The 460,246-nt window shown below is 42.2% G+C and overlaps 4 protein-coding genes across 10 annotated transcripts; 3 read left to right on the plus strand and 1 right to left on the minus strand.

The window, feature by feature from the left end:
* Positions 1–34,111: 34,111 nt before the first annotated feature.
* Positions 34,112–102,482, plus strand: creb3l2 (cAMP responsive element binding protein 3-like 2). The gene is made up of 12 exons (XM_055650361.1): positions 34,112–34,292; positions 68,992–69,199; positions 72,124–72,335; positions 73,975–74,062; positions 78,114–78,289; positions 78,766–78,915; positions 79,656–79,714; positions 80,069–80,137; positions 82,807–82,906; positions 89,268–89,394; positions 96,366–96,633; positions 97,335–102,482. Exons 1-12 carry the CDS (start codon positions 34,191–34,193, stop codon positions 97,402–97,404), a joined length of 1,629 nt encoding a protein of 542 aa, XP_055506336.1. The 5' UTR covers positions 34,112–34,190; the 3' UTR covers positions 97,405–102,482.
* A 13,708-nt stretch (positions 102,483–116,190) lies between these two features.
* Positions 116,191–235,513, plus strand: dgki (diacylglycerol kinase, iota). The gene is made up of 34 exons (XM_055650362.1): positions 116,191–116,627; positions 157,808–157,916; positions 160,924–161,019; positions 163,370–163,444; positions 167,813–167,869; positions 169,655–169,723; positions 170,610–170,681; positions 171,263–171,379; positions 181,418–181,492; positions 183,038–183,133; positions 184,112–184,194; positions 187,598–187,658; positions 190,053–190,166; positions 194,280–194,414; positions 195,272–195,350; positions 195,769–195,824; positions 196,926–196,988; positions 198,092–198,165; positions 198,982–199,093; positions 200,566–200,765; positions 203,845–203,907; positions 206,866–206,966; positions 209,881–209,960; positions 210,430–210,474; positions 211,932–212,001; positions 216,185–216,225; positions 218,680–218,807; positions 220,954–221,079; positions 222,242–222,267; positions 222,922–222,959; positions 223,556–223,676; positions 225,368–225,404; positions 226,981–227,080; positions 228,175–235,513. Exons 1-34 carry the CDS (start codon positions 116,254–116,256, stop codon positions 228,289–228,291), a joined length of 3,210 nt encoding a protein of 1,069 aa, XP_055506337.1. The 5' UTR covers positions 116,191–116,253; the 3' UTR covers positions 228,292–235,513.
* A 3,341-nt stretch (positions 235,514–238,854) lies between these two features.
* Positions 238,855–315,332, minus strand: nup205 (nucleoporin 205). Its single transcript, XM_055650363.1, has 43 exons — positions 314,681–315,332; positions 309,448–309,590; positions 306,950–307,121; positions 304,160–304,304; positions 302,067–302,226; positions 299,651–299,879; positions 298,645–298,809; positions 296,566–296,741; positions 293,901–294,017; positions 292,275–292,412; positions 291,670–291,820; positions 290,497–290,702; positions 288,019–288,201; positions 287,530–287,580; positions 284,325–284,534; positions 283,894–283,993; positions 281,118–281,255; positions 280,167–280,356; positions 276,717–276,837; positions 275,958–276,039; positions 274,505–274,669; positions 273,650–273,774; positions 271,795–271,909; positions 271,393–271,542; positions 270,260–270,334; positions 268,847–269,004; positions 267,220–267,300; positions 265,981–266,172; positions 264,063–264,303; positions 263,636–263,734; positions 261,933–262,081; positions 261,007–261,198; positions 257,653–257,774; positions 256,822–256,960; positions 253,936–254,062; positions 253,207–253,283; positions 245,839–245,967; positions 245,327–245,453; positions 243,069–243,235; positions 242,315–242,438; positions 241,789–241,917; positions 239,740–239,816; positions 238,855–239,167 (listed from the first exon to the last, which is right to left on the minus strand). The coding sequence occupies exons 1-43, from the start codon at positions 314,709–314,711 to the stop codon at positions 239,015–239,017; spliced, it is 6,021 nt and encodes a 2,006-aa protein (XP_055506338.1). The 5' UTR covers positions 314,712–315,332; the 3' UTR covers positions 238,855–239,014.
* Positions 315,333–317,872: 2,540 nt separating this feature from the next.
* Positions 317,873–438,736, plus strand: cnot4b (CCR4-NOT transcription complex, subunit 4b). Of its 7 annotated transcripts, none has more exons than XM_055650365.1 (13): positions 317,873–318,078; positions 365,619–365,840; positions 366,497–366,694; positions 367,530–367,616; positions 369,446–369,547; positions 370,983–371,108; positions 375,189–375,313; positions 383,817–383,874; positions 385,325–385,577; positions 385,950–386,003; positions 400,061–400,558; positions 424,679–424,885; positions 437,579–438,736. In XM_055650365.1, exons 2-13 carry the CDS (start codon positions 365,667–365,669, stop codon positions 437,872–437,874), a joined length of 2,178 nt encoding a protein of 725 aa, XP_055506340.1. In that variant the 5' UTR covers positions 317,873–318,078; positions 365,619–365,666; the 3' UTR covers positions 437,875–438,736. The 7 variants fall into 7 exon arrangements, with proteins under 7 accessions (XP_055506340.1, XP_055506339.1, XP_055506344.1 ...); XM_055650364.1 differs by having other exon boundaries at positions 317,874–318,078; positions 375,189–375,322; XM_055650369.1 differs by lacking the exon at positions 424,679–424,885 and having other exon boundaries at positions 317,874–318,078; positions 375,189–375,322.
* The last annotated feature ends 21,510 nt before the right edge of the window (positions 438,737–460,246 follow it).

Genomic DNA, 460,246 nt, shown 5'->3' on the forward strand with positions numbered 1-460,246 from the left:
CACCACATTCTCCATGGATGCTGCCTGACCCGCTGAGCTACTCGGGCATTTTGTGTCTTTCCTTGGTAAATTAGCACCTGCAGCTCCTTATTTTTTACAAAACTACATGGTGAGAAGTTTAGGGGGGCAGTTGATTAAAATTAAGGTGCCTAGGGACTTCTTGTAGAAGGTGGTGAACCTCTAATTCTCAATCCTGGAGGAGCTGGATCAATGGAGTTATTAATTTTTTGAAAGATCAGGGCATTGAGGACAATGATGAACTGGCACAGAAAAAGAGATGGGACCTGGGGAAGATCAGCCATGATAGACCTGAGGGGCTGATTAGTTCATTCCTGCTCCTATGTTCTTATTTTAGCCCAATTGGCTCTCAGAGAATCCCATCTCCCCCCCACTCATTTTCCCTTTGACCCACATTCCCTTTAACTCTACCTCAGATTCCATACTCACGAACACACTCGAGGCAATTTACAATTTAACTGATTTAATCTACCAAACCACACGTCTTTGGGACATGGAAGAAAACCGGAGCACCATCAGGTCAGAAGAAACACATGGAGGCTGTGGCAAGTGATAGAGCAATAACCTCTGCTGGGAAACAAGCTCCAAACTTCAGAATAAAATGCTGGGTTTGGAAGCAGGAGGAGCCAGAGTCCTCTCGAGACAACCAGGTGCTATTTCTGTAAATGTAAATGCCATTTCTGTAAATGCCACTACTCCTCCAGAGATTATGTAATTATCCTGAATGAGGCCTAACTATTAAACACAAGTTCAGGAGCAATGCAAGCCAGTGGCAAGGGAGACAAAGGCAGACGCTGACAAAAAGACTGATGAATACCAATTTACTCTCATCCTTCGTAAAATAATGTGGTTTTAGCAGCCAAGAATTGCGGAGTTATGTATTTTATTTTCATCTTTTCCAGTATGCAACAGCCATTCAATGACGGGTCCAATTTGTAATTTTCAGTGAAATCTTTGGGATCAGGTTGGCTTACTGTGCAAAGAATGTTTTAACCAACTCCCTGGCACACACTGTACCATTCTTTGAAATGTGCCAGACAGCTCGTTAAAACCTTCTTTTTTCCATGTACTATTCCTGCTCCTGATCATTCCTCTACCAATGCACATCATAAGGTTAAGGTCATAAGTGTTAGCAGCAGAATTAGGCCATTCAGCCCATCAAGTCTACTCCGACTTTCAATCCTAGCTGATCTATCTCTCCCTCTTGTTTCACCTCATTCAACCCCATTCTCTTGCCTTCTCCCCAAAACCCCTGTATTCATGCTTTGGTGACTATAAATTTTCTATATGAATTTGATTAATTTCAGGGTATGCAATGGCAGTTGTGGAAACTGGTTTAGTTTAGTGATGCAGCGCAGAAACAGGCCCACAGAGTCCACACCGACCAACAATCCCCACACACTAACACTATCCTACACACACACTGGGGACAATTTACAATTTAACCTACAAACTTATACGCCTTTGGAATGTGGGAGGAAACCGAAGCACCTGGTGAAAACCCACATAGGTCACGGGGAGAATGTACAAACTCCATACAGCCACCACCATTGTGAGTGCAACTGGAAAACTAAGTCTTGAATAGAGCCTTGCAGGAATAATATATATGGATGAGGTTTACAAATTTAACCTTGTCATATCCAATGCACCAAATTGGACATATAAGCACCACAAAATGTTGACATTATACTGAGATAATTTGCTTTATTGGGAGCACCATAGAATATAGGAGTAGTGAAAACATGCCCGAACTGTTTAAAAGCCATGATAGGCTATAGATGGAGCATTGTGCATGCTAGTATAGGGAGATGCAGCATGGAAACAGGCCCTTCAGCTCACTCTGACTCCGGAGAATACCAGGCCCATGACTGCTGAGGGTGGAGAAGGATCATTCAGGATGGCATAACGAACCTAGAGGCCAAGCTTCAGGAGCACATAGAAGCTCTGTGTAAGCATTGGAAGGTGTTCACAAAACCACTCACCAGCCACCTGCTGCCCCATCTGTGGAAGTCTGTGAATCCCACATTGGCTCCAGTCTTGATCACAACTGGGTCACCTTCGATCAAAGATGAGGTGAAACAAATGGAAACAGTCTCACCTTTCAAAAGTAGAGAGGGGGACACAGTAGCGTAGCGGTAGAGACCCCCGGTTCAATCCTGATTACAGGTTCTTGTCCTTACAGAGTTTGTAAGTTGACCTGCGTGGGTTAGCTCCGAGATCTTCAGTTTCCTCCCATACTCCAAGGACGTGCAGGTTTGCAGGTTAATTGGCCTGGTGTAAATGTAAAATTATCCCTCGCGTGTGTGGGGTAGTGTTAATGTGCGGGAATCGTTGGTCGATGCGGATTCAGTGGAACGAAGGGCCTCTTTATCTCTAATAAAACAAAATCTCATGTCTGTTGATTTGAGCATTCAATGGTGGCTCGAGACTGACAAAGAATGTGAACAAATGTGGACAGTGAACAAATGACCACATTATTGGAGAGGTCAATGGATTGGCAGCTAAATGTGAGGATATGAGAAAAACAGATGTCCTACAAATAGGAACTTTGGCAAATCAGGAGTAGTATTATTGTTCACTAAATTAGTTGCTTGGCTGACATACAACAACACTATGTTCTGCTGAGTTTTTGACAGAACACTAGAAAGTACGCGGCAAGCAATATAAAACTACAAAGGCATTTCAAACCCGTACGTGAGCTAGGAGTCCAATTCTGATTTCATTGCCTGTTTAAATATTCCAATCTCTACATTATGTAAATAAACCATTAGCCAAGTTCTTCTCGGGTGAATGGGTGAAAATATTCAAGTGTCAATCTTAATTACTGTCTTGCTATATTCCTCAATAACTCCTCATCAAGAGTTTGTCCAAATGTCTTCTGGATCTCTTCAGGGACTTCCTTTCATTGTATATTCAGTAGATTTCACAATCTTGGGGTGAAAAGATACCCCCTGCATCCCTTCCTCCTTCAACAGACTTCCCCATATAGGTGAATGTTTTATGGTCATGAATCATAGAACACAAGAACTCAAGATGACTCACCTTGTGCTTGAATGCAGCAATCCAAAACTAATACCACTACCAACTTCTTCCAAATAGCATCGCAGTTACCTCGGAAAGGCTGATGGCTCCTTTCATATTTCATGCAACATTTAACCTGTGCCAGCTCACAAAGCAATCTCACTCAATCACTACTTTCCCCAGTAGTCTATTGTCTCTGCATTCCCATCCACCCATATGAAAGGCAATTTACAGCGGCCAATTTACCCTCCAGCCCGCGTGTATTTGGGACATGGGAGAAATCTGGAGTGATGTCTGTGAATAGATAACATAAGAAATTAATAGATAAAATGTTCGATTAGAAGCACAGGTGAATGATTTTAAAGCATGGAAGTACATTATGATGAGATAACAACTCATAACCTATCTCTGAGATTTAGTGGTATCAGTTGTTTCATCTCTGAGTGGTTGATGTAAGTTATAGAGTCGCACAGCATGGAAACAGGCCCTTCGGCACAACTTGCCCATGCCGACCAAAATGCCCCTTCTACATTAATCCTACCTGCACGCGTTTGGCCAATCCCTATAATACGAAAACTCTTCCTATTGTTTGTGTTTGTGCTGACGATGTGTCAATCGGATATTTTCCTATCTTCTTCCAAACGCTAGGCCATGGCATTCCCAGTTTAACACATCCTGGGTCCAGGGTCAGGGACCAGCCCAGAGATGAGGTCGGGGCTTGCATTGGAGCCCAGGCGGTGACTGAGCTGACGGCAGTAGTCTACAGCCAGGGCCGGGCTGAGTACGACAACCAGGCCGAGTTCCAAGCCCTGGCGCTGCTCTACCACCTGGGTAGGTCCTGGTTCAGGGAATGGGAGGAAATTGAGGGAAATGAGGAGGAAGATGGGGTGGGGAGTGGGGTGGTAGAGGGGGATGGGGGGGGGGGAGGGGTTTGAAGGAGGGAGATGGGGAGGGGTGGTGGAAGGAGATGCGCCCTCCCAAACTACCCTCACTCCCATCTTCTCTACCCCCCCTCCATCTCCCTCGCCCTCTCCCTCTCTACCCTCCCACCCCCACTCTACCCCCTCCCTCTCCCTCTACCCCCTCCCTCTCTCACTCTAACCCCCTCCCTATCTGCCCCTTCCCCCCTTCCCCCTCCCTCTACCCTCCCTCTCTACTTCCCTCCCTTACCTGTCCCTCTCTACCCCTCCCTCTCCCTCTCTACCTCCCTCCCCCTCCTACCTCCCTCTCTATCACCCCTCCCTCTATCACCCCTCCCTCTCAAGGGATTGAAGAGGGGTGAAGAGGAGGAGGAGGGAGTGCTGGGGGATGAGGAGAAATGAGCTGCGCCTGCGCAGTTGGGGGCTATGCGTGAGTGGTGCAATATTACGTTGGGGGAACGGCTTGCGCTGGGGGAACGGGTGAGTGGTGGAATCTTCTGTTGGGGGAGCAGACCCAACGGGTCTGCACTTGGTCCAGTATCCCTCTAAACCTGTCCTATCCATGTAGCTGTCCAAATGCCTTTTAAATGTTGTATCTGTATAGTATCTGCTGTAACTATGTCCTCTAACAGCTCATTCCTTATACCCGCCACCCTCTGAGTGGAAAATTGTCCCTTAGGTTCCTATTATCTTTTGCCTTTTAATATTAAACCTACAGTATGTCCTCTGGTTCCTGATTCCCCTACTCTGGGTAAAAGACTCTACCCTATCTTATACACCTGTAAAATATCTCTCCTCATTCTTCTGCATGCCAAGGAATAAAGTCCTAGCCTGCCCAACCTCTCCCTATAACTAACATACTCGAATCCTCGCAACATCCTTCTTAATCTTCTCTGCGTTCTTTCCAGCTTAACAGCATATTTTCTATAGCAGTGACAACTGAACACAATACTCCAAATATGGCCTCATCAACGTCTTGAACAACTGCGAATTGACATCTATACTCAATATCCTAACTGATGAAGGCCATTGTGTCAAAAGCCCTCGTGACCACCCTATCAACCTGTGACAAAGGAACAATGTACTTGCAGTCCTAGGTCCCTCCTGATCTAGAGCACGCGCCAGAGCTCTGCCATTCATTGTGAAGATCCTGCCCTCATTGCCCTTAGTGCAGATTTCATTGGGATACGGACATGGGGCGGTGAAGCTCACCCTCTACAGGTGTCAGAGGTTATGGGGAGAAGGCAGGAGAATGGGGTTAGGAGAAACAGATCAGCCATGATTGAATGGTGGAGTAGACTTGATGGGCCGAATGGCCTAATGCTACTCTTATTCCTTATGACCTTATGATCTTATTACTGAGGATGGATCACTTGGGATTGGAGAAAGGAAGAGCAGAACAGATTGCAGGCAGCAAAGGTGGAAGGCAAGAGTAGTGAAGGAAGTGTAAGATCTGGTAGAATATTAGCATTCAAGTGATGTTGAAGTTTGTGATCTTTGACACCTGAAAGGAAGGAAAACAGTTTAGTCAGGCTTGCTACTTTCCCTTGCATTCCCCAGGCTTTTGCTTTTGTGATTAATCTGCCATCCGAGACCTTGTCAAAAGCAGTGTTAGAATCCATGTAGGCTATATCAACATCCTGCCCTCATTGACCTTCCTTGTTACCTCACTCAGTTCTGACTCTCCCTTAACGCATCCAAGCTGCCTGGCCTTGATTAACCCATCTCTCTCCAAATATAGTATAATTATACTGTCCCTCAAACTTTTTCCTGTGCAAGTTTCCCACCATAAATGTCTGGCCTCGTTTTTCTTAGTCTATCACTATCTTCCTCTCCGAAGTCAAATAAGCCACACAAGCAATCTCCCAGCATTCCTGCAACAGTGTTCAGTTGATCTGTGACCAAACTGGATTGAAAAATGATCGTCTAAGCCTCTGCCATTTTCTACCTTTCTCTCCAAGATAAATCTTATCCTGGCCTCATAATCCATCCACTTTTGAAAATGCTAGACCACTTAATAGGTCCGGTCATTGATAATTTCCAGTGCTATGTAGAAGTACTCAGCAGATTCTGACTTTGAACAAAGTCCAGGTCAGAGGGTACAGACGAATACACCTGCCGCAGGAGGAGCTCAAAAACTGGATGTATTTCTTCACAAATTGCCTCTCAGGAACCTTCAACTGGAGAGCAAGCAGTCAGTGGCAGAACACAAAGGGTTCCCAGTCTTATCATTTGAACCATTAACTTTGTTTCTCTTTCTGAGTATTTGCTGAGTATTTCCGGCATTCTCTACTTTGAATAAAGTCACAAGCATTGTATAGAACTTGTCGAAAAAATAACTCTCATTCTGATACATTCGTGCTCATATCTACTTTATCCTGATTTATAAGGACAATTTATTTAGAACTGTACTGATGACTCACCTACAGTTTTGTTGACTGATTATTATAATTTCATCCCTTCACATAATCATGGAATATCCTCTGGTTATCTTGTTTTATGGTGGCAAGGGAAGGGAAGCCTGGAGGATAGGCCTGCGATTACTGCGCCTCCTCACGTTTGCACTGGGGAAGAGCAACGGTGCCCTCACGCCAACCTAAACCTTTTAAACAATACAAATAAATAATTTCATGTGAGTTCACCCTACTGTGAATGCCGATGTAGTCATTGTCAACCTGGCATCATCCCCAACACCACAATGGGTTCAAGAGCATCTGAGGAAAGGATTTTACAACCAGAGGGTGGTTAGAATCTGCAATTCACTGCCTGACAGAGTCTCTCACAACATTTGGAAAGTATCTGGACAAAAGTTTGAATCTGCAAGTCACAGATAGCTCCAGGTCAAGAAGGGCATTTGACAGTTGACCTAGACATTGTGGGGTGAAGAGCCAGTTTTTATACCGTGTGACTATGTATGGCCCCATAAAATGACTTTCAATGGATGTGCTTGTGTTTTAAGTGTAAGTAACTGCATAGAGCAGCTGCGTGTTGTAAACAAAGAGCTGATGAGAAACAGTCTGCGGTTGTAGATGGGCGAGAACAAGCTTCCAAGTCTTCCCAAGTGGTTGCAAACTAAATAAAAGGCTGATAACTGCAAACGAGGGGCAGAACATGGGGAGTGGGTGTTGGAGAGGTTGTAACTTAACAAATCTGCATCGAAAACAAGTGCCAAATTTAACAAGGATGGAACATTTACAAAAACTGATAAAGGACACATGAAGCAAGAAAGCATGAAGTTCACGTTTTTTAGTGCAGCAGTGCCACCCAGTGTTCAGGAACAGGAAAGAATGTGTGATTGCCCCAGTCATGTGTACTATTGACTCTGAACTATTAGTGCGTATCTGTCTTCACAACTGTGCAAACATCAACAGCAGCACCCAAAATTCCACACATGCATGTCTAACTGCAGGAATCGGGATGTTGAGGTCGCACTTTTGATGCAATCCCTGCAAGTCTGCATTTAGACTGTGAATTCAGTGCAGAGTTCAAAAAGCAAACAAGAACTTGGACTAATTAAAGCAGAATTTGTGAAAACACCAAGCAGGTTAGATAGCATCCGTGGAAGGAGAAAGACTTAAAATTTCAGATCCAGGACCCTTCCTCGTTTCCACAGATGGTGATTGACCTGCTGAGTACTTTTTTCAGTATTTTCAATTTTTATATTAGATTTAAAAATCACAAGTCTAAAGATCTGTCCGGTTTCATAAAGGTGAACAATCAGAAGCATTTGCACCAAGCCTGAAGCTATGCAAGCCATTGTTTTGAATGGTTGATAGATAGATACAGCTAATAGTCTGTAAATCTTACAATCATTTTGGTTTACTTTTTTCAACAAGACATCTGAAAACTTTCTCAAGCTTTTCTTCCTGGAATCCAATAGTTATAGCTGCCAACCAAAATCCTGTCCCACCAACCTTTGTCACCCCTTGCTCTAAGAATTGCTGGTCTCTTTAACAACCACTGATGGCACACTGGTGCAATAGTAGAGAAACCTGGGTTCAATCCTGACCTTCGGTCCTGTCTGTATGGAGTGTTTGTTCTCTCTGTGACCATATGGGTTTCTTCTGGGTGTTCCGGTTTCCTCTAATGTCCCAAAGACATGTAAATTGGTAGGTTAATTAGCCATCATAAATTGCCACTAGTGTGTACTTGAGTGGCAGAATCTGGCAGGGATGGGTGGGCAGAATTGATGGATAGGATAGGAGAGGATTTGTGTAAAAATCTGCACTTGGTGGTCAGTGTGAACTTGGCCGGTTAAAGTTGACTCACTGCTTCTGACTCCATGACTAACGGGTTCTGACTATGATCTCATTTACTCTGGAGCTCTTCCATCTGCGGCTTCCTGTCTCAGTTTCCCACAAACTGGACTGGTCTGGTACACCCTTTGCTTCAGCCAGATCTCCACCAGTGGACACTTTTATTTTACTTTACCTGACTCTATTCTTTCTCCATTTATTCAGTCTCTTCCCACTTCCATAAATACTTTTAATCCTCCACAATTTAACTGTGTCAATTTTCCTGCTTCTTCTAATTACACCATCGATGTTCAGTCCTGCTACAGCTCCATCCCGCAATGGGGTGGTCTGAAGGTGGTTTCCTTCCTCCTTGGATAGAATCCCAGCCAGTCCCTTTATATTGTACCCTCTTTCACCAGGTTCAACTCATTCCAACTTCACTCACATCTTCAAGATGTGGCGTGGCGCCATGGTGCAGTTGGTAGAGCTGCTGCCTCACAACCCCAGAGACCCAGGTTCAATCCTGACCTTGGGTGCTGCATGTGTGGCGTTTACTCAATCTCCCACGTGATTTATTCCAGGTTCTCTTATTTCCTCCCACATCCCAAAGGAATGTAGGTTAGTAGATGAATTGAATACTCGCGTGTACGAGAGAGGTAGAATCTGAGAATAGTTTATGGGAATCGGCTGAGAATAAAATGGAATTGTTGGAGTGCTTGGTGCTCAGCATGGATTGGATGCATTGAAAGGCCTGTGACTTTGTATATCAAAAATGTAACTATCGGAACCCACATGGATCCAACCTTTACGTGATCTTGTGGAATGTGTGTAGTAGTAGTATTATTTCTGTCCTCATGCTCAGTGGATACACCTGTCCTCATCCACCAAGTCAAACAGCGGTCAAAACACTTTATTGCTTCTGGATTGGCCACTAGATCAATTAGCTGAGACACGAGGAGCTGCAGATGCTGGGATCTTGAGCAAAGCATAAGTGCTGGAGGCAGGCAGCATCTGTGGAGGGAATGGATAGGCAATGTTTTAGTTCGATACCCTTCTTCACAATCCCGACCCAAAATATTGCCTGCCCATTCCCTCCACAGATGCTGCCTGGCCTGCTGAGTTTCTCCAGCACTTTGTGTTTTGCACAATAGTCCATATGCATCCATTCCCTGCATATCCATGTGCCTATTTGGAAACTTCCTAACCAACCCATCCACATTTACATCCAATATACACATATAATACACATATATATATACGTATACATATATACATTCCTTCTCTCCAGAAATGCTGCCTGGCCCGCTGAGTTACTCCAGCATTTTGTGTCTACATATATGTACATATATACATACATATATGTACACAAATATATATGTAAATATATATATTTATATGTACATTAGAATCCTTTCAGTCAGATTAACACCCTCCACCATCTTCTATGGATAATCCAGTTCTGAAGTGACCAAGTCAATATGGATTCCATGCACCTTAATCTTCTGAATCAGCCTACATGAGGGACTTTATCAAATGTCTTACTAAAATCCATGTGGACAACATCCACTGCCCTGCCCTCACCAATCACCTTCATCACCCCCTCAAAACACTCAATCAAATCTGCAAACATGGCCTGCTGTGGACAAAGCTATACAGACTGTCCCAAATTACCCATTCTCTTCCAAATGTGAGTAAATCCTATCCAAAATAATCCTCTCTCATAGCTTCTCTACAATTTATGTGAGATTTAGTGGCCCAGATTTTCCTGGATTACTACTTCCCTTCTTAAGCAAAAGAACAACACTGCCTACTCTCCAATCCTCCAGAAACTCACCTATGGTTAGAAAGAACACAAGATCTTTATCAAGACCCCTGCAATCTCCACCCTTGCCTCTATCAATAGTCTGGGATAGATCCTGTCAAGGCCTGGGTATTTACCCAGCTTATTGCTTTTCAAGAGTCTCAACACCACATCCTCCTTGATTTCAAACTACCATAGCATTTTAATATACCCCACACTGATCTCACTATCCCCCATGTCATTGTCCTTGGTGAATACAGATGCAAATTACTTGTTTAGTGCATTGCCTACATCCTCCGACTCCAAGCATAAATTCCTTCCTTTATCCTTGAATGGTTCAACCAACTCCCTAGTTATCCTTTCGTTTTTAATTTATGTATAAAAAGACTTCAGATTTTTTTAAATCTGACTTCCAATTAAATTTCATGGTCTCTCTTTACCCTTCACATTGTGCTCCTTCTTGAATTCTTTCCTGTTTGCTTTATATTCTTTAAACCCCTAGTCTGATTTCATCATCCTAAACAACATATTGATCCTTTTCCATTTTGACCATATCTAAAACCTCCCTGTAGTAATGTTACAAAATGTTGAGATTTAAAAAATCAAGTGCAATTTATCCCATTAGATAAAGCACAAAAAATAAGTTTAATTTGACACCTAATTCACTTTCATATCTTCAGTATTAAAAACGTTATGGCCATTTTCATACTCGGAAATTTGCATCTTGTTCCCTATTAATTTTCCATTGACTTAACACAAAAGCTGTGATCGAGGACAGTGAAATGGCCATAACTTTCTTAAAAATTAAGAGAACCAAAAGAAATGTTCAGTTATTATGGATTGAAGCATTCTGAAACAAATATGAAACAATGTTACTTGGATGACCTGAAATTAAAGCATATAATTAGTTAGTTACCCAATTGTAGCAATTAGTTAGCCAATTGTAGCTAACATTTTTAAATAGCCTAAGTGTCCAAATAACATTCACAAAGAATTCACAATAAAACAAGATATTTAAATCTCATTTACATTAATTTATAGGCCAAATGGAAGGAATTTAGTCTTCAATTGCTGTAAATTAATGGCCATTTAAATCAGCTTTTGAGTCGGATCCTTTGGAACTCTGTGGAACGCGCTGGTTTAAAACGTTCCCATTGCGGTAGATTTGTACCCCATATGCCCAGAAAAATACTGCAGGATTTAATGGGGCCCCAAATTAGCTACTCGCAACATTAAACTTTGTATAAAGGGATCTTAAGAAGCCCTTTTTAATGTAAAAATAAACAACCTAACTTCCGTTGTCCGCTGTATGAGATCCGTCCCATTGTCGGCGATCGCGGGTTTAGAGGATAATTTTTAACTTACTATAACAACTAAATTAACCAATATAGTTTAAAAATAGCTCCAGCGAACCAACGTCCCAGCGATTTTTCATCAGCAACTAAGTAGGCTGAACAACCTCGATTTGAATAGTCTAGGGAAAATCGCGTTTTAAACCCGCCCACCTCTCAACGGCGCCAAAATAACGCACACAGGCTGGGACAGATCTGCAGCCCCACTGAAGGTAGGTTTTGCAACATACCTACTCCCTGGTCACCCAAAGTCCCCCAATACTTGCCATCCTTATCCCTCCTCATTATAGAAACATGCCGGTCCTGAACTCTGATCAGCTGGTCTTTAAATGACTCCCACATGTCTGATGTGGAACTTCCCAATAACAGCTACTCCCAATTTACTCTCCGGAGCTACTGCATAACAATGTTGTAATATGCCTTAGCCCAATTTAATACCTTCCCCCAAAGTCCAGACATATCCTTATTCATAACTAATAGTGATGTGAAATTCATAAATTATGTAAAATTCAGCAGATGTCAACATCAGATCACATATGCAAAAAAAGCTTGCTCATTTAAAACCCACAGTACAAAACAGGTTTAGCTTTGTGAGTTTTACAGTTTACATATGATTATTGCCTTATGAACCCCTATGGAGAACCCTTTCCTTTTAAGTGTGAAAATCATTTCTACAGGCCTCAGTTATCAATCTATCTATCCCTCTGTCTGTCTGTCTCTCTGTCTGTGTGTCTATCTATCTATCTATCTATCTATCTATCTATCTATCTATCTATCTATCTATCTATCTATCTATACATAACTAAAACTCTAATCTTGTGCTCTTCCGGTTTGCAGGGTTTTATTATTTGTGCAAAAATGGTACGCGATAGTGCTACGATTTTTCGCCAGGTTACTCACCGTTCTGCTGTGCTGTGAGTGCAACAAGTTTTGTTCCAATGGGTGGCATATTGTAAAAGTCATTGAGGTTTAAAAATCTTAAAAAAATGGGCGTGTGCAGATTCCTTCAGTCAGCGCCAGGCAGATTGGTCTCTTCTCCTGTCAGTCAATGCCATGGCTGGGATGGTGACGCCCATTCCTGCCCCACTGGCGGTGGCCTGTCCTGCCTCACTCACAAACTCCTCTTTCCCCTCCTCAAAGTAACTTGTTTGTCGTCTCCCCCACCACTGGCGACGGACGCGGGAGGGTCCAATGGAGGCCCAGTGGAGGCCCTGTGGAGGCACTGGTCCCATCTCTCTCTCTCCCTCATCACTCATCCCTCTCCCCCGCCCGCCCTCTGCGGCAATGGCGTTCCCGTCTACAAGTCCCTCTAGTTCAGTCTCCTCCGCCATCGCCGTTGCGGTAACTCATCCTCACGGCCATCTCGGAGATCTTCTCCACCAGCTCATCGAGCGGCAGCAGCAGGCGGGTGGGCAGGGCAGGGACGGGCCCAATAGCAGCAGCGGGCGGTCAGACATGACAGGGACGGGCCAAGGGGAGGCTGAGTGGACAGAGGGAGGGAGAGTCAGGTTGCAGGAGTTCGAACGGAGTTTGAGTAACTCACACACACGATGCAAACTGGTCCAATCGTCAAGTCAAACCACTGCTAACAATGAATGACCTGTGGAGGAAGGAACTGCAGATGCTGCTTTTATGGATGGAGGGAGGGAGGGAGGGAGAGAGAGAGGGAGTTTCTGAGAGTAGGGGAAAAGAGAGGGAGAGGTGAGGGAGGGATTGGGGGAGGGGAGGAGGAGAGTGGAAAGAAGCGGGAGGGTGAGGAAGAGGGGGGGAGGTAGTGCTGGGGGATGAGGAAAAATGAGCCGTGCCTGCGCAGTTGGGGGCTATGTGGGAGCGGTGCAATATTGCGTTGGGGGGACGGGTTGTGTTGGGGGACCAGGCCTCCCATGTGACACTTAGTCTAGTGTTATATAGAGTCATAGAGTGATACAGTGTTGAAACAGGCCCTTCAGCCCAACTTACCCAGCTACACTAGTCCTACCTGCCTGCGTTTGGTCTATATCCCTCCAAACTTGTCCAATCCATGTACCTGCCACCTGTTTATTAAAAGTTGGAATAGTCGCAGCCTTAACTACCTACTCTGGCAGCTTGTTCCATACACCCACCACCTTTTGTGTGAAAAAGTTACTCCTCAGATTCCTATTAAATCTTTTCCCCTTCACTTTGAACCTATATCCTCTGGTCCTCGATACCCCTACTCTGGGGAGATTCTGTGCATCAAGAGATTCTGTGCATTACCAGATTTATTCCTCTCATGATTTTATACACCTCTATAAAATCACTCCTCATCCTCCTGTGCTCCAAGGAATAGAGACCCAGCCTACTCAACCTCTCCTTAAAGCTCACACCCACTAGTCCTGGAAACATCCCCGTAAATCTTATCTGAACCCTTTCAAGCTTAACAATATCTTTCCTATAATATGGTGCCCACAACTGAACACAATACTCTAAATGCAGTCTCACCAACATTTTATACAACTGCAACATGACCTCCCAACTTCTATACTCAATACTCTGATTGATGAAGGCCAATGTGCCAAAAGCCTTCGCAGTTAGATATAGCACCTTATCTACCTGCGACTCAACCTTCAAGGAACCATGCACCTGCACACTGCAGATCCCTCTGCTCTACTACACTCGCCAGAGGCCTACCATCCACTGTGTAGGTCCTGCCCTGGTTAGATCTCCCAAATGCAACACCTCACATTTCTCTGTATTAAATTCCATCAACCATTCCTCAGCCCACCTGGCCAATCGGTCAAGAACCTACTAAAATATTGCACAACCATCTTCACTATCTGCAAAACCATCCTCTTTTGTATCATCAGCAAACTTGCTAATCTTGCCCTGCATGTTCTCATCCAAATCATTGATGTCGATGACAAACAGTAACGGGCCCAGTACTGAACCCTGAGGCACACCACTAGTCACAGGTCTCCAGTACGAGAAGCAACCTTCCACCATCACCCTCAGCTTCCTTCCATGAAGCCAATTTATTATCCATTCAGCTATCTCTTCTTGGATCCCATGCGATCTAATCTTCCAGAGCAGCCTACCTTGTTGACTGCCTTACTGAAATCCATGTATACAACATCTACAGCTCTGCGCTCATTGACCTTTTTGGTCATGTCTTAAAAAATCTCTATCAGATTTGTGAGACATGACCTCCCACATACAAAACTATGCTGATTATCTCTGCAATCTCCCACCCCATTTTTCAGGTAGGCCAGCACGTCTTTCAAGGGTCTTCCCACTTGGCTGATATTCCTTTCCCCTCAAATAACCTGCTCCAGTCAACTTGAGCAAGACCTTCTCTCATACCTTCAAAGTTGGCCTTACTCCAGTTGAGCATTTTAACACATGGGTTCTCTCTGTCCCTATCCATAAATATCTTAAACCTAATCGAATTGTGGTCACTGTCCCAAAAGGCTCCTCCAAAAACACTTCAATAACTTGCCCTTCCCAATTTCCCAATATTGGATCCAGTGATGCCCTCTCACATGCGGGGGCCTCTAAATACTGCTTGAGAAAACTATCCTGAACACTTTTGAAGAATTACATCCCATTTAAACCCTTCACACTATGATTTTCCAGTCAATATTGGGAAAGTTAAAATCCCCTACTACAACAACTTTATTTGATCTCAAGGGTAACAGATTACTCTCAAGGCACTTCCATTGATTGACATCCATAGGGTCATCGAGTGATACAGTGAGGAAATTCGCCCAACAATGTCCCATCTTGACACCCAGCTAAATTTGAAGTAATCCTTTCAAATTCTTCCATGGTTCCATTAGTACAATGGTCTAAGGGCAGATTTGGGATGCCCTGGTTTGGAAATATTGTTCAAGAAAGAAGAAAAGAGTATAAAGGCTGTTCTGGTGCCAGAGATGGGTTTAAACTGTTCTGATCTACAATGCAACACGTAATTTCATTAACTGGAATGGCAATCAGCCAAAGTGCAAAGATGTGACATTGTTGTGGCAATCTTGTTTTGCTCAGCTGTAGATTATAGCGTGTGTAGAGTAGCAGAGTCCTGGTAATGACAGCATGAACTTTGCAGTTATATCTGTTATCAACTTTATAAAGATTGGGTGGGGTAAATAATGCATACCAGAACTGAAACATAATTGTATCTTGGTGTTATCCAGTGACAGATTTACCACTTCGATTGAAGTGTGAACAGACAACCAACATCTATTTTGATGCTCCTGCCTATAGCTCAGTCAGTAGATTTGTTATTTTCTTTCTGGAGTAGGGTTTTCAAATGTGAAAAAGCTCGTGTTTGATCTCTTCTCCATGCTGTCAACTCCTTTTTGCAGGGTTGGTGAATGAGGAATTCCATAATGGATCCAAGTGTTTCTGGGCTGGGTCATGGCAATAGTAAAGGCCCGATCTCTGCTTGCTTTAAAGTCCATTGTCCACTGGCCTACAATGACTTCTGAACCCCAGGTCCTTATATTTGTTAGAATAAGTTATCTGATTGAAGTGTTTAAAAGGAATTGGTAGAATATAAGGACACAAGAAGTAGGATTAGGAATAAGCCATGTGGACCTTGAACCTTTTGTGCGATTCAGCAAGGATTAAGCTAACCATCAACATCACATTCCTTCCCTTAGCCAGTATACCCTGGTACCTATTATCTGTGTTTAGGGCTGAAACCATCTAAATAAGTAAAACTAGACAAATCTCATGGCACAGCACAACTCAGCAAACTTAAAAGCTTAAAATGAAACTAAGTAACCCACCTGCTAATGTAATGTAAAATAATACGAATAATATCAAGACTATATAAAAACAATTGATAAGAAATGTTACAAACTACAGTGTATAATAAAGTGCAAGCACTACTGCAGAATTGTACACCAACCATCGTACAGAGTTTTTGCCTTTTTAACTTAATGTAGCTTCAGCTCCCAAGAAATTAGTTTTAGCTCCTTCAGAATATGTCACCTGTTGTTGGCCCCCATCTGTACAGCTAAATTGACTGTCTGTGGTTTCTCTTCAAAGTACCATAGTTGGCCCTAAACTCCTGGTTTATAGTACCTGTACTATAGAATCATACCCATAATTTTGAAATTGACCTTTCTGTCTCCAGTTTATTCCTTATCAATCCATGCTCATTTAGGCCAGCCATTCTGTGTTGTTAATTTTCACTGAAGAGTTGTGATGGACAAAAGCTGTCACCCAATTGTCAGCTGGAGAAGTTCCTAATCTATGACATTCTGGGCTGCACCAGATTTTTAGTAGTTCGATCAAAATCTCACAGAGACCATACATACACAGACCATAGACATAATAGAACATAAAGTTCTAGAGTAACTCAATGGGTCAGACAGCATCTCGGGTGAACATGGATAGGTGATGTTTCGGGTTGGGGACTCTTCATCAGACTGATTGCAAGAGGTGGGGGTTGGGGGGGATGCAACTCTGTCACCTGGATAAAACCATATGATTTCTCTCCAACACAGTGGTCCACAATAGGAGAGGCTAATTGTGCAAGGTTCTCCATCTCAGTAAATAACCTCGAGCTTTTATGAGAATCCAAGCCTCAGAAGTGGTTGTGATACCAGAGTGAGGATAGGCACAAATGGATAAAACACCAGAAAGTTCAAAATAACTTGACCACAGTGTTCAGATGCAATCACTGGTAAATCAGCATGTTTCCAATGGCAAAGTACACACTTTAATAATGAAGGGGGCAGTTGCTATTTAACTATCAGCCTCGGTCATTTGGATGAGAGTACCGTGGCGTACAAATGGCATGACACAAATTCCAGAGTGCCCACGCAACTATGACAGCAGATTCAAGTGGGTTACTGCCAGCCAGTCTGGGGGCATTTACAAAACAATAGCTTGGCGCTTTTCATATACAGTTGTTTTTTAACAAATGTATGATAAAACAGAAAAATAAATAAAACATCTATTTCATAATACTATCAAGCTGGTCACTGCTTTAATGCTTGGGTTTCCAGTACCTTTTATAATGTCACAGCATTCCTGTGTTAAGGCTGTTCCTTATCAGTTAGTGTGCGAGCAGATGGTTTTGAAGGGATGCCGGAAACTCTTGTCCTTCAGACTGTTGCCCATTGCCAACCGAGGGAACAGACTGAGATGACTTGCTGTTATGCATGTCTCTGTGTGAATGCACTTGTCGCTGTGTATCTGTGTCTGAAACTGATTCAGACCTGTTGTCTGAAAAATCACTCTACGGGTAAATTTGAGTCCAGCTGAGGGAGAGCATCAATGTCCTGAACCAGCACACAAGATCATGTCTCATGGGGTTTAAGTTAACAGTGCAAACTTGGTCCCCCATACTTGGCTGGGGAACTTAAATTGTATAATAAATTAAAGTGAATTCAAGTGAGTCTCAATAATAGCAGCCAAATAAACCCAACATTAAATCTATTTGACTCATTGCGGAGGTGTTGGGCGACGAGATCGCCAAGTCTGCGCTTGGAACCTCTGCCTCACCTGGAAAGTGCTTGGGTGGAGTCGAGGGGGGAGGTAAAGCAACAAGTGTAGCATTTTCTGCGGTTGCAAGAGGATATTTGGCACACTGAGTCCATGATGGGTTCCAGCAGTAATTCTGTCGGTCCCATTTCAAGTATATTATTTACTTATAACTATACAATTTATTCTTTCACATTCTCTTTAAATCTTTGCTTCCTTTGACACCTACCGACACTAAAGACCAGTTTATAGTCATCAATAAATCTACCAGGATGTATGTTCAAAATGTAGCACCCAGCGAAAAACTAGGTAGCAATAGAAAGAATGTGCAAGCTCCACATAGACATTATCTTAGATCAGAATCAAACCTGTGTCACTGCATTGACGAGGTAACGACAGTGCTGTGCCATCATGTTACTCCATCTAGAACAATTAATCGAGGATGGACCCCAGAAAAGGCACTTCTATTTTTTTTTAAAAGCTCAGCAATGGCCAGTGGCTCTTGTCAGTTTTGCAATGCTGAGCTAAACGATAACATGAACATCAAAGTGTAATGAGAAAGTTGAAGGGAAAGTGAGAGGATTTCAGGACTTCAGCCTCGGCAGGAATTTGTTCAGAGTATTAATCTTCACTACAGAAATCCAAGCGTCCGCAGTTATGGCTGCAAGTGCTAACCTAGAAGAACCACCTTCTTGAGACCATCCATTTAAGTTTTTCTCCAGGACTGTGCCACCAGTTCAAGCCAACAAACACTTCCTTATTCTGTCTTATTCTTCGGCCATCTTGATCTTCATAACCAATTTTCTTGGTCCTTTAATGATAACATGTTTTTACACAACACATAGCTCTCTGAACACTTCTGGAATCTTTTGTTTACTGATCATAACAGCAGGGGTTGATACAACAATATACCAACAAATTATATCATATAGTTTACTAAGTCTTGGTACTTTATTGTCACATGTAACTAGGTGCAGCAAAATTCATTTTTTACATACAGTTCAGTAAAAATCTTACTCGCCTCTGGAGAGAAGGAATGGGTGACATTTCGGGTCGAGACCCTTCTTCTAAGTCATGAGTTCCACATATTAACTACCCTCTGACTAATGAAGTACCTTCTCACCTCCTTTCTAAAAGAGCGCCCTTTAATTCTGAGGCCATGACCTCTGGTCCTAGACTCTCCCTCCTTTCCACTTCCACTCTATCTATGCCTTTCATTATTCTGTAAGCTTCAATGAGGTTCCCCGTCAACCTCAACTCCAGCGAGTAGAGGCCCAGTGCTGTCAAACGTTCATCATATGCTAACCCACGCATTCCTGGAATCATTCTTGTAAACTTCCTCTGGACCCTCTTCAGAGCCAGCACATCCTTCCTCAGATATGGGGCCCAAATTTGCTCACAGTACTCCAAATGCGACCTGAACAGCGTCTTATATAGCCTCAGCATTACATCTCTGGTTTTTGTATTCCAGTCCTCTTCATATAAATTACTTTCTTAGTACCAATTCGACTTGCAAATTAACTTTTTGGGACTCCTGCACCAGCACTCCCAAGTCCCTTTGAACCTCCGATTTCTTGATTCTCTCTCCATTTCGAAAATAATTTAAGCCTTTATTTTTATTACCAAAATGCGTGACTTCGCACTTTGCTATACTGAATTTCACCTGCCACTTCTCTGCCCACTCTCCTAACCTGTCCAAGTCCTTCTGCAGAGTCCTTGCTTCCTCTACACTGCCTGCCCCTCCACCTATCTTAGCATCAACTGCAAACTTGGCCACAAAGCCTTCAATCCCCTTATCCAAATCATTAATATACAAAGTCAAAAGAAGTGGCTCCAGCACTGACCTGGCAGCCAACATGAAAAAGCGTCTTTTATTGCAACTCTTTGCCTTTTGCCTTCCTTGGTCGACCAGCAACCGACGTCTTCCCCTCGTCCGTCCACCTTTGTTCCCAGGGTTGCCCCCTACAGCCGACCTCCAGGATGAGATTGGTGGGCTCCCTCTTTCACGCCGCTGCCGGCCTGGTCCTCCAAGCATGGGCGGGCTTGACAGGCTGCAGTCTGCCTGGCTATTAGTTGGCCACAGTCTGCCGGTTCTTGTTGTCCACCGGGTCTTCCAGTTGGCTGCCGTCCACTTGGTCTTGTGGTTGGCCAGGTCTTGCAGTTAGCCATGGTTCGCCGGCTTGGCGGCTTCCCCAATAGGCCGCGGCATTCTCTAGGAGCCTTAAGCCTAATATAGTCCATTAATCTTTCAATGTGAAGATATTTATCAAGATCATGATTAAAAAAATATATATAGATATTTTATCAAACATCTAAACATTAATAAAAAATAAATGAGAAAATGTTATTTTCCCCTTTGCTATATATCTGCAGCATTTCATTGAATGTAGTGAGATCACGCAGCGGGTGCAGGTTGAAAAAAATAATTAGACAATGGAATTGTTGGAGAATCCTGATAATATGGAGCACTGCAATTCCACAGTAGACCTGCTCCACGTGTTCTGAATCCGCTTCCATTTAAATGGGTAGACATCAGCTGATCCATTCAGAAGTGTCAGCATTTTCTAACAAGATCTTGGCTTTGGTATAGAGGGATTACAACATTACACAAACATAAATTAAGTTGTCGAAGGATGTTGACAAGGAATTTCAATACACCTTGGTATATATATATATGACAATAAAATGATTTGATCTGAGGAATGGATGGATGTCAATGTAACAAGGAGCAGAAAACCAGCAAGTCCCAAGAGGATACAGTAGTTTTATTTATTGACTAAAGGTTTATTTAATTAGTTCACAATCACTCTTCCAAAGTCTGATTTCCATTTGCTTAGACCCAGTTATTCACCTCATTAATTAATTTTCTCCAGAAGCCAGATTTGAATTACTCAATGCTACTCATTTAATTAATCAGTTCATAACTCCTATTTAGATTTAATTTAATTTAATTCATTTATTTGCTTATCAGCCTATTGAAGACATTAATTGACTGAATCACAAGAGATGAATCCAGTCATATTTTTAAACGATTGAAACAATAGTAAATACAGTATACAGAAAACGCAGAAGACAAGCTGGGATTTAGAACTTGCATCATTAAGATGATAAATAATACAATGGTAAATAATAATACCTCCTCCCTTGACTCCATTCAAGGACCCAAGCAGTCTTTCCAGGTGCGGCAGAGATTCATCTGCACCTCCTCCAACCTCATCTATTGCATCCGTTGCTCTAGATGTCAGCTGCTCTACATCGGTGAGACCAAGCGTAGGCTTGGCGATCGCTTCGCCTAACACCTCCGCTCGGTTTGCAATAACCAACCTGATCTCCCGGTGGCTCAGCACTTCAACTTGGGCAGTTTACACCCCAGCAGTAAGAACATTGACTTCTCCAATTTCAGTTAGTCCTTGCTTTCTCTCTCCTTCCCCTCACCTTCCCAGCTCTCCCACCGCCTACCGTCTCCGCCTCTTCCTTCTGAAGAAGGGTCTCGACCCGAAACGTCAGGTAGTCCCTACTTTCTCCTCCCCTTCTCAGCTCTCCCACAGCCCACTGGATCCATCTCTTCCTTTCTTGGAACTTTATTGCCTTCCATCACAGTGAGGAATGTGTGGAATCCACTGTGGTGGATGTTTATGTTAACTTTGATGTAGTTGTTTGGCTTGTTGTTTTTTATTTAGTTTGGCTGTATGGTAATTCGAATTTCACTGTACCTTAATTGGTACATGTGACAATAAACTGACGAAACCAGTGCACTCTTATCTTCCATTAGTAAATTTATTTTGCAGTCTTTCATATCAAACAAATCTAACCCCATTCTGCTACTTTGCATTCATCATTGTATTTATCATTACTAAATGTATACTATTAACTGTGAGCTTTATGTGAATAAGGAATTTCATTGCACCGGGTGTATATGACCCTAAAATATTAAGTCTAAATTAGCGTCACCTGTGAATTTAACCTAATGACTGCCAAACTCACTCAGAGGAGCCTTTTATCATCCTAATGGCATCACTATCTATAAATGCAATAACTTCTTGACAATTCCTTACCATTTAATCTGTAGCTGAACCAATCAAAGTCAGTGAATAAAAAAAGGAATCACCATGAGATGAAAAATAGACTATTTCTGATGCGTCAAATCAATAAATTTAAAAATGACTATTAACTTGAGTTAACTTTCAATTTGTTTGAACTCCTGAACACAAATGAGGGAGCACAAAGTGAGATGGTATTTAAGAATCAGACAACTGCAATACCCTCAGGTGAACAATAATAAGAATTGCTACTAGCATCGTAAAATGATATACTGCTCAGTGTAATTAGTAAGAATCTTATTAATAGGCCAACAAACTATAAGTCAATATCAAATTGACATAACAGAGATTTTTTCGGCGACTGCCATAGTTGTAGCAGGTCGCCGAAAAATACCCCGCAGGCATCATCCCGGCGGCAGCCTAGTCGCCTGAAAAAATCAACTAAGTGGGATCATACAATTTCTATTCAGAATCTAATGGCATCTTACCAGCATTGTAGGGTGAATAAAGGTTTGCTTTGCTCTATTAACTTCAGATGTTCCTTTAAAATACTTCCCCTGTGAAGTAACTATCAGTTGAATGACATGGACATTCTGGGGGAAAAAAGCCGAAACAAGCTAGTGGGATAGAAGATTAAAACATGGGGGTATTCTGCCACACAGAAAATAAAACCATCAAGTGTAAGAAATGTATTAAAAAAAGAGGAGAGTCGGAGGGTGGATGACTAAAATTGATAAAAGGTTGAAAATTAGAATAATTAAAAGTGGGCAACAAGCAAAGAAAAGAAGCAGGAAGTAGGTATGTTGTTATCAGATTAACGTACAGAAACTTAGAGAGGTGTTCTTATGAATGTCGTGTTCGACATATACAACAACAAAAAAGCCACAGTGGGTGAGACCAAGGCAATATTATTTCAATCTGGATGAATTGAATGATAATAAAACATTGCTATTCACAGGGAGCACAAACTCTAGCAGTGACGCTGAAGTTGAGGAGCGTGTTAAATACTAATGCTTTGATTATACACAGTGAAATATGTCTCTAAAAGGCTGCCTCAAAAAGGCTGCCAGCATCATCAAGGACCCACTCCATCCTAGCCACACACTCATCTCTCCACTGCCATCAGGTAGAAGGTACAGGAGCCTGAAATCTGCAACATCCAGGTTCAGGAACAGCTTCTTCCCCACAGCCATCACACTATTAAACACAACTTCAAACAAACTATGAACTATAACAGCCTATTGCACCTTATCTGTTTATAATGTGTGTATAGATATATATATATTCTATGGTATATGATCACACTGATCTGATCTGTATTTATGCCTAAAATATTCTGTCATGCTGCAGCAAGCAAGAATTTCATTGTCCTATCTGGGACACATGACAATAAACTCTCTTGTCTTGATATGATGGTAACGGGCCAACTAAAGATATAAAAAAATGATCCAGTATATAACTGCAAATGGGGAAAAAAATCATTTTCTGAAAATAGTGGGTGCAGGGAATTTGAAATAAAACAAAACTTTGTACAGACTCATCTCAACTTGGACACAATGTTGAGGCAGGAAACCAATAATAGTCAGAAGTGAAATGTTATTGCTCAAACTCAAGTTGAGCTTCACTGGAATGAACAAAAAGACTTGGTGGGATGTAGAATTACAGCATCAAACAACCCAAAGGTCAGCGTCACCTTTGCACAATGTGTCCCACCCGTGGTTGCCCAATCTGCACTTGGTCTCCACAGGGCATCAGGAATAGTGAATGTATTAAAGTTAGATTGGTCATCCCCAGGTTTCGACAGGGTTCCGCTCCTGTGAAGTTGCTTTCATTATTCCATACATCTGCATGCAGTCGGCAGTACAAAGATGGGCCAGTGCCTCTACTCAATCAGAGGCCATTCATACACATGTTGTTTGTACGTTGTCGTCCCTTATCTGATATTTCAATCATTGAGATGTGAGGACTGATTCTCTTTCGTTCTGCTTTCTGCAACCTCCTGCAAAAAACTACACTGCAGCAAGTGAATGCTTGTGCTCAATTCTTGTTTAATTTCTGAACAGGCTATACACAAACTGCTGCAGATTTCCTGATGTTAATACTGATGGTGTGCATCTGCCTCAGGAAACGTACTTGCAGAGTCAAGGAAGATATTTGTTTTGTTTTTTGCATTAAGGAAATAGGTTTCCTGCTTCTGTTCTGTGAATGTTTTAAGAAATTATTTTTAATGCTGTCAGGTTCTGGTGCTTTCAAGGAAAATGGAAACAACCGTGAACTCCCTTCACTGTAACCAGTTATTTGCCCAGTCACATCCTGAGGCACAAATCCTATCCCTTAATGAAGATTAATAACCACATCTCTGTCCAATGACATAATCTGGAACTAGGAGAAACTCAATTCTATCCAGCACTCTTCTTTTCTTGCAACATCATTCTTAAAATGCACATGTAACGTCCTTAGTTTTTAGCACAATACTGCCACCAACTGAACAACTTTCTCTAAAACAGACTAAAGATTTCAATTGCTGCTACAGGTTGAACAGCGTTTCCGGCACCCTCGGTACCAGAGCCTTTCTGGATTATCTGGTTCCTGGACCAAGAGGTCACATGATAATAAATCGACAATTCACCACTGGCCTGTGAACGACATCCCTCCCGTGTCTCTAAAGCACCATGATGTGCCTGAAACTCAAATAAAACAAATATAAAATGTAAACTGAATGTGAATGGAACGACCCCACCATCTCCCCGGCTTTTGACCCCACTCCCGACTCGTAAAGTGCACTGGTGAACCCATCTTCAGCCACAGCACATTCTGGTGACACAACTGTTGTTTGGCTCACATGTTCTGTCCTCCAACACCGACCCCTCCTTCCTCTCACCCGACTCCTCCCCCCTCCACCGCTTCCTCCTTCGCTCCCGTTGGCAGCGGCCTGAAGAAAGCGGTCCCCAGGGGCGACAATGTGAGCCGCAACAACAGCCGTGTGAAGGTTATCTGGTGCAGACCAGTGGCACTGGCGCTTAGTTTTAAAATGAAATTACTACATCATAGTCTACATCATAGTCGAAGGGAAGTCGAAGGCGGTCGTCTTCACTCTCCAATATTCGGTGTCTAACTTTCCTGAAGTTAGCCGTAGCTAGTCGAAGGAGGTCTTCTACATAGTCGAAGGAGGTCTTCAACATGTCATTTTTTAAAACTCTCCTAAACTCTCCAATTGGATCATCCAAAAGTGACAGCCCCTTAAGTGCTTGAGCAACTCTGCCTGAGGAAGGGTCCCGATGTCACAAATCAGTGTTCTCCAGAGAACACTGGGAATGGAAGGCCTGGGCTATAAAGAGAGGCTTGAAAGGGTGGGGTGTTTTTCCCTGGAGTACACGTGGATGGGAGCTGGTCATGTACCTGATGGAGGTACATGATCATAAAGGCATAGATGAGGTGAATGATCACAGGCTTTTTTTCCCGGATAGGGGAGTCTATAATTGGAGGGATAGGTTTAAGATCAGAGGGAAAAGATTTAAAAGGGGACTCGAGGAGCAACTTGTTTCACAGAGGTTGATGGGTATATAAAACAAGCTCTCAGAAGAAACCAAAGATTGTAGAGGAGCAAGATAGACCACTCCTCGAAAAACGCGTAGTATGACATGTGTGATCGTCGACGCCAATTTTCGAGGCATTTATTGGGCTTCCCCCACACTGTCATGACGTCCTTATCTAAATTTCATCTCACTGCTCTGCTATCAAGTATTCTAATCGTAAATCTAAACGATCCGACCTGTCATTGGTTCCCCAATAACAAAGAAAGGTGAGAAAATATTTTTATTATTTTCAGTCGATATTCTGTCGTGAAAATGTTATTTTCTGTTCTCCCATCAACGGCCATTGGGAAACTGGGTTTCTGGGAAATTGTCGGTACATTAGAAAGTTATTAGACTTATTTTTAATAGTTCTTTACTTACCATAATAATAAAGACAATTTTAACACTTCTGTACGTTTTTGGTTTTGTTCTTGTAAGGGATTGGTCTCCACAATATGGCCCGCGGACACATCAGGTCCAGTGACCAGGAGATTTTTCGAGCTCAGATTCAAGTCCGAGAATGGCGGCTGTTACCCATTATATTCCTCGAATTGTCAAGACATCATAAGCAAAGATCACAAGCCCGCCGTGAAGAAGGGTGCAATCAAATATTATATAACTCTGCTCTATCATCTTTGGGTGCAATGGTGGCCGGGGGGTTCGGTGGCGGCGGCCGCAATCAAAGATACTAGTGGAGCTCTGCTCTATAATCTTTGGTCGGAATGGGAAACTGCGCGTTATAATGTCTATCATTCCACTCTCCCTCTCCCCTTCCCCCTCCTTCTCCCTCTCCACCTTCTCCCTCTCCCCTTCTCCCTCCTTCCCCCTCTCCCCCTTCTCCCTCTCCCCCCTTCTCCCCCTCCTCTCTCGATCTCTCTCTCCCCTCCTCTCGATCTCTCGCTCCCCTCTCTTCTCTCGATCTCTCTCTCTCTCTCTCTCTCCCCCTTCTCTTCGCGATCTCCCTCCCTTCCCTCTCTCCCTCCCTTCCATCTCTCCCTCCCTTACCTCTTCGTGAGAGTTGGCAGCTCTGCTATGCCTTGGGTCCAAAAGAGGATAGAAAGAAAATACTTAATGGTCTTTGTAAGAAGATTTTAATAAGCTCTTCTACATTTAAGGTAAATTGACATATTAGAGGCAAAACGCATTTTCAATATACAGGTCTCTCCACACAACTGAAAACAATTGCATTTAAGTGATATATATCCATTGTTCAGGCAAGTAGCACTAGGTTACAATAAACTTCCTACATATTCCAGGAATGCATCTCATAAAAATGGGAGAGGCTTAAATGCATTGTAAAATCATAAATCCATGTTGACTTGGACTAATCCTTTTACTGCTATCCAAATGCCACATTATTACATCTTTAATAATTGACTCCAGCATCTTTCACACCACCAAAGTCAGGCTAACTGGTCTGTAATTCCCCGTTTTCTCTCTCGCTCCTTTCTTGAAAAGTGGGATAGCATTAGCTATCCTCCAATCCACAGGAACTGATCGTAAATCTATTGATCGTTGGAAAATAATAGAAACATAGAAATTAGGTGCAGGAGTAGGCCATTCGGCCCTTCGAGCCTGCACCGCCATTCAATATGATCATGGCTGATCATCCAACTCAGTATCCCCTACCTGCCTTCTCTCCATACCCTCTGATCCCCTTAGCCACAAGGGCCACATCTAACTCCCTCTTAAATATAGCCAATGAACTGGCCTCGACTACCCTCTGTGGCAGAGAGTTCCAGAGATTCACCACTCTCTGTGTGAAAAAGGTTCTTCTCATCTCGGTTTTAAAGGATTTCCCCCTTATCCTTAAGCTGTGACCCCTTGTCCTGGACTTCCCCAACATCGGGAGCAATCTTCCTGCATCTATCCTGTCCAACCCCTTAAGAATTTTGTAAGTTTCTATAAGATCCCCCCTCAATCTTCTAAATTCTAGAGAGTATAAACCAAGTCTATCCAGTCTTTCTTCATAAGACAGTCCTGACATCCCAGGAATCAGTCTGGTGCACCTTCTCTGCACTCCCTCTATGTCAATAATGTCATTCCTCAGATTTGGCGACCAAAAACTGTACGCAATACTCCAGGTATGGTCTCACCAAGACACTGTACAACTGCAGTAGAACCTCCCTGCTCCTATACTCAAATCCTTTCGCTATGGAAGCTAACATACCGTTCGCTTTCTTCACTGCCTGCTGCACCTGCATGCCTACTTTCAATGACTGGTGTACCATGACACCCAGGTCTCGCTGCATCTCCCCTTTTCCTAGTCGGCCGCCATTTAGATAATAGTCTGCTTTCCTGTTTTTGCCACCAAAATGGATAACCTCACATTTATCCACATTATACTGCATCTGCCAAACATTTGCCCACTCACCCAGCCTATCCAAGTCACCTTGCAGTCTCCTAGCATCCTCCTCACAGCTAACACTGCCCCCCAGCTTAGTGTCATCCGCAAACCTGGAGATATTCTCTTCAATTCCCTCATCCAGATCATTAATATATATTGTAAATAGCTGGGGTCCCAGCACTGAGCCTTGCGGTACCCCACGAGTCACTGCCTACCTAATGAAGAACTCAACCATATTATGGTCACTCTTGCCCAAGGGGGCACGTACAACAAGATTGCTAACTAACCCTTCCTCATTACTCAATACCCAGTCTAAAATAGCCTGCTCTCTCGTTGGTTCCTCTACATGTTAATCATATGTATAAATATATATGTATGTGTATATATGCATGTATGTGTATATATGCATGTATATGTATATGTGTGTATATATATGTATGTATATATATGTTTATATGTGTGTATGTATGCATATAAATGTATCCATATGTATGTGTGTATTTGTATGTGTGCATATGTATGTGTATACGTATGTATGTATGTGTATATATGTATGTGTATATATATATGTGTGTATAAATATATATATATATGTGTATATATATGCATATATATATATATACTATATATAATATATATATAATTGCCTTTATGGTTTATGTATATCATCTTACAAGACAAATAAATTAATAGTGATTATTTAAATCAAAGTTGCTTCTGATCCATGAGAATAAACTTAATTATCTCTAACTTGCCTCTCACACACAGACACGCATTCATATAAATATATAAAATATGTATACGTTAAATTTAATTTTGTGCAGTGTGTGTTAAAGCAATACAATGCAAGGGAAACTACGCAAAGGAGGGGGCTGTTCCCGCTACAAGATACTCGAGGATCTTTGCTTTGGATCAAAGATTATAGCGGAGCTCTATAATCTTTGCTTTGGATCACAGTGGGCGGCATACCGGAAGTCGCGTGTCGCATTAAAAAATGGCGGCCGTGACGTTCCGTCACGTACTACACGCCAGTCCATTGGATTTCGAAGGAGTGGTCTATCTTGCTCCTCTAGGATCTTTGGAAGAAACTGTAGAGGGTGTTACAATCTCTTTATTTATTTATTTATTTATTTTATTAGAAGCAATTGTACAAGAATAAAGCAATCGACATGGCAGTTATACAATTTTCGTACAGCTTCATTTTTAACATTAATACAGGAATCAAAACCTCTTACCTAAGAGAGAAAAGGAAAGAAAAAATGAAGATAAAGAAGAAAAATTAAAAAAAGAAAAAAGACCCCTAAGCCACCAAAGAAGTGCGAGAGGAAAGAAGAGAATTAAGAAAAAAAGATGGAGATATACCCAACTATTCTTCCCCCCCTCGCTCACCCATCCCTAGCATCGGTTTTAAGGCTGTTACAATTTCAATGCTTAAAAAATATTTGGACATGTACATGGACAAAAATTAGCGGGATAAGGGCCAAATAGGGGCTTATGGAATTAGCTCAGTAGATATCTTGGCCTGCACGGATGTTTCCATGCTTCAGCTGTCATGTGGGTTGTTGGTAAAGGAAAAAAATGACAAGAAAAGCTTTTGGTTAAAGAATGAGTGTTAGAATCTAAAACATTCTGTGGTGTAGTAGGGACAGATTCAGTCACGGTGTTGAAAAGAGAACATAGAAACAGTGTTGAAAAGAGAACATAGAAACATAGAAAATAGGTGCAGGAGTAGGCAATTTGGCCCTTCGAGCCTGCACCGCCATTCAATATGATCATGGCTGATCATCCAACTCAGTATCCTGTACCTGCCTTCTCTCCATACCCCCTGATACCTTTAGCCACAAGGGCCACATCTAACTCCCTCTAAATATAGCCAATTAACTGGCCTCAACTACCTTCTGTGGCAGAGAATTCCAGAGATTCACCATTCTCTGGTGAACAAGTAGCAGAGTGATGGGAGAGGCACGGCATTACATTGGAAACACCAAAATTGAACCAACTAGATTACTCCTCCATAGAACTGGCACTGACTAGAGGGTGAATTAGATTCCTTCAATGATGTAGCCCAGGGGTCGGCAACCTAGGGCCCCCGGGCCGAATCCGGCCCGTAACTCGAAATCATCCGGCCCGCAGACTTCAGTCATCTCCGGTACCTGGAATGTTTAAGAAAGAACTGCAGATGCTGGAAAAATCGATGGTAGAAAAAAAATGCTGGAGTGAGTTTCTCCAGCATTTTTTTCTACCTCCAGTACCTGGAAGGTGATTTGACTGTACCGCATCCTGCGCAAAGCCGCGGCACGGCCGCGTACCTTCTGTGTCTGGGCTTCACTGTCGGGATTGGGGTTGTCAGTAGGCCGGGGACGAGTGAGTATGATATTTGAGCTCAGTGCTGTAGGTGGCGTCCTCGAAGGGGGCGGGATCTATGTGAACATATGATTTGATGCCTGCCATCCGGGGTGGGATGGGGGCGGGATCCATGTGTACATGTGATAGATGTGGCCCGCCATCCGCTCACAGACATATATCCTGGCCCCTTGGCAGAAAAGGTTGCCAAACCCTGATTTGGTGCCTGTGAAATTCAAACTATGCCAATATTTCCACGTGTTATGCATAGGAATGGGCAGCTAGAAATCTATCAATTCCCACTTAAATATTTTTAACTCTTTACTATACTTCTCTCCTTCAGTAGATGATACCTGTCCTGCTTAGTTCCTCCAGCAGTTTGCCTTACAGTCCAGCTCATCTACCCAACTTGCTGATATTTTCTATTTTATGTTAAATTTATGAGTCGGAGCATCCAACCATTTAATTTGTTAGCTATTAGTTTACTGCACACTTGAAGGCATTTAGTTTTCACCGGAGTTATCCAAATCCACCTACTGTCCCCAGGAAGCTTATACCAACTTCTCACTTTCACCTTCCCCTGATCTCCAACCCTCTTGTTCTTGGTCCACTCCAGTTCTGCCTTTCCTCATCTCTCCAGCTCAAGAGTCAAGAGTGTTGAACTGCTGTACGCACCAGGACCAGACAATGAAATTCTTAAACAAAACGACACAAAGTGCTGAAGTAACTCAGCGGGTCAGGCAGCATCTCTGGAGGGAATACATCGAAGTCCCTCACCCTGAGCACAGTATCGCCCCAGGGTTGTATCCTCAGCCCCCTATTGTACTCCCTGTACACACATGACTGTGTGGCTAGGTTCAGCTCCAACTCAATAATTAAGTTTGCTGATGACACTGTGGTGGTGGGCCTCATCTCAGACAACGACGAGAAGGCCTACCGGGAGGAGGTGGCTGATCTAGCACTCTGGTGCCTGGATAACAGCCTCCACTTGAACATCAAAAAAACGAAGGAGCTGATCATGGACTTTAGGAGGGCACATCATCCGAGGACGTACACTCCATTGAGGATAAATGGGGATCCTGTGGATAGGGTGAACTGTTTTAAATATCTGGGAGTCCACATCTCCGAGGATATGACATGGGCATCACACGCCTCAGCACTCGTAAGTAAGGCAAGGCAGCGCCTTTACCACCTCAGGCAATTAAGGAAATTCAGAGTGTCTCCGAGGATCCTCCAGTGCTTCTACGCAGCGGCGGTGGAAAGCATCTTGTCCAGGAACATTACCATCTGGTTTGGGAATTGCTCTGCCAAGGACAAGAAGGCTCTGCAGAGAGTAGTGCGTTCGGCCGAACGCACTATGGGAACTTCACTCGCCCCCCTGCAGGAACTATACAACAGGAGGTGCAACTCCAGAGCAAATAAAATCATGGGAGACCCCTTCCACCCCGGCAATGGACTGTTCCAGCTGCTACTGTCAGGCAAACGCCTCCGTTGCCATCCGGTGAGAACGGAGAGGTTGAGAAGGAGTTTCTTCCCAGAGGCAATTCGGACTGTAAACGCCTATCTCACCAGGGACTAACTCTACTGAACGTATTTCCTTCCATTATTTATTATGTAAAAGAATATGTGTGTTATGATTGTGCTTATAATTTGTTTGGTTGTTTTGTTGTTTGCCTTTTGCACAAAAGTCCCCGAGCATTGCCACTTTCATTTCACTGCACATCTCGTATGTGTATGTGACAAATAAACTTGACTTGACTTGACTTGAGAACATGGATGGGTGACGTGTCAGATCGAGACTCTTCTTCAGACTAAATTATTTGTTGTTTTAGTACTACAGCGACACTAACAAAACAAAACACCAAATAAATAAATAGATAAATAAAATAAATAGGTAGGTAAATTATTGTCAATAATAAAATAAATTATTAGTAACAGAAAAAATAGGTGCAGGAGTAGGCCATCGGTTCTTCGAGCCAGCACCGCCATTAAATATGATCATGGCTGATCATCTAAAATCAGTACCCCGTTCCTGCTTTTTTCCCCCATACCCCTTGATTCCTTTAGCCCTAATAGCCAAATCTAACTCTCTCTTGAAAACAGTAGGTAAATAGTCCATAATGGTGCCATCTGAAATACATAATGCAACGATACAATGTCCATTGTAGTTGGGTGTTGAAGGAGGATTGTGCAGGATGGTTTAAGACCCTCCCACCCCCAATTTTCCTCTTCAAATTCTTGTCTCTCCATCTTCAAGCTCATTTCCACCATAGCTTACTTCCAGAGGAGTCATTGTCCATGGCGTCCACCTAACCTGCGAATTTAGTCGGTGCTAAGCATTTTTGTGTAGGAAGGAACCGAAAATAGCTGACACAAAGCTGGGTGCAGCGTGAACTGTGAAGAGGATGCTATGAAGATGCAGGGTGATTTGGACAGGTTGGGTGAGTGGGCAGATGCAGTATAATGTGGATATATGTGAGGTTATCCACTTTGGTGACAAGAATGGGAAGGCAGATTATTATCTGAATGAAGAGTGGCTCCGAGTTACGCCAGCATTTTGTGTCTATCTTCCATGTCAGGTTAGGAAAAGGGGAAGGACAATGAGACCTGGGTGTCCTTGTACATCAGTCACTGGCAGTAAGCTTGCAGGTACAGCAGGCAGTGAGGAATGTTAATGCTGGCCTTCATAACAAGAGGAGTTGAGTATAGGAGGGGGTGGGAGATTGCAACCTTCACATGGTCCACCCTGTTTCAACGAATGAAATCAACCTGGCGTGCACAATCAAATAAGATCAAATAGAACAAGTTGTTCTACAACTTTAGGCTGTGCACGCCATATGCAAGAAAAAGAGTATAGGAGCAAAGAGGTCCTTCTGCAGTTGCACAGGGCCCTGGTGAGACCACACCTGGAGTATTGTGCGCAGTTTTTGTCTTCTAATTTGAAGAAGGACATTCTTGCTATTGAGGAAGTGCAGCGTAGGTTCACGAGGTTCATTCCTGGGATGGTGTATGATGAAAGAATGGAGAGACTAAGCTTGTATTCACTGGAAATTAGAAAGATCTTATAGAAACATATAAAATTATTAAGGGATTGGACACGCTGGATGCAGGAAACATGTTCCCGATGTTGGGGAAGTGCAGAACCAGGGGTCACAGTTTAAGAATAAGGGGCAGGCCATTTAGAACTGAGATGAGGAAAAACTTTTTCACACAGAGGATCGTGAATTTGTGGAATTCTCTGCCTCAGAAGGCAGTGGAGGCCGATTCACCGGATGTATTCAAAAGAGAGTTAGATAGAGCTCTTAAGGAGAGCGGAATCAAGGGATATGGGGAGAAGGCAGAAACGGGGTACTGATTGTGGATGATCAGCCATGAATGATCACATGATTGAATGGCTGTGCTGGCTCGAAGAGCCGAATAGCCTACTCCTGCACCTATTGCCTATGTATTTAAAGCTATGTATCTATGTATCTAAAATGATTCATTGTTGGCTGAGGGGAAGCTGACAACGAGGTATACAATCAGTAGAATTTATCAGGATGACAGTGAAGCCAATCAGAGAACTAGGGTGGGGGAGGGACACAGAGAGAGAAAGTGAGAGAAAAAGAGGCAAAACTAGGGTTTTCTTGAAGTTAGGTAAGTCAATATTCATACCGAAGATAGATACAAAATGCTAGATTAACTCAGCGGGTCTGGAGAAAAGGAAAAAGTGACGTTTCGAGTCGAGACATACCGCTAGGTTGTAAGCTGGCCAAACGAAATAAGAGGAGCTGTTCCTCCAGTCAATGCGCGGGGTCGCGCGTCATTGGAATGACAATGCGCGTTCTCGCCCGTCCAACTGCTCGTGCTCGCCGCCCGCGCGCGGCATCGCTTGAAAGGGGGCGGGGCCTGGGGGCGAGCAACCGTTAGGAGGCGGGACTTCACCGCAAGGCGAAGTGTCTCAACGTGATTGGCCCATGGCAAGCGAGGGGGTTCAAGCCTCGCCGGCGTCCGATTGGCCGGGGCGTCTGCCCGTCAGGTCTGGCGACGCGCTTCCGGCCGCTGCGGGCAAAACACGGAGTGAAGAAAGTGAGTGAGGGACGGCGGCGATGGAGGCGATGGACAGCGAGAACATGGACCCCCTTCAGTGGGACACCAAGCTCAGTGAGCTGAATCTATCAGCTGGAAACTGCGAGGTTTTTTATGCGACGGTAGGATCCGAGTAGGGCCCGGGTTAAACCTTTGTTAAGCCAAGTTAAGTCAAGACTGCGGCTTGGCTCAGCTTGGAGAGCGGCTCCGAGTTACGCCAGCATTTTGTGTCTATCTTCAGTGTGAGCCAGCATCTGCGGTTTCTTCCGACACACGACGGTCTTGAAGCGTTTTATTTAAAACAAATCGATCAATCAGATCCGAAGTTTGTTTCTCCGCCCCTTCCTGGTGCTTGTGTTAAGGAATAGTTCTACATGCACCATCTGTGAAGGAGGATGTTGACTTGCCTCTTGGTATGGATTTGCTGTGGAGTCCTTGGAACCAGAGGTTGCTGTCTGAGCTTCTGCTCAGAATCCAGACCGATGTCTGGCCGGGTGACTTGAAGTTACGGAAGACATGTACACTCGAGTGCTTCAGCCCCAAGTTTTACAAACAAGTTTTCCTGTGTTAACAAAATCCTACACAATGTCAGCAAGGGATTCTTATTTCTGTATCCCAGTCACTTTGCCATCATGCCATTTACGTTCTTAGTTGCCTTCTATGCATAAACGACGATGTTATTTTGTTTGTCGTGCTGAAAATTATTGCGTGGTATTTTTCATTATATTTGCGTAATGAAAGAAGATGTAGCTGGCAAAAGACACAATGTTTTGGAGTAACAGCGGCTCGGGTAACATCTGTGGAGTATGTTGGTTGGTAATATTTCGGGTCGGGACTTTACATGGATGAGAAAGGTCCCGACCCGAAACGTCGCCTATCCATGTTCCACAGAGGTGCTGTCTTCCTCTGAAGTTGCTCCAGCACTTCTTTGTAATCCAGCATCAGCAGTTTCTAAAACTTAGCTGGGATATGTCTATCATCTGGATTGTTTAAAATCCTCTTAGCAAATTAGTCATTATTTGTTCATCATATGTATTAGAGGGCAATACCGTAGATAGATTTTAAAGAAATTTGAATGGAAGAATAAGAGAAGTAATCCGTTCTTGAGCAGTGAATGTGCTTTCCAGTATCACTTGGGAGTCGTGAGCACAAAATCCAGACTGACATTAAAGTCTTGAAACATAGACCATTCTTACTCAATTACCCATCACAGGACAATCCCTTTCATCCCAGGATTCAATAGAATAAATCTTAAGCTATACTTGCCCAAAGGCATAAACATTTAGGAGCGAGTGTAGACCATTAGATGCCCAATCCGTAATCCTGCTTGGTCATTTGGTAAGATCGTGGATGATCATCATACTGTTACGTCAACTGTGCATGTTCACCCATGTCAGTCAGCAGTCCTCCCCATGCATATGAAGAAACATTATCTCTGCCTTATTATAACGGTCCAAAGCCCTCTTCCCCAAAGGGAGATAGAATCAGAGTTACAAAGATTCATGACTGCTTGAGAGAAAAAGCTTTGCCTCATCTTTGTTTGAAATGGGTGACAACCTTTTTAAACAGTGGCTCTTGATTTTCCCACAAGAGGAAAAGTCCCCATAGAGGCACACAGCATGAAAACGGGGCCTTCAGCCCAACTCGTCCATGCTGACCAAGATGCCCCCTCTAAGCTAGTTCAATTTGCCTAGTGTTTGGCCCATATCCCTCTAAACCTTTCCTTTCCAGGTACCTGTGCAAATGCCTTTTAAATAATGGGAATGTTCTGTGGGTAGCTGGCATGGACCTGATGTGATCTATCTTTGTTAATTAATTGAAACTTCTTGGACTCTGGTCAGAGTGCAGAACAATATGTAGTGGCATATCAATGGCCTTCACTATAAGATTTCATCTGATGACTGTGAATGCTAGTAATCTCCACATCCATCTCCTCAAGACTCATTGGGGTCTTGCATGTTTCCATCAAATCCTCTCTCACTCTTCTGAAATCCAGTGGATATAAACTTAGTCTGTCAAACTATTCCTCATTGGACAGCCCTCCCAATCCTTGAGTAAGGAGATTACAAAATTACTCCAGATGTAATCTTGAAATGCTGTGCTAACTAACACACAACCTTACTACTTGTGTGTAGGGAAGAACTGCAGACGCTGGTTTAAATCGAAGATAGACACAAAATGCTGAAGTAACTCAAGGGGACAGGCAGCATGTCTGGACAGACGATATGGGTGACGACCCGAAACGTCACCCATTCCTCTCCAGACATGCTCTCCAGCGTTATGTGTCTACCTTACTACTTGTGTACTCTATAACAATTGAGGACATTTTAATTCCAATACACTACAATGTATACATTGTACAAAAATATCCATCTTCTATTTTATCCAATATTTTGAATATACAAAATATTGCTGAGCAAATTACTTTCCAGGTATGCATTTTTATATAATTTAAACCATGATTGTTCAGAGCATCTATAGCATGTTATTACATTCCTCTGAGAAAACAGGAAGACAGATTATTATCTGAATGGTGTCAAGTTGGGAAAAGGGGAAGTACAACGAGATCTGGGGGTCCTTGTACATCAGTCACTGAAAGTAAGCATGCAGGCACAGCAGGCAGTGAAGAAAGCTAATAGCATGTTGGCCTTCATAACAAGGGGAGTTGAGTATAGGACCAAAGAGGTCCTTCTGCAGTTGTACAGGACCCTAGTGAGACCACACCTAGAGTATTGTGTGCAGTTTTGGTCTCCAGATTTGAGGAAGGACATTCTTGCTATTGAGGGAGTGTAGCGTAGGTTCAAAAGGTTAATTCCCGGGATGGTGGGACTGTCATATGTTGGCAGAATGGAACAGTTGGGTTTAATTACTCTGGAATTTAGAAGGATGAGAGGGTATCTTATTGAAACATGTAAAATTATTAAGGGATTGAGGCACTAGAGGCAGGAAACATGTTCCCGATGTTGGGGGAGTCCAGAACCAGGGGCCACAGTTTAAGAATAAGTGGTAGGCCATTTAGAATGGAGATGAGGATAAACATTTTCACCCAGAGAGTTGTGAATCTGGAATTCTCAGCCTCAGAAGGCAGTGGAGGCCAATTCTCTGGATGCTTTCAAGAGAGAGTTAGATAGAGCACTTAAGGAAAATGGAGTCGGGGGGGATATGGCGAGAAGGCAGGAAAGGGGTACTGATTGTGGATGATCAGCCATGATCAAAATGAATGGTGGTGCTGGCTCGAAGGGCTGAATGACCTACTCCTGCACCTATTGCCTATTGTGTATAACTCTCTATAGCCGTATCTGATATTTTTTTCTTACTCTATAATACCTATCCATTCCTGTCACATTAATACATTCAGCTTTGTCTCCAGTTTAAGTTTTTTTTTATCTTCCAAGATTTGCTCACTTGCTCATACTATTTAGTTTTAACTAGTCCTGCAGTTATGCAGCTCTTTAAAATATGAGATCATGAGAGCTCGTATCCCCTTGCCCTAATTCTGGTGCCAATGCATTGGAACTCGCTTTACCACACCAGACTGAGCCATGTATTAATTTCTCTAAACTTATTTGCACTTTGGCTCATAACCCATTTTCGCACATGGCTCGGGTAACAATTCAAAATCGCACACTCTTGTCTAACCCATAATCTTCTGCTGATGAAATGCCGGACTTTTAACGATACTGAATTTTTGGGTGAGATTTTAAAGTGAGGCTTATCTGTTTTCTCAGTGGAAGTCGAGGATTCCAAGGTACTTTTTTTGTTAAGAGCGGGGAGTTTTCTGTGGATCCCTGGGAAATAATTATCACAGCTGTCTTCATGATTATCTCATCTCATTGCCATGTCAGACTTAGTTGCCAGATTTCCTCCACTATAGCAACACCAATGTTTATAGTGTACTTTTGATTATATATTACTTTGGAACCATTATAACCACTGCCTAAGGTGGGAGTCAATGTGAAGTGTATACAAGAATGCTCACTTCCATGTTGTGAATCCAATTTTAGGTCAATTTTGAAGCTGTTGAAATGCTTTTGAATTCAATATAATGTTACCTTATAACAAATGGGAACAATTTAATATGTGGTTCTTTTCTTGATGTAGTTTTACATCTTCCCTTTCTTTACAAAATAGGTTAATAAATATGCGTGTAGAGCAAAATAACTATTCTTGTTGACATATGACTGAGAAACTGTATATGTTGGTATTAGAAACATAGAAACATAGAAATTAGGTGCAGGAGTAGGCCATTCGGCCCTTCAAGCCTGCACCGCCATTCAATATGATCATGGCTGATCATCCAACTCAGTATCCTGTACCTGCCTTCTCTCCATACCCTCTGATCTCTGACCAGCAGGTCGAGGAACAGCTTCTTTCCGGCGGCTCCATACTAACAACGTACCTCTCTGCCATCACCCCCCCCCCCGGACACTTACTTTTTTTTTTTTTTTTAATTCCGTTTTGCTATGTCGCCTTCAAGGGAGATGCTAAATGCATTTCTGTCTCTGTACCCTCAATGACAATTAAAATTGAATCTGAATCTGATCCCCTTAGCCACAAGGGCCACATCTAACTCCCTCTTAAATATAGCCAATCAACTGACCTCAACTACCCTCTGTGGCAGAGAGTTTCAGAGATTCACCACTCTCTGTGTGAAAAAAGTTCTTCTCATCTCAGTTTTAAAGGATTTCCCCCTTATCCTTAAGCTGTGACCCCTTGTCCTGGACTTCCCCAACATAGGGAACAATCTTCCTGCATCTAGCCTGTCCAACCCCCTAAGAATTTTGTAAGTTTCTATAAGATCCCCTCTCAATCTCCTAAATTCTAGCGAGTATAAACCAAGTCTATCCAGTTTTTCTTCATAAGACAGTATTGCTTTTATGTATCTTTATTCACTAAGAACCAATGTCAAGTTTCAAGATGTTGTGATGTGAAGCCACGTAATTTGTGGTGAAAAAATTGATCGTGCTCTTTGCTATAATGGAGGACTCTGCCAAACATGTACATGCACAATAGTCCAGAAGTACAGCTGCTGTTATCAAGCATTCTCTGTTCCTTCACACAGTGCTGATTTTTTGGTTTTCTCTATTGGAATCAGCAGTAATCGGTGAACTAAGAAGAACATGTGTTAACAAATGGATGTCCCTGTAAAGAAAAATATGGAGCACTAGCGAGGACCAGTTGATCAGTACTCCATTCTGAAATTAGTGTATTTGGTGTGGGAACCTTGAAGCTGGGACTTTCTGCCAAATTTACTTCTCCATTCGTTCATTGTTGAAGAGAACTATATTTAAAATAGAGGAATGGGCCATGGCAGTATGCCCTTTGGTGAGTTAGATTATAATTGCATAACAGCTGTCTGTTTGGTGTTCTTAAACTTTAACTTTATTAGTCGAATGAATTGGAATTTGGATTTGTTGTTGGAATTTTTATTTGATGACTAATTGTTGCGCCATTTTAAAAAAGCTTTTTAACCACCAATCATAAATCAGAACACATGCTTGTATGTGCACATATACAATTTAACGAGATATTTAGGTCTACAGGGCAGAAGTCAAAGTATTACTGATAATCAGGACTGCGGCAAAATAATAAGCATGTTGGTTGCGCATCGGTTATTGTTAAAACCCGATAAAAGGTGATTTCTTATGTGAAGTCATCCACATCAAATGCCAACTGTTTCTCTCTGTCCCGTAACATTTTTGGTTATTTGCTGAATTTTGGCAATCATCTAATGTTCATCTAATTTCGAGCATATGCACTATTATGCATTTGTTTAATTTTATTGAGTACAATTCAGGCTTCACGGATATTTTATACAGCAAATTCGCAGATTGCATCTCGTTCAATGATAGCCATAAATAATGAAGCAATGTGAAAAAATACATTTGTATTGGCTTGATTAAAACAGATGCCACATTACTTTATTTGTGCCTGTCTCCATTGTAGTGAGGTGGTCTTCTGTACTCGAGTGAACGGGTGTTCTATTCTTGTGTCATAACGTGGCACAGGCGAAGCAAGCCTACCAATCTCCCTGCTCTCTGGCATTGTGCTCAGGCATTGTGAAAATCCACACTCTGCTGCCAGACGATTTGAAGAGTTAGTGTACTATTGAGGAATTGGCAGTGCTCAGCTGCGTGGAAGTTTGGTATTTCAATTCTTGTCTGGCAGCCACCTGCCTCATTACGGAGCTAAATGTACAGAACTGCTGGCTTTTTTGCAGAAAGTTCTAGAAAAGTAGTTGGAACAACGAAATAAGCTTGGATAATTTTTCCACATAATATTGCCTATGAATTTATTTCAAGAAACTTGACTCCTTCGTGTTTATTAAGTGAAATAATTGTCAAATTCCTCGTGCTTTGGTTTGTCTTTTAAGATGACTAACAACACAAGTAAATCACTGATCCAATAATGGCTAACTGCTATAACGGAGTAACATTTTGTTCGTTCTCAACCTCCAATGGTGGTACATAACTTTTTACGTTTGTGATCTCCATGATAACTACCTGCGGGGTGGCATTGTGCCAATTTCTTTCGTCTGGTTCAGTGTTATTTGTCATTTGGGTTTTCAGACTTTTCCTCCCCCAGTTCCCCAACCTGTCCTCTTAAATTGATTTTATCAGTACAGGAACCTCTGTATTCTCTTCGCTTTTTATGTCACATATTTCACATTCTAGCCAGACAGCATCTGTGAAGGAAAATGGACAGTTGACATTTTGGGTCGAGATACTTCACCTGCACCAGTCCAGATAAAGAGTTTAGATCAAAAATGTCGAATATCTATTTGTCTCCACAGATGCTGCGTGGTTGCAGTTTGCTTTTGGTGCTCACATATATTAGCGGTAACTAAATTACCCAGCCAATTTTCAATCTAACAAGATATTGCCTTTTCATGTAATTAACAGCAAATCAGCATTAGTTTTCCGCAGTTGCTGCAGTGGTAAGATTTTGTGTGGTTGCCATGGTCAAATGGGTACTGAGTTTCCAGTCACTAACAAATTTCAAATTAGAAGCATTCATAGGTTCAAAAGGAAATAGCATATATGAATAACGATAGAGAAGCCAAATAGAGGCACTCCCCGACATGTAGAATGCAACTTGGGCAAAATCGCACTTGCATAAGCAATTCTCTAAACCCACTGACACCCACGTTGTCTCTGCCTCTGAGCTCCCCCAGGGCCTCCGTATCGAATAGTAAATTTACGTGCGCACAGTAGCAGTTCCATTTCTGACTCGCGTAATATCCGACTTATGCAAGGGTCTGCGAGATGTAGCCCTGACATAAGTCAGGAGCGTTTGTAGTTGGTTAGTAGTATTGAATGTTTCTTTATTATGGACCTGTCAAGTCATATGCACGAGTATGGTGCAGGTGCATGAAAAATCCTGCTTGCAGCAGCATCACCTGTCAAGATGTTTGATGCTATGATGCATCAAACATCTTTGAATTGTGTCTTTGAATTGTGTATTGTTGATGTCTTTACTATTTTTTATTTTTTGTCGTTATTTTTTGTTTTGTTTCATTCCGCTTACATGTTTTGTATTCTGTTTACTAAATTTTGTAAGGTGTCCTTGAGAGTCTTGAAAGGCGCCCATAAATAAAATTTATTATTATTATCATAGTCAATGATTATTTAAGCTCCCCATCCTTTAGGTTTTTCCATTATTTAGTGAAGTGCCTGTAGCTTTAAAACATGTTATTCTAACACAAGTATTTTAGGTGGTGCACAGGAAGCATTCATCACCATGGCATAGAAGGCTTCAGATTGTACACAGACTCTCTTTTGTTAATAATGTTACAAGTTACAATGATCCTGATTGTTCCACTCTTCAGCCGGTGATACTGTGGAGTGAGAGCGACAGATCGTAACAAGCACGATCTAGTCCAATAACCAGCTTATTATGTGTTTTAGGTGTGAAATTGTTGTATTTAGATGATAAAATATTATGGATGGACAATCGTATCATGTTGGACTGTAAGAGCATCCCAGAAATAGTTAAAAATCTCTAAAAGGAAGAGAAAATAAGTCATGATTACTATCAGAGAAGAAAGTCAAGGTCAACTATTTTGTATCCTTTTATTTAAGACGAAAATAGCTGCTGGGCTTGGTTGTGAAAACAGGGCTTGAAATTAACGGTTGCCTGGGTGCCAATGGCAGTGGGCAAATGCATGGCAGATGCAGTATAATGTGGATAAATGAGGGGTTATCCACTTTGGTGGCAAAAACAGGAAAGCAGACAATTATCTAAATGGTGACCGATTAGGAGATGCAACGAGACCTGGGTGTCATGGTATACCAGTCATTTAAAGTAGGCATGAGGTGCAACAGGCAGTGAAGAAATCGAATGGTATGTTAGCATTCATAGCAAAAGGATTTGAGTATAGGAGCAGGGAGGTTCTACTGCAGTTGTACAGGGTCTTGGTGAGACCACACCTGGAGTATTGCGTACAGTTTTGGTCTCCAAATCTGAGGAAGGACATTATTGCCATAGAGGGAGTGCAGCGAAGGTTCACCAGACTGATTCTTGGGATGTCAGGACTTTCATATGAAAGTCTCGCGCGCGCTCTCGCTCTCTGCCCTCCGCCCGGTCCTCATCCGCCGGCCAGCGCACTGTCATGGCCTGCACATCCACCCACTTCACATGCGCACCACCACGCCCAGCACATCATTGGCCGTGGTTGTGCGTATCTGCCGCCCTGTACACGCGCACTGCCATGGCAACTGGTGGGCGTCGGGCACTTTCTCTCTCTCCCTTTGCATTGTGGGAGGTCTAGTCGCCGCCTCGCCGTGACCGCTGAAAACCAACGCAGAATCACTCCTCGGAGCTGGAGTAACTTTCTGGAGTAACTCTTGCTTCTTGATTTGCTGGTCTTCCAAAAATATCCCACATGGAATTTAAACTGTAATGGACCCACTGCCACCAAACTCTGAAAAATAACAGCCTATTGCACTTTATCTGTTTATTTATTGTGTGTATATATGCTCTATGGTGTATAGACACACTGAACTTTTATCTACTGTTCTGTATTATGTTTACATATTCTGTTGTGCTGCAGCAAGCAAGAATTTCATTGCCCTATCTGGGACACTTGACAATAAAACTCTCTTGACTCTTGACTTGGACAAGCAAAAAAGGGTTCTTGGGGGGGGGGGGGGAAAGAGCTACCTTAAATTTAGTTGCGTCTGGTTGGGTAACTATGGTAGGGTGAAGACTATTCCATGCTTTAATTGTGCGGGGTAACTCCATGGAGCATCCAGCAACTCTGGATAGAAGAAATTGGGTGACATTTTGGGTAGAGACCCTTCTTTAGGCTCCCTCTGGTTGTAATGTTTTGAGTTTAATTTAAAGATACAGTGTGGAAACAGGCCCTTCGGCCCACCAAGCCCACGCCGACCACATATCACCCGTACACTACTTCTATCCCACACATTAGCGATACGAGTCGACAGTGTTTTATTCTCTCACGTCCCTGTTAGAACAATGAAATCCTTATTTGCAGCAGCACAACAAAATATGTAAACATAGTGCTCTGTAAACAATGTTATAAACGAGAAAACAAAACAGTGTATATTTATATATGAATATGTAACTATAAATATGTGTGTGTGTGTATAATATATATACACACACACACAGACACACACACACACACACACACACACACACACACACACATACATCTTATAGTATTGTGTGTGTAGGAAGGAACTGCAGATGCTGGTTTAAACTGAAGATAGACACAAAAGTTGGAGTAACTCAACAGGTCAGACAGAATCTCTGGACAAAGGGAAAATATTATGTTTTGGGTTGGGTCTGAAAAAGGTTCCTGCACACCTTTGGAATGTGGAAGGAAACAAGAGCACCCTGAGAAAACCCATGCGATCAAAGGAAAAAGGAGCAAACTCCATACAGACAGCACCCATATTCAGGATTAATTCCTGATCTCTGGCACTTTTAGGCAGCAACTTTATGGCCAATGTACTGCTCCATAGTCTTGAACGTAATTGAAGCATGCAGTAGCTGTAAAGGGGGACATAGCGTCACTTAGATTTAAAACTGAAAATGGATTGTTTCTTTTTTTTAGTAACCAAAGTTATCAACGTATAATTTTTTTTGTGTGTGTTGGAAAATAAAATACAGTGGCCACTGGTGGACTTGCTGCCTCACACGCCAGAGATCTGTGTTCGATCCTATCCTCTGGCACTATCTGTGTTGAATGTACACATTCTCCCTGCAAGCGTGTGGGTTTCCTCCCACATCCAAAAGACACATTGGCTTTGGAGGTTAACTTGTCTCTAAAATTGCTGCAAATGTGTAGGGAGTGGGTGAGGAAAGTGGGATAACAGAACTTGTGTGGACAAAAATGCTGGAGAAACTCAGCGGATGAGGCAGCATCTATGGAGCGAAGGAAATGGGTGACGTTTCGGGTCGAGATCCTTCTTCAGTCTGATATCGGGGGGGGGTGGGGGGGTGGGGGGGAGGAAAGAAGAAAGGAAGAGGCAGAGACAGTGGGCTGTGGGACATCTGGGATGGGGAGGGAAAGGAGGGAAAAAGCAAGGACTACCTGAAATTGGAGAAGCCAATGTTCATACCGCTGGGGTGTAAACTATCCAAGCGAAATATGAGGTGCTGTTCCTCCAATTTGTGGTGGGCCTCACTCTGGCCATGGAGGAGGCCCAGGACAGAAAGGTCAGATTCGGAATGGGAGGGGGGGGTTGAAGTGCAGAGCCACCGGGAGATCAGGTTGGTTATTGCGAACTGAGTGTAGGTGTTGTGCGAAACAATCACCAAGCCTACGCTTGGTCTCACCGAGGCTGATCATACGCTGAATAAACCAACTACATTTTTGTTTGGAAGTAGAAATAAATAATAGAAATTCCATTCATTGCAACGTGTAAAAAGAGATGAGATGCTGTATTGTAATTTTGCTGCATGTCATTATGGTATATATCATGTCTTGATTGGTGAATATGTTTAGTTTGTGACTTTATTTGAAGCAGAAATAATATGTGAATGCTTCATTGACCATAATTCCGACTGGTAACTACGCACTTCGTCCGAGCACATTATCGCAAGCTGTCTTAAATGACCACCTAAAAGCTGCCGAGGTTGCCCGGCTAGCAACAGGGAAAAATGTTAAGTGAGAGCCCTAGAAAACCACAAATTTCTTCTCTATAGTCGGGAGAGGAAGGAACAGCAAAGAGCAGCAGAAATGCAAAATAACAATATTTTGAGGGAAATGATAGGTTCTATTATTAAGGAAATAGTAGCAGGATATTTAGAAACATAAAACAATTTATCAGAATCTCCATGTTTTATGAGAGGGAAATCATCTTTACCATGTATAATTGGAGTTCTTGAATAATGTGCCAATTACATGAATAATGTAATTTTCACTTTGAGCTGTAAGAAATTGGGTGTCACAGGGATCAGTGCTGGGGCCTCCCTATTAACAATTTATATTAATGACTTGGATGATGAACTAACTATCCAAATTAGCCAACAATACAAAGTTAGGAATGAGGAGGTTACATAATTTGCAAATTTTCAGTTTACAGACGATTTGTGTGGTTGGATTTGAGATTGGTGATGAAAAGTTGTCCATTGAAAAACAACTGAGCTTGTGGAAGTTCAGAGGAATCAGCGAATATTTCCATTTGTGGATAAATCTAGACTTTGGGCAAGTTTTCAGCATATGGAACTGCCGCTTTAAACTGCAATGAAGGTTTTTTTTTCCTCTGGTGTTTTAATCTTTGCATCTCCTAGAAATCTGGTGGCTAAAATGTTAAGTTCAGCACTGTCAAACAACCACCCAACACTGCCCCCTTTCAACAGTCATACATACACATATTTTAGTACCATATTATTTAAAACATTCTTCTGATAACAGTAACAATATATTTTTATTCCAACACTTCTAAAAATAATATCACGTATTTAAAACTAATTGCCACCACACCAGTTTACATATTATGATATATGACCAAAAGATTATGTCAAAAAGAGGTTTTAAGTTGCATCGTGAAAGAGAAGAAATGGAAGTGAGATTGGAATGGAAATTCCGAAGCATTAAGCCAAGAAAGTTACCGTAAGTCCAAAAATGTTGGAGCAGAGGTGAGACTTGAGGAGATTACAGTTGGAGGGTATTGCCATGAAGGGAATTGTAAACAAGAATAATTGTTTAGTCAGTAGGCAATATTATTCAGTACGTGGTTAGCAAATGATAAGTGTTTGACAGCATTGGGTCTCTACTCACTGGAGTTGAGGTTGAGAGGGGATCTAATTGAAACTTACAGAATGATGAAAGGCAAGAGAGTGGATGTGGAAAGGATGTTTCCACTAGCCTCAGAATTAAAAGGCGCTCTTTTAGAAAGGAGGTGAGGAGGAACTTCTTTAGTCAGAGGGTAGTTAATCCGTGGAACTCATTGCCACAGTGGGATATGGAGGCTAAGTCAGTGGATATTTTTAAGGTAGAGATAGACAAATTCTTGATTAAAATGGGTGACGAGGGATATGATGATAAAGCAGGAAAATGGGGTTAAGAGGCGGTGATCCGCCATGATTAAATGGCGTTGTAGACTCGATTGGCTGAATGGCCTAATTCTACTCCTATAACTTGTGAAATAACTAGGTTCTGGCTCAGTTTTAAACTATTTCCTGTGAGAAGACTGGATGCTTTGTGGTTTTTTTTTTGCCATCAACTGAACCCAAGTGACCTGCCTATCATTTATGTCGAATGTTGGCCAGTCAATCTTCCCTAACCCTAATTCCTAACAAAACAATACAAATACCTTTTCAAATCACAATTTCTTGCAAAGACAAAGCACTGTTAATTAAAACTTTGTTAGTTAACTGCCAATAAATTGGACTTGACCTTTATTCAGTGCCACAAATGTGCTACATGTTTTTTTTGGTTTTTAATTTTTTTAATTTATTAGAAGCAGTTTTTAAAATTTTTAGCTACAGTTAAGCAAAAAGAAGATAGAAAAAACAAGAGAGAAAAAGTGGATGTGCAAGGATAGAACTCCTAGACTACCAAATTGGTGTAGCCAAAGAGTGAGTTAAAGAAATAAGAAAGACTTGGAGAAATAAAAAGACAAAAACAGAAAGAAAAACAAAAGGTGATGATATACCTGCCTCGCATCCCTCCCCACCCATCACCCAACCCGTAATTAGATTTAACTCCCAAATTGTGTTACACCATACTATCCTTGTAATAAATCAATGAATGGTGTCCATGTCTTCGAAAAATGCTCTGATTTTTCTGTTAAGACGAGCTAATATTTTCAAGATGTAGCGTCTCAGACATGTTTGTAATCCACATTTTAAGAGTAGGGGCAGATGTATGTTTCCAAAATTTGAGTATTCGTTTTTTCGCCGTTATCGGACTATGCGTCTTTGAAATCTTGATAGCTCAGAGCAGGCTTCTGACGTTCCTAGAATAATCAGTTCTGTGTCGGGATCCAATTTTGTTTTTAATGTTTTTGAGAGAATTTCAATAATTTTATGCAAGAGGCGAAGGAATGTGTTATAGTTGCTTCTTGAAGGAGACATTTGTCACAAATAGGAGATATATTTGGAAAGATCTTATTCAGTTTAGACTTTGAATAGTAGAGTCTACATATGGGTTTTAATGCCCATAAATATTACCCTAAAAAATGTATGATCTTGGGCTAAAAAAATAATAAGGATCACTTGTGTCTCTTTGCCAACTTACTGTGTGACTTTGCCCATTGATTTCTGTTAAAACTGGAATTGTGTGGTTTCCATTGGAAGCCTTATGAGGTGCTTACAATTGCAATGCCTTTTCCTTCTCTTTGCTCGACAAAAGCTACAAAGCAATTGCAGGGTAAAATTCTTGCTCCCACATCCAATACTACAAGTTATCCCATGCATGAATTGATCTGATCTGCCCGGTGGGTATTGCAATATCTTTCATGGGATGCATAATTCTGTTATCATCGAAGGAACCCAGTAATGCCTCTGCACATATCCTGAACACCGGACAATGAGTTGGGCAAATCTTGTGATTTTGACATTAATTTCACAAGGGCCATTTAATTTGTGGTCTTTTGCTAATTCACAAAGGATTTGTCTTTTGTTTTTTGTCGCATAAATTATGGCATTGGGTTGCATCATAATGTGCCAAATTATTTTGGTAGTCATGGAAACAGTGGCTGCAAATTATGCCATTGATGTACAATTTATAAATTTAATTTGCACTGAGATTAATGTGTGTGGAAGTGCCTAGGTCAGATTTCCAATAGATTCTAACCCAGGAAAATTGTTCATGCTTGAATTTCAAGTTAAATGTCTAATTTCTAGACTCATTGATGGAGCATCTCCAAATATTTGAGCATTCCTATTTCTCATAGCTAACTGAGGGTAAAGACATGTTTGGGATTAGCTTTCTTACCAACATATTTGGTTTACTACAGCCTCAACATATCTACAGCCATCACGCTATTAAACACGACAACAAATAAGCTCTGAACTGCAACAGACTATCATTATTATTGCACTATATTTGTTATTTATTGAGATTGAGTATGTGTGCATGTGTTTACACACACTGAACTTTTTTTCTTTCTCCCGTTATGTACTATTTGCATATTCTGTTGTGCTGCAGCAAGCAAGAATTTAATTGTCCTATCTGGGACATATGACAATAAAACACTCTTGACTCTTGCCCAGCTCACACTCTGTCTGGCAAACTGATTTAAAAGTAAATAATTTGCTCTGTAAATATTTTGTATACCATTCTTTCTTCTTAAAATGCGGATGTTCCAGATCATCCTGTGATGTGTAATCTTAGTTTGGCTGATCCCAAATGTTCTTGTCTAGTTTGGATGAGCTTATCCGAGTTGGGTCCGTGATAGTGGAAGTGTCACTTGCCTGTTAATAGAGAAAAGCTACTGGTTCTATAATGAAAGTTTTTTTTTTTTTTTCAGTGTCCCTTTTAAAGTGCTTTTTTATAGATATTCCGTATATGGGGTTGGCATAGCTGTGATGCATCGGTTGGATTGAAACTGCTTTGAGATGCCTAGATCACTTAAAGAAATCTGTTTGACTGCTGTAAATAGAGGGACCTTCCTGCTGCCTGTCATACAGCAGGTTATCACAAGGGTCATGAGTGTTTAATTCATATATACTGAAAATAACAATTAAGTTGCAGCACACAACGGGTTTGTAAGCACGGTAATGAATAGATGCTGTGCAGCTCTTGTGCAAAAGGAACATCTGTCTGTGGTGGGATTTAGACCCTAGTCATGATGATGGAGGTGAATTCCCTTGGGAGGTCCCTTAAAACTGCTCTTTCTGGATGCACTAAAAGCGGATTTTCCGTATTTTGTACAGTAATACGATTAGAATACGGATGTACGGTTTTGTGGTGTTAAATACGGATTTTAAATACGGAGTTCAGTTCAGTCTGAAGAAGGGTCTTGACCAGAAACGTCACCAACTCCTCTCCAGAGCCACTGCCTGTCCCGCTCCAGGTTTAAACAGAGCGCTGTCAGTTTAACGTGTGGGAATTTAAACGAAGAGCTGTCGGCTACAACGCTATAGGTTCTAAAAATAGCGCTACCAGCTGGAGCTCTATGGGCTTTAAACATAGCGCTATGGGCTTTACACATAGTGCTATGGCCACAGGAAAATTCTCATATAACAATGAGTCTTTGGAATTCTCTTTCTCAGTGGTAGTTGAGCCTTTGATTATTTTTCAGGCAGTGGTAGAATTCTGGATAAGCCTAGTGGTGAAAGGTTACCAATGGAATTGCAGTTACATTGGGATTGGCCCTGATTTTACAAAACGGTGGGTGGGCTCAAGGGGGAGAGGGAGAGGATGGAGAGTGGGAGAGGATGGAGAGTGGGAGAGGATGGAGAGTGGAGGGAGAAAGGGAATGGGAGGGAGGAAAAAAGAGGGAGGGTAGGCGGGAGAGAAAGGAAGAGGGAGGGAGAGAGAGGGAGGAAGAGGGAGGCTTCCAAAATGGCATTGGCATCATCATCATCATCATCTGGTGCTAAAAGTAGGAAGCAGCCGTTCAAACAGCAGTATACAAAGAGATGGCAATTAATGCACTGTCAAGTAAGGTGCGTGGAAGACATGTCAATTGGTAGCAAAGTTATGCATTCTTGTACTCTTGCATGGGTATGACTGCACATAAAAATTTAAAGAAATTCAGCAAAATGGCACCGCATAAAAATACTGATCTCCTCAGCAAAATGCTGATTTTCAAGTACTAGAAAACTGAAATGCTCTGACAAAACTTGGCAGCTCTGTAAAAGGCAGAGGACCAGCAGGAAACATGGGTCTTCCAGAACATATGGTGGATAGAAAGAGTGCAGGCATGTCATTGACATGTTGACAGCCAGGACATGTCTATAAAAGCCATCTATGGGCCAACTATGGCTATAAAAGCCATCTATGGACTACATCAGGCTCCAACTGACTAAAACACAAAGACAGGGATGACGTGACACCTTTTGCCCAATATATAGCAGAATCTATAGATCTTACAATGACCATTCATCCATCTAACATGAATAGAAGTCAGTTGTCCGCAATTCTGAGGAACTACCGAAGACTGCAACTACTGAATTTGTGGGTATTAGACGAGGAACATCTTTGGTAGATGTAATTCCACAATGAAGAAGGGTCTCAACCCAAAACGTCACCCATTCCTTCTCGCCAAGGATGCTGCCGGCCCTGCTGAGTTACTCCAGCATTTTGTGTCGAGCTTCAATTTAAATCAGCATCTGCAGTTCCTTCCTACACATTTCACCATGAATCGAAGATAGACACAAAAAGCTGGAGTAACTCAGTGGGACAGACAGTATTTTTGGGAAGAAGGAATGGGTGACGTTTTGCATCGCGACCCTTTGTTTTCAAAGAAGGGTACCAATCTGCTCACCCTGAGTGAGTAGAAAGAACCATATAAGAACTGATTGCGTTGAATTTCTGTCTTTGGGCTTTATTTTGAATTGTAGTTCGATTTTATTCTAAAATAAAACCACAAAATGTGAGCTTTGTTTGGTTTCCAACTTCTTCCACCAGCTGTACGTGAATTCTGATGCAACTGTTGACTACATTCAAAGCTGCCTGATTGCAATTCCTGCTGTACTACAAGTCTGCAGCTTCAATCGATGTGCATGCAATCTCCTTTATTAAATTGCTTTGAGGAAAACATTGCACATTTGATGATCAGACAATCTTTCTGCTTCGGGTTACACCAGAATACATTTAATTTCTTCTGAGAGCTAGATCATAGTTGTTTTGTTCTGATATTTATATTATACCAACAGTGCTGGCTGCTGAAGAGCTTGGTTCATGCAGTCACCATAGAGTAAACATGTCAGATTTGTTAAAGCTGGATTGATTTTATTTTGAAAGTGAATTTATTGGCTATTGGCCTAGATATATCTGACATGCTTACTTTGAAGCTGATGCAGTGTTTGGAGAAGTGTGTAGGAACCGGTGCCTTTAGCATTTATGAGTGATAATTCTTTGCATCTGGAACTTGCATTATTGGAACTTGTTGATTGCAGTACCAGATTCAATTTGAAGAAAGGAATTTGTTCATTGTAATGATATTCAGAAATCTATAAATTACAGAACTTTACATTTGAATGAAGAAAAATGCACAGAAAATAACCCTTGAGCTTTTGGTGGATAGTTGTCCCAAGGAAATTCCTGATTCATTTTCATTCTGTATTTCTAGTTAACTACCCTTCTGAATCATTACCCGTTGCCATATCACAATCAACATGATATAAAATAGCAGTATCCAATATGAGTTTATACAATACTGATCTTTAGGACAGTCATCACATGGTTTATTTTAGAATACGTATATTTTAGTAGGTCTTGCAGGAGCAGGAACTAGTGTGCACTGATGGACTTTCTATCTGAGATGAACCAGAAAATGCTGGGGATATTTGACAGTTGAGGCATTACCTGTGGAGAATGAAACCTTGTTTGATTTCACAAATTGAAAAGGTGAGAATCAACAGCAAATTTTACATTGCAGAAAGCAAGAGAGATGAATGGAACAAAGGAAATATATGGCATGGGGTGAAAACCAAGATTTACAATTAGCATATGCTGTTGAAGCCACCTAAAGGAGGTTGATGACTGCTTGTGATTACAGCTTGTGTAGGAACGAACTGAAGATGCTGGTTCAAATCTAAGGTAGACACAAAATGCTGGAGTAACTCGGTGGGACAGGCGGCATCTCTGGAGAGAAGGAATGGGCGACGTTTCGGGTCGAGACCTTTCAGACTGATGTCGGGGGAGTGGGCGGGACAAACATAGAATGTAGTCGGAGACAGCAAGACTGGTGGGAGAACTGGGAAGAGGATGGAGAGAGGGAAAGCAAGTACTATTTGAAGTTAGAGAAGTCAATGTTCATACCTCTGGATGTAAGCTACCCAAGCGATATAGGTGCTGTTCCTCCAAGGTCAGATTGGGAATGGGAGGGGGCGTTGAAGTGCTGAGCAACTAGAAAATCAGATGGGTTAAGGAGGACTGAATAAAAGTGTGCAGCGAAACGATCGCTGAGCCTGCGCTTGTTCTCGCTGATGTACAGAAGTTGACACCCGGACCAGCGGATACAATAGATGAGGTTGGAGGAGGTGCGTGAACCTCTGCCTTGCCTGGAAAGACTGTTGGGGTCCGTGGATGGAGTCAAGGGGGGAGGTTAAAGGGACAGATGTTGTATCTCCTGCTGTGGCAGGGGAAAGTACCTGGGGAGGGAGTGGTTTGGGTGGGAAGGGACGAGTTGACCAGAGGATTGCTGAGGGAACGGTCTCTGCAGAAAACAGAAAGGGGTGGAGATCAGAAGATGTAGCCAGTAGTGGGATCCTGTTGGAGGTGACAAACTTGTTCAAGTCCAAGAGGCAGGGATCTGGTGGAGAAGGGGTGATCACTGGGGGGTGAAGACTCCTTCCCATAGAAAAAGGCATGGAGGCGGAGGCGATGGAAGAAGAGCTCTACATCGTAGTGGACCTGGAACTCATTGAGGTGGGGGCAGAGGGGAACAAAGGTGTGGCCTCTGCTGAGGACAGACCGTTCCGTATCGGGAAGGGAGAGGTCAGGGGGGATGGTGAACACACGGCAAGGCTAATCACAGCTGATTGATATGGAGGAGCACAAATAGAAGGCATTTGAGGGAAGTAGTAGGGTGAGAGGGATGAAAATGCTGACAATGAGATGCAGAACATAATACTTGCTGGATATTGAAATAAAAGGCAAAGCTGGAATATAGAGCACCCTGCGTAAGAGGGAAACAAATATTACAAGTAAATACATTTCTGTCCAAATTGCAGTGGATTTATTTGCTTTTCAAATAAAGAGATTCTGCTTGTGTGATGTAAACATTGGGGTGAAGTAAATAAAGTAGCTACATCTAATGATTTGTGATAATCGTGGTTATTAGCAAGTTCTCACCCAGTGCCATACTGCAGATGTGAAACCCAACATCTGCCATTTGTTATACTTGCCACTTCGTGTTCAGGTTTTTAAACTTTTGTTTTGTTGGCAAGTTGCTGAATATCTAAGCTAATACTGTTGCCTCAAGCAAACCTATGCAACTGGGATTTGAATCATTGGCAATGAGATGAATCCCTGCAATGGTCTAATTGCAGGACTGAAATTAACCGTGCAAAGGCGTAGGAGAAAGTGTAAATTTGTACAGATATATTTAATACAAATCAGGTGTGGGGAAAGAAGAAAAAATGTGTATTAAGAGAAGATCTACATGTATAAAAAATGAAGAAATGGCTTCACATATCGTGATTTCAATACCTGAGATGCTCCTGAATAATAGTTACTCATCACATAATTTAAAGGATAGAACAGAAAATGGACTAACTCTATGGTGAGTTTGTTCAGTATCTACAGTGCATATTAGAAACTCTCTCTTTAGTGGCCTGGCAGACAGGAAGGTGCCTTTTTTACAAAGCTGTGACATACCCCAGGCATCAACTTTATAGTTTTCTCATATAGCTAACCACGTTTCCTTGCCTGAACTTCCTGTAGCACAAATAACAAGAATGCCATTAGCCTTGTAGTTATTTGGTAGATAACCAATGGATGTGTTTCCTGTTCCCTTATAATCCCCATCTGTCATTGTTGGCTGCCAGATGACAGATTTGCCTACATCTTTTCATCATATTACTCTTCTCCCTGCATTCTGGAATGTATACCCAAATCCCATTTTCTTTCTCGGTATTCAGCTTTCAAAGAATTTCTCTTTAAATTCAGCCAAGTTATTTTTCCTTGCCTCTTGCTCCATCCATTTCTTTGACATTGTCTAGAGCATTTGAGTACGTAAGGGATTCAACCCATTTTTGCTGGAACTCCTGTGCTGAAGTATAGTTTTAATGCAGAGTTCTTGAAGTAAACCTCTTCTTCTCAGAAACAAGTTAGATCTCTTGTACTTAATTTTATATACAATGCAAATGTAGGACTAATTAATGAGGTGGTGTTTATTTTCCAGACAGACAACAAATCTCGGGGACAAATGCAAATTGGAAAAATAGATTGTCAGCACTATTTTGTTGCAGGGAATGTTATGCCGAGAAAGTCTTGGTGTAATAATTGACAAATGGCATTAAAATAGAAAACATTGTTCAAATAAAAAAATTCTCATTTAAAAAAAAAAAAGTAACTAAAACAACAGTTGGTGGCAAAGCCGTAGACTTTGTCTATGTGGACTTCAAGTATTTGACAATGATTCCACCTGATAGGCTGGAAGGTTAGATCGCATGCAATCCAGGAAGAGCTTGCCGACTGGATAGAGAATTGACCATGGAAGGAAGCAGAAGGTGACGGTGCAAGGTTGTTTTTTTTGGACTGAAGGCCTGTGATGAATGGTGTGCCTCGGGGATCGGTGCTAGGTTCATTGTTTGTGGTTTATACAACAATTTGAATGAATGGAGAAGGCATGATTAGTAAGTTTGCAGATGACACTAAAGTGGGTGGTATCGTAGATAGTGAAGATGGTTTGCAAAAATTACAGCACGGTCTTGATCATTTGGGTAAGTGAACGGAGGAATGGTTAATGGAGTTTAATGCAGGTAAGTGCAAGGTGTTGCACTTTGGGAAGTTAAACCCGGGCAGGACCTTCACGGTGAAAGGCAGGGCCCTGGGAATTGGTGTGGAGCAGAGGGATCTAGAAGTGCAGGTACATAGATCCTTGAAAGTGGTGTCACAGATAGATAGGGTTGTCATAAAAGCTTTCGGTACATTGCCGTTTATCAGTCTGTTGTGTTTCAGTTGTACAAGATGCTGAGGCTCCAACTGGAGTATTATGTTCAGTTTTGGTCACCCTGCTATAGGAAGGATGTTGTTAAGCTAGAAATGGTACAGAGCAGATTTACACGGATTGTACCAGGACTTGAGCATCTGAGCTACAGGGAAAGGTTGGGCAGGAGTGCAGGAGGATAAACGGGTGATGTTATAGTAGTGTATAAAATCAGAAGGGGAATAGATAGGGTGAACACACGGGGTCTTTTACCCAGATTAAGGCAATCAAGAACCATAGGTTTAGGTGAGAGGGGAAAGATTTAATAGGCAAGGCAACTTTTTCACAGAGGGTGATGGGTATATGGAACAGAGGTAGTTTTGAGGCAGGCGCTATAACAACATTTGAACAGGTACTTGGATAGAACATGTTTAGAGGAAATAGGCCATACAGAGGAAGGTGGAATTAGTGTTGTTGAAGCACCGTGGTTGGCATAGGCAAGTTGGCCGAAGGGCCTGTTTCCATGCTGTATCACTTGTGTCACCCATAACTTTATGACTTTGTTTGGTAGACTTGATTAAAGGGAGAATGTCAACCACGGTTTTGGTGAAAAAATCCCAGCTTTTTGACTAGTCGAGTTGATCTTTGGAGTTTACCTGAATGCTGAATAAAAAATCCTTTACCCACATCTCTAATGCAACAGCTCTCTCCGAAGTGAATTTACTGAGAATCTTTTGTGCTTTAATTTTGTTCCAGAGCAGGTGAATAAACCTGTTACACAGATTGCTTTTTGAGATCTACTGTGCAATATTTCTTTTCTCTTCGCTTCACTGCATCTTTTGCTACTTTTGTACAAAATGTCAAAACTAAATTGCTTTTGTAATGACTTTTTAATACCGCGTATCATTACTGAGAAGGTTTTCCAAAAATTTAAAAAATGGAATACAAGTTCTTCGTGCTACAGATTTCATTTAGAATTTGGACACCATGTGGTTGCAAGAAAGGGTGGAATTTCTGTGCATGGTTGTTTGCAAAGGTTGATAAGTAAATGGAAGCCTTGTGTGTGCACAGGAGTGTGGCAAGCTAAGGATTTTGTTAATAAAGGTTCTTTTGTGAGAAGAAACTTTATTCACAGATGGTATCCAGATGTGTGACTATCCTTTTTTTTTAATGCAAGCACATACCCAGGAGATATTTAGGCAGACTGACGTCTCGAGTGAATGAATAAGTAGTAGTTAGTTTTAAGACTGCTTGACTGTGTATCATGATTGGTTTGTAACTCTGTCATCCAGGGTGAGTCATTCTACTGGATTATGTGCAAAATTGACTTGCCAGCAGCAATGCAGCATTTTCTTTGGATAGGAAAGGTTTAGAGGAAATAGGCCATGCAGGGGAATCCTAAACTGAGGTTTCCAATCATTCACATCGTTATTTTAGAGGTGATATTTGAATGCAGGCTCTCAAGAACAAACTTATGGGGTAGATTGTACAAATTGTGTCAGAACTGCCAATGTTTAAACACTGTGTTGATCTATCTCAGAGCTGTGCAGAACTTCTGGCCTGGGATGAGCCTGAGTACTAGGTTCCAGCATATCCATTGATCTGAAGAGCCTCAACCTGAAACGTCACCCATTCCTTCTCTCCAGAGATGCTGCCTGTCCCGCCGAGATGCTCCAGCTTTTTGTATCTATCTTCGGTTTAAACCAGCATCTGAACAGTTCCTTCTTGCACATATCCATTGATCTGCTCTGGTGGAGTCCACATGGAGTTCAGTGGTAGAACTTAAAGTGCTGGGATTACCAACACTTTTCTGGAGAATTCATCTTGCAATCGTAGGCTTGCCAAGCTAAGTTATTGGATCATAAACACCTTTTAAATAACCTTTTAAGTTTATTGTTTCTCTTGTCTTAATGTTTTTAATTAATTTAACTATTTTGAGAAATAATGTTTTACCTTAAAATTATACATGGATATTTTGGGGGTCGGGTCATTCTGGGTGCAGAACCTCAAACAGTTCTTTGGTTAAGGCCTAGTAACTGCCGGGCCGTCAATAACCACACTGCAGTAGAGAGCTACTGTTCCCGAGACCTGGAATACCTACTGCTTAAATGTAGGTCGTTTTACCTGCCTCGGGAGTTTACTGTGGTTATCATCATGGCCATATACATCCCACCACAGGCTAATGCTAACCTAGCACTAGCACAGCTGCACTCGGCCATCAGTAAGCAGCAGGGTGCTCACCCCGACGGTGCCTTAATTGTTGCAGGGGACTTTAACCAGGTCGACCTATGAGCCACACTCCGCAAATTCCACCAGCATGTGCATTGCCCTACCAGGGGCTCAAATACGCTGGATAAAGTGTACACCAACATCAAGGACGCTTACAGAGCTCTCCCCTGCCCATCCCTGGGGCAATCCGATCACCTCTCACTGTTTCTACTGCCTGCATACAAACCCCTCATCCGCAAGACCAAACCTGCAATAAGGACGGTCAAAATATGGCCCGAGGACGCCACTCTACAACTCCAGGACTGCTTTGATCGCACCGACTGGGACCTGTTTGAACAACAGGCTACCAGTGGTACAGAGGTAGACTTGGAGGAGTACACATCCACTGTGCTCTCCTACATCAACTGCTGTGTGGAGACTGTCACAGTGGACAAGCAAATAAAGATGTTCCCAAACCGGAAACCCTGGATGAACAAGGAGGTTCAGGATCTGCTAAGGGCACGCAACAATGCCTTTAAATCCAGGGACACTTCTGCCTACAGTGCGGCCAGGTCGAACCTGAACAAAGGCATAAAAAAGGCAAAAGACATCCACAGGCAAAGGGTAGAAGAACACTTCAATGACGTGGACATCAGAAGCATGTGGCAGGGTGTCGGGGACATCACTGACTACAAGAGCAGCCCCGCCTGCCCCACGGTGATATCACACTGGCCAACGAACTGAACACCTTCTTTGCCCGGTTTGAAACTGGCAACACCACCAGGAGTGGAATAACCCCGGCCATGGCGGAGGGACAGGCCTTGACACCGAGCACTCAGGAGGTACAGTGCGCTCTGCATAGGATCAATCCACGCAAGGCTGCAGGCCCGGATGGAGTACAGGGAAGGGTACTAAAGGACTGTGCTGTACAGCTGGCGGAGGTATTCACGAGAATCTTCAATCTATCTCTGGCAACGGTCCCCAAGTGCCTGAAAACAGCCCCATGATCAGCCCCATGCTCTACTCCCTCTTCACTCACGACTGTTCCTGCATTGAACACCAAGACCATCGTGAAGTTTGCAGTCGACACAACAGTGAATGGGCTGATCACCAACGGTGATGAAACAAAATACAGGGCGGAGGTGCAGAACCTGGCGGACTGGTGCACACGTAATAACTTGTCACTAAACACCCCCAAGACCAAGGAGCTGATTATTGACTTCAGGAGGTCCCATAATGGAGAATATGCCCCAATCTCCATTTACGGGGAAAGTGTGGAGAGAGTGTACAGCTTTAAGTTTCTGGGCACTCACATTTCAGAGGACCTCACACCGCTGCGCTGGTCAAGAAGGCACAGCAACGACTGGTCTTCCTGAGGACATTAAAAAAGACTGGTCTGCCCCAACAGCTGCTGACAACATTCTACCGCTGCACCACAGAGAGCATATTAATGTATGGCATCTGTGTGGTATCTCAGCTGCACGGAGGCGGAGAGGAGAGCTCTTCAGCGCGTCGTCCACAGAGCGCAGAGGATCATTGGGACACAGCTACCAGCCTTGGAGGGCATCTACCACACGGTGCCTCAGGAAGGCCGTCAGCATCCATAAAGACTCATCACACCCCTGTAACGGACTGTTTGAACTACTTCCCTCCGGCAGACGTTACAAGGCCTTCTACGCCTGAACCTCCAGACTCAGAAACAGCTTTATTCCAATATTATTATTATTAAATGTTGCTGCCTGACACCAAGGCTAAAGAATCTACTATCTTATCCTCATCATGCATGGCTAATGGATACAATCGTCCAATTGGCTGGCCAATGCAGCTCTAATTTGTTCTTGTACAGGGATGAGTATGCAATTGTTTCTCAGCATTGGTAATCTATCACAAATGAAAATAAGATCTGTGTTCTGAGAAGTTCATATTTGCCTCCATACTGGTTCCAAAGGCTGCTCAAGTTGAGTCTTTGAATATGGTTCAATGGTTCTTTATTGTCACGTATGCACAGCACAGAGGAAATTTGCCATATTTTGTCACCAAAGAGAGTGTTGCCCAATGTGGGGTTCAAACCCATGACCCTGAGATTAAGAGTCCCCTGCTGTACTGACTGAGCTAGCTGGGCTATGTCATAAGTAGATGGATACATTAGGGCTAAGGAGGTGAATGGTTAATGGGGATATATGGGAATGTGGAGATGAGGTTACAATCAGAACAGCCATGATCGTATAGCAGAGCAGACTTGAGGGGCCATTTTGGTCTGCTCATCCCAATTGCTATGTTCCTAAATGGTTCCAATATGCAGACCCCTCGTCTCTTCAGACTGAGGTTATTATATCACAGTAATTGTATACAATATTTAATGTACAGACATTGTCACAAAACTATGTTGCTTGGGAATGTTTTTTAGCAAATGTGTTGATTGGATGTTGAACAGCCTTAATATTACTTCCTGCTGGAAGTTACAGTGCTAAAAGCATCTTTCTTTTCTCTTCACTTTTGCCTTTTTGCTCCCTGTCAACGGTAACCACTAATTGCATTTCTGCAGCATTGATCCATGGCAGGAAAAAAATGTCAGAGTTCAAATTCCTAATCGATACAACTCAATACCTTAAAGTCTTTCCTTGCGTCTCCCCTGAGCCTTTGGTTAAAACAAAAGTTTAAATCTGTGTTCCAGGTGTTTGATCTATAAGGAGCAATATTCCTTTAATTTCTCTATCAAATCCTGTTATAACCTTGTACATCTCTTATCAACTCTCCCTTTTGTTCCAAGCTCCTCTGGTCTAATCTTGCAGCTGATATCCCACAACCCTGAAACGATTCTAATAAATCTTCTCTAAGACCTTCAAATACTTCCTAAAATGAAGTGATCAGAATTGGATGCAATATCGCAGCTGCAGCCTAAAGTGTTTTGCACAGATTCAACATAACTTCCCAGCTAATGTATTCCATGGCTGTTAGTTATATGCCCTACAATTTTTAGAGTTATGTGCACACACGCCTTGATATCTTTATCCCCATACATTCCTTAAACAATGATTTTTATTCCGATGTGTCACTTCACGTTTCTTTACATTAAATTCCATCTGCTGCATACTCTTCTTTCTGCCAAGTATCCATAATCAATGGGTGTTAGTCATACTAATGACCTTTTGTGCCTTCACTCTGCACACAAATATCCGTCATTAATATATATCAGAAGCATAAGGGCTCAAAGAAATTTGTCTCAAAGGCGGCAGAGCTGTTTACCCATGGCCCCAGCTTCAACCCTGATCTCCAATCCTGACAGTGAGGTTAACATGGTCTTCCGCATGTGTTTCTTTGCTGTTCTGGTGTCCCTCGCATACCAGAGTGTGAGTTGGTAAGTTAATTCACCATTCTGCTGGTAACCTTGATTTTCCATCCAGCCACAAACATTGAAAATGAGAATCTGCCTATAAATCTAAAATTTAAAAAAAAAAAAAAACATTTTTGAAACCTTCAGCAAATCAGGCAGCATCTATGGAAAGTGAAAGAAATGCTTCAGGTTGAAGACATTTGATCAGCAGTGGGAAAGTGAGAAACTAAGTTAGTTTTGGGATCCATACCTGAGAGGATCCAGAGGTGGTTTACAAGAATGATCCCAGGAATTAGTAGGTTAATCTATGATGAGCGTTTGTCGGCACTGGGCCTGTACTCGCTGGAGTTTAGAAGAATGAGGAGGAACCTCATTGAAACATACAGAATAGTGAAAGGCTTGGATAGAGTGGATGTGGAGATGATGTTTGCACTAGTGGGAGAGTCTAGGACAGGAGGTCATAGCCTCAGAATTAAAGAATGTTCTTTTAGGAAGGAGATGAGGAGTTGTTTATTTAGTCAGGACGGTGAATCTGTGGAATTCTGCCACAGAAGGCTGTGGAGGCCAAGTCAGTGGATATTTTAAGGCAGAGATAGACTCTTGATTAGTACAGGTGTCAGAGATTATGGGGAGAAGACAGGAGAATGGGGTTAGGATGGAGAGATGAATCAGTCATGATTGAATGTCAGATGGACCGAATGGCCTAATTCTACTTGAATTCCTTACGACCTTAAGATATAAAATTAAGGTGGGATGATGGGATAGGCCAAAAGGATGTGTGGATCCTGTGTGGATGAGACCAGACTTGTCCAGATGATTCTAATGTTTTCCAATGCTGTCTGGTTAATAATGACTGCATCAATGAAAGCATTTGGAAGACAGTAATCTGTTAAATAGCCAGTACATTGAGATTCTGCGTGAGCTGCTGAGTATTTCCAGGATGATTAACTATTGTTCAATCATTTCTGTCCATCTCTTGGGTCAAGGATGACTTGTTTCTTTTCTGAGATAGCTGCAGACCACTTTGTAGGATCTGGAGATTCTGTCTCGTTTGGGACAGAAAGTGAAGTGTTTGCTTTTCTATTTTACCTGGGTTTCTCTCTGCTCCGAAAGGACAAACTCTAGGTTCTCAATGCATTTCTGATCGATGCTTCTCCAGATCATCAGTCGTGAGCTGGAGGTTCCCAAGCTTCGGTCAAAATGTTGTTTGAAAAAGTTTTTTTGAACCTCCTGACTTTTCTTTGTACCTTTCTGATCATAATCTGTCAGAACACAGTTCAGAGTTTGGTGCATAGAGTCAGGTATGTAAACAATGTGGCCCACCCATTGAAGCTGGCAGGAGTGTAATTGCAATCCTGCTGCTGGAGATTTTTAGCTTGGGAGAGAATGTTGGTCGGTGAATTCGGAGCAGAAAATAAAATGCTGGAGGAACCCTGGGTCAGACGGCATCAGTGGAGGGACGTTCACAGGCAACATTTTGGGTTGAGATCTTTCCTTTTTTTGATGGAGAAGGGAGAAATCTGGTCAAGAAATGTGGGGGGGGGGGGGTTCAAAGCCTAACGTGATCAATGGATGCAGGGGGAGGGAGAGTGATTAGCAGATGGGTGGAGATAGTGAAAAAAAGTTAGAGGTAAAATGGAGACGGAAGGGTGACAGATAAGGAAAAAAGATGACGAGTGAAATGTGAAGCTGGGGAGGGGGATAAGGATGGACGGGGCCAAGGAGGAGGGAGAGAGACAAAAGGGAAATGGGAGACTCGGTATGGAGTGGTGGGGGAATGAATGAAAGCAGGAGATTAAAGGGTTAGGGGTTGAGGAAGAAATGTGTATGTATTGGGGGAGGGGTGATGATGGGGTGGGCGAGGGGGGGGGGAAGTAGCAGTGGGGATTTGTGGTTTTACTTGAAATTGGAAAATTCAGCGTTCATTCGCTTTGTTGTAAGCCTTCCAAGCTGAATATGAGGTGCTGTAGTTCTAATTTATGTGTGGCTTCGCTCTGACAGTGGAGGAGGCCAAGGACGGAGAGGTTGGTGAGGGAATGGGAAGGAGAGTTCAAATGGCTAGCAACTGAGCTACAGCAGGCCTTGGCAGACAGAGCACCAGTGTTCAGTGAAACGATCGTCTAGTCTTTGTTTGGTCTCGCTGAGGTAGTTGTGTTGCAAATAGCATAGCAATTGGTCCAACTAGGCCCCATTTGACTGCCTTTTCTTCAACTTTTCTGAGGCCAAAACATAGTGGTTGGAAACTGATCTAACAAAACTCCACTTATTGTGGACAATTTTGCTGTGTATAACTGAGATAATAGCAAAGCTTTAGATTTGTCATTGACTGGGTGTGGATGAAAATCTATAATTTGCTGTATTGACCTGGCTGCTTTTGGTACTGAATTATTATCTGGATGCACTGCATTCTTAAGTTTGAATTCACTTTGCCACCTCTGGCAAGTAACGCCACATTAACACGAAACCCTTGATTAAGGGAGTTCCCTTGATGCTAAATGCAAGAAATATTTTGGATAAAGCTCAAGCATAGCAGACATTATGTATTCTGAACAGGTTCCAAATTTCTTTAACCTGTTTCAGCAAGGAGGTTTGCAGTTTTATTAACTTGCCTCCAATAGACATTTCTAATTTTATTTAGCCAAGACTCAAACTGACTGTTATTTGCAGTCTATAATACTGCACGTCTGAATTAGTTTTGTTTTTCTTACTTGTTTTATTATAGCCCTATTTTAGCTTGCCTTCTAATATAGCTGAATAGCAACTATACAGTTAGAACAATTAGCATGTAACACAAATTAAAAATACAACTTTCTACAGCATTTAAGCATAAATAATAACCCTGTTTCCACTTAAATATGACACGTGCCATCTATACTTTTGGATATTAATTGCCATTGCAAGTTGTCACCTATGATATATCCAATACAAAACTCCTCCTCAAGCTACTGATTTTAAAACATTTCATTTTTATTAAAATGCAAATAGATTGTTTATGTAAAAGTGCAATTTGGTTGCCACCGCTAATGGAAGAATTCATTTTGGATGGATGTTCATTTAAACTGAACAGCAGCCATATTACACTTTTTTCTTCCCTTTGCTACATGGATTTCTATTGTGTTTTGGAGATTGTTTTAGAATGGGAAATATACTTATTCATTCCTTTTCACAAAATAGAGCCACAAAATTGCAAAGATCCACAGGTCAGAAACTAGTCCTTTGGTTCATTGAGTACCAAAACCAGCTATCAAGCATCCTTTATACTTATCCTACCCCACCCTTGAAGAATCCAAACAAACCAAGTATCTTGGCATCAAATTGCAGAATGATCTGTGTTGGAATGGTCAGACTCATCATGCAATGGTGAAAGCAACAGATGTCCTAAACTTTCTGAGGCGCAACTTTCATCATTGTTCAATTTCTGTCAAGGAGAAACTATACTTCACCCTCGTTAGACCTAATTTGGACTACGCAGTTGCAGCATGGGACCCATACACAAATAAAAACATTTCTTCCATCGAACGTGTCCAAAGACAGGCCGCTCGATTTGTTACTAACACCTATGTGTGAGAGAGAGAGAGAGAGAAGCGAGTGTCACCAAACTTCTGAATTCTCTGGGGTGGAACCCTCTCCAAGACAGACGTGAAGCTCACCGTTTGACCTGTTTTTACAAAATGTTAAATGGTCAGCTCGACATAAACTACAAGACCTACACCAAACCCAAACCAATTAGGAGCAGACGAGGGCATTCGATCCAATTTGTGATCCCAGCTACAAAGACAGATGTATACAGCAATTTGTTCTTTCCCCGCACATTTAAAGCATGGAACAATCTCCACCCAACTATAGTTACCCAACCAGATGCAACTAAATTTAAAGTAGCTCTTTCTTCCCAATAACCCTTTCTGGCTTAAGCCCTCCCTTCACCACCTCCAGTTTAAATTCCATTTGGAATATTTTGGAGGACCAAGAACCAAGAAACGGTTTTAGTCTTTGGATGTTTTAATTAAAGTCTATCCCCAGATTCTACTGATCATGCATGGACCAGGGACAATTTGCAGTGGCTAATTAAGCTACTGACCACCACGCTCTGGGTTGTGAGAGGAAACTGGAGAATCTGGAGTGCATGCTGAGCCATAGAGCCAGCTTCTCTGTTTTTGACTATGAAACTCACACAGCCACATGAAGAACATGCAAACTCCGCACAGCAGCATCAGAGGTCAGGATTGAATCTGGATTGCTGGAGCTGTGAAGCAGCAGCTCTATCTATGCTACTGTGCTGCCATGTTGCATGCTAAACCTGTAGTTTAAAGTAAGATGCCATTTTGAAATTAAGATGATTTAAAATCTAGACTCCAAAACTACTTTTTAAAGCTGCACCCTCGAGCAAGACTCTCTTCATATCTCAATAGTTATTTATTACCAGCTTTAACCCATTCATAAATGTTATGGCAAATCTACAAACAATCTATACAAGGCATTGGTCCCAAAATAATCTGTCCATTAGATTCTGTACATGCCAAATGTATTAGAAACCATATGAAATGTTCAAAAGGTGGTTTCATGCTCACATGTAATTTGTGTAACGTAGACCCTCCAGTGCACAATAGCCTCTGCTTTATTCTTTGTCAATGGGTTAGTTTCACTGTCTCCATTATAAGAAGGGAATAGTTGACGTCTTGACAAATGGTCCTCTGTTTTCAGTGTATTATTTACAACAAGAGAATTATGAGATTACTGTGTTAGTGTATGAAAGTGGTGCTGAGTTACAAGAGCAACTATGATCTTATAGAAACATAGAAATTAGGTGCAGGAGTAGGCCATTCGGCCCTTCGAGCCTGCACCGCCATTCAATATGATCATGGCTGATCATCCAACTCAGTATCCCGTACCTGCCTTCTCTCCATACCCCCTGATCCCCTTAGCCACAAGGGCCACATCTAACTCCCTCTTAAATATAGCCAATGAACTGGCCTCAACTACCCTCTGTGGCAGAGAGTTCCAGAGATTCACCACTCTCTGTGTGAAAAAAGTATTGAGGGTGTTGGGGCCACTACTGTACTCCAATTTTTAATTCTGTTCAATTAGGCAGCAATTATGTCATATTGCCTTGCAATATCAGCAAGACAGATCTTGTTGATGGTTTCAAAGATGCTCTGTTGATAAAATATCTTTTTGATGTTCATTTGGTTGTGAATTTCCACGTAATGGGGTGGATTGCAAGTGTCAGTTTCAGGGCGGAGATCTTTTGGACGTATAGCCCTATTTGGTGTTATGGAAAAATATTCTGGTGACAGATGGTGCCTATTGCCAGCCCAAACTGGGGAAACCCTTTGCTGACTAATATCTTGAGGATGATTTTAAGAGACATTTGTTGTGATTGCAATTGCTAACTCTCTCTAGTGGTTGCTAACAACCAAAATAAAAATGTTTTTCAATAAAATACATCTTAACACTTGATCTATTGCCAATACTTCTCTGACCAATGAGAGGATGCACATTTGGGCCCAGTAAATCTGCAAAAGCGAAGTTTGTGTTGCATGAATGAATGTTGATATGAAATTTCTCAAGATGGATCATGTTTATCCTGTGATCAGTCGGTTTTATGGTCTGGAAGCTCTCCTGTGCGCAAACTCCCATGTGAAGTTGCTCTGCGATTAGGCTGTTCATCTAGCAAAATTTCCAAAACATTTTTTGCCTGGTTCTGAATATGTTTCCTTTTAGGTTTTTTAAATTCTTGCAAGAGTAGCCAATAGTTGCCATTGATAATGTTGGATGATGATGTTGTAGTCCTGCTGACAAGGGTCGACCATCTTTTCGGAATGGATTTCTAAAAGTTATATATTGCCCAAGTCGGGATGCTATGAGAATTGGAGGGGAGCTTGCAGATGGAGGTGTTTCTATAGATTCCTTGTCCTTGTCTTCGTAGTTGGTAGAAGTTGCAAATTTGAGAAGTGTCACTGGGGTATTGGCAATGTACTGTAGTGCATCTTATAACACTACTGCAATATTGTGGCAGTAATGAGACTAGTAATTATCTTAGCTGGATATTGGGTGTGATCAATGAACCTGCTCTGTCCTAGATGGTGTTAAATCTTAACTGTTATTCGAGCAGCATCCAGCCTAATAATGAGGGTTTCTATGCGTTCCTAACCTGTGGGAGATGGAACGGCTCTGGAGATTCTGATCACCATTCACTTGCCACAGAATGCCAAGCTTCTAATTAGTCCCAGCAGCCATATTATTTACATGGATAAGCTTCTGGTCAGTGGTGAGCTAGCTCACTCCACCCTTGCCTGGTGTTGGTGATCAAAAAGGTGTTAAGACTCTTGCTTGAGGAAATTAGTACCTGATGTGTTACCTTGTCAGATTTGATTATTCAGATTGGATGAAGTATTAACACTACTTTAGGATGGGGAGAACCGTCCCTGATTTGCATATGCATTCCCAACTCTAATGGTATTTTCATCTTTAGCTCTCTGGATGAAATTTCTTCATGTTGAATATTTCAAGCAACTTGGCATATTTTAATTTTGGTTGATACATATATTCTGTGTCATTTAATTAATACCCCATTGCAGACATTGCACTTTGTCTATGGAACTGGTGCGCTACAATGCTGAGAACTATATTCTGCATTCTGTATCTTCCCCTTTGCTCTACCTATTGTATTGTGTCTGCCTTTATGATATTGATGTACTGTATTATCTGATTGGATAGCAGGCAAAACAAAGTTTTTCACTACGTCGGTACATGTGATAATAATAAATCTATTTCCAAACCAAAGGGAGACTACTTTTCATCACATGGTTATGGATCGGACATTTTGTAAATTTAGTCATAGTCGCAGGGCCCACCTAATCCACTCTGTCCATCAAGCATCCATTATGCTAATCACTACTATTCTGTCCCCATTCCCATTTTCTCCTTCAAATTCTGTCACCCATGTAGCCAATGGGAGCAAATTACAATTTAATTAACCTACCAACCTGCTAATAGCTGCAACATTTAAAATGAAAAAATAATTCCCGTGTGCATTTTTCTTGAAATTATTGGCCACAGGGGTAAAAGAGAGTGCTTCTCATGCTAGATCAATATCTACATTATGTGCTGTTGTGCTCATTGTCATTCTTGAATAGTGTCAGAATACTATTATTGAGGCTATATTTAGCCAAAGTTGAGTTCCATGATATTTATAATTATCTAGTGCAATCAGTCGTTCCTTGCTTGAGCAGAAGATGTATGACGTACTATAGCGTCACCGGGCTACAATGAATTGTCTCGGGTCATTCTTTGGTGGCATTAAGAATTTTAAGTTTAATCTCTTCACATTGGAGCGGCACAGTGGCGTAGCGGTAGAGTTGCAGCCTTACATCGCTTAGTTCACTTAAAGTCTTACTGACGGGTTGTGTGCATGCTTTTAGTTCTGGGTTCTGCTTTTAGAATGCACAAGCAAGTATGCAATACCTGGGCGGGTGGTCAATTCTTTCTTATGCAACCAGGAACCACATAAACATTGATTAAATTAACTGAAACTTTTTATTGGTGAATATTTTCTTGCATAGCCATTCTAAACCAATGGTATATTACATTGCACAGGAAAGCTGCAACAATAACTTGTGCACCCTGCAATCAAAAGCGCTCAGCAGGCCAGGCAGCATCTGTAACAGTAGAAAAAGGTAACTTTTCAGGTGGATTCCCTTTCATCAGAACTGGGAATGATTGAACACATGTTAGTTTTAAATTAAAGAGAGAATAAAGGAGGAAAGTACAAGGAAGTATCACAAGGATAAGGCCAAGGTTGCCATGGTGTTAAACTGTTGATAAACAGGGACGATAGAGACAAAACAATTGAAATGTAGGTTAGGTCTAAGAAATGCCAAATAGATTCGTCATTGTCAGAGGAGAGGGAAAAACCAACCTAACAGGCTTTGTGTGTGTGTGTGTGTTGCTGGTAATATCACTCTGGCAAAATTTAACTGCTTCATTATCATGAATAATCAAAGGATTTAGAGATTTTCCTTCTGTGTTTTTCCTCAGCACTTCACGGAGATGTTGGATGAGTATTCCAAGGATATGCTGGGCCATCTTTTCAACGATCCTTTCCTCTCTGATAAAAATGAGCTGATGGATGCAGAGCTCTCACCTGCTCCACATATTCAGGCTGAACACAGCTACTCCTTGGCGGGTGACTCCCGACCGCAGTCTCCACTCACACAGCTCTCAACTGAAGATGACTTCAGTGAAGGTATTTATATCTAAAGTTGAATTAAAATGATTTAGAATATTTAAAAAGAAAAACAATGCACTTTTATTTGAAACTTATTTGCTTCAAAAATAATTTTGGAGATATTAATGTTTGCATGTACAGATAAATTAATCCATTTCAGAGGCGACCTTGTAATTCCTCGCTTTGGTATTAGCAATAGATAATACAAAACTTTGAGTGTAATGACGCTTAATAGGAATATAGATAAGCTAGGTGAATAAGCAAGAAAATGGCAAATGGAACATTAATGTGGATTTGAGATCCTCTTTGGTGCACGAGACAACAGCAGAGTTTTTTCAAATTCTGATTGATTTGCGAAGTGTTGACATTGAAAGGGATCCAGGCATCCTTCTACACAAGACCGTTTTAACTGACGGCGAATGTGCAGTTGCAGCAAAGCAGTTATAATGGCAAATGATATGTTGGCCTGTTCAAGAAAATTTGAGTGTGTGATATCTTGCAGTGGGTGTGTATATATAGTCATGATGGGACTATGGGAGCGTGGGCTATTGTGCGCAGTTTTGGTCCCCTTTATCTAAAAGAGGATATACCTGCTCTAGAGTAAGCACAGGAAAGGTTTAGCAGATTGGTGTTTAGGATGGCAGGATTGACGTCGAGGAGAAATTGAGTAGACTAGGCCTGTATTCTAGGTGGTTTGGAAGGATGAGAGATGATGTCATTGAAACTTACAAAATTCCTGTGGAATTTGACAGTTTGGATAAAGGGAAGATAAAGTCTGAGAAGTCTAAAACGGTGTTGTCTCAATAAGGGTTAGGCCAGAATGCAGATACATTTCTTCACTTGGGATAGTGAGTCTTTTGGAATTCTTTGCCCCAGATGGAGCAGTTATTGAATTAATTCAAATGAGTCTAATATTTTTAATATTAAGGGAATCCAGGGATGGGGTAGGAAAACCAAGCAGGAATATGTCGGCTATGATCTTGAAAAATGGCAAAGCATACTTTGAAGGCCTAAAGGGCCTGTCCCACTAACGCGACTTTTCAGCGACTGTCTTCGACCTTCAAGCTCGAGAGCATTCGCCTGAAAAACCTCAAAAATGGGGGTGCGTCTTCATCACCGGGAAATACGGTAACTACATTACAGAATAACAAACAGACTGGAAATTAAATCTCTACTATTTAGCTGGGATCCTGTTAAGTCATTTTGGAATTGACCTTGGGGCTCCCGTTTTGAGGATAAGAACAGCAATTCTGAAATTTGTGGTACTTTTGCTTTGGCTATGTCTTACTCGTGTGAAGACGAGATTGGACTAAATTATCATTGACCACATTGTGAATAGAGTTGGCATTTGACTGAAATTAAGCAGGATTGATTTTTTTTTCCAAGGATCTGAAGCTTTTATTTTGCAGTAATAGATCCCCTTCAGTCTGCAAAAGTGAAATCAGCAAAGATTTGATCTTATTTTACAGTATCTGCTCATAATTAGACAAAATAGACAAACCAATTTTGTTCATTTTCGATCCTCATAACGGGTGAAGAACAGTACACCTATGAACTTTGAGGCCAATGTAATATTTATCTTTATAGTTATTGAGCGATTATAATGGAGCAGCATACATTACTAGCCAAGGCTATTTCATTATTCCCCAATGTAACATTCATCGACAAATATTTTTCCACTGTGTTGTCAGAAGGCTGCAGGAGATCCCATTGACATTTAGTGCACACAAATCCAAATAGAATTTATAAATTTTTAACCCAAGTACTTATTTGTAGCAAGCTCCCAATTAGACAGAAGGCCTTTGGGAGATTTTGAATCAAGAAATATTGAATTGGAAACATTTGGCATTGAGACCAATAATTGAATGCTAACATGATAGATCTCTGCATATTTACAGGGCCAATGTCATTTTGGAGGCTCTTTTGTTTTAATTAATTGGAACTCCAGTTACTTGATGTGCTTTTGGGTGGAAGGATTCTTGTACTTGCTCTTGCCCTAATCATAAGCAACCTTCTATATTTCCCATATTTCTTTTCAACTCTTAATAGTCACAATTCCTTTTATAGCCGTTGTGAAGTGATCAAGCATTGCAGCAATGCTTTGAGATATCTGTTTTGAAGATTGCTGTACAGGGTATTTGAAAAGCACATGTAGCCTACCAAACAATTATATTTTACGATTTTTTTTTTATGATTTATGTGCATTGATTTTTTTCCCCTTGGTGTTTAGTTTCCAAAGAATACGTGATTCTCTTCAAAATTACCTGACTTGCACATCTGTGGGTACATGATCTCCACAACTTTGGGATGTTCTCAGTTTGCAATGCAAACTATTATGTAATAAATGACAAACAAAATCGGACCATTGAACATTCTCGCCACTTTTGACGAAGCCGCGCAGATTTGTTGATGAGATGTCAGAGGAAGGAGGAAAGTTACTCTTGAGGATTTCTCCATATGTTGAATTTGTGCCAATAATTTTCACTCTGGCCCAAAGGCGCATATTGCGCCAATAAAAAAACATTGCAAGACATTATCTGAAGAAAGGTCTCGACCCAAAACTTCACCTATTCCTTTTCTTCTGATATGCTGCCTGACCCGCTGAGTTACTCCAGCATTATCACCGGTTTGACTTTATTTTAAGTGCTGGTATTTGTACCTTGACTCTGATTTTACGTTTGGACGTTTGCATATACCAATGGAGCTAAACACATGTAATGTGCAAATAGTAAACTTGTGAGAATGCAGCAGTGAACCTGTGGACAAATGGAAGCATCAATGGTACTAACAGAAAAGAAATACCTGTTGCATGAATGATCACATTAATAGTAATTGATTCCACAATTATGCCTACTTTAGGAAATCCATGCAAGGGGTAAATTTGATAATAATCAAATGTAAAATATTTAATAAATATAAATACTCTAAATTCTTTCCTGCAGATATGGAGTGTGAATCCTGGTCAGTGAGATCTGATCTAAAGCCAATCACACTGAAGCACGAAGCTCTCCTCTGTGATAATAATTGTCTTGCACCTTCTGTTACCTTAACAACTGCAGCAATCTCCACAGTCATGGACATTGCACTTGACACATACAAGGTGGAGGTAACCTCTGTGAATGAATCTGACCTTGATGCAGTTTCCAATGTACAGGTGAGGTTTGCCTCTTGTATCTCTATTAGCTTTTCTGGGCCATCCCAGGGTTTCAAAAATATGACACTATTTCAGTTAAGGTTAATAAAGTTAAAATATCAGATTTCTAACCCTATTGCAATGACATGATCCCTGCTGAAAAATGCATGTCACATTGAAAAATTTAGCTGTACATTTTGTTCTCGCATTGATCAAATTTTCCTTCTCCAAGTCAAATAAGGGAACTCGCATGGACCCAAGCCAGGCCTGATTTTAATATTTTGGTTGAGTGCATGAACATCTTTATTTCAGGCCTTCAACTCTTTTTCATCACATTTTTTGCCAACTGGCTTTGTACTGATACCTGCACTTGTACTGCAATTTCATTACTTTTGCTACTAATTTTCATATGGTTTCATCTTCATGTGATCCATTTTTGAATCTTCCCTTTCTGAATTTCTCTGTCTGCATCTCGGGGAATAACGTGGTGATTAGCATCCATTATGGGAAAAGATTGAACTTTCCTTTTCGCCTTCCATCACAGTGAGGAATGTGGAGGAGTCACTGTGGTGGATGTTTATGTTAAAATGTATTTGTGTGTCTTGTTGCTTCTTGTATGTTTTGTATGGCAAAACAAATTCCTCGTATGTTGCAAAACATACTTGGCTAATAAAGTATGATTATGATGATTTATGTGTTACCAGTTTATACTGCCATCCTTCCATGCTACCTTGAAACTGAAAATTAACATATTGTTTCCCAGAACTGATAAAATATTTTTGACCTGATATATTAATTCTGTTTCTCTTTCATCACCTGTTGTCGGAGCTCTTGAGTATTTGTAGTACTTTCCATTTTAATTTTGGATATTTAAAGCATCTACAATTTCTTGATTTTCATCAGCTAAATGCTGAATATCTTTTGCAATCGCTCATGCTTGCCAATCTTTAACCTTGAGAAAGGTCTGTAATGCTTGGCCAATTGTCTGACAATTGAGCAACTTCATGTTAACTTTAATTTTGCATGTGAATCATAGTTCTGAAAAAAAATCACAAAGTTAGCCAAATTGTATTATATAAATATAAATAAAACAAAGTAATCTCAGTAAATATGAATATTTTAATGCAGATTCTCACAATAACTGTATTGTATTCATCTTTTATTTTTAATTCAATTTATATTTGTATTTCTAAATTTATGAATGAATTGACACTGCTATGTCCTGGTCTAGGAGATTAATGGTCCAGGAGGTGGGAACCAAAAGGATGTAGAATTGTGCTTGGTACCAAGAGCCTGCTCAGTCACATCACACTTCTGATATTGGGTTCTAGTGTTTTCAATTGAATTAAATTTTCGCTGCAAGTTGTAACTACAAATTAAATTCTTAACTTGTCCTTTGCTGGATAGAAAGATTCTATTAAGTCAATATGACCCCATCCTTTTCTTCAAAATTAAATGTCTAAACATTTTCCTATCTCTGCCTCAAAAGCTTTCCTCTGATTAAATTAAAGTCAAAGAACATTTACACGCAGAAGGAAGCCATATGTCTTGAGTCTATGCTGGTTAAAAAAGAGCTCTACAGCCTAATCCCTGCAGATGGAATCTTCTCTTGACCCCTGCTTTGATCAGTGTTTCATGCTTCCATGTTGTATTATTTCAGACTACCAGCGGTGCACAGAAGGTTCTTCCAAAGATTAAGTTGGAACCGCATGAGGTGGATCAGTTCCTCAATTTGTCTCCAAAGGAAGGTGAGGTGGATAGTTCTTCTTGTGTATGGCGTACACAGCCTAAAGTTGTAGGGCAACTTGTTCTATTTGATTGTGCTCGCCAGGTTGATTGCATTCATTGAAATAGGGCGGACCACGTGAAGGTTGCAATCTCTCACCCCAGTTGGATAGTTGATACACCACGAGATATTAATCCAAATGTTGGAACCAATGTTGCTATTGTGCTAAATGCCCGCTTGGCTAATGTTTTTAATTAGCTTTTGTTCGTTTTGAAGGTAGCATTTCAAAATGAAATGAGGAGAAATTGATACAATGGAACTAAATTATTACACATTAGAAATGAGTAGTAACTATTCTGTGAAAATATAACCTGGGATGTTTGAAAGAAATGTGGACAGATTCCACATTGTAATTCTGTTTGATGGAGCATGGAACAAAAGCACCATTGCTCTGTATGGGTGGGACAAAGTATGAGTATATTTCTAAATAATCAATTGAGTCTGTTCCCTTCACAAAAATTGTACAATTTTCTCAGTTTCATTGCAACTCGCTTATTTTCCCCTGAGGAAAGAACTACAACAATCAACAGTAGTAAGATGAATAAAATCTGTAAATCTATTCTATGGCCACTAACGTGAATTGACTTGAACTTTTAGAATTGGACTAATATTGTAATATTTGGATGGGCCCTCTTGAATCTTGTGATGTATTCATTCAGAATTATCCATCCTTAATGCTTTTAGCTGTCAGTCATCTCCAGGATAGCAATTGATCTTTCAAACTATTGCATTGAAAATTAAACATGGGGTTTAAATACATTTTGCACCCAGTTAGGATTTGTAAAAGATTTAATGTATTATCTTGCATGTTTCAACCATATTCTTGTACTATATTAACTCTGCATCAGTTTTTGCATTGAATATTCTTGATGGGTAAATGGTGAACACAAATGTTTTCCAACTTTTGCCAGAGAGACCTCTCATGGTCTTCTCTACTTTCATGTTGACCCTTGTTTTCTTTCATTATCTTTGTTTATTATCTGTCTGGCATTTGATTTGTGTAATTAATTTATTTAGAATATGTGCTTTAGCAAATTACTTGACCACATGGATGGTGTCAGAAGCAGGTTTGTATTATCAGAAGTGCATCTACAATATATTTTGATTTTTTAACAAACCCCAACAAAAAGCTTGTCTGTTGTTTTTTTTTTTTAAAGTGAAAAATGTTAACATTTAGCAGTTATGGAGGAAGTTTATACTACAGGTTGTCATCTGAGTTATTACTTAGTGGCATTAAGTATATAGGTTCTGGACCCCCTCCACTGTCCAACGCAAATTGGAGGAAGAGCACCTCTTAATTCGTTTGGGCAGCTTACAATCGAGCAGTATGAATATTGATTTCTCTAACTTCAAGTAACTCTTGCTTTCCCTCTCTCTCCTCCCCTCCCCATCCTAGTTCTCTGACTAGTTTTGCTGTCCTCCTGATTAAATTTTACGATTGTATGCCTCGTTGTTAACTTCCCCATAGCTAACAATGAACCATTCTACATTTTCCTTGATCATCATTCCCTTTGAACTGTGTTTTCTCCCTGACACTCAGTCTGAAGAAGGGTCTTGACCCAAAACGTCACCCATTCCCTCTCTCCAGAGATGCTGCTTATCCTGCTGAGTATATCCAGCATTTTTATGTCTATCTTGGGTATTAAATTTCATTTTTTCTTTGGGAATAGACAAAGATAAGTCGGAAGCAAATAACAAACTGCTGGAGAAACTTGTGACTTCATGCGAACAATAAATTCCTTTGCATCCTGGTGTATATAACAATCTAATCAGAATCTGGTAAATTGCACAATTATGGTCCATATGTCTACAATAACCAACGGTTCACGGTGTAGAGCTTACACGTGCCCAGTGAAATAGAGTAGGAGCTGAAACTTTTGAAAAAGGAGAGTGTTTGAGTTGCTAAGAAGATCACCAGACAAATACTATTCCTAAACGAGGGTGGCACAGTGCCTTGGCAGTAGAGTTTCTGCCTTAAGCGTCAGAGACCAAGGTTCGATCCTGACCATGGGTGCTATATGTGCTGAGTTTGTACATTCTCAAACTCGGCCTACTTCTCTTTGGTCTCCTGTGGTGCAGTTTTACCTGCCAATCTTTAGTTCCACTTCACCACATCTCCTCGTTATCCTACTATATTTAGCCCTCTTTCAAATAAGTAGTTCTATAGAATGGTCCATGTTCTTCTATACCAAACTAAACCTCATGATAAGATCATTGCTGTTATCCACTTGTTGTTGCAGTGACACCTGCCTACTCAACCAAATCGAGCAATGTTTCCCTTCTGGTCGGTCAAAAATACACTGACTGAATATTCTCCTGAACACATTACAGATACACCGATTACATCTTTGTTCTTTTCTCTAATATCAATGGGGACATCAATATCAAGGACTTAATGTTTCCTGATTTCACTCTAATTTTTGTATTTTTCTGTGTATTTCTGATAATTCTTTCTTTGCTTTGTGCAAATATTTGAACTATCACCTCTACATGGTACTCATTTTCTAAGTTTGTACATACACTCTCAAAATCTGTCTTTGACTTCCTCCTAGATCTTTAGTCTGCTTCAGTTTAAAATTTCCAACTCCAGTGCCGTCTGCCAATGTACACCGACTTTTCTATTGCTAAATGCTGGAGCCTACTTTAAGCACTCCTCTCCATCTTCCTGTGAATCCCGCTTTAAAATTTAGACTCTTCACACAATCTTTTACTCGGTCATGGTGGCGCAGCGGTAGTTGCTGCCTCACAGCGAATGCAGCACCGGAGACCCGGGTTCAATCCCGACTACGGGTGCTGTCATTACGGAGTTTATACGTTCTTCCTGTGACCCTCGTGGGTTTTCTCCGAGATCTTTGGTTTCCTCCAACACTCAAGTCAATAGACAATAGGTGCAGGAGTAGGACATTCGGCCCCTCGAACCAGCACTGCCATTCAATGTGATTATGGCTGATCATCCAAAATCAGTACCCCGTTCCTGACTTCTCCCCATATCCCCTGACTCTACTATCTTTAAGAGCCCTATCTAGCTCTCTCTTGAAAGTATCCAGAGAACCGGCCTCCACCGCCCTCTGAGACAGAGAATTCCATAGACTCACAACTCTGTGTAAAAAAGTGTTTCATCATCTCCGTTCTAAATGGCTTACCCCTTATTCTTAAACTGTGGCCCCTGGTTCTGGACTCCCCCAACATCGGGAACATGTTTCCTGCCTCTAGTGTGGCCAAACCCCAATAATCTTATATGTTTCATTAAGATACCCTCATCCTTCTAAATTTCAGTATACAAGCCCAGCCGCTCCATTCTCTCAGCATATGACAGTACAGGTTTGTACGTTAATTGGCTTGGTAAATGTAAAAATTGGCCCTAGTGTGTGTAGGATAGTGTTAATGTGCGGGGATCGTTGGTCGGCGCGGACCCAGTGGACCGAAGGGCCTGTGTTTCCGCGCTGTATCTCTAAACTAAACTTTTTCCCAAAGCCAAAAAAAGAACTCTTTATCCTCTTCAGGTTTCCCTTTACTTGCAGTGTATCGGTTTTTATTTTTGCAACAATGATTGTGGTCTTTTCTTCAGCTACCTCTTGCAATAAGTAACTTAGCATTTTATTGATTTCTCGATAAACTTAAGAAGTCCCACTCTCGTTTATTTACAGTTCCTAATGGCTTGTTAAATCTTTAGAGTTAGATTTGTATTTCTTCTCTTGAGAGAGTCCATAAATGGTGATCAATTTGTTATAAACAGTCATTAAAGGTCTACGTAAATGTAAGTAGCCAATGTGAAGTGCAAAGAACATAAATATGAGAAATCATAAAATGTTGGTTCACACTTATTTTCATAAAGAATTAAGAGTTATGATCATTTGTGCTTGGATAACATTGCTGGGAAAATGCACGTTTTTAAAAATCTCTCACAAATTTGTACAATTGGTTCATTCTGTGCTAAAGACATTTTACCTAAATATAGAGTGAACATGTGGTTACATGACTTTCTATTTTGTCTTTCTATCCATTGGGAGCAGATATAGTGCAACTGCCACCAACCCCACCAAGCAGCCATGGCAGTGACTGTGAGGGTGGACAAAGCCCAATACGTTCTGTTCAGTCACCAGACCCTGTCGAGCCACAGCCCACTGGAAAAATCATAACACGTGCACCATCTGCTTTGTCCAGCTCCCCTCTTCTCACTGCACCACATGTAAGTAACATATTTATTAATTATGTGTATCTGTGTCCTTATTCTTTACAAATCTTCGCGGAGGTATAAACTGTTATTGACGACCTGACGTTAGTAAATTTGAACTTCAGGCCACTACCTGCTCATGTTGTTGAAAACTGAAATTTCAATAATATTAATTAACTTGGCTGAATTTTGGTCCAATTGCACTTTCACTGAAGTCAAAAAAGAAAACTTAAAATGAGCTGAATCACATAGTGTTCTGATAACATTGAAACCATTTTTTTTCTTCAAAGAGCTTGTCCCTGCCTCGTCAAAAAGTCCCCAGAAATGAAGGGTTGGTCTCTGAAGATTATTCACACAAGATCCGAATGATTCTGAATTAGATTAAAAATAATAAAGCAAACCACACCCATAATTGGCAATTGTTAACATTACAGAAAAAGTTGAACAAAATTATTTTAAAATAAATCTAATTGAATTATTCTTCACCCCAGAAACTGCAAGGATCATCAGGACCTTTGCTTCTGACGGAAGAAGAAAAACGTACACTGATTGCTGAAGGATACCCAGTTCCTGTCAAGCTACCACTCACAAAGGCAGAAGAGAAAGCACTCAAGAAAATACGGAGAAAAATTAAGAACAAGGTAATGAAATGCTACTTTGTTAAGCAAACTATACAAAGATTAAAAATTCTCAGACAGCTCTGTTCTATAAATTATTAAACATTGCATATAATACACTGAATTTGCAGAAGCACTTGAGTTGTATTGAATCAAATGATCATAGAAATCTCCATACTATCTCATCTTGCTCACCTCTTGCTCCCTCAATGCATTTCCAGAGAATCATTGGTGATCTAACTTCCTTTCTTTGGCTCCTAAATTCTACTGTCAACAGATATTAAAAATCCTTTTTCCCCTCATCTTTTTCACCTTGCCTCCAACAATAAATGTCACGTGAGTTAAGACCAGCTTTTGTGTGGTCCTGATGACATCCAAGGTCAGCGTAGGTTATCAGATTATTGGTAAATGTCACTTGATAGTGCTGTCATATGTAAATTAATTCTCAATAAGAAAAAATGTAAATTCAAGATAATGATTATAATTCATGGTCTATCATCCATTCAGAATATTAGGTGGAGAGGAATAAGATTACCTCAGTTAGGCAACTTGGTCGGCATGGATGAGTCAGCCAAAGGATAGACGGATAGACAAAAAGCCGGAGGAACTCTGTGGGGCAGGCAGCACTCTCTGGAAAGAAGGAATGGGCGATGTTTAGGGTTGAGACCCTTCTTCAGTTCAGCCAAAGGGCCTGTTTCTGTGCTGTATGACTGTTAAGTGGTCCAAGATAGCAAACAATTCACGATAATATTTGTTTTTGGCAGATCTCCGCTCAAGAGAGCAGAAGGAAGAAGAAAGAATACATGGATACGCTGGAGAAAAAGTAGGTCTACAATTTAAGCTGTGTGGCTCCTCTTCCCCCTTTTGTGTTAGATTTGCGTGCATGATAGTCGTGTCACTGTTTGTGTGAAAGTTTTCAGAGATGCTGTTTGTGGACAGTTACCTTCAAATTCAATGTCCATACCATTAGATTGTAAGCTACCCAGGCGGAATGAGCTATTGTTCCTCTAGTTTGCATGAGGTCTCACTGAAGCCCAGGACAGAAAGTTCAGAATGGCACTGGGATTTAAAATGGTTAGCAATTTAGGGATCCAGCATTCCTTGGTGGACCTAGCGCTGTTTATTTCTTCTCAGAATCACAAGATTGATAAAACAATTTTTCATTATGTCCAACCAGGGTAGAATCCTGTTCAAATGAAAACAGTAAACTCCGTAAAAAGGTGGAAAATCTAGAAAAGGCAAACAGGTAAATATGTGGCATGTTTTTTGTGTATTAATTTATACTAAGTTTCTCCCCTTTAATGAATAATTCATCTAGAACATTTATTCTTTAAAATGGAACCAGCAAGCAGTTTTTAATAAAAGAATAATTGAAATTAACCATATGAATTTTTTTTTCCAAATAATGAATCCTAAATTAATTTGGATAAACTGCTCAGGGAGAAGAACAAAGAGATATGACTAGTCCAGTCTAGGTTTCTATGTGCTGAATGTTTGAGATGGAGCCAAATGGACTGGAATTGAATTCAGTGTCTGGCTGATGCAACCAATGAGTCCAGGTCATATTTGATTTGATCCTGCAAGATGCCTCAATCTTCGTGCTGTTCCAAAGCAGCAAGAAAAATCTAACCAAAGCTAACTTTCGACCAGAGAAATCAGACCAGGACATCTGATTCCAATTTTTGATGCCCTTCCTCTAATTGTCCTCTCTTCCACCTCTCCAACCCCCTCAGTGCTTGTGCTCTCTCACTTTCGTAGGATCTCCTTTCTTTCTTTCTTTCTTTCTTTCTTTCTTTCTTTTAAAATCTTTTCATTGTTTTTTTCCCCCCAAAAAAAAGATAAAAAACGGAGCAAAAAGAATAATGATAAACATAACAATGACATTGATACATAGGGATCAGGATTACATTAATAACAGGTATAACCTAATATGAGACCAGTGTCAAAATACACATTGAATATAGACCTCCCCGGTCTCTATGTAAATATAGTTAAATCTGTAAAAGAAACCCACAAAGATAAAAAGACAAAAAGAAGAGGGGAAAAGGAAGAAACAAAACCCCGCCCTAAACTAAAGAAAAGAAGAAAGGAGAAAAAAAATAAAAATAAAAATAAAATAAATATAAACAAAGCAAAGCAAAACTGAATCTGCTGAGAATTTCAACAATTTAAGTCTGTTTGTCGTCAAGTCCGTTCCACCATATAGAGGTAAAATGGTTTTTATAACTGTTAGAGAGGGAGCAATTTATGTTGTATGAAAATATTGAATACATTTTCCCCAAGTATTATCAAATTTAACCAAGGGTTCAACAATGTCACTCCTGATTTTTTTTTTAAATTTAAGCATGATATCGTTTCAGAGTACCACTGGAGTGTGGTCGGACGGTTGGAGTCTTTCCATTTAAATAAAATAGATCTTCTGGCGATTAATGTGGTAAAAGCAATCAACCAATGGGCGGAGCGGGACAAATGAATAAAATCTAACATTGGTAGCCCAAAAATTGCAGTAATAGGATGGGGTTGTAAATCAATACCTAAGACTACAGAAATAGTATCAAAAATGTATTTCCAACATTTCTCCTGTTGCCCCATAGAGTCCATGACAGCAGAACTGAGACTATTATCCACTAGAAAATGAAACTCATTGTAGCATTAACTCTCACATCTTGTGACGAACACAAGATGTTTGATGACAGCCGCTTGTAGGGTTTCTAGCTTTGGAAATTATTAGCATCACTTTGGGCTTTGAATATGTTTTATTGAGCTAGATGTCGTGTTCTGCTGAATTCACTGGCTACTTGCCCCGAGTCATGATATTTGTTCCAGCATAGTCCCAAACTCTGCCTTCAACAGAAACCCTTCTAACCACAACCGATGCACCATAAGGGCAGAAAGCCTGCTGTGCTGACAGAATGACAGTTTTTAATGCTAAATCAGCAGCTTTGCCATCGTTATTGATACCAGGTTTTCATTCCACATGTATTTAATTAGGTGGATATAAATTAGTCCGCTAAGATAGTATTCAAGTGCCACCACATGAATAGTGCAGCTATTTGGATACTAATCAAGTAATTTAATCACAATGCAAATAGTTCCATTAAAATTGGAACAGTACTGTGTTGGTGCTCTATTTTAACAGTTAATACAAATTAAATATTTAATGTTTTCTTTCACAAGACCATTTCTTTCACAAGACCATTTAAGTTTTGAATATTCCACAAGGTATGTTGTCAATGTTCAGGTAGCATCTCCCTACAATTAATATTAATGTTTAGAAAGTCAACTTCTGCTGCTTTGACTATTTAAGCCATAAACAACCTCAGGTTTTTAACATGTGGAGCAGTGTGCGTGGAATTGCTTTTTCACATAAAGTAGATCTGTTATACTATAATTATTATTATATATAAACTAGGCAATATAAGGCAAGATATTGGAAATCTAAAATGGATTTTTTTTAAAAGAAGAAATGTTGGGAAAGTATCCACTTCATAGAGTGACCACTCCTGGCCAAAGAAATGGGTACAGAACTCACTAGTGACTATGTCAAAGGTTTTAAATTTAAACAACACTTACATTTAAGTGTAGTTCATACACTCGGTCTGAATGGCAAAATGTCACTTTCTATATTTTTCATTTTAGATTAATGTTTGAATTTTCACGTACTTTCTTTTGCATAGGTTTCATCTTCCAGAACTGACATTTGTCACATTATTAATGCAGTGTATCTGTCAGTAAACTAATAATGATTACCACCATCCAGAAATAAGCCACCAGTCGCCATGCATTGTTACATATGCATGTCCAAATTTTGGTTCTCCTGTATTCCACTTTGAAGTAAAAAATAAGTGTTCTATAGTTATAGCATATAAGTCTTCACTGATATTATCTGATAATGATAAATATTTTATTTCTTAGGTCCTTGCTCCAGCAGCTGCAAGGTCTCCAGGTTCTGGTAGCGGGGAAGGTGCCCAGATCCTGCAAGATGGCCAGTACACAAACCAGCACATGTCTGATGGTAAAGTCCAAGACTGTTTTGTTGAAACTTCTCCTTTGTTCTTATACCAAATTATAGGCAGAATTGTGGCAGGGATGCACTTCATGATATTTACTCCATTATAATGGATGACATGATGGCGCAGTGGTAGAGTTGAGCCTCATAGCACCAGAGACCCGGGTTTGATCCTGACTACGGGTGCTGTCTGTACGAGGTCCATATGTTCATTTCATGACCCTGTAGTTTTTCCCGGGGGCTCTGGTTTCCTCCCACACTCCAAAGACACACAAGTTTTTATTTAATTGGCTTTGGTGAAGATTGTAAAGTGTACCTGGTGTGTAGTATAGTGTCAGTGTTCAGGGATCATTGATCAGCATGGACGAAGAGCCTGTTTCTGCCCTGTATCTCTAAACTAATCTAAATAATGCTGTCCTATTTGTTTACTGTGTAGAGTGGATGTGAGCTATTATTTCGCTTCCATAGCCATTTTGACTAGTGTTAACGTCCTAGTTCAGCAAATAGTCATTTACTGCACTGTATGAGAAAATATATTAGGTTTATTTTTGCGGGGCAGGTTCGGGCCAGGTGGGGCTGTGGTGTTCGGTGTGACAGTGAATTGCAGAGGTTGTGAAGTCTGTTCCCAGCTGGTTCTCCATGCTCTGTTTTGAAACCGGAGCCACAGATGGTCGCTGCGTGACGAGGGAAGGGACGACGTGATGACAGGCGTTGAGGTCCCAGTTGCTGTGAGTACTGGGCGAGGTGGTGCAAAGGATGTTTGGCGTCCGATAGGGCCTTGCACACCAGCCTGTGGGTGAAGTACTCTCTGCGAAGCTTGGCGGGTGCGATACCTTCCAGCACCGCCAGAAGATCCGTCGGAGTTGGACGTAGGCAGCTGGTGATGATCCGCATGGTGTCGTTGAGGATGGCATCTAGCTTGCTAGTATGAGCGCTGCGGCACCATGCTGAGGCGGCGTACTCAGCGGCGCTGTACACGAGTGCAAGAGCACTGGTTCGGAGAGTAGATGTCCTGGTGCCCCATGACGATCCAGCCAAGCAATGCAGGAGGTTGTTCCACGCCGAGACTTTAGCACAGGAGAGCTTCAAGGTGTTGCTTGTAGGTCAACTGCTGCTCTAATTTCACCCCGAGGCATGTAGTAAATGGGTTATAGGGTAGGGGTGACCCATTGAGGGTGACGGTTAGCTGGCGTTGAGCTTCCTTGTTGTTCATGTGAAAGGCCGTTGTGGTGGTTTTTGCCACACTCAGTTTTAGCCTCCAGCCCGCGACAAGTTCCATATCCACCAAGAGCACATCCTCCACGTTTGACCAACTCCTGTCCAAATGCATTAGGGCCAGGTCATCTGCGTATCCATACTGGCGCGAGGTCGTGCGTGGCAGATCGCTGATATAGAGATTGAAGAGCATGGGGGCCAGTACTGAGCCTTGGGGACTCCGTTTAGTCGGCTAGAATGTCCGTCGCTGGCCTTAAGTACAAAACTGCAGTTGGTAAGGAACCGCACTAAATGGCGGTCAGGAATGGTGCGGAGGAGCTTCAAGATCAGGCCCTGGAACATAACCTCTGCTGCCTCAAACACAAGAAGAAGGAGGTTTGTTATTCCTGGCAACCTCTAAAAGTAATTCACTGCTACATCTGCTCTGCTTTGTCCAAAATCATGCAACATCTCCCATTATTCTTAATGTAAGGATACATGTTAAAGCAATGGATTGAAAAGCAAATCTCCTTTTCCACTTATCTTCATGCTTGATTACTATCTTCATCCATCTCTCCCCCACGTGATTCATCTGCCAATCAATCCTTCCTCACCATCTCTCCCCATCTGATTCACCCACCAATCAGCCACTCCTCGCATGAATCCGCCTATCACTTGACCATATACCACTGGGCATAACTTTAAGGTGAGAGGTGGAAAGTTGAAAGGAGATGTGTGGGGCAACTATTTTGCACAGAGGATAGTGAGTGCCTGGAAAATGTTGCTGGTTGAGGCAGATATGATAGTGGCATTTAGAGTATTTTGGAAAGGCATATGGATATGCAGGGGATGGAAGGATAAGGATTGTGTGCAGGTAAATAATCTATTCTCGGCAACATGGTTGGCACATGCATTGTGGGCCGAAAGGCCTGTTCCTACGCTGTTCTATGTTCTACATGCTGCCTGACTTACTGACTTCCTCCAGCAGTTTGAATTTTGCACAAATAAATCTCTCTGTGTTCGCAATAAGAAACAATAATAGTAAATACTGGAAGTACTCAGCAGTGAAGGAGTGATCTGTGGAAAACAAAACCAAATCAATATCTTGGGTCAGTTATTCATCCATAATAGCGGTGGCACAGTTAACTGAGACTTTGCCTCACAGCCCCAGTGCCCCATGGTTCAATCCTGACCTCTAGTGCTGTCTGTATGGACTCCACACATGCTCCCTGTTCCAGTTTCCTCTTGCATACCAAAAATGTGCATGTTGTTGGGTTAATTGACCCTCTAAATTGCTTCTGGTGTGTGGGCGAGTTGATGGAACTCTGGAAGAATAAAATGGGTTTAATATAAAATTTGTGTCATAATGGGGCTGGATGGATGGTTGATGCTAACCTGGTGGGCCAAAGGCCCGTTTCTCTGACTTTACGATATTACGTAGGAGGCTCCTATAGATTTAAGAGGATTCAGTTTATTTTCACAACCCAAATTATTTATATGCCATTTGAGCAATGCATGAAATCTAGTTGTTGCAGTCCTTTCGATGGACAAACCGTTCCACAATGGCATACTATGAACTATGTTTTAACTATGATTTGTATATACTGCCAGTGTAATTTTAATAAATTTCACTATGAAGGAGCATTACCAAGCACAATTTCTGTTCAATGTTATTGATTTATGTATTGTAACTCTAAATCTCTCAGCTGATGAGAATGGTGATTCACTGTTTTATTAACATCTTTTTATTTTTTGGCTCTTGCACCTATAAACACTTCATGCTCAACTGTAATGTGTTTCTCCATTATCTAGAACTAATATTTTTCTGAAATGTTTGGTATGTTTCTCAATCTATGTATCTCCCATTCAATGGCATCTGCAATATCTGCAGATTGTGGTCTAGAATGATTGTTACTCTATGATGGGAAGACAAATTAACATTGGCAGTCTGGTTAGTTGGTTGTTATCCAGACTCTCCACCATTTTGCTTTCCCACCAAATATTTACATATAAAGTATTTTTATCTGTTCAGATGCCCAGCATCCATTCCATTCTCCTCCTCCTATCTCAGACCTGTTTCATAATCTTGTGAATGGGTAGCCTCAACCATAATTAAATAACAGTGTTACAGCTTTCTCAATATTATTTCCATAAAAAGATGTATCAAATAACTTAGTTTTGTAATATTAATTACAGTGGGAATCTAATCTGCAACATTGACAAATTATTAATTTGGGTGTCTGAATTAATATTAAGGACTTGACTACCATATCAACCAGCACTAGATAAAATGTGCTCTGTTCATTCCAAAGAAGAAGAAAGATTCTAAAGGGAGTAAGAGGTGACTATGGCTGACAAGGGAAGTCAAGAACAGTTTAAAAATAAGAGAAGTGTAACATAGCAAAGATGAGCGGGAAGCCAGAGGATTAGGGAACTTTTAAAGAGCAACAGAAGATAACTAAAAAGGCAATACGGGGAGAAAAGATGTGGTACGAAGGTAAGCTAGCCAAGAATATAAAGGAGGATAGTAAAAGATTCTTCAGGTATGTGAAGAGAAAATTAGTTAAGACAAATGTCAGTCCCTTGAAGACGGAAACAGGTGAATTTATTATGTGGAACAAGGAAATGGTAGACGAGTTGAACAGGTACTTTGTGTCTTCATTAGTGAAAACGGATCCAATCACCCAGATGTACTCGTGGCCAGAGGACCTAGGGTGACAGAGAAACTGAAATAAATTCACATTAGGCAGAAGATGGTGTTGGGTAGACTAATGGGACCGAAGGCTGATAAAAGATTAAGAAAAGGGGAGATGCAAAAAGACCTGGGTGTCATGGTACACCAGTCATTGAAAGTAGGCATGCAGGAGCAGCAGGCAGTGAAGAAAGCGAATGGTATGTTAGCATTCATAGCAAAGGATTTGAGTATAGGAGCAGGGAGGTTCTACTGCAGTTGTACAGGGTCTTGGTGAGACCACACTTGGTGTATTGCGTACAGTTTTGGTCTCCTAATCTGAGAAAAGACATTCTTGCCATAGAGGGAGTACAGAGAAGGTTCACCAGACTGATTCCTGTGATGTCAGGACTTTCATATGAAGAAAGACTGGATAGACTCGGCTTGTACTCGCTAGAATTTAGAAGATTGAGGGGGGATCTTATAGAAACTTGCAAAATTCGTAAGGGGTTGGACAGGCTAGATGCAGGAAGATTGTTCCTGATGTTGGGGAAGTCCAGAACAAGGGGTCACAGTTTAAGGATAAGGGGGAAATCTTTTGGGACCGAGATGAGAAAATCTTTTTTCACACAGAGTGGTGAATCTCTGGAATTCTCTGCCACAGAAGGTAGTTGAGGCCAGTTCATTGGCTATATTTAAGATAGAGTTAGATGTGGCCCTTGTGGCTAAAGGGATCAGGGGGTATGGAGAGAAGGCAGGTACAGGATACTGAGTTGGATGATCAGCCATGATCATATTGAATGGCTGTGCAGGCTCGAAGGGCCGAATGGCCTACTCTTGCACCTATTTTCTATGTTTTCTAAATCCCCAGGGCCTGATGGTCTGCATCCCAGGGTAGTTAAGGTGGTGGCTCTAGAAATTGTGGACGCATTGGTGATCATTTTCCAAAGTTCTATAGATTCAGGATCAGTTCCTGTTGATTGGAGGGTTGCTAATGTTATCTCACTTTTTAAGAAAGGCAGGAGAGAGAAAACATCCCTCAATAGACCTGTTAGCCTGACATCGGTGGTGGGAAAGATGCTGGAGCCATTATAAAAGATGAAATAGCGGCACATTTGGATAGCAGTAACAGGAAGGAAAAATCATGCTTGACTAATCTTCTGGAATTTTTTGTGGATGTAACTAGGGAAATGGACAAGGGGGAGCCAGTGCATGTAGTGTACTTGGACTTTCAGAAACCATTTGATAAGGTCCCACATAGGAGATTAGAGGGCTAAATTAGAGCACATGGTATTGGGGGTAAGGTACTGACACAGATAGAAAATTGGTGGGCAGACAGGAAACAAAGTGTGGGATTAATGGGTCCCTTTCAGAATGGCAGGCAATGACTAGTGGGGTACCACAAGGCTTGGTGCTGGGACTGCAGTTGTTTACAATATACATTAATGATTTAGATGAAGGGATTAAAAGTAACATTAGCAAATTTGCAGATGACACAAAGCTGGGTGGCAGTGTAAACTGAGGAGGGTGCTGTAAGGATGCAGGGTGACTTGGACAGGTTGGGGGAGTGGGAAGATGCATGGCAGATGCAGTTTAATGTGATAAATGTGAGGTTATCCACTTTGGTGGCAAGGACAGCAAGGCAGATTACTATCTGAATGGTGTCAAGTAAGGAAAACAGGAAGTCCTTGTACACCAGTCACTGAAAGTAAGCATTCAGGTACAGCAGGCAGTGAAGAAAGCCAATAATAAAGGCCTTCATAACAAGAGGAGTTGAGTATAGGAGCAATGAGGTCCTTCTGCAGTTGTACTGGTGAGTATAGGAGCAATGAGGTCCTTCTGCTGGTGAGACCACACCTGGAGTATTGTGTGCAGTTTTGGTCTCTTAATTTGAGGAAGGACAATCTTGCTATTGAGGGAGTGCAGTGTAGGATCATGAGGTTAATTCCCGGGATGGCTGGACTGTCATATGTTCAAAGAATGGAGCGACCGGGTTTGTATACACTGGCATTTAGAAGGATGAGAGGAGATCTTATTGAAACGCAAGATCATTAAGGGATTAGACATGCTAGAGGCAGGAAACATGTTCCCGATATTGGGGGAGTGCAGAACCAGGGGCTACAGTTGAAGAATAAGGGGTAGGCCATTTAGATCAGAGATGAGGAAAATAATTTTCACCAAGAGTTGTGAGTCTGTCGCATTCTCTGCCTCAGAAGGCAATGGAGGCTGATTCTCTGAATGCTTTCAAGAGAGTTAAATAGAGCTCTTAAAGATAGCGGAGTCAAGGGATATGGGCAGAAGGCAGGAACGGGGTACTGATTGTGGATGATCAGCCATGATCACAGTGAATGGCGGTGCTGACTCGAAGTACAGAATGGCCTACTACTGCACATATTGTCATTGTCTATTGTCTATTGCTTTCACTTGTCCTTTAATAAAATATGTGTTCTTTATAGTCACTGCGAGATTACTAAAAAAATTCTGAAACTCTGTTTGTTCCAGATTGTGGTGCTGTGTTTTGCCATCGCATTGGGAGGTATGAGTAACAAATTCGACCCATTCTCATCTTCTGTGACAAAATCAGTTGTGCCCATTCAAGATTCCACACAAGAATCTTATGCAGCCACTGGTAAGTAAGTGAAAGACGATCTATCGAAAAATAGTTAGGACCCTGGAATGCACTGACATCTTCTGTTTGATTTGTGATGCAGATTAATTATTCAAAATCCGAAATAGACATTGATGGCAGCATTAGTACCAGTTCACAGAAAGGACATCGCAGAAAAGACAGTCATTCAGCTTCTCAAATCCATACCAGTTGTATTGTGGTTCTGTTAAAAAGACCTTCTCCGCTCAGTTTATTTTCACCAATCGCCTTCATTTTATGCCCTCAAGTTTATCTTCCCTCTGGAAGTGTGAACAGTTTCTCTCTATCTGCTCAGTGTATCCCCTTCATGACTTTACAAAAACTATCGACTTGGCTTGTATTTTCTGGAATTTAGAAGGATGAGAGAGGATCTTATAGAAACATATAACAATCTTAAAGGATTGGACAGGCTAGATGCAGCGTGTGAAAAATGTTCCACATGTTGGGGGAGACCAAAACCAGGAGTCACAGTTTAAGAATAAGGGGTAGGCCATTAACTCGAATGGGCCTGTCCCACTTCGGCGACATTCACTTGGTCTCCACAAGGTTGCAGGTGGTTGCGGGGAGTCGCCTTTATGGTCGTGAGGAATTCCCGCATTCTGGGAACTAGTCGTGGCCTCAGCGTTGTCGTGATCTCTGAACTCCTCCACATATCCTGTGATATCCATTTTTAAACCGCCTGTCCTAATACATCCCATTGTCAGAACTGCTTGTCTCGTAATTCATCGGCCCCTAGCATCTTGTGAACTTCCATTCATATTGAGTTTCCTCTCCTTTTTTTCCAACTGCTAAATGAATCTATTCCCTCATTATTCCAACCTTCCTCTCCCAGCTTTCGACCTGACATCCATGGCCACAATAAAGGTTTATTTAGGTCTATGGTCTTTGCCATCACTCTGTACCCAACATGCCACCCCTATTCCCAGTATTGAGGTTAGCTGAAAACCATTGACCAGAAGTATGCTACCTACAATGCGTGCGTGTTTGTGTGTGTGTGTGTTCTTCTGAGGCATAATATTATATTTGTTGATGTAGATGACTGAAATAGAATTTGTAGTATCAAGCAGGTTGATTTTGAGTTGAGAGGTTTTTTTTCATAAGGTAAATGATGCACCATTATAACAAGACGGCACCAAATGATGGACTATCAGCAGAGATGGGAAAGGGACTGTCCAATACCTTGCATTAAGTTACCTCCTTTGACTCTACTCACTTCCTCCATGTAGAGGAAGCTAATATGGGTCCAAGCTATAGGTGGCAAATGTGAGGCATTCTGTTTAATTCTTATTTTTTTTTTTTTTTACATGTACATTTTTGCCTGTATCAGAACTATTTCCTGCTCTCGCCCTGAACTAGAATATTTGGCAACCTAGCTGCCAGCTTCCTATCTGTTATCACCTTGATGTGGTCAATCGCCAGCTCTTCTGCTTCTGTCTTTGACTTTTTAAATTTCCAATTCAAGGGTTAAGTTCATAAGTTCACAATTCCACAGATTCTCAATAACTATCAGGGCAACAGTTTTTCCCAGATGTTCTCCTATAATGGTTCAGTTCTCTTGGAACCTCTGCTATTTAACTATAATATCTTCCATGTTAATGCTTTCAATCCAAAATCCCCAACCATGTCTATGGGGTCTAAACATGGACCCCTGGCCATGAGTATTCCATTTCCCATTCCGTGCTACTCTTCCCACATCTGATCCCTTTTGTCACCTTAATACATATTTTGTGCTTTATTCTGACCGCCTTGTAAGCTTGAGAAATAGTACTTCATTTCCATTACGCCCATTATAAATTCAGCAGATAAGTTCAACTCGGATAATCAACACTTCAGATTTCCAGTATTCATTCCATCACTTGTGATATTTCTCTTCAATTATCCACTTGCATTTTATTTGCCTACATGGAATACACATGACTTGGTCGTTTGGATCTGGAATTGCCTTACTCATGGAAATTAAAGTGTTGTGGTGGAAGGGTGTTATTCTGGGAGTCCCTGACCAGTGGAGTCCTGCAGGGATCTGTACTGGGACCTTTGTTGTTTGTGATGTACAGATATATGTTCCGTTAACCTTTAGACCAGTCAGATTTTGTGCGAGTCGGAATTGTCATAAAACTAGGTAGAAACAAATAACTTCAGATATTGGTCAATCGACAAATCGTCACAAAGTAAATCGTCACTGGAGTAACATGGATTGTGACGTTTTTGGTCAGGACCCTTCTTTAGACTGATTCGATCCACTGAGTTACTCCAGCACTTTGGTTTCACCTTAAAACTAAGTACCGATGCCGCTGGTCTGCACAAGCGAGCCCTTCTTCACTAGCTGTCCCATTGACATGACTGTTGTAGCCAGGTTCCCCCTGGCCAACAGTGCTTTCTTCAGACGGCGGCCACCGACAAGACATGGCCGGTCATGGTGAAGCTCTGTCACCTCTCTTCACCTGCCGCTGTTAAATACATACTTTAATTGACTGATGAACAAGGACTCCCAGATCCCGTTGTACTTCCCTTTTTCCCAATTTGCCACCATTTAGATAATCTGCCTTCCTATTTTTGCTACCAAAGTGGATAACCTCACATTTATCCACATTAAACTGCATCTGCCCACTCGCCCAACATGTCTTGAAATGCCTTCTAATCTGCTAAATGTTTCCAGAATCTGTAGTGTTTATGTTCAGGAGAGGATTGTGCATAACTCTAATATTTTTCAGAAAGTTTATCCCATTGTGAAACTCTGCTTCTTCTGGTTTGCCCCAAAGACATTTGACCATAAGTTGTTGCCAGCTAGGATTTAATTATGGTGATTTGAGGCAGTTAAAGGTTCTGCACTGTCTTTTGAATCAATGACCTTTGGAGAACAGACAGCGCTCAGTTCTTGCAAATTATCTCGGGAATTTAGTGCGGTATAACCTGACGACACTTGTAATGATCCACAGACTGGATTTAAATCATGTCTTTCCACTCATTGTAACATATGGATAACTGGAAAATATGTGATGGGGATAAGTAAACCTAATTCAATTACTTCCAATCAGGAACATATTCACTTGCAACAGTTGTGCAGAATTCACAAATTGATTTGTCCATTGAGGTTGTTAATGGAACAAATCAGCCATGTGTACTATTAATATCTCAATCAATATTATTTACCAAGAAATTGTGGTCCTGTCTTTTTAATGAAAATGAAGTTGTATTCTCAGTTCCATTTACATATTATTGGTCACAATGGCCATTTTACATATTATGGACACGAGATGGCTATGGATATCAACAATGACTGGGTTAGAATGTGCCATGTGGGAATTTAGACAATTATTTCAGTGAACTAACTGCGGCTCTGTCTGACATGGGATGAATTCTCCAACTTGAGTCATTAGGATGCAGTACTTTCCGTTCCAGTGCATTGTGATTATAAGGTTTGATCATGACAGCTGAAAATAGGCAGTGATTATCCAATGAAAATGATCTGTTTTCAACCTGTCCAAATTGGATCTGCAATTTCCTCTTTGACTATATACATCATTTTGATAACTTTTCTCCACAAAGAGATGCATTTTCAGGGTACAGATTATCTTAAGTATTAGGCATTTGACCTGAAAAGTTTGTCCTTTAAGTGGAAATAAACGTGACTTTAAGGTGACAAATATTCTCCCAGGCAGCCTCTTGCCCTACAGGTGCAGCTCATCAAATCTGATTGGTATAGGCGCACTATAGACTATACATATGTCAACGAGTTGTGTATTCGTGAGCCTGATTTGGGCCCTAGTCCCTCAATCGCTTACATTTTAATGGTACATATTCCTGTCTTGCAACCCTCAGGACACTTTTTCTCTGCATCACTGCACTTTGCCCAGTGATACGTGCATTCTGCCATTCTTCTCTCCCTAAACTATCCCACATTTTACTTGCCTTTCTTCCCAATTCAACCTAAAATCCATATTTATTATCGACTGGTTCTCCCAGCATGTTCTTTTATGTCTATTTTTCTCTATTGTTATCTCCTTGTCTTTTTTTGAGACGGCATTCTGCTAATGATTTAATTCGTGGTTTACAATGTTATTGACCCACATTGAAATTTTGAGGATTATGAAGGGAGTTAACGACCTTTAGTCCAGCCAATTGTTCATTATCGTAAATGGCTCAAATATCAAGGACACCAGGTCATAATTAGGAATCAAGAATTACGTGAATTGTGGAATTAGTTACATAAGCAGCAATGAAATAAAGTACCAAAGGGCTGGAGAGACAATTATCTGGAAATTAGAATACGTGATGCCAAGGTTATCTGGAAATAGGAATGAGTGTTGCCAACCTTTTGTGTATCACACAATCCAATTGTACATGATCAAAATTTGGAGACTTTCCAACCATTGCATGAAGCCAATGAATATAGGTTCCAGGCCCTCCCTGGTTCTACTATATTAATGTATGGAGTATCCTAGATGTATACAGTGGTCTCTAGTGGCATGTAAGTCTGCCTAATACAACTTCTGTGATATTATTTGCTCTTGCAGGCCATTCCACTTCCATACCGCCTCTGCAGAGGCAGGCTTTTACGTGCCTAGTGGGGATCAGTACTGGGATCCCAACCAGATTAGGTTCCTTCCGAGGTGTGCACCCAATCTGTTTCAGCCTTCCCAAGCTGGACCAACCCATCCCTGCAGCAGATCTGTCTGCCGAGCTGCCATTTCATTCTTCCACCCATCATTGCCTCCAAGCGGACAGCCATTTGCCAAACTCCAGTCGTCCAATCTCAACGTTAACTACCCTTTCTAAAATGCCTCAATCAATGTTGATGCTAATGCCCCTCAATCGCTGATACTCTGCCCTTATCCCTCGATTGATTGATTGAACCCAACTTTGCTCCTCCCTCTTCAAATCCCTTGGTCTCTCTCTCCCACAACAACACAGACCACACCTGATCTTGTGAACTGTAGATTGCAGAGGTCTTGAATGCACAGTAACACACAGATCTATGGGCCTTGGGTACTATGGAATCCCAGAGGTAATCCCACAGATTGAATGTATATTGGCCCACTGTTTATCAGCTATTCAATACAATAAGTGCAAACCAATTTCTAAGTAGATATGTTTCTGGAGCGAAAAGTTTGAATGGAGTGGTTGTGATTTTTATTCGGGTGGACCTGGGTTCAATACCACTTTGGATGCTGTCTTTTTTAATTTTAGACATACTTCCTCTAACCATGTGAGTTCCCTTTGGGTACACCAGTTTTCTCCCACATCCAACATGTGTCGACTAGAATCTGGAGGTAACGGGGTGGGGGGGGAGGATGCGTGGGGGAGTGGAGAGTCGGTTAGAATACGAGGAGAATAAAAAGACAATTTAAACGTAGAAATACTGTAAATGGAGTGGACGATGAGTCAAAGGGCTGGTTTTCATGCTCACTCAGTAGCTTTGTGTCTTTACCAATCCAGATTAACAGCAAAAAATGGTTCATGATCTGAAAGCAATTTTTATTTGCCCACATGCATGAGGGTTTTTTTTACATATAAACTCAATAATTAACAGAAAATAAATTTCCTCCATTATAAGTATCCTATTTCTACCTTATCCATTGGAAATCTTCCATAGGCCACTTGTCTAAGAAGAAGATGAATGCATCCTATACTGCTGAAGCTTCTATGGATCACTTGGTATAAGATGGGGGAGGTGAAGAGGACGGGGCACAAACAAAACAAATTGATAAGCAGATAACCCATGCTCTTTGGCATAGGTAACGAATGCTATTTAGATTTTTAACATTCATAACAGAAATTATTATATTTTCAAACTAAAAAATGATTCTAATATAATTAAATACGCTACAAACTAATTTTAAACATCCAAATAAATTGAACTAATTCAAAAGAATTTAAAATTGTAAAATTTAATTGTAACTTAACTAAAGCCATTCCTTTCCATAATGAGTTAATTACTGGAGAGCTCTGGAGGTTCCCCGTCAGCTGACAGGTTTGGCACTTCCATGTTTGCTCACAGACACTGGATGGTCCGTGTTACACTACCTGATAATTCCAGTAGTAATGGGGTCCCACTAATCTGCATTACCAAGATCCTGGGGAACAACTCAGATGCTCAGCAAGCATATGGTTGTCTGTGGATCCAACACATTGAAGTCAATTGCCCAGTTCCCATTATCCTCTCCATCTTTCCATATCACAAGAGGCTAAACTGTTTGGGTTTGTATTCTTTAGAGTTTAGAAGAACTAGAGGTCATTTTATTGAAATGTATAAGATCGCAAGAGTGCATAGAATCGATGCTGAGAAAGTTTGTGGGAAAGATCAAACAAGTGGCATGGTTACAAGATAAAGTGTTAGTTGAAATGGGGTGTGTACAAATTTGCTTTCGTAGTGGGATATTCTCTTCCCCAGGGAGCTGTGGAAGATAGATTAGAAGTATTTAAGATGGAAGTAGAGACATTTTTCAAAGTTTGGAGGGGATCTTTGGTTATGCGAATGACAAAGAAGTGTTAAGCAAGCATAGATCAGCCATGATCATATTGACTGATGAGGCAGACTTGGGCCTAGTGGCCTACTCATGCTTCCATTTCCATGTGTTCCTTTGCTGAAGCACTAGCCTTGTATCAATTATTTTTAAAAGGTGTCGTGCAAGAAATATTTTTATGATTTAAAAAATCCAAATGCATAAGTTTAATTGCCACTTGGTATGCTTGGACCCTCATAGACAGAAATCTAAGTAGGTACTTGGTCTGTTGGGACCCTCAAATGGCAGAGACCTTTGTATTATCAAACAAAATCTGCTGCAGTAATATTCTATAGTCAGTATTTGATATTTTGCCAATGTAATAAATGAAATAAGTTATCTAGTGAGACTGATTACTAATTTAGCAAGACTACCGTTTACAAATCAATACGGTTTTGTGATTCAATGCAAAAACGTAGCCTTAAATTCTGTTAACTTTATTTCCCACAGTTCGCTCAAGACATTTATTATTTTATGAGGAGCGCCCTGGCTTTGAAGACGAGATCAGTTCTGTGATGTCGACAGATGCCTGGGAGAAATTAGCTGAATCTGTTCGAGAAAGAACGCGACTGGCACAGTTCCTCACAGTCAGAGGCTCAGCACAGAAGCAGCAGGCACAGGAAGCAGTTGCACACACAGTGCAGCCAGCAGAAGAATATATAATAGCAAATGAAACAAGAACTGAAAATTCAGTCCTGATAGAGCTCCAATCACAACGGTATGGCTCATAATTCTGACAATATTAAAAATCACCTTGTTTGTTTGAACATGGTAGATGTTAGGGGAACGGGAAATCAACAAGGTATCTTAGTTGGCATGGACTGCTTAAGAAAAAACTAAATCTAACTGTAACACCAATGAAACATTAAGCACTGATAAATAAACCTGATGGCTCCAGGAATAGCACATCCACTTAATCAAATTATTTTTAACATTTGTGTCATTCTGGATCACATTCTTCGTTTCACTTAGTCTGTCAACATTTAAACTGCTTCTCATTTCATGAGATGTTCATGCACACAATGATTTCCTTTAAATTGGACTGCTGTCAGCCAGCACAATTCGGTACAGTGTGTTTTGTGCTATTTCTGGATCTATTGTGTTCAGAATTTGTATCCTCATCAGTTCCCTGACAAACAGTAGAATTTATGCACAGTCAGCTTCAGTTATAGACATAAATGATGAGAAAACGAACACCTCTTGCTAACAGTGTGATTATAGGGTAGGGCCATGGATGATTCTTCAGAGTTGTGATTGCAAAATAAATATTAAATCTTTTCTGCCATGCATCTCGTTCAAAAACATTATTGTTTTCTCTACTAATTTATTTTCTGAATGGTAACTTTTTTTAATCTGATTTTTGTTAATTCCTTTAACATATCTGTGTTACTTTATTGTTTATGTCTTGTTTCGATTTAGGGGCCTTCCCAGTCTAGGGATTAATGGAACTGCTGTGGAAATTGACAGAAGAGTCAACACAACCTCATAAAAACTATAAGGTGGTTTTAATCCTGATGTACAACGAAAGCAGTCCCTTTTTTATAAAACCCAACTCAGACTGCCAGTCAAACCTCCAGGAGAAGATCAGATACATACTGCATTATTTCCTGTAAATCAATGTAAGCTTGTTTATTAATTTATATAAATTAATATCTATACGTATTGGAAATTTGAGTCATAAAATATAGCTTTTCTGCATTGGAAAATCTTTATCGCGCAGTGGGTGCAACAAGCTATTTACTTAAGCATACAAAGGTATGGATCCCACTCTTGCTTAAGATTTCAGCGTTCAGAACCAGCAGAAGAGATTAGTTTGAGTTTCAGTGAATTGATAGAAATGCACTGTCCCCTTTTGTTCTCCTTGAAGAGAGGGAGAGCTAAGAATTTCAGTGAGCTCTTAAAGGGACTGAAAAATCCAATAAGCAAGTCGTATTTCTTGAAACTTGCTTTATCTCAACTTTTTCTAGTCCTGCTGTATGATCATTGGCCTAAAGATTTCCCTCTCTACTGCTGCTGCTGGCTGGCCTGCTGTCTTTTGGGCTTTTATTCTTACAGATCACTACCATCCACACTAGTTTGATTTTTATCTAATTTGCTCTATATTTATTCTTTTGTGTAAATTAAAATGTCTATCATTCCATAAAAGTAGAATTGTTTGGGATATTAGCCTTTCAACTGAAGGCTCTTGCTTGTCCTGACAGAGGACTTGTCAGGCATCACCTCCTTTCTCTACTTATTATGTCACTTCACAGAGGCCAATGATCTTATCCATCAAGTTACCAGGTTTACTCTTACTATTTGGATCCTATCTCTCACATAAAACGTAGGCCTCAATTAGCAACTGGGAGAAATATTATCCCTACTAATTATGTCCCTGTCCATAACTATTAATGTTTTTGTCTAAATTAATTCACTCATCAGGAGCAACATTATTGATAACATTAGCTGTTATATTCTCCATATTTGGAGAAGGGCTAATGAACCCATTAGAGGTTGCCTCAACTTCACCTTTTTATAAAATTGATTCTACATTGCCTTGCTGTAATGTTGAGCGCCCATTGTCTTTCACGGGTGGCAATGTTTTAAGTGACCTGTATTAGTTTTGTTGCTATGTAGCTTTAGCTTCCTTTTGGATTTTAGCAATTTTTTTTTTTTTGTTTAACCAAGTTTTGCATTTTGTATTTTTTTTAGTAAAGACCTGAAAACAAGTCTGCATGTTTTTAATTTAGATCAAGCCTTCACTGAAAGAAATAGCATTGTTTTATTGTCCAGACTTCCTGGTGTTTTGATATTGTGGGCCTCGCTGTTCCTGTTAAAGGAACAGGAAATCTGTCAGGCAGACTTGAGCTGTAATCCAACAGAGCAGTGGAACGTCTCCGACTCTCTCGTTGACTTTTACTGAAGGAACAGTATTCATTCCTATGGGTTGAGCACAGTGTCAATGTTGTGTATTCTCTCATTGACCAAAGAACGCATATTGCGCACACACACAATGGGCCAAATGCCTTCTATTCTGTACAGTTCTACAAATCATTCCTGCCATTAAAAGGTACTAGAGATATAGCACACTTTTCAAGTAACATCAGTGAACATTTTTTCCTCGTGTTTTTCATACTACGGACTTGTGCTAACCATCACCCATTCAAAATTGTTGAATCCAAGTTGGAAATAATTATATCTATTTTATTTTTCAAGTTCTACTAGGTTGTAAACAGTCATTTATTTTGTCAAACATCAGTCCTTTTATTTATAAAATTCAAGTCGTCACTTTTATTTCTATAGCAAATTTTTATTTCTATTAAAAAACATACTCTCGTTGACCAAAGCTTTACATTGGTGGAGGTACTAATGTTATACAACAGTGGTTCATAGATTAAGTACATACATATAGCCCTCCCTCAGAGGACGTCAAGAAAGGCTTGAGAGTAAAGATGAGTTTTAAGTCTCGACTTAAGAGTCGATGGAGGGGGCAGTTCTGATGGGAAGAAGGATGCTGTTCCACAATTTAGGAGCTGCAGCCGCAAAGGTGCGGTCGCCCCTGAGCTTATGCCTAGACCAAGGGATGTTCAGTAACCCCAAGTCCGCCGATCTGAGGGACCTGGAGGTGGTGTGGTGGGTAAGCAGACTTTTGATGTAGGTGGGGGCAAGCCCGTTAAGGGCTTTGTAAACATAAAGAAATCTCTTGAAATTTATTCGGAACTGCACAGGGAGCCAGTGGAGAGAGAAATAAGATCTCAGAATGCAGAATTTGATGGTGGTCCAAGCCTTCCATCTTAAATTTTGCCTGTAAACGTGGCCAACATCTATACTTATGAAATGAAGATTTTCAGTTTTATCAATTCATTATTTTTGGTAGTTGATGTATATTAGGCAGTAAAAGTCTCCAAAGACCTAATTTTTGTTCTCTTCCAAACTTAGTATGGCCAATCTATTCCACCATCCCCATAGAGGAATAACCATAGTACAAATGCAGAAAAGCATTATAACTGGTTTAACCAACTCAATGATTTTGTCACCACAATCTTTGGTGATCAATCATCACCATAACATGAAATGTTAAGAAAACCACAGTTAGAATTACAGTTTGTCGGATATGGTGCACTGCAACCTACCAAACCTGTTGGTGGTTTGGCTAGAATCAAGGTTCAGGAATCACCAGGTAGACAGAAAATGCTGGAGTAACTCAGCGGGACAGGCAGCATCTCTGGAGAGAAGGACCCATTCCTTCTCTCCAGAGATGCTGCCTGTCCCGCTGAGTTACTGCAGCATTTTGTGTCTACCTTCGATTTAAACCAGCATCTGCAGTTGTTTCTTACACATTCAGGAATCACCATATGTGTGTTGGAAAACTGTTGAAGTCGAATCAGCGAAAGCCTTGTAATTTGCCAACATAGAAAATTGCTAAACTTCCCACAGTGTGCCTGTCGGTGACTTACCGGTAGTTATTGGGTTGCCAACGCTGTTGTTGATGGTTGACTTCCTTTCACTCTTTCAATAGCATTTGCATTCTGCATGAATATCATTGTAGAATATCATTGAGAGATTTTAAAAATGTTTTAATAATTATACATCAGTAGTATTAGATGAATACTTCAATGTGTAATTCCCATATTTTTAAACTCTTTGTATGGTCAAAGAGATTTTATTTTATTATGACTGTATCTTTGTAATCAATGCCTGTATGTCAAATATTGGAGAAATCCACTCCAGGTTTTACAGCTCGTTTTAGGATACTTGCTCTTTTGCACATATTTTCCTGGACCATTTTCTGTTTATGATTGATACTTTCCATGTTTAAAAATCCGGAATTGATAAAGCTGGTTATTCACCAGCTCAACTTCATTCATTACGACTTCAGGACCTTGCATTAGCCCCTTCTTTTGACTTTTTTTTATTTTGCCCATAACAGAGTTGAGGTAACACAAAATGAATCATATTTTTCCCTCATTGGCATTCTTAAGTCTATTATACCAAAAAAAATATGAATGTAAACTTTTTGTTTGTTTCTACTGGAGAATTGACCCAACTCTGAGAATGAATGCGAGAGCTGGGAATAATGACCAGTAAACTCTTAATTAGAGCAGAGTAAAACTCCATTAATCCAGCACCCTCGGAACTTCGGTGCCAGACTATATTGGATGATTATTTCTAATCATACCCCAACATGCCTTTATTTTGCTGTTTTACATTTTAAACAGTAGAATGATAAATTTCCCAACCTGATGAGTCTGAAGGGAATTGGAAATATACATGTACGCTGGACCCCTGCTCCATCCTCAAACCTACCCACGTTCTGGATCCTGATTCTGGTCCCATTTGCACACCCGACACCAAGTCCAGACCCCCCCCCCCCCGCCCTGCCATGCAGCCTCTTGCACTCCAAACTAACAAGTGAGCCAGATACTGAATTCTCAGAATTTCCAAGATGTTGAAGTCAGAGTTTTACTGTCATTGCTTTCGAAATATTTTTAATCCAGGTTGAGTATGTACAGTGAAATTACAAATTTAATTTTCTTTACAAATTATGATAGGGTGACATATTTTTGATAATTTTTCCTTCTATTGATTGACATTTTGTACTTGCTTTCCTCTCTGAGCTTCATTGAAGCTCTCCCAGACAGTTTGTTTTTGGGGGAAAAAGTGAAATGTAATCACTGTTTCTATTTCTGAGATGACTCTAAGCACCTCTCTTGTACTTCTTGACAACTTCCAAGAGAAAAAAAGATAATTTCACTCCACTACAAGATTGCTAATTTTTTAACTATATTGCTGCGGTCCTTGCTACTCTTAATTTATCTCTTTTTCCTGAAGGTATTGAGATATGTCACCTACAAAATGTCTCCCTTGCCTCTCTGCCACTTCCCCCACACCATGACTTTACCATGTTGATCCCTCTGAGGGTCTAAAATCTGTAACTACTGACCTCATCCACTACCCATAACCTGGGAGGTTTGAAAGCACCTAAACGTAACTTGAAGATAGACACAAAATGTTGGAGTAACTCAGCAGGACAGACAGCATCTTTAGAGAGAAGAAATGGATGATGTTTCGTGAAAGATACGCAAAAAAAGTAACAATGATAAAGGAAACTGGTCGTTGTTAGCCAGGTGAGAATGAAAAGCTGGTGTGACTTGAGTGGGGGAGGGATGGAGAGAGCGAATGCAGGGTTTAGAGAAATCAATATTCATACATCAAGGGTTGTAAGCTGCCCTAGTGAAGTATGAGATGGTGTTCCTCCTATTTGTGTTTAGCCCCACTCTGACCTTTCTTTCCAAGGCCTCCATCGTCAGTATGGGAAATGGAAGGGGAATTAAAGGGTTTAGCAACTGGGAGATCAGTTTAGCAACCTTAACCTGATGTTTTTTTTAACTATCCTATTCATTCTGACTTTAATGTCCTGTGCAATATGTCAAATAGAATTTTAAAAATCAGCACCTATGGGATAACAAGGTTTTTGAATCTGACCTTGATTTAATTGATAAGATCCCATTGCACTCGAGATATCCTGATAAGTTACCAAAAAAAAAAGAAAATCAGAAAAGCTCATCTTCTAAAACTGCTTGGGCTGATGGTGCAGATTTTAAAAAGAATGTTTTGAAGTACTAGTTTTGATCATATTGGCAAATGTCGGAATTGCTCATTGAGTTGCTTTTTCAAAACTGCTAATGGCTGAAGTCACAGGCTATTTCTATTTTTCTTGGCGGTTTTTAGGGCAAAAAGATGTAATTCATACTGTAAACACCTGGTAGAAAAATATTTTTAGTACTTCTCTACAAAGTGGATTTAAAGAGACCAAATCCCAAATTAATTGATGGATTGTGTAGTTCTTTGGAAGATAATGGAGCTTTCATTGAGAGATCATTGCAAGTTATGCCTTAAAAGAAATGTCTTCGATTGTTTACTGAAATAGTGCTATACTTTAACTAGATCCTCTTGTGAATGAATTGGAAAAAAGAGACACAAAGAACTGCAGTTGTTTAAGAAGGAACTGCAGATGCTGGAAAATCGAAGTAGACAAAAATGCTGGAGAAACTCAGCGGGTGAGGCAGCATCTATGGAGCGAAGGAAATAGGCAACGTTTTGGGTCGAAACCCTTCAGTTTCGACCCGAAATGTTGCCTATTTCCTTCGCTCCAAAGATGCTGCCTCACCCGCTGAGTTTCTCCAGCATTTTTGTCTACCTACAAAGAACTGCAGTTACTGGTTTAAAAACAAAAGTGCTGGAATAACTCGGCAACTTGGGCAGCATCTCTGGAGGAGGTGAAGAAGGGTCAGATTGAAGAAGGGTCTAGACCCGAAACGTCTCCTATCCATGTCCTCCAGTGATACTGCCTGATCCACTGAGTTTCCCCAGTACTTTGTGAATTAGAAATAAGGTTCTTCATTCCTTTTCTTTATTTTTCTACCAGCCAATGCATAAAACCCCTGAAATTACTGTGCTAAACTCATCTAAGATACATTTGTGTAAATCTTCATCTGGATTTCTAGATCGTTTTAGATTAGTCCTAGAAATCTTTACAACTCACTTCAATGCTCCAAGCCACCAAACCAATCTTGCCCCCAAATGCATTAATCAGAAAATGAGTAATCAATCAGTTTTTTTGAGTCGGCAAATGCATAAAGCAAGAGTGTAACGTGCATTATAGATCATCAGCAAATAAACATAATTATCCTGCCATATTTCTAATATTTTCTTTATTTACTTTTTCCTTGCATTTATTCTTTAGTCAATGAATAATTACATGCAGCAAACTACTGCCATTGATTATACACTACACTCTTCCCGCAGTGCCATTTTTAACATGTTTAAAAAAGCACAAGTTTTCAGCAACTGTTTTTCAGAAGGAGAATGTTCTGAGCATACATTGAGTTATTAGGCTCAGGAGGTACACTACAGTATAACCAAAGTACTCAATATTGAGGGAATTAAGTGATTGATTTGTCTGATTAAGGCAATGCACTATTCTCTTTATAGACTGCTGGCTCAGTGCTGGCAAGTTCGACAAAGCCTGAACTCCTTCACATTTATTCATACTTTCCAGATGTCCCTGTAGAAGTATTTCTTTGATTATTAATATTCAGTGTTCATCCATAGAATTCATGGAGTGCGATGTGTTCACAAATGGTGATCTACGCATATTGAAGTTGGTTATGTGCAGCAACGTTGAACAAACTCAATGCAGAGATCTGTCTGAATCTAATCCTACAGTTTAACTTCGGTTATATGTAAAGATGTTATCAACTATGATCCTTATCCAACGTCAACTAATTATATTTAACAGTAATGCCTCCGTTTTTTTTTTTTTTTTTAAATGAACCTTGGCAACAGAGTTCAAATATACCAAGGAACAGCAGTGTAAATGTATTGGGTCTAACATTTGAAAGTTATTGGAATGGGATTTTCCAGTCTGTGATGGTTTAAAATTTCAGAGGAAAAGTGAACCAGTATTGAACTCCACCACATTGCCTGACTGGCGGAACACTATAATTTTAATATTTTTTATATGTCTCTTGATATAATGTATGTGAAGTGCTTATCAGAATGCAACAAGCATTATTCCTGCCTTTCTGGAGTAGAAAAGTATATATTTTATTCTATACAGAAACATTTTGTTCATTAATAATGACTGTCTTTATACATATAAATTGTATGTTATGCTTCTTTCCATTGCAAATGAATATTTTCCGTAGTAAAATAAACTTTATAAGTCCATCTCTTACCTTGATTTTTTTTTTTAATTCAGTTTCCACAATTGTTATTGCAGACATGCAGTGCAGAAACAGGCACGTCAGCCAAACATCGATGCTGTCCTTTGTACCCACTTAATGATCCTATTTATTCATGTTGGGTCTGTAGCCTTCCATGCCTTGGTGATTCAAGTACTTGCCTAGATGGTCCTTAAATGTGGGAATCTTTGTCTCCACCACCTTTCCAGACTCGTGTCGCCTTGTGTGGTAGGAATAAAATTCCCCTTAAACCCCACTAAACCTCTTGCCTTTTCTTCAAACCTATCTTGTCATTCAAGAACCCACCATCTATCCTATTTATCCCCCTTTTATTTTATACTAGACCAAGTGCAGACCCGTTCGGTCTGTTCCCCCAATGTGCGGTTGTGGGGGGGGGAGGCGGCATGCAGCGTCACACACACTAACTCTTCCCCACCCCCCCGCACTCACGCTAATTACCCCCCTTGATATTATATTAATATTATTAATTTGCTCCTTTTACCCCATAACCACCCTATCTACTGACACATAGTCCCCAACTTGCAGACTCATCGAGAGAGGGGGGCGGGGGGGGGTGCGGGGCAGAGAGAGAAGGGGCAGAGACAGACAGGGACACAGGGGGGGGGGCAAGAGGGAGAGGGGGGTGGAGAGGAGGATAAGAGATAAGAGGGAGGGTGGGTGAGGGGGGAAAGGTGGGGTAGGACGGGAGGAGAGAGGGGTTAGAGAGGGGGGGAGAGAGGGGGGTGGGAGGGGGAGGGTGGAGGTGAGGGTAGGGGTGTGGAGGGGAGGGGGTTTAAAAGGAGGGTGGGGGAGGAGGAGAGGGGAGGGGAGAGGTGGGGAGCAGGGAGGGAGGGGGGGGAGGGAAGGGGTTAGGGGTGTGTGGAGGGGAGGGGGTTTAGGGGAGGAATTGGGATGGGGGAGAGAGGGGAGGAGAGGAGAGGGGAGGAGAGGGGGGGGGAGAGGTTGAGGAGGGGGGAGAGGGGAGGAGGGGGGGGGAGTGGGGGGGGGGGAGGGGGGGGGAGGGGGGGGAGGGGGGGGGGGGGGGGGAGAGCCTAAAAAAAACATTTTAGAAACCAAAAAAAAGACACACCTGCAAGCATTGTAGAACCAAAAGAGACACTTTTTGCAAACATTTTAGAACCAATAAACACTTTTTGCAAACATTTTAGAACCAATAGGCACATTCTGGAAGCGTTTTAGAACCACTAAGGACACTTACATTTGAGTAGACATGTGTTCAGTGTTATTCACAGCTCAGAGAAATGTGACCCTTTGCCTTCCTCCAGCTTGCAGACACTGATTGAGGCACACCACTTCCTGGTTTTATAGTCCCTCCCCCCTGCCGCCAGCAGGGGCAGCAGAGAGAATGGGGAATTTTGTAAAATCATTAATATCTCTGTCATTTTTCATCGACGGGAAAAATCCTCAGCACACATACGGCGGAGGGGAGCTCTGAGCAAGGTGGCCAAAAATGACGGCCGTAGGTGGCGGCGTTCTCTCGGAAATCACAGCACAGATGGCCAAAACCGGTCAAGAACAGACTTTTAGTAATATAGATAGATATCTCTGATTAGGTCACCCCCTCAGTCCCCTCCACTCTAGGGGAAAATAAACCTAGTCTGCCCAGTCTCTCCTTTATAAAGATAATAGCAAATCATGGTTAATCTTCTCTGCATCCCCTCTGGTGTAACTACATCCTTCTCACGGTGAAGCGAACAGAACTGCACACAATACTCCAGGTTTGGCCTCGCCAATGTTTTGTAAAGCCAAAAGATGGCGTTCCAGCTCTTGTATTCTGTGCCAAGCTGATGAAGGCAAACACCCAGTATGAGTTCTTCACTGCCTTATCCACCTGTGCTGCCATTTTTGGTAATGTATGTATTTTAACCAAGTCTCACTTTCCAGCAAAGGGAGGAGGGAGCATAACATACACAGCGTTGTAACGGCACAAATAAAGGAAAAACAACAAGCAAAATTGATAAAGAAATTGATGGTGGGGGACATAAAAGGGAGAAGTAAAGGCGGGATATGAGAATAATAATTGAGTAGAGCAGTTGGATATACAGTGGCTTGCAAAGGTTTTCATACCCCTTGAACTTTTCCACATTTTGTCACGTTACAACCACAAACGTAAATGTATTTTATTGGGATTTTATGTGATAGACCAACACAAAGTGGTGCATAATTGTGAAGTGGAAGGAAAATGATACATGGTTTTCAAATTTTTTTTTTTACAAATAAAAAACTGAAAAGTGTGGCATGCAAAAGTATTTAGCCCCCCTGAGTCAATACTTTGTAGAACCACGTTTCGCTGCAATTACAGCTGCAAGTCTTTTGGGGTATGTCTCTACCAGCTTTGCACATCTAGAGACTGAAATGTTTGCCCATTATTCTTTGCAAAATAGCTCGAGCTCAGTCGGATTGGATGGAGAGCGTCTGTGAACAGCAATTTTCAAGTCTTGCCAGAGATTCTCAATTGGATTTAGGTCTGGACTTTGACTGGGCCATTCTAACACATGAATATGCTTTGATCTAAACCATTCCATTGTAGCTCTGGCAGTATGTTTAGGGTCGTTGTCCTGCTGGAAGGTGAACCTCCGCCCCAGTCTCAAATCTTTTGCAGACTCTAACAGGTTTTCTTCCAAGATTGCCATGTATTTGGCTCCATCCATCTTCCCATCAACTCTGACCAGCTTCCCTGTCCCTGCTGAAGAAAAGCATCCCCACAGCATGATGCTGCCACCACCATGTTTCACAGTGGGGATGGTGTGTTCAGGGTGATGTGCAGTGTTAGTTTTCCACCACACATAGTGTCTTGCATTTAGGCCAAAAACTTCAATTTTGGTCTCATCTGACCAGAGCACCTTCCTCCACATGTTTGCTGTGTCCCCCACATGGCTTGTGGCAAACTGCAAACGGGACTTCTTATGGCTTTTTTTCAACAATGGCTTTCTTCTTGCCACTCTTCCATAAAGGCCCGATTTGTGGAGTGCACGACAAATAGTTGTCCTGTGAACAGATTCTCCCACCTGAGCTGTGGATCTCTGCAGCTCCTCCAGAGTTACCATGGGCCTCTTGGCTGCTTCTCTGATCAATGCTCTCCTTGCCCGGCCTGTCAGTTTAGGTGGACGGCCATGTCTTGGTAGGTTTGCAGTTGTGCCATACTAGTTCCATTTTCGGATGATGGATTGAACAGTGTTCCGTGAGATGTTCAAAGCTTGGGATTTTTTTTATAACCTAACCCTGCTTTAAACTTCTCCACAACTTTATCCCTGACCTGTCTGGTGTGTTCCTTGGGCTTCATGATGCTGTTTGTTCACTAATGTTCTCTAACAAACCTCTGAGGCCTTCACAGAACAGCTGTATTTATACTGAGATTAGATTACACACAAGTGGACTCTATTTACTAATTAGGTGACTTCTGAAGGCAATAAGTTGCATTGGTTTTTATTTAGGGGTATCAGAGTAAAGGGGGCTGAATACTTTTGCACGCCACACTTTTCAGTTTTTTATTTGTAAAAAAATTTGAAAACCATGTATCATTTTCCTTCCATTTCACAATTATGCGCCACTTTGTGTTGGTCTATCACATAAAATCCCAATAAAATACATTTACATTTGTGGTTGTAACGTGAGAAAATGTGGAAAAGTTCAAGGGGTATGAATACTTTTGCAAGCCACTGTAGGTTCAGAGGAGAATAGCAGCCACAAAGTAGCAAATAAAGAATTAATAAATGGATGATAGATCAATAGTGAATTGGAAACCCAAATAGCATTATAGAATCATAGAATTGAATTGTTTGACTCAGAAGGAAACCAGTTGGCCCACTGAGTACCCAGAAGAATGCTCCCATGTTTTCTTTTGCCATCTTCACCACCCCCAACCACCCATCGTACTCTACAAACTCCAGCCAATTACCTTACTTTAATCCAATCCAATTCCTTTCTGATGGCTGCTAACTAGTTACCTTAGCATTAGTTAGTCGCCGACTAAACATTTTACAATAATCGTGAGAGATACAATGGTTTTAATACTACCAGAATTATGAGTTGATATAGAACAGTCAGCATGGAATCGATAGATTAGTCAATTTCAATCAACTTTCGGGAGGACATTTTGTATATTAAATACTTGAATTTTGAAAAATATTTAACATTTCAGACAGTTAATGAATTCAATTAATGCCAGTTCAATTAATAAATGCTATAGAATTATGGAAGTGTTAAGGATAGTTTAGTTTAGAGATATGGTGCTGAAAGAGGCTCTTTGACCCACAGAGTCCGCACCAATGTCAATGCCAGTACACTAGGACTATCCTACACAATTTACAATGTTACCGAAGCCAACTAACCTACAAACCTTTAAGTCTTTGGAATGTGGAAGGAAACCAGAGCAAATCTACGAGGTCACTGGGATAACATACAAGCTCCATACAGACAACACCCGTAATCGGGAATGAATCCGGGTGTCTGGTGCTGTAAGGCAGCAACTTTACTAATGTACAACCATGCCACCACAAATGGTTAAAATGGTTTGGAAAAAAGAACATCATTTAAAAGGTTATGCCAAAATGGCAGTGAGAAAGATAAGAACTGCAAAGATAAAGATGGATACTAAGGTATGGCTAACAAATGTGATGTGCCTGACAGGCCTGATGCCCTTGCCTGTCATGAATCATTTTTGTGCTGATGAATCTCCAAGACAAAGACTTTTAGTTGGGCCCAAGGGAAACTTGAACTATTTTCATAGAATAAATTGAATTCTGTCTATTTTTAATAAAATTAGGCTAAAAGAAAATTGACAGATTAAATGCTTCCTAATTAGGGGACAATTACTTGTGAAGTGGAATCTAGATTCATTGCATTTAAAATATCTTCTGTCTCTCTCGTCTGTACAGAGCCATCCTGTTCTTTCTGCCATCCTTAGCACGTTGCAGGCAAGTGTGGGAAAGCTCTAGTGGCAGCTGAAGAGAGACCTACAGTCCTTTGGACGAAATATCCTGCAGCGAGTACAGCTCTGCTGAACTGGATCTGCTTTCATAGTGAAATTTAGATAATATTTTTCTGTATGGATTATATGCACGGCTATTGTGCACACCTGCATTCAGGATTCACTGGCCTTACAAAATGAATATTGAGTGGGCTTGAAACTATTCGATAAATGAAGAATACCCATTACAATCCACAAATTGCCATTCTCAGTCTTTTAATTTGTTAATGTCTGAGATAATGTGGTATATAAACACTATAAAGGCATTCTCCTCAAGCCTAAGAATAATGAAACTGGCAATGAATAGAACTGTTCATGATGCATATTGATAATAAGCCTTTTCTTCAAATGATAAATTCCATCCTCTCCTTAAGCTGGATATAGTCAGTCAGCATGACAATGGGCCTCTCGGCCCCACTTGTCCATGTTTTAGACCAGTGCTAGTCGCTTCTGCCTGCATTTGCCCCGTATACCCTCAATCTTGTGATATATCAAGGTAGTCAGAAAATCAGCAGAAAAAAAGATCTATTTGCCCAGGAATGGACTATTTCAAGATCACGAAGATGTCACAAGTTTTTTTTTTTAATCTTAAAACAACAAACTGCTCGGGACATTTTTCAGAATGAGAAATATAAGATGGTTAAACTGGCTTGTATGTATGGCTTCACTTGGCACCACATCCATCACTAAAAGCATCCATTCTCTCTACTACTGGTACAAAGTGACCACGGTTTCTACCTTCTTTAAAATGTACTGCAGTTGCAGTATTTTAAAAAAACCCAACAGGAATAGGCCAATCAGTTCCTCAATCTTGGTCAAAATACTGCTTCCCACTCACTACCTTGTGTCAATGTCTGCTGTTAATATATTAAATAGCTCCCCTCCACAGTTCTCATGACTCAAAGAGTAGAAATTACTCCTCGCCTCTGTCTTAAATGGGCAATCCATGATTCTGAATATCACTAAAGAAACCATCCTCTCAAGCATCCACATTGCAATCCCACTCAGAAGTTCAGATGTTTCATCAGGATTACTTCTCATTCTTCTTTACTCCACTCTCTATAACCTTTTTTGTTCAATAGCCAACACCTTTATCCCAAGAATCAACCCAATTGCCTCCAGTGCAAGAATATTCCTCAGTAAATATGGAGACGAAAACTACACAGTGCTCCACCTGTGGTCTCTCACCTGCGCCCTATAAAGTTGCATCAATGCTTCCTTGCTTTTGCATCCCATGACCCTTGCAATAAAGGCTAATATTCAATTCACGTTCCTAATTATTTACTATACCTCTCTGCTAACATTTTATGTTTCACATATTGTAACTCTCAGATCCCTTTTATACAACAACATTTAATATTTATGCCACATTTAAATAATAATTTGCTTTGTTCAAAAGTAGATAACCTCATTTTCTACATTTATACACCACCTGCCAAATTCTTGCTCACTCACTTACTTAACCCATGTAATTACAATCTATATTGATGTCTTGATTTAAGGGACAGAATGTACTGACAAGACCAAAATAAGTAAGATGCACAAACCCTGCAAAGGAATATATGTGTTATATATCCTTTTCCCGAGTTTTTGCATTTCACTTACATCTTGCGAAACTGCCTATTTTAATCTTATAAGTACATTCAGTCCAATAGTTCAAGACATCAATATAGATGGTAATTACTTAAGGCCAACACTGATTCCTGTGGCACCCCCCCTTCCCCCCCCCCCCCCCCTGTTGCTAATTGCCAAAAATAACTAATCTATCCTGTTTTCTGTTAGTGACCCGTTCCCCAATTAAATCCCAATGTAGTACCCCAGTCCCCATGCATTCTTATCTTCTGCAGTAACGTTTTAACGTGATATCTTATCAAATCCCTAACAGAAAACCAAATATCCTACATTTACCGCTTCTCTTACGTCCACCTCGTGTTACATACTCAAAGGACCTTGGCAAACTTTTCCAACACAATTTCCATTTTGTTCAACTTTGCTTGATTACCTTATGATTTTCTAAATGTTCTGTTATTCCCAATAATGGATTCTAGGATTTTCCCTGATGGCAGATGTTTGGCTAAATGGCTTAAAATCTCATTATATCTGTCTCCCTCCTTTCTTGAAGAGTGGCATTACATTAACAGTTTTCCGATCCTCTGGGACCTTGCCAGAATTCAGGATTTTTGGTAGATTACAACCAAGCCCTCTATTATTTCTGTAGCCACTTCCTTTCAGATCGTAAAATGAATGCCTTCTGGTCGTGAGCCTTGTCAGACTTTAACCCTACTTGGTTGCCTGGTACAATTTTGGAGATAGAGAATGCTTCAGGTTTCTCCCTCTTGGTAACCTATTGATCATCCATTATAATCCTGAAGTTTTTATTTTCTTCGATCATAAGAAAATCTCTGTCATTTTGCCATTTCCCACTAATAGTTCCCCAATCTCCACCCTTCACGAAGCATCATTTACTTTATCTGTTCTTTCTTTATTCCTGCCTGTTTTTATATTATTTCCTAGTTGAGCCTCAATCAATCTTCTGTCTTGATAATTTATTCTTTATTCAACCTTTACTGGTGTCTATAAACTTCCCAGTTCCATGATCTCTGCTACCACAAAGGATGGACAACAAGCATGGAAGAACGCCACCACTTCGAAGTTCCCTCTAAGCTGCTCACCATGCTGACTTGGAAATATATCAGCTGTCCTTCATTGTCACTGGCTGTTAACCTTAGAGCTCTCTTCCTGATAACACTGTGTGAAGATTTTCAAGTCAAGCGGAGTTTATTGTCATATGCACAAGTACAGTGAGGTACGGGTACAATGAAAATCTTGTTTGAAGAAGCATTACATGCATACAATCAAACACAAAAAAAACTCAATTACACATGTTCGGCAAGACAGTGAAAAGAAAAAAAAAAGACATTAGTGCAAACTAAAATTATAAAACAATCCATGGTAGATCAAGAGGTGTTCTGTTGCTAGGTTAAATATGGCATCCAACTACCACCTTTATGGAAGAATAATAAATTCTAGCCCTGCCAGTGATATTCAAATCTCAAAAGACGAATAAATAAATAAAATATTAAAATCAGAAGTTCCTTGCATTTGGCTTCATCTAGAGTCCAATAGCATATGATTAGTAAAACCTTAATACTAAGTTTTTATTTCAGCCCATCTACATCTCCAGGTACCTTTCATGATGGAGTGGACATTGATCTTGCACATCTATACAAGAATCGTTCAGTTATCACTTGCAAATCGTATATGTTGATGTACCAAGTCAACACGATAACAGCCATGCGCTTATTCCATGCCCTCAATATAGCAAAACATCCCATGAAAGGTCAAAGAAGTATTTTACAAAGATAAATTGATACTGAACCACATGTTGCAGCAAAAAGTTTGACAAAACAAGGTAGGTGTTAAATGAGCATCCTAAAGGAGAAAACTGAACTGAGAGCCAGAGAAAAGGGAAACGGGATATAGAACAAATTAATGAAAGATATGGAAAAAAGTAACGATGATAAAGGAAACAGGCCATTGTTAGCTGTGAGCTGGGTGAAAACGAGTTACAGACAATGAGACTCAACAAGACGACTTTGAAACTAGTGTAACAACTGGGTGGGGGGAGGGACAGAGTGAGGGGATGCAAGGGTTATTTGAAGTTAGAGAAATCAATATTCATTTGCAGGGTTGTAAACTGCCTATTGGAGATGGTTATTGGATACAGTTGAATTAAAAGAACGTTGTCGCTGTGTTGTCATAGCCAGCTGAATGCTGATGTATAGACACCACACCAAGATGGTCAACATCTGCACAAATTGCTGAGTGGGAATGAGGTTGAGGAAGATTGGATCTTCTTTGTCAGAATCACACAGGCACTCAATGATGATTCTGAGCATGGACTAATACATAAATGGAGAAACTGAAGCATGAACTTACGGGTAAAATAATCACGAATCCATGATGCTACACCACGTTCAGGCTGAACACTAAAACATGCACGGATTTAAAAATAAACATGCCACCCCATAATCCTGCTCCGCATTAATGATATATTCCATTTAATGTCCGGAGAGTGATGAGTAAGCACAGATAAAACAGTTAAGGAGACAAAGCTGCAATATGCCTTCCTTATCCTTTAAATAGAGCCTGTATATCAAAATATACAGCCTACATATCAAAAGAATAAATGTCATGCACTCCTACATTATCCACCTCTAATTTAATGTATTCCAATAAATCCCTAAACGTAAATATATATCTATCAGTGTCAGAGTCCTTCAGCAGTCTGTAAACAATGAGTGTTGAAGCCGGATCAATGTTGCTCTGGTTCGGCATTATCCAGTTCATTCCTCTGTCATTGAAATGTGTGTCAGCAGCTAATGTCCAGTGCTGATCCTTGTGCTCCCAATGAGAGGTAGCTGGTCATGCTGAGAGTGATCTGCTTATGCCTATTTTCAGTAGCACTTTCATCCCACTACCTGATCATTCTGTGACTCTGGCGTCTGCCATTGCTGCCTGCCCCCAGGTGTTCGGTATCTTGCCTCTGGTGGATGCTGTTTTCCCTGCTGGAAGTTGGGTACCCTTGCTGCTGGACAATCAAACCTTTAACCACTGCCTTTGGACTTTTGATATTCTGGCCCAGGAATTTTTTAACTCATTTTTCATGGGCTTTACTGAAAATGCCAACATTCATTGCCCATCCTTAATTGTCATTGGGAGCTGGTGCTGAATCTCATCTTAAACCAGTGCAACTCATCTGGTGAAGGTGCTCCCACAGTGACGTTGGCGAGGGAGTTCTTGTATAGACCCAGTGAAGGACCAGTGACTGGTTTCCAGGTCAGGATGGTGTATGATCTGGAAGGGGACCTACAGTTGGTGGTGGTCCCCAAATCTGCTGTCCCTGTCCTTCCTGGTGGTAGAGATGGCAGAATCCTGGTGCTCAGGGTCTAAACTCTGATATCGGCTGCAGAAATGTCTACTAATTGTTGGTGGTCAGGATGATGGATTTGGCAATGTTGATCTGATTCTTTCTGCTCAGTTCTAAACTCCAGAAGGTGATTCCCACTGATTATAGAAGGAGCTTACTACAGATGGTTCTATTCCCTGACACTGCCTGCACATGGTTCTGACGATAATGCCATGTGTTCTTCAGCTGATGTTTACTGGTGGCTTCTGGAAGATATCCTTGCTCCAGGTGATTGTGTTCTCTGCATATATCTACCACATGATCTGCTGGCTCTGCTAGAACCTACTGGTTCTGTTCCAGCTCCCACAGGGCACCGTCAGAAATTTGTTCTTGGCATTTTTGCTGGTTCTCCTTCCTGTTGCCGGGTGCTGCTGGGACTCTGCTGGTCATGATCATATATCATGGGAACAGGCCATTTGACCCAACTTTTCCACATCGGCCAACAAGTCCCAGCTCTACTAGCCCCACCTGCCCGCGTTTGGTCCATATCTCTCCAAACCTGTCCTATTACCTGCCTAACCTGTTTCTTAAACGTGGGATAGTCCCTACCTCAACCACATCCTCTAACAGCTTGTTCCATACACGGCACCACCCTTTTATGTGGAAAAAGTTACCCCTCAGATTCCTATTGATGCTGCTGGGGCTCCAGGCTGCTGTTGGGAATCTCTGCTGCTGGATGGTGATTCCTATCTTCTGAAAGCTGCTGGTTCTCTCTCGGGCTACTGGTCCCGATTCATCATAGCTGTTTCGACTCCCAGCAGTCGGGTCTGGTCCTGCTCTTGCTCCCTGTCCTGATCCTGGACTGCTTGCCAGCTGCCCGATTCTGATCTTGCTGCTGCTGCTTGCTGCCCCTTGTTGCTGTTTACACCTCTGTTCCCGATTCCCGTTTTGCTCCCAGATCCGCTCCCGCCTCCTGTTCTGGTGCCGGCTGCTGATCATGGTCCGCTTTGAAGCTGCTGGTTCTTGATCTGGTTCTGGTCTAAATCCCAGTCCACTCTTGGTGCCGGCTGCTACTCCTGCTCCCGGTCCTGCTCTCGATCCGCCTTCCCTGCTGCCGGTCCCACTCCCACTTCATGCTCCTGAACCTCATCCCAGCTGCTGGTGCTGGATCTGCTCCTGCTCCCACTCCCCTCGCTGTTCCGGGTCCAAACCTGGTCTCAGCTGCTACTCCTGCTCCACCTCCCCGCTGCTGGTCTTCGTCCCACTCCCAGCTAAAGCTTTACTCCGGATCCCACTGCTGCTCTTAGTCCCAATACTAGCTCCTGCTCCTACACCAGGTCCAGCCCCACTTGTCCTCTCATTCTGGGTCCCACTCTCAGTCCTGCTCCCACTCCGGCTCCTGCTCCCACACCCGCTCCCACTCAGGCTCCTGCTCCCACTCCGGCTCCTGCTCCCACTCCGGGTCTCACCCACTCCCACTCAGGCTCCTGCTCCCACTCCGGCTCCTGCTCCGGGTCTCACCCGCTCCCACTCCGGCTCCTGCTCCCACACCCGCTCCCACTCCGGCTCCTGCTCCCACACCAGGTCTCACCCACTCCCACTCCGGCTCCTGCTCCCACACCCACTCCCACTCCGGCTCCTGCTCCCACACCCACTCCCACTCCGGGTCCCACACGCGTTCCCACCCACTCCCACAATCCCGCGCTGGCGGTGATGGAGACTGCGCCGACCGCGGCCACTCTGCCCGCTCCCCCTGCTGCCACCCCCACTCTACCCGCCGCCGCTGCCACTCTGTCCATTGCCATCCCCGCCACCGCCGCCGCCGCTCCCATCCCCGCCCCCCGGCGCCGGCCGCCGCTCCCCCAAGCCGCCGAGAGAGCACAGCGGCCGCCCGCCATGGAGCGCTCTCCGGCCGCCTCTGCCGTGGCCGCGGCTCCGGGCGCCGGGCAACGGGATGCAGTAGCGGCCGCCGCGGGACGGGAGGCATCGGAAGTCGGACACAGCCCCCTGCTGCAGTCGCTGAGCTGCTCGCAGAGCCTGGACCAGCGGCTGAGCGAGCTGGGCATCAGGAAACAGACGTCGTATAGGTAGGTCTGCATTCTGCTCTTTGCATTAACCCTGACTAGAAGCAACAGAGGGAGAACCATTGCAACCCAATGTCAGTGTCCGTGTGCTAATGACAGCCACAGGTCAAGGTAACCGGTAGATGTTGCACACATCTCCGTTTACCGTCTCTGGAATCAATGCATTGTTATTCATGTGACAGAAGCAGCAGGGTGTTTTTTTGTTGTTCAAGTGGACAGTGAAAACCTGGTGCAGAGATAGCTGTGGAAGTTTGCCCTCTCGGTATCCGTTCCCCTATCATGGTGCCCTCTGGATTACAAAAAAGCATTTCTCTATTTCTTTGTATGTTGTTTGTTTATATAACGGCATTTTTACAAGCGTTACTGTCACGGTCGCTCATCTGCAGAATATCAAATAACCAGCGAGTGATAAATATTGAGCGTCTCCTCGGTTATTAAGGTCTCCAACAGCTTTCGTTGGTGTTATTATGTTATAGTTTGTCGCTTTACTACGACCCGGTGATAGGCTCTGAGAGCTATTTGCTTGCGAAGGTCCGTGGAATATCTCTCTCATTGGTGTAATTTGAGGTAACGAACAGTACAGTTGAGGACAAGGGCACAAAACCTCACACCTGCCGAGTGCTCCGTTAACAATGTAACCGATTTCTATCTGTTATCATCAGCAGGCAGTGTGGGTGCATGACCTGCCACGCCAGCACTGTGTTTTTCTATTGATAAGCAAAGGCTATTTTTCTATTGAAAATTTAAGCCCATTAACAATTCTGCTCATTCATGACACAGTATCACTTGTAAACTCAGTGAAAGAAAACACATTGCTTAATGCTAATTATTTGGTCCTGTGTATCCCAAGGTTATTTAATGGCCTGTTCACTCTGCAGCTGCAGTATGGGGGATGCTACAGCTGATCCATGGGCTAGGATAATGTAATCAGTCTGGTGATGGACACAAAATACTGGAGTAACTCAGCAGGAAAGGCAGCATCTCTAGAAAGAAGGAATGGGTGGTGCAGTATGAAGAAGTGTCTCTACCCAAAACGTCACCCAATCCTCCTTTCCTGAGATGCTGCCTGACCCCTTGAGTTACTCCAGCTTTTTGTGTCTATCTTTGGTGTAAGCCAGCATCTGCAGTTCCTTCCCACACAATTGCAATTTCTGTAATGCCTTTAAGCGACAAGAATATCCCAAGGAGCCTCAGAGAACCAATTTCAAACACAAATTGATCAGTTAGAGTACATTGCCAAATGTTTGGTCACAAAAGCAGATTTAAAGCCACATCTTGAAGCAGGAAAGGGAAATCAGAAGGTTTTAAGGAAAAATTCCAATGCATCAGGTCTTGGCACCTGTAGGTCAAAACTAAGCTTCAACTTGGGGGTGAACTTAGATCCATATATTTTGCGGATGCTTCTCAGGCTAGAGGATATCATAAGAGGGGGGGGGGGGGGGGGGGGGGGGGGGGGGGGGGGGGGGGGGGGGGGGGGTGGGGTGGGGGGGGTGGATGACATAGGGATTTGGAAACAGTGACATTCATATTAAATATAAAGAACAACAGCAGAGATTTGGGACCCTCACACTGGCTAGGATTCAAATCAACATGTTCAGAAGTAACCAAAGCATGGCCATGGGTTTCAGAAGCAGCTAGTGAGCTGGGTCGGGGTGGAACTGGCCAATACCATGTTGCAATCTCAGTGGTGGCATCATATGATCCACAGTTCAGTTTGAGTCAAATATACAATAACATGGGGCTAGCAGTTGGATTTAGTTTCAAACTGCTTGCAGGGAGACGGTAGGAATCCAGAGACTGACAGGACTGTTCATATGTTCATAAGTTCTAGGAACAGAATTAGGCCTATCAAGTCCACTCTGCCATTCAATCATGGCTGATCTATCTTTCCCTCTCAACCCCATCCTCCTGCCTTTGCTCCATAACCTCTGAAGCCAGTGACTGCAAACAGTGCCTTTAATCTTTCATGGTATTGTTAAAAATCTGCACATTTAGATAGTTGCCATTTGTTACTTTTAGATGGGCACATGGATAAGCAGGGAATGGAGGGTTATGGATCATGTGCAGGCAGAGGAGATTGGTTTACCTTGCCATCATGTTCGGCATAGACATTGTGGGCCAAAGGTCCTGCTCCTGTGCTGTACTTTCCTGTGTTCTATTTTTTATGGTTCTGAAGCCGAGGTGAGTGGTGGAATCAGAGACTCTCACAACATTTAAGAAGGATCTAGACGACCACTTGAACTGCCAATGGTATAGAAGGGTGTTGGCCAAGTGCTGGTTAATAGGATTAGAGTAGATGGAGACTTGATGGTCAGCATGGATATAGTGGGCTGAAAGGCTGTGTGATTCAATGGAAAGCTATCTGCCTAACAGTGGAAACTGGCACTGTTCTCAGATGTTGTTACCAGTGAATAGTCCATAGATGAGAAATAGAGTGCAGCCAGGGGTTGATCTTTGAGAGGCACCACAGGTTATGATTCAAGTGTGGAAGTGGAAGTCACCACCGCTTATTCTCCACTTGGATACGAACACAACCAAGCAAACTCATTGCGATGCAGTTGGACATTGGTAAAGCGAGTGCTGGAGGAGTATGCTGTGGTCAATAGGATTAAACCCTGCAGGAATGGAACGAGGAATGGTGGATTGCCTTTGTCTCAATCACGTAGGATCCCTTCTCAAACTAGCCAAAACATCACGCAGCCTGGTGGGTTTAATTATTATCATTGAATGAGTCAGAACACAAACCATCAGTTAAACCAGCTCTGCCCTTAGCAAGATATCAAATAATGCATATAATAAGTAGATCTGCCTTTCCATCCTGAAGAGCGCTGACATTTATGCATTACATGCTTCTTGTGTTTATAAAAATTCAGATTTTATTTTATAACCAATTATTTGTTGATGGCGCTGCTTTTTTCTCAGTGACAATGTCCTCCTACTGAAGTTACCAGCAGAGTCACGGCCATATATGGAATAGATTTTGCTCTGTGAAAATGTGAAACTGCACAAAAGCTGCACCCACAGGGAAAGACTACGTACTGTGCCATTGACATGACTCTGAATTCCAAACTGGGCAGACACCCCTCAATTGGACAAACAGCATATCATATGTTGGAGATTGTTGAAAAAGATGGGGAGGGAGAGAGTATAGAACATGGGGATAGCCTTAAAATTAAAACCAAGCTGATAAAAGATGAGGTTGGGAAACATTCCTGCACACACACAAAGGACTCCAGAAATCAGGAATCTCTTCCCCAGAAAACAGGAAGTCAATTGCAAGTGTCAGAACTAGGACTGCCTTAGGCAGCCACAGTAGAATTATAAATGGATTAGCAGTGGATTGAATGGGGTCCAGTGGTCCACTCCTATTCTTATACCAGTAGTTAGCCAGCAATTCATATAGTTTAGATATTCTTCTATTAGACGTCGAACGAGAGCACTTACTGTCCATACTGCACACCAGCAAATGGTGTCTTTGTAGGGTTTTGGAAGCAGGTGGGACAAAGGAAGCTAATGTCAGCCTCGGGTACCTGGATCACTCTGGCTCAACAAGGACCAGAGAACCCAAGATGCTCCCCAAACCTCCGTCTATTGACCATGGATGCACACTGTCTGCATTTGGTCTCTGCATGAAGCTTTCCAGTCTCTTTATCTTCATCACCTCGGCCAATAACTGTCCAATAACGATCACCATCAGCTACAAGTTCCCCTCCAGCAGTAGTCATTGAACCAGGAATAATGTCGGCACATTTTCTCGGAGCTTCCAACCAGATAGTTTTTGGAGAGCTTGTTCATCATGTGAGTGCAACGGCTTAAAACACCACCACCTTCATAGTGGCAAATTGTGTTCAAGACTGACAATAAATATCAGGATGGCCTTGGGCATCTCTATCCTGCAGTTAATAAAGGGAAGGTGTTAGCTGTGAGCTCCCCAGCACCAGTCATGTACTCCACACAAGGGCAAAATCCCTCATTTGGGTCTCCCAAGAAGGTTGATACCTTTTTGGTTTGCAAGGTAGTGGCAGTTAAAGAGCAATGCAGAATGCAGCATCTGCTGCTGATGTAACCCACACACACTAGAAGCGATTTATTTGAAAGCCATTTGCTAATCTTTTTTGAAAGTATGGTTTTTATTCCTGTATTTTCAAAAAGGATTAGCAAACGATGTGACTATTGTTATCTAAGTTTGGCAGTGTTATAAAATACCGCTTACTTTATCCATGGTGGGTGAAAAGATGAGCATTGAAAGTGTGTATTTTTGTTGGGCCATTTGAAAAATAAAAATAATGCACAGAAGGTGGTCATTTGAACCATGTTACATGTTCCAACTTTTTGAATCCGATTAGCCCTATTCCCATACACTTTAACTAGAGTTGTGCGTTATTTTCCGATTCAACAATTTATTTGAAAGCTGTTGTTGAATTTGTTTGCATCAATGAATAACAATTGCTTCCTAATTTTTCTCTCTCTCTCATCTTGCCAGTGGTTCTGTTGCCAATTTACTTTGATCATTCACTCTAAATCAGTCTGAAGAAGGGTTTCGGCCCAAAACATCGCCTATTTCCTTCGCTCCATAGATGCTGCTGCACCCGCTGAGTTTCTCCAGCATTTTTGTGTACCTACTTAAATCATTATATTGTCAAGGTCTGTATGTTGGATGATCCATCTTGTGAGGATTTAGATGCATGTTGTCCGTTACATATTTCTCATAGTTCGATTCAGAAAACCCAGGGCCAGTTGGTGCCCAATTTCAGCTAAATGAGACATTGTACCACTGACCACTCTCGAAAGCCCAGGTTTAGTCTATATATCAGCGAGACCAAGCACAGGCTGGGCGTCCGTTTTGCTGAACACCTGTGCTCAGTCCACCTTGGCCTATGCAATCTCCCAAAATATCCCGATTCCTCTGCTGGACCCTATGCAGTTTGCATATCGGGCCAATAGATCTGTGGATGATGCAGTCAACCTGGGCCTGCACTTCATCCGATAACACCTAGACCGCCGGGGGACCTATGTGAGGATCCTGTTTGTTGATTTTAGCTCTGCATTCCAAACTTTCCGAGTTGACTGTGCCTGAACCCCTCTGTCGGTGGATCACCAGCTTTCTGACAGACAGGAAGCAGCATGTGAGGCTGGGAAAGCACATCTCCGACCCGCAAACACTCAGCATAGGAGCACCGCAAGGCTGCATACTCTCTCCTCTCCTCTACTCTCTCTACACCAATCACTGCACCTCCACAGACACCTCTGTCAAGCTTCTCAAGTTTGCGGACTACACACCCCTGATTGGACTGATCCAGGATGGGGAGGAATCTGCCTACAGACAGGAAGTGTCACAGCAGGCGTCCTGGTGCCATCGCAACAACCTAGACCTCAATGCTCTTAAGACAGTGGAATTGATTGTAGACTTTAGGAGAGTGCCCCCTCCGCTCACCTCACTCACCGTCAACAACACTACAGTCACATCTGTGGAGTATTTTAAGCTCCTAGGAACCATAATTTCCAAGGACCTTAAGTGGGGGGCTACCATCGACTCCACAGTTAAAAAGGCACAACAGAGGATGTGCTTCCTATGGCAGCTGAGGAAGCACAATTTGCCACAGGCAATGATGGTCGAATTCTACAGTACCATCGTAGAGTCTGTCCTCACCTTCTCCATCATGGTCTGGCTTGGCTCAGCCATCAAGCACGACACCTGGAGGCTGCAGCGAATCATCCGATCAGCTGAGAAGGTTATTGGCTGCAACCTTCCCTCCATTGATGAACTGTACACTACAAGGGCCAGGAAGCGAGCGGGCAAGATCATCTCTGACCCCTCTCACCCTGACCACAAACTCTTTGAATCACTTCCCTCTGGAGGGTGACTCCGGACTGTCAAAGCTGCCACAGCCAGACATAAAAACAGTTTTTATCCACGAGTAGTTGCTCTATTCAACAGCCAAAAATGTGTAGCCTCCCTTTGATCTGGTATTTTGTTGGTTCACATGCTTAATCAATGGTGTTTTATCATTAATGTTTTGTTATTATTAATGTTTAGTGTTTTCTGAGTCATTCGTAACTGTCACTGTATGTCATGTTGTTACCTGTAGGCGGAGCACCAAGGCAAATTCCTCGTATGTGAATACTTGGCCATTAAACTTACTTACTTACAGTTGCCAAACATTTTAACTCCCCTTCCCAATCCCATGCTGACCTTTATATCCTGGAGTGCCTCCACTCTCAGAATGACGTCACATGCAAATTGGTTTGTTTTATGTGGGGTAGGGGGTCGGTAGAAACTTTTTTTTCATTCTCTTACCTTGCCGAATGCCGGAGATGCGATTGTTTTCCAGATCGTATTTCCGGTCGTCTGCGGCCTAATATTATGGAGCTAGCGGCCTTGCGCGGGACTGACTTTGAGCCCCACCGCAGGGACTTATCATCGGAGCTGATCCCTTGCCTGGGATCGACGCTCCAATCGCGACCTGCGGATTTCACCACCGAGGAGCTCGCAGTCTCGGGTAGAGACCGTTGTTGGGACGCTCCAAACGATGCAGAAGGTTTCGACCAGCCCCGACCCGGGGTCAGATCGCCCGGCGCGTGGGAGCTGAGATTCCCCCCTGATGCAGAAGCTTGATCGCCCCAGGGCCCAACTGCCGGCTACAGGAGCCAAGATCACCCCGTCAACGGAAGGCTCGAGGCCCGCCACCGCGGGAGAACAAATAAGGGAAGAGATTGAACATTTTTTTTCGCCTTCCATCACAGTGAAGAATGTGGAGGAGTCACCGTGGTGGATGTTTATGTTAAAATGTATTTTGTGTGTTCTGTTGCTTTTTATTTGTATGACTGTATGGAAAATGAAATTCCTCGTATGTTGCAAAACATACTTAGCTAATAAAGTATGATATTTAATGATTGTTATGATTATGATTGGAGGAACATCACCTCAGATTTTACTTGGGCAGCTTACAGCCCAACAGAATGACTATTAATTTCTCTAACTACAAGTAACCCTTGCATTCCCTCTCTCTCTGTCCCTCCCCCACCCTGGCCTTGTTGCTAATTTCACTGTTAACACCTCATCCCCAGCCAACAATGAACCATTGTGGGCTCCACCTTTCCTGAGTCATCGATGCAGGCTCTGCGTTGTTCTGTATCTTCCCATACTGTCAGTGTCCCCTTCCCTGACTCTTAGTCTGATGAAGGGTCCCGACCCGAAACATCAACTATTATTTTTTTCCAGACATTTTGCCTGACCCGCTGAGTTACTCCAGCATTTTGTGCCTATTTTTAATCTGCTTCAATTAATTTCAATTTCAACAGAAAGCACAGTGTGTCTTTAGTTCATGGGATGAAGGTTGTGTTGTAATTAACCTTATAACCATATAACCATATAACAATTACAGCACGGAAACAGGCCATCTTGCCCCTTCTTGTCCGTGCTGAACACTTATTCTCCCCTAGTCCCATCTACCTGCACTCAGACCATAACCCTCCATTCCTTTCCTTTCCCGTCCATATATCTATCCAATTTATTTTTAAATGATAAAATCGAACCTGCCTCCACCACTTCCACTGGAAGCTCATTCCACACAGCTACCACTCTCTGAATAAAGAAGTTCCCCCTCATGTTACCCCTAAATGTTTGTCCCTTAATTCTCAAATCATGTTCTCTTGTTTGAATCTTCCCTACTCTCAATGGAAAAAGCCTATCCACGTCAACTCTGTCTATCCCTCTCATCATTTTAAAGACGTCTATCAAGTCCCCCCCTTAACCTTCTGCGCTCCAAAGAATAAAGACCTAACTTGTTCAACTTGTTGTAATTGATGTCACCAAAGTTTAAACAGAGAAGGGGGATCTTGCATAGTACAAATGCAGGTGAAAATGGTGTGAGAAAGTTCAGAGGAAATATGTTTTTATTCCCACTGGTGGACCAAGATGCCTACAACACTAAGAACAGACAAAAGAAACATACATTTTATACTTCAGAAAGTATGTTTCTGGTCACTGCATCACAGGCTTTGGGGAGAGGAGGAATATGGTATTGGGATAGTCAATCAGTATTGTTCATACTTAATTGCAGAATCGGTTCAAAAGGCCACATGATATCCTCCTGCTCCTGTCTTTTGTTTCTGAGCATTTAATGAAGAATCCCACATAAACATGTATACATTGTAAATTGTACAATTATTTCATGATCCATCAGCGAAGCCAATCCGCGGGAAATAAATGGAACTAAGAGAAAAGTAAACTTGCAGTTGATGTAAGGTTTGCATTATTTACTCAAAGGATTAAAACGCATCTTGGATGATCTGCAGATAAGAAATTATGGAAGTAAACAGTGAAATCATTGAAAGGGTCACATTATTGGAGACATTTCTGAAGGACAGTTAAAATCATCAGAAATGCAGAGAAATCGAGAATAGTTAGCATAGGTCTGTTGTGTCTGCCTGAAACCTTTCAGGAGAAAACAAGGCTAAGAGTAGATTGTGTAGGAAGGAACTGCAGATGCTGGTTTAAACACAAGATGCTGGAGTAACTCAGTGGGGCAGGCAGCATCTCTGGAGAGAAGGAATGGGTGACGTTTCGGGTCGAGACCCTTGTAGATTGTTAGATATCATCGATGTGGTTATTAATAAAGCTTTTGACAATGATGTACATAGAGGTTGTTCAATGAAGTAGAAACCCATGGGATCCAAGGCAAGGCAAGGTTGCAGACAAAATGGGCTGAATGTTGGGAGGCAAGGTCGATGGGTGCTTCAGTGACCGGTTGCTTGTGGTGGGATTGTAAGCATCACAGTGCCACGTCCCTTGCTATTTGCAGTATGTTTCAATGACTCATGCTTAAATGTAATGGGTCTGATTAGTTGAGAGTCTTTAATTGTCGTATGTACTGGCAACTGAACAAAAAAATTCTTGCTTGCTGCAGCTCTACAGCCCCATTAATACAATAACACACGGGTAAATATGCAGTGATCAAAAAATATAATAAATGAATAATCAATAATACGATGTAATCAGACCATAACTGTGCCCAACTGAAGTATATAAATTAAAACAAAGTTCACAGTAGATCATAGTTGCTGAGGTAGGTTTGTGGTTTGTGGTTATTGTTGTGCTGTGACCTAGAGTTTCAGAGTTGCTGGGAAGAAGCTGTTCTTGGTCCTGGACATCATGGTTCTCAGCTTCCTGTGCTGCCTTTCCCGTTGTAATAGTGAGATGAAAACATGGCCAGGGCGGTGTGCATCTTTTATGACATTAGCTAAAGCATACGATTTGGGGGACTTGACTGGGAAATGCTTTTTTCCTTGCGCTGGTGGTGAAGTGCGATATCAGAGGGGTGGTTGTAATTCTAGAACTGGGGGCATGGTTTCATAATAAGGGGTCAACCCTTTGAGATGGGATCGAGGAGGAATTTAGTCTCACCAGTGTCGGTGAATCGTTGGAATTGTCTACCGCAGAGTGCTGTAGAGACAGAGTCAGTGAATATGTTCAAAACTGAAATTGACATGTTGTCGTTCTGTAGAGGAGTCTCGGGTGATGGGAGTGGAAAGGAAAATGGAGCTGAGGCCAAGATCAGATCAGCCACAATCTTAACAAATGGCAGATTGGATTTGATGGGTGAAGGGTGTCTTCTTTACTCACTGGGAGGGTGGATGCTTGAAGCAGAAACCTCGGGTAGCACAGCCACTAGAGCTACTGCCTCACAGTTCCCGAAACCCATGCGCTACCTGTGTGGAGTTTGCACGTTCTCATTGTGACTATGTGTTGGTCTCCTCAAGTGCCTGGGTTTCCTCCCACATCCCAAAAATGTGCAGGTTGGTAGGTTTATTGGCTGCTCGAAATTGCCCCAGTAATTAGTCGAGTAGTGGAATCTGGGGGGATTTTATGGTAATGCAGGAATAATTTAAACAATGAGATAATGTCGGGTCAGTGTAAATGCCCGGTTGATAGGATCGCTGAGCTTAAAGGGCCTCTTTCCATTCTGTATCTCTGAATGGCTCTGTGAGAAACCATGACAGTGTGTGTAGGGAGGAACCACAGATGCTGGTTTAAACCGAAAATAGACACAGAGAGCTGGGTCTGGACCGGAAACGTCACCGATTCCTTTTGCTGTCTGACCCGCTGAGTTACTCCGGCTCTTTGTGTCTATCATCGGGTTTGACAGTGCTTGGACAAACAGTGTACATGCAGCAAGGCGATGTGCCAAGAGAAGGTGTGTATGATATGTGCCACGGCCCTCTTGTTCTGGCTGGCATGGGCGTGATCATTTCCCCCCTATAAATAGTTATGATAATTTGATGCTGTAAGTACATTCGGATACTGGAACATGGCACAAGAGGGGAATGGACTTTAAAGGAGGAAACAAAGGGAATTACTCCCCCTCCCCCTCACCTTGAGATGTAAACCGCAGCTGTCCGAGTCATGGCAGCTTTGCATGGGCTGTCCCAGCCGAGTGGGAGGACCATCTGTCTCGCTGGCATGACTCAGTATAACTCGCTGCTCGGACTCCTCACGACAACAGCCTGGCACAAGAATGCAGAGACATTAACACTACATTCACAGGTAGTTGCTGGCTGCCCCAGTCACACCGTGCTCGGCTGTCTGGTCATTTCCTTTCAACCGGTAGTAACATAGAAACATAGAAAATAGGTGCAGGAGTAGGCCATTCGGCCCTTCGAGCCAGCACCGCCATTCAATATGATCATGCCTGATCATCCAGAATCAGTACCCTGTTCCTGCTTTCTTCCCATATCCCTTGATTCTGTTAGCCCTAAGAGCTATATTTAACTCTCTCGAATACATCCAGTGAATTGGCCTCCACTGCCTTCTGTGGCAGAGAATTCCACTGATTCACAACTCTCTGCGAGAAAACATTTTTCCTCATCTCAGTCCTAAATGGCCTACCCCTTATTCTTAAACAGTGACCCCCTGGTTCTGTACTCCTCCAACATGGGGAACATTTTCTCTGCCCAAAATGTTTCCCAGTACAAAGTAGCAAGCTCTTCAGGGAAAGGCTTGTGCTGTAGATTTCCTCTTCAGAATGGAAAATAATGGAGGTACTCTGCAACTCAGGATTATATGGAATGTGTAAACCAGCATCTGCAGTTCCTACCTACACATTACGTGGAAGACCCTTGACCAGAAGTTTATCCTCTCCACATATGCTGGAGACCTTCTGAGTATCTGCAGCATTTTATGTTCTTATTTCACATTTGCTACGTCAGTAGTGTTTTTATTTTTTGATTGCCTCCTCAGCTCAGTTTTACTTGGCAGACCCTATAACGTGTGACATTGATTTACTATGCCTGGAGTCCTGCTTATTGCACCACACTGACCCTGACAAATCCCCCAGAGAAACTCTGAGTGCCTCACATTCTTCTAAACTGTGGAGTGTGTAGGCTCATTCTGCATCATCTGTCACATGGAACAAACCTCCAGTGCCAAGAATCTAACCAGTGAACATTCTCTGCACCTTCAATATAGGGATCGAAACAATACGCTTTATTCCAGATGTTCATAGCTCACTACAGGTTGCAGCACAAATAGATAGGGTAGTAAATAAAGTGTATGGTATGCTTGCCATCATTGCGTGGGGCTTTGAATGTAAGAGTCAGGAAGTCATGATGCAGCCCTATAGGACTCTGGTTAGGCCACAATTTGGGTGTTGTGTACAGTTCTGGTCATCTCAGGAAAGATGTTGATGCTTTGGGGAGGATGCAGTGGAGGTTTACCAGACTTTGCAAGGCCCCGCTGTAGTGGCCTTCCTGAGTCCGTAGGCTCAGTGGACTATGGAACCAGGATGGAGCCGCTGAAGACGTCAGACGCTACTTTATATTTGTCCTGCTTTTTGTAACTAGGACACAACGGGGTAAAATTTTGGAATTGCTGGGTAGATGCTATCGCTGTAACAGTGTGGTTAGAGGAGTACTTACCTTCAGCCTAATAGCAAAGACCTTCTCTGGTGTGTGATATTGAGGTCCTCACCCGGAAGGAGCTGAGATGACTCACCCACTTGCCACTTCTGGTGAAGGCTAGAAATGCTTTGATCATTGATATTCATGAGGTGGGCCCTGCTACAGGAGACGATGGAGATGACCTTGAAGCTTTCCCCTGCCGCCAACTGTTAATTGTTCACCACCGTTCACAATTGTACATTGCTGTATTGATGAAATTGAATCTGATGTTTGGGTTGTGGGATCATGGACATCTCATTCTGAAGCCCACATGGAGTTGCTCCTAGAATCTCCTTCTACTTTCCTCATTGAATCAGGTTTGGCTCATTGCCTTGGTGGCAAATGTGGAAAGAAGCATATTGCAGGCACAAGGTGATAGATTGCATTGACATAGTCTACTGCTACTGACCCACTGTACCTCACAGATGCTCAGTTTTGAAATTCAAGAGCAAGAATTCAAAGTACTGGAGAAACTCTGTGGGTGGGTGTTGGGTGGGGTGCGGGGGTCAGGCAGCATCTGTAGGTGGAATGGGCTGGTGAAGTTTCAGGTCAGGACCCATCTTCAGACTCTTGACTAATCTGCGTGACAGTTTCCCATTTCTGCTTTAGACTACAGAGATACAACGTGGACACAGGCCCTTCGGCCCTCCGAGTCCGTGCCGTCCAGTGATCACCCCAAACACTAGCACTATCCTACACACTGGGGACAATTTGCAATTTACCAAAGCCAATTAGCCTACAAACATGTATGTCTTTTTGGAATAACTGGAGACAACCTGCACGGTCACAGGGAGAACGCAAAAACTCCGTACAGACAACACCCGTAGTCAGGATTGAACCCGGGTCTCTGGTGCTGTAAGGCAGCAACTCTACCACTGCCCTCACAGTGCTCTTAGTCTATTTCTTTTAGTGCAGTGGCAGTGCCACCCTCTCCGATGGGCGTCTTTTGTTAAACATTGCTTGGGTCTGGAGGTACATTAGCGGCTGACCATGTAAGTCCAGTAGACCACGTAAATCTAGTTGTCGCTTGGATATTAATGACAGACAAGTTTTTACAACACTTTTGTGACTTGTACATTCCTGAAACTACCTCTTCATTTTTAAATGCAAGACTATTTAATAATCTGAATTGGGGACAAGCTGTCCCCATGTGGTGATTTAAACCGGAGACGATGGATGTTTATTCCAAGTGGCTCCGATACTTAGCCACTGTGCCGTTAAGTCCAAGGGCACTAAATATTAATATATAACCCTCTGCACCACAAGTCCTCATCTTGAGCAGTAGCCTTTAATGTGGCACCTTGCTGAATATATTTGCATTAAACTGAAGGAGACAGGGATGGGAGATTGTTATATCTCTGGAATGCAAGAACAATGTTTTAAAGAACATTATCGTGTATGCTGACCAGTATCTGAATAAAAGCCTTTGGAGATCTCCTAAAGTTGTGAGACATGTTTCATAATGCAAGTTTATTATTGCCTTTCAATGTTTGAACTCTCCGGCTCCAGAAATAATATCTACGTGGAGCTTTTTATTTTGGTCTGTTTATTTATTTTTTCTCTTGCAGCATTCAGCTCATTGAAAGATGTAACATGTGTCTCTGAAACCTATTTTAGCAACGGAACCTCAGAGGTGGAGGTGTAACAACGAGTGAGGGGACTAGGGCCAGCACAGTGGTGGAGATCTGGGTTGATGTCAATGGCTCAGGGCTCAGGATCCTGACAATGTTAGACAGCTGAATAGAACTCAAGGTAGGAGCTAGAGAACAATCATAATCATATTTTATTAGCCAAGTATGTTTTGCAACATACGAGGAATTTCATTTGCCATACAGTCATACCAATAAAAAGCAACAGGACACACGAAATACATTTTAACATAAACATCCAACACAGCGACTCCTCCACATTCCTCACTGTGATGAAAGGCAAAGAAAAGTTCAATCTCTTCCCTTCTTTGTTCTCCCACGGTCGGGGGCCTCGAGCTTTCCGTTGACGGTGCGATCTTGGCTCCCGTAGCCGGTGACGTTTGGGCCCTCGTGTCGGGGCGATCAAGCTCCTGCATCGGGGGGAATCTCAGCTCCCCCGCACCGGACGATTTGACCCCGGGTCGGGGCTGGTCAAAACCTTCTGCGACTGGAGCTTCCCAACATCCGTCTCTACCCAAGACTGCGAGCTCCTCGATGGTGAAATCCACAGGTTGGAGGGATCGGCTCCGATGGTAAGTCCACGTCCCCGCAGTGGGGTTCAAAGTCAGTCCCGAGCTAAGGCCGCCAGTTCCACGATGTTAGGCCGCAGAGCGACCGGAGATACGATCCGGAAAACAATCACATCTCTAGCAAGGTAAGAGATTGAAAAAGGATCCTAACTCTCTCACAAGGTTACAACACAACAGGCACTCCTAACCATTTCCACATGTAACATGCTGAGCACACTTATGACATATTAGCTCTTTGGCAGCTGTTAGTTGGCAAGAGTTGTGATGTGTTTGTTTGAAAAGCATGCAAAAGGTGCATTCATATATCCATCCTTAAACTGATGTCCTAATAACAGGTTAAAGGTGAGGGGGGAAAGATTTAATAGAAACCCGAGGGGCCACCTTTGAGTGGTGGGTATATGTAACAATTTGCCGGATGAGGTAGTTCAGCCAGATATTATAACAATATTTAATAGACATTTGGACAGGTACATGGATAGGAACGATTTGGAGGGATATGAGCCAAAAGCAGGCAGGTGGGAATAGCATAAATGGGGCGTCTTGGTTAGCATAGACAAGTTGGGCTGAAGGGCCTATTGTGTGCTGTATGGCTCTGACTATGACTAAATGCTGCAACCTTCAAATCCCATTGAATTTATGCTTTTTTTTGTTATATGCACAGATGCACCAGACAATGAAAATCTTACTTGCGACATCACAGGCATATAGATTCAGACAATACACAAAATATCAATAATGCCCAAACTATGCTTAACCATGCCATACAGTGGAAGGGAAAAAACGGGCATTTGTGTAAAAGACAAAGAGTTTGTGCCATAAGAGCATTAGTAAACAAGTCCATGGTGCTGCAAGAGGTGGTCTGCAGTGTTCTGTTGCCGAGGTAGGATTAGGGTTGTGCAAGTCAGTTCAAGAACATGATAGTTGTAGGAAAGAAGGTTATTCCTGAACCTGGTGGTGTGGGACTTCAGTCTGCCTGACGGTATCAGCGGGTAAAGTGCCCTGCACACATAGTGGGCATCCATGATAATAGGTGCCCCCTTCTAGTTGCAGTGCCTCTTATAGATGCTTTCAATGATGGGGAGGGGAGGAGAGGTGCCCCTTATAGACCAGGCTGAGACCATCACTCTCTGCATCTTCTTGCAATCCTGTGCATTGGAATTGCTGTACCAAGCCATGGTGCAATTAGTAAGGATACTTCCTGCAGAGCATTTGTAGATGTTTGTTAGAATATTTGGTGACATCTATGTGCTGAGCCCAGGACAGGCTATCTGAGATGTTACTGCCCAGTAATTTAAACCTACTACCTCCCTCCTCTGTTGAACCACAAATGAAAACAGGCTGTTCTCTCCTGTCTCCCCCTTACTAACTATTTCTCTGCACGGAATTTTGTCTCAAAATTGCGGTCAGTTTCCATTGTTCTTTGTGTCTGTGTTGCTCTACAGGGATGAAATGGTATATTGTAGAAGTCACCATAACCCCAAGAGCAACGTTAGTGCGAGACACATGTTGAATACACACCAGCTACATTGCAGATTTTGGATCAGATTGTTGAAAACAGTTTTAACTTAAATTGACAAAGAAAATTTGTCAAAGAAAACGGAGTGAGTGGTAGTTTGGAAAAGATGGAACAACAAAGTGTCGGAGTAAGACACAAAAAGCGGGAGTAACTCAGTCGGTCAGACAGTATCTCTGTAGACAAGGAACAGTCTAAAGAAGGGTATAGGAGCAGGGAGGTTCTACTGCAGTTGTACAGGGTCTTGGTGAGACCACACCTGGAGTATTGCATACAGTTTTGGTCTCCAAATCTGAGGAAGGACATTATTGCCATAGAGGGAGTGCAGAGACGGTTCACCAGACTGATTCCTGGGATGTCAGGACTGTCTTATGAAGAAAGACTGGATAGACTTGGTTTATACTCTCTAGAATTTAGGAGATTGAGAGGGGATCTTATAGAAACTTACAAAATTCTTAAGGGGTTGGACAGGCTAGATGCAGGAAGATTGTTCCCGATGTTAGGGAAGTCCAGGACAAGGGGTCACAGCTTAAGGATAAGGGGGAAATCCTTTAAAAAACCGAGATGAGAAGAACTTTTTTCACACAGAGAGTGGTGAATCTCTGGAACTCTCTGCCACAGAGGGTAGTTGAGGCCAGTTCATTGGCTATATTTAAGAGGGAGTTAGATGTGGCCCTTGTGGCTAAGGGGATCAGGGGGTATGGAGAGAAGGCAGGTACGGGATACTGAGTTGGATGATCAGCCATGATCATATTGAATGGCGGTGCAGGCTCGAAGGGCCAAATGGCCTACTCCTGCACCTAATTTCTATGTTTCTATGTTTCTATGTCTCGACCTGAAACGTCACCCGTTCCTTTTCTCCAGAGATGCTGTCTGACCTGCTGAGTTACTCCAGCTTTTTGTGATTATCCTCATGTTAAACCAGCATCTTCAGTTCCTTCCTACACAAATACTGGAGTAATTCAGCAGGTTAGGCAGCATCTCTGGAGAACTTGGATTGGTGAGGTTTTGGGTGCAGGAGGCAGCCCTGATGCAGTAATTGATGTTGGAGAGAAATAATGGAGGATGTATGTGCACTTGTGTAGGCTCGAATTCCCCAATTTTAGGTAACTGCAACACCATCCCTCCCCCCACCTCCCCCGCACCCCCTTCTCTCCCCACCTACCCGGACATGCATCTATTTCTCCCATCAACATTCCTTCCTCTAGCTTCACGATTTGCAACTCTCCAATCCTTTGGCTCATTCTTTCTGTCTTTTAATCTCTGGCCTTTGTCCACCATCTGCCTATCAGCCTCCACCCCTTCTGTCACCTACACCCACCAATTACCGGCCAGGCTTTGTCCAGCCTCTCCTCTCTTCCAGCTTTCCTTCCCACCCCCTTACAATTAGGCTGAGGAAGGGTCCCGACCTGAAGTGTCACCTATTCATTTTCTCCAGAGATGCTGCCTGACCTGCTGGGATACTCAAGCAACTGAGTGTCTTTTTTTTCCCCCTCTATAATATCACAGAGTGGTACAGCACTGAAACAGACCCTTCTGCTTGTCACATTCAGGCTGAATGTTATGCCCATTTACGCAAAATCCATTTGCATACAATAGATGCGTATCCTCCGGTACTCTGCATGTTGAACTGCCTAAATGCCTTTTAAACTGTGATTATATCTGACCACCACCTCCTGCAGCAACAAGTTTCGGATATAAAGCTCACTCTGTGTTACGGGAAACAAAATCTTACCCCTCATATCCTCTTGAAAATTCCTGCCTCTCACTTTAAACCTATGCCCTTTTATATTTGACATCCATTCTATGGAAAAAGATTTTGCCTCTATCTTTGATTGTCATAATGTTACATACCTCTGTTGTGTATCTGTGTATCGTAACCGCGCATAATACAACCGGCGCACTTAGAAACATAGAAAATAGGTGCAGAAGTAGGCCATTCGATCCCTTCGAGCAGCACCTCCATTCAATATGATCATGGCTGATCATCCAAAATCAGTACCCCGTTCCTGCTTTCTCCCCATATCCCTTGATTCTGTTAGCCCTAAGTGCTATATCTAACTCTTTCTTGAAAACATCCACTTGCCTACATATCTCTGCTCCCAATCCAGCAAAGGCACATTTTTCAAAGTCTTATTCTCATTTTCACACCCATTGTGTCTGAGGTTTTGTTTTGCACATTTCAGTATATGACTGTTGTGTTGGAGGCATTAGGTTGTGTATGTGTGATTGTGCGGTTATTAATGCACTTGGGTATTGTGGTGTGGAATAGGTGTAGTGGTGTGATTTGTGATGTAGTGTGATGTGTTTGAAGTACTTGGATGCTGTTGTGTGAATATTGGGATGTTTAGACTTTACACTGTGCCGAGGCACTTGGATATTATAGTCGCGTTGTGTTTTAGGAAGGTGAATATTGTAGTTTAATCACACAAAGCTTCAATATAGTTGTCAATCTTTGGGCTTAGTTATTGTCTTTAAAAAATAAATTGTAATTGCAAATAATAATGTGATTTTTGTGGGTGATATTACGCTATGATTTTCCTGTGGGGATATATGGATTTAACAATGCAATTGTACATGTTGGAACTGATTATTAAGGCAGAGGTGTGTCCATTAGGCGTATGAATATCACATGCAATTATTGTGGCTGGGATTCTTGGAATTTGGATGAATGATGGGGTGACCTTATTCAAACATACAAAATCCTCAGGAGCTTTGACAGGGCAGATGCCAAGATATTTTCTTGAGTGGGAGAGCCACGAACAAGGGAACAGTTCTTAAATAAAGGATTGTCATTTAAAACTGAGGTGTTAGAAACGTCCCTGTGAGAACAGTGACTCTCTCATATTTTCAGGCCCTAGAGGGTTATAGAGCCCAGATCGTTAGATATTTTAAGGTAGAAATGGATAAATATTTGAAATATCAAACAATTGAGGCTTAGTTTAGTTTAGAGAAACAGTGTGGGAACAGGCCCTTCAGCCCACCAAGTCCATGCTGGCCATTGATCATCCACACACATGTTCTATGTTATCCCAGTTTCGCATCCTACACACAAGGGGCAATTTACAGAAGCAGATTAACCTACAAAACTGCCCGGCTTTGGAATGTGGGAGGAAACCGGAGCACCCGGAAAAAAATCCACATGGTTATAGGGTGAACATAATACAAACCCCACACAGACAGCACCCACAGTCAGAATCGAACCTGGGTCTCTGGCGCTGTGCGGCAGCAACTCTATTGCTGCACCTATGTGCCGTCCTTATGGGGAACTGGCACAGGAGAGAAGTTAAGGCCATCGTAAAACAACCATGATTATATTCAATGTCAAGGCAGGGCTGAAAGGTCAGGTCCTGTTCCTGTTTTATTCTCTCGTTTTGCTGTGATATGATAGTGTGATTTTGTGTATTTGTCTAGATAATACAAATAGATAATGCTGTGTGTGGGGTACACTGCACAGTTGCAGAGAACATGAATGTTGCAGTTAGAGCATTTTGCTCAATGGCATTTGGATATTACTGTGATTGAATAACAAAATCATATTGCATGCATTTGGTTTCTTTGAATTTTGTAGTATAATTGCTTAACAGCAAAATGTTGATGTTACTGTGTGTTGGGGGTACTTTAATTTTGCAATGCTATTGTTACAGATGTTGGGACATTGTACTGTGTTGTTGTGTTGGGGGGGCTTGGAGATTGTAATGTTGTGTAACAGTTCACAGATATTATGAAGTTGCTGGCAAGGATCTGCAGAGTTAGCAGTACAGTGATGTGGGATGAGAATGTGTTTAGATATTGCAAAATGATTTTGTGCATATTGGAACAATTTGAATATCGCTTGGATATGGTAACCTGAATAGTGTGAGCATAAATTTGACTGTAATTGACTTGATGGTGATGTCGTAAATGGTGTGTTTGTATGTGTAATGATGCATCATTGTCATAGAGTTACAGCATGGAAAAAGGTCCTTCAGTCCACTGAGTCAGTGCCGATCAACCAGCCATGTATACTCATCCTACATTAATCTCATCAACTACCCTCAAATTGAGTCTATGCTTCCTTAATCACAGAAAAAGGCCATTTCAGACCATAAACTCTATGCTATCTCTCGCAGAGCAGTCCACCTCGCATTAATTTTCCCTATAATATATTCTCCCATAGTTCTATCAACCCCCCCCCGAACCCCACCTACCTCCCCAACCCCAATGTTTAATCACTTACCTTCACATACAGTCATTTATAGCAGCCACCAGAGCAGCTGAGAAACCTGCATGGTCACAGAGGAAGTGTAAACACCACACAGACAAGCACCAGAGGTCATGATTGAGCATGTTTCTCTAGCGTTATGAGGAGGCAGCAAGTCTACTCGTGGGGTCGCTGTGCCTTTCACAAATTTAATTGTAATTGCCACCTGTAGTAATTCATGTTGCATTGTTGGTTGGTTGTTGCCTCTTTCAATGTTATTGCTCTGTTTGAGTTTATTGCAGTGTATAGTTGAGATATTTGCATGTGAAAGTATGTGAAAAAAGGCGCTCTTTTAGAAAGCAGGTGAGGAGGAACTTCTTTAGTCAGAGGGTAATTAATCTGTGCAACTCATTGTCACAGAGGGCCGTGGAAGCCAAGTCAGTGGATATTTTAAGGCAGAGACAGACAGACTCATGGTTAGAATGGGTGTCAAGGGTTATGGGAAGAAGGCAGGAAAATGGGATTAGGGAGGCAGAGATCAGCCGTGATTGAATGGCGGAGTAGACTCAGTGGGCCAAATGGACTGATTCTACACCTATAACTTGTGAAATCTGATGAGCACTCACTACTGTCAAATCAAGCTTATTGTCATAAGCATGTCCAAGTTGAGGTACAAGTACAATGAACATCTTCCTTGCAATAATATAGAGGCAGACAGCATATGCATAGTCTGGGCATGATAGTGAAAAGAAAGACTGCAAAAACAAGAAATGAGTTCAAAATACATTATTAAAATCCACGATAGTGCAAGAGGTGGTGAGCACAAAACATTGAGAGTTTTCGAACAATGCAATGAGATGGAGTGTGCGTAGGATACACTGGAGGGTAAGATTTGTACTGAACTGTTTGCGAAAAGGGAATTTTATTGTACCTAGGTACATGTGACGATAAAGCACCATTGATATTGCAGTGTGATTGGAGCACTTAGTTACTACAGGGTTGATATGTTGATTCTAAGTGGATGTTTCAGCAAGATGGCTTGTATGAAATACTTGATTGTTGGTGTGTAATTGCTTTGGTGTATCTGCACGGTCGCTGATTGTTGGTTGCATTGTGACGTTTATTTATTGGTCTAATTGTTTTGACAAGTGTACATGTATATTAGCACAATAGCTCATTGCAAGTGCATGACCATTAATGTGATGGCTGTGTTAGGGGTTCTTGGAAGCAAAAGAATGGGAATATAGTCTATATTTGGGATCGTTCTATATTTCAATTAGATCATGACTGACCTTCACTACAACCACTAATGCCCTGGTCCAACATTCTACCCATCTCTGAGTTTCAATTTGCCTTTCCTCAGTAGCTATCAGGTAGGGGGTGACGTTGCCCATTTGAGCTGGCCTTTCTCTGATCAAAAGCTTTCTGCCCATGGCCTATCTTATAATTAAAGGATGTAATCTCTTGTTCTAAGAGTCTCCCTCCAGAGGGAGTGTCTCCCCTGCGAACTCTTTGAGAAATACAAACCTGTTATTTGCGACCTGCGTAGCCTCAATATAATTCTGACAAATGTGCTTTGTGCCTGTTCCAACGCCAATTTAATGTGTGGTGTGGTACCAAAAATGGAATATAGTCCATTAGATGTGGTATAACCAGAGCTTTGCACAATTAGAGGAGAACTTTTCTATTCCTGAACTCTTGTGTTAGAAGATAACATTCAATTAATAATCAGCATCTGCAGTTCCTTCCTACACATTTTGTCTGCTCCATGGAGAAATTTCCTCAAGTCATGCCTACCTTGAAGAAGTTCTCCTCCTGAGTCTGAAGAAGGGTCTCTACCTGAAATGTCACCTATTCTTTTTCGCCAGTGATGCTGCCTGACTCGCTGAGTTGCTCCATCATTTTCAATTCATGTTTTCTTGCACCTTTCCATTAGTTACTAATGAGCCTTACAATTGGAACTCAAACTTTCTGCTCCAGGGCAGTTCCTCGTTTCATGCTGTTCAGGAATTTTAGGAATGCTGGGAATTATTTCCCACTTTCCCACAATGGTTTCCACAGTTTGTCCACTCTGTTCACCCACCATGTCTCTTCCAATATTTCAGCTTCTACCTTCACTATGTATCATGTCACCTAACTTTGCACGCCAGGAAACTTGGATATAATGCTTATTTCCCTCACCACTTAATCCTAAACATAATCAAAAACTGCAACACCTTCGATTTTTCCAGCACCTGCAGTTCTTTCCTAAAGATCTCTGGTAAACATTACTGGTCACATTTTATCAATCCGAGCATACTCATTATCACTCTTGCCTCTCTTCTGACTAATTCTTTATTCAAGTCAATGAATTGCCTTCAATTCCCTGCATTTTTCATTATTTATGAGCAACCTTGTTAAATGCCTTCTGAAAGTTTTTGCAAGAAACATTTCCCAGGTGGTCCTTCATTTACCACATTAATTATCTTTTCAAAAAACCTGACCAGCTTCATCTGACAGACTTGCCCTTTACAATTCCCCGCCGACTTTCTCCACTGCGGCACAGTTGCGCAGTGGTACAGTTGCTGCCTTGTGGTGCTAGAGAACCGGGTTCGATTCTGACTACGTGTGCTGTAGTGCTGTATATGGAGTTTGTATGTTCCTGTGACTGTGTGGATTTTCTCCGGGTGCTTCAGGTTATTCCCACATTCAAAAGACGTGCAGGTTTGTAGGTTAGTTGGCTTCTGTAAATTGTCCCTGTCGTGTAGGATAGAACCAGTGTACGGGTGATCGTAGTTTGGTGGATGCGGTGGGCAGAAGGGGCTGTTTCCACGCTGTTTTCCTAAACTAAACAATTGCCTCAGTCACTCCATTATAATAATATATTCCAGTTACTTTTTGTTCTTGAATCAAACGTCTTGAAATGTCGTGATTAACCCATCAGCAATTTACTCAACTGTGTATAATGTCTGGTGGACACAGTTGATTTCTCTCTTAATCGTATTAAAGTGTCCATGTTTTTACATATATTGAATATATTGTTTCTCTCCCACCTCATCGTATTCTTATTCTCTGTTGTAAAAACCTAATGTAAATCAATGGTGGGTGGCACAGTGGCGCAGCGGTAGAGTTGCTGCCTTATAGTGCCAGAGACCTGACAACGGGTGCTGTCTGTATGGAGTTTGTACCTTCTCCCTGTGACCTGCATGGCTTTTCTCCCAGTGCTCCGGTTTCCTCCCACACTCCAAAGATGTACATGACAATAGGTTAATTTGCTTTGCATAATTATAAATTGTCCCTAGTGTGTGTAGTTACTGTTAATGGACGGGGATTGCTGGTCGGCAGGGACTCGGTGGGCCGAAGGGCAAGTGTCCATGCTGTATCTCTAAGCTAAACTGTTTAGTAATCTGAGGTTTCCTGGTTTCTAACCACATCAAAGTTATTTGCCATAAAGGTGGCCTAATTACTTCTCGCCATCTTCTCTTCCTCTACCTGTTAGAATCTTAAGTATTGTCCTTGATATCCATTACTGCCTTTTCTTCATACTTTTTGTTGCACTTATAGAATATAGCACCTAGTACTGCACAGGACCAGGCCCTTCGGCCCACAATATCTGTGCCAAACATAATGCCATGATATACTAATCTCATCATCTTACATATAATCCATATCTCTCCATTCCCAGCATATCCACATGTCTATCTAAAAGCTTTTTAAACGCCACTATCATATCTACCATCATCACCGCCCTTGGCGTAACATTTCAGGCAGCCCCCACCGTCAGCCTTGCACATCTCCTTTAAACTTTGTTCCTCTCACCTTAAAGCCATGCCTTCTCGAATTTGACATTTCCACTTTGGGCAAAAGGTTCTGACTGTCCTGCCTATCTATAACTTTTCTTCTGATCTGTGGAAGTCTGTTGTACTTTGCCTTAGAATAAGATCTTTGCAATTTACCTCACACAGGTTCAGTTAAGTTTCCACACTAAGGAAATGTACTGACTTTAAACAATACTAAATACTTTTTTGAGCACCTTTCATCTCATAAGAGATGGGATAGAAAAATTGGCACTGCTGAAGAGTACAGGGTATTTTTTGCCTCCCGTCTCCAGTCAGCCATAACTGAATTTAATGCCTCAATTTCTGATTTATCATTCCCCTTCCATACACCAATTATCAGAACTGTTGTATTGTTGTCACGGTTAGATAAAACTTTATTTCACTGAGGGAAGGTAGGTGCCATTAAGGTCAGCCACTTGGTGGCTATCCAGTGTGCTTTTCTCAGTTGGCTGGATGGATGCTAGGAGTTGTTTTCCATGTGGAGCAAAGGGGTGACAGGACTTCAGCCGGGGTGGCCTCTGCTCTCTGCTGATAGCCTGATGGAGGAGGTGATCTGGGTCCATGGCACGACGATATAGTGCCAGAGTTGCTGCTCGCCTTCAGATCCCTGCAGGCGGAATGCCTGTAAGTATAGGGAGCTGCTCGACTGGAGTAGGTTGAAGGCACCCAGTGATGGTTGGCAAGGTGCTGTTCAGGCTTGTGTCTACCACTACTCTATATGGGTGCACAGTCCTCAGCTGGGGCATACACAAGAGCTAAGGCAGAGGTGCAAAGAGTTGATGGACTGGCTCCCCAATTTGTTCATGCCAGGCGTCAGATGAGACCGCTACGTGCCATGACCTTGTCGCGGAGACCAGCCAGCTGTTGGCAAAATGTATATACAATATACAATAGCACTACCCTACACATTAGGCAGCAACTCCACTGCTGCACTACTGTGCTGCCCGCTCACGCTAATCCTGCTAAAATCAAATTTTATTCTATCCACATTCACATCCACAATCTCCAGATTGTACTATCAATCTACATTCTAGAGACAGTTAATGGAGGCCAATTAACTTAGCAACCCATACATCTTTGGGATGTGGGAGTAAATCAGAGCAATAAGAGGAAACCCACATGGTCCAGGGAAAATGGTCAATCATTGACTGAACCAGAGATGGAGATGAAGAGATGTAGATCAAACCTGGGTTGCTGGAGCTGTCAGGCAGCAGTTCTACTAAGTGCAACACTCGTTCGCCTGTTCTCTCGCAGGTCGGTAGTCCTCAGAAATTCCTCCAGGTGTTTCGGTTTCCTCCCACGTCCCAAAGAGACATGAGATGGTGGGCCAATTAGCCACAGTAAATTGCTGCTAATGCGTGGGTGAATAGCAGAATCTGGGGGTAGTTGATGGGAACGTGAGGAGGACAGAAAGTGAGATTAGTGTACATTGTTGGCTGGTGCTCCAAAGACCTATTTTCATGCCGTATCTCTTAATTCATTTGCTCCCTAATTTGATTTGAAATCACCTCACACCTTCACTCAAACCACAGTTTTTGACGATATTTGGATCTAGGCTTCCACATGGTGTGCAGCCAAGTAATCCAGGCAGAACTCAAATGAGCATCAGGTTATTAACAAGTGTTAATTGGTAGCACTGCCACTGACACCTTCCATCACTCTGCGGATAATTGGGAATAGACTGCTGAGTGATAACTAGCCATATTGGGTGTCCAGAACTAAATAATTCTTGATTGAGGGTGTTGAAATCAAACCGACATAGTCTGACTTGTGGCACAATGAGTCCTGACGCACAAATCTTTAACACTGTGTCTGGGTGCTGAATGGGCCAACAGCCTTTATCAGATCTTAGTTTAGAGATACAGTGCGGAAACAGGTCCTTTGGTCCACCGAGTCCTCGCCGACCAGCGATCACAGTACATTAGCACGATCCTCCACACACTAGGGACAATTTGCAATTGTACATTGCCAATTAACCTTCAAACCTGTACGTCTTTGGAGTGTGGGAGGAAAGCGAAGATCTCGGGGAGTACCCATGCACGGGGATAATGTACAAACTTCATGGAAGGAAGCAGAGGTTGATGATGGAAGGTTGTTTTTCGGACTGGAGACCTGTAACGCGTGGTGTGCCTCAAGTGCTGGGTCCATTACTGTTTGTGGTTTATATCAACAATTTGGATGAGGACGTACAAGGCAGGATTAGTAAGTTTGCAGATGACACTAAAGGTGGTGTAGATGCAGAGGATGGTTATCATAAGCTTATAGTAGGATCTAGATCAGTTGGGCAGGTGGGATAAATGTGAGGTGTTGCATTTTGAGAAGTCCAACCAGGGCATAGTAAATGGCAGGGTTCTGGGGAGTGTGTAGAGCAGAGGGATCCAGTCGGCTAGCTCACCCTTGATCCCATGCAGAACCTTGCTTTGCTTGCTTCCATCCCAATGTTCCCACGCGTTAGTGTTTAGACCTATTCATCTGGCCATGCACCCGTAAATTATGTCTTGATGTTTATAACACATGTGTTAACATTGTATTCCTTGTGTCTTTTTTAAATATTGTTTTTTAATCAGTCATCTTTTTCTGAAGTATTTTTATATTACTTTAAGATAAGTGCAGGGTTTAGCTCATCCTTTTTGAATACTGTCCATTATTTATATTCAAACGTTCTCCTCTTTTATATTGCTTTAGGTCAAGGGTCGGCAACCTTGTTCTGCATAGGGGCCAGGACGCATGTCTGTGAGCGGGCCACATCTATCACGTGTACACATGGAACCCGCCCCCCTCCCGCCCCGGATGGCAGGCATCAAATCACGTGTTCATAGAAGGTAGACAAAAAGGCGTGAGAAACTCAGCGGGTGAGGCAGCCTCATGCAATCCTTGCAGGTCTCATCCGCTGAGTTTCTCCATCATTTTTGTCTACCTTCGATTTTTCCAGCATCTGCAGTTCTTTCTTAAATGTGTTCACAGAAGGCATGCGGCTGTGCAGGCGGCTTTGCGCAGGATGTGGTACAGCCAGCGCTCGGCGGGCCAGATGATTGCGGGGAAAAAAATCCGCCTGCGGGCCAGATAATTTTGGGTTATGGGCCGCATTCGGCCCGGGTGCCGTAGGTTGCCGATCCCTGCTTTAGGTTTTTAAGTATCTACTGGAAATACTAGTATATTACAGTTCACTGAGTAAGTTATGGGTTCTTGCAAACTATGATCCGATGGTTGTATTGGTTTGTTATTATCATGAGAGACTATGAAAAACTTTAAAGCTAGACAAAATTGCTGGAGAAACTCAGCGGGTGAAGCAGTATCTATGGAGTGAAGGAAATAGGTGACGTTTCGGGTCAAGACCCTTCTTCAGACTGATGTGGGGGTGGGAGGGGGGGGGCGGAAAGAAGAAAGGAAGTGGCGGAGACTGTGGGCTGTGGGAGAGCTGGGAAGAGGAGGGGAAAGAGGGATAAAAGAAAGGACTGGAGAAGTCAACGTTCATACCGCTGGGGTGTAAACCAACCAAGCGAAATATGAGGTGCTGCTTCTCCAGTTTGCGGTGGGACTCACTCTGGCCATGGAGGAGGACCAGGACAGAAAGGTCGGATTCGGAATGGGAGGGGTAGTTGAAGTGCTGAGCCACCGGGAGATCAGGTTGGTTATTGCAAACTGAGCGGAGGTGTTGGGCGAAGCGATCGCCAAGCCTACACTTGGTCTCACCGATGTAGAGCAGCTGACACCTAGAGCAGCGGATGCAATAGATGAGTTTGGAGGAGGTCCAGGTGACCCTCTACCGCACCTGGAAAGACTGCTTAAGTCCTTGGATGGAGTGGAGGGGGGAGGTAAAGCGACGAGTGTAGCATTTTGCTTTGTTTGTGTTTGCTTGTGTTTGTTTTTTGTTTGCTTGTGTTCAATCCTGTCCAAATCATACTGAGTACAATCAAGCCACATGCAAATACAACAGGCAGTGCAAAGAGAAAATACCAGAATAGAAAAAATAGTTACGGCACAATAGCGTTATAATCACAAAGTGCTGATAAAAAAGCAGCAAAAAAAAGTACTTTAATATTGCAACAAGTTTGCAAATTATAGGGTTTTTTACATAAGAATGTAACAGAAGGCTGTGTGGACTCCTTTCCCACGGGGCGACTTGACGCAAGAGTTAACCAGAGTTGAACATCGTGGGAACCTCTTGCGATAACCGTACGGCATTCGTGGACCACCGTGGACCACCTTGGCGCTAACGGCAGGTACTCGTGTAACTTGGTGACTCGGCAAAAAATTGCAAACAAGCTTGAATTTCTCCAAGACTGACTTGTACACTTGCGGTTGAACATTGCAACATTATATGCACGTAGTGGCCAGTGCGATATCCGTACTGACTCTTGCGTGTACCGTGGGAACTCCTGTTAACGGTGAACCCGGATGACAGAGGGGACAGAAGGTGAGTAAAAATTGTCTTCTGTGGGATTGAATTTAAAAAATAAAGATTTGCATCCGCATATGGACATCAACTTATTCATGAGTTATGTTAATGAGATTCTAGAAAATAACTATAATCTTTAAAAGGGACTTTACTGAAAGGTCCCGCATTTTTATGGTCCGTGAGAAATTTTTCACAAGTACTTCTTTGAGAGATACAGCTCGGAGTCCTCGCCGACCAGCGATCGATGCCTTTCCGAAGCAGGGTCCGGAACGCTACCAATCAATGTTCTCCAGAGACCCGTGTAAAGGAGTGAACTGCACATGCTGGTTTAAAACGAAGACAGACACAAAAAGCTGGAGTAACTCAGCGAGTCAAGCAGCATCTCTGGAGAAAAATAGGTGATGTTTCGGGACGAGCCACATCTTCAGACTCAATTCCGATTAGGATGTCTGAAGAAGGGTTCCGATTCGAATCCATTCTCCAGATCTGACTTACCTTTTTGTTTTTCTATTCTTTTTCTCCAGAGATGCTGCCTGACACGCTGACTTACTCCAGCTTTTTATGTTTTTCTTCCCAGATCTGACTTACCTGCTGAGTTACACCAACATTTTGTGTCCTTTTGTGCCTATTAACCAGCATCTGCAGTTCCTTTAGAAATTACCTAACTTCAGATTTTAGAGATATAGCGCGGAAACAGGCCCTTCGGCCCACCGAGTCCGCGCCGACCACCTATTCTTATACACTCCAGAGACAATTTTACAATGTTACCGAAGCCTATTAACTTACAAACCTGTAATCTCTGGAGTGTGAAAGGAAACCGGTGCACCCATGGTCAGGATCGAACCCCGGTCTGTGAGGCAGCAACTCTACCACTGTGCCGCATGTAGTCAGATTTAATAAATTGCTGGTGTTGCTTCTAAAGACAGAGGCACTTATAATATTAGATCAGAATTGCATCTTTCCGTTAATAGAGTCAATTAATAATAGAATCAATTATTGTGGGTGACATTTCACCTACGAATATCAGACTATTTTCGCAGAGGTAAGGGCCAATTAGGCATAGCAAAAGGTATGAACACTTTTAAACATTTTTTTCCGACTATTTTGTCAAATGCAAATACAGGGAGAATGATCAAAGTGCTCACATGGCTCACTCTGTTAGAAGCGTTCTGAGTTTAAATGTTCCGTGTATTCCTTCTTAAAGTATAAATTTTTGTGTGGCCAGGGGTGCGATTGAGAACAGCTGGGAAAGGGCGGAGGGGGCGTCACGAATAACAGCGTTTCCCTGGCCATATTATGGCCCATTCCCCAACCGTAACATTAATCAAGCTCTGTCTAACTCCGCCTTCACACCATCCCCCTGTGACATGGGTTAGTCATCGCTGGGCGGGCTGTGGGCCGAATGGCCTGCCAACGGGAGTCAGAGACTTGACACTGAGATCCATTGTGCAGGAAGGAACTGCGGATGCTGGTTTTTACCGAAGATAGACATAAACACCACCTGTTAATTTTCTCCAGAGATGTTGCCTGACCCATTGAGTTACTCCAACATTGAGTTACCCCCCCCCCTCCATGCAGTAAATGTTGGTTAACCAGTCCAAGGTTTGCAATGCTGGTTCCCTCTTGGGATCACACTATCCCTAGCCAACAATTGGCCTATCAGGGAACCAAATATAGACATAAAGCGCTGGAGTGACTCAGTGGATCAGGCAACATCTCTGGAGGAAAGGGTTAGGCGACATTTCGGGTCGGGACCCCTCTTCAAAATACCCTGCTGAGGTCATCTGTTGTTGGCCCTGATTTGTCCCGGTCTTTTCTTGCTTCCAGTTCCCCCCTACAATCATCCCGAAGAAGGGTCCCGACCAAAAATGGAATCTATTCCTTTTCTCCAGAGATGCTGCTTGGCCCGCTGAGTTACTCCAGCATTTTGTGTGTAACTTGCTGATTCAGACAGTTTTTGATTATCAAGGATTCTGCACTGACTCTTTACTCTGAAACACACGTTGGAAATTTAAACTTGGGCGCAACTAACATCGTCTTACTACCGTGGGAACTCTTTAACTCAGCGGGCAGGCAGCAGTTAATTGTTGCTCCCTCCAGTTTCCCAGGGGGTCGGGACGGGACTGGAGTTGGGAGGGAAAGGTGGGGGAGTCGAGGGAGAGGAGGGGGAGACAGATGGGGGTGTCTTCATTTACTGGCGGCGGGTGTCTGTCACTGAAACAGGCAGGTGAGATTTCACATCCACCTTGTGTGTGCCTCTCTCTCTCTCCCTCCCTCCCTCTCACACAGGCTGAGAGACTCTGCCTCTGTGAGTGTACGTCTCTTTCTCCCCCTCTCCCACACACAGTAAGACCGAGGTACTGTGCTCAGTCCATCTGTGTCTCCCACATACACAGTAAAACTCTGCTTTGTGTGTGTATATACGTCTCCCCTCATTTCTCTCTCTCCCCCCCACCCCTCTCTTTCTCCCCCTCCCCCACTCTCTCTCTTTCTCTCCCCCCACACACAATAAGACCGATGTATTCTGCTTAGTCTCTCTTCGCTCCCACACACACAGATAGACCAAGGTCATGTGCGCTCTTTCTCTTCCGCCAGTCACCCCGAAGTACATCACACTGCCTCTGTGCCTCTCTCTCTGTCTCTCTCCCCCTTTCTCCTAAGTAATGTGGCATCTTCCTGCAGTAAAGTCACGGCATTAGTACAGGCATGTCTCCAAATGAGCCAATTCAACCAAGGGAGGATATTTATAGTGTGTGAAAAAAAAGTGACATCATTTGTGCCACGAGATGATTTAATTACACTTGACAGTTTACAATGTTCATTCAAGATTTAACGGGAAAGCTCGGGAGACGGACAAGTCACTCGCACAAATAACGGAAATGCCGAATACTGTGGGAACGCTTTGTCTACCCCCCTGTTATATCGTGTGATATCGTGCTAGACCACGACCACTTCACTCTGGTTACATCTTGCGTCAAGTCGCCCCGTGAGAAAGGCCTACCTGCTTCTCCTTCTGGTAAGATCATGTTATTTAGTTATCACAACACAGATGGAGGTTATTCGGCCGATCAAGCTCCCAGTAGGGTTATCCCTTTGGTCTCATTCCCCTTTTTATTTCCTTGTATTCCTGCAGATGTGAGCAGTGGGCAGGTGCTATAGACCTGCACGGGAAGGTAGACGCTCCCGCCCCCATGAGTCTCGGGCAGATGGGGCTCGTCAGCCTGGGAAGGCAGCCCATCTAGGAGAGGGAAAACTCTGATTTAAAATCTACACCGCCTTGTGGCCTTATCCAGTCATGGAAAAGGCTCCAAGAGTAAACCTCAAGAAAATCCGGAGTCGGAGCCCCTAAGGCAGTTCGTCGTTGTCTACAACCTCGCTCTGGCAGCTCCTGCGATGGCGCTGGTGTCAAACTGTAACGGCCCTGCTGTTCCTTTGGATCGATCAGCGATGTGGAGAAGGGGGGACGTGCTGCATGGGCAACAGCCTGTCCTCCATATGACATTACCCAGGCTTGCATCCGACCACACATCACCTGCAAACTAGGATGCATCACCCATGGTCAGTCATGACCGAGGGGGGCCTACAAATTCCTGCAGCTTGTTCTCCCTCACTTATGCCCAACAATTTCCCTTTGCATCTTTTGCCACTTCCCTACACCGAGAGGTAACTTACAGTAGCTAGTCAGCGTGCATTTAGTATGTGGTAGGAAACTAGAGCACCCCGGAGGAAACCCACGTGGTCACAGGGAGAACGAGCAAACCCCATGTTGACAGCCCCTGAGGTGAGGAGGCCACTGAAACTGTGAGGCAGCAGCACTAACCACTGTACAGAACAGGTTTTGAGATGTTAGATCATCCCCACTTCCTCCAGGTTCATTTTTTCTCAAGTTACTATAATTACCTATATCCATTGACTGCAGCTCAGTCAACCATAAAGGTCAACCTTTAAAACCTTAATACTGAATAAGCCTATCTCTAAACTCATGAACCTTGCCATTGGGGCCTCGATCTGTAACAGACAGTCCTCAGATGTTTAGAATTGGTCGTAAGATTTCCTCCACCCTGACCCTCAACATTGGTGCTCCTCAGGACTTTGGCGCTCAGTTCCCTGCTCTGCTCCCTGTACACCCATGACAATGTGACGGAGCACTGAAAGAACTCATTCCTTAAATTTGCGGTCCATATCACTGGTGTTGGCTGGATCAGTTAGAGCGACGAAATGGAGTACAGGAAAGAGATTGAGAACCTTGTGTCATAGTGACAGAACAAAACCTAGCACATAACGTCAGAAAAATTTACAAAGTTGGTTGTCGACCTTCGTAAGTGAGGGGTGAATGCAATCCTGTCCTTCCCAACGGTGTTACTGTAGAGATGGTCAACAGCTTCAAGTTCCTAGGTATCCCTATCACCTATATGGGTGACGTTCTGGGTCGAGACCCTTCTTCAGACTGGTTAGGGATAAGGGAAACGAGAGATATAGGCGATGAGGTAGAGAGATAAAGAACAGAGGCACTTTTTTGTTTGGCCAAGAATACCTGAAAGCAACAACACGGGTGGATAAAATGGTTCAGCAGGCATCTGAGATATTTGCCTTTGTGAGGCAGAGCATGGAATACAAGGATGAAAAGTTTATGATGCAGCATTGATGGGGCCACAGCTAGAAAAAAAGTGTATAGTTCTGGTCACCGCATTCGGGGAAGAACGTAATTGTATTGGAGAGGGTGCAGAGCAGACTTTGCCTGAGATTGAGCTTTTAGGCTGTGAGAAAAGACTGGATTTACTTGGTACAATGGAGGCTGAAGGGAACCTGATTAAGGTATGGAAATGATGAGGGGAATGGATAAGGGTGGGTAGTGCAAATATATTTTCCCTTACCAGATGTGTTTGCAACCAGAGAGCATACATTTAAGGATTTGGAGGGGAACTGTGGAAGAATTTTTAAGGAAAAGCTTTTCATCTAGAGGGTGGTTGGAATCTAGAACTTGCTCCCGGAGGGGTTGGTTGAGGCTGAGAGTCTTGTTGGGTAGTTAAGGTAGTTGGGTGGGCACTTAAAGCACGATGATGTAGGTGTCAAGCTAAGTGCTGGGAAACTGGATTAGTATAGACAATGTATAGGAAGGAACTGCAGATGTTCGTTTATATTATACCGAGGATAGGCACAAAATGCTGGAGTGAGGGTTCAAAGACCCTCGCATCAGCAAGGTTCTAACCTGAAACAGTGCCTATTTCCCCCCCTGACCTGCCGAGTTACTCCAGCATTTTGTGTGTATCTTTGGATTAGTATAAGATATGTGCATGTCGGCTGGCTTGGATGTGGTGAGCCACAGGGCTTGTTTTCCATTCCTTAATCCAACGCCTACTACTCTCTCAGCTCCTAAATTGCAATGAGATGTCAGTGCTGAGCTTAATGGTGGAGGTGTGTTGGTCTCATACTCTGACACGACTGTGATTGCCTGAGGACTGTGTCTGATTAGCTTTGTCTGGTGGCTTGTTGCTGGGGCCGTGACAATTTAATTTTAGAGTTGCAGTCGCATTTCGCAGTTATTGTGGGGCCTGTTAATAGCTGCTTTGGTGTGTGGAATGTGTTAGTCTGCTCTCTTGTATTCCATCTGCCAGCCACCTTGTCATTGAATACTGGCATGGGGAGTCGGAAACGTCCAACAGATTAATTCATTTAATTTTTAATATTCTTTGCAGTTGCGATACTGTGAGCTGTTGATGCTGCTTTCTGTTGAGATGTTGAGGCTTCAGCAGATTACTGATCTTGCCAAAAAAAATCACTGATATTTAGGTTTAGGTTTATCATTGTCGCGTGTACCTAGGTTTAAAGCTTTGTTTTGCGTGCTATATTTTTTAATTTACATTTATATTTATTTGAAGCCTGGATGAATCCCAACTAGATTTGTCAGTAGTTCTAAAAAGAAGCTTTTCTAACCAATATGCCTATTTTAATGAGTAAATCTTAATTGTCTGTGAGAGATAATAGGGACTAATTAATTGGAAACGGAACAACAGGCGTTAAGAAATGCTTGCCCGTGAGGGTGGGATTGTGCGGAAAGCTTCCTGAAGGGTCTGGAAAGGATGTTGGGAGAGAGCAGCAGTCATCTCGATATCGATGTGTGGGGGCTGGTGGCGGGTGTAAAGGTTGGATTGGAGCGTGTGGGCAATGACTCCAACTGTCTGCTTGACATGGGTGGGCAGTGATTGAGAATATTAGTGAAGGGTCCAGGAGGGAGACTGGGGAAGATCATGGAGCAAGGCTGAGATACGGCTTAGTTTGGTTTAGAGATTCAGTGCGGAAACAGGCCCCTTGGCCCACCGAGTCCCTGGCGACAAGCGATCGCTGTGCACTAACACTATCCTACACACTAGGGACAATTTACAATATACATTAGCCAAACTAACCAACAAGCCTGTACATCTTTGGAGTGTGGGAAGAATCCGGAGCACCCGGGGAAAACCCATGCGGTCACGTGTTGAGCGTTCAAACTCTGTACAGATGGCACCCATAGTCAGGATCGAACCCATGTCTCTGGTGATGTATGGCTGCAACTCTACCGCTGCACCACCGGCCCACCCAGTTTTTTTTCCCATATTTTATAAAGCAACTCGTTCAAAGTGACAATTCTAGGCTTTGCTGAAGAGTTTACTTGCACTGAAGGTTGGTCCACATAGCAACCCGTCAGCGTACAATCTGGAATGCAAAAGTATAGTTTAACATATGCTATGAGTCCAGTGCAGAACGGTCCTTAATTAAAATGTAGAAATAGTGCAATACGATTACCACAACTACAGGGAAAAGCACACATCTCCATCCCAGATCCAAACATGGTGATGAGGAGATGTGAGATGGCAGATGCTGGAACTTTAAGCCAAAAGCAAACTCTTGCAAAATCTCGGAGGGTCAAGCAGCATCTGAGGAGGGAGATGGACAGAGGGAGATGGACGTTTCCAACTGAGTAAGAATCCCGTCCCAAAATGTAATTTATCCATTTACCTCCTCTGATGCTGCCTGACCCACTGGGCCCCTTTTTGCCTAATATGGTAGAGGTGCCTTCAAAGTTAGGGCAAGATTTTAAGATAATGCCCTGTTCATCCTGCCTCTTACTGTGTGAAATGCAGTGCTCAGTCAGCACAGCTTTCCCTTATAGCGCCTGGCCCACACAACACGCTGTGGAATGCACCATCAACTCGATGAAATGCCTGCGCTTCAGACTGTGGTCCTGCTCTCCCTTATAAAGCTGTGTTGCTTGGGCTGCACACTCTCAGCTGTTGATGTGACCAGTGCCTGTCATTGGGCATGCTGGACCTGTCACGCTGTAGAATTTCAATCCTCGCCGGCTTTCAGCTGCAGCTTTCTGCGCTAGTAGTGGCATTTGTAGTTAGTGCACCGTGTCTCCATAACAACCACATGATGGAGAACAGCCTTGCTTATTGTGACCTGCTTCGTTTGTCACGAGGAGAGCAGTTTCCTGTGATGTGGCTCCTCGTCTGGTGTGTTCACATTCTGCTTCATAACAACCAACCCCCACCCCCATCCCCTACCTCTCCCACCTCTCATTAAGAAAGCCCTGTGTTTCACTCCATTGCCTCAGGGGGAAAGAAAGGACTGAACAGCAGCAGACACAGAAGGGATGGCTTAAGAAAGTTTGCCTTTACTATGAAAGGTATGGAGTGTAAAAGTAGGGATGTTCTGATGAGGCATAGATTCATACAGCATGGCCCTTTGGCCCACCCTATCCATGCCAACCAATGTACCTGGGTAGCAAATTACCTCGTTTATGCTAATCCAACTTTACACAGATTCTCCAATACATTTTTAAAGCATTTTTAATAATTGTAATAATAATATGCTTCATTGTATTGATTAATGATTGGATGGAGTTTCATTAGTATAATAATACGTAATTTATGAGTAATTATACAATGTTTAGTTTCGTTTTTTTTTAGTTTCGAGATGTAGTGTAGAAACCGGCCCTTCAGCCCATCGAGTTTGCACCAACCAACAATCACCTGTGCACTAGTTCTATCTTGCATACAAGGGAGAATTTACAGAAGCCTTTCAACCTGCATATGTGCACATCTTTGGAATGTGGGAGGAAATTGGAGAAAACTGTACAGAAATGATAGAATTGTAATAAGTGCATGTCGAGTGATACAGAATGAGTTACTATAGAAAGTTCTCTGCTATAGAAATTGGGAGTTCAGATGTGGAGAAATCGGCTTACAGGCATTTCTCAAGAACAAAATCCTTACATAACCATGTGACTGTCTGTACCTATCTGTAGTAGTCTACATCCATATAACCATATAACAATTACAGCACGGAAACAGGCCATCTCGACCCTTCTAGTCCGTGCCGACCACGTATTCTCCCCTAGTCCCATATATCTGCACTTAGACCATAACCCTCCATTCCTTTCCCGTCCATATATCTATCCAATTTATTTTTAAATGATAAAAACGAACCTGTCTCCTCCACCTTCACTGGAAGCTCATTCCACACAGCTACCACTCTCTGAGTAAAGAAGTTCCCCCTCATGTTACCCCTAAACTTCTGTCCCTTAATTCTCAAGTAATGTCCCCTTGTTTGAATCTTCCCTACTCTCAGTGGGAAAAGCTTATCCACGTCAACTCTGTTTATCCCTCTCATCTACTCGATGAGACTATGTAGCCCAAGTTAGATTGGGCTTCTGCTTCGCCTAAAACCTGTGTTCAGTGTGCCAGGGCCAGCTGGAGCTCCCATTTGCACGTCACTTCAATTCCCCTTCCCATTCCCATTCCAACCTATCTAATATGGAGGTCACTAATATGCCACCTCCGTTGTCAGAGTGAGGCCGCACACAAACTCAAAAAAACATATTCTCCTTAGATTGCCTACAACCCAATGGCATGAATGTTGAATTCTCCAATTTCAGAAAACCACAATCACCCACCCCCCTTCTGACCTACCCATGTTCTTTCTCGCCCACCTTTCTTTCCATTTCCCCTGCCTCCTGTCGCCCAGTACTCTATTCCCCCAACCCTTTTCCAATACACCCAACGTCCCTCCCTCTGGCTCTACATTTCACTCCTCGCCTTCCTCTCTTGGCAGATTCCACCATCTGTAGTCCTTTTTCTCCACATTACCTCCAGCCTTTATGACTCTCTCCATCCATCTCTTTCTCCACTTGATTTATCAGTCTATCTACCAACCCCATCTCATCTGGGTCCACCTATCACTTGCCAACTATTGACCTACCCCTTTCTCTTGCCCCCTTCTACCAGCTCTCTTCCCACTCCTCCAGTCTTGAAGAAGGGTCTCAACCTGAAACATCTTCTGTTCATTTCCCTCCACAAATGCCTGACCCCCTGAGTTTCTTCAAAAGTTTACTTTCTTACTCCAGTCCCATTTGGTCAGTAGCTTTCTATGCCTTGGTGATGCAGGTTTCTTAGATGCTTTTTTAAAATAGTGAGTATTACCTGTCTCTACCATTAGACCAGCCAATGTATTCCAGATTCCATTATCTGTCCTGTCAATCCTCCTCAGAAGGAGGTGATCCCTCATTCTTCTAGGCTCCAACGAGTGCAAGGTCAACTTATTCAAGCCTTCCAGCCTTGTAGTTAAACATTAGTACTATTTTCAATAGAGCCGGGAATGCTAAATGACACACTTCAAGCTGTTACCATTGCTATTAGGGAACTTAGCAGTCTTGCGTTAAATAATTTTGAAACTCGAATGGTTTATTTATTCAGTGGGTCAAGGGAAAAGCCATTTTACAGTTCAGATGCAGATTGGACTGTGCAAATTGGCTAGGAAACTGATTCCCATTATAGCGTCCACCCTTATCGGAGAGCCACAACCATAGATGGCAATTAGAGGGACAACCATTATCAGAGTCGTAACAGTTGATGGCAATTACAGGGATAACCATTGTCAGAGAGTCACGGTCATTGTTGGCAATTAGAGGGTCTGCCATTATCAGAGCCTCCCAGCCTTTTGGTGGCAATTATAGGGCCTCACATTGAAATAGTCACAATGAACGGTGCCTGTTGCTGTGTCTTATATTTTTCAGACAATTTAACGGGATCGCACCTTGGGTTACTTGCTGTCAAATATTCCCAGGAACTGATGTAGATTGCAAGATCTAACATTTCCCAGTTGTCCCCGATATTGGCGTTAGGTATGATATCAACTCGTCCATGCTTAGTAGAAGGGACAAGTCATAGGAAAGTTGATTCCTTGGATGGCAGGCTTTCCGTATGAGGCGAGCTTGAAGAGGCTGGGCCTGTGCTGCTTGGATTTGGTGGAATAAGAGGCGATCGTATTGAAATGTGCAAAACTCTTATGTTTGATAGAGTAGGTTGGTAGATGACGTTTCCGCAGCTGGGGTGGCGAGAAGTAGGAGCCACAGTCTCAAAATAAGATGCATGCCTTTGGGAAACATAAATTTCTTCACCCTAACGATATTAACTTTTGGAATTCTCTACTTGAGAGGACTGAGAATTCTTAAAAACAGACCATGTTCAAGATGGAGGTCACTAGATTTTTGGAATTGGCTGAATGAATGCAGAAAAATGATCCTCGGCTAGAAGAGCAGCCATAATTTATTTCAGTGGTAGAGAAGGCACCAGGGGGCCAAATGGCTCATTCCTGCTGCTGTTTCGTATATTTTAAGATTTACTCCTAAGATGCACATGAACCAATGGAATTGTATATGATCACTGCACCAGAAAGTTTGGTCTGACTGTGTTCCCCTGTGCAATTCCATTCCTTCTTTGGAATTAATGGAGTTATAAAGTTTCACAGTACTTTAGGTCATTCTGAAGAGCAATCAGTTGTCCATTTGCTACACCTTTTGCCCACAGCCCTTCAAATTATTTTCTCTAAGTGCCAATTCAGTACTGTTTTCAAAGTTGATTACTAACACCACTCTTCCAGCTCATGACCGCTCTCTGCATTGAAAGATATATTTCCTGCCCCTTTCTCAGTTTTGCCCATCACTGCCCATTAATTACCCCCCAGTCCTTGAACCAATGACTAATGGAAGCAGCTTCCCTTTACTTACCTGACCAGAACCACAATTACATCCAACATCTTCTCTGCTTCAAGAACAAACTCAGCTTTGATCTGGAATTCCTAAATCCAGGAATATTTCTAGTAAATCTATACCCTTGCTATGCTTTCACATCCTTTCTTTAATGTGGAGACCAGAAATAAAAACATAGCTACAGTTGTGGACTATCAGTGGTTTATGAAAGTTTAATATGATTTCACTACTTCTCCACCCAGTGTCTCCAATAATAAATCTCAAGACCCCATGTGCAGCTTTTCAACAAGTATCGCCGACTCCAACGGTTTCAGAACATGGACCCATGAGTCCATTCTCGTCACCAACACTTTTAGAGAGTGTCATTAATCTACACCATCTCTTTCTGCCAACATTGATCTCTCTGCTGTTTGTTATATGACATTTTGTTTGGCACATGTCTACTCATTTTCATGCTCTGGGCAACTTGCAACGGACAAGTAACCTTCCAGTCCGGATGTCTGCGGGGTGTGGGAAGAAACCGGAGCACCTAAAAGAAACGCCACATGTTCATGGAGAACATGTAAACTCCACACAGACAGCAGCTGAGGTCAGGGTTGAACCCAGGTCTCTGGCGCTGTAAGGGAATTGCTCTACTCGCTGTAGAAAGTATACTATCGGGTTGCATCAGAGCTTGCTTTGTCCAAGACTGCAAGAAATTGCAGAGAGTAGATGGACTTCTTTATCATTCTAACTACTTGTGTTGCCACTTTCAAGCTGCTATGGACGTGCAACCCAAGCTCCCTCTGTAAACTATTCCTGTAAAGCCATTCCTGCTTATTACCCCCAGACATTGTTGTTATAACCCTCTTTGTCTCCTGTCATTGCACCATCTTGATCCACCCCAACCGAATGGTGGCATAGACAAGGTAGATCAAATGGTCTTGGTATTCCACATGGATACTCTACAACTTGATTGTATGAACGCTGAATTTCCCAAATTAAGGTATCCCCAACCCGCATGTCCATTTCCCTGATCCACCCAAGTTCTCTCACCCCTCCTGTTTTTGTCCAACTCAAATCTCCCCCCCCCATGTGTACGTGAAGTGTAAACGGAAGGGAGGTTGGTTTCTGTGATGGTCTGGCCTGCGCCCACAATTCTCTGCAGTTTCTTGCGGTCTTGGATGGAGCTGTTCCTATATCATGCTGTAATGCATCCCAGTCAAATGCTTTCTATGGCACATCTGTACAAGTTGTGAGAGTTGTTGGGGATTTACCAAATTTCCTAAGCTTTCTAAGGAAGTAGAGGTGTTGGTGTGCTTTCTTGGCCATTGCTTCGAATTGGGTGGTCCAAGGCAAGTTGCTGGTGATATCTCATCCTGGGAACCTAAAGCTTTCAATCATCTCTACTTCGGCGTCATCAATACATACTGGGATATGTGTACTGCTTCTCTCCCTGAAGTAGATCACTATCTCCTTTGTCTTGCTGACATTAAGAGAAAGTTTATTGTCGTGACACCTGGTCACAAGGTTCTCAATCTCCTTCCTGTACCCCATCTCGCCATTATTTGACATCCCGGTCATATCCGGGAATGTTGTCATATCTGGGAAATTTACGATTTTGTCTGCGAATTTGTAAATTTGCACCTCTCCAAGGATGTTACTTGTGTTCTCTAGAGTGGTGCAAAACTGGTGCAAAGCAGGTCTTTGATTCATTTCCCATTTCCTTGTTTACCATTAATAATTTTCCAGACCCTATTTCAATTGAACCAATGCTAATTGTTAATTCATCTATTTATATATATATAAATATGTATATATGTATGTATATATATATATATATATATATATACAGAGGCCATTCTGGTAACTTTTATTTTTTTCTAATTCATGCACATTGTATAAAGGGAGATTCTGCTGCAAACCCAATTATGAACTGAAGAAAGGTCTCGACCTGAAAGTTCACTCATTCCTTCTCTCCAGAGATGTTGCCTGTCCCGCTGTGTTACTCCAGCTTTTTGTGTCTATCTATGGTTTTCAAAGATGATCGTCACTTGTGCTTCTTTGTTTTGCCCCATGATCGCTAAAATATTGACTTTATTTGCAGGAAAGCGATCTTGAGATCAGGCCTCCAGCACCTAGCTCCAGATCAGGCACCCAGCGCCATCCCAAAGAACGGACCTACCAGAGAAATGCGGACCAGCCCCGATTGGACTGTGAGTTGTTGATGAATCATTACTTATTAACCCAGCTTCATTCTGCAACAGAAGGACAGGGGTAGGTTAAATTGTGAAACGTTGGTTTGGGCAGCTCAATGGCATGGCTGGCGGAGCCACTGCTCCACTGTACCAGTGACCATCCACCAACTACCTGTCTCTGCCACACAACTTCACCCTTCACAGTTGCATGTGCCTATCATCCTTCTCCCCTCCTGGATCTGCTAATCACTTCTTCCTTCTGTTTCATCCCTCATCCTCTCCACTTGATATTGGCTCTCTTCCCTCTCCACTCTGTCCTATTGCAGGGTTTCGACCCAAAATATCGACTCCAAATGCTGCTCAAAGTGCTGAGTTCCTCCGGCAACCTTCAGGCTATTCAACACTACAGCCTCCAGCTAAGCTCCGAACTACATAGACTTACGGGGCATTATTTTTGCCTTTGCCTTATTATTTTTTTTTTAAATTCATATATACTAAACTAGTTTTTGTTGCTTATTATCATATTTACAATGTTTACATATCTGTTGTGCTGCTGCAAGTAAGAATTTCATTGTTCCATTTCGGCACATAGGACAATAAAACACTCTTGGCTCTTAGCTCAGATTGTTTGTTGCTCTAGATTCCAGCATCTACCGTCTCTTGTCTCTCCATTTATTTTTTCTTTTTTTTTTTAACGACTCCAATTACATATTTTACACCAATTGTTTCACTTCTGTCTTTAAATGACCTTTAATGTCCTTCTAAATATGTACAGGTGCACAACCTTTTATCCGAAGATCCAAATAACGAAAACCTCCGAATAGCGACATTTTTTCAGTCCTTGAAAAAAGGTCCTAGAAAACGTTCACGGAGGCCGGCCCGCAGAGGTGACAGCGGAACCTCCGGTCGGTCCTCGAAGAAAGGGGAACTAAATCCCCATTCATAAAAGAGAAGGTGAGGGTATATTGCGCGGGAGGGTTAATAATTGACAATATGCTGCTGTCTGCCCGCTGAGTTAAAAAGTTCCCACGGTAGACTCACGATACACAGTGTATCGTGAGTCTTGCGTGGGAACTTTTTAACTCAGCGGGCAGGGAGCAGCAGATTGTCGCTCCCTTCAGTTTCACCCCACCTACACCCCTCTGCTTCCCGGCCATGTGTGCGACCCCTTCCCTCCCCTCTCCAGCTCCCCGCCCATTGCACCGGCATGGGGGCTTTGCACTGTCTTCACGTCGGCAATGCCAGTCACCGGAGACGTCAGGACCAACGGGACACCGATCCCCAGGCCCACTGCAAGCACGGAGATCCCAGAGACCCACAGCCAGCAGCAGCCCAGCCCCGTTCTAACTCCAGAGGAAAACTGCAAACTAGCGGGAGACATCGGGACCACCAGAAGCCGCTCCCCGATGGGCCGCTACGGCGACAAGTGGCAGTTCGCCCACAGCCCGAGCTGTGCCCCCTCATCGGGACACCGACCCCCAGGCCCACTGCAAGCACGGAGATCCCAGATCAGCAACTCCAGCCCAGCCCCGCTCCAACTCCAGAGGGGCAGAAACTGGTGGTGCGCAAGGTGCGTCTTGTTCTTGGGGTCGCGCAGCTCGGGCTGTAGGCGAACTGCCACTTGTCGCCGTAGCGGCCCATCGGGGAGCGGATTCCTCTGGAGTTGGGGGTGGGGGGGAGGGGGAGGGAGTATTGTGCTGTTTGATCGCCCCCTGCTATCCCAGGGACAGGGAGACAGGACGTTCACCGAGGGCGGCCCGCAGAGGTGACAGCGGAACCTCCGGTCGGTCCTCGACGAAAGGGGAACTAAATCCCCATTCATAAAAGAGGTAAGGGTACATTGCGTGGGAGAGTAGGAATCCCAAGACAAAGTTGAGTGAGCGTTCACCGAGGGTGGCCCGCAGAGGTGACAGCGGAACCTCGGGTCGGTCCTGGAAGAAAGGGGAACTAAATCACCTTCATAAAAGAGAAGTGGAGGGTATATTGCGCGGGAGGGTATATCGCCTACCTGGAAGAAACCAGACATTTTTTCCAGGATGTCGTCTGCGCACCAAAGCTCACGTTTGGCGCCTCTGCTGCACACGGATATAAGAGTGTGAAAATGTCGCCTTAGGCCGCCTTAGGGCATGTAGCCCCGCTAGGGTGACATGGGTGCGAGAGGTGATTCAATGCTGCGGTCACATTTATAAATTCAGGAATTCATTCAACACACTGCATTTCATACAGACATTTATTCTGCAAGAAAAAACTACATTGAAGACTCAAACTCACGACCAAGGAACTGCCGGGATCAAGGCGCAAACTCGCGACCTTGCGGATATGAGTCGGGCACTCTACCACCGAGCCAGCCATTAAAATCTACGCTAAAAAATTTCCATTCCGAAGACTGACAAATTCCAAATTACGAAAAGTGCCTGGTCCCAAGGCTGTCGGATAAAGGTTGTGCACCTGTATTTGAAAAAATCATGCATTTAACATAATCTTTGATTTCCTTTCATTTTGCATGATATATTTTATATCTATTATCTGATGCATTTCTGTCTTTGGTTCCAACTTAATTCTGCCTCTTAACCAGGTTCTGTTTCTGTTTTGCACCTGACCATATCTCCTCGTCGTTGCACCTTCAATATGTTGGAATTGTAAAACTCAGCTATATTTCCTGGTTATTTTTTCTCGCGCTTGGATACCGTTGGGAACCCCTGGAAGATAATCTCAGAATTGTTATTTTTGCTCCCAACATTTAAAACATGAAACTTTGTGATTCTTAACTCGTGCGTTTATTTTCCTCCTTTTCTCTGTAAATCATTTGTTGTAAATCATTTGTCATTGTGCCCGATGAACGCACACCTTGGGATAGGTTCTCAATCTAATTCACAATATCATCAGCTTTTTCCAAGCATAATTAAGCAACATACTTTTTAAATTACTTTTTTCTAACAATGCAGTTATTCTGACTCGATGATTCTGTCTTTCACTGACATTGCTCAAGAAAAAGGTAAACCTTTGGTTAATTTTCTATTTGCAGGAAAATGCTTTAAACGGTGACCACATTTGGATGGAGACAAACGCCTCTGGAGATTTCTGCTACCTTGGAGAAGAGAACTGTTTAGTGAAGATAACCGTAAGTGGCAAACGTATTGAACTTTAAAAAATTAACAACCCATAATTAGCTTCCATAGTGCAACTCATTGAAGAAACTAACTCTTAGCAATCAGTAGTTTAGAACATTCAAGACAAATATTGTCATTTAAACATACCTCATTGAAAATCAATGGCAAACTCAGTCAATGGTTCATGATCTAGAGTGCATGATACTTTTATGGGACAGGGAGGGCATTAGATCTGACAGCAGATCGATTGAAGACAAGTCAAAGATAGACACAAAATGCTGGAGTAACTCAGCAGAACAGACAACATCTCTGGAGAGAAGGAATGGTTGGCGTTTCGGGTCGAGACACTTCTTCGGACTGAAGAAGGGTCTCGTCCCAAGATGTTTGATTTAAGCCAGCATCTGCATTCTTCCTACGCATAAAGACAAGTCAAGTTGTCATATGCACAAATATAGTGAGGTACAGGGACAATGTTAGCCTTTTTTTTTTTTTGCAGCATCACAGGTTCATGACACTTTGACATTGCTGAGGTGATTTAGTTAATGCACATATAAAGGTCGGCTGAATAAAACTATACTCTGTATGCCAGCTCCTCTGGACTTGGGGTTGCTGGAAATTCTGTAGATTCGCCAAGACAGAGTCACCTTCTTAAAATGAACGGCTTGTGATGTAATCTGGTGAGGGGGAGAGGAGGAGGGTGATGAGTGAACTGTATTTGTGAACAAATGGGCTTTCATTCAGAAACCACTGAACCAAACCTCGTGCAGCAGCAGCAGTGTGCAGATTATCAATTGGCGAAAGATATAGAGTGACTCCCACTGAGAGTTAGTGATGAACTGGACAGAGAAAGAACCTATTGAAACAGTTGGTAAACTTGATGTAAACTGAAGAAGGGTCTTGATCCGAAACATTACCCATTCCCTCTCTCCAGAGATGCTGCCAGTTCCTGAGTTACTCCAGCATGTTGTGTCTAAACTTGATGAATAATTCCATATCTTTGGTATTGGTTTGTTGTTGTCATGTGTGGACAGATATAGTGAACAACTTAGCTTTGCGTGCCATCTAAATAGATAATACCATGCAAGGGTACAATCATTCCATATAGGCAAACAACAGGCAGTGCAAACAGATAAAGAAAGTGTAGGATATGGTGTTACAGCTACAGAGGAAGTGCAGGTGAAATAAAAGTGCAAGGCCCTCAATGAGGTAGATTGGAAGATCAGTAATATGTTCTTAGAATATGAGAGGCCCATTCAAGAATCTGATAAAAGCGGGCTAGAAGCTATTCTTGAATCTGGTGGTAAAAAAATTACATCACAGAGTGAAACTCGAAGGTCAGAATGAGCAAAGCAAAAAAGGTCCTTGGAGAATGTTATTTTGAGGAAATCAATGAATGGCTTCTCTGTAGATTATTTAGTAAACCAGAAAGCCACTCTGTATTACTGATTAAATCAGAGATTCTCTCCTGCATAGACCATGAAGTACACCAGGGAGTGATGCATCGTGCATTTCACATTGAATAAATCAGGAAGAGGGACGTAATGGAGATCACTATCGTACTGTGGTGCCGCCACTGGTAGAGCTGCTGCCTTATAGCCCCAGCATCTTGGGTTCAGTCCTGACCTCTGGCTGTTCGTGCTCAGTTTACACGACCTTTCTGTAACCAAATGTGTTTTCTCTGGGTGCACCGATTTCCTCCTGCATCCAAAGATGTGCAGATTGCCAGGTTAATTGGCATCTAAATTATCCCGAGTGTGCAGGTGAGAGATTGAATCTGGAATGGAATCGCAATGGAAAATAGTTGTTAACACGTTAAGTACCAGCATGCAATACACTGTATGAAAATCAGCATGACACCTTGTGAAGGTCGGAGTTACTAAATCAGAGTGAGGTCCGGGGCAGGTATGAATACTAAATGCATCATGAGGTGACGACAATAGGAGTTACCTGCAGCAATTATCTATTATTGATATATTAGAGAGTTATCTTCAGTGAAGTTCATTGTCCACACATCGGAGAGTAATCTTGGAGAAGTTTGCAGTGTATCACTCAACGAGTAACCCAAGTAAAAGTCACTGAGTAAACTAGTATAACCAGTGATGATGATCATTAAAACTAGTCCGAAAATGACCCGAGTGAAGACTACTGTGAGTAGATCAGAGAGTACACCAAGAGAAGATGTTTGTTAGCAAAGCACTGAGCCCCAATTGAAGATCACTGTGATTAAATGAGGTGAAGACTATTGGGAATAACCAATGAAGATCATAACAATTAAAATATTTATTTGGATGGATTCTGTACTTCTGTCGCCTGGCTCCTTTGCATTTAACGTTAAGCTTTTTTCAACTTAATATTTTACAGAGGTCAGTTCCAAGGCGGAAATGTGCAGCCTGCAAGATAATTGTGCACACAGTGTGTGTGGAGCAGCTGGAGAAGGTAAGGGTACCACCTGTCCTCCAACATTGGCCCGGTATTTTGCAGGTCAACATATCCAAGTAATTAGACAGTTTTGGCAATATCTATCCCATTGTTTGCTAATTCACCTTTCTCTTATTGTCCCAAATCAGGACTAACAAAATGGTCCTGGTGGCACTTTAATAAAGTGATTCCATCCCAGGCAATGATAACATTTATTTTCTAGTCTGGAATTTGTTATCAATCCAAGGTCTTCAGAAAGCACAGCTAAATCAGCTAAATAATCGCATTCAAATGGTTGAATTAAAAATAACATAATTTCCATCTAACTGAGCTTCCAGGTCAAATTCTGCATTTTTATTGCTCATTGAAAATCACTAAGCAATTGTGATTTTTTTAAAAAGAAAGGTTAAAAATATTTACATTTCCTAAAGGAAGCAACAAGAAAATGGGATGCAAAAGCAGAATGGTGTTTTGTAGCATGAGAAATGATGTGTTAGCCAGGACTCGTGGCTGAAAAGGGGTTCACCAAATTCTGGATACATGCCTCTGTATCTCCGACTGCCCTGCGTACTCTGTAAAAGTTAGTGCGGAATTTCTTCCATCTTTCGGTACAAGCCCTTTATAGGTTTCTGGTGGTGACACAACCCACTGCACAAACCCACTGCATAGGGTTGTGTCAGAAAATGGCAGTATGGACTGATCTGGGCAACTGGAGTGTTTTTCTCCAGAGATTTGGAGAAATAATTGACTAGAGTTGTGTAGCAGTGCAGGTGAATAACGGGCCCTTTGGCCCATCATGTCTTGGCGCAGCATTTTGCTCATTGACACCAATCCCAATTGGCCACATTAGGATTGTACTGTTTGTGTCTGTCTACATGCTTATTAAGCAGATTTATTTTCATGTGATCGGAGCAGAATTAGGCCATTCGGCCCATCATGTCTACTCCGCCGTTCAATCATGGCTGATCTATCTTTCCCTCACATCCCCATTCTCCTGCCTTCGCCCGCTAACTCCCGAACCCGGTATCTGCTTTCACCATCACCTGTGGCAGTAGTTTCAGCGATCCACAACTTTCTGTGTATAAAACCTTATTCCTTAGATCCCCTTTAAAATCTTAGACTTATGCACTTTTGTTTTTGATACCCTGTATCATAGGAAAAGGATTTTGACTATTTATACCTCCCGTACTTATATATTTCTATCAGGCCCAGCCTATTCAATCTCTTATAACCAGATCGTTTGTCGGCGTGGACCCGGTGGGCCGAAGGGCCTGTTTCTGCGCTGTATCTCTAAGCTAAAGCCCTCCAATCGAACAACATGCTGGCGAATCTCATCTACTTAATTTCTAACAGAGCTACGTCTTTCCTATTGTGTGGTGACCAGAACAGCCCCCGTATACAAGTCTGGCTTGAAGAGTGTTTTGGTAATTCTGGCTTCCCTGTGAATATTGGATGGGTATCCACTTAAAAAAATCATTTGGTTTACGCCTCCACCTCCGAAAAACAATTAATTAGCACCAAGATGATATGAAATAGGCAGTGATAAAAATGAAAGGCTTTTCTGCTCATTATACAACTTGATAATGTAATAGATAATCATACGACTTGATAATGTAATATGGTACCGAGAGTGTACTTCTAGTATATTGCTTTATGGAAATGGATCTCTGAAAATTATTGTCCGATACTTCCACAAGCTTCAATGATTATTAAATGTTTACTGTCAAGGTGGTGCACATTATTGATGCAACCTCTTTTAAAATACTGTGGGCAGCAAGAACACCTTAGGACGTGTTATAGAGTCCAAGTCATACAGCGCGGAAACAGGCCCTTCAGCCGAACTTGTCCATGACGCCCAAGATGGCTCATCTACACTAGTCCCACCTGCCAGCATTTGGCCTATATTCTTCTAAAGTTTTTCTATCCATGTATCTGTCAAAATGTATTTTAAATATCGTTATGGTACCTGCCTCACCTCCCTCCTCTGACAGTCTGTTCCATCTACCACTCACTGTGTCAAAAAGTTACCCCTCGGGTTCCTATTAAATCTTTTTCCTCTCACTTTAAACCTATGTCCTCTGTGTGTGCAACATAAGTGCAACATGATAACTCCGGGCATTAGTTGCTCAGACTCACGCTGATTTTATTCTCTTTGGAGGATTCTTGGACAACTTGGGGATGAAGAAAGGTTTCGGCCCGAAACGTCGCCTATTTCCTTCGCTCCATAGATGTTGCTGCACCCGCTGAGTTTCTCCAGCATTTTTGTGTATCTTGGGGATTTTAAGGATGTCTTTCCGATCTCCCAACCTACCTTGTTGTCGCCCTGGCACTTTTTTTTATCTGCACCTTTTCTGTACCTGTAACATGATATTCTTAACTGTCCTTTTTCTTCTTTTGCACCACCTGTTGTATTCATGTATGATTTGATTGTAGTCATGTATGGAATGATTTGTCTGGATAGTACACAAAACCAAGTTTTTCACTGTGTCTCGGTACATGTGACAATAATAACTCAATACTAATTTTTAAGTGTTAGGAACACAAACTTCAGTATCAAACTTTGAGATCTAAATATGAATTTTGCAATGCTCAGTTGAAAGACATATCTGCATAGGATTTCTCAAGGGAAAATAAGCTTCCCAACTCAAGCAGTTGCTTCACAAGTGCTGGATGAATGTGATGTATGGAATGGGACCAAGGTTATATGAGATATGGACAAATGGAGATTGTGATGAGATAGAGATGTAATCTCTAAAGATGAACATAGACGGAATTTGAGGTGAATCAGAGGTTGTTCTTGTCGAAGTAGACATACAGGTATGTGCGTAACGATATTGATGAGATTGAAAATAAACTTTAAAATGAGGTATTATTGGAATTGGAACAGATATGGAATTGTGAATAATTATCTGCGAATCTTCAGTTACTGACACAGTGGAAATATCATGCCATAAAAATGTATCTCGTCAGGCAGTGTTGATGTAGGATCTGTAGATTCTGTGTTATTTGGAAAATGTTCTTCTTTTGTTCAGTGTGATCCCATCATCAGCCACCACACAAGCCATGTTGTGCTGTTGAAAATCTGCCATTGACCTTTTGACCAGTGTCTTGAAGGTGACCTGTTTTGGCCCCAATGCTAAACTAACCAAATCGCAGCACACCAATCCTGGGTGCAATCCAGTGCAGAGAACCTGTTCCATCTAGAGGGGGTGGCAGGAAAGAATGGGGCTAAACATGGAGCCACTTTAGCAAGTGTTAATCTACTCATGTCCTGGAATTGGTCAACCCCTCTATAAGCTTGTGACAGGCCAGTCAGTGAAAGTTTGTGAGAAATTCAATAGCTCATGAAGTCCAATGCATTATTGAGCAGGTCTTGCACACTCAAGACTTTTTCTCAATGTACCTGACCAATGTGCAAATCTGAGGTTCAAGACTCGGTCTGAGAGGAGTCACGAGTGGTGTTGTTTGAAGACGATGTCCTAGTTTTCAAGCCAACATCTCTCACTCAACCAGCACAACCAGATACAGATTAACAATAACTTCAGTGTTACATTTGCGTGCACTACACCACTACTTAAGTGCAGGGCCTAACTACTTAACTTAAGGTCGGCTCAGTGACGCAGCGGGTAGAGCTGCTGCCTCACAGCACCGGAGACCCAGGTTTGATCATAACCTCGGATGCAGCCTATGTGGAGTTTGCACCTTCTCCCTGGAGTTCCTCCAGTTTCCTCCCAGGTTCCAAAGACGTGTTGGCTTGTGGATAAATTAGCCTCTGTAAATTGCCCCTAATAAGTTAGGAGTGAACACAAAAGTGGGCTAACATCGAAATAATATGAACGGGTGATCGATGGTTGGCTTGGAATCTGATGGGCTGAAGGGCTGGTTTCAATGCGACTGTATATCTCTAAAACCAAAAACTACGTGTGAAACCTTTGGGAAATTAACTGCAGGGGCTAATATGGAGTAGCTGGCTCCTCCAATCGACAAGTAAAATCTGAATGAATTAATTTGTGACACGTCACAGTGATAGTCTTTGTTTTGCAAAACGACGGTATGCAAAGAGTCGCCACGCAAAGGACGCAAAGGATGCAAAGTTAAGAGCTTAGCTTTGTCTGGGTTTCTCAAGTTTCCTTTGCCCCCCGTAATCAATGAACTTAGATGGGAAACAAACACATCTGCCCTTGTCCTTGTGGATTTGAAACCACGGTTATCCATTCATGGATAATCCCAAACTGGAACACAATGAAATAGTAGGCCATGCTTACTGTGCACTAAGCAACTAGCTGCGTATTTTTTCAGAGCCTCTCCTACATTTCCCGCAGTGAATGGTGGACTGGGAAGGAGAAAAACCTAACGGTGAACTTTTTTATTGTTTGCTTTATTTAGATAAATTTCCGTTGCAAGCCAACCTACCGAGAAGGAGGCGGTCGTTGTCTTCGAGAGGTAACATTAAAGATCTACGTTGCAACTCTTGTTTTGCAAGATATAGACACAAAAAGCTGGATAGGCAGCATCTCTGGAAAGAAGGAATGGGTGACATTTCGGGTCGAAACCCTTCTTCTGACTGGTTAGGGAAAAGGGAAACGAGAGATATAGACGGTGATGTGGACAGATAAAGAACAATGAATGGAATATATGCAAAAAAGTAACGATGATAAAGGAAACAGGCCAATGTTAGCTGTTTGTAGGATGAAAATGAGAAGCTTGTGTGACTTGGGTGGGGAAAAGTTAGAATGAGAGAAATCAAAAGTCATACCACTGGGCTGTAAGCTGGCCAAGCGAAATATGAGATGTTGTTCCTCCAATTTGCATGTGGCCTCACTATCAGTGGAGGAGACCGAGGACAGAAAGGTGTGTGTAGGAATGGGAAGGAGAATTAAAGTGTCCAGCAACCGGGAGATCAGGTTGGTTCACACGGGCTGAGTGAAGGTGTTCCGTGAAACGATCACCCAGTCTGCGTCTGGTCTCGTCGATATATAAGAGTCCACATCTTGAACAATGGATACACTAGATGAGGTTGGAGGAGGTGCAAGTGAACCTCTGCCTAAGTGCTCTTTGTTTCACAATATATTTTGAAATTATGATATGAAGAACAGAATCTCTCTTGATGCAGGGAAATATTATATTTATCAATGGGCCCGTACCTTTTAGAGAAGCCACAGTGAATGGTGACCCTTTAGTTGGGTAAAATCATTGTTTGCCTGGTGTGCTGAACAATGCTAATGGCCTCGGATTATGTTCACTATACATTGAATTAATTATGGGCAAGTGGATGTATAATTTGGAGCTGTAGTGGATGCAATTGGGAGGATATCATCAGAGACCCGATCACTATAGATTCCCTCCAGCACTAGGGTGGCAACAAGGTCCGATGCAGTTGTGAAGGTCTCTGCAAATGAATAGCAATGGGAGGGAAATGTTGGAGGGTGGCAAGTGTGTGTAGATGTGTAACTCGTTCTGCAGCCCATCGGGGACTTGCCATTCTGGAGCAGAACAGTCCCATCAGTTACGTACATTCCCTGCTCATTTCATTATTACCCTGCGTCTTACGCCCCTCATATACCCACCGACTCCCCCTTTGATTTGTTTGTCATGAATTTTAGGAGCGGAATTAGGCCATTCGGCCCATCAGATCTACTCCGTCATTCACTCACGGCAGACCTATGTTCCACCCTCAACCCCATTCTCCAGCCTTCTCACACAACCCCTGACTCCCTTACTGATCAAGAATGTACACCAGCAATGTAGATTAAGCTACCAGCACGTCTTTGAACGTGAGGGGAAAGCAGAGCAGCCACAGGGTCATAGGTAGAGCAAGTAAACTCTACACAGACAGTACCTGAGGTCAGGATTGAACCTGGGTCATTGGATCGGTGAGGTAACAGCTCCCTGTCCACACCCAATGGGTTTGGTGGGGATTGCAGCTGTGCCTGGTTTGTCTTATGAAATACAAGAACGCTAACATGCTGTGCTATTCCAAGGCCTCTGCACTGTGTTATGATATTAATTGTTCTCTGTGTTTATTTGTGGGTAACCTGTGGGTTGTTTATAGTCTGTACATCTATCAGTTATTTTTCAAAACCCACGACAATGTTGGTGATCAGAGCCAGCCGAAAGAAAACAGCTCCTTTTAAGTAGCAGAGAATTGAGTTACATTCCTGTTGAGTTATATAACGCCAAACTTAAAAGACGATGTTTTAGAGTCGTGCATGTGTGTGATCTCTTCAGCAGAGCTTTGTCAGACATCACTGGGTTCACAGACGCCGTCAGGAAGGAAAATGCAAGCAGTGTGGGAAGGTATGAATCAGTTCATTTTGCTGCCAGTAACCATTTGTTTCCTCTCTGTAATATCCCAACCCTTTTTCTCGTCAGAGTCAAGGCTAGGATGCCAATTATTCAAGTAAAACTTGAGGGTACTTTTCAACACTGCAGCCGTGCGGGTATTTCCTCTATTTCTGACGAGGAGCGAGGGGGGCATGTATGGGTTCTTGTCCCTAAACACAAGGTTAAGCTTAATTGGCCTTTGATTGGAGCTGCCGTTACACTATCACGTGGGCCCCTCTGCCTCAAGTGAAATAATGAGCTGAAGTTACAACTGAGGAGAACACCAGTGTCGAAAGTACTCCAGCATGACAGTCCTTCAAAGCTTCAGCTGAGAAATTAGGAATTATCCTTATATTTCTCCATTAACCTCTAGATCTCATGATCAGCTCCACATCATTGGGATTTGGCTCCGTGACCATCTGATGCACTGATGCAATTCTCTGGCAGCCCAAACATGAGACTGGCCACTCCTGACGGCCGGGCGAGAGGACTACTCCATCCTCTGGACATCAACTCTCAAAGAGATGAAAATGCTCCCATTCTTTTTCCACTTTGTTGGACATCCATTGCCAAGATTGTGTTTCTTCAATCTGCTCATGATTTCAGTGGACATCGGTGAATGTGAGAGGAAGGAGTTTTAAGGATTTGAGGAAAATGTATTTTGCACACACTGACAGATATCTGGATCGTGCTGCCAGAGGCAATGGAATCAAATACAATCACTACGTTTTAGGGTCATTTAAAATAAATAAGGCATGCAAGATTTTAATGGAAGCAAATGGGATTCGTGCAGGGGGTTGTGGGAGGAAGGGCTTGTGTCTGGGCTGTACAATTCAGTGACTATGACTCTATTTTCTAGGGTTTCCAGCAGAAGTTTTCATTCCATACGAAGGAAATCATAGCCATCAGCTGCTCCTGGTGCAAGCAGGCAGTAAGTAGCAGCCACTGTTGCCTAAAGTAGCCTCAATATGGCTGGATGAAGTGCTGTCACTTTACTAGTGTGTTGCCTAGCTGTCTTTTGGAACCATTTAGGGAGAGAGAGGAATAGAGCTAACATTTCAAATTATGAGATTTTATGAGAACAGTTCTCCGTCATGTTTTGCTGTAGAGTGGGTGGCCAAATAGAAATGCTTCGTAAAATACTTTAACTAAAAGAGAAGAATGGCGACACGGTGGCGCAGCGGTAGAGTTGCCGCCTTACAGCGTCTGAGACCCGGGTTCGATCCTGACTACGGGTGCCGTCTGTACAGAGTTCGTACGTTCCCCCCGTGACCGCGTGGGGTTTCTCCGAGAAGTTTGGTTTCCTCCCACACTCCAAAGACGTACAGGTTTGTCGGTTAATTGGCTTGGTATAAATGTAAATTATCCCAGGTGTGTGTAGGATACTGTTAGTGTGCGGGGATCGATCGCTGGTCGGTGCGGACCCTGGCGGCCGGAGGGCCTGTTTCTGTGCCGTATCTCCAAACGAACCAAAACTAAAATGTATTTGTAAACCTGCTTTTTCTCTTTCAGTTTCACAATAAAGTGACGTGTTTCATGTTGCATCATATCGAGGAGCCATGTTCGTTAGGTGTGCATGCCGCAGTCATTATACCCCCAACATGGATAATAAAGGTGAAAAAACCACAGGTATAAAGCACAGAGCACCTGTCATCTGCCCCATCTCCATTCTCAGTATTCTCTGTGTGGGTTTCTCCATCATTAGGGAGCCTCAGTATGAGGTAGGGTTGACACCATATCAAGTTCAACAGTACCATAACCATGCTCAAAAATATCCTGGTCGAAGCTAACCAAGATATTTAACCACTCCACCAGCATGCCATTGTTCTTGTGACTGTTGCGTGTGGCATTACGCTTTGGCTGACATGATAATGTTGACTGGTTCTTGTTCAAAGAAGTGGAATATTTTGTACTAGTTTTGTTGATGACCATTGCATTCTGCATGTCCTTCTATGAAAATGTGTTACAAGCACCTCACTTGAATCAAAGCATGAGCATGGTTAAATAAACATGTTATACAATGCATGGAACGTAATTATTGGCTCCTGTTATAAACCAGGTTGGTAGGAGTTTATGTATAGAAAACAGTTTGTATAAAAAAGAAGCGGAATATTAATCGTGGTGGAATTTATTTAACTTGAATATTGATTGAGAAAATAGCAGAGAAAAATTGATGGGAAAATAGATATTGTTCTTTGTGGAGTTCTTTGAAAAATTAACACTGTTAGCGATTATTCCTAATCTGATCTTTAGCCACATCAGAAGTCTTGCACTAATAGGGCTCAGTGATTGCATCAGTTAACTGTGGCTTTCTGGTGAACGCCTCACGACACTAGCTACTCTTTGCCTTCTCTCTTGATGACATGGAATTCTACCCTTACGGCCTCTACCATGTCAAGTCATCGTGCTTATATACATAACATTGCTCAGGCTCATCCACAATTAAAAAAATCAAACCAAGTCTGCAGCCGATTGATCAATAACCTCCCCTCCATCAGAGGCGGAGGTTTACACAATGCTTAATGCCACGTACACTCCTGTACAAATACAGCAGCCCATGCCTGCAAGTGGCAAGACCACAACAATATTCAGACAGATAACCATTCATTCCTCTTGGAGGCTCTTGACCCGAGACGTCAACATTCCACACTTGCCTCCTCAGGTGCTGCTTGACCCGCTGAGTTCTTACAGCGGTCTGCATTTTGTTTCCAGATTCCAGTATCTGCTGCCTCTTATATCTCAACAGTCAGCTAGAAGCTTATAAATGTCATGTAATAGACGGCACAATAGTGCCAGGCAATGACCATTATATTCAAGATTCATTCATTCTCTCCTCTAGTGACATACAGTGACTGCAGTGGGCACCTGTTATAAAATGCAGTACCATTATTTGCCCAAACTACTCAAACGTTAAGTGTTTTATCATCATGTGTCTCAAAATGGAGCAATGTAATTCTTACTTGCAGCAGCGCAACAGATATGTAAATATATTACTCTGTAAAACCTATAATAAACAACAACAAAAGTTCAGTAGATATTAAAAAAAAACAGTGCAAAGTCAAACATAATGTCCCCAAATATAGGTTGGTCCTATTTGGAGGTTGTAGTGTTTAATAGCCTGATGGTTGCAGGGTAGAAGCTGCTCCTGAACCTGGACATTACAGTTTACAGTATCCTATACCTTCCCGATGGCAGGAGTGAAATGAGAAGGTGGCCAAGATGGTGTGGGTCTCTGATGATGCTGGCTGCCATTTTGTGGCAGCGACTCCTGTAGATCCCCTGGATGATGGGGGAGGGGGGGGGAGTCAGTGCCATTCCCTCTACAGGTGATGCCTGACCCATTAGGTTCCTCCAGCTCTGTGTTTTTTGCTCCTGTTGCAGAAACTGCTTGCATATCTGCAATGCATGTATGGCACCTGCCAAACAGGTGACCTCTACTGCCCAGAGGGAGAGGGGCAGCGGGTTCAGGAGAACGCTACCACCCTGGCTAGGAAATGTACAGCCATTCCTTCACCATCACCGAGTCTCAATCCTGGACCTTCTTCCATCGACAAAGGGACGACATCAGCTCAAATGGTCAACTTCCCCCATGTTGAGGGCAATTAATGTTGGGCAATAAATCCTAACCCACGTACAGCTTATATCCTGGAACTAGTGTTCAATACTACAGGCTTGCTGTTAGTTCTGCTGTTGTCAACGGGGACATTGCGTCACACATGTGCCCTGTTGAACCGTTCTCCTTTCTCTGCCATCTAAGGTGGAGTAATTTCACAGGGCAGTGGGCACAATTCGAGGCAGCATTCACAACACAAACTTCGTTAACCTTGATTCCAACAGGCTAAGGTTATAGCTGTCAACTTGGCAGAATTAGCAGTCGGTTCCACAAGATTATGCGTCGCAGATATGCAAGCTGCTTCTGCAAGGGGAGCAAAAATCACAATGCTGGAGGAACGTAGTGGATCAGGCATCATTTGCAGAGGGAATGGGCAGACGATGTTTTGGATTCAGGACTCTTTTTGAGGCTTTGGAGAAGGAGGAAAAGAGGGCTGGGGTGGCATGTGTCTCTCTCTCTGTCTCCCTCTCTGTCTCTCTGTGTGTGTCTCTCTCTCTCTGTCTCTCTCTCTCTGTCTCTCTCTCCGTCTACATCTCTCTGTCTGTCTCTCTCTCTCTGCTCTCTGTCTCCCTCTCTCTGTCTGTCTCCGTCTCTCTCTCTCTCTCTCTCCGTCTCTCTCTCTCTCTCTCCGTCTCTCTGTCTCTCTCTCTCTCTCTCTCTCTCTCTCTCTCTCTCTCTCTCTCTGTCTCTCTCTCTCTCTCTCTCTGTCTCTCTGTCTCTCTCTCTCTCTCTCTCTCTCTCTCTCTCTGTCTCTCTCTCTCTCTCTCTCTCTGTCTCTCTCTGTCTCTCTCTGCCTCTGTCTCTCTCTCTGTCTCTCTCTGTCTCTCTCTGTCTCTCTCTCTCTGTCTCTCTCTCTCTCTCTCTCTCTCTGTCTCTGTCTCTCTTTCCACAGGTCTTTTGCCTCCATTGTTTGGCAAATTGAAATTTACCTGAATAACAAGGGCTATCGGCCTCTGGCTGTACACCTTGTGGATGACCAGGAGAAAAATGTCATGCCGTATATATGCAAATTAAAATGACTTTAATGTTGCACACCTGACCCATCATATTGTAGATGATGTGCTTCCTGGAGCATTGGAGATTGAGAAATAATCTCTCCTTGGCTCCTGGCTCTTGTCCATACTCCAGTTGCCAGGCAGAATAACCCAAGGTACCGGGTGTTGCATCCTCCGGAGTACACCAAAGTCTTCACAAGTGTGCACGGCTACAGCAAATGACAGCAGCTCACCATCTGTAAGCTCAGTGTTTAATTGAGGCATCACAGCAGGAGGAGAAGGAAAGGCTGAGGAAGAAGTGGAGGTGAAAGGGCAGGTGCCAGGATCTCAGCAGGCGGGAGAACCTCTCCTGACCCAGTCAGGATCTTTCTCACTACCTGGAGGTTCTCTCAAGGATTTCATCCCACTGACAGTTCCCCAAATAAGCAACGACTCGAGTGTAGCCGCCTGCACACTTTAATGTTCATTTGCTGAGGCACGGCATGGTTAGTTAGCTGTATGACACCTACTTTACACATAACATTAAAAAGGCCTAATCTCATTGTTTTAATCTTCATCTAAGATGAAGGCTGCAATATGCTGGGACAAATACTGGTCACAACAGTTGATCTACAACCTCTGAAGGACACAGCATTTCTTTAGCACTTGTAGAAACATAGAAAAATAGGTGCAGGAGTCGGCCATTTTGCCGTTCAATCCAAAACCGCCATTCAATATGATCATGGCTGATCCTCTAAAATCAGTACCCTGTTCCTGTTTTTTCCCCATATCCCTAGATTCCTTTAGCCCTATGAGCTCAATCTAACTCTCTCTTGAAAACAGCGACAAGGCTAGGGGAAGGAATGAAAATCACCAAATTGATGGAAATCTGACATAGGGGAAGAAAATGCTCGAAACACTCAGCAGGTCAGGCATCATCCGTGAAAAGAAAAACAGGGCCATCAGGGTCATCAACTGTTTCTCCCTCCACTGATGCTCCCTGCCCCTCAGTGTTTCCATCATTTTCTGTTTTTATTGGAAGCAATTACTATTTTTATATCTTTAATCAGCAGATTAAACCCAGTGGTTTTGAGTTATGAAAAATACAACAAAGATAACAACTGTACTCGAACAAATGTGTCAGCACTTTCTGAGGAATAATTGGGATTTGTTATAGACAAGTGCCGTGATTAAACTGCATTACATAAATAGAATATGCAGCCCATCTCTGTAAGAGTGAGTCATCGAAGTCTGTAAGTTTGTGACCCGCTCTGCTGAAATAATGCAGCAGGAACAGCAGCTGCATTGCCTTGCTATCTGAGTGCAGCAGAGGAATACCATCCTTGTATATTGAGAGAGCAGTGAGGTGCATGACTTGTGGTGATCCTTGATCATGAACATTGTAACGAAAGGTCATGCAGCACGAATGGATGGTCAAAGTTTGGCGAGCGGTGGTAATGAGCACAGTGCTTGGCTGCATTCACTCAACCACCTTTCCAATCAACTTTCTCCAAGGTGATGAGTGCAAACTCATGCCTCGTCACATCAGGTGGCTTTCCTTCATCATCGCTTGTCATAGAATAATAGTCACGATGACAGAAACAGGTGCTTCAGGCCACTGAATATGTGCTGGCTATCTATCAGCAAGTACATGGCGGCTCCTGATAGAATAATCCTGTTGATCACATGAAGCTTTCCCTCATCCCTCTCTGTGTCCTTTGGCCGATATTGTAAAGCCATCCCCTAGAGCTTTGACCACGTGTACCTTGGAAACAGCTTTGCTCTATGATAGATCACAGAACAGGGACATGCCCTTCAGCCCATGATGTCTGTGCCCACCATGATGCCAAGTTAAACTGTATTTTTCTCCCAGCATGTGGTCACTATCATGACTGTTTCCATCAACCCTGGTCTAAAGAAGGGTCCCGACCCAAAACGTCACTGAAGAAGAGTCCCGACCTGAAACGTCACCCAGCCTTTTTCTTCAGAGATGCTGCCTGATCCACTGAGTTACACCATCATTTTGTGTCTATCTTTGGTATTAACCAGCATCATCAGTTCCTTGTTTCTATATAACCCCTGGACGTGATTCCAGTCACCCAGCACTGTGTACAATAAACAAAACTGCCCTGTATTCCTTTATACAATCCCCCTCTCTTCAAAAGCTCTGCCCATTGAAAGGCGGCATGTGATTGGAGTCCCCAGCAGACAACATGGAGAGGTGCCACCATGGGAGGGCAGTGCCATTATGTCAGCCACTGATAGGACAGGGCCCTGCTCAAGAGGATCACCAACATCAAGGACAGACTGGAGGCGCCACAAGGCACAAGCAAAGCGGCAGACCATTCCTGAGTGTGTCCTCTGCGAAGGAGGCCTGAACTCAGGTCCTTTCCTCCTATTCCTGATCATGTTGGAAGCCTCAGAAGCCTTGACAGAACCGTTTACCTCAATGATGAGAGTAACTGTGATCCTGGCAGAACAAAGGCTGGAGTCCTGATTGTGCCAAAGCTTAACCCCCTTGGGAGAAGCAAGCTCTCGTCCCACTTAATTCTCAGAGGAACTGAAGGATTCTTTCTAATGAAACAGATACAGGTTTCCTTCCCTCTGCCCATACCTTATTGTGTGTTCAGTTCCAGGTCATGTATTAGCTGTACAAACGCTGCATAATGTCCCAGTACTAGGCTTGGGTATGGCCTGTCACCTTTGAGTACTTTGAATGTGTACAACTAGCAGTCAGATTTCTGCACCAAAACATTTTGATTCTGTGTCAGGGACAAACCAGAACCAACGGAGGCCGAGGGTTGACATGATAGAGGTATTTAAGATTCTTAGAGACATGGACAGGGTAGGTGGCCAGAATCTTTATTCCGTGGCAGGGGTATAACAAAAAACTAGAGGGCATTGATTTATAATGAGAGGAAGGAGTTTTAAATAGAATCTGTTAAAAAAAAATGTACACAAAGTGGTTGATATCTGGAACTCGCTGCCAGAGGAGGTGGTGATTCAGATACAATTAAGGGCTATTTAGAGAGACACTATGAAGAGGCAAGGCATTGGAGGATACAGGGCTAACGTGGGTAAATGGTATTGGTGTAGATGGCCAAAGAGGTCAGCATGGACATGTTGGGCTGAAGGGCCATTTCTGTGCTGTGTGACTCCGACTCATTCACAATTTGGCGATGAGTAATAACACTGAATTAAAATATGACTGTAAAGAGGTTTTGAGATCACATTGGTTACATTTTATTCTGTGTTGCATCATCCTAAACACAGCCCCCTGGTGGGTGTCTGTACTTCATTTTTATAGATGTGGAGGAGCCAATAAACTACCTCTTTCCATAGAGCAGGGTCCGTGAGGCAGGGTGGGCTCCATGTGTGACTAGCCCTTACGAGGCGTGACCTAGTCGAGTCATTTAAAATGTTTTCAAATAAATCTAAGTAACATAAAAGTTAATTAAAATCTTGTGGCAATGAAGATAGAAGCATGTCCTCAGGACTCCAGCAACCAGGGCCCAATCCTGGCCCGGGTGCTGCTTGTGTGGAGTTTGCACCGTTCTCCTTTGGACTGATGGGATTGCCCTGAGAGTTGGCATGGACTCAATGGGCTGAAAGGCCTCCTGTGCCATAAGGAAATTACAAACAAATATGAAAGTAAGGCACGCCCTTACTTGTGCTTACAAGAGCTCGGAGTCTGATGCCTCTGTCAGCTTTCTTTAGCGTACAGAGCAGCACATCATTGCTCCACCGGGTTCAATGATGAGTGCGCCATCGCAGCGCATTTCCAGTGCACTGCCCTTTGACCCCCAGTTCACCTCTGACCTCTGCCCTCGACCACACAAATGCTGCTGTCCAATCACAAGCCGTGAATGGCTAGCAGTTCCCTTTAGAATATTACTCAAACTATCTTTAATTGGACATTTGCTGGACGTTCTCTTGTTCTATTCTCTTTATCCTGGATCTGTACATTGTGGATGGGTTGATTGTAATTGTATGGTCTTTCCGCTAAATGAATGGCACGCAACAAAAAGCCTTTCACTGTACCTCGGTACATATGACAATAAACTAAACTAACTAATTCTGAACTACCTTCAAGATGGGTTGCAGGTTTTTTCATACATAGAAGCAGAAATATACAACATTGGAGACCTTTCGGTCTACGACCTCCATACTTGCTCAGCCTCCTTACAGGCAATGGGATCGTCTCTCTGGATTTTCTTTTACCAATTCCCCTTTCAATGTCTCCTTGTTATTTTAAATCTATGCCCCATATTATGTCTCATATTATTATGGTCTAAGTAGGTTGATAATGCATCACCAAGATGGGGTGATGAGACAAGATGCATCAATTTGTGGTCTTTCTTAAATTGCCAATTTAAGCTCGTTGCAGCTCCGATCTTCATAATAAAAAAAGTCAGCCTTGAGGATCTATACCCGGGAGTACGGTTCCCTATCCTCATATGGGAACATCCTTGAAAACCTCCCCTGCAATCTCTCTGGCACCAGTGCGGAATGGACTGTCTGCAGACTCTTCCTTTTCTAGAAAGGTATCTTGAACATCTTTTTAACCCGGCCTATCCCATCTATCAACATATGCCCCTCTTCTCCCTATTCCTTTCCTCATTATCCCACTACTTAATGTAGATCTCTTTGTCTTGCTCACCCCCATGACCTCAGTCCTCCAGACGGAATTCCATTAGCCATTTCCCTTTCCACGTCACCAGCCCATTGATACTCGCCTGCTCAGCAAACACACAGCCAACTATTAATGTCATATCCCTACAACGTCAGCACTGAAACAGGCTATTTGGTTTGCCAGGTCTATCCCAATCACAAAGCACCTTTTTTCTTACTCTATTCATAGCGTAACCCATGTTATCCTCCCTACATTCTCATCAACCCGATAAACTCTACTACTCACCCTCCATCTTTGTGATACGGCGGGGAAAGCACAGCATGCAGAAGAATCCCGCAGAGTCATGGAGAGAATGTGCAAACTCCACACAGACAGCACTGCAAATTCGGATTAAATTCAGGATCGCTGGAGCAGGGTCGCAGGCAGCAAGTCTGAAGAAGGGTTTTGGCCCGATATGTTGACTATTTCCTTCGCTCCATAGATGCTGCCGCACCCGCTGAGTTTCTCCAGCATTTTTGTCTATCTTCGATTTTCCAGCATCTGCAGTTCCTTCTTGAACAGCAAGTCTACCAGCTGCTTTGCTGTGCTGCCCTTCAGTGTCATTGGTATGCTTCTCATCCATGGCTCCTGCATTTGTATAAATCACACTGAGTTTGGTGGAAACATGTTGCAAGTACTCTTCCACTCACTGCCTCTCACCAAACATTATACTTCCCTATTTGGATTCAACTTTCCATACTCCCTTCAATCTCATGGGATTTTACTTTTCTTATCAACCTGCTGTAGGGGACTGAGTCAAATGCCATGTTAAGCTACATGCAGACTGTATCAAATGGGCCGCTCTCATTGTTCATGCCTTATTTACTTAAAATATTTTGGCAGGCTTGACCAACACTGGAAAAATCCATGCTGATTAGTCTGTGCCATTCTAAACAATTATTAATTTTATCCCTCAGAATGGTTTCCATTAGTTTGCCCAGCACAGCTATCAGTCTCTCCTCCAAATGTTACCTGGGCTAACCCCTGCTGCCATTTAAAATGATAGGGCCAATGTACCTTCAGCAACAGACTGGTTCCACCAAGATGCAGTACAGAACGCCACAGGAGATCCTTTTTCCCTGTGGCTATTAAACTGTACAACTCCTCCCCCTCTGTCGTGGGATAGACTGGCTCCCCTCCCCCCACCCCTCCCCAATCTTTGCACATCCCCAATCCCTTCCACTCATCACTCTAATGTAATGTATTTTGTCTTTTTATGACTGTTGGCAAACCAATCTCCCTCCTGGGATAAATAAAGCTCTATCGTATCGTAGCGGTCCAACATTTCTCCAACGCAATACCAGCAACGTATTAATTAACGGTGCCATTCTTTCCTCTCTTGCATTTCAAACATTCCTGGCAGATTTACCTATTTTTAAAGATGCTAAATCTCTAATATTCTCTCACTTGTTTATCCCATCCATTATCTTACAATCCTCTTCCTTTCCACCAACTGCAAAGACATGAAGCAGAAGTGTGATGGAACTTGCTTGGCTGAGTCAGCTACAGCTCTCCAGAAGATCAACACCATCATAGTAGTTGCCCACCTCACAAAGCATTTGCTCCCTCCAGCGCTGGCACATGGTGGCTGCAGAAGCTTTTCACTGTGCCTCAGTACACGTGACAATAAACTAACCTGAACTGAACTGCGGAGTGCACCATCTACAAAATACACTGCAGTTATTCACCCAGACTTCTTCCAAATCCACAATCTATATCGGCAAGACGGACAAAGGCAGAGCATACAAGGGAATACCGCCACCAGCAGGTTCCCATCTAAGTCTCACACCACCCTGACTGGGAAAATGTTCCACTCACGATCACTGGGTCTAAACCCTTTAACTTCCTCACTTGCAGCACTGGGTAGGTGCTTTCACCAGAAGGACTGCAGCGCTTAGAGTAGATGGTACACTATCTTCTCAAGGGCAGGTAATTATTTCTCTACTTGACGGTGAGACTTGCATTTCATAATGCAGTAAACAAAAATAAGTTAGACAGGCTACTGACAGATGGAATATATGCTGGCAGCTAATGATGAACAGCTCAGAAGGCTATGAAGAGCCCTGTATCAAATATGAAGAACATAAATGTAGAATGATTGCTTACAGAAACCTTGCTGATCCAGATGAAAATCTATAACATTAAACTGGAGAAGGTAGATTGTCTTTATCAAACGAATGTAATGGTGTTAGAATATTAATATGAAGAAATGCCGTTTATCATTGTCGCAACAATGCTGACGGGATGAATAAAGTACCAGGAATATAGGGGGCATTAAAGTACTGGGGTGATGACAGGAAACTAGCTTTCACACTCTGCTTTATTCGGAGAGTATTGACAGCAGTGGCAGCAATAGGCCTCGGTGGTGACATCCTGTTTCTGACTTTCTCATCGTTGCCTCTGCACAGAACTCCTTCAAGTCTTCAAGTAGAAGGAAAAAGAGGACATCGTTGAAGAGAAAAACCAGCAGGAAAGGAGCAGACGTGAGTCAGGCGAAGGAACTGGTCTCTGTTTCATTGCAGAGAGGGACGCCATGAGGGAGGATCAGTGTTACGACCATTTTAATTTCCCTTTAGCTGTGCCTTGTGGTTGCAGTGGCCGCAGCCACATATGTGGGACCGTTGGCTGATCATCAGAAACAGATAACGTCACGGGTCCAAGACGTACTGAGTCCAGTATGGTTGCTAAACAATAATCCAAGGGTTACTGACTCCAGTAAGAGAGGAGTGACCATTAACCCCAACTGTACAGGAGAATTTAATTCACTTGGTAAAGAGATAACAATTATTTACCCTGGAATTCCTGTGGCTCCTCAGGAGAGGTGTGTCCGATCCAATTAAATGCATGGATTAAAGGTGACATTCCAACTGGAAAACGTTTAGATGCTTTAAAAACGTTTAATTTCAGGTATAAAGTTTCTTGTTACTACGGTCAGTTAACATTCATCTCATCAGGTGAAAATCCCAAACACTGAAAAATTACTCCACTCAAACCTCCGCACCTCCAACAGGTACTTAGATAAACCCGACTAGAGTTGCAAATGGGGTTCTGCCAGAGTTTGTAGGAACAAAAATGGAAAAGCACGAAAAACATACTCGCCATGTTCCCCTACACTTTTGTGTATATAGTTAACACTTTCAGAGGGCAGATCCAGAAGTCAGGAACCATTATCTATTGCGTGTGTTACATACATGTTGATAGGTATCTGTCTCCACTCACAACCTGATCAGATTCCTGAGGGAACTGGCCGTTTAAGGCTCCTTGTTTCCATGTTGAACACTCAGAAGGTGCAGGGTTTCAATTGGATTTGGGAGTCCAAATGTCCACATCTCAGCCCCTGTCACACCGGGTGGGATCTCCTGCAGACCTCAAGGCCATTTAGCACCTGTATCATCTGAAGGTAAGGAAGAGCATTTAAAGCCCTCAATGCCCACCACTCACCCGCCCCTGAAATTCAAGCCCTCTCCCATCTGCCCTCCCAGACTAATTGGCTCAGTTGATGTGTTTTAGGCAAAGGAACTACTGTTGTGTAACACCTTGGATGGAACTTGCATACCAAGCTTTGGAGGATCCAAGTAGCCATGGAATGCATGTTAGATAAGAACAGAACTGGGCTTGGCTGTGATGATCGCCTACCTTTGGCGAAGTAATCTGCCAACGCACTGTCAAAGCTCCGAGTTGAGTTATTAAATCACAACGTACCAGAAATACTCCAGACCTTGCACAACCGGTACACTGCAAAATGAAGGGAGATCTATCAAGAGATGGTGGGATGGTGGGAGGTGAAGAGGACGTGGGGGTTGAGGAAATAATTTGGTGGTCTGGGTCTCTCCGTATTTAGATATGGAGAGCGATTATGGTGAAATCTACTGCGGTTTCACTTTAGCTGTTGACAGTGTGCGCGGCATGTTTGCCTCCCTGCGCACGTAGCCGATTGATTATGCGTATCGTCACGTGGGCGAGTCTGAAGATGAATGACAAGCCAGCCCAGAGCCGGCCTTATTAATGCTCCCACCTCTGTTTTACAGGAAAGCAAATGGAAGCCATTTATAATCAAACCCATTCCTTCACCCTTGATGAAACCACTTCTGGTGTTTGTCAATCCAAAGAGTGGCGGAAACCAGGTTAGTGGGGGAGGAAGGTGGAAGCCAGCCAGCCAGGGCTGCGGGAGCCATGCATGCACCACTGGACACTTATAGCCCCAACATCCAAACTGCGCGTTGCATTTTGAATATGTATTAGAGGCTGGTGTGGACTTACTGCTTGCGGTACAGTAAGCCCAATATTTCCACACATCCAATCTCCCTCGGATCATTTAAACATGAGTGTGTGGTGCTTACAGCTGGAACTTTACATCTAGAACATAGAACAGTACAGCACAGGAACAGGCCCTTCAGCCCACAATGTCTGTGCCCAACCTGATGCCAAGACAAACTCTTACCATGATCCATAGTCAAGTACCTATCCAAAGTCCTCTTGAACTATCTACTATTACTGATAGATGATATGCCAGTGAGGTCAAACAAAGGGATAGCTGTGGAAATGGCAGGTGAAGAAACCGTCCCTCCAGGACTCTTACAAACCCTGAAAGGACAAACAATTCCTAACCCACTCTCTGAATTGGGTTCCATCTCTATTTTCATTCACTGCATTCCGACGATACCCAACTTAGGAACCTAAAACAGTTCACCTTATGGACGTGTTCGATTGTGGAATATTCAGGACCATTAACGAGTGTTACGAGTGAAATGGTCAGCTCCCTTTTGAGGATGCGATGGATTACTTTACACAGTGGACAGAAAAATAAGCAAAAGGTGTAATAATATTGTCCCCACCTCCCCTTCATCCAGTGGCACAAACTGCAGGGTCAATTCTACCGTTCCCTGAATGTATCTGCAGATATTATACCCATGGACTGAAGCTTAGGATGTGCACCCAGTGGGTTCTACAGAACAGCAGCGTGCTCAGTATACCTTCCCCATCTGCAGGCCCTCCTGAGTCAAATCAAAGGCACAACATAGTCTTGAGCCAGGCCTGGCCACTGTTTCCATTGCTTCACCTTCTCTTTGCCCGTGTGTTTACTTTGTGTTTTTCTGCAATAGGGAAACAAGGTCCTCCAGATGTTCATGTGGTGTCTAAATCCACGACAAGTCTTCGACCTCTCACGGGGAGGACCAAAAGAAGCGTAAGTCTTTAACCAGCCTGGCAGGAAACATGCCTTGCCTCTGTGTGGTTGTTTGTGCTATAACCACACCTAAGTAAACCACGTATCCATACATACCAGTTTCGTAGCCATTGTGTTTGCACAAGATCTTCCCTGAAGTTCCACTCTCCTCATTAACCCACAACTGTCTTGCATCCCTGATGAACCTGAGACTCTGATAATCTGCACACTCAGTACTTTGGTGCCGAACAGGCAGATTTTCCAGATAATTTGATTTTATTCTACTAATATCCTAACACACTTAAAATTAAGTTTTTAACAAAAAAATGTGCACTCCCTTGCAATAAATTCCCAAATAAACCCAACAAGTTAAATGGGATTCAAGAAACAAGGACCTAGCGAGTTCAAAGGGAGTGTGGAAGCAGGCCCCAGTGAATTTAAAGGGGCCACTGGAGTTTACTGAGAGTCCAATGGTGAGCCCATTGAGTTTACAGGTAGTGCAGGAACTCAGGCTCCAGTGGGTTGAAAAGGAACATGGCAAACATTATCTGAAATGCCACAAACATCAGACTTTTAGAATAGAAGATAGACACAAAAAGCTGGAGTAACTCAGCGGGACAGGCAGTATCTCTGGAGATTCAGGTCGAGACCCGTCTTCAGACCCATTCCTTCTCTCCAGAGTTGCTGCCTGTCCCGCTGAGTTACTCCAGCTTTTTGTGTCTATCTTGGGTGTGAACCAGCATCTGCAGTTCCTTCCTACACGCTAGACATTTAGAATAATTGGATGACGGATTATTTGAATTCTATTTTATTAGTAAAACATTTGAGAAACCCCAGATATCACCTGCTAATTAGTGCTAATTAGCCCAATTAAACAATTGCAAAGTTTCCTGGAATTAAATAATTGTTAAACCCAGAGATGACGAGCTGATAACAGACAATACATTTTGTGTGAGATTGCCCACGCTACCAGTTGACTTTGCAAGAGTTGGCTTTGCAAGAGATATATTGATGTTAAAGTCAATGCTCTGCACAGTCAGAGCAGAGTTTCCCCACACAATGTGTGCAGTGGCCTCATGGTTTAGTTACAGGATTAGAAAATCCAAAGGTCTTAAGTAGGAGGAGAATTAGGCCATTCGGCCCATCAAGTCTTCTCTACCATTCAATCATGGCTGATCTATCTCTCCCTATTAACTCCGTTCTCCTGCAATCTGCCCACAACCCCTGACACCCGTACTAATCGATAATCTATCTCTATCTAAATCTAATCTATCTCTATTTAAATCTATCTCTAGTTTAAAACTATCCATTGACTTGGCCCCCACAAAGAATTCCACAGATTCACCACCCTTCAAACACTGTGAATTCAATCACAGCCACGTTGGCAAACATCAGAGTAAACCATGTATGAGAATAGAGCAAAGCTCCCACACCCATCAAATTATTATCAAAGCCATAAGAATGCAATCCTACCCTACTGTTGAGACAGAAGTTGCAATGATATGTGTATGAGAGAGTCTTTTCCTCCATGTCAGTACAACTGAAAATGTTGTTAAAAACGACAGGTTGGAAATCTGCACCAAATGCTGGAAATAGCCAGTACATCAGGCAGCATCTGTGGAGATAGGAGTGGACTTTTAAGGTCGGCAACCATATTGGTCATCCACCTGAAAGGTTAACTCATTTGTAGCCAATGTCACTATACATGTACAATGTTGCTTTCCCCATAGACGCTGCTTAACCTGCTGAATGTCTCCATCATTTCAATATGATTGAGGGTTCCACCATTGGACCTGACAGTCACTGAGCATTCAGATTAAAATAACCACCACATATCAGTCAATATTTAGTTAACCCTGTTCTCCTGGGAAGGAAACAGCTGATTGACTTTCTGAGTTTAGTTTAGTTGATTTTAGTTTAGCGAAACAGACGGAAACACAGTGAACGCGCTGACCCCCGATCCTCGCACACTAACACTGTCCTACACGCAATAGGGACAATTTACAAATTTTCCGAGCCAATCAGCCTGCAAGCCTGGATGTCTTGGGAATGTGCGAGGAAACCGGAGCACCCGGAGAAAACCCACGCAGGTCAGGGGGAGAACGTACAAACTACATACGGACATAACTCGTAGTCAGGATGGAACGCAGGTCTCTGGCGCTGTAAGGCAGCAACTCTACCGCTGCACCACCATGCCACCCATTAACTCATTCCTACAGGTGTTAGGCATATTTCAATTGGTGAAGCTATAAAAATGCCTCAGATTATATGTCCAAAGATGTTAATTTTGGAATATAAGCGTCTCTCTGACAATCTCTTGGGAACACATTTATACTTTAACCATGGCAGCTAGCCTGATGACTCAATCCTGAAGCAGCTAGTTAATGTTCATTTTACCAATGCAGGCTTTAGTTTAGTTTTGAGATACAGCGCGGAAACAGGCCCTTCAGCCCACCGGGTCCGCGCCGACCAGCGATCCCCGCACATTAACACTATCCTACACACACTAGGAACAATTTTTACATTTACCAAGCCAATTTGCCTACATACCTGTACGTCTTTGGAGTGTGGGAGAAATCCGAAGATCTCGGAGAAAAGCCAAGCAGGTCACGGGGAGAACGGACAAACTCCGTGCAGACAGCACCCATAGTCAGGATCGAACCCGGCTCTCGGCGCTGCAAGAGCTGTAAAGCAGCAACTCTTCCGCTGTGCCACCGGGCCGCCCGCTCAGGCAATGTAGGAAGGAGTAACTCAATAGATTAACACACCTGAACGCACCCATGCTCAGATATTAGTGTGGGGAGAGATAGAAAGTGTGTAGTTGGACATGATGTAGTTGGATATTACCCTCGATGTGCAGACCCCCTGTGCTAACCCCAATATCTCCACTTTATCCATATTGTGTGTTAGTGCCTGAAATCCTTAGTAGGTCAGGCAGCATCTGAGGAGAGAGGTACAGAGATAATGTTTCAGGTCAATAAACACACATGCCTGCAGTTTGCACCCAGTTGGAGGAGGAATTGGCCATGAGTGGTGACCTATGAATCTGTGACTCTAGGATATCAATGGTCATGGTCATCTAAGATGGATTCTGTGTTGTATATCCACTGTATTAAACATTCCTTGTGTAAGAAATGTGGATTTTATTTCCAATGAAATTTAGAAATGGTTTGAGTTGGGCACATATCATAAACTTGGAAGCTTTGAGTCGTGCATCAAATTCTACCAGCAGGTTCTCTGTTTACTTGTGCGATTCTTTGGTAACTGGCCTTTTCCTGTGGCTGCAGAAACGGCATTTCGTTGGGACCTCCAGGGGTCCAAATGACAATTAAATTGACTCTGACTCTGACTCTGAAATTCTACCAGCTGGTTTCTCTGTTTACTTGTGCGATTCTTTGGTAACTGTTTCCTGTTTCCTAAACAGTTTGGAACTCTACAGGAAGGTGGCAAACCTGCGGATTCTGGCCTGTGGCGGTGACGGGACGGTATGTATGATGAGAAATTCAAGCCCTCGCTCAATTGATCGAATTAGGTCTTTATCCCATTTTTTTTTTCACTCATTGCAGCATGAGGGAGATGATTGATGGGCTTAGGGGGACAGGACCATGATTGGGAGCAGGTAATGATCATGTGCTTCCTGGGGCTTGAGGGCAGACGGCACCCTTGTGGCACATCAGGCTCGTCTTCACACCTCCAGCACGACGCCAACCTTCCCTGAGGGCACAGCTCATATGATCGGACGTGAGGATATAATGCTCCTGCTCTATGGATGCTCTCCGTTATCCTTGGGCGTTTGTTGCTGCTCCACACAGGGGGTGGATCCTGGGGCAGGAGTACTCTCCCCTCCCTCAGTTGCACATCAGGCCTCCTACATCAGGCTACATCAGGCCTCCTGCTACATCAGGCCTCCTGGTCCCAGACGTACGACAGGTGGAGAACTGATGAGCGGACAGCTGGGGAACATCTCCCCGATAGGGTAGGATTGCAGGAGTTGAGGACTGAAGGGGTGAGTGGAGTAAACGTGCCACTTTTAAACCTCCTGCTGTGAACTTTGATTTTAGTTTGGTGTAGAGATACAGGGCGGAAGCAGGCCCTTCGGCCCACCGTGTCCGTGCCGACCAGCGATCCCCGCACACTTACACTGCACTACCCACACTATGAACAATTTACTCTTGTACCAAGCCAATTAACCTACAAACCTGTACGTCGTTGGAATGTGAGAGGAAACGGAAGATCTCGGAGAAAAACCCACGCGGAGAATTTACAAACTCCGTACAGAGAGCACCTGTAGATTCGGGATCGAACCCAAGTCTCCGGCGCTGCAAGCGCTGTCGGGCAGCAAAATTGATGATTGAATATTCAAGAGTGTTGACTTGTTATGTGCACCCGACACACGAACCAGAACAATGGCACTCTTATTTGCGGCAGATTTACAGGCACATTAAACACAACAATGACAAAAAAAATACAATGATCAGTTACTCGAGACGGAGATGATGCAATAGCCTAAGTGTGTGGAATATCACAGCGCGAACCTCACGTTTCCACCTGCACAGTTTCCTCCATTTAGTTCCTCCCACCAGGCCCCACCCGGGCAGCACTCCATAATTAGGACTGACGATTCTGGAAACACTCAGCAGGTCAGTCGGCATCTGCGGAGAGTGAAGCAGAGTTGGCGTTTCAGGTCAACTCTATTTCCACTCTCGTTTGTTCACTGGCATTTTCTGGTCAGATCCAGTCCTTGCTCTTTGTGTTAATTCTTTTGGGCTCCAGACATTGCCAACAAGGCCATTGTTTGTTCCCCAGTCAATTACTTGGCCGTTTCAGAGGGTACTTCAGAGCCAAGCCCATAACCCCCTTGGTGGATCTAGAGTCACGTGTAGGACAGATAAGATAACGCTGACTCTCTCCCCAAATTTGTGAATTGGATTGTTTTTGTGGGGCATCATTATTAATGATTACTCTGATCCCAGATTATAGTTCATAAATTCACAAATCATAGGAGCAGAATTAGGCATTCAGTCCATCTAGTTTACTCTGCCATCTATCTTTTCCTCTCAATCCCATTCTCCTGCCTTCTCCCTGCAACCTTTATCACCCTTACTAATCAAGAAGCTGTCAACCTGCGCATTAAAAATACCCAATGACTTGGCCTTTACAGTCGTCTGTGGCAACTAATTGCACAGATTCTCCACCCTTTGACTAAAGAAATCCCTCCTCGTCTCCTTTCTAAAGGTACGTCCTTTTATTCTGAGGCTGTGCCCTCTGGTCCTGGACTCTCCCACTATTATTGACTGAATTTAAGTTACTGCATTACTGCTGCGCTAACTAGCATGGTTTCACCATGCAGGAAGAGGGGGGTTGGTACAGGTAAGATTAGAGAATGGCCTTTAAGAGTTGGGGCCCCTGCCATCCATTAGCACAGCATGGGGTTTGTAAATATTGATCAATGAGCCACTAATGATCATGAATGATGAGATCCATTAAAAAAATGACAAATCAATGCAGATCAGATTCTATGTTATAATACGGCCCTATTTCCAGTGATAATTGCGGGAGAGACTAATGTACAGCATAAAATAACTTTTAAACATGTCATTTCCTCCAGTGATGATTATATTCCTACTATACCAGGGGAATACAGTGTCAAATATGAGCACAATGTTGAATTAGAAGTTATAACAAAGATCTCCCCCCCGTTCCCACTCTCGAAACGCTGGCATGTTTTACGCCTTGACTTAAAAAGGACAGACTTTGAGGCTGAATGTATCATCAAGATGTTTTATGATGCTCTCTTTCTGTCTGTCTCTCTCTTGCACGCTCTCACACCCTCTCTTCTCTCTCTGTGTCTCTCTGTCTGTCTGTCTCTCTCTGTCCAGGTTGGCTGGATTCTTTCCTTGTTGGATGATCTGCAGCTCAGACCCCAGCCTCCTGTTGCAGTCCTCCCACTGGGGACGGGAAATGACCTGGCCCGTACTCTCAACTGGGGAGGGGTAGGTACCTCGCTCTCTCGCCCCCCCCCCCCCCCCCCCCCACGGGTGCAAATGGAAGGATGAACATCAAAAATAAATTGCAGACACCGGAGATGCTCAGCAGGTCAGGCAGCATCTGTGGAGAGGAAGAAAGAGTTGGCGTTTCAATTCCGAGACCCTTGATCACAACCGAGTAAGAGAGAAAACAAGTCTTCAGTTACAGAGAAGGTGGGGGAGGGGTGAATATCTTCAGAAACCATCAAGCACTCCCCAGGTTTTGGTACCTTTCCTTGCAACATCTTTTCTTTCACCTTTTTCCCATCCCACCATCTCCCCTGGTGAAACTGCAATTCTCTTGCATTTCTTCCAATTTTTAGTGTACTGTGTTTGGTTTTCACAATGTGGCCTCCTCTACAGCTGAGATACTAAACACAGATTGAGTGACCTCCTGCACTCAGTCCACAAGACTGGCCTGGAGCTTCCTGTTGCCTGCCACTTTAATTCTCCGCCCACACCTGACCTATCAGTCTGTGGCCTCCTGCACTGTTACAGTGTTAAAGCTCATTGCAAGCCTGGGGAACAGCCCCACCTTGCCAGGGTATGTTACAGCTTTCGGTTCTCAACATTAAATTATTCAATTTTAGATATATTGTGCTTTCTGCCTATATGAGAATTAGCCATTTCTGCCAGTCATCCATCTGTGATTTGCCTCAACTAGTACAGAGGGGTCAACTGGCTTTGTCCGACTGGCCTGCTGTTGGCAGCACGTAATTCATTCGTGATTGTAACTTCTGACATTTGGTCTCAACCGATCAGAGATATTCCTTTCGTCCAATCCGTATTTCTCTAACCTTCTCCGCTACTGAAAACACTCTCTTTCACGGTTTTGACAAGGGGTTCCTGACCTCAAACCTTAACTCTGTTTCTCTCTCCACAGATGCTGCCTGACCCATTGAGTGTTACTGGCATGTTCCAGGTTTTATTGTGATGGGATGGGGCATTTGTCATCAGTTGTCAAAATTGGGACTGGACTTGGCAGAAGAGATGGAGGAAGCAGACGCAATCATTACTTAGTAATGGGAAACGGGAAGAAAATAAAAAAAGATAGAACAATTTACAAAGTTAAAGGGCAGGAGTGGTGGGATGAGACCAACTAGGTGACACTCGCAAAGACCTAATGCAAGCAACTATAAAGGAACGCTCTTGTGTGTTCTATCATGTTGTGATACCCATTTCCAACAAAACAGAAAATCATCTCCATGGATCATCCAGCCATAAAGCTTGCTTCCAACGGGAGGTAATGGAAAAACTCAGGAGGTACGAAGTCTTGTTTTGAAGTACCGTAATACCCCAATAATCCAGCACTTTGAGACTTTGGTGATGTTGGATTTTCTGGAATAGTGGATGTTACCCCTATCAATAAGAATGGTCTCGCCCCGAAGTGTCGCCTATTCTTTTTCTCCAGTGATTACATTGAATGCTGCGAAGGGCCGAATGGCCTACTCCTGCACCTATTGTCTATTGTCTATGCTGTCTGACCCGCTGAGTTACTCCAGCTTTTTGTATCTGCCCTGTTCTTTCAGCTTTTTTTTACATATTTATAATAAATATTTTTTCCATTGTTTGAAAGGAGCAGAAAATACACAAGCCCTTGCTCCAGCCACAAAACCCATCCAACCCTTGGCGTTCTGGACCCCAACCCCAACTGCAGTTATTCCTTGTTCCCCAGCCCTGTCCGCCCACCCTGCTTGCACTCTAGATGCCCAGCGGATATTCCAGACTAATGAGTGAGCCAGATGCCAGCCCATCAGGATTCCCAAACAATCGGATGCTGGATTATTGGAGCTTGACAGGAATTGTATGAGTAGTTAAGATACTTATATATGTGTTGGAAATGTGCGAGAAAGAATGTGTTAAGAGTCCCAAACAATACAGTAGTAACCTGAGCCATGCAGTCCAGAGTGTTCCTGTGCTTGACGTCCACTCTATTGTATTGGACTTTTGATCTACACCAATCCCATCTTCATACAATGACTTGTGAGATGTACCAGTGTCTGGACATCTGATCAAGCTATGACTAAGGTTTAACTGTGCCGATCACCACAGTCACAATGTGTCTTTTCCAGTGCTGTTACGGTACCCAGAACAGTTCAGGCACTTTGACCTTAATGCCCTCATGTCTTAAATGTAATTAGATGTAAAACGTGATGATGATGATGTCCTTTGAGTGACAGTCTCCCTGGCCAGTAGCGCAACTCCTCCACCTCTTTTGCCTCCCTCCTAAACACGTCTGAAACATTTAAACGCAGGAACTTTGAGCTGCCAGTGTTGTCCTTCCCACAACTACGTTTCCACAATTGCCACAACCTCGTCGTCCTAAGCATCAGTCCAAGATTGATCTTTTTTTACCCCCATTTTCCAGATAGTTATTTCTGTGATTATTTTATAAGCCTCTTCTAGAGTAATTATCACAATAATATTGGATAGTCTTTATCTAAACCATATATTGTTGATTGCAATAATTACGAAACAAAAAGAAAGCTATAAACTTATAAAGGGACTTAAAATAACTTGAAAAGGATTGACTGCGATAAGTGGCTCATTTGGTGAACAATGTCACAGATTTAAAAGATGACTGTTTGCTTTCCTTCTTGTCATTTCTATTGTTCCATGCAAGAGCTGCACATTTTGTGGTTGTTTAATAGGAGAGAGGTTAGAGGGATATGGGATTTGCGTGTTCGGTAAATGGAGGGCAGACACCAACAAGGGATGGTTGGGCTGCTCAGCCCATATCAGTTTTTTTTGCTCCTAAGAAATTCTGCTTAATCTCTTCTTTGTCATTGTTTTCTGGTGATCTTTGCACTGGTTCCTAGTGAGGGGGTAGAGTGGCGGAGCACACAACACTGGAGACCCGGGTACGATCCTGATCTTGGGTGCTGTCTGTCTGGAGCTTGCGCGTTGCCCCTGTGACCACGTGGGCTTCCTCTGGGTGCTCTGGTTTCCACCCACATCCCAAAGACGTGCCAATTGGTTGGTTAACTGGCTACTGTAAGTTGTACCTGGAATGCAGGTGAAGAGTGGTATCTGGGGGAGGGGAGCTGAGGAGAATGTGGGGAGAATTAAGTGGAATTAATGTAGGATTAGTGTAATTACGTGTTTGAAGATCAACACTGGGTCAAATAGGTCTGTGCTGTGTTGCTCTTTGAAACTCTTAATATCTTTTTTTTTTAATTCCAAGAATATGGAAAAAGAGTTAAGGAGACAAACCAATTGGAAAGCCCTCTCTACAGGATGAGAGCCTCACTGTGTTATGGATTATATATTCTCCAGTCCATTTTATCTTTCAGGGATCAGAACAAACTTTGGAACCTTGTGGAGGAGGGAGGTAATTGGGGATAATTAAATCAGGAGATATTCCAAAGACGTGTGGTTTAGTAGAATGAATGGCCACTGTAATTTGCCCCTGGTGTGTAGATGAGTGATGGAATCTGGGGCGGATGTAGGGAGAATACAATGGGATCAGTGTGAATGGGACCCGGACTCAATGGGCCAATTTCCGTGTGCTATGATTCTAGACTCCATGTAAATACATGGTAGCAAGTCAGTGAGCCAGGGAGACCTGAGTAGTCCAAGAAGCCTCAAGTGGAAATCATCCACCCTGGATTTCATGTCATATTTCAATGTGCAATCCCATCAAAATCAACCCCTGCAGTATCTAAGTAGATGGAATGTGTAGGAAGGAACTGCAAATGCTGGTTTAGACCGAAGATAGACACAAAAAGCTTGAGTAACTCAGCATGTCAGACAGCATCTCTGGAGAAAAAGAATGGGTGACGTTTTGGGTTGAGACCCTTCTTCAGACTGTTTAAGTAGATTTGTTATCTGCATAACAGCCGACATTCCCAACATTTCTGCTCTTTGGAAGGCTTTCCCAAGCAGGATCGAAGATCACGGATAACAAGTAGGGTACGCGTGATTGGGATTGGCCTGGGAGTCAGCTACGATGCAGGTTCATTGTTCTTAGAGATTAGCTGTGGTCTCTCACAGATTCTGCTTTACAGCATGTACTCAGGAGATGCCAGCGCTAATTACCTTTGGTGGGAACCTGGCTCAGTTGTGACCTCTCTGCTACAGGGATACACAGACGAACCAGTCTCAAAAATCCTTTGCCACGTGGAGGAGGGTAACATTGTACAGTTAGACCGCTGGAACCTACAGCTTCAGAACAATCCACATCTACAAGACGACTCCGAAGAAGGGACTCAGAAGGTAACTGCAGCTGGTAGCTTTCTTAGCATTTATTCAATGCTTTTAACTCGTTTTCTGAAATCTCTCTGGCAATCCTTCAGTTGAGGTACAATTTTATCCTCAAAGGCTGTTCGGCAGGGCAGAATACTAAAGATGTAGCAAAGAATGCACGTGAAGGGTGTGTGGCACAAAGAGCTGGTGGAACCAACGACCTGGTTCGATCCTGACTTCTGATCTTGCCGACGTGGGATTTACAAATACTCCCTGAGAGCCCATGGGTTTATCTCTGGTGTTCTGGCTTCCTCCCTCAGACCAAAGTCATGCAGGTTAGACACTATAAATTGGCCACTGTAAATTCTCCCTAATGTGTAGGTGAATGGTAGCATATGGGAGGAGTTGATGGGAATGTGAGGGAAATAAAATGGGATCAGTGTAAAATAAAATGGGATTAATGTAAATTGACTGGTGTGGGCACGTTGGGTCAAAAGGCCTGATATGTGCTCTAAGATGAGGCAAATTGGCCCTACTCACCGCAGGTTAATACGAATCAATAAATAATTATGGCTTGCGGGATATTGTAGAGGGAGATTAAAAGGAAGAAAAAGTGAGTTACTGAATGTAAACTTTGGGATCAGTGCGGTAAGACGGAATTTATTCAATCACCTTTGGCCAATGCTTGATCACAGATAGTTGCTCAGAGAGCATGGTCACTTCAGTGTTTTTTGCTTCGTATCGGTCAGCTTACCCATGCTTTGCAGGTTGCTGTGTAAGTGTCTATGGGTGTGGCCCCTAGCTTCTGACCTGGGCTTTTGTATGTAGATGTTTCAATGTCCAGCAGCACCGCCACCAGAACTCACTCAATGATTCTCTCTCCGCAGCTTCCACTTGGTGTCTTTAACAATTACTTCAGTCTGGGCTTCGATGCCCACGTGACACTTGAATTCCACGAGTCTCGAGGTAAGTGCTGTACGTTCGTGCCTGTATTTTGCACTGTACATGCATACACATATACACACACAAAATACTGGAGTAACTCAGCGGGACAGGGGTGACCTGTTTTCACAACTTACAGTTCCTTATCTATGTCTCTCTCTCCCCTGACATCGGTCTGAAGAAGAGAGCAAAGAAGGGAAGACATTGACATTTTTTTTTTCTCCTTCCATCAGAGTGAGGAATGTGGAGGAGTCACTGTGGTGGATGTTTATGATAAAATGTATTTTGTGGGTTCCGTTGCTTTTTATTTGTACGACCGACTTGGCAAATGAAATTCCTCGTATGTTGCAAAACATACTTAGCTAATAAAATATCATTGTGATTTGATTCATGGCTTCCTGTGCCTTGTATGCTAATCTATGTTGTGTTCTCATTTTCATAGAAGCAAATCCAGAACGGTTTAACAGTCGATTTAGGAACAAGATGTTTTATGCAGGGGTAAGTCATTATCAAATGTGAAAGATGCAAAGTGATAAGAGAGACCTTGCAAGGAAGATTCAGAGTCTTTGACCGGCAGCTACAATTTGTGATCCCATGACAGTGTGTCATTAATGAGCATCAGAGAATAGTTGATAATGCAGTTTAATACAGATAGCTCTTGTTATTGCCCATTGTCCACAATAACCAAGTAAGAGATTCTCTCCAACCACCCAGCGATCACTCATGAAACAACAAATTGTTTTCAAATACAAAGCTCTTTTTAACAGCCTAAAATTAATTTTAGTTATTGAAAGCTAAAAATACTGTAGGCTGGTTGTTGCATTGTTTAATAGAGTATTGTTGTAAAAGTGTCAATCAAAGCAATCGCTTGTCGATAATACTGCCCTCCCACAGTGTAACAGGCAGCCTGTGTTTTAAAGAGATGGTGGGGTCTGATTACTGTGCAGATATTCCGTCCACTATAACTTAAACCGTTACAAAGAGATCCATGATAATGAGGGTAAGACTGTACACACATTGAACGTTGTGTTGTTAATGCTAGAGATAGATACAAAAAGCTGGAGTAACTCAGCGGGTCAGGCAGCATCTCTGGAGAAAAGGAATAGATGACGTTTCGGGTCGAGACCCTCCTTCAGACTGTTGATGCGAGATCCTGGGTTATATCATGAATACAGTTTTGAGTTAGTGTTTTCGGGTGTGCATTGCGTACTGTTGCTGGCTGCTTGTATTTTGTGGGTAATACATGGGCAGTTAGCTGCTTTGAGGTTTGTGTCATTTTCTATATAACAATAAGTGGTCGTAAAGGGGCTTGGGAGATGTACCAGGTAAATCCAACATTATCTGTTTTTCCGCATTTCCTTCCATTTTTCCATCATCCTACTCCCATAACCCTGTACTTTTATACATTTCATGTTGGTTGCCTTTGGGTACAAGTGGTTTTGGCCCACTGATTGTGGACTGCCGATGACCATACAGTAGTAAACAACAATTGTACTTGGCCATGCCTCATCGCTCTCGAGTCAGTCAGTGCAGGAATACTCAGACATTGAATCTTTCCCAGGATGGATTTATTGATATTTGTAACGTTGATATTCACAGACTGCATTTTCAGACTTTCTGCAGAGAAGCTCTCGAGATTTATCCAAACACATTAGAGTTGTGGTAAGTGTTGATTCTATTCCACTGTAAGAACATTACTACAAATGATTCAGATGATTAGTGTGTATTTGTGCGGGTACATTTATATATGTGCACAACATACAGTACATAATGTATATGGCAGGAAATAGCTCAGTTGGATCAATAGATCCATGCTGGCATTTAAGAGATAAATGGTTTCTTGATTAATAATAATAATAATAAATTTTATTTATGGGCGCCTTTCAAGAGTCTCAAGGACACCTTACAAAAATTTAGCAGGTAGAGGAAAAACATGTAAGGGGAATGAAATAAATAGTAGAGACATGACTAATACACAAAGTAAATACAGAATTCAATACAAAACACAGTATGAGGCAATTAATGCACAGATGAAAAGGGACGGCACGTGGGGCTAAGGATAGGCAGAGGTGAAGAGATGGGTCTTGAGGCGGGACTGGAAGATGGTGAGGGACACAGAATTGCGGATCAGTTGGGGGAGGGAGTTCCAGAGCCTGGGAGCTGCCCTGGAGAAGGCTCTGTCCCCAAAACTGCGGAGGTTGGTACGGGTGTACAGGGTGTCAGGGGTTATGGGGGGAAGGCAGGAGAATGGGGTTAGGAGGGAGAGATAGATCAGCCATGTTTGAATGGCAGAGTAGACTTGATGGGCTATATGGCCTAATTCTGCTCCTATCACTTATGACCTTATGACTGGTGGATGAATGTTGTGAAATTAATTGAGGATTGTCATTTACTTTACAAGAACAATTGTTTCTGTTGAAACAGAAAATACATTGTTTGCCTACTGCACCATTAAAAGCCACATTACAATGGGATAAATATCAATTTAATATTGTAAATAACTATCTATTCAAATATTTGAAATGGGTATTGTGTAATATTTTTATAATCATGATTAAACTGAACTATTTACACATTTTAATTTCCATCATCTATTATGTGTAGATGCGTAGACTAATTGTACAATCTGATCAGTGTCCGACAATTACCTTGCTGTAAATGCACTAACTTTCTTTGTAAGTAGATCACTCTCCTTGAGGTAGGAGATTTTTGGTGCAATGCTTACGAGACTTAGGAGAATTAACTTGGCTTCTCTTTAATCCCAGTGTGACGGCACTGATTTGACGCCCAAAATCCAGGACTTGAAATTCCAATGTATTGTCTTCCTCAATATTCCCAGGTAAGCAACTGAAGTCAGTCTCCAAACTATGACAAAATAATGCTCGTCAGATTGAGCATGATTTATCCTGAGATACAGTTTTGAAAAGATTAATAAAGCTTGCAATGATCTCACGAATACCAATCGCAGGAGGATAAATTGATCTGCCGACAGTCATAAAAACACAACATACACAAAACACATGAAATTAAAGTAACGAGTGGAAAGGCTTGGGGGATGTGCAAAGATTGAGGAGGGATGGGGAATGGTAGTCAGTCTCAGTCTATCCCATGACAGAAGGGGGATGAGTTGTAAACTTTGATATCCACAGGGAAGAAGGATCTGGTGGCGTTCTGTACTGCATCTTGGTGGAAATATATTAGTCAGGAAACTGCAAACTGACCTCAGTGTTCCTGAACTAAACGACGGAAAATTAGATCGCGGGCTATTTTCTGAATGCTATTGCGGGTGGATGGTTGTTCAGAGTTTGATGCAAGATATTTATGATGCTGGAAAGCCTCAATTAAAAGTAAAAAAATCTAGGAAACACACTGCTGATCAGGCAACAGTGGTATAGGTATTGGCTTTTTATTGTCACCGATACCAAGATAAAGTGAAAAACATTGTTGTGCATGATACGAATTTCTGTCCTTTTGGTCAAGGATGGCAACCTAGTTGGCTCCATCCTACATTTAGTTCCCTCCTTCAGTGGAAGATCATCTCCATGAATCTCCTTGCCCAGTGTTTTATGTGGAACAGATGTAACTTCAGCTAAACTGAAATTGTGTGTGTGTTGTTCATCAAAACAAGCACTGACGGATGGTATGTCTGATGCAGGTATTGTGCGGGCACAATGCCTTGGGGTAACCCAGGAGATCACCGGGACTTTGAGCCGCAGCGGCATGACGACGGCTGCATTGAGGTGATCGGTTTTACCATGGCGTCTCTGGTGAGTCCGCACCTTCCCATTCTCATGTTTTTCATGTGTTGAGAACAATGAAAGGTTAGGACTGAGATGAGAAAAAAACTTTTTTAGGACTGAGATGAGGAAAAGCTTTTTTCAGCCAGAGAGTTGTGAATCAGTGGGATTCTCTGCCACAAAATGCCGTGGAGGCCAATTCACTGGATGTATTTAAGAGAGAGTTAGATATCGCTCTTAGGGCTAATGAAATCAAGGGATATGGGGAGAATACAGGAACAGGGTACTGATCAGCCGACCATATTGAATGGCGGTGCTGGCTCGAAGGGCCAAATGGCTTAATACTGCACCTATTTTCTATGTTTCTATGATATTATTCAGACATATAAGATCCCATGGAAGCTTGACAGGACAGGGCAGATGTTAAGAAGGCTGTGAAGGCGAAGTCAGTGGATATTTTTAAGGCAGAGATAAATAGATTCTTGATTAGTACGGGTGTCAGGGGTTATCAGGAGAAGTCAATAGAATGGTGGAGTATACTTGATGGGCCGAATGGCCTAATTCTGCTTATGAACTTATACACTGATGAACGTATAAACGTCTGAGGTGTTTCCATGATAGGGTGAGTTATGAAACAAGGGGATACAGCTACAATACAGTATATGGGATGGGTCTTTATGTGGAAGTTTCTTATCTCAGACTAGTAAATCACTGGGATTTCCACCCCCAGGGATTGTGGAGGCCAGATTATCCGATATAATTAATGTGGAAATAGATAAATATTTGAAGAGTGAACTGAGGGGTATGAGGGGTGTAGAAGACTAGACCAGCATAGATCAGCCATGATCATGTTGAATGATGGGGCAGGCTTGAGGGGCCGAGTGGCCTGCTCCTGATCCTATTTTTTGTAATCTTGAATTGCCTGGTTTTAAGGTTAGTTCCTCTATGACCCCCCCCCCCCCCCCCATCGAGACCAGTGTTACTACCTGTTGAACGTTACCAACATTTGGTGTTTTGTGGGTTCAAGGTTCTTGAGGGTACTCACCAAACACAACATGAGGATCAGAGGTGTCTCCACAATCGTGCCACATCATTCATTATCACAGCTAATCCTTCACTTCAGTTTGGCTCTTGCACCTGATTCACTGATCCCTTTGATTCCAAAGATCTGCCGTTCTTAAATATACTCAGTGATTCGACCTCCACAGTATCCTGTGGAGAACTAAATGAAGAAATGTCTCCCCGTCTCAGTCCTAAATGTCCGACTTTGGACTTTAAAGATACGGCGCGGAAACAAGCCCTTGGGCCCTTGAGTCCACCATAAATTGTTTCTGAGGTGTTATTTGGTGCTGTCGAAAGCAACTTCACTAAAAATCCCGGAGGTGATCACTCCTCGTGTTGATGCCGATGTTTCGGGAGACTGTGGAAGGTGGCAGTTCGGCGTTGTCACCTCAGATGTTCAGAGAAAGGCAGCAGTAACTCTTGCGTTTTGTCTAATTCAGGCCGCCCTTCAGGTCGGAGGTCATGGGGAGCGGCTGCACCAGTGCCGAGAGGTGGTCCTCACTACCTACAAGACCATCCCCATGCAGGTGGATGGAGAACCCTGCCGACTGAGTCCATCGGTCATCCGCATCTCGCTGAGGAACCAGGCCAATATGGTGCAGAAGTGCAAACGGCGGACCTCCATGCCGTTACTGAACGAGTGAGTGCTTTCCTTCCCGCTCACCTCTGAGGCCGCATTGTTGTCCCCATTGTGAAGTGTGTCTTTTCATGCCCATGCAAATCAGAGGGAGATTTTACATGGCTCCTGGAACTAAAAGGCCTGTCCCACTGTACGAGGTAATTCAAGAGTTCTCCCGAGTTTCCCCTGATTCGAACTCGGAGAATTACAGTAATAACCGCTCGTAGGTACTCGGGGCTCTCGTGGACATTTTTTCAACATGTTGAAAAAATTTCACAAGCTTACCGCGTTTCCCGAGTACCTGCCGTTCGTGTTACGAGCCGCTAAGAGACGTCCCAAGCTCCGACGTACCCACTACGCAGATTCTACGTACTTACCACGAGTTTGATTTTTTATTAAACTCGGGAGAGCTCTTGAATTACCTCGTACAGTGGGACAGGCCCTTAACAAAACCTGCAATTCACGCCAGGTTTTTTGGAGGCCAACATTGGTCAAATAAAAGTGCTAACCCTCACCATAGAGAACGTAGAATCGAAAGTGGAAACTCTGAACAAAATGGCAAATATAGAAAACAAACATTTATTCAAAGTCAGCAAAGTACTTGCGATTTATATAAAACACTAAGGTGGCTGACTGGTTATATAGAAAACCAAATAAATTCATAGAGATGTCTCAACAATTTAATATTCAATTGCACAAAGTTGAGTATAGGTTTGGCTAAAGTAGTACGGTTCTGCTAAGAGACTAAAAATAAGGAAGACACTCATATAACAGGGGAAGAGATGTCAAAAGAGTTAAAAGAACACTGAGGATTGAATACAAATAACTCACTGGGTGTGCCTGAAATATGAATGAACGCATTTCAATTGTACAAGTGGGACTTTCATTCATAGAGGCCAGAAAACCACTGCCCTGGGGGCCATTTAAATTATTTTCATTCTGCTTTCAATGTTCATTGCATTTCCTTTAATGTTCAGACAATCATGGGGACAATGATTCTTGAAATTGATGCTCCTCTATCAGAATTGAATAGTTTTAATATATACTAGACCAAGTGCAGACCCGTTGGGTCTGCTCCCCCAATGGTGTGATCCCCCAACCCAATATTCCACCATGCACCCGTCTCCTCGAACGGAACTGAACCCGTTCCCAAATGTAAGATTCCAGCACTCCCCTGCCTCCCTCAGCAGTGGATTTAAAAAAAATTCCAATTTCACCCCTCCTGCCTTCTGCAGCAGTTCCAATTGCAATACCAATTGGCCCTCCCCCTCCTGTTGAAGCACTTGCTGTGATATCCCATTGAGGTGAAAAGTTCAGAGTGTTCCTGTCTTGCAACTTTGTTTTGAAGTGTGTTGGAAGCTGATAGGAAGGAGCAGCGAATCAAAAGGCAGAAAGGCAGCCGGACGCCAGGCGGCAGGCGGCAGCCACACAGTTTTAATATATAATAGATATTTTTGAATTAGATGAAGGTTTTCTTTTAGAATAACAAGAAAATAGAAGAGCCAGGCTGGGTGATGTTAATCTCAAGATCCCTGGGGAAGTGGACTGAGTGATAATCAATAGCCTACATTGTGTTTTACAGCAGAGTACATTCTGGGATGGCTCAGGTGCACTGAGAAGGAGCTAACGTCACCCCCAGATAAAGGAAGCTTATACCATAGATTAAGTAACTTTTGATCTATTCATTTGCCAGCAGAAGTAGGAAAGGATAAGGAGGACCATATCCAGGGACACCCAACAGAACATCAAAGGAAGATTGTGTCTTGTAAATGTCAGTCTGTTTTTTGAAGTTGTGAAGTTGACTGAAGCCCGCTCAAACATTTCCACCTCATATTGTTGTTAACAAGGTTCCCACACACAATGAAGGCTTTGTTACAGCAGTAAGCTGTTGAGCCACATTGAGGTGGTAGTAGCAGAACATCGGCAGATGGAGAGAGGATAATATGTACATATTCTCAACCCCATTCTGCATGTGGTGATGCTGAATGCCTCTGACACAGAGTATGGACAGTGAACCTTGATGGAAAGTGGACTTTTGTTAATTTGTGCTTCACCCACCAAGAAAACAGCCTGTGTATCTGTCTCCATGATTTTCTAAACATTAGAAGTAAATGACCTCACAGAGCAGTAGTCTTCCAACCTCTGTGAATGAAAGCCCCACTTATACAAACCTGGTAAAATATGAGCCTTCCTCTTGCTTCACTTGTTGCACACATTGCCATATCACTGCCATTCCTTCTCTCCAGAGATGCTGCCTGTCCCGCTGAGTTACTCCAGCATTTTGTGTCTGCCTTCACTGGCATTAGACCTGTCCTGGGCAGTCCAAAACTTGGCTACTTCCTTAAACCTTTACCCATATTTCCCCCTTCTTTTTGTGACTGTGGCTTTGTTGAATGCCTTTATCTGGCTTCAGATGAAACTTCCCTTTGCATCAGTGACAAAACGATTCAACATTCCTGGTGTCAGACATGTGACGCAAGCCAGAGTGATACAAGCCATTGCTTACTTTGTAACAGTAAGTAATGGAGCCAAAATGTGGGAAGTTCAGTGAAGCCCCCACTGTGTAGTGGGGAATGGCAGTCTTCAAACATGTGAGAACCATCCAGTGCCCCCCTGTGGTCAGATCAGGATCAAAGCACACTTGACTCTTATAGTTGAGCCTCGGGAACAAAGAATGGTCATTTGGGTAAGCAACAAACGTAAGTCAATATCTTTTCAGTGTTTTCTGCAGAGAAAAGATTTGAAAAAGAACATAGCATTAATTCCAACTTGATCTACCCATCAGAAACCAACAGGAATGAAAGCATTGCTGGTGTTATACCTGATCAGTTTGTTTCCATTGAGAGGGTAATTTCATGTAAAACAGTTCTCTTCCCAAACCTGTGGAATCCTCACCCGGATGAATCAAGCTACAATTTTTCTTGTTATAAACCCTCCCTTCTCCCCTTGGTCTGATCTTTGTTTTTACACCGTAACACTGTTTTCTGATGCTGTGGATGGAAATGATTGACTTTCCCCTGGTTTCTTCCCAGTCTAAATGTGGTGTGTTTCTCTCTCCTCACTGATCCATGTTGCGTTTGGCACGTGCTGGTCCGCACAGTATCCACAAGGTGCAGCACGCTGATCTCCGGCGTGTCTCTGCTCCCCCTGATAGCTTCACGCTGTAAGTAATGATCCTCTCTCTGCTACCTTCCATCCTCACCTCATGTCGTCTTTTCTGCTCCATTCTGTCCTCTTTGTTGATAGTTCCACACACGTACTGGAGTACGCCACACACCAGGGAATGGCATGGTAATCCAGGCAGAAGAAAGAGACAAAAGTCCACTGATCCGCAATCCGATTTTATGGAATTCTGATAGTCCTGCATCTCGCCCACTCAGTAATCGGGAATGTCTGCCAGGGGGATGTGGCCAGAAGCAGAGGGTTCAGAGTTTGGGCTGAGCTGGGATCAGGACTGTGGGCCCAGGAGCGGAGCCAGGATATGGATTCAGAACAGCGAGGGTTACGAACGTGGGCACATTTGAGTTTATTGTCAGATGCACAAATACGTTGAGCTGCAGGTACAAGGAAAACCTTGCTTTCAGCAGCAGCAGGAGAGGCACATGGATTCAGACAATGCACTAAAACATAAATTACACATCAGTTCCACAAGACGAGGGAAAAAATCTCTGCATAAAAACAAGGCATTAGTGAAACGTCCATTTAATCTGCAAGAAGTGGTCTGTAGTGTTCCATTGTTGAGGTAGGATTAGGGTTGTGCAAGTTGGTTCAAGAACTGGTGGTTGTGGGAAAGTAGCTGAATCCAGGGATGATCAGCTTTGATCACATTGAATGGCGGTGCTGGCTCGAAGGGCCGAGTGTCCTACTCCTACACCTATTGTCTATTGTCTATCCTGAACCTGGTGGTGTGGGGCTTCAGGCTTCTGTACACCCTGCCTGACAGTAGCAGTGGGAAGAGGAATGGTGGGGATTTGTCATGGTAAGTGGTAGTGCCTCATATTGATGCTTTCAATAGTGGAGAGGGTAGAATCGTTTGAGTCCACCGTTCTCTGCGGCCTCTTGCATTCCTGTGCATTAAATTGCCATACCAGCCATGACGAAATCAGTCCGGTTACTTTTTACCGAGCATCTGCAGAAGTGTGTTGAAGTACTTGGAGACAAACTGAATCTCTTTCAACTTCAAACAAAGTAGAGGTGCTGGCAGCCTTCTTCACGATTACATCTATGTGCTGAATCCAGGACAGGTCATCTGAGATGTTAATGCCCAGGAATTTATAGCTGCTAACTCTCCACCGCTGACCCACCAAAGAAATCTGGTTGATATTTGTTGCCGGAGGCAGATGCTTGTATATTCTCCGGTAGACAAAAATGCTGGAGAAACTCAGCGGGTGAGGCAGCTTCTATGGGGCGAAGGAAATAGGCAACGTTTCGGGTCGAGACCCTTCTTCAGATTGTATATTCTCCACTCCCTTTAAACTCACTGGGTTCACGAGAAAATATATTCTTCTTCGATGTGGAATATGAATGAAAGTGAAATGACCATGTGTTTGGTATGAATATTGGAAATGTCCATCTGAAATATCTGCTTGTCCAGCACCACCAACGGTCCAAAGTTGCCGGGTTATCCGTTTATACTGAGGGAGAGAATGGAAGAAAGGAAGATGAGGAGAAGAATAATCAGCATGGATTTGAAAAAAGAACTTCTCCTTTGACCAACCTCATTAAACTTTTTGAAGGAGTTTCCGTAAAAGTAGATACGAATGATGATACAGATGTAATTTTAAGATGTCTTTGATAAGATACTGCATTGATGGATAATGAATAGGGGGAGATAGTGCAGAGTAAAGGGAAGATTTTGCCGAATAAACTGACTTCATAATTGAAAGCAGCAAGAAGAGTCAATGGTGGTTTGGGTCAGCAGTGTGGGACAAGATGAGTGGTGGTGTCCCACACAGCTCACAATTAACACTCACAACACCGAAAGCATAAGCAGGGTTTGAGGGGAGGTTGGACAAGTATGTGGTAAAGAAGGGTATAGAGTGTTCTGTTGACAGATGTAACTGAGGAAAGAAGGAAAGGGGCAGGTTTGGAGCAGATGTGGTCCCAGTTGGGCTGAACACCCTGCTCATGAGTTGTTCATCATTTGTCATCTCTCATTTTATGTAGGGTGCCTCCAACTAGCTGGAACAGTATCAGTGATGGATACGAGTGCAGCACAATTTTATTTGTGTTAGGATTATAAACATTATGTATAAAAACACATCTTATTGATGATCACTATTTACATATAGTACTCATATCTGCTTATAGAAGGAACCAAGTAACTACATATTAGCAGGGTTGCAATACCGATTTTAAGCTAATATATTTTGCCAGTAGCATACTTCATCTGCTCTTCCATCACATTTAGTTCAACGTTGTAGAAAGTTTGAAAATCTAAGTGTGCATATTATTCATTTCTCCTGTGCTCAATGTTGATAATACTTTCCGAAAAATACAATTTTGAACCAGTTTGCTAATATGAATTTGCTTTGGGCCAAATTAAGTCGATGGGGCTTCGTGTACAATTATATTATGTTGTAATTGTCATTCATGTTCGTGAAATTACTTAAAAGGGCCTTAAATATCCTGAATATATTATATTAATGAAACCTGAAAACGCACATATTCAGCCATGTTAGTTGAGACCCATTTCAAAGACTTTTACCCAGAAAGTGACCTCAGCGACTTGTGGCGATCGAAACAGATCCAGACAAAGCGCCACATCTTTAACTATCCTCCCTGTTTCAGAGGGGGAGTTGCTGATGTTCTCCACCAGCCCGCTCCCCACCCCACCACCTAACAATCCAGTGATTACCTTAAGTTCAATTGCATTGCATTTGAATGTTTTGTGATTGAAAATGTATTTTATTTTCTGGGGTGAATATAGTAATGGCTGTACCAAAAATGTGTGCGTATTGACTAACAGTGTCTCCATGGACACATCCATGGCCATTTTAGTGTCTGGAATCCTTTGACGGAGAGCTGCTGAATGCTAACCATTCCTAAATGTAGTCGCCCACATGACGTGGTGGCAGCTTTCATTTTTTTCTGCGAGACTCTCACCGATTGTGTTTTCCAGCCCACACACTGTCCCCGGCCGACTTCGGATGCGGGTGAACAGGATCGGTCTCCAGGATTACGAGAGCATGCAGTACACCAAGCACAGGCTGCAGGAGACGTGTGAGTAGAGCCTGAAATACTGTGGGTAGTTGCAAACTAACTCGGGCAGGACAGGGCAACCCTGACCTCCAGCAACAGTGGAACAGTTCATCAGCTCATCCAATATCATCCTCCATTATTCCATAAGAAATAGGAGCAGGAGTAAGCCATCCATTCCTTTGAGCCTGCTCCACCATTCCTCATGGATCATCCTCACGGCTGGGATACTGTATCAGTGCTATTTTCCAGCACTATCTCTATGCCCCTCAATTCCCTTCATCTTCAGAAATCTGTTTTGGGGGAATTCAATGATTTGTGTCATCAGGGAGGAGAATTCCAAAGGTTCTCATCAGTCTCTGAGTCAGGGCGTTTCTCCTCCCCTCAGTTATAAGCAGGCACCCTTTATTCTGAGCAATCCCTGTTTCTGGTGTCCACAGCCAATAGAATACTTAACCTCTTTCCACCTTGTAAGAATGTTCTGGTTTTCAATGAGATTGCCTGACCTTTGGAGAACAATGACCCAGTCTATTTAATCTTTCCTGATAGACGAAACTCACCAACCTGTCAGTGAATCTTCACTGTACTCCCTCAGTGGCAAATGTTTCCTATTTCGTGTTCAGGAGATGAAGGCCGTGTACAATACACTTGTTCCGATATCACCAAAACCCTCCACAATTGACAGCAGGTTAGATTTGCTCGGTCCTCACATCCTTTCACAATGAAGACCAAAATATCATTTGCCTTCATTTCAATGCTGAATAATGTCACCACTGAATCATACATCGCAGCAGTATTGGGATGGGTGGATCAGGTTAAATTTATGCTTGAGTGTCGGTGCATGTATGATGTGTGTTGAGAACAAATGACCGAAGCCACAGAGAGCAGGTATCCATGTGTAACATGCTGAGTGAAAGAGTGAAACTACAAGTGAAACAACATAAGTTGAAAGAAACTGATGAAACAACAGTGAAAAAGACCTGGAATTTCTATTTGTGTTGTGTGGCGCCGTCAGCAATGGTAGCCTCGCCAATGGTCTGTCTGTCTTTTTGTCTTTTTTGTTATTTTTAGTGTGTTTTAAAAAGTATGTGCTAATGTTCTCTGGTTTGTTTTATGTGGGGGGAGTGGGGTTGGGAGAAACTTTTTTCAATCTCTTACCTTGCTCGAGATGTGATTTGTTTCCGGGTCGTATCCCCGGTCGTTCTGCGGCCTAACATCATGGAGTTGGAGGCCTTGCTCGAGACTGACTTTGAGCGCCACCGCGAGGCCATGGACTTGCCATCGCAGCCTGAGATCGCTTGCCTGGGATCGACGTTCCAACCGCGGCCTGCGGAATTCGCCATCAAGGAGCTCGCAGTCTCGGGTAGAGACTGATGTCGGGACACTCCCAAGTCGCAGTTGGTTCGACCAGCCCCGACCCGGGGTCCGAGCGCCCGGCACTGGGAGCTGAGATCCCCCTGATGCGGGAGCTTGATTGCCCCGACGTGGAGGGCCCAACCGCCAGCTACAGGAGCCAAGATCATCCCATCAACAGAAGGCTCTAGGCCCCCCGACTGCGGGAGAACAAAGGGAAGAGATTTCACTTTTTTTTTGCCTTCCATCACAGTGAGGAAAGTGGAGGAGTCGCTGTGGTGGATGTCAAGTCAAGTCAAGTCAAGTCAAGTTTATTTGTCACATACACATACGAGATGTGCAGTGAAATGAAAGTGGCAATGCTCGCGGAACAACAAAACAACCAAACAAATTATAAACACAATCATAACACACATATTATGTTTATGTTAAAATGTATTTTGTGTGTTTTGTTGCTTTTTATTGATATGACTGTATGGCAAATCAAATTCCTCGTATGTTGCAAAAACATACTTGACTAATAAAATATGATTATGATTATTATGATGTGGATGTCAGTGGCAGTAGCAGCAAGTGCTGAGAATGTTTAACATTAAGAAGAGTAATTTTATGATATATTTATACTAATTGCACAGAGTAACATTCTGCTTTACTTTGGATTCATGTTGCGATCCGCACACAGATAGGATCCTAAACTGTACCAGTTTTGAGATCTTTTTACCGTCTGATATTTGCTCATATACATGTGGATATCCCCAGTATCGGTTCATCCATGAAATCAGGCAATGCTTTAAAGTTCTCTTTAAAAATAGTAATGGCTTTAAAATGAATTCCTTGATGTATTCCAGAATGATACCTCTATGCATTTTCTTTGATGTAGCTCAAGTCAAGTCAACTTCATTTGTCACATACACATACAAGATGTCCAGTGAAATGAAAGTGGCAATGCCTGCGGGATTGTGCAAAACAACAGGACAGACCAGAACCAGTATTTACATTTAAAAAAAGACAACAACAGTAATTACGCCCCGGTGAGATCAGAGTTTACAGTCCTGACGACCTGTGGGAAGAAATGTCGTCTTATCCTCTCTGTTTTCATAGCTTTCATAGCTGAATAGCGATAACAGTGTAAACCGGTGATTAATATACAGAGACTGGTTCTGCTTGCTGGTTGTATTAAATTACAGAGGTTGCTTTCTTAGTTTAACGGTGATGACTGGGTAACAACTTACTACCATTGAGCTGTGCATGAATGGATCAATGCCAAGGAGCCAGGGGCAACAGGAAAGTACTCCTTGATTCTGCCACCTGATATGTCACTGCAGTAAGGGTTGTTTTATGACAATGTACATTTCCTTTGTGAAATATTCATCTCCTCCCAGAGTCTAAGTGACCCAGGGGATGTAAATGAGAACACTCTTTTTACTTCATTCAGAAGAAAGGTCTCGACCCAAAACGTCACCCATTCCTTCCCTCCAGAGATGCTACCTGTCCTGCTGAGTTACTCCAGCATGTTGTGTCGAACTTCGATTTAAACCAGCATCTGCAGTTCCTTCCTACACATGTTGTTTCTTTCCTTCTTTAGCCATACCACTGGGAATTATCGTCATCCACGGAGACTGTGACCTGGAGACATGCCGCAAGTACATTGACCGGCTGCAGGAGGTAAGGGACCACTCTGCATTGATCTGGTGATGACTGCAGGAGAATAGTAGATTCCCTCCCGACTTCAGTTGAAGGAAATATGATGAGAACATCCTCTGTGAAATGTTCAGGACTTTCGGCCCTTGATTGGACTTTTACCATTAACCACGGTTGTTATGGTTACAAATGATTCGCAACCAACTTCAGTTCAGTGTAGTTTATTGGGACATTGAAAAGCTTTTTATTAGCTTGGTTGACCTGATTATCCCAGTAGGAGGCAGCATCTCCAATACAGGGATACCAGTCATGTGTTAAGGGGGTAGAATGGAGGGGTGTATGTTGGGTCATAACTCGATCTCAGATTAATCAGAACACTAATATTGTTAATTGATAACTTCAATATTGAGAGCAGAGTCACTTCATCTCAAGTAGTTTTGCCAAATGATCAAAATGATCATTTATCGGCAACGATATTTATCTTTTCTCTCAGGACTTTTATCCATTGGCACCAGATGGACATCAGATTAATTACCAGGTAAGGTTGTCTCCTCGGCATGATTTGACTGCTTGACGGATTATTTACCAAGAACATACAGGTGAGCCGGAGAACTTGTACAAAATTAAAGTGCTGGTAATCCAAAATAAAAACAAAATGCCGGAGCTTCGCAGCAGGTCAGGCAGCATCTGTGGAAAGAGAAATAGTATAGTTTAGCGTAGTTTATTGTCACGTGTACTGAGGTACAGTGAAAAGATTTTGTTGCTTGCTGCCCTTCAGTCAGTGGAAAGACTATACATGATTACAATCGAGCCATCCACAGCGTACAGATACAGGATAAAGGGAATAACGTTAAATGCAAGATAAAAATCCAGTAAAGTCCAATTAACTTGTCCTCATCATGTTGGGGTGTGAGGAACAGCTGAGCAGTCAAAAGCTTTCAAACACCTCTTAAATTCACTGATAAGTCGAGACATCAGTGGGTACTTAATAGTCGACATAGGCATGATATTTAAAACCTCTTTAAATAAATCTAAGTAAATATAGAATAATGGAATCATACATTGCAGATATGAGTCCTTTCAGCCACCTCGGCCATGTTGACCAGGATGCCTATTTACACCATAGACAATAGGTGCAGGAATAGGCCATTCGGCCCTTCGAGCCAACACCACCATTCAATGTGATCATGGCTGATCATCCACAATCAGTACCCCGTTCCTGCCTTCTCCCCATATCCCCTGACTCCGCTATCCTTAAGAGCTCTATCTCTCTCTTGAGAGCATCCAGAGAACCAGCCTCCTCCACCTTCTGAGGCAGAGAATTCAACTCTCTGTGTGAAAAAGTTTTTCCTCATCTCCGTTGTAAATGGCCTTATTCTTAAAATGTGGCCCCTGGTTCTGGACTCCGACAAACATCAGGAACATGTTTCCTGCGTCTAGCGTGTCCAATCCCTTAATGAATTTATATGTTTCTATCAGCATCTGTTAGCATCTCTGGAGAAAAAGGATGGGTGACGTTTCAGATCCTGACTTGAAACGTTGTTGGCCCAGATGCCTTTGAGTCGGTGTTTGCATTGTTTTTTCCAAGAAGGCCCTGAGCCCGTCCATGTAGTGGTGACTTACTCCTGGTGCGACGGGACAGACCGCCATTGGGTGCCACGGTGGCAAGCGTGAATATTTGCTGCAGGACACCCGACAATAGTCATATTTTTCCTCCTATTGCAACATTGGAGCAGATTTTGCGAGGCAACACTCATAATTGATGCTAAGTTTGCTTACCTACACACCTGCCTTACCTACACACCTGTCTTACATACACACCTGTCTTACATACACACCTGTCCTACATACACACCTGTCTTACCTACACACCTGTCTTCCCTACACCCCTGTCTTACCTACACACCTGTCTTACCTACACACCTGTCTTACCACTGGGAACTACAGTAGAACCCACGATCGACTGCTAAAGCCCTCGATGTTTTTCATTTTCAGGACAGTGAGACTTACCAGCGACAGACGTTGTCTTCCCAGAATCTTTCTTCCAAATGGTGCTTCCTTGACTGTGAGTAGCTGCAGGCGTTCTTTAATGGAAATGTTATTCGTTTTGAATGATTCATTTTATTCTGTCATAGCAGCATCCCCCAGGGAAGCCCGTATATTAGTGAACAGCAATTTATCAACTTACTTTTTGTTCAATGACTCTGAAAATAAGTAACACCTTCTTTCCCAATTGGCACAATGGATGTCTGAAGAAGGGTCTCTACCCAAAACATCGCCCATTCCTTCTCTCCAGCGATGTTGCCTGTCCCGTTGAGTTACTGCAGCTTTCTGTGTCTATCTTCGGTTTAAACCAGCATCTGCAGTTCATTCTTACACATAATGAATGTCTAAGTCGTTTTGTTTTTGAGTTGTTTACAATACTGAAGTGCTCCTGAGGTTTAATGTCTGTCACCCACAACACTGCATGCGTGTAACACCATATCCAGCACTGCCTTTAAATATTAAAATACCATTGCAAACACACAAAGTGTCCCATTGGCGGTTTTGCTTATGTTTAATAGCAAGCGGATGTTGTTGTACATCTCAAACACTGTTGTAACCGGACAGCTTGCAGCATCCTTTGAGCCAAATCCTGTTTCTAAGCAACACTGGGTGCTGACTGATCATCTCCTAAACACTGGAAGAAATTCTTCATGGCCAGAATGGACAGGCACTTGAAGAAAGGCACACAAAGCTGGAGTAACTCAGTGGGATAGACAGCTTCTCTGGAAAGAAGGAATGGGTGACGTTTCGGGTCGATGCCCGGAGGCCTTGACCCGAAACGTCACCCATTCCTTCTCTCCAGAGCTGCTGCCTGTCCCGCTGAGTTACTCCAGCTTTTTGTGTCTACCTTCGGTTTAAACCAGCATCTGCAGTTCCTTCCTAGGCACTTGAAGAAGCCAGCACTTGACACGACCAGGAGTCCAGTATATGGTGTGGACATCAAACCTGTGCCACAGTTCTCCTGTTGATGGAGACTGGATATTATGTACTGAGCCAACTTATAGATCAGGTTCTTGCATACCAAGGACCTCTACAGGGTTATCCCAGAGTCTCTGGTGATCAATGAAAGTTTCCAGAGATCTGGGACCTCAGAGAAAGCCCCAGGTAACCTGTACACGTTCTGTCAGGCTGCAGGTCGCAATTGGTCAATGTTCATTGCTTCAAGCAGAATTTGGCCAAATTATCTACTCTGCCATTCGATCATGGCTGATCTATCTTACCCTCTCAACCCCCATTCACCTGCCTTCCCCCCATAGCCCCTGGCTCCCGGTACTAATCATTGTGCATCCCAACATTACAATCTTTTTTCCTATTCTGCTTAGCACTCCTCCAGGGTTGAGGATGATTTGCTTTCACTCCAGTTCTGAGGCCTGAAAGCTGCCCCTGCATTCATTATTTTAATGTTAAGTGACTGACTAAACGCCACACGGGTATTGCAGACAGAGGCAAAGGGTTCCATGCTGATTGCAGGTTGGATTCTGCTGCACATTCGGACAACACACGTACATGGATATACAGGCACACGCACCTAAGCGCACATATACCTGCCCATTTCCATTAGCTCAGCAACCTCCGTTGCTTTCTTCCTTGACTTTAAACATTTAATACCATAGTTTCAAACACCTCCAGACTTATCCTCCATCATGGTCTGGTTGGACTCAGCCACCAAGCACGACATCCAGAGGCTGCAGCAAATCGTCCGATCAGCTGAGAAGGATATTGGCTGCAACCTTCCCTCCATTGACGAACTGTACACTGCAAGGGTCAGGAAGCAAGCGGGTACGATCATCTCTGACCCCTCTCGCCCTGGCCACAAACTCTTTGAATCACTTCCCTCTGGAAGGCGACTCCGGACTGTCAAAGCTGCCACATCCAGACATAAACACAGCTTTATTTCTACGAGTAGTAGCTCTACTCAATAACCAAAAAACAGTAGCCTCCTTTTGCTCTGGTATTGTATTTAATTCACATGTTTAATCAATAATGTTTTATTATTAATGTTTCATGTTTTATGTATCATTCTTAACTGTCTCTGTATGTCATGTTGTCACTTGCGAGCGGAGCACCAAGGCAAATTCCTTGTATGTGAATACTTGGCCCATAAACTTATTCATTCATTCATTTACTAATTTCACTTATTTTTGGTGAGCTCAAAGGATGTTCTGAGCACAAATGCAGGAAAGCCTGGCAGGTTAGAATGCTGTGCATCAGCAGGCAGGAACCTGTGAGCTGAAGATCTTAAGGTCAATCCTGGATCATGCCAGGCATAAGGGAGGGCAGCAGGTTGGCATTTGATGTTCTGTCTTTCCCAGGGGACCACTCAACAGAAAGACAGTTCTTTGTAAGCCAGTGCCCTTTAGATCACGTGCCCTCAGAAATTCTTTGACAAGTGCACGCTGCAGGTCAGTGCATTGGACATGGGTCTTGGGCCTGTGATTTGGCAGAGGACTTTGATTTGCATTGTTCAGCAGTATAACACCCGTTGCGCACCTCAGGTAGATTTGTTCCCTCCATCCACTCACTGCCCGCTGCTCAGCCCATGGATACAAAGTGGCATCGCAGGCCAACAGCTGGATAGTCCCTCAGTCTGAGGAAGGGTCTCGACCCAAAACACCACCCATTCCTTCTCTCCAGAGATGTCGCCTATCCCGCTCAGTTACTCCAGCATTTTGTGTCTATTCCCTCAATCTGGCTGACTGGCTGAAAAAAAATATAAACAGGCAGGCCATTCAGCCCCTCATGTCTTTTTTGCTATTCATTGAAATCATAACCGATCTTCTACCTCAGTGGCACCTTTCTCACCTGCAACACTAATCCCCATCTCCTGTATTCACCTTTTACTTGCCAGGCTTTGTCCTTCCCCTCTTCTCTTCTACCTTTCTTCTCTCTCTCCTCCCCTCCACCCCTCCCTCCCTAAAATCACTGAACAAGGGCCCCGACCCAAATCACACACCTTGCCATGTTCTCCAGAGATGCTGCCTGACTCACTGAGTTACTTCAGCACTTTGTGCTTTTAAAAAATATATAAACCAGCACCTGCAGTTCCTTGTTTCTAAAAGAAAAACTGCAGATGCTAGAAATATGAAATAAAACCGGATAGTGCTGGAAATACTTAACAGGTCAGCCCACATCTGTGATAAGAGAAACAGAGCTAACATTTCAAGTCAACAACGTATCCATTTTGGACATCTGCTGTCTCCAAACACGAGAGGGATGATACTACAAACACTGCCTCCACAGAAATGCTCCACGTCCACTGAAAGGATAAGTGAGACAACACCAGCTACCTCTCCGAGACCAAGGTTCCCAGCCAATCTCAGTTGCTACAGTGGGCATGCCACATCTTTCACACACTGAACACCAGGCTCCTGAAACAGACAGACAATGAATGTGTGCGGATCACTGTTTAACCATCGCAGTTTCCATCCCAAAAATAGATTTTTTTTGTTTCAAAGAGAATAAATGGCCCCAAAATAATTCTCAAAGCATGACAAATTAAAAATGTCACTTTAATGTCTGCCTTTGTTTGATTCCTTCACTGATGTTTCTGGATGTTGTTTGTTTGCCTCTCAGCCTTTGTTTAGTTGTTTATTTTTGGTTATGCATTCTAATGATTAGGGATAGACAGAGTTGACATGGAAAAGCTTTTCCCACTGAGAGTAGGGAAGATTCAAACAAGGGGACATGACATGAGAATTAAGGGCCTGAAGTTTAGGGGTAACATGAGGGGGAACTTCTTTACTCAGAGAGTGGTGGCTGTGTGGAATGAGCTTCCAGTGAGGTGGTGGAGGCAGGTTCGTTTTTATCATTTAAAAATAAATTGGATAGTTATATGGATGGGAAGGGAATGGAGGGTTATGGTCTGAGCGCAGGTATATGGGACTAGGGGAGATTATGTGTTCGGCACGGACTAGAAGGGTCGAGATGGCCTGTTTCCGTGCTGTAATTGTTATGTGGTTATATGGTTATAATGGTTATTTTTCTATTGGTTGTGTGCATTGATGTGCTTTTAAGGTTGTGCGCTCAGATAGTTGTGCTCTCCCCAGTCCGTGTGATCTGATGGTGTACTTTATTTTGCTTCTATCCTTATGCTCCTGTTCTCCTGACCTTGCTCCATTTGTTCAGCTCCACCGTCTTCTTGCAGCAATGTTGCCTTTACCTTGGTTGCTCATCCTCACCTTTTCTGCCCTTCCTCTCTGCAGCAACCTCCTTGGATCGATTCTACCGCATTGACAGAGCCCAGGTAGGACAATGTGAATCCTTATCATTCTAAATTACGCCATCTTATCTACCAGGGTATGAAGAAATAACTGTATCGCTAACCACTCAGGGAATCTTTTTTACTTCAGTTATCTTGAATCATTGAACATTTGCCTCCCTGCATTTAGCCTGTGTTGATGTGCAAGGATCTATGTGTATTGCAGCCTGGCTTCCATTGATACAAATACCAGCAATGTATTGCATTAATATACCTTTGATATCGGGAAACATCGGAGTGGTGTTCTAAATGGAGGAGAAATGTTTGTTGCTTAAACAAAATGGTGAATCTTCAGGGGGGTGTGAAAGCTGTAGAGGAGAAAAGAAATGTCTGAAATGGAGGTTTAACTGCCTGACACCAGTTGTAATTTGGTGTTGGGTAGATAGTGATTTAGGGGATGGTACAGGGGGAGTGGAGAGCAGAATAGGGGGATATTTGGGAGTTGGGAGTTGCTCCTCAGCCAGAAGCCCCAATAGATTTTTGTTGTGTGTTAGAGTCTCTTCACAGCATGGATAAGTCCTCAGGGTTCCTGACCAGTTGAACCATGCATTTGACTTGATTCCCATTCTGCTGGTGAAGGAAACATGGCACACGGTGAGATCTGGAGCGAGCCCTGCAAAACAATAGGAAGCTGGAAAACAGATGCACCATGGTTCTTCCTGTATCCAGTGACTTCTCATTGGAAGTTACGATGCAAGTGTGGTGTGGTGGCAGCAAGGCCTTGCTGGGTCATCATATTCCCTGCTAATGGGAAGCCAAAGCTTGCTTTAGCTGGAGATTGACAGACAAGTCAACATTAGGAGTGTGGATCAACATCAATATTCGGGGGTGTACACAAAATGCTGGAGTAACTCACAGGACAGGCGGCATCTCTGGAGAGAAGGAATGGGTGACGTTTCGGGTCGAGACCCTTCTTCAGACTATGTTACACTTCAATAATAATTCAGACTAATATATACACTTCAATATTAGGAGTGTGGACCAACACTCTTCATCAGTGGAACATTCACCAACAGTCATGGACAAACAGTCTAGACCAGTCCAAATCACAATCCACTCCTGCACTCCTACACCAATTGGCTTGTGCACACTCGCTGCCACGCTCTGTGTCCTTCCTCACACTCTCATTCGTATTGTCACTATTGGGACTCGGTCAGCTTCCCGATGTTCCATTCCTCATCCACAGTCACCAAGTTTCAGATTAGTTTAATGTCCCATACCACAAGGGGGCATGAAATTCCTAGTTAGTATGAAGCTCATAGACTAAGCAATAATCCCAATACATTTGACAATAAATATGATGATTGCAACGCAGCAGAATGGTGCAACGGTTACATTGCAATCCTAAGTAGTACACAAGTAAACTAGTGTAATAATGGAATAACCGAATGAAGTTGAGTTTAGAGTTGAGTATGTGGTGGTCATAGTGTCATACAGTTCGGAAACAGGCCCTTCGGCCCAACTTGCCCAAGGTGCCCCGTCTACACTAGTCCCACCTGCTGCTTTTGGCCCATATCCCTGTAAACCTCTGCAGTACCACAAGGAAGTTGTGTGAAAGAAGTGATTGGTTCAGGAGTCGGATAGCAGTGCGGGTAAGCAACTTTTTCTTGTTCCATAAAGTAGAAGGGAGAAAAGGGAATGGTCAGGGTAACAGGCATCCTTGATACTTCCAGTCTTCTTGATGCAATGCAATGGATTAAATGGAAGGAAGCGATGAGCTTGTTAAGGACTAGGCGATCTTCCTCACTCTCTGCAGGATCTGATGGTCAAGAGCAGCTCAGTTGCCTGCACAGGCTGAGATATGGCCCATCAGAATACTTTCTAAAGCACGAGAATTGGACTAAATGAGAGAAACCTCGTGGCCATGCGGAAATCCCTCAGATGCTTTAGAAAGTATATACGCTGATGTGCTTTCTTGATTACCGCTTCTGTGTGCAGGGACCAGGTTAGGGTCAGCTTAGGTTGGTGGCGATATGGATGCCAAGGAACTTGAAGCTGACAACCTTCTCTACAGCAGCCCCGTTAGATTCATAGTCATACATCGTGGAAACAGGCCTTCCACCCAGCTGTATAAAATGAAAAGTGACCATTTGGGAGCAGCTTCTTTGGGAGATGCTGTGTTTAAAGGTAAGTGTTGAGCGTTGTCAAGGGGAAGGGGGAGCAGCCTGTAGTCAATGTGCACATTGGCACAATTCACATAGATAGGAGAAAGGATGAGGTCCTGCAGAGTGAATACAGGGAGTTAGGTCAAGCGTTAAAAAAAAGCAGGACCTCAAGTGTAGTCATCTCTAAATTAAACTTAAAATTAAACTTCTGCTCTCTGTTTATTTTCTCTTTTATACTCATGTGTGGTTTAACTTGCCCAGGTAGTGCACAAAATAACGTTTTTCACTGTGTCTCAGTATATGTGACAATAATTCACCTCCCTTTCCCCCTCAGGAACATCTCCACTTTGTGACAGAGGTGGCTCATGACGAGCTCTTTATTCTGGATCCTGAGATAGCAACCGCTGTGAAGGCTGGGCCAACCCCAGAGATGCCGGACCTGGTGGTGGAACCTTCCCCAGGGTACGTTACTTCTCCTAAACAGCCACCTCTCGCCTGTGCCCAACCTCACCCCTCTCAGAGTTCAATCATGGCTACGACTGGGTACCTTTTCCAGACAGACAACTCCTTCCAAAACCAGCCAAATATAGTTGTATATTACAGCACATACCACTCTTCTGCCGTAGTTTATTGGGAGTAAGCTGCTATAGGACATAATGACCACTTAAATGCATTGCATTTTCATTCTAATTTATTAAGACTGTTTGACTCCGGTGAGGGCAGCCCGGCGCGGGGCTGAGACGGCGCTCCGGTGGCTGAGGCAGCGTTCCGGTGGACGACATCGTCGGGAGCTCGCAGGTCACAGGCTGGTGCCTGTTTTCCGGAGCTCCCGCGGCAACAGCTGCGTCCGCTGGACTGGAGGGCGGCAGCTTCGACCACCCCGGGCCGCGGAGCTTGAACCGGCCCGTTCGCGGAGCTCGGTTGAGCCGCGGGACTGACTACCATCGCCCGGTGGGGTAACAACATATCGCCTCAGCGCAGAGGGAGAATGAGGAGGGAAGAGACAGTAACTTTAAGACTTTTGCCTCCATCACAGTGAGGAGGTGCCTGGTGAACTCACTGTGGTGGATGTTAATTTGTGTTTATTGTGTGTTTTGTTGTTTATTATTATATGTATGGCTGCAGGCAACGACATTTCGTTCAGACCGAAAGGTCTGAATGACAAATAAAGGATCTAATCTAATCTATTATTAACACTCTCATCTTGACCACTTCTGGTCTACGTTGTAAATAAATTTACGCAAAAACGTTACCCTATATCGCTATGATTTTTTCGCCATCTTACTCACCGTTCTCATCTACTCCAAGACACCAAGTTTTGTTCCGATCGGTGAAATTATAGAAAAGTTATGAAGGTTTAGAAAATTGTGAGATCAGCATATTGGTCACGATGAAGGTAACGCCCCTTCCGGGGGCCAGGAGAATAAATCCCCGGAGGCCGGTCATGAGTCAGTCAGCCCGCCCGCCCGGAAGACCATGCGTGAGAGTTGAGTCCAGAACTGTGATTCTACGCCGTGCTGATTGAACTGTGAGCCCACCAGCCGTGGCTGAGTCCTGAGGTCGCGCTCATTCCAGAAGTCCCGCTCAGTCCAGTCCCGCTCATTCTGGAAGTCCCGCACAGTTCAATGTTCACATCGCTGGGTCATAAGCTACTACCCAAGCGAAAAATGAAGTGCTTGCTGTTCCTTCAGTTTGTGTGTGATCTCACTCTGGCAATGGAGGAGCCTCTTAAAATGTTATTTTCTGCGCCATCCATTTATTCTGTCAAACTGAGGTTAATTCATAGGGTTCAAAGCTTAGTTTGGAAAGAAAGACTGTTACCAGTGGACACGTTAACTGACCTCACCAGGACTCTAAAGGGGCTGTCCTACTTGGGCGATCTAATTGGCGAATTTAGTAGAGTTTGAAAAAATGTTGAAGACCTCCTTCAACTATGTTGAAGACTAACTATGACTAGCTACGACTAACTTCAGGAAAATTGGACACCGAATAGTGGAGAGTGAAGACAACCTCCTTCGATCTCCTTCGACCTCCCTTCGGCTATGGTGAAGACTGTCTACGACTATCTTCGACTACACTCGATTGCCCCCGATTACCTACGACTAACATGCTGACCTACTACGACTAAACCTACGAGTAAAAAAAACAATTGTTTTTTTCCATGGCGATCTTTTTTTACTCGCGGGCATTTTTTAACATTGAAAAAACACCGCGACCTAACTGAGGCCTCGAGTAAGCGGAGACCACCCTCGAGCATGAAGGAGAGTTACAACGCCTCCTATGACCTCGTGTCGACCATGCTGCGAGTATGAGTCGAGGGCAAACTCACCAGAAATCGCGGATTAGGTCGCCCAAGTGGGACAGGCCCTTAACTAACCCCAAACTGAGATGGAGCCACCTTTGATCACTGTCCAGTCTGTGGAAGGCCTCAACACTGATGCCTTATGTCATTGAATTGTACACCACTGATCAGGGCCTTGTATCAAAAAGGAAGAGCTACTGTAGCCTGTTCATATGTTAGAGAGGCAGTTCCCATAAAGCAATTTTCCACCTTGTTTCCTCAGAATTGGCGCCTAATTGAAAAATTAAATGCCTTTTGGATTTTTAGGAAAACAGAACTATGGAATGGCTCCAGTGTGAAGTGGATTGGAAGTGACAGCTGTGACTCTGAGTCTGGGCTACAACACCAACTTCTTGGCAGACAGTCGGTCACCTTAGGACTCCAGAGGCTCAGGTACAAAACCTACACTCGCATGCAGGAAGAAGCTGATCTTGAACGACTGGTATATTCCTCACACTTCAGATCCTGCTCGTGCTCCATATTTGCCTGGTCCTGGTAATCATCTTCAAGCTGTTCTTCCCAACAACGTCCTTCTTGTTCCTCATCTTCCTGATCCAAGCAAAATTCCTGCAACTGAGAATTGCACCAACACTTCACACGTTCTCAACCCTAATAACATCCCCAACTCCTGATTGTATAATTGTCATTATATTATCCATATCGTCAATATTCCCCAATCCCCCGAGAGAGATCGGCCTTCTGACAACTGTTTGACTGCTCCCAAATCAGGCAATGTTCCCCTCACTGACTCCAAACCATACTCACAATTCTGACTGCAATTCCCATATTTTGTTAATGACCAGATTTCCATTCCTGACAATTCCTGCACTCCTGATTCCATCAACTTTCTCTATACTCCCGATATCAAAACATCCAAAGCAATTCTGGTCTTAAAAATATTACCCACATTCCTAATCCCAACATCCTTCCCCCATTTCTCATCCTGACAACATTCCCATTACTTTAGATCGCAATGAGGTCTCCCACATTCCCGACTCTAACCCCTACATTTTGACCCTTCCCAATAAACTTTCCTTTATTGCAAAGGGATAATAATGTTTCTAAACCTTTGACACAAACCAACGGAGGTCGTCATGATTTGTTTTAAATCTATTCGAGGGACTTGGATTTAATTGCCCATTCTAATTACCCCTGAGAAGGTGGTGGTGAGCTGCCTTCTTGAATGGCTGCAGTCCATGAGGTGTGGGTGCACCCACAATGGTGTTGGGGAGGGAGTTACAGGTCTATGAACCAACGATGGTGAAGGAACAACGGTACAGTTCTGAGTCAGGAAGTTGTGTGGCTTGGAGTGTGAGTGGAGGGTGGTGGTGTTCACATATTTCTGTTGTCCTTGTCCTTTGAGCTGGTGGAGGGGGCGGGGTTGGAAGCTGTTTAAGGGTCCTGGTGAGTTGCTGCAGTGCATCGTGTGCATGGTACAAACTACTGTCACCGTTTGTCAGCTATACTGAGTGTTTTTCTCAATCACCCATGCCGAGGTATTTTACCATTACAGAGAGCAACCCTACAAATCACTTCTACTTTCTTCTCTCTTCAGGCTTCCTTCATCTTCTGAGGAACAAGGTACTTACCTGCGTTCTTATAATAAACCCTTCCATGGTCAAAATTATTCAGGTGTAGGTTCTGATGGGTCGCGTTATTACCTTTCTTGAGGGCACAGAAATTCCAGCGGTTTTCCCATGACCAGAAATGTTGAGTATGTTCTTACTTACTGCGAATACCTCGCGGATATCACTTTATATTTCAAGTTGAGTGGGACCTCAGAAGACACCCAGGAGGCTGAGAGATTGTGAGCTGGCATCGTGGCTGGAGTGACGTTTCCTGCTAAAATTTCATCCGTTTCATCCTGTTTAGGCTTTGTGCAATGTGTTTGGAATATAATGCTTGGCCCATTTTAAAAATGTTTCCTCTACTCTGTGTTAAGTTCCCCTTTTGCAGTCTAGATAGAACCCCTGATGTAAGGCAGATTTAACCTGCTGACCACTTCTAAAAGGAATATGAGGGATCTTTAGATTTAACTCCGTAGTGTATCTGAATATGACTGTGGGAGCACAGTCGACAGGGTGTAAAGAAGGTATTCGATATATTTGCCTTCATAGGTTAGGGCATTGAATATAAAAGCTGGGTTGCTATGTTGCACCTTTACAAAACACTGGTCAGACCACACTTGCATTATGTCTCTTTAATGTTTAAATGTTCCCCATGTCTGTCTTTCAGAACTTATTCATTCAGTCCTGGAGGGAAACATGCAAAAGGTAATGAAATGATTCAAAATATGGCCCTGGTGTGTGCGTGTGTGGGGATATATATATATCTATATATATATATCTATATATATATTATATACATGCAGTATTTAGCCAAATGTTGAATTCCAATTTCAGGAAATCCAAATTAAAACAATTAGTCACAAAACCATAATACTGCAGGCACTGGACAGGCAGCATCTGTAGAAAGAGAAACAGCTGTCTCCATTTATTTCCTATTGTGAAGATTTTGAAGTTTGATTTAATGTTTTAATTGTGTTGTTATATGTTTTCTTTTTTGTTATTTTCTTGGTTTAGTTGATTTTATTTCAGAAATCCATTTACATCCATTGAGCAGCTCCCTAATGTCTCTGAACATCAGAGCAGAGTCTGACTTGGTGTTGAGGCCCATTTACTACTGAGACCTCACTGGGTCTTCACAGACATTTCCTGGGTGTGAAAGTCCAGCTTCATTGGCCCTCTGCAAGTGGCTCCCTAGTTGCCATGCATTTGCAATTTTAGTCTATGTTTGTGACCCATTAGAACATTATCAGGCAATCTTGTACAAATCCAAGGATGTGTTAATGTTGGCGTCTTTTTTACAGTTCATCGACTCTTGCACTAAGGGGACAAGCCTGATGGTGTGCACGTCTGAGGGATACTCTGTGCTCCACTGTGCAGCTAAGAATGGCCACAAAGAACTTGTAAAGTACATTATAGAACATGGTGAGTTTCATAGGTTACATGTCTGGTTGTAACAAGGCAAGAGTTGCCAATTGCTTCTTAAGGCCAGAGGTATTTCCATGGGAATAAAATCTGAATGATAGCATTATTAGGGTTTCAGAGTGAATGAGCCTGATAGTAGTCAAACTCGTAACATAATGTGTGAATGAAGCAACAGATTGTGGGAGCAATGAGCAATGTTTGGGCTTCCTGTGGGAAATCTGCGTCCTCGAACGTCCCAAAGATGTGGGCTGGTTAATAGGTCACTAATTTGCCCCGAGTCTGGGTCGGTGCAGGTGAATCAGGGCAGGGGTTGATTTGAATGTGGGCGATTAGGTTACAGGAAAATAAATGGGGGGGTGGGACTGATGGGATTGCCCCGAGAGCTGGCATAGACTCAATGGGCTGATTGGCCTCTGGCTGTGAAAAAAATATGAAGAGAAAGAGGTCATTCATTCATTCCTTCAATCAGTTTCCTACGTCTCAGGATTCGAGAGCTATTTTTGACACAGACCATTATTTTTGTGACCAAGATACATCGAGAGTCTCCTGAGGTTCCCACGGGATTGTCCCAGGGAAGGCGATCAAGATTCACATGCAAACACAGTGGTCGGGTTTCTGTCACTCGCAGTTATGAATGAAAGAATGGCGTGATCCACTGCCCAACCTAATCAGCACCGACACTACCCCTTCCTCTTATGCCCCTGTCCCACTTAGGAAACCTGAACGGAAACCTCTGGTGACCTCCTGAGTGCAGGTAGATGGGACTAGGGGAAAATAATTGTTTGGCACGGACTTGTAGGGCCGAGATGGCCTGTTTCCATGCTGTAATTGTTATATGGTTATATATGGTTATATAAGATGGCACTGGTGATGCCAGGTGACTCTTTGTGTACGAGTCACAGACGAGTATCTGCAATCACACATTACAATCGTTCCATCTTTTAAATCTCTACTCCAACAGCAGACTCATGTTATTCCCTTTGCCGTGTATTGTACACTGTGGATGGCACGATTGCAATCATGTATTGTCTTTCCGCTGCCTGCGCTTAGCACACAACAAGAGCATTTCACTGTACGTCGGTACGTGACAATAAACTAAAATCAAACTCTACAGCCTCAGCTATTGCTGTGCCACTCCCCATCAGTCCCTGTCCACACTTGGTATTGCCCGCTAATCCCTGTTCCATCCGTGTCTATAGACTCAGTATTGCTGCGTCACTCCCCATCAGTCCTGTTCTCACGCGGTATTGCCCTTTTGCTCTCTATCAGCTCCCTGTATTCTCAGGTACACAAAAATGCTGGAGAAACTCAGCGGCTGCAGCAGCATCTATGGAGCGAAGAAAATAGGCAACATTTCGGGCCAAAACGTTGCCTATTTCCTTCGCTCCATAGATGCGGCTGCACCCGCTGAGTTTCTCCAGCATTTTTGTGTACCGTCGATTTTCCAGCATCTGCAGTTCCTTCGTAAACTCCCTGTATTCTTCATTGCGCCCCAACAGTCCCTGCCCACATGCTCAATATTGCTTTTTTTTTTGCACCCCACCAGTCTCCATCAAACGTTCAGTATTGCTCCATGGCTCCACATTAGTACAGAGATGAAATAATTCATTTTTGTCATTTTCCAAATTTATTTTGAATTTAAATGTCACCCTGAGATTCCTGACTCCTACACTGTTATTATTTCCTTCCAGGTCCTCGTGAGTTATTAGATGTAGCAGTAGCGGAAACGTGAGTATTGTTTGTCACTATTTTTTCTCGCACTTGTGTGCAGTGAGTTTCTATAATACCGCATTAGGAATACCCTATAATAGCATCTTGCCCCAGGAAGCTGAATAAGCTTTGATTCTGGCTCCAACACCCAAAAAGACCTTGGTCCCATTACACTTTCTGATCCTCCATTCAGGACTTTGTTTGAGATGATAGTCATTCAGTATGGAAAGGCTTTACGCCCAAACTTGTCCACACCCACCAAGATGTTCCATCTAAGCTAGTCCCACTTGCCTGTGTATGTGTTTGGCCCATATCCCTCCAAACCATTCCTATCCATGTACTAATCCAAATGTGTTTAAATGTTGTCATTGCACCTGCCTCAACTGCTTCCTCTGGCTGCACGTTCCAGATATCCACCACCCTATGTGTGAAAAAGTTGCCCTCACAGATTCCTTTTGGAACTTTCCCTTCTAACCTTAAACCCATGATGTCTAGTTCTTTATTCCTTAATCTGGGAAAAGACGGCGCATTCATGGCACATGGAATAGTAATAGTGATGTAACGGAAACAGGCAATTTACCTCACAATGTCTGTACAGAAGATGCCAACAACATCTGCCTGCACCTGGTCCATATCCCTCCATTCCCTGTATATCCATCCAAAAGTCCAATGCCACCATCATACCTGCCTCCACCAACATCCGCTGCAGCACATTCCTTTCACTCACCACCTTCTGTATAAAATAAAACTTGCCCTCTGCACACCTCCTTTAAACTCTTGAGTACCACCGTGACATTCTCCCTGATTAACAAAGCAACTCCTCCATTTCTATTACCACCCTCGCTATCTCGTCTGAAACTTTGAAACTCGGGCACGATGAACTGCCAGTCGTGTCCCTCTCTCAACCAAGTTTCCATAATGGCCACATGGTCATAATTCCAAGCACTGATCCAGGCTCGCAGTTCATCTGCTTTACCCACAATACTCCCTGCGTTGAAGTAAACACAGTCAAGTCCATCTTTATCTCTGCATTCATGAACCTCTCCCCGCCCGTCCTTCCTTTGAGAATCACTTATCATAACCTCCACTTTCTCATCAGTCCCACCATTTACTAATCTGCTGCTCTGGTTGCCCTCCCCCCTGCCACTCTAGTTTAAACCCTCCTAGCAGTGTAGGGCTAGCAAGCCTCTCTGCAAGGATGCTGGTGCCCTTCCAGTTCAGGTGCAACCCGTCCCTCTTGTACAGGTCACCTCTGACCCAGAAGAGATCCCAAATGATCTAAAAATCTCGTACCTTGCACCAACTCGTCAGCCATGTATCCATCTGTCCTATTGTGCTACTGCTGCTCTCGCCAGCACATGGCACCAGTAGTAATCCAGAGATTACCACCCTCAGGATCATGCCTTTTAACCTTTGCCTGACTGTTAGTTGTCTAAATGTTAGTTATTCCCTGGAGGTCAGCTGACATGGTCCGTTTATATTCTTCACTTCCTTCCATTTCTCAAGACACGGCTTTGCATTCCATGAGAAGGGAGCAGCCTTTCTCGTGGACCGTTAGTCTAGTTAAGGCCGTGACCTTTGATTTCTTCGACAGGGGCGAGACAGCATTACATAAAGCAGCATCTCATCGGTATCGTACAATATGTCGCAGTTTAATGAATGCTGGGGCGTCGCTGACACAGACTGATTTGGAGGTAAGGTCTGTTTTGCAGGTGAAAGAACGAGCTTAGTGCCACCCTCATTCCTCCCACCCTCTCCCTGACGGAAACACAACCAAGCTGGCAAGCTGGCACCTGCCCTTCCCAGGTTCCCAGTGTTAATCTTGTGTCCTGTGCAGTGGTAAAGAGATTGGTTTGCATTCAATTTTGGCTGAACCCTGAGATCCTTCAATAAGCAACAAACTCAGTCCCCAGCTCCAAAACAAATTCCGAACCCAACTCCCTGTTGTTGAAACTTCCAGTCACGTCCTCCTTAGGACCAACTCCCTCACTGAAGAAAAGCTCCAACCGATTCCAAGAAACAGTATTTTATGCTTTGTTCATGATGTTCAGAATGTATCTGTCTCCAAGGTGATATTTTATGTATTTAATGTTTTTGCACACGTTTACTATTCACAGCCTTCATTGTTTATCACTGCATAAACACAAACTTGTTGTTTTATTGAATTTCTCAATTATTCACAACAGTTCATACAAAATACAGTCACCCCAATGGCATTCACCTTATTCATACATACAGTGTGTATTAGTATCAGACATGTATGCCTGTAGCCGTTTAGTCAGTCTCTCTTACACAAAACTGTGCTTGCGTATGAACATGTTAGTGTAGAGGCTGCATTGTTGGACGAATAATAATCACACTTGGATTTAATAATCTGCAAAATGCATTCCAATTCCAATAAAGTGACTTGAGATCAAATTCAAATTTGATTTTAAAACAAATTACAGTAAATCAATGGTTTAAGTAGAAACCAAGAAACCATTGGGTTATCATTAGTAATGCAACATGTTCATTAACATCCTTTAAGGAAGGACCCAGCTATGGTGCCATCCACTCAGTGTGATTAGAGGGACAGTAAATGTCACTCTCATCAGTGACTCTCACTGATCGAGTGCAAATACATCGCTTACACCCCCCAACCCACCCCCCCCCCCCCCCCCCCCCCCCCCCCCCACCCACACAAACCCACTGCCATCATGTATGACTCACTTGGAACTGCCTTGCACCCTATATGTGAACTGACCTTCTGTGCGTGCCTCTGTCGACTCTGTTCCTCCTTCTGTTGCAGGGCAACACTGCGGGTCACAAAGCAGAGGAGGCAGGGGACCTGGAGCTTGCTGCTTACCTGGAGAACAGACAGCAACACCAGTCGGCGGGGCGTGAGGATCTGGAGACAGCAGTCTGAGAACGATGATGTTGCAGAGACTTTGGAGGGGAGTGCAGGGTTGTCCCAAGACAGCTTTATGCACTTCCCATTGGGACTCTCAGTGGCCATATCTCTTTGAACACTGCTGCTGGTTAAAGGGAAAGGGATGGCAATGAGAAAAGAGGGGAAGTAGTCATGGAATTTGCAAAGAAGATAATCCCTGCCATTCAGAGAGCCGGATGAAGGACAGAACCAAGTGACACCTGACCACGTTGATCCCCATCCAATCTCAATGCTGCAGCTCTCATCAAAAACTGCAGATGGACGTCTTAAAGGAAACGCGTTCAGTCTGTACGTCACAATGAGAACAGCCAATCTTCACAATTGCCTCATACAGCAACAGGGGTCTCTTGCCGTTTCCTCCCACTGTTAACTCCCACTCAAAGCAAGTAGAAGAGATGCCAGTTGAGTCTGTGTGCACCTCTTCAGAATGTCGCAACTAGGCAAGTCCTCCAGAGTCCAGTGGTGGTCATCAAGGACTTGGCGAGTTTATGTTTGGCAAGCCTCCTCTTATCCTAATGCATGCATCAATGACCCTCTTTGGCAGAGGGCAATTTTCCATCCGGGGCAGAGTTTGATATGATCTTGGAGATATGTGCTGAACTGAGGGAGGTACTTGCTCTCTCACAGCAAGGCGAGAAGCTATCTTTAGGCAAAAGCATTGAGTTTGGACTGTTCCAAATTTTCAAACACTAGAGCTGTGGAAGGCTGGTCAGAACCATACTAGTTCATAAATGGGCAAATCTACATAGCGTACAATATTTCCTTTGACAAATATTTTAGCGACATCTTTGCCTTTGGACGGGTTTGAATGTTTTCGGAAAGCTTGACATCATTTCAGAGTGCGGGTGGATGGTTTAAAATTATGGTCTGCTCTTCCTTGGAATTGTCACCACTTTGATTGCCATGGGCCTAAAGTGCTTTTTATTCATCCAACTAGTTCCATTTCAACAAACATATCGATGAGGTGGACCGTCTTGCCCCATCACCACAACCATATTGCTACTGGAGATTCCAAAGCCAACTCTGCCCCCTCCCCTCTCCCTCCTTCCCGAATTAGATCTAAGGGTGCAAAAAGCTGGTTCCCTTTCCAATTTAATGGGACAGTTGGAAAGTAAATGTGATGGCTTTTCTTTGGAATTTGATTTAGTTTCAGGGTTGTCGTGTAACCCAATCATCCAGAAAACTTAACCAGTGACTTTCCACAATTAAAAAAACTTAAGCTGTGATTTGGGCAACAGGGTGAGGTCAGTCGAGTGCGATTGATGTTAACCAAGCTACAAGAGGCTGGTAGATTCAAAGGGTCGATAGGACTTTGAATGTGATTCTGCTCTGCTGAGGTGAGCAGGATCATTTCCATTTCCTGCACCTTCACCTTCACTCTCACTCATTCCCAAAACAGTGATTGAGCTCCCTCCCTCTAACACCTCCATTCAACGTCATCTTTCATCACCTCAAGCATCTTCTCCAAAAAAATGTCCTCTCCTTTCCCTCTTCAACCTCCTTGCACAATATCCTGATCCATCACTGATGCTCCTCTGATCAGGGAGGTGACAAGATCACTTGCTTGTGTAGTTTCCCCAGGGGGAAGGAAGACAAGACATTTGTGCCTGGTTTGGGGTCAACACTACAGGGTCACACAAGTGGCTCCAGCCTCCCGACCAGCCTACGCAGCATCCTCCCTCCCGCAAGTGTGGCCACATCAGTGACTGGCTGAGTTACTCCTGCATTTTGTGTCATTGTCCCCACGTGTCTTGCTGCGGCCATCACCCCACCTCCCTGAAACACGCTCCCCAGGAGCCTCAGGCACCAAAGGGCAATGGCAACAAACCGTGTAAAATAATTAAATCAGGGTAGAAACATAAGTCATGAATGGTAACAACAGTAAGGTTAAAATGTGGATCAGATGCATGATGTTTGTATAAATGTCTGGGAGTTAGGGAACAAACTACGTTATAGGCACATAGAAAACAGACAATGTCACAAAACAGCCAGCAACAAGATGCGAGTGCAAAATGAAAAGAGTGAAACTAACTAAACTAAGTATTTTTAGAGAAACTACTTGCTTCCTCCCAGAGGCCAGATCTGCCGATGCAGCAGTTGGAGGGAAAAGGTCACAGGGCTGGTAACTGGGACTGCCATGTGCTCGTGTGAATCCCATTGTAAGCACGAAGGTAGAAGATGTGTCCCAATGGAAATGGAAAAATAAGGAAGTGGCTGACTTAGTATTAGTGTTCATGGTGGAGAACGATGTGCGTAGGCTGAGCATCCCACTGGAACCACTATTGAACTGGGAACAAACAGTCACCCAGATTAATGTGCCACGTAGGTAATAAAGAAAATCATGGGACTAAATAGTTATAATTCACCTGGACGAGATAGATTCCAGCCCAGGGTTTTAAACAAGATGCTGTCTTCTAGTGAGTGGACCAAAATGAGGGGGGAAACTTCATCCTCATCAGTTTACCTGCTGCAGATGTATCCGTTCATAGCACTATCGGGAGAAGTGATCACCACAATGTCCTTTGTGGAGGCAAAAGACCGCCATCACTCAGAGGGCAATCTACACTGTGTTACCTGGCACCATGTCTATGCTCAATCAGATACATCCAGTCCACCAGATAGCAGGCAGTTGAAGAATGATGATGGCGAGATGCAACTTCGTCATTGGTGACGATCTGGTATCCTGGAAATTCAATGGGATTAAACAGCCTGGGACCTCATGGCTAGAATGTCCCTTTAAACATCAAACTTCAGGAGTATGCCAGCAAAAACCAAGCGTATCGAACACCAGGTGTCAACTCTCTGTGTTTAAACTGTGAGCCACCACTATGCAATTGCACGATTGATCAGGTTGTGGTCTTGCCAGTCATTTATATTGTTGGAGATTTAAACAACTACCTGGAACAGACAACATCACAACTCAGTACTTGTGCCAAAATCAAAACCGAAGCTGTTGCCAGTGTTTTTGGAGATGTGCCGGCTGGGGTATCCGTCTCAGCTTGCGCTCCAGAGGACCCCACCATTCCACCTGCCAGCCTCGGGCAAATTCAATTCGTATCACATGGGATCAAGAAATGGTTGAGTGGATGGGGCAAAGCAAAGACTGTGGTCTGTGTTGTAGGGGCATTGCTAAGAACTCGTGCATCTGAGCGAGCCAACCCTGATCCACCTGCCCAAGTGCAATTACAACGCTGCCTACCTGATGAGAGGTTGCTCAGATATGCCCTGGTTACAAGTGCAAAGTACAAATTACAGCCAGTTTTCACAGTACTCTGTGAGTGGAAGGTATACGATTTAATATTTTTCACATCTCTTTCAGAGGACAACAACTTACCTTGTTGTGATGTGTGTGTGATGCCAAGTATTGGAAAATTTAACAGAAAAGGTAGTCATTTCCAACTTGCCACTTACCAGTTCACCAACGCCCTAGAACTTGGTTTAAAAGGTTTGTTTAATGCGTGTGAAAGGTGGGAAAATTAGGGGAGGGAATTCCAAGCTTAACCTTGGCAGCCGAAGACACAGCCAAGAATGGTTGGGCAACCAAGGTCATTGATGATGGCCAGAATTAAAGCAGTACATACCTTGGACTGGAGGTTAAATCAGGAACATGAGACCATGATGGGATGGGAATTCTAGAATGTTAATGAGCAAGTACAGCGGTGAGCCTTGGTCAGAGGTCGGAAACAGGCGACAATCTCAAGTTCACAGTTAGTAAAACCAGAAGAGCTTTGAAGTAGCTGTATCCAGAGGTAGCAGAGGCAGGGCCGATGGTTTCAGCGGTGAAGCCAGATGGCATTGCTGCGATTGAAGCTGGAAGCGCTAAATGGACTTCTCCTGTTTCTGACACCTCTGCACACTGCCGTGCACAAGATATGATCATGTCATCTGAATAGTTGCTTTCACTGCCCCAATGCTAAGTGAATGGTATGGCTTCATCCCACAGCAATGTCAGGCAACAGATAGGAGTGCTGGGCACTGCATGTTGAAAATTAATTTCTTCCAGAAATAGTTGCAACACATCCCTCTTCCCCATGTACCTGAAGTGTGTTGAAACGAAAATGTAATGGACTATTGCTAGATTATTTACTAGACTGTACGCTTCCTAATATGTCACCCGTGTAGATGTCCACAGGAATCATGCACTCTATAACACACTTCTCCAATTTTGGAAATCACACATCTTCATTTTAACTCTTACATTGTCCAACACTTGCAGAGTTTCGGTGAAATCTTCCTTTTTCCAATGGTAGTTTGCTTTCAATCTTTGCTCCTCTCAAACAATCGCTTTACTCAGATCACAGTAATCAAAAATAAGTGCTGCAACCAAATTGTTATACCAATCCCAATGTCAGCTATCCATCTTCATTCTGCAGTAAAAATGATGTAGAAACATATATATTCTTACAAGTGGGGCCTAGATAAAACCGTTGGATTGTAATTTCAACACTTCAGTAAACCAAGAGTCAACTTTATGCTCAGCCAGTAGGATTTATTTCAACAAAAGTCCTTGTTAAGTCAGAGCTACTTGCTAGTCCATATCTGGAATGCAGTACGACTACCGTAATTACATCCTGGCCTCGCCATGCTCACTCTGATCCTCCTCACTCTCCACACTCTCTTCACGCTTCTCACTGTTGCAGCAAAGCACATCTTGTCCCTCTGCCAACATGTGTGCACTGCCTGAAGCATAAGGGCAACCTTTTGCTCATTGAGGATGGTCAGGAAAAATCTTGGGAGTCACTCAGGCATGTGGCTTCATTGGCCAAAATAAGACTTGTAGCATCTTCCAACTATTTTGCTGGTGAAATATTAAAACTTAGTAATATTGCTCAAATGTCTAGCCTAGTAATATCCTTCTGAGTCGCCACATAAATTGAGAACAATATTATCTATTTGCATTTGTACAGTATCTTTACCATCAGGAGATGTTCCAAGGTAGGTGGAGAGCTAACAGCAGAGTTTCACTGAGGATAATTGAGGCCAGACCTGGAATACAATGAACCTAAGAGATGGTGACACCATAGGTGTTTATACAGCAAGGGAGGAACAAAAGCACGGATAGATTGGAAAAACATGCAAAATCAGTACACTGGTACTGAAGCCAATATTGCTCAGCAGGCACATGGCTTATTGGTTGAAGCAACAGGGTTTTAGATGAACATTAAGTACAGTATTTATACTGAAAATGGTTCTGACTGAGCAGTAGGTCAGATGATGGCTGGGAATGAGAAGTGGGGAGTGGTGGTGGACGGACGATGAGAGTCCAGCATTTATTGATTCAGAGGAATCTTGGAAATAAACAGCAAGATTCACCAAGACCAGGGGAACCTTGACCAAACTGGTAAACATTCGATTATAACACTTGATGAGACTCCATTGTGTGGCAATTGGTGGATTTTCTTCAGGAAGGAGATGGAAGTAGTGAAGTGAAGATGAATAGTAAAATGTATCCTCCATCAAGACCTTTAATGAAAGCTTTAAGTTTTAATATTTTTGCAAACCAGCTGGATACCTGGTTTAGGAATGGTGATTTGACCTTGCAACTATTGGTGACCTTCCACTGTCATCCGTGGTGATCCTCACTGACCCCTCCCTCACTTTGGGTCTTGAGGAATTGTCCTCTGCCATTCAAGCCCCATCCTTAAATGTTCATTTTTGCCGGTTATCATTGGCATCAGTAATTTGCACGTGAGAAAGTTCAACGGGATGACATTCGGATCGTCACATCGCAATTTGAACTTTGCAAAGTAATGAAGTGAAAAGTCCAATGTTTTAAACATTTCGCCAAAGCCATTGAAATGTATAAATGGTGCTGACACAGTAACCAGTGAAGGGATGCTGCACTGAAACAAACAGCAAACCTCCACCTAGACTTGCTTCCCAAAGGGTGAACAGAGGATTTTACAAACAGTGCAAAGGAGGAGGCAGAGACAAAATAAATACCAACAATAGATCAAATACTTGTCCGTGTATAAATTGCTTGGACCAGGCATTGTGTATATTCACTGAATTGCACTAAAAAGGGACCAGTCATACACTAAGTCAACAAGGCTCAAATCAAGCTGGATCTGTCAAGGAGATTTCGCGCCTGCTACATCAGCTCACCACAGGTAATTAATTCTTGTCCTTGAAATCGCCCCTAGGGGCAGCACCAACTGCATTCTAGGTTGTAAATGATCTGCATGTTTGTGTAATGATATCAGGTGGAGACCATTTCACCCGTAATTAACAAGTGTTTTTGTAGGTCAGGTTCTGTGAACTGAACTGATTCATTTTTTGGGGAATCAAAAGAAAAATATCAGGTGCTGTTTGCACTGGGGATTGGAAGAGGGGGTTGTTTATCGGAGGGAAGTGATAGAAGAGTTTGTAAAATATTTATGTATTTAATTGAATTAATCTTCAGAATTACTTGTATCTGCATTGAAGGGGCAGCTTCTAAGTTTGGATCTGCTGAAAGGCCACTCTGTACATTTGTAAGGAACATTGGGGTTGTCATGAAAGAGTTTTCAGGGCTTATAACGAGTGCCTTCATCAGAATAAACTACTCTGTATTAATGCCAGGATAACGTGGGAGCAGTTTATACAAACAAACCCCAGGGCAGACAGTGTGAGAGGCACCAAAGTTAAAATGCTCCTCTCCTGTGCTCATCTCTAACATCTTTAATCATTTTTATCGGCCAAAAAAGCACTGGTCCCTTGTTGCATTGTGCTTCCATTACAGGCTTTAGCCAGAATCTCCTCCTCATCCTGCCATTGTGGATCATTTCTTCTATTTCAAAGAAGTAATAATGATTGACACAATAATTATACAGATGAAAAACCAGACTTTGGTTGTTGACCATCTGTTTATAATCAACAGGAAGTCCTTAGTCAGTTTGGAGAGACTTCCTGTAACGTTAACTGCCTTCTCAATAAAGAACAAACGGCTACTTTATTTCTGATCTCAGTAGTCAGGAGATTGGGACCAATCAATAGATCATTTTAATCACGTGAAGCTTTCATGTGAAATTGGTGGTGATTTTTGCATGAGACTGTAGTGAATCATAATGAGTGGTGTCTCCCACCCTGAGATGGCTCGTGTGAACATACATGACTGTTCTTGCTTGTAATTCCTCGGCACTGTGACTGTAGTGCTCGTTCGGCTGTACCAACCTACGTTAATAGGTTCATATTATCTATAAATAAATTTTTTAATATAAATAAATGTCTTGTGCATGACGTCAATGCGTAATTTCAATGTGTGATCGACTTTCAAGACAGAGGGCAAATCCTGTCCAGTCCATTTATGATAATCCTAAGATCAGCCTCCCTGAACTTATGACTGATTAGTAAATAACACACGTAATGCTAGGAAGGGCTGCTTACTTTCAGAATGTCAGGTAGGGATCAGCAATAGTATGTAGGAATTAATTCACTCCTACTCTAGAGCCTTGAATCTTATACAAAGCCAATAGTGCAGTACCCTGGGAGTGCCGCACTGTTAGAAGGGCTGTGTTTTGTGTTATGATGTTAAGCATTGGCTATATCTCTCCTTAGTTTTGATAAACCTACCCCCATCTGACCATACCTCACACAGCCGTCATCCAAGGGCCACACACAACTGTCTCTCCCTGAAGACTACTACTGCCTTTACTCACGGTAAAGCCTGGTGTCTAGGAACAATTGAACGATTTGGAGCCAAAGAAGGAAACATGAGAGTAGTGAAGGGGAAAGTCAGTAGCTGTGAACTATCTGTGAGCTCACCTAGGGCTGCCCTTGAAAAGCACCCCAAAGGGGAAACGGTACAATTTGTTCTTGGAACATGGAAAGGGAGAGGTGGCTGCGGGAGGTCACATGGTCGCAGTGGCCTCAGGTCATGGTGTGGGAACGGGAAGATGACGTGGCCGTTGGGGGCACTAAATCAGCTGGATGAACAAGTGCTGCCTGCAGCAGTGGCTTCGAGCAGTGGTGGCTCTGAAAGGAACCAACAGTATATGCTGGCCCAGGCTGTCAGGTCACCGGCCGTTAAAAAGAGAAAAGAAGAAATGCATATCTCCTTACGCCAGGATCAGACTTGAATTCAGATAATTGAAAACTGCTCCTATGTTGTAAAACACAATCTTGTGCCTCTCCACGCATTCTCTCCGTGTCAATGATGTACAACCATTTTGGGATCTCTCCAGCAGTGATAAAAAAAAATCTACATTTACAATGTAAAATTATATATCTTGAATACCATACATCTTAAATGTTTGTCCCTCATCCGGGAAAAAGAACCATGGTTTGTTCAACCTTTGCTCACTAGTTTTCAGTGAGATGAGCTGATGAACCAGCACTGCTTATTTCTCTGGGGTCAGTGCTATTAAATCCGTACACCTTGAGATTGAACTGTATGGTGAAAAAGACTCAATTCTTTACAATCTTATAATCACTTGCAGTAGTCTTGAAACAATAAACACTAGGAGAAACTTCTTCCAATCAATCCACACATAACATCAGGAATAAGGAACTGCAAGTAAACTGCTGGTTTACAAAAAATGACACAAAACCTTCTTAACAATTTGGCCCAATCTTAAAGAAAGCTCATTGATGCCTCTATTTCCTTAGAAGAGGAGATGCCATATGTTACTAAATACTGTCTTGAACTTGTGCAGGTGTATGTTGAGTGCACTGACTGGATGCATCATGGCCTGGTTCAATAACTCGGAATGCCCAGGAATGAAGATAGGTGTACAAGTGGTAGTTATTGCCTGGTGCAACACAGGTTTGATCTCCCCACCATTGAAGGGATCTATAGGAGGTACATGCATCAAGAAAGCAGCTAATATCATCAAAGAACCTCGCCACCCTGGACGCACTCATTATTACCATCAGGATGGTAACGCAGGAATCTACCGAAGGTTCAAACACAACTTTTCCCTGCAACTATCAGGCTTTTGAACACTGCACAACACTCAGCATGCAGGTACAGTAGGCAGTGAAGAAAGCTAATGGCATGTTGGCCTTCATAATGAGAGTTGAGTATAGGAGCAAAGAGGTCCTTCTGCAGTTGTACAGGGCCCTGGTGAGACCAAACCTGGAGTATGGTGTGCAGTTTTGGTCTCCAAATTTGAGGAAGGACATTCTTGCTATTGAGGGACTGCAGTGTAGGTTCACAAGGTTAATTCCCAGGATTGAGAGTGTCACATGATGAAAGAATGGAGCGACTTGACTTGTATTCTCTTGAATTTAAAAGGATGAGAGGCAATCTTATAGAAACATAAAATTATTACAGGATTGAACACGCTAGATGCAGGAAACATGTTCACAATGTTGGCGAAGTCCAGAACCAGGGGCCACAGTTTAAAAATAATAGGCAGGCCATTTAGAACTGGTAAAACATTTTCACACAGAGTTGTAAATTTGTGGAATTCTCTGCCTCAGATGGCAGTGGAGGCCGATTCACTGGATCATTTGAGAGAGTTGGATAGAGCTCTTAGGGTTAGCAGAGTCAAGGGATTTGGGGAGAAGGCAGGAATGGGGTATTGATTGTGGATGTTCAGTCATGGTCACATTGAATGGCGGTGCTGGCTCGAAGGGCCAAATGGCCTACTCCTGCACCTATTGTCTATGTAGCATCTACGATCTACAAGAACTTTGCTTTGGTTGCACTACATACTTCGGTTTTGCACTAATATGGCCTGGTTACACTGATTATTAGTTTATCATGTTATTTGAATATTGAATAATTATTTGTTGTACTTTAGCATTAATAGGCCTGCAGAGCTGCAGCAAGCCATTTCAGTATAAACAGTAAACACTCTAGACTTTGCTGACAGCAGTGGTGAAATGTTGCAATTTTAATTCACCAATGATCCAACAGTCCCATAGGAAAGGATAATGGGAGGACTCTTGTATTTGTCCATCTGTGAAGGCACAGGTTGCCTCAGGCAATGCCTCATTTGAAAGCTGACATCTCCAACTCTATAGCTCCCTCATCACCACAGAGGTACATTTAATCAGCTCTCTAGAATGGCACACTAACACCAAACCTTACCTTAGAGGTGACTACTACCGAACAGAGCCAAGATAGGGATTTAGAGTGAAAAATAGAGTAGACAGCAATCAATTTCAGATTATTTATAAAATGGTGAGGACATCACCATGGGGGGAGGGGAAGTAATTTCAATCCCTGAACTCACCATGGCAGTTGATAAAGTTATATTCAATACATTTAGAATAATTCAAGCAGGGTAATAAAAAATAAAATGATGATCTACCGGATCTTAACAAAACAAAATAGGTTTCTTCAAAGACAATCTTATGTTCATTTGCAAACTGCCCAAATATCACACCTGACTGGAGCAATGTGGTTATCAGCGTGCCAAGCTGCATCAAAACCTGTGTGCTATGAAAGTACCTTCAAATGAAAGGTAGTGGATGGGCAATCGCTTATTGGCCCCTGTAGTAACAATTACATCAAGCAAAGCTTTAATTTGGATCAGTCGTGAAGTAGCCAGTCTTGTATTCCATACACTCCTAGACTCGGACAAAACTCGATAATTAATTCGAAACGCTGAATTTTATTCTATCTGGAAAATAACCTTTTATTTGTAATTACAGGTCGGTCCTCAACAATAAAAAAATTATACTAGTTTTGTGAGCCTTACAGAAATGACATTTTAAAAAAGGCCATGAAAAGAGAAAACGGATGTGTACAGTAGTGTGATTGAGAAGACTATCAAGTTCTCTTTATCCTCACAAGGCCACGAATTCGCCGAACGAGTGCTTGAATAAACAAGTGTCTTGACCGTACTCTACAATAACCATTCTCAATTTCGAGCAACTTCTTTTGTAGAGATTCCCCAAAGCTCGCTGCAGCATCAATTTGAAGCTGGAGAAATAAGACAAAACTCAGTTTGCACTGTTAAACACAGAACTGAAACAAGCCCCCCACCCCATGTTCAGCTTCACTGGCCTCAGGCCAAACCTCTGCATCCGTCAAATGCTCCTGGACATTTACCCAATATGGCAGTGAGCAATGGTGGCCGTGGCAGAACGACGCACGAGCAACCAGCTATCAACTCTTGCATCTTTCCAGCAGATGTAGGGCCAGTTAGAAGAGCAAGATTCTGATCTCCTTGAAATGGGTGATATCAATGTCATCATTTCTTCCAGCTGCTTTCTGCAAAATTACTATCCCACAATTATATCTCAAATTAATATCCCACAATTAGCATGCCTTTATGGACAGTCCCTGGAAAGTTCTCTCTCCAATTCATGTATTTATTCACCTAATATGCGTTTAATGGCCGTTAAACATGGCATTAAAAAGCTCCATCAATTTTATCATAAGAATATCACAGACAGATCCTGCATTGATATCAAGTACAGCAGGTAACAGATTTTATAACTGGCCATCATCACATGATAGATAACACGGCCATAATTAAGGTTGAAACCTACCTGCTCAAGGTCATGTTGATTTACTTGACTGAGAATGAGACGCCTGGAATCAGGATTTGAACCAAACCTCTGAGAATCTAGGTTTAATAAAATATAAAAAACAAAGTTGGCAGTTTGATCAACTTCAGAAATCAGCTGCTCAAGACTACCAAATTTTGCCATACTGTCTCAGGTTTGTTTTCAAATTATACTGTACAAAATCAATGATGAAAATCTATTTGAAATCTCCAGCTTAATAACATCCTCCTTATAACAAAGTGACCAAAACTGAATTGAAATGTAGCCTCACCTACAAATGTATCATAACATCCCAACTTCTATACTCAATGTCCATTCTTCAGCCCACTTGAACAACTGTAATTTTGATAACCTCAAAGTTCTGCTGTAATTTTTGATAACCTGGCAATGCTGAGCTTTGTGTATTGATGAAACAACACTCATCCAAGCATTGTTTCATCATGCTCCTGATTTGTGCTTCTAGTTGGTGGAAAGTTTTAAGAACGACAGGAAGGGAGTTATATGTTGCAAGATATTCAGCCTCTGATCCATTTTCATAGTCAGTGTTTATATGGAGCTTCTAATTAATGGAAGATAGACATAAAGTGCTGGAATAACTCAGCGGTTCAGGCAACATCTCTGGTGAAAAAGGATGGGTGACGCTTCAGGTCTGGGTCCTTCTTAATGGAAGTCACTGCACATTTGGTGATGGTTACGCCAGTAAATATCAATGTTATATGGTTATATTTCCTCTGTTGGAGATCACAAGAGATCACTAATGCAAATGTTACTTGCTATTCAGCTGCACATCCAAATATTATTTGGATTTTGCTGCAAGCAAAAATGGGATGCTTCATTGACAGGAAGTACAGATCAAATTAGATATTGTGCAATTACTAGTGAATACACTCACTTCGTTTGAAGGAAGGTTTAGAAGTTGATGATGGTTGGATCTCGGTCACAACACTGAGGCGTTTCTGCAGTGATGTCCTAAAGCTGTGCTGATGAACCCCAACAGCCACAGCCTTCTCCCTTATGCGAGATATAACTTTCATCACTATAGTGTTTCCCATTTGATGCCCACTGACTTAATTCTTATCAAGGCTCCTTGGTGTCACAATTGGTCAAACGATGCCTTGATGTTAAAGGCAGTCACTTTCACCTCACTGCACTGCTGCTCTTTGACTATGTTTGAATGAAGGCTGCCCTGGGAAAATCTAGTCTGGCCATCGGTGAGCAGGCTGTTGAGTAATTGCAGTTTGACAGCACTGTCAACAATACAACACAGTGCAGAAGGTAAGAATAGACTAATTGAGTGGTAATAAGCTAGTGTGAATTGTCCTGTTGTTTTGTGCACAGGACACTCCTGGACCATTTTTCACATTGCAGGGTAGATGCCTGAAATGTAACTGTACAGGGACTGCTTAGCTGGAGGTGCGGCTTGTTTGAGAGCCACATGTTTCCAGCACTGTTGCTACGGTCTATGTTGCAACCACTGCTATCAGCCATTTCTAAATAACATGCAGTGAATCAAACTGCTTGTTGCAGTTTCTGTGTTTGTGAGGATTGTGAGAGGAAGCCCAGATGGATCATCTCTTCAGCACTTTAGGTTACAAATTATTGCGAATGTTTCAGTTTCGTCTATGGCAGTCTCATGCCATTCTTCACCATCATTGAGGATGTTTTTTTTTCCCCCTATTGAAAGTACTTTTGAGCACAGATAGCTGATGCTCAGGGATTCTTCTAGTTATCAGAAGCTTAACCTAGACTGATATTATTTACCTCTCTTGCTCAATATTATTGCAGCTCAAGCTACTAACTGAATCAAACCATTAGGATTGTGTAACACAACATCACAATTTTCATGCTAACTCGTCCAATTCAGATTGTGGCCTATTGCACTGGGTAATGAACTTTGGTTAACACGTTCAGAGAATGTAAGTGTAGTCTGCTGTATATCTATCAGGGAACAAGTAGACTTCAACACCTGTGATTAAAATGATCGATCTAACGCAAGTCAGTATTTGCAATAACCTCAAACCTGCATCTCACCTTGCTGTTCCCTACCCCTGTAGGAAACATTCATAGCATTTGGAAAATCATGGGTATCCGTGGGAACACAGTGCAAGAAGTAATACTCTAAATGGCGCCATAAAATGAAGAGGCAGTTTTCCACAATGTCTGAAAAGTTAAAATGTCAAAGAACAAAACTGAAAACAGTTCCATTTTCATGCTCCCCTATCCCGCCACTTAAAACCATTTACCTTTTCAACCCCCCCTTACTAGACTTTATTCACCACTCTCCTACCAAACCAGACTTTATTCCTCTCCCCTAAATCCACCAAACTGGAGACATCCCTCTCTTTCCTCCTCCAAGCCCGAGACCCTTCAGCCCATCCAAACTGGAGACTTTATTCACATCCCCACCACCAGACCGTGCAATTTATTCATCACCATGTTCCACACCTTGCCTTCATTACATCCTGTGATTATTAAGCGGCAACTCAGACGAGTTTTAGAAAAGGTGCAGCTTCCCTCATTCCTGTGAAGCTGTATGGAAACCAGCAAGAAAGGATACAACAGTAGAGGGAGAGCAGCTCTGCTTGATGGTTAATCTGGTGCACAAGTCGTCGTCTAGCCAGAACCTGTCGCTGTGCAGCTGAAATCTTGTCCACACCAGTCGGCATTGTTGCTTGGCATAGCTGTGAGGCACACGACAAAGTTGATCAGTTGAACTGTACATCAGTTTTGTTCTTTCCAGTTGTTAGAACTAACTGGAGCATTCTGGGCACACAAATATTGCCCTTCGGCAGGGACAGGGAGAAAACAAATGATTTTCCCAATGTCAGGCATTTAGTTTAGTTTAGTTACAGCGTAGAAACAGGCCCTTCGGCCGACCGAGTCGACAACGACCAGCAATCCCATTATGCTAGCACTAGCCTACACACTCAGGACAATTTTACAATCTTTACCGAAGTCAATGAACCTACAAACCTGTACGTCTTTGGAGTGTGGGAGGAAACCGGAGCACTCAAGGAAAACCTACGCGGTCACGGGGAGGACGTACAAACTCTATACAGAAAGCACCCATAGACAGGATGGAACCCGGGTCTCTGGTGCTGGAGCTACCAGAGATACAGGCCAGATATTTCACAGAGAAAGGCCATTTGGGTGAGATCATAGGGGAAGGGTGGAATTCTCAGAATGTAACCCAGAGTTTAGGTAAGGGAGAAAGTATCTTAAAATAATCTAAACAATCATGCACTGTTGGTTAGCCAAGGGAAGGGCATCTGTTCAAGGTTTCAATTCACAAAATAATACCACACACAGACCTCCTTTATTTCATCTGGGGGAAGGTGCTGTAGATTCTGATACTTGGTCACACTCTGTCGATGGCTCTCATAGCTGCTGAAGAAATCATTTGCACTTTGCCTCAATAGGAACAGTACGATCCCAAGGCTGGGCAGCCTCCAGTAAGGAACCATTGCCAGCTGAGCATCTGTAGACAGGGGAGGAACAACATTTCTGTCACTGTAACTCAAGCTGGAAAGGGAACAGTTTTAGCCTGGTCACATACCATCTTCAACATATTCTAAATTAATCAGACGTAAATCAGAGATGGGAAACATCGGAGGTGGGAAACAAAAAGTGTATTGATGAAATACTGCCTCAGCCAAAAATAATATTTTTAAAACATAAAGCTGCATCCTGTGTTTTCAAAATTTGCCAGTTTTTCAAAATTTATACTAAAAGTGGCAACAAGGCAAGTCGAACTCTCTGCCACAGAAGGCAGTGGAGGCCAATTGACTGGACGTTTTCAAGAGAGTTAGATTTAGCTCTTAGGGCTAACAGAAGCAAGGGATATGGGGAAAAAGCAGGAACGGGGCACTGATTTTGGATGATCAGCCATAATCATATTGAATGGCGGTGCTGGCTCGAAGGGCCGAATGGCCTACTCCTGCACCTATTTTCTATGTTTCTAATTATAATCGCACCTGGCTGTAAAGCAATTAGTTAGAGACAGCCAGACAAAGATTGCACGTAAACATGGCCACACATTACCTATAAACAGTGCAACTTAGTTATATTCATTCACACAGAAGTAAATCAGTCATACTGTATGTCAAAGATCCTTTGGTCCAACCTATCAATGCCGAACAAGCTGCCCCATCTGAGCTAGTGCCATTTCCCTGCATTGACCCTCATCTCTCAAAGCCTTTCCAATCCATGTACCAGTCCAAGTGTATTTTAAATGTTATTGCACCTACCTCAACCACTTCCTCTGGCATGTATCTACACCTTCTGTGTGAAAAAGTTGCCCCTCAGGTTCCTATTAAATCTTCCACCTCTTACCTTAAACCAATGCCCTCTAAATTCTTGATTCCGCAATCCTGGGAAAAAGACTTGCACTACCTAATCTCTTCATGATTTCTTAAAGATCTTTAACATCACCCCAAGGCCTCTTGCCCAACCCTTTCCTGGAGCTCAGGCCATTGAGTCCTGGCAGCATCCTTGTAAATCTGCTCTGCCCCCTGGCCATCATCTTCCTTACAATAGCCTGACCAAAACTGAGCACAATACTCCACCATCCGCCTCACCACATCTTGTATAACTGTAACATAATAATGCAATTTCCTTACTCATTCCCTTGACTGATCAAGGCCAATGTGCCAAAGACTTTCTTCACCATCCTATCTACCTGTGATGCCGCATCAGGAAACTATGTACCAGCACTCTTAGATCCCAATGCTTCCCAGGGCCGCATCATTTACTGTGAAGGTTCTGCCCTGGACCTCCCAAAAAGTGCCATCTCACACTAATCTCAAGTTAATCTCCATTAGCCATTCCTTGGCCCATTTTCCCAGCTGAGCAAGATCCCGCTGTAATTTTTGATAGCTATCTTAACTGTCTACCCTACCACCTATTTTAGCATAATCGGCAAACTTATGAATGACGCCTTGTACGCTCTCATCCAATTCAGTGATTATAGATGACAAAATAGCAACGGGTCCAGCCCCAATCAGAGATACAACACTAATCGCAGACCTCCAGTCCAAAAAACAATCTTCCATTTCCAGTCTAAAAACCAATCATCCATCGCCATTTCTCTGCCTCCTACCATTAAACCAATTGTGCATCGAGTTAGCTAGTTCTCCCTCAATCCCATGCGATCTTTCTAGAGGAACCAAACATGCAGAACCCCTTCGAAGGCCTTGCACAAGTCCATATAGATGTTTACAGCCCTCATCAACCTTCTTAGTTACTTCTGCAAAAAAACTCAAACAAATTCATGAGACATGAACAAAACCATGCTGACTATGATACTGACTGTCCTCAAGATATTGCTCTCAACTTTCCCAAGCTCACGCCTTCATATCTTTCCCCATGGCAAAAGAGAAAGAAACATTCATTGGGGACTTCCAGATTTTCCTGACCTGAACCTCAATTTCTCTCGTCATCCATGGTTCTTTGCAGTCAAACCTTGCCATGCCAAAAGCTTTGCTATATGCTAGGAAAATGCAACATAAATCTGGAAAGTGAGAGCTGAATACACTGGAATATATGCTTATGCAAAGGGATGACTGCTTACCTTGCCGGGTTCCTTCTCGAGATGTCCCTTCAGAAAGACTAGGAGTAAAGAGACAAATTGTATGCTGGGACCCAGCACTGCTTTGTATTAGAAGTGTTTGACAATACTGAACTACATTTGCACAAATCTGTAAGGAAAAAAAAAATATTACTTACAATGTTATTCTTAACCAAAACATTAGAAAACTAATGATTCCTTATTGCCTATTAGCTAGCCACAGTCCCAGATAGAATTTGAGTTCTCAGCCAACGTTGTGCTCACAGTACAAACAGCTGCAATGAGCACAGTTAAACTGTCAAAGTACTAAAGCCCAACTCATTTGTTTGGAATGAATCATCTATCATGCCAAGTAACTACAATTTGGCATTATTTTAATTGATCGATCCAGTTTTTGTCCATTTTTGAAGACAACCAAAAAGCAAGATCAGGCTAAAACTGGTATCACTTAGGGTAGTTACCCCTTCTAATAAGACATACAGAAAAACAAGAGAAACCACCAAAACGAAGCATACCTGCTGCATTGCTAGTTCCATTTCATCTTTCTTGTTAACCCCACCAACTTGAGTGGCTTCTTGCTGTTTTTTGAACTCAGAAAGTCTGTCTGAGACAGTAAAACGACTGAGCAGGGCCAGACACTGACGCTGGGAGTTACAAAAAAAGCAAAACATCAGCAATACTGAACATGTCAAGTCCTTCACTGAGAAAGTATATCCATCTAGTAGGAAGCACAATGTTAAATTTAAGCATTTAAGAAATACAGCTAGAAAAGCATACTTTACACATATCCCCTTTAAATCTAGACATCCAGTACAAATTATTGGCCACAATTCATAAAGACAGAACCAGATGTTGAGGCTTCCATTAGTCAGCAAATCAGTTTAACTTTAAACTAAGAAACAATGACCCCAAAAAACTGGAGTCACAAGAATCCATCTGATCCACTAATGTCCTTCAGGGCAGGAAATCTGCCATTAATTACTAGCTGATCTAAATGCAGTTGCTCTTAACTGTTCTCCACAGTAGCAGATCACCTAGCAAAACACAGCGAGAACAAAACTGGTGAGGCTGAAAAGCTGGTGAGGCTACACAGAGGAACTAAAGTAGCAGATTTAGACACAACAAATTTGATCCGCACCCAGCAAAGCTTTCCTGGTGAACATCTTAGGGAATTCTGTCTAAATCAGGAAAACTGCTCTGCAGAATAGTCAAGCAACACAGAAACAAAATGTACAACTAATGTGTCAGACTACTCCAGCAGTGACCTGAATAAAGCAGGGCCCACCAACAGGATAAGACCACTAGAGACACTGGTACAGTGTTAAACACGTAGTCCCGTAGGTCTGAATCATTGACTCCAGAATCCACAACAGAATTTCATCAGCAAAAACACGAACAAGGGAACCATTTTCTGACTACTAACTTTCCCTTCCTGATGATTCATTACTCCATTTTGGACAACACTTCAAAGAAGAATTAGGAGTACCAAATATTGGGAAGGGATTCTTACTGTCAATCACCAAGAATAGTTCAGTACCTTTAGTCTGAATTGCACATGCTGAAGGATATAGATTCATATTGGGTTTGCAGTAGTTGAACAAAGCAATGTGAGTGAGAAAATAACTTGCCCTCATTCTTACCAATGAACCACTTCTCGATGTGTCATTCCTTGGAGACACCTACATTTCTCCAAACAGAGAATGCTCTCTGTTGGACTGTATGGCACCACCATCATACTAAAATGGGACCAACCCACAACACGTCCAAGAGCTCATAAAGTACTGGGAACCATCAGCAGCAGCAAAACTGTCTTTTACTACAATCTATAGTTGTGTACAATATCAAGCAGACCAGAAGATGAGGTGCCAACCCAGTGAAATGGCAACAGCAAAAGCAGCATGCAATGGACAAGGCTCAGTGATGCTATAACTAGTGGATGAAATCAAAGGTCTAAATTGTGTATGGTGGTGACAGCCAAATAAACGGCAAACTGGGAGGAGGTTCCAAGAAAAAATACATATAAACATATCATGTTGGAACCCTGCATATGAGTGCCAAAGGCAAGGATGAAGTATTTGCAGCCATGTTCAGCAGGATGATCCCATCTATGTTACATAGCATCAAAGCCAGGATTCACATGGTCTTATTCACTATTCCAGATATCAAGGAGCAAACTGACCCACTGGATGTGCTGTAAAAATAATTTAATTTAATATTAACAAAACTGATAAATAATACTTGTTGAATTCAAGATGTGTGCTCTTGAACTAGCTGTGCCTCTAGCCAAGTTGCCCCTGCGCAGTATAAAGACAGACGTCTAACTAACAATGTGGACAAGAGATGCTGCCTGACCGCTGAGTTACTCCAGCATTTTGTGTCCACCTTCGATTTAAACCAGCATCTGCGGTTAAAACCAGAGATGCTGCCTGACCGCTGAATTACTCCTGCATTTTGTGTCTACCTTTGATTTAAACCAGCATCTGCAGTTCTTTCCTGAATAATTTTTTCAGTTGGCGTCATCAACAGTACATTCAAATTTCTCGCCGATAAGCTGATTAGATTACCAATAACCAGGAGGGCTTTCCTTGAAGTAGTTGGGTCCAAATCTCTTCATAAGATTGGTCCAAATGTGAACCAAAGCTGAATTTGGAGGGTTCAGAATTGGATGGCAAAAATAGCGAATAACAATACTATTCTACAAAGAAAGGCAGAAAGGAAGGCATTTGTCAGAGCCCCTTGAGGGTGTAACCAACCGCATGGATATAGGGGATTGAGATGTAATGTATTTGGACTTACAGATTTCATTTGATAGAGTTCTCTAACGTTTGGACAGGTACAAATAAAGAAAGGAATCAGAGGGCTACTGGCCAAACGAGGGCAGGTGGGACTAGTGTAGATGGGGAATCATGGTTGGCATGGGCAAATTGGGCTAAAGGATAGTCTACGAGTCCCACAAAAAGGTTACTGCACAATGTAAAGGTGAGTCACTGGCCATATGTTATGGATGGCCAACCAAAAACAAAGTCAGAATAAATGCAAGATTTTCAATTAGTCATTGCTGGGATGCCATATGTGTTATCACTGCAGCCTCAATTATTGATGACTTGTAAGAGGGGGCTGAATGTGCTTCAGGCAAATTTGCTGCGATAAAAGTAGGCGGTTTAGTAGGCTGTGAGAAAGAAACAAAGAGCCTGCAAAAGGAATCAGGAAAAGGTTAAATGTGTGGGCAAGAAGTTAGTTAATAGAGTGTAAGATGGGAAAATGTAAAATTATCCATTTTGGAATGAAGAATAAAAAAGCTAATTATTATTTAAACTGAATGCAATTATAAATTGTTATGTTAAAGGATCTGGCATCCTTCGTTTATCAAGTACAAAAAGTTAGCACACAGCTATAGCAAGTAATTAGGAAGGCTAATGCCATACTGCCCTATAATATAAAGACATTTGGATGTGTATGTGGATAGGAATGGTTTGTAAGTATATATGCCAAATGTAAGAATATTGAGCTGGTCCAGAATATCAATTTGGTTAGTATGGACAGTTGGACTGAAGGGCCTGTTACCACACTGTATACCTCCATGAGTACTCAGTATAAATATATGGATGTTTGATGCAATGTCATTGGATGTGATCTTACCAGCATCCGGAGTACTATGTATAATTGTGGTCTCATACTCAAGATGTGGAAGCATTGGAGGAGGTGCAAAGAATGTTCACTGAGTTGATTGTTGGTATGACTGGGTTGAGTTATGAGGAAATATTGAGCAATTTGGGTAAAACACATTGGAGTATAGAAGATGGAGACTGAATTCTCAATCTCACTGAAACTCAAGATGCTTCTTCTAAGTGCTCTCTGAAATTAAGTAATGGTTCATTAGCAAAGGAAAGTTGGTCATCAGGAAGGGGTTTCCTTGTTTGTGTTTCAGCTGATGATCTTATTGAATGTCAAAGTAAACTCAAGGAGTTAAGTGGCCTGCTCCTGTTTCTTGTGTTTTAGACAATATCCAACCAGACATTGCTGCACAAAATGGCCAGACTAAGACCATGCACAGCAACAGCAGATAATCCATTATCTCTAACATTAATTGACATATCTGCCACCATCATAGTTCCCACCATCAATATTCTGGGTAATACTAATAACCAGAAATGTAAGTGGCCTATCAAGAATAGGGACAGTTAGGTTGTATGTGGCAAATGACTCACTTCCTGATATTTCAAAGCCTTTCCATCATAACAAAAAGCCACAAAACACACGTGGTGGAATATTCAGTACTTACTCAATGATTACTCAATTTTCAAGAAGCTCAACACCATTAACTGTGGCACTTCTGTGGCATCCCATCCACACTAAATAATCATTCTATTCCACAATTGGTGCACCACAGTTGCAGTCGGCTCCTCCAAAATAAAAACAAATGGGGAGAGGGGAATATTGACCCCGAGGCCAAGATTGTATCAGCCATGATCTTCCTGAAAAATTTGAGGAGCTGAGTGGCTTACTTCAATTTCTTATGTTATTCACCTTCAACAGTAGCTTACCAACCTTCAAACTCTACAAGGAAGCACAAAGCCAACAAGCATATGGAAACACCACTGCAACTTTCCCCCCAACTCCCTCATCTTCTTGACTTGAGAAATTTATAGCCATTTCTCCTCCATTGCCATATCTGGAATTTCCCACCAAACCACACGGAGTACCATCATCAGCGGTTCAAGAACCACCACTTCTGAGGAGCAATTAGTAACGGACATTAAATGTTGGTCTTATCCTGCGATGCACAAATCCCATGAATGAATAACTTGATAAAATAGACACATAAAAACAGATGGTGAAGTAGAGAACAAAATTGTGTTTACATAGAATAAGAAGGAATAAATGTGGAATGTGTCCATATTCAGCAATGTAATTTTAAAAGGTGCCATTCTTCAGCATTACTGAGTTTGCAGTAGATCTACCATCTTATTCTATTTGTGAAAAGTTTGCTGATGCCAGAGGAACAACAGGGAAACTAAAATTAGCATCAGAGCTTGAAGTACAATGACTGTTAGAAGCAAACCTGACAGTTATTATGTTAACAACACATTTCAAGAAAAGTATGAATATTCAAAGACTAATCTAATTATAATTGGTGTTAGCTGAATAATGCTTGGCAGAGCACCATGAGTTGTTACCAATTTTATTTTTTGAAACAGTGACAATTAACACACTTATATTGCGAAGCAATCAATTTCCCATGATGTCAGGCCCACACAACATTCTGAGTAAGAGGCGAGGATCACTCCAGTCTTACAACTAAGATCACGATCACCGCCAACAATCCAGAGCCTAAATACATTCATTGTCCAAAGTGGAATTTTCCAATACCACCTTCCTGAGGAATTATAACTGACCAGAACCCTGACTGGATCAGCCATGCAAATTCTACAGCTACAACTGGTCAGAGACTGTGCACCATGCTGTGAGTGACTCATTTCTCATTCCTCAAACTTTTCCCACATTAACAAAACACAAATAACATTTGCACCACACGAGTGCCAGACGATCACTACCTCAAATCACTGATTCTGGATAATTAAAGCACTGCCCTTCTGCCCAAAGATCCTATAGCAGAGCAAGATAGACCACTCCTTCTAAAAGCAATGGGCTGACTGTAGTACGCAATGGAGCGGAACGTTGGCCTTTTATTCCATCCATTTCAGTAACCCGACCCGACTCGCAGTGTAATCAACGTTGCGGGGGGACAGTTTGTGTTAATAAATTATAATTCTGAAAATGAGGAGAAGATTTTTCCCAAATAACTTTTATTTTTACGGCTTCCGTCTCCGTATTACTATCCTATGGGATCTTTTTTGCGGAGACGGAAGCCAGTTACGGAAATGGGGCCGAAAATTACCCATGAATCAGCCCAGGACCGTACAACGTCTTTTTCGTCGAGTGATCTATCTTGCTCGCTATAGGATCTTTGCTTCTGCCAGCAACATCCTGTAAGTTAATCTGTACAACCACATAAATGCATTGGTCACAAGAACAGGTCAGAGGTTGGGAACCATGTTGCAAAAGACTCAAATTGATTCACTAAAGCTTTCCACCATCTATAGGGATGTAGTAGAATGCCCTTCATTGCCCTGGATGAGTGCAGCTCCAAACACACTCAAGAATATCAGGCCATCCTGGAGAAAGTAACATTAGCAAATTTGCAGATGACACAAAGCTGGGTGGCAGTGTGAATTGTGAGGAGGATGCTATGAGAATGCAGGGTGACTTGGACAGATTGGGTGTGTGGGCTAATGCATGGCAGATGCAGTTTAATGTGGATAAATGTGAGGTTATCCACTTCGGTAGCAAAAACAGGAAGATAGATTATTATCTAAATGGTGTCAAGTTGGGAAAAGGGGAAGTACTGGATCTGGGGGTCCTTGTTCATCAGTCAATGAAAGTAAGTATGCAGGTACAGCAAGCAGTGAAGAAAGCAAATGGCATGTTGTCCTTCATAACAAGAAGAGTTGAGTATAGGAGCAAAGAGGTCCTTCTGCAGTTGTATAGTGCCCTAGTGAGACCACACCTGGAGTATTGTGTGCAGTTATGGTCCCCTAATTTGAGGAAGGACATTCTTGCTATTGAGGGAGTGCTGCATACGTTTACAAGGTTAACTCCTGGGATGGCAGGACTGTCATATGCTGAGAGAATGGCTTGTATACTCTGGAGTTTAGAAGGATGAGAGGGTATATTATTGAAACATATAAGAATATTAAGGGTTTGGACACGCTAGAAGCAGGAAACATGTTTCCGATGTTGGGGGAATCCAGAACCAAGGGCCACAGTTTAAGAATAAGGGGTAAGCCATTTAGAACAGAGATGAGGAAACACTTTTTCACACAGAGAGTTGTGAGTCTGTGGAATTCTCTGCCTCAGAGGGCGGTGGAGGCCAATTCTCTGGATACTTTCAAGAGAGAGCTCGATAGGGCTCTTAAAGATAGTGGATTCAGGGGATATGGGGAGAAGGCATGAACGGGGTACTGATTGGGGATGATCAACCATGATCACATTGAATGGCGGTGCTGGCACGAAGAGCCGAATGGCCTACTCCTGCACCTATTGTCTATTGTCTAAAGCTTGCCCATTTATTTAGCACCTCAAGCACCACCCCCTCTACCAACATTGCTCAGTAACTTTAGCTGGTATGCAGCTACTTGCGAAAGCTACTTTGTTAACACCTCTCAGACCCACAATCTCAACCGCATTGATGGACAAGAGTAACAGGCACATAGAAATCTTCACATCTACAAAAGTTCCCCTCCTAGTCACTCACTATCCTAATTTTAAAATATATCATTGTTCTTTTATTTTTGCTGGGTTTAAATTCTGAAATTTGCTATCCAACACCATTGTTGGATCGCTTTCAGCAAACAAATTAAAGGATATGGGGCACCACAGCCCAACTAGGGACAGGCAATGAATGCTGGAGTTGCTGACTATAAATAATAAATCTCAAACCACCAACCTCAGCAATCAAGGCTGAAGATTAACACCTAAAATAGATAGATTTTAACACCTAATCTAGCAAGGAGGTTGGAAAATTGAAAAGGCAAATACAGTATTGGACTTTATCACAAGAGAGCTGACGGAGAATGTGGTAGAAATTATATTAGGCATATACTGTAACAGTCTGGTTAGACCATATTTCGACTACTGCATTCAGTTCTGGGGATCACACCTCAGGAAGAATATCCTAGCTTTGGAAGGAGTGGGAACATATGTAGATGAGAACCAGCCCTAAAAATATAACACTGATTGGTCAATGTAGGAGATGTGGATCAAAAGGTGAGTGGAGAGGAGAAAACAAGAAGAACCAAGCATTTAAATACAAAGATAAATACCTGGAAACGTCCGATATGACCTCTAAGTTCCACAATTGTACCATAGTTGCCTTCTGCTTCTATTTCACTTACCACACCTGAAATAGTAAAAGACGAGATTAACTGAGTATTCACATTAATGACATTGTGACATTTAACAGATATTTGGACAGGTATGTGGATAGGGAAGGTTTAGATGGTATGGGCCAAGCCTGGGCAAGAGGGACTAGTGTAGAAATGGCAAGTAGACCCTCTTTCCATTCAGTATGGTTCAATGACCCTTATGACAACGTAACTAGAAATGTCACTGCGTAGACTGCTTCCCTACAAAGTGTAGGTCCTCTGATAAAGCATCGATTATCGATGAGGTGCGATTCCACAACATTTGTAAACTTACCCGTTCCTCGTCTGTAAACTTTGATAGACAGTGTCAATAACGTATTAAACTTTCCGGGTCAAATTTTGATACTCTTCATGTTATACTTCAAGTTATCAGCCACATACATCAATCCAGACTTACACTGATGATACCTGACTATGCATTATTACCATCTGTCATAAAAAGCCACATGATTTGCACAATATGGAGTACTCGTTAAGTACAAATTTTCTCCAAAGTAATTAACAATGCTAAGGTGATATCAAGGAATGATGCAAGAGGCTAAGATTAAACAATCAGACAATTGCATAGATGCAGTAAACCAAACGACTTGTTTCGATACTATACAACTCTATAATGTTATTTCTTACCCGGTAAGGCTGTTTTGCCTATAATGCCTGTTAAAAGTGCCAGTTCACGCAAGGACCCAGCAGTTATCTCCTGACAACGTAGGATGGCCTGAATGGGTTCTGAATGAGCAATTAGGAACTGTAGAACCTGTTTCAGAGAAGATCCTCATTATAACCAGACGAGGAGAAGAAACATTTGCATTTAAATAGTCCCCCTTATGACCTAAAAAATTACAAAATGTACTTACAGCCAATTAAGTATTTAAAGTGTAATCACGACTGCAATGTTAACAATGAAGAACAATAACACACATCACGATTTATAACCAATGATGCGATAATGAATAGACAACCTGTGATGATTGGTGATGATTCAAAGGTATAATCAGCCAGGATTTGGAGAACTTAACTCTTCCTGAAAAGTGCCCTGTATCTTTTGTGTTGTTGAGCCATTTAACATCACCCACAGGATGTGGTCTTGGGGTGGCCCTCATTTCTCCAGGTTCTCAACAAACAATGCTAACTAGCAACTGCAATTCTCTAACTGAATTTAGAAATTCAAACAGTCCTGAAAACATTCTGGTAAATTATTTCGGTAGATTTACACATTTTAGGCTGGTCTGCTTTACTCTTGTTCTGCAGTAGAACCTCCCTGCTTTACACAAACATAGCTAAAACCATTCCCTTTCTTAGAAAATAGTGTGCAGGTCTCGTTATCTCCCCTTTTTCTAATCGCCCTTCGAGCTCTGAGACCCGCGTCACCTATTCCTTTTATTAAAATACGCAATGCTCCATGGTCTCACCAAGACCCTGTACAACTGCAGTAGAATCTCTTATACTCAAACTGCAGAGCAATTCAGCAATCCGCAAACCAAATACTTCACTGGCGGAATTGTACCCACAAATAGCAGATCATCTCCGACATACACTATAAACCCACTGACTCCCATGGCTATCTGGACCGACATACACTATAAACCCACTGACTCCCATGGCTATCTGGACTACACTTCTTCCCACCCTGCTTCCTGTAAGGACTCCATCCCCTACTCCCAATTCCTCCGTCTACGCCGCATCTGCTCCATGGATGAGGCGTTCCACACCAGGACATCTGAAATGTCCTCACTATTCAGGGAACGGGGGTTCCCCTCCTCCACCATAAATGAGGCTCGCACCAGGGTCTCCTCCATACCCCCGCAAATTCCCCACACTCGAGGGTCGAGTCCCCCTAGTCCTCACCTTTCACCCCACCAGCCGTCACATACTAATCCTCCGTCAGTTTCGCCACCTCCAAAGTGACCCCACCATGATCCCATCTCTCCCCCCCATATCTGCCTTCCGCAAAAGACCGCTCCCTCCATAACTCCCTTGTCAATTCTTCCCTTCCCTCTCGGTCCACCCCCTCCCCAGGCACTTTCCGGTCCTGCGACAGAGGTTTACCTGCATCTCTTCCAACCTCATCTATTGCGTCCGCTGCTCTAATGTCAGCAGATCTATATTCCCTCTTATCCTTGCACCCCCCGGGGCATGAACATCGAATTCTCCCAATTCTGTTAGTCCTTGCTGTCTCCTCCCCTTCCTCAGCTCCCCTGCTGTCTCCTCCCACCCTCCAGCCCTGGCTAACTCCTCCTTTTCCCTTTCTCCTCCTCCACAGCCGATCTTGGGTTTCGGCCCCTTTTGCCTATTTCCTTCGCTCCTAGACTACTGCCACAACGGTGACCCTGCTCCAACCCATCTATTGGGTCCGTTTAGATGTCATCAGATCTATATGTTCTGGACCTTCCCATAACATCGGGAATAATCTTCCTGCATCTAGCCTGTCCAACCCCATTAAGAATTTTGTAAGCTACTCCTTTCTATAAGATCCCCCCTCAATCTGCTGAATTCTAGCGTGTACAAGCCGAGTCTATCCCTGCCTTCTCTCCATACCCCTGATCCCTTAGCCCAAGGGCCACATCTAACTCCCTCTTAAATTCAATGAATGCCTCAACTACCTTCTGTGGCAGAGAATTCCACAGATTCACCACTCTCTGTGTGAAAAATGATTTTCTCATCTCGGTCCTAAAAGACTTCCCTCTTATCCTTAAACTGCGACCCCTAGTTCTGGACTTCCCCAACATCGGGAATAATCTTCCTGCATCTAGCCTGTCCAACCCCTTAAGAATTATGTAAGTTTCTATAAGATCCCCCCTCAATCATCTAAATTCTAGCGAGTACAAGCCGAGTCTATCCAGTCTTTCTTCATATGAAAGTCCCGACATCCCAGGAATCAGTCTGATGAACCTTCTCTGTACTCCCTCTATGACAAGAATGTCTTTCCTCAGATTTGGAGACCAAAACTGTACGCAATACTCCAGGTGTGGTCTCACCAAGACCCTGTACAACTGCAGTAGAACCTCCCTGCTCCTATACACAAATCCTTTTGCTATGAATGCTAACATACCATTCCCTTTCTTCACTGCCTGCTGCACCTGCATGCCTACTTTCAATGACTGGTGTACCATGACACCCAGGTCTCGTTGCATCTCCCCTTTTTCTAATCGGCCACAAAAAGCTGGAGTAACTCAGCGGGTCAGAGTAACTCAGTTTGGTTTGAGACCCGAAACGTCACCTATTCCCTTTTATTAAAAGCTGTACGCAATGCTCCAGGTGTGGTCTCACCAAGACCCTGTACAACTGCAGTAGAACCTCCTTGCTCTTATACTCAAACTGCAGACGCAATTCAGCAATCCGCAAACAAACAAATACTTCACTGGCGGAATTGTACCCACAAATAGCCATGGTCAAGGGTCACTTCCACAACTAATTCACTTCACCTGCAAAACTACTTGGTAAGGATCGGAAGACTGCGGAATGTCTGATTTCACAATTTTAAACCACATTTCCCCACTGTTTAGATGTCCTTACCTGACTCGCAGCCTGATGATGCTTCCCTGTGCTGGTGGTTAGCATCACCTGAACAAGCTGAAGAGCCGGGAGCAGGATCTGCCGATACCTTTCCACAGGGGCCGGAATAAATCCCAATGGGTCTCTGATGCAAAGCATACTGTAAAAAACACATGTTTTGTATTCATTGAGCCATTAAGCACAGAAACAGGCCCTTGGCCTAACTTTGCAACTGAGTCGCCTAACCCAGCTTGTCATACTTGTCTGTTTCTGGACCACATCCCCCCCCAAACCATTACTATCCATGTACCTGTCCTAATGTCTTTTAAAAATCATAATGGTTCCCTTGTTCAAACAGTTTTGTAACCCTTGTAGAAATAAAGAGCAAGGAAACGTGCAGAGCAGATAAATTGAAGAAGGAAAAGATGAGTAGCCCGAGAACAGGGAGCTCTCACCAGGGTCTCCTCGATATCCCGCAGCTCCGCTCTTACTTCCCCTCCCCCCTTCGTAACAAGGACAGAGTCCCCCTTGTCCTCACCTTCCACCCCATCAGCCGTCGCATACAGCATATAATCCTCCAACATTTTTGCCACCTCCAACGGGATCCCACTACTGGCCACATCTTCCCACCTCCACCCCTTTCTGCTTTCCGCAGAGACCGTTCCCTCCGCAACTCCCTGGTCAACTCAGCCCTTCCCAACCAAACCACCCCCTCCCCAGGTACTTTCCCCTACAGGAGATGCAACACTTGTCCCTTTACCTCCCCCCTCGACTCCATCCAAGGACCCAAACAGTCTTTCCAGGTGAGGCAGAGGTTCAATGGAATTCTCAGACTCCATTAGCACTCCTTACCTATGTGACTCAGTTTCAGGCCGATGATCGTAGACCTGGCACTGGGACAGGCGCACAATGACCCCAGCCGTCAGAATCCCTTCAGTTCCTGGTTGGATCTTAGCCACTCTTGTCAAGAATGCCTCGTGAATATTTAAAACAGAAAAAAACTCACTAAAACAAACATTTTAAAGTTTTAAAAACATACTGTTAATTTTGTAAAAGTGTGGATTGCATTAGATTTTTTTAAATGCAATTGCAATTTAAGTAAACAAAAATAGGATAACAATATTTTGAAGATAGACACAAAAAGCTGGAGTAACTCAACGGGCCAGACAACATCTCCTGAGAAAAGGAATAGGTGACGTTTCGGGTCAAGACCCTTCTTCAGACTCGAACCGTCACCTATTCATTTTCTCCAGAGATGCTGCCTAACCCGCTGAATTACTCCAGCTTTTTGTGTCTAACTTTGGTTTAAAACAGTATCTGCAGTGCCTTCCCACACATAACAATATAATTTAAGTTTTATTGGACTAATTGCTACATTCCTCCCATTGTGCCTCTTGCACATCCACTTCCTTCGATCTTTTCCAGCCCCCACTCCTGCTGCAACTTCTGCCCTGTACTTTGATGGCAGCAATTGTCAGAGCCAAGGTTTGTAGGGTGCTTCAGGTAGCTTGGGCTTTCACTCATGCAGAGTACTGAAGCAACAAGAAGGCGGGTGAAGGGTTACAGGATATATTTCAAGGTCGAGAAAGGGGGTCCAAGTCTGGTGGTGAACCAAAATGCACCATAGCACTATTATGAAACGAACAATCTGTCTCAGTGCCAAATCCAACTAAGTATGTGCAGTTCTGATCGCCCAATACAGGTAGGATGTGTAGGCTTTGGAGAGGTCTAATATTTAGACTAAGAGTTCAGTTATTATATTACAAGTTAAAGTATAATTATTGGGAAGTGTCTATCAATTTAAACTCGCTACTCTACTGGTTAGCCTTTTGTCCATGAGGGCCTAAATTGTTCTTAGATATTAGCAACATGCAGTTACTAGCTTAGGTAGGTAGATGGGGGGGGGAAATAGTTGATAAATGCAGCTTATTTTTTTAATTGACATGCATACTGGCACCCTTTAGTTTGCAATAAAAGCTCTTGCACATTACTAATGTCTTGCAACAATTAAAACCCTTCGTAGACAAAAAGTTAACCACAGGGAAGTGAGCCCAATCTGAGAGAAACTTGCCAATAATTGAAGTTAATACAAAAGACAGTTGAGAATAGGAGCCTTGGTGCAGCTCAATTTTACAGGTGGGTTTAAACTAAATAGCGGGGCGGGGGGGGGGGGGGGGGGTTGACAAATTGGGACCATAAGGATGGAGTTAAAGGGGAAGAGAGTACAGGAAAAGTTATGAAAGACACCCAAATCCCAAATTAATGGGACGGAAAGTTTAAGAAGGGATAAGAGAGTAAGGTGAGGTGAAATAGGAGCCAGTGTGAGAGGGGAGTAAATACCGAATTAAAAATGTTATATATGAAACAAAACACTGCTTGAAACATGAATGCGTGAAGTATAAGAAATAAAGTGGATAAGCTTGAGGCTCAGTTAGAAATTGGTAAGTATGATGTTGTGGGAAATACAGAGACATGGCTGCACGAGGATCAGAGCAGGGAACTGAATATTCAGTGGTATACGTCCTATCGAAGAGGCAGGTGGGCAGAGTGGCTCTGTTGGTAAGGAATGAAATGCAGTCCCTTGCGAGGGGTGACATAGAATCAGAAGATGTGGTAATTGTGGATAGAACTGAGAAATTGTACGGGTAAAAATACCCTAATGGGAGTTATCTACAGGCCCCCAAACAGTAGCCTGGAGATAGGGTGCAAGTTGCATCAGGAGTTAAAATTGGCATGTAACAAAGGTGGTTATGAGAGATTTCGACATGCAGGTAGAGTGGGAAAATAAGGTTGGTACTAGACCGCAAGAAAGGGAGTGCCTCCGAGATGGATTCTTAGAGCAGCTTGTACTGGAGCCTACCAGGGAAAAGGCAATTCTGGATTTGGTGTGGAATGAATCAGATTTGATAAAGGCAACTCAAGGTAAAAGAACCATTAGGAGGTAGTGACCATAATATGATGTTTTAATCTGCAATTTGAGACGGAATAGGAAAAAATGGAAATGCCAGTAATGCAGTTGAACAATGGGGACTATGGAGGCATGAGGGATGAAGGAACAAAATTAGAGCACTTGGTATTGGGGGTAGGGTATTGACATGGATAGAAAATTGGTTGGCAGATAGGAAATAAAGAGTAGGTATTAACGGGTCCCTTTCAGAATGGCAGGCAGTGACTGGTGGGATGCCGCAAGGCTTGGTGCTGGGACCGCAGCTATTTACAATATACATTAATGATTTAGATGACGGAATTTAAAGTAGCATTAGCAAGTTTGCAGATGACACAAAACTGGGTGGCAGTGTGAACTGTGAGGAGGATACTATGAGGATGCAGGGCGACTTGGACAGGTTGGGTGAGTGGGCAGATGCATGGCAGATACAGTATAATGTGGATAAATGTGAGGTTATCCACTTTGGTGGCTAGAACAAGAAGGCAGATTATTAACTGAATGGTGTTAGGTTAGGAAAAGGGGAAGTACAACGCGATGTGGGTGTCCTTGTACATCAGTCACTGAAAGTAAGCATGCAGGTACAGCAGAGTGAAGAAATCTAATGGCATGTTGGCATTCATAACAAGAGGAGTTAAGTATAGGAGCAAAGAGATGCTCTGCATGTTGTTACGGGCCCTGTTGAGACCACACCTGGAGTATGGTGGTTACCTAATTTGAGGAAGGACATTCTTGCTATTGAAGGAATGCAGCGTAGGTTCACGAGGTTAATTCCCGGTATGGCGGGACTGTCATATGTTGATAAAATGGAGCAACTGCGTTTGTATACACTGGAATTTAGAAGGATGAAAGGATATCTAATAGATGCAGAAAACATTTTCCCGATGTTGGGGGAGTCCAGAACCAGTTTAAGAATAAGGGGTAGGCCATTTAGAACAGAGATGAGGAAAAACTCTTTCACACAGAGAGTTGTGAATTTGTGGCATTCTCTGTCTCAGAAGGCAGTGGAGGCCGATTCACTGGATGCATTCAAAAGAGAGTTAGATAGAGCTCTTAGGGCTGGTGGAATCAAGGGATATGGGGAGAAGGCAGGAACAGGGTATTGATTGTGGATGATCAGCCATGATCACATTGAATGGCGGTGCTGGTTCGAAGGGCCGAATGGCCTACTCTTGCACCTATTGTCTATGTATATATGTACATGAGTGAACACATTTTTAACACTAGCTTGGCAAAAAATAAATAGGTCTCCAAAAACCTACCATTTTAGATTCATAGAGGTACAAAGCTTTCAGTAAAGGAGGTTTGGTACTGAGCATGCTCTGAAGGATGGCATCATCCTGGGCCAAACTGTCCGCCAGTGCTTTCAGGTAGCCGCTGTTGGTGAGATAGTAGAGCCATTGTTGGTGCTGGTCAATAGCCACAATCCGGTCTAATACCGCCAGTGCAAGCATCTGAAATGAGAATATCAATTCACTGAGATATCGTGCAATGTGGGAAGAGACAGTTCTGGGGTTGGGGACCCAGGAGCAAGTATTTCTCAAATTTATCGTATTCCCTTAAACCAACCCAACTGTATCTGCTTGGTATAGAGAACACTATACAAAATGAAGATACTGCACACATCATTCAGGGTGAGTAACCTAATCCAACCTGAAGATGGGTCTCGACTTGAAATGTCATCTATCCACATCCTTCCGATATTCTGCCTGACCCGAGTTACTCCAGCACTTTGGCTTATTTTGTAAACCAGCATCTGTAGTTCTTGTTTCTACTGAATAACCTAATTTCTTGTTTCTTTCTTATTCAACAATGAGGAGCCACGTCAACAGAGCTCAACTTTGTCCTCAATGAACATCCATAGTTTCTGATGTGATTCACTGACCAACAGTCAGAGGTCGAACAGTATCTCTAAACTAAACTCAGTCAGATTTCTCCTTTTTGGTCTCAAGACCCATCAGCTAATGAGAAGATCAGCTAATAAGAGAGAACAAGAACAGAGGCCGCCAGTTGTTGGTTTGTATGACATGATACAATTACCCAGTGAATATATGAAGGCAACATATCAACGAAAAACGTTAGTTGCTTGTGGTGGGAGAAAGGCGTTAAAATGGAAGAGTAAAAATATAATATTGCAGTGGTTAAATCCCACACCTTGGAATTTGGGCATACATTTACTCATACTTACTTGACCGATTTCATGCCCATCACAAGCATCTCGACAGACAACCTCCATCAACGATGCCCCATAACTCTCTATGATATTCATGTTATCCTTTTGTAGTTTGGTGTAATCATCTTCTGGAGCTGTGAGTCTCTCCCACATGGTTTGCTTTCCTGCAACACAATGATTGATTGCAGCAGGTGATATTGCACTCCGCCACCCAGAAACACAATTCCTATTTTCTACCATAAATCAGTTCTAAGTCAGATCTGTCAGTCAGAGAAAACATGGAATGCATTATAATAAGCTTTAGTGGCACTAAGTTTGATATAGAAGGAAAAATGATTGATCAAGGCTTCTAACGTTGGCCAATACTGCTTGCATCTTGCTAGAATGAAATAAACATTGTACTTCCCAGTTAAATAGCTCATTTGAATTATGTTCACATTTCTTGACAAATTGGCCATTCTTAATGTGTGGGCAAGTCAATTTAAACTTCTAGCAGAATAGCAGACCTATATTAGCAGAAAAATATTATGAACTGTTGTTATATTGGTCTTTTACATCAAGGATACTGGAAGACACCAGGTTATGACAGCATTCTGTTTTCCTCAGTCAGAAATGAACAGAAACAGTTGTGACGTGAGGACAAGTGGTTGGCTTCATTGACCCAGTGAGTGAGCGAGCAAGTCTGCTCAACTCTCCCAGCTCTGCTCGTCCCAGCTCATGATTGTTACAACTGGAGGGGAGTGATTGGGAAAGTGAAGGAACATGGCAATGCCCCGTTCCCACGTAGCAGACATTGCATGTAACTCCGCAGCAGCCAGTAAATCCATCCCCATCCTTCCCACCGATTCCACAAACACTAATTTGTATGAATGGGCTGTCTGTAAGTCACAGGCTTGTAACGTGCGGAGGACATGTATGGGTTCAAATTCATCCTTTGCTGATAGGATGCCAGAAGCAAGTTTTGACCGGAGAAAGGATTTTATTCCTGACCCGCTGAGTTCCAGCAGTATTTTACGTTTTGCTTTTACCCTATGTTGTTCTCTATTTTCGAACGGCACCAACTGGACAGGATAGTGAAGACCGCAAGCAGGATTATTGGTGCTCCACTCCCCTTCCTGCTGGACATATACAAGAAGAGATGCATCAACAGAGCCATCTCCATCATCAAAGACCCTTACCACCCATCGCATGACTTTTTCACCATCCTCCCATCTGGGAAGAGGTACAGGAGCATCAGCTGCAAAACCAGCAGGATGCTCCTCAGCTTCTTCCCACAGGCTATAAGACTGTTAAATGAACTTTCCCCCCTGCCAAGTATCGCGCACAAACCCCCCACACTGCAGCAGAGCCACTGTTGTGCCGCTGCCGGTCGGAACGGCTGCTGAATGTTATTGAATGTTATTAGAGGGTTAAATTGTTCATGACATGTATTTTAATCTTAATTGCTATTTATTTTGTAACGAAAACTGAATGGACACTGGTTGAGAAACGTTTTTTTGTTTCCTCTGAGTATGCGAATACTCAGGAAATGACAATAAAGATTTACAATTTACAATTTACAATTTATTTTAATTGACTGAGAGTTAGAGTCCACTCTTTGGCTCAAGATTCCTCAGTTGGATAATCGAAAATGTGACATAAGTGGAAAAAAAACATTGCTCACAGACTACCATTTCCATGACCTACAACAATCATATCCATGTATAGAGCAATCATACCTGTTTCCAGAGTGTCTGGTTCATCAGGCTTCTGACTCGTCTGCAGGTAATACAAAAGTGCTCCATAGAGGTGTGCTCTTACACGCTGGAAACCGCCACCTGCCAACAACAACATGTGTCAGTGATCGTCACCCTTTCACATGCACTGTACCAAGAGTGATTATCTATGTATTGGGACATGCACAAAAGGCAAAAGAAACTTGCTTTACACACAGATTGATGCAAAAGTGAATTCCCAAACAGATGGATTAAGGTTTGTAAATTGAAAAAGTTAAATGGATCTTGACACCTAGTTATTGTTAACTCGAGTCTAAACAGCTGACAGTATAGAATTGCTGGGAACAGCAAAACCCGTGAAAACAAGACAATTGGAATCAACGTTCCAAGTTGCTCAGTGAACAGCAGTGGTATTTTCAGTGGAACCTACCCGTTCTGAGGATGAAATCCAAGAGCTTCCTGAGGATGATGTGAAGAGAAGAGTCCCCAATGTAGCCAAAGGTAGCTGAAATATCCCCTGGCATGGAGCAGCCATTAAGGACGTTCTGAGAATGGGCATTGAGCGCCTGCTTCTGCTCATTGCGGACTGTCTGGCTGAGGTGAGCGGTTAGCGTGAACACTGTTCCAGCCACAATGGGCATGAGTTCCTGGGCAGCCTCCTCGTTGAGGATCTAAGTAAGAGAGATATCGATTCTAAAATACATCGCACCACAGAGCACTGGAAAATATGTTCCCAAGAATCACAATACAATTCAACTGTACCTAGATTTATTTTATTTGAGCCATTAACCAGCACCTCCTAAAATAATGTTTGGCGAGTCAAATGTTTTGATGAAATAATGTCAATATAAAATGCAGGATTTGTCAATTAAATATCTCCTCATAGGTCAGCCCTGCCAACCGAGGAATCAATTTAGTGAAGCTACATTACACTTCTTCAACTGCAAGTACAAAGTTCCTTAGATTGGGGGCCAGTTTTGTGGACAGTATTCCAGGTGAAGTCACACCAGGGCTGTACATAATTTCAATAAGGCATTTTCTCTCTTGTACTGAAAGCTTCTTGTAATAAAGAACAACATACTTCATGCCTTCGTCATTGCTTGCTGCACCTAGTTTGTTTTCGAGTAATTTGTGTACGAGAAAATTCACGTCTCTCTGAATACAAAAACATTGCCATCTTTCACTACTGAAAAAAATATGTAATAGGCATTCACCTATCTTGCAGAATCCACATGGAACCTCTCTACTTCTCTGCAAACTCTTCATAACTCTCACTGATGCCCAGCACCAATCCTTGTGACACCTCTCCAGTCACAGCCTCCATTGCAATGACCTCTTGCATGGCACTTTATGAAAAGCCTTCTGGAGTCCAAATCCACTGTAGCATGTTCACCCTCATCTATTGTGCTAGTCACAATCACAAAACTATAATGATTTATCGAGCATGCCTTCTCCTGGAGAAATCAATGTTGGTTTTGCCCAATTCTACAATTACTTATTAAATGCCATAAAACTACTATTAACTAATTCATTGATATATTTGTTTAATTTATCTGCCCTAGTTGTGAGGGACTCAAATTAACATAGACTTGCTTTCATAATTTTATATTTTGTTTCTCCCAGATTATCGTGTTGTGCTATTTCCCTTTACTCGTTGACAAATTCTGAAATTTCATCAGTCTTGACCTTTTATCTTTGATGTAACAGCATCTTTAAGTTATCTTGTTAACCACCATTAGCTTACTTCCCTAATTGGGTTTGACACCTTCAAGGGATATATGTTTATTGTAAACTAAACACAAATTTATGTTTTAATTTGATACCCTGTATCAGAATGAATTAAATCAGTTTCACTTTAAAGATTAAATTCCAACATATTCTGATTATTCCTCCTTAAGGACCACAACAACAAGCTTATTACTTTACCAATTAGCAATGCACATTAGATGAGAAATAGCCTGTTCCCAACAAATTTCTTCAACATACACCCAGAAACCTATCTTGCATACTTTTCATGAATGTATTTATTGTTTGCCCCACCTGAAGATTAAAGTTCCCTTTGATTATTCTTCTACCCTGTTACTCTTCATACCTGTGCCTCTTATTTTTCAATTTACACAATACCACCACTTGGGCCCCAAAAGACCAATCCCACCATTATTTTATATCCCTTATTATTTCTTACCTCCACCCAAGATAATTCGACTTCTTACTTTTCCAAGCAAAGCTTCTTTCTATCTACTGCTTTTTATCTCATCCACCTTTTTCAATATACCAATGCATTTTAGTTTTGAAATTGTGTACTTAAGATAATAAGTGGCAGAGTAATTAGGCATTTTTCAGCGAACCTTGTCGTGGAGCTCGTGCAGCAGATCCCGAATGACCAGCTGTCTGTCCTCCCCCTGAATGAGATCTGGGGGACAGGCTGCAAGTATGATCTCAACAAGATGTCGCCAAGACTCCAGCATGTGCCTCTTGGCGTGGAGGCACTCCCGCAGTTTGTTCCTCTCCACCACATGCTGCAAAATTGTGTTGATTTCCTGAACAACACAGACACAATATTAGAATTAAAATTAACCCATCTTAACAGTTGACAATATTCAAAATGTTTTTTCTCCTCAAGTATTCATAGGCCAAACCCAAAAACACAGAAGAGCAAAGGTCGATAAAACTAGAAATACTTTAAATTACAGGTCTCCCAATGCACAAAAAGTAGCGAGTAGTAGAACAATTTAGATGGAAAAAAAACACTGTTGCAAGCTCAAATCGGTTTCAATCAAGACAAATACCACTGGCTAACGACAACATAAATAATCTTTGAAAACTAAGAACATTTCTTTTGTTAAAGCCACATTTAAAGTTGAGCTAACAACTTTAATTTGTTCCATAAACTAACGATATTTTGTGGAAAGATTCATTGTTTTAGTCATTTCCCGGAACTAAGCAATTCCAAACAACATCAGGAGCAGCTGATCAATGCGGGACTCACTCCCTCTTCTTGATGATCGCTCAAATATTTATACACCCAACATACCAGGGCAGAGAATTTCAGATATTCATCCCACCTCAGTGAGAAGAAAGTTCTAAGCACCTCAATTTTAAAAGACTGGCTCCTTATCTTGTAGTTATGTCCCCTTGTTCAGGACTCTCCTAATGTAAACATCCAAAAGTCTACCCTGTCAAGCCCCCTTATTGAAAAATTGTTGGAGTTTAAAAAAAAAAAAACTAGTTTTGTTCCAATTGCATCCCTCTCATCCCAGGAATTAGCCTTTGGACTGCCTCCAAATGTTACTGGATCCTTTCTTTGCGAAGAGGATAGAAACTGAACACGGCATTCAAAGTGAGGCAATTGCATCAAAGCCTGTGTGTTTTTTTTTAAATTTCAGCCATTGCAATGAAGGCCAAAATGGCATTTACCTTATTAACTACTGAATGTCGTATTGTGATCATTAGCTAGGCAGAACCAATCTGGAAGTATCCTGATCCCACAAGATATAGCTGTTCACTGCATATAACAACATACCACTGAGGGAGACCAGAGTGTTGCTGTTGATGTCAACAATAAAACCCATTGCACAGAAGCTCACCTCCAACAATATGGGTCTTTGTCCTATGGCTGCTATTCCTTGCAGGGCATTTATTTCAGCAATCAGCACTCTGTGTAGGAGCTAGGTGACAAAGCAATGAAAACATTAATGTTGCAAGATTACACTGAAAATCCCATGTCAAAATATCTAAAGAGGGCATTCTGAAAACAGAGGGAGATGTTTTGCAATCTCTTATGGTGCTATTACAATACAAAGAAGAATGGTTGTGAAGGCATCCAGGCATCTTTGTCACTGCTCATGAGCATATGATCTTTCACCCTCTGGATCCAGTGTGGATCTCAACATAACAATGAGCTCAAAGCCCAGCATTCCATGAGCAAGACTTCAAAGGTTTCAAAGGTCTTTGATTGTCACATGTACCAATTAAACAACAGTGATATGCAAATTACCATACAGCAATACAAAAAAAAGCAACAAGACACACAACTATATAAAAATTAACATAAACATCCAACACAGTGGATTCCCCACATTCCTTACTGTAGTGGAAGGCAAAAAAGTCCAATCGTCTTACTATTTATTCTCGCGCGTTCGGGGCAGTTGAACCATCCATCGGGGCGATCAAAAACTCCCGCAGCCGGCGGTCGAAATTCCTGCGTCTGGGCGAACGAAACTCCTGCATCGGGGTGATCGAAACTCCTGCGTCAGGACGGTCGAAACTCCCGCAGCTTGGAGTTCCCAAAGTTGGCCTCTGACCAGAGACCGCGGCTCCGTGATGTTAAAGTCCGCAAGCATCCAATGTTGGAACTCCGTGGTTGATCCCTGGCAAAGGGATCGCGGGCTCTGCGATGTTAAAGTCCCATAGGCTCACCATGGTGGAGCTCTCGAAATCAGTCTCCAGTAAATGCCGCCAATTCCTTGATGTTAGGCCACAGTGCGGACGGAGATACGATACGGAAAAAAAAAAAAAAAAATCGCATCTCCGTCGAGGTATGAAATTCGAAAAAATCCCCCCCCCCCCAACATAAAACAAGCTAAAGAACACTAAAAACAAACATTTAACACATACTATTAAAACACAATGCAGGAAAGGACAGACAGACTGTTGGCGATGCAGCCTTTGCTGGCGCCAACCGGGTCTCTGCCTCTCTCTGTGACAAATGACACTTTGACCAGGATACGTCTTCAGTAGGCTATAGCTGATGGTGGTCAAAGGTAGTCGACAAGGTGAGGGGGTGAGACAGGGTAAGCACAAGAGAGGCTCTCTGTACAATCTAGAGAATGGTGGATGATGGAATAGCAGTTAGCCTGCTGTTTTACAGTACCAGTGACTTGGATTCAAGCCTGACATTAGGTGCTCATGCTTGTGGAGTCTGCACGTTATCCTTGTGATCATGTGAAATTGCCCCAGGTAGTCTGGTTAACTCTCAAACATCAAATATGTATTAATTGACTACCACATAAGTGTAGGTAATTGACGAAAAGCAGTGCAAAAGTGTAGATGAGTATACGAGTGAGAATTGTAAAAATATGGGGAAATGGGATCGATGAGGCTCTGTTGAAAGCTGCCATGGACTCATGGGTGACAGAGAGCACGGCAGAGATCAAGAGGGTAAGAAGATGAGTGAGACATGTACCCACATGATGCTAATTCAGACTCAATTACCTTCACATTGCAGACAGTCTGGCCCTGCTGGTTCTTGTGCTCACACTTACAGATGACCTGCTCAATTTGAATACGATCAAAGAAGTCCAGGTGAAGCTCTTCTGTGCTCTCCTGACGAAAGTCAATTGAATCCAAAATACTGAGGATCTTTCGCCGTACTGGAACAACAACATTGAAACATCAAGTCTCACAAAAAACTCCTGAGTTACTTCCAGTAACTAAGCATGCCCTGATAGATATTGAACTGGAATAACTTTGATCCAAACCAGCGAGTATGCCCATAGCTGCACTGAAAATGGATTAAAATTTGGGAACAGAAATGTAAATGCCTGTTTAATGTATCTGACAAACAATAACTGCACTGCCTATATCATAAAATATGACATATGAATAAACAATTGTCACACAGATAAGAAGCAGGCATGCGGATCTTTGCAGATGTACAACAGTTCTTGATATACAACACTTTTGGTTTTTCAGTGCCCGCTGAAATGATTAGGTAAAATCAATTTATAAAGAATGATACCTATAATCACATCATATTAACTCATAAAATGTTATTCAATTTCCTCTTTTCTCCTAACCGCAGCATAGAAATTGGTTGATCTTAAAGCACACAATGTCCCTCAATGTCAGCAAGACAGAGGAGATTGTGATCGACTCCAGGAAGCGAAGTGGTAAATTAACCCCAGTATATATTGATGGTGCCAAAGTAGAGATGGTTGATAGTTTCAAGTTCTTAGGATTAAATATCATAAGCAACTTGTCCTGGACCAGTCATATCGAAGCGATCACTAAGAAAGCACACCAGCACCTTGACTTCCTGACAAGGATTAGGAAGTTCAGCATGTCCCCAACAACTCTCACCAATTTCTACAGATGAGCCATGGAAAGCATTTTATCGGGATACATCACAGCATGGTTTGGGAACAACTCCATCTAAGAATTGCGGACACAGCCCAGACCATCACGCAAACCAACCTCCCTTCCATTGACACTTCACGCTACCTCGGCAAGGCCACCAGCATAATGAACGACAAGCCTCACCCCGGACAATCCATCTTCTCACTTCTCCCATCACCAACAGGCACAGAAGTGTGAAAACACATATCTCCAGATTCGAGGACAGTTTCTTCCCTGCTGTTAACATGCAATTGAACATCCTACCTCCAACTGGAGAGCGGTCCTGACCTACCATCCACCTCATTGGAGACCCCCGGACTATCTTTAATTAAGCTTTATGGGACTTTATCTTCCACTAAAGATCATTCCCTTTATCCTGTATCTGTACACCGTGGACGGCTTGATTGTAATCATGTATAGTCTTTCCGCTGACTGGATAACACATGACAAAAAAACTTTTCTCTGTAATTCAGCACACGTGACAATAAACTAAACTAAAGTTGAAAATACCTTTCGAGGTACTGTCAACCTGTAGAAACCCAGTGATGGTCCTCATATCCTCTTCAAGACCTCCTTCGGCATCAACTGGTGGATGAAGACATCAACATGAAGCATCAACCAGTACTTTTGTACATCATACAATGATATTCAAGAACAGAATTAATTAGAACAAGCACACAAAACTAGGTGATAAACAAATAAGATTAGTCAGAATGTTGTCATTATTGACACCTTTCACAAACAGATGAAAGTACCAAGACTTAATTAAAGTTTGTTTAGCTTATCCATTTGAGATCGAAGGGCAACCCATACCGTACATATTTAGTTGCCTTGCAATGGAAGCTCTGGGACCTTCTAAAGCAATAGTTTATTTGGTCGCCAATTGTGGATTTTTGGCAAAGATAAAATATGTCTTCATTCAATATTGATCAAGAACATTCAGAGAAGGTGTAATCAATGAGCAAAAGTAAGTCATTGCCTTCTACTTCAGTAGATGAAAAGAGCTGCTTCATAAGCACACTGAACTATTCTGTATTTATGCTTACTATATTCTGTTGTGCTGCAGCAAGCAAGAATTTCATTGTCCTATCTGGGACACACGACAATAAACTCACTTGACTTGACTAAATCAAAAATAATGACTCCATATTAAGCTCGGAAATATAGATTTTAGGACGATCTGGTAGTTCTCATCATTGGGTTCATGAAAATAATCAAATTGGAAGTCATTTTTGAGCTACTAACTGCACTAAATTCCAAATCAATTTTGAGGGATTGGAGGAGAGGAGAATGTGCTTGTTAAAACAGGTAATGTAACAGGAAGATTTAATAGAAGCAGTCAAAATTATTTGTTTGAATAGAGAGAATTAATTTCCAGTGGAAGGAGAGCATGTAAATTGAGAACACGGACTCAAAGTAGGTGAAGATAAAAGGAGAGGAATTTCAAGTTGATACAGAAATTGGAATGTACCAGTTCGAAAGACCATTGGAATAATATTAAATAGTAACTTTCCAAAAGAAATAATAAACAAGGAAATCACAAGATTATAAAGTAGGTTGAGGTAGTGGCACTAATTATCTGATGACCGTGTCCTTCAATGTGGTATGATTTGTAGGATGCCTGTGCGCGCACAATAACTTACTGGTATACGAACGCATCGGCACATCGTCGAGCAGCAGATGGAGAAGGCGCTGTGTGTGAGAACGCTGCCGATTCAAAGATGTCACACGCAGTTCAATCCCAGCAGTCTTCATCAGCCATGACATCTGGTTCAAGGCTGAGATCTCATGGCCTGCAGAGAGGAATTGATCCAACATTTTAATAAAATGGTTATTTATTTTGACGCACGCACACTTTATTTAACACAAAGAACGTGGTACAAGGAAATCAATCAGCAATGCTGATAGTAAAGTCTAGCCTTGGAACAGGACAGAGATTAAGTAAAGGGGATTAAAAAGAGGGAGACAGTGCGAGGAAACAGGAACATCTACTGAAAAGAGAGAATGCAAGGCAGAACATAGGTCCTGCTCAGATATTCATTTACCTTTAACTGCAAAGGGTAGATGTTGGAGCTGAGAAAAGAGAAAATCCTGGCTTGTTCTCAAGTATCGCATGGTTGGACCAGAGGTATCAGAGTAAGCACACAGCTGGTAAATCACCTAGAAAAGCAGAGGTCACAAGGTGAAAGAACTACATATCGTTTAGGTTAGATTAAATCGGATCCAGTAACACTAACATTGATGCACTTAATATTGTTTTAAACAAGGTTTCGCTCCAGGCACTTTCTCCATTCTTCTTGCTGCAGCACTACCTACAGCAAATGGGTCCCTCTATGATGGCCTTTTATCAATGCCCATCCCAATAAAAGTGACCACAAATGTTCGAATCTGGAACAATCAGTGGGTCAAGTCGCATCCAAGTCCTCTTGCAGGCCCTTGACCCGAAATGGTGACCATCCTTTTGTCTCCATAGATGCTATATGACCCACTTTGTTCTTCCAGCAGTTTATCTTCAGATGGGATTGTGGGTTTGTTTTATGTGGAGATTTAGCAGACACTCTCCAAAGTTGGGATGAAGGAAAGGTGCTTAATGACGCATACAAAAGGCTTGACATGGTAGATGGGTTTTTTTTTCTGCAGATGGTTTGTTCAGCACCGGGTGTCAATGTCTCAAAATAATAGCTCAGCCATTCAGATTTGCAATGAGAAATTTCTTCAGCAGAGGGTATTAAATTTCTGGAAACAACACAAAAGAGGGCTGTGGAGGCTTAGTCACTGAGTAAAGGTCACCTCGTATATTCAATACTGCCGATGAAAGCAAGTAAGCCAAATTCCATTTTCACCTGGGTCACCATTTTCAAGGAGCTATGAACTTATATCCCAATTTCCCTCTATAGATTAATGACCCTCAAATTCCCTGCTGTTTACTGTAAATGTCTGACCAGTGTTAGACAACCCAAAACGCATTACCTCAGACTTATATAGATAAAATTCCACCTGTCACCTTTTAGCCCAACTTTCCAGCTAATCTATGTCCCTCTATATTCTTTGGCACCCACCTACTCTTTCTGCCACTCTACCTATTTTTGAGTCATCAGCAAACTACCATCCCAGACCAAAAATATCCTCATGGTGTCTAACCTGCCGAATGCTTCCAGCATTTGCTGTTCTTTAGATGTTAGATCACGTGAAATTGGGCATCATTTACTGGGCCAGATCCAATCTATATCCAATGTCCATGCCCAGGCAAAGACTTTTCAGAAAACCCACAAAGGATTTAGCACAGAATTCCTTCTTTCACCTGCATATCAAAGACAATTCCGCCATCAACATTGGAGGCAGTTTATACCCTCATTAAGTTACTTTTGGAACATCAAAGCAAAGTTCAACCATTCAACCCTCTGGAGCTTGTCCAACTTTTCAATTAGATCAAAGCAGATTTGTACCTCATCTTTATTTATCTGCAGTAACACCTTATCCCTTAATTCATTTATTGTCAAAAATCTCTCAAAATTGAGGTAAGATTTGGGTCTGGAATAAAAATCGCTGAATAAAAAGCTGGTCCCAATATTTTAACCATTAAACTACCATTTTGTGGTAAATTCACACTGGTCCATTGATGTCCTTTCAGAGGTGTTGTTACTTCTCAAATACTTTCCAAATGGCCTACAAAGCATTCACTTAAGAAGAATCTAGGGATAGGTAATAAATGCTGGGCAGGTCCCACGAACAAACAAATATAACAAAATAAGAACCACACAATTGTTTTATGTTGATGCTGAAGTACATGTCAGTTGGAAGCAGTTGTAAATGAGCATCAAAAATCAGGGGTTCAGCATATTCATCTACCTCTCCAGAACAGACACAAGTAACCCAGAGGACAGGATAAGCTGTTCCTACCTGGTAGCAAAGCTCGGCCAAATGGGGGGACTCTTTGACAACACTAGGTCCATTTCTTCCTTTCGTGCCCTTCTCAAGAATATTTAAAATGGAGTGAAGACAGGTTCGTGGACATCCAAGGACTCCTTATAAATATTAAAAATTAATCAAGTTGGACAAAATCTCAATAGATTATGACAGTCTACAATTTTTTTTATTTCAATCATATTATGCAGGGGCCGTGTGGTGCTGCAAATTATTGAATGAGGGTGACACAAGAGATGGAATGGATGAACATACAATGGTTGTGAGAGGTACTGTAGCTATTATGCAGCATTATCAGTATATTATCAAATACAACCCATTTTATCCTAAACTTACCTTGGGAAATGGCCTCTCTAAACAAACAACATTTCCAATGTCAGCATACAGAACATAGAGCAAAACAGCACAAGAAAAGATCCTTCCCACAATGTCTGTACCGAACATGATGTCCAAGACCTTTTCTTATCTAGTTGTACATAATCCGTAATCCCTCCATTCCCTGCATATCTATCCAAAAGTCACTTAAATGCCACTATCGTATCTGCCTCAACTACCGTCGCTGGCAGTAAGTTCCAAGTACTCACTGACCTCATAATAAAAAAAGATGGCCTGCAAATCTCTTTTAAACTTTGCCCCCTCACCTTAAAAAGTATGCCCTCTAGCACTTGATTTTTTTTTCATCCTGGGAAAAAGTTTCTGACGTTGACACTATGCCTATGGGAGTAAATTTTATCCCAAAGAATCCTCTTCAGTTATCCATCTTTGAAATAGAGTAACAGCTCCGCAAGTAAATCTGTTAACGCACAAGGAATAAAGCTAAGTTTAAGTTACCTGGATCTTGCAGGTTGGTAGCATTCACTGGTTTGCGGACTTCATAACCCAGCAGGTAGAATGCCAAGTTGGGTGCTTTCAGTTCCAAGGAATTTATCAGCAAGTTCAGGATATGTATCTTTATATTATGTCTGACCAAGCTGGATTTCTTCTCTGGAACAATAGCTGTAATGAGAAACTTGTGAATACAATGCAATAGTTTCTTGCCAGCAAGAATGAAGGTACATAAGAGTTGTTAAAAAATATCTGGAAGGTCAGTGAGAGGAGTAGGCAGAGGGGTGCAAAATAAAAACAGAAAAGGCTGGAAACATTCAACAGGTCAGTTGGCATCTTTGGAAGGGGAAAAATAATTTACATTTTATGTTGGTGAAGTTATTTTTAAATAGTGTCCTAGGTTCTTTACAAATGGTAACATTCTCACCATCCATCTTGTCAAGATCTAGGGTCTGAAACATGACAATCAACATCCCTCTCACTCTTTTTAAATTCAACAGATAAAAGCCTAGATTATGCTATCTTTCTGTAAAGATCCACCCAACAAATTAGCATCCTTCCTTAACTAAGACTAACACTGTACAAAACACTGCAGACATTATGCCTTAACTAGCTGAAGCACAAGCACCCTACTTTTCATTTCAATTCTCTCATTAATGAATAACATTAATTTTCTCCGCCTGCATAGGAGCCTTTTGCAAATTATGCAGAAAGGGCATGCATAACTCTGCAGTCTCTTACCATTTAGAATTTTTTTTTTTTAATTTTTCCTCTCAGTTCCACCTGCTCTTTATCCACCCCTCACTAAGTTCCACCAATCTGCTCCTGTCCATTCCTTCCTTTAAACTCTTTCACTGGCTTTCTTCCCTCTATACTCACAACCCCAAAACGCTCAGAGAATTAGTGGGCAACCTTAGGGACAATGCCTTCCAAAGGAAACATTCCACCCCCGGGAAACGTATATATATATATATATATAATTAATTCTGTAAACCTCATAACAATCCTTCTTATTCTTCTAAATTCCAACAGAAAAAGCACATTCTACACAATCTTCTCCGACTGAATCAACCCATGGCACAATAATGAATCCTGTAAACCAGACCTTTAAATTACTTCCTTAATTAAGGAGACCCAATGCATATAGCACTCAGTTGGGGTCTCGTAAAAGCCTTGTATAGATGTAGCATAACATTATACTTCTGGACTCTTACATTAAGACCAATACTGTTGTTCTTCTCTTAGCTTCCATTTCTTGTCAAATCTGGAGCCCCAGCAGGAGATTGTCAAGGTTGAGGAAATAAAAGTTTCCAGAGGTACAAAGCCAAAACGAGTTTATTAATTTCAATGTTAATTCATTTGCAGGAGAGTTTTACAGTATAGCGTGTATTTTAAATTCATGCATCAATTTTGTCCTCATTTTTAATCACAAAAATGTTTTCCCCACTTGAGTACCTACCATTTTCAGGTTGAATCATTTCCTCAGCACCTTCACTATCCAAACATTCCACAAAACCACCCATCAACGTTTCACTGGCAGTCTACATAACAACAAGAACAAATTAGTGTCAGAGGGATAAACACTTGGGAATCGTCCATTTGGGACATATGTCCATACGGTAAAAAATAACTAATATTAACTTCATTCCTATGCTCTGGTTGATCTTGCAATTACTGCAGAATAAAGGAGTTTGCACCAATTATTACATCAAATGGACAGTAAAGGTGGATGTCTGGAAGCTGGAACTAAGGAGCATCCTCTCAGGACAGAAGGGTGGCTATTTTGTACCGTGAATCTTTGGAATCCGTGGATATGCAATCATCAAGGCTATTTAAAGCTGTTCAAGTGTATTTTTGAGACAATGGGAATCGAGAACTGAAATGAGTTGGAGTGGATGGCACAGCTTCAACCATGATCGTATCAAATCAGATTAAGCTCATGTGGTCAACCCCTACATCGGTAAGTTCCTGTAAAGTTAGGTGCGTATCAACCATCCTACAAAATCAGCAAACACTCCTGGATGGTGCATGGATTAGGTATGAGGTGCATAGTAAGAGTACCTCTGTTAGAGATTCCCTCAGGCTGTTCTATAATAGTACTTATTCAATAATAGTTGATTGATGAAAAAAACTTTTAGATCAAGAGCAATTTAATATCCTAGCTATACGTATCTTAGGTTATGAAGCAGATCATAAATCATACACATGTGCATCTTACCTGGTCCTGAGTAAAGTCTCCCACAAGTTTCACCTGAATATTTGGATAGCGCGAGATATAGCAGAGAATTTTAGCACTTTCAAAGGCCAGATCAGGGTTGGTATTTCCATGGCACAGATAGCTGAGGAACAGGAGAAGCAGTTTAGAAGACAGTCAATATTTTGGTCAACAGCTACTTGATTAAAACCACTTTAACGTTGAGACATAAATCACAGATGTCCAGTTGTGGTACCAAGATGGGAAGTCAGCTTCAGTGTTTTGTGTGCTCGACCTGTTAAATTCAAAACATTCTCAGGTATGAGCACACCTATGTTCTCTTAATTAATTCTGATTAGCACACAATACTGAGGTTGGGAACAGAGATTAATTTCAAGCATTTTTGAAATATACCTGCTGAAGGCTGAATTCAGGAATTTACTGAGAGGGGAACGTTCAGCAATACAATAAGGAAAGGAGATTTGAAAAAAAAAAAAACATGTCCTGTGGACTAAGAGTAAAAGAATGAGAAGGGAGTGTCATGAACAAAACTAAATTACATTCAAATATTAAACTAATAAATAATTAATATAAAAGACCGGGGTTAATCTCTTTGAAATACAAATATATAATTGAAAAGATGGAGTAAATGAAAAGAAACTTGAAACAAAGGCATGAGAGTTGGAAATTATAAAGGTAAGTAGCTAATGAACAGAGAATGCTGGAAATAGTCAGCAGGTCTGGCAGCACCTGCAGAGAGACATTTCTGCCAATCAACAACGGCTGCCATCAGAATTTTGGATTCTTTTCTCGGGAGCATCAGAGGCTGAGGGATGACCCAATAGAACTTCAGAAAATTACGAGAGGCGCACAGAATGGATAGCCAGAGTCATTTTCACACGGTAAACTGTCAAATATTAGAGGACACAGGTTTATGGTGAGAGGGGGAAAGTTTAAATGAGACATGCGAAGCACATTTTTAATTTTAAAAAACAGTGGTATGTGCCTGGAACCTGCCAGGCAAAGTGAGGGAAGCAGATACAATAACACCATTTAAGACGCATTCAGACAGGCACATGAACAGGCATGCGATGGTGCGATATAGACCGTGTACAAGCAAATTGGAGTAGATTAAATTGACATCATGGGTCAGAAGGACTATTCCTGTGCTATAAAGTACAATGTTCTATGTATACTTGAAAATTAAATACACCTTAAGAGGCAGAGAAAGAGAGGTGGGATGCAAGGATGATCAGGGTGGAAGAAAGAGTGATTGCACAATGAAATGTGTAATAGCAGTCACCCAATCAACATTTGTTTCCCCCCAGAAGTATAGGGCACCATATGAGCAGTGAATGTGCTTAATCAGAAGAATTCTCATTTCAGACTTCCTGTATTCTATCCAAATTCTCTCAGTAATTTTGGTGCGTTAGAGTTCAGTGAACTTTAGAGTTTAGAGTTCAGAGTCCCAGCAGTTCATTATCTAATTAATAATTTGGATGAAAGGAGTAACCAAAAGATACCATTGTTTGCTGTCAGTAGTAAGTTATGTGACAGTGAGAGTTGTGAGAGAGATGAAGAAAGATCTGCGAGATGAAGATTGTGTAGATTTTGGCCTTCCATTACAGCGATGTGATGGATGTTTATGTAAATTATGTTGTGTCTTGGGTCTATTTGTTGAAATGTAATGTATGGCTGCAGAAACGGCATTTCGTTTGGACCTCAAGGGGTCCAAATGACAATTAAATTGTATCTTGTATCTTGTAAAAGGAAGTGGAAAAGGCATGGCAAATGAAATAAAATATGCACAAATTTAGCCAAAACTCATGTTGGTCATTAATGTTCAGTTGGGCCTGGGTATTCTCGGAAACAAATCGTTGAATGGTAATGTGCAGGTGCAACAAACAATTTGGAAAATAAATTCTCTGTTGGTCTTTATTTCAAGAGGATTTAAGTGTTAATGAAAGATGATCTCAGTGAACCATACAAAATATTTAAGGGTAGATACAGGATTAGTTCTTCCCCTGGTTGGGTGTCTCAAACCTGGATTACAATATCAAAATAAGTGGACTTTCATGTGGGCAGTGAATGCTGGGGATTATCTAACCATGAGAACTCCAGAGGTTTAATCTCTGAATATACTGAAGAGAGATTGATGTATTTTTAAATATTAAGGGAATCAAGGGATAGGAACTTGGAGCTGAGGTAAAAGATCTGACATGATCTTAATGAATGGTATATAGGGAACGGCTGAATGGCCTTCCACTTAACTTTCAAAAAAGAACATTGCTTGTAGGAACATGGAAAAAGGGAAGAGGAAGGAGTCTTTGTAGATACCTCATGAGCTATCTACAAAATGTGTGATGGGCCTCTAGTTCAGTAAGCCCGGACGGGGGGGGGAGAACCGCAACTAGACCATCCCCGGTTCCCCCCCCCCACTCCACCCACACCCAACACTCGAGTGTCCCAACCCCAGCTCACCTCCGCCTCTCGCGCCGGGCCAACCGACAGCCCGGACCGACAACACCAGCGGCCCCAGACCCACAGCCAGCCCAACTCCAGCCTAACCCGCTCCAACTCCAGAGGAATCCGCTCCCCAATGGGCTGCTACGGCGATAAGTGCCAGTTCGCCCAGGGCCTCAGCCGCTACCCCAAGTACAAGCCATACCTTGCACACCACCAGCTTCTGCCCCTACGGTACCCGCTGCCACTTCATCCACAATCCCGAGGAGGAGCGAGGGCCCCGGCCTCGCCTGCGTCAGAGCGCCAGCCTGGGCTCGGCCTCCTCCGGCCTGGCGTTCGACTGTGCCGTGCTGTGGGGCTGGCCTTCAGCCCCGACCTGGAGTTGGAGCTGGCCCAGACTGGGCTTGGGGCTGGGCAAGAGAAGTGGAGCAGGTTGCTGCTGCCGCCAGCACCACCATCACCAACAGTACCCGCAGCTCCAGCGGCAGGAGCCCGTCCGCAGACTTTCTCTCCGACCAGAACGACTCCAGCAGCAGCGGCTCCGAGTTGCCCATCTTCAGCAGGGTCTCGATGTCGGACTGAGGAGAGGACCGTGGAGGCGGAGGGCTGCCGACCAACCCAGCGGGATAGGCAGAACCAAGCTGGATGCAGCAGCTGCAAGTCCGGGGCCGCCACGCCAACCTAAAGCCACCCCGGACCCCTCCGGACAGGGACGGGATATCGGCGAGGGGACGGGGACGGCACAACAGCAACTCAACAGCACCCGCAGCGACAGAGAGCCGACCCCGACTACGGACGAAACGCAAGCCTGCACACAATGCAGCACCACCGTTGCCAAGACTGTTTTATTACTAGCGACCTATGACCTGTGCAAGCGCAGTCGGAATACCAAACTCGCTTATTGTCCTTCTTTAATGTTCTATCCTTCCATTATTCCAAGATATGATCGCCCAGTTAGGAGTTTTATATATTACTAAGAACCATGTGTAAAATTTACGGGGTATGACTTACCGGGCAATGTTAACAACATGGTCAGCTTTTTTGGTGCGTGGATTGATGCCTTGCAGCAGTTGTTCAAGGGGTGTAGCTATGATGGAAGAGTGGCTCTCTCTCAGCCAATCCATGAATTGAATCTCCTTCTGCAGGGCCAGCTCCAAAAGACCCAAAGAATATTCCACTGCCTTTTCCAGGAGCTTTTTACCTGAAACATTTTTATAACATTTATAACTTTGTACCTGAAACATTTTTATGACTGTGTTTAACAACATAGAACATGCAGGTATTCTGAAGGTGACGCGGGATGTGTGTGTGGGGAATGCGAGGGAAATATAAAGATGGAAGGGAGAGAACGAGAGAGAGAGAGAGGTTAGGTTTATTATTGTCACATGTACCGAGATACAGTGAAAATCTTTGTTTTGCATTCCACCCAGGCAGATGACAGCGGGAAAGTTGTTGTTCTCGAGCCTGCTTTCAAACATTTGTATCTTTTGGCCAACAGGAGAGGGGAAAGGGGTATGCGTTTGGGAGGGATCCTTGATCACATTGGCTGCTTTCCTGAGGCATTGGGCATTGTATACATAGGCAATTGAGAGGAGGCTGGTCTGCCTGATGTGCATTGCATCTGTATAACTGAAAGGAAAGCCATTTTGTGCAAATTTTCTAGGTGTCTTGTTACAAATTAAGAAACCCAACTCTTTTCTTAATAAAATAACAGATATAAGAAAACCTGAGATTGATGAAAATAGTTTTGCATTATTGAAAATGTGACATAAAGAAGGAGGAAATATTAAGTCATTTTTAACAGCATGGATCAAGGGAGCTGCAGGGCCTGTCTCGCAAGTTAAATTCTGGCTCGCAAGTTAAATTCTAATAGCACAGCTCTGAAATATATCCATACAAAGCAGTATTAAAACACATCAGCACCCCAACTCATGTCTACACTGTGTATTGTTCTTTGCTTACCAGGGAATGGTGCACATGTGTCTAGCAGCTTAACTCCTTCCTCCAAAAGGCTCAGGCAAAGACTCAGCATTGGAGAATCATTCAACAAGTGAAACATCAGATTGTATCCTGGAGACTTGTAGGCAGCCACCAGTTCTCCTAGGGTTCAAAGAAAAGGAGTAATTCTTTTCGATAATATATTTTTTTAGAGTTTGATATTGTATGACTGCATCATGAAAATGGCGAGAATAATCTCAAGATATAATTAAAGACACAGACAAAATTTAATCTGCAAGCTGCTCAATGCTGTGGTTGCTCAGATCTGGACATTGTAGTTATTTTGTTTCATAATACTTCACTTAATAGTACATGGCTTCCTCCAGCAAGCCCTGACTGGAAGGAAATTTCACTGTGTGTCTGCAATGACTGGGCTGACAACCTTTTGTGGTTTTAATACAGGCTGGAAAAAATGTGCCTGTTGGCTACCAAGGTTTATGTGGAAAGTTGTAAGCTGTTCCCACTTAGCTTCCAGCACAAATAAGAAATGACCAAGGGTAGGTTAGTCAGCCTCTCAAACTCATTTTACCAATCAATAGGTTTATCACTGATCAGTAAATATGTGAATACACCAGTACCTTAATTCGTCATTATTATAGATTGTAAATAATCAAGGCAAAAAAACTGTGGCACCCATTCGTTATCAATTGCCAATCCAAAAATAACTGGTTAATCACAGTTCTGTTTTCTGTGAGATAACCAATCGTTTACCCATTTCATGATATGACCAACTGCATGTGCTTGAATCTTATACAGTAACCTATTATGTGGCACCTTATCAATGCCTTTTAGGCATTGAGCACATACTGGTTCTCTTTTATTCACCATGTTTGTTATATCTTCAAAGAACTCGAGCAAATGTTTTAAACACGTGATTCCTTTCATAAAAGCAGGTTGACTTTTTTTTTTTTTTTTAATCCTGTTTTTGCTCCTTTAATGTTGGATTCCAGACTACCTAGAATTGTAAATGCTAATTTAACTGACAAGTTTCCTAATGGATATTGTGGTGTTCTCATTCAAAGAATTCTGTCATCAGTAGCCCACAATGTAAAGAGTGTCACATCACTACTGTACATAGATTATTAAATGGGGTGGAGGTTTATTTACTCAATATGCTGCGCTGATTTGTGGGCTGTTTCACTCCCTAATCCAGAAATATTAATTTTTATCAGCATAAATCTCAGATGAAGAAGGATTTACAATTCACATTTTACTTTCAACCCCAATGAAGGATAAATTACATGATGATTGGGCAAATCCTACAATACGACCATTAATAAACCAAATTCTTTCCAGCTTACAAGTATGATTCCCTTGATGTACTCCAATCTTAGGAATGCTCAACATTCATAGAACATAGATCACTACATCACAGGAATGTGACCTTCCGCCCACAATGTTTGTGTCGAACATGCCTAGATAAACTGATCTCAGCTGCCTGTACATGAACCATAACCGTCTATTCCCTGCACTTCCATGTGCCTCTCTAAAAGCCTCTTCATTATCGTATCTGTCTCCACCACACCTGGCAATGTGTTCCAAGCCCCACCACTCTCTCTGTATAAAACGTTCCCCCTACATCACCATTAAACATTCCCCCATCTGGTGCTGGACATTTACACCCTGTGAAAAAGGTTCTGACTGTCTACCCTATCTATACGTCTCATAATTTTATATACTTCGAGTCACCCCTTAATCTCTGCTGCTCCAGAGGAAACAATCTAAGTCTGTCCAACCTCTCCCTACAGCTGAAACCCTCTAATCCAGGCAGCATTCTGACAAAACCTCTTCTGCACCCTCTGCAAAATCACCACATCTTTCTTGAAATGGGACAACCAGAACTGCACAGAATACTCCAAATGCAGCCTAACCTACAGTCCAGTGGAGCTGCATCATGACTAGCATTTCATATGCCTTCTTTACCACCCTATCTACTTGTTCTGCCAATTTGATGACCTATACCCGGAAGTGGCGGCGCTGGTGAACGGCTGCCCTCGCCTGAGGGGTAACGGGTTTTCCCGTCGGGGCGTGTTGTTTTTTTTTAGAGGGCAACGGTTTCCTGTAAGTTTTTGGCGCGGGGTTGAGACGCTCACGTGTGGGGACCCGGCTCGGGGCTGAAACAGGGCTCTGGTGGCTGAGACGGCGTTCGGGGCGGGGATGCTGAGTTTTTGTTGTATCCCCCTTCCTCTGCCTCCGTTCCGGGTTCAGAAGCCGCGGGCTCAGTGGACGACGTCGTCAACAGCTGTGACCTCGAGGGACTGGAGGGCGGCAGCTTCAGGACCACCCCGGGCCGCGGTGTGAGGGCGGCCCAGTTCGCGGAGCTCGGCGAGCCGCGGGACTGATTTGACTCTCATGTGAGGGGGGTATCGCCTCAGCGCAGGCTGAGACGCTCCCGTCGGGGAAGAGACTGCAGCCCTAAGATTTTTGCCTCCATCACAATGAGGAGGTGCTTGGTGGACTCACTGTGGTGGATGTTAATTTGTGTTTACTGTCTATTCTGTTGTTTATTATTGTATGTATGGCTGCAGCTAACGACATTTCGTTCAGACCGTAAGGTCTGAATGACAAATAAAGGATCTAATCTAATCTAATCTATGAACTTGGACTCCAATATCCCTCTACCCTTCAATGCTTTTAACGATCTTGTCATTAACTGTATGCTCCCAAACACTCATGCTTGCCAAACTCCATCTGCCATTTCTCTGCCATTTCTGCAGCTGATCTATATTCCAACACTTACCTTGAAGCTCCACCATTTGGTCGTTAAAATCATCTGATCGTGGCTCATAATCTCTCAGTAGTTTGTAGAAAACTTCAAGTACAACTTCAGCCACCTCCCACTGTGGAAGATCATACATGTCACAATCAGTATTATCTTACAGATCCCAAGGACTGATTCAAAATATTGAGGAATCTGGAAATCTGTGCAGAAAATGCTGTAAACTCTCTTAAGGCCATGCAGCATCTATGGAATAAAGCTCACAATTGGCATCTCTGGAATAACCCTTCCCTCCCTACCTGTTCGGACATAGTGACCTGCTAAAAATATTACCCACATTTTTAATTTTACATCAAAGAACTGATATCTAGGTGCATAAAACAGTGCTCAATTGAGGAACATGGACACAATAAAAAAAACTTAGCTTTGCTTCCAAAGTCGAGACTTCTCACCTTTTCTGCAGCTCTCCTGTACGCTCTTGTTGGAAAGCGAAGAAACACAGAGTCCCTGAGGAACCGGAGATATGGATCAAATCCTGGAGGGCGGAGTCCTGCTCCAAGGTTTGTGGGGAAAGAGCTTTCAACCAGGATGCTTATTAGGTAACAAAATGATCTGGTCAGAGCATACTCTTCACTGCGAGATTCAATTTCATTCAGCTCCACCTGAGCAAAGCAGAATAAGTCAATTAAGAATCTAAAATCACACTCTGAATAGACAGAATTAGACAGCAGTGTAGTCATTTGCGCTGTTATTGATCAATCAGCTCTTTGAAAGAACTATCTTGATTGCTTCCATTCCTGGTTATTTATCCCATGGTTCTGTATTTTCTTTTTTAATCACATATATCCAGTTTCCTGCTGAAAGAGCTTCCAATGTCCATTGCAGGCAGTGCATACCAGATCTTAATAACTCAGAGCAGAAGAACTTCTCACCTCGACACCATTTCCATCCAGAGGTGTGCACAAACATAAAATTAAAATTCAACTGGATCACAGGCGTAACAAACCAAGACATTGACGGCCTAACAGAATGCATTACCCATTACATCAATTTCTGTTATGATGACATCATGCCATCCAGGGTAATTCGTTGCTACCCTAATAACAAACCATGGATTACCAGCAGCCTGAAGGCCTTACTAAATGAGAAGAAAAATGCTTTCAGGGAGGGCGACAGGAATAAAATCAAAGAACTTCAAAAGGAACTGAAGGTGAGGATTAAGGAGGGGAAAGAAGCATATAGGCTTAAACTAGAACGACAGCTGCAGCAAGATGGAGTGAAGCAGGTATGGGCTGGAATGCGAAAGATCACGGGCATGAAGCAGAAGGGTGGTACACTGCATGATGGCGAACAGAGTTTGGCTGATGATCTGAACAGAGTTTTCAACAGATTTGACTGCCCCACACCATCCCAGCCTCCCCCACCTGGTCTGCTGACCATTGCTGCTTCCTCTCCACCTCCCCCTCTCCAACACTACTGAGATGTCACCTCTTCCCACCTCCTACTCCACCAGTAGCCCCACCTATGACTCTTCATACTGCTCAGGTCAAGATGATGCTGGACAGACTGAAGCCAGGGAAAGCAGTGGGGCCCGATGACACCAGCCCAAGGCTACTGAAGACTTGCTCTTTAGAGCTGTGTGGTATTCTAACACACCTATTCAACCTGAGCTTGCGTCTACAGAAGGTCCCAAGGCTGTGGAAAACATCTTGCCTGGTACCTGTCCCAAAGAAGACCCATCCCACTCACCACAATGACTACAGACCAGTAGCGCTCACCTCACATATTATGAAGACATTTGAGAGACTTGTCCTCTCCTACATCAGGACTAGTGTGTCAACTCAAATGGATCCTTTACAGTTTGCATATCAGCCCAACATCAGTGTCGATGATGCCCTAATTTACATGCTGCAGAGGGCGTACACACATCTGGACATCCCTGATGCATCTGTAAGGATTACATTCTTTGACTTCTCAAGCGCCTTTAACACAATTCAGCCCCGACTGCTAGGGGAGAAGATGGAGAAGATGAAGGTAGATCCATTACTGGTACTGTGGTGTTTGGATTACCTTTTCTTCAGACCACAGTACGTGCGCCTACAGAACAATGTCTCAAGCACCATCCTGAGCAGCACAGGGGCTCCACAAGGAACTGTGCTGGCTCCATTCCTGTTCACCATCTACACAGCGGATTTCCAATACAACACCAACAGCTGCTTTTTGCAGAAATTTTCAGATGACACAGCTTTGTCGGCCTCATCAAAGGGGGCAATGAGAAGGAGTATAGAGATACAATAAACAACTTTGTGGAGTGGAGTGCACACAATAACCTCCATCTCAACACCACAAAAATAATTTTGCATTTTTTTAGTATTCATTCATTGTATTTTAACTTATTAAGTATGGAAGCTATCTGAGGAAATGTGTGGTGTTATGTCTGTCTTGAAGCTGTTGTGGCACTGTAATTTCCTGTAAAGGGTTATTAAAGGATAAACAAACAAACAAAAACAAACAAACACACCAACACTGGCTGCCATTATGGATTTTCATATCTGCTGGCCACATATAATTATGCCAATCACACTATTCTTGCGAGTTAAATCCTGGATAAAGTACCGAGCCAGGCCAACATTGTACTGCCCAACCCAATATGAACATTTTAATTTAAATGCTAATCAGACTTGAACCCAATAGACAGTTAGGCTGAGGCTATTGTGAATTGGGGTGATGATCACATGGGCAAGAATTGCCACTGCAAGAGTGGAGGTAGAAGTATTGACTTTGGCAATGAACATGATTTGGAACTGGAAGCTCAGCTCAGAGTTAACCTCTTGGTCAAATAAAATATCACGAGTGTGAAAAGTCTGGTTCGGTTAGAAATTGCAACTAGGTAGTAGGACTAAACCAGCATTTCTGTAGCAGGAAATTAAAAAAGGAGGTGTTTCTGTAGCAAGAGTTAAAAAAAAGGCTTTGTGTCACATCTAGAATAATGGAATCATGAACAGGAAATCTAGGTGCTTGTTTCTCATTTCTCAAGTTAACATCTATAGAGGACCCTAAACTGCACACAAAAATAATCAATTCTCAAAGGTGGGAATTAAATCGAAAAGTGAAAAGAAAAAAATGCTAATACTAATCAACCTCAAGGGCTGGCTGACTGTTGCCTCAGCCGTCCTAAGAGGCAGAGACAGTTGAAGTCAGGTATTTAAGTAATTAAGAATGAAAAAAAAGTAATTAAAATACCTTAAACTATGAGAAATTAATGAAAAAAAGTTTAAAAAAGAAACAAGCCAGTTGCATTTTTAATGTTGGCAAACCTCCTTCAAATGAATGGTCTGTAACAGTTATACCAAGCACTGAATCCAAACATTCTGATACGGCACAGTAAATTATTTCCATCATTTGCACTTCCATTTTAAGGTGAGAAAAGTCTATAAAACACTCATTCTCATCCCATCTGTGGATAATTTATTTCCCCAATCCGTCAGCTCTCCCTTCCTGTGCAGCTGGTCAGAGCATCCAAAACACTGTTTCCTCCATTACTGGCATAATACCAATCCTGAGCAACTGCGAGAAATCTTTTGAAATACTAGTCACATATTTGATAGCTTTGGTCACCTGCTCATTCAGTACAGCTTTTATCTTGCAAACACATACCTCAATTCCGGTGTCTTGCCTCTGACTTGGGATTTTAACTGTCTGCAAAATCTAAAAGATAAAAGTAACATTGTTGAAAATGTAATAGTTATTATTGTAACGTCATGACAATGGATTGCGCTGAAGATAACGTCAAGATATGCACAACTGATGTCACAAATTGTTTGGCACTGATGTAGGAGAAATCAAGCCCTAATGACAGTCTCACTTTGGCTTTGCTTTTTCATTTTAGCTATGCTGATTACCACACCACTTTAGCACCAACAAGCTTTTCTGCCACAGGTCCCTTCCATAAGTTATCCATGTTCAAGAACAGAAAGAATGTTTCAAGACCAGAAAACATCATTCTTCAGTCCTGCTCTCACTGTGTTGCATTTAGTAGCAGAAGCCATTGTGACTGAATATTTTCATTTCACCTTCATTACCCTGTCTTCACTCAACACCACACCATACCATACCAAACTTGACAATGCATTTAGCTTTACGTACCTGGGTATATTCCAATGATTGCCAAAGAGAAGCAGCAATCTCGGGTGATTTGCCAAATGCTGCCAGTGCCTTCAGAATGTCAGCCTTTAACATAGGTGGGATACTGCACTGGATTAAGCCTAGCATAACCACAACAGGTGTCCATTGTGGGTGCTCACACAGAGCCAGACGAGCATTCTCACTCTGCAAGATAAAATGAGTGAATTTAAGTACTGGAAACTTTCAGCTCCCATCTGCATGTCCTCTTTCCCATATCATGATAGTTATTGGAGTCATACAAAAGCACAACCCCACAAGTTTGAGTCATGTTGTGCCAAGAGCTTAGCTGTACATCTGAAGAGGGCAGCACAGTGGCACGGCTAGTAGAGTTGCTGCCTCACAGCTGCAGCCTGCCAGGGTCGATCCTGACCTCTGATGCTACTTGTGCATAGCTTGTACATTCTCTCCAGTGACCTCAGGTGCTCTGGTTTCCTCCCAAACCCAAAAGACCTGCGGGCTGGTGGATTAACTGACCACTGTAAATTGCCCACAGTCTTATCCACGGTGGTAAGTTCTGGGGGAAGCTGACGAGAATATGCAGATAAAAATAGAATTCATGTAAATTGGAGCTTGTTAGTTGGTGTAGACTCAGTAGCCCTCAGGGCTGGTGTCCATTTTAAGATTTGCACTCCAGCTTAATCCTGCCTGGGCTCACATGAGAACAGATAAACAGAAGCTTGGACCCAAACAATCTAGTGTACCACAACAAGCCGGTCAGACAGCACGGGGAAAAGGGAATAGGTGACGTTTCGGGTCTCAAACCAAACTGAGTTACTCTGACCCGCTGAGTTACTCCAGCTTTTTGTGGCCGATTAGAAAAAGGGGAGATGCAACGAGACCTGGGTGTCATGGTACACCAGTCATTGAAAGTAGGCATGCAGGTGCAGCAGGCAGTGAAGAAAGGGAATGGTATGTTAGCATTCATAGCAAAAGGATTTGAGTATAGGAGCAGGGAGGTTCTACTGCAGTTGTACAGGGTCTTGGTGAGACCACACCTGGAGTATTGCGTACAGTTTTGGTCTCCATATCTGAGGAAAGACATTCTTGTCATAGAGGGAGTACAGAGAAGGTTCATCAGACTGATTCCTGGGATGTCGGGACTTTCATATGAAGAAAGACTGGATAGACTCGGCTTGTACTCGCTAGAATTTAGAAGATTGAAGATTATGCAAATAGAAACTTACAAAATTCTTAAGGGGTTGGACAGGCTAGATGCAGGAAGATTGTTCCCGATGTTGGGGAAGTCCAGGACAAGGGGTCACAGTTTAAGGATAAAGGGAAAATCCTTTAAGACCGAGATGAGGAAAACATTTTTCACACAGAGAGTGGTGAATCTCTGGAACTCTGCCACAGAAGGTAGTTGAGGCCAGTTCATTGGCTATATTTAAGAGGGTTAGATGTGGCCCTTGTGGCTAAAGGGATCAGAGGGTATGGAGAGAAGGCAGGTATAGGATACTGAGTTGGATGATCAGCCATGATCATATTGAATGGCGGTGCAGGCTCGAAGGGCTGAATGGCCTACTCCTGCACCTATTTTCTATGTTTCTATCTTTGGTTTAAACCAGCATCTGCAATTCCTTTCTACATATCAAGTGTGCCAAGTACTTCTCTCCATCCACAACACCAGATCAACTATAGTGATGTGTGGCTTGTATCTGCATATGTATAACATGCCCCTCAAATTGAAATGTATATGTTGCAATCATTGTTGAAATCAACAATGTCTTAAAGGCTAGCCAAGTATTCGATGTGACAATGGTAACGTGTGAACAGTCCACAACTGTCTTTTGCACATTTTTCTAGCCTCGATTTAAGCAATTAAAGGCTTTGTATTCTAGTCCTAAACATGTCAAAGCCAGCACTCAAATAGGCCTAATGACGACATGTTTTATCATCTATGTTCATGGACCAATAGGTCCGTGTTTTGAGATTTTCATCAGGAAAGCCCAGCTGAAAATGAAGCAAACATGAAGATCCGAAGTGGGTTACCTCACATTTGTCTCTGAAAAGTATTCACAGCTTTTCACTTAAATTTAAGTTACTTTCTTCTGCTGGTACATGAATTACACTGTTGCTGGCACCAAAGTAACATCCTCATTGCAGTTGGGACTTTGCTGCAAAAAGTATACACAAATGAAATATGGTGAATTGTTTGGGATGACTTGGCCAGTGCACCCTGAGAAGCTGAGCCAAACCAATTGGGAGATTTAAACCCACACCTATTACAAGTGATGACCCAGTTCAGAAGGGCGATTAGGAACTTGATGAGCTGTGCACTTCCTCATCACATGACATGAAAGGTTACTTACTGAAATGAGAGGAGGGAGGGATACACAAAAAATCACAGAACACCTCTGCACAAAGTAAAGAGAGGGATGAGATTTCTCTCAAGAACATTCTTCGAGCTGGGTTTATAGAGTCCATCCAAGAATACCTTACCCAATTGACGATGGTGGCAGTAAGCTGCAGGAAGGCGATAAGGCCATCCATCTCACGCTGTGTTATGCCCCTCAATGGCATGTGCCTGTACTGTATTGTGTCTGTGCTTGGGATGTCTCTCCGTAAATGCTCATGGTACAACATTAATGAATGGAAGAAATGTTCCCACGACACCGGATTGCCTCCAACCACTTGGATATTCTCCACTACAGGAAACAATGAACATCATTTTATGAAAAACTTTTTTTAAATCCTCCTTCCACCAATAATCTCCTCTCCCAGATACTGGTGTGTGATTAGAGCTTCATTAATTCCCAGAGACTTCGCCCGGGTCAGCGTTATCACCTGCGATCTTACAAGGTGGATGGCCAAAGACTATTCAGCCACTCTGCTTATCGCACCAATTTTGATGCTGCAGTTTCAATTAAGTACTTTAAACATCAAATGCATAATCACCACATTAAACAGTACAAAGAAAAGCCCAGTGTACGTAAACATGCTCTTTCAACAAAGTGTCTAATTTAGTCGTTTTCCAATGGTCCTACAAATCAGGTCGCATCAAGAACACTATCTGTGGGAAGTTCCAATGAACCTCCAATAATCTAGCACACTAAGGAATTTTGGTGGTGCTGGATTGACAGGTTTTCTGGATGACTGGATGTTATTCTTATTAATACCTCAACAACTTTATACTTCACAGAACGATAATAAATGTTCTAGTGACGCAGACAAGTTGAGAGAGCAGGAATTGGGGACCCTGGTGAAAGGAAAGTGTGCAAGGGAACCAGATAACTTGTTTAAGAAGTAACCAGATAACTTGAATGCGAGAGGGAGCATTGGGAACTGGTGTCCATGTGAGTAGAAAGGGTGAATGGCAAACATTACCTGATCAGCCAGATGCTGATCCATTTGGATTTCTCAATGGCCACATAGCAGATTATATGAAATATATTATAGAGCAGGCATACGTGCTTCTATTAACCATGCCTTAATCTTTGACCTGTCGGAAAACAATCACAACTTCTTGATTCTCACAACATTACTGAGGTCTCCCACTCTAGGATTACCCTGATAAACCTTCACTCCATCTTTACCCAAGGCATTCCCACCTGGCTTCCCACTTATATAGCACAGGATATTATAATAATTACCATTTGTACAGACAAAGCTTACCATGACTGCTGCCATTGGCTTTGAGTAGACTAAAGCAGTAGTGTGCACAATGTGGCCCATTGGCCAGCCCACGCAGCATCTTAAGGTAGGGAAGGTAGAGAGATGGGGGCAGCATATCTCCCATCTGTCTCACAAATTTAGACAGAACCAGCTACAAGGAAAAAAAAACACGTTTAACTATTTTGCTAATTCAACATCACAGATCTTGCTAAGATTTGAATATATTTTCATTGAATGCAAGGAAATATGGAAAGTATTAATTACGATTTTCATAATATTGATTAGTACAATCACTACGGAAATGTTTTACTCACAAGGTTGTGAATTTCATTCCCCAGAATGTGTTTACTGAACTGAAGGAGAGGCTTAAATGGGAATGAGAGCTGGCACAATATCGATCAGTAATTGAAGAAAAGCAATTAGCAAAGTCAAGCTGAATGCACTCCTCAATTAACAAAGAGGACAGAAACAGCAGATCATACTCCACCTAGAGCTTAATCTATCATTCTGAAGGCTGATCAGCACTTCAGCTACATTTATTCCGTTGATTCATATTTCTTACTGAGGATCTATCAAAGCTTGATTGTGCAATTTGTATGACTTACCTGACGTTGTGGTGGTCTGTGGTGGGCCAAACCTGAGAAGGTACCAGTTGTGGCTGTGGTTTGCAGTGGTTCAGACGGACACCAATACTCAAGAGCGAGTTCAAGTTTGAAAGGATCTTTCAGGTATAACTCTCCAATCTATCAAAAGGAGGAGAAAAGTCATCTCTGGTATACTTCATCGTGTGAAGCCATTCAGAAAGGCAGTGAGACATCATACATATAGAAGTACAGACTCAGACATGAATATTGTAGGTATATGCACTTAATGTGGACAGTCAATTGCGTAGGTACTATGTGACAACTGATAATACTAGAACATTTGGAGTAAAGGAACGGAATGCAAACAATCTGGCTCTTTAACAATTCAAATTCTAGTGTCTAACCTGCAGTACCTTCCCCTGCCACACTATGTCCTCAGCGGTCTACCAGAACCAAAAGCAATTAGCACTAAGGTACACAAAAATGCTGGAGAAACTCAGCGGGTGCAGCAGCATCTATGGAGTGAAGGAAATAGGCAACGTTTCGGGCCGAAACCCTTCTTCAGGGGTTCTTTAGCAATTAGCACTAAAGTTGATGTAAATAGTGAGAGACTTCCATGTTAGTACTTCCAATGTACCTTTGGTTCTTTTTCCCCCTCTGCCATAGTTGGGTCAAGGCCCTCAACTGCATACTTGCCATTTTCTGCACTTCTGCTTTTACCCAGTCTTCGTGTCCCCAGACAAAGAAATGGATTCCCCTTGTCTTCCCTTGCACGAAGGACTGCCCAAGGTAACACAGGCCAGTCACTTTAATTCTCCATCTCACTGCCTCTCTTATACTCTCCTACTACAAAAGAAGAAACAATTTGTCCCTGTGAGTCTGTACCAGGTTTCACAGGTATTTCCATCAGTCATGTTTCCTCCAGTTTGACCTGTGAATGTTCAGTGATTTATGCTATTCACATAAAGCTCACTGTAAGCTCAAGGAACAGCCCCTCATCTTCTGACTGGGCACATTATACCTCACAACTTCAACATTCGAGTTCAACACATTAAGATAATCAATACTTCTATCATTCCCTACAATTTCCCTTGCTAATTTCAGATCATCGTTTTACAGCAAAGTAAATTGTTAAGAAGTCACAAGAATAAAAAGGGGATATATATAGGTTATACAAATGGATAAAAATCTGGCAAAATGAGATTATTCAGGGGATAATGAGAAATTCTCCAATTTGTCTACAAAAATAAAACATTTCAATGATGAGATTGTCAACCTCTGAGATGCAGAGGAATCTGGGGTCCCAGGGTGTCTTAATACAAAAACCTGGTTTGAAATTACTGCAAGTAATTAGGAAAAAACCGAAATATTATTTATTGTTACGGGAATTGCAGATGAATGTAAGGAAGTTATGCTTCAGTGATGCAATGCACTTGTGAGACTCTTAGCATTTGTAAATTTACTCAATGCCACTTTTCCTTCCACCAGTCCTCCCTTTTCTGTGAATACTGCAGGTTAAAACAATATTGATAACCCTTTGGATCTTAGTTGTTTTACAAGCACATTAAGCATGTTACATGGATGCCAGTTACTGATGTTACACCGCAAGCTTTGAACGGCAAGAGGCAGATGGAAGTTTCATCTCACCAGCAGCATTAGATGCTCCAGGTCACGTCGCAATGTGGAAGGCGGCTCCGTACCCATCTGCAGGCTCATGTGAATGATTCGGGCATCCTCATCCGCACGGTTCCGCAGCTGTTTAACCTTTGGGAGGGAAGGAAACACACAAAGATCACAACCTTGCTTGTGATGCCGCCCGTTTAGGCATTATCAGGCGTACCAAACTACCACAGCATTGTCCGCTCCATCAAGTCTGCTGCAATCTCAAAGGGGCTGAAGATTATAAAGATAAGGAATGGAATCCCACAGAGCTAATGTAGCACAGCAAAGATAGATAAAATGAGAGAAGAGTGCTTGATGCATGTGAGGATCTCAAACGTCAGTGCATTCTGCTAAAAGATCCATTGTCTAACAACCTACCATGACCGTGCACAAGTTCTACAATACACAACAGAATGGCCTTATCTAATATGTGAAGCAGAATTGAATAATATTTATTATAAGTAGATGGGTAAAGATAAGATATTTTATGTTAATGATGAGTGTCTGCTTAAGTCGATCTCAGTAAAAGACTTTTAATCATCTCACCATTGTATTGGATTTTGACACAAAATGCTGGAGTAACTCTCGGGACAGGCAGCATCTCTGGAGAGAAGTAATGGGCAACGTTTTGGGTCGAGACCCTTCTTCAGACTGATGTCGGGGAGTGGGCGGGACAAAGATAGAATGTAAGACAGGTGGGAGAACTGGGAAGGGGATGGAGAGAGAGGTAAAGCAAGGACTATTTGAAGTTAGAGAAGCTAACGTTCATACCGCTGGGGTGTAAGCTTGCTCTCGCTGATGTACAGAAGTTGACAGCTGGAACAGCAGATACAGTAGATGAGGTTGGATGAGGTGCAAGTGAACCTCTGCCTCGCCTGGAAAGACTGTTGGGGTCCTTGGATGGAGTCGAGAGGGGAGGTAAAGGGACAGGTGTTGCATCTCCTGCAGTTGCAGGGGAAGGTACCTGAGAAGGGGGTGGTTTGGGTGGGAAGGGACGAGTTGACCATGGTGTTGCGGAAGGAACGGTCTCTGTGGAAAGCAGAAAGGGGTGGAGATGGGAAGATGTGGCCAGTAGTGGGATCCTGTTGGAGGTGGCAAAAGTGTTGGAGGATTATAAGCTGTATGCCACGGCCGATGGGGTGGAAGGTGAAGACAAGGGGGACTCTGTCCTTGTTGTACTGGATTTTATGGATTCATGAAAACCCAATAACACCAGCCGAGGGTTAGAGGATAGATTAACCAATATACCAGCTATGCCCCACACTTAAAATGGCAGGAAATATCTGTAATCCTTCCGAGAAAGGCAAAAGTAAATTCTAAAGTGGAGCTGAAATTGGCACCAATGCCAAGGACAAAGACACTCCTTCTCTGCTGAAGTATCTCCGATCTATTAATACGGAGGTCCAAATACAGCTGGGTGCCTGGTTACATGTTTAACTAGGAAAGTGACAAGCCAAATTGATTTTGCTCATCCTCACTTTCTGCTGCACTAAGGGGTCTTCTCCCAAGTCTGTCGGGAGGGAGATAAAGAAAAACATATTTTATAATAGTAATCTGGATTTTAAATGTTAGCTATTTTTAACCTCTGAAAAAACATATCTGAATTATCAAATGAAAACTAACTGTTACTTAAGAAAAAACTGTTAGTTTGCATACAATCCGATTTGTAAGTTCCAACAGCTTTTGAAACTTCCTTGTGTACACATATAAATGCTTTCTAAGATCTTCCACCCTGCTGTAACACATCTCCCCACTAAGTTCAATAGAAGCTGAAGATGAAAGTGCTGGCTGATTTGCGAGAATCTTCCATTACATCATTGCATATTTTATTCACAAAGCCTATTTACTTGTCCTTTTTCTTTCCACCACACAGGGCTAAAAAGCGTTGAAAACATGAAGAGTATGCCTCGAGATCAATTTAAAAGCAGCGGTGGTTAAACATCCTAGAAATGCCTCCGAGCAGAACAGCAGAAATGTCAAAAATGTCCACGCTCATGTACATTAGTAAACGAGTAATTGGTGATCAGTGTGAACGACCCACTGCACTTTATTCCCACCCATGTTATTTTAATAAAGGATTTACCAATGGCTTAGGTCAACCAGCAAAATGTTAATTCGTTTGACCTTGCTATTTCATTTAAATCCACAGCGTGGAGTCACAAGGGAAGGATTTGTGTGCTGGTTCATTGCTACCACCTGCTTTTAGCTAGAGGGGGAGGGGTGGAGGGGGGGGGGAGGAAACAGTGCCAGCATAATTAATGGGCTCTTTCCTATGAGATAAACTGGACAGGCAGGTGGTCAGTTGCTGGCCAATTGCCACAAGCTTCAAGATCAAACAAAATAAAAATTCCTTAAAACTGCTGACCAAAATGTAAGTTGAAGGTGGTGGCAATGCTGCAAAATAGGGAAATAAGTTGCTGTGTTTCCACATAAATCAAAGCTTTTAGGATAAGGATTGTGATGGTGTATTTGTTGCAGTCAGACTTATTGTTATAACTAATTAATCTGCACATTCCAAAGCATTAATTAAAATGACAAATTAGATTAACTTGTTCTCTGCAGAGAATTGTATAAACACTTGAGATGCAAACCCAGTAGCAGGGTGAAAGTCTGGAACAACACTTTTTCTCCCATTGCTTCGGCAACTCACCTTCATTGGCATCAGTGTTAAAAAGTCAGCTATGAGGTTGTGAATCCTGCGGATGTAGAACTCATCTTGGTACAAGCCCTCAGCTCCCACCACAGCTTCAGTGAGGAAAAGGAAGGCATTCTGTCCTATTGCCATGTTTGCAACCAACTCATCTGCCTCTGTGAACTCTGTTAAACCTGGGGTTAATACAAAATAGGCAGATTACAATGATCAGTAATCAGCAATCACATCCCAACACTCAACTTTATAACCTATGTGGCACAATTATTACCTGAAGGCTATAATTACAAGTAATATTTACTTGAGGGGCTACCTCTCACAGATTGTCAAACACCAAAAACACCAGTTGTATACAATTAAAGCAGCGCACTGTTATGTCTGTTTATACTCAATTCCCTGAATTATGATGTCAGCATGCCAAAATATTTATTCACTACCATATCTACCTGTAATGCCACTTTCAGGGAACTATATACTTGATCTCCATGATCCCTCTGCTCTGCGACAATCCCCCCGGCTGGGAATAGAAGACTACAGCCCACATGCAAGTAAATGAGATGAGTTAAGAAGGTACACAAAATTACTGGAGAAACTCAGCGGGTGCAGCAGCATCTATGGAGCGAAGAAAATAGGCGACGTTTCGGGTCGAAACCCTTCTTCGCTCCATAGATGCTGCTGCACCCGCTGAGTTTCTCCAGTAATTTTGTGTACCTTCGATCTTCCAGCATCTGCAGTTCCTTCCTGAAAACAATGAGATGAGTTATATTGCTGGAAGACACAAAATTCTGGAGTAACTCAGCGGATTAGGCAGCATCTCTGGAGAGCAGGAATGGGTGACGTTTTGGGTCGAGGCCCTTCAAGAAGGGTCTCGATCCGAAATGTCAACCATTCCTTCTCTCCAGAGATGTTGCCTATCCCGCTGAGTTACTCCAGCAATTTGTGTCTACCTTCGATTTAAACCAGCATCTGCAGTTCTTTCCTACACATGAGTTATATTGCTATTCTTCCTGTTTATCCATCACTCTGCTTCAACTCCATTTACAAGATTACAGCTGACATCACCGTCGTGGACCAAATCTCAAACAATAAGATAGAGAGCTTAGAACATTGCACTAAGACAGCAACCTCTGCCTCTGTGTCAGCAAGTTGAAGCAGCTGATATTGACATCAGGAAACAAGGTGGTGTACATGCCACAATTAGCATTAATGGTGCTGAAGTGGAAATGGAAAAGCTCCTTACCATAAATATCATGACATATTTGTCCTGCTCCAATCATATTAAATCCAACAAAGCACACCAGCAGACAGGAAGTTCACCATGTCTCCAATGATTTACACCCACTTCTACACAAGCACCATAGAAAGATTCCTATCGGAATGCATAATAGCTCGACAGCTCTGCCGAAGACTGCAATAAATTGCAGAGAATTGTGGATGTTGCCCAATTGATCACACAACCCAGCCCCCCTCTCCCATTGACTCCATCTACACTTTATGCTGCTTCGGGAAAGCTGCTAATATAATCAAGGACAATTTACACCCCCGGTTATCCCCTCCTCACCCCTCACCTGTCAAGTAGAATACACAAATGCTTGAGAGCACATTCCACACCAGATATAGGAGCAGCTTATTCCTCACTGATATCAGGCAAATGAACAGTTCTCTCAGAAAATGTAATCCAGATCTCCCAATCTACCTCATGGCTACCCATACACCTTTTTTTATTCTGTACTTTCTCTGTAGCTGTAACACTTCAACCACCATAACACTAAATTCTGCATTCTGGTATTTTTCTCTTTGCACGATCTATTGGCCTTGTTATGGTTGGATTGTACTCATTTATAATATGATATAACTGCACAGCATGCAAATATAAGTGTTTCACTATATCTCAGTACACATGACCAATACCAATAGATTAGTGTTGTGGTCAGCACAGTTCATAGGGGGCCAAAGGGCTTGTTCCTCTGTTGTCATGTTCCACGTTCTTTGGGATGATTATTATTCCAGAGCAAGACAAAACAGACAACCCTGTGAAAAATATATATTTCTGAAAAGCGGATAAGCACAAAGATTTACCTGCCGTGTCAGGTAATTGCGAGATCCCTCGTAGAGCCAAGGCCCAGGCCAGTCTAACCACAGCCTGCAGGCCCGGCAGTTTCCAAGGCTGAGAGTTCAGGAGCCTGCTATGAATGGCAGTCACATACTGTCTTTCTGTCAGTAATGGCAATTGATGAATTAATTCTATTAAAAGAAAATATTGCATAGTTTTCAAACGATGGAGAAGAAAATCACTGCACAGCGTGCAGTCGGTTATGTGCATTCACCTCCAAGATGAATCTTTCTTAGCATTCCTAGTCTGAAGAAGGGTCTTGACCCAAAACGTCACCCATTCCTTCTCCCACTGAGTTACTCCAGCATTTTGTGTCCATCTTTGTTTCCAAGGATACTGACTCAACAATAGTCAAGCCACACAACTTAAATCATTAAGTTTCTTTCATTTACAACAGGAATTTAGTGAATAATTGAGCAATTTACTGAAGCCCCAACACCTCCTTGTCACTCTTCCATTGCTTTACGCTGTTCAAATCGGAGGTAATGTCATGCAAAGTCTAATTAAAGAGTCAAAATTAACAACAGTATAATATTACTGAGTAAGGATGTGCAGCACTCACATTTTGTGAGCATGGGAGGCAAGAGACAGAAGCAACAACCCAACTAAATTTACCAATTTCTCAGACTCTTGGACATACTCAAATTTGTCTTTGCAATCAGAATGAAAATAAAAAAGAATAATACAAAAGAGCTTTCTATAAGACGACTTACTGATTATGCAAATTATGCATCTTCGTTATTGTGATAAATGTTAACATCAACGTCTACAAAATATTCCACAAGAGCCAGATCTACCAGCAAAAGAAATTGAGAAACTTTTTCTTTTCATTATACCGGGCACAGAAGCTTACCTCGCAATAAGAATTAGTTGTCAATAAAAACATATTGTGGCAATCTTTCTAAATAGTTTACATTGTTAAGATTTTGAAACAAATACAGTTGTTATACAGTCCTTATTTAATAGCTTTACCTTCTCTATCCTCGGTAACATTCTCCAAGAAGCTTATATCAAAGCAATAAAGTAGAGCCATGAGAAGAGCTAGGTTTACATTATCCAGTGTGCCGTCTGCCTCTGTTGTGACACTCTCCATGTGGCAGATAAGAAACAAGGTGTCGTCTTTGCTCAGTGGTGTCTGGCAGGCCCAGGCAAATAGACATTCTGCAAGGGTTTGGCGGCTTTCCTTAATCAAATCAGAGACCTAGAAAACAGCAGTGATTATTCAGTTCAGGGGAGATAAGTAATACTACATTAATTTGACACAAAAAACTGAAGATACTGGAATTTTGAGCAAAAAATATAAAGTGCTGGAGGAACCGTGGAGGGGATGGACAAATGATGTTTCGAGTCGGTTCCCTTCCTCAGACTGTAGAAGGATACTGACCCAAAACATTTTCTGCCCATTCCATCCACACATGCTGCCTGACCCACTGAGCTCTTCCAGCAGAATGTTTTTTTGCTCAAGACAACATTGTGGATTAGCTTAGCAAATTCCTCCAAAGCAAAGGGAATAACCAAAATAATTAGGAAGCTTCCTTTCATCTTCGGGTCCAAGCTATTTTTGGCACACATTTGAAATACATTATGCAACTAAGAGACACAAGGCCACTTCAGTGAGAAAGGCGAGAGTAGGTAATGACAGTCGGACCTGAAATAGCAGTTCAGCAGTTAAATGCCACTGTTTTGAAGTTATCAATTAGCTTTAGTTCCGTGATTGCAGTGATGTTTGCGAGAGCTTACATAATGCAAGATCATTTTTTAATGAAGAACGGTGCTTGACCATTGAATGACAGTAAAAGTTAAGTTAAAATATAAGTTCGCTATATTTAAGAGGGAGTTAGATGGCCCTTGTGGCTTTTTAATGGAGAGAAGGCAGGTGCTTGTTGGATGATGACATGTCATAAAGTGCAGGCTCGAAGGGCCGAATGGCCTACTCCTGCACCTAATTTCATGTTTCTCTAATGAGCTTCTGGCAAAGATTGTCCGCGTCAAGTAAACAAAATAAACAATTAACAATGATTAACAACAATTAACAATGATTTTCCCAAAATCCATTCGGGAAGATTCAAACAACAATTATAGGTATACCATGCTCAACTCAAAATTATTTTAAGAAATCGGATTGAGTAAAGGAAAATTAATGTACCCTGTATTGTCAATAGGTTCCAAGCAGGGTTTAACATAAAGAGAGCTAGTACTTAAATAAGACGTATGGCAGCTTAGCAAACAATGCTGCATGGATAGCAATGGGCGTTCTTGGAAGAGTAGAGATTTTTTTTGATTGGCATGCAGAGGATAATGATAGACACAAAAAGATGGAGTAACTCAGCGGGACAGGCAGCATCTCTGGAGAGAAGGAGCGTGCGATGTTTCAGTTCGAGACCCTTCAGAAGGGTCTCGACCTAAAACATTACTTGGTCTTTCTCTCCAGAGATGCTGCCTGTCCCGCTGAGTTACTCCAGCTTTTTGTGTCTATCTTCGGTTTAAACCAGCATGTGCAACTCCTTCATACACTGAGGGTAATGATGCTTCCCAAAGTTGTTTGCTGAGTTACTATTTGTCTACCATTCTGTGTCAACGATTCGGGCATCAATATGAGAAGAATGAAATCAAAATACATTGGTAATAACACAATGGAAAGCTTGGACAGCCCCAAAGAAAACAAAGGACAGCAGAAGAATAGTTGAAGTGAAATTAGTTTGACGTAAAGTATGAAATGCAGAGAGTGTAAATATAAAGCTGCATTTATAACAAGATTCAGAGTGTGTAATCCCATATACCTTGATAGTGAAAGGGTGGATTGAAAAAAATTATGGAAATGCAATTGACACAAGCAAATGTAACAAAATATTTGTGCAAGTCATCAATTTGGTAGAAGATAGGTTCTAAAGCATTGAGCAATATTTCTCCAGCATAATCTGCTGAGTACTTCCAGAATTCCCTGATGTTACATACAGTATGTCAGGTATTTTATTACTGTTGCTTCATTGATAAATCCAAATAGACATAATTCTTCTCTCTAACTGCTCTTAAAAACATCCAATTTAAATCGAGTACATATCTGCTTAACAATACCTGCTCGGTAGATCAATCTCAGTTTCACTTATCATCCCACATCACTCAATTTCTTCCCATATTCATGGTAGATTGCTTCTGCTGAAATCTTCCTGAATTGCATAAAATATTACTGGGGTCCTGCCAATCTTTTATAAAGACTTGGCCTACTTTCCCTATGTTTTGCATCTGCTCTGAAAGGCAAGGACTGCATATGATGCTTCAACCACCTTTCACCGTACAAAAGCATTTCAGCCTAATCAATGGAAACTCTGTTGAATGTTTCCTCAGTCAAATTGCCAATACTGCCCATTAACTTAATGTCCATTCTTACCGCTCGGCGATGAACTGGATTGCCCAGGCCACGGGCAGCCTGCAACTTTTCAAACTCCGCATTGAGGTTTACTTGATTGATCAAGCACAGCACTTTCTGAGTCAGCCCCTGCTCCATCAATTCGTCTGTAAACCGCGTTGTCATGGATACCAGCTCTGAACTGTAAGAACATTTTTTTCTTGTAATTTCAACAGCATTATGTTTCCGCCTTTCATTCAAAATGTCACATTCACAATCAATGGGTTACACAGCAACAAAATGTCATTCTTACACATTAAAAAAAACTTCCATATAAAGCTAATTTTGACCTTTACAAACTATGCAGCAACTATCATCATTTTTGCTTCTCATCCTTGGAGTTGATGGCTTATGGTGTGCGGCCTTCGATACTGTGAACCATAACATCCTGCTTACCAGACTTAAAGACCTTGGCATTGAAGGTTCTGCACTCAGCTGGCTCCGTTCCTACCTTTCCAACTGATCCCACTTCATCTCTCTCCATAACCACACCTCTGCTACAGCCACTGTCACTCAAGGCGTTCCCCAAGAGTCTGTTCTCGGTCCCCTCCTCTTCATCATCTACATCCTCCCCCTTGGTCATATACTCCGTCACTTCCAACTGGACTTCCATTGCTATGCTGATGACACCCAGATCTATCTCAGCACCAAGTCCCCCCACCACCCCCCTCTCTCCCATATCAACTCCTGCCTGTCAGCCATCAAATCTTGGATGCAACTCAACTTCCTTAAATTAAACAGAAACAAAACAGAATTTCTCCTCATTGGCTCCAAATCAACACTTACCAAAATTAACAAACCCACTCTCACTGTTGACGGCACCACTGTCTCCCCATCTCCTCAACCTTGGAGTGATCTTTGATTCAACCCTCTCCCTTGAGCCTCACATCCGCCATGTTGTCAAAACATCATTTTTTCACCTCCGCAACATTGCCAAAATCAGACCCTCTCTCACACCCCCCGCTGCTGAAAGACTCATCCATGCCTTCATCTCCTCCCGACTGGACTACTGTAACTCTCTTCTCTTTGGCATTAATTCCAGCAACATCAACCGACTCCAACAGGTCCAGAATGCAGCCGCCTGACTCATTACCCACACCAAATCTTGGCACCACATCACCCCAGTCCTCAAAGAACTTCACTGGCTTCCCATTTCCCACCGGATCATCTACAAAATCCTGGTCCTCACCTAAAGCCCTCAACCACTTGGCCCCCCCCCCCCCCCCCTTATCTCACTGACCTCCTCTCCCCCTACCAACCCTCACGGTCCCTCAGATCCATTTCAGCCGGTCTCCTCTCCATTCTGAAATCCAACCTCTGCACTTTTGGAGACAGAGCCTTCTCCAGGGCAGCTCCCAGGCTCTGGAACTCCTTCCCACAATTGATCCGAACTTCTGAGGTCCTCACCATCTTCCAGTCCCGCCTCAAGACCCATCTCTTCACCTCTCCATACCCTTAGTCCCATGTCCCCCTCCCCTTTGCATCTCTGTCTTACTGCTCTATTTTGTTTTGTTCTGGACTCACCATGTAAAGCGACTTTGAGTCCTTGAAAAGCGCTATACAAATAAAATGTATTATTATTATCATTGTGGTGAAAGAATTCAGGGGTCCCAAGTTAACTTGGTTAATTAGGCTTTTTCATAAGCAATTTACACAGCGTATGTTATTAGTCTGTTGTAGGGTGCAGGTGCAAGGTGGAAACGATTCAATCAGAGACAAATTATACCAATACCGACCAGCAGGCACATATTATTGCAGAATCCCATGTGGGAGATGATCCAAGGCTAAATAATCGCTCCCTTTGCATTTTACTGAACAGTTAGTTATCGCAGCTTTTCCAGAATCAAACAGGTAAACAATCCATGAAGGAACATAAACCTGACCAACAAGTACATTTCAGAATATGGAAAATCCAACCCTTATGACAGAATATTTCTGCTGAAATGGATCCACTCCAAAAACTAGCATCAAATTTATTCAGAGACACAGGGTGAAAAACCTGAAAGCAAAATTCAGATAGTAAATCCTAAACAGTTCTTCACACTTACTTAGAGTGATCAGCAAACAAAGCTTACCCAAGCTCCAGGGTCCAGGTTTTGCCATGTCGCGATTGTATAAGGGAATGTAATGAAAGTGCCATGCATCTTTTTCCATCCCAATATAGCAGAATAGCCACCAAACCACGCGTCATGCCAGGGAAACGAGGCAGTTGATGCTCACCTATGAGAACGAATGTCGTCAAATTAAGCATATTATATATTTGTTACTAATCCTAAACCAGGAAGTAGCTATAGTACTTACTATAGTACTGAAACACAGTTCAAAAGTAACTGGCAGGTTATATGAGTGGTGCATTCTTACAACTTGCCATCCTGGCATTAATATTGATTTTAGTACTGTGATATGAGCTGTGGCATTAATAGGATATTGTGGGGTATATAGATTTTTCCTGGTATTAATTTTTTCAAAACAACTCCACCCCCGGAGCTCTTTGCTGCTCCTATCTGGCAACTGAATGGGTACAACCTCCACGTGACGCACAAGTGAAGTGAGGAAATTGGAATGCAGGAGTCCCAGATGCATTTGCATACAGATTTTCGTAACAAACTGATGCCTTGTAAATAGTGGCCTTACAGATTCTAGCCAGTTTTAATACATTAGGAATTGTCAAGGAAAACACTAAAGCAGTTCATAAGTCTGCAGACACCTTCCAGTAAAACAAAATCATCATTCAGGAAGAAATTCCATGTTGCAATTCGTAACGTCTGATCACATGATGCGGACAGATTGATCCAGAACACAGAACATAAGAAGCTTGTAAGTCATAGGAGCAGAAGTAGACCATGTGGTCATTCTGACATTCGGTCAAGGCAGATGGGAGATTTAAACCACCATTCTACTTAACTTCAAGGGAATGAACATTGCAGTTTGCTATTCTATCAACAGAGACCCAATCCATCTGGCCAACATAATTTATACTTGGTGTGGCCATTGATCCCATTCACACAGAGCATACACTGTCCTCCATTACTTGCTCTGAATTTTAAAACCCATATCTATACTTTGATAAGGAATGCCATTGTCTAGCATTCTTCTCACTGAATGTAGACAGTGTCAACACCAAGCATTCCCAGATCACAATTCTTGAAGAATGTCACCCAAAATATATCTATCTCTTTCAACATCAACAGCATGAGACATTGATGGAACTGCTCACTTGATGTTAGTTTTTACTGTAAGTCCTTACCACTAGCAGACTTATTTTCCATGAGCTGAAAGGCTAACTTTACCAACCAGTCACCTGGACAGTGATTATATTCATTTTTTTGCTCAAACATTCCCCCACTCTATTCCAACTTGCAAATAATATAAGGTCTGAAGGCACAAAATGAATTGGGAATAATTAAACATATTATATACTAGAGAATATAAGTAAGATTTATATTTCTGATCACATGCCAATTATAATGGTGAAGAAAATATCTTTACTCACTCTAAATATGAGCTTCAATGGACAACTTAATGTTGAGATAGATTTGAGCACTGGCTGCTGACGGGTAAAATGAGACTTTGATCTGATAGTGCCTACTGAGATTCTGGTTGATTACTGCGCAAACACCTCATCAGTGGTTATGTCGCGTAGGTCGGAGTGAGTAGAGTAGCGATTACTTTTTGAAGTGGACCTTTTTGACCAAGTTGAGGAGATCTAGTTGCTCAATCCCCTTTTTCAATGACTTAAGGTTGTTGGCAAGGAGGGTGGACAGTGAAGATAGACAGTGAAGGACATCAAAGGGATGCTTCTATGGCCAATGGCAAGAGCAGTCCTGGAAGTTAGAAAGATTTCCAGGACCACAACAAGGATGTTCTGCATTGCCTTGAGGCGGATGATGGTTGCTAGTTGATCTACTGTTACTGCCAAGCACATAAGAAGGATCTTGCTGCTGCGGAACTGCAAGCAATGCTGACCAATAAAGTTTACAGAATGGACACAAATAATTCTGAGTTCCATCTTATATAATTGAAAATTATTTATACCAATAATTCCAGGGGAAAGGCCATGCTCTAGAGTGCAATGATGAGAAGGGAAATAAAATCTTAGCTGAAATCTAATAGCCTAGCGATTACAGAAGGGAATACTGAACAAAGACTCAATGGTATCATGTTACATCTAAGCTTTGTAATATATAACTTAACATAGTATTTATTAACTGTGTAATGTCACAAGTAACAAGGTATGTGTGAATAAATGATTGAGAGCCAAAAATTTGCCTGGACAGTTTTACGCAGTGATCATCCCTTAAATTTAGCTTTGTCTTTCCACAAATGCTGCCTGACCTGCTGAGTGTTTCCAGCATCTTCAATTTTTCCTCAGGTTAATTTTGTTTATTTTTGCAAACCACGTTCATTCCATGTTTTCTCCTTCTCCACTTGTTAATGTCCTTCATAATTTTAAAGTTCTCTCCAAGATCTCCTAACCTTCCAAGGGGAACAATCCCAGCTTCTCCATTCTATCACCTGAACCAATGTCACCCATTTCCCATTTTATGCCATTTGCAATCATGAATGTTGTGTGCTGTATAGTTAAGTTCTAGTCATTATTATATATACTAACAAGTGGTTCCAGTATTGACCCATCAGGAACTTTATTTGGATTTGAGGAAACAAATAGCCAGATGAATCTGATAACTCTCACACCAAAAAGGACAGCTATAAAGGCAAACATTTGGGCCAACCACATATTGTGTAAATATAAAATGGGGGCTGCTTTTAATGATAAACAGCCCTGTGTTCAATGAGCAGACACTAGACCAACACATATGTAGGTAAAAGCTACTGAAAATTGACAAAATTTTAAGAGTACACACCTGCCAGCAGCAGTTCCACTGCAGCAAGCTCCCCAATATTGAGTAGGTCGCTCAAAATGAAAGCCTCGCTGATCAGCTGGTCTGGAAGGAGTCTGGTCCCCTGCTGACCTTGGATGACAATCCCCTCGACACTGGCTTTCTTCACTTTCTCTCTATGTTGTACATTTTTAGGCTGAACAAAAAAAAGGCATGTTAAATTCAACTTCAAGGAAACCGCACACTGGAGCAGTACAACTCTAAAATAGAAAATCTAATTTTTTTCTATAATGTACCCTCTCGGCCCCCACCTCAACAAGTTCCGGGCTGAACATGATATAGAGCGTTTCTTCCGTCGCCTCTGCCTCTGGGCATTGTTCTGTTGGATGGAGTCCTCACCACCCAGAGAAGACCCCTTTCCCTTTCTCCAACATTTCTCCTCCTCTTAGACACCCCCTACCAGCCTTCTATCCTCTCCAAACCTTTTTATTTCTAGCTCCCGCGAGACATCAATTGTCTTGACTTTTCTAGTCAAATCTCGCCCCCTCTGAACGTACAGCCCTCCGTTCACTTTGCAACAAACCCAACATTATCAATGAACCTAAGATTATCATTGAACCCACCAACAAGGGAGGTGCTGTTAGTCTGGCAGGCTGATCTCTACTGTGCTGAGGCCAGACACCAGCTCTCAGACACGTGCTCAGACCTAACCCTTGACGCCACAGATGAACACCAGGCCACTAGCTCCCAGATTGTCTTTGACTTTATCAGATCTGGCGATCTGCCCCCTACAGCCTCCAACCTTATCATTCACCAGGCCTGCATGGCCTGCTTCTCCTCCCCAAAATCCATAAACAGAACTGCCCTGGCAGACCCATTGTTTCTACCTGCTCCTGCCCCACCGAACCCATCTCCACATACCTCAATTACATCCTATTACACAGTGTTTCCGCTATGTCCGGTAGTTCTGCTCTCGCTGCCTCTTCCTCCATACACAACAAAGAGAGAGTTCCCCTAGTCCCCACCATTCACCTCACCAACCTCCGCATCTAACACATCATCCTCTGACATTTCCGCCACATCCAATGTGATCTCGCCATTAATCATATCTTCCCATTTCCACCTATTTCCTCCTTCTGCGAAGATTGCCCCCTCCGCAACTCCTTGGTTCATTTATCCCTTCACACCTTAACTACCCACTCCCCAGGTTATTTTCCGTGCAACCACAGGAGATGCAACACCTGCCCTTATACCTCCTCCCTCTACACCATCAAGGGACCCCAACAGTCCTTCCAGTTGAGACAGAGGTTCACATGCACTTTCTCTAACCTCATCCACTGCATCTGGTGTTCCCAATGTGGGCTACCGTACATCGGCAATACCAAACGTAGACTCGGCGACCGTTTCGCTGAACACTTACGCTCGGTCTGCAAGGCCTACTGGATATCCATAAGACTAACCACCAACTCCTCTACCCATTCCCATACTGACCTTTCTGTGCTGGGTCTCCTCCATTGCCAGAGTGAGGCCACATGCAAATTGGAGGAATAGCTCCACATATTTCACTTGGGTAGCTTATAACCCAGCGGTATGAATGTTGAATTCTCCAAATTTAGGTAACCTCCACAAACACTCCCATCCTCCCTTCTCTCGCCTTTCCCTCCTTCCCCCACAAAAAGTCTGTTAACCTGTTCCACCGTTCGCAAAGATGTATCCATCATCGGATCACACCATCCGCAGCCAACATTTGACCTATCAGGGAACGTCCCTGCCTGAGGTTATCTGTTACCAGCCCTGATTGTTTTGGCCCTGATGTCTCTTCTTACTTCCAGTGTTACGCACCCCCCCCAACAATCAGTCTAAAGAAAGGTCCCTAAACATCAACAATCCATTTTCTTCAGAAGTGCTGCCTGACCTGCTGAGTCACTCCAGCATCTTATGTCTATCTTTGGTATAAACCAGCATTTGCAGTTCCTTTTAATTACATCTCTTTTTACTTCTCTCCAGTGACGCTTGAGGATTTATTTTCCATTAAAAACCAATCTGAGTGAACATTGTCAGCAGGCATTGTTATTAACTTAACAGAACTGAGTAAACTATAGTTTAATAATACTAAAATAAGTTCATCTGGATATGATGGTGAGGCATACAGAACTGGAAGGGCAGCATTTAAAGCTCAACATGTGTGCTCTCAGCACAGAACCAAGCTGACATCAAACTAGACAACAAGCTTCGCTTCAGAAGGCTTTTAAATAATATAATTTTAATAGACGTCTATTTCTTGGTGACAAAGGTATTTTGTTGATGACTTATTCTTGTATTCCACACTTTCCCCATCTTCATAAGGGAAATATATGGGATATTTTATTTCTTACTGCTTAGTTTCATTGAATAGACAGTGTCATTTGAGACCAGACCCTCAGGATTCAAACTTCCTTTCTGTGGCCAATACTGCATCAACTGTTGATTAGTGCATCTTCATGGGCTGAAATAATTTAATTAGTGAAGCCAGAAGAACTCACAGGATTCTTGTAAAGGGAGATGAAATCTGGTTTATGCTTTTTGAGTGTGAGATCCAAAAGGTGAACGGCTTCTGGTTGATGCTTCCAGATCACGCTCTCCACTGTCTGCCAGATATCTTTGTATGGCCCCCATAAACTGGCAGCTGCAAAACATAAAAGAATAGATATCAGTACAGTAGACCACAGAAGTTACTTTGGGAATTTTTCCCCCCAGAAATTACATAAAATGTGAACATGCTAAAATTAGTTTTTTTACTTAAAAATAAGCTGCATGGGTTGTGTGTTCATTAAAGTGAAAGGAATTGGGGCTGCAAACAAAAGAGCATTTTCCACAACCTGGAATTGTCTATCTGCACATATTTGTCTATTGAACCAGTTGTTTTTATAAAAATGAAGGGCAAAAACACCCCTCTATAACCCCAAGTTCACTATGCCCATCTGAACATAACACCAGAATATACATCACTCACACCACAAATCAAGCCCAGGTCACTGAGTGGAGCAAAGTTTTAATTGAGTTTTAATATACTTTATTCAGCAGAATTGGGAAATTGCCACCTGATCTTTGTGCATACCACGTTTTCCTCTTTCAACCCTTTGTCTGAAGGGTCTCGACCCGAAACATCACCTATTCCTTTTTTCCAGAGCTGCTGACTGACCCGCTGAGTTACTCCAGCTTTTTGTGTCTACGTTTTATTCTGTTAGCTTGTATGCATCAGCAATGTCCATAGCAGATGAGTTACTACATAGGAATTGCAAGAAAACAAATCTGTTGCTCTTCCTGTTGTCTCCAAATTGTGAGTACATTTATTCAAGGCACATATATTTAGATAGTGAGTAGCTGGTGTTTTTAAATCACACAGTCATAGGTCTATCGAATTTATTCTGGGGAGAAATGTATTAATTTATGACATTGCAGGTGCTGGTGAAATTCAATTGCATTGTTTTAACATGATTTATTTAATTAAAAGTTGCATTAATGTCATCGACCTCCTTACCACTGTCATTTCTCATAACCTTTTCAGCCACCCGCCACAATCCCTCCTTTTTACAGACACCGCCCCTATTTTTTTTTACTTTCATCCTCAAATGCATTCTATCTCACCTGAGTCTTCCTCTACATAGCGCAGCAACAAATCCTTTAGCATAACTTGTTTATGCCAACCAAGTTCTGTAACTGAGCTAGTCTACACCTGGTCCTTATCCCTCAAAACGTTTCCTTGTCATGTACCTGTCCAAATGTTGTACCCATCTCTAACATCTTTCCTGGCAGCTCATCCCATATACCCACCACCCCGAGTGAAATAGTCGTCCCTTTAGTTTCCTTCTAAATCTTACTCCTCTCACCTTAAACTAGCCCTCTAGTTTTGGACTCTCATACATCAGGGAAAGATCTGTAGAAATTCACCTTATATATGACCATCATGCATCTATTAATTTCTACAAGGTCAGTCCTCAGCCTCAAATGTCATTCTTCCTATATTAAGGTAATCAGAACTGTAGGCAGCACTCCAAATGTGGCTTTGCTAACATCTGAAACATGATGATCCAATTCCTGTACTCGTACCCCGATTGATGAAGGCAAACGCCTTCGTCATCTCCCTGTATGGCAACTTTCACAACTATATATCTGCATCCTCAGTCAATTTTATAATACAATATAATACAATAATACTTTATTAGCCAAGTATGTTATGCAGCTTACGAGGAATTTTGTTTGCCAAGTCAGTCATACAAATAAAAAGCAACGGGACACACAAAATACATTTTAACATAAACATCCACCACAGTGACTCCTCCACATTCCTCGCTGTGATGGAAGGCAGAAAAAAGTTCAATATTTTCCTTTCTTTGTTCTCCCGCGGTCGGGGGCCTCAAGCCTTCCGTAGACGGGGCGATCTTGACTCCCATAGCCGGTGGCATTTGGGCCTCCTCGTTGGGGCGATCAGCTCCTACATTGGGGGGGATGTCATCTCCCCGCGCCGGGCGATGTGACCCCAGGTCGGGGCTAGTCAAACCTTCTGCATCGTTGGAGCTCCCAACATCAACGGCCTCTCCCGAAACTACAAGCTCTCAATGGTAAAGTCCGCAGGCCGCGGTTGGAGTGATCGGCAAGGGATCGGCTCCGATGTTAATCCACGCCCCACGGTGGGGCTCAAAGTCAGTCCGAAAAGGCCTCCAGCTCCACGATGTTAGGCCGCAGAGCAACCAGAGATGCGATCCGAAAACAATTGCATCTCCGGCAAGGTAAGAGAGTGAAAAAATGTTTCCCCCGGTCCCCCCCCCCCCCCCCCCCCCACATAAAACAAACCAGAGAACATGTACACAAATATTTTAAACACACTAAAAATAACAACAAAAGACAAAAAAAAAAAACAGACTGTTGGAGGGGCTGCCATGGGCCCCGTCATTCACTGTGGAAGTTATGCCATCATTCATCCAACCAAAATGCAGTACCTCACATTTATCTGAATTAAACTCCATTTGTCTTTTCTGTTTTATTTAACTTTCTTCACTGCCACTATACCACCAATTTTAGTGTCATCTGCAAACGTACAAACCACGTCACCTGCACTCAAATTCAAATGATAAACATAAAAAAAAAAACATTGGGCCCAGCACTGAACTCTGTAGCATACCACATTACAGGACTCCATTCCTCCACCTGCAAGCCAATTTTACATGAATTTGGATCCCATGTGATCTAACCTACCAGAATCAGACTATAATGTTGTACCTTGTCAAAAGCCTAGTTAAAGTCCTAATGGTCCACCACACTGCCCTTATCAATCTTTTTGAACACCACTTCAGAAAACTAAAATTTCCCATGTGCAAAACCATGCTGACCAGCCAATGCCTGCTGAATCTCCTGGTTGCTAACCATTTTAACTCCCCGTCCTTTTGTGACCTTTCTGTCCTGGTCCTCCTTTATTGCCAGAGTGAAGCCACACACAAAGTGGAGGAACACCATCTCATATTTTGGCTCAGGTAGCTTACAACCTAACCAAAATGAATATTGAACGATCAAATTTTAGGTAACTAACCTTCAAACAACACCGCTTTTTTATTTATATTCCTTCCCAGTGCCCTACTGACTTGCACCATTTTCTTATGTTCCACCTCCACCATATTCCTTCCTCTGGCTTCACAATTAACGCCTCATCTATTCTTAGCTCACATTTATTCTCCTTTCATCCCTTTGTCCAATGATATGCCTAACAAGCCCCTCCTCTCACCTCTACCCACGTATCATTTACCTAATTTTCCAGTTTACTCCAATTCCCACCCCATATCACCACAATCAGCCTGAAGATGGATCCCAACCGAAACGCCACTATCCATGTTCTAACTATCCGCATTCTGCTCCCGAGCAACATTCCCTCCTACACACCTCACATCAATTTCTCCCCATCTCTTTTCACCACAATTATTTTAACCTCTCATTTTCTTCCCTCCTCCTCTGCCTCTCCTACTACCACCAACCTCGCCCCCTCCCTTACATCCCCACATTAACAACTTCTTTGTCTATTCATACCCGTATCTCTCGACAGCACCCCCACCTGGAACTGCGGCAACAGACCTCCTCTTATCTTATTTCCCCATCACCATAGGGGTCCCTATCTTCGCTCAACATTTCTTTCTCTCAACAAATTCCTCTCCAACCCTGTGGCACAACACAGCTACTGGCACTCCTCAACTCGTGATGTGGTCCCACCTCTACTGTAACCTACCTCCTCCATCTTTCCCCTGCCATCCTTCTGGTTTACCCATCCTTGTCCCCCCAGAACCCTCAAACACCCTTCCATTGCTTTTCCACCTCCCCTACAATTGTTCCTCATATCCATGTCTACGTAGCTTCCCGCTCTCCTATCATCATTCGTTATTTCCAACCATCCATGCATCCCCATCCTATTGCCCACACCCACCTTAGTCCCCCCCCATTCTTGCACAATTCTCCTCATCCTATTCTAACTACCTCACACTTCCACCCATTTCCCCCGGCACCTCATGCAATGCCCTTCCTAACCCTTCTCTCCCACCTTCATCCGATCTTGTGCCTCCACCTTCCCCACATCATATCCCTCATCCCATCATCATAGAAACAAAGAAATTAGGTGCAATAGTAGGCCATTCGGCCCTTCGAGCCTGCACCGCCATTCAATATGATCATGGCTGATCATCCAACTCAGTATCCCGTACCTGCCTTCTCTCCATACCCCCTGATCCCCTTAGCCACAAGGGCCACATCTAACTCCCTCTTAAATATAGCCAATGAAATGATTCAATTTATTGTCATTGTCAGTGTACAGTACAGAACTGGCCTCAACTACCCTCTGTGGCAGAGAGTTCCAGAGATTCACCACTCTCTGCGTGAAAAAAGTTCTTCTCATCTCGGTTTTAAAGGATTTCCCCCTTATCCTTAAGCTGTGACCTCTTGTCCTGGACTTCCCCAACATCGGGAACAATCTTCCTGCATCTAGCCTGTCCAACCCCTTAAGAATTTTGTAAGTTTCTATAAGATCCCCTCTCAATCTTCTAAATTCTAGAGAGTATAAACCAAGTCTACCCAGTCTTTCTTCATAAGACAGTCATGACATCCCAGGAATCAGTCTGGTGAACCGTCTCTGCACTCCCTCTATGACAATAATGTCCTTCCTCAGATTTGGGGCCATTATGAGCACTCTTCTCCCCGAAGCATTATCTTTGCGACTACATTTCAGCTCCCTACCACATCATTTTCTCACTCCCCCCCCCCCCCCCCCCCGTCCACCCCGTCACTGCCCCGTGTCCCCTTCTTCTCCAATGTCACCCCACATTCGCCTCCCGGTCAACACCCCCATCCCGCTCCCTTCTCCGTCACACTGTCTCCCCTCCCTGTCACACTTTCTCTCTTCCTTGACATGCTTTCTCCCCTCGTCAAGTTGTCACGCGTTCTCTCTTCCATGTCACGCTTTCTTCCCCGTCACATTTTCTCTCCTCCCCCATCACACTTTCTCTCTTCACTCTCCTCCTTCCCCCGACCTGCACTCTCCATCCCATCCCCGCTGTGCAACTGAAGATTCCCTGGTGTCGGTGAGCCGGAGCTTGTGGTCGCGGGAATTCACGTGGACGGGGTTGACTGTCTGACAACTGCAGCCATTTAAAATGACGGTGAATATGGTATATTCTGGAGTGCAGACAGGCTTGACCAGTGCCTATGTCTCTGTTAATTGAACCGCCCGCCATCACTGACCTGAATTTACCGCCATGGTCGAGGCAGCCATCTTGGAACCGAACCGGAATAGAAAACACCCGGCGCGGCGCAGCCACTGCGTCCACCGGCCCCTGTACGGTGCGACCAGGCAACACCCGGACCCCGACGCTGACCCCTCTCTCCGTGACTACCAGGGTTTAACCGACCAGCCGTTGACCGAACGAATTGGGTGGGTTAAAACCAGCCAACAAACGCGTGACCCCCGATCTGAACTCCAGCGTGCTTGGCGCCCGGAATCGGATGTTACTCAGACCATCCACAAACACTACATTCTCCAGCATGCCTTGTGTGTGTGTGTGGTTCACACCAAAGATCATAGAGCGGAGCCCTATGATCTTTGGTTCACACCTTCTCTCCAATGTCCCTCATTCTATGAAGCAGCAACTTTACAAATGTTACACTCTTCGGGTTTAAAACAATATGTGTTGAATATCAAAGAACATTTGAATAAGAGTTAGTATTTACGAAGATCAAGTACATAAGAAATAAATACGAGCTAGCTATTTGAATCGAAGAAGGGTAATCCAGATGGCATCTCGACCCTGATCAGCCGCATGGCTAATTTTCCCATCCTTGCCTGGCCAAAATTCTGTCCACTGCAACTTCAAATGTGTGCATGGCTGTATATTCACAGCACAATCAGTGAATAATTGAAATATTGTGTCTCAGATTCAGATTCAGATTCAATTTTAATTGTCATTGTCAGTGTACAGTACAGAGACAACGAAATGCATTTCTGATCCCATTCTTATGCCAAGCCTATACCTGCAGTTCCAAATCTCCCAAACAAAGCAGCATTTCATTTACCACCCTGATATGTTTCAATGTGATTGCCCCAAAGTCATCTAAATCCAATGACTGCAGGACAATCTTACCCACACATTACATCACACTTTTCCCAGGAATTGAACTGGTGAATCTCCTCTGTACCACTCAGGTTTAAAAGCCAAATCTGCACAAACTACTCCAAATGTGGCCCCAATGCACGCAGCATAATTTACTTACTCTACTTTACAGGATTGTGATCGACTTCAGGAAGCGAAGCAGTACAGTCAGCTGTACATACATTGATTCTTCAAATTCTTAAGAATGAAATAACACCAGCTAATTGTCCAGGACCAGCCCCATCAAAGCAATGGCCAAGAAAGCACACCAACACATCTACTTCCATAAAAGTATTAGGAGGTACGGTATGTCCCCAACAACCCTCACTAATTTCTATAGATGTGTGTAGAAAGCATTTTATCAGGATGCATCACAACATGGTTTGGGAACAGCTTCATTTAAGACTGCAAGAAATTGCAGAGTTGTGGACAACCCAAACCAAATCAATCTCCCTTCCATTGACACCATCTACACCTCATGCTGCCTCAGCAAGGCCACTGGCATAATCAAGGAACAGTCTCACCCCAGTCACTCCCTCTTCTCACCTCTCCCATCAGGCAAGAGGTACAGAAGTTTAAAAAAGCAACTTCCAGTTTCTTCCCAGCTGTTATCCGGCAACTGAACCATCCTCTCACCAACAAGAGAGCGGTCCTGACCTCCCATCGACCTCATATGAGTCTTTGAACTATCTTTAATTAGACTTTACTGGACTTTATCATGCACTAAACATTATACCTTTTATCCTATATCTGTACATTGATTGTAATCTTTTGTAGTCTTTTCACTGACTGGATAGCATGCAACAAAAAGCTGTGACAATAGTAATAATAATAAACTAAATTAATAATCTGTGCTTTTTTTAACCTCTGCTGCCTTTTTGTGCTTTGTGCGATTGGGTGGAAAGTTCCAGGATTTAGACCTGTAGTACGTGTATGGCTTGCACTCAGGTATTGTATAAATTGATTTACTAGATAGCATGCAAAGAAAAGATTTTCATAATAAAGAAACACTGATACCAAGTGACAAGTGCAAGGGTGGCATCCCTGAGTAACTGTTGCCCTTTTCTTCTTTTGGTAATACAAATCGTGCATTTGCAATGAACTGTGTCCAAATCTTGGTAAGTGAGTGCATTTTGTGGATAGGACGTACACACTATAGCCACTGTCCACCATTACTGCAACGGATGAATATTTGTTGACAGTGTGCCAATCAAGTGAGCAATTTTCCATTATTTTGGTGAGATGTGAGAGAATGCCTTCCGGAATGGCTTGGCTAAATAAACAGCTAATTCTGGAACACATGTCTCCAGTCCTACTGCTGGGATATTGTTTGGCTTCACAGCCATTGCTCTCCGCAGTGCTCTCATCCATTTCTTTATATCATGTTAATTTTCTTTATATCACATGGAAACTCAATGGATGAATTAGCTTTGTGATGGTGAGAATTTTGGATGGACACCAAAATGGTTCATCCACTTGACACATCTGGCTGAGATGGTTGCAAATACTCATTCTTTTCTTCCACTCTCACATGCTGTACCCAACCATCCGAGCATGGATCCAGTTAACTGTTTAATCATCCACCACCCATCACAACTTGATGCGGCCGAACTGAAGAGCTTTTATCTGATCCATTGGTTCTGTGATTGCCTCTTGCAAGTTGCTTAAGCTGTTGGGGATGCATGTTCTGTTTTTCACCTTCACTTGGTTGGCACTCCATCTTCATCTTTCGCTGCTGCTTTTCTATCCCGTTCTGCACATACAACTGGGATTGTTCCTCTGATTTCATTTCAATAGTTCGTGAAAGAAATGACAGGCAGAAGATTACAGATTGCAGATTTAAAAAAAATCCAGAATCCAGGATATTTTCGAATTCCCTTATGAACCTCTGCCATCTGATAGCATCTCTTCATGCCTCCTGCAGGTCCAGAGGATTTATCTGCTTTTTATTATTGAATACCATTATTGTTTCCACTTCTACACTTTAACTAATGTGGACTGCTGAAATCCATCACTTTCATCTTATTCTCGGGTTCCCAGAGTAATGTCAAACAAAGATCATGATCTTTGATGTCAAATGTCAAATCTCTCTCTCTCAAAGGGGGCTGTCCCCAAAAGGCGTATGGGAAGTGTATGCGACACACCGGAACAGACTTGAAGTGAAGGTCGAAGGACTACAACTCCCGGCAGGCAGTGCACGGTGGCCGGAGGCCGAAGGAGAAGGGTAACGGTTGCAGGTGCTGTAGTGGGCGCATGCGTGGCCGCGTTTGTGCGCAGACTCAGTGAAGGATTCCTGGGGGGGGGGGGGAGAAAAATGGTGGTTAGCGTGTAAATTGGAACAGCGCTGTAAAGAGAGAGAGGGGGAAACGGAGATATAATTATATATAATATCCCCTGCAATAGAAGAGTGGAGAGAACTGGCCTTGAAGATACTTTCCGTCAGCATCAGGACAAGGACACGGAAGGAAGAAACCATTTAAGCGGTTGGAAACGGTGAGTCGGGGAGACTGTGAGAGGAGCAGGGTGAGAGAGTTGCTTGGAGTCTGGCACCCGGTTATTTCTACCCGGAGGCTTCAGCGGCGCCGCCAGGCCGCGCCAGCACTTGGCACTACCGGTGATCAGAAAGACAACCGGCGTCCAACCAGCCTGAGAGAGGGCTGGCACCGGGAAAGGCCCGTCCGTTCCCCATTTTAATGGAGAGAGACAGTTGCAATTGTTCTGATGTGATTGTTGAGTAGGTGAGAGAGGAGGGATTACTATTCCCCCTCTACTCCTGAATACGGTTGGGGAATGATTACTCTTCTCTTCATCAAGCAATTGTGTGCGTGTTTTTAACGTAGAATATTGTGTGATGCAACGTAATTTATTTTAAGGAAACATGCAAGTTAATTCATCCGCTTTGAAGGTGGGCCGCGTCTTTATGCAATACCGGGAAGTTCTAAGTTGTGTTCTATTTTAATACATAAACACGTTACTGTGAAAATAGCTCTACGTATTCTTAGATTGAGCAGTATTTTTGACAGCTGAGTTTCATAGATCTTGTATTGGGAGAGTTTGCAGGAAATAAGTGGGAAGGAAGAAGCTTAAGGCACCTCGATAGTTAAGGAATTTGTCTATTAAGCAGTAATCTGGTACTTTCCACTGCGATGCCCCATGGTCCATACTTGAATTAATTATTAGTATTTAACATTTTTATTTATGCCTAAATTTTGTTGTTTAAAATCAATTGGTAACTTACAAACTTATTCAGATTAAAACTATTCAGATTAAATGTTTCAATAAAAATGTAATTGTGAGGGGAAGAAAAGGATTATTGAAAATAGGTAATGGAGTATGCTGGTAATAAAGACACTTACTATATTGATTACATTTAAATATGAGGAAAATGTATCTTGGCCTTACATTTAACATCATTTTTGGGTGATAGTTTGGATTAGTATACCAGGAAATGCCTGGTTATGGATTAGTGAAAAGCATTAATTTTCAGGAAAATGTTTTAGTGTAGGCTGCTGCAAAACCACATTTTTGTTTTAACACTTTATTTGATGTAATTCAGTAGCAGTTAAAAGAATTGCAGCTAAGGTGATAAACCATTTTGTGATGCTGTTTGTACTTTGTCATCTCTGCAGTTAATTAATATAAAAGCAAAGATAGCCGATTGATTTTGTGGGACACAGCATTTAACAAGGAGTCTGACGAACGGTCCTGACTTAAAATGTATTCTGTCCATTTCCCTCCACAGATACCATCTCACCTGCTAAGTTTTTCTTGCCCTTTATTTTTATCACAATCTGCACTTTTCTTGTGTCTCTGTTTAATTAGGATGGTGAACGTACACATGTAATATTGGAAGGATCAGAAATTATTCTCCTGAATGTATGATGCAAATTATTTTAAGTGTGTGCTTGTTATTTTGTTTATGAAAAGGGATATGTCCAGTGAAGAAACTTTCTTGATATTTGTTCCACACGGCCTTTGTTCTTTACTGTCATAGTGTTTCATGGAAATTGACAATCGTTCATATGAGTCTTGATGGTGAGCACATAGTGACGTATTGATATCTCGATCTAGGTTTGCTTGTGCCAATTTTGGCACTGAATAATCTCATGGGTCAGTCCAAGTATTCTCTCTGGAGTTGTTGCTTAATATGATTGTTGCTTATGGGGTGAACTTGCTGAACCTATGGATTAAAAAAACTCCTTTATAAATGCATTAGTTCAATTGTTACTGATGAGTACATAAAAAGTAAACTACATGAAATAAAAGCACTGTACTCGACAAAAAAAAAAGTACTGAATAGGTTAGACAGCATCAGTGCAGAGAGAAACAAGTTGCATTTCAGAAAAATAACCCTTGAGCATCAAATATAAACTACAAAGCTTGCCACGGTGATGGAATCCTGATGTTATTTTGTTCTGCATTTCTTGTTTGACACATTTTATTACTGATGCATTCTATTGATGATGCATCAGTAATAATGCATCTGTGCAGATTGATCAAATTAGCATAGGAAATCATTGTTAACTTTAACTTTTTTTATTTTTTTAATTGCCCTTTGGATAAATGATCAACTGCACTTGTGTATGATCACAACGTGCAAACATGAAGACCCTTAAGTCCCAGTAATTATTGCTAAGTTCTCTTTTTTTTTTACTCGGATGAAATTAACAACCCTTCATACGGATCTGGGGATGGAGGGAAGTATGTGGGTGGGTAGCATCTCATAGTTCCCAAGTCACTGACATGCTGGCAAAATTGCATTTAAGAGTTATCATTCAGGGAAACATTGATCTTGGACAATATACTTCTGTGGCTACATATCTTGCTGGCATGTTAAAGCTTCCTGTGCAAAGTAAGTTTGTACATTGCTATCCAAGTACAGCTTTGCTTTCAGTAGGTAGCCCAAAGCTGAATTGGTGACGGAAAACAGTCGCAAATAGCTAGTGTTGAAAATCTGTTTTGTTCAGCATGCCTTTTGGTGAGTACCATTTAAAACAAAATTGTAACCAATATGTTCTGGAAACTCTTACATTTATTTAACATGATTAAATTTGCAACTTCATAGAGTGCCCTCCATAATGATTGGGACAAAGACCCATCATTTATTTATTTGCTTCTGTACTGCACAATTTGAGATTTGTAATAGAAAAAGTAACATGTGGTTAAAGTGCACATTGTCATATTTTAATACAGGGCATTTATAAACATTTTGGTTTCACCATGTAGAAATTACAGCAGTGTTTATACATAGTCGCCCCCATTTCAGGGCACCATAATGTTTGGGACACAGGAATATCATGTAAATGAAAGTCGTGTTTAATATTTGGTTACATATCCTTTGCATATATTGACTGCTTGAAATCTGCGATTCATGGACATCACTAGTTGCTGGGCGTCTTCTCTGGTAATTCTCTGCCAGGCCTGTATTGCAGCCATCTTTAGCTTATGCTTGTTTTGGGGGCTAGTCCCCTTCAGTTTTCTCTTCAGCATATAAAAGGCATGTTCAATAGGGTTCAGATCGCGTGATTGACTTGGCCACCCAAGAATTGACCATTTTTTAGCTTTGAAAAACTCCTTCGTTGCTTTAGCAGTATGTTTGGGATCATTGTCTTGGTGTAGAATGAACTGCCGGCCAGTGAGTTTTGTGGCATTTGTTTGAACTTGAGCAGGTAGGATTTGTCTATACACTTCAGAATTCATTATGCTACTACTATCAGCAGTTGTATCATCAATGAAGATAAGTGAGCCAGTACCTTCAGCCACCATGCATGCCCAGGCCATAACACCCCAACCAACTTTTTCCACAGATGAGGTGGTATGCTTTGGATCTTGGGCAGTTCTTTCTCTACTCTGTACTTTGCTCTTGCCATCACTCTGATATAAGTTAATATTTGTCTCATCAATCCACAAGACCTTTTTCCAGAACTGTGGTTGCTCTTTTAAGTACTTCTTGGCAAACTGTAACCTGGCCATCCTATTTTTCCAGCTAAGCAGTGGTTTGCATCTTGCAGTGCAGCTTCTGTATTTCTGTTCATGAAGTCTTCTGCGGACAGTGGTCATTGACAAATCCGCACCTGACTCCCGAAGAGTGTTTCTGATCTGTCGGACTGGTGTTTGTTTTTTTTTTCTTTATTATAGAAAGAATTCTTCTGTCATCAGCTGTGGCGGTCTTCCTTGGCCTGCCCGTGCCTTTGTGATTAGTAAGCACACCAGTCCTCTCTTTCTTCTTCCTGATGTGCCAAACAGTTGATTTTGGTATGTCTAATGTTTGGCTGATGACTAACAATTTTTATTCTTGTTTCTCTCTCATAATGGCTTCTTTGACTTTTGGCACAACTTTGGTCCTCATGTTCATAAACAGCAATAAAAGTTTCCAAAGGTGATGGAAAGACTAGGTGCTGAGAGCCCTCTTATACCTGCATGAAGGTGGCAAATAAACACACCTGAGCAATTACAAACACCCGTGAAGCCATGTGTCCCAAGCATTATGGTGCCCTGAAATGGGGGGACAATATATATAAACACAGCTGTAATTTCTACATGGTGAAACCAAAATGTATAAAAATGGCCTTTAATAAAATCTGACAGTGCACTCATTGAACTTCATGCCCCCAGCTCCTTTTGATTGGAACTGGGGGCATGGAAAAAACCCTTTTCAGTTAAAGTGGTGGCATTCTGCAACTCTACCTAAAATCATGATACTTGTTTGTAACTTTGGGTCTTGACCTGTAAAGCTACAGAACTGGATAGAAACAATATAGATAGATGGAGAGATGCAGTATGGAAATAAGGCCTTTTGGCCTACCAGGTCCAGGCTGGCCATCAACCTGCCAATTTATATTATTCCAACTTTATTCTCTCCAGATGGTTATCAATTTCCCCCGATCCAACCACACTCTCACAGACAATGGACATTTTACAGCAGCCAATTAACTTACCAACCCCCACCCTTTTGGGGATGTGGGGGGAAATCGGAGCACCTGGAGGAAGCGCACGCGGTAACAAGGAGAATGTGCAAACTCAATGCACATCACCGAAGATCAGGATCGAACCTGGGTCATTGGACCTTTTGATTCAGCGGCCCTAAGGTGCCGGCCCTAATGTGTTGAATGGTTGTCTCCCACATCACACATTTTCCATTTTTTGTATTTACCTGAAATATTGGGTGGGGGTGGGGGGGGTAAATTCGACACCACTATTCAATAAAGAAGAGCAAAATATATTAGGAAACCATAGACCACTATGGTTAGCCACTACAATAATTTGCAATATTGTTAGAATTGCGAAAGCAGAAACAGGATGGTTAGAAAGTCTTCATATGATTAGGTGCAGTTACATCTTATGGAAGAGAAAATATATTTAACTCGTTTATCAGCACTTTTGCGCAGGATCAGTAAAAGGGAACGTGTGGATGTAATTTGGTAACTGCTCATTGTTGTGTTAGCATAGATAGATAATTGGTTCCCTGTAACCCGTTGAGGTTACAGCTATTAGGATGTCCCTATGATCACTGCTGAGATATTCACTGTCCATCTATAGATGACTTGGATGATATGGTCCAATATATCATAATCTATTTGTTGATGGCACAAAATAGGTTGGAAAGTAAATCGAGGAAATAATACAGAATCCATAAGGTGATGGAAAAATGTTGAGTGAAGGCTCTGAGGATATATGCCATCCATTTTGCTGAGTTGAATGTAAAAATAGAAAATAGTTCATTGTAAAATTAGAAGATTAAAACAAAGAAATAATAATACAAGTCATTGAAACTAGTCAGTGATTGGGGGGGGGGGGGGATGTTAAATGGGTTGGTCTATATTATGTGGCATTTAGAAGAATGAATTCTCAGAAATGAGAACTCGTCTCATTGAAAGATAAAGGCTTCGGAGTCGAGGATTTTCCTGAGATCAGAATTAGAACGCTGAGGAGTAATTTCTTAGGGTTATTAATCCTAGAGTTAATTTGCTAGTCCAGAGATTACCATTACTTGACAGTTGCTTTTATTATCTTTTCCTTGGGTTGACCATGAACTGGTACAATATTTGCTGTTAACAAGGAGAATACAAATGTACAATGACACTTAGCATGTTATGTAGAGATGCTCCAACTCGTACTCCATTTAGTCTTGTGATTTGCTGCCTCGCAGGTATTTACTTGATGTAATAATAAAGCACAAATATACTCACTCAAACGTGCCTAGCGAGGGCTATGACTGAGTGATAGATTTGGGGACTGGAGTGACTGAGGTCTGTGGAATCAATCTGATGAGCCGTGATCTTAATGAACAGGCATGTTCAACGGCACAGTTATGTTTTCTCTTCTTTCGTTGCGTTCTTTTACCCTCCTGACCTACATGGGGCTATATGCAACCTCCAAAGATCATACTTTGTATTTGTGTGCCAGAGTAAGTTCCATAAAAGGAACTGACATATCATGGTAATTATGTAGATGAGGTGATGAAAGATGGTGACTCTTAATAATGCTGTGGTGTGATCAAGCATAATTATGTATTGACTGAGTTTCTTTGAAACCAGTGTCCCTCCTTTAATGTTTATAAAAAATAAATTTAAAAAAAAGCTTGTGGAAGACCATAAATGTCGCTTAAGTTGTTATTGTTGAGCTTTGTCTTGTAGTAGGATGGGTGTTTTTTGTGTGAAAACCCTTAAATTTGAACAATGTATTACATCAATAAAATACAATTGATTGGAATGTAGAAAAATTGATGTAGAGAAAGATAACACTTTGAGTGAGTAGCTTGTGAAATTCTGAACTGAGTAACTTGTGGGTGCATAGAGGCACATTTACAGCAATTGACTTGGACAAAGCTATGAAGGTTAGTGGAGTCAGCCAAAGTAATAAAAGTGTTTGTAGTAGAAATGAAACACAGTAGCACAACGATAGGGTTGATTTCTTACAGCTCCAGAGACCTGGGTTTTTATCCAGTCTGTGTGGAGTTTGTATGTTCTCCCTGTGACCGCATCGGTTTTTATCAAGTGCTCTGGTTTCCTCCCACATCCCAAAAATGTACAGCTTTGTAGCTTAATTGTCTTCTATAAATTGTCCCGTGCGTAGGATAGAACTGGTGCATGGGTGATCATTGGTCAGCATGGAATCGGTGGGTTGAAGGGCCTGCTTCCACGCTAAACTAAAATAAGGGAGGGGGTAAATCATTATTTTTGTTTGGAATGCAGAAACTATGGATTCTGAGTATATGCAATGCATTATCACATGGATATTAAAAATTAGTCTGCATTTAAATAATAATGATAAAGGGAACATTGAAGGGTGTAGGGAACATCTTGGACGAGCACAGACAATTTCATTGGAATTTGCATTACTATCAGAATATTGGGCAACATGCCTGCCATTCTGAAATTTGTGATTTTTGTCTGCAACGCACCCGATAAATTGGAATGGCATGCAGATTGTTCCCGATGTTAGGGTAGTCCAGGACAAGGGGTCACAGTTTAAGGATAAGGGGGAAATCCTTTAAAACCGAGATGAGAAGAACTTTTTTCACACAGAGTGGTGAATCTCTGGAACTCTCTGCCACAGAGGGTAGTTGAGGCCAGTTCATTGGCTATATTTAAGAGGGAGTTAGATGTGGCCCTTGTGGCTAAGGGGATCAGGGGGTATGGAGAGAAGGCAGGTACGGGATACTGAGTTGGATGATCAGCCATGATCATATTGAATGGCGGTGCAGGCTCGAAGGACCGAATGGCCTACTCCTGCACCTAATTTCTATGTTTCTATTGCTTCCAGAATGAGGTATTTAATAGAAATGCTGGGAAGGTGGAGTTTGGATGTTGGTGAACATAATGTAGCATTTTTGTGGTTAAGTTATTAAAATGGTAATTTTCTATATTGGTGCATGTGATTTTATTATTCAATGATAAGATGAGAATTGCTATTACTACCGTTCAGATACCTGATATGTTCAGGATAGCCTGGTGTTGCCATGAACTGGTACAACATTCGTTTACACAGAGCAGTAGTTCAAATGCAGAAATGGAAATGTATTCTGCCACTTGGCACCTTTTTATAAAGATGCTCCAACTTGTGATGTATTTAGTCTTGGGATTTGTTTCCTCTCCGCCTTTGTTTCTGCCAAACGATGCAATAATAAAGTACAACAACAATCACTCAAACTGGCCTACAGAGGTCATAGTGCTGGATTGACTAAATGCGAGGTATATTTTGCTATACCTCCTGGGACTTCCAACTGGAAAGATTAGACAGATCATAACGTAACCCATTAGTTATAGTATGATTTCAAGACTCAATTATGGTCCTTATTTCATTCACAAGCTTATCCACTATAGAAGTTGTAACTTGGCATTTGAATTTTTTTTTAATGTTTGTGGTTTTATTCTTAAATCTATGCAATTTTTCACTGACTTTCGTGGATCTCGAATAACACCAGGAGGGATGAAATCGCATACAAATCATCACACGTACTCATTTGTTTTTATAAATTTGTTGATCAGATAACATGGAGTTCAGTGGTAGGATACTCAGGTGGAACAGAAACATTGGCCTAGATGTGCTTGATAATATGTAATCTTCCAAATTTGTTCTGGCTTTCATTGACAGGCAGCACTTGTCAGTATTAATAGTTCCAACTACTGATATTGCCCAATCCAGTTATTGAAGAGCCAAAAAAAATCCCAATGTGTGTTTTTCAGAGATAAATTATTAAAAAAAAATTGCCTTTATATCCTTTTATCAGGAGGCTGTAGTGCTGAGTATGAAAAATGTACATCAATTACTTGTCTGGCTGGTATCACAGGAGTAGCACGTCAATTGTTTTTTAATGTTAGATGTGTATGCAGAATCTTGTTTATGTTTTGATGTACACTGCAAAAGTAAGTTTGGATGGAAACATAGTTTTCATATTTTGTTATATACTGGACAGAATATAAAGTAGGAAATTAAAGAAACAGCCACTGAAATTGATGAAATGATGGGGAATTGATCTTCAGATTGGGGAAGTCAAATTAGCAAATTTTGAAGATTAATATGTCATGCATATGTCCATTGCTATATCACTACATCGAGCAATACAAGAACAGACAACATGGGATGTAAAATGTAATGAGACGAACAATGTTCACTTTAATATAGAGTAAAGATCCACTGGGGAAGTGAGGGAAAACAAGGTCAAGCATTCTTCAAGGGAATATATAATTTATAATCGCTACCAAATATTTATTCCATTAAATAAAAACATTGGAGAAGGGATGCAGCCATGGTAAGCAGGAAGAACTAAATACTGGGTTAAAAGTTCACTGTTATTCCAAAAAATAGTAGCTGGGAATGGGATGGATTTAAAATGAGTCGAGAATGATCAAGAAATTTGATGCAGCCAGAATAATAATACATTATCAAGATTTTTTTTTTTTTTAAAGGTTTTGTGGTAAAATAAATATTAAAAGGTAATGGGTACATTTATGTTAATTTAGGTGCTTTAGAGGTGGATAAATTAAATAGAGAATGACATGGTAAATAATTAAATACAATTGAAAGGTGTGGAACCAAGGATTGAATGGGGTTGACGGACAGAATTTGAGCAATGATAAAATACGCAGAATTTTCTGTAAAGCAGAGCTTTGATAATTGTAAAGTAGCAAATGTAACCTCTATTTAGGAAATGCTGAAATATAACCCAACATGATAAGGGGCTCGACCCGAGGTGTCGCTTGTTCCTTTTCTCCGGAGATGCTGCTTGGCCTGCTGAGTAGCTCCAACATTTTGTGTCTACATTTGGTAACTGAATGCCGTCGGCTCTGGGAGCTGATGAATGCTGAAGGGAATTTTCTCAGATCCTCTCCTGCGATAGGTTGTGGGTGAAGTGCAGATGGGGTAGATAGAATATTACAGTGAGATGTTCTAAATGTAGCGGAAAATTCCTGGCACTTACAAATACATGTATAGACATAGCTTTTGTGTTACTTTTCCATCACTCATATTTTATTTTGCTAACACCTACAGAAAAAGACTCGCTTTGTTTTGTATTATGGTGGCACAACGGTAGAGTTGCTGCCTTGCAGCGTCAGAGACCCGGGTTCGATCCTCACTATGGGTGTTGCCTTTACGGAGTTTGCATTCTCCCTGTGATCGTGTGGGTTATCTCTGGCTGCTCCAGTTTCCTCCCACATTCCAAAGACTAATCTGTACAAGTTTGTAGATTAATTGGCTTCGGTAAAGATTGTGAATTGTCCCTATTGTGTAGCAATGTTACAAAATTTTAAGATTAAAAAAATCAAGTCTAATTTATCCCAACAGATAAGACATAAAAATAAGTTTAATTTGACACCTAATTCACTTTCATATCTTCAGTATTAAAAAAGTTATGGCCATTTTCATACTCGGAAATTAGCATCTTGTTCCCTTTTGCTTTCCCATTGACTTAATGCAAAAGCTGTGATCAAGGACAGTCAAAAGCCCATAACGTTCTTAAAAATTAAGAGCTGAATGAAATTTTCAGTTATTATAGATTGAAGCATTCTGAAACAAATATAAAACATCTTACTTTGACCTGTAATTAAAGCTTATAATTAGTTAATGACCTAATTGTAGCTAATTACAAAATTGACCATTGTGACGGAAATAGTAAAGACTGCCTTGAAAATTCAAAAATGTGATATTCTTAAGATCGGAACTTTAATATTATTGTGTAATATGTGGTGTCCATAACAGATAGGTAAATAAATTACAATTTCTAGCAATAGAGAAGATCAGTTGCTAGCTGGTACATTGGCATATCATAATCAGTGACTTATGCCAGTTTGCTAGCATGGTGACATCTGGTGGGAAGGGTGCAACTGTGTCAGCAGGGAGGATAGAGATTTGGAGCAGGTTCCAAGCACAGCAGTGGAAATTTCCATATAATGTGACCTCTTTTAGCATTAACTTTGCTCATTCCTTGTAATAAGTCCTGAGCTATACTCCATTTACCAGTGTATAGTTAATGGGTGGAAAGCTAATGAAAGGATCATATTCAGGATGACATAACTGGTAGAGTTCATGAGACTTGACTATTTGCTGTCAATGAAAAACTAAGAAGAGGAGATGGAGTGCAATCTAAATTATCTTTACAAAATTGAATGGTAAAGTTTGACTATGGAAAGAAAGCAGAGAAAATGCAAAGGAAATGGACTAACCTGTTAAGTTGATGACATGTCGCAAGATTGCAAAGCCAGAGCATAATTATAAAAAGTAGAAATATATATTTGAAGGGAACAGGTATTGTATAGAATTCTCAAAAGTTAACATTCTGGTATGCAAGTGATTGGATATGTACAATGTTATCCTTTGTCATAAGGGGCTTGGTACAAACGTGTCTTTTTTTAAAAGCCATGAGACGGAGTTCCGAAACCCTTATGAATAGGGTAGATTTAGAAGGGGTGCAGCAGCTCAAGATTGGTATGAATGAGGTGAACTTGATGGAAGAAGGTGTAGGAACTGTGTCAACTATTAAATTAGTGCCGCCTTGTGGCATGGGTGTGTGGGTGGCTATTCGGGAATAAATCCACCCAAGAGTGTAAACGTGTCATAAACAGCTTGATAATTTTACATCGATCAGTTAAAAAAACAAACTTGAAGCAGACTGTAAACTACTGAAGTATAAAGTGGGTGATTCAGCTTGGCCTATTTGGGGTCCCCACCTTTTAGGAATCTGCCTTTGGCCAATCAAATGGTCTCTATGGAGAGCGGATAAGGGAGAGCCAGTGGATGTGGTATATCTGGACTTTGAAAAAGCCTTTGACAAGATCCCATACAAGATTAGTGTGCAAAATTAGAGCACATGGTATTGGGGGTAGGGTATTGACATAGATAGAGAACTGAAGATACACAAATGCTGGAGAAACTCAGCGGGTGCAGCAGCATCTATGGAGCGAAGGAAATAGGCACTGCAGAAGAAGGGGTCCGGCCCGAAATGTTGCCTATTTCCTTCACTCCATGGATGCTGCTGCACCCGCTGAGTTTCTCCAGCATTTTTGTGTACCTTCGATTTTCCAGCATCTGCAGTTCTTTCTTAAACAATAGATAGAGAACTGGTTGGCAGACAGGAAGCAAAGAGTAAAATTAGCCTGTTCTTTTCAGAATAACAGGCAGTGGCTAGTGGGGTGCCACAAGGCTTGGTGCTTGGATCCCAGTTATTTACAATATAAACTATTTAGACAAGGAAATTCAATGTGACATCTCCAGGTTTGTGGATGATACAAAGCTAGGTGGCAGTGGTGAGGGTGCCATGAGGCTGCAGGGTGTTTTGGATAGGTTGGGTGAGTGGGCAGATGCAGTATAATGTGGATACATGTGAGGTTATCCACTTTGGTGATAAGAACAGAAAGGCAGATTATTATCTGAATGGTGTCAGATTAGGAAAAGGGAAGGTGCAACGAGACCTGGATGTGCTTGAACATCAATCACTGAAAGTAAGCATGAAGGTACAACAGGCAGTGAAGAATGCTAATGGCATGTTGGCCTTCATTGCATGAGGGTTTGAGTTTAGGAGCAAGGAGGTCCTTGTGCAGTTTTTACAGGACCCTGGTGAGACCGCACCTGGAGTATTGTGTGCAATTTTTGTTCCCTAATTTGAGGAAGGACATTCTTGCTATTGAGGGAGTGCAGCCTAGGTTCACCAGGTTCATTCCTGGGATGGCGGGACTGACATATGATGAAATAATGGGTCGACTGGGCTTGTATTCACTGAAATTTAGGAAGAGAGGTAATCTTATAGAAACATATAAAATTCATGAAGGATTAGGCAGGCTAGATGCAGGAAAAAATGTCCCATATGTTGGGGGGTCCAGAACCAGGGTCACAGTTTAAGAATAAGGGGTAGGCTGTTTGAGTGAGCTAAATTTTCTTCACCCAGAGAGTTGTGAATCTCTGTAATTCATTGCCACAGAATGCAGTGGAAGGCAATACACTGGATGTTTTCAAGAGTTAGATTTAGCTGTTGGGGCTAAGGGAATCAAGGGATATGGAAAAAGCAGGAACGGTGGATTTTAGTTGATCAGCCATGATCAAATTGGAAGGCGGTGCTGGCTCGAAGGACTGAATTACCCTTTCCTGCACCTATTTTTCTATGTAATAAGGACAGCTGTGTATCATTAGATGCCAAAAAAGGCAGGGGTCTGGGTCAGAGCTTGGATGTGGTGTTAAATGTCTGTACTCCAGAACTGGTCTCACTTATTTCCAAACTTCTCCAGTACAGTTATAGCACTGGCATCGGCTGAACATCGTGGGAGTTTGTGCAGGCATGTGTCATTCACAACAGATCTTCTGAATAATTGCTAACACTTGCTTCTCCAGATCTGCTGTCTGCAGATGAGTAATGGAAGGTATTGTTCAATGTACTATCCCCTGCCATTGAATGCTAAGATTGGAGCAAGCAGGTCTTGTGACAAAAATTGGTCAAGCATGAGAAAGGAGTTGAATTCTGTGGTTGATCTCCATGTGACTGCCCCTGATGTTAAGACAGCATTTTGCTGACTGTGGCCTTGGAGTCAATATTACAGTATTCTGTAATATTGAAGCAAATTTGCATCAGTGGACACCCGTATGTGTTCTGTGTTAAAGACAATTATAGGTTGGACATTGATATCTTGCCCCTCTGTTCCTCTCTACACTGAGGAACACCATGGATGTTGTCACATGACTTCCTTGGTGCAGTGTCTGAAGCCCAACCACTTTCCGCAACCAGTACACAATGTTCATTACTGGTAGAAGTGTTGAAAATGCAACAGTGTCTGTTTAAATCCTCGCCACCATTTGGAGTACCATAAGACAATGACCATTTTGAATAGGGGTGAACCATCTTCCTCCTAATTATTAATGGAATTATTAAAATTGCAGAAGCTCCACAATTAATGTTGAGATTACCCTTGACCAGAGAACAATAAAACCAAGCACAGGTAACATTTTTTACGAACAACTCGCAATCTGGGTGTTCCACAATGAATCACCTCCTGTTTTCCTAAAGCCTTTCCACAATCTACAAGGCAGAAGTTGGAATGACCGCATACTGTCTGGATAAGTAGCTCCAACAATATGAAAAGCTGAATACTTACTGGATAAAGCAGTGCACTTAATTGGCATACTATCCATTATAAACATTCAATAAATATTCAGTCACTTGATTGGTAGAACAGAGTGCTACAATGTATATTAACAATATGCACTGCAATAATGCAATGGGACTGTTTCAATTACAGTTTCAAAAATCCTTGATTTTTAAAAAAATAGGACATCGGAATCAGTTTCCTGCACGTCCGAAGTTTCTCTTTGGGCCTAATGTCACCCTAACCTGATGATAACACCTTACTTGCATTCTTGTTATTGGGTTAAATATTCTGGAACCTAACATCTTTGGTAGTTTGCAAGAAGCCTGTCTACGAGGTCTTAAGAAAGAGCTTTAAATGTTGGTTTTTATCTGTGACCCAGCAGCTTGGGTTGTGAAACAAATTGTAGAGAATTATTGTACTGAAGAAAATGTGCATGATTTTGGACTCCTCGTGGAATGAAATAATATACTATTTTCTCTGAGGGAGCATAGTGAAGATTCACTAGATTTGGTTCCAGGACCAAGACGTTTGTTCTTGGAAATACGTGAATAAAATGGATCAACGTCCCCTGAAGTTGCAAAGAATGAGCGTTGATTTTACCGAAGAATTTAGAATTGTGGTATTGATAGATTTGTGGATGCTATTACCTATGGGAGTGGAGATGAGAAGTGGGTATTGGATCAAGTACTTAACCATTTGATCTGAGATGGCAAACCTTCAAATAGCAAGTTTTCTTTCTTCTGGCATTGTTTTTGCCTGGGTCTGTGGCTAATCAGTAATGTACTTTACAAATTGTTGCTGAGGTGCAAAATGTATTTCTGCCCATGTCCGTACGATGGGTTCTCTAAGAGTGTGGCACAAGAGCAGTAGTACAGCCGTTGCTGCTACTGTCTGCAGCTCGAGGGATCTGAATTTTGATCCTAACCGTTAGTGTGGTTCGCATGTTCTCACTGTAACCTTGTGAATTTCTGCTTGGTGCATTGGTTTGCTTTCCATTGCCAAATATGTGCTGGTAAGTTATTGGGTTGTGTAGCTTGCATCTAGGTGTGGGTAATTGACATAGGAATCAAGGGGAAACTATTTGTTATGAAGGAGAGAAAATTGTGGTGGAAACAATCAATGACTGGAACTGATGGATGTCTGCTGAGTGCTGACATCAATGAAATGGACCAAATGGCCTGTAATATCATTAAGGTAATTCAGCCTTGAACAATAATGTTGGGTTTTTTTGCTGTAGATTGCATTTAATTCAAACACTTTTTAATTAAATTCTAAACATTTCTATGATTTTTTGCATGTTGGTCAAATAACAAACAAATTGCTGGCATAAACAATTATCATTGGGTTGCAATAAGCAATCTTGTCGTGATTGATAAAAGGTAGGTGTTGCTTCACGGTATCAAATTCTGCTATTCTGACTGAACTGCAGTTGAAGTTGTGATGCTCGATGCACAAATATTCTTGAGCCTCTATGCTGGTACCCGATGTAATAACAATTGTGTAAATATTTTGATTAGCAAGATGTAGTATCTCAATTCCATCAGTGAATCAAAATAATGATAATAATTGACCAAATTATTACTGAAGGTCTCAACCCGAAACGTCACATATTCCTTCGTTCCATAGATGCTGCCTCATCCGCTGAGTTTCTCCAGCATTTTTGTCTATCTTCAATTTTTCCAGCATCATAAACATAAATAATTGACCAAATGTGTCATGTCAGTTTCAAGGATCTTCCCATCTAATAAGTTGTAGGTTCACACTTTTCAGTTTGTTACAATTGATTGATTGTTCATATTGAGGGGGGTGGAAGGAAGAGGTGTAGTACAAGGCCTTTAACTTGTTCTTGCAGTTTGGGACGTCCATTTCAGCATATTACTTTTTTAGTCGCACTTAGTGTTAAATACATAAAATAAAAGCCAAACAGTGTACACTGTGACATTAGTCCTGCATTAGATTTTTCTTGATGTATTGAGTGTTGATGTAAGAACTGTTCATGCAAAGTGATTGAGGTCTGAGAATGAAAGATTTTGTGACTTAAGGTCATTTGGAAATTTCCACTAGCTGCAAGTAAGATAATGATTTAAAATCTAGTGAACAAGCTATCCACTTCATGCACCTGTAATGGGCCTGTCCCACTTACACGATTTTTCAGGCGACTACCGGCGACTCTCTCACACACACGCACGCGCGCGCACACACAACCACCCCCCCCCACCAGCCCGTTATACAGGCGGGGGACAGGGCAAGCAGGGGAGCGCTGTCTGAGTGAAATTTACACGGTGCAATGCCAAGGTGATACAGACACACCGCGATGAACAGGAAGGTTGGCACTGTAATTAAGATGGCTATAGGACAGTGTACGGTAAGTCCTTTAAGGGGGGGGGGGGGGGGGGGGGAGGAGGAGTGGAAACAACTTTTAAGAACCCAGAGATACACGGCTGTGAAGCTCTGCGGACATTTAACATTACCGGTCTGAAACCTACTGCTTTATTTATTTATTTTTTTCAATGAGCCATTGAACTTCATCCAAAATCAGTACCCCATTCCTGCTTCCTCACCCCCACCCCCCCCTCTCCCTTGATTATTTTAGCCCCAATAACTATAGCCGTAAGAACTATATCTCTCTTGAAAACATCCTGTGAATTGGCCTCCACGGCCTTCTGTGGCAGAGAATTCCACAGATTCAGAACTCTGGGTGATAAAGTTTTTCCTCATCTCAGTCCTAAATGGCCTACCTCTTATTCTTAAACTGTGACCTCTGGTTCTGGACTCCCCCAACATCGGGAACATTTTTCCTGCATCTAGCCTGTCCAATCCCTTAAGAATTTTATATGTTTCTATAAGATCTCCTCTCATCCTTCTCGGCTGCGCTTAGCGTATAGTGTTGTCACGCCGTAGGAAGGACTTGATTATGGTTGAGAAGATACGAAAAAGATTCATAAAGATGTTGCCTGGATTAGAAGACTATTACTAGGCAATGATGACAAATCAGAACTAGGGAACTGAGAATGATGTGATATAATATTGAGAGGCATACAGTGTCTGTTTTCTCATGGTAAGGGTGTCTAAAATTAGATGGCATCGGTTTAAGAAGTAAATGAAGGGAAACTGGTGGTTAATTTTTTTCATACAAGGAATTAGTTGGTATCTGCCAAATAAGGTGGTGGAGGAAAGAACAGCAAAAACATTTAAGAGAGATCTGGGCAGGTAACTGGAATTAATTAATGCAAGTGGGATGAGTATAAGTTGACATGATGTTTGGCATAGGTGAGCTGGAGGATCTGTTTCTTTGCTATGAATGTTTGTGGCACATAATCGGAGCTAGAAGCACTGAAATGCCTGTGACAATATCTTTGAAGTTGTCACTGAATTGTAAGCAAGTACAGCAGCGAATTGCATACATTCAGTTATAACAAACAGAACAGTAACTACTGGAATGTTGTCTAAAATGACTATTTGTCAATGCATCATGTAGTCCAAAAATTGTAAAGAAATGTTTTCTCACATCTGGTAAGGTGAATTGAGTCGAATTCTGCACGCTCGATCTCTCAGATTATAAAATAGCTATCAGATTTAAATGTCACCCGAGTTCGTAAGCAGAATCTTGCTGTTTTTTTGTTTAAAAGCAACTGAGAATACTGCATCTGTCAATTTCTTCCATTTCTGAATTCTGCATGAAATACTGTAATAGATGCTAGTCGTATTGAGATATCTGGTTTTGCACAATGGAATTGCCTCTGATTTGATGTCGGTTTAAATTTAGCATATGGTTAGAGATCTCTCAGATTTCAATTCTCTGCTCGTAGAATCAGGAAGAAAAGTAATATATTTTAATCGTAGTTTCAGTTAAATTTTTTTATAGTTTTTTATTTTTAACCTTCATTTACACCAATTTTAAGTTTGTATGTCTAATTGACAATTATTAAAACCTCCCCTTTGAAGGATTCCAAAGATCTCCCACCTTTCAAAGCCCTCAAAGCCTATAAGGTCCATCAAAGTTTATCCTCATCCAAAGTCATGGTTCTCAGTGGCAGCAAAATCAGCCATCCATAAGTTAAAAGCCTGGGTCTGTCAAGACCCAAACAGTTATCACAGTTAGTGCTTCAATAAAAACCATCTCATCGTTTGTTCTACTTTGATTCCGGAAGTGGTGGCGCTGCCATGCAGCTGCGGCTCGTCTGCAGTCCGTCTGTCTTTTCCTTTTTTTTTTTGCTTTCTTTTGTCTTGTTGGACGTATGTTTTAGTTTCCTTTTAGTTGTGTATGTGTGGGGGGCGGGGAAACTTGTTTTAGTCTCTTCCTTCAGGGGGATGTGACCTTTTCTTTGTCGTATCCCTGTCTCCGTCTGCGCTGAAGCCTAATCTTGGAGCTGGCGGCCTCCAACTGGGACCAACCTCGAGACTCTGGAGGCAGAGCCAGGACTCACCATCACGAGCTGGCAGGCTGTGGTGGCGCTGCGGTGGTGGCCCGACTTCGGAGCATCGGAGGCCGGCCGCGGGCCCAGTGGACGACAACATCAGGAGCTCGCAGGTCCCCGCTTGGTGACCGATTCTCCGGAGCTCCCGCAGCAACAGCGTCGTCTGCTGGACTGGAGGATAGCGGCTTCGTCCGTTCCGGGCCGCGGAATTTGAACAGTCCCGTTTGCGGAGCTCTGTTTCGGCCACGGGACTTGTCATCACCCGGCGGGGGTCCCAACATCGAAAGCCTGGATCGCCTCAACGCTGAGGTAGAATGAGGAAGGAAGAGATAAGGACTTTAAGACTTTTACAGGTGCACAACCTTTTATCCGGTGTTCCGGAAACCGAAAAACTCCGAAAACCGGCCATTTTTTCCAGATGTCGTCTGCGCACCAAAGCTCGCGTTTGGCGCCAAACTTGACCCGAAACGACCCACGGTCAACCCAGGTCTGTACTACTGTAGCGGCTGCCTCCTCCCCGGAGACCGGGAGACGCTTAAACATCTGTAAATCATTGCTTAAATGTTAGTCAGTTAGTTTGGAGGGCTTTTATGTGAAGGGGGGTGAAGGGGTAAACTTTAATTCTTAGTCCCCTACCTGGTCAATGCCTTACCGGGTCGCCATGCAGTAAGCTCCGCAGCGCTGTGGCCGGTGGGGCAGCGGGCGGCGCCGGTTGTAGCTCCGACCCCGGCAACTCTACCCCTGGCTGCGAGGCGCTCCAAATCCAGCGCGGCCCGCGGCCGGACGCCCCAGCTCCGCGAATGTCGGGAGCCGGCGGCGTCGCAGCGCTGGGATACCAGCGGGGAGCGGGCAATGCCTTACCGGGTCGCCGTGCGGCAAGCTCCGGAGCGCTGTGGCCGCCGACCCAACGTTCGCGGAGCGTCGCTGGATTTGGAGCCGCGCAGCCAGGGGTAGAGTTGCCGGGGTCGGAGCTCCAACCGGCGCCGCCCGCGGCCGGACGAAGCCCCCAGCTCCGCGAGGTTGGGAGTCGCCGACCAGGTAGGGGACTAAGAATTAAAGTTTCCCCCTTCATCCCTACTCCACCACCACCACCACATAAAATCCCTCCAAACTAACTGACTAACATTTATGCAATGATTCTCCCGGTCTCCAGGGAGGAGGCAGCTGCTCCAGACTTTTCAAGCCGCCCGCGCTACCTACCTAATCTACGCTAAAAATCTTCCATTCGGAAATCCGAAAATGTCCGAAATCCGACAAGTGTCTGGTCCCAAGGCTTTCGGATAAAAGGTTGTGCACCTGTACTTTCATCACAGTGAGGAGGTGCCTGGTAGACTCACTGCGGTGGATGTTAAACTGTGTTCATTGTGTGTTCTGTTATTATTTTCTGTCATGACTGCAAGGTACACAATTTTGTTCAAACTAAAAGTTTGAATGACAATAAAGGAAACGTTATACTTTGATATTCAGTATGCAAGTAAACATGTTGCTCATATATGTAACAGTGCTGACTATGAAAATCTATTTGTGCATAGCAGAAACATTAATGCTAATGCAATTTCCTGAGCTGCAGCATTTTAAGGTTAACAAAAATAATCCAGATTCCGCTTGTCAACCACCACTCCCTGTCCATTTCAACATGGCAGATCTTGCCCAAAGTTCATGGAAATAATGCAAATACAGAGCCCTCATTGTTGCTCTTTTTTAATACCTCAAACAGATCTGTCGTTGGACTTACACAACCTTTCTTTAAGAAATCCATGGTTAACAAATGCAACCATCTTTAAAATTCAAACTTGTTCTATTTGATTGTGCACACCAGGTTGATTGCATGCGTTGCAACAGGGCGGGCAATGTGAAGGTTGCCATCTTCCACCTCCGACATATAGTTGAAATCTCATTGCTCGGGTTCTTCTCTCTGACTACAGATCCATTGGATCCCCTGCCAAAATTATTTTCTAATTACAGCAAGCTGTAGTTCCAAAACTGATTGATAGTGAAAGGTTACTTCCTTCATATCCAATTAACCACTAAAAATCAGGGCTTTTGTCCCACAATTAAATTACTTCAAACTGGGTAGTGATTTTTTTTTTCCATGTATTTTTCTTCATTTTGGATAATGGGGAAAAGTGTTTTGTTTTGACCCAACAATCAAGGCCATGTATTTTATATTTGTGGTATAAAATCCAAAAATAGTCCATTTGGACGAGAATTCTTACATTTGCCGTGGTGTATATTTTTGATCTTAACTTGAAATATGTCTATTATAAAAAGTGCAGGAAATATTCTTTGGATTGGATGATGAGTTTGGTGAATGAAGAGAGATTGAATAGGCCAGGTCTGTTGTGATCGCATTAAAACTTCCTAGATTTTGACAGGGTGCATGTTGGTGGGATCCTTTCTTTGGTCAGGTAGTTCAGAACCAAGGGTGATAGATGTGAAATAATGGCTGCCTATTGAGTGTTAGGATGAAGAAAAATGTCTTAACTTGCAAGATGTTGAATCTTTGGAATTCTCTATCCTGGAAGGCGATGGAGGCTGTATGAGTTCACTCAAAACAGAAATCCATAGATTCCTGGGCATTAAAGGTATCAAGGCATTTGCAAATGATCATGATGAATGCAGAGCAAACCTGAAGGTTAGTTCTAATTACATTACATAATTATGTATATTGGCTGTGGGGCCTTATTCCACCTGAGTGTTTCAGCATTTGTATTTGAAATGCCAAGACATTTGGCGTTCATGGCTCAATTCCTTTTACTTAATAGGACTGTTAACCTGGTCCACAAACTGTACTCCAATTCAAGGGCCTTTATTGGGAAACTGAATGTCCTCACCCCGGAATTACTTTGACTGCGGGTTTAGTCATGGTCCCAGGCTTGACAACAGTTGAATGCTTTAATTTTTTTAATATTATCCAAGAATTTTTAAATGTTAAATATAATTTAAATGATTGCATTTGAATTGAAACACAATGCAGCACTTTGAAAACGCTTAAAAGGATTAAAAACATTTAAGTGAAAAGGTTTTCATTGAAATTGGTCACTGAAGCTGTGGATTGCCTTGCCAATGTCTTTCAATGTCTTAAAACTGAAGCACGACTATTCTTCTATGTCCAATTTCATGAACAAAGTTAATTGAAAGGATGATGTTGGTTTTTGCCCAAACGATGGTGACAATGTGACATTTGCTACTACGGAGAGTGGTTAAAGTGAATAACCTGGATGGAAGGTGTTTTAAGGTCATCTATTGATGAAGAAAGAGAGAGGATCAAGTGGAATAAAAGCACCTGGATGGATTAAATGTAGGTTTCTCTGCTGTATATTTATTGTCATCATATCACATGGACGAATGTATAAAGCCAATGGTGCGAAATCATGTGTAATCCTTAGTTTTTTACTAAGCAATCAAATTCTTTAGTCGTCTTAAATACCACAATTATAATTTAATCCTTTTTCAAAAGGAAAGCATAGCCTCTGTAATTGTCTTCATAATTAATCTTTTTAACTCTCACGTTGAATTTAATTATCCACCAAACATGAGATTTGGTACTGTCGCATTGGTAGAATTAATCTATTTACTTTTGAATCTTCCAGATTCTAAATATTTGAAAAACAGTCGTCAGTTGTGATGGAAACACCTCTCTGAATACAGATGCCATTTTTTTTTTTTTTTTTTGCCAAATTTTTAACTGGACGTCAGCATTTTAGGTTCCATTGCTCATCCACCAGTTTTACTGTGATTCATTTATAGAATGGTGTGAAGTTGATATGCACTTGCTAAACGTGACAATAAAAGTTTGAAGAAGGGTCTCTACTCGACACGTCACCCATTCTTTCTCTCCTGAGATGCTGCCTGTCCTGCTGAGTTACTCCTGCATTTTGTGTCAACCTTCGATTTAAAACTGCATCTGCAGTTCTTTCCTACACAATAAAAGTTAAGGCTTGTTCATCTTAGTCTAGGTATTTTTTTTAATGGGTTTCAATTTCTAACATCAAATAAAATGTGGTGTTTTGTTATTTTCTGTGGTTCTGTCATCGTTGGTAGTTCAAAGCTATGAAATCTAAGAACTGGATTTGGGAAAATAGGTGATTCCTATTTTTCAGAATCAACCGGGGATGAGCATGGGAAATACAGGTGTTAATCAATAACAGAGGTTGAAGAGATGCATTGTTGCACCAAGTCTAGCCACCCTCAAAGAGTGCCGATCTTTCATAGTTCATTGATCGGAATTGCCAGAATGAAAGCTCAAAGATTGCCTAGGCAATTATAATGTTTGTTGCCATTTACTCATCTCTGACCCCAAAATATGTTTTGTTGTGGTATGTATTTTGCAGTGTAAGGCACTTCAGATGAACATCTGAAGCTGTACTATGCAACTCGGAAGCTGTCTTGTTGTTCTTTTAGAATACTAGTGAACTTATTTCAGGCATTCAATTCAGCGACATTTGAATTTTGTTGTAATTTTACATTAAGAGAATGCAATTGTCCTTTGCAAGCTGAGAACCTCTTCAAAACTTTGCTTGGTCTTGCATCTGGGCTTTATTATTTGGCTGTGGTGACCAATGATTGTGTTTGATTAGGATGTAGTAACTTGGTCATTATTTAAGCTTTTAGAGCACCTCGTAGGATTCAAAATGTACTTTACAGCTAATGAAATTGTCACGGTTATTAAATAGGTGACAAGATAAATGAGGTTTGCCATCTGAAAACCAGATGATTTTTAATATTGGTTGAATGATTCACTGGTCAGGATATTACAAGTGTTTGCTTATTTTTGGTCATGGTGACAGGATATTTTCCATATGCAGGCAAGGACATGGGTTTTGTTGCTCCCTTTTCATTGGAAAGACAAACTCCTGTGGGATTTGCCCACTTGCGCAAAGAAATTTGTAGCTTAAATTTTGTGCTCCATTTTGGAACTGTAAAGTCTTCTAACTTCAGTGACTTTTTAACAACCAAATGAGCCAATATTGACGCAATGCTATTTGCACTTCAGCCAGTTCTAAATCTGATTGAAACAGTGAGGACCTGTTGCCTTCTGACGTATCTCAAATTCTCCTCTGTGTATGGGTAATTGGAATTGTCCTTCTCTTCTACATGTTCATATTCTCTCTTCTGTATATTCTATAGATCCTGTTTCCATTCTCTGTATTAACACCTCATCAGAATTCATTTTGGAGAGATTTGTATTTCTGTTTAAGAAGGAACTGCAGATGCTGGAAAATCGAAGGTACACAAAAACGCTGGAGAAACTCAGCGGGTGCAGCAGCATCTATGGAGCGAAGGAAATGGGCAACGTTTCGGGCTGATACCCTTCTTCAGACTGGGTGTTTGTGAAGAATGGTTTCGGCCCGAAACTTTGCCTATTTCCTTCGCTCCATAGATGCTGCTGCACCCGCTGAGTTTCTCCAGCATTTATGTGTACCTTGTATTTCTAAGTTTGGCACTGAAAAATAGTAGAATTGGAAGGTTCAAAATGGAATTTAGCTGTTCAAATCTTTTTTTTAAGTAATTGATTTGTAGATCTAAAATCTCTACAGAGTTCACAAATTTCCTTCAAGGGAAGGAGCCTGCTTCCTCTCAAACCTGGTCTCGTCTAACTCTAAGCAATTCATTTGATTCTTGATTCTTTCTGTAATACTTCACCTTTACTCTGGAGCAAATAAAAGTGCAATACAATTTTAGTCTTGGAGCTGTAAAGCCACACAGCATGAAACTGGCCGTTTAGACCAGTCAAGACCCTACTGACCATTGAGCAACCATTTTGACAAATCCTCTACCATAATCCCTTTTTCTCTCCCACATTTCCATCAACTATCTGCCTTGCATTCTAGTTGCCAACACACCTGAAGTCCAGAAACAATTTGCAGTAGTGTTTATTTGTTATCTATATTTGTACTTGGAGCACTGAAGGAGTATATTTCAAGGTTACTGTTCCAGTAATAACACTCCAACTGGCAACGATCAATTTTAGCTCCCTTAATGTAACTGACCCATTTTTTCTTGGCTTCTGTAATTTCCTTAAATGAGGTGATTAAGTTGGTATATGTTACCTGTTGTATTATTACAAATTCCTATGATCCCAAAGTGGAGGGGCGGGTGGGGGGCTGTGAACATTGTCAGCAGGAAACTTAAATTTGAACTCTTGCTGGAAGGAAAGTTTTATTTGCAACAATTTGTATTCATGAAGATCTTTTCATACAATCTTTCAGGTAACTAACTGCTTTGATTTCAGGAAGGAATTCCTGAAATCGAAAGTAGCATGTCATTTTAAAGGTTAGTAATTTAAGGTGATTTGCTGACCAGATCACTGCTATTTGTGTTGGGATTAACACATCATTAACCAGGCAGTGTTAGCACAGTACTAAATGAACTCGATGTGTAGGAAGGAACTGCAGGAAGGATAGGAATAGGAATACTTTATTGCCATATGTGACTAGGCACCATGAGATTCTTTGCTTGCATACACAATGTATACAAATAGCGGCCACCTACGGCACTGATGTATTTGATGTACAAAGCTGAATGCAAATTCACCTGACAGTCAAACCATGGAAGTTAATAAGATGTCTGATGGCAATGTTATTTGGTAAGTTGAATTGATCCACTTAAGAAGCTGTTCTGTGCACATTTTTATAATTCTACTAGACCAAGTGCAGATCTGTTTCCCCCAATGTGTGGTTGCGGGGGAGAGGTGGGGTGGGGGTGGGGGGGAAGGCGGCCTGTGGCGTCCTTGATATATTAATATTATTAATTTGCTCCTTTTACCCCATAACCACCCTATCTACTGACGCATAGCCCCCAACTTGCAGTCACATCTAGAGAGGTGGGGGGGGGGGGAGGTGGAGGGTGAGGGCAAAGAGGGAGGGGGCGGGGGGGGGGAGACGAAAACAAACGGAGGGGGGCGAGAGGGAAGGGAAGGTGGAGAGGGAGGGAAGGGGGGGGGGGGGGGTGGTGGGGGGGGGGGTGAGAGATAGGAGGTGGGTCCTCACAAGTGGAACGGCTTGGGGCCTCTCCATCTAAATCCGGCCCTGCATATGTATGTGCTTTTATTTCAACTGCTAGCTCCAAAATGGTGAACATGGTTGGCATTTGCTCTCACCTTGATGCCCGGTCGAACAGACAGATGTGTTAATAAAAATTGATGCAGAATTTTGTGAAATAAATAACTTCAATATAAAATCTGAGGGAATTGTGCAAACTAAATTGTAATTAAAAATATTTAAACTGAATTGTAATTAAATGTATATTTTTAATAATAATAATAATACATTTTATTTATGGGCGCCTTTCAAGAGTCTCAAGGACACCTTACAAAAATTTAGCAAGTAGAGGAAAAACATGTAAGCGGAATGAAATAAATAGTAGAGACATGACTAGTACACAAATTAAAGACAGAATTCAATTCAAAACACAATAAGAGGCAATTCAAGCACAGATGAAAAGGGAGGGGGACGTGGGGCTGAGGATAGGCAGAGGTGAAGAGATGGGTCTTGAGGCGGGACTGGAAGATGGTGAGGGACACGGAATTGCGGATCAGTTGGGGGAGGGAGTTCCAGAGCCTGGGAGCTGCCCCGGAGAAGGCTCTGTTCCCAAAACTGCGGAGGTTGGATTTGTGGATGTAGAGGAAACCGGCTGATGTGGATCTGAGGGTCCGTGAAGATTGGTAGGGGGAGAGGAGGTCAGTGAGATATGGGGAGGCCAGATGGTGGAGATCTTTGTAGGTGAGGATCAGGATTTTGGAGGTGATCCGGTGGGAGATGGGAAGCCAATGAAGTTGTTTGAGGACTGGATTGATGTGATGCCAGGATTTGGTGTGGGTGATGAGTCGGGCGGCTGCGTTCTGGACCAGTTGGAGTCTGTTGATGTAGGTGGAGCTGATGCCAAGGAGAAGTGAGTTGCAGTAGTGTAGAGGAGATGAAGGCATGGATGAGTCTTTCAGCAGCGGAAACAGGTGATGTTAATGCATTGGCGTTAAAACTGCAAGGACAGTAACAACGCAGAGTATCCAAGACCCTTTTTATCTACAGGCATAAGAGTACTAGATATAGATATAGATATATAATATATATGGATATCAGTTGTGGAGATAACTTAGTCTGTTACAAAGGAAATGTTACAGGACACCTTGAAAATAATAACGAGTGCAGTGTCTACATGGATGGATAATGAGAGGAGATTCATATTTGTTGGATTGTGGATTTTTTGCGATTGTAACTAGCAAAATAGATAAGGGGAACTTGAGTGTTCACATCGAAACACAAAGTTCCTTGAATAAGATGCCGAACAATATTTAGTGTACAGTTTATCACCTCTGATACTCCACCAGTGTTATGGCTATCAGTTTATGCAAATTGGTTCTTGCAGAATTCGTCAAAAGCTACTCAACATGCCACCGGCCCACAAGGGCAGACTGGGGCCCTCTATAGATTGGAATAAATACACCAAGGTAGATTGAGGAGTGATTAATTTTCTGGTTCACAAACTCTGGCCGGTAAATGGCTCGGGGCGGTTGATCTGCAATTTATCCTCTGTGATGAAGGGCTAAGTGTGTTGTATCCAAGTTTTTTTGCTGATATAAAGCTAGGTGGCAGTATTGGCCAAAGATCCTATAGCTCCTCTAATATCTTTGGTATTGGCATGGCAAGGATTCAGACATGCTCAGTGTTTGGGCAAGGATAATGCAGATACAATACAATGTGGGAGGGGAGGGGTGGGGAGAGGAACCAATGCCATATTATTTTACAATGTTGAGGTGATGGGAGTGACCTGGATACCATTGTATAGAATTGCTAAATTAATATACAAACTCAAGCATTTAGGCAGTATGTTGAACCCAAAGGATTTAAGAGTAGCGATATCTTGTTGTAAAGAAATAAAGACGGTGAATCTGAACTGAAGTATTGTTTACAGCTGTGGCCTTTCTATTGAGGTGTTCTATCTTCCGAGGTGCTGTTCCTTCAGTTTGTATAAATAGTAAAGAAAGCAAAAGCAATGCTAGCATTTATTTTGAGAGTGCTTATGTACAAAACAGGGATGTAATGCTGAGGCTCGGGGTGCTGATCAGGCTGCATGTGGAATATTGTGTAATTTTGGGCACCATATCTGTGCTTGCTCTGGAGCGGGCCCAGAGGAGGTTTTGCAATAATGATCCCAGGAATGAGTAGGTTAACATATGATGAGTGTTTGACAGCACTGGGCCTATACTCACTGGAGTTTAGAAGAATGAGGGGGGACCTTATTGAATCATACAGAATAATGAAAGGCTTGGATAGAGTGGATGTGGAGAGGATGTTTCCACTGATGGGAGAGTCTAGGACTAGAGGTCGTATCCTCAGAATTAAAGGACATTCTTTTTGGAAGGAGGTAAGGAAGAATTTCTTTAATCAGATGGTGGTCAATCTGTGGACTTCTTTGCCACAGAAGGCTGTGGAGGCCAAGGCAGTGAATACGGCAGCTTCTTGACCGTAGGTGTTATTTCCTTGCCGACTAGTATTGGAGTCTATTTATAAATTTGAGCTCTTTTTCCTTCCTTTCTGCATGGTGGACAGTTCATTTTTGTAAAATTGTTAATTATGCAACAATTTTGTCCTATTTTTCTATGTAACCAATGTTGAAGTCTTAAAATTTTAGTTGTCATTTATCTGCCCTATTTAACACCCTTTTCCAGCTATACATTTATTGTTCATCGACCCATTTCGTTTATAAAGATCTATGCACTGAATATTCTTCAACAGCACTTATTATCTATGCCCAGTTTGAAGTTATACTTTTGTTGCTACAATTGCATAATTTCAGCAGCTCATTTCTTACATTCAGTCCTATCAGCATGTTTCCAGTTGATTTTTCTTGGGTTTTCTAGAATTCTGAAAGAAACTTTTTTTATGAATGAAATCAAAATCAGTGAGCAATAATCTGGATAATTCTTAAGAGAATTAACTCTTGTCAGTTGATTTCACGTTTTGATATAGCCACATCAGGCGTGACTGACAATTGTTCGTCGTCAATAACTGCTACCACCTTCAACCACTGCAATCCTTCTGGGCCACATGCCCCAGGCTATCAAGTGAATAGTTCCAAGGTTCAGATCCTAGCACATTGAAGGTGCGGTGATATTTTGAAGTAGATTGGTGAGACTTTGAGGCAGACAGACATGCAGGAGATGGCGATGTTCCTTTGTGTCTGCCGCATGCATTTAATTTTGTTTTATATTGTCATGTGTACAAAGGTACAGTCAAAAGCATTTTTTGTTCTGTGCTATCTAGTCAGCAAAAACACTACATGGTTACAATCAAGTCGTTCAGTGTACAGATACAGGATAAAGGGAATAATGTTTAGTGCAAGGTAAAGTCTGATTAAAGTTAGTTCAAGGGACTCCAATGAGGTAGATGGTAGGTTAGGACCACACACTAATTTCTGATCAGATGGTTCAGTTGCCTGGGGAAATGCCAAACTTCCTAAGCCTTCCAAGAAAGTAGAGGCGCTGGTGTGCATTCTTGGTCATTGGTTTGATATGACTAGTCCAGGACAAGCTTCTAATGATGTTTACTTCTTAGAACTGGAATCTTTCATTCATCTCTACTTTGGTGCCATCAACATGTGCCGGAGTACGTGCTTCCTGAAGTTGATCACAATCTACTTGGTCTTGCTATCATTGAGAGAGAGATGTTGTTGTCTTGGCACCAGGTTACAAGGTTCTCATCCTTCTTCCTGCACTACATCTTGCATTCTCCATGATGATAAAGGTTTTGGGTTTGGACAACCCAGGTGAGTAACTGCATTTGATGGACAACACACTGCAGTGTTGGTGTGCCAATTGTGCAGGAAATGAGTATTGAGAATGGTTGATGCACCCATCAAAAGTAGACATAAAATGTTGCAGTTGCTCAGCGGGACAGGCAGCATTTCTGGAGAGAAAGAATGGGTGACGTTTCGGGTCTGAAGAAGGGTCTCGACCTGAAACGTCACCCATTCCTTCCCTCCAGAGATGCTGCCTGCCCTGCTGAGATACTCCAGCATTTTGTGTCTACCTTCGATTTAAACCAACATCTGCAGTTCTTTCCTACACATGCACCCATCAAGTTGGCTGCACTGTCTTGAATGGTAAAGAATTTTGTGTTATTGGAGCTGCGTCTTTTGTGCCCTTAAGGTGATGGATGAATTATGTGTAAGAAGTATGTAATTTGTGAAAAGCTAAAAAAAAGTGCATTGGTATGTAGAACCAAGGAATACACAAAAGGACACAGTGCTGGATTAACTCGGCAGGTCAGGCAGCATCTGTGGAGAACATTGGTAAGTGACGTTTCAGGTTGGGGTCCACCTGAAGAAAACACTTTGTCTTTTTAGTGAATAGGTATTGGTATACAGGCTTTAATGCTACAAGATATTTTGGTCAGCTTCTAAAGCCTGTCCTTGAACCAACAGTTCTAGGATGTTGACATCATCCAGGTGGTGATGCCACATCCTAATGGGCCTGTTCCACTTAGGCGACTTTTCAGGCGACTATGCGGTCGCCTCATGTTCGCGGGTGGTTGCCGGGGAGTCGCTGTCATGGTCGTGAGGAGTTTCCGCATTCTGGTCGCTTATGGTCTTGATTATTGTCGTCGCAAATTTTTCAACATGGAAAGTAGCGAGAATTTGAGTGCTGTAGGTAAGTCGCCAGGAGGTCGTAGGTTCTCGCAGGTTGTAACCCGTGCTTATTTCATTGGCTCGTTGGGAGGGAAAAAAAATGTGAGCAGTAGTTTTCAGAACCAAGGATAACCGACCGGTATTGTTAAATGTCCGCCGAGCTTCACAGCTGTTAAAAGTTGTCTCCACTCCTCTTTCTCACCCCCTTCTCCCTTTCTCCTCCCCCCTTCTCAAGGACTTGCTGTGCATTGTGCTTTAGCCGTCTTAATTACAGCGCCAACCTTCCTGTTCATCGCGGTATCACTTTGGCTTTGCACCGTGTGAATTTCACTCGGACAGCGCTCTCCCCACTTGCCCTGTCCCCCGCCTGCATAACGGGCTGGTGAGGGTAGTGATGTGTGTGTGTTCCACTCTGACAGTCGCCGTTCCAGTTGCCGTTTTTTCAGGCAACTGCCGGCAACTTGGCAGTCGCCTGAAAAATTGCTGAAGTGGGACAGGCCCATAACTCTTTTGCATAAGAATAATAGATAGTTGGGGTCTCAATGCTGGTAATATTATAGAATGTCAAGAGTTTGTGTTGAGACACCTCCTTGTGATGGGGAGATGGTCATTCTTTAATTCCAAAGAATGGAAGAGCAGGAGTAGGCCACCTGGTCCCTCAAGCCTGCTCTGCCATTCAGTATGACCATAACTGTTCTACACTGGCCTCAACTCTTCCGTGACAGTTCCCCATAACCTTCAATTCTCCAATCTTTCATAATTAATTCACCTGTCCTAAATTCTCCACAGCTTTCTGCAGGTAAGCCATTGCAAGTGTTCATTGCCACTTTGCAGAGCATGGATGAATATTATTTAGCCTTATTGTTTACATGCATGGTCTACTTAATTTTGTAAGAATTACAAATAAATGAGTGCAGAGCATGAGCAACAATTTCCACACTGCACACAATGTTTACAATGTATTGCAGTTACTCCTTTATATAGTAGCCATGTGGATAACCCGTGTTACTGCTAGATGGACTACAAACTTGCAGATGGACTACAAATTTTGCAGACATAGGTTGTAAATCGCCATTCAATTGATCATTGCTCGGTATCCCGTACCTGCCTTCTCTCCATACCCCCTGATCCCCTTAGCCACAAGGGCCACATCTAACTCCCTCTTAAATTAGCCAATGAACTGGCATCAACTACTCTCTGTGGCAGAGAGTTCCAGAGATTCAGCACTCTCTGTGTGAAAAAAGTTCTTCTCATCGGTTTTAAAGGTTTATCCTTAAGCTGTGACCCCTTGTCCTGGACTTCCCTAACATCGTTATAATCTTCCTGCATCTAGCCTGTCCAACCCCTTAAGAAGTTTGTAAGTTTCTATAAGATCCCCTCTCAATCTTCTAAATTCTAGAGAGTATAAACCAAGTCTATCCAGTCTTTCTTCATAAGACAGTCCTGACATCCCAGGAATCAGTCTGGTGAACCGTCTCTGCACTCCCTCTATGGCAATAATGTCCTTCCTCAGATTTGGAGACCAAAACTGTCCGCAATACTCCAGGTGTGGTCTCACCAAGACCCTGTACAAGACCCGACCTAAGCTCTGTTTGAGGTGGCATTTAACAGAAGGTGGGGATCTACAATTGAATAGAACAGACATGTTTAAGCCAGGCTTCGTTATAAGGCTTTGAAGCAGAAGGGTTTTTTTTAAACTGACACTAATAATCATTGAGTTTTATCTCTGGTTGTTTTAAATAGAGAACCTGAATTTTTAAACTGCTGAGTTTGAATTTGAATTATTTTCTGGGTAGACAGTCCAGAACATAAATAGCGTTACACAGAGGTGGTAATAGATAGCCATTGAAACAATTTTAAAGAAATTAGAAATACCGTACAAGAAATGTGTTTCCACAAAATGAAAACGTGTAGACACAAAATGCTGGAGTAACTCGGCGGGAATTACAGGCAGCATCTCGGGACAGAAGGAATGGGTGACGTTTCGGGTCGAGGCCTTTCTTCAGACGTATGTTCCAAATGGTCATTGGTAATTTTGCGAGAAAGTTGCCATAAAGATCAATAGTGAAAATTTTCCACAGAGTATATGGCCACTGGATAAGACTTGACGTTTAGAAATCCAAACCCAGTCAGATTTTTTGGTTGCTAAAATTGATTGGTTTTGCTGCCTGGAATAATTTGTATTTCATAGCCATGGGTCAGTTTTAACATCATTAAGCACCAGTCAAAAGCTTCCCTGTTGCTTGAGTTTGCCTTTTGTGTGCAAATTCAAGCATCCAGAATCCTCGTGTAATACTGTTTTATACACTCTGGTTATGATTGCCATGAGCGTTCAGGAAGAGACCTGGCTAAAGTAGTTTCACTGGGAATAATTATCCTAACTCTTGGGCCATCTACCCTTGCACTGCCAAAAAGGAAGCTATATCTACATCTTGGCTAAATTTGGATGTCAATCATATTTTGAAATTAGTCTTCAGTGCCATCGTAATCTCTTTGTTACTGACTAAACATTGCGTGCTATGCATTTCAAAAATGTTCATACTATTTCATGGAAGCTGCTGTATAAAATGTATTTTATGGGCAATAGATTTGACAATTCATGGTGTGCACCAGAATGTTTCCATTCAATTATCTCTGCCCTAAGTGCCTTCAGTATAGTTCTAATCCATTCCCATATACGTAAGAAGGAACTGCAGATGCTGGTTTAAACTGAAGATAGACACAAAAAGCTGGAGTAACTCAGTGAGACAGGCAGCCACTCTGGAGCGAAGGAATGGGTGACGTTTTGGATCGACATCCTTCTTCATCCATGTTATTGCTATCTGTTTCCATCTCTAAATTGTTCAATGTTCCTAATTCTTCACTTTATATCTTTCCCTAAATTTGGTGTTGAACCCATATAGAAAATGTTGAGTATTGTATCGTTTGTCACACAAACCATGACTGTAAAGGAATTTGCTGTGAAGGTACAAAGCCCCCTTGCTCTCTCTACATATTTTTTGTTTTGCCAGGTCCAATTAAGCTTATGGTTTTTGGAGATGTTAAATATAATGATGAGGTTATCTGATTTTATCCAAGTTCCAGGCAAATGGTTGATCTATTGTCAACAATGCATCTTCACCCTCTGGCATAGATGAGCATTAAATGATAAACGGCCATTTTTCCACCCAAACTTAAATGCTATCAAGATATTGTCTTGGGTTGCCGTGGTTGGGTTGATCTGAGATGAGATTGGAGCTGGATGCAGTGGAAAAACTAAAGTTATTTCATTACCCTAATTGTTTCAATCTTTTGAGCAATAATGGTGAATTTTGCCACCTGCAGGAGTGAAGCTGATGTTCAGAAATAAAACGGAACCGTTTAAGTTAGGATGGTTACATTCTAAAACCAAGCTTCAGTCAGATGGTGCTTGCACACCCTCTGCAGTTGCAATGATTGTATTGAAGTAAACAAAATGATGGTCTTTACACTTAATATGTGCAAGGCAAATGTCTTCTACAAACTTTGGCCTGCTGTACCACACTGCCATCCAATATTAAAGATTTGTGGAAAGACTCTGGAAATAGGTGGAGCACCCCCACATCTTGGGTACTGAAGGCAGGCATGATGCAATTCACCACTGCTGTTTGATGTGCCAGTACAGCTTTCGGTCTTCTGAGGAAAAAGATTATTTGAAGATCTGAATCTGAGTTCCTGCACAAATCTCGTGGTCATGCAGGGAGCAGTGATTCCTGTTCTTCTGGGACGTGGATTACCTACTGAAGGTATATCAAGGCAGTGGATAAATATCACTAATGCTTCCCTGAAAAGAGCTGAGATTAATAGAAGTAAAAGATGAATTAAGAAATATTTTGGCTATCTTAAGTTACATTGTTGAATGGTATTTGTGTCAGTTGTATATTCAGAATGGTAATAGAAACATAGAAATTAGGTGCAGGAGTAGGCCATTCGGCCCTTCGAGCCTGCACCGCCATTCAATATGATCATGGCTGATCATCCAACTCAGTATCCCGTACCTGCCTTCTCTCCATACCCCCTGATCCCCTTAGCCACAAGGGCCACATCTAACCCTCTTAAATATAGCCAATGAACTGATTACTTAAGGGAACCACAGATACAAGGAAAACTCTGTACAAGTAAATGCATGTTCACTGCAAGACAAATGTGACCCACACAAGAATCATTCAAGACCAAACTAATAAAACTGGCCCTTGCATTTATCATACAATCACTGACGTATTTAGAGGCTTCAATTTGGGACAAAGTTAATTGCCATTTGGAAAGCTAACTAAAAAGTTGTTATGGATTTGTTAAAGTCAAATCATGTTTAATTTGAAGTAGCTGATCATCATTTCAATTGTAGGCTTTTTAAAGGTGTTTGATCACCATGCTATAGAAATTAGCAAAATGGCATGTCCTGGGTTTGAATCACAGGTGGCAGGCACCAAGGTTTCCTAAGCTGACTGGTGGTGTGGCATCAAAGTGTAAGGCTGAATAAAATTGCTTTTCAGACAACAGAATGTTAAGCCGAAATTGGCGGAACTTGTCCTTACAAAGAAGTTTCTCCAGATTCAAGGTGTACCTATGAGAACTCAAGGGCAGTAACTGTGTTTATCTTTCCATTGAATGTGTGGAATGGTCCAGGATAAGTTGGTATTGCTTCCCCACCTTTCTGATATATTAATGACAGCATTGGTGATGCATTCTGCAACCATAAATAACTCCAATATGATTACTGCTGCCAACTTCTACCCTGCTCTTGCATTTACATGGTCCATCGTTGACACTTCTGTTTCTGACTTTATATCTCTTCAGCAGATAGACTGGCTACCAATATTTTTTTCCACTGATGAATCCTTGTGTTCTGTTGCTTCTGAAGTATCCTCCTTGCCTAAATGGCTTTCCCTCTGCCTTAATGAGTAAAACTCTCAACTTAATTTCCTCTATTTCCAACACTTTTCCTCTTGCCCATCTTCCTTATTATGCTCCTTCTGCACCACTGGTCTTTGCATTGAGATGAATTTGAAGCTAGCAGCACAAGCTGGGGAAAATATTTTATAAACCCCAGGATGATGTGCGATAGCAATGAGTTGTCCTAAGTTTTCTTTAAAAGTTAGACCTCTGATGGTAAATGGTTCCTTTCTGGCTACCATAGAAGAGGGGAAGTAAGGCTTAAATTATTGGAAAGTTGGGTGTCAGGAGATGAACTAAAAAATCACCAGAGATTACAATGATGTGGAGTGACTTGAGAAAATTGTTTTTAGCGTGAAGAAGATAATACATGGAAAATTCATGCATTTGAATAGAGTAAATGAGAAATTGTTCCCAATTGCTGAAGGCTTGATTGCTAGAGAAGGTAGATTTTGGGTGGTTTGAAGAGAAACATTTTTACGAGTCAATTTTTTTATGATCAGTGATTGTCAGGAGGAGTTAGGGTAAAAACACCAAGGGTTATATATAATTTAATATAACTTGGTATAATGTGACTGTTATGCTCAATTTGGGGATTGGGATTAATAACAACTATTTCATGCGCAGTGGGCCAAAGTTCCACCAACATTGCTGTATGATTCTGATACTGACAAGGTTAGCTATGATGTGCCAACTCATTCATAATACATTGCTGCGCAATTTCAGGATGACGTATATTTGTTGCTAAGATAGACACCAAATGCCGTAGTAACTCAGCAGGACGGGCAGCATCCCTGGATAGAAGTAAATGGGTGACGTTTCGGGTTGAGACCCATCTTCAGACCCTTCAGTCTATCCAGAGATGCTGTCTGTCCTGTGTTATTCCAGCATTTTGCATCTATTTTTGGTGTAAACCAGCATCTGCAGTTCCTTCCTACACATTTATTTGTTCCTTCAGCCTTTCATTGGTTACTACAAATTGCTGTCCTAATATTATTGGTCAGTAGAGGGCGATCTCTGCATGTGTATTTTTTGCTCAGAAAAAGTGGAATTCTAGAAAGATTTAACATCTTTTTAAATGGAGGGATGTGAACATTTTTAGATAAGAATGTGAAATTTTGCTATTTAATGTCTATTCTTTAAAGATATTGTGTCACTTGCAAAGTAGCATGATTCCATAGTGCGTTTTGTTTTGTAGCGTACTGAGCATTTGTACAAATCAAACTGGTTGTATCATGTGGTTACTTTCTCTTTATATTGATTGAGTTCATGGAACCTTTTTTAAGTTAACATTTGAAGAAATTAAAATGAATTGAATACACTGAATACATATCCTGCTGGCCACTTTCAGTTAAGGAAGGTGAAGTGCGACAACGTGTCCGTGATATCACCCAGTGGTCAGACTGCAACAATACAGAGTTCACATCAAATTAACATCAAATTAATGTGATCTACCAATTTACTTATTAGCATTGTTGCAAATGTGTGATCAAAAATAACAACTGCAGTTGTGGGGTTGTGCACATAGCCTGATGATGTTAACTTTATTGATCATTTCAAGAGTTGATGTGTAGGAAAGATCTTCAGATGCTGGTTTAAATCGAAGATAGACACAAAATGCTGGGGTAACTAGGCAGGACAGGCATCATTTCTGGAAAGAAGGAATAGGTGACGTTTCGGGTCGAGACCCTTCTTCAAATTTTCAATAGTCAATCAAACCTTTGGGGTTCTGGAGAAAATGTTAGCAACTATTATAATGTAACATTCAATACACTTGATTGACCTTTCATGTCTGCTGTTCTCCTGAACTGTTAATTCTCTTAATATCTGAAAATATTTCTTCGTGTCTCCAATACGCTCAACATTTCATACTTTCCCTTTCTGGGTCGTGATTATATTCCCTCAGTAAATAAATTGCTTCTCGTTCCTTATTCTGGCACTGTCCTTGGTTCTTGGCATTACTCTATGTCAAGAAAAACATTTGCACAGCTGAGTGAAATCACCTGTATATTTCTAAAAACAGAAGAATGTAGATCAAATTTATTCTATCTTTCCTCAAGACTGGTTCATCTTCTCGGGAAGCAATCTGGTGAATCTTTTCTGAACTTACTATGTGTATATTTTTTCTTGGCGAAGGATTCCAGATATGACTGCACCACGGCACAATATTATTTTATTCAAATCCCCTTTTAATGAAAGCCAAAGTATTGCTTATCTTCCTGACTGACTGCTGAGCCTGCATGCTAATTTCTGTACAAACGCTGTGCACCGCTGGAGTACCAATGACATCATGTCTTTGGCCATTATTTATCAAGATGCTTTGGCTTTCTATTTTATTCAACCAAAGTGAACTACTTCTCAATTTTCCACACTAAATGTGCCTAAATCCCTCCCATTCACATTGCTTTATATCCTCCTAAAGCCCAGAATGGCATGTTGAGAACTAGGTCAAATTCCAACTTTCATGGCCAATGTGGACCGAAGGCATGTTTCAGCATTATTGTATAATTTTATGAAGCTGACTCTAGACCCTAGTCAGTCTCGTCATGCAGTCACAATCAGCTAGCTTTATATCATCAGCCAATTTGAATGATCCTTTATATCATCAGCCAATTTGAATGACTAATTATTACCTGGCCACATACTCATCTCCCCGCTACCTTCAGGTAGAAGGTACAGGAGCCTGAAATCTGCAAAATCCAGGTTCAGGAAAAGCAGCTTCCCCACAGCCATCAGGCTATTAAACTCAACTCAAACAAAACTCTGAACATTAATAGCCCATTGCATTTTAATGGGCTATTAATGTTCAGAGTTTTGTTTGAGTTGAGTTTAATAGCCTGATGGCTGTGGGGAAGCCGCTTTTCCTGCCTATCTGGGCCACATGATAATAAACTCTCTTGAATCTCTTACCTATTCTGCAAGTTATAACTGTAAAAAAAGTTAAGTTGAAGATTAGCTTGTGAACCAGACTGACGCTGTCCAATTCTATTATTTTCAAAGTATTTTGTTACTTTATTAATAATTATTTTGAGCATTTAACCAGCCCAAATGGCCCATAGTTCTTTTTTCCATCTTCATTAAATAGTGGATTGCTGCCTTTTCTGCTTTTCAGTCCAAGAAGCCATTTGAGAATCGTATGGAATTTCAGAAAAGTGCAGCCAGTGCATCCCTTGGTTCCATCGCTAATGCCTTCACAAACTTGAGTTGCATGCCGTTAGTTTTGAGATGGATATAATTTTCTATTTGCTTTTTGCAGTAGTAGTTTTCAAAAACACTTTCTTTAAACTTTACTCTAGATCTCCAGCTCTCCATTCGACAATTTCTTGGGAAATAGTGTAGAATTTCTCGTTTGAGGTATCCACATGAGCATTCTAATCTTCTTTTTACATATATCAAAATTCTTATAACATTTTTCTTTCTTTTGCCATCCTATCTTTATGTTCCCTCTACCCTGTCTTTATTAATTCCTTAAACTTGCCAAATTGTAAAACATTTTTACTTCAGGCTCACTATTTTCGAGCATCATCGTGTAGCTTTTCCTTTGATCTAATATTCAACATTTTGCAGCCAACAACCTTCTCGGCTGATCGAACAATGCGCTGCAGCCTCCGGATGTCATGTTTGGTGGCTGAGCCAAACCAGACAATGATGGAGAAGGTGAGGATAGACTCTATGATGGCAGTATAAAACTGGACCATCATTGCCTGTGGCAGATAGTGTTTGCCGCAGGAAGTACACAGGAAGCACAATATTAACCACTCTTCAGTCTAGTACATCACCAGTGGCTAACAAAGATACTAATGGCTCTGCAAAGGCCTCTGATTTCTTTCTTCCCTGCTTTCCCAGTATCTAAGGGTGCACTTGTCCAGCCCCAGGGATTCATCTATCCTTATTTCTAACTTCCCTAACTTTCTCGATTTATATATCAACAAGAAATAGTTATTTAAGATAATGCAGGTTATTTAAGACCGGGATAGACACAATATGCTGGATTAACTCAGTGGGACAGGGAGCATCTCTGGATAGAAGGAATGGGTGACGTTTCGGTTCAAGAGCCTTCTTCAGACTTCAAATAGTTTTTCTTTATTATAGAAATAATTATTCTGTCAGCTGTGGAGGTCTTCCTTGGCCTGCCAGTCCCTTTGCGATTAGTAAGCTCACCAGTGCCCTCTTTCTTCTTAATGATGTTCCAAACAGTTGATTTTGGTAAGACTAAGGTTTGGCTGATGTCTCTAACAGTTTTATTCTTGTTTCTCAGTCTCATGGTTTCTTTGACTTCATTGGCACAACTTTCATCCTCATGTTGATAAACAGTAATAAAAGTTTCCAAAGGTGATGGAAAGACGGGAGGAAATACTATGAGCTGAGAGCTCTCTTATACCTGCATTAAGGAAGCAATTAAACACACCTGAGCAATTACAAACACCCGTGAAGCCATGTGTCCCAAACATTATGGTTGGAGGGAAATGGAAATGGGGGGACTATATAAATGTATAAACTCAGCTGGAAATTCTACATGGTGAAACCAAAATGGATCAAAAATTGCCCTTGTTATAATCTGACAATATGCACTTTACCCGCATGTGATTTTTTTCTATTATAAATCTCAAATTGTGGAGTACAGAGACAAATAAATAAATTACGGGTCTTGGGAGGGCAGTGTAGGTGACGAACAGCAATGGGCTCGGTACAGATCCCTGAGGCACACCACCAGTCACATGGTGACTGATTACATGTAGCATCTGAATAAGTAAAAGTTTCCAGTCAAAACATTTCATTTGGTATGTTAGTTTTTTTTTTAATGCTTTGATCTATTCTTTTAAATTGCGTCGGACAAGTTTAGCTAAGTATGTCTAATTGGCAGTCATTGCTGTGCTGTATGAAATGTGCTGATCTGTTTCTACATCTTTGTATTTAACCAAATTTTCTAAGATGATAGCACTGACAGTCTTCAAGATTATACCCAGCTATTCAGTAAAAAAATGAAAGTAAGAAAGGATGTATTTGAATTTTTAATAGCCCTTCAACAGATTTCTGTTCTAAAGCACAAGTTGAAGGAATGAAAAGGAATTACAGTAATTCATGTGGGTGAATGAAATTGATGAGACATTTGGTCGATAATACAAGCTCCAATGTGGAAACCTTCAGGGATTAAGTCCAGCACACATGATGAACAGCTGCCCGAAGACAAATTCCAGAATTAGTAATCAGAATTCAGTTAATTAAGAGGGGAATAAGAAAGTTGCAGTGATGATAAAATATTTTGTATTTCTTTTCACAGTGGACACGAGTAAAAAAAATTAAGAATTAGGATGGTAAAAAGAAATCGCCTGCAATGAGACTTTAAACAAACTGAAGGTAGACAAATCCTGTGAATGTGACTGTCTGTAATCCAGGGTTTTCAAATAAATAAATGGCACAATATGTATGTTAGTGATTTTGATTGAGTTAGATTGATGGAAAATTCCAGCACAAAGGTTGAAGAAATGAGAGAGAAATGGAGGGAGAAAAGGAGTTAATTGATTTTTAAATATGTTATTAGGAGAGACTTGGGTTGATTTATTAAGAAACTATAGTCAAAGTCAAAGTATCCTTTATTGTCATTCAGGCCTTTCAGTCTGAACGAAATTTAATGCCTTGCAGTCGTACATTTTTTTGCTGAGGGTAACATGTCAAGTTGCAAGAAGGTCAGAGTCTGGGTCAGTAAATTCAGTTGTCCTGTTTGGTGGGAACAAAGGCAGAAAGTTACCTAAATATTATTTGGGTATTACCTAAACTAGATTGGCAGGTGGGGATGGGATCTCGTACCGGACCGAGGCAGATGAGAGGTTAGAAGTTGGTATGGAGGGTGGTGAGGGAAACGTTAGTGGACAGAATGGGCAGGTGAAAGGTGGAGAGCGAGGAAGGAGGGTTGGTTTAAACTGCACATATTTTATTGCAAGGGGCCTGACGGGTAAGGCAGATGAGCTTGGGGCATGGATAGGTATGAGCGACTGGGACGATATAGCCATTACTGAACCTGGTTAAGGGAGGGGCAGAGGCAGCTCAATGCTCCAGGGTATTGGAGATTCAGGAGAGATGGGTGAGGGGGAAAAAGAGGATTGTTGGTTGGAATGTCACGGCAGTGGTCAGAGATGACATTATGAACGGTTTGTCTGGTGAGACTATATGGGAGGAGCTGAGTATTTCTCCTCTATTTACCGAGGAGAAAGACAGTAGGACGAAGGAACTTGAGGCAGTCAATAGAAGTGTCTTGAGAGCAGTCAGTGTTACCGACGAAGAAGTACTGAAGGTACTTCGTGTATGAAGATAGATCCAGGGCTTAATCGGATATCTGAGGACATCTGAGGACATTTCCTCATAGGCTCCAAAGCCACATCGGCAAAATCAATAACCCCACTCACCATCGACAGCACCACTATCTCCCCAGGCCCGCAACCTTGGCGTGATCTTTGATTCCACCCTCTCCCTTGAGCCTCACATCCGCCATGTCATTAAAACCTCCTTCTTTCATCTCCGCAACATCGCCAAACTCAGACCCTCTCTCACGCCTCCCGCTGCTGAAAGACTTATCCATGCCTTCATCTCCTCCCGACTGGACTACTGCGACTCACTTCTCCTTGGCATCAGCTCCACCAACATCAACCGACTCCAACTGGTCCAGAACGCAGCCGCCCGACTCATCACCCACAACAAATCCTGGCATCACATCACTCCAGTCCTCAAACAACTTCACTGGCTTCCCATCTCCCACTGGATCAACTACAAAATCCTGATCCTCGCCTACAAAGCCCTCCACCATCTGCCCCCGCCCATATCTCACTAACCTCCTCTCCCCCTACCAACCCTCACGGTCCGTCAGATCCACATCAGCCGGTCTCCTCTCCATCCACAAGTCCAACCTCCACAGTTTTGGGGACAGAGCCTTCTCCAGGGCAGCTCCCAGGCTCTGGAACTCCTTCCCCCAACTGATCCGCAATTCCGTGTCCCTCACCATCTTCCAGTCCCGCCTCAAGACCTATCTCTTCACCATGCCTATCCTTAGCCCCACGTCCCCCTCCCGATCTGTGCATTAATTGCCTCGTACTGTTTTGTATTGAATTCTTCTTTCTTTTTGTGTACTATCATGTCTCCACTATACATCAACCGACTCAAAAATTTAGCAGGTAGAAAGAAAAACGTGTAAGGTGTCCGACGTGAGGCGCCCATAAATATGTCTCTCAATCTGAGTTTTTCCAAGGTTGATGAGGGCAGAGGGTATTTCTACACTGGCAGGCTCGACTTCCGCATGGTAGGCTGCTCTGGAAGGTTAGATCACATGGGATCCAAAGAGAGATAGCTGAATGGATAGCAAATTGGCAACTTGGAGTATTGACTGGCGAAACAGTCCTCGGGGGGCCTTAGTTTGTTCCCAGCATCTGCATTCTCTCTAAACAGGGCTTAAATTATAACTTCAAAATTGCTTCCTGTTATTCGGCAGCATTCAGGAGTTTTGGAAATAGAAGGCAAATAAATTCACCATAAGATTTTGGATGCATTTGTAAATTAGTACAATTTTCAAATATTTTGGAGATATGTTATTCAAATGGACAGGATTTTTAGACTGGCTGGGGCATTGCCAACAGTAGCATCTGGAAAATGGCCAGCCTTTCAATGCTCTCAGCTAGGGCTGAGGATGTGCGTGAGTGGAGTGTCTTAATGCGTTACGTTTGCCACATGGAGACACTCCTAACTATCTCTGTGATTTCAAAGTAGTATTACTTCCTGCAACAGAAGATACATAGGAATGGTCACCATTGTTTCTTGACCAGATTGATTGGGACCACTGTGTGACCATTGTAGATAGAAATATGTTTGGTCACACCCCTGCAAAAACCCCTGCTTCTGGATTGTTAAGCTGGTATATTTCCCATTATCATGTGACTATATTTCTGGAGCTAGTGTGCATCGCTGCTCACAGTGGTGCTCCCAATCTGGTTTGCTGGAACTATGTATGTAGGGTGCTACCCTCTTCTTGTTTCCCAGAATTGAAGAGTTTAGCCTTTTGTATCGCCACCCTCAATTTCCCAGAGGAGGGGTTTGCCGGCACTGGTGCTTTCAATGCTTTGCCTTGTTACAACCTTTTATTTCTTTGAGGCACATTTTTGGTTTCACCACATCTTCATTTCACATTGTGTGCTTTTTTTTCTGCTGTCCTCCGTACAGAGGTGAGCTGTTACTCTGTAGTGACACTGGGAAGATCTTGCTGCTTTGGACGTTGGCTGCTTTAAATTTGCAAATTGTTTTTCTTTGACTCTCTTGAGAGATCCAGTATCTTGGTTGCTTTTAATCGAGGCTGCTGCCTTGGGATTAGCTTCAAAGGTTGTTGTGACAGACTCGTAGCATATTTCATGCGCTTTTGCTCTTTTTAAAATAACCTCCTGGTTATTCTGCTTGCAATTACTGAGTTTCCTCTTGCCCTGCTCCCTCAGCATAAGTGCACATCAGTTAAACAAGTTGTAGACCAGCTGTGGTACCAGGGTTACAACATTTGGCTGTCTAGCAGTTGAGTGTTTGCAGGCCTTCCTTTCCACAATTTTGGCAGGCAATCACTTTTGGGAAATAGCTTAATGTCCAAGTTTTTCTATGTTAGACACTCTGGGTTGAATTGGAACATGTTCCCAATGTGCGACTGACTTTATATGAACATGAATGGGCTTCTGTAAGCTACCTTTGTGTCGAGTGACAGTCATTGCCACAGTTAGTTAAGACTAGAGTATTTCCCCTACCATGTGAGTAAAGCTTTTTCCAGGGTTATCAAACCACTGGTTGATTAGTGTCTCACATGCCAGTAAGTCTATTGCTGCACAATATTTTACAGGCATCAAGAAAGGTGCTTTATTAGGTTCTGAAAGATTCCTTTGAAATCATGCAAAATGAGGGTCATTATTAATAATAATAATAATATATTTTATTGTCATTGCACATAAGCGCAATGAGATTTGGTATGCAACTTCCATCCGATGTCATAATTTAAATAACTAATAAAGTGAAGGATGTGAAGTATTATCCAAAGCGGCTACTCCACAAGGAGATGTGGTTAAACAGTGAAAGATGGTTAAATATTTTGACTAATAATGGCTTTTTGTACGGACTCTAGTGTTCATCTCAAAATATTTTCTGTACATGGATTCATTTTGATTTAACACTTCAACTTTAGTTTGACCGCGTTCACAAGGAAAATAGGATCACTGACTTTCTGTTATAAGTCGAGAGTAATGCAAGAATGGCATGTTGGGTGTAATGATTTTAAGAAAATCAAACTTCAATTCAAATGATTCTGGAACTTGAGGCAATTAAAAACAGACTGGTGATGCAGGATCTGCACTTTTGGTTTTCCTTGTTTTAATAATCAGTTTGAAATAATATTTAACAGAGTCATGTATACTGACTGAATGACACGCTTTGTTGGTATTGGCATGCTGCCTGACCTGCTTCCTATTGCAAAGCTGAGACCAACCACATTTTTTTGATGTAAAGAATTAAGTTGTTTTGTAGCTTTGAATAATAAACGCTGACTTACAGAAGTGTGACCTGGAATTTGCTTACATCAGTGGAAATGGTTTATTTTCTGTACAGCCTCTGCAAGCATAAATAAAGATATCATACTCCTGTAAAGGCGGGGATCTTGCATTACAGCACAGTTCCTGGTCCTACTGGAGGAAATGAAAAGAAATAGACTGTGGCTAGGGTTTACTTATTCCACTGACTGCATAGAAATGTATGATGCAATCTGCAGTTAGGGCATCAACACAATGGCCAAGAGAATTGGAGGAATCATTGTAATGACAACCAGGGAAAAAAGTGTTTCAGGTGACGAATGTAAATCATAACACCTAAACTAAACGCCTTGATGTTGCCTTATTCAAAATTGGCTACAACACTCTGTTTTTTGTATACTACTTGATTAATTTGTTTAATTGCAATTACTTCATGGTGAATGATTGGAACATGGAATGGTTTTGGAACATGGCCTCTAATAGTTATAAGACATTTGAATCTACATGTTTGGATCAATTAAAATTAACCACAGAAGGAGGACTTTTCAGCTGTACTTAAGATTGGGCAAAAGCTTCCACTAAGGGCCTGTCCCACTTAGGCAATTTTTTTGTTGCGAGGTGACATCTGTTTGGTCGTGAGTAGTTGCCCAAAGATGTACATTTTTCTGGTCGCCGCTGGATTTTCAACATTTTGAAAATTTTAGGCGACCTGCTGCGACTATGACGGTTGCCGGCAGTCACCGAAAAAAAATCGCGTAAGTGGGTCAGGGCCTTTACCCTTTATCATTGTAACATAGTTTTGATGGCAAATAGGTGGATGCCTTTTTTTCTTAACCTTAAATTTCAAGTATGCTGGGACAATTATAACAGCTTTCGATCACCATTTTAATTGGATAGCAGTATAATTGGGTCACCTGAGGTAAATCTGATCGTAAGTTATTAACTCCATAGCGTTGGAGTTTTATTTCCCCAGCTGACGATAAAGGTGAGTGGTGAGAATTTATAAAATGTTACCTGATGTGGAAGTCCTGCCATCTGTCACCTATTGGCAGAAAGACAGACTTTTTGGCCAAAGTGACATTTAATGACTTCTATTCATAGACAACAGCTCTACTCGGACTGCTATTCATAGACTACAGGTCTCCTTTCAATACCATTATTCCATCCAAGCTCATCCCCAAACTCGTGTAACTCGGGTCAGCATTCACCTCTGCAACTGGATCTACAAATTCCAGACCAACCGTCTGCAACCAGTGAGAATAGATGACAAATCATCCTCGACAAATCAGCTCAACCATCTGTTATTTCTTATACACCCATGACGGTACAGCCAAATACAAAAGCAATTCAATTTACAAATTCGCAGATAACATCATCGTAGTGGGACAGATATCAAATAATGATGAGACTGAGTACAGGAAGGAGATTAAAACCCCCTATAACCTGGTCCCCAGACAACAACCTTTCCCTCAATGTCAGCAAGATAAAGGAAGTTGTGATCGACTTCAGGAAGTGAAACACTATACATAGCCCAGTATGCTGGAGCTGAAGTAGTGGTGGTTGAAAGCTTCAAGTTCATTTTAGTAAATATCACCAGCAACTTGTCCTATTGGCCATATTCAAACAATGGCCAATACCTCTACTTCCTTAGAAAATTTAGGAGGTTTGGCATGTACCTAACAACTCTTCTCGACTTCTGCATCTATGTCTTAGAAAGCATTTTATTGGGGGGCATCACAGCATGGTTTGGGAACAGCTCCATCCAAGACTGAAGGAAATTGTGGACGCAGCTCAGACCATCAATCAAACCAATCTCTCTTCCATTGACTCCATCTACACGTTACACTGCCGTGGCAAGGTCACCAGTGTGAAAACGCTTACCTCCAGATTGGGGAATATTTCTTCCCAGCTGTCATTGGGTGACTGAACCATCCTGTTACCAACTAGAGTGGTGCTGATCTACCATCTACATCTTGGAGACTATCATGCTATCTTTACTTGGACTTTTCTGGACTTTATCTTGCACTAAACATTATTCCCTATATCTATACACTGTGGACACCTTGATTGTAATCATGTATAGTCTCTCCGCTAACTGGATAGCATGGAACAAAAAAAGCTTTCACTGAATTGCTGCAGTGTGTTATGTGCAGGTAGTTCTGCTATGATGTGTATTTTCACAACACCAATAGGATATGATACAAGGGATGAATTGGGGAATGTTATTTGCGTTACACTGGCTAAATTGGTTTTCACATTGTTTCATTCGGAAGCTGGAGAACAACTTAAGTTTGGAAATTGACGAGCAATGAAAGCTATGTTGGGGAAAATGTCCAAGGGATAAAACCTGTTTCCATATAACCTTGCAGTTATCAGTGTCTCAATTTCACGTAAGATGGTTATTGAAGTTGACAAGCAAAGACGTCTATTGGCAACTTGTGCAATGTTAAACAATTTAAAAATATTAAATAATTTTAAATGTAGTCTTTAGTATTTTAAGCTTGCAGCAATAAAGTATTAAAATTTAAAATGCCTTTTTTTACTTTGAAATCCTGCAAGAAAATAACTTTGTTGCGTCCGAAACTGTCTTGGTCCTAATCCACTTCTCCAGAAATTGTATAGTACATGCAAGATGTTTCTTAATCCAAATCCAACATCCTGAAAGCAGCAATACCGAAGACTACTTTAAATTGGTCATTCATGCTACTTGGCTATAGTGGGCAGTCAGGGCAAAAAGGAAAACAGTTCACCCCCCCCCCCCCCCCCCCCCCCCCCCCCCCCCCACCACCACAGCCTGTTAAAATGATGGTTTACTGTACAATATACCAAATGGGGTGAGGTATTGCTGGGTGTGCTTTCTTTTAGTCTGGGTGCCTTGCATTGGGAGTAATTTCAGTTATTGAATTGTACAAAAGTAACTTTTCTGTTATTAGTGCAAAATCAGTGTTTGTGGAAACAAATTTCATCATGAATCCTAGAAATTATAAGATTTATCTCTCAATTATCAAGCTGGATTGAGCATTTCGGGTTTCATTTCATAAAACGGATATCAGTAAAAAGTTTAGACACTGCTATTTTAGATTCTCAACCATTGCAAGGATGAATTAAGAAGCAATGTATTGTCTTCCATCACAGTGAGGAATGTGGGATCCACTGTGATGGATGTTTATGTTGACTTTTATGTGGCTGTGTGTCTTGTTTTTCACTTAGTATGGCAGTATGGCAACACAAATTTCACTGTACCTTAATTTGGTACGTGTGACTATAAACTGACCTTGACCTAGTTAAGTGCACAATTGTGCTGCTAAATCAACACTTCCCACAAAATTGTTACTTTGGCTCATTAGTATATGATTTGAGTAAAATGTACAATTGTAAATTTTTTTGAAATGTTATTTTTAAAAAGTAATTGTGAAAACATGCTCCCCAAACACTAACTTTTTTTTTCTTGAAACACTCAGATTTGCGCAGTTTCATTGGTGAAGTTGAATATCCTGTGCATACTGGAGATGTCTCGCAGCCCTGACATGAAGGAGGACCCTGTCGAATGCCCACTCTGCATGGAGCCTCTTGAAATTGATGACATCAACTTCTTCCCTTGCACATGTGGTTACCAGATCTGTCGTTTCTGTTGGCACCGTATACGCACAGATGAGAACGGCCTCTGTCCAGCATGCAGAAAAGTAAGTTTGTTTAGTAGAAGCCACTCTCCAACCATAGCAATTTGAGATTCTGATTGTGCTAACATGGTCATCCCCTCTTAACATATATAAAAATAGAACTCTTGCCTTTACACTTATCTCTTATGCACGTGAAGTAGTTTGGCAAAAAGGTGAGAAATTAAAAGCACATCTATGAGATAATGGCTGTAGTTAAATCAAAGGTAGCCCTGGATTGCTGGAGAAATACATACTAATGTAGTTATGATTTACTGGATACTATAGGAGTTTCGTCTTTGAGGTTATTTTGGGCTGGTAACTCAGACAACTAATAACGGGAACCTTGCAAAATCCCAAGAATGAAGAGGGGTGAAAGGATGTTCCTCCAGTGCCTGAAAAACATTTCTTGAATGATCCCTTTCATGTGTGATTGAAACTGATATTTCTTGAAAGGGCCCACATGTAATTAAATTATTGAATATTTTGAATTCAAAATGCTTGAGGAGATATTTGACTATTAAGCCTTCCCGTGAGATGCTTCCCTGCACAATGTGTTTGGATGAATAAATCTTTTCCAAATGTTTTGCTCTGGGTACAAAACGGCTCATTGAGCAATGGGTTTGTTCCTTTCTAATCATGTAGACTGTATTTATGTCTCTTTCTTCTCCTCCTCCCCCTAGCCTTACCCTGAAGACCCTGCTGTCTACAAACCACTCTCTCAAGAGGAGCTACAAAGGATAAAAAATGAGAAGAAACAGAAACAGAATGAGCGGAAACAAAAAATCTCAGAAAACCGCAAGCATTTGGCTAGTGTGCGTGTTGTACAGAAGAATCTAGTTTTTGTGGTTGGTCTATCACAACGGTTAGCAGATCCAGAGGTAAGCCAAAGTTATTTTGCGTTTTATGTCATGGTTTTCACAACCTCTGAGTTTTCTAAAATACGTAATATTTGAGAAAGTGCATTTCAAATTCTTTTGAATGTGGGGAAACTGACCCACTAATTTGCTCAAAGGAATCATCAAACCTGCTGTTGTCCAGTTCAGATGTTAACTTGTGGATAAATATGATGAAACTACATCATATTACACATGCTGGGGCTGATGGGGTAATAATAGTCAGGTTTAATCAAACTGTAAAAATTGTATAATGTCAAATTAATGCCAAGGATGTCTTTGCAATAGCTTTTTGAGTATCATCATTAACATTTGCACTGTTCAGCTGATTGTTTATTTTGACCATCTTTCGACAGTTGTTCAATTTGGTCTAAGTATTCTTTTTCAGGTCCTTGCAATCACCAAAATATACAACAAACCTGTCCACATGTTGGTCTCTGCATATTAAAATTGTTACTGCAAATAAATTGTGAACAAAAAAATGTAATATTCAATTGGGGACAGTTGCATTGAGCCAGTATTCACCCATGAGACCATCATACAAATTTTATTTTGTATTTATTGTGAGCTGGACAATTTTGAATAATATCCTCCCAAACGTGTATTTTAGCAGCTCAGCATATGATGAAGCTTCTACCACATGGTTGTATGTTGGCTGACTAAAAAAAACTGCAGATAATTCCTTGTCGTTGGCCCATCTTGGTGTTTGTTGACACTTTATTGCTCATAGAATTGGTTTTGTACTCTTGTTGTTTAAACGTTTACATTAATCTGAGATTTTGAATTGAATCTCGGGCTAAAAATTGTACTTTTTTATCAGGTTTTAAAACGGCCAGAATATTTTGGGAAGTTTGGTAAAATACATAAAGTTGTCATCAACAACAGTACATCATATGCAGGTTCACAGGTAAGGTTACACAACATTAGCTAATTTATCTGTTAATTTTCTCCTTTATTTACTTCCTTTGGTATTTAGTACAGTCTGCCAGAATATGGCTGATAGATTTGCTGAACTGAGCCCACTTTTTTCATTCAGGGGTAATATCTTACTTTGAATAAAATGCATTTATCTACTCTATGTGGCAAATGTCAGAGCGCCAATATATTAGAAACGTTGGTAAATATGTAATGGAATTGCACTTAAAAATATTATATGATTCATGCAATGAAAAAATAATACCAGGTTTTCTGGAGACATGATACTGCAGATGATTAAATCTGGAGCAAAAAAAACTGCTGGAGAAACTCAGCAGGTCAGGCAGTATTTGTGGAGGTCAAGGAATAGTTGATATTTTGAATCAACACCCTCCAACAGGACTAATGCAGGCTCTTGATCCAAAACATTGATCATTCCTGGACTTCCACAGATGCTGATTGACCTGCTGGATATTCTTAAGTTAGGCAGTATATGTGAATAAAGGAGTTACTGTTTCATGTTGATGACCTGTAGTTTAGTTTAATGTGGAGATATAGTGTGGAAAAAGGCCCTTCGACCCACCAAGTCCACACCGACCAGTAATCCCCGCACATTAACACTATCCTATACGCACCAAGGTCAATTAATTATACTGAAACCATTTAACTTACAAACCTGTACTTCTTTGGAACATGTGAGGAAACCAGAGCTCCTGGGGAAAATCCACGCAGGTCATTGGGAGAACGTACAAACTCCATACAGACAGCACTCTGAATCGGAATCGAACTCGGGTCTCTGACACTGTAAGGCAACAACTCTACTGCTGTGCCACCGTGTAGTCGGCATATTTCCAAATATGTAAAACGTTAACCCATTATCTTTTTTGGCAAATGCTGCCTCACCATAAATTCCTGTCATATTCTGGTTTTGTTTCCTATTTCAAGCATTTGCAGGTTTTTTTTGGCTTTAATCTCATCAATGAGGTATTACTAAATATGATTAATATGCATCATCTGAATTCAGGCAAATTAGCAGATACATTTTCTGGAATATCAGAAGAGGATTGCTGTCAATCCTGAAGTTCAAAATGTTGAAAGAAGGTGTGATAGAAAATCATGAATAGTTCAGAGTCTGTAAATGCTTCCTTTGGCAGAAGAACCATTAACCGAAAGGCATAAATTGAATGTGTGTGTGTGTGGCAGAAAAAGCAGGCCTACTGTGAAGCATTTACTACAACAACGTACCGGTAGTGCACTTATTGATGATATTGTGGAGACGAGTTCATTAGCAGCACAATGGAGTTCTGAATGAATACTTTGATGGAAAATAGTTATTTTAAAACAAACCTCAAGGAGCTGGCCTGTGGGATTAATGGATTGTGATAAAATGGCAACGATCGGGAGGATACTATTTGACCCCATGATCATCTTGACGTCCACAAGGGCAGTGGAGCTATTCCACCTGTCCTGCACTTTGCCTGGTGCTCTGTCATTTTTATTGCTTTCTTACCTTTTACCCCATCCTTTATTATGATATTTAAATCTGCAGCTCATTCGTATTAATTGCATTTTGTGGATTTGCACACACTGGCTCTGTAGCTCTCCAAGATTCTTCCATTACTTCTTGGTTCTCTTCCAGTTAGTTCTCCATTAGTGTTGTATTCAAGTGCCAAAGAGCCAGCGCAGGTACAATCTGGCAATTTGACTCCATCAGTATTATATCATCTAATGCTCTAATTATTGCTGCCTTGTGTGATTGTGAATGTTTAAAAGCAGGATTTATTTTTTTCCTTGGTGCTAATTAAATTGTGTTTCTTCAAGGGTCCCAGTGCTAGTGCTTATGTAACCTACATACGGTCTGAAGACGCACTAAGAGCAATACAGTGTGTAAACAATGTGGTGGTGGATGGCAGGACACTTAAGGTAAGGAATTGCTTTATGGCCTCCTGCTTTAAACATTAATGCATGTTATATTTTGAGATCTGTAAGGGTCCTTGTATTGTATAACTGCAGTGCAAACAACCCAACACAAAATGAACTATCAAATTGTGAAATAAATAAGCAAACATGCATTTGCTGAGATAAAGGCCATATGGTAAAGAGCAGAATGGTTTCCAATAAAGATTTATGTACCCACGTCATTGCCAAAGCACAATTGCTTTGAGTTTTGAGCACTATTTGAGTATCCTGTGGTGCTCACAAAAGATAAATTGCCAGTTTTGCTGGTTATTGAAATAATTTCCAGAATATTACTTACAAGGCACTGTAAATTGGCATGTCGATAAAATTTACCTGTGTACGTTAGTCATAAGTCTCTAAGTTTCTGTAGCGTATCATGGAATAGAACACCGATAGATGCCACTTTTCCCCAAGTCCCTACAACCTCGGGTATTCATCTAATTCACTTTGTAAATTTTTAGAATTCCATGTAAATCATATGTATAAACTGTTAATATGTTAAAAGATTGATTCTCCTAATATCTGTTTGAGATGTTAGAAGCTGTTATGGGTTAGTCTATCTTTTATTTTAAGTGAAAGAAGAACTACCCTGTCGAAGTATCCTTTCAAATTGTTTTTAGTCATTTGAATTTGGTATTTGCATGTTTAAATAAAGATTTTGCATCAAAACCCAAATCTGTGTTGTATATGGTTCAGTCTCTTGTTCTGCGCAAAAAAACCATCTTCCTAAAAAATATAGTTATTCCTGAAATGAAACGGCCGCCTCGACCCGAAACGTCACCCATACCTTCTCCTCAGAGATTCTGCCTGTCCCGCTGAGTTACTCCAGCTTTTTGTGTCTACCTTCGGCCAAGTCACTGATCGCTTGACCTGTGCCCAATGGGGGAAATAGTGTTATGATGATCAACTAGCTTCCGTAGAATAAGCATGCATCTCTTGGCAAGCGCTGAACCTTGAAGCAGCTGCGTAACTGCAAACTATTAACACTATACCAAACAAAGACCAGTAATGCAAACCTGTATCATTTTTACTGTGTTGACAATTTACTAGCAATAGACAATAGATGCAGGAGTAGCCAGCGCTGTCATTCAATGTGATCATGGCTGATCATCCCCAATCAGTACCCTGTTCCTGCCTTCTCCCCATATCCCCTGACTCCGCTATCTTTAAGGGCCCTATCTGGCTCTCTCTTGAAAGCATCCAGAGAGCCTGCCTCCACCACCCTCTGAGGCTGAGAATTCCACAGACTCGCAACTCTCTGTGAGAAAAAGTGTTTCCTTGTCTCCATTCTAAATGGCTTGTCCCTTATTCTTAAACTGTAGCAGTTTTTTGATTGATCTTAATCATGTAAGAGTTGCAGCTGAGTACAATGACTGACTTAATTTTTCTTTCTCCCAAGGCATCTTTAGGCACAACAAAATATTGCAGTTATTTCCTAAAGAACATGCAATGTCCTAAACCAGACTGCATGTACTTGCATGAACTAGGGGATGAAGCAGCCAGCTTTACGAAAGAAGAGATGCAAGTAGGTTCACCATCTTTAAGAAAATGGGTGATGTTCTCATGAAGTCCACTAAAAATCAGACAAAATTCAAGTGATGGAAGTCTGAAATGGTGGGGGGTATATACAGCAGGTCAGGTAGGACCTGTGGGGGGGAGAGAGAAAGTATTACAATTTCAGATTCTGGGCATTTCCAGCTGTATTTTTATTTCTTCAGGACAAGTATTTGTCTGACAAGGTCCCTGTTTTGAAATTTAAAAAAAGGTATTGTATTTCTGTCATTATCTTAATTTACTGTAGGAAAAACATGTAAACTTTTATCCATCATATGTAAAGTTCAATTTGAACAATGTGAGGCTTAGAATTGTATGCTGTTCTGTAGATCATAAAGGATCAATGAGCTATCTAAGGAAAGGCTAAGATTACTCACCCAGCAAAATCAGTTATATCTGAATTTCACTATCCTTTATTTCTTTTGAAATTTGTCTTTCTGCAATAATATAATCCTTTATCAATTAAATAATATATCTTTCAAAATTAGAGTAAATATGAACTGTTTCCTCCAGACAAAAATAAGTTTATTGATTTTAAATAACTAATTTTTACATGGTTTGAGATTTATTCTGGTAAAACAACGAAAGACCCTGAGATGTCAATTTATAATAAATTGCAGTTTATCAATTTTGGTTTAGAATTGCTTTCAGAGCCATCCTTCAGATTTGAATGTAAAGTGTAAGCAATAGGTCATACTTGCTCATGAGAATTATGATTATATTATCCTCTGATAAGTAATTTGGACTAGAGTGCCCTCAAGTGGACACCTGTATTTCTTTTTATTAGTCTTCTGTGCGTAGATTTTTTTTTTAAAAGACAAGACAATGCATATTCAGAATATCTTGTTTAGCTGTTGTTTTCGGGGTGTACATTTACAAATTTGAGAACATTTGAATTAATGTCAGCTGTTGCAGATTAATATGCTTTCTTGATTTGAGATGTGAATCAAAATTCATTCAGTGCATGTTGGAACTAGCTGATTATTTTCATTGATTTGTGTGTGTGTGTGTGAGATTTACAAACTGTATTGTAAATTTTCACTTCAAGTGGATGAGCTTCTTTCGACATAATATAGTACAGCACAGGAACGGGTCCTTTGGTCCACAATATCTGTGCTGAGCATGATGCCAATTTAACTTGATCTCCCTGTGTGCCTGATCCATGTCCCTCGATTCCCTGCGTATTCATGTGCCTATCTAAAAGCCTCTTAAATACAGAGTATCTGCCTCTACGACCATAAGACTTAAGAGCAGAATTAGGCCATTTGGCCCATTGAGTCTACCCTGTCATTCCAACATGGCTGATCTGTTTTTCCCCTTAACCACGTTCTCCTGCCTTATCCCTGTAAACTATGCTGCCCTTGCTCATCAAGAACCTATCAATCTTTGATTTAAAAATACCAAGTGTCTTGGCCTTCACAGCTGCCGTAGCAATGATTTCCACAGTTGTACCACCCACCAGCTAAATAAATTCTTCCTCATCTTCATTTGAATGTACATCCTTTTATTCTGAGGCTCTGCCCTCTAGTTCTAGACTCTGCCATTACTGGAAACATCTTCCCACGTCCATTCTATCTAGGCTTTTCATTATTTGGTAGGTTTCAATGACATTCCCCTCATCCTTCTAAACGATCAGAGAGTACATGTCCAGAGCCATCAAATGTTCCACATGTTAACTCTGGGATCATTCTTGTTAACCTAGATGTGTACTTTACGCACACAAATAAGATATGAGTCACTTGGGCATATGTTCAGCACAAACCAAGATGAACAGTTATTGTTTCCTGAGCTGTTTTATTTCAAGTGAAGCAGCATTTTTGCCACATACCATGGATGGGAAGTGTCTGAAGAGGGGCCTCGACCCAAAACGTCACCTATTCCTTTTCCCCAGAGATGCTGTCAGACCCGCTGAGTTACTCCAGTTTTTTGTGTCTACCATGGATGGGATGTATATTCTCAAGCAGATAAACATTACTGGTGTTTAATGAACAGCACCATAAAAACTAGGACAAATCCAACCCAACTAATTGCCATTGCTCTTTATTCTTTTGGGGATGTGGATATGTCTGCAAGGTCAGTGTTTATTGCCCATCATCAATAATGTAATGAATCTATATGATTATTCCCAAAGTAATGGGAATTGTAGTTAATTGTACTACCAAATGAGACTCGCCCAAGATTTCAATTCCACCAAGATCACTTTATTCCAGACCTCATTAGATCCTTGGTCTCAATAATGACCAACTTGCTTGGTTCCAGAAATGAGCGAATGTCCTTAACATGAAAGCAACATTTGACCACAGACAAGATCAAGAGCCCAGGTAAAACTAGTCATACAATGCACCAAGAAAAATGATTGTGGTCATTGGTTGATATGATCAGCATGACATGAGTTGGTCAGGGCAGTGACTAAGTACATATTGTCTTTAACTAATTTGTTATTACTGAGATATTTTTGGTTACAAGATCTGAAATGAAGTTTACTGAGCTTTGCATTAACATTTGAAACTCTGATAACACAATTTGTAATAACCACTTCAATATTTAGACCTACCAATCCCAGGCTGTAACTATGAGCACTAAATTAGTCTCGCCACCATTGATGATATTCACTTGCTTTACTCTTGCTATATTCCCCACCCTCATAAATTAATGTTACCTGTGGCCCAATTATGAACTCTGAGCAGCCAAGCAAGCAATTCGGAAGTTGGATATTCTGCAAAGTGATTGACTACCTGACTCTCAAACCTTTCCATTAAGGGAAAGGCAACTGTCAGGATTGTAGCCATCATTTACCTTGAGTGCCCCTCAAACTATATGAGACTCTTAAGGAATGGAGTGTACAGTTTGTAAAGTCTGGGGAAGTATCCCCACGCCACAAGCCCCACGAACTCGAGTGGAAATCACAGCAAGTCCATGGCAATGCCACTACCTAAAAGTTGTCCATCAGGTCTCACTCCATCCTGACTTGGAAACCTCATCTTGTTCGTTCACTGTAATTGGTTTTATCCAGCAAATTCTGGAGCTATAACGTACATCGGACTGACTATTTGGAGCTATTTAAGAATGTGGATCACTGCTGCCACCTTCAGGTCAATGGGTGATGAATGATTAAATTCTAGCCTCACTAACAATGCCAATTGAAAAGTTTAATTATCATATGTATCAAGTGGATGGAATGAAGACTTAGCAGCTCTTGATGATTTTGGAGTGCTGTGGAAAGCAGTTTGGTTAGAAAATCAGTTTACACACAGAAAGTGGTGAATCTGTGGAATTCACACAGAGTGGTGAATCTGGAATTCTCTGCCACAGAAGGTAGTTGAGGCCAGTTCATTCTCTATATTTAAGAGGGAGTTAGATGTGGCCCCTGTGGCTAAAGGGATCAGGGGGTATGGAGAGAAGGCAGGGATGGGATACTGAGTTGGATGATCAGCCATGATCATATCGAGTGGCGGTGCAGGCTCGAAGGGCCGAATGGCCTACTCCTGCGCCTATTTTCTACGTTTCTATGTTTAAACTGAGTGAATACTTTTTGAGGTCAAACCGCTTATTCCTCTTCCAATTGATATCTTGATATGATCCTGCCGGACGAGCTAAACCATTTCTATGCTCGCTTTGACCGGGACAACAAAACTCCAGCCACCAAAGTTGCTCCACCCCCGAATGAACAACCCCTCAGTCTCTCCACCTCTGCTGTACAAGATGCACTGAGCAAGGTGAATAAGCACAAAGCTGCCGGCCCCGATGGCATCAATTCATTAAAGTTGAATTGAATTCATTCTGCGGTGGGGGGAGTTAAATCCTTTCCTAAAAACACACACACACACACACACACACACACACACACACACACACACACACACACACACACACACACACACACACACACACACACACACACACACACACACACACACACACACCCACCCACTTCTCTCCATTGTAATTAATTTTATAGTGAGATCAACCTCATTATCTTAGTCATGCTCATGTGCTTTGTGCTATTTTACTGTCCTTGCACTCCTTAATTTGTATTTAATTTCCTCTACAGGCAGGGAAACATCAAGAATATGAACAGAAGCTGCTCCAAGAACTTTATAAAATGAATCCCAACTTTTTACACCAGTCGTCCAGCACAGTCGACAAAAATAAGAACAAAATAGTTACACAGCAGAGGTATGATGCGTAAGTACAGAACTGGCCTGTTGCAATGGCCTGCATTTTTTTTTCTTTGTATTTATGTTAATCCACAAGCATTCCTTCCTTTCCTGCTCGGATACATTGGTCCAATTTAGTCTTGTCTGTAGCTTAAGTACATCACTTTACTCTAAACTATCTCATAAAAGTGCCTTTTTGTGATTGTTAAATTTATAAACTGGTCTGATCTGTTTTTTAAAATAATTGGCCTGATTACGATGGACAACTGTTTAAGAAAGAACTGCAGATGCTGGAAAAATCGAAGGTAGACAAAAATCCTGGAGAAACGTTGTGGGTAAGGCAGCATCTATGGAGCGAAGGAATAGGTGACGTTTCGGGTTGAGACCCTTCTTCAGACTGATGTGGGGGTGGGTGGGGGAGAAGAAAGGAAGATGTGGAGACAGTGGGAGAGCTGGGGAGGGGAAGGAGGGAGAAAGCAAGGACTACCTGAAATTGGAGGTCAATGTTCATACCTCTGGGGTGTAAACTGTCCAAGTGAAATATGAGGTGCTGCTCCTCCAATTTGCGGCGGGACAACTGGTATTATAGATAACTGATACTGCTGTATTCATGTTGTGGATTCTGTTAGGCCATAGTTCTTGCTTGATTTCTGCTCCACTTACCACAAATGATGGCAAAGCACTTTGTCTGAACCATCATCCTATCTCCATCAATGTTGTGATTTCCACTTGTTACAGCAAATTGGAAAGGACAAAGTAAGAGAAATGTTGGGATTGCACAGGCTGGATCACTGTGGCCATTGGGGTTCTGCAGGGATCTGTATTGGGACCTCTGTTTGTGATGTAAATATAAATTACTTAGACATAAATATAATTAGATTGGTTCATAAGTTAGCAGCCGACACCAGGGTTGCTGAAGTTAAGGACTGTGGAATGTTGTTAACGTGTGCCACAGGATATAGTTCTGCTACAGAAATGGACAGAAAAATGGCAGATAGAGTTTAATCAGAGCAGCGTGAGGTGCTGCACTTTGGGAGGTCAAATGTAAAGGGTATGTATACAGTTAATGGATAGACCATTGATGTACAGAGGGATTTTAAAGTTTAAGCCCATAACTCCCTAAAAAGTGGCGCTACAAGTTGATCATGGCAAAGAAGGTATATGATCTACTTTCTTTCATCTGTCAGGGCATTCCGTACAAAAGTCACAAAGTCATGATGCAAATTTAGAGGATTTTGGTTGTGCTGCATTTGGAGTATTGTGTACAGTTCTGGTCACCCCGTTACAGTAAGGATGTGGAGGCTTTGGAGAATATTTACCAGAATTCTGCTTGGACTAGAGAAGATTATCTATAAGGAGAAGTTGGACAGACGTGGATTGTTTTCTCTGGAATGCCAGAGATTGAGAGGAGACCTGATAGAAGTATATTAAATACTTTTATATACCCAGAGCCTAGAAAGGGTGGACTGTCAGAACCTTTTTCCTGGGGTGCAAATGTCAAATTAGAGGTAAAAACTTAAAGGTGATAAGGAAAATAAAGTTTACAGGATATATGCGGGTCACGCATTTTCACACTGGGGGTGGTGATTGACTAGAACGTTTGGCTGTGGATGATAATGGAGCCAGATACCATAGTGATGTTTAAGAGCTTTTAGATGGGCACATGAATATGGAGGAATGTGTATCACTTGCAGGTAGAGGAGATTAGTTTAGCATCAGGTGTGAAACATGGGCCCAAAGGGCCTGTTTCTGTGCTGTACTTTCCTATTTTGAGCTGGTGTTTTTTCCCTGCTTGATGTGCAATGAAGTCTCATTGAAAACCAATGCTATACTTAAGGTGCAGCTGTACCTTAAATTATAGCTTCACTGTCCTGTTATTGCCATAAGCAAGGTGCAACCAAAGTGCTAAATCTGCAGGGAAGACTTCAGTATGATGCAAATCTTGTACAAGTGGCTGTACCAGAACTGGCAGCTTTTATTTGGCCACAATTTCTTCTTTCCTTCACGCTATTGATATGTTCCTGATATGCCTCCAACTTCAATCAGCTTGTATTACATAGAAGTAATAACTGTCCTTTCGTTCTGATGGTTTGATAACTTTCTGATGTTAGGGAGATGCATGAGCCATGCAGATGCCTTTCATGTTGTACTATTTAAGCCTTTAAATATATATGCTGCCAAGTTTACGTAATGTCTAGTTTCACGGAATGATAGCATTTACAAAATATAATGTTTTAGTGCATTTTATGATGGGTGGGGGGGGGGGGGTAGGAAAACTAATTGCATCCCAATTTCTAGCTCCTAGTTTTGGAGATTCATGGCCCTGTCTCACAGTGCGAGTCCACCCACGAGTGATCCCGAGTTTAAAACAAAGCAAACTCGCGGTAATCACGTAGAATTAACGTAGCGGGAACGGCGGAACTCGTAACACTAACGGCAGGTACTCGAGAAACTTGTTAACTCGTGGAAATTCTTTCAACATGATGAAAGAGACTTCCCACCTACATCCAGGACACCGTACATATCCTCCATCATTTTAACAACTTTGGATCTCCTGCCTTCCACTGCCTCATCTTTACTGTGGATCTCCAGTGCTTATACATTTCTATGCCTCATCAGGAATCTCTTCAAGTCCTCTGCTTTCTGCAACAAATAACCAACCAATTCCTCTCCACCAACTCTCTAATTTGTCTGGCAAAACTTGTTCTTGCCCTGGACATCTTTCTTTTGATTTATCTCGCTTCCTACTAATAAATGGTGTAGTCATGGATAGTCATCTGGGACCCTGCTATGCCAGTCTTTTCATTGGCTACATGAAACAGCCCCTCTTCCTATCCTTTGATTCCACTCCAACTATTTCTCCATTACAAAAACTGCATTGTTGTTGCTTTCTACACCGTGTCAAACTTGTCAATGTTATTATTTTGCTACCTACAACCACCATGCTCTCAAATTCACTTGGACCCATTGCAGCACTTCTCTCCATTTTCTACACCGGTTTCCATCACAGGAGGCAAACTATCCACTGAACTCACTGAAACCCGACTGACTGCACCACTTCCCATCCTGTCGTGTGTAAGGATGCCAACCATTTCTCAATCTCTACTGTGGTTCAATGATTTCTTTACTATCATGTGTATCAAGGTACAGTGAAATATTTGTTTTGCAGACATCTCAGCTAGACCATCACCGTACATAAGCACAATCCCCTAATAAGTACAGAGCAGCCCATTGAGACTATATACAAGAGGCACCTTTTTGCAGTCTCAACTACAGCTGGCTACAAAGGCCTATTATAGCCATCGCCTCAATTCTGGTCGTTTTTTTCCCCTCCCTTTCCAATCCATACTTGGCCCTCCCTTTTCTGTTCTCTTATCCATACACCCGATCCCTTTCCCCATGTGGTTTCATTTGCCCACCCCTCCCATTATCAACTTCCTTATTTTTATCCCACTTGTCGCCCTCCAGTCTGTCTCCACCTTCTTCTTTTCCCCCCCCCCTCCAACCGACTCCTTCTGCCCTTCATCCCTCGTTCCTCCTTGGTTCATCTATCACCTTCCCGCCTTTGAGTCGCCACTCCTCCTCTCCCCTTTACACTGCCTATTGTCTCTCTGTTCTCAGTCTTGATGCAGGGCCTCAACCCTTCACAGAAGCTGGCCAACCCTCTGAGTTCCTCCACAGATTGATCCTGATTCCAGCATCTGCAGTCTCTGTATTCATGCATAAAACTGTCATATGCTTGCTGCATGTAGTGATCATCCATGCTCCACACAGTTCAGATATTGCCTCCCTACCTCTGTTCTACTCCTCAGCTAATGAAAGTAGCCATTTAGATTATATGGTGGTTTCTACAAATAATCTATCTGCATACATCACAAACTTTTTGTATCTCTTTGTGCCTAAATTTTTTATTTATTTTTTAGCCTGCTTTGGCCAAATGCATATCTAGAATGAATTCCATTTACCATCTCACTAATTCAATTGATACCTCACTGCAGCTGCTGGCCAATTTGTTCTGTTTTAAGAAAAAAAGCTAAATTCTACAATTTTGTATATTCACTTAGCAGTGAATTTCATGTGAGAAAGTACGCATAAAAACCTCATGAGCATTTTTATTACAGTTATAATGAGCTGCTGTGAAATTTTGGCACTACTCTTGCTGCCCACAATATTTCTTTCCATGCCACTTGTGAAAGGAGCCTGAAGATATTGTGAGCATTGACCACGTTAAATTGCATTTTTGAGAAATATGTTTTACTTTAGCTGTACTTTGCTGTGCATTTGTAGGTTTATGGATGTTTTATTCATTTTTGTGATGGGAAGTGTAGCTATGAGATTCCTCTGAGGAGTATACTATTATAATAGCAATTTTTAAAAAAAAATAATTCCAGTATTAAACACTTGACTATAACAAACAATATCATGCTACTATCTTCCAAGTGGACAATTCCTAAACTTTTGTAAATCTGAGGAATCGTCCATTTTAAGTTTGTCAGGATTTTTGATTAACAGTATGGCTTTCAGCCTGGGTCATCATTAAGACAGAAATCAGGTTATCTTTCTCAGGGAAATTTGTTTGAACCAGGTTCACACACCACTGAAGATGTATTGAAGTTGTTTTTGAACCAGATTATTCAGCCAATTCTATAGAATGTAAAGCACTTTAGTGTAAACCAAAGCAATTGTTTTTTGTTTTTTTTTACTGAAGAAAGTCGACAGCATATAGACATAATTTCTTAGATTAACTGAGGCAACTTTTTACAATATTACCAATTTTTCCAAAACAAAGTGACATTGAACTGCAGTTTTTGCTCTAGAATGCAATGGGCATGTTTTATTCTGTGCTTCTAACTTCTTGTTTTTTTTCTTCTTGAGCAGTCCCCCTAGGTCAAGGTTGGCTTCCACTCTAGTTTTTGAGGTTCTGAGGTAGATTAATCTTCAGATTCTTTCATAGGTGGAGCAGATGGGGCTCTCTTCAGAATGTTGTGCTCTCTTTCTATTTATTGTATATGGTCACATGACTCTTGTCATGGAAAAGTAAGTTGTTTGTGCTTTCCTGAATGTTTTTGAGTCCATTTTGAGAACTCGCCAGACAGGGATTGCCATGTGTTTATGCTTTATTACCTCTTGGAAGGAAATTTTGTGAACATCCTTAAAGTTATTTTTGTTTCCTCCTGGTGGCTCATTTCCATTTTGTCCCTGGCGAAGAGTGGTTGTTTTGAGTGACTGGTTTAGGCATGTCGGCAATGGGGTCCAACAGTGAGAACTGTTAGAATAGTCAATGTCTTTATGTAGAGGATTTTGGTTTGATGTTGCTGAATATTGTCCTGCCATTAGAGGATTTTGCTAGAACAGTTTTGGCCACATCCAATGTTTCAACGTGGATACATGCCTTCTACAGGTAATCCACGTCTTTGGATTGTGCAGGCACTGGGTCAATGCTGTGAAGGAGAACACGAGTTTGTGTCTGATTTGAGTCATGGTATTTGACACCCTCTTTCTCAGTTGGCCATGTTGAGAGCAATGGTAACATTTGATGATGAAAACGGCCATGTTGCAAAAATTCCAAACTTCCTCTGCCCTCCTGAAATTAATACTGAATCACTAAGAGATGAATGATTTTTCTTGCATTAGCCACAGCAGCTATGATGCAGAAGGCTACGACGCTGTATTGAATTTGTGTGCAGCAAACTTGATACATGATGACATAAGCAAAACAAAAACCAAATAACCAGCCAATGACTTGCTGTTGATAATCTGGTCGTACAGAAGGAGAACTCAATATATGGATTTCCCATTAAGTTTTTTTGTATTTCAATGAAATGCTAATTCAGTGAAATCTATGTAGCGTCCAGCATGCATGCACAACTTAATCAGATTATCAATTTGTTTTACAATTTCATATCTTGGAATATTGACTTGAATCTTTGAGAATGGATAGATGACCCTTGTCTCTTTTTATCTATCCATTAAATCGTGATGAGATATACAGTTCATTTTGTATTTTCTTAAATTTGATGTTTGTCTCAGTATAAAATTTTAACCTGAAAGAATAACTCGGCATGTTGTGCAATCTTTACAACTCTTCCACAATAGCCTTGTGAATCTGATTAAATTGGCATGTCCAGTCCAGGGAACATGGGACAGTCACCATGAAACTGGTGAATATTGTTTCGCGGGACCTGTTCTGTGACATTCATCAACCAGGACTCTTGTTTGTTCGATTGAAAACCAGAAACACGGTGTAATCTTCCTGAAGACTTTTGAACTCGTCCTGAAATTAAAAATACTTCCATAAGCACTTGGCAAGCATTTAGGATATCCAGTTATGTTCCTTTGTATGTGCATGTTGGTCTGGTGAAAAATCTTTTAATTTATTGTAGGGGTCTGCAAGGGGGAAGAACGGCAGAAATACTGAACATTTACCAAACTGACAACAATAAGTTTCAGCATCACAGAGATGCTTTTCACTTGGTGTTTTCCAAAGGGGATCAGTCAAAGATGTAATGTTGGCATTGTGTATCCTTACCAGCCAGTGACCTGACAATAGCCACAATGGGGGATTCAATTAATCCATTATTGAACTGCAGGAGCACAGGTAGTCTATGCAAGGAAGAAGTAGGGAGAAGTGAAGTACATAGTACCTTTGGGTTTATAATCATAACCTTTCAGACATCAGGCTTCATATTGTAATTTTTTTTTTTCCACCAGACCAACATGCACATACAAAGAAACATTACTGGATATCCTAAATGCTTGCCAAGTGCTTATGGAAGTATTTTTAATTTCAGGACCAGTTCAAAAGTCTTCACGAAGATTACACAGTGGCCATTTTGTTACAGAATGATGGATGGTCAACATAATAGTTTTTTTGTTTGACAAGGCCCAGTAGTCCACGAGATCAAATCAGCTTTGTGAGCAGCATATGTTTGGGAGAACGTTAATCAAATAGTCATAATCTGTTTTCTCACGACTTGGTCCTATAAAGTGTAACTTTTACATCAAGTCTGAATCATTTTGAGCTCCCAACAACATATTGTCAGATAAAAATACCACCTTCTTCTGACGAGTAAGGATTCTCTGCCAAACGTTAGATTTTCTCGATCGCTCGTTGGTTATGCGAGAAAGCTACACTAATTTGAATGTCTTGGGTTTCATTCTTGGCTGATATCGCAGCAAATCTGGCCAACTATCAATTCTTTTCAGTTTCTTGGAGCCAGGAAGTCGCACCTACTATGAAGTTCATATTTGAATATTGACCAAGAACAGTATTTTGGTTGGAGCTACTGTGGCACTCCATGACACAGTCTCCAAAACACATTTTCCACTTGAAAAGTAGCCATCTAATTGAGGTGCGAAGCTGGCAATGTCTTTGGACCTATACCTCATGAGCTCAATGGAAAACCTAAAGTCTCCTGAAACAATTTTCACTCAGCCATTGAGACTGCATGCTTTATGATGGCCCCCTCTCCCCACTTGCACTCATCCTTGTTTTGGATTTTGCTCCAAGAGTTGCAAAAAATATTTTGTTTTGGGATCACAAACCCTGTGCATTATTGTGCATTTATGTACTGTTCCTTTTAGACAGCATAATCTGTGAACAGAGCTTTGAATACTTCACATAACCTTACGCCACCAGTGAGCCACTGTGGACTTTGCACCAACATGGTTGATTCACATTGGTTTTTGTCCCATCGTTTAGAAATTGTTGCATCTAATGCACCTACAGAACTGCTGCATTATTCTGGTTGAAATGACAAATATGCACCTGACAAATAAACCCTCTTGAAATCTTGAAAGATCAATGTATTGATCATAGAGAATGGAATTGAACTGCTTTGGAACTGATCCAATAGCATGACTTCTACTCTATTGTCAATAGAAGTTGCAAATGCTTCCTTCTGAAAGCATAGGAAGAATAAATATGGTGTAACTATCTGAATATTCTGTTAAGCCTCAGATTAGATTTAATTTGTGTTGGTCACCACTTGTGTGAAAAGGAGCAAAACCTGCATGAATACTTCATATATGTGGATGAATTCTTCAATAAAAAAAACTTGAATTAAAGCCGATCAGTCTCCATCTATCCAAGTCTTGCAGCTTGCTTATTATGATCAGTGACACACTATTTATTTACCTTAAAAACAAGAAGTATTAAGTGCAAATTGTTAAGTAATTGAAGTAAAATTAAAACAAAATCAAATACCTGAAGTGCAAGGTGCTGCTGGAATCTTTCCCTCTTTATACCATTTATCAACTTTCGCACTTTACAAACCAAATTACAGTTGAGTCGCACATTGTTGATTGCTGTTTTAACTTGTTTAAAGAACATCAGCATAACACACTCCCGCTGATTTTGTATTTTTCCACACTTGTCATTTTGCTTCCTTAAGTGTTGGTGGGGTCCACTGTAAGCATTGGCCCCTTTTTTCTTGTTTCTTTTAAAGAAGCTATTTAAACTAAGCACACATGTACACCAAGGACAAATTAGATCAAATTGTCGCAATTTGTTTGTTTTGCAGGCCAGTGGATAAACCACCTGAAGCACTCAGTTTAGGAAATGGTGATAATTTACAACAGGTAAGTCATATTTGGATTTTCTATCAAATATTTCTAGTTAATTAATTACCTCGCCATAAGCAAGTGCTTTATTATTTAACTGTTTCTCCCACTTCATTGCCTGTCCCGTGAATGATCAGTATAATCTAAGCATTGGAAAATCACTTCATTTGCCCAGATGCTGCTGTGGCGGTCCCTGGGGGTTAGGCCACTCTTTGGGTCATCCCCCTCGCCTCTTGAGCGACGGGGACGATTGTCTTCCCACGAGGTTTCCCGGGTGCCTGCTCGTGGGTGTTCTGTGTGTTTGCCATGATTCATTAAACTACTTCTGAACCTGCCTGGTGCCTGGCCTTATCCCCGACCTCATCCAGGCCGTTACAGTGCCTTCAAATAGGCAAATTAAATGTCTATGTTCCCTAACTACATCATGAAAAGTCAAATGGTGGAGGTTTTTTTTTTTTTTTTTTAAACTTGACTCTAGCCCTGATCGTGAAATGTATGAGAATATTTTGGTTGGATCAGTTGAAATGTTCTTGTGCGCCAGTTTTCCTCGTCCTTTGATAGAATAATTTAAAACCTTGCCACAATGGTTGACCACTGGTCAAAAGACATTTTAACTGATGAAGGTGGCATAGTGTTTAGCTTTAATTTCGAGATACACCGAGGCCCACCGAGTGCACGCAGACATCGATCATCCTGACACTAGTTCTATATTATCCCACTATCGCATCCTACACCCATTATTGGAATGTGAACAACAGTGACAAGTTGGCATTTAAGATCTATTAATAGGTGTTGCTGTTGTTGTTGGTGAATTTTCAACACCTGTGTGGCAGGTTGACGATGCTCTCAAAATGTTGTTCTGACTGTTAAAGAATTGTGATCTGAATCTGATGAATGAATCATGTGCGTTGTTTTCCCAATACTTTTGGCGGAAGAAAACACCAAGTTCTTTGTAGATGAAAAAAATTGTTGGTTTGGAAGTAGTTGTCATTGGAATGTTTACAATTCTATTTCTGTGCCCATAAACTTCCCTCCTGAGGATAAATTCAAAGGGGTTGCATTTAAAAAAAATCCCTTGTCAAGTAATCACAGAGCAAGTGGGAACAATCAAAATGAGAACTTGACCATTTAAGGATTGAACAAATGGTTTCTCAATGACAGAAATTGTAACTTGATTTCACTCATCATTTGAAATCGACAAGAAATGTGATTAGTTAATTGAACTAGAATGATGGAACGGATTGACCAACTCATTTTTTGAAGAAAATAGGCTTATTGACTTTTTTCAAAAATCAGAAAATATTTATTTTAAATTCAACTTGAGTAAATCTCCACCTATGGTATGAATGGTTCGGTGTTGGGTACAACGCATTTCAAGCTTGGTGTGCCAGCATGGTTGGAAGCCCTTTAGTTGATGGAGTGTCTCATCTGTATTGTAAAGACTAATATTCCGCTTGTCTGTTTACAGATCCCTCCAAGTGAAACACCGTCGCCACCGCCAGGTTTAACAAAACCCAACCCAGTTGTCCCAATTAGTTCATCCAATCACAATGCGCGGTCTCCTTTTGAAGGCGCTGCAGCAGAATCCCAGTCCCTCTTTTCAGATAACAGTAACTTCAGACACCCCAACCCTCTCCCCAACAGCCTGCTATATCCCACTTCATCGCCATCAACACACGACTGGCCAACAGCACCAGAACCACAGAGTCTTTTCACATCAGGTATGTACCTTTTTGGCAGTATACCGGTGGATGTGGGGGGACATACTTGGTACTTTATTACTTGAGGCACTTTGTGTCGGTCAAATGCACAAATCTACGAATTGGGGGTAAAAAGATGAAGCACTGTAAAAGCATGCATGTGACTTGGAACAACATAATGAATGGTTAGATTTAAATATTATAACTGATCTTAGGGCAGTGTGCCTAATGCTTGCAGTTACTTATTGTGGGGTTATTTCACCCTATAATGTCTGTTTTGGCAAAGCACTGTTAATTTTATTTCCAATTATCTGTAAATTGCTGTGATTAAACAAAGATCAGCAAATGTGGTAAGGCAATACAAACTTTATTTTTGCTGCACTTATTTTGCAGATGTACTTTATAAAATGAGGTCCAATCCAAGTTTACACCCATGCAGAGTTGCAGGTGAGCCAGTTGTATCTTAAGAGGGCTTACTCTGCTAGCACAGCTGACTTGTTGCTGTCTTGATGCAGAATTAGGATGAGATTGCCTTAAGATGATGCCGACTAGTCAACATTGATATAAAATTCCTGCTAATACAAATAATTGTGCAACCAATTCAATAGATTCAGTGCTTGCATTGGAGATAACATAATAAACTCAATGCTCTGCTTGCAGTATAATTAATTCTAAAGGCATGTTTCTCCTTTTGTGTCAGATTACTACCAAAGCTGATGCGTCCATTTGACAATAAGTCATTGACCTGAAATAGTAACATTTTTTCACTTCACAGATGCAGTCTGACAAGCTGAGTAATTCCAGCATTCTCTATTTTTGTTGCTGATGTTTTGTTCTGTTAAGACTGCAGGAGTTTTCAAAAGTGTAATTTTAAACATCATTGTGAGAATTTCATTTCTGAATGCATAAATGTGGCTTAATGGGCGTGACATTGCTGGAGGAAGGATTTGCATTTTAATCCTAATTCCATTAATTTGTATACATTTCAGTCTACTAAAACTAAAGTTTGAGTTTTGAATCTGGTCTCTCCCACAACTCAAAGTCTATCTTCAGCTTTTGCAGGGCCTTCACATCCACAACATTAAAATGTGATTCGGAAGCATTGCCTTTGGGGCAGTATCTTGAAATAACGTTGCACTTGGCCACTTGTAAATAATGAGACTTTTGTTGACCGAGTGGTCCTATAATTCTTAAGGTTGGGCATTTGTTATACGATACGATAAAATTTTATTTATCCCAGGAGGGAAATTAATTTGCCAACAGTCGTAAAAAACACAAAATACATGAAACATGAACATAAAGTGAAGAGTGGTAAGGCTTAGGGGATGTGCAAAGATTGCTTTGGGGATGTGCAAAGATTGCAGAGGATTTTAAATTCCCATTATTTGCATGGGAGAAGAGCAGTAGTTCAGGTGGGGGGTGGCTTTCACCTCGCTTCACTGAAATACACTATCTTCGAGCTCCAAGTAAATTACTCCTGTGATGAATGATCCCTCTTTCAGAGATATTACAGATCCATGGCTTAGGGTGGATGTCCTATGAGGTATAAAGAATTACATTTGTTCCAGGTAGATTGTTCTGGTGAAAGGAATTTGAGCCAGGCCATCAACCCAGGACTGAGTATTTATGATCTAAGGGAAAAATTACAGAAGAAACAGATTATTCATCTTAACAACCTAAATTGGATGTTGATGAACTTGATCCCACTTCTCATATCTCTCCCTTATGTCTCTATCTGCTGGAGTTTCCCTTAAACCCAGACTATCTGTTTCAACCACTCAAAGGAGTAGATAACTTCATATGCTCAGCATTCACTAGAAATGAAGTTCCTTGTGAAATCCAGTGACTTTAATAATGTTTTTTTTTAATTTTGTGCTCTAACTTTTGGACACTCCTGCCATTTTGCAGTTTACCTATCTACCTTATCCACATCCACACATTACCTCATCCACACATTCATCTCCTCCCTCCTAGATTACTGCAACTCCCTTTACACTGGCATCAGCCAATCTTCCCTGTCCCGCCTACAACTGGGCCAAAAAGCCCTGCAGCGAGACTCCTGATGGGCGCCCAAAAAAGGGGCCACATCACCCCGATCCTGGCCTCTCTCCACTGGCTCCCTGTGCAGTTCCGTATAAACTTCAAGATACTCCTCCATGTCTACAAAGCCCTCAATGGGCTTGCCCCCACCTACATAACGTCTTCTCACCCACCGCTCCACCTCCAGGCCCCTCAGATCGGCCGACTTGGGGTTGCTGAATATCCCACGGTCTAGGCATAAACTCAGGGGCGACCGCGTCTTTGCGGTTGCAGTCCCTGGGCTGTGGAACAGCATCCCCCTTCCCATCAGAACTGCCCTCTCCATTCACTCTTTTAAGTCAAGACTAAAGACTTATCTATACTCCCAAGCCTTTCATGACGTCCTCTGAATGAGGGCTACATGTATATATGTATGTAGTCTGTTTTGTTGTGCTATTCTTCTAACAAATGTAAAGCACTTTGGCCAACGAGAGTTTTTTTACATGTGCTATATAAATAAATGTGACTTGACTTGACCTTATGAAAATACTTTATTTTAAAGCATTTAACAGATTATCTCTCATCCTTGAACCCGTTTATTCAGTGGTGTTACTTTTGATACTCACAACCTCTGATTATAGTATCCTTTAATTTTGTACTATGTGTAGTCATTGTCTTCATTATCCCACTATGCCCCTAAATGGATGTTCTCCTGAATTTCCAGATTTAGTGATTTAATCAGCCCTAATGTCTAACTACATTTCTTCAGAACAAGAGGAATAAGAACTGGAGCAGAGCATTCATTTCTTTGCATTTGCTATTGAACAAGATCATGGCTGTTTTTTTTCTAGTCTACCTTCCCAATTTTGTTTAATTTAAAAAAAAAAAAATGCAACTATCTAATCCCAATGTGGGCATACTGAAAAACTGAATATTTACTGATCGCTGAAACACAAAATCATAAAGCCATGCCTTTAAATTTGCCACTCGCATTCTGACACCACAATCTCACAATGACCTATCTTTCCCCCCCCCCCCCCCCCCCCCCCCCCCCCCAACAAGACAAAATAAAATCCCAGTACCTCCCTGTTATTCTCTCTGACAATTTTGATTTACTCATTGTTCTGAACTCCAGGGAGTAAATACTTCGAGTCATGGTCCTCTGATGCCAGAAGTCAGTCCTATAGAAGCTTTGCTTTACTCGAAGCCAATGTTTTATTCCATTTAAGAACTATGCAGATATAATCTTACCAGTGTTGGGGTAATAACTTCCAAACTGGTTGCAATAAAAGCAAATGTTAATAGTTTTCCCCGTTGTATGACCGTATTTGAGCATTAGCACACCCATGTTTCTCTACCAATGTTCCCAACTTCACTGTTTTACTTATCAAAAGTGGTAATTTGTCTCCCTGTTTTTGTCCAGTTGATTGGTCTACATTCCCTGTTAACTCTCCATTGGAGGTTGGGTTTGTTCCTTATTTACACGAACCATTGTATATTCTAAAGAACTGTAGAAGGTCGACACCAATGCATTCAATTTCTTTCCAGCCACTTGTCCAAACGCTCAGCTGTCGTTCATCAAATCTTGAGGATGTGGGAGTTTGTGTCTAATTAATCTCTCCGATTAATTCCTTTCAGTGGCCACCAGTTTTCTAATATTTCAGGAATGCTTTGTGTTGCAACAAAGATGTATTTTCCATTTTGCATGGTTCTAAAAGCTTTTGCAGTCTGTTTTCCGAAGTTTAATCTTCTATTTTTTCCAGTTTCTTGATCTAAATTCTATGTTTCTTTCAATTATTAGGCTCAACTCTATAGCTTTAAAATCTGTTTGTTTCATCTAATGATATTTAACTACTTTCAGTAGCCACTGTTGAGCCTCCCTCGAATGCCTTGGAAGCTATATATTGGAAGCTAGATTTCATTCTTCATGATTTTTGTATGGTTATATATTTTAATCTAGTTTCTCCAATCTACATTAGCAGACACCTTCAAAGCTGCAGTTTTAGGTTTGATCGGGTTTGTGAACTCCATTCTGTCTTTTGCTGACTCGCAAGATAAACAGCACAGTAACTCGGCCCGTTGTCTGGCTGCTTTGCAGAACCAAAACCCAAGTTCACTCTTGACCTCTGCTGTCTGTGTGGAATTTGTACATTGCCCCTGTGACTGTGTAGCTTTTCTTCAGATACTTCACGATGTTTGCACGTCCCAAAGGCGTGCGGGTTGGGGGGTTAATTGGCCCTGTAGGCTGCCCTTGGTGTGCTGGTGTGTGATAGAATCTTGGATTAATGAAAGTGCAGAAAGAATAAAAGATGGGGTTAGTGTTAATGAGTGTTTAATGATTGGCACAGACATGGTGGGCCAAAGGGTTTGTTTCTGAGCAGGATGACTCACTGCAGTATGACAATCATATTATGATCAGTCATGCAGATGTTTAATTACCAAGTTATTCATTAACTTTCTGTCATGGCATACTAGATTTAAGATAGCCTGTTCCTTAGTTTGTTCCATGATGTTCTGAGAAAGAAGATTACCATGAATACACTTGTCTCCCACACATCATCTGATTGGACCAGTCAATATAAATGCACGCTGCTTGTTTGTGTGCGCAACGAATTTCCCTGACAACTCTCCACTTCCCACTCTAATGTGTTTATAAAAAATAAAAAAAACACTGAGCTCCTGTCTGATTTTCTCCACGTTTTGTTAGTGCAGATTCTTTGTGTTATTGTGCAAGAATCTGGAACGTTGCTAGCTGTTTTTCAAGTTCATAATATTCACATTACCGTGCACAGCCATTACTGGTAGAGAGTTCGTAGACAGGGAAGCAGAATTATGCTTTTCGGCCCATCGAGTCTGCTCCCCTTTGATCATGTCTGATCTATTTTCCCTTCTCAACTCCATTCTCCTCCCCTCTCCCCATAATCTTTGACGCCCATACGAATCAAGTATCTATCAATCTTGACTTTAAAAATACCCATGGACTTGGCCTCCACAACCACCTAATGCAATTAATTCCACAGATTCACCACACTGACAAAATCCCTCCTCAACTCCAATCTAAAGGTGTGTCCTTTAATTCTGAGGCTGTGCCTCTACTGCCAGACTTTCCTGCTACTGGAAACATTGTCCACATCCAGTTTATTTAGACCTTTCATTATTTGGTAGGTTTCACAAGATTTCCCCCCCCCCCCCCCCCCCCCCATCCTTCGGCCCAGAGCCATCAAACACTTCTCGTACATTAACCTAATCATCTCTGGGATAATTCTCCTAAGTCTCTGGTCCTCTCCTACGCCAGTGCAGCCTTCCTCGCATATGGTGCCGAAAACTGCTCATAATAGTCCAAATATGGTCTGGCTAACTCCTTATAAAGCTTCAGCAGTACATCCTTGCTTTTATGTTCTAGTCCTCTAGTAATGACTACCAACATTGGATTTGCCTTCCATTCTATCTCAACCCGCAAATTAATCTTTTGGGAATCCTGCACCAGCATCCCAAGTGCCTTTGCCCCTCCAATTTCTATATCCTCTTCCCATTTAGAAAATAGTCTACACCCGTATTCCTTCTACCAGTGTGCATGGTCATACACTATGCTGTATTTCATTTGCCTTTTAATTGCCTTCTCTCCCAACCTATTCAAGTCCTTCTGCAGGCTCGTTGCTTCCTCAGCACCACCTACCCCTCCACCTATCTTCGTATCATCCACATACCTGGCCACAAAGCCATCAATTCCACCATCCATATCATTAACATACAACATTAAAACATACAGTGCTCTCCATGATGTTTGGGACAAAGACCCATAATTTATTTATTTGTCTCTACTCCACAATTTGAGATTTGTAATTGAAAAAATCCCGTGGTTAAAGTGCACATTGTCAAATTTTAATAAAGACCGTTTTTATACATTTTGGTTTCACCATGTAGAAATTAAGCAGTGTTTATACATAGTTTCCCCCGCCACCCCATTTCACCCCCATTTCAGGGCACCATAATGTTTGGGACACAGCAATGTCATGTAAATGTAAGTAGGCACATTTAGTATTTTGTTGCATATCCTTTGCATGCAATGGCTGCTTAAAATCTGCGATTCATGGACATCACCAGTTGATGGGTGTCTTCTCTGGTGGTGCTCTGCCAGGCCTGTATTGCAGCCATCTTTAGCATGTGCTTGTTTTGGGAGCTAGTCCCCTTCAGTTTTCTCTTCAGCACATAAAAGGCATGCTCAATTGGGTTCAGATTGGATGATTGACTTGGCCACTCAAGAATTGACCATTTTTTAGCTTTGAAAAACTCCTTTGTTGTTTTAGCAGTATGTTTGGGATCATTGTCTTGCTGTAGAATGAACCGCCGGCTGATAAGTTTTGAGGCATTTGTTTGAACTTGAACAGATAGGATGAGTCTATACACTTCAGAATTCATTATGTTACTACCATCAGCAGTTGTATCATCAATGAAGATAAATGAGCCAGTGCCTTCAGCAGCCATACATGCCCAGGCCATAAGACACCACCGTGTTTCACAGATGAAGCGGTATGCTTTGGATCTTGGGCAGTTCCTTCTCTCCTCCATACTTTGCTCTTGCCATCACTGATATAAGTTGATCTTCGTCTCGTCTTGTTGATTCACGTTTCTCTCTCACATTGGTTGTTTCGACAATAATCGACCAGGCACCAGGGGTTGCTTTAAACGTACGTTTTATTGAGCAGGAGTCTTCACACAGGTTACAACCTGGCAAAAAGTCAAGCTGCCTGCCCGTAATTGCAAAGCTCTTTATATGTTAATGCCACCGTTTAGCACCTCCCACATTCCCCCGATCAAAGAACCGACACGTATGAAGAATACAGGAAACCAAGTATGTACATATAAGGGGATGATAGAGGAACCACACATAATCTCAGACCAGTACATCCCTTAGTCTTCCTGGCAAGGGGGGGGGGGGGGGGGGGGGGGTTGTGTATTCCTCAATCTTGTCAGACTGGGCCTGTGACCCTTTATTCATGACTACGCAGTAACTGCAAGACATTGTGTATTCCCTCCTAACAGCCTGTTCCAGCAAGCCTGGTCAGCAGCCCTGTTATGTCCTTTGTTTCAGTCTACCTGGCCAACCATTTTGTCTTACAGATCAATCTTATAGCATTGATTCAGAATTTCTATTCATCAGTCTGTCCACAAGACCTTTTTCCAGAACTGTGGTTGATCTTTTAAGTACTTCTTGGCAAACTGTAACCTGGCCATCCTACTTTTGCGGCTAATCAGTGGTTTGCATCTTGCCGTGTGTCCTCTGTATTTCTGTTCATGAAATCTTCTGCGGACAGTGGTCATTGACAAATCCACACCTGAAGAGTGTTTCCGATCTGTCTGACAAGTGTTTGGGGATTTGTCTTTATTATAGAGAGAATTCTTCTGTCGTCAGCTGTGGAGGTCTTCCTTGGCCTGCCAGTTCCTTTGCGATTAGTAAGCTCACCAGTGCTCTCTTTTTCTTAATGATGTACCAAACAGTTGATATTGGTAAGCCTAAGGTTTGGCTGATGTCTCTAACAGTTTTATTCTTGTTTCTCAATCTCATAATGGCTTATTTGACTTTCTTTGGCACAACGATGGTCCTCGTGTTGATAAGCAGCAATAAAAGTTTCCAAATGTGATGCAAAGACTGGAGGAAAGACTAGGTGCTAAGAGCTCTCCTTTTCCTGTATTAAGGAGGCAATAAAACACACCTGAGCAATTACAAATGCCTGTGAAGTCATGTGTCCTGAACATTATGTTGCCCTGAAATGGGGGGAACTATGTATTAACACAGCTGTAATTTCGACATGGTGAAACCAAAATGTATAAAAATGGCCTTTATTAAAATCTGAGAATGTGCACTTTAACCACATCTGAATTTTTTTTTTCTCTATTACAAATCTCAAATTGTGGAGTGCAGAGGCAAATAAATAAATGATGGGTCTTTGTCCCAAACAATATGGTGGGCAATGTAGCAGACCCAGCACTGACCCCCTGCAGAACACCAAATCTAAAATCTTCTATCTCCTGATGTAATTTGTCTGCTACATCCTGGGTAATATTCAGAGGCCAAATATCTAACTCCCATAAGGATCTTTTTACCCTTGCAGTTTCTTAACTTTACCCAAAAGCATTCCACATCATCCAATCCTGTCAATTCTTGCTAAGGATTGAACATCCTTCTTTGCCAACAGAACCACCCAACACTCTCAGCCCACCTGCCTGTCTTTTCGATAGGATACATCTCGTTTGATGTGCAGCTTTGATCCTCTTTCAGACACAACTGATGCCCAAAATATCATACCTGCCAATTTAGAATTTCGCTATAAATCTCATCCACCTTGTTAAGTATACTGCGTGCGTTCAAATATTAATTTTGTTTTCACTGCCCCTCTTCTCAAATTGGTCCCCATGTTGCTTAACTTTAGACTCTAATTCCTTTCTTAACTTCCTGTCCTATTTTTTGTTCTGGAGTGTTCAGTATCCTCTCCTTCCCTTTACCCATACTTTTCTAATCTGTTGAATCCTCCCCCCCCCCCCCCCCCCCCCCCCCCCCCCTACTACTTAATTTAAAGCCCCATCTACAGCTCTAGTTATGTGATTCGCCGGTTATGGGCGTATGAAGGAAACGAGACTGTGAAGGGCACAGCTAGGTTAAATAAGGAACTGCTAAATGGAGTGTAATATGTGAAAATGGGGAATTGTCTGTTTTGCAGGAAAACTAGAAGTATAATATCTAAATGAGAGATTAGCCTTAAGAGCTGGATGGGGATCTGGGCGAGTTAGTGTATGTATGCAGGTACAGCAAGTATTTATAAAGATATCAATGTTCCCACATTTATTGTTGGAGATGAATCGGACTAAAATGGAGAACCATTTGTTCTGATGACAATGAATATCCTCAAGCAGCTACTTATGGATGATCAAAAACAAATTACTCAACCGGCCACATTAAAAGAAATGGATTCATTCATCTCCATGGTCCTATATAGAAATTGTATAGACTGCGGCACTTTTCAATTCATCATCCTATTTGCATCAAGGCAGGCCATTATTCATAGTGTTACAGGGCCTTTGAGAAATTTAAGGCAAGTAAGAAAGAACTCAAGCAGGCAATTAGAAAGGCCAAAAGGGGCTTTAAAATACCTTTGAAAAAAATGTCTTGGCTTTTTATACGTACCTTAAAGACAAGAGGGTAACTAGGAAGAAGCTGGGATTGCTCAGGATAAAGGAGGGAATTTGTGGTGGGAGTCAGAGGATGTAGACAATGTACTCAATGAGTACTTCCCATCTGTATTCACCAAGGAGAAGGACATAGAGGAAAGTGATATTAGTGTGGAGAATAGTATATGCAAGGGCAGTTTGAGATCAAGGCAGAGGTGGTGTTCAGCTTCTTGAAATCATTAAGGTTGTTAAATCTCCAGGGCCTAACGGGATCTATCCCAGGTTATTGAGAAATGCAAGAGAGGGATTGCATGAAGAACTTGGCTTCTTTGAGAGGTCCTGGAGAACTAGAAACTGGCCAATTTGCTCCTGAAGATGGGAAGTAGAGAAAATCCATGGAGTTAGAGGCCAGTGAGCCTCCCATCAGTGCCAATGGAAAGGATTCTTTGGGATTGGGATTTATTCTCATTTGGGTGGGAATGGGCTAATTAGGGTCAGTTAGCATGCCTTATGCGTGGTAGGTCATGCTTCATGGACTCTATCAAGTTGTTTTGAGGTGACAAAGGTAATCCATGAGAATAGGGCATTGGATGTAGTCAACATGGGTTTTAGTCGGACATTTGATAAAATCACTCGTGGTAGGCTGATCCAGAAGATTAAGATTCATGGGATTAATGGTCACTTGGTTGCATGGATCCATAGAACCCAGGATTGTGGTATTCCGAGTAGATGTCAGTGGCAAGTGGAGTTCCGCTTAGAGTGGGTCTTTGGTGGGTCCTCTGATACTTAATTGACCGGGATGCAAGTATAGATTTGTTAGTTTGTAAATTTGCAGACGCCATCAAAATTGCTGGAATTTGGGACCACTAGGAATGCTGTTAAAATAAACAGTGGGATATAGATTAGCTGTAAAAATGGGTGGTGGAATGTCAGATGGTGTTTAAGCCGATCAAGTGTGTCATGTTGCGCTTTGGGAGGACGGGTATAGGGGTGAGTATACAGTTAATAGAAGGACCAGTAAAAGCATTGATATGCAGGGGGATCTTCGGGTCCAGGTCCATAGCTTCCTGAAAGTGGCAGCACAAGTAGATGGAATGGTAAGGGAGGCATAATGTGTGCTTGTCATCATTCGGCTGGGCATAGAGTATAAGAGGCAGGAAGTGATGATGCAGCTTCATAGGACATCGATTAGTCTGGTTTTGGCATACGGTGTGCAATTCTGATCACATTATTACAAGAAACATGTGGAGACTTAGAGGATGGGAAGAGGTTTACAGCATGCTGCCCGGATTTAGGGGCATTGGCTAAAAGGAGAGGTTGGATAAACAGATTATTTTCTTTGGGATGTTGGATCTTGAGGAGAGAGTGACAGAAGTATATCAAATTATGAATGGAATAGATTGGGTAGATGGTCAGATCCTTATTCCCAGGATGGAAATGCCAGAAAGCTAATGAGGGCAGAGTTTAAAGGACATGTATCTTTTAGACAGGAGGGCGAGCATCTGGAATGTGCAGCCAGGGGTGATGGTGGAAGCAGATATGATAGTAGTATTTATGAAGCTTTTAGATAGCACATGTGAGCTGAAATGTCTGTTCCTGTGCTCTATGTTGCCATCCGGCCCATTCATCCACTCACTTCCCTGTTTTATTCTCTCTCACCTGTCCATCAACTTTTTTTGCTCTTCCTGTCCCTCATCATTTGGGATGTGGAACAAAGCCAGAACATCCAAGGGAAATGTGAGGTTTTCACATCGATAGCATCTGAGGTCAGAATTGAATCCAGATTTCTGGAGGCAGCAACACCAATCAACCGCTATGCCATTTTACTGCTAGATTAATGATGATCCTTTCAGAATTTCTTTCCGGTTAAAAGGCTCAGATCGTTTGACGGAAGATGCTTGAAGAATGCTTTGTTGTTCTAACTGTTCACCTCTCTTGCTCTGCCTTGATCCCTGCCTTTTTCTGCTCCTGCACCGCCTTGCCTCCTACCAGCTCCCTCCTACTCTGATTGCTATTGAAATCAATAATGTCACAGTGTGAATCCCATTCCAAAGTAGTTGGAGAGAGAAAATTTGTGTTTTTGTACCTTTCGTGATCTCTTCCTAGGAGCTTTATAAACAAATAGCTTTGAAGAAAACGAGCTGCTATCAAATAAATCAGTTGAAACTATTTAGGTTTAGATTCGAGTAGCTTCAGTGCATTTAAACCATGATACATGAAAAGTAATGCATAAACTAACAAAATAACTGCCAGCTTTCTCTCAAAAAAGGATCCAAAGATTAAATATATTGCCTTATCAGTAGTCTCCCATTAATCTGAGGCTGAACTGACAATTTCAAATCATTGACAGCTTTTAGCTGAAGGCATAACTGGTGATTACTTTTGGTTGTGGAATGGCCATGTTTAGTTTTATAGTGGCATAGAAGGACTTTCCATTCTCCAAAATATTAAAAAACAGCTTTTAGTGAAAGTCATTACTCCAGGTTAAGCTATCCTTTTAGGTTGCAGAAACAAGAGGGATCTTGAGCAAACCGAAGTGCTGGAGTAACTCGGTGAGTCAGGCAGTATCTCTGGAGGACATGACCTGAAGATGGGTCCTGATCTGAAACATCTCATCCGTTCTTCAGTGGTACTGCCTGACCTGCTGCGTTACCCCAGCACTGTGTTTTGTTCCTTATATACTGTATCTTTTGCATTGCACCTGATGCCTATGAGTGCCCCGACCACTCACAAAACATGTCAAGAGGTGCTGCACCTTAGATAATCTAATTAAAACATTGTCATGTGTTTATATTGTTTAAATGACACATCTATTAAAGGTTATCATATTTGCCTTAAAATGTACAGCATTCTGACAAAGCTGATACCAGTGGAGATAATTGCTTATGTGAAACTCCAATCCCATGTATTGCCAAGAGCTGTCAGCTTTCTGTTGACATACAGTGCCCTCCATAATGTTTGGGACAAAGACCCATCATTTATTTATTTGCCTATGTACTCCATAATTTGAGTTATGTCATTTTAAAAAAAATCACTTGTGGTTAAAGTGCACATCGTCAGATTTCATTAAAGGGTATTTTTACACATTTTGGTTTCACCATGTAGAAATTACAGCTGTGTTTATATATAGTCCCCGCCCCCCACCCCCCCATATTTCAGGGCACCATAATGTTCGGGACACATGACTTCACAGACGTTTGTAATTCCTCAGGTGTGCTTAAATGCCTCCTTAATACTGGTATAAGAGAGCTCTCAGCACCTAGTCTTTCTATCACATTTGGAAACTTTTATTGCTGTTTATCAACATGAGGACCAAAGTTATGCCAATGAAAGTCAAAGAAGCCATTATGAGTTTGAGAAACAAGAATAAAACAGTTATAATTCTCTCTATAATAAAGAAAAATCCCCAAACACTTGTCCGACAGATCAGAAACACTCTTCAGGAGTCAGGTGTGGATTTGTCAATGACCACTGTCGGCAGAAGATTTCATGAACAGAAGTACAGAGGATACACGGCAAGATGCAAACTACTGGTTAGCCACAAAAGTAGGATGGCCAGGTTGCAGTTTGCCAAGAAGTACTTAAAAGATCAACCACAGTTCTGGAAAAAAGTCTTGTGGACAGACGAGACGAAGATTAACTTAGAGAGATGGCAAGAGCAAAGTATGGAGGAGAGGAGGAACTGTCCAAGATCCGAAGCATACCACCTCATGTGTGAAACACAGTGGTGGGGGTGTTATGGCCTGAGCATGTATGGCTGCTGATGGTACTGGCTCACTTATCTTCATTGATGATACAACTGCTGATGGTAGTAACATAATGCATTCTGAAGTGTATAGACACATCCTATCTGCTCAAGTTCAAACAAATGTCTCAAAACTAATTAGCCGGCAGTTCATTGTACAGCAAGACAATGATCCCAAACATACTGCTAAAGCAACAAAGGAGCTTTTCAAAGCTTAAAAAATGGTCAATTCTTGAGTGGCCAAGTCAATCACCTGATCTTAACCCAATTGAGTATGCCTTTTATATGCTGAAGAGAAAACTGAAGGGGACCACCCCCCAAAACAAGCATAAACTAAAGATGGCTGCAATACAGGCCTGGCAGAGCATCACCAGAGAAGGCACCTAGCAACTGTTGATGTCCATGAATCTCTGACTTAAAGCATACAAAAGATATGCAACAAAATACTAAACATGAATACTTTAATTTACATGACATTGCTGTGTCTCAAACATTATGGAGCCCTGAAATGGGGGGACTATGTATAAACACTGCCGTAATTTCTACATGGTGAAACAAAATGTATAAAAATGTCCTTTATTAAAATCTGACAAGGTGTACTTTAACCACATGTGATTATTTAATATTACAAATCTCAAATTGCGGAGTACAGAGGCAACTAAATAAATGATGGGTCTTTGTCCCAAACATTTTGAAGGGCACTATTTGCTGTATGACTCTGGTGTTGAGCCTTTGTATGCAGCTTCCAAAAAGGTGTTTCTAAGCTTTTAAAAATGTGGTGATTGTGCTCTGGATTCCCAAGAGGAATTTGGCACATAGCTGCGTCCCTTGCGTAATTGGAGTTGGCTATTTGTTCAATGTCAAGTAGCTTCTGAATTTAAAGCCATGTGAGCATTTAAATATTATATATCTAATTTTCTTTTGTGTTGGATGTAGAATTTGTAAGGTTATTTCTGTTAACCCACATGTATTCTATGAAACCAGAAAATGTATATTTCATAAATTTTGAATTCCATGCTCGGGCTCCATTGTGGTTGGGCTCCAGCACATTTTTCTGTTCAAATCTGTTACCCACCCCCCCCCCCCCCCCCCCCCCCCCCCCTACCCCCTCCTTCTATTTACTCGTATCACTATCCAGTCTCTTTGCTCATTATGTACATGAACCTCACATTCTTGCCTCCTCTTCCCACTCTTCTTTGTCCTGCATACCCACAAAAAAACATTGCCAACATTAATCTGCTCATCAGAAGGAACAAAGGGAAGAAAACAGAAAATAGCCAATAATAATATTTCTAACTAAATCCTTTATAGATGTTTTCCCAATCCTTTCATTAACTGTGTTCCCCCTGTATAGGTACAGAAACTCCCCCTCGGTTCCATTTAATGAAGGAACTGGCATTGCGTACTTTTCAAACTGGGCCCTTTTGATGATTTAGTTCTCATTTGGGCCACCTTTGTTCATTAACTTCCAACTCAACACAGATTAAGAGTCAATGGCAGTTTGAAAGCAATGCACAATTTAAATATTTGTTAAAATATTTACTGATTTCATATTTTCTTTGATAAATTCCAGAAACAATCCCCGTATCTTCATCAACAGACTGGCAAGCAGCTTTTGGGTTTGGTTCCTCCAAACAGCAAGAGGATGACCTGGGTTTCGACCCGTTCGACATCACCAGGAAAGCCTTAGCAGACCTGATAGAGAAGGAACTCTCAGTCCAGGACCAACCTTCCAACGTGGGCCTCAATTCCCCCAGCGCACTACAGACCCCATCGCAGACTGCAAACAAAGGCATTGGTGGCTTCTTGACACCAGGTTCTGCCAATACAGCCAATTCCATTGGCAACTCTTTTCCCAACTCTGTATTACCACGGAGGTTCCCAGCTTTTCAGCACAGAGCTGTCTACAACTCGTTCAGTTTTCCAGGTCAGGCACGGTACCCATGGATGGCATACCCCCATAATAGCATGATGCACTTGAACCACACAGCAACGCCCACCTCGAACAGTAATTTCTTGGACTTAAATATACCACCGCACAACACAGGACTTGGTGGAATTCCTATATCAGGTAGGTGGTAACTGGTGGATAATTGTAGTTGCTAACTAACGTGAAGATTCTTTGTTATATTAGGGAAGAGTAAAGATCCACCTGCTGGATTCAGGAGTCTTGCAACTCTGGACCTTAATGTTTTAACCCTGATAAGCTGTGTCATTTTGCTATGTGTTACTTCACCAACCATCTTCCTTAATACACTCCAAATTCCCTCGGTATTTGTGGCTCAGATTTCAATCAACGCCTGACCCACATTGTCAAATTCACAGGTTTTGTTTTCTTACGTTTTATGGTGAGTTACAATTAACCTTCCTAGCACAAAAAACAATTGGAGGAAATCCCATTCGTAATCCAGTTCAATGAGGTATTGTCAGTACACCAGTGATGCACGGTTAACAGTAAAATACTTGAAGGGCATTGGGCTCTGTGTGGAGATGTGCCATTTTCTTTCTGCGCCTCTTATTGAGTTAATGCAAGAATTGCCACAGCAGTGTTGAGATATACAGATTACTTTATTGTGGGATATATGATTTTTAACTTTTTTTTCCTGCTATTTCTCAAATACATGAACCCTGCACTGAATGGGTAAGTTTTCATTTTATAGCCAAAACCAAAATGCAACAGAGAAGTGCTCACTTTTGCCATATATGAAAATCGGATGAGTAGACTTTTCTCAATTAAGAAACCTGTCATGCCTTTGTGCCAATGTCAAGCCAATAAATTTTGGGGTTTACAAACTGAGCTGCCAAGGCAGTTTGGCGTTAGGTCAGATGATTTTTATTCCATGTGTTTGTACAGTCCGAGTGCCATAGTAATGATTTAAGTTGCCTTAGTATTACATTTTCCCTGTATTATCTATGGATATTCAAATTTTGTTGCCAAGCAGTGAGATAATTTACCCCATCAACCATTATGAATTCACCAGCGGACCCCAATTGTGTCGTGTTAGGGATTGTTCAAGAGAGAAGTTTGAAAATTATTGATCACAAGCTGGTTTGGCAATTTGCAGCATTTTTCAGTAAACTTGTGTCCAAGACACAATGGGATGCTGCCAAGTCAGAGTCGAGCTGATTACCACTGGGCTGTTACTAATTGCAAAATAAGATTCTTGTGGTTAGAGATACTAAATATAACATTTCTTTTGGGAACATAATTCACTGGAAAATGTAGAAAGAGTGAGTCTAGTCTTTATAAATACCCAAGACTGACCTCTGCATTGTACAATGGGGTATAGCAGTTTATATCCTTTCTCGTAGCTTCTGATGAGATTTTGTTGTTCAAGTACTCACTTGTACTTAATTTCCATTATTAAAATTTTGCTTGTCTTGTGTTTTCTTCACTTTACATGAAATGGGTAAACCTTGCTAACTCATTATTCTGTGGGGGCAGTAAACTACCTTCTAATTGGCCCTAGTGTGATCCGATAAAGTAAACATGCAAAATCCTTTATCTTTTCCAAAGCCTGCCATCCAGCAATCACAGATTACATTTCTGTTCGGAAGGGTTCCGATCCGAAACATCACCTGTTCCTTTTCTCCAAAGATGCTGCCTGACCTGAGGTGCTCCAGCATTTTGTCTATCTACAGATAAACGGAAACAGATCCTACTGTCAGCAGAATCCACCAGAAAGTAGTGAGGGTGACAACACCTATTTTTCATATGCAGCTTGAAGGCTAATGTGGTTGGCTTATTGTTCACTGTCCAGGCTTGCTTTGAGCTGCCATCTCCAAATTGCATGTTTGCCTTTAGAGAAAGCAGAGGTCAGCCATCACCTCCTGTCTGTTCAATACCAGGGTGAAGAGTATTTCCATTTGTATTTAAATATGTAACAAATTACTGTACTTAAACTCATTCCAATTTTAATATTCTGTCCCACTAGTTTGAGGTCTGTTTGCAATCCCTGGTCCAGCCGGAGACATCTTCAAAAGAGCCATCAATGCTTTGGTGCCAACTGTAAACATAGTTTTCAGCTCTCCCTGAAATATGTTCAGCAGGATCTGTCTTCCGTGCATAATGTCTACTCTTTGCGTGCTTCGCTATTTCTCTCCCCCTTCCCCCCGAACCACTTTTCTCTGCATGCTCTAATGCCTGGTGAATTTTGAACTGTCATTTCTCCAAAGTAATTTGTGACAACTAGCATTTCTTGTGAAGAATATGCCATACTAAATTTTGCAGCTCTCGGTTTTAAGACTACTTGGTCTTTTTTATATCTGACAAGGCTCCATTTGTATTTAAATTTCAAATTACTGTACTTAAACTCATTCCAATTTTAATATTCTGTCCCACTAGTTTGAGGTCTGTTTGCAATCCCTGGTCCAGCCGGAGACATCTTTAAAAGAGCCATCAATGCTTTGGTGCCAACTGTAAACATAGTTTTCAGCTCTCCCTGAAATATGTTCAGCAGGATCTGTCTTCCGTGCATAATGTCTACTCTTTGCGTGCTCCGCTATTTCTCTCCCCCCTCCCCCCGATCCATTTTTCTCTGCATGCTCTGCCTGGTGAATTTTGAACTGTCATTTCTCCAAAGTAATTTGTGACAACTAGCGTTTCTTATGAAGAATATGCCATACTAAATTTTGCAGCTCTCGGTTTTAAGACTACTTGGTCTTTTTATATCTGACAAGGCTGATGACAAATTTCAGGTGACACTGATAGACCAGGTAAATGGCCTGACATAGGATGGAAGAATATAGTCAGGTGTGGGTTTGAAGGAAGAATGAGGCAAGCTGCTAATTCATGATATTTTGAAGGAGAAACATCATGAAACTGTAATTTTCCAGCATTTTTGTGTACCTCATGAAACTGGAATCTCTGAGGTTGGTGTGACATTAGAGTGTTGGTTTTAAAAGACATATCGGGTACAAAAGCCAGGAAATTATGATAGACCTTTTAAAGCCCTGATTACTTCCTGACCATATTATTATGGCCTGAACTGGACACAGCTTATAAAATGTGTGCTGGCCTTGATGGAGCTCTGGGAGAGATGTACTAACATGGAGTCAGATGTCAAACTTTTCATGGAGATACTGGGAAAGCTAGGTTAGATTTCCTTTGAATAGAGAAACTTTGGAGGAGATTTGCAGGTCCAAGGGTTGGGAGGGGAGGGGGTTTGGAGGGAGAGAGAGAGAGAATATACATGCAAGAAAGGGAATGTGAAGAAAATTCCCAAATGACCTCCAAGGGTGAAGATGAGATTAACTGGAATTGTTGAGTTCAGAGTGACGGGGTGGAAACTGGCCCTTCGGACACCAGCAAACACTCACACACTAGTTCTGTCCTAGACACTAGGGACAATTTACAGAAGTCAATTAACCTATAAACCTGCACGTCTTTAGAATGTGGGAGGAAACCAGAACACCCAAAGAAAAGCCACCCAGAAAAAACTTGCACAGTCACGGAGAGAACGTGCAAACTCTGTGCAGATGGCATCCATACTCTGGATCGAACCTGGGTCCCTAGCGCTGTAAGGCAGCAACTGTATTGCTGTGCCACTGCGCTATCCCCTGGCCTGTATTCACTGGAGCTGCATTCAAGGTGCTGGATGCAGGGTGAGTTGTTCCCCTGAATTCCCTCTGGTTTACTCTCAAATTTAAAGGTGACCGTGTGGGACTGAGCTGAGGCAATTTTATTTTGAAAATAATGAATATCTGGAATTCTCTATATTGAAGGGTCGTAGGGACTCGGTCCAAATTCATTCAAATCGGATTGACATTCAAGGAATCGAGGATATGGGAATATTGTAGGAATTTTGAACCAAGGTAGAAAATCACCCATGAACCAGGTGAATGGTAGAGTAGACTTGACCTCCTAATTTTCTTATTTCAAGAGAGCAAAAAAGCCATTTCCCAGTGTCCTGAGAGTTGATTCCCAGTAGGACAACCAATGTAAGTGCCAGCAGAGCCAAGGTAATGTGAAGGGAGAAAATTGTAATATGGAATGTACTAACTGAAAGAGAAGATATTCTAGATTTTCCAAGATAAATCAGATGAATGCTTGAGGGAACTGATGGCTTATTGGAAATGTTTAGATGAGTGAAAGTAATTGGCAATCTTGCCAATATGATTCTATGGACCAAAAAGGGATTCTATGGTATTTTCTTACTGCTGTACCTTGCTGAAATTTGGAAAATAATTTCTAGTTGACTCTTGCTAATATATGTTCAAATAAGATTTTTTTTTCCAAAATAATTATTTCTCCATTGTATGAGATGCTTTATTATAGTGGTCTTGTATAAGAGAAGAATAAACCGTGTTTGGGTCGCGGGGGGGGGGCAATTATTGGAATATAGCAATGGTGGGGATTTGCAATGATGAAACAGCCCTAATACTCCCTAATTAAATCATTGCTTTATTTCAAAGATAAAAGGTATGTGATTAATGTAATACAAAGCAATTCTCCCTTTGTATTCTCAGCAACTTTTGTTTAAGATTGGAATTTGAGTTCTTATCAAAAGCTCTTAAAATCTCTTGTGCAAAGGAATAAAGACCGAAAAATGACATTGTTCTTGAAATATGCCATGTTTTCCCCCTTTCCCTTGCAAAGCAGCAGTTTGTTTTTGTATACCAAAACATCTAATTGTATTTGCTTGGAATTGGGGCGGAGCATATTGCATCTTGAATTATAAAAATTAAAATATCAAATATTTGGTAAGATTGTAATTGAGTGTGACGTAATTGAAAGTGCCGTAGAATTATGCAGTTAACAGCACTGAGAAAACCTAGGTGGTGCTAGAGTTTGCAAAATACAGCATGGAATAATGATATGACTGGTGCAATTTGATGCTATATACAGCTAGAAGAAAACACAACTGGTGCAGTTTGATTTAGTGTAGAATATGAGGAAAATCTGGTCGTTTGGATAAATATACTAGATGGAAGCAATGTGTAATATAGAGAATGGTGAGCATGTGAAAATGAACGAGTTTGACGCAGAACAGAGCCTGACACGATTGATATGTATTTTGATGTTGTATACTGAGGTGTTTATCCTTTAGTTTAAATCTTTTTTTATTCCTTTCTTAAATTTTATACCCACCTTTGTTCCTTAATCATTACTTCCAGATTGATTAAATATCCTGTGCTCGTTACTCAAGCCCTGACCTTTGCACTGGCTTTGCTATTTGCTGTGTACTTGCCAACAAGAAAATTGATGGTTCATTGGGCCATTTTCATCATACCAGCTTAACATCAAGCCAAATATTTCTTGCTTGGTTGGGTGTGCTGCAAATGCAATTACGAAATAGGTACCCAGGCTATTCAACTCCTCAGTTTTGCTGAAGTAATGTAAACTAGGTGGCTTTGAGTAAGCTTGAATTTAATGTTTTTCCAAAGAGTTCCAAACAGCATTTGGACTGGATAAGTTACCCATTTTTAACATGACAAATGGACAGTGTATTATAGCTCTGGTAAGCTATCCCATTCACTAACTAGATATTTAAAGAGCTTTTTCAATCACCTGATGTTAAATGTGAAATAAATGAATAATACTTCATTTTGTTTCTTAAGAGAAAATATCTCTTGCACTCGGGTCTCGAGTTGCATCAACCAAATTGCCCATTTGCCACTCCGTCCCTGAAAGTATGCCATGGGTGCTAATAAATGGCACTTTCCTATAACCTGCTTGTAGATGTCTGTTTGGATTTCACCAGAACAATTTGAATCCACAACTTAGCACAACCTTGTTTCAAACATACTCAAATCAGTTGAATTCCTGACATGTATGACTGCCTTTCACATCAGCATTAGACAAAGTTAGCATCAAAGATCCTGGTCAAATTGAAGTTGATAAACACTTCATTGGTCGGGCCAGACTTCACATAAAGTAGTGGTGTGTGTTGGAGATTATCCCACCCCCTAAAGCCACGCTTCAGTCAGTAGCACAGTGCAATGTCCTAACCCAACCATCCTTCTATTTCTAAGTGATCAACCTTCCATGATCTGCATCTGTTTCGTCTTTGGTAATTGTTCTTCCTGGCGTAATGACGTCTCAACTAACAATGGTAAATTCATATTGTTTGTTTTCAGAATACCTGGATGTTCCATTTCTTTCAGCACAAATGAAATATAGCTTTGACTCTGGGGAGTTGGGAGCAAGTTGCTCAACCTCTCTTTTTAATTGTTTCAGCAAAAGCGCTCTTTGAGTCCCTTCATAGGTTCATCACTCCATTTGCTTTGAAGAAACACATAAAATTTGTGGACTAAGCTGCTGACACAGATTTCGATCTTCCCACACCTTGTGGCATTGTGATTTGATTTTGTTACCTTGTTTCAGTTCACTGGTAAGAGATGACTGACCTGTACTCGCGCAGCACTTAAGAGAAAACTGTTGCAGAACGGTAAATCAAAACTTTGTAGTTGGATTGTCAGCTGGATTTTGCAAAAGCTTGAAAGCATCTGTAATTCCTCATGCAACTTGTTAATAGTCAAGTTGTAGTGTGAGAAAGTCTTTTAGGGAGGGATAATTCTCCAAAGATTTTGTTTGCCATCTGTCTTGCTTCCATTTACAGGAGTATAACCAATCTCTAATAGTTTAGCGACTATTCAGCACTTGTGTTGGCAGGTTTCTTTCAGCCACCCTGGGTTTTATACTGTGAAGCATAACGGCATTTGAAATATAATTCTGGGAGTGAGGGAAAGGCAGATGGTAATGGTGGTATTTATTTGTTCATTATCTGGCATGTATGTATATTTATGGCCAATCCTTAGCGTGGCAGTCTTCTGTGAAGCTATTTTCATTATACTTAAGAGTTCCTAGGTTTCATCCCAGCAAATTGATAGGTTCAATGATTGTGTCTCCAAGTAGGGATGTTGTGCTGTTTGAAGGGGAACTTTAAGGAGGTGGTGTTTGCATGAATCTGTTGTTTGTCCTTGGTGGTAGAGGTCGCAAATCTGAGGTGCAGTCTGAGTAGCCTGGGGAAATTACTGTAGTGCTGTACACTGTGGTCAAAGTGCATAAGACGTAGAGGGCAGGAATATTTGGGCAATAAATAGAATGCCGGTCAAATTGATTTCCTTGTCCTATATAGAGTCGAGCTGCTTGAATGTGACTGCATTGAACTGGTAAGTAGAGATCGTGTGTCTTGCAGATTGTGGAAAGACTTTGGGGTGCCAGGAGGCGAGTCATTTGCTACGCGATACCCAAGATATGGCCTATTTGTGTGACCATGGTTTTAATGATTGTGGTCAGTTGTGATCTTTGGGATGTTGATGGTGACTACTTATCCATGATAATTGTGTCAATAGGATCCAGAGAGTCATTTTATAGAGAAGGATTCCTGTAACATGGTCTATTAGTCAATATGAAAAATACTAATTACTACACCAAAAGTCAAGTTGGCTCATCAAACCCATGCTCGCCCAAGCAGAGCAACCCAACTTCCCCCTTTGCCATGCAGCTTTTTCACATCTGCCAACTTCTTGAGATTTTTTTTTTTTTGCCATCAGCCTACACAAGGGACAGTTTGCAGTGGCCAATCGATCCACCATTGTCTTTGTAAACCAACTTGGCGAAAGGCCACAACATCAGAGCGGAGGACATTGATGGTCGAGGAGGTGCGGCGACAGGGGGAGGCCGCAAGAAGTGCAAAGGCGGTCTCTCTTGCCAAACAGGGGCAATGGATGCAGTGGGAAGGTGTGGAGCGGAGGAAGATCAGCTGGAAGGAACTATGGGAAATGGAAGCAAGCAAGATCAGCTTCATCATTAGAGCGACATATGACGTGCTTCCATCACCAAAGAACCTCCATCAGTGGTACGGCGAGGATCCAACCTGTGCCCTCTGCCCAACTCCAGCGACCCTCAAACACATCATGGTAGGCTGCAAGACCAGCCTCACGCAAGGGAGATATACATGACGGCATAATCAGGTACTAAAAAGCCTGGCATCAGCCCTTGAGAACAGGCGGTGTGCGACCAACTCCTTGCCTCTGAAAGCAAGCAAACCCCCCCCCCCCCAAGGGCAACAGCCTTTGTCCGAGAAGGACAGAAAACATCTAAACATCCTTCCACCAGATCAGAAGAAGTAAACCTATGCAGGGCCCGTGACTGGAGGATGATGGCGGACATCGGCCGACAACTAATTTTTCCACCTGAAATTGCTTCCACCAACCTCAGGCCAGACTTGGTTTTCTGGTCCCCTTCACAGAAGACTGCTTACATCATAGAGCTCACAGTTCCATGGGAGAACTCTGTTGAGGAGTCCTATGAGCGTAAGAAGCTGCACTACGCAGAGCTTGCAGCAGAGGCAACGCAGCGTGGCTGGAACACCAAAGTCTATCCAGTTGAAGTGGGATGCAGAGGATTTGTTGCGTCATCTACCATCAGGCTGAAGGAGCTTGGAATCCACGGTCAGGCTCTGCAGAAGACCATAAGATCACTCTCAGAGGCGGCTGAAAGAAGCAGCCGGTGGATTTGGTTCAAGCGGAAAGACCCATGCTGGGCCCCAAGTACGTCAGGGTGAATCTTTGGGACGGTTTGACACGGGACACGCGCTGAGGGCTGATCATCCTGCAGAGGGCCGCCCTTGTGGAGGGTGTATAGTGTTAAAAGGCCGAAACACCCAGTGATGCAAGGGAACACTACTGATGATGTGTCCTGTGCCCAACTGTCCTGAAGGTTACCCAGGCCAAGATATACCTATCCCCCCCCCCCCGCCCCCCACCGATGTTGAGCATCTACCACTCTCAACAATCAACAAATGTCGTGAAATGCTCCCCACCTATTGGCACAAGGGACTTCTTAACATCTTGTCCTGTGTGCTTGATTCTGGGGTGTAGCAGGAAACTGGTGCAAAGTAGGGGAAACCTACATGGTAGCATGTGTAAACTCCTCACAGGCAGCACCTGAAGTCAGGGTCAAACTTGGGTTGAAGATAGACAAAAAATGCTGGAGTAACTCAGCGGGACAGACAGCATCTCTGGAGAGAAGGAATGGCCGACGTTTCTGGTTGAGACCCTTATTCAGACTGATGTCAGGGGAGACTTGGGTTCTTGGAACTGAGGCAACAGTACAAACTGCACTGCCATCATTCCACTTTGTTGTCGGCTGCCTCCTTGTTTACCTCTCATCTACATCTTGATTGGTAGAATTTGTACATAACTTGTTTCTGGAGCCCTATTTAAAATATTTGCTCTGAGCCCAGTCTCTTTAAAGACAAGATACTGGGGTAGGTTTGCTGATGAGGTACTTGTGTATATATAAATATTGCTCAATGATATGATTGTTTGCCGTCTCCATCTCTTTCTACTGTTGAATGTTAAAATGGACTAAAGTGAAGCTCTCATTTAAAAAAAACACGTTGAGCAACGTTACCAGGCTAAGTTCAGAGCCTGGCTAAGTGCAGTTCTACAAAACTAGATTATCATGGCCTTTTAATCATGTCATTTTAATGCTGATACTGGGAGCTGTCATCCTGCAATTAAGGTGGGCACTGGAAAATGAAGCCACTATTATCTTGCACAGATGTTTACAATTACCAGTTATAAACATTAAAATCCATCTGTCATATTTATCTCACTTAAATAATTTGTCTCAAGACACTGTATAGGTCATCGATCCTTCTGGTCAATAACTTTGCCAGAATTACCCATAAATGTACCCATGAATGACGTACTGTTCATTTCATTGGAAATATTCTCATTGGTTTGCAATGCTTAAAACTCCACTGGCTACTTTTATCCAGACAGCACTTCATCATCGTTATCCGCTTGTCTCCTGTTATCAATTATTTTCTCAGTCTGCTGACACCCCAAAGAATATTGTCAAATGGCTTTTCTGAAAATTGAAGTCAACTGTCAATATGAATAATGCAGATTGGGCGGTGTCAGTCAAGGGAGAAGTGACAAATGCTTTTCATCAATAACCTTTGACCAGATTTGGAAGGTGTTGGAGATGAACAAATACAAGCTCATGCAAAAAATGAGCAGAATAAGAACAAAATGGCAGTAGACGGCAGGAGCGATGAAATGAAAAGGTGTAATAATGAAGCAGGCATGGAAGCCAGGTGTAAATGATTACTCCACAATATCAGGGTGGCAGAGAAACATGGAGGAACTGACAAAGGAGCTTTATGTGGTCTAACATTGTTGCCACAGAGGCGCAGAGAATGTAACCTTAATATTCCATGGAAATAAAATACTGCAGATAAAATTATATGGAGGTAATGTAGACACAGGTACAAAATAGAAACAAAAATACAAAATAGAAGATACAAAAATAGAAACAATGTGCTGGAATAACCCAGTGGGCCAGGCGGCATTCTGGAGGGCATGAATGGGCAACATTTGGGGTCGGCACCATTTTTCAGACTGATTGTAGCAGGGGGAAGAAAGCTGGAAGAGAGATGGGACCCCCCCCCCATTTTTTCCCCTCTCCCTGGATGTATACCCATTTCTCCTCATCTGCCCTATTTTTCCTGCCCCCTTCTACTTAAATCCCTTTCTCTAGTTTTGCATTTCATGCCTCCTCTCTCCATATCTCGTTTCACAGCATTTTGTCTTTTTATCTCTGGCCTTGGTCCAATCATTTGCCAGTCAACACCTCTGCCCACCCCCCAGCCTACTTAGCTTGACCAAATAAAGTGTACGCTTTACCTGCGATAAGGGTGTTCTATAAGGACTTACCACTGTTACCAGAGCAGTAATATCCTCTGGATGGGCTATGTTGCCTCAAATTATAGGAACCATGTTCAATACTGACCTTCTGGATTCCCATCCATGTCTTAAAGGCATGCTGCCGGGTTAATTGACAACAGTAAGTTACCAATCAGTTGAGGTAATTGGCAAAAGAACCAAAGGGGAGTTGAGTGAATAAACTAAGCTATCGGCAAATGGAACTGGTGGGATTGCTCTTCTGGGAGATGTTTTTGTGTGATATATTCTTCCAAGGGAGATGAGCTTTGCAAGTTGAGCCAGCATTTAATCGTCCTTGACCTAATTGTCCTTGGTTTGGTGATGGTAAATTGCCGCCTTGAACCACTGCCAGTCCTGAAGGTGTGGATATACCACAATCATGGAGAAAGGTCAAGGATTGACGCAGCGGAAGAGAAGGAATAGCAATGTATTTCAAAGTCAGATTGGTGTGTGGCTTGGAAGACAATTTCCAGGTTGTGGTGGTCCCAAGCTTTTGCTGATCTAGTCCTTCCAAATGGAAGAGGTCATGGGTTGCGAAGGTGCTGTCCAAGGAGTTTGGTAAGTTGCTGCAGATCGTCCAAACTGCCACCATTCTGCATCAGTTGCAGAGCGAATGATTGTGGATGGGGTGCCTATCATGCGAGCTGCGATGTTCTGTATTGTGCCGAGCTGCTTTAGTATTGATGAAGCCACATTAATCAATGCAAATAAAGAGTAGTCCAAAACACCCCTGATTTGAGCCTTGTATTAGCTCAAATCAGGGTAGACTTTGGGCAGTGAGGAGCAAGTTGCATGCCGCAAGATTGCAGCCACATGATCTGCATGGCTTCTCCAGTTCCGTTTCTGGTCAATGGTAACTCCCCAGATATTGGTAGTGGGGGATTCAGTGATGATGATGCTATGATGATGTCAGGGGAATTTGTTGGGTTTTCTCTTGTTGGATATTGTCATTGCCCAGCACTTGTGGGTACCAATGTAAGTTGCCACCGATCAACTTGAACCTGGATATTGACCAGGTCTTGCTGCCGTTAGTTGGGCGGTGCTCTTGAGGAATCACAAATGATACTGAATATTTGTGATTGAACATCTCTACTTCTGACCTTACAATTGAAGGAAGGTCATTGAAGCAGATGATGGAGATAATGGTGGCCGATTAGAAAAGGGAGATGCAACGAGACCTGGGTGTCATGGTACACCAGTCATTGAAAGTAGGCATGCAGGTGCAGCAGGCAGTGAAGAAAGCGAATGGTATGTTAACATTCATAGCAAAAGGATATGAGTATAAGAGCAGGGAGGTTCAACTGCAGTTGTACAGGGTCTTGGTGAGACCACACCTGGAGTATTATGTACAGTTTTGGTCTCCTAATCTGAGGAAAGACATTCTTGCCATAGAGGGAGTATAGAGGAGGTTCACCAGACTGATTCCTGGGATGGCAGGACTTTCATATGAAGAAAAACTGGATAGACTTGGCTTGTACTCGCTAGAATTTAGAAGATTGAGGGGGGGATCTTATAGAAACTTACAAAATTCTTAAGGGGTTGGACAGGCTAGATGCAGGAAGATTATTCCCGATGTTGGGGAAGTCCAGAACAAGGGGTCACAGTTTAAGGATAAGAGGGAGGTCTTTTAGGACCGAGATGAGGAAATCATTTTTTACAGAGAGTGGTGAATCTGTGGAATTCTCTGCCACAGAAGATAGTTGAGGCCAGTTCATTGGCTATATTTAAGAGAGAGTTAGATGTGGCCCTTGTGGCTAAAGGGTTCAGGGGGTATGGAGAGAAGGCATGGGATACTGAGTTGGATGATCAACCATGATCATATTGAATGGCGGTGCAGGCTCGAAGGGCCGAATGGCCTACTCCTGCACCTATTTTCTATGTTTCTATGATGATTGGGCCTGGGACATTACCTTAAGGGATTCCTGTGCAATGTCATTTGGCTGAGATGTTTACCTCCTAACACCTCAAACGTTTTCCCTGTGCTAGGAATGATTCATGATAAATTGATTGGAATCCTTGCACCGTGGAAAATCGGTGAAAATATGTCAATACACACTAATCTGCTGCCTGTGTTCAGACAAGTTAAATTAATTCCTGCTGACACCAATTTTATTTGGTCAGACATGTCTTGTGTTTTGACATCAGTTGTACTCCACAGTCCAACTGGATCTTGTGAATATCTCTGCTGCATCTTGTATGCGATAACCACACCAAGGCTAGCAGCAAACTGGTATCAGACAAGGTGAATTGCCACAAAGAATTGGATCACAGAGTATCTAACCTTTCCAAATTTCACTGCTAAAAGTAGGTGAGGTTTTAATGGATTGCATTGAGTGGTATTATCTTGATACTGGTGAGGTGTTGAATGGCTTTTTTGTGTTGATGTTGATCTGCATAGTATTTCAACTCTATTGTTTTGAATGCTGAGATGAGTTTGTGTCTGATCTGAACGACTTTTAATGCTTCAACTGGCTAAATGTTTGCTCATTTATGGCTTTGGCTTTCACTTGGTGGAAGTCAGTGTAATAATGGGTTTGTTTTGTAAGTAAATATGGAATGGGAGCTTTTCTATTCGAATACATTGCAAGTAGAATCTTCCCTATCGCAATTTTCATGTTCCCTTTCAGTGTGGTTGGACCGCACTGTGATTCCTGCAATGGGAGATGTCGTATGTTCATGCCGTTGTCACTATTTGAATTGGTTATTAATTCCGTGATATCAGGTAAGTGACTTAATTAGTCTCTTGGGATAAATGTCTAAATTTCTATTGTGCGTTGGAAGAGTGGAAAACACCTGCTTTGCTCACAGAACATCAAGCGTCCTGCACAAATATCCCATTACATGAAAGACTTATTTTGCCGGTTAAGTCCCCAGTTCTGCAATGCAATGTCCATTGCAAAGAATGAATGAATTCATTAATTAATGTTTATTGGCCACGTAGTCACATACAAGGAATTTGCCTTGGTGCTCCGCCTGCAAGTGACAACATGACATACAGTGACAGTTAAGATTGATACATAAAACATTAAACATTAATAATAAAACATTATTGATCAAGCATGTGAATTAAATGAAATACTAGAGCAAAAGAGTTGAACGTATCACTGGTATGTGAGGCTACAGTATATAATTTGACCCTCTGTTTAACTGAAGGTAGCTAAACCTCTGTACTGAACCCTGTTAATCTTCTCTGTACAAATCTTATCTCCCTTAAGTAGTTATGCTTTTATTACTTGAAAGTTCAAGAATGAGAACATGAGCCCATTGTTTAATCAGTTGTATCGAGCCAGTGGAATTGGTTTCATTCTGGCTTTAGACCTGGATAGTGATTTGTTTCATGTTTGACGTGTTTTTCAAAGATTACAGAGCTATACTCAATAATGCAGCTCTAACCTTTTGGTCACGAACAAATGTGAAAAGCAGCAGCATAGCTAATCTATATTTGAATATGCCTATTTTATAAATATAAATACCACAGCCCTGAATAAGCAAGTGCTCCAAAACAAATGTTTTTAACGAACTCTTGGTTTTGCTTTTTATCAAAACTGACATTTTCAAAATATCCATGGCAGGTGCCTTTGCATCCAGATAGGATAGGTTGGAGCCAACTTGCTCATAACTGAGGATTTAACTGACTGCTGCGATACTTTTCACTGATTTATGTTTCATGGGTTGTCCTTTGCTGGCATTGGAATGCATACTCTGCTGCAAGATTGTTCATTGGCATAGACTTCCTTCAGCCCCTTGCCTTTAAGCTGGGCCTTTAAATATAAAGCAAGCAGGAAAGTTCTGAAGCAGGCAATAAGAAATGTAACTGGCAGGTGGGATTAAAGAAAATCACAAGACTTTTTATACGTACATTAAACAGTGAATGGCAGGGCATTTTAGAGAACAGAGCAGAGGGATCTGGGAGTGCAGGTACATAGTTCCTTAAAAGTGGCATCACAAGTAGTTAAGCTGGTCATAAAGGCTTTCAACACATTGGCCTTCATCAGTTAAAGTATAGAAGTTGGGAGGTGATGTTACAGTTATACAAGACATTGGTGAGGCCACATGTAGAGTATTATTCAGTTTTGGTCACCCTGTTATAGGAAAGATGTTGTTAAGCTGGAACGTGTGCAGACAAGATTTACAAGGATGTTGCTAGGACTCGAGGGCCTGAGCTATAGAGATAGGTTGAGCAGGCCCATCACACGCCAACCTCCCTTCTATTGACTCAATTTTATACCTCGTGTTGCCTTGACAAGGCCAGTAGCATAATCAAGGGTGAGTCACACCCTGGCCATTCCCGCTTCTCCCCCCTCCCTTCAGGCAAAAGGTATTGAAGTGTGACAACCCACACTTCTAGATTCAGGGGCAATTTCTTCCTAGTTGTTGTCAGGCCACTGAATCATCCTACCACAACAAGAGAGCAATGCTGAACTACTATCTACCTCTTTGGTGATCCTCGGACTATCCTTGATCTGAACTTTGCTGACTTTACCTTGCACTAAAGGTTATTCCATTATCATGTATCTATACACTGTAATTGGCTCAATTGTAATCATGCATTGTCTTTCCGCTGACTGGATAGCATGCACCAAAAGCTTTCCGCTGTACATGTGGCAATATACAAAACCGAAAAGAAAACGCTAGGATTTTAATCCTTGGAGCACAGGAGTTGGGGGGGGGGGGGGATCGTGTAGATGTGTACAAGGTATGAGAGGAATAGAAAAGGGTCATTGGAGTATTGTTCAGTAGGGGAATCGAGAACCCAGGAACATGGATTTAATATGGGGAGGGGGAAGATTTAATAGGAACCAGTGGCAACTTTTTTTACACAAGGATGGTAGGTGTATGGGCTGCCAGACGTAGTTGAGGCAGGTACTATTGCAATGTTTAGAAAACATTTGGACAGGTACATGGATAGGATGGGGTTAGAGGGATAAGGGCCAAACCCAGGGACGAGTGTAGATGGGCTTGTTGGTCAGCATGAGCAAGTTGGACCAAAGGGCCTGTTTCCATATTGCATGATTCTATGACATTAAAAAGAGGGTAAGGAGCGAGATAGAAGGTTGGACAACAAGGATAAAAGAGAAAATGTATGCTTGAAGGCGAGGTACCAAATAAGTACTTTATGTCTGCATACTAGAAGTACATGGAGGATGGTGAGATCAGCTTGGGGTATCCTAATATGCTAGGATGGTGTGAAATCATGGTCAGTGTTGTTGGGTCTCTTGAAAAGCATGAAGGTGAATAAAACCAGAGAGCCTGATGGGATCCATCCCAGCTTATTAAAAGAGGAGATTGCAGGAGCTTTGAAGATCTTGATGCCGTCTAACCACGGACAAGGTCCTGGAGGAAGAGAATATCCAATGGTATTTCTTTGTATATGTGTAATCGTGATAATCCATGACATTGAGCCTCGCGTCAGTGATAGAGAAGCTATAAGAGAAGATTTCTCCGGATGGCATTTAGATTTTTCAGGATCTGATTTATTTATATTTGGAAGAAAATTGACTAAGGACAGTCATCATGGCTTTGCCTGCCATCAGGTCATGTCTTACCAGTTTGGTTGAGTTTTTTCTTTGAAGTGAAAGTGAAGCCTCATCAATGACCTTCCTTCCAACATGGTCCAATGGGGATTTCAATTGAATACAGTGCTTCGGACTATTTGTAACTCCTAAGCAAATGAATCAGCCCTTATCTGCAAGCAGCAAGCCTGCAGTTATGAGCTGATAAGAAGCAAATAACAGTGATGCCATGAAAATGCCGCACAGTGACCGTCCCCAAGAAGACACTTTAAATATTCATCCCTATATTCAGTGGGGATATATTCATCCCTACATTCCATTCGCAGTGTCCGTCCCCATCTTGACCAAGAACTCAACTGGACCTGCAAGGATGGCTGCAAGAATTGGTCAGAGGAATCTTATGGAGAGAGACTCACCACCTGAAGCCCCAGAGCCTTTCCACCATCCATAAAACATGTCGGGATGATGAAATTGCCTCTACTTGTCTAGATGAGTGCAGCTTGAATAAAGCAGCTCACTTGATTTGCACTTCATTCGCCCCCACAACATTTATTCCCTCCACCTCCAGCACAAGATGACTGCAGTGTTTATCATTGACAACATGCATGCCATTGCTCTCACTGGCCACTTCAATAGAACCTGCTGGTTACCCTGCACCCAAATGCGTTCTGTTCTTCAGTGTCACTGGATTGAAATCCTGAACCTTCTACCCAAACTAATGTGGCAATATCTTCTTCGGAAGGGCTGCAGAGTTTTAAGGAGGTGGCAACCAAGCACACGTGGCTAAAGGGATCAGGGGGTATGGAGAGAAGGCAGGTACAGGATACTGAGTTGGATGATCAGCCATGATCATATTGAATCAATACTCCTGCACCTATTTTCTATGTTTCTATTTTCAAACACTCATTTGTGACTGCCAGATCCTGAAAAAATGCTAATTGAAAGACCTGTCTTTGGGGGACAATATTCTGGCGCTGGTGCAGGGTGGATCTTGTGAAATGAATTGTGGGGAGAAAGTCCAAATAGGGTGCATTTTGGATGTCTTAAAAATTATCTGCTTTAGTAGTCAACAATGAGATGACACGTGAACCCATGGTAAGAAGGCGATGGTTGATGGTCAATACAGGAAACCTGGTTTAAGAAATGTGTCTGAATGTGAAAATATCTCAAATAAGGCGACTGAAAGCTCCTCGCCTTGTAGCGGGATAGACGTGGAGCTGCAAGATGACCAAAGTTGGGAATTGAATACACTAAGCAGAAGATGTTTAGAGAGCATAGACAAAATGGGAAAGGAGGTATAAACCTGAAAAACACTGGTGTGGAAGTGAGTATCTACATTTGCTGCTGAAAAAGGTGGCCATCAGCTCGAAGAATGGTGTGAAGAAACTGAAGATTTGCAAATGGGCAAAAAGGTGGCAAATGAATTGTAATTTTGGAAAATATGAAATTATGCAAACAAATTTAGTAATGATTTATAACAGTTAACAGATAATGTGATGTGCTTGTTCTCAAAATGTAAAAATCCAGGTGTTGAAAGCCGTTATGAAGTCTAGTATCTTCATTTTTACAATCCAGGCATTAGTACAAAAGTAATGAGGTTTTTGCTCAGAATACAGACCTTTGATTGGGCTTCATTTAAAATATGTAGTGTTTGGTCACCTTGTACAAAGAACGAATGCATGCTTCAGTCACTGGAGTAGTTTTCCCAGGTGGATTAAATTAGATGAGATTGACACCCAAAAAACTGCATACACTGGAAATCTAAAATAATAACACAAAATGCTGGAAACAGCAGGTCAGACAACATTAATGGAAAAATAATCTGAGTTAATGTTACAGGCTAGTATCAACGTTACAGGCTGTCTGAGCAGAGTGCTTCTGTTTTATTTCTAAAATGAGTAATGTCTTTTGAGGAGAAATTGTAAAGTTGATCTCTAGTCACTGGAATTGAGCAGTAATTTCATTGGGGAAATTAGATTGGCAGTGCACAATTCAGTGAAAGTAACAGTTAAAGTGCAGAGAGGCTGGAGAGACGAGAACTTGAGGGCAGAGTCTTGGGTTGAGGGGGTTGACCGTCTATGGCTGAGGTGAGAACTTACTGTATGCAATGGCTTCTAACAATAGGGATGTGGATTCTCTGTCACTCTGTATTTTCAAAGGCTAAGATTGACTTTTGGACACCAAACAAATCAAAGGATCTAGTGCACAGGGGTACATTAGACAAGACACAGCATCAACCATGGTTTTGTTGAATGACAGAACAGACACTGAGGGGTTGCTACTACTTCCTCTCATGCCATCACAAAATTAGTCCAAATAACTCTATTACTTAAAACTTTCCATCTGGATTGTAGGTCATATCTCAAATGTTCATCCAAATAATTTAAAATGTAAATTTTTTTGCCTCAATTCTTTCTGGCTCGAGTTCCAAACGTCAATCCCCATTTTTGTGATTATAATTTTTCTTTGACTCCCCTTTGATCTTTGCTTTGATTCGATGATGTTCATGTATTTGAGTGCTCTGACAGGGAAATGGGTCTTTTACACACGGTCCATGACCCTATAAATGTATACATCTCGAACTTTCTTATCAGCTGCCTAAATAAAGCAATCCCTGCCTAACCAATTGTTCTTCATAACTTCGCTTCTAAAAATCTGGCACCAACTTTGTAAATCTCCTCACTATCCTTACTGGAGCCATCACCGTATAATGTGGCGAAAGGAACTGCACTTGATGCTCCCAACTTGATCCCAGTTGGAGCTCATAGCATTCCAACATTACTTCCTGAGATCCAGTAGTTATGTTTCATCATTCCTCTTGCAAACTGATATTGCAGGCTTCAGCCCTCCAGTCTTATGCCTCTTATCTATTTAATCTTCCTCAGTGACAGCAACCTATGGTTTAATTCGCTGGAATTTTACACATCCCTCCCCTTTATTGCTCCTTGTCTCCAGTCAACATTCCTACTCCTGAGCAGAAACTTTTCCTGGCAGTGCCCTAGCTGTTTGAAACTTAGAGCCATTATTTCACCTTTCATTTCTGAATATTAATGTTGCTTGAAATGATTTGACAAACAGCAGAGCCAGCTGGATCTCTAACCTTTGCGATACTGGCATTTATAGTCATTGTGTAACCTCGTGATTTATGTTGACACTTCAAATGATTGTGTTTGAAAATCAGTTCCTTTGTGTACAGTGTAATTATCAGATGGATCGGGGCAGGCAGAATTGACCGTTAACAAAGTCACCAGTGAAATGGAACAAACTTTCATTCCAATGTTCTGGGTAGTTGGAGTAATCAGCACAATTTTGCTTGTGTTTTAATTTCTTAAACGTTGTAGAAGCTTGGCAGTATTAAATAGCTGCAAAATGAAAATAGCTTAAAATCCTACTTTGACCAGATAAACAGGATTATGGTGTGGAAATGAAGGTTATAAGGTCATAAGTGATAGAAGAAGAATTAGGTCATTCGGCCCATCAAGTCTACTCCGCCATTCAATCTTGGCTGATCTATCTCTCCTTCCTAACCCCATTCTCCTGCCTTCTCCCCATAACCCCTGACACCTGTACTAATCAAGAATATATCGCTATCTACCTTAAAAATATCCACTGACTTGGCCTTCACAGCTTTCTGTGGCAAAGAATTCCACAGATTCACCACTTTCTGACTAAAGACATTTCTCCTTATCTCCATCCTAAAAGAACGTCCTTTAGTTCTGTCTCTCCCACTAGTGGAAACATCCTCTCCACATCCACTCTATCCAAGCCTCTCACCATTCTGTATGTTTCAATGAGGTCCCCCCCTCATTCTTATAAACTCCAATGAGTACAGGCCCGACTAACGCTCGTCATAGGTTAACCTACTCATTCCTGAGATCATTCTTGTAAATCTCTGGATCCTCTCCAGTCAGCACATCATTCTTCAAATATGGTGCCCAAAATTGCTCAATATTCCAAATTCCAAATGTGGCCTTATAGAGCCTCAGCATTACATACCTGTTTTTGTATACAAGTCCTCTTGAAATAAATGCTAACATTGAGTTTGCTTTCTTGACTACCGATTCGACTTACAGATCAACTTTCTGGGAATCCTGCACCAATACTCCCAAATCCCTTTGTACCTCCGATTTATGGATTCTGAAATGAAGACTGAATTAGTATTGAGTGATAAGGATTGAGAGAGATGGGGGGAGGGGGAGGAGGGTTGGGGTTATGCACGGTTGGGGTGGGTGGGGAGGGAGAAGGCAAAAGAAAAACTTTTCAACCAACTAAAAGCAACTGACCGGTAGCATTGAAGAATCTTTACTCGAGGATCTGTTGTATTGTTTTTAGAAAATAAAATGGTTAAAAATTCAGACAAGTTGAAATCATCCACTAATTAAAAAATGAAGTAATAGTCAAATGATTTCTGTAGAAAGATTGCATACTTTCTGTAAATTCTGAGATGACTGAGGAGTATTATTGTACTCTAAAGACGTACAGGTTTGTAGGCTAATTGGCTTGGTTTAAATGTAAATTGTCCCTAGTGTTGTAGGATAATGTTAGTGTGTGGGAGAATCGTTGGTTGGAGCAGATTCGGTTGGGCAGAAGGGCCTGTTCCAGGCTATAAATTAACCTAACGTACAGTTAAGAATCCTGCTATAGATGGGATAAGTGGCATGATGGGCCAAGTAGATTGGATTGTTGTTTGCTGCCTTTCCTCATAATTTCCATGCAACTCCTGTCATGGAGATCAGGCATGCTTGGTGCTTTTCTGACTGCTGCTACTCCATTTGGGGCGCCACGGGAGCAGGGAATTCATGGCCATTACAGTTATTCAGACATTTTGAGAGTATACTTGTTCTCTCTGCTCTTGTGGAATATTGGAGTGATGGAGCTTGGTGAAGAGTGCTAGTTTCTGCTATCTGGCAGAGCTGGTAAAGTACAGTCAAGATCTTTGTATTGGCCTGAGTGAAGGTTTTGATCTTGACCTCTCTGGTAATGGATTTGGAAGATATTGTGCAGTCAAGGGTGATACCTCTTAGTAGTTCCAACAGCAGATTGTTCAAAGTTTACCACCTAGCAGTAATCATTGTTTAGTAGACAATGCTGGGATTAAGCGCTTTGTTTCCAACTATATTTTTCCTCATTTGGCTCGTGCATTTTTCAATATCTGCCTTGTCTGTGAAATGGCCCTCAAGGTATGGCAAGTGATGCACGTTTTCCAGAGTTTCTTTAAAAATGGAGGTTGGTGCAGACAAGGGATGATATATGCAGGGTGGTAAGGACCTTTCTATCTTTGTGTAACCCCCATTCTCGTCGGGATCAGCGAATAAGTCCACATGTCATGCCATTTAATGTGTACATTGTATACTGTATACTGTAACTCTGACTGAGGTGAACTTGGTGCTGAAGTGGAGATGAAGCTTGAACATTTTCCTGGTCACCTTTTAAATTAGCTCTACCCCAGCAGGAAGCTTGTGGAAGGTAAGGTGCAATATCGCAACAAACGTCAAGAAGAGGATTGGTGCGAACGGCATAGCCATCGTGCACTTTGATATATCTGTGGTTTGGGATCATGATTAACAAATCGTCATGTTGCAAGAATTGGACGCTCATGAACCTTTGGAGATAACCAAACGATAAAGATTCTTCATAATCCATCTCAGTTGACAATGTTTTTTGCTGAGTTTACATTTTTATTTTATGAAAATACTTTATGTACTTGATAGATGGAATAAGCGTTCTCTTTTTTGCCCTTGCTTCCCATTGGCTTTGAATAACTGTAATGACCATCAACTCTCTGCTCCTACATTTGGAGCACCCATGATGCCCCAAATGGAGTAGCAGCAGTCAGAAAAGCACCAAGCATGCCAGATCTCCATGACAGGATTTACATGGAAGTTGGGGATATTCACAATAGCCTCAGTTGTGGAACTCTTCCAAGTGTCCCTTCCATCCAGCACTGCCTGCTTCTGTGTCCCAGCTGAATTACCTTCCTTTTGCCCATCAGCTGTATTTTATTATTAGGTATTTATTCATTGTTTTGAAAATACCTTTGTCTTCAGATGGCGAAGCATCCATTTATTTCCCACCCATCCCCAGCCTCTTGAAATATGTGTTTTTCTACTCTAAGAACATTATTTTACAATCAATTGGCTCCTGCACTTCCTTGTTGTTCGCATCAAGTATCTTAACTGTCTGGTGGAAAAGACAAGAATTTTCACGGGTGCTAATTATGGTGGAGCTGAGGTGTGCACATCGCATTTCCTATTAGGTGGACATTATTAGGTTATTTGTGAGAACTTTGTTTCCGAAAATATTGTTCCTGGTGTCAGATGTGTGGGTTCCTATAACTGCATTTCTCACAGCAGAATAGTTTTCACCGTGGGATACTACGCATCTTGATCTGCATTAATAATTGGAGTTATTGTAGCTGCCAAAAGAGATAGATCACAGATCTTTACTGCATGGAGACGAGCCCTTTTGGTATATCTCATAACTACATTTTAGTGGATCTCCTATCTTTCTTGATTTTGTTCATTTTCAACCAATCAAATGTGTTAAGCAATGAATCAATGTCCTCACCTCACAATCACCGTTTGAGTTCTGACCTGTGTGTAGAATTAGTGAGGATTTATTTGTTCGCAGAATGTGAATGTGGCAATACTGACAGTAAATGTCCATCACTAATTGCCCTTGAGCTGAGTCAACTACATTGGTGGACCTGTGGAATGGCTTCCCCATTACAACATTTTATGACAATGCAGTAGTCACTTAGTTTGTTTTCTGAGATGAGCTTCTAAAATAAATTAATTGATTTTGATTGATTTAGTTGCCGTTCTATTCAAATTATGTCTTTCGATCACTTGTCCAGAACACTAACTTCTTCTTCTTCTTCTTGCGTATGGCTTGCACAGCCTAAAGTTGTAGGACAACTTGTTCTATTTGATCTTATTTGATTATGCACGCCAGATTTATTGCATTCATTGAAACAGGAGGGACCATATGAAGGTTGCAATCTCCCACCCCAGAACTCTAACTGTTGGTCCACATTTGGGTTTGTATAGTACAGATTGGCATTGAGGTAATAATGGTGTGGACAGTGAGGGCTAGTTGAACTTGAGGTAATCTTTGAAGGAGTCCAAAACTCTGTCCATTCATTCTCATCCTCTGGGATGAAAGGAAGTGGAAAGTTCAATTGGTGGAATCTCCAGTTTTTAGGGTTTACAAATTTGAACTGTATGTGCTTAGCTCGGGTGCACAGCATTTATGCTATTGGTCTATGTAGTTTAGATTAGGTAATAGTAGTTTGCTATGCTCCTGAGCACAGACTAATTGTACTCTGACAAATTATTTGGGCCTGTAAAAGTAGATAAAGTTAGCTGTTGATTATTCTGAACTAATTTGTTGAACACTTTTTAATAACTGCGCAGTGAGCAGTTTATACAGTCCACGTTTTTCTTGACAGTTTCAAGTACGGTGATTGTGCATTACTTTCGACAATATGACTGAGTTGCAGATGTGTTAGCTAAATAAGTTGTGATCTTAATGAATTGTGTATGGTAGCACTGATGAGCATGTATGGCTTTTGGAAGGTGGAATGCACACTAGGTCAAAGCATTCCATGCGGTGTTGGGTGACATGAGGAAGTATGTGATCTTGAGTCAAGTTCACAGAATAGACATGGGCCTTGTGACTAAATTTGAGGTGGGATTCTAAGGATGCTTTAAGACCAATGAGACGCAGTGTGAGCCAGCAAGTAACCATTAGTGGAGAAATAGAACGCCAGCTTCATTGAGAAAAGGCAGTGAAAATTTAGGGTCTCCTGTAATAGGAATGGCAATTTGTATATGCAAGCTCAACCTAGGCAGAGTCATTGTATGCATGTGAACAGTTTGTTGAACATGTTCTATCCCCTTAAGTGGCATGGAGTCGAGACCAATAAATTCCAAAACTTATCTGGCAATGCCCAGTTAATTTTTGTTTTTCCTTTTATTTTATTTTATTTTTTTCAGACAGCGGCAGTAATGTGGCAAGTTTAAATGTGAAAGAGTGGCAGGATGGTCTACGGGCACTGTTACCAAATATTAACATCAATTTTGGGGGACTACCAAATGCTGCTTCCTGCTCTTCAGTGAACCATGCAGCAACAACCTCAGCCAACAGCACCAGCCTGAACTGGGAGAGTGGGAGTAGCTGGATGGACCCAGCAATTATAACAGGTGAGGCCAACCGATCATCTCCATTCAGCGCACTCCTTTACCTCTGTACCAATCCAGTTGGGATCCAGTGGTTCAGATTTGAACTACATTCAAATTATGAAACAATACTGATTGGCAAAATCAACATTGATTCTGATTTCTGGTTTTGAAATTGATACCCATGAGATCTTTTTGTTCCATAATTTCAGGTGTTGAAGGGATTGTTTGGGCAGGTAGAGTGCCACATGTTGCTGTTCCTCATTTATGATATACTTACTTTGATTTCCACTGTTGGACAGGATAAACCAGGTCAAAGATGGTTCATAATGAGTCCCAGACCCACCCGAGAGTTTGCTTGGCTCGAACTCTGGGAAATAGTGCATGACTCATGGTCTCTATTACACAGTTTGACTTGTTGGGATGTTGATTACTTGGGTTCCAGTGGGAAGTGATAGAAAGGTATGTTTTAACATACACTTACTCAATTTTACCATTACAAACGTGCATTGTATAGAGAGAGTTTTTAATTGATCTAACTGACCTGCTTGGTATAGGTTTGTTACAAATGGGGCTTGTAATGGGTTCAGTCAGTGTTGTTCCATTATATGTTCGGTGATGCTTTTGAAATGATTTTCCATTTATCTTTCCATTCACTAGCATTATTACGTTAACACGCCAACAAATATTGATCCATAAATGAACTTAAGTTTCCCCTTCAGATAAATCTCACATCTTTACTACACAAATGCTGAAGACGGTCTGAAGAAGGGTCTCAACCTAAAATGTCACATGTCCTTCCTCTTTTGAAATGCTGTCTAACCCGCTGGGTTATTCTAGCATTTTGTGTCTTTAGATATAATACTGACTTTTGCAGTTCCTCGCATGAATTTTATTTGTCATGGAAATGCTGCTTTTTTGTGAGCAATTTGCTGAAAAGTATGTGAGCAATGGCAACATAAACATATTTAGTTGTAGTAATGATGTCTATTGAAATAGCCCCTTGCATTCATTTTGGTATGAATTAATTCCTGAAAAGAATTGGATTTGTATCTTAAACTGTGAGATTGTGGGGAGCAGTTGGAAAGTTAAAGATTTGGCAAGGATCAATGGCCCAAAGGCAAATTCTATCCAAATATCTGTGAACCCTCGGAAAAATGTGGAGAATCTTGTAAATACAAAACAAAATGCAACTGGAACTGCTGAATGTGGTACAAATTCAATCACTGATCTGCACTGAGGTTCTGTGAAGTGAATTACAATATATTTGGTTTTATTGCTTTGTTGACCTATTGATCAGAGGTTCCACTAGACTGAGCAGAAAGAAACACAACTCTACGCAAATGCCCATTTCATGTTGAGCTATGATTGGACTATGAACACATGTCTTTAGATGTAAGCAGTGAAATCCCATGTTATGAGTGGGGACTTTCTATTGGAAACTAACATTTGCCACTAAATTTCTTAAGTACTCCATTGTGAATGGTGTAAACTGAGAATACTCTTCTGTAAAACGACTGTTCTTGCTTTCACTTAGCCTCATCATGAGTGTGTGCTACTTATGGCTATTATATATTTTCAAATGCAGAGAGATTTCCTCTTATTTTCAAAATCTCAGAGTGAATGACCCATGTGCTTGGAAACAAAACAGCTGATATTGCTCATCAACCTATTTGATTTTGATTCCTAAGCTCAAAGAAGGCAAAGCATGAGTTCATCTGGATGGTATTTATAGTTTGGTTGAGTTGGCAATTTGTTGGTACCATGCTGTGGTTTTGAAATTCTAACCTGAAGCTTCTCCATCACAGTAAGTGGCCTTCACGTTACCTCAGTGTATTGTCAAACGGACAATCGACTGATCTCCATCATGGCGGCTGCTGCACTGCATTATTCTAGCTTGTGTCTTGTGTTGCATTTTGATCAGAGGGGTGCTCCCAGCTATGATATGGTCAGTTGCAATCTTTCCGCTGATTCAAAGATTGTATTCCATTCCCACTCCAGAGACTTGAACACAAAAAATCTTGGTTGATGCACAGTTAGAGGTGCCAGCCATCTTTCCTTGTGGGTGGACCCAGAGATATTTTGCTTTTTGAAGTGGTAGAGAAGTTTCCTCTGTCATATTTGTACTTTGCCCAACACCATCATAATGCAGATTCATTTTATTATCATATCCTGTTTCTGAAAGCTTGCTCAAAATTGGTTGCCAGATTTTGTGCTTTTTAACTAGTTAAAATAGTAATTTCATTAGCATTCAGGGCCTTTTAGGTACACAGAAGGTGTGTAAGATGCAAGATTAATGCCAGCTTTATTGCTTTATGCGCTAAGATTTTCTACAAACAATTTCTGTGTAAAGCAAGTCCATTGCTGGTCACCTTTGGTCAGTTATCAGCCCTTTTATTTCTTTGTTGACCAAGTTTCTCTTGCCTTCGAGATTGAAGTTCATAGAATTGCGATTGCTCCCTTATACCTTCATCCCACTTGAATCTGTGCAATGGGTCATTGGGGCTCCAGTACAGCAAGCGTGCTTAGAGTGGTCTTCTCCCACGAGTGATCAGAATGAGTAGCCTGTAGGAAGAAATGAATCTCAGCCGCTCATTTGCCTGTGATACAAAACAAACATATTTGGTGTTAATGAGGACAAGGACTGCATGTCCTTGGATATCAAGAGATCATGTTTCATGGACCCGTATCTCTGTTTTTCCTTGTAGAACCACTGTTCTGTTTGACCCCAAGTGAGAATGAGGTGGATTATTTCTGTCCCTGGGTTACGAATGCCCAATTTGTGGCCTCCTCTACATGTGAGCCACTTCCCATAATATTAATCTGAGAAGTCAGAATTATGTATGAATGTTCGTTCCTACGAATGGCAGAGTTTGTTTAATCTCATTCTCCACTCATCAGTCTTGTATGCTTTTGATGCTTTTCATTACAATGCTGTGGAGGTATGAACTTGAAACATAAAACAGCGCAGCACCAGAACAGGCAGTTCGGCCCACAGTGTGTGTGCTGATCACAATGCCAGGTCAGAATCTTATTTGCCTGCACATAATCCATATCCCAAAGTCTTGTAAATCCCACTCGTATCTGCGTCAACCACTACCTCTTGAAACACATTCCAGGCACTCACCACTCTTTAGAAAAAATTAAAAAAATTGCCCCGCAATCTCCTTTAAACTTCGTCCCTCTCACCTAATAGTTACCATATTGAGTGATTTTTATTGTTTAATTTTCCAACTCGTGTACAAAGTCAACTTGTGTGTGTATATAAATGGGTCTCATTCATTAACCATGGGCAATTTGTTTTCTTGTTTCTCACCTACTCGGTAGTTACATCCTAGAGGCACCACGTGCCATCACATACTCGGTCTACATTCTCTGGTTTAGTTGTGACTTAATACAAGTGAATTGGCTCAAGGCTAGTTCAGAGGGTTTTTCCACAGAGTGATACTCCTCCCACATTTCATGAAGGATCCAATACCATTTACTGAAGGGTTTGTTTCCCAGTCTCCTGAATAATAGATCAACATAGAAGGAGCAAATTATGAGAATATTCCTTGAACTGCAAAATAAAATAGCTTTCTGCACTGGCAAAAACCATGTTCTAAACTCTAGTCTGCTGGACAGTGCCATTTTGGTTAATCACAAATTACTTTGGGACGTCTTCCAGAATAAACATTTTCTGTGTTATTAGATGTAAAAGGTGCACCCTTTCCCAGTTCAACTGTGCTGTTTGGCTTGTGCGATACTAAGATGACTGACATTTGGGATCAGCCCATTTCTCCTTGGGTGAGGAGCTAAATGGTTTCTGCGACCATTTGGGACATAGGGCAATAAAATCGGCAGTGTTTGTGCTTGGGTGGCACTTGGGTTCTTTAAGGCTTTATCCTGCCATCCTTCTGCATAACCTGTCAATCTTGCCGAATACTACTGATATTTCAGCCATTAACAACCAAGTTTCCAGTCATCAAGGGCCAATATAGAGATGTCTATTTCTAACTGAATTGTCAACATTAAAGTCTTTGAAGAGACATTTTCTCAGATTTGTTTATGTATCATCATTTTTGGGGACAGTTTGAATTAAGAGGAAGTGAGCTAGGTCAGTCATATCAGAGACTCTCAGGCTATTTGATTTCCACTCTGCCATGTTGGAATCTTACCAATGAGTTTGACACGGGTTCAAAGAAACTGTCAGCTACTGTGCCCATGAATGAGTTTGGATGGATGGCAGAGAGAGCCCAAAAGACAACTGGGTATATTCGTTTTAAGATTTGAACACATCAAAATGAATTGGTCATAGCATCGTACAGCATGGAATCAGACCCTTCAGCCCAATTTGCCCATGCCAACCAAGATACCCCATTCACAGTAATCCTACCTGCCCACGTTTGCCCCATAGCCCTATAAACTTCCAATCCACATACCTGTCCAAATGTCTTAAATGTTGTTATATTAGAAACTAAATGAAAATGCATCTTACTGCCTGGTTGCGACACTATATAGAATGGCCTGGTGATTCTTGTATCTTATGTTTCCACATTCCTTTGTAATGCTGAACATTTATCTGTTTGGAAAGTCTAAGTCAATGTGTAGAATGTAATGATCAAGAGCCTATCTTTCTATCCATCCATCCTTCTCCTTTCCCCTCCCAAACATAAAATAAAATTAAAATCTGCTCATCCTTCAACTGAATGGGATCAACTATCTTATTCCACTAATCTCTGCAGTGCAGTTTGCAATTGAGCAAATTCATAACTGAGCTTTTGTTAGCTGCTCATGTCTAAAGTGCCAAATTATTAAAATATATCACAAACACTTAAATTGTTGGCATAAAAACCATTGTTGGGCATACATGTTATAGATGCTCCATCAATGCTATGAATTGAGAACACACTACATTATTTGATTACTGATTTAAGTTCCTGTCACGTTTACACCTTGGAGGAAAACAAATAATGATGAGACTTAGTTATTTGCGTTTTTGTAAAGATCATTCTCAAAAGTTGCTAAAATTGTTAAACAGGGAAGGAAAGATCAATAGCAGTAAGTGAGAAGCAGTATTCTGATACAGGTACCTAACATAGGAATGCATCAAAGGAGTTGTGAATTTGACATTAACAGCGCAACAAAGTCTCAAAGCCAATCTACAGGTCCCTCTCATGATGCCCACTATTGCCAATGGATTCAATAGCCAAGCTGTAAGCACCCACAATGTTTTGGTTCATTTTTGTCAGCATGGGCATGAGCATTGTTATTCTCAGCACAGACATTTGTGGTTGTTGCTATCATTTTTTTCCCTGCCATTTATTGCACAAATGTAAGTTGTGTGGGGTGGAATTGCTACCAAGTAAATAGGGATCAGTTTAGTTCAGCGGGCCAGCTAACTGCTTTATTTCCAATTGTCCAGCCTTGGACTATTTTCCTTTATACCTTCTTTATTTTGTTTTTCTGCTAAATGCTTTGGAACCTGTGTTCACAGCCATGGGTGGAGCCCCACAAGTGCTGAGCACAAACACAACATAATCTTGTGTGTGCCTCTAGTCTCCAGCATTTGCTTGTAGTGAATATAATCACTATCTTAACAACCAGCTGAAGTTATTCTTTCCCCAAATTGGTCAACTGAAAATGTCTGGGCTCATATTGCTGCATTAGAATTGCTGCATCACAGCGCCAAGGACCAAGATCCGATCCTGACCTCGGGTGCTGTCTGTATGGAGTTTGCACTTTCTCCCCGTGACTGCATAGGTTTCCTCCAGGTGCTTCGGTTTCGTCCCACATCCCAAGACGTGTGGGTTTGTAGGTTAATTGTCCTCTGAAAATTCCCCCTCGTGTACAGAGTGGATTAGTAAGTGGGATAACATAGAACTAGTGTGAAGGGGTGATCAAGGATTAGCGTGGTCTCGGAGGACCGAAGGGTCTGTTTACATGCTATATCTCCAAACTAAACTTTGAAATGCTGCTGGAATGGACTGCTATTAGCATTAGGATCTTCTTCTAAATGGCTGATTTTCATTGGCTTGGCTTACTTGATTGGTTTTAATCAATAATTTAAAAATGTTTCTATGTAATGATTCTAGGATTTGGCTTTGTTGGTTATACTGTATTTTAAAATATCTAACATAATACAGTCCTTGATAGTAGTTGACACGCAAATGGTACATAATGAAGTGTGGGTTTGTTTGATGTGGTCTATCCATTAAATCAATATTCATTTGAAAAGATAATTATAAAGCGCACACTCTAGGACTTGGCTCAATATTGAAGGTGGAAATATTTTTGATTTATATTGTGTGAATGGCTTGATTACAATATTTTTTTTGTTGCAAAAATACAAATGTTCATTTTGTTTTCCCGTGAGAGTTCAGAAATCCCTTAAAACAAATTCTTTAAATCCTAAAATAATTATAATTTCTAACGTCCAAATTTTGAGATCATCCAATCAGACCTGATTTGATGTGGCAAAGATTTATTTGTTGGTCATTCCCAAACTTCTGCTATTCCTGTGATGTATCAACCTGCTTGTCTGATACCTAGGACTGAATAAACAATAATGTCTTTCAATTGGCAATTGAATGATTAAAGAGTAAATCTTTAATTTGCCCACGAACTCGATCTGTCTTGCTGACTTGTTGTCTAAACTCTCTGACATTGATCCCAATGCAGTACTTCCTCAGCCTTTAAAATGTCATCCTTGTATTCATATTCCTCCATGATTTCTCTCTTGCCTTATTATCTCCTTTAACGTTACAATCTTGGATATCTTTGTGCCCCTCACATCTTTGCTTCAGCCAAGCTTTCAGTTACCTATTTTAATATCTCTTTTATGATGTAGAATTTGATAGGTTGCCTTTTTGAAGCACCTTTGCTTACTGTAATGTGTGCTATAAAGGTACAAATTGTTCCCATCGAAGTACAAAATTTGTGGATTCAAATCTCACTTAGACTTGAGTGCTAGAAGTTAAATACAGAGTGCAGTGTAATACTTGGGGAATGCTGTACTATTGGATCTCATCCTTAATGTGGTGAGATGTTAAAACAAGAGCGCCTTTGTATTTGGATCAACATAAAAGATCCATGGCACAATTTCAAAAAAGAATGGTGGAGTTATCCCAATGTCCTGGTCAAATATATCTCTGCCAATATCACAAGAATAGATGATGGAGGCAGCCGATAGATAATTGAGAGGAATGACCACAACAAAATTCAGGAGGATAATTGAGCTTATTGTATTGCGGGGGGAAAAGGGCTAATGAAGTAATGCAGTTTCTTTTGAATGATAAGCAACACTTTAAGCTTGCTCAGTAACTTGTTTAAACTAAAAATGTAACACAATGAAGAATGACATACGAGACGAGGAAATGCACAAGTTATCCAGGCGAGTAGTAATGACTTCCATAGTTCAGTGTAAAATTCATTATACTGTATTCCTTTTCTGTCCAAAAGGAGAGAACATAGGATTATCTAATGACATTTTTAATTATTAATGCTCTGTGAGGAAGATATGGAGCCGTTTCTACTTATGGGTGGGAACAGAGCTCCAAGTATAAATAAGTTTCCAATCAATACAATAGTGATTTTAGCAGAAACCTTCTGCCTAATTTTTGGATAGAAAGTGGAGCTCAAACCCCAGAAAGCACATGAAATGAACGCATTGGGTGGATTCATCAGACTGCTAGATAAGCACGAGTAAAAGAGCAATATAGAAAGTTATATTGATGGGGGTTGGATGAAGTGGTAAAGAAGACTTCTATGAGGATTTGGCTGTTTGGTCCAGTATATGGCACCACCATCTCCTATGGTGTAAACACTAGAGAGTTTTGTACAACACCATGCCTTGTACCTGTTTTAGTGGGGGGAGGACAAATATCGGGTTGTCCAGTGTGAAGAAGGGTTGTAACCCGAAACATCATCTGTCCATTTCAGTCTGAGAGGGTCACAATCCTAAATGTAATTTTTCTATTCCCTCCATGGATGCTGCCTGACCCACTGAGTTCCACCACTTTGCGTTTTGCAGCAGGTTTTCCCTTGTAGATTACTGATCAAGGACCCTTGCAGGGAAGCATGGAAATCTGTAGATGCATGTCCATGGATATAACAGCAGACTTTCATGTGTAAGCTTGTACTTAGAGTGGCGCCCCCCCCCAAGGCAAGGTGTAGGGTGCTTTCACCCATTGTACTAACCCAGCACAAGTGGTTGGGGCTGAAAGCCAGTGAGAAGGTAGAAGGGATAAGTAGTGTTTTATAGTTGTTGCTGAAAGGTCTCTACTGTGCTTGCATAATGTTTGTTTCCTGATCATTCTTGGTTGAGAGAATTTTGAGTGATAGATAATGATTTAATAACGTGCTGTCATTTCCTAGATCTGGTATTTCACGTTGTTAGCAGTACCTTTAGCGGTCATTGTTTTTTTTTTTCATTAAATAGCAGAGTAGAAAGATGTGAAATTTACCTCTGAAGGTATAACCTTTGCCACCGTACATCTATAAACCCTTGTCAATAGAACTTAATGAACTAGAGACTCCTCTGAAGTGATATCTACAACTGGATTCTATCCCTTGGCAGTTGGTAAACAGAATTGTGGAATGATAGCAAAAGCCTACAGAATTAAACGTCTGGAAACTCATTTCCAATCAATGAGTAACCTTCAGGCAATAGATACGTCTTTAATAAAATTTCCTTTCTGATTATTTCATTGTGCTGCCACTAGGATTTCAGTGGAGTATAATGGGTATGTAAACTTTTTACTACTGTTCACTTAAATTATGTAAAAAGAAACAAAACAGCAGAATGATGATTAATGCTGCATCAATCCATTTTGCTTCTGTAAGCATGTTGAGTTGTTTCTTAAAGTAGGAGAGTGGAAGGATGTGAAATTTTCCTCCAAAAGAATAAACTCCAGCCATGGGAACACTACTAGTTGGTTTGGATCTCTTCCATATACATATTGAACCATAGCATGGTTGAGTATTGGACTTGCTGTACAATTAAGTCAATGATGGACTCTTGCAATCTAACCCCATGTGTGTGCTATGTGTGGGTAAATATCTCACCATAACACTTGAATACACTGAAGTATATAGGCCTTTTGCAGTATAATACTTCTGTGTACAATTATTAATAATACATTGGGCATAATCTTGCTGATAAAAATTATTGCACATTTGAGGCGACTATGAGTTTAAGTGCAGGTTGTTATTAAGTGTGAAAGCTATTGTAAAAGCTATATCCACTAATGTGATGTACCTTGCATGCATCTTGCAAAACCTCTGACTGCTTTCAAGAAAGAATGCACACATATGTAATTCCTTTGTGTCCCACTGCTGGATACCTTTGTTGTGATGTAACAAAATGTGAGAGCCATATTGCACGTTTTTATCAGCAGAGGAAATATTTACCAAGCCCTCGGGCGAACTCCTTGTTCCTGAAGTCATGCCATTGTCCCAAGCCATGGGGCCTCCATTTTAGATTCCCTTTTGTCTCATCAGATTCTTTCCCCGTGGAGATAATTAAAAGACACAAGCATAATTTCATCTTTATGACAATATTTATGACTATCTGTGGCACGACATTTGGCTTAGAATTGTTGAGATGGTTGTATTGAATGCTGGTTGAGTAATCAATCCCTGGATTAATGCAAGTCAAACTGAATTGCACTTCTACCTCTTCGGTAAACCTGTGTAGCCATGTGCTCAATCTTGTAAATCAATACAACACAGGAACAGACCATTTGAGCCAAAATACCTGTGCCAAACAAAAATCTCCTCTGCCTGCACATAGTCCATATCCCTCCATTACCTGTATATGCATGTGCCTACCTAATGCCTCTTTAAATGCCACTTTCACATCTGCCTTCATCACCTCCCATAACTGCTTTGTTCCAGGCACCCGCCATTCCCTGTGTGTAAAAAAAACAAAAAAACTTGCTCCTCACATCTCCATTAAACTTTGACCGTTTCACCGTAAAGCTATGTTGTATTTGACATTTCCATCCTGACTGACGACCATGTATGCCTCTCGGGGGTGGCGTTACGGGTGGACAGGGAGTGTTGTGGAGCAGAGGGATCTAGGAGTGCAGGGACATGGATCCCCGAAAGTGCCGTAGAAGTTGCTTGGATATAGTGGATGCGGAGAGGATGTTTCCACTATTGGGAGAGTAGGACCAGAATAAAAGGACATTCACTCAGGAAAGAGATGAGGAAGAATTTCTTTAGTCAGCGGGTGGAGAATCTGGAATTCATTGCCACAGACAGCTGTGGAGGCCAAGTCAATGGATATTTTTAAGGCAGAGATAGACAGATTCTTGTTTAGTACGGGTGTCGGGGGTTATGGGGAGAAGGCAGGAGAATGGGGTTCGGGGGGAAAAATAGATCGGCCATGATTGACTGGCGAAGTATACTTGATGGGACATAATTCTGCTCCTAGAACTTATGAACCTTCGGTTTAGTTTATTGTCACATATACTGAGGTACAGTGAAAAGTTTTTGTTACGTGCTAACCAGTCAGTGGAAGACAATACATGATTACAATCACACTATCCACTGTGTAGATACATGATAAAGGGAATAACGTTTAGTGCAAGGTAAGGTCTGATTAAAGATAGTCCAATGGTCTTCAATGAGGCAGACGGGAGGTCAGGGCCATGATAGGATGGTTCAGTTGCCTGATAACAGCTGGGAAGAAACTGTCCATGAATCTGGAGGAGTGTGTTTTCACACTTCTGTACTTCTAGTGTGATGGGAGAGGGGAGAAGAGGGAGCGACCGGGGTGAGACTGGTACTTGATTATGCTGCCGGCCTTGCGGAGGCAGTGTGAGGTGTCGATGGGAGGGAGGTTGGTTTGTATGGTGGTCAGTCCTGTGTCCAAAATTCTCTGCAGTTTCTTGCAGATTTGGATGGAGCTGTTCCCAAACCATGCTGTGATACATCCTCATAAAATGCATTCTATGGTGCGCCTGTAGAAGTTGGTGAGAGTTGCAGGGAGTGGCTCCACAAGTAGATAGTGAGTGGTGTAGACAGAGGGATCTTGGAGTGCAGGTACATACTTCCCTGAAAGTGCCATAGAAGTTGCTTGAATAGAGTGGATGTGGAGAGGGATGTTTCCACTAGTGCGAGTCAAGGACCAGAGGTCACCGCCTCAGCCTTTCGGAAGGAGATGAGGAGGAATTAATTTTGCCAGAGGGTAGTGAATCTGTGGAATTCATTGCCACAGAGGGCTGTGGAGGCTGTCAGTGCATAAACAAATTCTTGAAAAGAACGGGTGTCGGGTTATGGGGAGAAGGTGGGAGAATGGGGTTGAGAGGGGAAGATAGATCAGGCATGATTGAATGGCAGAGTAGACTTGATGGGCCAAATGGCCTAATTCTGCCCCTATAACTTGTGAGCCTGTACACTGTCAAGTCTCCCCACAACCTTTGTTTGTCCAGCCTCTCTTTATGGCTAATTCTCTCCAATACAGGCAACATTGTGGTAAAACTCATCTGCATGTTCTCCAAAGCGTCCACATCTTTCCTGTAGTGACGGGACCAGAATTGCACTTAATACTCCAAATGTGTCCTAACTAAAGTCCTAACTTCATCTGCAAAATTTTTGTCCTTTGTTGAAGTTGCTGCCCATTCAGATCTGGCTTCCTCAAATCAACTTCCCTTAAATAGAACCCACGTCCATGTTAGAGTTAAAAATTGCTCTTGGCATCCTCCCTGCCTCCAAACCACAACATCACATTTAGAACTATTCTCTTCCTATCTTCCAAATCCATTCCTCAAACAACTTGCCTCAGAAATAAAAATAGGAAATGCTGGAAATAGTCAGCAGATCAGGCAGCTTCTCGGGGAAGAGAATCTGTTGATGTTGCAGATTGACGAGTTTTAGTCAAAACCTGGAAAATATAGAAAATGGAGGAAATGGGGAGAGAGGTAGTTGGAGAGAACCAAGAACACAATTGGGTGGAGTGCAAAAAGAAACTACATTGTCAGTTTTCTAATCATACAAACGACAACTTTAATCTGTTGGGAGGAATTGCAGGTAGAGAAGGAAGCAAGAATAAACTGGGACGGAGGTAGAGGGCACAGCAATTGTTGGAAGCCTGAAATAAAGCAACGACACAAAGCCTAACTGGGTAGGTAAGGCCTCGGTGAGAAACTAAGTTGCATTACAACTGCCCAGGGATTGAAGTCAAAAATTTGTAGATACTGACAACCTGGCTCAGAAAATGGAGTTTGCAACCTTTTTTCTCCTCCTCCTAAATGACTGTTTGGATGGCCATTGGATAAGGAGGTCAGTGGGTATTGTGGATGAGGGGGGTCAGTGGGTAATGTGGGCACTTCTATTTTACCAATCCGTGTGGAACCTTTGGGTTATCAGGAAGATGTCCCCAATTTAAGATTGTATTGTTCAGCTGCTTGGAGGTTGTGTGAAGGTTTTAGAGGAATCTGAAATGCACTGTCAGAAAGAATGGTGAAAGCAGATTCAGAATCAGAATTAGAATCGGAATGCTTTATTGTCATTGCATGTGTCACATACAACGAGATTACTGTGTCTCTCCATTTAAAAATTCAATAGTCACTTTCAAATGAGAATCATCAAATATAGTTCAGTAAAAGTTCTGCAGATTGCATTGTTGGAACTCAAAATTGCCTTGTCTTTCAAAGAGACTATGCTGCATGATTTTTTACTTGTGTATAATTTAAATCAATAATGTTAATGTATGTCTGTTTGTATCTGCAGGTGTCCCAGCATCCACAGGGAACAGTTTAGATGCTCTGCAAGATGACAACCCTCCACATTGGCTGAAGTCGCTCCAGGCGTTGACAGAAGTAGATGGCCCCACGACAGCACAGACAGGCCACAGTAATCCCTTCAACACACAGATTCCCTTACACAGAGCTGGCTGGGCCCCTTACCCACCGCCCTCCAACCCAGGCAATTTTCACTCTCCACCTCCAGGTTTCCAGACTACCTTCAGACCCCCCAACAAAACCCCCACAGATCTACTACAGAGCTCTGCATTGGATCGTCACTAAGAAAAACTGATTTACTCCCCTCTTCTCTTCCTTTCTTTCTCTCCTTCAATACACATAATCTAAGTTCCTGATCAGTGCCAGATGCAATGCAATCGCAACGTGACGTTAGAATTACCAGGAGATTTTTTTTTCTGCTCACCAGCCTCTTGACAGCATGCTCCTCCCTTGGGTGGGCTGCAAGTGACTCCTGCTGATCGGTAACCAATCCTCAAGACCCATCTAGAAACATTGATCAGCTCAGCACTGACGGAAGCCCCCTCGGCTCACCGTGCTTGTATCTCGTGCAATAATAATTTATGCACTGTAATGTCAAAGCTGCACAGTAAAACGATTGAGTGTCACTTTCCAAATTGATACTTAGCCAAATAATTAACAGTGCTTTAGAGTTCACGGTCTGCAGGAGAATGGCATGTTGGATAAGCATTTCGATTAGTGATTAAATGGGCATGTAGCTGAGGAGTGGATGAGTTGACTAAAACAATTTGATTTTTTAATTTTGACTTTAGCTTAAATAATACAAGAAATATGTTTTTTAAAAAGCATTCACAAATTTAATACCTAGACAACAATAAAGAACTGCTGAACAGAGTGGTATATACTCATTTCTTTATCTGTCTTTCTGTGTCTGTCTCTCTTGACATTTAAAATCCACTGGAAAGGGAACTCTTTGAGGTAGCACTGCATTTGGGGGCACTTCATTCATCAGGCGCACACCTTGTTGAAACTGCCTGCTGCTTCACATAATCTGTAGGTTCTGGACATGCAGTATTTGAAGAGTGTGGTTAACCTTGACGCTAAAACTAAAAATGTACCTATTAAGATTCAAGACTAAATCTTAAATAAAAAAAATACTTGACCCGCCTGTGTTTGATCTTTATCTAAGTTATTGTTGCATTCACCAACTGCCTCAATGACAAACTAATGTAGCACTGTCTGGGGTTAAGCATGGATGAACAGTATAGTTAATCTTTAGGAAATGGAATGCATTCTGCAACTAATGCCAGACCTGGAGATGCGTTAAAATAAATTGATCTGATTTTGAATATAGCCCCAATTGATCCAAACATTCTCAAAGGCAGTGTGAATACAAACCCTCAGAATCACATTACATTTCCCAAGGAAACTATTCAACAGGATCTCGGATTAATTAAAGCATCTGAGCTGTCACTAAATGTTGACCAACGTCCAAGTTCAAATGTTAACCAATTGGTAAGTTTCTGCTGATGCCCTTAGCCACTGCAAATATTAATCTAACACGCAAGGACCTCTTGTGAATTTGCAGAATTGCTGATCAGGTTCTTAAAGACCTCATCCTTCTATCTTGCTTCACCATTGCTAAACGTAAATGTGACAGTGATGCCTGAGGACTTTGTGAAAACATTAACTCCTAATAGTCATGTACCAGATGGTACTGTAGCACAACTAGTAGACCCACTGGCTCAACAACAGAGACACGGGTACAAGTCCAGTGCATGGAATTTCCAAGTTCTCCTTGTGAACATGTGGGATACATGTTCCTTGACAAGGAGTTGGGTTTATTGGTTAACTAGTCACTGTAACATAGTGTGCACATGAGTTATGGTATCTGGTGAGAGATTAAAACATGGAAATAACCAGTTCCCTTCCAAAGACCATGGTGCATTATAAGCATCCCTGCGACGGCACCTCTCAAACCCATGACGTTGGCTGGCAAGAATGATGAGCATGGCTGATGCATGTGAATGATGCCACTTATAAGTTTCCCACTTCACTGCCCATGCGATAAATTGTGGTTCCTGCATTGACATTGATATGTCCTTGAGAGTTGGTTTCATATTTGCCCATTGTCCCTGAAGATGGTAAATACCCAAAGAGCTTTCGGTGTGGTTTGATATTTGCAGAAACCCTTGATGGGTGATACATTTTGAAAGGGAAATGTAGGTTGCTATTTGCATATATTATGGATCTTGGTGGTATCTTCAAGGATTGCAATGAATGAATGAATAAGTTTATTTGCCAAGTATTCACATACAAGGATAATGGGTTAATCATAGCCCAGCGGTAGCAGTAAAACAGCAAATAAGGGCAGGTGTTAAAATATTGGCAATGCCACAGATGCCTATATCTCAAAAACATTTTCTCATGTCAGTCATCTGCCTGTGAATTTGCCTCTTCCTCACATGTATACCCTGCAAACATTAAAATAAATCCCAGGTATTCTCATGCACAAAAACTGCAGCAGTGGATCTCATGATATCTCTTGATGAGTTACTGCAAATATTGGAGGACTTCTGATTGATGTTACCATATTCCTGAAACTATAGCCAACTTATGACAACACCCTGCAAGTATAAACCAAATCAGATGAACTTCTTGCAAATTTTACCAACACAAAGGATTTACCAAATCCTTTGCAGATATTAACCACCAACCAGACTCCCTAAATACCCTACAAATTATAACCAGGTCCTGTCAGTTATAAACCAGCACCTAAGGGATCCCTTTCAAACATTAACCAATATCAAATGACTGTAAACATAAGCCAAATTTCTATACTTTTTCTACGAAAGTGAATCAATTCATGACGGATCCCTGTAAAAATTAAATAACTATAAACCAAGGCTTGTCAGGTGTTGGTTAATATCTGCAGAGATCTAAAGAGCTTGGCAAATATAAACCAACACCTGGTGACTCCCTACAATGTTAAACACTTCCTAATTACTTCCTGCAAGTATTTTTCAGGATTTTTTGTTAACTAACTCCCAAAGGCCCCTTGCAAATGTGAACAAACTTCTCCATCAAACATTGAGTAAATACCAAGGCAACATTCAAAGATAAAGCAACACCTGGCAATTCTTTCTGATGGAATGTGTAGGAAGGAACTGCAGATGCTGGTTTGAACCGAAGATAGACACAAAATGCTGCACCGGGGCAGGCAGCATCTCTGGAGAGAAGGAATGGATGACATTTTGAGTCGAGACCCTTCTTCAGACTAGAGTCAGGGGAAAAGGAAACTAAAGATATAGAAGGTGATGTAGAGAGATATATATTGTCCTCCATAATGTTTAGGACCCATCATTTATTTATTTGCCTCTGAACACAATTTTGAGATTTGTAATAGAAAAAAAAACACATGTGGTTAAAGTGCACATTGTCTGATTTTAATAAAGGCCATTTTTATACATTTCGGTTTCACCATGTAGAAATTACAGCAGTGTTTATACATAGTCCCCCCATTTCAGAGCACCATAATGTTTGGAACACAGCAATGTCATGCAAATGAAAGTAGTCATGTTTAGTGTTTTGTTGCATATCCTTTGCATGCAATGACTGCTTGAAGTCTGCTATTCATGGACATCATCAGTTGCTGGATGTCTTCTCTGGTGATGCTCTGCCAGGCCTGTATTGCTGCCTTATGCTTATGTTTATGCTTATGCTTGTTTTGGGGTCTAGCCCCATTCAGGTTTCCCTTCAGCATATAAACGACATGCTCAATTGGGTTCAGATCGGGTGATTGAGTTGGCCACTCAAGAATTGACCATTTTTTAGCTTTGTTGCTTTAGCAATATGTTTGGGATCATTGTCTTGCTGTAGAATGAACCGCCGGCCAATGTTTGTTTGAACTTGAGCAGATCGGATGTGTCTAAACATTTCAGAATTCATTATGCTACTGCCATCACCAGTTGTATCATCAATGAAGATAATGAAGATAAATGAGCCAGGACCTTCAGCAGCCATACATGCCCAGGCCATAACACCTCCACCACCGTGTTTCACAGATGAAGTGGTATGCTTTGGATCTTGGGCAGTTCCTTCGCACCTCCATACTTTGCTCTTGCCATCACTCTGATTTAAGGTAATCTTCATCTCATCTGTCCACAAGACCTTTTTCCAGAACTGTGATTGCTCTTTTAAGTACTTATTGGCAAACTAACCTGGCCATCCTATTTTTGCGGCTAACCAGTGGTTTGCATTTTGCAGTGAAGCCTCTGTAGTTCTGTTCATGAACTCTTCTGCGGACAGTGGTCATTGGACAAATCCACACCTGACTCCTGAAGAGTGTTTCAGATCTAAAGTGTTTGGCACATGGAGATCAGGTAAGTCCAGGCGGACTGAGTGAAATGGTCAGCCAAATGGTCGTCCAGCCTACGTTTGGCCTTGCCGATGTATAAGAGTCCACATCTTGAACAACGGATACACTAGATGAGGTTGGAGGAGGTGCAAGTGAGCCTCTGCCTAACCTGAAAGGACTGTCGGGATTGAGGGAGGGGGTATAGAGACAGGTGGTGCATCTGCAGTTGCGACTGTTGACCAAGAATTTGGCGTTTCCTGCTAATATTACTAACTCCTACGAACTTCCATTTAATAGTAGCCAATTCACTCCCTTCTAATCTGAATTAGTACACTCGCTGCAATGATTAACCTATTCCCAGTGACTCACTGCAAATGTTAACCAAATCCCTATAAATCCCTACGAATACACTCCACTCCTGAGGATTCCCTGCAAATGTTAACCAATTTCTGTTGATCTGAACTAAATATTAAGCAATGCCTGCAGATATTAACCAGCATCCATGGTAGGGATATTATTCCAATTCTCAATGAACTTCGTGGTTTAACCATCAAATTACAATGTACACCATGTAAATATCAACCAAACTCCTGCTGGGAGAAATTCCTATGCACCCGATACCGAATCTCACCCAAGCAGTGGGATACATTCTTGACAATGGAGGAATTGAGAAAATAGCACAGTGATGGTCAGGGCTGATGGCACTCACATACTTGGTATCATGTTCGCCACTGACTGTTGGCCAAAGGGCCTGTTCCTATGCGGCACTCTTCCATGTTCTATTGTGTATTATGTATTGTGTATTATTGAATAGAGCTAGTAAGCTAATATCCTCATCAGTTTTTCTACAATGGTGAATTGAAGTTAAACTTGTTTTTATTGTAAAGCTTTATCGCAAGAATACAGGGCAGAATTGTATGAAAATATTGGTCCCTGGATTTGCGTTCATTGCACTTTATTACTTATTCCACTGGGCTGAGATGGCTGGATGCGGAGAGGATGTTTTCCACGAATGGGAGAGTCTAGGACTAGAGGTCATAACCTCAGAATTATAGAACATTCTTTCAGGTAGGAGTTCAGGAGGAATTTCTTAGTCAGATCTTTAGTCAATCTGTGTAATTCTTTGCCACTGAAGACTGTGGAGGCAAAGTCAGTGGATATATTTAATGCAGAGATAAATTCTTGATTAGAATGGGTGTTAGAGGTTATGGGGAGAAGGCAGGAGAATGGAGTTAGGAGGGAGAGATAGATCAGCCATGATTGAATGGCAGAATAGACTTGATGGGCCGAATGGCCTAATTCTCTTCCTATAGCCTGTGATCTTATGACTGGGCCTATTTTGGAAATGAGTGAAGGGGGTAGCACAGTGGTGCAGCTGGGTAGAGCTGCTGCCTTAACCCGGACACGGACCCGCATAACATTGCAGCCTCCAGCAGTGTGTGTTTGTGTGGCGTTTGCATATTTTCCCTGAGACCATGTCCATTTTCCCCAGGTGCTCCCATATCCCAAAGGCACGCAGGTTTGTAGTGTAATTGGCTGCTGTAAATTGCCCCTGGTGTGTGAGTGAGTGTTAAAATCCGGGGGGAGTTGGAGGGAATGTGAGAACAATAAAATGGGATGTGTAAATGGATTCATAGATAGCATTAGACTTGATGGGCTGAAGGGCTGTGTGCCTGCTATGTGAGTCTAGAATTCTAAATTGTTCTCATCTCCCAAGAAAAGCAGAAAATGTTTGAAACTCTCATCAACCAGAGAGACAAAGGGCTAATGTTTCAGGTCGAAGAACATTCTTCAGAACTGAATAAGTTCACATCGATTGAGAAATGCTTGTATTATTCACACTAAAATTGTTTGGCTTTTATCCCATTAACACGGTGAGAAATTTACAGATGGTTGATGAAACTGTTGTAGTTGCTTATTCTGAATTTTTTGTTCCTGGGCACCACTCCAGTCAGTGTACTCCTAGACATCCTTTCTGCCCCCACTCAAGTCAGTATACTCCTGGACAACTCAAGTCAGTATGCTGAATTATTCAAAACCACTGCTTTAACCTGCAAGACCCAGCCCACCCACCTCTCAAAGCGTAACATCCTTCATTCCAGTAGAGGGAATCAGACTAGATTTCCACCTCAACTCTCTGGAGGGGAACGGAAGCTACAGCCATCTAAATACAAGTGCCCTCCATAATATTTGGGACAAAGATCCGTCATTTATTTATTTGCCTCTGTACTCCACAATTTGAGATTTGGAATAGAAAAAAATCACATGGGGTTAAAGTGCACATTGTCAGATTTTAATAAAGACCATTTTTGTACATTTTGGTTTCACCATGTAGAAATTACAGCTGTGTTTATACAAAGCATACCACTTCATGTGTGAAACACAGTGGTGGGGGTGTTATGGCCTGGGCATGTATGGGTGCTGAAGGTACTGGCGCACTCATCTTCATTAATGTTACAACTGCTGATGTTAGTAGCATAATGAATTCTGAAGTGTATAGACATATCCTATCTGCTCAAGTTCACACAAATGCCTCAAGACTCATTTGCTGGTGGTTCATTCTACAGCAAGACAATGATCCCAAACATACTGCTAAAGCAACAAAGGAGTTTTTCAAAGCTAAAAAAATAGTTCATTCTTGAGTGGCCAAGTCAATCATCCGATCTGAACCCAATTGAGCATGCCTTTTATATGCTGAAGAAGACTAGCCCCCAAAGCAAGCATAAGCTAAAGATGGCTGCAATACATTAGATGGCACGGCATTACCAGAGAAGAGGCCCAGCAATGGGTGATGTGTCTGTCCATAAATCGCAGACTTGAAGCAGTCAGTGCATGCAAAGGATATGCAACCAAATACTAAACATGACTACTTTTCGTTACATGACATTGCTGTGTCCCAAACATTATGGTGCCCTGAAATGGGTGGGGACTAGGTATAAACACTGCTGTAATTTCTACATGGTGAAACCAAAATGTATAAAAATACCCTTTATTAAAATCTGACAATGTGCACTTTAACGACATGTGATTTTTTTTTTTTTTCTATTACAAATCTCAAATTGTGGAAGACGGAGGCAAATAAATAAATGATGGGTCTTTGGCCCAAACATGGAGGGCACTGTTAGAGGCAACTGTACCACAGAGGACACTTACCTCCTTATTGTTCAGGATGGTGAGTGGAACACCTGAACATGTTCCAGGGGCTCTGATCCTCATCCAACACATCACTGAAGATAACAAGATGACAGGAGCAAGACATGGCCATTCAGCCCCTCAAATTGTCCTCCCATTCAATACATTCATGGTTGATCTATGTTCTCAACATCACCTGTATTCCAGTTTCTCAGGACCCCCAATTCCTTAATCTTTCTACCTCCACCTTAAATATATCCAATGATCCAGTCTCCTTGTCCCTCAGTGGGCAGAGAATGCCAGAGATTCACTATCATCTGAGAGAACTTCTTCTGCACCTCAGTTTTAAATGACCAATACATTCTTGAAACTACATCTGCTTGTTCATGACTACCCCACTGGTGACCCCTCCTCTTCTCCCCCCGTCCCCCTCCCAAACATCTATCCTGTTAAGACAGGATCTTATATATTTCAATAAGGTCATCCTCATTCTTCAAAACTCCAAAGATACGGACCAAAACTGTAGCCTCTCCTGATAGGAGAACCCTCCCGTCCTAGGAATTTGGCTGGTAAATCTTCTTATGAAAGTAACTCATGGGGACATCTTTCTCATTTGTGCACCAGAGATGAAGGTGATGTTAGTCTCCTGTTGAACAGAGGCTTTGGAGGTGGACAACAACATTGCTCTGCAAAGCACGCAGGCCACAGCACAGACTTCCCTCTTAGCACAAAGTGATTTACTCACCTTCCCTGCCAACATCTCATGCCAGTAATGCAGTCCCATCTTCATTCCACTGCCATCTTCTAATGGTACCATCAACCCATCAATCGCTTCCCCTCTTTTCTCTTGCACTTACTGAGTGCTCTGCTGGATCCACTCCATATAAACCATTCTCCAACTGGTCCCGTAAAGACCAATAAACATGTCAGATGGTTAAAAACACAGCACAAGCTGAAAGCTCCTAAACTCCAGCATCCTCACTTATGCTACTTCCTGATTTACCCTCCAGATTGCTGGGTCTGTGCCAGAGGCCGTCTGCAGCATTGGCATCCTATGTATAAGGCCCAGGTGCTGAATGCCGTCTCATGTCAACCATCTTGGCATCAAAGGGAAATACATTTCTGTCCTCCATATGCTCTCAAACACTCTCTCTCACACACACACAATCCCTGAAAACTAAACATACCTCTCTCTATACTAAGACATCTTAGTGAATAAATGAATGATATGTTATTGTCATATGCAACTAGTCACATGACATTCTTTGTATTGCATTCCCAAAGTATGCAAAGAGTCGCCACATAAAGAGCGTTGACTAAGTTCCAAGCATTCAATCTTAACACAAACCATTTTAACACAATCCATTTGTGGTCCCCCTTAGTTCTCGGCAGTTCCCCACGCCGGTTCCTCCTTTGTTCTCCCTCCATCTTTAGGCCCTTCTTCAGACTCAATCCCGACCCAAAATGTCACCTCTCCATTTTCTCCAGAGATGCTGCCTGGCCCGCTGAGTCACTCCAGCATTTTGTCTTGTCATTTGTATTGTTGTGCATGCTAATGGATGTGACTGTCCTTGCATACCATGCTTGATCATGTGAGTATTGCTATGTGCAGATACACTGTCTGCGAAGGAACCAACCACACATAGAGCTTCCTGTATATCCATAGCTTGCTTGGAGCACTCAACTCGCGACTTCATATATTTTTGGCACTCGCTCAGATTTGAGGATGACTTCTTTCCACTCCAGTTCTGTGGGTTCTGAGAGCTGATGAGGCCAATGTGGGAACTGTGGACACTCCCACAGATAAAGCAGGAGGAGGCTGATGGGGCAAATGGGTGGGTGGTTTATGAGGTGGTGTACCCCTTCTACTGCTAACATAAGCGTCTCTCTGCACTCTTGATTCATGGCCTTGAGGTTCTCAATGGCATCCTGTGCACTGTTTCTCCATTTTGCAGTGGCCCTGGCCAAGGCCGACCATGAATCAATGGTGATATGTCACTTTTTTGAGGAAGCATTGAGCATATCTTTGGATTTCTGCCCACATGGGAATCTTCTCCCACAGCAGGGCTCAGAATGGAGATTTTTGTATGAACTCACAGGGTACATAAAGGAGAGTGGTGCCAAGATGGGGATGTGAAAGAAGTGGAATCTTAAGCAATGAAGTAGTTGAGGTCATTGAGTGGGATGTGAGTTACAGTTACTTGAATTTGCAGATTGGAAACAAAGGGAACCAAGTGCTGGAGAATTAAAGGTTAATGTGTGGCATTGCTCAACTAAAGGTGAGAAACTGGAAACAACTCAGCCCAGTTTCATTGGGAATCTTGGCACCTATAATAAAGCATGGGAGCCCTATAGTTCGTGTGTTGAATGTAAAATATTACTTTATGGGCAAATAACATCATGGCATGAATTGGACACTGTGAAAGCATAATTGTGCCGGTTTGGAGTGAAGCCATGAAGGATACAACGGAGGAATCATATTACTGCCGGCTTGGCACATTTCCTGTGTCACCTTGAGTGCACAATGTTTCTTTGGATGAGTTGATAGGAAGATTGCAGAAACTCATTGATCCACCACCCTGGGAGACTGTAGAAAGTTGCCATTCTGGCAGGTGAAATCACCCCTCATTGCACAGGGGTTATTGAAGAATTTCCCATAACTTTATAACCTTGCTGACTTCTAGAATGAAGTGCAGTGGAACAAGTTTACACGTTGCTTAACAAATGGAGAAATTCCACCCAGACTATTGTTTATGCAAGATTAATGTTTGAGCCTATGGATTAAATAGCCAGAATGGTGGAGATGACATCAAAGAATTTTAGCCGGTTCACAAAGTTAGTGTTAATGTTGTGTTGCACAAGGCACCAGCAGCAAAGGACTCGGGTCATTCCAGTGAGTCCACATATAGACCACCCTGTGGAAGATTTAGGCAATTTCCCACTATTGGTGGGAAGCTGTTGAGATAAAGCATGAGGGCTCATGAAGGACCATAGTACACATTATAGAATAATCCATTTATGTAGCCGTTCATCTTCCCGGAGCCATTACATGATGTAGTGATTCTCAACTGTGGACATTGCAGATTCAACGGTTTGTGAGATAAAATGTGACCCAGGGCAAGTTGAGAAAGTGGTTCAAAAGGCTTGCGGAATCCTGGTGTTTATTTCTCCAGGAAAGCATAGCGCGCAAGGACAAGGTAGTCATGACAAAGTTTTATGAAATAAAAATAATTTCAGCCATGGAACTTTGCGCCAGTTTTTAAGGAAAGATGTCTTTAAGAGAACGCTGAAGGGTTTCACCAGAGATTCGAGACCCTAAAGTTGGTAGACAGAAGCATCTGGGGTTGTTCACCTTGGAACAGAGGAGGTTGTGAGGAGATCAGATGAAGTAATTTATGTCCAGAGATAGATAATGATAAACTGTTGCCATCTGTAGAAGGGTTCAGAACCAGAGGACAAAGAATGAAGACAATTGGCAAAAACCCCTCACAAAATTAAAATGGGTAAGCACTTATTTTTATTCTGCAGGTGGTTAGGATCTGCATGGCCTGCCAGGGATAATGGTGGAGTAAGATGCAATCATGGCATTCAAAGGGGATCTGGATAAATTATTGAAGATAAAAATAAGTTGTATTATTGGGGTTGGGAAATAGGACGGTTAAATTGTTCTTGCAAAGAGCTGGTGTTAACTCAATGGGATGAATTGTTTTCTTCCATCCTATAACATTTCTGGGATTCTCCTCGTCAGCCTAGATTGCTGCTTCAGTCTGCTTCAGCTAACCAAGATTCCCCAAGTGACTAACTCCGCTGAACAACTCGGGTGTCAAGTACACTCTCAACTCAAACTGCTTTTATCAACTTTTTACAAGCATATGGTGCAACACAACCGTAGGAATCAAATGTTTCAGAACCAGGTGACGGGTGGCCAAGAACATTAAATAGGTATATCTCCCTCAATCTATATAACCATATAACAATTACAGCACGGAAACAGGCCATCTCGGCCCTACAAGTCCGTGCCAAACAACTTTTTTCCCTTAGTCCCACCTGCCTGCACTCATACCATATCCCTCCATTCCCTTCTCATCCATAAGCCTATCCAATTTATTTAAATGATACCAATGAACCTGCTTCCACCACTTCCACTGGAAGCTCATTCCACACCGCTACCACTCTCTGAGTAAAGAAGTTCCCCCTCCCTATTCTCAAAGGGAAAAGCTTGTCCACATCAACTCTGTCTATCCCCTCTCATCATTTTAAAGGCCTCTGTCAAGTCCCCTCTTAACCTTCTGCGCTCCAGAGAATAAAGACCTAACTTATTCAACCTATCTCTTTTTTTTCTCCTTTCTCCTATCTCCTTTTTTTATAAACTTATTTTCTTTCTCTCTCTTTCTTTATTTCTTCTTTTCTCTCTCCTTCTTTTCTCCATTCTTCTGTACCTTTACGTGTACTTCTCTCTTCTTTCGGGCTACCCTTACTATCCAACGCACCAATCTCTCTGATCATTTCTCTTTTTCTACTCTTTTCTTCCTTACTCCTGTTTTATTATTAAATTAAAAATAAGAAGTTGTACATGAAATGTAATATGTCAATATGTATTAGGTGCTTTGGTACCACAATATTGTACTTACTTCTAACAAGAATAAATTTAAAAAAAAAATTAAAAAAACTGCAATGTGATATGAGCAGGTTCCAAGGATTCAAACCAATGATGGAGGAAGAACACTCAAACAATATCGTTAATTGGAAAAAAACAATTATCAAATTGATAAAACTACAACAAACCAGCGGCAACGCAGCAAATAGACATTGAGTCTCATACGTTCTTCAAATACAAAAGTTTTCAAAAGCTCATCGGGAACTCCTTCATACAACAATTGTAAATCAGCTGGACAGGCAGCATCTGTTGAGAGAAGGAATGGGTGACCCTTCTTCAGTCAACCCGAAATGTCACTCGTTCCTTCTCTAGATTTGTGTCTATCCCGCTGAGTTACTCCAGCATTTTGTGTCTATCCTGCTGAGTTATTCCAGCATTTTGTGCCTGTCCCGCTGAGTTACTCCAGAGTTTTGTGTCTATCTCCGGTGTAAACCAGCATCTGCAGTTCCTTCCTACCCATGTATCTTGAAGCCTGTGGGTCCTGGCACCATTCCAGAATCACAGCCCGAGGTGATGTTCAATGTGCTTGCTCGCAGCATGCACTTATATAATAAACCTTCCCCAACCTCTCTGTTTCTTCCCTAATCTACAAGCAATCAACTGTGTGTTATTTATAAGGCTATGGAATCGGGGGTTATTTAATATAGCGACAAGCTGGTCTCAAATTTCTCTTGGAAGAAAAGTTTGTCTTATTTTATTACGATGTATCCTTGCTGCCGCCTAATCGAAGGCATCATGATTTACTGATTCTTCCAAATGAGCCCAATTATTTTCCTTAGCACCAAATCGTTTTTCTAAGTGAACCCGCTTGCTCAACCCAGGGACTGTTAGCAAACAGCTCAATTTTTGCTGGAATTTCTGTTACATTACATTCCAATCCTTGTTGCTATTCACCTGACTACATGCAAAATCTAACTGTGTGCACTCCTCTTTGTGTCACTGAGTGGCCAGGCAGCATTAAGTGATTAGCTCCCCAGTCTTCCTAATCTACAAATCCTGCCAATAAGATAACATACAGGTAGTTGCTTGTATTGTCGTCTGAAAATATTTAGAAGGTTGCATTCTAAAATAAACCTAATACAAAGAAGTACAACATTGACATGTAAGATGATGCAAACTCATGGATGGACTTCAATATTCATTCCCCAGATCCAGAGTTGATCCCACCAACTTGGGTTCTGCAATTCCTCTGTTATATTGTTTAGTTTAGTTTACTTTAGGGATACAGAGCGGAAACAGGTCCTTCGGCCCACCGGGTCTGCACTGAGCAGCGACCCCCGCATATCAACACTATCCTGCACACACTAGGGTCAATTTTTACATTTACCAAGCCAATTTACTTACATACCTGTACATCTTTGGAGTGTGGGAGGAAACCAAAGATCTTGGAGAAAACTCACGCAGGTCACGGGGAGAACGTACAAACTCCGTACGCTGTAAGGCAGCAACTCTACTGTTGTGCTGCCCTGATACTTCTTTGGCTTTGCATTGTCTTTGTCTTGTCTTTGACAATACGTACTGCATTTTAGAGCCTCCTTTTTATGATCAGCCCACTGGCTCGTGGGATTTGTTTGATCTCTGATGGTTCTTCAACCTCAATAACAATCAGCACGGGAGCGCCCCAAGACTGCCTGCTCAGCTCCCTGCTCAACTCACTTCATACGCACGACTGTGTAGCCGGACTTCATCTTCAAGTTTGCCGCCGACACCACCATTGATGGACGAATTATAAATGACGATGAGTCCGAGTATAGAACGACTGACTAAATGGTGCCAGAACATCAACCCTGCTCTCAACATCAGTAAGACCAAGGAACAGATTGTGTACTTTGGAAGAGAATGGATGGGGATTTACAAACCTGTCTTCATGGACGGGATGGTGGTGGAGAAAGTCAAAGCTTCAAATTCCTGAGCGTGCATTTCTCTGAAGATCTGTTCTGGACCCAGCACATTGATGCGATCACAAAGAATGGCCATCAACCCCTCTACTTCCAGAGGAGATTTGGTATGACAATGAATACTCTCTTGAACTTTTACAGGTGTACAGTAGAGAGCAGGTTGCATCACGGCCTCTTGAACCCACCACCGTTACCACCAATCAGTACATGGGAAGCAGGCACATTGATGTTTCCCTTCACCTCACACATCAGACTTAGCACACGTTGCTGATCCATCATCGTCGCTGGTCAAAATCCCGGAGTTCGTCTGCGCAATAACTCCTTCATCATTGGCACAGTGACACAGCTGCTGCCTCACAGTGCCAGAGACCCAGGTTCAATCCTGACCTCAGGTGCTGTCTGTCTGCAGTTTGCATGTTCTCTCTATAACCACATGGGTTTCTTTTGTGTGCTCTCACATCCCAAGACATGCAGGCTTGTTGGTTAACTGGCCTCTGTATATTACCTCTTTGTGTGTAGGGAATGGATGAACATAGAACTAGTGTGAATAGACGGCATGGGCTAGGTGGGCTGAAGGGCCTGTTTCCAGGCTGTAACTTTCAATCAATCAATCAGTAGAACAATTTCATATTTTGTTTGGGCACCTTGGGTATCTATATGGATTTCTCTAAATTCAAGTAACCCTTGCATCCTCTCTCTCCGTCCCTCCCCCCAACCCTCATCATCGTACTAATTTCACTGTCGCCCTGCTGAGTTTCATTGTTTGTATCACTTTCCTTGCTGGCTTTGGGCTCTACCTTTCCTTTTGTTCTTTTGCATTCCTTTCATTCATTTATTCTATGTTCCTTTTCATATCTCTCGTCCCCCTCGCTCCTGACTCTCAGTCTGATGAAGGGTCTCAACCTGAAACGTCACCTATTCCTTTTCTCCAGAGATACTGCCTGACCCATTGAGTTACTGCATCTCTTTGTGTCTTTTTTCAGCAGAACGTATGTTGGCAACGTATTATTTAGGGTGGCCATTAAAACTGGCCTTGCCACTGGTGTCTAGATTCCAAAAAGCAAAGATATCTCCAAACTGCTCTGTTGCTCCAACCCACTAGATTTTCTGCTGATTGCATCCTCAAACCTGCAGCTTTGCTTCCTCAGTGGGACAGGAGCATCAATCACACAGGACCCCTTTAGCCCTTCAGCAGTTGGTGGTCCTTGGCTCTCTGATAGATGAAGATGTGAGTGTAGGTTGATGGTGAGAGCAGAGCTGTAAGAATGAGGGGAACTCTTACAACATCCAGAGCTTGTAAATCAGATGCGACAGTCTAAAGAGGACTGAGGGGGTCCTGAGCAGGAGAGTTGTGGGTGGACATTCAGCCATCTTTACTGACATCCATGCAACCTTTGGGCATGGCATAATCAAGGAAGAGTCACACCCCAGCCACTCCCTCTACTCCCCTCTCTCATCAGGCAAAAGGTATGAAAACGCAAACCTCCAGATTCAGGGACAGTTTCTTCCCAGCTGTTACACCACTAGTGGGCAGCACCCTCTCTCCTCCTCTTCGTCACTGAGCTTACGATAAGGGTTTATATCCTGCCAATTTATTGTTTCTGGCACCAAATTCATGAAAGTTTCTCCTTTGATTTTGGGCACCATATCTGAGGAAGGATGTGCTGGCCCTGGAGACGGTCCAGAGGAGGTTCAGATAAATGATCCCAGGAATGAGTGGGTTAACACGTGAGGAGCGTTTGATGGCACTGGGCTGGTACTCGCTGGAGTTTAGAAGATTGAGGGGGGACCCCATTGAAATGTACAGAATAGTGAAAGGCTTGGATAGAGTGGATGTGGAGAGGATGTTTCCAGTAGTGGGAGAGTCCATGACAAGAGGTCATAGCCTTGGAATTAAAGGAAGTTCAATTAGGAAGGAGATGAGGTGAGATTTCTTTAATCAGAGGGTGGTGTATCTGTTGAATTATTTGCCACAGAAGGCTATGGAGGCCAAGTCAATGGATATTTTTAGGCAGAGAGAATTAGATTCTTGATTAGTATGGGATTATGGGGAGAAGGCAGGAGAATGAGGTTAGATCAGCCATGATTGAATGGCAGAGAAGACTTGATGGGCCGAATGGTCTAATTCTGCTCCTGTCACATGACATGAGAGAGGGGGTAGGGTGTCAGTGAATGGGCAGTTCTGGCAGGCCTGGTTTGGTTCAATAACAGGGCGTGGGTGTGAGATGTGGGAATTAAATTTGTTACCATTGGTAAATGTTTAAATGTGTGACAGGGTCATTGAGTGTTAAGGAGAACTCATGACTGATGGGAGGATTGCTTTGTGGGCGAGGGATATGTGCAACAGTGCATGAGGCTGGTGGTGCAGCTGTGAAGACCCAGTGGGTGATTCATTAAAACTCAATCAGTACTCCACTGTATGCCCACCGGGCTCCTCCTCGCTGTCCCACTGCCACTGCGAGGCTTCCTTGTGCCTCGTGCAGAGACCTCTTTCCATCTCCCCACCAACACATCCAGAGGAATCGAGAAGCCAGGCCTTTTCTGTGCTCTGTCGCTGCCTCCACCAACCTTTGTAAACCAGAGCAGTGACTACCAGCAGCACAAGCAATCCTCCTGCTTTTGAGAAAGGCTCAACAAGCCCAATATTAGGGTGGGAGCAGAACTTTATACTCACTCTGCACCAGCTCATTAATGTAGATAAATCATTCCTCATGACCCTAGCCATCATTGCCCATTATTATCCATGAGCATGTGTGAAATTTGATTTGAACTGACAGTCAAGTACAACGTATCATCTTATATCAAAGTTGATGGTGAGACAGAGAGTTATGTATAGAAACTATCCATCTACCTTATTGATCTCCAAAGACGTACAGGATTGTAAGTTAATTGACTTTGGTAACATTTTAACTTGTCCCCAGTGTGTAGAATAATGCTAGTGTGCTGGTCACTGATCATTGGTTGGCATGGACTCGGTGGGCCGAAGGGCCTGTTTGTGTGCTGCATTTCTAATGTCTAAAGTCAAGTCTAAAGTAACATGTAACGTTACTGTAGTGTGCTTTCAGTGTGATCTGCAAAGAATTAAACTGTGTTGAATATTGGCCTTATCTCAAAGAACTGGACAAATCTAATTTGGTTGATCACCAGCTAATCAGTCTGCTCTCATCATCACAAAGTGATAGAAAGTGTTATCTTCAGAGTGACACCTCTATCTTTTGGGGGCACCAACCCACTTTCTTCTCCTGGAGCGGTCTGCTCCAGAGCAAATCACAGCCTTGTCCAAGCACGGACCATTGGGGTGGATTTCAGTATCCCAGAGGTGAAGTGAGAGTGACAACCCTTTGCTATCAATGCAAGCATTGACTGAGTTTGGCTTCAGGTAAAAGTCAGTGGGCACCATGGGGACAGCACACCACTGGCAAGATGTTTGAGGCTGTTGGAGGTCAATCATCCCAGCCCAAGACATCAATTGAGGAGTTCCTCAGAGCATTTTCTAGAGTCTAGACCCAAGCAAGATCATTGACGAGTGCCTCATCAATGACCTTTCTTCCGTCATGTTTGAGATGTTTGCTGGTTAATGCACAATGCTGGATTTGATTTGCAAATCCCCAGCAAATGTTTGCACGGCACCAAGACCCAGGCAGCATTGAGGTATGGGGGGATATGTGAAGAGTAACATTTGTGCCATTAACATGCCACACACTAACAATCTCCAACAAGAGAGAGGAGAACCAACCTGGGTGACACCAGTGGTTAAACGGACAGTCAACAGGAGGGTGATGAATATTCTCCAGTTGCCCATTTGAGTGCAGCTCCGAAATTACCCCAGAAGCTTGATGCTTCCACGACAATATAGTCCACTTGCCCATCACCCATACACCTCCATTAACAATACATTCCACCACCAACGGCAGTCGGTAAAACTCACAGAATGCACCGTTACTCTGACACCACCACCTGCAGGTTCCCTTCCAAATTGTACACCATTTTATAATAGAAATGTGTTGGCCAATCTTTCATTGTGGTTGGGTTTAAGTCCCAGAGCTCCCAACACAGCATCATGAGATGAACTGCAGTGAAGAGGGAACGTCACCACCACCTTCTCAGAGGCAATCAGGAATGAGCAATAAATATGGCCTTGCGATGTGGCCCTCTGCTTAAAAAATAAACGGAAACTAATGCTTCTACAAGGATGTTGCAAGGGTTAGAGGATCTGAGCTATTGGGAGAGGTTGAGTAGGCTGTGTATTCCTTGGAGTGCAGGAGAATAAGCGGTGATCTTATAGGGGTATATAACGTCATGAGAGGAATTGATCGAGTAGATGCACAGATTCTCTTGCCCAGTAGGTGAACCAAGGACCAGAGGACATAGGTTTAAGGTGAATTGGAAAAGATTTAGTAGGAATCTGAGGGGTAACTTTTTCACACAAAGGGTGGTGGGTCTATGGAACAAGCTGCCAGAGGAGGTAGTTGAAGCAGGGACTATCTAAACATTTAAGAAGCAGTTAGACGGGTACATGAATAGGACAGGTTTGGAGGGATATGGACCAAACGCAGGCAGCTGGGACATGTTGGCCAATATGGGCAAGTTGGGCTGAAGGGCCTGTTTCCACACTGTATCACTCTATGACTATAGCTTTATGACCAAATATGGACAGAGGAAAGGATGGTGCACAGATTCACCAAAGTGATGTTGGATTCAAATTAAAGGCAAGGTAGAAGAGAGGGAAGCAAGGCTAGGTCTTCTCGACACAACAGGAGGTCCCCCAGCGAACCACCGATACTCATGGGTTGGAATTTCATTCATGGTTTGATGAACCTTTTGGGGTAAGGATGTAAGGACATTTGGAACAGAGGTAGGAAAACATGGGCCAGTCTTGGCTTGACTGAATAATCAATGAATAGTGCCTGTAATTTATTAAAAAGAGATAGTTCCTTTTTAGTGGGAGCATTAGAGTCATTTAAGGCAGAGGTGAGAATAAGGACAATAAGTATGTAGTGATATATAGAACAAGTACTAGAGAATGTGGTAGATGCAGTTACCAGCTCAATTGTTGCATAATCGGAGTGGCGGCGCGGCTCCGACTGCAGCGGCTCACCGGCAGTCCCGTTTGTTTGTGTTTTTTGTGTAGTTTATTTTGTTTTGGTTAGTCTAGTTTTTGGTTTTTAGTTTGTGTTTTGGGGGGGGGTTGAAACGGGGTTTGCAGTCTCTCCCTGCGGGGGAATGCGACCTTTTTGTCGTATTCCCCTTCTCTGCCACCGTCTGCGCTGAGGCCTAATGGAGCTGACGACCTCGAGGCTCCGGAGGCAGAGCACCGTCAGGACTCGCCCTGAGCTCACTCCCGTGAGGGTGGTCCAGCTCAGGGCTGGAACAGTGCTCCCGTGAGAGGTTGTGACGCTCCCGTGAGGGCGGCCAGCCCGAGGGTGGAATGAGGCTCCCGTCAGAGCGGCCGAGCTCGGGGAGGTGCGGCGCTCGCAGCCCGAGGGAGAAGCGACGCCCAAGTCGGGGCGGCCCGGCCCGGGGGAGGTTCGGCACCCATGTCGGGGCGGCTCAGCCCGAGGCTGAAGACGGCGCAGTACTCATGTGAGGGTGGCTGGGATGGTGTTCTGGCGGCGGTGGCCTGAGTCCGGGGTTCGGTCGCAGGCCAGCGACTGCGTCTGCAGGACTGGGGGGGCGGCAGCTTCAACCACCCCGAGCCGCGGTGTTTGAGCCGCGGGACTGATTATAACATCGCCCGGGGGGGTATCGCCTCAGCGCAGAGGGAGAAGAGCAGGGAAGAGACTGCAGACCAAAGACTTTTGCCTCCATCACAGTGAGGAGATGCTGGGTGGACTCACTGTGGTGGATGTTAATATGTGTTTATTGGTGTTTTTATTGTATTATATGTATGACTGCTACAATTTCATTCAGACTTCGGTCTGAATGACAATAAAGGCTATCTAATCTAATCTAATATTAAAGAGATATTTGGATAGGAATATTGTCTAGGAATATGGGCCAAATGCAAGAAATGGGACTTGCTCAGGTAGGAAACTTGGATGGAATGAGTGACTTGGGCTTAAGAGCTATATATGTTATATACCAGGAACTCTATGACATAAGTCTTTAGAGCAAAGCCTGAGATGTGTGTTACTAATGTTGGTGATGAGGAAACCAGGCATCTGGTCAGAATATGTCCACGTTCCTAGTTGGCTTGCAATTGTGCCAACATCTCTCATTGACCAGGCAGGCAAGCACCCTCATTTTGGGTTAGGTATTTGTTTCATATTACAAAGCATCACGGTGTTACGTGAAATCAAAACGCTGGGTGGATGTTGAACCTAGAAGAAGCCTGCTCAAACATTTGGGCCTGGTGGAACGTTACGTGATCGGTGTGGACCATTTAACAAAACCGTGCGTGCACGTCCATGTACGTGATGCAATGTGATACAGAAGCCACTGGTAGCTCAATTGACTTCATTTGAACAAAACAAGGCTGACTGTGGCATTGCCTTTGGAATCCAGATCAGGTCTTAACTGAAGCTTCATTCAAAGCCAGGGCACCACTGGGTATGAGTCCAAATGCTCCCGATTTACTTTAGGTTCTTTCCATTGTGAATGATCATCTCCCACCCATTCCACCCGTGCTGGTTTCACAGCACGCACAATATCACCACCCCAGCCATGTTTCCCCAACGGGTTTGCCCCCTCCCCATTCCCCCCCACCCCCACCCCAGAGTCGGCCATGCAATTCTCTCTCAGATTTGAGGACAAAATATACAGATGCTGGAATCTGGATGAACGCAATGGACCAGGCAACATCTGTTCAGGCAAAAAGTGTCGGTCTATGTCTCGGGTCACATCTTAGCGTTCCTGATGCAGGATTGTGATGCAAAACGTTGATGTATACCACTTGCCTCCGCAATGGCAGTGGGGTTGCCCAGTCTGTCGTGTGAGATGCCGAAGGAGGACAAATTGTGCCAATCCAAGCATTGTGTAGGATGGAGCTGCAGATGCTGGTTTATATCAAAGGAAGATACAAAATGCTTAACGGGTCAGGCAGAATCTCTGGAGAAAAAAGATGGGCAACGTTTTAGGTCAGAACCTTTCTTGGAGGAAAGGAATAGGTGACATTTCAGGTCGAGACCCTTCTTGAGACAGAGAGGGAAACTAGCAGTGTGAAAAGGTCGAGAACAAATCAGAGCCAGCACCGATGACCAAGGGTGGAGCCCACAATCGTCCATTGTTGGCTGTGGAAGAGATGAAAATGAAGTGATATATGAATGCAAACAGTGGAACTAGTACACAACTAGGGTGGGGTAGGGGCAGAGAGGGAGGGAATGCAAGGGTTACTTGAATTTAGAGAAATCAATATAAATACAGGGTCTGAAGAAGGGTTTCTGCCCGAAACGTCGCCTATTTCCTTCGCTCCGTAGATGCTGCTGCACCCGTTGAGTTTCTCCAGCAATTTTGTGTACCTTCAATATAAATACTGTTGGGTTTTAAGCTGCCCAAGCGAAATATGAGGTGCTGCTCCTCCAATTTGCGAATGGCTTCACTCTGACAGTGGAGGAGACCTAGGACATAAAGGTCAGTATGGGAATGAGAAGGGGGATTAAAATGTTTGGCAACCAGGAGATCATGTATGTCAAGGTGGACAGAGGCGTAGGTGTTCAGCGAAACGATCGGCCAGTTTGCGTTTGGTCTCGCCAATATATAGGAGTCCACATCTAGAACAACAGATACAGTAGTTGAGGTTGGAAGAGGCTCCCACTAACACTGAGCGATTTATGATGACCAATTAACCTTCACAGTTCTTGGGGATGTGGGAAGAAACTGGAGCATCTGCAGGAAACCCATGAGGTCACTGAGAAGTAATCCCGATAGAGATTGCAGGATGGCAGGGAGGGATTGGTGTTTACGTACTCAGAAGGCCTCAGGCCAGACAGGTTTTCACATCTCACAATAGGTGGGAAGTTGGACTTCTACTGCAGCACCACAAAGCCCTGGTTATACCATTCAGGGGCAGTTCTGGGCACTGCATCTGAGGAAAGCTCTACTGATTTGGCAGAGTGAAAACCGGACCATGAACAAATTTATTTTAAAAGATTAATAACTACCTTGAATTTAGAACATTAAGGGACGATTTAATTGAATAGATTAAATGGAAATGATATTGCGGAAAGAGAGAATAACCTTGTTTGGGATTGAAGATGAGCACAATGCTACAGATAATGTAGCTTCTGCCTTGCTGCCTGAGAGGCCCGAGTGCAATCCTGACCTCCAGTGCTGCCGATGTGGAGTTTGCACGTTCTTCTTGCGACTAGGTGGGTTTCCACTGGGTGCTTCAGTTTCCTCCCACGACCCAGTGATGTGCAAATCGATATTCACTACTATAAAATGCCCCGAGTGTGTAGGTGAGCAGGGTCTGTGGGTTGTTGATGAGATTGCTGGGAAAATAAGATGGGATGGGAGTAGCATTAAAGTAGCATAGGTTAGTGAGGCCGAATGGCCTGTTTCCGTGCTGTACCTGTGACTGGGAAGTGCTGTTTAAAAACAGGTGTTGGAACTTTCAAAAACGGCCTTTTAGCACAGGAGTAATTTGAAACTCATCCACGAATGGCTATTCAATGCTCCGTGAATAATGAGTCCTAT

Source organism: Leucoraja erinacea, chromosome 19 (assembly GCF_028641065.1).
Source record: "Leucoraja erinacea ecotype New England chromosome 19, Leri_hhj_1, whole genome shotgun sequence".
In the NCBI taxonomy this organism is placed as follows: domain Eukaryota; kingdom Metazoa; phylum Chordata; class Chondrichthyes; order Rajiformes; family Rajidae; genus Leucoraja; species Leucoraja erinaceus.

What these genes read in the sequence shown, in the direction of transcription:
- creb3l2 (XM_055650361.1), top strand. Translation starts at nt 34,191, where the DNA reads ATGGAGGCGATGGACAGCGAGAACATGGACCCCCTTCAGTGGGACACC. An exon ending in AAACCAGCACATGTCTGATG is followed by an intron (nt 82,907 to 89,267) that starts GTAAAGTCCAAG and finishes TGTTTGTTCCAG; the next exon opens with ATTGTGGTGCTGTGTTTTGC. An exon ending in AGAATCTTATGCAGCCACTG is followed by an intron (nt 89,395 to 96,365) that starts GTAAGTAAGTGA and finishes TATTTCCCACAG; the next exon opens with TTCGCTCAAGACATTTATTA.
- nup205 (XM_055650363.1), bottom strand. Translation starts at nt 314,711, where the DNA reads ATGGCTGCCTCGACCATGGCGGTAAATTCAG. An exon ending in ACAGACCACCACAACGTCAG is followed by an intron (nt 291,821 to 292,274) that starts GTAAGTCATACA and finishes TTTTCCTTGTAG; the next exon opens with CTGGTTCTGTCTAAATTTGT. An exon ending in ATCATCAGGCTGCGAGTCAG is followed by an intron (nt 254,063 to 256,821) that starts GTAAGGACATCT and finishes TCTCTGAAACAG; the next exon opens with GTTCTACAGTTCCTAATTGC.
- cnot4b (XM_055650364.1), top strand. Translation starts at nt 365,667, where the DNA reads ATGTCTCGCAGCCCTGACATGAAGGAGGACCCTGTCGAATGCCCACTC. An exon ending in ACACAGCAGAGGTATGATGC is followed by an intron (nt 375,323 to 383,816) that starts GTAAGTACAGAA and finishes TTTGTTTTGCAG; the next exon opens with GCCAGTGGATAAACCACCTG. An exon ending in ACACCCATGCAGAGTTGCAG is followed by an intron (nt 386,004 to 400,060) that starts GTGAGCCAGTTG and finishes GATAAATTCCAG; the next exon opens with AAACAATCCCCGTATCTTCA.
- dgki (XM_055650362.1), top strand. Translation starts at nt 116,254, where the DNA reads ATGGAGACTGCGCCGACCGCGGCCACTCTGCCCGCTCCCCCTGCTGCC. An exon ending in CCTGTGGCGGTGACGGGACG is followed by an intron (nt 187,659 to 190,052) that starts GTATGTATGATG and finishes CTCTCTGTCCAG; the next exon opens with GTTGGCTGGATTCTTTCCTT. An exon ending in GACATCAGATTAATTACCAG is followed by an intron (nt 210,475 to 211,931) that starts GTAAGGTTGTCT and finishes TTTCATTTTCAG; the next exon opens with GACAGTGAGACTTACCAGCG.